The following is a 570,236-nucleotide window of genomic DNA, read 5'->3' on the forward strand; positions in this document are numbered from 1 at the left end:
TGTGGAAAAGATCTAGATACCAAAAAAATTACAAATAAAGTTATGAAAAGGAAGACACGTTTACATGAAAAAACTATAAAGTTCAACTAAAAGATACAAAATAGGCATATAAAGCAGATATATACCACACTTATGGGTGAGAAGATGAAAAATAATGAAAATATCATTTCCTTCCTAAACTAATATATACTCATTGAAGTTCCAACAAAAATCCCTATAGGGTTCTTCAAAGGATATAACAGTCTTATTTTAAACTAATATCCCTCTCTGCCAATCTGGTCTCCATACAGGAAGCCCGATGTGGGACTCCATCCCAGGTCTCCAGAATCATGCCCTGGGCCGAAGGCGGTGCTAAACCTCTAAGCCCAGGAAATACAATGTTAAGCCAAACCCATAGCTTACTTTACTGTAGGCCTTCTGGAACCTTCAGTATCCTAATGTGCATTGTGAATCTCCAAAAGGAAAATATAGCTTGTAGTTTTTCCCCAATTAATTGATCATGGAACTTTTTCCAAAGAATACCTAATAACACCTCATATAACCCAGCTCATTAATCTTCAAAAATGTCCAGCTCTTGTAAACTTTTCCTTAGTGGAAGACATGCTATATGCTCTTTCACTACTAAGTTGTAAATTCTTTGAGGACAGTTTTTTTTTTTTTTGAGGTATTTCCTGATCTCACTGTATATTAAAACTCTGGCTTTCATGCTCTCTTATAGTTTCCACGATGGGCACAATGGATACCACTCAAGAGATCATGTATGGACAATTTTGCTAAATAATCCAATTCAGTTTTCAAGATCTTTTTACTACATCTCATTTCAACTACTTTTGATGCTTTTTAGAGGCTCTGAGATAGGCACTGCTGGTGCTAAAAGGATGAATAAGATCTAGTTACACCACACTGGAGAACATGTAGAGGAAATAAGTACATGACATAAAACTGAAATTAAATGCTAAACAAGAGGTACAAACTACCTTTGAACCTCGGGATTCAATGAAGAAACAATTGAGTAGTTAGGGAAGGGAAACATGTGGTAAGAATCAGAAAAGATTTCTTGGAGGATGTATCATTTGGGATGGGCCTATTTTTTTTTTTTTAAATAGAGACAGGGTATAGAAGAGTGGCATTACAGGTGTGTGTGTGGGGGGTATAGCATATGCAAACAGGAAGGTAGGGAAGAGGGGCAAGTTCAAGTGGTTCTGTCTGGCAGGATGTGTACAGGATAAACTGTAGATGGAATATGACCAGAGAATGGATAATAAAAGTAGAAATACTTTGGTGATGATGAGTGAGTGATGTTAATGCTGCTGTGCACAGGGAGCCTTTGAAGGATCTTTGAGTGGGAGCAAGTGATGTGAGGACCACTTGCTCTTCTATCCTTTGTGGTGTCTCCAAAGCTCTAGAGCCTTTGCCTCTGTCCAGCTCAGTGACATCCAGTCTCCTGACTTGCACGTAGAGTACCTCCTCTTGTAGAGCTGTCCAGAGTACAACAGAATTCACGGCTTCAGACTCTAGTAAATGCATACCCACTCCACTCTATGTAGGTACTGTCAGAAACCGGAGTGTTGAGGAGAGAGTGTTCAGATGAAGGATACAGATAAGAGGTCATTGGTGGATTTAATAATACTTTGAAGAGTTATGATTTCAGCATATTAAAGAGGGAACTGATAAGAAAAAAATGATGGGTGCAGATAGGACATTTTAAGTCGTGAGCCACGAGAATGGATGGATGCACATAGTGAGCCTGGGGAACTGACTGACTAGTCACTCATTCCAGGCCGCTCAGGACCAGAACTGGCACGGCTGTGCAGGGAAGCGTGAAACCCAAACAACTGGAGGGTTAGTAGGAGGTCACCCACCTGGCGTAATGTTGAAAGGCCTAGCCCTCCTGCTGTGATGCTGAAAGGCCTGGCCCCTGTAGGCTGTGGAGATGGGCCTGGAGAAGCTGTGTGTTTAATGAATGGCCTTAATGTTTTTCTGTGACGTGGACTTTGAGGTCATCAGGGCAGTCGGGTGGGGGGAGAGAAGTACCCTTCACAGGAGAGCTTGGGGGGCTGAGAGAGCCGGCGCCTGCCTGCAGGGGATCCACGTGGGAGGCGGTCGCGGCCGGGCTCCCTCCAGGAACGGGGAGGGGGGAGAGGGGGAGGGGGAGGGGGTAAGGGGGAGGGGGTAAGGGGGAGGGCTAGGGCATGCCGCACCGCCCGCCCGCGCCCGCGCCCAGGATGCCCGCGGACCCGGCCGCCCCGGCCCCCCGCGCCCGCGGGCGTTAGAGCCCCCGCCCCCCGCCCCGCTCCGCTCCTCGCCCCCCGCCCCGCCCCGCCCCGCCGGGCCTGGCCCGCGCCGGCCGGCAGCCGCGGGAGCCCGTCTCGCTCTTCCGCTTGCAGGTGCGCCCGGGGAGGGGCGGCGCGCGCAGGAGGGGGCGCCCGCCATGCCCGGCGCGCAGCCCCCCGCCGCGGCCTCCAGCCCGCCGCCCCCGCGGAACGGCCGGCCGCAGCCCCGGTGAGGAGGAGGCGGCGGCGGCGGCGGCGGCGGCGGCGGCGGACGAGGCGCCGCCCCCTCGGCGAGCTTCGCGACCTGGCGGCCTCCGCGGGACCCATGGCGGCCTCCTCGCCCGCGCCGTCCCCGCGGGAGGGCGGCCCCCGAGCGCCGCGGGCCCCCGGCCCCTCGCCGCCGCCGCGCCCGCGCTCGGGCTCCGAGGCCGAGGACGCCGAGCTGTCGCTGAGCCTGGCCCGCACCAAGACCCGCTCGTACGGCAGCACGGCCAGCGTGCGGGCGCCGCTGGGCGCCGGCGTCATCGAGCGCCATGTGGAGCACCGGGTCCGCGCCGGCGACACGCTGCAGGGCATCGCGCTCAAGTACGGAGTCACGGTGAGCGGGGCGCGCGGCGGCGGGGACGGGGGCGGGGGCGGGGGGCGAGGGGCGGGGGGCGGCCGGCGCGGACGGGGGCGGGCGGGGCGAGGAGCGGGGGGGGGCGGGGCCGGCGGGGCGGGGGGCGCTCGCCCCGCGCGCTCAGGGCCGCGGCCGGGGTCGCCCGAGGCGGTTCCGCAGCGGGAGGGCCCGGCCGCCGAGAGTCCCCGCGCCCGGCCCAGGGCGCGGCACCGAGCTCCCGGGGACCTGCCCGGCCTCGGCCCGGATGTGTGAGCGAGGCCCGCGAGGACCCGGAGCGGCGATCACCCGCTCTCCAGGCCGGATCACACCGCCGTAGTGCGTGTTTACTCAAAGCCGAGCTGAGAGGTGTGGACTCGGGCTCCAGAGAATTTTGTTTTCTCTGTAAACAGGCGCTGTGCTGAGTCAGGGATGGTAGTTGTTTCCGCAGGATGGTTCTGGTTCTATCGATTATGCTACTTTATGTACAAGTGAAATTACACCCCTGGGTTCACTGGCAACTGCGAATGTGACACCTGTCGCTTAGCAGCAGCCCAGAGCTGAGGTCTAGGTGAGCTGGAGAGCTGTGTTTATTATACATTTATAAGCGTGTGTGTCCCAGGTATATCGCATTACACCTCTGGGAAGAACGTGGAAATCTGAGGGAACATACTGTCTCATTAAAATTACTTATAGTTAACTCTGAGCCATGTGGCGGCCTCTTTACATTGAGTTCTGTATCAGTTTTCAGTGTTCTTTCCTGAAACACTTTAGACAGCAGTGGGAAGAAAGGCGATCTTATCTGTATCTTTCTCCTAAAGTGAAACTTTCTGGCCCTTCACAGAATGACAGAGACTAATTTATTTTGCACCTTTGACTTGGTGCTGTATGTTGATCTAGTGGGTCTTACGATTTAAACATTATTTTAAGACCAGGGATCTCACTGTGCAGGCATATACGGCTATTATCATGCCAGGAATAGCCCCTTTCCCTCTTCCTGGGAGTTTCTAAATGTGGACATAGAACTACAATTCTTAGGTACATCAGTAAGGCCTGGTTTGGATGAGGGTCAAAGGGAAGCAGAGTTGGGGAATATCAATAGCCACTTTCTGCTGAATGCCTGCTGCGTACCCGGCATTACATATGTCCTGTTCCATCTTGTTTTTCTTCAATTTGATTATCCTAGTAAGTCTTGGAGGTGGGAGTAATTAACCTTTTTACAGTAGGAAAGACAGTTGAGAGGTAAGGGTATTATCTGAGAATGTTTATCCATTGAGAGCAGCTTGAATTAGCACAGTGATAAAGCATTTGCTTTTATCAAGATATTACTTCTGATTTCCACCGCAATTTCTATCCCAGTCTTATCAAAAGCTCTCTTAGCATCTTGGTTACTGAAGAAGGAACATCTCTTCTGTATGGTTTCTATGTGTCACACCTACTGGGCCAGGGAGACTGTGCCAGGAATCCACAATATCTAGAAAAGTGTTATTTCCCTGGTCCCTACCTCACAGCCGTCTCCCTGCAGCCCGAAGCCCTCTGCACCTGCACCAGAGTGGTTTAGAGCTCCTTAACATCCGCTCACGACAGTTCTCTACCTTTGATCAAATGCTTTCTCATCGGTGTTTTCGCTTGATACAGATCCTGTTACTCATAACCTTATCACCCCTTTTGGTTAAAGCATAAACCAGATTTGTACTACTTTCATAAAGACTTGATTTAAAGATATTAAGCTCCAGTATAATGAATTGGAAACTGTAACATATAGCCACAAATAGCCTCTAACTGATCTTATGGACCTTGTAATTCTTTGCTGTGGGGATTGTGCTGTGCATTGTAGGAAGTTTAATAGCATCTCTGACCTCTGCCTGTTAGATGCCTGTAAGACGCCCAACTCCCATCCAGATATTGCCAAATGTGCCCTAGGAAGAAACTCACTCTTCACTGAGAACCACTGGTTTATTACATGTATTTCATTTACTTTGGGCCTGAACTATAGTTGATGACATTTTTAGAGACTCTCCCACTGATTATGTAGAGCTAGTGAGAGTGATAATTCTTACTTTCACAGTGAAGTGATAGTATTGCTTTAATTAACATATGCAGATATCAGCTGAATTTACTCATTACTGAGATTTGAGGTGGAAGCTAAAAAGACAGAAAAGTTTTTTTTCTGTTCCTGACTGAACAGAAAGAAGTTGAGGTCGTTAAGTTTCTAATATTGACTGCCAAGGTCATAAGCATATTTAAATTATTGTTTAAAGGAGTAGGTGATGATATGTTGCAGATTTAGAGACCCAAGAAAGTACACCTGGAAATTAAGAATCAGTCCAGGCGAACTTTGGCTTTAACATCACGTGTCTGGCAAAAGCCAATGGCTCTGCTGTCTTACTTTGAGGAGTAGGAGCTCTCAGAGAAGCCTGTCTGCTGATGACAGCTGTCCAGCCCCCCAGCAGGGAATCCAGGCACAACTTCAGTCCATCAGCACAGAGAGACTGCTAAGAGCCAGGTACAAGAATGTTCCCAGAACAAATACTCTGACAAGGGGTGAAGGTGGAGATCTGGTTGTCAACCCTGGGTTTCCAGGGGAACAAATTGGACACTGGTTATCTGAAGTGGTGCTCAATGGCCGGCAACAGCAGGGTACATCCCAAGATGTGGGAATAGATGTGTTCCTCAAACTTGCCTGAATAGGAGAATGCCCTGGGGCAAATGAAAAATAAAGAATCCTAACTGACCTTGAGCCTACTGAATCAGGATACCCAGAAAAGGAATCCAGGAATCTTCATGTTTTACAAGCATGGCCTCTTTCTTGTTCCCAAAGCACTGTCCTTCCTGGTTTGTTGTTGTTGTTGTTGTTGTTTGTTTGTTTAAGATTATTTATTTATTCATGAGAGACACACACAGAGAGAGAGAGAGGCAAAGACACAGGCCGAGGGAGAAGTAGGCTCCATGCAGGGAGCGCGATGTGAGACCCAATCCCAGGACTCCAGGATCATGCCCTGGGCTGAAGGCAGGCTCTAAACCGCTAAGCCACCCAGGCGTCCCCTTCCTGGGGTTTTTGCACTTGCTGTTCCATCTGTATGGAACACTCTTTCCCTGATAGCTGCAGGGAAGGTTCACTTTATGGGTGTATGACCTGTGCAGTCACATAGGGCCCCGTGCTTAGAAGAGCCCTGTACTTGCTGTAATGCTCTACTATTGCCATCTTGAAAAAAGTTTTTTTTTTAAATATTTATTTGAGAGAGGGAGAGAGAGAGAGCCTGAGTAGAGGGAAGAGGCAGAGGGAGAAGGAGAAGCAGATCCCCTGCTAAGCAAGGGAGCCTGGTGTGTGGCTTGATCCCAGGACCTGGAGATGATGACCTTAGCTGAAGGAAGGTGGTTAACCAACTGAGCCACCCAGGTACCCCACCATCTTGAAATTTTTAATACTTTGTGAATAAGGGCCCTGCATTTGCACTTTTCACTAGGCCCTGCAAATTACGTAGCTGATTTTGGCTGTAACTAGCTCCCTTACTGCCTTCAAGTTCTTGCTTACCTGTCTCCTCCATGAGGCCTTCCTGACAACTCTCTGTTAATATACAGCCCTCCTCTACACACCCTCTCCCCTTCCCTGTCTTGTTTTCCCAACAGTATTTACTATCATCTCATTTTCCTTTTTTTCCAGATTCTTTTTGGTAATACATTAGTGAATAAGTACAAATCCATGCCCTCATGGAGCTTATATCTTAGTCAGTGGAGACTGTAAGTAAGCAAAGGAAATACGTTACATGTCAGGTATTGATAAGAAATGAAAATTAACCAGGGAAGGGAGAGAAGGAGGGCTCCTGGAGCCGGCTGTAATTTAAAATGGTGTGGCTGTGAAGACCTCACTAAGAAGGATGCAAGGAGGTGAGGGTGTGCAGACATCTCAGAACATTCTCAGAACATCTCAGAACATCCAGGCAGCAGGAACAGCGAGTGGTGCAAAGGCCCTGAGGTGGGAGCATATTGGCGGGTTCCAGGAATAGCATACCTGGTGCTTAGAGTGCAATAGGGTGTGTTTGGACCAGAACACTTTGGGCCTTGAAGGACTTGCATAACTTTGGCTCTTTCTCTGAGTGAGATGGAAAGCGTTGGAGGAATTTGAACAGAATTACATGATCTGATTTATGCATTAAGAGGATCAGTCTGGCTGCTTTGAGAACAGGCTGTAGCAGAGCAAGTGCCAAGGCAGGGAGGCCAGATAAGATGAAAGCTTTGTAATAATGCAGGTGAGAAAATGGCAGCTTGGACCAAAGCAGCAGAGAAGGCAGTGGTGGGAAGAGGTTGGATTCTAGATGATTTGCCAATATGCTGTGTATTTTCTGCTTATTTATTTGCTGTTTCATTTGAGTATCTCTGCCCTAGAAATGGGACCAGGGATCCAGGAAGCTTTTCTGTAGGAAAGAAGAATGCAGATGTTAGAGAACCTGGCCAGCTCTGACACCTGATGGACTCCAGTTCTTCTGTCAGTGCCTTAGAAAACATCTGAAGGACCTCTCCCACATCCTTTTTAAGTCATTATGAATTATTAATAACTGGCATTTTAAAAATGATTTTTTACCTATTTTTATTGAGCCTGGTTTGTTTGAGTCCTTGTGTTACACGTTAGGGCTACAGGATGATACATGCTGTCCTCTTGTTATTCATGGTGAGTTTATCTACTAACTGCTTTCCACTAGCCTGTAGCTATTAGAGAAGCAGGTTGCTTGTCTGACTCATCACTGTACATCCTGTGCCTAGCCTGAGTCTGGCACATGGGGGGCCCTCCCCACATGTATAGATCTAATCCAAGGCCTGACTGGCATGAAATCATGAAGTCCTGGAGTTGAACAGACCCTGAAAGACCGAGCCCAGGTTAGTGATTGAGTGACTGGAATTGCAAAGTGTGATTTGAGGCTGGCTCTCCAGTCTACAGAAACAATGGTGCTGGTTTTCTTACCTTCTACCAGCAGAACGTCTTAACATTGAATTATTATTTTTAAAAATATTTTATGTAAATCAGTTTGCCAACATGTAGTATAATACCCAATGTTCATCTCATCGTGTCCCCTCCTTAGTGCCCGATACCCAGTTACTCCATCCCCCCAACATTGAATTAAACATAGGTTTATATTTGAGCATCTCTACTGAAGAGACATTTGAGGAAGTGGTCTGGGAAACTGAAACTCTTTGGGCTGAGTTGAGAAACTATTAAATACAGTTGAGCTCTCAGACTTGAATTTGCTTGGGCTGGAATTTCCCTGGCTTTGCCTATCACTACTGAGACACCAAGGCCCTTTCCCTAACCCCGTGCTCTAGATTTACCTACGGCGCGGTGGTATCTGTGGTGATCCTTGCTCCTCTCAGTCGGATGCAAGCTTCTGGAGGAAACTCACTGGCTCTAGACAGCCACTGTGGACTTTTTATTTGGAAACCCTGAAAAAATATCCAGAGAACAGTATTCAAATGAAAAATGAACAGGAGGCAGTGAGGGGACCTATTATTTGCATAAACTTTTTCTTTGTTTCTTTGCTTCCTCTTGGAAGCTTACTTGTCCTCTCTCCTCTCCAGAGGCCAGTGCCCTCAATCACTTCGTGTCTGGTTTTATTCCCAGGATCTTCTTGCTTTCTTCCAGGAAGCTGCTAGCCCTAGTCACTTCCTAACACTTCCCTGAAAAGAAGTTACCTTGCTGAGAAAAGGTGAAATGATTGTCATTTTAGGGACAAGTGTTGCGAATTAGAAATGTAAATGTATGTAAATCTTTCCTGTTCATGATGTTAGCCCCTGCTGCTGGTAGATATTGCCGATCCTTATTGATCAAAGGCAAGAAAACCATAAATAAGTGGTGCAAATTGTAGTGAGAGGTATGATAAAATTGCCTTTAGTAGCTTGGAGTTTAATAGATCCTCATATATCCTTTTTATTATATTATTTTATTTCATTTTTTTAGAGGGAGTGGGGCAGAGGAAGAAGGAGAATCCCAAGCAGGCTCCACAACCATCACAGAGCCCCACTGGGGCTCAGTCTCACAACCTGGAGATCATGACCTGAGCCTGAAATCAAGAGTCAGATGCTTAACTGACTGAGCTACCCAGGCATCCCCTCATGTATTCTTTTTAAAGAGCAGTTTCATTGAGGGGTGCCTGGATGGCTCAGTTGGTTAAGTGTTTGCCTTCGGCTCAGGTCATGATCCTGGGATCCTGGGATTGAGCCCTGCATTGGGCTCCCTCTTAGCAGGGAGCCTGCTTCTCTCTCTGGCACCACCCACCCCCGGCTGCTCATGCTGCCTTTCTTTCTCTCTCCCTCTCTCTCAAATAAATAAAATCTTAAAAAAAAAAAAAAAGTTTCTTTGAAGTATAATTTATATACCTCCAAATTCGCCCATTCTAGGTGTACAATTCAAAGACTTTTAGGGGATTTACAGAGTTGTGCAACCATCATCACAATCGAATTTTAGAACAGTGCCATCATTCTGAAAAGAACCCTGTGCCATTGACCTTACTTCTGTCTCCTTCTCTAGCCCCAGACAACTCCAAATATACTTTCTAATCTATAGATTTTCCTTTTCTGGGCATTTCATATAAATGGAAATCTCATATGTTCTTCTGAGATAGTATGGAAAAGAAATAAATCCTTTTCCCTATTAGCTATTCAGTCCTGGTTGGGAGAGACTGGAAATGAAAGCAATATGATTGCTATACTTACCCCCTATTCATCTGCCTATGAGAAATAGAGAATAGTTCTGTGTCACTCTAAAAAGGTCACACTTTCTATTCTCAACATTAATTGGGTATTAGAAATTAGGAACAGAGGGGTGGGAGAAGTAGGTGAATTTTTTTTTTTTAGTTTGAATAAATCGAATAATAATTTTTTAAAAAAGTCCATGGAGTTGGGCTCTGTTTTGAAAGCAGCATGGTTTCCCCAATCCACCATCCACCCAAGGCCTGGTGTAATCCAATCTTGTTTTAGAAGGATAACTAGCAACAGAGTAGAGGAAAGATTATATATTGAGGAGAATGGAGAAAAGGGATCATAATGTCTTCTAAGAGTTCTAATTTACTGCTCTTTGCTTTATGTGTTCCTGACACAACCCAGGTCTGCATTGTGACATTGCCAGAAAACTGCAATTTTCAAAGCCTGTAACAAATCAAATCCTTGTGATATCCAAAACTTGAGGCAACTATAGTTATTCTCTACATGTTTTTAACAACAAAACTTGATGGCCTTCTATTACAGTTGCAGAATTTGAACTCACTGGGACATTTACCATTAATGTAATCATTTAGTCTTGGTAATGGTGGACTTCCAGGGTTAGAGTAGTTCTAGAGCTTTAGTGTTTAAATTTTTTTTCTGTAGCATTCCTGACAAGTGTGTGTGCACTGGATGAGATTTAATGAAGGCTCCTCTTTATTTCTCTAGGAAGCCCATTTGTACACAGAAGAACTCTGTTAGAGGCCTCCTCAATGTATTGATTTTTTTTTCAATTTTTTGAGAGAGAGACAGAGAAAGAGGTAGGGGGGAGCAGGGACAGAGAGAGAGAGAGAATCTCCACGCCCAGCACAGAGCCCTACATGGGGCTTGATCTCACAACCCTGAGATCATGATCTGAACTGAAATCAAGAGTAGGATGCTTAACTGACTGAGCCACCTAGTTGATCTGAAAAATTTTAACTTTTAACAGGATCTTTCAACCCCAGGTTTCTATTTCTAAACCTAGGAGACAAAAGTTCAGAGGAATTTCAAACTTTCATAGGATAGCATCTGAGCTACTTCTGTCCTTGGCTAAATAAATAAATAAATAAGAAAATAAAATTTGGGTATTAGGAAATGTTGAACAGAGGGCAGGTGGGGAAGTCATAGAATTTTCCAGCGCTTCCTTGGGTTGGATCATGACTCAGCTTAATGTGAGGTGACCTTCCCAGAACATTAGATCCATCTATGTTCAGATAAAAGTATATAACCTTCCTAAAACATCATTTCATTGTTTGAGATTATCTCTAGTCTCTTGTCTGTGCTGGTGAGGTTTTCCCCCTGACTAGGCTTCCTGTTTCCACTAATGCCTTTTTCTTTCCAATTCATTTTCCACAAAGCTGCCGGAATGATCTTTAGCTGTAATCAGATTGTGTCACTCCTTTTCTTCACCCTCCAGTGGCTTCTCATCACAGTTAAAATAAAATTCAAGTTTTGGGACGTGTGGGTGGCTTGGTCGGTTAGTCTAACTCTTGATTTCAACTCAAGTCATAGTCTTGAGGCCCTGGGATTGAGCCCTGTATCAGGCTCTAAATTCAGTGGGGAGTTTGCTTGGGATTCTCTTTTCTCTGCCCCCATCCCCTGCCTGCCCCCTCTCTCTGTCTCGTTCTCATAAATAAATAAATAAATAAATAAATAAATAAATAAATAATAAATAAATTCTTTAAAAATAAATAAAATAAAATCCAATTTTTTACCTTGGCATTCAAGGCCGTATGTGGCCTGGAGTTTTGCTCATTACTCCCTACACTTCAGCCACACTGTTTTTTGTTTGTTTGTTTTTTTTTTTTTTTTCCTGGCTGGGGTCTTGCAGCTGCTCTTTCTGTCTCACTGGAATGCTTTTTTTTTTTTTTTTTTTCCTGGCTTTTTGCATGGCTGGTTTATTCCTTAACTTTTCTACAAATCCTGAGTTTGCAGCCTGTTCAGTTGGTTTAAGTCACTACTTGTAAAGGAGAACAAGTTAAGATCAAATTTATCACCTTTGGGGGAAAAAAAAAAACATAAAGCTTACACACCTCGGGGCAACAACATATAATGTTAATTATCTAGGCTTGGTCTTATGAAAAATATTTTTATGTATTCTTACTTTGTAGGAGAAATATTTTTTATTGTGAGAAATTCCTACCTCTCTCCTCATTTGCTGAATACATATTAGGACCTGCCCTTACTTGTTACTTTCTCACTTTTAACCCAATTTAATAATAATATAGTAGCTATTATCATTTTTGAGGACTTCCGGGGCTATGTATTGTTCTGAATACTTTACACGAGTTAATTTGCATAATCTTCATAATGATCCTATTGTGTGTATCCTTACTTTACAGAAAACAGAAGAGGGAATGATTAGAAAGTGGCAGAGCCGGGATTTGAACCCAGAAAGTATGGCTCTGAAGCCCATGTTTCTAACTACTACCTTGTACTAAGCTCATTTACCTGTTTTCATCTTCAGGCTCAAACCTGCCAGTCCTTAGATTGGTCCCCACCTTGATGCTAACTATATCTGGATATCCCTTATGTCCTTGATTCTGGCATCCTGTCTAGACCATAGGGTGAATGTACATCTTACATACTTGCTGCTGACACTGACAGGGAGATGGCACAGTATCTGGCTTGAGGAAACTCGTAGGCTAAAGATGCACATTAATGAGTGAATTCATGGGATGATGCACAGGAACCAAGGGAGCCCTGCCCTTCATTCCCTGTGCTCCTTGACTACACCCAGCTGTTGACTCAGTCACCTTGTCTTATGCTCCCTTATGTCTCATTGGCCCTTTTCCTGGCTGTGATGGTCTGTCTTGTTTTAATGATAGATGTACGGGTCAGGGTTCTGGCTGGAAACAGTGTGCTCAGGGGGTGGGGGGAGTGGGGGTGTGTGGCCAAAGAGAATTTAGCTAAGGAACATTTATAGAAGTGTGAGCAGGGTTGATGGAAACAAGGGATGGTGAAGGATATGAGACTAGCAGTAGCTGGGAGACATTACCCCTAGGCTTGAAGGGCAAGGGGAAGAAGTGGTGTCCCTGCCAAGAGGAGGGCTGGAGCCTTGGATGAGTGAGCATATACCTGGCAGGAACTCTGCCATAAGGGAATGCAGCCGCTGGACTCCTGCATGGTGCTGTATCTTTCTGCTGATAACTTCTTTTTGAACACCCACCAGAATTCCAAGGACAAGGGGGCTTAGGTAATGCAGTTCTTAAGAGGTCAGCCTCCTGGGATTCAGAAACAGGCTCAAGAAGACTTGGGGATGGGTGGGGTGGTGGGGGTGTGTTGAGAGGGAGAGTAACACAACAGATGACTTATTGTCCCTTTCTGGTTACTTCCGTGGGTTCATCTTTTATGCCTATTTCTCTGACCTGTTTTAATTAATTCATCCATCCATCTATCCATCCTTCTATCCTAAGCACTTAGGGTGTCCAAGATCTTTTTAGCCCCAGGGAAGCTACAGAAATAAAAGTGCTGCCCTGAAGGCACTCACAGTATATGCATGGTGTTCTCAGCCCTGCCTCAACAATCAGATCTGGTGTTCCTGTCAGTTTCTGTCCTCCATCATTATTCTGGGAAAGAATAGGCCCCTGCCAATAAGCACTTCAGAGAGTGCTGTATCACGAAGGCTCTCTGATTCACAAGCGGCAGAAAACCTAACTCACATTGGCTTAAGCAAAAAACAAACAAAAATGCTGTTTATTGGCTCATGGAACTGAAAAACCCTAGGGTATTCTGGCTTCAGGCTTTGATTCAGAGGACTGATTGCTCTCCTCCAAGATGGGCTTGTTGTCAGGTTCCATGAGGTGGAGGGATGGATGCTCTTTCCAGTGGAAAAAATAAGGACCTTTCCCCTCCCAGACCCAGAAAAAGTCTCCTTGCATCTTTGAATTGTTCCATGATGGGACTGTGACCTATCATGAAAGCCAGGACACTGTGGCACTCCAAAGGGTAAGAATGAGTCATAAGCTCACCCTGGAGTGTGTGTGGAGGGGGTTGCCGGTGCCTTTGGAAGCCCACAGACTAAGATGGAGGATGTGGATGCTAGCTGGCAAAAAACAAGGGGTATTAAAGACATAGTAGAATATACCTGAACCTGCTATGGATAAGGTATCCAAGTTATTTAAATCTCTCAAATCGAAGACCAGAGATACCTAGGATTTACAGACTTTAATTTTGTCTTCTAAATGCACCTGCCTATCCATGCCTCTTTTCTCACCCTTTTCTCCTTTAGCCAGATACTAGAATACAAAAGATCACCCCACCCTACCCAAGAGATAGGTTAATATAATATCTTTAAAAGAAAAAAAAAAAAAGCTTTAAGTGTGCCATTTGTGTAGATTCAGCTTATAATAAGAAATCAGGAGATACAGGGTTCATTTAGTAATCAACTATTGTTTTTTTTCTGGTGCTTAAAAAAATCTAATTTTTTCACTCACAATCAACTTGGCATTAAAGGATCCCATAACTTGGTCCCATTAGTCATGCACTTTTATCCTGGTGTTGTATGGACTTCAGGGTTGGACAGAAATCCTACCTCACACATTTATTGTTTTAAAGATTTTTTTAATTCATTTGATCAAGCAAGCATGTGGTAGCAGCGGGGTGGGGGGCACAAGGAGAGAGAGAAGCAGACCTCCTGCTGAGCAGGGAGCCCAAAGTGGGGCTGGATCCCAGGACCCCTGGGATCATGACCTGAACCCAAAGCAGATGCTTAACTGACTGAGTGATCCGGGCGTCCCTCCAGCTCACACATTTAAAGAGCCATAGGCCCTTGGTCCAATCAGTCATCTGTTGTGTGCCTTTATTTCTTCATTGGAAAACAGCGTAATATCATCTGCCAGGTGCTCTGCTAAATATTTCCTTTCTCTCACCTGTATCCTGTCTGTCCACGTGTCTGTCAGTCTCCTCTATGCAAGTATTTGTATGATCTCTCATTTAATCTCTCCGACAACCTTGTGACAGGTAGGTGACACCTGTTTTACACACAAGGACATAGGCTGAGGGAAAGAAGCAGCAAGCTCATGTGGAGATGGTTGGTGTTGGCGGAGCTGGGATTTGAAATCCAGATTCCCAAGCCTGTGGGAAGGTTAAATGAGACCACGTGTGTGGATTCCATCCTTCCTTTCCAGCCCCACCTCCCATCCCCATCTCTGGCTCTGTGGAAGGCAGCCACTGGCTAGGAAAGAGTTTGAGGATATAGAAATTATATTAAATTCTCACTTCTTAGTCTTATGATGGTTCGATGGTCCATAGTCTGTCTGAGTTTTGTTTCTTTTATTTGTAAAATGGAATTTTAAAAAAGATTTTATTTACTTATTCATGAGAGACACAGAGAGAGAGGCAGACACATAGGCAGAAGAGGAAGCAGGCTCCCTGAGGGTAACCCAATGTGGGCCTTGATTCTAGGACCTTGGGATCACTACCTGAGCCAAAGGCAGATGCTCAACCCCTGAGCCACCCAGGCATCCCTGTAAAGTGGATCTTCAAATGCCTACTCCATGGGTGGGTGGGTGCAGACACAACAATATGAGATATACTGTATGTAATGTACTCCCCACTTCTTTTCCTTACCTGTACTGCTTGGACCCACTCTTCAGAGCCCATCTAAAGTCAAAAGAATCAAAATTGGAACCCCACCTTCTCGGTGAGGCCTTTCTTAATGCCTGGAGCCCCAGTCTACACCATTCTTGCATGTGCAATGTGCAATGTTGTGTTTATCTCTGTACCAGCTCCTGTATCCATTTTATTTACCAAACATAATTCCAGAGACAGAGGAAGTACTCTGTAAGTAAAATAACAGTACTGTTTTTTTTTAATCAAATGATAGAAATGTTTAAACAAGAATGGAATTTTTTAGATAAGTGCTAAAAATTCTACATTTTTCAACTTCAGGAATCTAAGGCTGCTTGGTAAAAGCTGTCGTAAGGGAAGTATTTTAGTGGGGGAAATTAGACTTTTCAGTGACTAACCCCAAATTAGAAATCTGGAATCCAGAGAACGCGTTGCACATATTCTGAGCCTGGATATTTTTAGTTCTATTTGTGTAATAAACTCTACTAATGGATTTATTTACATATAACTGTGTTTTTTTCTATTTTAGATGGAGCAGATTAAAAGGGCAAATAAACTGTTTACCAGTGATTGTATATTTCTGAAAAAAACTTTGAACATCCCAGTTATATCAGAGAAGCCTTTGTCGTTTAATGGGCTTAACTCAATAGATTCTCCAGAAAGTGAAACTGTTGGTAGCAGTTTTTCTCACGAAGAAGAGCCAACAGCAGCTGGGGAAGACCTCTCTCCTCCTAGTCCTCAAGAATCCGATGGTCAGCCAGTACAGCCTGAAGAAGTATCAGCTAGAGATTTCCTGCAGAGACTAGACTTGCAGATTAAGTTGTCAACACAGGCAGCCAAGAAACTAAAAGAAGAGAGCAGGTAAAAATACGCTGGTAAAATGTCAGAGGCTGAATGAATTACAATGTCCTTGCTTAGCTACGTTTTGTTTTGTTTTCTCTTTGCTCTTCTCTTTCTTTTTCTTTAAAAACTGTATTTTAACTCTGGAAAGTCATTTTCAACATATGAAGTCTAAAAAGAGCTACTACATTCTGCTTAGGGCTTTATCTGTTGCAATGTACTTGTTTTTGTCTCTGTTACTTATTATAAAAAGTTTGCTTCTTTGCTTTAGTAGCATAACTGTCCAGCCAGCAATTCTGGATAGCAGCCAAGCGAAACATCTAGTTTACCCCTTCAAAGGAAGCAGTGCCTGAGGGAATATGATCCTAATGCAATTTGTCAAAGACATTGTCCATTATTTGTTACTGGGTGTTTTTCATGTGAACTTTTTTCTTTGTTCTTTAATTTGATACTAGGGCAACTCTTTGTCCTACATAATTGGTTTTCTTTTTCCTTTATGATTCCAAGAATGGCACAAGCTGTTTTTATTTCCTTTTTTGCCATGGCTGTCAGGAAGCTTACAACTAAAACTGACATTGAGTTCAACTACTACAGTATTTCTTATGGTTAATAAATGTGTATTCTTCTCCTTCCCTTAATTCTGATTTTTTAATTTCTATCTAATTCATCTTATTATATGTATGCCCTTGGTTGTTAGCACATCAAGTCCTTTTGAGAAAAAGGTGGAATGTAAACAAATATAAACAAACATGAATATAATAATTTTATAATTTAATGTTTTTAAAAAATGTAATAGAAAAATATAAATATATAACAAGTGCCATTCTTTTTTTTTTTACAAGTACCCTTCCTTATTCCAATAACTGAGATGCCAATGAAATGTAGATAATATGGTATACCCAAATGAGTATTTGCATTTCATACAACTTTCCAGACCTGCAAAATATTATAAATAATAAACTCTTACCCTTCTTTGGCAAGTGGATATTAAGTTATATATATGTATTAGTTTTCTGAATATCATTTTTAAACACTGATTTATGCTGAATTTCTTTTTTTCAGAGATGAAGAAAGTCCCTATGCAACTTCCCTCTATCACAGTTAGATGATCAAGGGTGATAATCTAACCTGGATTGAGAGCTGTTTGGATCGTAACGAAAACAACTGAAGATTCAAAAGCATTCATCCTTTAAATCACAGTTTAGTAGTTCCACCTACTGCAATTGCACTGAAATGATTATTTCCCTCTGGCTTTCTATAATTTTAAGTCTTTATTATGGCATGAGAGCAAAATTATATCCTAAAGCTCATCACTTTTGTAGGTGATGGTAGTTTTTAGACTAGTTTTTGTAAATACTAGTTAACATAAAGCATCAAAGACTATATATACATATTCAAGCTGAAAACAATGTTGGTCGTCTGAGAAATCTTAAATATGTGAAATACATGGTTGCTGTTTAAGTGATGCTGATTTTGCTATGTATTTATAACTTAAGTGCTATATATATATATTTCGATATGTATTACATATTCTGTATTAATATAAAGAACCAAATTTTGTCTGCTATTTTGTAAAATAAACTACAAAAGGCTGAATGAGAAAATAAATTATGTTTTCATATTTGAGTCGTCAGTTTTTTTTAACAAATGGAAAAGTAAAATCAATTAAAAAAATTTTTGTAAAGATTTTATTTATTTATTCATGAGACATACAAGGAGAGAGGCAGAGACACAGGTAGAGGGAGAAGCAGGCTCCATGCAGGGAGCCTGATGCGGGACTCGATCCCAGGACTCCAGGATCACACCTGGAGCCAAAGGCAGACACTTAACTGCTGAGCCACCCAGGCGTCCCAATTTTTAAATTATTTTTGAAATAGTAACAGCTTCTCCTCCATTTGAATTGCTTTATTATTATATTTGGAATTTTAAAAACATTTCAATAATCTAAAAGCAAATCGATTATAGGTATTAGTAACCTTTGCATTTTCGTAATATTTGACCTGATTTGTTTGAGATATGGTATAAACATAGAATATGATCAGAAGGAGAAATTAAAAATGCCATGCTCTGATGCATTGGTGAATTCTAGTTTAGATTTTACTAAGTCACTTTGTAGGGTGTTTTGTAGTCATGGTGCTCATTTGGATTGAGGGTTAAGTTTTTATTCACATAATTTATCTTTTATCACATGTACAGGTTATAGCTGTAAATCTTAAGCAAAATATTATTTACAATTAATTTTTTTTTGGGGGGGGAGTCTTAGTTTTTATTCAAGTACCAGATTAGATAAATCTTTAAACTTCCACAATATCCCTTATATCCCCAAAGGAATGTACTTTCTGTGGGGGCAAACAGGATTCTCCCTTCATTTTCTTTTCCCCGTCTTGCTCCTCCAGGTCTTCCCTTAAGCAAGAAACCGGTGCCCACAGATGTCAATGCAGCAGAGGTTGTAGGACCAGAATTATACATACCCAGCCCTTGAGGTGCATGCATGGGAAACAGTAGTTGAATGCCCTTGTCTTGAATTTCTCGTTTGTTCATAATAGACATAATCCCTGACGTTTTGACTTCTCTTGCTGTTATCATTTTTGATATAGGGTGATCTTTTGATCGTGCTTTGCTACTACCTGACGAGAGGGAGTTAGTTGGCAGAGGAGAAAACAAAAAGAAAAACAAAGGAAGGGAAAACGTTGTGTATGCAAGGCAAGGTCTAGGCCTCTCTGGAGGAACAAGAATTTAAAAAAATGTAAAGTTATCATGTTGTTTAACATGAGTTGGTCTTAAACTTGGGAGTAACCCAAAAGATAAAAATCCAAAAATGCTACCTAAAAGATGTACTATAAGCAGAAATTTAAAATTAAGACTACCATCTTAAAAAATATTCTTCTTAGTATTTCGTTGTTGCCTCAGGTCTACTCTAAGAAGTGTCTGGCCAACACATCTCTCTCCTTCAAGTTATTTAAAACTCAGGATTCGTTGTGGCCACAGTTGAACTGTGTTGGGTCAGAGGACTTTAGTACTGCCTTGGAGGAGTGGACTGAGTCACAAGAAAGCAGGTTTGAGGCCCAGTTTTAACCACTTACTGGCCACCCGAGTTTAAGCACACCCTGTGCCCTTCTTTTTATGAACCACTTTCCTCATTTCTAAAACAGGGCCGATGATCTCCCTTTTGTCTTGGCTACTGCTGGGAGCTAATGAATGTGTGTCAGAAAACTACAATAAACCCCTAAACAAATGTCTTATTTAAAAATAGACTGCATAGATATCTAGATTAATTGTAGAAAAGTAAATAGATCAAATGCTTTAATTGTAGCCAGATTTTTTTTTTCCCTGATGTATGAGCAGCCTATTTGGACTATAGAACAGGGGTGAAGTAGTTGGTCATGTTATCAAAGATGACATTAAAACAATCTGACTCACTGTGTTTGGCAAAGATAGTTTGGGCAGAGGTGTGTTTAGTTCCTCTTGATGCTCACCAGGGAGTACTGGCTTCTCTAGAACATACTGAGTTTAGTTTTTGTGGGTGTCAGGCTTTGGTTTTTGTTTATTTTTACAACTCTAGAGAGAATGGGGAGGAAGAGCAGTGGTTTCCTACTTGTGAGAGCCTCTTACATTACAAGTTCCCCAGCCCTCACCAAAAAGTAGATACCAAGTAGAGACAAGTATCAGAAGGTCATTTGAAGTCATGAAAGCTAATACTCAAAGCATTATATAATTTTTAAGATTCCCAACTGAAATATTGAAAAATATGTTATTACTTTATACTGAATAATGCATTTTCAAAGCATTCTTTGGTTTGGAACCATTGCCCATTAACATTTTGGGAGGACCTTGGGCCACTGTATGTTGTTTCCAGGGCTGTGTTTGTGATGGCAGCTGAAGAGGAGTTGCAGGGACCTGTAAGTTCATTAACATTTTCCTCCCGGAAAGCTCATTTCCCAACTTGGTCCACAAAGAAGGGAATGACTGTTTTCTCTACTTCGGTTCTACTACTGGGCCCTCTTGCTCTCTGTTGAGAAACCTTGGCCTGGATTAAATTCAGTTTAGATAACTCAGATCTGCATACATTCATAGTTTTACTTTGCTTTTGTAGTGTTAATGACCTCATTTTTCTTCTTGGAGAGCACATAGTCTTCTCCACTAATAATCTCCATGTCTGAAAATTCAAGAGTGGGGAGATATTGTTAGTGAATCTGGCCAATCCTATGCTTATCTTTCAGGTTCCTTTTTGCACCACTGGGCCTGATAACCAGTAGGAACAGCCAAAAAAAAACCAGAGTTATCCTTTAAGCTAGAGAGGCTTTGAGGAAATGTTAATTTATTTTAACTCCCAAAAGGGAACTGGTAGTGGAAACATCTTGTAACAGACATATTCTATGAGGTGCTTTGGTACCCAGCATGCCTTGAAAACAGAACCTCCTAATTCCTCACGAGGTGCCTATGGGTGTGACACAGTGGGAAGAAGTGACAGTTTCAAGTTCTGTCCATTACAGGTTTTCCAAAGCAATATATCTCTGGTTATAAAATGTAAATCTATAAGGAAATAAGGATTCTATATACAAAATCTTAGCTTACATACGACTTTACTTTTCAGATAGTTTTTTATGGCAAGAAAGCTGTGTTTAACCACTTCTAAAAGGTTAACTACTGCAATTTCATCACTTTCTAATAATCCTTGGGTAAAATAACTTCAATCACAAAATTAGAAGAAGTGTTATAAGCTATGTTTTCTGAAACAGTCTAAAGACTCCTGGATCTTTTGCCATTTTTACAGGCTGCTGTAAATACGCTTGATGGCATTGGCTTCTTCTTTATCAAGGATGCCTTTCTCCACATAAGCATCAGCTTGTTGGTTGATGAAGTCCCTCATCTTTGAGAGGTCATAATCTGGAAAACATCATTAGAGTATCATGAGCAGAGATCAGGAAAGAGACATCCCATTATAATGATGACCATTAACTAAGAAGCTTTTTATGCAACAACGCCAACTACCATTCCATCCCCATCTTTCACATTGGATAACATATTAAGTCTTGGCATTTGTTCAGTCTTTACAGTTTAAAATCCTGTTTATATGTATTATATTATCTCATTTGCTGTCCATCATCACACCTGCAAGGTGTTCAGGTGGGGAAGGATTCCTCATTTGACCATAGAGGAAATAGGCTCACAGACCAGGGCTGTGCAAACTTAATATTAATACCAATCATCTGGGGGCTCTTGCAGATTGGTATTCAGTAGGTCTGAGGTGGAATTCCAGATTTTGCATGTTAAATAAGCTCCCAGGAGATGCTGATGCTACTGGACCAGGAATCACATTGGGATAATAAGATCCTAAAGCTTAAGTGTTGAGGATCACATGGTTAGTAAGAGTTACAAACAGAACCAGGTGTTTCAATTTTCTGCAAATGTTATACAGGTTAAGTGACTATTGATATAACCCACGTTTTTTTTCAAATTAAGAATTACCATGATTTTTCACACTATGATTTATGTGCATGGAGAAAAAAAATATATGTATGTATAGAGTTTTTTTTTTTTTAAAGAGAAGCCTCTTTACAGCTCTTCTGTCCTTCTTAAACAAAAAAACCTGTGTAAACCATCAAACCACCCATCAAAAACAAAGTGATCCCCCAGTAAGGAGGATGCCCGTGGCATGTTTCTGAAGGCTTAAAGAAAACCCACATCCTCTCTTGATGCTTATTGTCTTAAAAAATGGAAAATACAGAAACACGGAAATAAAACTTAAATCATCTGAATTGTATTAATCATATAAATAGCCACAGTTGGTTTTTTCTACTTTTTTCACTTTTCAAATATATCTCAACCCAGAATTGAGATCACAGTAAATATACAATCTTATTAACGAGCTCCTTTCACTTCACCCAGTGAGCATCAATATTCTTCAGCAACACCACTTTTAATGGCTACATACAATGCATCCTCTGGATGTACCAGAATTTATGAAGCATGTCTCTTGGGGTTAGACATGTGGGTCTTCCACACCATGGCGTACTTGGGGAGACCTCCCTGCCCAGATTTTGAGTTGCCTGGAGCTGAGTTTCCTTGAGAACAACACTGTTCACCTTGGCTATAGCAGCCCCTGGGACAGAGCCCTGCCTTCTATCAGGTTGTGAAGAAGAAAAAAAAGGGGAGAGAGAGGGGAGCAAAAGCCCAGAGCACCCCAGGAAAGGAAAACTCTAAAGAACATCTCCGTAAGTGCCAGGTGTTTATCATATCAAGTGAGTGGAGGCTTAGAGAAAGCCTGTTTCCTCCCCACCAAGAAAGGCATCTGCTGCCTTTTGAGGGCTTGGGCGTTAAGATTCAAGAGATAACTGTCAGCCCTGGGCACTTTACCACCATCATCTGACTCGCTCTTCATGAAATTCCATGAGGTAAGTGAGCATTAGTAACCCCATTTCAGACATGAAGAAACGGGCCAGACGAGGTAAGTCACTTGCTTGGGTCATGGCCGAGTCAGGCTCTGATCCCACGTCTATTTGTGGGACAGTCACTGCTTTGGCCATTCTACGGCCTTGAAGCAGTGAACATGAAGCAACTATCAGGTGTAGAAGAAATGCGCAGTAAAATGCTCGCGGTTTTTGTTGTTGCTGTTCTTTTTCAGTTCCCTTACTGTCAGGACAAAACAATATATTTGTGTGCTCCTCACAAGCTTCCTGACCGGCTCAAGGGGTACAAAGAGGTGTGTCTTGATTATCACTGGTTCCAATTACTACTGGCCCTCCCGAGTTGGTTGCAGGGTCAACATCTTTAGTGGGACGCGGGGCAGCCCAGGGGCAGATGTGAAGAGGTCTGGGTGATATGAAAGACAAACAGGAAAATACTTAGCTTTCTTCTGAAATGGAAAAACTGCATCATTAAGACATGGCTGTCACTATGTCTTTTTTTTTTTTTTTTTTTTAAAGCACAGATCTTATTTTTAAGGGTGCATAAAGTTTTATTCTCCTCCTCTGCCTATCACATGGCCTTCCTTTTCCTGGATCTGGGAAGGAGACGCGGTCACTCAGACCCCTGCCTGGCAAAGGGCATCGCAGAGGTTAAGGAAGGTCAGAACTAATAGAGCTAATGGGCTCCCCCTCACACAGCTGCAGCCACTGCCGCCCCAGGAACTAGATCCCCACCCACTTCACGAGATGACCGAGGTCAAGCAGAGCACATATGAAGGCAATGGAGGAAAAGCTCTCTGCTTCTGCCTTTCTGCCTTCAGGAGGGTACCCTGGATGTCACCCTCACTTCCTAGAGGCAGAGGGGAGCATCGAACGCAACACCATCTTTCAGAAATTTGCTCACAGCGCCTACAAGATGCAAGCGCTAGTGTATCCGTGCTTCCCCAGGTTGGTCATTTCTGGAAGTGGAAGAAGATTAGATCGCAGGGTGTTGTGGGTTATGACCAGGAGTCTGGTTCATGTGAATCAGCAAAAGAAAGAAGTACTCCAAATTGTTGGGCCATAAAATTAACACTGGCTTCAGAATGTATTTTGGTACCTACTGTATTAGATTGATCCTAAGATCAACATCTTTTTGATTTGAGACTCTTCACAGTCCCTGATGGCACATTATAATTTTTCTTCCTTAGTGGTATATGAAACAATGGTGTATTTTTCAGTCAACGACAGGCTTGATAAAATATGGTTTCTGTGAGTTTTAGTGGAACTGACAGCCTGGAAATTCACACCATTTTGAACCACATTAAATAAAATGTGTGGAGAGCTGATAATTCTTTCCATCTCACTCCATTTAACAAGATCTCAGGCTGAAGAGGGGCTAAACAGATCTCGTTCTCCCACTGTGCTCTGTCTCAGTGGTTCTCGAATTTGGCTACACAATGGAATCGTGGGGAAGGGGAGTTAAAAATACTGATGCCTGCATCCTTCCTCTTTCTGCTATAGTGGTCCTGAGATGCCACCTGGGGACCAGGAGCTCCACAGGTGATCTGAATGCACATTCAAGTTTGAAAACACTGCTCATCTCATTTTAAAAGCATCACTTGGCAACTGCTCAGCCAAACACCGGGGAGTCTTACTGACTCCTCTCTCCCCACGTTCCTCTCCTCTCAAGTTTCTCCATTCTTTATTCCTCTGCCTTGGTTTAAGCCCCATCATTTCTGCTCCAGATCCTTGCCTCCAATCTCTGTCCAATCCTCTGGGGTCCTATTTCTTCATTCTGTAACCACATTGCTGCAAGATAGATTTCTTAGTTCTTAACCTAATTAAGCCCTAATTTGGGCTCTTCTGACTAAAACTTACCTCCTTCGCAGGGTGCACAAGCTCCTTCCAGATCTGGCTGCTACCCACCTCCCCAGCTCTGGCTGTAGGTCCTCCCCACAAACACCCAGTGTTCCTGGGAAACCGAGTGGCTCCGGTTCCCAGAACGCGTGACTCCCTTTTGTTCCGTTATGTCTTGGCACCCAGTGTTCCCTATGCCTTCATCTCTTGTCACTCAGCTTTACAGCAAAGGCTTTTCTGCAGACCTTTCTCCAAGTGCTGGCCATCCCTGCAAAGAGATGGGCCCTCACATTTGTACTACTACACCTGTCTGTGATGGCAGTGAGCAGGGCCACCGGTAGCTCCAGTGATGCTGGGAGCTCCTTGGTGGGCCATAGAGGGCAGGCGGAGACTGCATCTGACATTTCTACATCTCTGGTACTCAGAGCAGAACCGAGTCTCATTCTGTGTTTTCGGGAAGTGACAGCTTTTATGATTGCAGAGTGCATCTCGTGTGGTCAGAAAATGCCTTTGTTTAAAATACTCTAAGGGCACCTGACATTCAGTTAAGCATCTGGCTCTTGATCTCAGCTCAGGTCATGATTTCAGGGTTGTGAGATTGAGCCCCATGTTGGGCTCCATGCTGGGCATGCAATCTGCTTAAGATTCTCTCTCTCCCTGCCCCTCTTCTCACCTTGCGCGTGTGCACACACACTAAATAAATATTTTAAAAATAAAATACTCCAAGGAAAGTCCAAAGTGTTAATTATTGAACGTGGTTGATGAACACATGGGGATTCGTTATGCCATTCTCTCTACTTTTGCTTGACATTTTTTACAATAAAATGTTAAAGAAAAGGTCTTTGCTTGAGAGCCTGCTTTGAAAAATAAGGAAATGGAAATTTTATTCCTGCATCTGCATTCCTGAATCTTTTGGGGCCCTGACCGGAGACTTTAGCCCAATTTCATTGTGAGAAACTTTATTTAACAAGAATCCCTGACAAATGGGGTGAAATTGGTAATTTACAACCATATTAAATCCTTACCTTCTTTATTTCCTTTTTTGTTATGTTTCTTCAACCATTCAATATTTTTTCTGATGGCTTCCAAATAGGCTTCGGTTTTCCCTGGAAAAGGGAAGAGAACCCATATCAAACACTCATAAACTATCACTGCATTTCTTTCGAAAGACCACACTCTTGTTCGGAACCATAAACACTGACCTTGTGGAGCATTTGTGAAGTGGTGTCCCTAATGAAGTGGGGTGCATATTTGTGTGCGTGGTGGGGAGGAATGTCGAGAATGGGTAGGGATAGGATTCCAGGAGATAGGATCAGGCTCGTGCTAAGGAGCCATTACACACACTCACATACACACGCGCGGTCTGAGGTCCTAGCAGAGAAGAGTTTTGATTCCGTTCACTGGATAAGTGGATGTCTTCAATTCTCAGACTGCATCATTTCTGGTTCAGAATGGTTCTTCAAAACTGAGGAGTATTCTCAGGTCAAGAATTAAATCGGAGTGGCAGATACTGCAAAGCTTCCATCAGCAAATAAATGATGTTAAGTATGTCTCAGTTTGTGGCTTTGTATAGGCCCTTATATAAGTCTTCTGCCCAATCTGGTAGGGAGCATGGAAAAACTCAGGTGAAGAGGTGACCTGGGCCTCCTTTCAAGGTTTGGATGTGAACCTTAGAACACACTCTAATGGACGCCTGGGTGGCTCAGAGGTTGAGTGTCTGTCTTCGGCTCAGGGCGTGATCCCTGGGTCCTGGGATCAAGTCCTGCATCAGGCTCCCCACAAGGAGCCTGCTTCTCCCTCTGCCTAGGTCTCTGCCTCTCTGTGTCTCTCATGAGTAAATAAATAAAATCTTTTTAAAAAAGAAAGAACTCACTCTAGTAAATTTCCCCTGAATATAAACACTGTCCCATGGGCCTCAGGTGCAGCGAGAGAAAACTAGTCGGCACTGAAGTGCCTGCTTCACGATGCCCTTTATATACACTGGGGTCTGCAAGTGGGTATTATCAACCACTTAGAGATGAGGAAATTAGCACTCAGGCCAAGTGACTTGGCTGAGGCCACACAGGAAATAACCAAAGTAGAATTTAGACTCTGGTCTTACCAGGTTTCTGCTACCTACACTATCTGAAAGAAAAGCTCTGTCTTCAGATATGGATACTGACGTGGCCTAGTCTTTTTCAAAGAAAGCAACCACACCTGAAACCAGGTGAGGTCTCTAGTACTCAGAAGGTCTGTACCAATGGACCAGGTGGTCTGGAGGATTCCAGATGGCCCGAGAAAAGCCTTCAAAGTCCAAGAGCTCCGCAAGAAGCAATGGCTACCAAAGTTCAGTGGTGACTATGGATTCTGTGCCCCCTTTGAGCCCTGTTACCTCTGGTGTACTGCCCAGACTTACTGAGTTACCTGTACTGTGTGCTTAGGATGTGCTAAGGGGTGTGCTTTGCGCTCCAAAATGCGGTTATCTCTTTTACTCTTCACAACAACTTCTTAGGGCAATCTCGTTTCATCCCCACTTTACAGATGAAGAAACCAAGGTGAAGAGAGACAAAGTAACATGCTGAAGATCATATGGCTAGCAATTTGGGGAGCTAGGCTTGAGCCCGGGTGCATCTGACTACAGACCATGAACAGTAACACTGCCTTTGGTGTTCCAGTTACTGGAACTGGTGTTCTGGTTTCCACTACAGCATTTACCTAAGTGATCTCCTGAGTGAGCATCTTTCTTCCTCATCTTATAAGCCCATACTTGTACCTCACCACTGGGACTCCATGTTATCTGGACCCCAAAAAAGCACAGAGAAGCTCTTGTGCAAAAGCAGTGAATGGAGAAGGGAAGAGATCCACGATTTTCAGCTCCTATTCACTGCAACCACCTGTATAGAAAAAGTCTTTATTTCAGTGCTTTGTTTTTAAGAATGTTGGAGCATGTGAAAGACCAAGTCCTCCTGGCTGATGTTATAACATTACAGTGAATATACTGAAATTCATTGTCTGTTGCCTGTTTGTTGAGAAGGTCAGTTGGATTTGTTAACATAAAAACAGTGTTCTCTATTTCAAATTAACTCAGATAGAAACGGCATTTTGAACAAAGAAAGAAATCTTAGTGTAGACTATTTCTAAAGAATGCAGCTTCATTGTTTTTTCAGAGTTTAAATCAAATTAGTAGCTCTTATAGGACTAACAAATAGATAATTTGTCATTAGCACACTAATTAGGGCTTCTGAAACTTTTGAGAATGTTTGAAAATAGTCTGTTATTTAAATGTTAAGCATTTGCCCCACAATCTTATTTATGATATATTATCATGTGGAAAGCTTAGTCAAGGAAAACCTGGGTCACCTGGGTAGTTCAGTCAGTTAAGCATCTGCCCTCAGCTCAGGTCATGATCTCAGGGTCCTAGGATTCAACCCCACATTGGGCTCCCTGCTCAGCAAGGAGTCTACTTCTCCTATTTCCTCTACCCCTTTACTGTGCTCATGCTCTCTCTCTCAAATAAATAAACATTTTTTAAAAAGTATTCAACATACGGAGAAATAAAAATTAAAAAAAAAAAAAAAAGGAAAACCTGAACTTAACCTCTGTATAAATACTGTGTTAAAAGTCTGAATTATAAGAGCACCTGGGTGGCTCAGTCGGTTAAGTGTCTGACTCTTGGTTTTGGCTCATGTCAAGATCTCAAGGTTGTGAGATTGAGCCTTGCATTGGGCTCTCTGCTTGGCAGGGAGTCTGCTTAAGATTCATTCTCCCTCTCTGTTCCTCACCTAATGATGGACAGAATTGGTAGATAAATACCCAGTTTCCTTTTGCTTCAGGAACATTCCATACAGCCTCCCAGAGATCCCCAGTGGGACTGAGCCCCAACTGTCCACAACTGAAGCCCACTTGTGAGTCCACCTTACATGAGCTTCTTTCCTCTCCCTGTCTCATATACCTCTTCCCCCCAGTGGTGTTTCCTGGGGTCATCTCCAGTCAAACTTGACTTCAAATCCTTCTCTCGGCATCTGCTTCAGAAGGAACCCAACCTAAGGCAATTTTAAATGGGGGACTTGGCATCATCTTGTTGGGTTGCTTTTTGCTCAGGAACCAATTTCCTGAATGTTAAATTTTAGGGGCACCTGGGTGGCTCGGTTGGTTAACCATTTGCTCTTGGCTTAGGGTATGATCACAGGGTCCTGAAATTGAGTCTTGCATCAGGCTCCCTGCTGAGCGAGGAGCCTGCCTTTCCCTTTACCTCTCCCTCTGTGCCTCCTCCAGCTCATGTGCTCTCTCTCTCTCAAATAAATAAATAAAATCTTTTTTAAAATGTTAAATTTGGGATCCTTGGGTGGCGCAGCGGTTTAGCGCCTGCCTTTGGCCCAGGGCGCGATCCTGGAGACCCGGGATCGAATCCCACGTCGGGCTCCCGGTGCATGGAGCCTGCTTCTCCCTCTGCCTGTGTCTCTGCCTCTCTCTCTCTCTCACTGTGTGCCTATCATAAATAAATTTAAAAAAAAAAGATTTAAAAATGTTAAATTTTAAAAAGTATGAAATGCATGAAAGTAATTTCATTCACCATATTGATATTACCAACCCATAACAGAATGAGTTTACTGCAGCTTATAGGAATCTATACCGTAATCCATAAAAAAAAATACTGTCTTATAGATCATAACAACATATGATTAGGATAGTTTCTCTAGGTTTTTTTTTTTTTTTGTGATAGTCACAGAGAGAGAGAGAGAGAGAGAGAGAGAGAGAGAGAGGCAGAGACAAAGGCTGAGGGAGAAGCTGGCTCCATGCACCGGGAGCCCGACGTGGGACTCGATCCCGGGTCTCCAGGATCACGCCCTGGGCCAAAGGCAGGTGCTAAACCACTGTGCCACCCAGGGATCCCTAGTTTCTCTAGTTTATTTATTGTTTAGGATTTATTCATTTATTTATTTATTTATTTATTTGAGAGTGAATGAGTGTTGGGGGAGAGGAATAGGTGAGAGATAATCCTCAAGCAGACTCTGCAATGAACTCAGAGCAGCACTCCATCCCACAACCCTGAGATCATGACCTGAACCCAAACCAAGAGTCAGATGCTCAACCGACTGTGCCACCCAGATGCCCAGTTTTTCTAATTTAAAATACCCCCATCCTCCTCATCCCCCTCTTTTGCTTTTTTATCCATTGCACTTATCACTTTCTACCAAATCATATAATTTATGTGAGCTTATTGTCTTCCTCCCTTAGAAATATTTGTTAGCTGATAAAGCCTGACATGTAGTCTACCGATAAGTATTTGTCAAATAAGTGAATGGGTAAAGGCTTCTTAGATAGAAGCCAAATTGTAATCAGAAGGATACAATTTTTTAAAAGTATAAATGGTATAGATTTCTTTTTTTATCCAAAAAAATGAATTATTTGAAAAACTTGAAGTTTAATGAATTCTGAATGGATAGTTATAGCAGACACAATTTAAAATACCTACAAATAGGCTAGACATACTATATCCATATACCATTTAATCTTCACAGACCTCTATGAAATTAGCATTATTATTCTCATTTTACTCATGAGAGAACTGACACTTGGAGAGGTTAAGTGACACATCCAAGGGGACACAGCTGAGTAAAAATCAGAGCCTGGTCTTGAACCAGAATGAATCCAGAGCCTCTACTGCGTGTAGCTGGGTAAAATCCACCTTTTAGACTAAAAACGATTTAGTGCCTGTTGTTGTTAACAAGCTGGCCAACAAGGCAGTGGTTATCAATCTTGGCTGCACACTAGAATCACTTAGAGAAGATTTTTAAAAATCCTATGCCAAGGTTACTGTTCATACCAATTAAATTAGACTATCGAGAGTTGAGGCCAAGCATCATTAAAAAAAATGGTCTTGAGGGGATTCACATGTGGGGGAATTTTGGGAATCACTGCCACCAGCATTGAGACCTCCATACATTTACCAGAGTACTGGTGACAAGGTGAATAAAGTCAGGTGTCCCTCTGCTATTGGAGAGAAGCAGCTGGTTCCTGTTTACATTTTCTCTTCTCAGGAGCTATAAAGCAAATCTTTTATTTACACAGTGTGCAGTAAAAGCCTATGAGAGTCCACTTTGGAAAGCTGGACTATTTTTTTCAAATTTATTTCAGTTTCCTTTGGAAAAAAATAGCTCATGGTTGAGGTAATATGGCACAAGCTTTAAAACATATGCTGAAGCAGATGGGAAGAGAGCCAGAATCAAGACACAGCCCTGCTTTTCTGGCTGTTCTGGTTTTCAGCAGTGAAAAAGAAATACCCTTTCTTATACATCAATGGCCCTGTGATATATACTAACCTGATCTGTCCCCCCAGCCCCGTATAAAAACAACAACAAACTTGTAGAAATCAATAGAATTAACCTATTGAATACTGAACATACTAAAGATATTAGATCTTAAGAGTGTTTATAAAAATTAAGTTTGCTACCCTTAAAATTCTGTAAAGATTAAATGATTACAGTTTTGAACTGCATAAAACAAAGTAAGTGATAATGGTATCACAGATGCCAACATGGGCCTCACAGACATTCAATTCAAGAATTCCTGTACAATGATGACATTTTACCAGCCCCAAAGAAAAACTCAGATGAGTACTGGATAGGAGTCAAGGGAAAAGGGTTCAAGGCCTGGCTCTGCCACTCTTTGCCTAGATCTTGGGTGAGTCACTTCATCTTCTGAGCCTTGGTTTATTTATTTATAATTTAGGAGTAAATTCAAAAAAGAAGATTTATGGTTTCTACATATGGAAAGAAATTCTCCTTTGCTATCCTTGAAAAACCTATGTTGATGGTAGGTCTCCTGTGTCTGCCCTTAGCTCCTGGCACACTTGCTGACTCACAGGGGAGAGACTGGACTTACTATTTTTGGACATTCTTAGCAGAATGCCTTGGGCTTGAATAAAGGCACAGATTTTCTCCTCTTACGTTGCTTTAAAAATAACAGCATCCACAAGAGTTAGCCAATTTTTAATTAAAGAGGCTACCTTCTCTTTTCTGGTTTCTGTAAGGAAGATAGGGGAATGGTAGGCTATTTCGGTGAAAGATGTCTTAAAGATCAGTTTTTTCACCTGTTTCCATTATCTGGCCACAAACTTGACAAAGGACACCTTTGGAATGATTTTATGGATATGATAATGCTTATCTTATCCCTTGGATGGTTTAAAAAAAAAGTTTTTTTTTTCAGTGACTCATAGAGCAGGAGTGAATGAGTAAACATCAAATTGGCAAATAGAGCCGCACTGAGATAATGGAATAAAGTTTTAAAGTACATTTCTTTAGTCTCCAGAGAGCAATTTACTTGAAAACTTGGCAATTTTATAAATACTGTTGAAATTAGAATAAATTTGACTTCATTGGCATATCCCTGAATATAGGAATAATTACTGAATCATTCAAATGATTGTACCAATGAGAAATCAGGATTTTAAAAGATTATTCATAATGTGAATACCTGTAGAATCAAAGAGTTTAAATAGTCTAACTCAATTATATTCAAAAGTGGATATACCATTTTTCATCATTGGTAATTATATTTTTTTACATTAAACCTAAAGAGAGCCATGGAAACATGCTCTGTAAGTTGAAGGGTGATATAAATTTAAGGTATTATTGTTATTCCTATTCCCATTATTATTCCTATTCTTCACAGGATCCAGCATATGCTTGGCATGGTTAATAAATATTTGCTGAGGTTTGATGGGGCCATCACCCCACATCACCAGACCAAAACAAACTTTTTATAGATACTCATGACAGTGTGCTCTGCTTATAATTATTTTTTTAAGTGGTTTTAGCTGGACTATTACCTCATTCCTTGCTCTGCCCTGTAATGTCTTCCAACTTTCTCTCTGTTCTATATACTCCTAACTCATCAATCAGGAAGATATGTGCACATGTATGTAGCTTGTGTTATACTTGCCTACATATGGGTTAAGAACCATTCTCAAATTATTTCAAAGCTTGCTTGGGTCCTCAGAGGTAAGAATTAATTCTTATGTTACTTGTATAGGTCTGCTTCCTGAGCACAGTGCCAGGCATGCTATCAGGATAGATGTTTATTTATAATTGAATACATGTCTCAGGAAACCCAGTAAACCCTGTTTTTACCCACATGGATTCTTTTATTTTTCTGTCCAGAGACAATATGTGTTGTCTCAGTGGGTTTTATACAAACAAAACAGCCTCTGAAAAAGTACAGCAAAGCAATTGTCAATATAAAAGTATATGTCATAATATGCCCTTTTGGGGATTACATACTTTTCAAGAAATGTTGGCCCTTGGCTTAAGCTGAGGCTGATATTCTCTAAATTGTACTAAAATCAGTTTTCCTTATATCAGAGTAATAGGAGTCAGGGGTATGATGAATAAATTAAATCTCCAAATAATGGAAAGGAACTAATTTTAGCTCCAAATCCCTATCCTCTAATGTTTCATGAGAGCCATTGCAAACAAAAACGCTAAATGGATAGAGTTTTACTCTCTTTTCTCCCTATTAGTATCTGATGGAATTCCTAATGGGAAAAGAAATCTGACCTCATTAGTCTCTAAACACTCACATCCTAAATAGGAATAGTAGACTACCAAGAACCAACTCCTTTATGTTTCTTTTTTTATACAGTGTTTTCCTAAAATAGGCAGACACCTGTCAGCATCCATTCCCATGGATATTGGCATAGTGGTCATAGAAGGTGTTGTCTTAAGCCCTTATCATACTGCTTCTGCAAGTCAAGGGTCTCAGATATGGCTTACTGTCTTTGGGAAATACAGTCATTACACATGGGTTGCTCCCAGAGGAGATGACCCAGGTATGCTGGTTTCCTGTGGGGGTGAAGAGCAGTGCTCTGTCGGGCCCAATTCCTGGCTTTCTATCTCAGGTCACAGGACTCTTTTCCTGGTTAGCTATCTTTTAAAAGTTTACCACTCATTTTCTACCTCACATCCATCAATGTTTTTGAGGATGTGGAGAAATTGGAACCCTTGCACACTCTCGGGAGGAATGTAAAAAAGTGGAGCTACCTATGGAAAACAGGACGGTGGCTCCTCAGAAAATTAAAAGAATTAATATATGATCTAGCAATTCCACTTTTAGGGATATTCCCCCCAAATCGAGTGTAGGGTCCCGAGGGGATATTTGTACACTTGTATTGACAGCAGCATCATTTACAATAGCCAAAAGGTGGAAGCAACCTAAGCATCCAGAGACAAACGGACAGATAAACAAAATGTATATACATGCAATGGAATATTATGCAGCCCTAAAAAGGAAATTCTGACACATGCTACAACATCGATGAACCTTGAGGACAATAAGTGAAGTAAGCCGGTCACATACGATATGATTCCACTTATGTGAGGCTCCTGGAATAGGCAAATTCACAGAGACAGAATATAGAATGGTGGTTGCCAGGGGCTGAAGAGGAAGAAGAATGGAGAGTTTCGTTTAATGAATATAGGGTTTCAGTTTTGCAGGATGAGAAGAGTTCTGGAAATGGACAGTAGCAGTGGTAACACAATAATATGAATGTACTTAATGCCACGGAGCTGTACACTTAAAATGGTTAATATGATCATTTTTATGTTATATGTATTTTATTATAATTTTTTTCCTATAATTTTTTTTAAAAAGACATTCAAAAAAGTTTACCACTCATCCAGAGTAGACCGAGGGAAGTATCAAGGCAGTGTGACTCACTGGTCTACAGAGTCAGCAAACATGACATTTATATTACCAATTCCTCCCTTCTTATGGCCCTTGATAAACATTACTAATTAATCATCCCAAGTTCCTTCCTCCCAAGCCCAGATGCAATATCATAACCTTTCTCATAGTAGCACAGGCTACTATGCCAAATTATTAGAGCTGATCCATCAGCTGCATCGATGTAGGAGAAAATTGTGATGGTCTATGAAATCCGTGCTAGAGAAAAAAAATACAATGATCTAAAGTTTCATAAAATAGGAAAAATCAACATGAACTTGATATATTAAGAAAAAAATGATATTTCCTATCTCAAAAAAGTCCCAATAACTGAACTAGAGGCAGTACTTCTGGCCCACATTACTACTCATTTGAACCCATATAACCCAGTTTCAGGTTTCTATATTTTCTACAAAAAGGAACTAGTCTGTGAAGCAGGACCTATTATCAAGTATGAATATGAATATGTACTTGTTTCTATCTGTATGAGCAGGTGAGACTAGGAACCTGTAAGTAGGCCAAGTAGCCCCTTCAAAATGAAGAGAATACCATGAACATGAGCAGCTTTTGTGCTTCTTAGGTCATCCAGAAAGGAATAAACGGAGCCCCTCAGTTCATTAACACTAATGATTACACATAATAAATAATGAAAAGAGAGCCCAATGGCACATCTTCAGATGATAGATAAGCTGGATGTCACACTTCCCCTGGCCTTGAGAGAGCCAAAACTGGGGACCCACTCCTCCAGTTTCTATGGAATAAAATCTCTAGATGACCCTACTAATGAGACACTGATAAGATGTAAGTAATGTTCCAATCATACCATAGAAGTCAGTATATCATAACGTCAGAAAAATTAGTTAAGTTTAAGCCATCTGTTCACAACTTCTGGTAAAGACATTGAGTTTCAGCAGAAGAGTATCTATCTGAGGGGTAGATACACCTTCCAGGATGTAACGAGCAGACTTCATAATAAAAGGGTTTTGAACCACTGGACTGTGCAACCAGATTCCACATCCTGACCTGAAATCGAAGGGTTAGTGACTTAGAACTTGCATCCTCAGAGGGTCTTCTTTCTTTCTCCCCGCATCCCCTAACACCTCCCCCAATAGGGTCTTTTTCTTTAAGGCTGTAATAAAATCTCTAAAATCCTAGGAAGAAGTAAATTTTATACCACATAGACTTCTAAGGCAGAGTAGAAATTGGACCACAGGCATGTGTAAAAGGATAAAAACATAAGTTTTGTAATTATTGGGCTAGTTTACTGTGTGCTTTTGTGCTTTTTAAGATATTCAGGTTATTTAAGGAAATGTAATTTATTGGATTTGTGATTCTTAATCAGGTCCTTAAGAGTGCTTGTCTCATTTCAATCACTATAAATGATCGAGGAAATTTGCTCTGTTAAATCCATAAATTTTGGTGACTTTGTTCAATAAGTAGTATATGGCTATTTGGGGAATGTTAATTATGTTTAAAGAAATACTGCTTAATAAATTATAAATTAGACATTAAACAATGTACGAATGGTCATAAGTATTCTTCTCCAAGCATAAAAATCCACTGGACAGTAAAGACCATCAGAAGATGAAACCAATTTGCCATTCCAGGAGACTCAAGACTGTTAAAGAAGATTGTTATTCAAATAAAGATATCATGTGCTGAATCTTTTCTATACAGATGGTGCCAATTTCTCAGATTTGGTGGGGCTTGCATTTTTGATCAACTTATGTGTGGTGCCAATTTCATTGCCACCTTAGAGCTGTTGATTCCATACCTTTTGGCTCATCTGTCTTTCCTCTTGGGTTATCATCTTTTGTGGAATCTTTCAAGGTTCCATATTCCTTTTCCATCTTAGCTGCTTCTTCCTTGGTACTATCTGTTTCTTCATGACTCTTTTCTGACGGTGCTGTAATCAGATTGTGCACCCTGTGGTTATAACCCTATTTTCTATTAATTAATTCATAATGTAGAAATAAGCTTTATTGAAAAGGTACAGTTTAAGGTCGGATAATTTTTCAGGCTGAAAGGGATCTTAGTGATTATCTAGGCAACTTCCTCCAATTTTGCAGAGGAAGAAACTGAGGCCACAATGGGGAGAGATGTGAACTGAGTCGGCAAAAGAGCTGGGCCATAGCCTTAACTTGCCAGATTGTGGTTTAGTGTTCTTTCCCTTCTGCTACCATGTCGTTGGAGCACAGACTATTTTCTTTACTATAATCAGTGTAGGCAGTCAAGTAGGATATCTCAGGTCCCAAAGTAAGGTTGAATCTCCATTACAAAGTAAGATAACTCTGTAGTTGTTCAATTTCTCCATGATGTTGTCTTTTTGAAGAACACTCTATAATTCGGAGTAGCATCTAAGAATTTGGGGCTATGGCAAGACTTCTTCTGCCTCTTTCTTCATACTCCCTTATCCATGGTCACCCTACTACAAAGAAGAGAACTGGACCCTTGCTGTCAAGATGGGATTATCTTTGTTTACTTGTGTACTTAAATATAACTAATTTCCATATCAATTATACTTCAAAAAAATGAGAAAACAAGAATTGAAAAAAAAACTGCATTTCTCCTAACAATCTTATGTTGAATTAAAAACATCATAAACCTTAAAGTAGCTAACTGCTTGAAAGCAACTATAATGTATCCCTGTTGTAAGTAAAATAGGAAACGTCAAGCAGCCTAACAAATAGCTTTGCTTTTTCAATAAAAGGGTTATTACTATAAAAAAAGAGGAAAGAAGAAAGAAGTCAGTTGTTTCCTCATTATGCAAACATCCATTCCTAGTGCTGTGGTCTATTTTTTGATGTGCAATTTTTTTCATAGTTGCAGTACAATTTTGTTCCTTGCTTTTGCCATTAACATCATTACAGAAAGATGTTTCCAGGTTATTAAAAACTACTTGGAAACATCATTTTAAGGTGCTGCATAATGTTCCATAAAATATATGTACATAACCTTTGTGATAGGAACACAAGATTAAGCATATGAACGTGTAATTTTTGTCTTTTTGTTCCTCCCTCCCCCCTCAAAGCAAGCTCCTTTGCACAGCTTGGTTCCGTAGTGTGATGGGCAGAGATGCACAAGTGAAGAAACCAAGAGAAGGGGGTAAATCACATTACCCAGGGGCACAGACTGTCTCAGAGGAGAGAGAAGACTTGGAAGGGGAGAGCTAGGAGAGGGGCAGCACAGAGTGGATGCATGATCAGGGATAGTGCACTGGAGAAATGGTGATCTCAGAAGAGGAAAAAAAAAAAATGCCTAAAGAAGATTTGCAGGAAGAATGACTCAGTTTTGTGATACAGTCTCCTCCCTTCCCTATCGCTTAGATCCCTAAGAATCTTCGGGAAGACCTGCATTTCTCTTCAATGCTCCTTGGGATCAGATTTCTATGCTGAGTCTAACTGCAAAATAGCCAAGGTTATAGCTACTTGGTCCTCTGGTTGGATTTCAGATTTTAAAACTTTTGAAATCTAGAATTGTTGATTAATGTTTGTTGAACTTATTTACCACACAAAGAGCAATTATGCTCAAAGGTAGAAAAAAATAGTTAAATAAATCATACCTGGGAAAAGTTTGCTTTTATTGTCAGTAACGTTTTTTTCTAGCTTGTTCTTAGTCTGAAGAGCAATAGTTTCATCCAAGTTTTCTGGAGGGAGGAGGGGAAGAAATATGAAATATAATTTTATTTCCTGAAAGATGATACCAAACTTCTACTAAAACTGTTTAAATCTCATCAGAAATATCACAAAGCATTAACACTGCAATTAAGATGCATGGATCTTATTTCTAGGAATGCACTATTTGGGATCCTTAATTCAGCCTCCTACTCAGTTAATTGCAGAAGTCCCTTCTACATCTCCGTGGCCTCTGCTAGAACACATCGGGGTTGAACTTTTACTGGGAACCTGTGGTTTGAACTTCCTCAACACCTTCTGGTAACTACACCTCAATTTTCCTTTGGAGAACCCAGATCATTTCCATTGTCAGCACATTTGACTCAGGAGGGGCCTAATAACCCAAGCCTGGCTCCTCAGGGGCTCCACCACGCTGGGCTGAGTGGTTGGTTCAAAGGGGGAGCTCCTGACACAAGCCAAGACAATGAGATTCAATGCTGGGACCACTGGGAGAAAGAGGATCTTTTCTTGCCAGGATTGCTGTACTGTGAGGATGGAGATTGCCAGCCATCTTTTTCCTATAACAGAACAGCTTGTCTAGAATGAATCAACACATGGAAAATCAGTGCCGGGAGATGGGAGAGGGACAGATTCTTCACACTACTGGTGGACTTTACAAACCCAATGTCAGACTACTCCCCCCCACACACACCTCTCCACCCCTAGACTCCTGAGTTACACGAGGCAATGAATGCCTTTTCCACTACCATGCTGCATAGCACAGTTATAAACAGTAGTGGAAATACCTACCTCACACCTAAGCCCTGGTGGCATTTCTAATCTATTTCCATTGGATGAATTGCTTCAGTGTAGAATTTTGGAGTCATAGGGTATTGGTATGAAACAATGACTGATCTGAAACAATTGCTTTGATCTACTGTTGAGCAAAGCCGGGCACAAAACATTACATATGATGTGAGCTCATTTTTTGTTAAACAAGATAAAACAAGGAAAGAAACAACAAAGGTATACACATATGTGTATGTGTGCATGCACAAACACACAAATATCTAGAAGGATGTACACCAGAACATTACCTGGGTACCAGTATTATGAGTGATTTTTTTTTTTTTACTTTTTTTAAACATCATTTTGCATTGAATGATCTTTTACAAATAAGTATGCTCTTTTGTAATCAGAAACAAAACAGGTAAACGATTCTCATGTGGAAAAAAAAATGGAGTTCATAGAGAGTCTTCTGGATTATTCTGTCCTATGAGATTTTCTCTTCTAATTCTCCCTCCTCTATCAGAGATCAGAGTAAGGGGCTGTGAGGTCATCTTGCCCAAAGGACATCAGGGAGAAATGGTGTTTGTTGATTAAACCAAGCAGGAAAACCAAAGGCTTTTTTTTTTTTTTTAAACAACCTGTATGCACAGAGAATGTCCAAGCTTATCTACAAAGTCCAAGCAATCAAAGGTCAGCAAACTTTTTTGGTAAAAGGCCAGATAGTAAATATTTTTTGGCTTTGTGAGTCGTATGGTCTCAGTTGCAACTACTCAACTCCACATTGTAGCACAGAAGCAGTCATAGACAACATTGAACAAATGAGTGTGGCTATATGCCAATAAAATTTTAGTTACAGACCATGAAATGTGAATTTTATATAGCTTTCTTGTGTCACAGAATACTATTCTTCTTTGTTTTTTTTTTTCAAACATTTAAAAATGTAAAAGCAATTCTTAGCTTGGTTATACAAAAATAGGTAATGGGCCAGATTTGGTCCATGGGCAGTAAGTAGTTAACCAGCCCCATCATAGATCACAAAGTCCTTTATCTTACAGATGCAGAAATTGAGGTCAAGCAAGGTGAGTGCCCTCCCCCATGGGACAGAGCTGGTCTCTGGCAGAGCTGGACCGGGAGGCATCACTTCTGCTGCTCAGTCCACTGCTCTTTCCTTCCCACCACACACAGACCTCACTAGTTAAAATCAACTATTTTAGTCTTCGCCATCCAAACACAATTGAGAAAAAGAATCAAACTTTAATAAAACTATTTCCATGAAGATATCTAGAAAATGTTAATAAGGCAAAGTGTAATAAATATGGCATGTTTGTACTCAAGCTATATCTATAAAGAGTTGAAAACTTCTGGTTAATTTTATCTGTATGCATTATCAAGCTGGTCAATTCCGGTTACTCAGATGATTCGGGCTATTTTGGCATAAATGATCACATTTGTGAGGGAATTATTGCAAAATCTCTAATTCACTTTGGACAATGAAAATTCTTACAGTAAAACAAAACAGGTAGGACTCTCACCAAGGTAGGAAACGCCTTCTTCTGGAGATATTGTACCATATTTTACCATCATCTTCACAAAGTCAATCAATGTTTTCATGATAGTAATCAGTGTTTCTTTCTCTTTTGCTTCTTTTTCTATATAAAAGGACAAAATACTTAAAAAAATATTTATTCATGAGAGGCAGAGAGAGAGAGAGGCAGAGACATAGGCAGGGGGAGCAGCAGGCTCCTTGTGGGGATCCTGATGCGGGACTTGATCCCAGGACCCTGAGATCACGACCTGAGCCAAAGGCAGATGCTCAACCACTGAGCCACTCAGCTGCTTCCCTGCTTTTTTAAAGATTAAGATAAAATAATTAAAAACAAAAAAACGAAAAACTAGTGGAGTATAGCTTCCTCTTTCAGTGTCAGTTTATGAAGTATGGCATTTATTGTAATATTTCTCCTTACATTTATAGCTGAAACCACATATATTTAATTTATAAAAAGTCTAAGATTTGATTGGGAATACAGGATAATGTACAGGTGTACTGAACTTTTCCAGAAATGGGCAATTATAACTTCTCCAAAAAGATTTACTTTAATCTAAAATACTTTATTAATAGGGTAGAAAACCTGAGGTAATATGAACTCAGAAAGAAGATTCATGACCCAACAGGTTTTTCTTTACTCAGGCTATATGTTTTTGAGGGCAAGAATGACCCCATTAATCAAACTTAATATTTGAAAATAAAAACATACATGTATCTTTATTTTTTAAAACTTAAGGTTGATTTTTAAACAATAGATATTGCTTTCTAAACTTTATTTTACTTGAAAGAATATATGCATATAGCAAAAATATTCCAACAGTAAAGAAGTAAATAATAGTGGAAATAACATCCCCCCCACACACACACACCTAGTCCCTGTAGGTAACCACTATTAACAGTTTCTTAGAAACTCTTAGGATTTGACATACTGTTCTGTATCTTGATGGAAGAGGATGGCTGATTATTCCATAGTCATTCCATATATATATATATATATATATATATATATATATATATATATATCATCCAAACACACATATATATAGAACACACATATATATATAGAATATATATAGATGTTCTAAAATGTTTAAAAAATCTATTTCCATTTTTGAAGAAAGGTACTACACAGCAGCCCATTTCCCCTATTCTTTTAGCTGCCATGAAGGATTTCTCTTAAAAACTTCTAGCCTTGGGATCCCTGGGTGGCGCAGTGGTTTGGCGCCTGCCTTTGGCCCAGGGCGCGATCCTGGAGACCTGGGATCGGATCCCACGTCGGGCTCCCGGTGCATGGAGCCTGCTTCTCCCTCTGCCTGTGTCTCTGCCTCTCTCGCTCTCTCTCTGTGTGTGACTGTCATAAATAAATAAAAATTAAAAAAAAAAAAAAAAAACAACTTCTAGCCTCCACATCCCCCCACTGCCCCCTCTCACCACCGATATCTTTTCATCCTTCCCACAGATGAGGTTAGTAGACAATGACAATTAGTCTACATCTCTTGACTTATAGGGATTTGGAATATTTCTTCTTTTTGCTCCCCAGGAACAGTGAAAGGCAGTGTCCTGAGATAAATGCCTGCTCTGTAGAATCAAACTATCCTTGGTATTGGCTGTTTCAAAAACTAGACTGAAGACTGGGAGTGAACAAGCCCATTGTTGGATCTCACGCTAAGCTGCATCTTACAATCCTTATAACCCAGACTTCATTAGTATCAGAAATATTTTGGTTTTCTACCTGTTTTATGTTGGTTCAGACCTTGGGTGAGAAAGATGGGTTTTGTTAAAGACTTTAGTGTAAGTATTTAAATTAAAATTCTATAAAAATAAAGGAACTAAAGAACGGGTCAAGGAAACTGTAAGATAAAAACAAATAAAAAGCATTCCATACAGTGGAATCTTTAAAATATCATGAAAGTCCCAAAGTTGGGAGAGAAGAAAGGTGAGAGAGGAGATGGGGAAGAGATCTTAGAAAAGTGCTGGAAAATAACTTCTGCCATCACAGTATTTGTTCAAGGTCACATCTGTATAGTATCTGGTGTCATGCCGATGCTCTTCACTGACAAGAAGTGACTCACCAAGATGACAAAGGTTCTGAGCTGGACATTTGCCATCCAATGGGGCAAGATGGCTGAGAATGGACCCTCAAGATGTATAAGCCCTGCAGACACCAGCAGAGGGGCTGGTGCCATCTGGCCAATATCTGGAATTAAAGGACAATGGACGTTCTCCAGAAATGAAAGCTCACTTTACGGTCACTTCTTGGGGACATATTTATCACAAATGTTCAATCTGGGGCTGAGTCTTTGAACAGGGAGAAGAAAAGCCATAAAGAAGAGTATCTGTCTGGACAATAGTAACAACAGAAAATTTGCCCATTATTATCTTCCTTGAAGATTTATTAAAATTAAACATGAATTGACATTTTCAGCTAACTTATTTTGGTGTATATTTAAGAGAAAAAGCACATTAAGGACTTTATTTTTTAAAAACAAACCATTTCCCAAGTGTGTCTGAGCTCCTGACCTGCTGTGGTCTAATGTTTATTTTAACTCATCTCAAGACTGAAGCTGAAAATGTCTAAAAAGTAAAAATCTGAATTATTTTTAAAAAGGATAAATTATGTTATACACACTGCTCCCACTAAGAGAGGAAAATGAACACAGCCTTAAAAAAAAAAAAAAAGATTTACAATAAGATTTGAGGCTGAGCAGGTCAGGCAGGGACACTGATTTCTCTCCTTATCTGCACAGCACTCACTTCAATGTCACAAACGCCACGCATATCTGGTAACTATTTGTTGAACAAATAAATGAAGCCTCTGGTAGCAAGAAAATTAAATTATCCAAAAATTCCACCTTTTCTGATTATCCTATGCTAAATACTTTCATGACTAGTATACTTCTTTGAAAAAATTGACATGAACTCTTTTCCCCGAGGCCACTGACAATATATGTCATCCAAAATTGTATTTAGAAACTGAAAACAGGAAGAAAAAGAACCCACCCACACATTTCCTGGAATTGATGTTTCTATTCCACATGGTCACAGTGTTTACCTGAATCAATACTTTTCAGTAGTGCATAGAAGTTTGGGAAATATTGGAGTTCCTCAAAGTTATCTTCATTGTAGATTTTAGTTCTCCTTTCCAAGCCATTTGTCAAGGTTAAGGTATTAGAGACTGTTTCATCATTTTGTCCATTAGTAAAACCATCTTGAATTGCTGCCACTGGAGTCTCCATTGGGGGGAAAAATCAACAAAAAATAAAATTTTGTTAGAACGAATCACACTCCAGCTCAGTTCTTTCCTCTGTGGTGCCCTTGAATGTGAAGTACAAGAACATGTCCTCCTTTGCAAGCTCCTGGAGGATCAAACCCATTTCCAGGCATGTGGGCATCTAGCCACATGGAAAGGTCATTGGGGCTAAGAGACATATGTTTCACCTGAGGACCCTGGCTCCTACTCCTGGAGAATAGACAGGGAATTTCTAGGTTCCTACTTGGCCAAGTTCCCCTCTGTCAGTTCTCATGAGTGTCTCCTCATAAAGGTGCCTTTTACCAAGGCAAGCTTTGAAGTCACAGACTCTATGACAGGATACAGGAAAGCCTGTCAGAATATCTAACACCAGCAGAGCAGTCATACCTTGGGGACTTTGCAGTAAAATTTTAAGGGCTATCTGGAAGGGTACACAGGACTCTTTCTTCCAGACCTGCTCCATTTCTAGTGTTAGGTAATGATCCATTGTCCCTTCAGTGGACTAGACAGAAATTTAAGAGCCTTTCTTATCTCTTCCTCTTCATTTCCTTCATCTAATCCATCAGTAGCCTTGTTGGTCCTACTTTCAAAATTTATCCCAAATTTATAATTTCTCTCTTTCTCCATTACCTGGCTCTAGTCCAGGTACCTTCATCTCTTGCCTTCTAACTGGCACATCAACTACTTCTAATTGATTCCCAACACTGCATTTTCTGTGTTATAGCCAGAGTTACCTTTTTTTTTTTTAAATGTGATCACATAACTCCTTTGCTTAAAATCCTCCAGTATTTTCCTATTAGTCCTACAATGAAGATCAGAATCCAAGGCCTTGCCTGGTCTGCCCTGGGTCCACCTCCTCAAGCTCATCTCTCATTGCTCTTTCTGTGTGCCAGCCAACCTGCCCTTGTTGCAGCTACTTGGATACCCCACACATTTTTCTTTACATACTGCCTCTCACACTCAAAGTGAACTCCTATTTAGCCTTCAGTTTGGGTTCAAGTCACTTCTTCAGGGAAGCCTTCCCTGAGCTTAAGTCCAGAAAAGGTTCCTTTTTTACAAGGTCTCATAGAATCATGTTTCTTTCCTCAGAAAACTTAAGGCAGTTGTAGTTAAAATAGGTGACAATTTGAAGACCATCTGCTTCTTCCATTAGACCGTAAGATACATGAGAGCAGGGATTCTGTCTCTTTAAATGAGCATTGTATCCCCAGTGCTTGGTTCATAACTGGTACCTCAATAAATATGTATTGAATGAATATTTCCTTTGCTTTAATGCATTTAGATGACATGAGTGAACAGGTCAAGCATATGAATGTTTTAGAGATGGGTGAATAAGGAGTACAAAATGGGAGTGAAAGATCAGGACAATACAATAGCTATGTCACTTTCAGTTCAGATGGTAAGCTTGAGTTCTTTGATAGATCAAGAATGTTTTGGGTGGATTTTTAAAAGCTGTTTAAAAAACGAAAGCTGGTGATTAGAAATAGGGAGACCAAAGGAGAACTTTATGTTACTTAGTAAAAGAAAAATTCAGACCCAATTTCTGTTTTCTAGCTTCCTCTAAAACATAATCATAGGCCTATACATTCTTTTTCCTTGTATTTGGGATACGATGTTGGAGGGGATGAAGAGCCATGGAATCTGGGTCCTCTGGTGGAGAAAATAGGAGAGATGAAGAGTTTAATATTTTCTTATATCCTTCTGTGGTCAGCTCCAACTAGAGTTTTACAGGGATTCAAAGATGGGAGAAAGATTTTAGTAGCTTGGCAGATGCCAGAGAAAAGATGAAGAGGCACAGAGTCCAGGAACAGGAAGGAAGGATGAATGCTTAGTCAAAGTAAAGGATGGTTCCAGACCTCCAAACCAATGAGAAGAGGATACAGCAAGTGGAAGAGCTCAGAATATAACATGCAGTATCAGGCAACTAGCTCTGGGGATATACAGGATGGTGTGGCAGAGGATCAAATCAACCCAAGTTTCTTTTTTTGGGTTCTGGAGGCAGATGATGACACTCTGTGAACAGAAGTTGTATACTGAAAGAGCTGTGAAATATTTGGTTCCAATTCTCTGACATTATACAAACAGCTGTTATGTGGAATGGTTATAACATTTCCACATAACATTATGGGTTAATTTACTGAGCAGTATAAGATGTAGCCTTTACTGTGTAATATAATATAACGTGTATCTTCATTTTCAACATAGAGTTGATTTATATCTTTTAACAGTATTTTGTGAGTATATATTTTAATTGGGTCAAACGAATCAAATACCAAATCTTCTTTGGTATCAAGGAAGATATTAATTATATACAGATTGTATTAATTATACACAAATACAAGCAGACACATACACACATCTATAACATGCAGATGATTTCATATATACATACCACTTTCTCTGGTATTTTTCCAGCCTGACTCTCAGTCACACTTGTTGGTTTATTGGGTTCCTCCTCGTAAGTGTTGGCTTCCTTTGAGATCAATTTCTGTAAAACTTCTGCTACTTCATCTTCTAGTATGTGTGCCTGGCTTTCTGTGATCTGTTACAAAGAGTGAAAATATAATATATAACTGTTATTTTCATACTTGTGATTAAAAAGTCTAGATTAAACTCTGTAGTTGAATAGATTTTTAGAAGATGAGAGAATCTTTTGGTCCTTCTTTCTAGATAACCCTTGTTTACACCTGTATTAGTTGCTGGCCATTCTAGTGACTACCCCAGCACTCCTGGGAAAAAGTGCCTTTGGTCAGGCAAGTGATCAGGCCTGTCTTTTGGAATCCATGGAACATTTATTTTGAGAAACATCTTGAGGGTTATTTCTCAACCCTCAGATGCAGGTCATGACTAGGTAACCACTGAAACAGGCAAATTTAGTACCCTACTAAAGCCTGATAGGGCTGTATAAAGGCTGGGAGCCAGGCTGAGGGATTTAAATTGCTTACAGTTTCCCAAAAGTTGCAGGTCTTTGCTCCTGTTATTCTTTTCTCACAATTCACGTATCTGTTATCATCATGTATCACAAAACATGTACTGCTATTCATTAAATCTTAACCATCCTTTTAAGCTGACTTCAAACACCTGCTTCTCTGAAGCTCTTACTTATTCCCCAACTGGATATAGTCCATCCTCTGGCATGCTGAACTACTTTTATGGTTCTGATGCATCTTGCATTGTGGGCATGTGTGCATTTGTGTAGTTCCTCTGGTAGATTATAAGTTCCTAGAAGAATGTTGTCTTACTTGTTCTCAAAACCTATGTTTAATATAAAGTAGATGTATTATAAATGTTTGGCTATTTGGATCACATGGCTTGGCTTCTTAGCCCATTCCAAACTGTACTAAGAAATGGGTTTATTCTCATGCATGACTTACTAGACCAAGATTCAGCAGTTTAGAAACAATCTTGTCAAATACTCCTCTGTCATTTTCCTCATAAATCCTGGTAGCAATTTTCTGGACAATGTCTTCAGCAGTTAAAGGAGTTCCATCTAGTTGATGAAGGCCATCTGGATCATCTAGACAAAGTAATCACAGCCTCACATTGTAGTTATCACGGGCCTATTTCATGGATATTATATTTTTAATTTGTACACTTAGATTTATTTGGAATGTATTTATGGTGTCGCCTGGTCCACAAAAACCCTGGTTTGAAGTAAAATTTTACTTAAAGGGAAGAAGCTAGGATAATAATGGAAATTCTGAAAGCTTCTTATGTGATTTTTAAGAAAAAGGAAGATCTTAAGACAACACAAAAGGCCTCTCCATTTTTTATTTTCATTAATAATAAAAGCAAGATTGTATATTAAGATTTTACAGTGTGCCATATTTATGCAGTACGCTGTATTGGCCAAAACACCCTTCCATATAATTTGATATTCCATTTCCATACAAGGAGTGGACTAGTAATATCTACGCATGTATTTCTTCTGCTGACAAATTCCTGGGCTGGGGCCAGGGGAATCTGCCTCACGCTCAGAATCAGAGAGGATGTATCGAAGATTTTATGACTTATCTGGAATAAATATTTACTTCTAACCGAATGTGTGTCAGAACTCCTTTATGGAAGACAGCTTAATTTGATAAGCCCCTTTCTCTAGAGAATAGGGAACTTAGTGTATGTGTCTGAAATTTAAATTTTCAAAATGAGACAATAGGGACGCCTGGGTGGCTCAGTGGTTGAGCGTCTGCCTTTGGCTCAGGGCATGATGCCCAGTCCCAGGATAGAGTTCGGCATCATGCTTCCTGCGGGGAGCCTGCTTCTCCCTCTGCCTGTGTCTCTGTCTCTCTCCATCTCTCATGAATAAATAAATAAAATCTTAAAAAAAAAATAAAATGAGACAACAGATTTGTACAAAGCAATATGTAAATATATGTAAATCTCTGCAGAGATGCTTGCAAATATGTATCCTTGGCTTTCCTGGGAATACACTTGGCAGCACTAATTCAAAGTAAAGCACGAGCTCATCCTGAGAGAAAGGGAGGACACAGAAGAGTTGGTGGCAAGGAAGCATTGCACCAGGTCCAAGACAACTCTCAGGAATTAACTGGTCTTTTCTAACATATACCACACCAAGCAATATATTAATATGTGCAAGTTTAGAAAGCATTTAACTCTTCCTGTCACCTCTAGACAGATGGGAAAGATCAGAATTTTAGCCTACGATACCACTTGTTATCTAGATATCCTTGGACCACTGTAAAGGGAAATAATAACATTATTTGTTTCATGTGATTATTATGAGCATCAGATGGAATAAAATCTAAATGCACCTTTTAAATTGCAAGGTACTATATGAAAGCTAATGTGTAGTATTATATGAAAGCTAAAAATTATCATATATAGTGGATTTGTACCAACTGCAGTTATCTTCTAGAGAAAATGGAAATTGAATCTCTGGTCAAATTCTGCCTGAATAATTCTGATCATATTTCCTCAAAGAAAGAGGAGTCTAGTATTTCTATTCTGATTCTGTCCTTTTCTTCCATGTCTTTTGGGATTCAAATGAGAAATTTCCCTAACAACCTTTCTTCCAGAACCTATATAGCTGAAGATATATGCTGCCTTAGGCAGAACATTTTCTTGTTGTTTGAAAAAAAGCTTAGGAAACTGAAAAGGGTGATTATACATGGAAGACTGGAAACTTCCTGGCAGTATATTATTGCTGAACTGTCGACAAACCCATTAGCTATGAGCCCTTTGAGGCTTATGTACCAGGGTGACTAATAAACAGAAAAGATCCTAAGAAAAAAACCCATAAAATCAGTTCACCTCCTGACTGACTGAAAATTGGGTTCTTCATCCTTTTTTTTCAGGAGCAGAGACTCATTGTTATTTAGGTCTGATTTTTCCATTTGCTGACTGCAAGACAGACTCTGGGGAATATGTGGAGCAGAAACTACCAAGATCTATGCAGAGGTGGAAAAATTTATTTCCCTTCCCACTTAATCCCTCAGGATCTGAAAAAAAAGAAGAGTACTGGTTGCCTGCCGGAGCTGGAAAATAACTGAGATGACTGTTTTTTTCAGTTCATTTACTTCATAACAGGGAGAACATAACCAACACTCAGAAAAAAACAGCCTCTTTGCTCTGCTGCACCGCTGTGTTCTCTTGAGCCAGGAGCTTAGGACTCCCTTAGCAGACCTTTGCTGGATGAAGTTAATAGTTGACTACTCGGGCATTGCTCTTTACCTTCCACTAATTTTCCTTGGCTTTTCTAAAATGGACAGAATTATTCAGAGTGACTTTTCTACTGCTCACGAAGGTATATTTTACCCTCTTATATATACCCTCAGAGGGAAACCAAACATGAGTTCAACATCCATATCTTTTTTAAAGCAGCTACAACATTCTAAGTGGGTGTAGAAGGACCATTTTCCAAGTCATTGAATACTTGGCATCTATTTACGGCACCTGACATTCATTTGTCCAATCAATTTTTTTTTATTTTTAAAGATTTATTTATTTATGAGAGAGAGAGAGAGAGAGAGAGAGGGAAAGGGGGGCAGAGACACAGGCAGAGGGAGAAGCAGGCTCCATGCCGGAGCCCGACATGGGACTCGATCCCGGGACTCCAGGATCGCACCCTGGGCCAAAGGCAGGCACTAAACCACTGAGCCACCCAGGGATCCCCTGTCCAATCAATTTTTACTGAAGTCTTAATATGGGCCAGAACTGGAAATAGACTTATAGTTTAGGCATGATGCCTAACTACACACAGCTTATTGTCTAGTTCATAGCTTGAAACATAGTAAACATAGCTCAATGAATATTTATGTGGTAAATGTACATAGGCGCCCCAAAGCACTACTTCATAAAAGAAACTTGGAAAAATCCTGAATCACATATACTGTAGAAAACACAGCAAAAGCCTATCTGGAGGTTTCCTAAAGGTGTAAAAGTACCCTGCAGAAGTTTGGCACCCTCATACTGTCTTCTGGGATATAAGTCTGCATGCCTTTGACGTTCCAATTAACTTGGTGACCCCAAACCCACCTGGTTCCAGGACTTCCAAGGTATAAGAAGAGGCCAGTAATCCATTCATAGACTATTCTCCCCAAGAGTCTTCTCTGTAGTCTCAAGAGGACTTGAAATGACTTCTAAAGTAAACCTAGAACTATCAGGTCTAGTAATTGATAGTTCTGAACCCATTTGGGATGGTAATAAAATGTTGAACAATTAAAAAAAAATAAGTTACTCAAGTTAGTGGCCAGATCACAAACAGAGTTATGCCTCTGCCTGGACATACAACCAGTTTGAGCAAAAAAAAAAAATGTAAAACAAGCATTAGACTATTTTTTTAAATTTTATTATATCAAACAATTGGTTCAATCAAAGTGGTTGAAACTGTTTTGTATGTAGCTATACCCAGTGTCTATTTATTTCTAGGCCAAATATTTTAGGGTTCTTTTTTTAAAGATTTTATTTATTTATTCATGAGAGACACACAGAAAGAGGCAGAGACATAGGCAGAAGGAGAAGCAAGCTTCCTGCAGGGAGCTCGACGCGGGACTCGATCCCAGGACCCTGGGATCACACCTGTGCCTGTGAGCTGAAGGCAGACACTCAACCACTGAGCCACCCAGGTGCCCCCCCCCCAAAATTTCGGTTTAAAAAGTAGAATTCAAGAGAAACAAATTTCCAGTAATGTTTCAAAATATAAGCCATCTCCTCTATCCCATTCACTTACAACAGACTTCTGAATTTTTCTCAGGCCATGATATCCAATGAAAATCATATTTATTTAGTAGTTGTTCCCTGGCAGAGAAAACTAGCATAATTCTCTTGTGACCATACAACAGAATAAGAACATTAAAGAAAATCTGTAGTCACTCTTAAGCAGTGGTCTTCAGCACTGAAAATACACTCTCTTCCTCTCTTTCTCAATGCTCAGATATAGTGGTTCATTTATTCCCCGTGTATGAATTTATTTGCTCATTTATTCATCTATTCATACACTGATTTCATAAGCATTGAGACATTGGGTATACAACTGCTAGTGAAGTTTTCAGTTTAATTAAGGAGAAAGACATAAATCATAAGTAGTCACACTTAGGATTGTAAAATTATAAATTATAGTAAGTGTCAGGAATGAAAAGAACAGGTTTCTATCAGATCATGTGTACTGGATGAATATAGAAATCTGTCCTTCCAGGACTATAGAAGCCACATTAAGGATTTTTGGGTTTTATCCCAAGAGAAATAAGAATCTACTAATGGATTTTATCCAAGAGTGACAAGTTCATACTTGTGTGTTGAAAAGATCACTCTGACAGCTCGGAGATGGTGAAAGGCCAAGTGGATGCTGGAAGATCCATTAGAAGATTTTGCTGTAGTTCAAGTGAAACATGATTAGAGTTTGGACAAGGATGATAGTGATCAAGGATGGAGAAAAAAAACCATTTTATAGATAGGTTATATATATAAACATATATATAAATCTTGGAGAAGAAGTCTGGGCTAGTGTTACAAGACATTAGGCCATAGATCATAATTAAGACCATGGAAAGGTTAGAATGACCTAGAGAGAAAGATAGGACTACGAAAAGAACAGTGAAAAGAAAGTAATGGATATTTTAGTTTTTGCGAGGAGTATTTTATTGATCTAGTTATTTGAGAATTATGATATTTTCTTTGTACTAATAATTAAAATAAATTGGAATGTTAAAATGAATTCAATAACATAAAATATAGATAGCAGATTTAAACTGATTTCAAAGCATAAGTAAAGGAATCTTTTTTTTTTTTTTTTTTTTTTTAATTTACGATAGTCATACAGAGAGAGAGAGAGAGGCAGAGACACAGGCAGAGTGAGAAGCAGGCTCCATGCACCGGGAGCCCGACGTGGGATTCGATCCCGGGTCTCCAGGATCGCGCCCTGGGTCAAAGGCAGGCGCCAAACCGCTGCGCCACCCAGGGATCCCAAGTAAAGGAATCTTAAAAAGAGTAAATAAAATTCAGACTTTTGTAGAGCTAAGGCCTCACCAAAATTTGGGCTTTGTCTAATTTTGGTTCTAATAAGGGACTACGAATATACAAAGTCTATTTTTAAAACATAGGACTTTCTCTTAAACCACAATGGGGAGACTCCAAGAGAAAAAATAGGAAGCAAAAGTTCTTTTTCCTCATTTACCTTGAAATTTATGATTCAGCCCACTCTTAGTAGAATCATAATCATCAATCAGTCTTCGATTCTTGGTTGAATCAACATCTTCCACATTCAATTTATTATCATATGGGGAGCTTCTAATGGATTGTCTGTCTTTCTCAATTTTTTCCTTTTCTGTTATTGCCTTTAGCAGGTTCAAGTTATCAACAAAGGAATAATTGCTTTCACCTGGCTTATTTTCTGTAAGAAAAGCCCCGGAGCCAAACACATCCATTTTAGTTAAGATTTTTCATAACCTACATTATTAAATTACATCAACATAATTTCTTTTTACCTGGAGGGTATGTTTTTTTAATCTTGTCTGCTTCTGCTTCAGCAATCTGGGAAGTAAATCGGAGGTAGACCTGGTTTTAAATCATTGCTCCACCACTTAACAAATATGACAGCTAAATGATTTAATCTCTGTAGGATTTAGTTTTCTTATTTGTAAAATGTAGATAATACTTTCTATTTCAAAGCATTGCCATAAGGATTAAATGAGATGAAATAAAGGGCAGATGGTCTATAAATATTAATTCCCTTCTCCTGTAATATTGGTAAAAGATAAGTCTGACAAGCAGTCTTAGAGTGGAGGTGATGTTGAGCTTACTGGGTTATTATACAGTCAGTTCTATGTATTATACATTATTCTATGTAAATAACTGTTAAGACATACAATTTCCCAAACCATATTTTCCATTCTAATTGCTGTCAATTTATTACTAAGCTCCTGAAGTTTGTGAATTCAAAATGGCTAAAAGCCACAGAATAATTACATTAAATATAATAACTGAATGAAACTGCATGAAATAGCATTTATAGTCTGACTTTTGACCTACCTGTTCATTCAAAGGTCTTTCTGCACTTAATTCTCTATTATGTAGGGGTTTGTCTAGAATAATCAAACACAAATATAAATTTAATTGTGCAGTGGAAAGGCACAATACGTCTCTTACTACATAAAATCTCCAAAAAAGAGAAATTATTAGGAGAAATGTCTTTTGGATGACTGAGAAACAAAAACATGTATTAACAAAGATAATCAAGATTATACATAATGATGATCATCAATGTTGCCTTGCCTCTTATCCTGGTGTACTTCCTAAGTTAATAGAATTACACTTTTATCTTTCTGCCCAGAAATGTAATCAATCTAACACATAGTTCTAACACTTGGCTTAACAGCTGTTTCCAACTAGAGCATAATCTGGAGTGGAGTGGCATTACTGGCACATTAAAGGCTCTTTTGTCATATGCTGCACATATTATGAATACATATCTGAGGAAGGTTGTAAGACAACTAAAAAAAAAAAGTCACTTTTTTTTTAAGGCAGAGAAACCACCACCCCCCGGCCAGTTTCAAAATAAGATATTTCAAAACAACTCATTATTACTCCATCATTCAAAAAGTGTGAGGGGAAGAAAAAAAATCTGTCTTTCTGTCTCTAAATTCCAACTGATTTCTCTGTCAAAATGCACAGATACGACCTGATCAGGAAACGAGGCAAGGCAGTTCACGGTTCACGCTTTACCTTTTCTTGGCGAAATAAAAGGAGGTGGAGAGACAAGTGCCCACGTACCTTGACCGCCTCCCGGCTTGGGGAAGGCTTGAGCTGGGCTGCTTTGGAGCACCAACACCAGAATCCAAGTGCCGGTCCAAAGGAACCCCATGCTTCCACGCTTGGCTTCCGAAACCGCCTGGCGCCGGGCTCCCGGGCTCCCGGAGCTGTGGCTTTTGTTATGAATGAAAAGGAGGAGTAAAAACAGGAAGAGCTAAGAGGGCGGGTGCGGGGAGGGGGGCTGCAGGCGCCCGGCGGCCGCGGGAGCTCTCGGCTCGGCTGGGCTCGGCTGGGCTCGGCTGGGCTCGGCTGGGCTCGGCTGGGCTCGGCTCGGCTGGGCTGGGCTGGGCTCGGCTCGGCTGGGCTCGGCTAGGCTCGGCTCGGCTCGGCTCGGCTCGGCTGCCGGGTAAAGGGATTCGAAAGGCCGGGCTCGGGGCGGGCGCTCCCGAGGCAGGTCCTCAGGTGGAGGAGAGCGCTGTCCGCCCTGTGGGTGCTGAAGTTCCTGTGCCGCGGAGCCGGCCGCGGGTCGCCTAGGGCGTAGCCTTACTCTCCCCTTCCCTGAGAGGAAGTGAGGGAGGAGGCGCATGCTCCCTGGGAGCCAGAGGCGGGCAGGGATGGCGTCAGCGACGCCAGCTACTCCGATCCCCCGGGAAGGCGAGGGGGGAGGGGCGACTGGCAGGCCGGCGTAGTCTGTGCCGCAGTCCTGCCGGGGCTCCGGCGCTCAGGGTCCCCTGGATTGCCGTGAACTTGGACGTCGTTGTCGTAACTTCCCAACTAAACGTTACTTCAAGGACCAAAGGCCTCCCTGCCCCTGTGCCTGTCAAGGAGAGCTAGATAACCTTGTATGAGGGTTTCTGCCTTCGGATAGTCCTGGGGTATCTGCTCCTGAGTCCCGTATTTGCACTCTACCTCCTGTACCCAAAAGGGAGACACGATTCTTACATCCTTAGAAAAGCCCTGCCTTTGTGATGAGCTGGCATACAAAAAGTCCCTTGGTGCTCTTATTTCTGTCTTAGCTCTACGCAGTCTTTTGAATTGGGAAATTCAAGGGACGTTCTTTCAAGGAGATTGCTGCTATGCATTCTCACTCTCCTAGATGCTGAAGCAGAACTAAAAAAATTATTACCTGTTCCCCTAAGCATGGATGTCCTCATCAGTCGCGGGTAGGTAAACATCAAGGGCCAGTTTCATTGTAAAATTTCCCCTTCCCCACTAAGGGGAAAGCTCCCTCTTCATCAGTACCAGCACCACAAAACCAACCAACCAACCAACCAACCAACCAACCAACCTGCATCTCAGTAAAATTCTTCCCCAGGGTTCAATTATGCCTAAGGGCCTGGCTGTTCCAAAGGTCTTTGAAGAGAGGGGAGAGTCACAAAAAGGATTTACATCGTAACTAGGTCAGGAGGTGCTTCCTACCTTCTGAGAATATTCCCCCAAAGCCTAACATTATAGCATAAAAGAAGTTATCAAAAGACTTTTAAATGATGAATACAAGAAACAGTAATGTGAGCAGGATGCTGAGTAAGCTCTTTAGTTTCTGATTTTTAAAAGAAGCTTGGAACCTTTCCTTTGGACTGTGGCATTCTGGGAACCAATCTGAATAATGACCAAATAGAAGGATTCAGCACAATCAGGCCTTTGATTTCTGCACCCTTGCTTTTCAAGGAGCAAGTTAGTAATTCAAGTACCTAAAAACAAACAAACAAACAAGCTAATAAACAAATCTCCCTTTTTTCTGAAGGTTTTTGAGTTTGGAAGTCACTCAAATACTTTCCTTGACAATCTGAAGAGTACTTTCAATCTAACAGCTATTTCAAAACAAATAGTTGTTTCTTGGCAGTGATAACACAGCATTATTATCCCAGGATACTGCATTAAAAAATTTGTAACAATTTAAGATCCCAGCTGATTGAAGAGTAAATTTCCTCAGGTTCCGCTTCTTTAAAACAGAGATGACAGGCTCTGTTTCTCATATGTTGTGGGATCAAATGGTACATGTTTTGATCAAGTCATTTTGATGCCAAGAATATTTTGACACAGCCTGAAAAATAGGTTATGAAATGTTTTCAGCACTTAAGAACATTGACGAATATTATGTGAAATAGCCATTCACTAATCCTGACACTCACTCTTGCTTACCTCATTCCTCAGTCTCACACTATTTTTTAAACCATTTTCTCCCATTTTTTAATTGAAATATAGTTGACACACAATGTAACACTAGTTTCAGGTGTACAACATAGTAATTCAACAATTTTATATATTATGCTGTGCTCACCACAAATGTAGTTACCATCTGTCAACATATGACACTATCACAATACAATTGATTATATTCCCTATAATGTGCCTTTCATCCTGGTGACTTATTCATTTCATAACTGGAAGCCTTTACCTCCCACTCCCTTTACCCATTTAGCCTCATTCTTTTATTTGTCTTGTTTCTGACTTATCTCTCCCCTCAATATATATTTGCAATTGAGAGAGAGGCTCAGGTGGAGTGAAGGTAAGGGATAGCTACTAAGCACGTTGCATTGCTTACCAAAAATTTTTTTAAAAGGGTTTGACCTCTCGCTGCCATTTCTCAAAGTGACTGTGTTAAATGTACACTGAATCTAGGTACATGTTATGTTTCTTATCAAATGAGCTGTGGAACACTGAATAAACTCTAAGGCATGAATTTACATTTCTAAGTCTTATGGATGTTTCTGCTGGACACAGTGTAGGTCTGAATGGAGTGATCCTAAGTTTCATTATTCATTTAGCAGATATTTATTGAGCACTTGAAATGTAGCAGGTATTGAAATAATTGCTGGGTGTACCAAGACAAATAAGATGGTCACTGCTAGTCCTTACAAAGGACTGTAATTATAACAACAACAACAACAAACATAACTATTTACTGTGTAGTTTTCATGTTCTACACATTGATCTCATTTAAATATAAGAGAACAAATATGCACAGACGTGTGTTATGGGTCCTCTCTTTTATGTGCAGATTTCAGGTGGTGTGCAAATAATGGAATTAATGGTCAGGCAAAATTTCAAAGAGAAGATATCTCTTTTCTTAATAATAAAAAGATTAAAATATTTGATTAGTGTGTATACCTACACTGTAAACATTGAATAGTGTAATGTTGTTTTTGTTTTTTTTTTTTTTATTTATTTATTTATGATAGGCACACAGTGAGAGAGAGAGAGGCAGAGACATAGGCAGAGGGAGAAGCAGGCTCCATACACCGGGAGCCCGACGTGGGATTCGATCCCGGGTCTCCAGGATCGTGCCCTGGGCCAAAGGGAGGCGCTAAACCGCTGCGCCACCCAGGGATCCCGAATAGTGTAATGTTGAAACTACAAGTGTCATTGACACAGATCAGAGTATCATAAAATAGGCATCATGTAATGTACAGGTAGTTTGTCAGTGCTTTCTGTGTATAGGTGAACACACACGTGGATTGTTTGTCATGCTCTCATTCACTGGTGGAGAAGATGCCTTTTTTAAAAAAAGATTTTATTTATTTATTCATGACAGAGAGAGAGACAGGCAGAGGGAGAAGCAGGCTCCATGCAGGGAAACCAACGCAGGACCTGATCCTGGGTCCCCAGGATCACAACCCTGGGCTGAAGGTGGAGTTAAACTGCTGGGCCACCAGGGCTGCCATTTTTTAAAAAGATTTTATTTAAGGATGCTTGAGTGGCTTAGCGGTTGAGCACCTGCCTTTGGCCCAGGGCATGATCCTGGAGTCCTGGAATCAAGTCCCACTTTGGGCTTCCTTCATGAAGCCTGCTTCTTTTCCCTCTGCCAGTGTCTCTGCCTCTCTCTTTCTGTGTCTCTCATGAATAAATAAATAAAATCTTAAAAAAATATTTTATGTATTTATTTGACAGAGAGAGAGAGAATAAGCAGGGGCAGCAGCAGAGGGAGAGAGAGAAGCAGGCTCCTCATTAAGCAGGGAGCCACAGGTAGGACTCTGATTCTAGGACCCTGAGATTATGACCTGAGCTGAAGGCAGACACTTAACCAACTGAACCACCCAGGTGCCCTGTGAAGATGGCTTTTGAGCTGAGTCTTGAAAATAGAAATATTGAACAAATATTTGATGTTTTTATTCATTATTGAAAAATAATTATATTAGTTATTGGATGTTTTATTATAGGAAACTTCAAACAAACACAAAAGTAGAGAAAATCCTGAAATTAACACCCATGTATTCATTATCCAACTTTAATGGTCATTAACTCATGACTACTCTTTTTATTTTATATTCCCAACCACTTTGCACCCTCAATGGATTATTTACCTGTAAAAATCCCAGACTTCATATCATTTCATCCATAACTATGTCAGTATATTTACCTAAGAGATAAAGTTTCTTTTATCCTAACATTACTGTAATACCTTTAGCATACATCATAATAATAATATTACCTTAGTATCATCAAATATCCAGTCAGAATTCAAACTTCCCCACTTGCCTTATAAATATTTTGACTGTTGGTTTGCTTGGACCAGGACCTAAACAAAGCTATGCGTTACATTTGGTTAGCATGTGAGAGACACATATGAAACCTCATGTTTCAAGGTTTTCTTTGAGTTCCCCAGACAAGTTAGTTTCTTTCTTAGAATACTGTGCACACTTCCAATGTGGCATGTAGCCCATTGCGCTGCTTTTTGAATATGCTTCTTTTTCCTATTTCAAAAATAATAAATGTACATCAAAGGAAAATTCTGAAAATACAGATAAGCAACGAAGGGGAAAATCTGGTGGAGATAACTACCAACTTTTGGTGTATGTTCTTTTGGTGCCTGTTTTTTTTTTCTAAGAAAATATTTTTTATATATCTTTATTAAACTGTATTTCATACTATATAATTACTTGCTTACATAATTTATCCCACTAGCTATTTATCCCACTAAACTATGAAATCCTCAAAGGAAAGGATCTTGTCTTACCTTTCATTTCTCAGCCATCCTTACAGCATCTGGAATCCATTTGCTTAAATAAATGAATAAAATGACAAGAATTACCAGTTCACCTTTGGTCTTCAAATGCTGAGATTATGAGGGGTGTCCCACATTGGAAGTCTTACAGTGCCAGGAGCTGCCGGTTGCCAAAATTGCTGTTAGCCCTTCCATCAGTTTGAATTTCCACTCAGCAATTTTTTTTTACACGAAAGAGTAATCTTGCAGAAGAGGTGTTCTTGAAAGGCCTAAGAATAGAGAGGAAGAGCTGGCAAAGGCCCTTACAGCTACAAAGTTATAGGAATGAATCTGTTGCAGTGAAAGAAACTGACACAGGATACCAGCACTAGATATAGTTGCTGGTATAACTCAACAGAGAAGTAGATGTGAATCTGGAAATTCACCATCAGAGGAAAGTTGAAATAGCCAAGGGTAATGGAAAAAAAGCAGATAAAAAGACTAAGACAATCAAGGAAAATGAAGGCATGGAAATGAAAAAAAAAAAAAGGTATACAAAGAAAGTGGGCCCAAATGACAAGATCTTATAGGTTACCTACAGAGTGGGAAGTGCCAGAATTGAATCTGAGAGTGGGAAGGAGAAGGTAGCTGAATGGTAAACTACTCTTGTTCACTTACCTTGGTTGTACCATGGTTGAACCAGATCGAGTCAGTCACCTGCTCAAGGCACCATGGAGAGAGGTGTGAGATACTATAATGGAAGGCTCCCTCCAGAACTACAAGAGCAGAACACTTTCAGAAGGAGTCAGGGTGAAGATATAAGACAAACATTGCATTGTGGAATACAGTATTTAATATGGATTAAACACTATTGAGTGAAAAATATCAGGTTTCCTATTAGCACTATGACTCCTATTTATAAAAATTGTACATGAGTGTGTTATGTTGTGTGCACAGAGTTATCTAAAAAAAATTATTTCCCACAATATTTACAGTGGTTTCCAGTTAAGAGTTTTTTCTTTGTTAATTAGGCAATTTTGAATTCCTTGAATTTTAACATAAGTATATATTGGTTTTGTAATTAGAAAAAAAGCAATGCAATCTATGTAAGTAATAGATTACATACTATATACTATACTGTATACTTCATGATGCTTCAGAGAATTGAAATGAATGATTTTCTTCTGGGATATAGGAATAAATTGTGATAAGATCAGCTGAGAGAAAATTAAAATCTGGTGGGATATTTTTTTTAAGATTTTATTTATTTATTTATTTATTTATTTATTTATTTATTTATTTATTTATGAGACACACAGAGAGAGAGGCAGAGACACAGGCAGAGGGAGCAGCAGGCTCCACGCAGGGAGCCCGATGTGGGACCCGATTCCGGGTCTCCGGGATGACGCCCCAGGCTGCAGGCGGCGCTAAACCGCTGCGCCACCACCGGGCAATGATAATTTCATGGATAATGAATACATGGGTGTTAATTTCAGGATTTTCTCTACTTTTGTGTTTGTTTGAAGTTTCCTATAATAAAACATCCAATAACTAATATAATTATTTTTCAATAATGAATAAAAACATCAAATATTTGTTCAATATTTCTATTTTCAAGACTCAGCTCAAATGCCCATGGTGGGATATTTTTTTTTTGTTTTGTTTTTTGGGTTTTTTTTTTTTTTTTGGTCTTCTCTGACCTTCTGCCACCACTTGAATGCCATTCTAAACAATTTCCACAGTGCATTGTCATTACTTATATGTCTTTTTATTGTGACCCCCACTTGGGAGAAGAAGTTGGTCAGGATTCATCTTTTAAAAACTCAGTGCCTGTAAAGAAGTCAATAAATGTTTGTTGAATAGAATTTTATCATCTTGTGAATCTACCTATAGCAGCTCTCTTACATGAGACTTGGCACCCTTTTCTAAGCCACAGGTTTACCTCAAGTAGCCAAATTGCACCATTTCTCCCCACCAACCCTGCCCATCTCCTCCCTTTCCAGGGGCCAAACTGCTAGGTGGTCAGGGGCATGCTTGGAGGGCTAAGGCTTCCCAAGTACTCCTCAGGTTAGTACATACTCCCTCTATCCTACTGGGCCCTGCAGCTGGCCTTTTGGGCACCGGGAATTAAAAATATTCTAGTTCCTGTTCAGTGGTAGAGGTATGGGGGTTGAGGGCAAAAGAGATAAAGGGTACAAACTGGGATTCCTTTATATAGGGTCCAGCCTTGGGGGATTTGCTAAAATACCGATGACATGGACTCCCTTGTGGATCTTCACAAGGTATTAGCCATTCAAGGTGTGTTCAGCTTGCATGAGTCAAGCCAATTTTTGATTTTCTTGCTAATTTGGTAGTCAGGTTGATCTTGAGTAGCTACTCCAAATCCTTAGGAATGTTGGATAGGGTCATCTAGGTTTCCCAGGAGGAGAGAGTATACATCAGAAACTTGCTCTCTAACTGCTGGAAGACATTCATCTTAAATTTGTGTAGAATAGTAGGTACATCAGAGTCATCCTGCTGGCCCCTGAGGTCAGGTAGAGGACAAGGTTGAGATGAGTACCCATTACTCCTTATGCATATCCACGAGGTCGTGCAGGGTATGCATTAATAGCACAGGAGTATGGCACTAAACGGGTCAATGGCTCTGTCCTAGGTAATTGGGCTCCATAAAATTGTCACTATCTGGGTGTCTTCTGACTGTTCAATGTGACAGAAATTGGGATCCCTCTCTCATTAGGTGTGGTGGGCTTAAACATGAGTTGTTTCTAACCCATAGTTGCATGAGTGGAGATAATGGACAAATACTAAGAATCACATCTTAAAGGAGGGCATGATTAGAGCTGTGATGATAAATAGTATAAGTCAAGTCACCACACTGGGGGATTCAGACACAGGAACCAGAGCTCAGAGCTGAAAGGGCAGGGAAACTCAGAGAACTGATGAATCAGAGTACCAAGAAGGGGGCCAGTCTGGAAGATTTTCTGACATGGCTGATGGGCACCATAACTTTTTATGCAGTTCTTTTTCTGGTTTGCCTGGTTGTGCAAGGTGAATTAAAGGAATAAAATGGACTGGCTAGGGATATATGGAAATGGGCACGAGTCTTAACTGTCACTGTAGAACTCATCACAGACCTTAGCACTCCATTTCTTCTTTATGAACAAGATGAGAGGGATCCACAGTGCAGAAGAATTACCATTTTAAGTTCTCAACTGTGTATTCTCAGAAGGTCTCAATCTTCTAAATGTCAGACTCTATGATGAAGTGTATCCATTGGGTCCTTATCTGGGCCCTGGATGTGAAGATTCCAAGAGATCTCTCTATAGGTCAGCCTAACCATGGACAGTAGAAGCAGTTTCTCCCAAGTTGTATCAGCCTTTGTTTGACTGTAACCTATCCAAGGGACCGAGGAATCAATGTCCATATACAGGTAGTCCACTCTCCAATGAATTAAAGGAACAGGCAGTTCTATATGTTCTTTACCACAATTCATGTTAAGTTGCCCTGGAGGGGGGGTCCTAAGACTTTCTCTAAGAAAAATGGTGGCCTGGAGACTGGTAGGACCTGGGGCCAGTGGAACTAGAGCATCACTTACAGCTGGGTTCTCATATGCCTCATAATGATGGATTAGGACCTCCCCACCCCAGGTATGGCTGGAGGCTTCCTTGATGCCTGTGGTTTAATTCATTTATCTGACTCATGCATCTGGAAGGAGATGAGGACAACTGGAAATCTTGCCTAGAGAGCTGAGTCTTTTCAGGCAGCCTGAGAGGGAAAGGGTATGAGAGAGAGCCTTTAGGAAATTCTCAAGCTCTCTGCTTTACTCTGAGAAAGATTCACATATATATATATGTGAATGTATATATTTATTACATATATATGTATATATATGTGAGTATGTATATATATACACACTATTTGAATTTCCATCACATCTTTGATTTCATCTTTTATTCTTTTATTTCATCTTTTATTATTCTCCCCTTACTCTTTCCAATTTAGCCTCATGAGATTCCTTGCTGTTCCTTAAATACAGCAGGCCCACTTCTGTCTCAGTGCCTTTACACCTGCTCTTTATTCCTGGAATTCTTTCTCCAGATATTCCCAGGGCTCTATTGCTTACGTATATCATATATTTGCTAAGAGTCCTGTTCTTAGAAAGGTCTACCATCTCAAGTTGGGTTCCCTGAGATGCAGACTCTGAAATGAAGATTAGCAGTAGGAGTCTAAGAGGTGGAAAGGTGGAAAACCAAGGTACCTTACAAAGTTTTAAACAGATTCGAGGCAGATGCTGTAAAGTTTAGGAAATAGCAGGTACAGAAGAAACAGATTGCTGCGTTCCAGTTATATAGAAGAGCTAAATAAGTGGTGCATCATCATGATGGTTTAGATTTGAATTAAGAAAGCGATCATACCAACAAAAAGAAAACGTGACATTATAAAGCCTTTGGAATTAAATAAAACAGCAAATAAATTGGAAAAAAAACTTAAAAGCTTAAGCTTAAAAGGCATAAAGCAAAGCTTTTCATAAGCTTAAAAAGCATAAAGCAAAGAAGCAGTTGCCATTAATTTATATGTAAAAAAAACTTTTGAGCATTCCCATTCCCAGACCTCAAAAATAACCTCTTTGGGGTTTTTCTGATACTCTTGGACACATCTTGCTAATGGATACACAAGATAAATTAAGATAAAGCACAGATGCTCACAGACACAGTTGAAAGCTATGGCAGCTTGATGTGGACATGTTGAGTGTATTTCCTGGGGAAGGGGCTCAATGCTGCCCTGTTTACATAGTGCTGCCTCTATAATTGATCTGGAAAACAAATGCTGAATGCCGCTTCTTTTTTCACCTTTGTGAAAGCAAAAATCCTCTTTGGATTTTTTTCAGTTAGCAAAAACAGGTACAGATGTAGGTCTTTTATAAAAATGAACTGGCATAATGTGAACTTTTGAAAAACAGAGGATACCTGTATGCTTTTGAATCAACATCCATAGAAGGGAAAGAATGGGGAGGATACCAGGTTTGCCAGTGGGAGAAGTTGAGCTAGAAGGTCTCAGGAGAAGCTTTAGTTGATTCTACAAAGGAGTTCTGTTGTTGTTGTTTTATTTTTTTAAGGATTTATTTATTTATTTATTTTCTTCTAAAGATTTATTTATTCATGATAGACACAGATAGAGAGAGGCAGAGACACAGGCAGAGGGAGAAGCAAGCTCCATGCCGGGAGCCCGATGCAGGACCGATCCTGGGACTCCAGGACCATGCCCCGGGCTTTGCAAAGGCAGGCGCTGAACCACTGAGCCACCCAGGGATCCCTGTATTTATTTATTTATTTATTTATTTATTTATTTATTTATTTATTTATTTATTTATTTATTTATTTATTCATTCATTCACTCCATTCATTCATTCATTCATTCATGAGAGATACAGAGAGAGCGAGAGAGATGCAGAGACACAGGCAGAGAAAGAAGCAGGCTCCATGCAGGGAGCTTGATGTGGGACTCAATCCCGGGGCTCCAAGATCACACCCTGGGCCCACCTCAGGCGCTCAACCACTGAGCCACCCAGGCATCCCATGGAATTCTAAAGATCTAAAGGAAATGATCCTTCAGAGCTATCCTGAATTGGGGAGAGAAGTGGAGGCCTTCATAATCCTGCATTGGGTATAGGCTTCCCCAGAAGGAGTCATGCATGACCCTGGATGAGACAGCCTTTTCCAGCATCTGTGAGAAAAAGTACTTTGGTCCTGAATGGGATCTGAGTAGTATGTCCCAGTGTTCACCACAGGTATCCTGACCTCTTATTTAAAGTTATACCCCTTGCTTCCTGTACCCTCTCTCCCTCTCCCCTGCCTTATTGCCTAACATACTGTACATTTCACTTATTTATTTTATTTTAAAGATTTTATTTATTTATTCATGAGAGACACACACACACACACAGAGAGAGAGAGAGAGAGAGAGAGAGAGAGAGGCACAGACATGGGCAGAGGGAGAAGCAGGCTCCATGCAGGGAGCCTGATGCGAGACTCCATCCTAAGACCCCAGGATCACAACCAGAGCCAAAGGCAGATGCTCAACCCATGAGCCACCCAGGAGCCCTCACATATTGATTTAGTTATTATCTCTCTTCCCTACCTAAACCATGAGAGATTTTGCAAACAGGGATTTTTTTTGTCTACATACTTTTTTTCCATTGCTATATTCAGAGCATCTAGAGTAGTCTCTTATATATAGTAAATACTCAACATATATCAATGTATGGAATATGCTATGAAACACCCCAGGAAAAAAAATATTGCTAGACAAATAGAAAAAATAAGATTGGCCATTCATGAATAATTATCAAATCTGGGTATTGACTATACGGAGATTCCATATATTATCCTCTAATTTTGTATATGCTTGAAATTTTTCATAATAAAAAGCTTTAAGATAAAAGGGTTATTTGAATTTTACTGTGCACTGGTAGAGAGAGGAGTAAGAGAAACTGTTTTCCTTTCTTATTTCTCCCAAAGGTATTCTGAAAACACAATTAAACATCTTCCTCTGTGGAACAGAAAATCAATCGCTTTTCTCTGGTGCTCCAAAGCCCATCCTCCAGTCATCCCTGTAGGCATGCGGCTGCCATGGAGATCCCGATTGATTTAGCTACAAATGCCCTGCCTGGTTAGTGGTGCAATTTCAGGTCTCTTCTCTCAGGATGCCAACATTTTATAGGTATTAGAGAATTAGGCCAGCATTTCTTGCTAGACACCACACAGAAACAGAGAGGGCTAATGCATTCTGAGAAACTAAGAGTGATTACTGGATTTCCCTTCCTATCAGTCTCGGACCGTGGGTAGAAACAGAGGCTATCGGAGAATGCTCAAGAGTACACCTCTCCCCAAAGTGGAGAGCTGCTTGACCTGCACAGGGAAGCAGTTCCCTCTTTTCTACTGCCTCTACTCCAAACAAATCCCCCCAAAGGCGTCACATGACATGTCTCCTATGGCCTCTCTGACTTCCTTTTTTTCCCACTCACTGCCAGGCTCCTGAGCTCCAGTTACACTGGCCTCTGATGTTCTTGATACGGCGAGACATGCCCTTGTATTGGTGCTTTTATAGTGACCTCCTCCTCTGATGGGAATAGTTTTCACCTCCTCCAAACCTTAGCTCAAATGTCACCTTCTCAGTGATGGCTCATTTAAAATTGCACCCACTGCTGCCACTCCTGTTTTCTCAACCCTATTACATTGCTCTACTTTTTCATTATTCCTCGCCACTTACCTCTTTTAAACATACTATGAAATTTGTTTGTTTCTCTATCTCAAATGCCTATAATGGTGCCTGGCACATAAACAGTTACTGAAAATTTTGAACAAATGAATGGAACTCAAGAGTCCTGTGTTTCTCCAGACAGTGTCCATACATTCAAGAATTTTCAATTCAGTCCTAATTTTAACTCTGTTGCTGTCAAAATCTCTCTGCTCCCTTTCTCTTGCCCTTTATCTCCATCCCTCCAGTTTATACTTTAAAGCAACCAGACCTTTTAAAAATGTAAGTCTGATCAAGGTAAGGGTGGAGCTTGGGCAAAGCAACATGAAAGTTGTAGCAGCCTGTGCCTAGTCACAGGTGGGAGCCATTACCACCCAGCCTGAGCCTGGTGTGAGCTCTACCAGAGGGCCCACTGACAGGGGGTATAGCCTTCAGTAGAGGATGCAACCAACAGGAGACAACCTAATAGGGAGGGAGCCAGGGAAAAAAATCTCACGACTCCACACTTTCCTTTATTCCTCTCATCTCCTGCCAGTGGCTCCTTGTGGCTAAACTCAGCCAGAAACCAGACAACAAGGGAGCCATTCATACAGTCCTCTGAGGTCAGCCTTCTTGGGCATAGGGTTGAGTGGACAGTGGATCTGGCAGGAAGGAGAAAATGGAAGATACCCACTTTTCTCTTGTTTCATGCAGCTCCACTCTCAGGTCCCTTCCTATCATTCTCAGAATATGACCAGCTTTCTTCCCACTCAGGGCTTTTGCACTTGCTTTTCCTTCTGTCTGGAGTGTTCCTTCTGTTAGCTCTGTCTCATCCCGGGCAATTTCCCCTCCTCAGACAGGCCTTCTCAGATCTGTGTCCTCACTCAATTATTTTCTGTTATATCATCCTCTTTCTTTCCTAGCATTTATCACAGCCTTTAATAAATTTGTTTTATTGTCCATCTCCTCCTCCAGACTATGCAAGCATTTCAAGAGCAGGAACTTGGTCTTTTTTTTTTTTTTTCGAATTCTAACACCTGAGACAGAGTCTGGCATCTAGTGGGCATTCAATAAATATTTTTTTTGAATAAATGAACAAATACATGAATAACAAAAAAACTCTAAAAGTAAAAGTAGAGGAATTTCCTACTAGATATTATAAAGATATAATAACTAAAACATTTTGCCCCTGCATAAGAATAGAATACCACAGTTTAGAAGTAGAACCACTGCAATAGCTTCCTAATTGGTTTCTTTCCAAATGGTGATTTAGTACATGATAAAAGTGGCAATTAAAATCGATGAGGATTGGAGAGGCACCTGGGCGGCTCAGCTAGTTAAGTGTCCAACTCTTGATTTTGGCTCAGGTCATGGTCTCAAGGTCATGAGATTGAGCCCTGCATTGGGCTCTGTGCTAAGTATGGAGCTTAAGATTCTCTCCATGTCCTCTGTCACCCCCCTAGCTCTCTCTCCTCTTTCTCTCTCAAAAACAACAACAAAAACCAGTGAGGATTAAATAATTAATACCTAAATGATGTTGGGATATTGTCTAGCAATTTTGTTTAATGATGGATATATTCCTTATGCCTTCATTGAAATAAACATTTAAATATAAAACCATGATAAATTGTGTGAATACTTTTATGATCTTGAGAAAAGAAATGCTACTCCAAACATTATAGACAAAGCAGAAGACATAAAGGAAAAGAACAATATATTACCACCTAAAATTATTTATTTATTTATTTTAAAATTTTAATTTATTTTAATTATTATTATTATTTTTTTATTTATTTACGATAGTCATACAGAGAGAGAGAGAGAGGCAGAGACACAGGCAGAGGGAGAAGCAGGCTCCATGCACCGGGAGCCCGATGTGGGACTCGATCCTGGGTCTCCAGGATCGCGCCCTGGGCCAAAGGCAGGCGCCAAACCGCTGCGCCACCCAGGGATCCCCTATTTTAATTATTTTTAAAAATAAATAAATAATTTAAAAAAAGATTTTATTTATTTATTCAGAGCAATACACAGAGAGAGGCTGAGACACAGGCAGAGGGAGAAGCAGACTCCTTGCTGCAAGCCCAATATGGGACTCCAGCCTGAGACCAGGATCACACCCTGAGCTGAAGGCAGATGTTCCCCTAGAATTTATATTTAAGAAAATGGTAAAATGTTATAGCAAATTTGAAAAGCTGGGGAAAATGCTTACAGAAATTAATTTGTGTAATATATAAAAGGCTCTTATAAATCAATAATAGAATAGTCTAAAACAAAATAGGCAAAGGACACAAACAGAAACTCAAAAAGGGGAAGAAAGGGGCGGCCTGGGTGGCTCAGCAGTTGAACATCTGCCTTTGGTTCAGGGTGTGATCCCGGGATCCAGGATCAAGTCCCACATCGGGCTCCCTGCATGGAGCCTGCTTCTCCCTCTGTCTCCCTCTGCTTCTCCCTCTGCCTCTCTCTCTCTCTCTGTATCTCTCATGAATAAATAAATAAAATCTTAAAAAAAAAAAGACGAAGAAAATCCAGTGCCTGGCTGGCTCAGTTGGTAGGGCATGTGACTCTTAGGGTGGTAAGTTCAAGTCCCAGGTTGGATGTGGAGCCAACTCAAAAGAAAAAAGTTAAACTTGGCCCCTGTCATTAAAGAGTTCATCATTTTGTTTATTATTTTTTGCAAAATATGTGCCTGGCTCATGGTGGAGACTCCAGCTTACTGAATGGATTAATATAAATGTCTAAAAAACTATGGAAGAGATGTAAACCTGCAAAATTTCAGCACGCAGTGAAGCCTATTAAAGCTCACTTATTAGTAACAGATCTCATAATAAAACTGAGGACTTTTATATAAATTTAATTATGTGTATGAAGAAAGTTTAACAAATATGTGAAAAAATGTTCACAACCACCAATAATCAAGAATGCAAGTAATATGACTATAAAATATCATTTTTGATCTTTCAAATTAGCAAATATTAAAATGATTGACAAACGTGAATGTTTACCAGTATATTAGTTTCTATTGTAAGCTATTACCACAAATGTAATGGCTTAAACCTTCACAAAATTTATTACCTTACAGTTCTTTAGGTCAGAATCATGCCATGAATTTCACTGGGCTAAATCAAGATATCAGCAGGGCTGCATTCTTTTTGGAATTCTTGGAACTAAAAAATCCTTTTCTTGCCGTTTCCTGCTTTTAGAGGCTACTACATTCCTCAGCTCATAGCCCACTATTTCCATCTTCAAGGCCAGCAAGATTGCTTCTTCCTCTGATCCTTTTTTAATAGTCAGGTTGCAAATTTAAAATGCCAGAATCAGGATGTCGCCACATATTGTGAGCTTCTATGGATGTACATCCAATGTTTAGAATAAGCAAATCTGTAGAGACAGAAAGTAAATTAGTGTTTGCCTGGGTATGGTGGGGGTAGTGGTTAGGAATTGGGGGTGCTGGTAATAGGTATGAAGTTTCTCTTTGGGATGATGAAAATTTTTCTAAAAATTATTATGGCGATATGGTTATAAGACTGAATATACTAAAATCTACTCAATTGCACACTTTAAATAAGTAAATGGTATGATATATAAATTATATTTCAATAAAACTATTATAAAACAAAAGAATCAGGCTGACGCTATCCAAATCTAGGGATAAATCTTAATATCACAAATAGAACAACCAAACATATGGATGTTCTGTTATGATGCAATTTAAAGTACCTCTGAGGGATCCCTGGGTGGCGCAGTGGTTTGGCGCCTGCCTTTGGCCCAGGGCGCGATCCTGGAGACCCAGGATCGAGTCCCACATCGGGCTCCCGGTGCATGGAGCCTGCTTCTCCCTCTGCCTATGTCTCTGCGCCTCTCTCTCTCTCTCTCTCTCTCTCTCTCTCTGTGACTATCATAAATAAATAAAAATTAAAAAAAATAAAGTACCTCTGAAGTATTCTTGACAAAAAATAAAAAGTTATTTGAGACTGATCAAGGCTTTAGACCTAAGTTCCAGAGTACTTTTAATTCCAAGGATACATTCTATTTCCACGATGAAGTAATGAGACAAATCCAGAAGGTGGCAAATCCTACCAGGCAACTCTTCTAGCCTTCTCAAGAAATCACTGTCATGGAAGGAAAAGTGTGGATGGAAACAGTTCCAGATTTCATAAGATTTAAGAGATGTAACAAATGCAAAGTGTGGGCCTTGAGTAGATGTTACTTTCAGTAAATCAACCAGAAAGGACATTTTTTATAAAATTGGAAAATTTAGATATAAAATCAGTATTTTATGACAAAAGAAATATTGTTAATTTTGTTAGGGATTGTGGTTATTTATCTGTAATTATTAGAGATCTCCACTGAGTGAAATGACATAATGTCTGTAATCTACTTTTAAAAAATCAAGGGGTACCTCACTGGCTCAATCGATGGAGTGCGTGACTCTTGATCTTGTGGTTGTGAGTTCAAACCCCACACTGAATGTAAAGATTACTCTTAAAAAAAAAATCTTAAGAAAATAAAACAAAAAATAAAAAATCAGAAAAATATAAATGAAGCATATATGGTAAAATGTTGACTATTGTCAAAATCCAGGTGTGTATATGGGGATCTGTTTTACTAGTTCCTGTTTTCTCAATATGAAAATTTTCATTATATAAACTTTTAGAGCCAGGAAATTATAACATCTGTAATGATAACCAAAAAGAATTATCCAAAGAGTTTTCCAAGAGATGTTTGTGTTGTTGTGGTTGTTGTTTTTAAAAGATTTTATTTACTTACTCATAGAGGCACACAGGGAAAGAGAGAGAGGCAGAGACACAGGCAGAGGGAGAAGCGGGCTCCATGCAGGAAGCCCGACATGGGACTCGATTCCAGGTCTCCAGGATCACACCCCAGGCTGCAGGCGGCGCTAACCCGTTGCATCAATGGGGCTACCCTCCAAGAGATGTTTGAATAAATTAAGGAATATAAAGAATACTTAGCAATTCTGAGTTCTATATTAAACTATCAACTTCTAAGGCAGACACATATATTACAAAATGGCAGCCCAAATATTATTGAATTTTGTACTGCATTTGATAGAACATATTCCTTTTTTAATAAAGGGAATTGAAAATATATATAACTAAATATTTAATATCTATACCCATATAAAACTTTGCATGCACATAAATTTAAAAAACAGGAAAAGTTCTTTATCACATTATGATCCCTATGTTGTGATCACAAAATATGGAAATTTTAACCACATATAAGAGTTATAAGCATATTCTTGAAATTTCAGCAGATGTCAACGACAACAGTAGGAAAAAAGGAACTAGTTCTGAATTCCTGACATATTGATCTAGTATTCCACAGTCCAGTTGCCTCTCTTGTCCTATCCACTCAAAGATCTCTACCTCATTTCTGGAATTTCTTATCATTTAGATGGTCTAGGAAATGGAGTATGTAGTCAGGTTCTCTCAGCAAGGTCAGAGGCAAATCATAAACAAATGGCTATTTTTTCCTACTTCTGGTCCAGCCATTGTTTGCTACATTCAAATACAGATTTACTGCGAAGCTAATGAAATCTACTTGTCCAAGTCCCTTCTAAATCCTAGTTATTATTCACATAGCCATATGCTTTTGTAAAATTTAAAGAAGTTTTAAAACACAACTGATAAAGACTTTGTCTTTGTCCTCCAACCTTCCACCAAACTACTTTTCATCATATTAAATGTTGGATAAATAGCTATTGACATTTCTGGAAGTTGAATTGGGGATACATTGAATTTAGTTCATAAAATAATTTAAGTGGTTCATAATCATGTCTGGGTAAAGTTATTGCTAGTCCGCTGGATATAGGAATGGATTCACCCACACACCCACTACCAGCTGTGCCAACTCATGTCCTGGAAGGAAAGTGCAGAGCTAGAGGCCTTACCTGTAGTATGAAGATGTCCTAAGCTTGTGGCACCAAAATATGTTGGTAGTGAATGAAAATCAAAGTCAAGAGTGTGATGGAGTCACTGAGGAATGATCAATGCTGCTGCAGTGAGAACAACCCGTTGAGCATGCAAACGGACTACATACTCCAGTAGAAAAACAAAGATTATTAGACTGGGTAAAAGAAACAATCCAACTACTCACTGCTTACAAGTACATACTTTAGGTAAAGACACAGAAAGTTTGGAAGCAAAAAAAGATAGAACCAAACCAAGCCAGAGTTAGTATGTGGAAAATTGTTCTAGTCATCAGAAGTGTAAAACTCTAAATGCAAGATTCCCCTTAAGGTGGGAAGGAGTTTATTGAGCTTAAGAAAAAGAAAGGAAGCCAGTGTGCCTGGTGCAGAGTGAACAATAGGGAAAGTGCCAAGAGATGAGACTGAAGATGTTGGCAGGGATCCGATTACTTGAGGCCTTCTGGGCCATGGCAAGGAATTTATAATTTATTCTAAAAAGTATTAGAAGATATACAGTGTTTTTAATTTAAAAGAGAGACAAAACCCATTGACTACCTTGAGCTACTAGGTAGCACCAGCTTTGTACCAAGGTGTCCAACAGAATTCACAGGATGTATTCATTTTAAAGAAAATATAGCAATACATCTGTCAGATATCATACTAAATGGTAGCTCCAGATGGTTAACAATTTCAACATTAAGTTGAGCTATATTAATTTGGTGATGTCATATCCTTGAGAATGTGAGTTTTCAGCACAGCTGTGATAAAAACCAAGTATTGCATGAAAAACATTGTGCAACAGGAAACAACCATGGCAGCATGCAGTCCAATTGCAAGGTTTGGGAAATTGTGCAGTGCCCAACAGGTGCACACATCTCATTAGTGATTAATTGCAAATACTTAAAAATGAAGTAAAAATATTTTTCTTGTACATATGTTTACTGTGTTTTCAAAGAACTATTAAGTTGTTAGAATTAAAACTTATGAAGTTATTTGAACCTAACTACTTAATAAATGGAACTATTCCCTTTTTCCAGAGGCATTGTGAAAAAAGTCACTGAGACACTAGGGCACCATAACCCAAGTAAGTTTGGGATACATCTTTTTTATTTCTTTCTTTCAAGCTTTTATTTAAATTCTAGTTAGTTAACATATGTATATAGTGTAGTATTGGTTTCACAAGTAGAATTTAGTGATTCATCACTTGCATATAACATCCAATGCTCATCCCAACAAGTGCCCTCCTTAATGTCCATCACTCAATTATCCCATCCCCTCACTCCTCTCCCCTCCAAGAACCCTCAGTTTTTTCCCTATAGTAAAGAGTCTCTTATAGCTTGCCATAAGACTCTTAACTGTTATAGTTTGCCTTCCTCTCTGTTTTTATCTTATTTTATTTTTCCCTCCCTTCCCTTATGTTCATCTGTTTTGTTTCTTAAATTCTACATATGAGTGAAATCATATGGTATTTGTCTTTCTCTGATTGACTTAGCATAATACACTCTAGTTCCATCCATGTGTCATTGCCAATGGCAAGATTTCATTCTTTTTGATGGCTGAGTAATATTCAATTTTATATATATTCTTCTTTATCTATTCATCAGTTGATGGACATTTGGGCTCTTTCTATATTTTGGCTATCATGGACATTGGTGCCATAAACACTGGGGTGCCTATGCCTCTTCAAATCACTATTTTTGTATCCTTTGGATGTGGATGTGGAGAAAGGAGAACCTTCTTATACTGTTGGTGGGCATGCAAGCTGGTACAGCGACTCTGGAAAACAGTATGGAGGTTCCTCAAAAAGTTAAAAATAGAACTGTACGACCTAGGAACTGCATTACTAGGTATTTATCAAAGGGAACCTTTGTCTTAAGCACAATTTTAGATTGATGAAGGAGGCCAAGGAAACCTAAGAGTGGGGCTAGGAGAATCATTTGCAGAAAGGAGTTAGCTGTGGAAAGGAAGAAGTATGTTATTTTCTTCTAAGGCAGGAATAAGTTAGATAAGTAAAAAAGAAGTGAAGGTAAAGGTACAAAGATAAAGACAAAAATGTGATAGAAAAAAGAAAGAAGCTAAAGGATTTTCCTCTGTAGGGCCATGATTTTCTTGGGATGATCTGCAAAGAACAAAGGAGTTCCTGTGGGCTTTAGAGCATGAGAAAGATTGGGTAGAGAAGACAGGGAAATCTCCACATTTGAGGTACGATGTAGTTTGATTTAATTTTTCTCTGATTATTTATTAAATATAGAAATTGTACTGGGCAATGCTATTTTTTCTTTCTTTTGCTATTATTTTTTCCTAGAAAGAAGATATGCCCATTTTCAAAAAGCATTTATGAAAATGTTCATAATACAGAAATTTGAGAATAGTAATAATGAATCCTGATACACACATCATCTAGATTTAACTGTTAACATTTTGCCAAATTTGCTTTTTTTTTTTTTTTGCTAGAGTATATTAGAGCAACTTATAGTCATCATTGTATTTTATATCTAGGCACTTTAGTAAGCATCTCTGAAATATGAAAACATTTTCTTTTGTGCTGTCAGAGGACGAGACCATTACTCAACATTTGAAACCCAAAGCTTTATCTATCACTTAAGTAAACAAGTGGTATTCTGGGCAAGGACAATTTATCTGGGTAGAACAGATTGCTGACCCTATGGAGGGTTTAGAGGGGGGTGGAGTTCAGAGATTAATGGATGTTTGGGGGAATGGAGGGATTGGATTTTCAGAGATGTGGTAGTTACTCCAGTGAGGCTATTGCTGATTAGGTGGCATTTGGAGCCCTGTTCTTTGGAGTAACTCAACTGACTGATTTTCCAGAGCAAGAGACTGTCGCAAATGAATTAGATTACAAATTGAATTGAGGCAAATGGTCATTGTCAGACTAAATGGATGTAAAACTAGTTCTGGTGGTTGTTACCACAATTATAGAATGATCATTTACTGTGGTGCCTGGGGGGGCTCAGTCGGTTAAGCATCTGCCTCTCGATTTTGGCTCAGGTCATGATCTCACGAGATCGTGAATCTAGCCTAGCATCAGGCTCTGCACTCGGTGCAGAATCTGCTTGTCCCTCTACCTCTGCTCCTCCCCTTGTGCCCTCTCTTTCTCTCTAAAATAAATAAAATCTTAAAAAAAAAAAAAAAAACCCTGCCATTTACTGACCACGCAGGTTTAGAACCATTTGTGGTGGCTGCTTATTACAATAGTTAGGGTACAGTCTTTTCTCAGGAACATGGGAATTTTTTCTATTCTCAGTATCATTATTACATCTAATATAATTAACAATAATTCCTCAATATCATCTAATTTCTAATACAGTGCTATATAAAAATGTGACCCATAATGTAAGTGGTGTGAGTCCATAAACTATTACCTGACTGTGAAGAAATGAGTAAAGAAATTAAAAGTAAGCATTTGTAAGGATAACAATTATCATGGGAGTTTTTCCGTCTGATGACTCTAATAATAATCATAGACTTTGTTGTACACCTTTCTTTTACAGTTGATCCTTGAACAACATAGGTGTTGGGGCACAAAGCTGTGCAGTCAATAATCCACATATAACTTTCGACTCCTCAAAAACTTAATTTACTTAAGTAAATTTATTTAAGTAAATTTACTTAATTCTACTGTTGACTAGAAGCTTCACATGTCAATGAACACATATCTTGTATGTTATATGTATTATTATCATATTCTTACAATAGAGTTAAACAAAAAATGTTTTTATAAAGTATTTTATTTATTTCACAGAGAGAAAGAGAGCAGGAGCAGGGGGAAGGGCAGAGGGAGAGGGAAAAGCAGACACTGCCCTGAGCAAGGAGCCCTATGCCTGACTGGATCCCAGAACCCTCGGATCATGTGACCTGAGTGAAAGGCAGACACTTAACCAGGTGATCCACACAGACACCAAGAAAATGTTTTTAAGAAAGTCATTAAAAATCACTTACAGAACTGTATTTACTAAAAAAAAAAAAAAAAAAAAAAAAATCTACATAGTAAAGACCCACATAGTTCAAAGCTGTATTGTTCTAGGATCAATTGTACTTCACTTTTCTAGCAATTAAATTTTATTTTATTTTTAAAATGTAGTGGTCTGCAGTAAATTGGGTAAAAAATTTCTTCACTACACTTGAAGCAATAGTGATCTCACACCCAGCCCATATTTAAATTTTCCCAATTGTTCCCAGTGTGTCTTTTAAGGTGGGTTTGTTTAGCCCATTTCCTTATTATGTTGCTTAAGACTCATAATCTGGAGGTGCCTGGTGGGCTCAGTCAGAACAGCATGCAACTCTTGATCTCAGGGTTGTAAATTTGAGCCCCTTGTTGCATGTAAAGATTCCTTAAATGAATAAACAAACTTAAAACAATAAGACACTTATAATCTAGTGCATCCTTCTAGCACCACTTCCTTTTTCATGCCTTTGACTTGTAAAGAATCCAGGCCAACTGTCTTAAAAGATTACCCAACCCACTTTGTGGTTTGATTGCTTCCTCAACGTATTTTTTTTCCAGCCAATAGCTTGCTTTTTCATTTTCTTAATATCTCTTGAAAGGCAAGATTCCCTTCACCATTTAACCCAACCCCCACTCCCTGATTGGCAATCACCAATCTGTTCTCTGTGTCTGTGAGCTTCCTTGACAGAAGTTGTTTATTGTTAATGTTTGTTTTTTTCTTTTTTTAGATTCCACATATATGTAAGATTATACAGTATATATCTTTCTCTGGCTTATTTCACTTAGCGTGATACCCTCAGGGATGTTGCAAGTAGTAAGATTTCATTCTTTTTTATGGTTAATATTCCATTCTCTATTTTTTTTAATGCATTCATCCATTGATGGACACTCAGTTCAATATCGTGGCTAACATGGGGGTGCAGATATCTTTCTGAATTAGTATTTTCATTTTGTCAAATAAATACCCAGAAGTAGAATTGCTGGATCATATGATAGTGCTATTTTTAATTTTTTGAGGAACCTCCATACTGTTTTCCATAGTGGCTATACTAATTTACGTCCCCACCAACAGCACAGGAGGGTTTCCTTTCTCTGTGTTCTCACCAACACTTCTTATTTCTTTTCTTTTTGATACTATCCACTCTGACTGGTGTGAGGAGATATCTCTTTGTGGTTTTGTGGTATTTCTCTGATGATTAGTCATGAGCCTCTTTTCATGTACCTGTTGACCATTTGTATGTCTTCTTTGGAGAAATGTTAATTCAGATCCTATGCCCATTTTTAAATCAGGTTGTATTGTTTTGCTGTTGAGTTTTATGCGTCCTTTATATATTTTGGGTATTAACTCCTTATCTGATATATGGATTGCAAGTATTTTCTCCTATTCAGTGGGTTGCCTTTTCATTTTGTTGGTAGTTTCTACTGCTGTGCAGAAGCTTATTAGTTTGATATAGTCCCACTTGTTTATTTTTGCATTAGTTTCTTTTGTTTTTGGTGTCAAATGAAAGAAATCATCATCAAGACTGATATCAAGAAGCTTACTGCCTATGTTTTATTCTAGGAGTTTTATGGTTTCAACCCTTACATTCAATTGTTTCACCTATTTTGAGTTAATTTGTGTGTATGGTATAAGATAATGGTCCAGTTTTCCCAACATCACTTACAAAAGAGGTTGTCCTTTCCCTATTCTATATTTTTGCCTCCTTTGTCATAAATTAATTGACTATGTATGTGTGAGTTTATTTCTTGATTGTGTTCTGTTCCATCAATGTATCTGTTTTTATGCCAATACCATACTATTTTGAATACTATAGCACTGTAATATAGCTTGACATTATGAAGCATGATGTCTTCACCTTTGTTCTTAAAATGAAAACAAATTAATACAATTTATAAGAGCATCAAAAAACAGCAAATATCTAGAAATATATCGAATGAAATGCACAAGATCCTTCTGCTGAAACTGCAGTACATTACAGAAAGAAATTTTAGAAGACTTAAGTAAGTGGAGAGGAAGAGCACATTTGTGAATTAGAAGATCAATACCGTTGAGGTATTGGTTCTCCCAAATTAACCTATAGATTACATGCAGTCCTAAAAAAAAACCCCGGCAGCCTCTTCTGAAGAAATTGATAAGCTTAGTTGAAAATTTGTTTGGAAGTGCAAGGGAATCAAATAACCAAAATCATCTTGGAGAAAAACAAAGTTGGAGTTCTTACACTTCCTGAGTTTGAAACTTACCAAAAGTTGTATAGTCAAGATAGTGTGATATTGACTTAAGGATAGATAAATATCAACAGAATAGAGAATCCAGCAAAATACCCAAGGTGCCAAGACAATAGAAAAATGAAATTCTTTTTAACAAATGGCCCTGAAACAACTAGATATGAGTGTCATAAAAAGTAAATTTTAACCTTATCTCACTCTATACACGAAAAATTAATTCAAAATGAATTAGAGAGGGTACAGCTCAGTGATAGAGTATTTGACTGCAAGTCAAAATGTATAATAAACCATATGAGAAAAACTGGAACTATGAGGCCTGCACTATTCAATACAGTGGCCACTAGCCACATGTGACTTGAGCACTTTGAATATGGTTAGCTCAATTTAAGATGCGCTGTAAATGTAGAATATACACCAGATCTCAAAGCTTCTGTATGAAAAATTATAGTGTAAAAATCTCATTAATCAATTTTTGATAATGCGTTGGATACATGAATTGAATAAGATATATTATTAAAATCAATTTGACTTATTTTGTTTTACTTTTTTTAAAAAAGAAACTACCAGGACATTTAAAATGGCATATATAGGATATAGAAGCAATGATACTCTGGTAGTGATGGGCATGTCTAATGCTCAGATCCTGTTTTTTTTTTTCTTTTTTAAGATTTTATTTATTTATTTGACAGAGAGAAGGGGGGAGAGAGAGAGAGAGAGAGAGAGCACAAGCAGGGAGAGCTGCAAGGAGAGGGAGAGGGAGAAGCAGGCTCTCCACAGAGCAGGACTCAATCCCAGGATCCTGGCAGATGCTTAATTGACTGAGCTACCAAGGCACCCTCAGAACTGGTTTTCTAATGCCATTCTTCAATAGAAGAAAACTTCTGCTCCTTGTAGAAGTGAGGGATTCTAAAACTGAGGCAGGAAATTTTCAAGATAAGCCTGGAATTTTATAGCACTTAGAAAGTAAGAAAATGCTCAAATCAAAGAAATTTTTTTTAATTTTTTTAATTTTTATTTATTTATGATAGGCACACAGTGAGAGAGAGAGAGGCAGAGACACAGGCAGAGGGAGAAGCAGGCTCCATGCACCGGGAGCCTGACGTGGGATTCGATTCCGGGTCTCCAGGATCGCGCCCTGGGCCAAAGGCAGGCGCTAAACCGCTGCGCCACCCAGGGATCCCAAATCAAAGAAATTTTTAAAAAATCTAACCTACCTTGATGGAACATACCGAAGGGGCATAGGAGCCAACTCAAAGAGCTCCACTGGCCAAAGCTGGAACAATTTGAGCAACAAAATAAGGTAGTATTGGATTATAATCGGAAGTAGAAAATAAATATCTGGGAGTCCCTACTGATATAAACAATTAATTGAATGAATGAATGAATAAATACATGGGAGAGATGAGACAAGTTTCTCTTGCAGAAGAAGTCAATATAATTCATGCAGATACCTACCCTCAAGGAGAGGGAGCATGCATGACTCCCTGCTCCTTAGATATGGGCTGCACATAGTTATTTATGAAGAGTGTATTCACATAAAAGTGAATGAAGTACTGATGGGAAAACATGGATGTGCCTTGAAAATACTATGCTAAGTAAAAAAGAATGAAAAGGCCATATATTGTATGATTCCATGGATATGAAATGTCCAGAATAGACAAATCCATAGAGACGGAAAGTAGATTAGTGCTTGCCAGGGACTGGGAAAAGGGGGATATTGGGAATGATTGCTAATGGGCACAGAGTTTCTTTATGGGTGATAATAATGTTCTGGAATTAGTGTTGATAGTTGCAACAGTAAGTACACATCCTAAAAACATCAAATCGTACAATTTAAAAGAATGAATCTTATAGTATGTGAATTACTTCTCAATTTATTAAAAAGTTTTAGAGAATGGCCAGGACTCATCTTACCCAACTAAAAATACACTTTGGGGGTGGGCCCCAGGCATTTGTATTTTTAAAAAGACTCCTTCAGGGCAGCCCTGGTGGCTCAGTGTTTTAGTCCCGTCTTCGGTCCAGGGTGTGATCCTGGAGACCCGGGATCAAGTCCCACGTTGGGCTCCCAGTGTGGAGCCTGCTTCTCCCTCTGCCTGTGTCTCTTCCTCTCTCTCTCTCTCTCTCTCTCTCTCTCTCTCTCTCTCTCTCTCTATGAATAACTAAATAAAATCTTTAAAAAATAAAAAAATAAAAAGACTCCTTCAAGTAGCTCTAGTGGGTGGCTAAAGATGAGAACTACCAGTTTAGACCAAAAATATTCACCACCAGAGCACTGGAGGTTAAAAAAAAGGGAGTTAGCCAGCAAAAAAGTTGAGGGAGGAATGGCTGCCATAAGGCAACCAACAGTGTCAGCCACACTGTGTAATAACTTGGATTATGTTTCAGGTAGAATTTCTCTCTCCACAGGGGCTGAATATTTATTAAACACTTATTTGCTGGGATCCCTGGGTGGCGCAGCGGTTTGGCGCCTGCCTTTGGCCCAGGGCGCGATCCTGGAGACCCGGGATCGAATCCCACATCGGGCTCCCAGTGCATGGAGCCTGCTTCTCCCTCTGCCTATGTCTCTGCCTCTCTCTCTCTCTCTCTCTCTCACTGTGTGACTATCATAAATAAATTTAAAAAAAAAGAAAAAAAAAAGAAAAGTCTACCTAATTCTTTAAAAAAACAAACACCTATTTGCTAATGCTGAGCGCATGGTGGTGAACAAAACATGGTCCCTGCTTAGTCCCATGGAGCTTAATCATGGGGATTAGCTGTTCTAGTATACAGAAGTGTTGCTAAGGTAAAGAGGCAGCAAAAATTCAGGAAGTGAGAGGGTTGAGGGTGGGTATGTCCAAGGTAGTGAACAAGGGACGGTCTGGGGCTCATTCTTAAGGCTTAGGACCTTCACATACCAGGCCACCTTCTCTCAGTATGCATGTGCAAGGAAGTCCTGAGATGGTACTATAACTCAGATTACAAAATGAAGATCTAACCTTCTATAGTACTCATGGACATTCTCTTTAAATTAATTCCATAGGGAAATATTAAGTTAAAGGAGTTTTGCAGCCTTTTGTTGGTATGTAGAATTCTATGTGTTATCTGTTTTTATGATACTGCTTGGAATTTGCCTGTCTCTGAGGTTGTCCTTTATACTTCAAATATTTATTATGACCATTTATGTAATCATTAAAGAAGACAAAGTAGCAAAGATAGGCTTATATTTGGTAGATTCTTAGAAAGCTTATGACAACTACCTACATAGGATTAGTCATCCGAAGCAAGCTCCCAGATGAAACTCATTTCTTTTTTTTAAAAAAAAGATTTTATTTATCTGAGAGACACACAGAGAGAGGCAGAGACACAGCCAGAGGGAGAAGCAGGCTCCCTGTGGGCAGCCTGATGCAGGACTTGATCCCAGAACCCCGGCATTACAACCTGATCCAAAGGCAGATGCTCAACCACTGAACTATCCAGGTGCCCCTCAGAAAAAACTCATTCATTCACCAAATATTTATCAAGATTCTATAATGGAAATGTGGGCAAATATGTAACATATTGGTTATTGACATTATCTTACATGATAGAATTTTATCTATATTTCTAGACTTTAAGGTTATCTTCTGTATCTCCTTCCCTGACCACTTCCCTGACCTCATTTCCAGATGCACCTGAATGACCCACAAACATCTCAGGTCCCAAATGAAACTACTTGAGCTCCTTCTACCCTCATTCCTCCTGTATCTCAGAGGATGTTAGCCAAGTGTCCACTGAGGCACTGAGGGTCATATGTGACTCCATCCTCACACTCCATGGCCTACCAATCATTTTCATTCTCTTTGTCCAATCCATCTCCCTCCCCTCTATCCCCCCCCTCAATTCATACTTTTGCTAATTTAGTATTTTTTGACCATATACCATGTGGGTTTTGGAACAAAGTCTCAGTGAACAAAAAGTCAGGGAACAAATCCAACAAAGCTCTTGCCTTCATGGAGCTTACATTCAACTGGAGAGAGAAAATAAAATAGATAAGCAAAATATACACCATTAGAAAGTAACTGGTACTTAGGAGAAAAAAGAAAGCAGGAAGAGGGGTATGATGTGTAGGGGTGAGACTGAAGGGCTTCAATGGAAAGGTAACCTTTGAGTGAAGACTTGAGAAAGAGGGATCCCTGGGTGGCGCAGCGGTTTGGCGCCTGCCTTTGGCCCAGGGCATGATCCTGGAGACCTGGGATCGAATCCCACGTCAGGCTCCCGGTGCATGGAGCCTGCTTCTCCCTCTGCCTGTGTCTCTGCCTCTCTCTCTCTCTCTCTCTCTCTCTCTGTATGACTATCGTAAATAAATAAAAAAAAAAATAAAAAAAAAGACTTGAGAAAGAAATGAGGGAGTTAGTCCTGTGGCTATCTGGAGGACATCTCCAGAGGAAAAAGTACATGAAAAGGTCCTGGGGTAGGATTGCACCTCGTCTGTTTCAGCGTGACAAAGAGGCCAGTGTGGCTGCAGGAGGGTGAGCAAGGGAGAGAGGAGTAGAAGGGATGGAAAGAAGTGAGTGACTTAATAAAGACAAGATCCTATAGGGCACAGCAAGGAGTTGAGGTTTTGTTCCAAATGGGCAACCATCAGAAAGTTTTGGGTAGAGGAGCGACAGAATCTAACTTTACTATTTTAAAATAAAGGATCACTTCAGTTGCTACCTTGAAAACAGACTGAAGGGCAGCCCGGGTGGCTCAGCGGTTTAGCGCCACCTTCAGCCCAGGGCCTGATCCTGGAGACCTAGGATCAAGTCCCCCGTCGGGCTCCCTGCATGGAGCCTGCTTCTCCCTCTGCCTGTGTCTCTGCCTCTCATGAATAAATAAATAAATAAAATCTTAAAAAGATAAAAACTTAAGGAAAAAAATAAAAGAAAACAGATTAAAGTGGGGAAAGAATAAAAAGAAGAGAAGCGAAGCTATTTGAGTAATCTAATCGGGAGCTGATGGTGACCCCACACCAGTGTAGGAGCAGTGGAAGTTATGAGAAGTGATCAAATTCTAGAGCCAACAAAATGTGATGATTAACCAGATGTGGGGTGTGAGAGAGAGGTCAAAATGACTTTAACACCTGGAAGGATGGAATTGTCATTAGTGGAGTGAGGGAAAATCGCAAGGGAAACGTGTATTAGTGGTGGTGAGAAACTTTCAGGATCTCAGTTTTAGACATATTAAACTTGAAATGCCTAGTAATTATCCAAATGGAGGGGTCCAGAAAGCTGCTAGATAAAGAGTTTGGAGTCCCGGGGAGAGGTCTGGGTAGGAGATACACATTTGGAAGTCAAATTAAATATGAATGGCATTTAAAGCCTTGAAACTAAATGAAATCATCATCTCAGGGAGGGTGGGTTGAAAAGAGAAGAGACCCAGCTCAGCCTGGGGGCCTTCAAACAGAAGTGAAATAAGGGAGAACCAGAAAAGGAGATTTAGAAGAAGCAGTCAAAAGGATAGGAAGAAAGCCAAGCAAGTGGTGTGCTGGGAACAAAGTGAAGAAAATATTCCAAGGAAGAAAGAGAGTGATCATCTAAAACAAATGTTGAATGAGGTCAGAGAAACTAATTTAGGATTTAGTAGCGTGGAGGGCTTTGGTGACTTTGAGAACAGTCTCAGTTTGAGTGCTGGTATCCAGCCTGATTAGACAGGTTCAACAGGGAACAGGAGGAGAGAAATTGGAAACAATGAGTAGAGGCATATCTTCCACTGAGTTTTCTTGTAAAGGGGCAAAGGAAAAGGAGTAAGAGCTGGAGAGGGAGTTGAAGTCAAGAGAGATCCTTTTAAGATGGAACAAATAGTGCATATTTATTTGTACATTGATGGGAACAATCCAATGGAAAGCAAAAAAAAAAAAAATTGATGTAGGACAGAAAGGAAAGACTTGCTGGTACCTATGTTCTTGAACAAGTGAGAGGGTTAAGATCTAGCCAGGGCGGGATCCCTGGGTGGCGCAGCGGTTTGGCGCCTGCCTTTGGCCCAGGGTGGATCCTGGAGACCCGGGATCGAATCCCACATCGGGCTCCCGGTGCATGGAGCCTGCTTCTCCCTCTGCCTGTGTCTCTGCCTCTCTCTCTCTGTGACTATCATAAATAAAAAAAATTAAAAAAAATATTTAAAAAAAAAAAAAAAAGATCTAGCCAGGGCACAGTCCGTAGGCTGGCCATGCATGATCACTCCATGCACTGTGACAGGGGCAAGGCCTGGCACAGGAGTGCAGTTGCCAGTGAATGGGAGGTGGTAGATGCTTGTGGAAGCTCTCTCCTGATTGTTCAAAAATTTTCAGTGAGTAGGAACGAAAGTCATCATCTGAGAGTTGAAATAATATTGCTATAAACCATTTAGTTCCTACCTTTTTTTTTTTTTAAGATTTTATTTATTTATTCATGAGAGACCAAGAGAGAGGCAGAGACACAGGCCGAGGGAGAAGCAGGCTCCATGCAGGGAGCCTGACGCAGGACTCAATCCCAGGTCTCGGCATCACACCCTGGGCGGAAGGTGAAGCTAAACCGCCGGGCCACCGGGGCTGCCCTAGTTCCTGCCGTTTGAAACACATTTATATATCTTTCTGTTGGGAATAAATCTAGAGATAGAAATGTTGGGTTGGATAGAATGCAAATGGAACCATATAGGATTTTAAGGATTAATTTTTTTTCTGATTTTATTAAAATTTTTTTTTCTGATTTTAAAAGTAGAAAACACAAAATTGTTTAAAGAAGCCGATACAGGGCAGCCCAGCTGGCTCAGCGGTTTAGCGCCGCCTTCCGCCCAGGGCATGACCCCGGGGTCTCCAGATGGAGTCCCACATCGGGCTCCCTGCATGGAGCCTGCTTCTCCCTCTGTCTGTGTCTCTGCCTCTTTCTCTGTGTGTGTGTCTCTCATGAATAAATAAATAAAATCTTAAAAAAAAAAGCAGATACAAGTAAAATCCATAACCACCACTCCTGGAAACAAATGTCATTAACATTTTAACATATTTTATTTCAATATATTAATTTTTCAATGTGATTAGTATTAGGAGGAAAGTAGAAGTCAATTTTATATAAAGTTTGATTGCAATGATAAAAATATGCTTAGAGGAAAAAGGGCCAGAAATATAACATGCTAACAGTTTCTATTAGTAAAAATAAATGCAACTTCTCTTCTTTATCTCAAATTTCTGCAACCTGATATTTTTTAATGAGAAAAATTAACATAAAAATTGTAATAGAAGCAATTTTTTGAAGCAATCCTCAAAGAAAACTTCTAGAATTACCATACAGTTGTACTGACCTAGTTAGTATTTTCTGTAACAATCCTACCTCTTTCCGTTCATGTGACACTGGACATCACTTTAAAGGATTTTGTTTACCTGGAAAGTACTTTTGAAATAACAGAAGGCACTTTTGGTCTCCTCGATATTCTACCCAATATTTAGGAAATACCGCCACCACGTGGATGCTAGGAATTTAGTTTCAGTTCCTGTTTTCATTCCCTATGGAAAAGTCGGAATATACCAGACAAAAGGTGTGTGGGGGGGAGGATTTGAGGAAACTTTGGGCGGTTGGGTTGAATTAGGAGCATTAACTTAGACAATTGCACGTGAATATGGAGCCAAATAAGAAAGATGAAATCCCAAATAGGAGGGAAGCTGAAATGGAAATCTTCAAGAGACTGACTTGTACATCTAGTAGGCTGAGTAGTGTGTCCTGATTCTAATTTTAGAATCTATCCTAAGGAAATAATCATAGCTGTATAAAAATATAACAATGTTGCAAATATTTGATGCTGGTGTTTATCATGTTTGTTTTGTAATAAAAAAAACAAAAAATGTAAATTTCCAGTGACTGAGGATTAATTGAATAAGTGATACATCTTTACAAGTAAAATTCCATGTTGTTCACCACAAGCATCTTTGTTGTAGCCATCTTTGCTGCAAGCATTTTTTTAAATAAATTTATTTTTTTATTGGTGTTCAATTTACCAACATAGAGAATAACACCCGTCAAGTGCCCCTCTCAGTGCCCGCCACCCAGTCACCCCCACCCCCCGCCCTCCTCCCCTTCCACCATCCCTAGTTCGTTTCCCAGAGTTAGGAGTCTTTATGTTCTGTGTCCCTTTCTGATATTTCCCACACATTTCTTCTCCCTTCCCTTCTATTCCCTTTCACTATTATTTATATTCCCCAAATGAATGAGAACATATGCTGTTTGTCCTTCTCCGATTGACTTACTTCACTCAGCATAATACCCTCCAGTTCCATCCACGTTGAAGCAAATGGTGGGTATTTGTCGTTTCTAATGGCTGAGTAACATTCCATTGTACACATAAACCACATCTTCTTTATCCATTCATCTTTCGATGGACACCGAGGCTCCTTCCACAGTTTGGCTATTGTGGCCATTGCTGCTAGAAACATCGGGGTGCAGGTGTCCCGGCATTTCATTGCATCTGAATTTTTGGGGTAAATCCCTAACAGTGCAATTGCTGGGTCGTAGGGCAGGTCTATTTTTAACTCTTTGAGGAACCTCCACACAGTTTTCCAGAGTGGCTGCACCAGTTCACATTCCCACCAACAGTGTAAGAGGGTTCCCTTTTCTCCGCATCCTCTCCAACATTTGTGGTTTCCTGCCTCGTTAATTTTCCCCATTCTCACTGGTGTGAGGTGGTATCTCATTGTGGTTTTGATTTGTATTTCCCTGAGGCAAGTGATGCAGAGCATTTTCTCATGTGCATGTTGGCCATGTCTATGTCTTCCTCTGTGAGATTTCTGTTCATGTCTTTTGCCCATTTCATGATTGAATTGTTTGTTTCTTTGGTGTTGAGTTTAATAAGTTCTTTATAGATCTTGGAAACTAGCCCTTTATCTGATATGTCATTTGCAAACATCTTCTCCCATCCTGTAGGTTGTCTTTTAGTTTTGTTGACTGTATCCTTTGCTGTGCAAAAGCTTCTTATCTTGATGAAGTCCCAATAGTTCATTTTTGCTTTTGTTTCTTTTGCCTTCGTGGATGTATCTTGCAAGAAGTTACTGTGGCCGAGTTCAAAAAGGGTGTTGCCTGTGTTCTCCTCTAGGATTTTGATGGAATCTTGTCTCACATTTAGATCTTTCATCCACTTTGAGTTTATCTTTGTGTATGGTGCAAGAGAGTGGTCTAGTTTCATTCTTCTGCATGTGGATGTTCAATTTTCCCAGCACCATTTATTGAAGAGACTGTCTTTCTTCCAGTGGATCGTCTTTCCTCCTTTATCGAATATTAGTTGACCATAAAGTTCAGGGTCCACTTCTGGGTTCTCTCTTCTGTTCCATTGATCTATGTGTCTGTTTTTGTGCCAGTACCACACTGTCTTGATGACCACAGCTTTGTAGTACAACCTGAAATCTGGCATTGTGATACCCCCAGCTACGGTTTTCTTTTTTAAAATTCCCCTGGCTATTCGGGGTCTTTTCTGATTCCACACAAATCTTAAAATAATTTGTTCTAACTCTCTGAAGAAAGTCCATGGTATTTTGATAGGGATTGCATTAAATATGTAAATTGCCCAGGGTAACATTGACATTTTCACAATATTAATTCTTCCAATCCATGAGCATGGAATATTTTTCCATCTCTTGTGTCTTCCTCAATTTCTTTCAGAAGTGTTCTATAGTTTTTAGGGTATAGATCCTTTACCTCTTTGGTTAGGTTTATTCCTAGGTATCTTATGCTTTTGGGTGCAATTGTAAATGGGATTGACTCCTTAATTTCTCTTTCTTCAGTCTCATTGTTAGTGTATAGGAATGCCATTGATTTCTGGGCATTGATTTTGTATCCTGCCACGCTACCAAATTGCTGTGAGTTCTAGCAATCTTGGGGTGGAGACTTTTGGGTTTTCTATGTAGAGTATCATGTCATCGGCGAAGAGGGAGAGTTAGACTTCTTCTTTGCCAATTTGAATGCCTTTAATGTCTTTTTGTTGTCTGATTTGCTGAGGCTAGGACTTCTAGTACTATGTTGAATAGCAGTGGTGAGAGTGGACATCCCTGTCTTGTTCCTGATCTTAGGGGAAAGGCTCCCAGTGCTTCCCCATTGAGAATGATATTTGCTTTTCGTAGATGGCTTTTAAGATGTCGAGGAATGTTCCATCTATCCATACACTCTGAAGAGTTTTGATCAGGAATGGATGCTGTATTTTGTCAGATGCTTTCTCTGCATCTAATGAGAGGATCATATGGTTCTTGGTTTTTTCTCTTGCTGATATGATGAATCACATTGATTTTTTTACGAGTGTTGGACCAGCCAGCCTTGTGTCCCGGGGATAAATCCTACTTGGTCATAGTGAATAATTTTCTTAATGTACTGTTGGAACCTATTGGCTAGTATCTTGTTGAGAATTTTTGCATCCATGTTCATCAGGGATATTGGTCTGTAATTCTCCTTTTTGGTGGGGTCTTTGTGTGGTTTGGAATTAAGGTGATGCTGGCCTCATAGAACGAGTTTGGAAGTACTCCATCTCTTTCTATCTTTCCAAAGAGCTTTAGGAGAATAGGTATGGTTTCTTCTTTAAATGTTTGATAGAATTCCCCTGGGAGGCCATCTGGCCCTGGACTTTTGTGTCTTGGGAGGTTTGGGATAGAGTTTGAGTATAAAGCTAACAGCCCATGAAACCTCCATAAAACCCAAAAGGACAGAGTTCACAGAGCTGGTTTGGTGAAATGTGGAGACTGGGGAGAGTGGTGGCACTGGAGAGGGCATGGAAGCTCTGTACACTTTCCCCATACCTTGCCGCATGCATCTCTTCCCTCTGGTTGTCCCTGAGTTATAATCCTTTTATGATAAACTGATAATCTAGTGAGTAAACTGCATTCCTGAATCCTGTGAATGGCTATAGCAAATTAATAGAACCCAAGGAAGGTTTTGTGGGACCTCTGGTTTATAGCTAGTCAGAAGCACAGGTGACAACCTGGAGTTGCAATTAGCATCTGAAGTGGGGTGGGGTAGAAGGCACAATTTTGTAACACCAAGCCCTTAACCTCTTGGATCTGCCACTATCTAGGTAGATAGTGTCAGAATTGAGTTGAATTGTAGGACACATAGCCAGAGAATTGCTTGGTGGTGTGGGAAAAAGTCCCCATACACCTTAGAATTGGATGCAGAACACTTAACTAGTCATTTCCTTATGAATTTACTTAGTAGAATTAGAATTTCTCTTAAGTTATGGTAGCTAGAATTGAAAAGTGTTCCCTGGATACAGCCTGAATCAATGGACAATAAAATAAAATTATGCTCCTACTAATACTGCAGTTTTTACAAAACTTTATATTCAAATGGAAATTTTGACAGATCAGATTTCTCCAAAACTATACTTGTGGTTAATTTTTTTTTCAACCTATGTCTAATTCTCTATATTTATATTGTTGGTTTGGCTCTGTGTTTTAATCTGCTTAAATTATTTTGCATTTGATTTTGTTATTTCCCACATCAGTTATTCCTGCCATCTGTGTATTTGGCAACATTCAGTATCTTCCTCCAAACCTTTCTGATTAAGGCAGAAAGAGGGACTGACTCCCTATGACTCAGGTGGCAGGAGCACCACTGACCCACACTTATTGGATGCATCCTGTAGGTGATCCTTTTGGCCAAGGAAACAGGAAAGTCCCCCACACAAGAACTGGAAGTGGCAGGAAAGGGGGACTTCAGATAATTCAACTGAAAATCAACAACTGAGATACTCAAAGCATATTCTTCAAGAGGTAGATGCCTGAGATTTTTTTTCTTTCTTTTTTTTTTTAAATTTTTTTTTATTTATTTATGATAGTCACACACAGAGAGAGAGAGGCAGAGACATAGGCAGAGGGAGAAGCAGGCTCCATGCACCGGGAGCCTGACGTGGGATTCCATCCCGGGTCTCCAGGATCGCGCCCTGGGCCAAAGGCAGGCGCCAAACCGCTGCGCCACCCAGGGATCCCGATTTTTTTTCTTAAAGATTTTATTTATTCATGAGAGACACACAGAGAGAGGCAGAGACATAGGCAGAGGGAGAAGCAGGCTCCATGCAGGGAGCCTAATGTGGGACTCAATCCCAGGACCCTGGGATCACGCCCTGAGCTAAAGGCAGACACTCAACCACTTTGCCACCCAGGCGTCCCAATACCTGAGATTGAATTGTTTTAAGAGAGGATGTGTCAGTATTAAGGGTATGGAATTAGCTGTGCAGAAACAAAGGAAGATCCCTGAGGTAAAATATTGGTCCTATTCATCCAGCCTTATGTCAAGCCTCTTAATAGAATAGCTCTGTGAGAGGTGGATATTTGAATCATCTGACAAACTCCTTTTGTTCTATTTGATTCCAGACTCAAGCAAAGACTTTCTGAAGATTCAGCTTCCCATATAATTGACCCACAGGGAGAAAATAGATTGGTCAGATTGACCCCACTGTCTGGGCCACCAGCCTATTATATTTTTCACTGGAAGTTAATAAAGCAGCATGTGTTTCAACAAAATATATAGCCACTGATGTTCCAACAAAGGATATATTCATCAATAAATTATATAAAGTGCTATATTAATACAGTGAAGCTCTGCTTAGTAGTAAAAAAATGATGAATTGTTGGTATATGCAATAGTATGAATGAATATCAAAATATAATGTCAAGGGGATCCCTGGGTGGCTCAGTGGTTTAGTGCCTGCCTTTGGCCCAGGGCATGATCCTGGAGTCCTGGGATCGAGTCCCACATCGGGCTCCCTGCATAGAGCCTGCTTCTCCCTCTGCCTATGTCTCTACCCCTCTCTGTGTGTCTCTCATGAATAAATAAATAAAATCTTAATATATATATATAATGTCAATAAGAAGCTAGATACAAAAGAATCCATACTGCATAATACCACTTATGTAGAGTTTAAGAACAGATAAAACTAACCTGTGATGGTAGAGATCAGAATAGGGGGTTGTCTCAGGAAGGTGGAGATATTGACTAGAAAAGGAGAATGAAGGACACCTGGGTGACTCACCAGTTGAGCGTCTGCCTTAGGCTGAGGTCGTGATCCTGGGGTCCAGGATTGAGTCCTACATCAGGCTTCCTGCGGGTAGCCTGCTTCTCCCTCTGCCTGTGTCTCTGCCTCTCTCTCTCTCTCTCTCTGTGTCTCTCATGAATAAAAAAGTAAATCTTTTTTAAAAAAAAGAGGGGAGGAATGAGAAAATTTTCTGAAATTATGGAGATAATCTATATCTGAATCTGATTGTTGGTTATATAAGTGTATACATTTTTAAAAATTCACCATGCTATACAGTGAAGATGTGTGCTTTTTTCTTTACATAAATGTATTTTAATATATATAATATTGTTAACATTTTAACAAGCACCTGTGTTTTTTTTTTAAGATTATATTTGTTTATTCATGAGAGACACAGAGAGGCAGAGATGCAGGCAAGAGAAGCAAGTTCCCTTCAGGGAGCCTGATGCGGGACTTGTTTCCAGGATCCTGGGATCATGACCTGAGCCAAAGGCAGTTGCTCAACCACTGAGCTACCCAGGTGCTCCTAAGTATTTAGTTTTAATTATTAGTTTCTTATGGATTTTGAAGGCATGAAGAGATTGAGTTTCTGAGCTGGCCGGGCGAAGGTCAGAGTTTCAATGATGGATTTACCAAGGGATCTTGTCATTTTGTAGAGGCCCCTGGGACCTGATTTCAGTGTGATAATCCAATAAGGATTTTGTCAAATTTCTCACTGAAAGAAGATAAAAGTTGTCTGTGGCATTAATTATATTATTCAAAGTAGATGTTACATAAATCTGACATCTTCTGTTCTCATTGAGCACTTACTGGCTCCTGATAAATATATTCTTTTAAAAAATTGCCACAGGATATGTATGTCTCATTATCCATGGAGGAAATTCCCAGATTTATTGGTGTGTAGTGTTTGGTATCCCACTATTCTTTCTAGAAAATTTAGATAGCATTTGCCTGCATTAAACCCAATGGCACTTCTCACTAAGAAGCAAGTTTGAGTCAGAAAATGTATTTGCTTTTTTTAGAGAGAAATGTCCTAGAGAAGATCATTAACAATCCGAAGAAGAACTTTTTTTGAGGGAAGCAAACAAGAATAGTAATCCGGTTTTTTTTTTTTTGCTTCCAAGTTAGACCTGGTTTGACTCCTACCTCACAGATAGGTCACCTTAGGTAAGTTCCTTAGCTTTTCTAAACCCCATTTTCCTAATCTGTGCAAGGGAATTGCTATAGTGATGATGAAATTTTTATAAAGCACTTAACAGCACCTGACACATAGCTATCATCATCATCACTGTTAGTGGGAATACTAGTCACACATGAATTGGTTTTCCAGGGCAATCAATATTGTGAATTTCCGTAGAGTGCTTCATAGGTCCAAAACTTGATCTTTCTGCCAATTTGGTGACTGGGTTCAGAAAGATCAACTTACATACACACCAATTCACAGGAAACACGCTATTTATGTAATCACAAAAAATAGCTGCAAGAGTACATTCTTTCTATATGTAATTGGGAAGCCAAACTATCTGTGAGGGTGACAGATGTATAGACCTCAGTGCTTAGTGTAAATGATCTCCATAGATAGTTGATCTTATTACCTGTTCATCTTTATAATGTCATTTTCAGGGGAAACCTTATCTCTAGGCTTTGGGGTACATTGCTGTCTTTAATTGTTCAGACTTTAATTTTTTTTTTTTAATCTCTGAAGATCTAAATTTTGAAATGGTTCTTACAGGACTAAAATCAAAGACTGTTTTTTTCTGGAGGCTCCAGGGGAGAATTTGTTCTTTGACTTTTTCACCTTCTAGAGATTGCCCATATTCCTTGGTTCATAGCCACATCATCCTGACCCTGCTACCATTTTAACATCTCTCTCTGTCTTGGACCTTTCTGCCTTTCTCTGTCTTATTTTATATGCCTGAAAACCTTGAATCATGAAAAAGATGAGCAAAGAAACCAACAGCCAAACAAAAAAACTAGGTCACTGTGACTTGACATGCTTGTAAGCAATGACATTTTGTTCCTACTGACCTATATATAAACCTCCAATCCTAAATAGCATCATTTCTCTACAAAAGGCAACTGAACTACCTCCACATTTCTTAAGCACTATAACATAGCTAAAGGGCATCATGATTGTGTCTGTCATATAATCTCCTAAATCTACATTTGTGAAATAATATTTATTTTTTTATTTTTAAAAATGTTATTTGTTTGGGGCACCTGGGTAGCTCAGTTGGTTAAGTATCCAAATCTTGGTTTCAGCTCTGGTCATGATCTCTTGGTTGTGAGACTGATCCTCACCTGGAGCTCCATGCTCAGCATAGAGTCCACTTGGTTTTCTTTTCCCTCTCCATCTCCCTCTCCCTCCTCTTCCCTTACTTATCCCCCACTCTCTAAAATAAATAAAACCTTTAAAAATGTTACTTGTTCTTTTAAATTCTATTATAATGAACATACAAATATTAAATTAGCTTCAGGTATATAATAGTGGTTCAACAGTTCTATACATTCATTACTCAGTGCTCATCATGATAAGGATACTCTTTAACCCTCATCAGCTGTTTCACCCATCCCCCTACCTCTCCCTGGCAACCATCAGTTCTCTATATTTAAGAGTCTATTACTTTGTCTCTTTTCTTCTTTGTTTTGTCCTTAAATTCCACATGAGTGAAATCATATTGTATTTGTCTTTCTCTGACTTATTTCACATAGCATTATACCCTCTAGATCCATCCAGGTTGTTGCAAATGGCATGATCTCATTCTTTTTAATGATTATATTCCATTGTGTATATATGCCACAACTTCTTTATCCATTCATCTATTGATGAACACTGGGTTGCTTCCATATTTTGGCTATTATAAATAATGCTGCAATTAGCATGGGGGCTCTGGCCCCCACAACCCCCTAAGTGAGAATTCCCTGGGATCCCCAAATTGCCTAAGGTACATAGGCAGAGGGAGAAGCAGGCTCCATGCACCGGGAGCCCGACGTGGGATTCGATCCCGGGTCTCCGGGATCGCGCCCTGGGCCAAAGGCAGGCGCCAAACCGCTGCACCACCCAGGGATCCCCTGTCTTTTCTCTTATTGATGTGATTTATCACTTTGATTGATTTGTAAATATTAAACCACCCTTGTTTTTTTAAATAAATTTATTTTTTATTGGTGTTCAATTTGTCAACATACAGAATAACACCCAGTGCTCATCCCGTCAAGTGCCCCCCCTCAGTGCCCGTCACCCATTCATCCCCACCCCCTGCCCTCCTCCCCTTCCACCACCCCTAGTTCATTTCCCAGAGTTAGGAGTCTTTCATGTTCTGTCTCCCTTTCTGATATTTCCCACATATTTCTTCTCCTTTCCCCTTTATTCCCTTTCACTATTTTTTATATTCCCCAAATGAATGAGACCATATAATTTAAACCACCCTTGTATCCCAGGAATAAATCCTGCTTGACCATGATGAATGATTGTTTTTAAATGTATTTTTGGATTCTGTTTGCTGACATTTTGTTGAACATTTTTTTTTGCGTCTATGTTCATCAGAGATATTGTCCTATAGCGCTCTCTCTCTCTCTCTCTTTTTGGTAGTATCTTCACTTGGTTTTTGGTATCAAGGTAATGCTAGCTGTGTAGAATGGATTCGGAAGCTTTCCTTCATCTATTTTTTGGAATAGTTTGAGAAGGACAGTTTTGACTGAAGAATAGGTGATACCTATTCTATTGAGAAGAATAGGCATTAAATGTTTAGTAGAATTCACCTGTGAGGCCATCTGGTCCTTGACTTTTGTTTGTTGAGTTTTCTAATGACTGATTCAATTTCATTGCTGGTAATCAGTCTGTTCAAATTTCCTATTTCTCTCTGACTCAGTTTTGGTAGGCTATACGTTTCTAGGAATTTATGTACTTCTTCTAGGTTGTCTGATGTGTTGACATACAATTTTTCATAGTATTTTCTCATAATCTTTTGCATTTCTAGGTGTCAGCTGTTATTTCCACTGTTTAATTTCTAATTTTGTTTGAGTCATCTCTCTCTATTTTTTGATGAGTCTGGATAAATGTTTATCAATTTTATTGATCCTGGGGATCCCTGGGTGGCGCAGCGGTTTGGCGCCTGCCTTTGGCCCAGGGCGTGATCCTGGAGACCCGGGATCAAATCCCATGTCGGGCTCCCGGTGCATGGAGCCTGCTTCTCCCTCTGCCTGTGTCTCTGCCTCTCTCTCTCTCTCTCTGTGTGTGTGTGACTATCATAAATAATAAATTAAAAAAAATTTTGTTGATCCTTTCAAAGAACCGGCTTCTTATTTCATTGTTCTGTTCTTTTTTTTTTTTTAGTTTTTTTTTTTAAAGATTTTATTTATTCATGAGTAACACAGAGAGAGAGAGGCAGAGAGAGAAGCAGAGAGAGAAGCAAGCTCCATGCAGGAAGCCTGACGCGGGACTCAATCCCGGGTCTCTAGGATCACACCCTGGGCAGCAGGCGGCACTAAACCGCTGTGCCACCAGGGCTGCCCCTTTTTTTTAGTTTCTATTTTGTTTATTTCTGCTCTAGTTTTACTTATTTCCTTCCTTCTACTGGCTTGGGGTTTTGTTTATTCTTTTTTTCTAGCTCCTTTACATGTAAGGTTTATCTGAGATTTTTCTTGCTTCTCGAGGTAGGCCTCTATTGCTATAAACTCTCTTAGAACAGATTTTGCTGTGTCCCAAAGATTTTGGATCATTGTTTTCATTTTGATTTGTCTCCTTGTATCTTTTTATTTCCTCTTTGATTTATTGGCTGACACATTCATTGTTTAGTGGCATGTTATTTAATCTCTGTGTATTTGATTTCTTTCTAGATTTTTTCTTGTGGTTGACTCCTAGTTTCACAGTGTTATGCTCAGAAAAGATGCATGGTATGACTTCAGTCTTTTAGAATTTGTTAAGAATAGTTTTGTGGCCTGCCATCTGATCTTCTGGAGAGTGTTCCATGTGCACTTGAAAAGAATACATGTTCTGCTGTTTTAGGATGGAATGTTCTGAATATGTCTGTTAGATCCACCTGGTCTAATATGTCATTCAAAGCCACTGTTCCTTGTTGATTTTCTGTTTAAATGATCTCTCCATTGATGTAAGCAGGGTGCTAATGTTCCCTACTATTATTGTATTGCTATTGATTACTTCCTTTATGTTTCTTAAAAGGGTGCTTTATGTATTTGGGTGCTCTCATGTTGGGTGCATAAATATATACAATCACCGTATCTTTTTTTTTTAATTTTTATTTATTTATGATAGTCACACACACACACACACACACACACACACACACACAGAGACATAGGCAGAGGGAGAAGCAGGCTCCATGCACCGGGAGCCCGACGTGGGATTCGAGCCCGGGTCTCCAGGATCACGCCCTGGGCCAAAGGCAGGCGCTAAACCGCTGCGCCACCCAGGGATCCCCATATCTTCTTTTTGGATTGTTCCCTTTATGATTATGTAGTGTCCTTCCTTGTCTCTTGTTAAAGTCTTAGTTTTAAAGTCAGTTTTGTCTGATGTAAGAATTGCTACCCCATCTTTCTTTTCACTTACATTTTCATGAAAAATGTTTTTCCATCCCTTTGCGTTCAATCTGTATGTGTCTTTAGATCTGAAATAAGTGTCTTGTAGGCAGCATATAGATGAGTCTTGCTTTTTTATCCATTTCATTACCTTATGTCTTTTGATTGGAGCATTTTGTTCATTGACATTCAAAATAATTATTGATAAGGTATGTACTTATTGCCATTTTGTTACTAGTTTTATGGTTGTGCTTGTAATTCTTCTCTATTCCTTTCTTCTTTCCTGGTTTGTTGCTTTCTCTATTCATATACTTGGATACCTTTTCTTTATTTCTTGTGTGTCTTTACCAATTTTTTTTGATTTGTGGTTACTATTAGGTTTATGCATAATATCTTGAGTATATAATAGTATATATATACTATACTATATATAATATATATACATATATATTATTTATTTGACACACAGAGAGAGAGAGCACAGCAGGGGGAGTGGCAGGCAGAAGAAGAGGGAGAAGCAGGCTTCAGAGCTTGACATGGGGCTCAATCCCAGGACCCTGGAATCATGACCTGAGCTGAGGGCAGACACTTAACCAACTGAGCCACTCAGCCACCCCTATTAAATAGTATACATTAAGTTGATGGTCATTTAAGTTTGAACCGATTCTAAAAGCACTAGATTTTTACTCTTCTCCTCCTCAAGTTTTAGGCAAATAGTGTCATCCTTTATACTGTTTTATTTTGTTAATTCCTTGACTGAACTTTATAGATATGTTTAATTTTATTGCTTGCGTGCTTCCTAATTTCTTACTCCTGCTTATGGTCTTTCCTTTTCACTCAAATAGTCCCCTTTAATATTTCTTGTAAGGCTGATTGAGTGGGAAACTTTTGTTTGTCTGGAAAACTCTTTATCTCTCTCACTATTCTGAATGATAGCCTTGCTGGATACAGTATTCTTCATTGCAGGATATTTTTCATTCAGCACTTTGGACATATCATGTCACTCCTTTCTGGCCTGCAAAGATTCTGCTGAAAAATCAAGTCATAACCTTGTGGGATGTCTCTCTTATGTAACTATTTTCTGTTCTCTTGCTGGTTTAAAAATTCTCTGTCACTACTCTTTGCTAGTTTAATTATGACGTGTGCTAGTGTGGACCTTTTTGGTGACTTGGGAGCTTTCTGTGCCTCCTGGTCTGCATTTTTGTTTCTTTCCCAGATTGGATATCTTTTTAGCTATTTTTTCTCCAAATACATTTTTCTGCCCCCTTTCCTGTTTCTTCTTGTTCTGGTGTTCCTGTAATGAGAATGTTGTTATTCTTGATGGTATTGCTGAGTTCCCTTAATCTATTCTCTTTCTTTAATAATCTTTTTCTCTTTCCTGTTCAGTTTGATTGTTTCCCATTTTTCTGTCCTCCAGATTGCTGAACCATTTTTCTGCTTCTTTGAGTCTACTGTTTATTCCCTCTAGCATATCTTTAATTTCAGTTATTGAATTCTTCATCTCTGATTGGTTCTTTTTTATATTTTCTCTCTCTTTATTGAGGGTCTCACTGAGATCCTTTACTCTTTTCTCAAGTTCAGTGAGTAGTTTTACTTAAAGTTCTCTATCAGACATATTATTCATCTCTATTTCATTTTGCTTTCTTGTTGTAATTTTGTCCTTTTGTTTCATTTAAGACAGTCCTCTGTCTCCTCATCTTGGCTAACTCTCTATGTCTGTTTATATGTGCTGGGAAAGTCAGCTATGTCTCCTGCTCCTCCTGCAAGTGGTGCCCTGAGGTGCAATGTCCCCTGTTCTCCAGAACCTGGTCTTTCAGAGGTGTCCCCTTTGTGTGTTGCATGTGCCCTTCTGTGGTACATTTGCCTTCAGTCCAGTAATCTACACTAACCTATTACTAATCTCCAGTAATGGCTTTCTTTGCCTGGGTAGGGTTTGGTCCTTGTGTTGTTAAGGGGCCATTATGGGGGCCACCTTGGTCTTGAGTTGTGCTAGAGCTGTGGCATTTGCCAGAGCTGCAGTCATAACTGAACTGCAGGGCACTCTCCTTGTATTATTCTCTGGGAAGCTTTTGTTGGTGAGTGGGGCCTTCAGTTAGACAGATGTCTGCCACTAGTCAACCGCTGGGCCCACAGTCAAACTGCTGTGTGTGGTTATCTTCCCCTCTCCCCAAGGCAGGAGTCATTTTGGACTCCTTTGCCCTAGCTTCTGTTGGAGCTGGTTGCACAATGCCAAGATTATGGTGCTGTTTTGGATGTACTCTTGCTGAGGCCTGGTTGGAGAAGGTAGGTGTGTAGAATGGGGTGGAGGAGCAGGGTGGGTGGTGTTAGCAAGGTTTGTGTGGGTCTGCTGTGGGAAGAAGCTTGGCACCAATTTGGAGAGCTGCCAATGACAGGCTGAAGGAGGCAAGTCTATGCAGAAGAGTGCAGGGGAAGGTCACACTGTTGGCAAGCGAAGTGGAGAGTGTTGACACTATGCTGTTTCCTGCAGGTGTCTGTGTATCTAGGCTGGGGGTGGGGGAGGGAAAGTGCCAGCCAGCTCTTTTGTTCTTGCAGAACTCTCCCAAAGATCCTTGTCCCTCAGTACATGCTCAGATTAGTAAATAAGTCACTTTCCTGTATACCCCAGGTGTTTTTCAAACTGCTGCTTCTATGCTGTATCCTAGAAGGGCTGTTTATTGTGCTGTCTCTATAAGGGTAGGGATTCAATTTCCTGTTGCCTTCTGGCTCTCCCAGATCTTAGCCCACTGATTTTTTAAAGTTCCAAGTGTTAAAACCCCACTTATTTAAAACCAAAGGGGCTTGCAAAATGAAGCCCTTTTGGTTTCCAAAGCCAAATATTATGGAGATTCATCTTCCCAATGTGGGTCCCCAAGGCCTAGGGTGCCAGTGTGGGATGCTTGTGGTGGTTCTCCTTCCCACAAACAGTCTCATGGGTCAGCTTGGTTCCCAACTATGTCTGTACTTTTCCTATTGTTTTCAATGTGGCCTCTCCTCTACGTTTAGCTGTGGAGAGTTTGTTCTGCCAGCCTTTGGTCACTTTTTAGGCTATTTACATTGATGTAGGTGTTATCTAGTTGTATCCATGGGATGAGGTCAGTTTGGGATCATCCTTTGCCATCGTCCCCAGAAGTCTTTGGAAAATAAGGAAAATAATACTAAAAACAAAATACCTACATTTCATTCCAAAAATTAACTAGGAGATTTTGTGCCTAACAATAAAGTGGTATGATTTCTGTGGAAAGAAATGCTTAGGTTTTTTAAAAATAAGGTAAAACCTCATACCAGTCGGAATGACTAAAATTAACAAGTCAGGAAATGAGAGATGTTGGCGAGGATGCAGAGAAAGGGGAACCCTTGTACACTTCTGGTGGGAAGGCAAGCTGGTGCAGCCAATCTGGAAAACAGTATGGATGTTCCTCAAAAAGCTGAAAATAGAGCTACCTTACGACCCAGCAATTGCACTACTAGGTATTTACCCCAAAGATACAAATGGAGTGATTCGAAGGGGCACCTGCACCCCAATGTTTATAGCAGCAATGCCCACAATAGTCAAAATATGGAGAGTCCAGATGTCCATAGACAGATGAATGGATAAAGAATACGTATTACTCAGCCATCAAATAAAAAAATGAAATCTTGCCATTTGTAGTGATGTGGCTAGAACTAGAGATATTATGCTAAGGGAAATAAGTCAATCAGAAAAAACAATTTTTTAAAAAGATTTATTTATTCATGAGAGAGAGAGAGAGAGAGAGAGAGAGAGAGAGAGAGATAGGCAGAGACACAGGAGGAGGGAGAATCAGGCTCCATGCCGGGAGCCCGACGTGGGACTCGATCCTGGGACTCCAGGATCGCGCCCTGGGCCAAAGGCAGGTGCTAATTCGCTGAGCCATCCAGGGCTCCCCCCACTTTTTTTTTTTTAAAGAGTTCAATCAGAAAAGACAATTTATGATCTTACTCATATGTGGAATTTAGGAAACAAAACAGGATCATAAGTGAAGAGAGGAAAAAATAAGACAAAATCAGAGAGAGAGAGAGACAAACCATAAGAGACTTTTTTTTATTTTTAATTTTTTATTTATTTATGATAGTCACAGAGAGAGAGAGAGAGGCAGAGACACAGGCAGAGGGAGAAGCAGGCTCCATGCACTGGGAGCCCGACGTGGGATTCGATCCCGGGTCTCCAGGATCGCGCCCTGGGCCAAAGGCAGGCGCCAAACCGCTGCGCCACCCAGGGATCCCCCATAAGAGACTCTTAATCATAGGAAACAAACTGAGGGTAATTGGAGGGGTGAGGGGTGGGAGGATGAAGTAATTGGGTGATGGACATTAAGAAGGGCACTTGATGTAATGAGCATTGGGTATTATATAGGACTGATGAATCACTGACCTCTACCTCTAAATCCAATAATACATTATATGTTAATTAATTGAACTGAAATAGAAAATAAAATAAAATAATAAAAAATAAGGTAAATATGTAAGGCTAAAATAGGTCTTTACCTACAATGTAATTTATAAGGCATAGTGTCTCAAAATAGATACATATGTGAAGAATCCATGTTGAATATGTCCTGCATTTTTTTTAAGATTTTATTTATTTATTCATGAGAGACAGAGAGAGAGAGAGAGGCAGAGATATAGGCAGAGGGAGAAGCAGGCTCCCCACAGGGATGTAGGACTTGATCCTGGATCCAGAGATCACCCCCTGAGCTGAAGGCAGATGCTCAACCGCTGAGTCACCCAGGCATTCCTTGTCCTGCATTTTGGTCTGACATAACCAGTGGTGATATATTTGCTTTCATTTTTATAGTTCTCCAACATCCTTTTCTGAGTCAATCCAGAGAGAAATGTCTTTCTTCTGGTTCTCTGTTATTTGCAGTCTAGCAACCAGTAATCTGTTCTCTGTATCTATGACTTTGAGGGTTTTGTTTTGTGTTTAGATTTCACATATAAGAAAGATGACACCATATTTGTGTTTCTTGGACTTACTTCACTTAGCATCATGCCATTGAGGTCATTCTGTGTTGTCGCAAATAGCAAGGTTTCATTCTTTTTACAGCTGAATACTATTTCAGTGTGTGTGTATGTGTATGCGTATCAAATTTAACTATTTATCCATCAATGGACCCTTAGGCTGTTTCCATATCTTGACTATTGTAAATAATGCTTCAGTGAACATGGAGGTGCGTAAATCTTTTGAAGTTAGTGTTTTCATTTTCTTCAGATAAATACCCAGAAGTAAGTTGCTAGACTATGGTCATTCTATTTTTTGTTCATATTTTGTTTTTGACCAACTTTAATAACTTCTTACTTAAAGACTGGCTTTGAAATACCATGCAATGTACTGGATAAGAAGGTGGTGAGGAGTGAGAGGTGGGGCTAGAAATACATAACTACTGTTTTTCTGTTAAAAATGTCTTTGTGTGTTTATATTATGAAAAAAAGACTTCAAAACATCCCAATTATGTTGTAGCAGTAGTGCTAGTAAATAGGTAAAATGGTTACTTTTATTGAGCAACTATTATGTGCTAGATCTTAAACATGGGATATGTATTATTATATTTAATCCTTACAATCACATTTTCAAAAGTATAGTTTTATTATCATTATTCATATGAAAACATTGAAGATCAGAAAAGTAACTCACCTAAGGCTATATAGTGAGTAACTGACAGAGGCACTATCTGAACATAACTCCTGATTTTATTTTTTTTTAAGATTTTATTTATTTATTCATTCGAAACACACAGAGAGGCAGAGACACAGACAGAGAGAGAAGCAGGCTCCCTATAGGGAGCCCAATGTGGGACTCGATTCCAGGACTCCAGGATCACACCCTGGGCTGAAGGTGGCGCTAAACTGCTGAGCCACCCGGGCTGCCCCTGATTTTAAATCCTGTGTTCTAACCTCCAAATTATATCAATGAAACCTGTCCAGTCCTATTTTTTTTTAAAGATCATTGGTCCTCTAATGTCTACATGTTGAATCACAGAAGAGTAGAGTTGAGGAAATTTCCATTTCTGGTATTTATTACAAATTTGCAGTGTGAAGTATAAAGATATCGTTAGTCATTTGTTTAGGGTGGTAATTGATCTTTGAGTTCTCTAAGTCCCACTTATTAGTATTTGGATGTTAGCCTGAGCCAGGGTTGACTTAAGCACTAGCAGGAACTTCTCAATTTATACATCTTGAAAGAAAAAAAAACAACATTTTACTGCTTCAGCCAAATATTATTATTATTATTGAAAATATTTTATTTATCTGAGAGTATAGTATACACGCGAGTAAGTGGAGAAATGGAGGAGGAGAAGAGGGACGAGCAGACTCGGAGCTGAGTGTGGAGCCCACCATGGGGCTCAATCTCACGACTCATGAGAGAATGTTGGTTAACTGACTGAACCACCCAGCCACCCCAGCCAAAAATTATTAAGTGCTTATTTTAGTGTTGGGCATAGACACTACTAATCTAGTTTATGGGGCCCGTAGACTCCTGGCTTAGTGAATGTAGAGACTTTGTATAGCCCCAGCTGCTAACTGAGGTCCTAGGGCAAGTGAGGAGTTTAAAAAAAGTTAGTTGAATGAATGGAGAATAAACAAAAGACACTTGTAAAATTACAACAAAGACAGAATGAATGGAAGCTTGTTTACCCAACTATGGCAAACTAGAATCAAGGGGATACTCCTTGATTTATTTAAGAGAAATAAAGGAAATGCCACAGATAAAATAAAGCAACATAGAAATGAGCAAAAACAAACCAATCCCAACCCAAAGCCCAAAACAAATTCCTTGCCTTTAGTAGCATTGGATTCAGGAGTGAGAATTGACCCTTATTTAAGAGAACTGGAATTGTGGATTCTGATCACATACTATATTAAGTGAAGTTTTACCACTATAAAAGATATATAGTATTTGCCTGAGAGGGCTCAGTAACATGGACACCTTTTCTGCTGATTTAATTAGGATGCAGGAATCAGATGATAGTTTTATTATAAACTTCTGTTGAATTTTCCAAACACACAATGCAAGAGGTGCCATTTTTTGAGCACCTAGTTCATAGTAAATGTTCAAAAAGTGGTCTTCTGATAATTTTCACCAGTAGTTTCACTAGGCTTGATAGTGTCTCCTTAGTGATATAAGTGTATCAGTTTATCAGTTTCACGTTAGGTGAAATTTAATAATTATTATTACCATTAAATTTGATCTGAAATACTTACATAGCACTTATTCTGTCTCTGCAGTGTCCTAGGTATTTTATATGTGTTTATTTAATTCTTACAACAAGAAGAGATAGGTGCTCCTGTCACCCCCATTTTACAGATTAGAACACTAGAGTATGGCATGGTTAATGTGCTGAAATCACATAATTAGCATGTGGTAGATCTAGGATTTGAACCTTGCGTGTTTCACTAGTCTATGTGTTACATTGCTTCACACCTGGGATTTTGTTCAGGAGAAACATCAAGAGAACCCTGTATCAGCCTCCTTAATAATCAGAATCTCTAGGAGTAGTACTTACATGTTAGATTTTAAAAGGCTTTCCAGCTGCTTCTACAATTAGGACAGCATCAATCAATGGGCAGACATTAAGGAACTAGCCCTAGGTTCCTCTTGCCATCATTGCTTGGGCAACTATCATGACAGAGTTGTCATCACCTATGCATGTATGTCAATTCTTTAGAATGGATGTCAGAAGCTTGGAGAAAATTCCCGAGACAGTAATGAAACATTCTTTTGGAATTCTGTAGCATTAATACTTGTGATCATTCAGAGAATGATACGGTGGAGAAAGACCTGACATTGATAAATCCGAGTTAAAAAGTGATTCAGTAGAGTTGAAGTCTGAATAAGATCGAGTTTTAGGAAATTTTGACCCATTTACTTTATTTATACTTCTCTTTTTTTCTTTCTTTCCTCTCTCTCTCTCTCATTCTCTCTCTTTCTCCTTTTTCTCTTGGACTTGGTACTCATGCTTTCAACTAACATCAGTTCTAAAGTCATTCAGCCAGCTTGGAATAAGGAGTATAGGTGTGCAGAAGCACACTCACACTGTAGTGGGTAAAGAAACCTCTAGGTGAGAGGCAGACAGACAGGGAGAAGGCTTGAGATGAAGGAGACAATGCAAGTGAACAAATGCTACTTGTGCAGAACGTCAGTCTGGAAACTTATGGACATAACAATATAACCTGACCATCAGTCTCTAGGAGATAACTGGCCTTCTGGGAGTATAACATGTACCTTGTTGCTTCTGTTTTTGTATACACCCTTCACATTTCTTTGTCTGGTGGATACTCCAAGAATCTGACAAGTTACAACTGATTTAGTAAAACACAAGGGCAAGGAGAAGGTTTCTAAAAGATACAGCAGATGGGGTACCAGGGTGGCTCAGTCAGTTGAGCTTCCAACCCTTGGTTTCAGCTTGGGTCAGAGTCTTGAGGTTGTGGGACTGTTGGGCTCTGCACTCAGCGGGGAGTCTGCTTGAGGATTCTCTCTCTCTCTCTCAAATAAATAAATAAAATCTTAAAAAAAAAAAAAGATACAGAAGCATCTCACAGACATCTAGAAAAGAAAGGCAATTGGGTCATACAGATTTCTGCCTGGAAATGCCAGAACCTGCTACCTCCAGTACTCATGGCCTCTGATCTCTGCTACTGTTTGTGCTCTACTTTGTTTCCTGCTTCTCTCTGCTGCCCAGCCTTTTCTGCTTATGTAGGGTTCCTCTGCTCCATAGTTTGGCCTTTCTTGCATTCACATCAGTCCAATCTACAAGGCATTTCAAGTCCTACACTCACCCTGAATCATCTCACAGTCTCTGTGTCCTAATGTCATATTCCCAGCTCAAAAAAGGATTGGTTCAGCTGGCCTACATGTTGGTTCTTATTTGAATAGTTGTATAGCCCTGATCTAATCAGATTATGCAAACCTTTGTGGGGGTCAGATGGGACAAAAATGCTTAGGGTTCCCTTTTTAGATTGGAAGGCAAGTGGAGGCAATTTCAAAGAAAGGGGCATGATTTTGATTGGCATCACAAAATGTCTTTTATTTGTGGTAGAATCAATCATTACTCTGTAGTTCTCAACACCATTATTGCATTGTATATGACTAAGGTTTTTGTGTGTTTTACTACTTCATTAGACTCTCAGCTCCTAGAGGGCAATATTTAGCATTGTATGACCTCAATATCCTTCTGTTTCCTCATTTATAAGAAGGGATCTATGAAAGTATCTAGGTAACCAGGTGTTTGGTAATGTGCTCAGTAAATATCTATCAATGTTATTTTCTCTTCTTTGTAGCATAATTTAGTCTTCCTGTTCCTGACATACCAACAGTAAGTGGCATTCAAAATTTTGTGAATGTGTGTGTGGTTGAACTGCATTCTTAGAAAGTCATGAATGGGTTTAGCCATAAGGGTACGTGTGGGATCACTTCTTTCCTAATAATTATCTTAATTGTTCTCTCTCTCCCGGTTCATTCACTGTTCCATTGTGTAAGTGCCACAGGTTAATCTCCCTAAGTCACAGCTCTTATATAGCATATGTAAATTATTTGTTTATATACCTTTAATCTATACTAAATATGTCCTTGCGATCAGAAAACCTATTTTTCTACCTTTGTATGTTTGTATCCTCTACCTTTGTATATATGTGTACCTGGTATGAAGGAGCTCAGTTTTTGTCTTTTTTTTTTTTTTTTTTTAGGATTTTGTTTTTATGTAATTTCTATACCCAACATGGGACTCAAATTCACAACCCTGAGATCAAGAGTTGCATAATCTACCAACTGAGCCAACAGGCACCGCTGAAGGACCTCAGTGTTAAACCAGTTTCTGAATATGTGGCTTTGAGCTCATATTCGAGCAGAAATAGATAGCTAAGCTATAATGCATCAGAAAATATTATCCAACATTTGGAAATGAGCAAAAGAAATGATTGGATGTCTCTTCGGTGAAGTGTTAGGCTTTGCCTGAGGGAATTTTAGGGATTATTGGATTCTATTTGATTGATTTGCTATTGATGAGGCTTTTTTTTTTTTAAGATTTTATTTTTAAGTAATCTCTCCACCTAATGTGGGGCTCAAACTTACAACCTGGAGATTAAGAGTCACATCTCAACTGAGCCAGTCAGGCACCCTGAGACTATTTTAAAACTGTGAGAGTAGAAGTTAAATTTTACAGTATTGATAGCTTACAAATAATTCATGGTCATAGCAATGCAAATAAACATTAAGAATATAAATTCTGTAAGTCAAATTCCCATTTGAACTAATTTTTAACATCTTACCACTTTCCTCATTAATGAGTTGAATGAGATATTTGGCACAATTTCATTTTATATTTGCATGGAAGTAGAGTTTTTTAACTTTTCAAATAGTGTAGTTTAATAGAAATAATGTGATAAATCCTGTAATGGAGACCCTAAGATTTGTGGGATCATAAGGTGGGATCAATTTATTTGATATCACTGGGGAGAGAAGATTTTACCCAGGAGGTGATTTTTGAGCTGGGGTTTGAAGACAAAGTTGAATTGATATCTGGTTGTGGTGAGGAGAGGGAAGTGAGCAAAGAAAAATTGACAGGCCAAAGCAACTGTAGATATGGTGGGTCTGTCTCTGGCCCCCACTGCTTAAGAAGTATGAGCCTTAGAACTACCACTGTCTCCTCCATCACTTTTCAGAGATGGTGACATTTCAGAGTTAGGCCTCCTGTTGCTATTGTAAGGCTATGGAAGTCATCAGAGGCTCCAAAATCAAAGGCCCAGTAGGGATTTGACCCCTTTAGGTATCCCAACACATATTCTGTGTAGACTTATTCAGGGTATAGTATTCACTGAAATTTTAAAACAAATTTAGACATGGCATTTGTATTCATATTTGAAATTCTGTATATAAGTGTGTGCAAATGATTACATTTTAAAAAGAGTAAAATATATTCCTTCAATCTCTTATATTCTCATTTAAAATCTAATTCTGCAATAGGAAAACTGACATAGATTACATACTAATCATGGTTTCCTAGTTTCTTAATTTAACCTCTTCATAGACTTGAAAGGCCACCCTTTGTTTGAAAACTTAAAATCAGGGGCATCTGGGTGGCTCAGTCAGTTAAGCGTCTGCCTTCAGTTCAGGTCATGGTCTCGGGATTGAGTCCCTCACTGGGCTTCCTCCTCAGAGGGTAGTCAGCTTCTCTCTCCCCCTCTGATCCTACTCATGCTCTTTCTCACTATCTCTATCTCTCAAATACAATCTTACAAAAGGAAAAGTTTTAAATCATTATATGTTTTCTCAATTTAAAAGCAATGTATATATGTCCATTGTGGAAAAATTGGAAACAAATGTACAAGAAAATTAAAATTAAACTTGTTCATAATTCTACCAACCGGACACAGGACCTGTTAAAATACTTTCCAGATTTTTTTCTTTGTACTAGTTTATTTTTAATTTAAAAAATATGGCTGTTTATTTTTTTTTAAATTGAAGCGAAATTCATATAACATGTGAACAATTAAAAATGAACAAGTCAAGGGCATATAGTTCAAAAAACATTTTCATCACCACATAAGGAGACCTAGTACCCATTAAACATTTACTACCCATTTCTTCCATTCCCATGCTCCTGGCCATCACTCATCTGTTTTGTCTCTATGAATTTACATATTCTGGATATTTTGTATAAATGGAATCATACAATATGCAACCTTTGTGTCCGGCTTCTCTCATTGAGCATACTTTGAGGTTCACTCATGCTATATAGCATGTATCAATACTTCATTTCTCATTATGGCTGAGTAATTTTTTTAATATATATACCACTGTTTATCCATTCATCCATCAATAGACAGTGATTTCTTTTGACAATCTGTTTTTTAAAAATATAAAACCTTAATATGTCCTGAATATTTTTTTATAATCTTGCTTCTGTAGTCACAGGAATATGCCTATACAAATGTGCTTGCAACATTTAGAATGAGATTGAAAGGAGAATCAAGTTAGAACTTCAGTTATTTTGTTAACAACTAATGCATGTCAGCACACCCACACACGTACATACATGCCATCACTACCAACACCTCTGGAGTCAGCCCCTCCTGAGTTTTCTCATTTCTGCCTCCAGATATGAATTTTTTCTTACAGAGGGGACACTATGAGGAAATGTTGATTCCTGTCCTCTCTCACCTCTCTTTAGGGGTGTGGAGTTAGGGGGGTCCAGTCTTTTGGTCATCTTAGCCATGCCTAAGAGTGTTGTACTGTACTTGGTGATCTCAATACCATAGTGCCTGGTCTCTAACCAGTAAGAATACTAAGTTCATGTTATTCTGTAAGTCTAGGATGAGATTAATTTATTACTCCCTATTTAAAGTTTTATTTTTCTCAAACACCATGCCAGCAAGACTAATTCATTTCTCCAGAGCCATTGAGTGGTCTGTTTATTACTTGGTAGGCCATACCTAGCTTCGATAACTAATTCCAAGTATTGTTTAGTTCTTACCCCTTATCTTAATGCCACTAGCCTTCTTTCCCAATAACCACCATCTGCCACTCCCCAGAAGATGAAGTATTTTGTTTTCTGAGGCCTTGGGAAGCTATGTGAGTTTTAAAATATTTGTGATTTTTACTAACTCAATTTACATAATGTACCCCTAGTACAGTTAATAACTACTTGGCTTAATAAACATTTCTTGAGTTCCTACCATGTTCCAGGCACTTTGCCAGGCTTTAGAATTAAAAAGAAAGAAAGCTAAAAATGAATTAGGATTAGGAATAATTCTAACAGAGACACAAAAAAGTAGTGCCTTAAACAAGACAGAAGTTTATTTATCTTTCATGTAAAAATCTAGATGTAGAAAAAAAAATCTAGATGTAGAAGCTCATGGCTGATAAGGGGACTCCATGAATGTCTGGGACTCAGTGGAAAGCTTACTTCCAACTTTTTACTATGCCATCCCTAGGAATGAGCCTCATTCTCATGTTCCAAGATGTCGCTCCTGCCATCATATCTATATTTTAGAGAAACATGATAAAGGAAGGATGAGACATAAAGAGTATGATAGCTATCTTTTAAAAAAAATTTCCAGATACTGCTATATATTTCATCTTCAGCTAATATCTTATTTGTCAGAAGTTAGCAACATGGGACACCTGGGTTGCTCAGTGGTTGAGTGTCTGCCTTTGGCTCAGGTCGTGATCCCAGGTCCTGGGCTTGAGTCCCACATCGGGCTTCCCCCAGGAAGCCTGCTTCTCCTTCTGCCTATATCTCTGCCTCTCTCTCTGTGTCTCTCATGAATAAATAAATAAAATTAAATTTAAAAAAAGAGCGAGAGAGAGAACTTAGTAACATGAACGAATAGCAACACATAGGCTGGGAAATGTAGTCTTTATCCCAGGCATCGGTTTCCCAGCTAAAAACTGGAGATTCTAATGAGGAAAGAGCAGGTAAGGAAGAAGAAAATCAACAACTGTCATCAAGACACAGTCCCTGCCCTCTGGACAGATAAGGGAAGGAAATACCTGTAAGAATGCATAACAGGGGATCTAATTCACACTGGGCAAAGCTCTCTAGAGATAGGGGCTTCTGAACTGAATTTTTAAGGAAGAGTAGAAATTAGTCAGGCAAAGGGCATGGTGGTGGTCGGTGGTGCTGATGGTGGTAAGGGAAATCCTACATAGAGGAAGTAGCAACTTTCCAGAAGCTGAAAGATTATAGGAGTGAGTAGCACTTCATTGTGGTTGCAGTGTATGTTTAAAGATCAGGAATACTAAAAGATGAAGTTGGAAAGATAAGCAGGTAGGTTAGCTCATGTCATATCTAGTCTACATTGCATAATAATTATTTAGAGTGACAAAATATTTTGAAAAAAAGTTCCCTCTTAAGCTCTCATTTAAATGTTTATGAAACCACTAAACATTGATATTTAAGAAAATCAGTAATATTTGTAGAGCATCTTACTTTTCACAGTACAATCATAAATAGTGCAAAGATAGAAGCCATTTGCTACAATTCCTCTAAGATGATCAGTCTTCTCCGATCCTAGCAACAAAAGAATCCAACTAGATCAAAATTTTCCTTATTTACCTGCTTATAAGTTTCATAAGGATTAATCTCTGCTTCCTCACAAAAAGTGTCTAAAAATTGCTCTGTGTTCAGTGTATCCATATTAGAGACAAAAAGCTAAAAAGCCTAAGGTGTGAGTTAAATAGCTAAGATTCTGAGTGGTAGTCACCAGGAAGACAGTAATTTGATGCTGCCTCCAGCAGAGGACATTCTTTTAGAGGTCCTGGACTCAATTCCAATGCCCCACCCTGCCAAAATCAAGCAATTCTCAGACACCAGCAGGGTGTCCAAGAATTCAACTCAATTCTGACACTATCTACCCAGAGATAGTATCAGATGATTCTACAGGTTAAGGGTTATCCTGAAAGACTGTCCTTCACTCCCCACTTCAGATGCCAGTTGCAAGCCCCGGGCTGTTACCTGTGCTTCTGAACCAACTGGCTACTGATGAAAGGTTCCAGTGACCTTCTCCTTAGGTCAGATTAATTTGTTAGAGGGACTCAACAGAATTCAGGGAAACATTTAAATTTACCAGTTTATTAAAGGATATGACAAAAGATACAAATCAACAGATGAGATACATAGGGCAAGGTCACAAACAAGAAAGAATCTGTGTTCTGGGAGCCTGGGGCTCAGCTTGTTGGTACGCAGAAATGTTCTGCTTCCCCAGGCATGGGAGTTCTCAAAAAAAGGACCTATAAGCTATCTTCTTGAGTTTTTCACAGAAGCTTCATTAATAGTCATGATTGACTAAGTCATTGGCCATAGGCTCATTCAATCTCAAGCCCCTCCCCCCTCCTTGGAGGTGTGGTATGGGGAGAGGTAGGGCTGAAAGTTCTAACCCTCTAATCACAGGCTTGGCTTCTCAGGCTATCAGCCACCAGCCTTAGGTGGGGTCCAAAAGTCACCTCCTCAACATGACAAAAGACACTTAGAACCCTCTCAATACATAGGAAATTCCAAGGGTTGGGGAGGCAGAGGGCTGTGACCAGGAACTGCCGATGAAGACCAAATATATATTTCTGAGTCACCAAATACATATTTCTTCTAAATCACAACACTGCAAGCATCATAATAAATATGTAAATATTTTCATCCTATAAGTGCGTTCTTTTTTTTTTTTTTAAGATTTTATTTATTTATTCATGAAAGACACAGAAAGAGGGGTAGAGACACAGGTAGGAAAAGCAGGTTCCCTGTGGGGAACCCGATGCAGGGACTCAGGCACTGATCCTCTGGGACTCTGGGATCACGCCCTAAGCCAAAGGCAGATGCTCAACCACTGAGCCACCCAGGTGTCCCCTATAAGTACATTCTTAACTCAAACAAAGCAAAAAAGTAAGTCGGTGGCCATGGAGATGACCAGAGGTAGAGTTTCGGTCTGTGATAAAGAGGGTTTGCACAGATGGGTACAGTAATTCTTGCTATATCCTTCTGCAATATGACTTTTCTGCTCCTCCCATCGAAAGATGGAATTTATTTCCCTATCTCTTGAATCGTGATGCCCCTGTGACTTGTTTTGACCAAGAAACACAGTGGAAATAATTCTGCGTATTACCTTTGACACTGGGCCTGAGACTGGTATGGAAGTCTGTCTAGCCTAGGAATGATGAGAGGCCACATGGAGGGAAAGTAAGGCAACCCAGCTAACAACTAGCATCAATTGCCAGCCATTATGCCATCTTGTACCTTCTACCCCAGTGACCCCTCCAGCTGAATGCAACCATATGAGTGAGCCCAAGTGAAACCAGCAGAACTCTTTATCCAATGCACAGAGCATAAGAAATAATAAATTGTTTTAAGCCACTAAGTCTTAGGGTAGTTTGTTACATAGCAATAGGTAACTGAAATAGGATCATTCCCTTGATATTTTAATTTAAAATACATTACCACTATAGCATATGACTCAAAAGCAATGAAGGCAAGGGTGCTTGAGTGGCTCAGTCAGTTAAGCTTCCAACTCTTGGTTTCAGCTCAGGTCACGGTCTTATGGGTTGTGAGATGGAGCCCCATTTAGGGCTCTGCACTCAGCAGGGAGTCTGCTTGAGATTCTCTCTCTCCCTGTCTCTCTACCCCTCCTCTCTGCACACTCTCTCATAAATAAATAAATAAATAAATAAATAAATAAATAAATAAATAAATAAATAAATAAATAACAATGAAGGCTTGCTATCACATCCATTTCAAGTTTAGTGTAACAGACTACAAAATGAACTGGTAATAAGGAGTCAGAGTGTTCATTACTAACACCTGAAGAAAACAGCAGCTTAAAGTGTTAGATATCTGTAAGACACCTGTAGGGGTCTCCAGAACTAGAGGGAACATTCAGACATGGATATTAGAAATAGAAAGCAGAATCAGACTTATACCACATGATCTTACCCATATGTGGAACCTAAAAAATAAAACATGAGTAAATAAAAACATGGGTATTAGATTCCTGAAACAAACATACTCACTTGGAAAATTCAATATTTAAAACACACAGTTTACCATTAAAAAACTGATAACAGATATATCAAAGAGCATTACGGCACTCCAGATTTATGAGTAGAGATTCCAGTTACCTTTGTAGGTAAGAATGAGAATGACAAAAATGATGCCCCTTGACGCATGAAGATAAAATCCTTGAGTTCTGTGGTATGGCAGTTACCCTCCAAGAAGGCCCCTAGTGATTCTCATTTCCTGGTACTCATTCTCTTGGGAAATATGCTCCCTAAATTATGGCTAACCTGTGTATCCAGTAAAATATGGTGGAAGTAGTGGTGTATGAATTCTGAGGTTGGGTTATAAAGATATTGCAGTGTCCAGCTTGATCTCTCCCTTGATCACTTACTCTTGGGGAAGCTGGTATGTCTTGAGTACACTCATGCAGCCCTATGGAGAGGACCACATAGTGATGAACTGGGGGTTCCAACTAGCCACTAGGATCACCTTACCAGCCATGACAGTGTGTCATCTTGGAAAAAGGTCTTCTAGTCTCAGTCAAGCCTCCAGGTGACTGTAGCTCTGGCTGACACTCCTTTAAAAGAGGTTTATTAAAATTACCATTTATTTACCATAAAATTCAGTGATTTTAAGTGTACAATTCAATGATTTCTAGTAAATTTACAGACTTGTGCGGTTATGACCATGATCTAAATTTAGAATATTTTCATCATGCCAAAAGAAATGCCATGCCCATTAGCAGTTACTTCCCTTTCCACTACCAGCCCCAGGCATTCACTATGTATTTTCTGTGTCTACATCTTTGCCTTTTCAGAAAACTTAATCTAAATGGAATCATGTAATATATCATCTTTTGTGTCTAGCTTCTTTTTAGTGCCTAGCTGACATTTTGAGAGACTCTGAATTAGAACCTCCCAATGAAGTCACTACTGAATTCTTGATGCACAGAAATGGTGTGTCTATTGTTGAAGTTAGCCACTAAGTTTGGAAGTAATTTGTTATACAGTAATAGACAAATAGTACACATGAGTGTGTAATTACTGCTGGGAAACTAAGTCCCTCTGACATCCATGTTCCATTAAACCCAACCCCAAAGGTTCAACATTTGTTACATTAAAACTTGTGGACATGAGAAATTATACTTTACAGTTGTATTGGCATGTTCTGTTAGTGACACAAAACTGTTACCTTTCTATTTTTTAAAAGAAGGTCACTTCCAAATCAGAAGAAAAAGTCTCCACTTTATTTTTAGGTCTACACAGAAGACAGGGTAAGTGAGGAAGAAATGAATTGTGGATAATTAAAATGGGGTGGGTGGGCTACTAAGGAAACTTACTATATTAGCCTGGAAGGAGATTTGGTTGGTCACTTTGGATAACAAAAGACTAGGCTGTAATTGCAGGAGACTTAACTAGCCAGTTGCACACTTAGATTTTGCTATCAAGAAGTCTTTTAGGGGCACCTGGGTGGCTCAGTCGAGTTAAAGCATCTGACTCTGGATTTCAGCTCAGGTCATGATCTTAGAATCCTGGGATTGAGCCCTGCATTGGGTTCCATGTTCAGTGCAGAGTTGGCTTGAGATTCTCTCTCTCCCTCTGACCTCCTCCCTGCTTGTGCACACCTGCTCTTTCTCTCAAATAAATAAATCTTAAACAACAACAACAACAACAACCAAAACAAATGGGGCTCCTGGGTGGCTCAGTCAAGTGTCTGCTTTTGGCTCAAGTCATGATCTTGGGGACCTGTGATCAAGGCCCATGTTAGGTTCCCTGCTTGGAGGGGAGTTTGCTTCTCTCCCTCTGCCTCTCCACTCTACTAGTGTTCTGTCTCTCTCTCTCTCTCTCAACTAGATAAATAAAAATTTTTAAAAGTCATATAAATAATTCAGGAGGGAAGAGAGGAACAAGTAGATGCAGGCTCCAGATTTTGAGTTGAGACCAAATGGAAGAAGGAAGAGGTTTGCAATTTTACAACTGTGGAATGAGTCAAAACTTCCTGGAATGCTGTAAAACAAGAGCCAATTGTGAAATGCTTTAAATAATAGTGAGTTAATAATGCCTTGATAATAGGAGTATAATTTATTGTTTGATGATGGTCTTTACTCAGTTTCTAATGTCGTGAAGGTTGAAGATTAAGAGATTCATCTAGAATCCAGAAGTAGCAATGGTTTTAAAGCTTGGAAAATATTTATCTTTTTTTTTTAAGATTTTATTTATTTATTCATGAGAGACAGAGAGAGAGGCAGAGACATAGAGAGAGAAGCAGGCTCCATGCAGGGAGCCTGACGTGGGATTAGATCCCGGGTCTCCAGGATCACACCCTGGGCCAACAAGTTCATTTCTTGTTATGCAGCTATTATTCACTAAAATACTAGCTTCTATAACACATATACCATTTTTTTCTGTTATTCAGTATGTATTATTGTTTAGCAAGATATTTGCCTTTAAGTATGAGCATGATGTTGAAATTTTTTCAAATTTATTATTTTGCTGCATGTTTCCAGTTTTTACTGAAATGTTTGTCTACACGTATTGTTTGTCCACATGTACTAAATATCTTATAAAAGAAATTTATTTAAATTTGTTGTATTTAACCTTGATTGCTTTATACCAATTTTTACTGATATGTGCTGTATATATATAAGAATTCTCAAAAATGTATTTGATATGTGGCATGCTTTTCTGTTGCTAGTACCAAGATGTAGCACCGATATTTGTCTTCACGATACTTCACATAAAGGTGGGGCTCCATCTACTGAATATTTTTTTTGTGTGTTTTGTTGTCTGTTATGTTTTCACTATTTTTTTTAGCTATATGACTTAGTACCTTTGTGATTATAATATATAAATATACAAAACCTGTGATTTCCTAGAACTTAATTACTGTACATTGTATACTATATTAACATGAGCATGTAATACTTCCCTCCACAAAACCACTGTAAAATCTTTTAAGTACTTTCACAAATATATACATGTATAATGAAAGGTATTTATTTCCGCCATAAATTTTTCTTGCAAGATTGGATGCTTTTATTTACATTCAAACCTTGTATTTCAGTGAATAAAGTACAGTTGACCCTTAATCAGCATGGGTTTGAAGTGTACAGGTCCACTTATACATGGACTTTTTTTTGATAAATACAGTTCAGTACTGTAAATGTGTTTTCTCTTGCTTATGAGTTTCTTAACCTCCTTTTCTCTAGCTTACTTTATTGTAATACATATAACATACAAAATATATGTTAATTGACTTTTTTATTATCTGTAAGGCTTCCTGTCAGCAGTACGCTATTAGTAGTTAAGTTTTGGGAGAGTCAAAAGTAATACAGGGATTTTTTTACTGCACTGGCCCTCACAGGAACAGGATTTAGAAGTCCGGATGGCCAAGGGGACAGGAAAGGAGGAGAGCATTTGAAAAACTTGCTCTGGCAAGGCAAGCCTGATCTCAGAGGGCTTGTTATCATCAAACATTCCAATGTTCCCCTTTCACAGCTGGTAGCAGCAATGCACAGTGAAGGAGAGAGAACCACCCTGTCAGGCATCACCTGCTCGGCCCTTACGCCCTGAGGCCTGCTGTCCAGACCTGCACAGGAGTCCGCTCTATTCAGTCCCCGCTTCTGTTTCCTGTGGGTTTCTTTCTTTCTTTCTTTCTTTCTTTCTTTCTTTCTTTCTTTCTTTCTTTCTTTTTTTTTTTTTTTTGATTTTAAAAATGTATTTATTCATGAGAGACAGAGACAGAGAGAGAGAGGCAGAGACACAGGCAGAGGGAGAAGCAGGCTCCATGCAGGGAGCCTGACGTGGGACTCGATCCCGAGACTGCAGGATCACACCCCCGGCTGAAGGCTACGCTAAACTGCTAAGCCACTCGGGCTGCTGAACCCTTGCATTGTTCACGGGCCAACTGTGCTATGATTCAGGTGCTGCAAAACAGAGAAAATAAGACTCTGATCCTGACATAAAATATCTAAGACTCTAGAGGAAGAAACAGACCCAAAACAGTAACTGATATGTGTGTTTCAAGAGGAAGAAGCCTTGGGGGTGGATAAGGAAGGCTTTATTGAATAGGTGATTTTTAAACTAAATTGTGGTTTACCAGGTCAATAAGAGGAGGAAGGGCATTCCAGAGAGAGCAGAGAGCATGAACCAAGACAAGGAAGCATAAAACAATATAGTACGCTCTGGAAATGGCGAATAGCTCAGTGAGGCTGGAGAATAGGGGGTGTGGGGGGAACATTCTGAGATAAAACAGAGGACTCCACAGAAGTCAGAATGCATGGGTCTGTCTGCCAAACTAAGGAGTTTAGACTTCAACCTCTAAGGAGAGGGGATTATAAGTGGAGGAATTTTTTCCTTAAAAAAAGATTTTTCCAACTGCAGTGTGCCGGAGAGCAGAGATGGAAGGCAAACTAGTTAGGAAGCCATTACGGCAATTAAATGAGAATGGTGAGGTCTGGAATGAAAGTAAATAGCATGGGGGAATGCTCAGGGTCATGAATGAGGGACCTTGATAAATGACTCTTAGATTTGGGCAGGAGAGGAAGGAGCCAAAAGCAGCTCTGTGGTTTCTAGCCTGGGTGACTTGAGGGAGGTTACAGCACTAAACAAAAATGAAAATGTCCTAGGTCTTTGGAAATTAATCTTGGACTCCTTCTCTATTCCAGGAACATACTACCAATCTCTGGCAGGCCTGTGCCTCCTATCTTCCCCATTCTTCTAATTATCCTTCACAGTGCTACAAAGTCATCTTCCTGAAGCAGCTCTGATTGTAGACGTTTCTGCTCAGAAACATTTGATGGGAGTCCCCACTGCATGCAGGATGAAATCTAAACTTCTTCAGGTACAGTCAAGACTCTCCTTGTTCAGGCAGGCCACAGGCTACCTCTTGGATACCTTTATCTTGCTAAGTATCTTTTCCTTTCACCACTCTCTGTAGCATTTGCTCCAAACATTAATCTTTGTTCCCTAACGCATTCTGTCATTTTATACCTTGAAGCCTTAGCTCCTGCTATTTTCCCCATTTGAATGCAGTTTCTTGCCCATCTGAAGTCTCAATCACACTTTTGGCGTCCTGCCTGGTTTTTCAGACAGTTGGGTCTTGGAATCCCTTCTATTCCCTTACCCTAGTGATTTCTACGCAGTAGAGGTTCAAAAATTGGTGATGGATTTACCTGGAGCAGGGATCTGAGTCCTGCATCCCAACCCACCGAAAGTTTAGCGTATAGTCTGGAAAAATGAGACGATTCTGCGAATCCATGACATCACTCATGAAAAAGAGTCTAGAGGAGTCACCTGTCTCTAGGGCTTCCTTTCGCTATCTAGAACATCCGTGACAAAAGGTGGAAGCAAAATAATTTGCGGTCAGGGGAGTACGGCTTCTCCAAATAGTTGGAAGATGCCTTTATTGTTTATGCAAAATAAAATACCTGGCGTACTGAGGCCCTACGGGATCTCAGATCTTCCGAGACGGAATCTCCCGGTGACTGGCGTCCTCCTGAGGTCAACTGCCCTGACCGTCGCGCGGTGTCCCCGGGAGTGGGTCAAACCCTCGGCAAGCGGGAACCGAGGCGTACCCCCAGGGCACTGCCGGGCCCCGCCCCGCCCCGCCCCGCCCCCGCCGGCCGCAGCCCCGAGGCTCCGAGGAACTCCCGCACGTCTGCGCGCGCAATCCCGGGACAGGGTCCACGCGGCGCGCGCAATTGCCCTGGAAACCACTGCGCGCGCACGCGCAAACGCGGGGCGGGGAGCAGGACTGAGCTAAGAGCTTAGCGGCTGGAGGAGGGGTTTGCCCTCCCAGTCTCCCGTAGCTTCCCTCGAGGGTGGGCGCGCGCGCCGCCCTTCTCCCTCGGGCGGAGCGTCCTTTCCAGCACGCTCCCGGCTCACGCGCTCCCCGGTCCCCCCCCCCCCCCCCGCCTCACACGCACCCTTGCGCTCCTCCCGCAGTTGTGCGCCGGTGCAGCAGGCAGTGGGAGCATCCGGGCATTTCCGCTAGCGAGCGGCGATCCCGGCGGCGGCAGCGGTCGCGGAGCTTCCCATGGCAGGGACGGGGAAGGGGGACGGCGAGAGGGGGGCGAGGCGTTAAGCCGGAGCCGCCGCGGGGTGGGTCCCGAGGGAGGCGGAGGGGGAGGCGCTCTCGCGGTCCGGCGCGGGGCTCGTCGCTCCTCTCGCGCGGTCCCCCGCCGGTCCGGGCTCCGGAGATGCATCTGCATCAGGTCCTCACCGGGGCTGTCAACCCTGGAGACAACTGCTACTCCGTGGGCAGCGTCGGGGATGTCCCCTTCACGGTGAGCGGCGTCCGGGAGCTCGGGGGGGGGGGGGCACCGGGGCCCGAGATCCGCTGTCCCGGCCCACGCCTCTCCGGGGAGGCTGTGCGGTGTTGGTGGGCCCCACCTGCGCCCCCTTTGCAGCCCTGTTTCGGGGGAGGGGGAAGCGGGCGTGGGACTGTGAGTCCTGCGGCTGCGGTAGGAAATTACCCTCCAGGGAGAAGGATTAGGAGTGCACCGCACTGTCCGTCCTCAGCAAACGGGCCCCGGGGGTGACTGGACTAGAAGGTTCCTCTCCTAGGGCGGCCCCCGGGTCTGCGGTGCAGGAAGATGGTTGCAGTCGCCGAAACCCCGGAGCGTCCGTTTCGCACCTGCTCTGGGCGTGGAGGCGAGGACTTGGTCTCGTCTCGGAGCAGGGAGGCGATGCTGCACCTGGCTCCCTCTGCCCGCCGTGTAGGGCAGCGAGCAGCGTCCGAGCCTGTGGCTTTCAACCCCAGGCGACCCGACCTTCTTCATTTCCTGACATGCACAGTCTTAATTCCAGCAAGGAAATAGAACATTTCATTCTTTGCCCCCGAAAAGTCTAAATGGAAGGCTTCGAGTGACAGTGGCCTGGAAAGCTAATTATCACGAGATCACAGTTTGGTAACCTTCCTAGGTAATGTTTAATCCGTTTGCGAGGTAGGCTGGTTTGTTTTTAAACTAAGGCAATGCAAAAATTTTATAACTGTTTTTGTTCTTGCTGTTTGTACGTGTAAAGTGTGTGTAAACAGTAACGTGTTAGAACCTCTTTCAGATCTCCATGAAAAAGACATGTTTTCTCAATGAGCTTGGACGGATCAGTGCTTTTGGAGAATGGATGTCGTTAGTATAGCTAATTCAAACTAAGCCCTAGAGATTCTTTTTATCCATAGATAGACTCCCATGGAGCAACGTGAGTTCCTTTTCCGTATGAAATTTATACAGGGTCCCCCTTAGAAGGCACTGTAGGCACTAAGATCTTGATTAAATACACATTGTTATTGATGACTTGTGCTTGATAGAATTCGAAATAGCATAATGATACGCTTTTTAGACAAATAAAACACTTTGGTCTGATGTCTTCTTTCCAACAGCGTGTTTTGAAAGCTGCAGAAATAAGAAAAGGTCCAGCAAAACTGCAGAATCATTATGTAGCACAGTGCATTCTGGAACAGAATTTGTCTATCATTATGATACATTAAAAATAACCCCACTAGATTGCTTTTGGCCATTTTAATTTTTAAATGTAATCAACTTGGCTTTGTTTCAGTTTAGAATGAACCTTTAAGGATCTAATTTGCCTGACTTATATTGTTACACATGACCCTATCAATGGTGTCATCTGTGTTTTGTGTCCATGTGACCTAAAAATCCATATAGAATTGAGCTTCGACTTCAGGTGTATAGAGGCAATTTGGGGCATAGAAGAAATTCCCCTGATGCCCAGTTGTATAGGTGAAGAGGAAGTTCCCGAGCTTAGAGGACTAGGCTTCCTCCATCAAGAAGTCTGGAACCTTGGGTTATGGGATATTTCCGCACTATTCTGGTGGTAGTAGTTTTGTGTTTCCATCTAAACTTGAGCAGTGTCTCATTGTAGGAAGGGTGAATAGAACCAAACGAGTTCAGATGCGGTCTGGAAGAGCCAGTGCAGGTATTATTAGCATTGTGCAGGTGTGGTTATGCTGTAGGCCACCCATGACCAGTGGTCCTTGAAATCATTTTCAAGTCTTACCACCTCCTTAATTCAACCTATCACTAAGGGTGACTGACTCTCTGCAGTGTCTATCGAATTTATCCCTCTTCACCTTAGTTACCGCCTGACTGTAGAACCTAAATTGTGTTAATATAAACACTTCTAAACTGGTTTTCCTCATACTCCTCTCTGATCAGTTAATCTTCCACACAGCTACTGGAATAATTTTTCTCAGACACCATTTCACCGTATCATTTTTGGCTTAAGAATATTAAGTTCCTAATAGATGTGTTGTGAAATTTAAGCTTGTCAGACATTCTTCTTCCATCTTTGACTTTATTTTTGATTATAAGTTCTCCTCATCTTGCCCTTCTGCTAATCATCTTACTCTATTCTACATTTTAAAGGATAGACCTACTAATTATCTTACTCTACCATACATTTAAAAAAATATTTATTTAAAAGAGAGAGAGAAAGAAGGAGTGTGGGGATGGCCAGAGAGAGAGCGAGAAAAGCAAACTCCCCACTGAGTGTGGAGTCAAATGTGTTTGGGCTTCATGTCACAACCCTGAGATCATGACCTGAACTGAAATCAAGAATCAGATGCTTGAACAACTGAGCCACCCAGGCGCTCCATATCCTACATTTTTATGTTGCAACACAAGAATCCTTGCTTTTTATTTTCCCAAATATGACTCAAAATTTACCTGGTTTAGGATACTTGCCTATGATTCTGATTATTTTGGCCTTTTGGCATTTACAGAGTCATGCTGCTCACCATCTCATTTTAATATTTTAGTTTTGAGTGCACTGATCCAGTTATAGTTTCACTGTGAACTAGAAATGACCTTCTGAACCCTAAGAAGAACAGATTTGCTTAAAAAAAAATTGAGAACAAGCTGTTTTCAAGTACTCTATTATCAACTAACAATTATCTGAATGCCTACATTAGTATATTAAAAATAAAAAAAAAACCCACAAAAGTAGAGCTCCTTTACATAGAGTGTACCATTTGATTTTATAGCAATCAGATGAGAAACTTTAGTTCTGGGTCAGATGACTAAAAAGGGGACCAGCCAGGACTGGAATGGAGGTCCTGTGACTTCTCCTCTGGGAGGCTTTTCTTTGTAGTATGTTTCTTTTCTAGCAGAGTGCTTGCTTTGGAGGGTGTGTGTATGTTCAGAAGGCGCAGTCATGGCCAGTGTAGAAAGAAAGACTGTCTTGCAGCTAGACAGTGGTTTTTAGCTAATGTTATCTTTTATGATAACTTGAGGACCTTTTCAAAATAGTGTAGATCATTTATTTCAGTCTGTAAACTACAAAGTTTTTGAAAGGAATTATTGTTAAAGGATTATGAAGCGTTCATGACATTGTAATTGAAAAACAGTGTGTTATATATATATCGCACTGTGCATGGTGGGTAGTGGGTGGTGTGATTATCTGGGTTGTGAATGACTACTTATGTCACCATGGCCCAATCTGTGCTATGTTGTCATGATGGTGCAGTTTATAATGGACAGTCCAAGTGATGTATGTATCTGTAGTGCTAACACACGCTATGATGGTTTTCACTTGTGTTTGGGCAGTTAGTGATTTTTAAAAACAATTGTGATGTTATAAATGTAGTTGTATATATCACCTTTTGATCATTTTGTTCATTTCAGTGTAAGAGCTAAGTTATGGAAATACTGTTATTCTGTGATAAATCAGGACCCAGATAATCCAAGGAGATGATCTTTTACTATGTATGAACTTTGTTGTAATTTATTTTTCTGAGACATTCCCAGTACCTTCTTCTATATGAATGTTTTAAGGTTTAATACAACAACAGATAGTGTAAATTTTCCTTATTTATGTTTTTTATTGCTTTCCTGGAAAATAGTATTTAGTTTTTCAAATTTTTCCTGTAAGCATTAAAATATTAATTAAAATTATGATTATTAATATAATTATTTTTTTTTCACATGTTGACCTTAAGGGATACAGCATATTTTCATGTGTATAAGGGTGGTTCATGTTATTCCAGTCTGATATGAATTCAACACATTTATTAAAGTTTGCAAAAATTAGTCATTTCCACGCAGTTTATCATATGCTGGTAGAGACTAAAAATGATGTACATAATTATAATGTAAGGCAGGTGAAAGAGATCACATATAGTTGGGAAGATAAAAGATTTCATGTAAGATTGACAGTTGTAAAGACAGGTATTAGGCCTTTCTGGATGGCAGGAACAACACAAGCTGAGGAATAGTGTGATATAAAGGATAAATTATTGGGTGAATATTCCTTCACAAAGAAATTTAAAAAACACAAAAGACTACCTAATTAAATAAGAAAACACCCTCAGAATGTTGAAAAATATAATTTGCAAACATTACTCAAAACTTTTTAGGAAAATGTGTTCTGATGCTTCCTAACTTTTTGTTGTTTTGCCTTTTTCTTAAAGTATCACCAGAAGGTTAGTAATGAATGAAAAAACATTTCATTTAAAAGTTAGAAGTTACTGTTAAGTGACCTCTTTCTCTGGCTTTTAGATATATTTTAATTCTGCAGTATAATAATATTCCAGTCCTAGAATTATGGCAACACTAAACTTTGAAAATGACCAGCCTATTTATACATTTAGCAAATATTTGTGAAACACATAGGTGTGTGAGGCTCTGTGGAGGTCATCAACAATGGCAACAACAGAGGAATAAAAACACAGTACTGATTTCTGGGAGTTTATTCAAGAAGTATAGGAATCTGGTAATCTACTTGGAGAGTTAAGACATGTACTTAACCACAGCCAGCTGGCTGTGTAGCGTTGTGAGGCACTTCCATTCTTGTGGGAATTCAGGAATAAGGGATTGCATTTGGCCAGGAGAATGGGGAGGTTGAATGAATAGAAAAATGCTTCTGTGCTGGTCAGTTATCAATGCCTATAACAACTCACAGCTATCGACAGCCTGTGCTGATAAGTAAAGGGAAAGACAGCAGTCAAGAATTCAGAATGGAGTTGTTTTCTAAGAGAGGTTGGCTTGTTTGTTCCTGGAGAGTAGCTTCTTAATTGTTTAAATTGATCTCTTTCAGAGTTTGTGGGCTTGTGTTTGGTGTGAGCCTATAGGTAAGTAGGGGGTTACGTAAGTTCTTCTGTCCCTGTGGAGATTGTTAGTTAGCTTTCCTTCTTATAGTGGGGAGACTCTTAGAGGCTACCCAGAAATTCTGGTACAAGTCCCAAATAATACCTCCTTAGAAATGAGAGGTTAGAGACCAATAACTTATATGGCCCTGGCTAAATCACTTAAACTTAAGTTTTTCATCTGTAGAATGAGGTTCTTAAATATTTTCTTTTTCTTTTCTTTAAAAATTTTATTTATTTATTTGACAGAGCGGTCATGGGAGTGTGCACAAATAGGCAGAGTGGCAGACAGAGGGAGAGGGAGAAGCAGATCCTCTTCTGAGCAGAGAGCACAATATGGGGCCTGATCCCAGGACCCAGGAATTGTGACCTGAGCCACCCAGGCACCCGTTTAATAAGGTCCTTAAATTAGGTTTTAAAAAGTATTCAGACCTTAAATGAACATTATATGGACTTCTCTAGAGATTTGCAGGAGGCAAAAGGGAAGGTGGACCAGAAACATAAGATGATTGTGGTAAAATTATAGGTTTGGAGTCAGCTGTATATTGCCCCCTCCACTTATATGTGTAGGATTGTTCGTCTGACTTTACAGTTAGGGAGTTTGATCTCCTTTCAGGCTCAGAGAATAAGCCATGTACAGTGTTGAAGTAGTGCATGTTCTTTGAGTCCACAGTTGAGAAAGTGGCTCTTGTTCATGATTATATCCTCAGCATATGGTATGTGGTAGTTGCCTGGGACTGTCATAGTGCAGTATGAAGTGGAAGATGGGGAAGGGTGATTGTATTGAGGTTTTTTACCCTCTAGATATACTTACTCCTCTACTTTATGTTTTTAGGATTTGGGGTATTTAAAAGATGACTTTAGGAATTACAATCAGTATCTTACCTTGGTTCTTGGGGAATTTTTAGAGCAAATCAGAGTCTTAGGTGTTTAATTATCAAAAAGAGCACAGGGTGTTAGGTTACAACCGCAGTGGCACAGTGGAAAAACAGGTCATGCCTGACCAATTTAATTTCCTTCTATGATAGAAAGCAAAGCAGTATTTAAAAGGATAATGATAGGAAATATCTGTTATTCACATTTAATAAGGCTCTTCAAGCTTATGGGTTATTTTTTAAAACAACTTTGGAAGTCAAATATTTTAATAGAATTTTTAGGGTTTTCAGTCTTCTTAAATTTGTAGAATCCTTTTATACTATATTTTTGCTCTGAAACTATAATTCATTAAGTAACAGGATATAGAACCTGCTATTGAGGAAGCAGGTGCAACTTACACTGGTGGTATTAATGTATTTTCTTGCTCTTGTTATCATAGCTTATGTTATCATGGAGCTTATATATGTATGTGAACCCAGTTGCCTGGGCTTTTTATTCTTAAACCTTCTTATTTCGTGATTGCTAGGGGCTTGTTTAATGCTTCCCTCTCCTCCCATTCTAAGTGCCTGCAAATATGATGGTTATTTCGTATCCTTCTGATAGTCAGTAGGCATAAAAGGCTCAGTGAATAGAATGAGAGTCCTTTAGCACTGTATATGGTAATTTGGTGGGATGATTTGAGAACCATAAATAATATCCTCTTAGATATTATTGTCATTGAACATGTTCCATTAGGGATGCTCCCTCTAAAAAATGAGGAAAACTTCTCAGAATAGTAGCATTTATTTAATTAATTTTTAATTTTAATTAGGCTCCATGCCTACCATGGCAGACCCTGAGATCAAGAGTTCCATGTTCTACTGGCTGAGCCAGCTAGGTACTCCTAGTAACATTTAATTTAATTTGTATTAAGTTGTGATGATTTCATCCTGTGATTTTACCTAGGAAACTTGAGACTATGTGGTCATTATGCAAGGGGGGGCGCATAGATGGACCCCAAAAAACACATTAAAGTTTTGGCTTAGACTCAGTTCAAAGATACACATAAAACTTATATGGTAGTTACAGCTAAAAAACAAAATACTGACATATTCCTAGGAGTAATAACTTTGGTTTTATGATATGCTAATAATTCCGTATGTTTTCTCTGGCCTTGACTATTTATATACTTAGGAGGATTTAATCAGAGTGAATATTCAGATTATACTGTACTCTACCCATAGCATCTTCTGTCATGCCTTTAATATACATGAATTGTCAGTATTTCCAGCAAAGGCCGTTTCCTCTCTTTGTGCTTGTGGTTTTAAAGTGGGAGTGATTTTGCTCCCTAGGGGACATTTGACAAATCTGGAGACATTTTTGATTGTTGTGACAGGGTTATTGGAGGAGGACGGGCATCTACTGGAGAAAGGCTAAGGAACCTGATACATGTCATACAATGCAAAGGACAGCCCCCCACCTCCCGACCACCACCACCATGTTAATACTATAGAAGTTTTGAGAAATCCCAATTGCTATCCTAGTTCCTATCCTCTCTAATCTGCTCGAGGGCACTGTGCTAGCAGTTTCTCCTTTTCTTTCCTGGAAAATTATTTTTCTTCTTTATTAAAATACTTTTCTTCAGTAGCTCTCTTGGTTTTCCTCTACTTCCTTACTTGCTCCTTCTCAGCCTGATTCCAGACTTCTATATACAGCCATTTCTTTGTTATCTCCCTCTTGAATGTATAATAGCTATCTCAGAATCCCTATCCTCATAACATTCTCTTTCTCCAGCCTTCTCTAAATCAGTAAATGGCTACTTTTTTTTTTCTTTTTCTTTTTTTTTTTTTTTTTTGCAGTTCTTTTGGAATCTTTCACTCTTTTCTTTCATTACACCTCATATCTAATACTGGCAAATTCTGTTGGCTGTACGTTCAAGATGTATCCAGAGTCTGACCACTTCTTATTTCATGTGTACTGCTACCACCATGATCTAAGACACCATCATCTCTATATTATGGCAGTAGCTTCTTAACAGGCCTTGTTTGCCTTTAGTCTCATCCTCCTTTAGTTAATTCTAAATAGTAGGCAGAATGATCCCATTAAAATAGAAATCATGAGTGAAAATATCAGTGAGGATGACAAAACATGAGAGACACCTAACTCTGGGAAACGAACAAGGAGTGGTGGCAAGGGAGGTGGGTGGGGGGTTGGGGTGACTGGATGATGGGCACTGAGGGGAACACTTGGCGGGATGAGCACTGGGTTAGTTATGCTATATGTTGGCAAATTGAACTCAATTAAAAAAAATAGAAATCAAATCTTATTAATTCTGTGTTTAAAACTTTTAATTGACTTTTCCACTCAGAGAAAAAACCTGAAATGTCCTTTAGTTTTATTTCTTTAGCACCTAGAATAAAAATTTATTGGGTACAAAAAGTACCCAATACAATAGTGAATGGAAAGGGCACTTAGTATAATACAGAATATGCTTAAGTAAACATAGTGACCACTTTTATAATACTGTTTTTTATAATATCTTTTGATATAGGTCAATGGCATTTGGCCGTGTTTACATAAATGAATTTTATAAGATGGGGGCAGGGAGAGCTGATAATTACAATCCAGGTATAAAACTTTACTGGTCTGGTTTAATCTAAGGATTATATTGTGTACTGAGAGGAATTGACAGCGTGCCCATCAACAGTTCTCCCATTTTCCTTAATTATACTTTTAAAAGACTTTAATATGTAAAAAATTAGAGATAACCTAATACTTGGAGTGTATTGATTTTGTGTTTTAAAGAGTTACATGTTTTAACAATTGGCTGAGCTGGGCCTGGAGTTGAAAACTCTGGAGCCTGCAGAGACATGAAAGAGGTGGGTGCTCCGCTTGGTGGTAAAGAGAACTCAGTCAAAGGAATATGGGTAGAAGCAAGATTATCTTTAGAACATAATTTTGATAATGTTCTAATATCTAAACAAATGGAGTATTCAAATAGGGCTATCATAATTTTATGCTGGAAAAATTTTATAAAATTTATATAAAAATCAAAAGCCCAATTTGGCCATTAAAAACAAAAAACCCCACAAATAACATACATTTTTTTATTTTAAAAAATCATTAATGTAATATTTGCCTTATAAAAAACTCATAATTCAGATGGTGTTGAAAATACAGAAAATAAAAAGGAAAATAAGGAAAATTTCCATTCCTTGATAGAATTTTAAAGCATAACTTTGTGGTTATTTTTTACTCAAAAGATATTTGAGCAGGTAGGCGTTTTGCTCTAGGTTAACCAGCTGTTTAAATGTGCATTATTAAACAAGAGAACTTAGTATATGTTGTTTTAAGCTATTAAGTAACATTTACAAAAGTAATGATTTGGTTATAGAGGTAATGAACTGTCTGAAAATGCCTGTCTTTTTGGCAGGATTTAATAGTGCCAGTTGTATGTAGTTGGTATATAAAAAAAAAACATTTTTTTTCTTTTTGAAATGGTAGTATTAATGTCAATCTTGTACGTTAAGTTGGTACATGAAATGAAATGTTTCAGTTTGATATACTACAGGAATTTTAGATCCAAGAATTAAGGGATTTAATCAAAGACACAGCTAGACCTGTGGCATAATTAACACTGGAACCCAAGCTCATTCATACGGCCTTGTAGATAATTTGAAAATGCAGAAGAAAGATAAAATCATTTGTGATGGTATAATCCAGAGATAACCCCTCTTAACCTTTTGGGAAATTAGACATAGGCCTTGTGAAGGTGGCTTATATTATTGATATGAGAATGTTTATGTACTTTTTTTCCTAAATAAGTATTAGATATTTTTCTAAGATTTATTCTTTTGTGTAGATTTTCAAATTTATTTGAATAAAATTATTTGCAGCCACCTCTTACTATCTTTTTAAAGTTTGTAGCATCTGTTGTATTGCTGCTTTTCTCCTTACTGCCATTTATTATTTGTGCTTTCTCTTTTTCTTCAATAGATGTTTATCAACTTTATTACTTTTTTAAAATAACCTGCTTATACATTTATTAGTTTTATTGCACACTTTTCTATTTCACTAATTCTTATTTTTAATTATTTCCTTCTCTCTATAATATTTGGATTAATTTTGCTATTTTCTCCTGCCCTTGTTGAGATAAAGACTTAAACTCATTTCAGTCTTTTTTTTTTTTTGAGAACATAAGAAGGTAAGTTCTTTTCAAGAACATGAGTTTTATATTCTTAAGACCTGTTGTATCTCATACAAAGCTGTTTTTTAATTACTAACTTGTAAACAAGTAGCTTGGAAGTATGTGTCTAAATTTCCAAGTATACAGAACTTTTCTAGTTGTAATTCTGCTTACCTCTTTCTAGCATAGCTGTATTGTTTAAACAACATACAACATATACTTCAATTTTTTAAGTCTGTTGAAATGTATTGGTTAGTCTTTATGAATGTTTTTTGTATGTTTAAATGTGTGCTCTATAATTGATAGGTATAGTGTTCTATATACATCCTTTAGGTCATTTGTTAATCATGTTGTGTAGATCTAAGACTTTACTGGTTTTCTGTCTGCTTATTCATTCTCTTTCTGAGAGATGTGTTAAAATCTGAGTATGGATTAATATCCCTATTTCCTTGTAGATTTGCCAATTTTTGCTTTATTTGTGCAAACAAAGTTAAAATTATTATATTCCTGGTGAATGACTTGTTTATCATTATGAAATAGTCTCCTCTTTTTTAAATCTATAGTAATACTTTTTGTTGTCTACTTTATCTGGTATTAAAATAGCTTTCTTAGCTTTCTTTTGGTTAACATTTTCAAAACCTTTTTCCATCCTTTTACTTTGAATTTCTCTATGTAGTTATATTTCAGAATTTTGTTTCCTAAATATCCTATAGCTGGATTTTTAAGATTTTTGTGTTAACTAGAATTTTTAATTCACTCGCATTTAATGTAATCACCGGCATATCCGTGTTTAAATTTGTCATCTTACTATTTGTTCCCTTTGCTCTTTGCTTCCCTTTTGCTCCTTTTTACCTCTTTTGAAGTGAATATTTTTTTCATTCCATTTTTTTTCCCGGTAGTAGTCCTAAAGTTATATACTCTGCTTCTACTCTAGAAATTATAGTATGCATTTTTAAGTTGCCATTTAACTTGCCAAAGTAAAGTCTGGTGAGGCTTTATAGCCCTCCAGGCAATACAGAATCCGTTGGTATTGTTTTTTACTCTCTTCCTGATTGTAGTCTATCCTTCTGTGGTAAGTCAATTCATGTTTATTAATCCTGTCAGACGTCATTATTTCACATAATCAGTGCTTATTTACTTTTACTTACATATTTATTATGTTACTCTTCATTCCTTCCTGCATCTTTCACCTTCCATTTGGGATCATTGTCTTTCTTCCTGGAGAACCTTCTTTATAATTTCCTTTGGTGTGCATCTTTTGGTGTTTTAATGTCATCTTTTGTTTGTACAAAACTATATTTTGTTTCATTCTAGAGAGATAATTTTGCTAGGTAGGGGATGACACTATTTTCTTTTCTGCACCTTAAAGATGGCTGTCCTCTGTCTTCTGGCCTCTCCTGTTTCTGTTGAGAAGTCAGCTACCAGCCTACTGCTGCTTTAAAAGTTGTGTTTTTCTCTAACTGCTTGTGGGATTTTTTTCTTTGTCTTTCTGAAGTTTTACTATGTTGTATCTAGTTGTGTGTTTATTTTTTTTAACCCCGTTTGGGGCTTTAGAGATTTTTTGAATCTGTGAATTGATGTAGTTTTTTTTTTTTAAGAAAGTTTTTTTAAAAAAATATTTTAATTATTTATTCATGAGAGACACACAGAGAGAGGCAGAGCCACAGGCCGAGGGAGAAGCAGGCTCCATGCAGGGAGCCCGATGTGGGACTCAGAGGATCATGCCCTGAGCCAAAGGCAGACGCTCAACTGCTGAGCCACTGAGACGTCCCAAATTGGTGTATTTTATCAAATCTAGAAAAATTTCAGCTACTCTCTTCAGAAATTGCCTCTACCCCATTGACCTTATGAGATTTAATATATTGGGCCTTATCACTTTATTTTTATGTCTAATGTCCTTTCCTTTTTATCCTTCTCTGCAGCATTCTGAATGGTTTCTTCTAATTCGGTCATGTCTAATTTGCTTTATTGTATTAAATGCACTGACTACTGACTAGTATTAGGTTTTGTTTGTTTTTGTAGATGTTCTTTATAAGGTTGAACAAGTTTCCTTCTATTCCTTTTTTGCAGAAAGTTTTTTTTTATCATTAAAGAGTCTTAAATATTGTCAAATGTTTTTTCTTCACTGATTAATATGGTCGTGTGGTTTTTCTTCTTTAGGATTTTTTTTTTAAGATTTTATTTATTTATTCATGAGAGAGAGAGAAAGAGAGAGAGAGAGAGAGAGGCAGAGACACAGGCAGAGGGAGAAGCAGGCTCCACAGGGAGCCCAATGCGGAACCTGATACCAGGACCCTGGGATCACATCCTGAGTCAAAGGCAGACACTCAATCACTGAGCCACCCAGGCCTCCCCTTTTGTTGGTTGTTAATGTGGTGGATTACATTGACTTTTGTAAATTGAATTAGGTTTGTATTACTGGTATATTATCTGTTTTATGTCTGATTAAATTCAATTTGCTAATATTTTATTGAGGTCTTTTGCATCTGTGTTCATTAAGGATGTTGATCTATAGTTTTCTTTTTTAAAATATGTTTATTTGAGAGAGAGAGAGAGAGAAAGAGAGAGTGTGCAGGAGGCAGAGAGAGGGAGAAACAGATTCCTTGCTAAGCAGGGAGCCTGATGTGAGGCTTGATCCCAAGAACCTGGGATTATGATCTGAGCTGAAGGCAAATGCTCAACCGACTGAGTCATGCAGGGGCCCCTGTAGGTTTTCTGTTTTTTTTTTTTTTCTTCCTTGTATTGTTTTTGTTTGCTTTTGGTATCATTGTAATGCTGGTTTCATAAAGTGAGTTTAGAGATACTCCTTTTCTGTTTTCTGTTGGGTTATATAGAGTTCATGTCATTTATTCTTTAAATGTTAGTAGAATTTGCCAGTGAAACCATCTGGGCTTGAAGTTTTCTTTTTCAGAAGGTTTTAAACCACATATTTGATTTCCTTAATAGTTAAAGGACACTTCAGATAATGTATTTCATCTTGGGTATGTTTTTGTAGTTTCTGGTTTTGGAGGAATTAGTCTTTTTCATCCATTTCTTTGTCATACTTATATGTGTAGAATTGCATATAGTATTTTAGTATTATCTCTTTAATGTCTGCAAAATTAGCACTTGTAGTCTCTCTTTTATTCCTCATTGTGATAATGTTTCTTCCCTTTTCTCTTTGTCTTCTAGAGGTTTATACATTTTACTGTTCTTTTTCAAAGAACCAGATTTTGATTTTGTTCGCATTTTCTATTATTTTCCTGTTGTCAGTTTCATTGATTTCTTTATTATTTCCTGCCTTCTGCATGCTTTGAATTTGTTTTGCTTTCCTCCACTAGTTGATTAGGATGGAAGCTTAGATTACTGGTTTGAGAGTGTTCACCTGTATTTCTTTGAACATTTTTATCTTCGCCACTTTAATGTTTTGTCTGATAATCTCAACATATGGGTCTGTTGATTGATTTTTCCCTTGTGAGTTGAGTTGGGTTTTTTGGGTTTTTTTTTTTGTTTGTTTTTTTGAGAGAGAGTGAACAAGTGCCTGAGCGTGGGGCAAGGAGGGGTAGAGGGAGATGGAGACTGAAGCAGGCAACACATCCAATGTGTGGAGCCTGATATGGGGCTCAATTTCATGATCCTGAGATCATGACCTGAGCTGAAATGAAGAGTTGGATGCCTAACCAACTGAGGCTCCTGGGTGCCCGAGATTTTCTTAGTTCTTTGTATCACTGAATAATTTTGAATTGTAACCTGGACTTTTAAAAACATTATGTTATGAAACTCTGTAAATCCTTACAGAGGATAACTCCCTTACTCTCTGTAAAGAGCACATTGATATTTAGCAGGCAGTATAACTTCATTCAGGCTGAAAGTTCTGACCAGCCTTCTATGGGATGTCATTTCAATGTCAGTTCCATTTTTAAAGCCTTTGCAGTGCTAGTTAGATCTATCCTGTGTATGTTCCACCTAGTGGCCAGTAAAGCATCTGGTCAGTGGCCTCTCCTGGAGTTCAGTTCTTCAGGGTTTTGCTCTTTTGTTTAAGGTATGATCCATACATGTGCTGCCTGGGAATGAGCCCAGGAGTCTATAAACAAAGTTTATAGGATTGTTTTCCTGAGTTTTTCTCTTTTCTGTGATTTCTCTGGTACTTTCTGGTTTCCGGGGCTCCCCTTTGTGGTTCTCTGGCTGCAAAGTTGAGACTTCAGTTACTCTGCAGTATTCTTCATGGGAATGTATCTGTATTCAGTACCAAGTAGCAGTAGGATAGCACAAGATGAAAAGCGATGGGAGTTTACCCCATTCTCTTGGAGAGAGAGTCCCACATGGAGCTGTGGGACTGCTTGATGGCTGGGATATGAGAAAATGGAGAAAGAAAAAAAAGGATAAATAGGAAATTCTCCATCCCTCTCTGAAAACTAAGTCTTTCTTCCCACTTCTTCAGCCAAGAGTAAATGGCTTCTTTTGGAGCTCTCTTTTTGCTTCTTGTTTACATTCTAACTTTAGTTAAACTGTGCTGGCACAGTGGACTTCAAATTCTGATTTTTTTTCCTAGTTTACCTGCTATCATTTACTTTTCAGAGTCCTCAAATGGCAGTTTCTTACATTCTGTTCATGTTTTATGGATGCATTCAGTGGGAGAGACATAATTTATTGCAGTTCTTACTTTGAACTGGGACTATGGTACCATTTTTCATACTAATAAAAAATATCAAGGACCTAGCAATAAGTCTAATGATGTATGTAGAAGACTTCTGTGGGCAAGATTAATAAAACCTTAGGGAGATAAATTCTATATTTATGGACTAGAAGATTCATTACTGTAAATATGTCAATTCTTCCCAAGTATATTTTTAGCTTTGATGTATTGCCAGTCAAAATATTAAGAGGATTCTGTGAAATTTGAAAGAATGATGCTAAATTTTATGGAAATAGTTGGAGCCAGGAATAGATAAGGCAATCTTAGGGAACAGTAAAATAAGAGGACCACTTTGAGCTGCTCAAGACTTAAAAGTCATGACCATTAAGATAGTGTGGTGGTAGCCTAAGAACAAATACATGAAAGTAATAAAATAGAGCACAAGATACAGACTTGCACATTTTTTGATGTTTGATTTATGTCAAGTATGACAAGGTAGAGTAGTACAGAATAGTTGATCTTTTGGATTAGTGGTGCTGGGACATATATATAGCAAAGAAGCATAAATCGGTCCCTATGTCACCCCATATACAAAAAGGAACTCCAGGCAGATTATAGGTGCTGAAGTGAAATACAGAAAAATAAAGATTTTAGAAGGCAATATAGAAAATTTATTGGTGTTGTGTCGTATTATACGACTATATTTTGGATATTAACACCTTGTTAGATATATCGTTTGCAAATATTTTCTCCCATTTAGCAGGTTGTCTTTTTGCTTTGTTGATGGTTTCCTTTGCTGTGCAAAAGCTTTTTATTTTGATGTGGTCACAATAGTTTATTTTTGCTTTTGTTTCTCTTGCCTCAGGACACACACCTAAAAAATGTTACTAAGGCCATTTTCAAAGAAATTACTGCTTATGTTCTTTTCTAGGCATTTAATGGTTTCAGGTCTCATTTTGGTCTTTAATCTATTTTTTTTAAAGATTTAATTATTTATTAGAGAGCAAGAGAGAGCATGAGTTGGGGGGGGGAAGGGCAGAAGATGAGGGAGAAGTAGACTCCCCACTGAGAAGAGAGGCTGATGTCAGGTTCGGTCCCCTGGGATCATGACCTCTGAGTTGAAGGCAGATGCTAAAGTGACTGAGGCACCCAGGTCTTTAATCTGTTTTGAGTTGTTTGTGTGGTACAAGAAACTGGTCCAGTTTCATTCTTTATTTTTTCTTTTTCTTTTTTTAAATATTTATTTTTTTCATGAGAGACACAGAGACAGAAACACAGGCAGAGAAATAAGCAGGCTCCATGTAGGGAGCCCGACGTGGGACTCGATCCCGGGATCCCAGGATCATGCCCTGGGCTGAAGGCAGACAGACGCTCAATTGCTGAGCCACCCAGGCGTCCCTATTTTTTTTCTTTTTAATAAAGATTTATTTATTTGACAGAGTTCTGGGGTGGGGAGGAGCAAAGGAATAGGGAGAGTCTTTTAGGCAGACTCCATGTTGAGCACAGAGCCTGATGCAGGGCTGGATCCCACCACCCTGAGATCACGACCTGAGACGAAACCAAGAGTCAGATGGTTCACTGACTGTGCCACCTAGGCGCTCCCAATTCATTCTTTGCACATAGCTGTCCTGTTTTCTCAACACCATTTGTTGAAGACACTGTTTTCCCCATTGTATATTCTTGCCTCCTTTGTCATAGATTACTTGGCCATATAAGCATAGGCTTATTTCTGGGCTCCCTATTCTGTTTCATTGATCTATGTGTCTGTTTTTGTGTCAGTACCATATTGTTTTGATTACTACAGATTTGTAATATATCTTGAAATCTGGGATTCTGATACCTCCAGCTTTCTTCTTTTTCAGGATTGCTTTGACTTTTCTGGGTCTTTTGTGTTCCATACAGGTTTTAGGATTATTTGTTCTAGTTCTGTGAAAAATGTTGTTGGTATTTTGATAGGGAGTACATTGAATCTGTAGATTGCTTTGGGTGGTAGGGGCATTTTAACAATATTAATTATTCCAATCCATTAGCATGGAGAATCTTTCTACTTTTTTGTCCAATTTCTTTCAACAGTGTTTATAGTTTTCAGAGTACAGGTCTTTCACCTTATGTAAGTTTATTCCTAGATATTTTATTGTTTTTGGTACAATTATAAATGGGATGGGATTGTTTTCTTAATTTCTCTTTCTGCTACTTTCTTATTAGTGTAGAGAAACAGAATTGACTTTGGGTTATTAATTTTATATTACTTTACTGACTTTATTTACTATTTCTAGTAGTTTCTTGGGGGAGTCTTTAGGGTTTGTTATATAAGGACTCCTGTCATCTGCAGATAGTGACAGTTTAACTTCTTCCTCACCAATATGGATACCTTTATTTATTTTTCTTGTCTTATTGCTGTGGCTATAGCTTCCATACTGGTTGGATAAAAGTGGCAAGAGTAGTCACCCTAGTCTTGTTCCTGATCTTATAGGAAAGGCTCTCAGTTTTTTTTTTTATCATTGAGTATAATGTTATCTGTAGGTTTTTCATAAATATACTCAACGCTGAAGAAAATCTGATTAACAAATGGGCAGAGGACCTGAATGGATATTTTTGCAGAGAAAACATACAGATGGCCAACAAACACATGAAAAATGATCAGCATCACAAATCCAGACTACAGTGAGGTATCATCTTATACCTGTCAGAATATCTAAAATAAAAAAGACAGAAATAACAAGTGTTGGCAAGGATGTAGAGAAAAAGGAACCCTCATGCATTGTTGGTAGGAATGTAAATTGGTACTGCCATTATGGAAAACAGTATGGAGGTTCCTCAAAAAGTTAAAAACAAAATTACCATATGGTCTAGTAATTCTGCCACTGGGTATTTACCCAAAGAAAATGAAAACACTAATTTGGGAAGATACATGGACTTACATGTTTATTGAAGCATTATTTAGAATTGCCAAGATATGGAAGCAACCCAAGTGTCCATTAATAGATGAATGGATAAAGAAGATGTGAGGTATCCACAGTGGAGTATTACTCAGCCATAAAAAAGTATGAGATCTTGCCATTTGTGACAACATGTATGGACTTATAGGGTGTTATGCTAAGTGAAATAAGTCAGAGAAAGTCAAATACTATATGATTTATATGTGGAATCTAAAAAACAAATGAATAAACAAAAAGCAGAATCAGATGAATAAATACAGAGAACAAACTGATGGTTGTCAGTGGGGTGGACGGAGATGGGCAAAATGTGTGAAGGGGAGTGGGAGATACAGACTTCCAGTTACAGAATGAGTAAGTCGTAGGAATAAAAGGTATGTCATAGGGGAATGCAGTTACTTGTATTGTGATTGCATTGTATGGTGACAGATTGTAGTTATCTTGTGATGAGCATAGCGTAACAGAGTTGTTGAATCATATGTTATATACCTGAAACTAATGTTGTGTGTCAATTATAGTGAAATTAAAAATAAATAAAAAAGGTTTATTCATGACTTTAAGGTTGCAAAAGATTTCTTAAAATGCTAAATATAGGGCAGTCTGGGTAGCTCAGCAGTTTAGCGCCGCCTTCAGTCCAGGGTGTGATCCTGGAGACCTGGGATCGAGTCCCATGTCGGGCTCCCTGCATGGAGCCTGCTTCTCCCTCTGCCTGTGTCTCTGCCTCTCTCTCTCTCTCTCTCTCTCTCTCTCTCTCTTTGTGTCTCTCATGAATAAATTTTTTAAAAAGCTAAATATACCACAGTTGCAGATAAATAAATGTATCTTGGGTGATGGGAGCCAGGTTTCCCATTATTGAAGAGGGAATTACAAATTTGGAAAGTAGGAAGACTAGAAGGAATCCTGTGTTAGAAATAATCAGGTTAGGGCATTACTGTGTGTGTGTGTGTGTATACACGTATGTATATGTTATGTGTTTGTAGTATAATATGCATATGTGTGTATATTATATATATTTAGAGAGCAAGAGAGCAGTGATGTATCAGTATAGAGATACATAGATAATAGTAGGGATGTATGTGTGTCCTGGGGTGTAATTGCTCTTAAGCCTTTCAGTGGAGAGTTAAAAGTGTATGTGAGTGTCTACATACAGACATGCACATATGTGCCCATCTATTTCCTAGTCTCTTGGCTGAGAGGCCCTAGAAGCAGTGATACCCCAGTAGCAGTAGACACAATTGGCATCAAGATGTTGGTTTCTAACTACCATTTTCCACTAAAAGGAAACAACATTCCTGGAGGAATAGCAGACTCTAGGCTGAGGCAGGGAAATCACAAAATGAGCCCAGAATGTTTTATGCCAGAAAGTAAGGAATTGTTAAGAGGAGATGCGACCATGTGAAAAGAACGTGGAGTTATTAGCCATGAAGTTATTAACATGAAGAGTTATTAGCCAAATCTGGGACAATTCGAGCATATAAATAAGTGATAGTAATGGATTATAACCCTTTGAATGAGATAGGAATCTATGACTCTTACTAATATAAATAAGTACAGAAATAAATAAAACTCTTCCTTACAGAGGAAAGCCAACTGATAAATAATTAAATGTGAGAATTAGATAATTGCCATTTGGCAGCCATCATAGTAGTAACTAATCAGGTAAGAATTGTCCAGTAAATAATAAAACTAGTGGGTAAAAGTTTGATAAGTAACAAGATATTTATATAGTCTCAAAATATCTTTCCACAAGATACTTATTAATTATGAAGGAAAAAATTATGAAGGAAAAAATAATTTTACAGAGGAGAAACCCTGCAGATACCACCTTTATCAACTAAAGTTAATATCACCAGAAATGTGGTAAATTGACAGTTGTGCCTCTTGATGAAATGCAGTAAGAACATGCCACATTTCTGTGATATTCCTGCTCAAAATGTATAACCTGAATATAATCATGAGGAAACAAAAGACAAACCCAACTTTTGAGACATTCTTCTACAAAATCTTTTCTAGAAAACTTTGAATTTATTTGGCCCAGATCCATCAAAGGAATCACTACCTGTGGCAGCTGTAGCCTTATGAAATGTATTTATAGGACTTGAAAATAAAATAATAATAGGACTAAATAAAATAATAGGACTTGAAAGTCAAAATTATTCTTTGATCCATGGACTGCAGAATGGATGTTGAGTGAGCAGGCATGAAAATAACACTAATCTCATTGTACGTCTGTATCAGAGCTTTTGGATGACCAGGTGCTTTGACAATGAGCAATAATATTTTGAAAGGAATTTTGTTTCTGAGCAGTAAGATTGAACAGTGGGCTTAAAATACTGAGTGAACCATGTTGTAAACAGATGTGCTATCATCTACACTGTGTTGTTCCACTGACAGAGCACAGGCAGAGTAGACTGAGCATCATTTTTAAGGGCCCTAGGATTTTCAGAATGGTAAGTGAGAAATGGTTTCAACTTAAGTCACCAGCTCCATTAGCCCCTAATGAGAGTCAGTCTGTCCTTTGAAGCCTTGAAGCCAGACATTGACTTCTCTCTAGCTATAAAAGTCCTAAACAGCATCTTCCAACATAAGGCTGTTTCGTCTACTTTGAAAATCTCTTGTTTAATGTAGTCATCTCCATTAATTGTTATAGTTAGATCTTCTGGATAATATGCTGCTGTTTCTACAAGAGCATGAGCTGCTTCACCTTGCACTCTTTCGTGGAGATGACTTCTTTCCTTAAACTTCATGATTCAACTTTGCTAGCCCCACACTTACCTTCTGCAGCTTCCTCACCTCCTTTAGCCTTCAGAGAATTAGACTTAGGGCTTTACCTTGGTTTAGGTTTTGGCTCAAGGGAATGTTTTGGCTTCTTTGATCTTCTATCCAGATTGCTAAAACTTTCTCCATATCATCAATAAGACTGTTTGACTTCATTATCATTCATGTGTTCGTTAGAGTAGCACTTACAATTTCCTTCAAGAACTTTTCCTTTGCATTTACAACTTGACTAGCTCTTTGACCCAAGAGGCCTGCCTTTTGGCCTGTCTTAGCTCTACACATGTCTTCCTTACTAAGCTTAATTGTTTCCAGCTTTTAATCTAAAGTGAGTGATGTGTAACTCTTTCTCTCATTTGAACCCTTAGAGGTCATCAAAGAGTTATTCATTGGCCTAATTTTAATATTGTGTCTCGGGGAATAGGAAGGCCCAAGGAGAGGGGGAGATTTAGGAGAATGGCTGCTCAATGTCTGCAATCAGAACCCGTACAACTGTTATTAAATTTGCTGTCTTATATGGGCATGGTTTATGGTACCCCAAAAAATCACAATGATATTAAAGATTGTTGATCACAGATTGCCATACCAAATATAATAATAAAAGGTTTGAAATATTGTGAGAATTGCCAAATGTGACACAGAAATAAAGTGGTACATGTTCTTGGAAATATGGTACCAGTAGACTTACTTGATGCAGGGCTGCCACAAACCTTCAATTTGAAAAAAACATAGTTTCTCTGAAGTACAACAAAGCAAAGCACAATAAAAGGAGATATGTCTGACCTATGGTAGATCCCAAGGAATCATAGATGACTGCTTTGGTAACGGTATCTTTTATACATCCTGTTTGGTTAGCTTTCCAACCTAGGGTCCTCATTATGTTCTCTACTTTAATTCCCTAATCTAATCATAGCTGATTCCACTTTTTTTTTTTAAGCCCTGCTCTGCCTATTCCCAATTTTTTTTTCTTCTTTTTTTTTTTTTATTTATTTATGATAGTCACACAGAGAGAGAGGCAGAGACACAGGCAGAGGGAGAAGCAGGCTCCATGCACTGGGAGCCTGACGTGGGATTCGATTCCGGGTCTCCAGGATCACGCCCTGGGCCAAAGGCAGGCGCCAAACCGCTGCGCCACCCAGGGATCCCTATTCCCAATCTTTGTATCAGTTTTAGTTCTAGTCAAGCCAGGGGACAGATGAACTGAAGTAAAAGCAAGATTTATTTCAATGAACCATCAAGGAGGGGCAGTTGGGTTTCAGGGTGATTGGGTAGAATCAAGACTGCCTTCTCTTAGGGATTTTATGTACTTGTATTTTCATGAATTCTTTGTTTTTGGATATCTGATCCATTCATTTCTTAAACTGATGGTTTCAGTTTCAGATTGCTGATTTATCCCTGAACATTTATGACTTTTCAGCTTAACTTTTCCTGCTAACCCTGGGTCTTTGATTTAGATTCTTCAGAGTAGACTTTGCTTGGCATAGAACTTCTCTGTCAGCTGGCTAATAGCCACTGGTCATTACTCTGGACCATCCTCACATCCTGTCAGTAGTTAAGGGAAGGAGTTACAGCATATAGACCATTTAGCTGTGTCTCTGTGCAGAATAATGCACACTAGATTATTTGATCTTTTTAGCAGGACTTTTTTTTTAAGATTTATTTATTTATTCATGAGAGACACAGAGTGAGAGAGGCAGAGACACAGGCAGAGGAAGAAGCAGGCTCCATGCAGGGAGCCTGACGTGGGACTCCATCCTGGATCCAGGGTCACGCCTGAGCCAAAGGCAGACGCTCAGCCGCTGGCCACCAGGTATCCCGTATCTCAGGACTTTTTGAAGCAAATTTGTGCACACAACTGAAAAATTAAAGGGATCTCAGAAGCGATCTAGTTACAGTCTTTCATTTTACTGATGAAGGAAATATCTATAGATTGTTATAGTCAGTATTAGCATCTCTAGATTCTCAGGGATATATTCTTTCCATCAAATTGACAGAATTGAGAGTAACAATGTAATAGTTTAATCATTTGGGAAATATTTTTTGGAACACTGTCAGGACCATCTCCCTCAAAATATCAATATTTAGGTTAAATGAGTATCTTGAAATTTCCATTAGTTACAAAATAAGTGGAAATTGTCAAATATTACATATTAATTTTGGTATATATTAATGTACTATTAACTTTAAAATTCTTTAATAAAATGTGTTAACAAATTAACAAAATACTGAGTCACTTATTTTCTGTGTTTCTCATAATTTAATGTCAAGAAATTATTCTATTTCTTTAAACGTAGCCATTTAAAAAAGTCGTCTTTTACTTCATTATTCTTTATGAAGTAAATTGTGTATCCCAAGCTTTAGAGAACAAATCTGAAGCTGAAAGGTGGTTCTAGGTTTCTATACATGGTGGCCAGCCCATGGGACTTATTTTTATCAATACTGCTGTGATTTCCTTTAGAAATTTTTGGTAAGTAATACTTTGAATGGTTTATTCTTAGCACTGACAGATTTAGAATAGATGATTTTTGATTTCTGCTTCCAGACCTACTTTTTGTGAAAATGCATGTAAGCTGGAGATAGAGCTGATTTTGTAATAGCTTATTAAAGCAAACTAATTAATTATTGCATATTTCTCTTTATAAGGTCTCATTTGCTTTTCAGATATTACCTACTAGCATAAGTAAATTAAAAAAAACATATATTTGTTCTTTGTTCAGGGTGATAGAAATAGGCTTAGGTTGTGCTGCAGGTGTCTTTCTCTCTAGTGTAGTATTTAGAAGTTTGTTATAGCTCCATCTATTTTGTCAGTAAATCATCAAAATTGGCTACTTTCTAACTAATATTTAAGATTTATTTTTATTTTTATTTATTTATGATAGTCACAGAGAGAGAGAGAGAGAGAGGCAGAGACATAGGCAGAGGGAGAAGCAGGCTTCATGCACTGGGAGCCCGATGTGGGATTCGATCCTGGGTCTCCAGGATCGCGCCCTGGGCCAAAGGCAGGCGCCAAACCGCTGCGCCACCCAGGGATCCCCTAAGATTTTTTAAAATACAAAGTTTTAATTAAAGTTTTACTTTCGGATCTGTCATTTCTTTGGGGTTGTTAGGAAGAAATTAAAACAAGAATTATTTTGTTTCTTACCATTTAATCACAAGTACTTGTAATATTTCTTTTTCCCCCACTCATTTCTTAAATTTTCTTCTATTTTTTTCAGCCATACATTTTTGTTTTTATATATTATTAAGTTTTGTATTTCATTCAGCTTGCAGCTTGGGTTTTTTTCTACTATAAGTAGTCTGTTAATTTTGCATTTCCTGATGTGAGTTGTTTCTAAAGAAACAATCCCCTTTGGTTACCACGCATGTAATTAACTTCACCTGTCTCTTGACCTAGGGTGATTTTTTTGCTCTAAGCTTTTCGCATACTGTTTAGTTTCTCATTTATTTATTCTGTTCATTCAGCATTTTTTTTCCCCTCATTCAGCATTCTTGAGTGGACTTTAGGCTGTTAGGATGATTGAATCATATTAGTAAAGTCTATTCTAAGTCATGTGGAAAGAAGAACCGTTTGTTTAAATACTATCTTCTCCTCCTTTTCTAACTGTAGTATGGGCTTCTGCCTCACTGGCGGAAGGCTTATCTCTTTCCCGGGGGATGGTGTGGGGGGGCAGTCGTTGATAACGGTTAAGGCTTTGATTTTAGGTATAGATGCTTGGAAGGACAAAGGAGGCTGAATATATTACTGATAAATACTGTTATTTTGTGGACTTAAAATTCATTTTGAGAAATCTCAATAAGTTTGTATTTTTTTTGTATGTAAACATATAAAGTAATCCATTAATTGGGCTTTTAAAATAGTCCATGGCCTATTGTGATCTATTTATAAAACTTTTCAAATTGGAATTGTGTACTATATAAATATATGATTTCAATGAAAAATAATGATTTGTCCTTTGCTTAATATATATATATATATATATTTTAATTTATTTATGATAGTCACACACACACACACACACACAGAGAGAGAGAGAGAGAGAGAGAGAGAGAGGCAGAGACATAGGCAGAGGAAGAAGCAGGCTTCATGCACCGGGAGCCCGATGTGGGATTTGATCCTGGGTCTCCAGGATCGTGCCCTGGGCCAAAGGCAGGCACTAAACCGCTGCGCCACCCAGGGATCCCTTAATATATTTTTAATTCAGGCATTTGGTCTTTTTTTTTTTTTTAACTTATTAGCTACATATGACAAAGGGTGAGTTTCCTTAATCTATAAACTGCTATTATAAATAATTCAGAACAACAGTACCAAAGACTCAGTTAAAAAAATGGACCAGTAGCCTCAGGAAGTTAAAAATAGAGCTATCCTATGACCCAGCAATTGCACTACTAGGTATTTACCCCAAAGATACAAGTGTAGTGATCTGAAGGGGCACCTGCACCCCAGTGTGTATAGCAGCAATGTCTACAATGGCCAAACTGTGAAAAGATCCCAGGTGGCCATTACGGATGAATGGATAAAGGAGATGGTGTGTGTGTGTGTGTGTGTGTACACAGTGTAGTATTAGCCATCAAAAAAGGATTAAATCTTCCCATTTACCTCAACGTGGGTGGAACTAGAGGCTGTTATTTGCTAAGCATAATAAGTCAACCAGAGAAAGACAATTTTATTGTTTTACTCATATGAAACATAAGAAACAGTGCAGAGGATCATAGGGGAAGGGAGGGAAAACTGAATGGGAAGAAATCAGAGAGGGAGACAAACCATGAGAGACTCTTAATTATGGGAAATAAACAGGGTTCCTGGGGTGGGGTACCTGGGTGATGAGCATTAAGGAGGGCATGTGATATAATGAGCGCTGGGTGTTATATACAACTGATAAGTTAGTGAACTCTATATCTGAAACTAATGATGTACTATGTGTTGGCTAATTGAATTTAAATTAAAAAACCAGACAATAACAAGAATAGTTTTCAGAGAACGGAATTTAAGTGGTCAATAAATGAATAAAATAAATAAATGGAAACGTGCTCAATTTTCCTCCCAATAAGAATACAAATTAAAACAACAGGATGACACCAGGTTTTGTTAGAATGGAAAGATAAAAACGTTTGATAATTATCTGTTAGGAAGTGGAGAAAAAGGTACTTTTTACATATGGGGAATAAAATCTTTGGAGGGCAATTTCCAGTAGTTACTGATATTAATCACTCACCCAGCAAACTATGTCTTAGAATTTATCCTTTGGGTATACTTGCACACATAAGTGTAATATCATAAATACATAGGTGTTCACTGAAGAACTTTTTATGATAGTGAAAGAGTGCAAACTAATTATGACAAAGCCACAAAATTGAAGATTTTGCAGCTATTAAGAAGAATGAGACAATTCTTTCTATGCTATTAAGGAAAGTTCTCCAAGATAAATTGTTAATTAAGTGGAAAACTGGTTGCAGAATTGTGTATTGCATAATCCCTTTGTGTAATAAAATGTTTACACATAGATACACTTATATATACCCTAAACATTTCATAGGTAACTGAAATGATTGCTTCTTGGGAATGAGGACGAGTGGCCAAGGGTAAGGTGAACTAATTTCCCTATTTAGTTTTTAAATTAGTGTTGTTGCTTTTTCTATGAAAAAAATCTTAGTGAAAATATTAAAATTAAACATTTAAGATGGTTATTTAACTTGTAGGTGGATTTTGTGGATAAGTGATACATGAAAATTCTAGCTTAAGAAGGGACCCATTCAAAAATCTATTTGTTTTAGAAGTTAATTTTTTTTAAAGATTTGATTTATTCATGAGAGACACAAAGAGAGGCAGAGACATAGGCAGAGGGAGAAGCAGGTTCCCCAAAGGGAGTGCAATGCAGGACTCGATTCCAGGATGCCGGGATCACAACCTGAGCCAAAGGCAGTCACTCAAGCACTGAACCACCCAGGCATCCCAAAGTTAATTTTTTCAGAGTAATCTTTAAACCCAGTAGGGGGCTCGAACTCATGACCCCAAGATCAAGAGTCAAATGTTCCAGTGACTGAGCCAGTCAGGCACCCCTACAAGTTAATTTTTAGTTCTGAGGAGTATAGCAGTTAGGTATTTAATTACATAACTAAAATGAAAAGGGAAAGGATGTTTTCTTGGGAAATTTTTGTTAATCTGTGCTTCATTTTCTTGATTGTAAGATTTTTCATAGGTCAAGACTGGCCTCTTAAGATGTTTTCTGTAGATAACTCGGTATAACCAAGTGACTCTCAAAGCCAGACAACACTGTCTTTTCTTTAGCTTTTTGTTATAGAGCAAAGATCACAGCAGCATTGAAGAATTTAAATGAATTTGTGTACTTACCCAACCAATGAGAAGAACAAAAATTTGAGCAATAGAAAACAAAGTGAAAGAAGGTGGTCATAGGGCTCAGTAAATGAGTCTTAAAAAAATATGTATATATATATATATATATATATATATATAGTCTTAAAAAAAAAAGATGGTCATTAGTGAAGTGGATAAAACAGTATAAAGAGACCTGAATTTGCCTCCCAGGCTCGTATTTACCTTGCTACTTAAGAATTTGATTAAATCCTGTGAACTTCCCTTTCTGCATATTAAAGTGGAAATGATAGCTAACTTCTGGGATTATTGCAGTCTTGAAAAAGAGACTAGGAATGTAGAATGCATAGTATAGTATCTGTTACCCAGTAGGCTTTCAGTAAATGGTACCTCTTAAAATGCTTGTAATTATTTTTTTAGCTCTTAGTAACACATGCCCTCATTTGTAGAAGGGTTAATGTATTTACATGAGTCAAAATTCACTATCAGGGAGAAGTAGGAATTTAACAGTGACACTTGGTATTCTTGGTAAGACCACAATACCTTGTTTAAATTAGATAAACCTCTCAGCATGCTTAATACCTCTTAATTCACCAGTGCTTTTCTTCTTTTAAATTTAGGTACATGTCAGCAGTTGTCAATGACCTCTAACTTTGACCCTGTAACCACCAGAATATTAAAGCATCCAAGTATTCCATAGAAAATGCCAGTGTAATTTATCTATTTGTATTTTATATTCACATAGGAAAATTTATGTTTGTGTAGGATTTTTTTTAAAAGTGTTTCTTTACACTTTAAGACTTAAAGGAAATCTAAAAAATTAGAACAGTTTGTGGGATATGAGTATTAGTTTACTTAAAATAATGTTCAGGCAATCATATATAAAACCTAAGTTAGGACAATGATTGTGTTATGTCTATTCAGATACACTTAATCACAATGACATTAAACCCTCTAGGGAAGGCAGCATTACTTTATTATGATAATGATAGTATGTTAACTCAGAGTACTGTATGACTTTAGAAGATATTTAATTTAAAAAAAAAGATACTTAATTTTTTTCTTTAAGTGAAATTTTGGTAAGGAAAAAAAGAGCATGACTTTGTTTTTCACCCTCAACTAATTGACAGGGCTCGTCTAATGAAATTTTGGGTGTCACAGCTAAAAACAGAAAAGAATCTTGGTAATAAGAAATACTCAAATTTTTGGCTTCTGTAGAATTACTGTGAGATAATAGGACATACCATGTACTGTGTCTAAAGGAGAGGTTCTTCTAGACAAACTAATGAGATCTATGGATTCAGGAAAACAAGCATGTACTTATGACTTTCAGTGTAATTTCCAGGAATTTGGAGACTTTCTGAGACCATCTATGACTTACATCCATTAGACTTTGGGTTGAAAACTCGGTTTCATTTCTCAAGGCACATACTACTTTTCTCTTTCCTAAAAGGATGGTTTAGTGTCCGAAACTACAGTTTTTTTTTTAAAGTGAAGATTAATTTATTTAAAGCATGTCTTTGACATTAGGGCTTGTACTACAGAATGATCTCTTATTATGACTCACGGTTGTCAGCTTGTTATTCTTTATCATCATAAAAACAGTTCAGTTCTTCCATAAAAGAAATCCTCCCACATGAATGGAAGGAAAGTGTGTTTTTCTAAAATACGTTCTCTTTTCTTAGGCCTTATCTATCTGTTGGGGCCAAACCGTATCCTTGACTTTGAGATAAAAAAATTTATAGGTCAGTAGTGTTCTTAGTGCAGGACACTGGTATGTGGTATTGTGGCACAGGAGTGGTTCTGCCAAGAACCCAAGGGAAGAAGAACCTGGCTAAGGGATTCCATTTGCTGCAGGCTTGCTGCCCCTTTTCCTGCTTTACGGTAATGATCCCGTGGCTTATCTCCCACACGTGGAGTAGTTTATACTCCGTTAAATCAGTGATACATCATTTACCTAGTACAAAGGAACCCACTCCCCTATTCCCTGGGTTCATTTTAGTATTTGTGTGTAGTCTCAGTGAGTACCCTCTTTTCCTCCTGCACTACAGTTTCTTTCTCTAGTAAGACTGAATTCTGAAAAAGAAGAATGGAAACAGAATTGCTTTTGACCTAAAATTGAGAGAATGGGAATCTCTTGCGTAATTGTAGCTTTTGTATAAACCTTCTTAGCAGTTGGTTTTTTACTGAGTACTTACCTCTATGCTAGGTGCTGTGGTAAATACTTGAGATTACAAAGATGAATGTGGGCCTTCTAGCACTAAGAAGACAGAGTAAAGATGGAGTGATGTAGTGGGAAAGAACAGAAGCTTTATTATAAGCAAATGAATCCTTACCCTACGACCTTGAACAAACTACTTACCCTTTCTGGGCTTCAGTTTCTACATCTTTATAAGGTGGCCTGTGAATATACAGTGTTCATAAAGACCTAGCAGATGGCCTTACTATAGTAAGTTTTCAGTAAATAGTGAATTATTAAGGAGGGCTTTGATAGATTCCCTTCTGGTAGATCTTCTAAATCCATGATACTGTTAGGCTGGAAATCAGCCCAAATCTTTCTTTCCTTGTGTAGCTACTATTGTAAATTTGGCCAGATTATTATTAGCAATGACGTATGTCATCTGTCTGAACTCCATGTTCTTTGACCTTGTTTCTAGGTATTGAGACTTCTGGAACCAGAAATTAGGAAGAGGGATCCCTGGGTGGCGCAGCGGTTTGGCGCCTGCCTTTGGCCCGGGGCGTGATCCTGGAGACCCGGGATCGAATCCCACGTCGGGCTCCCGGTGCATGGAGCCTGCTTCTCCCTCTGCCTGTGTCTCTGCCTCTCTGTCTCTCTCTGTGTGACTATCATGAATAAATAAATAAAATCTTTAAAAAAAAAATTAGGAAGATTTGGATCATTTGTTTGTTATACATATATTTATCGAAGGCTGCTTATGCTAGGTGCTAGGAGTACAGAGATAAATAAGACATGGTTGCTTGCTCTGATAGACATTCCAGTATAGTGGGAACCTGACAGATATTAAACACATTTATATAAATAATTAAAATCTCACGAGCCTTCAGTTATAGAATGCATGTGATTCAATCTTGACTGATTATGAGGTTCCCATTTTTCCCTACTTTAGACTCTTTAAAGAGTAATAATAGTCTTCCCCTGTACTTTTGCAGGTTGTTTGCTTGCAGTGGTTTAGGGGCTTCTGTTCTAGCTATGACCATGGATATTGTATAAAATTGTAGGCATTGCCTTATTGTGGATCTAGGAATCCAGTACCACACACATTTGTTCTATTTTTATGGGAATTACTAGTTTGATAAGGAATTCGAGACCATTTTATTTTTATTATTATTTTTATTTTTTAAAAAGATTTTATTTATTTATTCATGAGAGACACACAGGCAGGCTCCACACAGGGAGCCGATGTGGGACTTGATCCTGGGACTCCAGGGTCACGCCCTGGGTTGAAGGTAGGTGCTCAACAGCTGAGCCACCCAGGAGTCCCATTGAGACCATTATAGACTAGTGGTCTCTAAACTTTTAGTAGCTACATAGTGATTCAGTGTATGGATATTCAGTAATTTATTTAACCTCCCCTACTGATGGACAGTATGATTATCTTCAGTTTTTGCTGTTATAAATAATAAGCCAGTTACTATCCTTCTACGTATGTTTTGGCAGAGTTTCGTAAGTGTGCTTATAGGGTAAAATAAAGATTTGTTTGAGTGAAGGGTATATTGTATTTAAAATTTTGGTAGATATTGTCAAATTCTTTTATCCATGAAGATTGTGATTTAGGAAGTTGGTGGGACTAAGCAAATTGTGTTAAATAGGTTCCTTAGGTGATTTTGATGGAGCCAGATTTGAGAACTATTGCAGGATCAGAAAAATGGCAGGATTCCCTACAGTTAAGGAGTATGGTACATGTCCCTTGGAAAAGATCCAGCAATTATGAATATCTAAGGAAGAGTAAATATCCTTTTTGGTGATTGAGCAGTAAAAGCCTGTCTCTAGTACCAGTTACTAGGAATGGCCCATCTTTAGAGAAGCAGGTATACTAATATCTGGAATATTTTAGGTGTCTTTGACATATAATATAGGGGAAAATAGCCCAAGAATTGTAAGAACCAGTATTTGAACATCTTCTGCTTACTATGTAATCTCAGGCAAAGTAATGAACTTTGTATAAAGAAATGATACCTTCCTTTCAGATTTATTGCAAAGATTAAAGGGGGAGTGATATATTTATTGATTACCTTCTGTCTTCTGGTAGTTTGTGGATATCTCTGTCATGGCAGTTTGTCATTTAATTGTGCCTGGTGATTCATTTAGTCATCTTCCCACTAGACTCACTGGAACCACATCCTGTGGTTGTGTAGTCCCCGTCTCTGGCACAGGCTTGGAACATCATGCACTGTTTTTTTTTTTTTTTTGTTTTGTTTTTCTTAACGAATGATGTGTGCTAAGCACTATGCAAATGGATTTTCTATTTTAATTTTCATAATTATCCTAAGAGGTTAATATTATTTCTTCCATTTTACCACAAGGAAATTCTCAGACAGTTCGAGTAACTTAAGATCATTTAGTATGACAGAACCCAAATTGAAAAGCCTGCACATGTGATTTCAAAGTAAAGTTTATGCTCTTTTCATCACTTTGCTTTGTTGGGCTAATACTATAAAGCACTTTGGAAATTTTGAAATATTGTTCAAAGGTAGGATTATTTTTGTCATTTTTTTTAAAGATTTTATTTATTTGTTCATGAGGTGCAGAGAGAGAGAGAGATGGGGGTGGTGGTGGTGGTGCAGAGACACAGGCAGAGGGAGAAGCAGGCCATGCAGGGAGCCCTATGTGGGACCCGATCCCTGGACTCCAGGATCACATCCTGGGCCAAAGGCAGACGCTCAACCGCTGAGCCAGCCAGGCGTCCCTATTTTTGTCATTTTAATGTAATTTTTTCTATTGAGGTTTAATTGACATATACCATTATGTTACTTTCAGAGGTACAACTCTGAAATAGTGCCTCAATATTTGTATACATTGCAAAATGATCACCACAGTAAGTTCAGTTAATATCTGTCACCATACATAGTTACAGAATTTTTTCCCTTTTTTTGTGGTGAGGACTAATAATATAATTTTAAAAATCAACAGAGTGATGCAAACATTTCTTTTGCCTGCACTCAATATTCCCTTTCAGGTTAGTTTTTTTGAATGCATGGTATACCAAATCCACCTTGTCTGTAAGAGTATAAGTAGTTACTTCTTCCCGTAAGTGATTTTTTTCTATATTTCCCTTGCCTAAAATTCTTTGTTTTTCTTTTGGTGAACTTTCTGGTATTTATAAATACATGAGTTTAAGATGGTTTATATTCGTTACAGCGGGATTTTGGCAACGTTGGAAATTTTAGGCATCAGTAGAAGTAGTGTTTGTCTTCCTGCCTGGTCTTTGGCTTCATTTCCCTCTTTCATTAGCAGCTGTATGTGGACATTTCCTATCCACATGACACATCATGTCATCACATGTCAACCCTGGCTGTTGGATGTCTATATTTTGTAGGACAGAACTGTATTGCTTAAAGGTGTAGAGATAGTGGGATATATTATTGTTAAATTATTTTTTTAGTGTATATACACATGTACATGTATGTAGCTTTTAACAGGGCTTTTTCATTTGAGAATTAGATTGTTAGGTTGTTTAGAATCCTTACTCATAAGTTGAGTTCCAAAGAAAAAGGAAAAGTATCCTCTAATCTCTGCCCTTTATGTCTTCATAAAATTCACAAAGTTGCAAAACAGGAATAGCACACATCAAGAAGTGTGGCAATAGGAAGAAACATTTGGTTTTACTTATTATAGTTATGTTGAACAAGGGACTTTTCCAGGAACTTAATTTTGTGTTTCATTTTGCAGATTGTATAGTTACACTTATCAACATTTTATATAAACTAGTTTACTTTTAAATTAAGTTAAATTTATTTTAATTAAATTTTTTTTTTTGTTTGTGAAACCACTTTGGGTTCATTTCCTCTCTTCCTCATGCCTCATGATGTTGAGGGGAGGGGGCAGGCAGGCTGCCTCATGGATTCACTGATAGGCAGTTGGTGAGTTTGCCTTAGTGCATGTAATTCTGCCTTGAAGGTTCATGCCTACTTCACTAGCTTTTTAAGCCACGTGGATTTGTGTTGGAAAATGCATCTGATTTCTTTCTTGATCTTTCTCAAGCCTGGTTTGAACCCTGGAACATAACTGCAGCCTTCACTGCCTTATTATACCCTCAGATGGAGGTTATATTCTTTGGGGGTTTACTAAGATGAGCTTAGTAAAAAAGATTAAACAGGAAGATTTATGATCTGCAGGGATAGAAGCTTTAGTGTTTAAGAATTAGAGGAATTCTTTCTTTGTTAGTACTATTTGTTGAAAGATAATTCATGGGTTGTCATCATCCTGTTTTTCTTTAATATGACTTATTTATTTATTTTTGATGTGACTTTTATTGTCTTATTTGTAAATTGATATCTTCATTTTTTTACATTAACTATTTTTGTAAAATGTGTCAAAGTATTGTGGCAGTAAGATCTAAAGTATAATTCACAAGTTTCATATCTTATATACTGTAAAACTTTTCTCTTTTAGGCGTATGGATCAGGCTGTGATATTGTTATTTTGGCAAGTGACTTTGAATGTGTGCAGATCATTCCTGGTGCTAAGCATGGAAACATTCAAGTCAGCTGTGTGGAGTGTTCTAACCAACATGGAAGAGTAAGGGATTTAATTACCTTATTAAATGTCATCTTTTAATGTATTCCTATCCTTTTATACAAGGCTTACCTACAGTTTCTTATTAATATGCTTGCTTAGATGGTTATTGGTGGATAAAGTGATAGGATGTCTACAAATTGAAAGGGGCCATTAAGCTGATAATGTGATAATTATTCTACCCATTATACAGTCTTAAAAGATCCTTAGGCCTCACAATTCTGTGCATACTGATATGCTAGTTGATAGTTCTAGCAACTGTTAAGCCAATAGTAAGGAAGTAAACTTTCATCTTCTCTGCATAGCATCATCCCTTATCTCACCCAAATTATAATAACATCAAAATTTTTTATCAAGTTTAGCTAATTGTTAATGTCTAATATATTCATCATATAGCATCTGCTTTGTAAAGCTTCTGTTAATTTAATGAAAGTTTGTTGAATGAAGAATTTTAAAGTTTATTCATTTAGACTTTCAAACAGAGGCCTTATTTTTTAGATAGTTTCAAATTGAATTTAAATTTAAAAATGGAGTAATTTACATTTCATCAAATGTACCTCTTCCCCAAAATATACATCAAATGTAATATACATTAAATTTTGGTTATATGTAAAGTAAGTATAGCATATTTGCTGTGTACTCTAGCAGTTCAGTAAGGCCAGTATTGTATAGAAGGGTTAAATGTCTATACAATATAAAAACGAGACTTTTCATGTAATTAGGGTAATTTAAATAGTCTTAATGTTCGAAAACTTTTTCTTTACTGAGAAGTAACAAATTTTATCAAAGATATGTAAAATCAGAATTTTAATGGAGATAAATAGTAATGATACAAATGGATGCCAAATAATACATTTTTATTATACTATTTTTTAGTGTCCCACTCTGTTGCTTGTATCAAGCTTTAGTATTTGTATGAATGTGGCATGATATGACAGTCTAATGACATAATTGACCTAGTATTGAAACACTGAATTTCCTGGTGTTTTTGATAATTGCTTCTTGCTTTTCTGACTTTTTTCCCTCAGTTTTTTTCCCCTAAATGTTGCTTACCCTTTAGAAAGCACTGACAGTACCAGATTTCTTTCATTAATTTTTCAGTGCTCATCTCCCTAAGCCAAATAGAGTATCTTTAAACCTGTCTAGAATTGTATGATAGTTGTCAGAGATGGGTTTTAATAAATTATTTATGTGCTCGTGACAATCACAATAAAATTATCTGGGAGCAAAGTTTTTTTTCATATGTAAGGCTTCGGTGTTCATAACCATGTTCCAACTTTTCCTTACCTGATTGAAAATAAAAAAGCAAAAATGGTACTTTTGATTTATTGTTTTTATTTCCATCTTCTTTTATTTCCTTTATTCCCAGTCCTTGTGGTGATAACTTTGCATTTATGACCTTATTATGTTAGGTAATTGTAATCATTTATTCATTCACTGACATGTTGAATGTGATCATTCATAACACTTTTTGCCTGAGTGTTTACCTCAGCTGGGCATTGTAAGTAGCTTCCTCCCCACCATTGTGGATTAAAAGCTTTTTCTTGGAAAGAGTGTTAGATATTAAGTAACAGTGAAAATCACGCTTACATGTGAGAGTGCTCTGAAATGACAGACCTTTTTGTCTGGCCTTAAAAGAACATATATGTGATTTCGTTTTATAGGTTAACCTTTGGGGATGTCAGCAGAGGTGGTTTTTGGTCTATTCCTTGTAGTTGATTCCCCTTTGAGAAGAGGACGAGCTGGGAATTAGCTTTCAAGGAATTACTGTAAAACAGGTTCTGGTATCTTCTAGGAACAGAGGGATTTATGTCCCTTTTTATCAGATGTGTGTCCTGAAGCAAAATCCTGCTGGCCCCCAAATCTCTAACTTCAGTTCACTTAGATGTCTATGTCAGCTCTTTCTCTTCCAGTTGGAGTGGAGTCTGATTTCTCCTTCATCCATTTTCTCTATTCCTTCTAGATGGCTTTCCCCATTGGTGTTTTTTGTTTTGTGGTATAATTAATGTCATTTTATTTGATATATTTTGCATACCTGTTTTTTTGATGTCTTTTTTTTTATGTCTTTTACTACTTTTCATGGTTTTTATATTATTTTCTCTGGATTATGAAATCTCTGACAGATGTGCCATTGAAATGCATCTTTGTTAATAAAGTTGCTCCTATGTTTAAAAAATTCTTATAGAAAAGGATGATTTCTTTGAACAGATCAACCTGGTATTTGATATGTAAAATAAAGCCTGCTGAATTTTGGCAACGAAGAAGAGATTCTTAAGTCCAGTACTTTTTCACTTATATTTATGGAATGGAATAAATCATAAATACTATATTGGGATTGTATTATATGTAATTGTATTATATATATGTATATATATTATATTGTATTATATATATTATATATTTATTAATGTGAAAAGGATGTTTTCTTTTCCTAAATGTTAATGCTTTGTGCATTTCTTTTTAGATTGCAGCTTCATACGGTAATGCTGTTTGTATTTTTGAGCCCTTGGGCATAAATTCTCACAAGAGAAATTGTGTAAGTATTAAATGGTAGTAGACGTTTTTTAGAGGTAAGTGTAGAATCCAGTGGGTAGCAGTAAGGAGCTCCTTAGAAGCTAGGGCTGAAGGTGAATATCCATGTGAAGTTGGTCTGGTGCCATATGGTGTAAGATCTTTTACATTCACTAGGGATATAGATATTTTAGAAGTCCAGTTTTCTACAGTACTGCTAATTGAGATTTCCTGTGTTAAATATAAAAATTAGTGAAAGGGCATAAAGGGAAAGGAGAGAAAATGAGTGAAAATATCAATGAGGGTGACAAAACATGAGAGACACCTAACTCTGAGAAATGACCAAGGGGTAGTGGAAAGGGAGGTGGGCGGGGGGTTGGAGTGACTGGGTGATGGGCACTGAGAGGGGCACTTGGCGGATGAGCACTGGGTGTTATCCTAAATGTTGGCAAATTGAACTCCAATAAAAAAAAATTTAAAAAAAGATTTCCCGTGTTAATTTGGATCTACCTTAGTTGAACTACTGTTATTTCTTGTCTAGATTACTAGCATAGTCTCTATGTTTTATGTTCCTCTCTCCCCTTCTCTATTCTCAGCAGCAGGTCATGACACACTTCTCTGCTGAAAACTCCGTGTTTCTCTCAGCCTCAAAGCCAAAAAGCCTTAGAATAGATCGTAGCCTTTCTTTACTTCAGTAACCACTTACGACCTCTCAGAGCTCAACTCCTACTATTTTTGTCCTCTCTGATGTCACTCCAACCACACTGGCATTCTCACTGTTGTTTGAACAGTTACTTTTCCCCTCTTAGGGTCTTTACGTTGTTTTTTCTCTTCTCTGGAAAGTTTGTTTCTCTAGCTAGCTTCAGGGCCCGCTCTTGCAGATCCTGTAAATCTCTGCTCAGTAATACCTTCTAGTGGGGGTCCACCCATTTTAAAAACTGCCATTTGCTTCTACCACCTTTATTTTATCCCCCCATCCTCCTATTTTTAACTTTTTTTCCATAGCACTTATCTTGTTTATTTGTTATTTACTGTTTAAAGTGTAAACTCCATGAGGGTATGTATGGAACTCTGTTTCGTTTGTTCACCGATGCTTCTGAAATACTTAGAACAGGATCTGGAACATAGTAGATGCTTCTCAGTATTTGTTTAGGACTCCTGGGTGGCTCAGTGGTTGAGCATCTGCCTTAGGCTCGGGTCATGGTCCCAGGGTCCTGGGATCAAGTCCCACTTTGGGATTCCTGCAGGGAACCTCCTTTCCCTCTGCCCGTGTCTTTGCCTCTCTCTCTCTGTGTGTCTCTCATTAATAAATAAATAACATCTTTAAAAATAAAAAAGTAGATAAATACTTGTTTAATGAAGGAGTTAGGAACTAGGTAAACTAATCAGCTAAGTGGTCTAGCATATTACATTGAGAACCATTCAGATTCATTCTGGTGCTATGTTTAATTCCACTTAAAATTGAGAAAACCTTATATGTTTGGAATTGTTAACCTTTAAAAAATTACTATGGACATTAAAACGCCATTATCACTCATGAATAGTCAAAAGTACCAGCGTGAAATCTGAATGCCAAGAGTATATATATATATAGTTAGTAGTAAATTAAAAAAATATTCATAAATACATTCAAAAAGTAGATTTGATATTTTTCATTAAATATATGTATTTGATTATTTCTTTTCATATTTCAAAAAACGGTTTTTAAGTTAAATTTATAGATGCAATTTAAAATATGATAGTATTAGGAAGTGGATGTCACATCTTAGAGTGCTTGAGTCACCTAGGGTACATATTAAAATTCAGATTTCAGGTCTCATCTTCAAAATTTCTGCTGTGGAGTTGGCCCACATATTGCACTGTGAGAAATGCTAAAGAAAAGACTATTAGGGATTTCTCTAGTTTTAGGAATGATTTGATTATTACTCTAAAAATAGATGTTAATCAGTGTTTGAAATACTGTTTTGACTTTTGTTTGATCAGCAGTGGGGTTAAAAAAAAGCATTTTCTTTAAAAAATATAAAATTATTTTTAGATAATGAAATTCAGGTTTTGCAATTATTTTAAATAGTTTTGGATAATGAAATTCAGGTTTTGCAGTTATTCTCAATAGTCATGATATCTTGAATGAAGTATTAAGTATATAAAAAATATGAGTAGAGAGGGAATTGTTGTTTATTAAACTATTATTACTTGCCAAGCAATTAATGTAGAACTTGCCTAGGGTGACATGGCTTTACATTACACTATACTTTCATAAAAGGACATTTTATATTTATTTACACAAACAAATGTCTGAACTTTGTTTACTTACTGTATTTCATGGGAAAGGCCTTTGCTTTTTACATTTTAAATCTTTTTAAAACTTTTAGAATGTAAATGGTAAGGAAAAAAATGTGGGAATATTCAAATAAATATGACATGTGTAATATAGGTTTGTGGATTGTATATATTGTATAGTTCAAATTTACTGACTTTGGGAACTATATCTAGTTTTATTTTAGACATTGAGTCCATCAGATTATGATAATTTACATTTCTTTCTAATGTGCTTTTATTTTGTTTTCACAAACATTTACTGAGCATCTGCATACGTTCCAGCATTACAGCACCCAGGACACAAGCTTATTTATTCTCCAGTGTGACCACTGTTATAATGGTAGAATATAGAGTGCTGAGTGCTGCCAGGGTGTCCAGAAGAGGCCACCCTGCAAAAGGGATGATGTAGCTGGATCTTGATGTAAGCATAGCGTTTTGCAGGTAGAGGAGAGAGAAGCAGCATATCCTAAGTATGAGAATGTGTTTATAGACATGGAAGGAAGCCTGAGATAATATGCTTTGTTTGGGTATGGCACGCGCTTGTTATGGTAGAATAAATGATAAGTGGAACTATTGGATATTATTTTAGAAACAATATTTCTAATATAATAGTGAAGTATTTACATCTTTTATTTTTTAAATATATTTTTTAGTTTATTTATTCATGAGAGACCCACACACAGAGAGAGGCAGAGACACAGGCAGAGAGAGAAGCAGGCTCCATGCAGGGAGCCCGATGTGGGACTCAATCCTGGGTCTCCAGGATCACACCCTGGACTGAAGGTGGCACTAAACCGCTGAGCCACCCTGGCTGCCCTACATCTTTGTTTTAGATCATAAGGTCTTAAGTCAAAGAAAATTATACAGTGGTAGTGTTTGTGGAAATTACTTTAAAAAACCTATGTTTTTCTTTTTTCTTTCTATGTTTCAGCAACTCAAGTGTCAGTGGCTTAAAACTGGGCAGTTTTTTTTGAGCTCTGTGACGTACAATTTAGCATGGGACCCTCAAGGTATTTAATGATTATATTTAGAGATTATGAAGAGTAAATGTGGATTTTAAATGTATGATTACAATGTGATATAGTCTCATAATAAGGAAGTGATCAGTATATTTATTTTTTGCTAGTGGATAAGTGTTGGTATGCACTGCTTTGTACAGTGCTTAATTTACTATTCTGTGCTTTTTCCTATGCCTTTGAATGTCTTAATCCAAGAAACAGTGATGATTTGTTTTCTTAGTTAACGTGTGCTGTACTTTACTGTTACTGAAATAAAATCAGAAATAGGGCCCATAAAACCCCTATCTCATTTTATTATTTGTGTTTTAGGAAATTAATTGTCTTTAAATTTGAAAGATTAGAAGCCTCTAATGATAATGGCTGTTGCCTCTTTTTACAGTCATGATTAATGAGGGTAATTTTTATGGTCTGCGTAGAAAAACAAATTTCATTAATCTTTAGTTAAGTTGTATATCCTGAGAACATTCTGTGTTTATATATCAGAACTTTTTGGGTTTGTTATTATACTTTTTTTTTTTTTTTTTTTTTTAAGATTTACGTGATATACAATAGCCCTTTGCCAGTACTATCTTTTCTTTTTTTGTTCTCATGTCTCTCCCGAGAACTACTCTTTCTTGGGTAGTGGATTCTTAGAACTTTAAAATGGATATGCCCCAACTATTTTTCATAGACGGTATCGCTTTTTTTTTTTTTTTTTTTTTTGGTATCGCTTATTCTTTGCAGAATAGTTTATAGACCTAGAGACAAGCCCACATATTCATTTCTTTCTCCATATAATTATTGTTTATTCATCAGAACTTTCTTTAAATTTCAGATAACAGATTGTTGACAGCAACTGATTCTATTCAGCTGTGGGCTCCTCCAGGAGGTGACATTCTGGAAGAGGAGGAAGAAATTGATAATAAAATTCCTCCAGTTTTAAATGATTGGAAGTGCATCTGGCAGTGCAAGTTAGTATCTGAATTGTTTTGTTCATTAATTTTAAAAAAAGCTTCCTAAAATATATTCCCTTTCCACAGTGATAGTACTATTACATTTAGAAGCCTAGGAAGTGGACCTTTTCTAACCAAAACCCATTATAATATTACCCTTCAGTCTATGTTGCAGTTGATTGTTTACAAACAAACATATTTGCATAGTTATAACCTCAGGACTTGAGTAGATAAGGTTGACATGTGAAATTACTCATTAATGGATGAGATATGGGTGGGGAAGGGGAAGATGTGATGAAAGTTGCCAGCCGTTCTTTAGTGGAAGAATGGCTGTACCATTGACAATATGGATTATGTGAAGGGGAGCGATTAGCCAGGGAGGATGGTGAGCTCAATTTTTAACATGTGATATTTAAGATGTTGGTAGGACATATAGGTGAAGATATCTTTTTTGCATGTTGATTGTATTCTTTGGACCCCCAAAGTAAACTTCAGATTAGTTTTATTAATTAATTTATATTTTGGGGGAGATGAAATTTTTTATTTTTAGAAAACACTCTAGTTATGAAAATCTTATTTTGACCATTTATATATAGATTTTGACCATTTACATATACAGTGTTCTAGATTTTTAAAATGCTGACTGTTTAACTTTGGTTTTTTTAGGACCTCAGTATCTGTGCATTTGATGGAATGGTCCCCTGATGGTGAATATTTTGCTACTGCTGGAAAGGTAAAGGACCAAATAAAACATAAAAGAAACAAAACATTTAAAAGTGTTCCTTTTTTATTTTCATTTTCAGTTTTCTTGTCTGTGAAATTGGGATAATCCTACTTTGCAAAACTGACCTGAGGGAATAGTAATAGTATTTGTGAAAGAATCTGGCATGTTTCCCATAGGTAGTATGTGCTTGGGAAAATAAATGGCTATTATTATTATTATTATTATTGTTATTATTTAACCTTTCTTTAACATTTACATTTTTTGAAATTAATTTTTATGTTTAAAGAACAGTATATGTAAGTAACTTAAAAAGCGAGATAGTACTACTAGATTCACAATGAAAAGAAGCACTTTTTTGACCCTGTTGTTAATTTCTGTGTCCTGGAGGCAGTTATACATCAAATTGCGTATTTTGGTATTTCTTTTCATGTTCCTAAACAACTTGCTTATGCTCCTGTCTCTTGACTTTTTTTTCCTTTGTTTTATGTATCTCCTCTTGCCTTCCTACTATGGAAGCTGAGATCTGAGCCCTTTAGCTGCTTGCCCCATCCCCATCTCCACTTCTACCACATACACATGTTCACTTCCTTTCCTCCTATCTTCCTGCTGTAGATAGCTCATGATATTTGGGTAAATGTTCACATTATTAAGATTGGGTAAAGTACTCTTCACAGAACAATTACTTTGGAGTTACCAGTTACTTTGTTTTACTATTTGCTTCATTTTCTACATACTTAATTCATCTGCAAACCTCTGACAGTCTTTGGATCTCCTCTCGGTGTAACCCCACCTAGGGGGGGTCCTGAAAATGTGTGTTCTCTCTGCCCTACTCTGGCTTAGTTACTCTCCAAGCTTAAAATAGCAGAATTTTCTTTTACCAACCTTAGGAGATTCTCTTTGCCCTGTTTCTTAGCATCATTTATTTTCTTTCCTTGCTCTGATGGAGATACCCTCTAAGTAAGTTTCTGAGAAGGGTGAATGGGCAAAATTTTTTAAGGTGTTATAAGCCTACACAATTATTCTTTTTTTATGCTTGATTTGACTGGTCATAGAATTAGTTTGAAAATTTTCTCTCATAACATTTTACGTCCTGGTTCCGTTGCCTTCTAGCCACCAGAGTTGCTATTTGAGAAGTGCAGTGCCATTAGGATGGCACCCCCCTCCCACTCTGCCCCCCTGCCCCCCCGCCCATCTGCAGTTTGTAGGTTTTAAAAACCTTCCCCTTATTCCTAATGTTCTGAGATTTCCAGATGATGTCGTGGATGAGTCAGTCATATATAAATACTTTAAGAGTATACCTCTAAGGGAAAAAGAGTTTTGTGCTCAGGTAATTTGGTAGGCTTGTTTAATCTGAAAACTCTTCAGTTCAGGAGATTACTTTGTATTATTTCTTTTTTTTTTTTTCCTTCTCTTCATGTTCTCTTGGTTTCACTTTCTGAATTTCTCCTTAACTCAGAGGTGGATCGTTTTTTACTGATCTTCTAATTTACCTTTTCTCTTCTCTTCCAGTTTTTTCATTTCTTCATTTTTTTAATTTAAATTCTGGAGCATTTTTCCACTTTAACTTTGAAGTAATTTTTTTCTGCTGTCACATGTTAATTTTCAAGAAGTTTTTCTTCTATGAATGTTCATTTTAGTTACAAAATATTTCATAAGTATAAAGGAATATATATGAAATATGTATATGTAGTATAATACACATTTACCTACCATCTAATTTGGGGCAAAGAACAATAAAACTGATAGGTTCCTTATCTTCTTGCTTGCATCATCTGCTTCCTACCCCACCAGACAACCAGAATCTTGAATTTTACAGTTATTTCATTGTTTTTTAAAATAATTTCACATGTATACATTCCCAAATAGCATAATGTTTAGTTTTGCATGGTTTTGAACTTACAAAAATTATACTGTAAAGTTATTGAAATACAGCATCAAGATATAAAAAAATAAATTTTTGATAATCATTTGTGTACTTCTTAGTTAATGCTTCAGTAACAAAAAATGACGTTTAAAAATCACAAGGTAAAGTTTAATTGTACATAGTTGTTGTATATGAAATTAAAACTTTTATATTACACTACAAGGCAAGAATAGGTTTTCCAAGAGTTCATCCTTTTTGAGTTGATCTCTAGTTGTAGAACACTTAACTGTTTTCTGGCTGAGTAATTAGTTGGCCCAGAGGTAGTTGCTCAACAGGTGACATAATAGACAGGAAGAATGCACAATATTATAGGCAGAAAGACTGCAGTCACATGCATTTCAGTAGTTACTAATAACTCACAATTTCAAAGTAGCAAGGGATGTAAAAAACATTTTGAGATATTTACAGCAGCTGTCATGTAATATTAAAATATCTGTAATTTCTGTTGGAGACAAGGTCGTGGGTGCCACTAACACTGCTTTGGTTTGTTGCTTATATGCATAACTGGAATTTAGCATTTCCAGTTAGCAGTTATGAAAATAGAGAAGTAATTGTTTTTCACCACTCAAGTTCATGGTAACTTTGGGTCTCAGATGTCTCAGTTTCTCAAGAAGCAGATCCCGAGACAAGAATTCGAGTATAAATAATTAATATGGGGAATGATCACCAAGAAATATATTGGTTTTGAGGCAGGGAAGTGAAGGTGCTTCATAAAGGGAGTGTTATCAACCAAGGAATTAACAGACTTGGATCTCTAGGTAACTGGTTCCTCACAACATTGTCTTTGTTCCTCACCCATATTCCTCATATATATCAGTTGTTGGTTGGAGCTAGTTAGGGGCAGGGCATTAATTCTCAGCACTCAAAACAACTCCTAGAAAACCTCAGTCAAAAATATAGACACAGTCACTTAGGTTTGGCACACTAAAATGCTAAGACATGAGAGGATATAGGATCTATCAGAAATACCTTTTATATCTTGAATTCTATCCACAGGCCCCATGGGTTAGGGGATCTCAGACAAGAACCTATGGCCTAAATCTGAACATTTGTTTGTTGTTTTTTTTTTTTGTCTTCCACATTTATGACTAAAATTCATGTGGAATAATTTTTAGATCTGGTTTGAGGAAGAAGTCAAGTTGGATTTTTTCCTATGTGGATATCCAGTTGTCCAGCACAATTTATTGAAAAGCCTCATCTTTCTCCATTGCTCTGTGTTACCACTTTTGTCACAGAATCCAGTGTCCATGTTTGTGTGTCTGTTTCTGGGTTATTTTCTCTCATTTTCTTTCGTTGTCTTTTCTTATGCCAGTGCCACCTATCCTAATTGTTCTATCTTCATATCTGATACAGCAAATCTTCCCAACTTTAAGATGATCTTTTCTATTCTTAGCCCTTTGTATTTTCAAAATAGCGTTTGGATAAGTACCCAGTAGTGGAATTTTTACCAGACAAGATGGTATTTCTGTTTTTAATTTTTTGAAGAACATCCACCCTCTTTCCCACTGTGGCTGTATTAGTTTACATTTCCACCACTAATGCAGGAGGGTTCCCTTTTTTTTTTCAATCCTCACCAAGGCCTTTTGCATTTTCATGTAAATTTTAGGATGAGCCTGATAATTTAAAAAAAAACTAACAAAGATCTCTTGTGATTTTGATTAGTTTTTCTTTCTTTTTTTTTTTAAGATTTATTTTTATTTATTTATTATAGACATAGAGAGAGAGAGGTAGAGACACAGGCAGAGGGAGAAGCAAGCTCCATGCCGGGAGCCCGGGAGCCCGACATGGGACTCGATCCTGGGACTCGATCCTGGGACTCGATCCTGGGACTCGATCCTGGGACTCCAGGATCACGCCCTGGGCCAAAGGCAGGCGCGAAACCGCTGGGCCACCCAGGGATCCCCTGATTAGTTTTTCATTGACTCAGTAGGTCAGTTGGGGAGAATTGACATCTTTACAGTTGAATTCCCATCATGAATGTAACATAGCCCCTTCATTTATTTTAGAGCTTTTTATTTTTTATTTATTTTTTAGAGCTTTTTATTTTTATCAGTATTGTGTTAAAATATTTTTTTGTAGAGGCCCTAAACATTTATTAGACTCATTCCTAGATATTTCATATTTCCAGTGTTGTTATAAATTGCATCATTACATAAATTTCATTTTATAATTGTTAGTGGTAGATAGAAATGCAGTCGATTTTTATATATTTGGTTTAAACCTAGAAGTCTTATTAAAGTCCCTGATTCTAATAAACCCTCTGTAGATTCCTTTGGTTTTGTATGTGCACAATCATATTATCTGTGAATAATGAGAGTTTTATTTCACCTTTTCTCTCAAATGTTGTATATCTTTTCCTTTTTTTATTACAGTGTCTAGGACCTCTAGTATAATGTTGAATAAAAATAGTAAGAGTAGGTATCTTTTTCTTGTCCCCAATTTCAAAAGGATACCTTTTACTCTTTGCCTTTAATTACGTTTACTGTAGTTCTTTCTCAGATAAAGTACATTACCTTATTTATAGTTCCTAGAGGGGTTTTTAAAATTTTATTTTTTTAAAGATTTTGTTTATTTATTCATGAAAGAGAGAGAGAAAGAGAGAGGCAGAGACACAGGCAGAGGGAGAAGCAAGCTCCATGTAGGATGCCCGACACGGGGCTCGATCCTGGGACTCTGGGATTACGCCCTGGGCCAAAGGCAGATGCCCAACCGCTGAGCCACCCAGGCATTGTGGGTTTTGTTTTGTTTTTTTTTTTTTTTAAAGACAAATGTTGAATCTTAGGAAATATTTTTCGTGAATCTAATGAGGTTATCATTTTTACTCTTTGAATAAGGAAATAGATGGACTTATTTTCAAATATTAAATAAACCTTGTGTTTCTGGAATAACCCCAACTTCATTATAATGCATTATCCTTGCTGGATTTGGTTTGCTAATGTTTTATTTAGGATTTGTGAGAGCTATGTGTTGGAATGAGATTTGGCAAATAATTTTTCCTTTTTTTTGAAATGTCCTTGACAGATTTGATATCAGTGTCATGCTGGCCTTGTAAAATGGATTGGAAAATTTTCTATTACCTACTGTATGAAAGAGTTTATGCAAGATCAGTGTAGTCTTCTTTTTTTTTAATTTTAGGATATTTAAATTTTTAGTAAACTTCTTATGTTAGAATAGTTTTAGATGTACAGAAAGATTGTGAGGGTAGTACAGAGAGTTTCCATATATCCCGCACCCAATTCCCTCTATTCTTAACATATGTTAGTTTACATTTGTTATAATTAATGAACCACTATTGAAGATTGATGTAGTTTTATTCTCAAATATTTGCTGGTAAAGCCATCTGGACCATGAGTTTTCTTTGTAGATTTTGGTTTTTATTTTTTATTTTATTTTATTTTTTTAAGATTTTTAAAAAAAATTATTCATAGAGACAGAGAGAGAGAGAGGTACAGACACAGGCAGAAGGAGAATCAGGCTCCATGCAGGGAGCTTGACATGGGACTCCCGGGTCTCTGGGATTATGCCCTGGACTGAAGGCGGCGCTAAACTGCTGAGCCACCCCGGCTGCCCAGATTCTGGTTTTTAAATAGTCATAGGGCTATTCATATTTTATATTTCTTTTTAAAAAAATACTTTATTTAAATTCAATTTGCCAACATCTAATATAACACCCAGTGCTCATCCCATCAAGTGCTCTCCTTAGTGCCCATTACCCAGTCACTCCATCCCTTTACTCTCCTTCCTTTCTTTAACCCTTTGTTTGTTTCCCAGAGTTAAGAATCTCTCATGGTTTGTCTTCCTCTCTAATTTTTCCCTGCTCAGTTTCCCTCCTTTTCCTTACAGTCCCTTTCACTATTTCTTATATTCCACATGTGAGTGAAACCATATGATGATTGTTTTTCTCCAGTTGGCTTATTTCACACAGCATAATACTCTCCAGTTCTATTCATGTTGAAGCAAATGGTAGGTATTCATCCTTTCTCATGGCTGAGTAATATTCCATTGCATATATATACCACATATTCTTTATCCATTCATCTGTCAAAGGACATTGTGGCTCCTTCCACAGTTTGGCTGGGGTGGACATTGCTGCTATGGACATTGGGGTGCAGTGTCTTGTTGTTTCATAATGTATCTTTGGGGTAAATACCTAGTAGTGCAATTGCTGGGTCATAGGGTAGCTCTATTTTAACTTTTTGAGGAACATCCATACTGTTTTCCAGAGTGGCTGCACCAGCACTGTAAGAAGATTCCCATTTCTCCACACCCTTGCCAACATTTGTTGTTTCCTGTTTTGTTAATTTTAGCTATTCTCACTGGTGTGAGGTGGTATCGTATCATTGCGCTTTTGATTTGTATTTTCCTGATGGCAAGTGATGTGGAACATGTTTTCATGTGTTTGTTGGCCATGTATAGATCTTCTTTGGAGAAATGTCTGTTCATATCTATTGCCCATTTCATGATTGGATTGATTGTTTCTTGGATGTTGAGTTTGATAAATTCTTTATAGATCTTGTATACTAGCCCTTTATCTGATATGTCATTTGCAAATGTCTTCTCCCATTCTGTAGGTTGTCTTTTAGTTTTGTTGACTGTTTCCTTTGCTGTGGAGAGGCTTTTTATCTTAATGAAGTCCCAACAGTTCATTTTTGCTTTTGCCTTTGGTGATGTATCTAGCAAGAAGTTGCTGCAGCCAAGGTCAAAAAGGTTGTTGCTTTTGTTCTCCTCTAGGATTTTGATGGATTCCTATCTCACATTTAGATCTTTCGACCATTTTGAGTTTGTCTTTGTGTATGGTGTAAGAGATTGGTCTAGTTTCATTCTTCTGCACGTGGTTGTCCAATTTTCCCAATGCCACTTATTGAAGAGACTGTCTTTTTTCCAGTGGATATCCTTTCCTGCTTTGTTGAAGATGAGTTGACCATAGAGTTGAGGGTCCATTTCTCGGTTCTCTAATCTGTTCCATTATCAATGTGTGTCTGTTTATGTGCCAGTACTGTACTGTCTGGATGATTACAGTTTTGTAATACAGCTTGAAGTCAGGCATTGTGATGCCTCCAGCTTTGGTTTTCTTTTTCAACATTCCTCTGGCTATTTGGGGTCTTTTCTGGTTCCATACATATATTTCTTTTATGTCAGTTTTGGTAAGTTACCTAGAATTTGCCAATTTTCTCTAAATTTTCAAATTTATGGGGATAAAATTTTGCAGAACATCTTATCTTTCTAATATCTGTAAAACTGTGATGATTTCATTTTCATTTTTGATATTTGTTATTTGTGCCTTCTCTTTTTCTTGATTCATCTCACTAACAGTTTATCAATTTTTTAAGTCTTTTTGAAGAACTAACTTGGTTTTGTAGACCTGTGTATTATATATCTGTTTTTCTGTTTTATTAATTTCTGTTCAGTTGCTCTTCTATTTTTTTTCAAACTTTTTTAGATGGATGTTTAGACTTTTTTAGAAATTTGTGGTATATGTGTTTAATACTGTAACTTTCCCTCTAAGCTTCAGTTTATCTTACAAATTTCTTTAATTCCTTAAGTATTTATATGTATTATTTTCATAATTATTCTAAGCATACATTTTTCCAGTTTTTATTGTGACTAATTCTTTGATTTGTGAGTTTTCCATAGAATGGGTTAGAGTTGAGTTATGTTGGGGGTGAGGATAGATGGTGCAGGAGTACTTTAATGGTAGTGACAATTTTAATTTTTTGTTATTAAATAAAACTTGCAAGTAGTTTATAATTAGAATAATTACTACTACTATTATGACAGCAACTACTAATGATTGAGTGTTATGTACCTGTGCCTCCACAAAGCCTGTGGGGCAGGTACTACTCTCCTTGAGCAATAGAAGAGGAAATTGCAGCTTGAGAACTTTCTGGAGAAGTTAGAACTAATCAGGAGGCAGACCTAGGGTTTTAGTCCAGGTGTGTTGGGTAGCAAGGCACCATTTTTCATTGAGAAAATGTTTATTGCAAGTGTGTTTGTGGGATTCTCTGAGGCCTTGGTTGAGAGTGCATTCTTTTAGCTTCTACCAGGTACGTGGGGGACAAATCCAACTCAATCTAAATTCTCAGTTTGGAAGTTGCTGTGCCATGTAGGTAGTGTGAGTTTCGGTCTTGTGAGGCCTGCCTTTTGGTTATAAATGCCCAGTGGAGCCTCCCTCCTCCACTCAGAGTCTAGGTGTAGATAGACCTTTCCTTGCCATATCCCTTTTCAGAGGTTTTTTTTCCTCCCTCAATTTCATCCTTTCACTTAGGTGTAGTCCTTAGTGGTTTTCTTGGGGTTATGCAAATGCCTCTGATGTGACTTCTCACCTTGCATGGACTCTAGGCATTGTCTATGTGTAGCTGTTTAAAACCAAAACTCTGTGTTATTGAGTATTGGCAGATTCCCTTGTAGCAGTCCATTTGCATCAGCATTTGTTTACTGTGGGCTCTTGCCTGAGAAAATAAATGCAGTCAGAAGAGAATTTTGGGAAGCTCCTACCATCTACCTGTATCTGTTTACTTCCTAATATCTTTGCCTATGTGTACTGCCTGCCTTTGTGTTGCCATGGGTGAACTGTCTGTGCTTTTTTTTTTTTTTAAGAGTGCATTTGAGTGGGGGGGGGGTGTAGAGGCAGAGGGAGAGAGAGAATCTTAAGCAGGCTCCATGCCCAGCCTGGAGCCTTGATGTGGGGCTCAGTCTCACAACCCTGAGATCAAGAGCTGAGCCCAAATCAAGAGTTGAACGCTTAATCAACTGAGCTATGCAGGTGCCCCACTGTCTGCTTTTATAGAAGGCCTTTCTTTCACTTGTTTGCTAGATCCCATGTGCTCTTGCTTACTCAGGGACATCACTATTTCAGTTGTCTCCTCTCTTCTCCATGAGTTTTCCCTTCTCCACTAGGCCATCACATTGGCATATGTTATGGGCTGAACATGGCCCTCCAACCCATTCATATTTTGAAGCCCTAACCCCCATTGTGATGGTATTTGGATATGAAGCTTTTGAAAGGTACTTACGGTTAGATGAGGTGGCATGAGCATGGCCCTCATGATAGGAATAGTAAGTACTTTTATAAGAAGAGACACCAGAGAGCTTGTTCTCTTTCTGCAACATGAAGACACAGCAAGCTACAAGCTAGAAAGAGAGCTCTCATTAATTTACCCATGCTTGCAACCTCATCTCAGCCTCCAGGCCTCAGAACTATGAGAAAACATTTGTTTAAGCCACCCAGTCTATGGTATTTGTTATGGTAGCCCGGATTCACTAATACAGCATAGCATACCAAACATGCTATAACCTTGTCCATTCCCATTCTGAAACAAACAACCACAATACCAAAAACCCTCTCTTGACCTTCTCTCAGGTCACATTTCCTTGTCCTTATGGCACCTTCAAAGAGTTGCTTATAGTTGCTGTCTCCCAGTTTTTCTCCTCATTTTCTGTTTTGTATACTCACTACTACTCTTCTGAAAGTGTCATTAGTGAGTTCCTGTTACTGAATCCTGTGGTTAGTTCTTTCTTAACCTAATTGCATTATTTAACACAGTTGGTTACTTCCTCCCTCTTGAACACTTTCTTCAATTTACTTCCAGGACACACAGGACACTCTTTATTTGCTTTTCAACTCTGGCTGCTCCTCATTAGTTGGCTGGTAGGACTTTTTCTCCCCTACTTTTAAATGTTGGCATTCCCCAGGGCTGATTTCTTAGACCTCTCCTCTGACCGTACTCACTCCTTTGGTGATCTCATCTTATCTCATGGCTTCAAGTGCATTCAGATTTGTATCTTTTGCCTGTCCCTCTCCTCTGAGCTCCAGGCTGATTGTTTTATACATTCATACATATATATGTATATACACACTCGCATGCATACATACATACAGACATAAAATTAATACATGTCTTCACGTAAATGTATCTAAAATGGAATTCCTGATCTCTGCCCCTGCCCCGTACTCCCTTGACGTTGTTTCTACCTTCAAAATATATCCACAGTCTGCTCACTTCTGTACCACCACCATTGTTATTATCTATTTGAAGCCTCCATCACTTATTACGTGTATTATTGTATTAAATTCTTAATTGGTTCTCCCAACTTTTGCTGTGTTCCTGTACAGTGTGTTTTCAAACCAGTGGCTAGAGTGATCTTTTCAAAATGTTTGTCAGATAATGTCACTCCTCTTGTCAAAACTGTCAAAACCTTTCCCATTACATTCAGTAAAAACCCAAATCTTTATGATGGCTTTCCAGGCCGCCCTATGCTTACCACATTCCTATCACTTCTTTGACTTTATCTCCTGTTATTCTCCTCCTTGGAAACCTTACTTCAGGAACACACCCATTGTGATTTTTTTTTAAAGATTTTATTTATTTATGAGAGAGAGAAAGAGAGAGAGAGAGAGAGAGAGAGAGAGAGAGAGAGAGAGAGAGAGAGAGAGGCAGAGAAACAGGCAGAGGGAGAAGCAGGCTCCATGCCAGGCGCCCGACGTGGGATTCGATCCTCGGTCTCCAGGATCATGTCCTGGGCAGAAGGCAGGCGCTAAACCGCTGAGCCACCCAGGGATCCCCCCATTGTGATTTTTTTTTAAACACAGCTTTTGTACTTGTTTTTCCCTCCATCCAAAAACGTGTCCTTCTGGAGACCTAGATGGCTTTTCCCTTGAATGTCTTCAATGTCACCGTCTCAGTGAAGCTTTTCCTAAAGCACCTTTTTAAAAATTATATCCCACCTCCCACTATACTTTCTATTCGCTTTTCCTGTTTTAATTTTATTCCTAGTACTTATCACTAGGCATCTGTTTTAGTTTGCTCTTATTGCATAACAAATGACTATAGACAGCAGCTTAAAACCACACATATACTATCTCAGCTTCTGTGGGTTACATGTCTAGGTGTGGCTTGGATAGATGCTCTGGTCTGGGACTTTAAAGGCTGCAGTAAAGGCACCAGCTGGACTGAGTTCTCACTCAGAGACATGACGAGGACAGAATCTTTTCCACGCTCACTCAGGTTGTTGGAGAGTTTATTTCTTTGTAGCCATATAATTGAGGGGTTGGTCTTTTCCTGGCTCTTGGTTGGAGGGCTCTTTCAGGCCCTAGAGGCTGCCAGTAGTTCCTTGACATTTTGGCTTTCTCTTTTGTCTCCCTTTTCCCTACTTTCTCCTTCTCCTTTCTGCCTCTCGTTTCTCCACTTCTTCCTCCTCACAGATAACAGAGCTACCTATACAGTTTGGCAGAGTAGATAGTAAGGAACCAAAGGACAACAGGAGAAAATAAATAACAAGTAAATTAGAGGAAAAAAATTAGATTTTAAAAACAAACACTGAAAAACTTGATAAGCCAGTTAAATCACCTACAAATTAAAAAAGGCCCTAATATTTAATATTTCTGGGTAGAATATGGAGATACAAGAATTTTCCATGTCAGAGAAAAGCATGGTTAATAAAAGGAAAACATCCAAATAATAGGAAAAATAGTCTGAAAAAGAATATAATTCTTGTCTTTGATCTCTAAAACTAGGCACTTTTAAAGCCTCGATCTTTAAAAACTAGTGTCCCATTACTTCTAAAACTTGATTTACCCACAGATTTGTTCTTTTTGTTACTCATATGGGTTACTATATACACACAGATGATTAGTAAACTTAGTCTCCTTTGATTTAATGAATCTGTCATAGGTGAGGTCGTGATGATTTAATACAGGACCAACTCATTGTGATCAGAGAGGTACTCTAGTAGCTGGAATGCAGCTGTATAATATTCCTAGTTAGTCATTCCCTGACATCAGCTTGGGCATTGTTGCACATGCTATGCTACATTTGAAGCATATCTTCCTTCTACCCTTTTTCAAAAAAAAATTAACGGCACTATAGTATAAAGTCAGGTTTTCCTTAAAACATGTATTTTGACGTATATATTGTCTGATGTACCTTTTATCTTAGAAAATTTATCTAAGAAAATGCACTTCAGGATTTCAGTAATTGATACTTGCAAAGTATACAAGAATCTTATCACAGTTGTATTCACATGATAGACTGTCATATTTATGTAAAATTTTACATATGTGCATGCATATATATGTATATATATATATAATTTGTCCTCTATTTCATAGTGCATTTTTGAAGAAAATTTTACTTGAAATTAACAACTTTCATGTGTTTAGCAAATGTTTTTTGAACACCACGTGCCCTTAGCTGTTCTGTGTTGTCAGTCTCATGATGAAGAGGATAGACAAGGTTGCTGTGTGCATGCAACTTAACTTGTTGTGAGGAAAGACAAAAAAATCATGTATTAATAAATGCTATCCAGAAAATTAAGACAGGATGACATAGTAGTGTGACTTGGTGTCTGTTAGAGTGTATGATGTTTAGAGAATGCTGTTCTGGGGAAGTAACTTTAAACTGAGAACTGAATAATTGGAAGGGGGCAGCTGTATGAAGTTTAGAAGAAAGGGTATTTTTGGCCAAGAGGACACCAAGTGTAAATACTCTGGGATAAGAATTAGGGCTTGTTAAAATACAGCAGAATGCTGGAGTGTAGAGGCTAGATTAGAGTATGCATTTTGGTTAAGATATGAAATAGAATAAGATAGGAGTTCCCCCCCCCCCAAAAAAAATAAATAAATAAAAATTAAAATAAAAAAAAGATAGGATTTCCCTGGAGAGGTCAGAGTTATGGATTCCGAGTTTGAATTCATTAGGCAAAAGATGGTGTTTATAAAGTTATGGGGCTGGGAGAAATTAACTAGAAAATGTATGCTGGAGAAGGGAATGTGGTTTAGGATGAAACCCCAGAATCCTCGAATACTAAGAAGTGGAGGAAAACGGGGAGAAGCCACTGAGAAGGAGTGGCCACTAAGATAGATGGAAAACAGGAGAATGTGACACTAGAGAAATCAGAAAGAGAAAAAACTCTAGAAAGAAGCAGTAGTTAATTATGTCAAATGACCTATAACATGGAGAAGACAGTGTAGATGTGTATCGAAAGCATGGGCCTACCTGTGTGTGCATAAGTTAAAATATAAACTTAAACACTTCTAGAATTATAGGATTCCAGACATCTTTGAGATCATAGGAAGCTGAGGTCTTTAGGGGTACAGCCCACTTCTCTGCCCCTTCACTGCCTCTAAGCCAAGTTAGCATCTTCTTGCCTCTGGAACTTTACAGGCATTTGAAACCATCCTGTAATCCTGTGTTTTCCCAGAGGCCAGGGTCCCCCAAACGTCTTACTCTCATAAGATTTTCATGACTCCTGTTGCTCCTGGGATAAAGACCATAGTCCTTATCCATGCATGGTAAGGCTCTGCTGTAGGATATAGCAGTGTGTACTCCAGCTTGTTCCCACCTTAACACCTGTCATACTCCTGGCTTTTCAGAGCCTTGAATGTGCCAAACTCTCGATTGCTTTCAGGCCTTTCTGTGCTCTCTGGGGAAGCATCCTTCTCTATTCTTTGCTTGGCCATCTGTGGTATCTTTCAGCTCTCCGTTGAAATATCGCTTTTTTTTTTAAAGATTTTATTTATTTATTCATGAGAGACAGAGAGAGAGAGAGAGAGAGATTGAGAGAGAGAGAGAGAGAGAGAAAGAGAGAGAGAGAGAGAGAGGCAGAGACACAGGCAGAGGGAGAAGGAGACTCCATGCAGGGAGCCTGACGCGGGACTTGATCCTGGCACCCCAGGATCAGGCCCTGGGCTGAAGTGGTGCTAAACCGCTGAGCCACCCGGGCTGCCCTAAAATACCACTTCTTTAAGGAAACCTCCCAAAGTCAAACTTCCCAAGGAAATACAGTATGCTTTTTCATTTGTGGCACTTACCATAATTGTATTAAAACAGTAATTTGTATCTTTATTTACTGTTGTCTTCACTTCTAGAGTATAATCTTTGTGCAACTAGGAAAGATATTTTGTTGTCTCTATCTCTTCCTTCCCTTGTTCCAACTATATCTGCAACAGTTCATATAGTGCCTGCCTGCATTCACTAAACGTTTGTGTGAGTGAGTCATGTGAGCATTCTGTAGTATGTATGCAGTTACTAGCACATCATTATTCATTTATATGTTACAGACTAATTTTGATTTTAAGTCTGAGACAGACTTAAAGATACTGAATTTGCTCAGCGTACAGTTTAGCTCTTTAACAGGTCTGTATCTGGTCATGATCAAATGAAATATAATTCTTCTAAAAAATATGTTAAAATCCATGTAATTGGATTGAATTCAGAATAGTACATTAATACAAATTATAAGATGCCCACCCTTCTCCTCTAAATGAGACAAATGAACTGTTAAAATTACTTATAAAAAGTATTGTTTTGTAGCTTCTTCTTTTGTAGTTGATTTCCCTCATATATTCATTTTTTAAAAGATTTTATTTATTTATTCATGAGGGACGCAGAGAGAGAGAGAGAGAGAGAGAGAGAGAGAGAGAGAGAGGCAGAGACACAGGCAGAGGGAGAAGCAGGTTCCCCACGGGGAGTCCGATGTGGGACTCAATCCTGTGGGACCACAGGATCACACCCTGAGCTGGAGGCAGAAGCTGAACCGCTGAGCCACCCAGGCATCCCTATATTCTTTTTTTTTTTTAATTGAAGTATTATTAGCACACGGTTATGTTGATTTCAGGTATACAATACAGTGATTCAACAATTCTATGCATTACTCAGTGCTCATCCTAATAAGCAGACTTGTAATTTCTTTTACCTGTTATACTCATTTCCCCACCCACCTCCCCTCTGGCAACCACTAGTTTTCTGTATTAAGTCTGTTTGTTTTTCTTTTTTTTTTCTTTGTTTTGTTTCTTTAATTCCACATGTGAGGGAAATCATGTGGTATTTGTCTTTCTCTAACTTATTTCCTTTAGCATTTTACTCTCTTGGTCCATCTCTGTTCTTGCAAATGTCAATATTTCACTCTTTTTTATGGTGAGTAATATTCCTCTGGGTGTGTACATGTTCACCATATCTTCTTTATCCACTCATCTATTGACGGACTTTTAGGTTCCTTCTGTATCTTGACAATTCTAAATAATCTTGTGGTAAATATAGGGGGTGCATTTATCTTTTCAAATTAGTGTTTTTTCTTGGGTAAATGCCCATCAGTGGGATTACTGGATTATGTGGTGATTCTATATTTAAGTTTTTTCAGGAATCTGCATACTGTTATCCACAGTGGCTGTACCTATTTGCATTCCCACCAACAGTGCATGAGAGTTCCTTTTTCTCCACATCCTCACCAACACTTGTTATTTTTTGTGTTTTTGATTTTAGCCATTCTGACAAGTGTAAAGTGATATCTCATTGTGGTTTTGATTTACATTTCCTGATGATTAGTGATGAACTTTTTTTTTCATATGTCTGTTGGCCATCTGTATGTCTTCCTTTGAAAAATGTGCATTCCTCTGCCCATTTTTAAATTGGATTTTTTTTTTATGTTTGGAGTTTTATAAGTCCTTTATATGTTTTGGATATTAACCCCTTATCAGATCTGTCATTTGCGTGTATCGTTCAGTAGGTTGCCTTTTTTGTTTGTTGATGGTTTCATTCACTGTGCAAAAGTTTTTTATTTTGGCATAGTCCCAATAGTTTAATTTTTGCTTTTGTTTCCCTTGCCTCAGGAGACAGGTCTAGAAAAGGTTTCTATGACTGATGTCAAAGAAATTGCTGCCTGTTTTCTTCCAAAAGTTTTATGTTTTCAGGTCTCACATTTAACTCTTTAATCCATTTTGAGTTTATTTTTGTGTATGATGCAAGAGAGCAGTTTGGTTTTCTAGCAGTGTTTATTGAAAAGATGATCTTTTTTTCCATTGTATATTCTTGCCTCCTTTGTCATAGGTTAATTTGACCATATAAGTATGGGTTTACTTCTAAGCCCCCCCATTCTTTTCCTTTTTTCTATATATCTGTTTTTGTCTCAATACCATACTGGTTTGATTAATTTACCTTTGTAGTATATCCCGAGGTTGTGATTCCTCCAGCTTTCTTCTTTTTCAAGATTGCTTTGGCTATTTAGGGTCTCTTATGGTTCCATGCAAATGTTAGGATTATTTGTTCTAGTTCTGTGAAAAATGTTGTTGGTATTTTGATAGGTATAACATTAAATCTGTAGATTGCTTTGGATATTATCGACATTTTACCAACATTAATTCTTCCAATCATGAGCATGAAATATCCTTCCATTAGTTTGTGTCACCTTCAGATTTTTTTTTATCAGTGTTTTATAATTTTTAGAGTATAGACATTTCACCTCCGTGGTTAAGTTTATATGTATTTTATTCTTTTTGGTGCAATTGTAAATGGGATTATTTTCTCAATTTCCCTTTCTGCTACCTCATTAGTAGTATATGGAAACCAACAGATTTCTGCATATTAATTTTGTATACTGTGATTTAACTGAATCCATTTATCAGTTCTAGTAGTTTTTTTTTGTAGACTCTTATTTCGTAGATAGTATCATGTCATCTGCAAATAGTGAAAATTTTACTTCTTTCTTACCAATTTGGATACCTTTTATTTCTTTTTCTTCTCTGATTGCTGTGGCTAGGACTTACAGTATTATGTTGAGTAAAAGTGAGAGTGGACATCCTTGTCTTGCTCCCGATCTTAGAGGAAGATCTCTGTTTTTCACCAGAGTATGATGTTAATTGTGGTTTTTCAAATACAGTCTTTATTTTGTTGAGGTATGTTCCCTCTAGACCTACTTTGAAGGGTTTTTATCATGAATGGGTGTTGTACATTGTCAAATGCCTTTTTGTTCATCTAGTAAGAGTATCATATGGTTTTTATCCTTACTCTTGGTAATGTGATGTATCACATTAATTTGTGAATATTGAACCACCCTTGCATCCCTGGGATAAATCCCACTTGATTGGGGTGATTTTTAAAAATGTATTCTTTGATTAGTTTGCTAATATTTTGTTGAAGATTTTTGTATCTGTTTTCATCAGAGATGTTGGCCTGTAGTTTTCTTTTTTTGTACTGTCTTTATCTGGTTTTGTGTTGGATAATGCTGCTGCCTTCATAGAATGAATTTTCCTTCATCTTTTATTTTTTGGAATAGTTCTTCATATGATCTTAATGTATCTGATTCTCTCTCTTTGCTTACTCAGTGTGTCATATTTGCCTCAGCTGTGTGTCACGACTGGTTGAACTTCAAGACTATTTTAGGATGTATGGTCTTTTGACAGGGTCATGTGATACATTAAAAACTATTAATGACCCATGTAAGATGATTAGTATTTGTTATTTGAACATCTACTGAATTTGAACTCTCATCTCTGATGAATTCAAAAGATGCCTTTGTACTTTAAAAACAACTTTGTAATAAGACTAAAAGCACATCCTCTTAAATGGGACATCTAGATTTTAAGCTCCTTGAAGGCGATTCTGTTTGCATGTTCCATAATGCTCAGTATCTTTTCTTTGAATTTTTACTACAATAGCCTTAGCAATTGACTAATGAGTATTTTTTCCCCAAGTATTAGTCATGCTTTCCTTGCATTAAATTCTCCAGTTCTTCTAAGAGCTAAGTGTCCTGTAATTCAAATGGAAAGATAAGAGTGCCTTACTGGTAAGGATACTTTGGAAATTAATAAAATGCTTCACAGGTTTAAAAAGCTTATTTCCTCATATTTTTGAGAAGATACCATGTCTAATTAAGGTCTTCTTGAGAAAAGAACAGAAACTAACTTTGTAATGTTGGCATTTCCCCCCCTCCACAATCTGTTCTGCTTCTGTTAATAAAGCCAAGTTTGCCTGACTTGATGAAACAGATGGTGACTGTGTGATCTACCACTAGAAGGCATTTTCCTCCGCCTCTGCTACATATGACAGGATTTCGGTTCAGGTGTTGTGGGACTCAGATTCAGTTACCTTCAGGATTTTTAATATTTCAGTTCATTGAGCACTTTTGCTGGTAAGATCTATTTTTTTAAGTGTGGTAAATTAAATTTTCTTGCACTTAATAGTATGTGAACTTTTTATCTGAGCTTTAAAGTCTTGTTAAAGAACTTTTTCCCCCCCACAAGGTGTACCTGATTACATTTTCTTTTTTTTAAATATTTTGTTTTTTTGTATTTATTTATTTATTTATTTATTTATTTATTTATTTATTTATTTATTTATTTATTTATTTATTTATGATACTCACAGAGAGAGAGAGAGAGAGACAGAGACAGAGACATAGGCAGAGGGAGAAGCAGGCTCCATGCACCGGGAGCCCGATGTAGGATTCGATCCCAGGTCTCCAGGATCGCGCCCTGGGCCAAAGGCAGGCGCCAAACTGCTGCGCCACCCAGGGATCCCCTGATTACATTTTCAACTCAAGAATTGTTTTCTTCAAAAAAAAAAAAAAAGAATTGTTTTCTTCAGTTTGCTTGCTGTATTTATTTAAATTATTCATTTATAAACTTTGTATCTCATCACTTTGTATAACGTTTATTTTGTAAAATTTGAAAATGAATTAAGATATTATTTTCTTGGGGTCCCTGGATGGCTCAGTCAGTTAAGCATCTTTCTGACTCTTGATTTTAGCTCATGTCATGATATCAGTTGTTCTGAGATCGAGCCCTGCATCGGGCTCTGTTCTATATGGAGTCTGCTAGAGATTCCTTGAGATTCTTTCCTCCTTTCTTTCCTTCCCCTTGTTCACATTCTCTCCCTTTCTCTCTCTCTCAAATAAAATCTTTCAAAAAATAAAATACTATTTTCCTCAGAAACCTTTTTTTTTAATAGAAGATAATGCTTTTCAGTAAAAAACCGTTTTTTTTTTTTTTTAAGGGCTCAGATAAGAATTTTTGAGGAGGGTGATTTTGGCAGGAAGGAGCGGAGAAGCCTACAAAATGATTCCAGAAGCTTTTCTTCCTCTTGAAAGCACGTCTCTGTTCCTAGATTCAATATTTTGATTATTTAAGGGTTGCCTTCTTAACCTTTTTCCTTCCTTAAAATGGAAATACCTTTATTTTTTAAACATGATATGTATTCATTATAAAAAGAATGCAGAGAAAATGAAAATCTCCTGCAAAATAGTCCTACTTACAATAAAAAGGTCACTGTTTTCTGTTCAATATATATTCTTTCAGACTTTTTGATGTCTTTGTAAACCACACGCATATACATACATATGCAAATTAGGTCATATTCTTTAAATTGGTTATTTTTTCACTTAGTATATCATAGATTGCTGTGTAATACACATGTATGTGTATTCCTTTTATTTTTTTATTTTAAAGATTTTATTTACTGATGAGAGACACAGAGAGACAGGTAGAGACATAGGCAGAGGGAGAAGCAGGTTCCCTGCGAGGAGTGTGATGTGGGACTCAATCCCAGAACCCTGGGATCACGACCTGAGCCAAAGGCAGACACTCAGTTGCTGAGCCACCCAGGTGCCCCTGTGTATTTTTAAAGGTGACATAATTTTCTATTATATGAATGAATGTTATTATATTTTGACTTAACCAGATGACTATTAATGAACATTAAGTACTTCTCATTTTTCTTTTGCTATTAAAAATAAACATCCTTGTATATAAATCTTGTCCTGTTATTTCCTTTTTTAGAATTAACTTTATTGAAATACACTAGAGATAAAATGTGTATTTTAAGTGTACTGTTCAGTGAGTCTTGACAGATTTATAGACTTTCTCAAGATTACTTTGGCTATTCACAGTCTTGTGGTTCCATGTAAATTTTAGGATCTTTGGTTCTAGTTCAGTGAAAAGTACTATTGATATATATATTTTTTTTTACTATTGATATTTTGATAAGGGTTACACTGAATCCGTATTTTGATAAGGTTTGCTTTGGGTACTGTAGACACAATAGTCTTCCAATATATGAACATGATGTATTTTTCCATTTATTTGTATCTTCTTTGATTCCTTTCATCGGGGTCTTACAGTTTTCATTGTGTAGGTCTTTCAACTTTTTGGTTAATTTATTCCTAGGTATTTTATTCTTTTTGATGAAGTTGTAAATGGGATTATTTTCTTGGTTTCTCTTTCTGCTATTTTGTTATTAGTATATAGAAATGCAACAAATATCTGTATATTGATTTTGTGTTCTCCAATTTTACTGAATTCATTTATTCTAATAGTTTTTGGTGGAGTCTTTAGCATTTTTCAAATGTTTTCTTTGCATCTATTGGGATGATCTTAGAAATCTTATCCTTCATTTTGTTAGTGTAATGTATCATGTTGATTGATTTGCATAAATAGAATCATTCTTATATCCCTGGAATAACTCCTACTTGATTTTGGTGAATGATCTTTTAATTTGTTTTTGAATTGGTTTGCTAAGATTTGGTTGAGGATTTTTGCATCTATGTTCATCAGGGTTATTGTTCTGTAATACAGAGTTGTATATAGCTTTATTTTATGTTTGGTAGAATTCACCTGTGAAGCCACCTAGCACTAAGCTTTTGTTTATTAGGATTTTTTGATTATCGGTTCTGCGCTGTTACTAGTAATTGGTCTGTTCAGATTTTTCATTTCTTCATGAGTCTTAGGAGGTTGATGTTTCTAGGAATCTATCCATTTTTTTTCTAGGTTGTTTAATTTGTTGGCATATAGTTTTCTTTGTAGTAAACTGTAATTTTTTTTATATTACTGTGACGTTGATTGTGATTTCTCCTTTCATTTCTGATTTTATGTCCTCTCTCTTTTTTTATTGATTAGCCTGGCTAAAGGCTGAATAAGTTTATCTTTTCAAAGAACCAGCTCTTAGTCTCCACTTGATCTTAGCCAAAAGGCCGAGAAGCAGTGAACCAGCTCTTAGTCTCAATTGATCTTTTCTATTCTTTTTTAGTCTCTATTTTATTTGTTTAAGCTCTGATCTCTATTATTTCCTTTCTTCTACTCTAATCATTTTGGGCTTTGTTCTTCTTCTAGTTTCTTTAGTTGTTAAGATTAGATTGTTTATTTGAGATTTTGTTTATTGTTTGAGGTACACTTGTATCTCTCTAAACTTCCCTCTTAGAACTACTTTTGCTACATCCTGCAGATTTTGGACCATTGTATTTCATTTTCATTATCACCATGTATTTTTTTAAAGATTGTTTAAAAAAATTATTCATGAGAGACACATAGAGATAAAGAGAGAGTGTGAGGCAGAGACACAGACAGAGAGAGAAGCAGGCTCCATGCAGGGAGCCCGACGCAGGACTCGATCAGGCCCCGGGCTGAAGGCAGGCACTAAACCGCTGAGCCACCCAGGGATCCCTCACCATGTATTTTTTAAATTAACTCTGTTTTTTTTCATTGACCCATAGGATGTTGTTTTACCTTTCTGTCTTTATTTCTTCAGGTGGTTTTTTTTTCTTTTAATAATTGTTCATAATGTTGTGATCAGAAAAAGATGCTTGATATGGTTTCAGTCTTCTCGAATTTATTTAAAAACTTGTTTTGTGGTCTATTGTCTATCTTGAAGTATGTCCCATGTGTACTTGAAAGGGATGTGTATTTTTGCTGTTTTTGGGTGGAATGTTCTGTATATATATGTTAAATCCATCTGAATGTGCTATTCAAAGCCACTGTTTTCTTAGAGATTTTCATTCTGGATGACCTATCCATTAATGCAAGTGGGGTATTTAAGTTCTCTATTATTACTGTATTACTGTCAATTCCTCTATTTATGTTTGTTACTATTTGCCTTATATATTTAGATGCTCTTGCATTGAGTGCCTAGATATTTATAATTGCTGTATCTTCTTGTTGGACTGGAACCTTTATTGTTATGTAAAGCCCTTTTTTTGTCAAGGTTTTTGGGTTTTTGTTTTTGTTTTGTTTTGACAGAGCACATGTGAGAGAGTGCAGGGGTGGTGAGGGAGAGAGAGAGACAGACAGAGAATCCCAATCAGGTTCCATACCCAGCATGGAGCCCAACTTGGGTCTCAGTCTCACAACCCTGAGATCATGACCTGAGCCAAAACCAAGAGTCAGATGCTGAATGGACTGAGCCACCCAGGTGCCCCATTAATTTTCTTACTTCTAATTATGGCCTTTTCTGTCCACTTAAGGAGTTCTCCTCAGTACTTCTTGTGAGGCTGATTCAGTGGTGATGAACTCTTTTTTTAACTTTTATTTCTCTGGGAAAGTTTTTTTTTTTATCTCTCCTTAATTCTGAATAACCTTGCCTGGTAGAATATTCTTGGTTGTAGGTTTTTTCTTTTCGGCACTCTGAATATATCATGCCGCTTTCTTCCGGTCTGCAAAGTTTATGCTAGGTCAGCAGCTGATAACCTTTGGGGTTTCTCTTGTATGCAACTGTTTCCTTTTGCTGCTTTTATGATTCTCTCTTTAATTTTTGCCATTTTAATTGTTATGTGTTTCCATGTGGACCTTCTTGAGTTCATCTTGTTCACAACTTTCTTTGCTTCCTGGGCCTGGATATCTGTTTTCCTTCCCCAGGTCAGGGAGGTTTTCAGCTATTATTTCTTCAAAGTCATTTCTTCCTTCTTGCAGCCAAGTCTCTGTCCTTCCTGTACTTTTCATTGTGACCTTCTCTATGATTAGCTGTGAAAGATCTGTTCTGCTAGTCTTCAAGTTGTTTTTAGAGTTGCAGTATATGTAGTTGTTGCCTCGGTATGTCTATTAGAGGAGGTAAGCCCTGGGCACCATCTTTCCTACTTTCCATCGCTTTATAGTAAGTTTTGAAATTGGGTAGTGTGATGAGTCCTCTTTGTTTTTTCTTTAAAAATATTTTTGGTGGGGGTGCCTGCTCAGTCACTTGAGCATCCAACCCTTGATTTTGGCTCAGGTCATGATCTCAGAGTCATGGGATCAAGCTCCGTGTCAGACTCCCTGCTCGGCATAGAGTCTGCTTGTGCCCCTCTCTCTGCTTCTCCTCCTGCTCACTCATGCTCTCTCTTTCAGTAAAATCTTTAAAATCTATTTTTTTGGTGGTATTGTTTCTTTGATGTCCTACAGATTTTAGAATAAGGTAGTTTCTGCCAAAAAGCTTGCTGTGATTTTGGCTGTGTTCACATTAAATCTTTTTATAGATCAGTTTGGGAAAAACTGGGTCAGTAACATTTGTTTTTCAAATCCCTGAAGATGGTATGTTTCTGTTTTTATTTAGATTTTCTTTCTCTTAGCAGTGTTTTGTAGTTTTTAGCATATATATCCTATGCCTAATTTGATATCTTCCTAATGTAAAATAAAAGGTATTTAAACATATTACATTTCCAATTATTGCTAACATGTAGAAAGAGAATTGCTGTTTGAATTTTGGTCTTTAGTCTTATGTTAGTAGGTCTAAGTCTTTTTTTTTTTTTTTTAGATTCCTTAGGATTTTATGAATAAAGACTATTTTTTCCCCCCAATTTGGAAATTTTCTGGTTCTCTTTCTGTTAATGATTTCTAATTCACTTTTGTGTGGTTTTAGTTTTAGGCAGTAACAGATGAAAGTAAAACTGTTCTGTTTGAGTGAGGGATTGCTAGTGGGATGGGAGAAAGGAGCTAGCATGCCATCTGCTCATGGAAGCACTCAGCTTTTTCTTTACGAATGCTGAGGGGGCTCTGAGGTGCCTCTGTGGTTTTTATGGTATGTGGCCTGAAACCACTGCTGTAGGTTGTGCAGTAAATTTGGTTAGATGAAAATGATGCTAGGTTGAAGAAGTTCTTGGAGGAAAGCAAGTAGTACACTGTTAAGTGGTTTTCTCAGACTAAGCACTTTAAAAAATTTGCTATATAATTAAAATACCCAAATAAATGAGACCTTAGTGGAAACATACATTATGCAGTATAAATTGAAAATGAGTACCGAGATGATGATAAACAGAAATATTTGTCTAATCCAGAAGACAGTATTTGGACCTATACATACTTTACAGGAGTAAATAATTTGTTTCATAGAGTAAGATTTTTGCATGAATGGTTATTTTATTATTTCCCTTAAGACCCTATTCACTATTGAGGACAAAGCACTAGAAAGAGAATGATTTCTATTAAATAAGATAAAATTATTTTGACCTTTAACAAAATTCATAGAACTAAGTTAAGTGATAACTTAGTGCCTATTGTTATTTTTGTATCTTATTTAAGTGGGCATAGAGGTGATCCCTGACAACTACCGGAGTGCCTTCACTTCATTTAAAGTGGGGATCAGAAAACTATGATTTTTATGTTTTTAAAGGGTTGTAAGAAAAAAAGGAGAATTTGTGTTAGAGTCTATGCGGTCCACAAAGCCTAATAACTTCCTTACTGTCTGGCCCTTCACAAACTCCCTGTGAATACTGATTCCTGACATAGAGTCTAAGAAGCATTTCTATTTAAAAAGAACTGGTTTAACCTTTACAGGTGTCTTCAAAAAAGGAAAGAATGTTAACAGTGACTAATAACATGGCTTCCTTCTTATCCAAGGGCATCTGGTTTCAGAATCTTCCCTACAGTGACCCTTACATGTTTAAATGAGAGAATTTGGCTTCAGTCTCTCTCTGTAAACCACCATTATGCAGAGGAGATTGATAATGAGAAAACTGTCCATTTATTTTTCAAGAGTAGTGTTCTTTGAGGTCATAAACATTTTACACATAAGTTTGTGCTATATAAAACTCATACTTTAGTTTTTACAGATAGCTTAATTTTTAAGGTTTCTCCAAATCACATTTTGAATTGTGTAATGTTCAGATTAATTTTATTGACATATATTTTTGCAGGATGATTGTCTTTTGAAAGTATGGTATCCCATGACTGGCTGGAAATCCTCAATTATACCTCAGGATCATCATGAAGTGAAAAGGAGACAGGGGTCTACTCAGTTTTCCTTTGTTTATCTGGCACATCCCCGAGCTGTGGCAGGTTTCTCTTGGAGGAAAACTAGCAAGTATATGCCCAGGTTAGACAAATATGTACTATAATTTTGGTTTGTTTACTTATATATTTATAAAAATAATGAAAGCAAAGATACTTTTAGTGCATTGACTTGGTGGAAATGAAAAGCATAAGCTCTGGATGTAAACTGCCCGAATTCAAATCCTGCTGTTGTTACTAGCTTGGTGAGCTCTTGCGTAAATTTCTTAAGTTCTCTATACCTCAGTTTTCTTCTCTGTAGGTAGTGGTACCTACCTCAGAGAGTTGTAGTGAGACTCACTGTGCTAGTGCATGTGAATATTTACAGCAGGCCTTTGCACATAGTATGGGCTTAGGCTGTGTTAGCCAATACTGTTAGTAATAGCAACAGTAGTAAAAGATTCCAGGAAGGAAATGTTTGCAAGTAACAGGAAGCACAGATGGAAGGAAAATGAAACATAGTAATAAACTATCAAAAATACATGTGGTGGGAAAGCATATCATAATAAAATGGCCAGGTTTTTCTTAACATACGAGCATCAAAGAATTTGTTATAATTTTTTTCCTCATTGTTCAGCACTCTTAAAAGTATTTAGAAGGTTAAATAAAACTGCAGAACAGCTCCTACAAATGATTCCTTTATCATATATAGTTACTAAAAAACTTGCTTAGAAATCTGTCTTCATTTTTGAGAGAAGGTTATTTCATCTGTGAACTATTTACACTGGATAGGAAATATAGCACATATTATAGAGATAGGTGCTCAGGAAATGGGAAATTCATTCATTTTTGGAATCTGAATAAAAAGCTTATTCGGCTTAAGTTATTTGTGTCTATTGAAAACATTTGCAAAATACTTTTGACTGAGTCAGAGTCCATGTAGACATTTTTTTTTAAAGGGAAAATGGTTTTTTTTGTTCTATAATGAGTAGTTAAGTCACTTCAGCTGCTTGATGCTATAACATTTTGCTTATTTTAACTTCATGGAAATTGATTTATAGTTTGAAATTATATTCTCCTTGCACTTTTATTTTGAAGATGCTCATTTGTTTATCTGTTTATAATATTTTAGATTATAAGGATGACACAAGATGACACAAGTACTGCCATAAGCCATGCAGTTTAATTACATTTAATGAACTTTTTATTATGGTCATTCTATAACCTGCCACGATTAGGTTTTCTTTTGCTGTATAGTTTGTTTAGAAGATAATAATATTCCCCCAGAGGCTAGTTTTCAAGCAGCATATGTGTGATCAATCATACATTTCTGTTTCCTTTGTCAAGCAAGGAAGTTTTTATGGTGTTCACCTTCACAGTGATTCTGTGTATGATTTTAAGCTCTTTGATTGACCTCTTTCTCCATACACTGTAATTTCTAAGCAATTGGAAGCATACTAAACTGTCATTTAATGGAGCTGTTCAAGGCATAGTTTTAATGAATCAAAGTATCAGTGACTGCTAGGTTGTTTCTGTTTTATGGTAACTGATTGCAGCCCTTTATTCAATCTGCCACCTTGCAAGTATGAACAGGTAGTAAATGGGGTTTGGTGAGAATGTGAAATAGCCTGTGTAAAATCTGTTACCATGACTGAAAAAGTAACTACTCTCGGTCATACTGTTAGTTGTGTACTGTTATTTTTATACCTGAGAACCAGATATTAATAGCCTTTAATTAATTAATGGCACTACTATTCATAGTAACTTTTGTTTACTTCTCTTTGTCATTAGAGGTTCTGTCTGTAATGTGTTATTAACTTCATGCCATGATGGTGTGTGCCGACTCTGGGCAGAAACCGTCTTACCAGAAGATTGTCTTTTGGGTGAACAGATTTGTGAGACTACTACTTCTAGTGTTGCCAGTAACCTTACTCATGCTGGAAGACACAAAGACAGAATACAACATGCTCTTGAGGTATGATATTATTTCAAATGTGATAAGATAATGGGAGTTTGGTGGGAATTTATAAGCTGAGATGCAGATAATACACATGGTACATGTAATGATGAAATTAATAACAAATAATTCTCACTAATTTGTTTTATGCTTGTAAGACCATTAATTTTATGCCACTTAGAAGCCAGATACAGTAGAAATAATTTCAGACATGTAGCCTAGGGAGTATAAGTTTAATTTTTTCACTTTGCATGTCAAATACAGTAATCTATAGGAATAGGCAGCTTTGGTTACTACAACATATAAAGACTCAGAAACTAGTTGTAATTAAAAATGTTTTGCTTTTGTTTCATGGGATTAAATTTTACATGTGTGTTCTAATTAAAAATGACTATTTTGATTCTTAAGATAAAGATGTTAAGATATACACAAGTCAACTTTTTTTTAAAAGTCAACTTTTATATAATTACTTTATAATTTCCATAGTTTAGTATTTTGAAGGTAAACTACTTTTTAAAAAATTTTTTTTAAAGTTTTTTTTTTTAAATTTATTCATGAGAGACACACACAGAGAGAAAGAGGCAGAGACACAGGCAGAGGAAGAAGCAGGTTCCACGCAAAGAGCCTGATGTGGGACTCGATCCCAGGACTCCGGGATCATAACCTGAGCCAAAGGCAGGCGCTAAACTGCTGAGCCACCCAGGGAAATCCTTTTTCTAATTTTTAAATGCAATATGTATGAAATAAAAGTGTGTCCTAAGAAATTATATTATAATATAAACTGTTGTGTCCATTATGAGTAGGGATAAAATGAGGTAAACACATTTTTGAAAATTACCAGAAGTTTATCCAAGTAAACCTAGATTACTAATTTTCTGAATTTTTCACGTGACTTATTACTACACAAAGAATATATGCTTATTCTAAAACTAGATTAGAAAAATAATGGAATTTATAATCCAACTATTCTGGTTATGTATGTGTATTTTTTCTTTATGTATAAGATTGAGATATTATGCAGTAATGTTTTATAACTTGCTTTTTATGCTTATTATGTTATAAACATCTATGTTACTAATTATGTTTTTATATTATACTTTTACATTAGCAGTTTTATGGTTGCATAGATAAAATGTTTTGCTGTTTCAGCTAGCAGAAATATTTTTTAGGTTTGGTAGTCTGAAGATATGCTCCTTAAAAAATTTTTTTTTTATATATAGTAGGCTGGCTCTGATATCTAATACTATCTGTGATTGGGCTTTGTTTATATATTTCCCCCTCCCAACTTAAATTAAAAGCAGAGATAAGAACAGTTAAAGTTATATTTTGTTTTAATATTTATTGAAATTTAGTGAGACAAAGTACTCAATTTTTACTACATGTTTACAGTCATTTTTATATTCTTATATGACATTTTATCTTTAAATTATAAATGAGTTTTTGGAAACTAAGTGCTTTGAGACATCTTTGTGTCCTCCATAGTACCTAATATGTTGCCTTTCAGGTGTTAAATTGAATTACTAATTGCTGCATAAAATAAAAGCAAAAATTATAAGTAAACATATATAGTCAGTGATTTGGCAAATTTTTGCTACCTTTTAGTATTGTTATTAATTAATTAAAAATGTTAAGATTGTTTCTAATAGAAAAAGCTTAATTGTCTAATGTATAAGCTACCTTGCTTTTTGATATCCTTTTGTCTTAAACTCCTAACTGTAAGGTCTATAATTCTGTATATACTTATAAATTTTGTTCCTCGGAGAAAATAATCAGCCAATATTACACCAGTCTTGCCAATATAATTTTTAAAATAATGATAAATGTCAAAGATCTAATGAAAATAATTTTATAGGTGTTGTGGTACAGGAGGTCTCTAATATATCCATCTTAAACCTATTATCAAAGAAGTAAGCAGCTCTATAGCAGGGTGACCAGAGGTGAAGGACATGCGATAGATCTGATACTGTTTTCCAAATGAAAAGGGGTAAAAGCTTTGGAAATTGAAAGAAAGGACCAGATATTACTTTAAAGTAGGAAGAACTGAGAGAATGCCACATTTTATTTAACTGACTATGAGGAACAAAAGAAAAAAAATGGGAAATTATTGTAAAGCATGGCATTGAGGGCAGGTTAAGTGACAGAGTAAGGAAATACTGTGAGTTGGGGTTATTGGTATGGAGATCTTTTCTTTTTAAAATAGTTGAGATAATTGGGTATGCTAGTGGAGAATTTTTGTCCTACAGACATACCTCAATTTAAACAAATCTCATATGTCAGCATTTTCATGAGAGCTTTCCTGGCTCCTCTTACCTAAATAGATTCCCCTTATTCTATATTTTTATACTCTATTTTTCTTCTTTATAATAGTTGTAATTTACAGGTAAACAGCTGTAATTGTTTACTTGTAAGTGAGAATATTGGGGAGACAGGCTCTTCTTCCTGCTAGGAAGATTCAGGAATTTTTTTTCTTTTTACTGTTGTGTCGAGTAAATTTCATCTCATAGTGGAATATCCTGAAAAACTTAGACTTTGGACTTCTCATCTTAATCAAAGTTTCTATAAATAATGAGTATTTCGAGCAACTACTTCTGCCTTAAATTATAAAATTTGCAAAAACTGGAGTATATAGTCAGGATTGTTCAGCTGTAGTTAAGGAAATTTCCTTTAAAATGTTCAGATTTTTCAGAGAGGAAAATTATAAAATCCTTAATAATAAAAGATACTTGGATCAGCATTTATTAGGCTTTCCAGAGTTGAATTTAACCATTATTTTTCTATTTTAGACAATACACCATTTGAAAAATTTAAGAAAAGGACAGAGGAGGGCTTCTGTTCTTGTAACTCACACCGAATTAATGTCTGACCAGATGGCAACGCATGAAGTTCAGAGACACATTTCCCACCATGCAAATGCACTGTGTCATTTCCACATTGCAGCAAGCATCAATCCTGCCACAGGTAAAGGATAGTAAAGTTTTAGTTCCTATAAATATGCTAAAATAAGATAAGTAAATAGAAAAGTAGGACTACTTTTAGAACTTTTTAATTTTATGTTAATATTCCACGTTTCCTTTCAAAATAGCTCTTAATTCAAACAGGAATATTATATAAAGTATCATTTCTTCAATTGAGACTATGTGATTCTCAGGAAACAATTGCATGTAAGTATTTTTGAGCACCTCTGTGTAGTATATATAGCAAGGTTCTAAGTCAGTTAGAGCGTTAGTTGAACTTGGGAACACACGTGGTGGTAGCCTGGTTCAATTGATTTCCCTCATTTTTATATTTTCACTACTAAACCTTCTTTTCAACTTTTCTTTATAACTATCTAAATATATATTTACATACTTTTCCTTGTATTTTAGCATATCTTGTTTTCTACTTCCACGGACTTACTTTTTTTTAATACAAGATTTACTTATTTATTTATTTGAGAGAGAGAGAGAGAGGATGAGCACGTAGTGGGGAGGAGCAGAGGGGGAGAATCTCAAGCAGACCCCTCATTGAGCAGGGAGTCCAACATGGGACTTGGTCTCATGACTCATGAGATCATGACCTGAGCTGAAACCAAGAGTTGGAGTCTTAACTAACTGGCCACTCAGATGCCTCCTCATGTGGACTTTCTTATCCTACACTTAGGGAAAGATATTATTTCTTCTAACCTTGATATTTTCTTTTTTCTCTTTTCCTCCTGTGAGGTTACGCAGTATTTTGAGGCAAGTTGTGTTGGCAAAAGCATATTTGAAAGCTTCTATTTAGGGGGATTGTTTTCTTTATGCATGAAAAACATGAAAAGGCTCATAGATAATTTCATATTACATTGCCAGTAGAACTATATTTGTGTAAAGTTACAGTCATATTTATTGAAATGAAAGTCAATATATTGCTTCAGGATGCAGAGGAGTTTATTTTTAAATGTTTGTTAATATAGAGGTGATACTCAGTAAATACAGTTCTAGAAAGGTGATCTTTAGGACACTCCCCCCCCCCTTTGTAATAGTGGCTCTAGATATGTGCTGTCTAGTATGGTAGCTCCTTGAGCACTTGAATTGTGGCTAGCCTGTATTGAATTATGCTGTAGAATACATACTGAATTTTTAAGACTTAGAATAATAGGAGGATGTAAGATCTAACAATTTTATTTAATATTGATTACATGTTGAAATGATGGTATTTTACATATATTGGGTGAAATAAAATATTAAAAATAAGTTCACTTGTTTCTTTTCTTACCTTTTATAATATAGGTATTAAAATAAAAAAGTATGCCTTTTGTGATTTGTATTATTTCTATTGAAAATTTTTGCTAGCTGGTTAAATGTCATTTTGATTACTGATCTCACATCTTAACTGTATTCTGAGATTGTCTTTATAATATGGACTTGTTTTCAAAATGTTAGTGGTTTCAGATTTTTATACATTTTTAACTTTTTTAAAAGAACATTATCCTGAGTTATTGATGATGATGAAGATCTAACTTCAGATAGAATGTAATTAGTGATTTCAGTAAATTCAACACATATTAGAAGGGTTGCTTTTTAAAATGTATACACTGTGCTAAACAAATGGAATAAGATCACAGGATTGTCCCTTGTGGATAGATATTCTATCACATATTTGAGTCTAAGTACTGGATATGTTCTTTTAGCCATTCAGCCTTGTCTTGCAGCATCTTTATTTTTTTTAATTTTTATTTTATTTATGAGAGAGAGAGAGAGAGAGAGAGAGAGAGAGAGAGAGAGAGAGAGGCGCAGAGACATAGGTAGAGGGAGAAGCAGGCTCCATGCACCGGGAGCATCGATGTGGGATTCCAGGATCGCGCCCTGGGCCAAAGGCAGGCGCCAAACCGCTGCGCCACCCAGGGATCCCTGCAGCATCTTTATTAAATAACCTTCACCTTTTAACTAGTTTAATCCATTTTTACTTTAACTTACTACATACTATTTTAAAAATCATTTTGTAAAAATATTTAACATCATGTATTTATAGGTGTTGTATGTAAATATAGCATATAGTTTGACCAAATGATTGCTAAATACAAATAATTTTGTACTGTAGGACTCTTCCTCTAACTTTTTTTGGGAAACTTTTTTGAATCTACATTAAAGCTGAGAGCATAGTTCAGTGACTACCCATATAACCTTTACCTAAATTCACCTGTGGTTAATATCTTTTCCTGCAAGCTTTTTTTCTCCGCTTCTGCTCATGTATGTATGTTGTTGCTTCCTCTCCCCCTATATTTGGCTGAGCCATTTGAAAGTAAAATTGTCACCAAAGTGATCCTTTATCTCCTAAATATTTTATGATGTTACCTAAGTATTTCAAGTGTGCTTTCTAATAAGAGAGTTTTCCTCCATTATCACATTATTGTTATTGCATGTAAGGAACATGGATAAGATTATATTTATTATACAGTTCATATTAAAATATAGATTCTTCTATGCATTTGTCATTTTTTTGAAACTCCTAATCTACAGTAGTTCTTCTCGGTTGTCAAAAAAAGTCTCTCACTCTCAACTTCTCTCTTAGTTTATCTTTTAAAGCATCCTGTGGTCTGAATATTTGTTCATGATAAGGTTTGGGTGAAACCTTGTTAGCAAGGATAGGGGGCATATTGTTTTATAGTATTCTTAATCTAAAAATCCTATTTTATGTGATTTGTTTCATTTTTATTAGAAAAAAATGACTGTCACACAGGAATTAGAAAAAAAGAACAACTTGGAACTTTATTTAACACTGATATTTACTAACAAAACACTATTAGAATATCCTGTGTATTTTATCTTTAGACTTGGCATGTCTTTTTGTAGAGGACAGTGGTTTTTTGTTTTGTTTTCATTTTTGCTTTCTGTTGAATGCATTATTGATAATATGAATTGGGATTAAGGAGATTAATTTTTTTAGTTTTACTATTTTACCTGAACTAATCTATATTGTGAATTTCAGATACCCCAAATGGAGGAACCCTGTTTGTCTTCCTTTGTTCTTCTTTGGCATTATTTTCTCCCAGCTTTTTAGTTTCAAACATTTAGAAAATTTGGAACAATAGTAAAGTGAACACTCCTGTCTTCTGCTTTGAACAACAACTGCTAACATTTTGCCACAGTTGCTTTATTCTCGGTATATACTTGTGTGTGTTGGGTGGGAGGGGTGCGGACATGTGTGAGTGAAATTCTTTCTTCATCTTTTTGGAGTAAGTTACATATGTCATGGCACATCATGCTTATATACTTCAGAAACTAACTCCTAGAATAAGGAAATTCTTTCACATGATCATAATATCACTATTATACCTAAGAAAATTATAGGTAATTCCATAATCTCTAATATCCGGTTCATATTTTAACTTAAATTTCTCCAGTTATCTCAGATGTAGCTGCTTTTATAGCTGCTTTTATATTTTATTTTTCTGTTCCTCCATACCCAAATTGGGATTTAGTAAAGGTTCATGCATTTGATGTATTTGGTTTTTAAATGAGTAATTTAATTCCATTTATTAATTTAAGTTTGTGTCATTAATTCCTAATAATTTACTTTTACCATTAAATTCAATTAAAGTTTTTATAAATTCTGCTAGAGTTATGTTGACCTCTTATGTGTAAGTATATAGTTTTTGTAAGCACTTGGTAATCCTTTTAAAGACATGAAAAATTCATACTGAAATACTATCTTTTTTCCCACAGATATTCCAAATGTCTTGGTTGGCACTGTATTTAACATTGATGATGGAAATGGGGGCTTTGTGGTTCATTGGTTGAACAACAAGGAGTTTCATTTTACATCATCTACTGAAATATTTATGCAGCAATTACGAAAACTTTCTGAGAAGCAGATAGATCATGAAAGTGATGAAGGTGATCGAGAAGATGAGGAACGTTCACAGGAGGAAAAAGAGAGGGGTTTGCATATGAAACTAGACCATGGTTAGTATTCCATGTTCAGATTTTTTTTTTTTTGATGAATCAGCAGCTTTATTGTGATACCATTGTTAGTTTGTAATCCATCCTTCCTGGGGTGCCTGGGTGGCTCAGTCAGTTAAGCGTCTGTTTTTGGCTTGGGTCATGATCCCGGGGTCCTGGGATTGAGTTCCCCATTGCAGGGAGTCCCAGAGCAGGGAGCCTTCTTCTCCCTCTGCCTCTGCCTACCCCCCAACCTTGGTCTCCCATGAATAAATAAATAAAATCTTAAAAATCCTTCCTTCCTGCTCTTCTTTTTCACTTTTCCAATCATTTACTGACCATCTACTATGGACCATCTGCCATATAGCTCTATATGCTTTGTTACACATTTTGCTTTGAGTAATATATAACTTTGGAAGCCATGTCCTTTTTGGGAGGATAAGTTTTGCTAATGATAATATGAATGAAATTTTGATTTCTTTAAAAATAAATAGTAATTTTCAGTTTATACCAGAAAATGGTTTTCTTCTTTTTTTTTCCTTCCTCCCCTCCCCCTGGCCATAAATTGGAAAAGGAATTTATAGTTTCTTAAGATAGTATGCTATTGGTAATCCAATATGTAAATGAATTTTTGTAGTATTATTGGTGTGTACTGATAAATGTATTTTCTGATTCAGAATTATCCTTGGATAGAGAATCTGAGGCAGGTACAGGATCATCAGAACATGAAGATGGAGAAAGAGAGGGAAGTCCCAGAACTTTTTCACGACCTAGTGTACCAATGCCACTGCCCACCGTCCTGCTTGATCGGAAGATTGAAATGCTGCTAACTGAATGGAATAAGAATCCTGACATGCTTTTTACTATACACCCTGTAGATGGTACCTTTCTAGTGTGGCACGTGAAGTATTTGGATGAATATAATCCTGGAATATTTAGACAAGTCCAGGTATATTTTGCTGATGAAGATATTATTACATTTCTTTTAAAAAAAGATGCTATTCAGATTTACCATATTTTCAGAAATACTTGAAAGATTTTGTTTTTGAGAAGCAACTGAGAAGAAAATACTTATTCTTGTTACCAGAGCACAGGGATCAACGACCACAGATTTTATAAACCTGGTTAATTGAAAGTAAAATGAATTTGGCTTTTAAATGTGGTACTATTTGAATATATGTGCGTTGGCTTTTTCCCTGGGAATTCACAATATTTTGAATAAACTTAAGAAATCATCCTAAAAATGTGACTCAGGATCCATGCCCCCCCCCCCGTTTTTTATCAACTAAATCCAGCTACCTTTATCTGTTATCTTTCTGAACTTCATTTCTATTTAGATTTGTGGTTGGGGTCATTTAGCTGTATAAGTAAGACATTTGAAACTTGTTTTTTTTTTCAGGATTCTTTTGGGCCACAAATAGAGATATGGTATTACATAAATAGAGGAAGGAATTAGACCTTAAAGGGGTTGAAAATGATAGTTTTTCTAGGAAACTAAGATTTGACATTTTGAAAATGGAAGTGTTTTTGGAAGACTTTTTTTTGAGAGGAGGAAAACTACTTATATTGAATTCATACTGTGTTTTCCAGGTTTCTTTTTCTTCTCGGATTCCTGTTGCATTTCCATCTGGTGATGCGAGCTCTCTTAGCAAAAATATCATGATGTATGCCTGCATAAATGCTACAAAAGATGCTCCCCACACCCCGTTACACCAGGAGATGATGGCAATAGGCAGTCCTCATGGATCACAGCTGTACTCCAGATCACACACTACAAATATGAATATTTTAACTCCTACAGTAATGATGGTCTCCAAACACATAGATGGTTCTTTAAATCAGTGGGCAGTCACTTTTGCAGATAAGTCTGCCTTTACCACTGTTCTGACCGTATCTCACAAATTTAGATACTGTGGTCATCGATTTCACCTCAATGACCTGGCATGTCATTCAGTTTTACCATTGTTACTGACATCCTCTCATCATAATGCTCTGTTGACTCCTGAATTAGATTGTCAGTGGGACTCAGACAACAAACTAAGTAGATTGATGGATCCTGTAAGACCTATAAAAGGTTCCTCGAAACAGCCTCTTAGAAATGCAGCGACACGTACGTTTCATGACCCGAATGCAATTTATAGTGAACTAATTCTGTGGCGTGTAGATCCAATAGGACCTTTGTCCTATACCGGAGGAGTATCAGAATTGGCTCGAATTAACTCTTTACATACATCAGCCTTCTCTAATGTTGCTTGGCTTCCAACTCTTATTCCCAGCTATTGTCTTGGTAAGTGTTCATTTTAATTCTGAAATTAATAAAAGCTTTTAAACTTTTTTCATACACACATGGTTTATATTTGTCATTATTAGGATTTTTAATAAGTATTGAGAATGTAGGCATCAGACTTATGTTTAGAATTTCCAGAAGTTTGTTTTTAATTTTTTCCCCTTCGTAACATATTTCTATTGAATTTTTCTGTTAATAATTCCATATCCATTAATTTTATCTATTTAATTATGATTCTGGACCATGGTTGTACCTAAAAAGAAAACCTCAGCCCAAAATAAAAATAAACTACGTATTATAATGCAAAGCTTTTACTCTTTCAGGCACATACTGCAATTCTGCAAGTGCTTGTTTTGTTGCTTCCGATGGCAAAAATTTGAGACTCTATCAAGCTGTGGTGGATGCAAGGAAATTATTGGATGAATTATCAGATCCTGAATCTTCGGTGAGAATTTCCTAATCTATATTAAAATATCTGGCCTGATAAAGAGTTCTCTTTTTTACTTTGGGACTTTTAGCTGGTATTTAGGGAGTGATCACATGTTCTAGCGTCTGTATGAAAAATTTACTATTTTTCTTAATTTCTGTTTCAAGGTACATGAATCAGTATCACACATCAGTACATTTTACATTTAAATAAATAAACCTGACTTTTCCCCTAAAATATCATGATTTCTGCTTGACATTTTTTGCTCTCTGGTTCTGTTAATCTTTCTTTGCTTTAAGACAGTTTTACCAAGCTCTTTGTTTAAGTTGGAAAAATTGAGCTTTTCTGAGCTTCATTGACCATTCTATGGCTAGAATATGTTATCAGTGGTTGGCAGTTCTGTATCTGAAGTGGAAGTCGTGTATATTAGTTACCATTCAGATTTGAATGCTGAATTTTACATTTACCTATGAAAACGTGCCTTTTTATAAAACACTTGTTCTAACAAAAGTTTCCAATATTGAAAACAAAAGACATTTTTGAGTATCTACTATGTGTCCTTCAAAGTGTAGGGAATACAGAGTATAAGTCTCAGTGTGTGGCTTTAAGGATCTTTTAATTTAGCTGAGGAGAGAAGTTATTAATAAAAGGTTAAATAATAGTTTAAGACAGAAGCAGTGTCTGAGGGTGGTATGTAATTAATTGTCAAGCAGATGGCACTAGAAGTATTCCATAATCCAAAGGAGAAAAAGATCAGATTAGGGTAGGCATAGAAGTCTTTATTAAGTACAGTATTTAGGTTTGTTTTTGATGGGTAGATAAGGTTTAGAAAGACAAATCCTTTCTCTTTGCCTGAATAAGAGAATGACCTGAAAGTGCGGATACAGGAAAGTGTGCTTATAAGTAAAGCTTGTTCCAGGAATGGTGGGAAAACCACTTGGACCGGAGTCAGAGGTTTGGCATAGAGGAAGTAGCATCTTAAAATCATAGAATTGGAAGATATTTTATAGGTCACCTAGTTTAAATCAGCCATCTGATGCTTTATTCCCCTCTACCGTATTCCTGCCAATTTGTCATCTGGCCCTGGAGGGGGGATCTTCGACCCTAAATGCTGCCTTTGAATTACCCTCACTATTAGACTGAACTTAAATTTATATTTCTTAGATTCTGCTTGTTAGCCTTGGTTCCATTTAGAATAAGTTTGGTATTTCTTGTATGTGAAATAACTTAGATAATTAAAGATGATGGTCTTTATTAAACCTATAAAACATTTTTCCTCAGGCCAAGCCTGGCCCCCTCCACCAATAAACTTATTGTGTTTTATATGTGACCCTGATTACTCTCTTTAGCAGTTTTCAGTTTGTCTATGTTCTGGGCATTGTAGGACCACTAGAATACAACAGTATTGCCTCTCTCATTAGATTCTATTGTGTTTTTGGTAGTCATGCCAGATTTTTTGTATGTAATTGATTCATACTGAGCTGACTCTTATTTAAATATTCCAAAGTCGGGATCCCTGGGTGGTGCAGTGGTTTAGCGCCTGCCTTTGGCCCAGGGCGTGATCCTGGAGACCCGGGATCGAATCCCACGTCGGGCTCCCAGTGCATGGAGCCTGCTTCTCCCTCTGCCTGTGTCTCTGCCTCTCTCTCTCTCTCTCTCTCTCTCTCTCTCTCTGACTATCATAAAGAAATAAAAAAATCTTAAAAAAAAGAAACTTTTCTTATTTTCTAACATATGCATTGACTGCTGTAAATTCCCCCTCTCAGCACTGCTTTGGCATTTTGGTAAGTAGTATTTTAATTTTCATTCACTTCACTATATTTTTAAATTTTCCTTGAGAATTCTTATTTGACCCATTGGTTATTTAAACTGTGTTGTTTAACTTCCTAGTAAATACTGGGGAGAGATTTTTCTGTTATTCTGTTACTGATTTCTAATTTGATTCCATGGTGGTAGGAGAGCACACTCTGTGATTTAAATCCTTGCAAATTTACTGAGGTTTGTTTTATGACCCAGAACATTGTTTTATTTTAGTATACATTCCATGGCACTTGAATATATTTCTGCTGTTGTTGGATGGAGTGTTCTAAAAATGTCAATTAGATTTTGTTTTCATAAAAATGGTGGCATTGAGTTCCTCTAGATCTTTGCTAATTTTCTGTCAGTTCTATCAATTCCTGTGAGAAGGGTGTTGAAATTCTCAATTGTAATTGCGAATTTATCCGTTTCTTCTTTCAGTTCTTTAAGTTTTGTGTTTCACATATTTTCCAGCTCTATTTTTTGCATACACATGTAGTCTGAAATCAAGGTGTTGGCAGGGTCATGCATGCTCTTTCTTAAGGCTCTAAGAGAAGATCCTTTCTTGCCTCTTCCTAACTTCTGGTTCCTTCTACCAATCATTGGTGTTCCTAGACTTGGAGCTGCAACACTGTGGTCTCTGCCTCTGTCTTCACATGGACTTCTTTTCTCTGAGTGTCTCTATGTGTCCTCTCCTTTTTAGAAGGACACCCAACCTAACCTAGTATGACCTTATCTTAAACAGATTAGATCTGCAAACATCCTTCCTCTAAATAAGATGGCATTCTGACATTCTGGGTAGACCAACTCGTTACACTAACAGGCCTTCTTTCTCATCAGTTGTGTTTGCAGTTGCATAGTCAGGAATGTCCAAGTCACTCTGGCCTCCAGATTCTCTTAAGCCATTTTAACTTTCAGAGCCATATGTTACAAGGAATTCTGAGATTTTTGTCTTTCTAAATGTTAAGACTATAGGGCCTCACCCTTACTGTTAATCTTAAACTCTTAACATAACATGATTGCATCCTGTCAAGTTCCCATTATTTCTGCTGATCTTTTTCATTTTTTTTTTTGTAACTCAGAGCTGCAGTTCTTCTAGTTACTTCCTCTACTAATTGTGAGTTGAAATATGGCAAGAAGTTGTCACATGCTGTCCTTCCTCAAAGGAGATTTTTCATAGATGCTGGGTAGAAGCTAGCTTTTCCTTTCTTTTCTTTTTTTGCTATAAGAAACTTCTGAAAAGATTTGAATTTTATTCTGGAAGTGAGAGATGGATTTAGAGGACAATAAACTTCTTTGGACAGGGAAGTAAAGGGGTTAGTTTATAGGATAGAGTGTAGTTGGTAGGCACTGGAAGCATTGGAGATGGCAGGAAATCTGTTGAGGTCATCAAAGCATGTGGTAAAATAAACCTGAGCTAAAGTGAGATTTGGCTTGGTAGTAGCTGAATATGGATACTAAAATAAATGATTCTAAGGTTTCAAGTTTGGTAGTGGATCCACTAGTAGTGGTTAGGTATTTGTAAGGTATTGATGATGACTTAAGTTTGAGATACATTGAGTGTGAAGTGATTGAGGTTTTAGGTAGCAAAATGTAGTTTAGATAACTTTTGCAGACGTTTGGAAATTCCTAATGTTCCTTGTCAGATACCAGTGTACATTTGGTACTTATTATTAAGGGCATGCTTGAGATCTTTTAGACCTCTAAAGACATGAGTAACAGTTAATGTTCATAGATGTGACTCTGAGTCATCAAACAGGGATTTATGTTGAGCAGACTGTTTATGAAGGCAGTAATTTAAAGACTTTATTTTTAAGTAATCTTTACACCCAGTATGGGGCTCAAACTCACAACCCTGAGATCAAGAGTCTTACACTCCACTGACTGGGCTAGCCAGGCACCCAGAAGGCAGTGAATGAAAATTTAAGAAAAAATCTCCATCCAAAATACTGAAGATACCATTGTTTTGGTGCTTGGTGTAATGTCCTTTAAGTTTCTCTTGTAGCAAGTGACACGATCTTTTTAAAGGCTGCAAGATATTCCATTGTATGCACATACCACAGTTTCTTTATCCATTCACCTGTCAGTGGGCATTTGGGTTGCTTCTATCTTTTGACTATTGTGAATAATGCTGTGGTGAACATAGTTGTGCAGATATCTCTTCTCAGTCCTGCTTTTAATTTTTTTGGGTGTATCCCCAGAAGTGAGATTGCTGGATCATATGGTCACACTATTTTTGCAAATCTCCATACTGTTTTTCCATAATGGTAATACCATTTTACATTCCTGCCAGCAGGGCACAAGGATCCAACTTCTCTGTTTCCACTCTAACACTTATTTTCTGTTCTTTGATAGAGGCCCTTCTGATGGGTATGAGGTGATATCTCGTGGTGCTTTTGATTTGTATTTCCCTAGTGATTAGTGATATTGAGCACATTTTCATGTACATATTGGCCATTTATATATCTTCTTTGGAGAAATGTTCTGTTGAGGTCCTATTTTGTTGTTGTTGTGGTTGTCGTTGTTGAATTGTAGTAGTCCCTTCTGTATTCCAGATGTTAACACCTAACACATAGATGATTTGCAGTTACTTCCTCCATTCTGTAGGTTGCCTTTTACTCTGTTGGTTGTTTTCCTTGATGTTCAGAAGTTTTTAAGTGTGATGTAATTCATTTATCTATTTTTTATTTTGTTGTCTGTGCTTTTGATGTCATATCCAAGAAATCATTGATGAAAGCAGTGTCCTGAATCTTTCCCCCATGTAATCATATGAATTTTAGGATGGTTTTTTCAATTTGTGCACAATATGCCCCTGGGATTTTGATAGGAATTATATTGAATCTGTTGATTGCTTTGGTAGTATGGACATTTTAACAATATTAAATCTTCTAATCCACAGCATGAGATATCTTTCCATGTATTCATATTTTCTTTTCTTAGTAATGTTTTGTAGTTTTCAGCATATAAGTCTTTCATCTTCTTCGTTCATTTTCTTAAGTCTTTTGTTTTTGACAATCTACTAAATGAGATTGTGACTTCCTTTTTGGACTTGTCATTTTTAGTATATAGAAACACACCTGATTTTTGAATGATGATTTTGTATCCTGCAGCTTGCTAAATTCATTTATTAGTTCTAACAGGTTTTTGTGTGTGTGTTTTGGGCGGGGTGTGTGTGTGTGTGGATTTTTTTAAATTTATTTTTATTGGTGTTCAATTTACCAACATACAGAATAACCCCCAGTGCCCGTCACCCATTCACCCCCACGCCCTGCCCTCCTCCCCTTCCACCACCCCTAGTTCGTTTCCCAGAGTTAGGAGTCTTTATGTTCTGTCTCCCTTTCTGATATTTCCCACACATTTCTTCTCCCTTCCCTTCTATTCCCTTTCACTATTATTTATATTCCCCAAATGAATGAGAACATATAATGTTTGTCCTTCTCCAATTGACTTACTTCACTCAGCATAATACCCTCTAGTTCCATCCACGTTGAAGCAAATGGTGGGTATTTGTCATTTCTAATGGCTGAGGAATATTCCATTGTATACATAAACATCTTCTTTATCCATTCATTTTTCAATGGACACCGAGGCTCCTTCCACAGTTTAGCTATTGTGGACATTGCTGCTAGAAACATCGGGGTGCAGGTGTCCCGGCGATTCATTGCATCTGTATCATTGAGGTAAATCCCCAACAGTGCAATTGCTGGGTTGTAGGGCAGGTCTATTTTTAACTCTTTGAGGAACCTCTACACAGTTTTCCAGAGTGGCTGCACCAGTTCACATTCCCACCAACAGTGTAAGAGGGTTCCCTTTTCTCCGCATCCTCTCCAACATTTGTGGTTTCCTGCCTTGTTAATTTTCCCCATTCTCACTGGTGTGAGGTGGTATCTCATTGTGGTTTTGATTTGTATTTCCCTGATGGCAAGTGATGCGGAGCATTTTCTCATGTGCATGTTGGCCATGTCTATGTCTTCCTCTGTGAGATTTCTGTTCATGTCTTTTGCCCATTTCATGATTGGGTTGTTTGTTTCTTTGGTGTTGAGTTTACTAAGTTCTTTATAGATCTTGGAAACTAGCCCTTTATCTGATATGTCATTTGCAAATATCTTCTCCCGTTCTGTAGGTTGTCTTTTAGTTTTGTTGACTGTATCCTTTGCTGTGCAAAAGCTTCTTATCTTGATGAAGTCCCAATAGTTCATTTTTGCTTTTGTTTCTTTTGCCTTCGTGGATGTATCTTGCAAGAAGTTACTGTGGCCGAGTTCAAAAAGGGTGTTGCCTGTGTTCTCCTCTAGGATTTTGATGGATTCTTGTCTCACATTTAGATCTTTCATCCATTTTGAGTTTATCTTTGTGTATAGTGCAAGAGAGTGGTCTAGTTTCATTCTTCTGCATGTGGATATCCAATTTTCCCAGCACCATTTATTGAAGAGACTGTCTTTCTTCCAATGGATCGTCTTTCCTCTTTTATCGAATATTAGTTGACCATAAAGTTCAGGGTCCACTTCTGGGTTCTCTCTTCTGTTCCATTGATCTATGTGTCTGTTTTTGTGCCAGTACCACACTGTCTTGATGACCACAGCTTTGTAGTACAACCTGAAATCTGGCATTGTGATACCCCCAGCTACGGTTTTCTTTTTTAAAATTCCCCTGGCTATTCGGGGTCTTTTCTGATTCCACACAAATCTTAAAATAATTTGTTCTAACTCTCTGAAGAAAGTCCATGGTATTTTGATAGGGATTGCATTAAATGTGTAAATTGCCCTGGGTAACATTGACATTTTTACAATATTAATTCTTCCAATCCATGAGCATGGAATATTTTTCCATCTCTTTGTGTCTTCCTCAGTTTCTTTTAGAAGTGTTCTATAGTTTTTAGGGTATAGATCCTTTACCTCTTTGGTTAGGTTTATTCCTAGGTATCTTATGCTTTTGGGTGCAATTGTAAATGGGATTGACTCCTTAATTTCTCTTTCTTCAGTCTCATTGTTAGTGTATAGAAATGCCACTGATTTCTGGGCATTGATTTTGTATCCTGCCACGCTACCAAATTGCTGTGAGTTCTAGCAATCTTGGGGTGGAGACTTTTGGGTTTTCTATGTAGAGTATCATGTCATCGGTGAAGACAATTTGAATGCCTTTAATGTCTTTTTGTTGTCTGATTGCTGAGGCTAGGACTTCCAGTACTATGTTGAATAGCAGTGGTGAGAGTGGACATCCCTGTCTTGTTCCTGATCTTAGGGGAAAGGCTCCCAGTGCTTCCCCATTGAGAATGATATTTGCTGTGGGCTTTTCGTAGATGGCTTTTAAGATGTTGAGGAATGTTCCCTCTATCCCTACAGTCTGAAGAGTTTTGATCAGGAATGGATGCTGTATTTTGTCAAATGCTTTCTCTGCGTCTAATGAGAGGATCATATGGTTCTTGGTTTTTCTCGCTGATATGATGAATCACATTGATTGTTTTACGAGTGTTGAACCAGCCTTGTGTCCCGGGGATAAATCCTACTTGGCCATGGTGAATAATTTTCTTAATGTACTGTTGGATCCTATTGGCTAGTATCTTGTTGAGAATTTTTGCATCCATGTTCATCAGGGATATTGGTCTGTAATTCTCCTTTTTGGTGGGGTCTTTGTCTGGTTTTGGAATTAAGGTGATGCTGACCTCATAGAACGAATTTGGAAGTACTCCATCTCTTTCTATCTTTCCAAAGAGCTTTAGGAGAATAGGTATGGTTTCTTCTTTAAATGTTTGATAGAATTCCCCTGGGAAGGCATCTGGCCCTGGACTTTTGTGTCTTGGGAGGTTTTTGATGACTGCTTCAATTTCCTCCCTGGTTATTGGCCTGTTCAGGATTTCTATTTCTTCTTGTTCCAGTTTTGGTAGTTTGTGGCTTTCCAGGAATGCGTCCATTTCTTCTAGATTGCCTAATTTATTGGCGTATAGCTGTTCATAATGTTTTTAAAATCGTTTGTATTTCCTTGGTGTTGGTAGTGATCTGTCCTTTCTCATTCATGATTTTATTAATTTGAGTCTTCTCTCTCTTCTTTTTAATAAGGCTGGCTAATGGTTTATCTATCTTATTAATTCTTTCAAAGAACCAACTCCTGGTTCTGTTGATCTGTTCCACAGTTCTTCTGGTCTCGATTTCGTTGAGTTCTGCTCGAATCTTTATTAACTCTCTTCTTCTCCTGGGTGTAGGATCTATTTGCTGTTTTTTTCTCTAGCTCCTTTGTGTGTACGGTTAGCTTTTGTATTTGAGTTCTTTCCAGTTTTTGAATGGATGCTTGTATTGCGATGTATTTCCCCCTCAGGACTGCTTTTGCTGCATCCCAAAGATTTTGAATGGTTGTATCTTCATTCTCATTAGTTTCCATGAATCTTTTTAATTCTTCCTTAATTTCCCGGTTGACCCTTTTATCTTTTAGCAGGATGGTCCTTAACCTCCACGTGTTTGAGGTCTTTCCAAACTTCTTGTTGTGATTTAGTTCTAATTTCAAGGCATTATGGTCTGAGAATATGCAGGGGACGATCCCAATCTTTTGGTATCGGTTCAGACCCGATTTGTGACCCAGTATGTGGTCTATTCTGGAGAAAGTTCCATGTGCACATGAGAAGAATGTGTATTCAGTTGAGTTTGGATGTAAAGTTCTGTAGATATCTGTGAAATCTATCTGGTCCAGTGTATCATTTAAAGCTCTCGTTTCTTTGGAGATGTTGTGCTTAGAAGACCTATCTAGTATAGAAAGAGCTAGATTGAAGTCACCAAGTATAAGTGTATTATTATCTAAGTATTTCCTCACTTTGGTTATTAATTGATTGATATATTTGGCAGCTCCCACATTCGGGGCATATATATTGAGGATTGTTAAGTCTTCTTGTTGGAGTTTAAGTACGATATCGTGTCCCTCTTCATCTCTCACTACAGTCTTTGGGGTAAATTTTAGTTTATCTGATATAAGGATGGCTACCCCTGCTTTCTTTTGAGGACCATTTGAATGGTGAATGGTTCTCGAACCTTTTATTTTCAGGCTGTAGGTGTCCTTCTGTCTAAAATGAGTCTCTTGTAGACAGCAAATAGATGGGTCCTGCTTTTTTATCCAGTCTGAAACCCTGCACCTTTTGATGGGGTCATTAAGCCCGTTCACGTTCAGAGTTACTATTGACAGATATGAGTTTAGTGTCATCATGATATCTATTCAGTCCTTGTTTTTGTGGATTGTTCCACTGAACTTCTTCTTAAAGGGGAATTTTAAGAGTCCCCCTTAAAATTTCTTGCAGAGCTGGTTTGGAGGTCACATATTCTTTCAGTTCCTGCCTGTCTTGGAAGCTCTTTATCTCTCCTTCCATTTTGAATGAGAGCCTTGCTGGATAAAGTATTCTTGGTTGCATGTTCTTCTCATTTAGGACCCTGAATATATCCTGCCAGCCCTTTCTGGCCTGCCACGTCTCTGTGGAGAGGTCTGCTGTTACCCTAATATTCCTCCCCATGAAAGTCAGGGACTTCTTGTCTCTTGCTGCTTTAAGGATCTGCTCTTTATCTTTGGAATTTGCAAGCTTCACTATTAAATGTCGAGGTGTTGAACGGTTTTTATTGATTTTAGGGGGGATTCTCTATTTCCTGGATCTGAATGCCTGTTTCCCTTCCCAGATTAGGAAAGTTTTCAGCTATGATTTGTTCAAATACATATTCTGGCCCTCTGTCCCTTTCGGCGCCCTCGGGAACCCCAATTAAACGTAGGTTTTTCTTCCTCAGGCTGTCGTTTATTTCCCTTAATCTGTCTTCATGGTCTTTTAATTGTCTGTCTCTTTTTTCCTCAGTTTCCCTGTTTGCCATCAACTTGTCTTCTATGTCACTCACTCGTTCTTCCACCTCGTTAACCCTCGTTAGGACTTCTAGTTTGGATTGCATCTCATTCAATTGATTTTTAATTTCTGCCTGATTGGATCTAAATTCTGCAGTCATGAAGTCTCTTGAGTCCTTTATGCTTTTTTTCTAGAGCCACCAGTTGCTGTATAATAGTGCTTCTGAATTGGCTTTCTGACATTGAATTGTAATCCAGATTTTGTAACTCTGGGAGAGAGGACTATTTCTGATTCTTTCTTTTGAGGTGAGGTTTTCCTTCTAGTCATTTTGCTCAGTGCACAGTGGCCAAAAGCAAGTTGTATTGGGAAAAGGAGAAAAAGAGAGGAGAGAAAGAAGGAAAGAAAAAAGAAAAAGAAAAAAGGAAGAAAAAAAAAGAAAAAGAAAAAGAAAGGAAAAAAGGGTGGGGGAAGGAAACAAATCAAAAAGCAACAAAACAAAAAAACAACAACAACACAAAAAAACCACGGGGGAGTATCTTCTGATTCTGTATACTTTAAGTCCCTTGACTTCCCTTGGAACTTGTCCCTCCAGCTCGTCTTCTGGGGGAGGGGCCTGCTGTGCTGATTTTCAGGTGTTAGCACTTGGGGGAGCTGCTCTGCCCCTGCCTGGTGCAGGGCTCAGCGGGGGTTGTTTACCCCGTGAGGCCCCAGGAGGAACAACCGCAGTGGCGGGGCCAGCTCTGGAGCCCTGGAGTCAGCTCCCACAGTAACTCCAGAGCTCTCTGTCTGCAGGGCCTGGAGGCTCCGGGGCGGGGCCGCTGATCTGCTCTGCTCAGCTCGGGGCAGGAGCGTCCTCGCTGTCCTGGGCCCTCCCGGCCTCTGCCTGTCCCGGGGGAGGCGGATCCTGGGCTGTGTCCCGCGCCCTGTGCTCCGGGGCCTGCGCTGTTGGATTCGCGCTCCCGCCCCGCAGCCCCCTCCGCGGAGCCGCTCCCGAGCCCCTCCGAGCTGCTCCGGCCCCGCCGTGCGCGCTGCAGCCCTTAGGGAGCTCGTTGCACTCTCCCGGGGCGCAGGTCCCTGTTAGTGTCCCAGGGAGCCCGAGGGCATCCCCGCCCTCCTGGGTCCTGCTCCAACTCCCTGCGAGCCCCTTTCCGCCCGCCCGGGAAGGTTGGTGCAGCTCCTGCTTCTCCGGGACGGGACGGGGCTCTCCTGTCCTGGGGACACTCGCCCCGGCCTCAGTCTGGCTCCTCGCGGGGCCCCTCCCCCTCAGAGGCCTTTTGTTCCTTTATTTCTTTTTCCCCGTCTTCCTACCTTGATCGAAGCGCGAACTCTTCTCACTGTAGCATTCCAGCTGGTCTCTCTTTAAATCTCAGGTCGAATTAATAGATTTTCAGGATGATTTGAAGGTTTTCTAGGTAATTTGGTGGGGACAGGTGATTTGGGGACCCTGCTCTTCCGCCATCTTGCCCCGCCTCTGTGTGTGAATTTTTGAGGTTTTCTGCGTATAAGATCGAGTCATCTGCAAACAGGTAATTCTATGTCTTTTTTTTTAATGCTTATTTTTTGTCTAATTGTTCTGGCTAGAGCTTGCAGTCTGTGTTGAATAGAGTGGTGAGAGTGGGCATCCTTTGCCTTATTCCTGATCTTAGAGGAAAAACTCTGTCTTTTCCCATTGAGTATGGTATTAGCTTTGAGCGTTTCATCTCTGTCTTTTATTATATGGAAGTAGTTTCTTTCTCTTCATAGTTTATTGGGTGGTTTTTTTTTTCATGAAAGCATGTTTAATTTTATCACTGTTAAATCCGTGTGTCTGTGGGGGAAGGTGGTCTTGGACTTCCTATTCTCAACATAGACGTCAGAATGCTATTTTTAAAGTGTAATTTGTTTGGGTCATGTCACTCTTAAGCCATTGCCTACGGTGAACTGCAATACTGTACAGGCTTTACCTCTCACCCCCATCCTGCCTTCCTTCACTTGTCTGATACTATATTTTTCTACTTTTTGCCCCCCTCATTTTGGCTCCAGCCATACCTGTCTCTTTAGTGGTCCTGGAGCATGGCCAACAGTCTCTTATCTTAGTGTCTTTTACTTACTGTTCTCCCGACCTGGAATGTTCTTCCCTCAGATAACATATGGTTTGTATTCTTGCCTCCTTTAGGTCTTCAGTCGAGGGAGGGCTTCCTGACCACCCATGCACAATACTTCTGCTCACGTCCCCACTTTATTTTCCCCTTCACACTTAGTACCATTTCACAGTTTGTTTTACTTATTTGTGTGCTATTTGTCTTCAGTTAAATGTGAGATGAAGGCAGTGCTGTATTCCCAGTGCCTGATATCTGATAAACACTATAAATATTTGTTGAGTTAATGAATAAGTTAATGAATATGCTTAAGAGTTTTATTACCTTGTGAAGGCAATGAGAAGCTAGCTGTTCTACCAATTTGTACTTCATCAGCAAAATATGTGAGTACAGGTTTTCTCTGCCCTCTTTTTCTTTCTTTTTCTAAGATTTTATTTATTCATGAGAGACACAGGGAGAGAGAGAGAGAGAGAGAGAGAAAGAGAGATTGAGAGAGAGAGAGAGAGAGAGGCAGAGACACAGGCAGAGAGAGAAGCAGGCTCCATGCAGGGAGCCCGATGTGGGACTCGATCCTGGGACTCTGGGATCATGACCAGGGCCAAAGGCAGATGCTCAACTGCTGAGCCACCCAGGTGTCCCCCTCTTTTTCTTCTTTCTGTCAAAATCACTGTTTTGAACTGATACATACTACTTTGATTTATGCATTTTTTATTATTGCAGGAATGGAATGATTTTTCATATTTTTTTGGCTGTTTGTATTTTCTCTTGAATTGGTTCAAGTTTTGTGGGATTATAGTATTTAAATTGAGAGGGGTGAGTATACTAAGTAGAAGAAGCTACACAAAGGTCTTTGCATATTGTGGGGAGAACACATTGGTAAAGGTTGCACTTTTTCAGGGAGAGACAATCAGTGAGTGCCACCTTGATTTAGTCTCTGTCAGTCAGGGCCTGTGTGGGAAACAGATGACACACTTTTAAAAGTTTAAGTGTGAAGAGTTTAATGAAAGAACTCCTGAACGATTTGAGCTCATGATTCACCCACTAGTGATAATAAGGCACTCAGAGTCTGGCAGAGGGATGAAGCTATTATTACCATTATTAAAATAATGGCCTCAAAGATGTTCATGCTAATCCCCAGAACCTGCAGATATGTTACCTCACAGAGCAGAGGAGACTTTGCAACTTTGCATATGTGAATGAATTAAGGACCCTGAAATGTCAAAATTTCCTCAATTATTTGGGTAGGCCCAGCCTAATCACATGAGTCCTTGAAAGCAGAGAACTTTTCCTGTCTGTAGTCACAAAGAGACGTGATAAAAGAGGAATGGTCAGAGATGAATTTACTAACTTTGGGGAAGGAGAGAGGGGGGCATGAGCCAAAGAATATGGATAACCTCTAGAAGCTAGAAAAGGCAAGGAAATTGGGCTTTTCTCTCAAGTCTCCAGAAAGAAATGGAGCCCTGCTGACAAATTGATGTTAGTTCAGTGAGACTCATGTCAGACTTCTGACCTACAGAACTATAAGGTAATAGATTTGTGTTGTTTTAAATCGCTAAGTTTTGATAATTTTTTGCAGTGACAGTAGAAAAATAGATCCCTGTGCCTGAGGGACAAGAGAGCAGTAACAGTATACCAAAGTCTGGTGAGAGAAAAGCCATGGAAAAGGAGCTGCCTGTTGGGAGAGGTGGACACACAGGAGAATAGCCACTGCTAGAATTGTGGGGAGCAGGGGGCATAAATGCCCCAACTACTCTCTCTCTTTTCTCTCCAATCTCTGACCAGTCCCTCCCATGGAGTGAATTCAGCCTGAAGCTGAAGTGGGCTTGGGAACTAGGTGATACCGTCCAGAAGAAAACCTTTTGGGGGCACAGAATAAGCAGACAGTGCATCAAGTTTAGATGCAGAGAAAGATTAGCCAGCAAAGTCCACTCTTTTTGCCCCCTAGCATCTATTCCTGATTTTTATTGAGATGGAGAAACTTTTATCTCCAGCACAGGGGAAATACAGATTCCTGTTTGGCATTGTGTCGTTGTGTAATGATGCCAGCTTAGTCATGGTCCTACTTGGAACCTGAATTGAAGCTGTTGCACTCTCAGTATTTGTCACAGTTGGGAAATCAGGGGAAAGAAACAATGTCAAGGAAAGCTGTTATAGCCCCTGCTTCTACAGTTAGTCACAGAGCCTGAATTCATTAATCATAGTTTCCTCCTCTCACCACCAAATTCTACATTCTCTTACGCTCTTGTCAGCACCTTGGGTATTTGTCTTTTTTTTTTTTTCTTTTTAAACCTGGTGGGGGGGCCTAAACATTAGTGTTCACATTTTCTTTGAGTAAATGTCCAGTAGTAGTGGAATTACTGGGTTGGGCAGTTTTAGTGCTGTATTTCAAACAATCAAAATAAATGCAGAGAAGTCCTTGATGAACAAAATGACAAAATTTTAAATACAGATCCAGCAGTGCCACGATGAGCCACATTGAAGCCTGTGGCAAAAGGAAGCCTCTATAAACATATGTTTCTGTAATTTCTTAATGGTTAATTTTTTTCCAGAACATTAAAGTAGTTGAAAAGTATTGAAAATTAGAAGTAAGTATATTAAAATTCATGATATTCTTTTAAGTTTAAATGTTACTTATGCCCTAAACAGAATTTATTATAATTTTATTTTCTTGGCTTTCATGAAGGCAAACACTTCAATAATGTGATCAAAATTTACTTCTTTGCTAATCCAGTTTTCAATTGAGATTTGTTGGATATAGTGAGAGAGTGAGAGAGTAACTTTGAAATTACGTTTGGTGAGTGTAAATTATTAGCAAGAGGTATGCGTATAGTCCCTGAACCTGAAAATGAATTAAAAGCAAAAGGGAAACTGGAAATACATGAATTATAAGATGTGATATTCTTATTGGAAAAAAATGCCTATCAAGTAAAGATTACAGAGATTGTGGGAATCTGTATTAGTTTCCTACTGCTGATATAACAAATTGTCACCATCAAATTGGTGACTTTAAAACAATACATTTACTATCTTATGGTTTTGGAGGTCAGACATTCTAAAACCAAAGTGTTGGCAAGGCCATATTCCCTCTGGAGGCTGTAGGGGAGAATCCATGTTCTTGCCCTTTCCGACTTCTCCCCCTGTGTCGCTTGGCTGGCTCATGGCTCCTTCCACCTTTTTAAAGCGAGCATCAGAGCATTTTCAAATCTCTTTCTCTGGCCTTTGTTTCTCTCTCTGAGTCCTTCCATACTTCCTCCTTCTTGTAAGGACCATCATGATTATGGTGGACCCTTCTATCTAATCAAAGATAATTGCCCATCTCCAGATGTTTAATTTAATCACACACAAAATCTCTTTTGTCATGTAAAGTAACATATTTACAGGTTCTAGGAATTAGGATGAGAACATTTTAGGGGCCGTTATTCTGACTACCAAGCATACTAATTTCACATTCAAAATTGAGGTATGAAAAATTAACTGAATTGTTTTAGATTTTGAATTTTTAGCTGGAGAAAAGTTAATCTTGTTTTTTTTTTTTAAGATTTTATTTATTCATGAGAGACACACAGAGAGAGGCAGAGACACAGGCAGAGGAAGAAGCAGGCTCCATGCAGGGAGCCTGATGTGGGACTTCATCCCGGGACCAGGATCACACCCTGAGCAGAGGGCAGCTACTCAACCGCTGAGCCACCCAGGCGTCCCTAGATAATCTTGTTTATAAAATGCAGCTACTGACTTGCAGTCTTGTGGAAAATTCATCTGGAAAAGTTTTAAGTGTCATGCAGTGTCCATAATTTGTAATATAAAATCAACATTGTGTTTGGGTCTTCTAAAACTGATTCACAAATTTTGCTTAATACAGTTTTATTCAAATTTGGAAGCAGACTTCAGAACTTAAAAAAAAAAAAAACAATACTAGTTACAATGTTGTCCTGCAGAAGAAGTTTCAGTAAGCTGAAGTTAATTAAAAATAATTTAAGGAGGCACCTGGGTTGGCTCCTTCAGTTAAGCATCTGACTCTTGATTTTGGCTCAGGTTATGATCTCAGGATTGTGAGATTGAGCCCTACATTGAGCTCCACACTGGGTGTGGAGCCTGCTTAAGTTTCTCTCTCTCCTTCTCCCTCTGTCCTTCCTTCTCCTCCCTCTCGGGGGAAAAAAATTAATTAATTTAAAAAAATTATTTAAAATTGTCATTCAGTTAAGAGACTGCCAAATAGGGAAGTTCTCTATAGCTAAAACAAGATAAGCAAAATGTAGATTTAAAAAATATTGCTAAATTTGCTCCCACTAAATCCAGGAAAGTAAAATAGTCATTAATCTTATTTTGGTATAAATAAATTTAAGCTTAAAATAATATTGTGAGTTTTAATACACCTTCTTTTCAAATTTTCAGTAGTTTTCAACCATTTTAATGTTCTGGAAAAAAGCCATTAAAAATACATAAAAATGTGTCTCAGCTCTAATATGGCTCACTGAGACATTTTTTCTTTTTAGTTTTTATTTAAATAATCTCTACGTCCAATGTGGGACTCAGACTCATGACCCCAAGATCAAGAGTCACATGCTCTTCTGACTGAGCCAGTCAGGTGCCCCATAACATTGTTGAATCCTATATTTAAAATTTTGGTATTTTGTTTATTATAAATTTTTTTTTGCATTACTTTTGATTTTAAGAAATACTGCATTGGGAAGCCTGGGTGGCTAAGTCAATTAAATGTCTGACTTGTGATTTCAGCCTAGGTCAGAGTCTCATGAGTTGTGAGATTGAGCCCCATGTGGGGCTCTGCACTCAGCAGGGAGTCTGCTTGAGGTTCTCTCTCCCTCTCCCTCTCCCTCTGTCTCTCCCCCAACTTGCACAGGCACACCCACCCCTAATAAATAAATCTTTTAAAAATACTGCATTAAGGTATTATTTATCTTGATCATTGATTTTTTGGCACCTCCTTCCCCACCCCCTTAAATTTCGCACCTAAGGTGAGTACTTCATTCACTTTATCCTAATTCTGGCCCTATCTTCTGCTGTTAAAAGGGTTCTTTTGTTGGAGGTAAAGTTGAGTAAGATCCTGTAGTGTTGAATAAGGCATTTGGTAAGGCCTTAGTCACAGTGCTAGCAGCAGAGTTGTGGGCAGGAAAGGCAAATCCTTACCTAAAATGGGTATCCCTGCAAGGAGATTGCAACTTTGATTTCATATTAGAAGCACTGAGGAGTTTGTAAAATGCCTGTGATCAGATTGTACTCTAGACCAATAAAGCAGTCTCTGTGAGTGAGAGCTGAGCAGCAATGATTGTTAAAGCTCCTCAGGTGATTGAGTGTGCAGCCAAAGCTGAGAACCATTGATCTATGTCAGTACATATTAAACTTCAGTATGTACAGGAATCATCTAGAGATTGTGTTAAAATGCAGATGTTTTAGCTTCCGGGCCTGAGAATTGTATTTACAGAAAGCTTCCAGACGCTGCTGTTGTTGTTGGTCCATTGACCACTCTTGAGTAGCAAGGATTCATGGTGTGTTAGAGGTATTCCAGTATTTTAACCTCACCACCTGTAGGCCAGAGTTGCATCCAGATTTCAGTTAACAAACCCAGCAGACAGATGTCTGAGATAACACTTCAAATCCTGAATCTTGGGTGAATGTACCCAACAATAAATTCAGCCATACCCAGCCATGTATTTTGCCTCCTTGGTCTAATAACCATAGAATCTGTTCCCATACATGTCTCTGGAATTCTGCTGATACAAATTGGAAAGATCCTTCAACCCCAGAGTATATGTTGTTTTTCCAGAGCCAATCTTGTATTTATATCCCTAGGCTAAGCTGGGATCTCACCCCTCTTACCAGCCCAGAGTTCATAAGTAATAGAGGTGATATGGAAGAGAATGGGCATCTCCTTGTTAAGTAACTGCTTCAAGTGAAGTTACTGAAAGGTTTTTATGCAAGGAAATCCTGATTGGAAGGATGGAGAAAGGACTGCTTTTTTCAGCAGAAAGGTTTGGGAGTTTGGGGACTCATAGTTAGGCTTCCCATATTCAAACATCTTCATCTCAAGTTGCAGAGTCCCACTTCTTCTCAACCATTGCCCATACCTTCTAACTGGCAGCGTTGTACTTTTACATGGCATTGCACATCTGCAGACCGTACACATGGGTGTTGGGCCAAATACCTAGCCGTGTCTGTCTTGGAGCTTTAAGATTGCAAAATGAAGGCATGTTAAAAGAACCAGATGCCTTAACATAATATGCTATTTAGCTAAACGCTGTAGAATTTTCTACCTGGTTAATTTTAAAAATGAGAATAAGAGTATAGAAATTTGAAAAATTTTTTTGAATGTATGAATTGCCATTGCCAATCAGTATTTAGAGGGGCCTTGAATGTCTGAGATGCTGTATCATACTCACAATAGATTCATAAATTGTTGATCATTCGCATTTTCTGTTTTTTATTTACAGAAACTTATTGGAGAAGTGTTTAATATTGTGAGCCAACAGTCTACTGCGCGGCCTGGCTGCATTATTGAACTCGACGCAATAACCAACCAAGTAAAAACATGCTTGTGAATGGAGATATTAATGTATTCTATTCCAGAGTACTTTATGTTATATATTTCGTTGTCAGCATAATTCTCTTGTTTGATACTAAATATAGCCAGCTTCTCTTGATTTCCACAGTAAAAATCTAATGATTTAGGAATTATTCTCCAGATGAATTATATCTGTAGCCTTGTTTCCTGTTTAAAGGTCATTTAATTCAGGCAGGGAAACCATAAAGGAAAATACAGTACAGCTGCATAGAGACTTGGTTTGTGGTTTCTCTTTTTATGTTATTCCTCATTTCAACTCAGCTGATAGTTCAATTCAGCTTTAGTGTTTGCCTTGCTAGGCTGAATATTAGATATTTTTATGATATCCAGTAAAATTCAGCTGAAAGTGGGATCCAGATATACATTTACTTTCTAATCACAGGTCTTTTTTGTAGTTACTGTTCTTCCCCAGAAAATACCTAGGATAGGGAGAACCCTTCTCTCTACAGTAAATTCATAAATCCCTTTCTAGTTCTCAGGATATTTGTTTCTTCAGGATCATGTTGGTGACCTAAAGGATAGACCTATGTATTTATTCCAAATAAAAAAAAAAACACAAGATTGTTGTGAGGAAGTTATACCAGTATTTTTAAACAAGGAAATGAAGAAAGAGCTGACCATTTTTAAAAACAAATATAATTGTGTTATTTTTTTTCCCCGTGGTGCCTGGTACATTCTGTGGGTGAAAATGTAATAATTTTCACCAATGTAGAGAAATTACCATGTCAGCTCTTGGCAACAGAAATGTGGCTGCCAGACTCAAACTACAAATGCCTCCAAGGAAATACTTAACCTGTTATTTCCTTTTTCCACTCCATAGGGATATGGGAGAAGAGTGGATTGTCTTCATTCCCATAAAGGTCTTGATTTTTAATGGGCTGGGTGTTAAATTCATCTCCCACTTTAGCTTCATCTCTTCACCAAGGGTTATTAACTGAGGCCACTCTTCACTTAGCATTATGCCTTTAACTTCATACTTGTTCAAGAATTTTCACCCTCTAGTTGTGGCTGTCTTTAACACAAGGATTGGTAAACTGCAAGCACTGATAAATGGCTTAGGCTCATAAATTACAAAGTTTAAAATACATTCTAGGTTTGTGTCTAGTGTGCTGTATGATTTCTGTCTCCGTAAAGACCTTACCTTTCCCTTTTCATTTATTTTTTTCCTTTGGGGAGGTGACCCAAAGGAAAAGATTTTTGGTTTCTATATAGAGAGACATAAAAATACCATATAACTTTCATAAAACTTCAGTGGGTTAACCTAATACTACAGTCCTTTCATTTCTGTGTAGTTTGTAAGGAGGTTGATTTCCTTTATTCTGTAAGATTTAGCCCACTCATCCAGTGCTTCCCTTTCCTAAAATCTGTGGGGTAGCCATCTAATTGTCCTCACACACTTCCATAATAAGATTTAGTTTTTCCTTGAATTTCAGCTCACTTTTGTAATTGTAAGTGGCCATTTGTATTATTTTTACTCTTTTTCTCTGTGTTGTTAAAAAACGTGCTCACATAGCGTAGCAGTAGCAGCTGAGTGTTGTCTCATCCATCCTTCTAGAAATTCTAGTTACTTACATGTAAATACATTAATCCAGAGGTGTGTCACCCAACCCCAACTGGCTGTCATAGGGTCCCTCATAATTTCCACTAGACAGTCTGGGAATACTTTGAGGACTTTTCTGGTTTTCCTTTTCTTTTTTTGGTTCTCAAGTGGAATTAGAAAACTAAGGGAATCCTGTACTAATTGCCTCGTAACATAGCATAGCGCTCTCCAGCCATTCATCATGAGACCTAGTATTTTTTAGCTCAGAGTGGTGTAGATCGTGTGTGTGTGTGTGTGTGTGTGTGTGTGTTTAAAAGCAGATCTGTTGATTTTTTTTAATTAAAGCTCTTCAATTCTGCCACTGGCTATTGTATCTTTGAAAGCGATTTTCTCTGCCCAGGTGATTCTAATGATTTTTTCGTTGTTGCTTTTTCCTTTCTAATTTGTCAGTTGATAAAGAATAGAAATTATTAGTTTATTTCTTCTACAATAGTGTTCTTGGGGAGGTGGTGGGTGGAGGCAGGGAATTGAAAGATTAATTTTTTTTTCATATTTGTAGTGTGGCTCAAATACACAGTTGCTTCATGTGTTTCAAGAAGATTTCATTATAGGATACAAACCACATAAGGAAGATATGGAGAAAAAGGAAACAGAAATATTTTTTCAGCCATCACAAGGTACTTTTAAGGAGTAGACTTGAATTTGATACTTTAATCCTAAAAAAATATCCTCCAAATTCTTATTGAGTATGGATCTATATTATTAAAAGTCATCACTCTTGTAATTTTTAGCAAATAATATCAGTTCTTTAAAAATTGCTTGTTTGTATGTGAAGAAAGCATTTGGATGAAAATTACATTTTGAAAGAGAGTTTTACCAATGACATAGACTTTTGCCAAGAAAATATTATTTTTGAATCCTAGTTTGTTTTATTTTTATTTTTTTAAAGATTTTATTTATTTATTCATGAGAGACATAGAGAGAGAGAGTCAGAGACACAGGCAGAGAGAGAAACAGGTTCCCCACGGGGAACCCGATGTGGGACTCGATCCCAGGACCCCAAGATCACACCCTGAACCAAAGGCAAAAGGCCAACCACTGAGCTACCCAGGTGTCCCAGTTTAATTGTTTTAAAAAGTAATTTTAAGTGTTCAATCTTACAATTAAATTATCTCTTATTGGTATTAAGTTCCCTGTAGTACCTTAAGCAAACTAATTTTAGTGTAAGTTTTTAAAAGTCCCCGATAAATTGATAAAGACCATTGACGAATATATGTAAGACATTGTTTTTTATGGTATATCAGGGACCTTAGGTACACTGTGAATTAAAGGTACCATCTCATGATGTTGCCCTCTGACATGTATTTGTTTTTTTGTGTGTGAAAGAAAGCAATTCTCCATAAGAGCTTTCAGGAGTAGACCCCATATGATGTTTAGTTTAAACTTTATTATTTAGCTTAGAATGTTCCCTTTAAAAGTTCTAACTTTGTAATTATGAAACAGTCATGTGCTATTTGAATATAGAACATATGTGAACATAGAACAAATAGAATATTTTCTGTTTGAAAGAAGGAAAGATATGTTCTGCTTTAAGAATTCATTTTACAGGGGATCCCTGGGTGGCTCAGTGGTTTAGCACCTGCCTTTGGCCCAGGGCCTGATCCTGGAGTCCCGGGATCAAGTCCCACGTCGGGCTCCCGGCATGGAGCCTGCTTCTCCCTCCACCTGTGTCTCTGCCTCTCTCTCTCTCTCTACGTCTATCATGAATAAATAAATAAATAAATCTTTAAAAAAAAGAATTCATTTTACAGGGAATCCCTGGGTGTCTCAGCAGTTTAGTGCCTGCTTTCGGCCTAGGGCGTGATCCTGGAGTCCCAGGATCGAGTCCCTTGTCGAGTCCCATGTCGGGTCCCTGCATGGAGCCTGCTTCTCCCTCTCCCTGTGTCTCTGCCTCTCTCTCTCTGTCTCTCATGAAAAAATAAATAAAATCTTAAAAAAAAGAAAAAAGACAAAAAACAAAAGGTTTCCAGATCCTTTATCTAATTTGATTATAGATCATAAGTATCTAAATAGACAAATAGACATAATAAATTTTCTTGATATAGCTTGTATCACAGAATTATATATAGACATTTATGAACAGTATTTCTACCAAATTTATATAGTTAGTGTCTTTTATTTAGTGAAAAATAAGAGTGAATTCTTCTCTGACATGTCTTTACCACTAGTAAGTTTTTCCTTTCATGCATCTTCTTATATTAATAGTTTTCTTCTTAATAAGTTATTCAGTTGTCACATTGTTTTATTTCACTATCAATAGGGCATAATAGGACTGCTTTATAGATTTAAAACGTGCTTTTCTATAATATTTCACCTTTATCTGGTTTGAACTTTTTAAAATGCTTTCCCAAAACCTAGGTACACTTTATCATCTTATTTCTAACAAGAAATTCATGCTAACCTACTAGATATAATGCTTATATAAAGTAATTATTTTATCATAATATTTTTAATTGAAAGACATTTAAAAACATTTTTTATTTACCTCCTTTTATATTTCTTTATGTCATTGTAAAATTAGGTCAAAAGATTTCCTAATGCCCTTCTTGGTTTTCCTTTAGATTTTTATATTCTTCTTGATTTTATAGCTATTTTATTTCTTTAAAGGACTTGATAGGCATATGTTCTCTCTTCCTTGCCCCTGCCTTATTTTTTACTTCTTAAGTTTTAGTTAAAAATTAATTTCTCTTTAATATTTAAAAAATTAAAAAAAATTTTATTTTATGTAGGCTTCATGTCCAACATGGGCCTTGAACTCATGACCCTGAGGTCAAGAGTTGCGTGCTCTACCAGGCACCCCTCTAACTTCTCTTTTAATTAAGAAGAATGCCTATTAGAGTACAAAGTTTAAAGATTTTGTTTCACTTGCTTTATCCTATTTCCTTTTCCTTTTTTCTGGAAAAAAAATTGTTTATTTATTTTAGAGAGAGTGTGAACAAGGGTGGGGGTGGGGCAGAAGGAGAGAAAGAATCCTGAAGCAGACTCCCCACTTAGCGCAGAACCTGATGCAGGGCTCCATCCTACCACCCAGGATCATGATCTGAGCCAAAATCAAGAGTCGGCTGCTTAACCGACTGAGCCATCCAGGTGCCCCTTTCTGAAATATTTTAAAACAAACCCAACCATCATGTTGTTTCACTCCTGTGTACTTCCACATGCATTTCTAAAAATGACTTTCTTTTTTTTTCTAAAAATGATTTAAATGAGTGCTGTTATCACATTGATAAATAACAAAATTCCTCAGAATTGTGTAATAACTAGTCCATGTTTACTTTATTCAGGTGTCTCAAAAATGTCAGAAGTTACTTGGTTTTAATTTGTTTGGCTCTATATCCAAACAAACTCTCTACATTGTTGTATTTCATTGTTTAAGGGTATTTTAATCTAAAGTGATGCCCTCTTTATACTCTCATCATGCCACTTATTTGTTTTAGAGAAAGTTATCTTATAGTAATTTCCCTAATTACCTACAGTGTTATTCAAACTTTCTCCTATTAGCATATTACCTATGTAGATTTTATTAGATCCAGGTTCAAATTTCTAGGTGATGCTGTGCCCTTCATAGAAGGACATAAGAAAGAACATCTCTTAGGATGTCTCATTTTTAATGATACTAGATGCAGAAGACGCAGGTGGTGTTTCAGTGTAATGTTTGCCACCAATCTGCTATATCATGGTTTCTCCTATTAATGTTGTTGTCTTTAGATCCATTATTTCATTAAAGATTGCAAAATTACATTTTCCTAACTTTATCAATTCTCATTTATTTATTAGCTGGAAAGTATTTGTAAAGAAAGGCTTTCTCTTATCAACTAGAGCTATTTGGCTACTTTGAAATACAGAATTATTTTTAGGAAAGGCAGGTAAGTATTTAGTTCTTTCCCTTTAATTGGGAATTTTAGAAGAGGGAGTTTGTACTCAAGTTATTACGAGGGATTACTGGTGAATATATTATTGTTGTTTGGCTTTCTTTTTCTTTTGAGTATCATTATGAATCCATTTTTTAAAAACACTTTATTGAAGAATAATTACATAGAAGTACTTATCACTCATGGATTTTTATGTACTCAGCATATATCAGCCAGTTTTCAGTCATTATTTTTATTGCTTACATTGTCTTATATTAGGCTAGTGAGGGCCCTTTCAAGTTGGTCCTGAGTCCTTTTGTCACAACTTTACTATTTTTACTAGTTTACCTTCTTTCAAGTACCATAAATTATCCTAAGCTTGTGTTGTAGATATCCTTTGCAAGAGTGGAGTCGTCACTCCACATTGTTCTTTTTAATGAGATGTGGTATTTAGAGACAATTAGAGCTCTAGCAGTGCTCATTGCCAAGAGATTGTTGTTACGGATTTTCATTTTTAAGGAAAGATTTGTTTAATATCATTCATCAGGGAAATGCAAATCAAAACCATAATAAGATATCACCTCACACCTGTCAAAATGGCTAAAATAGAAAACATGAGAAATAGTGTTGGCGAGGATGTGGAGAAAAAGAAACCCCCTTATACCCATATACTATACTATTGGTGGGAATGTCAACAAGCACAGCCATTGTAGTAAATAGTATGAAGGTTCCTCAAAAAATTAAAAACAACCCTATGGTGCAGTAATCATACTACTGGGTATTTACCCAAAGAATACAAAAACACTGATTTGAAAAGATATATGCACCCCTGTGTTCATTGCAGCATTGTTCACAATAGCCAAAATATGGAAGCAACCCACGTGTCCATTGACTGATGAACGGATAAAGAGAATGTGGGGTGTGTGTGTGTGTATACGCATATACACACAGTAGACTGTTATTTAGCCATAAAAAGAATGAAATCTTGTCATTTGCAATAATATGATTGAAGCTAGAGAGTATAATGTTAAGTGAAATTAGCTAGTGAGAGAGAGACAAATACCATGTGGTTTCACTTGTATGTGGATTTAAGAAACAAACAGTTGAACAAAGGAAAAAAAAAAGACAAACCAAAAAACACTCTTAACTATAGAAAATAGATGGTTGCTAGAGGGAAGGTTGGTGGGAGGATGGGTGAAATAGGTGAAGGGGATTAAGAGTACACTTATCATGATGAGTACCGAGTTATGTATAGAATTGTTGAATCACTAATTGTACATCTGAAACTAATATAACACTGTATGTTAACTATACTAGAATTAAAAGGAAAAAATACAGAAAGTTTCTGTTTTGTGTAGATTTCATTTTCACATATGAAAAATAGAATTGTCAACAGGGAAAATTATATCCACAGTGTCTTTTAATTTTAAAAAAAATGCATAAGATTTCTAAAAAGTCTCTTCTGTACTGCCACTGCTGCCCTTCCTCCAATGCATTTAAATTTTTTTAAAATTGTGTTTTCATATAGGAAAAGGAGGATACATGTTTCTTCAATTTTCCAAATAAGGAACTAGTGTCTCAGTTACTATGAGAGGCATCCAGTGAAGCTGACTATGCTCTTGCACATTCTCTTCCTCTTTTGCTCTGTCTCCTTCTTCCTCTGTCTCTGTCTCTCTGTCCTTCTCTTTGTTTCTCTTCCTTTTATTCCTTCTGTTTTTTCTTATTCTTCCTTTTCCTTTTTTTCTTATGTGCCCTTTTTTTTTGTCTTTTAATATTTAGGTACTCGTTTTTTTTTTAAGTGTAAGTATGTTTTAATAAATTGTATTCATTTTTATTCTTTGATACTCAGATTGTCTCATCTTTGACCAATAGGTATACCTTCGTGTTGGCTTTGGTGTACTTTTGACGGAGTCCCATTAGTCCTTGATAGCTACCTAATTTTTGGCACAAAAATGACATAAAACTCCTACATATCTATTTTTTCCTCTTCCTTCTGACTTGTATACATATCAAGAGATGTTTTTAAAAACTGTCTTTATTTTATTTAGTCCAATGGAAATATGACTTAAATGTACTTTTCTTTTGAATAATAGGATATCGTCCACCACCGTTTTCAGAAAAGTTCTTTCTAGTAGTAATTGAAAAGGACAGTAATAATTACTCTATTCTCCACATGTGGCACCTTCACCTTAAATCTGTACAGGCATGCTTAGGTAAGTAATTATAATTTTATGCACAGGTGAATGTGAAATCATTTTACTGAATATGTTTTAGTTTGGCTAATTCTTTAAAATGAAGATCCAGTAAACTATAAATTGAGTTGCTGGATTGAAGTATGGATATGTCAGACTTTTAATTACAAGATCGTAAATAATTGATGAAACAGATTAATTTAAAACCAAACCAGTCTGTGGGCACATTAGACATATTTTTTAAAAGTTTGATCACTTTATTTTTTTCAATTAATATTTATTGAATGCTTACAGTGACCATGTCCTAGATACTGTGTCTCTATAAATTTGTTTTGCCCATAGAATTAAAATTGTGCTTTTCTGTGAATTAATGCATGCTTTAATCTGACACAGCGTACTTAGCTGCAGAATACTAAGAGAAGCAGATTTGCCATTATTAAAATACAGTTGAGCATCTGAAGCTCATAAGTAGAACTGTTTTTGTAGAATATTAAGAAATCCAACAGTGATAAGTTACATTAACCATGCTTTTGCTATACACATTCATACTGATTTCTTAGCAAATTAGAAAATCTGTAGTATGAAGCAAAGAAGTTGATCATGGATCCATCTTTTTAGAACAAACTTTTACTTTCTGAGTAAAATGAAAATAATTGTAAAAATGAACTGCACAGATAGCTATATGAAGCTGAATCTGCGTTAAGCTGGTTAACTCAAAATATTTTGTTTTTAAAAGATTTTATTTTTTCTAAGTAGTTGTATAATATAACTGATTTTGTATGCATTAAACATTTAATACAGTCAACTAATATTTTTTTGTTCCCTTTGTAATTCATATTATCACATAACTCTGTAAACAGCAGTTCTGACTGGGCCATGAACTAGGGTTAGAAAAGCCAAATTATTTGATTAATCTTTACCTGTGCCCATTTGAGCCTAATCTTGAGGTAGCAGGAATCCAGAAGTTCTTTCAAAGCCTTTGAAGTTCACTCTTGGTGTTACATGTTGTTTCACAAAATTGGAAGAGTAGAGTGAACTAAACCAGCTTGTCATGAAGAGAATTTTTAACCCACCAGAGAATACAGTATTTTCTAGAGTTGGACACAGAGCTGGGAATGGTTCTGAAGAAATTAATAGAGGTAGCGACAGATCCTTGTGGTAGGACAGGAAGAATGTGATACCTTCCATCCTCACTGCTCATGAAGGATGTTTCCCACTGCTGCTCCTCTCAAGCCAGGCCTAGTGTAGAGTTGCTTGCTTACTCTGTTTCTGATAGCAGTAAAAGGTCACAAACAAGATTACAGTAGAAACAAACAAATATGTTCTCTTCGGCTATGACTGAAAGTGTCTGTCTTTTGGTTCTAACATTCACAACAGGTTTAACGTAGTGTATATTGTTTTTTTTTATATAAATTAATTTTTATTGATGTTCAATTTACTAACATACAGAATAACACCCAGTGCTCATCCCGTCAAGTGTCCCCCTCCGTGCCCGTCACCCATTCACCCCCACCCCCCGCCCTCCTCCCCTTCCACCACCCCTAGTTCATTTCCCAGAGTTAGAAGTCTTTATGTTCTGTCTCCCTTTCTGATATCTCCCACACATTTCTTCTCCCTTCCCTTATATTCCCCTTCACTATTATTCATATTCCCCAAATGAATGAGAACATACACTGTTTGTCCTCCTCCGATTGATTTACTTCACTCAGCATAATACCCTCCAGTTCCATCCACGTTGAAGCAAATGGTGGGTATTTGTCGTTTCTAATGGCTGAGTAATATTCCATTGTTGTATATTGTTATTCACAGCAAATACTTGAATTTATCAGTATGTTGAAAATCCTGGCAGAGAATGAAATTAGAGGTTTAAACTTAGATGGAGAAGGAACATGTTAACTACCTTTAAGGTGCCAGGCACTGAGATAAGTGTTTTATACACATGAGACAGACATTATCCCCAGTTTACTAATGGAATAATATTAAGTAACTTGACCAAGTTCCACATCTGATTTGTCATAGGACCAAGTTTCAAAATCAGGTTTTGTGTCTCTAAGGCCTTTGCTTTTTCCCTCTGCTCTTACTTCCTTTCTTAGCATGAGATATATATTAGAAAATGTGGCTATGAGAAAATAGCCAGAGATTGTGAAGTGAAGCTTGAGGAGGCATACCCTAGTTAGTGGTAGGGCCAGGAGCAGTACTTTTTTTCTGCTGAGAGGCTGATGCAAGCTTGTGGTATCATTCCATTTTATGGAATATTTCTCATCTAGTGGTCTGCCATTCTAAGATAGATTGATATATTTAACATCCATCAGAAGCAAAAGGGGGATTACTCCATATCTCTTAGTATTCTGATGCTTCTTGGGCTATACAAAGCAAGCATCATCCTTGCCTTTGATAAATTCATAGTCTCATGGAGGGGGAAACAGGCCTACAAATAAATAAATGTAATTCTGAGTATCGCTTACATGTAGCAGAAGCACAGATAATTGAATATGCTTAGAGATTTACATTCCACTCTAATGTAAGAGCTGGACTCTTGGGAAGAAGATCAGTCAGTGACCTCCCCCACCTATTTTTTTACAAAAAGGTGATTGTTTAATAGCATGGGAAAAGGACCGATGGGCAGAAAGAGCTGTCCTAGGATTGTGAGGAGTGACTGATTATATACTTTTAAATTTGTGAAGGTGGGGGTGATAAAGATAAAGTAAGTTCCTAAGGAATTAAGGAAATTTGAAACAAGGCTTTTAGGACCTTAGGTTAGCTGCTGTTAAGATAGGGTTACTTTTAGTCTTTAATAAAACATAAACATTAAGACATTAAGGTAGCCATGAGTTCCTTGAGGAATGTCATGCTCTGCATGTTTCTGGATACTATCAGTGGGCTGCAAGCCAGTCAACTAATACTGTCTTAAATTTGTTTAGAACTTTTATTTTTTGTATCTGTTTTTGAAATCATCTTGTTGTAGTGCTTGCTAGTTAAGACCTGGAATTTTAGTGTCTTCTTTGCCACTAGCTAGTTATATGACCATAGGAAAGTTCCTAAGCTCTCCGAACTTAAGTTCTTTCATCTACTATGTGAGACAATACCTTGCTATTTCTCAAAGTTTGACTCATGATGCTCTGTTTCAGAAACACCTGGGCTGCTTATTAATGTGGATTTCTGGGGTCTACGCCAAAACAACTAAATCAGTCTCTGTGGTGAGGCCCAAGAATCTGCTTGTTAATAAGTTCCTCCTCAAGCTTTGGATATATGTGTGTGAGCATGAGAGTAGGAGGAAGAGGCAGAGGGAGAGAATCCCCAAGCAGACTCCCCACTGAGCATGGAGCCTGACCACGGGCTCGATCCCATGACACATGAGATCATGACTTGAACCTAAACCAACAGTTGGACACTTGACTGAGTCAACAGGCACCCAAGCTTTTGATACTTTTTAAAGGTTGAAAACACTGGATGAAATAATTTGAGTTTTTTTCCTAGTTTTTACGTGTTGGGATTAAGTCTCTGTGATGGAGTTGGTGATGCTAAGAATAAAATAGAAAAAAAATTTTGTCAAAGTAACTGAGTGAAAGTCTGAAAATTGACCTTGTCTCCTAAGTATTTTTAAAAAGCCATGATTCTTAAATGGTAACAAAATATTATTCTAGCTAATGTATATAGTAGTGATAGTAATATATGTCATAACTTATCTTCAAAGCTAAAGCTTCAGAAGGCATTTCATCAGAGAGTCTACTTTCAGTCCCTGGACAGAAGAATATAGACTCTTCTCCAGAAACTTCTCCTAGTGTAAGCCCCATGTCACACTCTGCATCAATTGCCAATCTTCAAACTGCTAGTAAACTTATTCTGAGTTCTAGACTGGTATATAGCCAACCTCTTGATCTCCCAGAAGGAGTTGAAGTAATAAGAGCAACGCCTTCAGCAGGTAAGGTAACTTGAAGAGTGGTAACTTGAGCAGTTGTAGCTCAGAGTGGTCTTCAATGGGTAAAATGGATGAACCTTTCTGAAATATGTATGTTAACAACTCTAGTTTTCTAGTAACGATGTATCTCTTTAGAAACATATACTTATTAGAAAGTTTCCTGTGATAAATAAATCAGTCTGACAGAAAATTATATAAATATTTTAATGCAAAGTTTCTTGCCTGCACTCTGATTTTCTATAAATAGGAATAATATGATAGTACAGTTGCGAAGAACAAGTGTGTTCATTTGCAGATCATAGAAACTTTTTTTTTAATTGAAGCTTTTCATTCACGTTGTGCTAATCATGTATCACTTATTAAATATGTTTGAGCAGGAGTTGGCAGATAAATGGGGGGAAAATGTAGGATACAAGATTGTAGTCTGGCTGCCCTAGAATGATACTGAATTTAACAAGGTAGGTAAGATAGTTTGGAGGGCAGGTAAATTTAAAATGAACTGTCACTTGTAAACTGTAATTAAAGAGTTCCTAGAATAGTATTTTTGGGGAACTGAAATTGAAGGTTCAAAACCATTTCAGTTACTGGTGAATTATTTTGAGTATGAGGGTTCTTTATTCATCCATAAGATAGGTTTGAATTCAGAGTTGGAAAGATCACATTAACGGTTTATATCTGGGCTTTTGTGTCAGGTACAGATCTGGGCCAGTTTTTGGGTCTGAATTTCAGAGTATTTGGAAAGTTTGGGGTATACTCAAAATAAGTTTATTGGAATTAATAATAATAAATTATATTTTGCAAAGGCTTTATAACATTCTTGTAAATGTGTTACTTAACAGTAACACTCCAAAGGAAAGTAGTAACATGACCCCTAATATTTAGATGGAACAGGCTTAGATGTTGAAGTGGCTTTCCCACCATTGCAATGGGCTGGAACTTGAATCCAGGTCTTCTGACCCCAGTCCTAATGTCTATCACTCTTCATGTTGTAGTTGACAGTGGATGGGTGGTATTGGTCTTCAGCTGTCAGGGTTCTGGTTCAGTGTTAAGAGAGTTCGAATTAATCATGGTAAAAATGGTGAGATCTAGCAATCTAACTATCTGAAAACATTTTGATGGTAGGGGCAGATATAGAGTCTGTATTATTCAGGGACAAGTTAGGGGCATTTGAATGGGAAACTGTAGTGATGACTTAAGCATCTCTGATGAAAGCAATAAGTGGAGACTGAAAATCCAGTAAGGCATGTGGTGAAGCCATATATAAATTATAACAGGTAACAGACTTCGTGAATAAGCGTTGACTTGTTTTATTACATTTGAGTTTTATTTTAGTGGAATACTTAACCTCACTTAAACTTAAACATCTAAAAACTGATCGATTATTATTGCATATTTTGATTTCACCAGTGGGCTGTTCAAGACTTGTAGTTACCTTGGCCAATGGACACTTAGTATTAAGCACTACTTAAGGGGAGTTTGCAGAATTACAATGAAGAAGCTTACTCTGACTTTGGATTTATCACATTGTAGAACTTGATTATTAGCATTTTATATTGTAGTTCTATTGTCATGACTATCTGCTTTTTCTTTTTTAAGGCCATCTGAGTTCTTCTTCAATTTATCCAGTGTGCCTTGCACCTTATTTAGTGGTAACAACTTGTTCTGACAATAAAGTTCGCTTCTGGAAGTGTAATATGGAAACCAACCCAGAATGTAAAAGTGTTGAGAAGGAAACTTACCAGTGGAGGAGATGGCCCTTGATGAATGATGAAGGAGAAGATAATACCAGTACAGTGAGCATCGTGGGAAGACCAGTTGCTGTTAGCTGTTCATACACAGGTCGCCTTGCCGTGGCTTACAAACAACCTGTCCACCACAATGGTTTTGTTTCTAAAGAATTTTCCATGCATGTTTGCATCTTTGAATGTGAATCTACAGGAGGATCAGAATGGGTTTTAGAACAAACAATTCATCTTGATGATTTGGTCAAGGTTGGAAGTGTACTTGATTCAAGGGTCAGTGTTGACAGTAATCTGTTTGTGTACAGCAAATCAGATGCACTTTTGAGCAAGGATAGATATCTTATTCCAAATATCAAACATTTAGTACATTTGGACTGGGTATCAAAAGAAGATGGCTCCCACATTCTCACAGTGGGGGTCGGTGCTAATATCTTCATGTATGGACGGCTTTCAGGAATTGTGACTGAGCAAATCAACAGCAAGGATGGAGTAGCTGTCATTACTTTACCACTAGGTGGTAGTATCAAGCAAGGAGTTCGGTCAAGATGGGTTCTTCTTAGATCTATAGACTTGGTATCTTCTGTTGATGGTACACCTTCTCTGCCTGTTTCTCTCTCCTGGGTGAGAGATGGGATATTGGTGGTAGGAATGGATTGTGAAATGCATGTATATGCACAGTGGAAGCATGCTGTCAAATTTGGAGACATTGAAGTTGATAGTCCTGATGCAGAAGAGACAGCATTACAAGATCATTCTGCCTTTAAATCTAATATGTTGTCAAGAAAAAGTATTGTTGAAGGAACAGCTATTGCTGATGATGTTTTTTGTTCACCAACTGTAGTTCAAGATGGCGGCTTATTTGAGGCTGCACATGTACTTTCCCCTACTCTCCCTCAATATCATCCAACTCAGCTGCTAGAATTGATGGATTTAGGGAAAGTGCGAAGGGCTAAAGCTATTCTCTCTCATTTAGTAAAATGTATTGCAGGTGAAGTTGCAATAGTTAGAGATGCTGATGCTGGAGAAGGGACTAAGCGACATCTTTCCCGAACCATTAGCGTAAGTGGCAGTACGGCAAAGGATACAGTCACCATAGGAAAAGATGGTACTCGAGATTATACTGAAATAGATTCTATTCCTCCACTACCATTATATGCACTGCTTGCTGCAGATCAAGATACAACCTACAGAATTTCAGAAGAAAGTACAAAAATACCACAGAGCTATGAAGAGCATACCAAAAGTGAACCAGAAGATCAATATTCAGAGCTGTTCCAAATCCAGGATATAACAACAGATGATATAGATTTAGAGCCAGAAAAGAGAGAAAACAAATCAAAAGTAATAAATCTTTCTCAATATGGACCTGCTTACTTTGGCCAAGAACATGCTAGGGTACTTTCAAGTCATCTTATGCACTCAAGTCTACCAGGCCTTACTCGTTTGGAGCAGATGTTCCTTGTAGCTTTGGCTGATACAGTGGCTACCACCAGTACTGAGCTTGATGAGAGCAGAGATAAGAGTTATTCAGGTAAATATTCCCACTAAAATTTACCAAGTTACCATGAATAGAACCATTTGTATAATTTATATAATGATTCACATTAAATTGCAGTCTTTCTTTAAACTTTGTAGTGAGAAAAAAAATAAAAAAAATAAAAAAAACAACTTTCTAGTGAGAAGACCTCTCTAGTAGACAGTTATTGTTACCTAATATGATTAATTATGAAAGAAAAGACAGTTGGGGATAGGTTATGACTTGCAAATATGACTTCATGGGTTTGTGGTATCTGCATTCTCACATGAATTTTTACAACAAAAGCTTTGTGTAATTTTAGATATATGTAGTCTTGTTTTTTCAAACATATTTACTTCTATAGCTTATTTTAATTTTTATTTTACTTTTAGTAATAATAATGGCCCATTTGATAATTTTGCTATTGAACTAAAAGGCTTATACAGACCTCATGAACTCAACTTGTTCATCTTCCCATTTCTAGGTATATGTATTTTTTATAATTACCTAATTTTCTCTGAAAATCTTGAAAAAGAGAAAAAGAGGTTTTAATACATTTTACTATAATGTGTGTCTTGACTAATTTGCTCTATAACCAGAATATTTTTGGCTGTCTCCTGAAACTAGATTCCATTCTCTTTTATACAGATAGTTGAAGGTAATGGTGTTGATTGTAAATGATGGCATTAGCCAAGGAAACCGAAAATTATTGATCATTCATTCATTCAGTAAATATTGTGGAGGAGTGAACAATTGCTATGTGCCAGGCACTTTATGTACTTTATCATACTTAATTATCACAACAATCTTCTGGTAGGTAGCTATTATTATACTAAATTTTATAGATGAAGACACTGATCCATAGGGAGGCAAATAGGGTCACACAGGTAATAAGTGGCAGAACTGGGGTTCATATGTGGATACATGATTGCCTCCCAGCCTGTACATTATTTCACAAGATTTCCAAATTTGAAGAAAAAAGACTGTTCCTCAAAGCTACCTGGAATATATCTCTTCATACAGGTTTATATCCTTATAATATATCCCCTAAGTTTTCTCTGTAGATTAAAATAACTAGAGACCTTAGAAAGTTTTGCCTATGACCTATTTTCTAAACATGTTAATTAAACAAATCCTAATGCTTATGAGGTGTTATGTGCAATATAGCAGAATTCTCTCCAGGAGAGTCTTAAGAATTTTTGAAAACTTTAGAGTTTTTACTCTGGGATATTAAGAAAATAGGTATTTATAATCCATGAAAAATAGTTTATAAACTTTCTGACTCAGAACTATATGATTGGCTGGGCAGTATAAAAATGGCTCATGCTGGTCCCAGTGTACTTTCATGAGGTAGATAAGGGAGGAATTAATGTCTCCATTTCACAGGTGGAAAGCTGAAGCTCAGAGTTTAAGTATGTTGCACATCTCAGCAAATAATTTCTAAGTAAATTAATTCTTCCAAATGGAATTAAAGGTGTTCCTGACTCTGCTTTTTTTTTACCCACCATATCCAGTTTTCTGACAACTGCTACCAATTCTCATATATCTAGGATCCAGTCATTTCTCACTACTTTTCTTATTACCACTCTAGTCCAAGTCACTGTTACCTCCTGCCTGGTTATTGACAAAGTCTCCCAAAACTGCTTCATTCTTGTTACCTCAGTCTGTTGTCTACATAGAAGCCAGTGATTAAAAACATTTAATCTCTTCTCTGCTCAGCATATACCAGTGGCTTGCTATCTCACTTTAGAATAAAAGCCACATCCTTATGGAGGTCCACAAGGCCCTGTGTGATCTGTGTTCATTTTCATTCTACTACATTGGCCTCCTTGCTGTCCCAGGAAGACACTAAACACATTCCTGTCTCAAGGCCTTTGCATATTTTGTGTTCTCAGTGTGGAAAGCTTTTTCCAAGTTTATGCCTGGCTCATTCCCTCACCTCCTCAAGTTTCTGCTGAGACATCATCGTCTTGGAAAGTTCTTCCCTGGGTATACTATATAAAATAGAATCCCCTTGTTCCAGTACTCCCTTTCTGTCAAGCCTACTTTTTATTTCTCTCCATAGCATTACTTTCCACCAGACACATTGTTTTTTGTTTTTGTCTCCTAAAATGAAAGCACCATGAGAGGAGAGATTTTGTCTTATTCACTGTCAAATCCCCAGCACCTACACTGTGCCTTCCCTGTAGTAGGTACTTGATTTGTTGAATAAATAAATGAATGGGTGGATAACAAAGATAGCTAATGGGAAGTAGAGCTGGAACTTAAACTTTGAGATTTTAAAACATTTTATATTCTTCTAGAAAATATTATTTGATTCAACATTCTTAGTACTTCCCAAGTGGCAGTTACTGGACTGGGTGCTGGTCATAACTTTTGTGTTGCTTCTCCAACAGTGTCTATAATTTTAATGAAACTCCTCACACTTCATACCTTTGTGCAACTTTTAAATAGGAGTTAAGTTTGTGAAATCAGGTTAAGGTTCAACCTTAGCTTTGTAAAACTAGCCTAGGGAATCGAATTTTAAATCTTTCATAGTACTATATTTCAATTGAGCTAACCAGACTAGAAAATATTAGCTTTTTAATTAACAGTGATAATAAGTAATGATTTCATTTTCGATATGTAATTCCTATCTTTTCAATCTCATCCAACTTCATGTGGGAAATGCTTCTTAAAATTGTACCTAGCTTACTATAGTTAATATATTTTTATTGGATTTCAAGATTTCATTTATTATGAATAGCTGTAAGTATTGTTATTACCTATACTAATAGGGAATTATATTTCCCCCAGTCATTTTTCATTTGGGAGTTTTTGTATTTACAAATACCTTTTGTAAAGATGTATTTCTTATAAAGATATTTGACTGTTAGCAAAGGGATACACTCAAACATATATCTTGTGTAAATTGTTATTATTGAATTTAATGCTTATTTCCTAATTATTTACTGGTTTGTGACAGTTTTCCTGAAACATATTTTCTATTTGCTTTATAGGAAGGGACACATTAGACGAGTGTGGTTTGAGATACTTGCTAGCTATGCGTTTGCACACGTGCCTTTTGACATCGTTGCCTCCTTTATACCGAGTACAGCTACTTCATCAAGGTATTTAACTCCTTGTTTGGACCTTTCCACAACTTTTATTTCATATTGTAGTGGAATACTTGTATTTATATTTGTGTATAAGAATTAGCCAAGTCATTATATGCATACATCCTTAAGATCTTCTAGTCACATAGTACCCACTTACCCTTTTTCTGTGCCTCTTTCAGCTCTGTTCTGCAACTTTTGCTCTTCTATCTCAGTTTCTCAGACTTACTCACTAATGCCTAGTAGCTTAGTAGTAAACCTGGTATGCCTAAGGCCATAAGGGACTCCTGGGTGGCTCAGTGGTTGAGCACCTGCCTTCAGCCCAAGACGTGATCCTGGAGTCCTGGGATCGAGTCCCACATAGGACTCCCTGCATGGAGCCTGCTTCTTCCTTTGCCTGTGTCTCTCTCTCTTTCTTTCTCTCTCTCTCTGTGTCTCTCATAAATAAATAAATAAAATATTTTTTAAAAAAGTGGCCCTGAATTTCTTTGACAACTGATATATTTTCTTTAAAAATTGTGTGATTTTTGCCCTATGTATTATTATTTATGTTTATTTTAATATAAGCATTTTGTTATAAGTCATATACTCACAAGGAAAGCTGATGTTTCAGGAATATCTGCCCGATAGTAATGCAGTAGATTTGCATACTTGTAGTACACTGTCACATACCCTGATTTGAGATGTAAGGATTTATGTCAGCCCCCTAATTGACAGATTAAAAAAACTATAAAGTGACCTGCCAAGATATAGGGCTACTTATAGAGCTCGGAGCTAGAATCCGAGTGCAGTTTTTATTAGACTATATTCCTTTTGAAACCAGCATCCTGGATGCAGTCCTATAAATAATGCTTTAGTATTATAGGAACTAGAATACCAGGCTCTATAATTTCTTGGTCTTACCCATAACACTTACCCTTTACCCTCATGTAATTCTAAATAGCTGTCTGATATTCCATTGTGTTTCTAAACTGTACTTCATCTATCCAGTCCTTTAATTTTGAAACAGATTTTGCTGGTTTTCTTTTCTATATGAATGATCACTGTGATGAATGACCATGTTACTTTGCATATAGATATTTATGTATATATCTGATTATTTCCTCGTGTTACTTTCCAACAGTGGAATCCGAGGGCTTGAAAATTCTTAACTCTTTTTTTTTAAGGTGATTGTTTTTATTTTTAATGTTTCAGTCAACAGTTTACAGTATTGCCAGGCCGATATTCTAAATTCTGAATGTAACTGTACCTTAGTGGTTTTTTTTATTCAAGTATAATTAATATACAGTGTTAGTTTCAGGTATACAATATGATGATTCATCAATTCCATATACTTTTCAGTGTTCATCAAGATAAGCATACTCTTAAATCCTGTTCTGTTTCATCCATCTGCCTGCCCACCTCCCCTCTGGCAACCACCAGTTCTCTGTATTTAAGAGTGAAATTTCTTAACTCTTGATAAGTATTGCCCCAGACAGAAACACTGTCTTCCATTATATTCCCAGAAGCAGTGTTTGATGATTCCAAAATTTAACCCATTGTTGACACTTGATACTATCATTGTATTGTTTTTTATTTTATTTTTTTGATATTATCATTTTAAACAATCTGTGCCATTCGATTAGGTTTAAAAAGTGGTATCTCAACGGTTCTTTTATATTTTAGTTTTAAATGATAGTGCTGAATCACTTAATGACCATTGAGGAATTGAAAATTCCATTTTTCCTTTTGATACAGGTAAAACACTGGACATAAGACATGATTGGTATTATAGGAACAGTTTTCAGGGAAAGTTAAGTAGCCAGTATATAGGTAGAAAGGCTAAGAATAGAGAAAAACTGCAAAGAATAGTTGTTATTGGTAGAGAAAAAATAAATTGATAAATAACTAACTACGTGTTGGTGCCCCTGTTCTTTTTCTTCTTAATATCTTTTCTTGGTATTAGGATATCAGGCAGGTCACCTTAAACTCTGAAGTTCTGATTTTTTAACCTGTAAAATAGGGGGCTGATATAAATCCTTGTATCTCAAATCAGGGTGTGTGGCAGTGTGCTACAAGTATGCAAATCTACTGGATTACTATATGACAGATATTCCTCAAACAACAGCTTTACTTGTGAGTATATGACTTATGATACAATGCTTGTATTAAAATAAATAGTTAGGCTTCCACATATATTCACTGCGCTTTTAATCTTACCTTCTGAACCTAATTCCCCTGACATACCTGTGTGTTTATTGTTCCCACTTAATCATACTAAAAGTTTAATCAATCCCATTTCACTTAAGGGTATGAAGTGTAATATATTTTACATTATTCTTTATATGATAAATTTGCAGTTAGCAAAGTTATTCTGCGTGTATTGCTATATAATAGCAACTTATAAAGCAAAGTGTCGGTAGTTTGATATAGTGATTATTTCTTAAATTGGGCAAAGATTTAAAAAGTGAGAAAATTAATCTGCCTTTTAGGTTCCGAAAAACTACAAATTGGTGTTATTAAATCTTGACCATTTCCCCCTAAATTTTTGGTGGCAGTCAAGGCTTTTTGCACTAATTTTTTTGTGCTGTGATTTCAAGCACAGTTGTATATAAATGTTAGCATAGGAAATTTAAAAGATTTAAGATTATTACTCAAAATAGTCATAATAAGTTCCTTTTATACTTTCTAAAGGAACTGTTGTAAAGCAGTGATGGTTAGAAAAGCTTGAAACTGTATTGGAAGTCTATATAGTAGTTGTTAATGAAAAAAATCATATGTAGTAATATTGATGGTCTTAGAGCATTGAGACTCAAGCCTGTACTGTAATGTACAGTACATCATTGACTTCAGACATGAGGTCCAAAATAGGTCCATATGGATGTCTATGTTGACCAGTTTGGCCTCTTTCCTAGGCTCCTCTGGTTCTTCCTGGCATTCCCGCTATGTGTCACCAATCAGTGTGTCATTTTCCTTGTTTCCTCTTCACCTGCTCTAAGTGGAACGAAGTGTTATCAGAAGTTCAGCTGCTGATAAACTCCCTTGTACTCCCACGTCTGATAGTGTTGCCTCTAAAAGCGGCCTAGAGCCCCGTCAGTCTTCTACCAGGGCATAAAGAGTTTGCCATATATCACCAGTGTTAGGCAGCTTTAAACTAAGTTTAACCAAGATGCCGGAGGCAGAGAAATGTATTCCCTGCAACTCTACTGCAGGTTAGACTTCACTGTGAAATATGTAGTTCATTGGCTGTTTGGTTAAGTGGAGCAGTTTCCAGTAGTCGGTGCTAAGGAATATGGTCTGCAAGCAAGGGGCTTGCTGTGAAGAAACTGAAAAAACTCCCAAGGACACAGGCTGAGATATTTTGTCTTGACCGGAGCTTTCACTGTTGATAAGTGTGGTGTGTGTACGTGTGTGTGTATGTATAAATGACCCGATGTCCAAATATCTTTCCAGTGGTTAAGTTTTAGTGCCTATGTTTTTGCAGAGAAAAAAGCAAATATTTTGGAAAAAAGAGGTTTTTGGTTTTGTATATTCTGCTATTGCTCCATGTGTTTAGAAGCGTGTAGTGTAAAACTGAGTGAGGAAAGACTTCCTTTTACCTTTTTTTTTTTTTTTCCTGCTTGGAAATTCTTCCCGGAGTGAATAAATACATGACTGTGTGAAAAGTTGTTTTTTGTTCTTTTTTGATATAGTTCTGAAGGTTATTATTTTGTATTTCTAATTTAGGTGTGTCTACCTGCCACTTTGCCTGGGCTTTTCATTCTGAGGCTGAGGAGGAACTGATTAATATGATTCCGGCCATTCAGAGAGGGGACCCTCAGTGGTCTGAGTTAAGAGCTATGGGAATAGGTTGGTGGGTCAGGAATATTAACACTCTTCGAAGATGCATTGAAAAGGTAACTTTACTTCATTGGATGCTTAAGTTAAAAAAAAAAATCTTTTTTTTTTAAAATCTTGATGGGACACTTGGGTGGCTCAGCGGTTGAGCATCTGCCTTCAGCTCAGGGCATGATCCTAAAGTCCCGGGATCGGGTCCCACATCGGGCTCCCTGCATAGAGCCTGCTTCTCCCTCTGCCTGTGTCTCTGCCTCTCTCTCTGTGACTCTTATGAATAAATAAATAAAATCTTTTTAAAAAATCTTAAAGGATAAAAGATACTGTCTTCCAGAAAATCTGTTGTAGGGAATTAGTTTGTACATCTTGAGATCTTGAGAATTTCTTAAATAAAAAGTTTTGGAGATTCCAAAAACTTGACCCTTATGAAATGTTTCTGTAGTATATCAGTTGCCTTTTACCATACATACTGAGTTTATAATATTTATAGAATTGCATGTTTTCTGCTATCAGTTGAGGTATGTCCTAGCTTGAGAAAATTCAGAGTTCTTTTTTTTTAAATAACTGGCAGTATGTCATGGATATGAAAAGTACAACATGGGGAATGTAGTCAGTAAAGTTGTAATAACATTGTACTGTGACAGATGGCAACTGCACTTACTGTGGTGAGTGCTGCATAATGTATAGTATTGTCGAATCGCTGTTATACATCCAAAACTATATTTTAACATTGAATGCTGGGTGGGAAAATGGGATAACTGGGTGATGGGCACTAAGGAGGGCCCTTGATGGGATGAGCACCAGGTGTTACACTGTGTGTTGACAAATTAAATTTAAATAAAAATTAAATTAAAAAATTAAGAAAAAAACATTGGATGTCAACTATACTTCAATAATAATATTTACAAAAGAAACATAGAAATCTAAATTTAGAAAACAAACTTCAGTTCTTTTCAGATAAGTACACTATAGATACAAAAATTCTTTTTATATAAAGGATTTTCTGTGTGGCTACATTAATAAATAGCAAACTTCCTTTGCATACTTAAAATACCATTCAATAAAAGGTTTTGATTTGTGTGCACTTGAGGAATATATCTGTGGCAGCAAATTAAACATGCTATAAAATTTTTTAAGACAGGCTTTTGGAATCCATTTTCTGGTAGATTCCCTTTAGAAAAAAATTTGTCCAATAATTTGTTAGTGGAAGCTGAAAGTTCTTTCAGTGTTGCAGTAACAGACTGTTAGTGAGCACCTACTGTGTGCCAGGTTGGTGCTGGTTGCTTTTCATAGATTATTTCATATAATCTGGCCCTGTGTTAGCATCTCCATTTCCACATGTTGGACTAGATCTAGAGAGGTTAAGTAACCCACACGCTCCTGGCATTTTTAAGTATTAGACTGAGTTTGTGCCCTTTCTACTCTATGGGGGTTAGAAAGGTGAAATTCTCATTTATTGTTTACTTGTAGGAGTTCATTGAAATTCCCCTGGGTACAATTAATGATACTACATTTGCGAAGTATAGATTTATTTCTCCCAAGAGGAATTCATTCCTCTACAGTAGTCGTTATCAAATTTTAGTGTGTCCAAAGAATCACCTGGCAAACTTTATTTAAAGTGCATATTCCCTCAGGCCCATTTTCATTTGGTAAATTGAGGGTGATTAGAGATGTGCTGTCTTTATCTCAGTTAGCATCCTGAGATTCTGGTGTTCATCATGGCCCTCAGATCAGTTTGAAATGTAAGCACAGAAGTGCCATTTTCTTGTTACGTGTAAAATTGACAATAAGATACCAGTATTTCTCTCTTGAAAATAGGCACAAATGTAAGAAGGAATTTATTATCACACCAACCAAGTAATGTAGTTTCTGGTGTGTAGGGCAAGTTAATTGTTACAGCATGTACATAACACAATACATTAAATTTTTTATATTCTAAAGCAATGAGAAAGAGGACATCTTTGAAATGTTTCAGATGTCTACAAAGATCTTTTTAATTCCATCAACAATTGGTTGTGTCACATAATTATTTCTGATATGTTACATACGATTTGTTTCCACAAGAGATTATCTCTTAAAATCGCATCAGAGTTACGATAATTCTTTGCCTTGAGATATATATAATAAATCCTTAGCTAAAAATGAACAAAAATTTCTCTAAAATTATTAAACATCAGAATTAAAATTATTAAACATCCGAATACTAAGTTAAATGACTGAAGGCAGAAAAAAATACCAAAAAAGTAGAAGAGAAATAAGATAAACAAGTATTGAGAATACAGCATTTTCGTGACTCAATTTCCCCCTCTCCCATGCCTTGGTAGTTTCTTTACTATGAGTCACTGTGAGCTAATTGTTGTTTCTTATTATTATATCTCTCAACTTAGTGATTTCCAGAAGTTATCTAAGTGTCTTTGAAAAACTTAGATATGGTATGTATGGTAATTGTGTTCAAAACAATATAATTATATACAGTAATGTTACTGGCTTAATTCTTAAACTTAACACTGAGTTGATTGGTTCTGCATGAATTCGGCAGTTTTGGTTATAAGCTCCCAAGGAGAGTATCAGTCATGTGCTCACTTAGACTCTTTCTCATGGAATTTCTAAGAACTGAAATATGTAAGCTCTTAAAAATAATGGAGCTTCAGGGGATCCCTGGGTGGCGCAGCGGTTTGGTGCCTGCCTTTGGCCCAGGGCGCGATCCTGGAGACCCGGGATCGAGTCCCACGTCGGGCTCCCGGTGCATGGAGCCTGCTTCTCCCTCTGCCTGTGTCTCTGCCTCTCTCTCTCTCACTGTGTGCCTATCATAAATAAAATAAAAAAAAATAATGGAGCTTCAGCCTTCTGTATTTTAATTACATGCCAGAAAGAAGGTGTCAGTCTTTTAGAATCATTAAAATTTGATTGGAAAAATACCAGCAAAGAATGTTTTTAAAAAACAGTGGGAAAAAAAAAGGAAAAAAAATAAAAATAAAAAACAGTGGAACACTTATTTTTGTCTGTAATTTTTTAAGTGTGTGTGTTATAGCTGATATTCACAGATGTCTGTATCAATATGAGTTGAGGGAGCTTAAATTGTGAAATTGCATAGCCTGTAGAAGTTATTAGCATTTTGGCTTTTATAAAACATTAAGAAATGTAACATTTAATTTTCATGAAGAAGATCATATCTATTGAATATTCTGCCTTTTTGTTGTTGTTGTTGTTTCCTAGGGTAGATAGTTTTATTGCCACTGGGATTCTAATCCCTTTTCCACACTTTACTGTGTAGCCTTAGGCAATTCATTTAACCTCTCTGTGTCTCCATTGCGGCCTATGTAAAAATAAGGATAATTCTCATGAATTGTGGTCGTTTAAGTAAGATAAATAAAAGGCAGTTAGATTGGTGCTTGGTACATGGTAAGTAATCAGTAAATGCTAGTTGCTATTATTATTTTTATTAAAATTACATACAAGTGGTTGTCTCTCAGAGTATATATCATAAGCTACTGGAGATTGTGGAATAGAGCAAACTTTTTTCAATCTCCATGGTTCCAATCAGTCATGTAAGAGCAGGGAACCAGTAATTGTTGGTTAATTGGTTGTAATTCTTTTATAAAATAGTCAACTTCATAGAATATTTTATTTACCATTTAGGTTGCCAAGGCTTCTTTTCAAAGGAACAATGATGCCTTGGATGCTGCATTATTCTACCTTTCCATGAAGAAGAAAGCAGTGGTATGGGGTCTGTTTAGGTAAATTGCCTCAACATTGTACATGATTTAATGAAATGAAGATTGTACTGCAAATCTCTGATGCTAATACTTTTGAAAGTACTTAGATATATGAGCTTGACCAGCTCAGCTTACTTTTTTGTATCTTGGTTCCTTTATCTGCAAAAAATGGGCATAATATTGGTTCAGCTTAACATAAAGGGTGACGTATTGTTTAAAAAAGTTGATAAAAGCATTTTGAAAAGTACACAATGCTCCTGTGTGCTGTTTATGTGTATATAAGGATTTTGAGCTTTCCTTATTAGAAGTGAAGCTTGGTAACAGACGCCTATTACTGAAGTTACTGTTTTTGATGGATGTTTGGGGTTATTTTCACATATTGTGCAAAGGATTCAAAATATTTTAGATTTCCTTTAACCGCTGATACTTGTGTTCTCGTTCCCAGGTCCCAGCATGATGAAAAGATGACAACATTTTTCAGCCACAACTTTAATGAAGATAGATGGCGTAAAGCCGCTTTGAAAAATGCTTTCTCTTTACTTGGAAAACAGCGCTTTGAACAATCTGCTGCCTTTTTCTTGTTAGCCGGCTCATTGAAAGATGCCATAGAGGTATAAATAAAGAAAACATGTTGTGAGATATTTGTAGGATATTGAAACCCTGAAAAGTTTGTAGAGTAGACTGTAATTTTCTGTCTGGTAACTACAGAGGTCACCAAACTTAAACAGTGGTGTAGTAACAAGCAAAATTATAAATCAATTCAAGTGTGAAACATAAACCAAAAATTTTATATAGGGAATATGGTACGCTTCGAGTGTATATGCATGAAAAAATGGCAAAAAAATGGTTTATGAATACTTTCTTCCTAGCTATTTTATGATTCTAAACTATTTCAAGTCTGCATAGGTCACAACCTCCTCCTTTGGGGTAGATAGGCAGCTACTTTTAAGTTCTTTTTTTTTCCTAAATGAAATTCATAGATAAGGAACTGGAATTGCTATTTGTACTGTTTGTAATATAGTTGTCTTAGGTATTTGAAAATGAATGAAAGAAGTAAGACTTTGCATTTTTTTGATATATACTCCTGGCAGCTGATTAAGAGAGAAATTATGAATGTTACTGTTATGAGACCTTCCTCCTAGGATAGTTATTGTCATTATGAACAATCCAAACAGGTGAAGGGAAAATAAGAAATAATTGGAAATAATATATTATAGAAGAAATAGGAAGTATTCAATGAAGAGAAGTTCTCTATATTTAGGAGTAGTCATATATTCAAAATTATCTCTGGTGTATGATTTTTTAAATTAACAAATATTTATAATTTTGACATGGGAATTTTAACCTAAAGATAATCAGGAGAAGAGAAATAGTGATTGAGAGATGTTTATGTTGCCTGAATGATCTCAAATACTCTATATAAGTAATTAAATTAGAATATAAACTCACAGAGAGTAAAGAATATGTTGCTTTATTTCATGTTATTTGTTTTGTAATTAGAATGTCCTTTTAAAATGGTAGCAATTGTATTTATGTGGAAATGTATTTGGAAATTAAGAGGAACTGATGTATATATAAATTCAAATGTTGTAAGTATATTTAATTTAAATTGACAAATCTGAAATGATGTTGATATTTGTCTTATGCTTATTTTAAAAATGATCTTTCTAGGCTAGAAGCTGCTAAGTTCTAGTTTCTTTTCTTCTTGCTATTCCTTAATCTATCAAGCAGTCATTTAACTGCCTTTTACTGTCTCAACCTCTCGACCCCTCCCACCACTAGGAGAATATAAATGGTAGATTTCAGGGTATTAGTGGAATATTTCATATATCTAAGCAGTTATTAAATTATTAATAGTAGTTATTAATATTATTAATAGTAGTTATTAAATTATTATTAAATAAGTATTAATATTTGAATTTATAGGTATGTCTTGAAAAAATGGAAGATATTCAGCTAGCCATGGTTATTGCGCGTTTATATGAATCTGAATTTGAGACTTCATCCACTTATATATCCATCCTAAATGAGAAGATTTTGGGTTGTCAAAAGGATGGCTTAGGTTTCGATTGCAAAAGATTACATCCTGATCCTTTCCTGCGTAGTCTTGCCTATTGGGTAATGAAAGACTATACCCGAGCTTTGGACACGTTATTGGAACAAACACCAAAGGATGATGATGAACATCAAGGTAGGACATTATGGCTTTCTCTTTTTAATTATTATTTTTTTATTTTTAAAGATTTTTATTTATTTGAGAGAGAGAGAATGAACAGTGGGGTGAGACAGAGGGAGAGAGAGAGGGAAAGGGAGAAGCAGACTCCCTGCTGAGCAGGAAGCCGAATGTGGGGCTCAGTCCTAAAACCCTGATATCATGAGCTAAGCTGAAGGCAACTGCATAACTGAATGAGCCACCCAGGTACCCCCTTCCCCCCCACCTTTTTTTAAGATTTTATTTTTAAGTAATCTCTACACCCAATGTGGGCCTCAAATGTAACCCTAAGGTCAAAAGAGTCAAATGGTCCATCAGCTGAGCCAGCGAGGTGCCCCTCTTTTTCTTTTTTAAAAGAAGCCTGTTTCTTTTCTTTCTTTCTTTCTTTTTTCTTTTTTAAAGATTATTTACTTATTTATTCGTGAGAGACACAGAGAATGAGGCAGAAATACAGGCAGAGGGAGGAGAAGCAAGCTCCGTGCAAGGAGCCTGCCATGGGACTCGATCCCAGGAATCCAGGATCATGCCCTGAGCCAAAGGCAAACGCTCAACCTCTGGGCCACCCAGGCATCCCAAAAGAAGACTGTTTCTAAACTTATGTTTATTTAGAAAAAAAAATACAAAACAAAAAACAATTATATTAAGTTGAGGCATAAATAATTTTTACACATTGTATAGCTCTTTCCATATAATTATACAGCCAGTTTTCATTTTTTTTAAAGTAGGAATTTTGCTGTTCACATATTGGTTTTGTGCATGAACTTTTTTATTCTTGTGTGATAAGCTTTCTTTACTTCTAGTTATCCCAAATAATTTAGATTTTTTAAAAGCAGCTGGAGGACATTTATTAGTACTCTGCAATACTTTTTTAAAAATGGAACATTTTAAGTGTCAGTAGAATAGTTAAATGAATTATCGTATATCCATACCACAGAAATAGTGTGCCATTAGAAAATGAGGTAAATCAATGTATTAATATATGCTATATTATTAAGTGAAGCAAGTAAGATGCAGAACAGTGTGAAAGAGCACATTCCTGTTGCTTTTTATTTACATGTGCATGTTGCAAATGTGTTTGCATGTACATACTGCATCTAGTTTCCCTCTTCCTCTCCCTCTGCTGTTTGCTGGAACAAATCAAAAGAAACTGAGTACTGGGGCACCTGGGTGGCCCAGTCAGTTAAGCCTCCAACTCTTGATTTTGGCTCAGGTTGTGCTCTCAAGGTGGTGAGATTGAGCCTGGTGCCAGACTCGGTGCTGGGTATGGAAACTGCTTAAAATTCTCTCCCTCTTTTTCCCCAACCCCACTTTTGCTTTTTATTGCTTTTAAATAAATAAATAAATAAAATAAATAAATAAATAAATAAATAAAATAAATAAATAAATATTAATTTTTAAAAAACCTGAATACTGATTACTGGTTACTTTTGGGGAATAGGTGTGGGGAGATCCATGCTTTTACTTTGTATTTTGTGCTTTCTGTAGTTGTAATTGGATGATGAGTATTAATAGTTGGAGGGCACTTGTGATAAACACTGGGTGTTATATGTAAGGGCTAAATCACTGAATGCTACTCCTGAAACTAATATTACCCTATATGTTAACTAACTTAAAATTAAATGAAAACTTGAAAAAAAATTTTTTGTCATGTATTATTTTTAAATGCTAAAAAAACTTAACTTACGGGGTACCTGGGTGGCTCAGTCACTTAAGGGTCTGCCTTTGGCTCAGGTCATGATCCTGGAGTCCTAGGATTGAGCCCCTCAGAGGGAGTCTGCTTCTCCTCTGACCCTCCTCTCTCATATGCTCTCTCTCAAATAAAAATATAATCTTTAAAAAAAATTTTAAGAATAAAAAGGCTTGCTTACATGGATAAAGAGATTAGGGACCCATTTTAATATTCTTCTTTATAAAGAATAAATATTTTAATAAACAATATAATTTTTAAAGGAAAGGAAATAAAACCATTAGAAGAAAAATAAGTATCTGAGTTTCCCAGGTAATTTTAATAAAATGTGCACAGTCTCCTACCATTCTCATCATAGATTTATTTTGAAGCAAATTCCAGCATATTATTTCTTTTGTAAACATTTCAAAATGAATCTCCAGAAAGTAAGGACTATTAAACGTAACACATACCACTGTAACAAAATTTGATTAATAATCATGAAATGGGCAATGTTCAGATTTTCCTGTTGTCTCATAAAATCTTATACAATTGATTTGTTTGAATCAAGATTCAAATGAGGCATATATGTTATGATTAGTTAAGGTGCCTTTTTTGCCTACTTTAATTCATAGTTTTTCCTTCTTTTTCTTGTCCTTTGAAATAAAGTCAGATTGTTTATTTTGTGATTTCTCACTTAATAGAATTTGTTGGTTGTGTCCCTTTTCTGTCACTTCATGTGTTTTTTTCCCCATGTTCTCTATATTTCCTATAAATTGGTAATTAATATCCTAGATGCTTTTTTTGGATTTTTGGCAGAAATATTTTATGGTGATACGGAGTACTCCTATCAGGGAACTCATAATGTTTGTTTGTTTTGCTTATTGTATAAACAGCCATCAGTGATCACTGCATAGATTTTTTTATTTCATTAATGTCTGTAAAATTACAATATTCTAATTGTGTCATTTTATTTTTCCTTTATGAGTTGGAATTCTTCTCTAGGAGTACAGTCTCCCTTAGCTGTTTGATTACTCTGAAATTCAGTAGTATATGTAGTGAAGGGAGCATAAATGTTTGATTCTTTCTCTTTACCAGTTTTCAAAATAATAGTTTGGTTCACTAACATACTACAAAGGTGACTAATTAGCTTTTATATTCATTTGAGTTATTTGAACTCACAGATTTAGATAGATTTGTGTTTGAATCCATTGTAGTTTATTATTATGGAGGCTCAGACTATCTCATTTCTAACCAGGGGAGCCTCTACAAGTTATTGAATCCTATTGATATTATTCCTTGATAGTTTCTTTGCTTTCTGCTATGGCACGATGTTTCAGGCTCATCTTGTACATTTAATGCCCCAGAGCTGGAAATGGCCATCCTTCCAAAGGATCCTGGTTCCTTTTAAGTGGGGGAATAATAGAGACTACAGCCTGGGCATAGGGATCCTCATTTGCTATTGATTTTGATTATTGTGTCTAAGCTGTTTTAATGAATGGAGCTAGTATATATATGTATTTTTTAACCTGAGAATTCATGAGCTCACACTGAAAATTTTAATTCAATATAGATTATAGATTTCTTTTTAGATTTTACACTTCTGTCTTATAATGAAAAGCTTGAATTCTCATACCATTAACATACTTGTTATTTTATACATATATGATCGCTTGAGAATAATGATGCAAAAATTTTTCATAGCAACATGATTACTGAGAGCAGTTTAAGCTTTTTTTTTTTGCAGTTATTTTTATAACTTTTTTTATGGTATATCCCAGTAAGGCTGTATAGCCAAATTACTTATTTTAAAGTCACTTTATAGTTCCTCTTTGTGTAGTTACACTACCAGCTTGATATACAGAATCACTTTTTAAAATTTTGCTGTTGTTTTTTTTTTCAAATTTAATTTTTCTTTCTATATAAAATGTTGACATGGTTTTGAAATGAAATATATAAAACCAAGATATTTTCAGAGAGATCTAGCTTCTTTCCTGATCTCTCCATTCCTGTTCTTCCCTCTCTTTTTAGGGAACCAATTAAACATTTTTTAGATGTTTTCTTTCCATTTAAAAAATAAAAGCAATGTTTATATATATGTTTATATATGTGTGTGTGTATTATTATATATATAATATTTGGGTATTATTTCAAGGAAATGTTGAGATATTTTATTCTTTTGTAATATAAGTGCAAATTAACATAATATCTTGTGACTGTATGTTTTATTTCTATAGTTATCATCAAATCTTGTAACCCAGTGGTGTTTAGTTTCTACAACTACCTTCGAACTCATCCTTTGCTTATTCGAAGAAACCTTGCCTCCCCTGAAGGAACTTTGGCAACCTTAGGTCTCAAAACTGAAAAAAACTTTGTTGATAAAATTAATCTTATAGAAAGAAAATTATTCTTTACCACTGCAAATGCTCATTTTAAAGTTGGATGCCCTGTTCTAGCATTGGAGGTACTCTCCAAAATTCCAAAAGTTACCAAAATATCAGCCTTACCTTCAAAACAAGGTCAGCCTGACTCAATTCCTAAAAAAATGGATGATGTACCTTCAGAATCAAAGATTCTGAGTGATGGCAATAAAAGTTCTGGCATTGATTGGTCAAATGTAACTTCATCACAGTTTGACTGGAGCCAGCCAATAGTGAAAGTTGATGAGGAACCTCTTAACCTTGATTGGGGTGAAGAGCATGATAGTGCCTTAGAAGAAGAGGAAGAAGATGCTGTTGGTTTAATAATGAAAAGTACAAATGCCAGGGAGACAGATAGACAAGATGAGAAAGCCTCGGACCCTAATGTATTACTGACTCCTCAGGAAGAGGACTGTCTGGAAGGTGATACTGAAGTTGATGTGATTGCTGAACAACTAAAATTCAGAGCTTGTTTAAAGATCCTTATGACAGAACTAAGAACATTGGCTACAGGTTATGAAGTAGATGGTGGAAAACTCAGATTTCAACTCTATAACTGGCTTGAAAAGGAAATTGCTGCCCTGCATGAGATATGTAACCATGAATCAGTTATTAAAGAGTATACCAGTAAAACATACTCCAAGGTAGAAAGTGATCTTCTGGACCAGGAAGAAATGACGGACAAACCAGACATAGGTTCCTATGAGCGGCACCAAATAGAAAGACGGAGATTGCAGGCAAAACGAGAACATGCAGAAAGACGAAAGTTGTGGTTACAGAAAAACCAAGATCTTCTGAGAGTGTTTCTTAGTTACTGTAGCCTTCATGGGGCCCAGGGTGGTGGACTGGCCTCAGTAAGGATGGAACTCAAATTTTTGCTACAAGAATCCCAGCAGGTATGAACTTCACTTTTGTTTTCAGGCTTGGTTATTTTAATAATTTTAATAGCTCTTTTTATTAGCTAACCTAAATATGTCCAGCTTCTCTGCTTGTAGGAGGCAAATATTTATGCTCTGCATGGGTCTTTGTTGATCAAAATTTTAGTGATTATGAGTAGGCTTAACAGCTTGAGAGCACAGCTGTGTCACATTAAATTCATCTTTATATCTTCTGTGTCTCACATAGCAACTGGTACAGATTGGGTGCTCAATAAATTTTTGTAGAATGAGTGAATAAGTACATACTGCTTTTATTCAGTTGTTCATCACCAGTATTTTTATCATGTAACTATTAGTTTTTTCATTTTAACTACTTTGCAAAAAATAATCTACTGTAACCCACAGGAGACCACAGTGAAGCAGCTCCAGTCTCCACTTCCATTGCCTACCACCCTACCTCTGCTTTCAGCAAGTATTGCTTCAACAAAAACAGTCATAGCTAATCCTGTATTATACCTAAATAATCACATCCATGATATACTTTACACTATTGTTCAAATGAAAACACCACCTCACCCCAGTGTTGGAGATGTGAAGGTATGTAAAGTTTATGATCAGTTGATATTGTACACATTGAGAAGGTAAATATGTTATACTTGTCTTCTGGTTTGAACTTAAAGGAATATTTTAAAGTGCTCTTAACGTGCTACTTTCCTAGTCCTGATCAGTGGAAGACTCTTTATGGAAAAGTAATTTAAGATAGGCAAATAATTTTTGATTATGGAATTTCCTAGACAGTATTCTTGCCTCTTAATATTTCTTTAAATTCTTCACTCTCCTTAAATGAACCAGTAATTGAGAAATGTTTATGACTATATGCCAAGATATATAAAAATATAAGCTCAGGGAATATCTTTGAGAGAACCAGGGCTGATCAGAAGTATCCCAAAGTACTCTCACTACTATTTCCATGGTGATTGTGTTTATTGGAGGCTCTGCAGTATTAGGGGCAATCAAGATTTTGACAGACTTATTACCCGCAAATAAACCCATACCCTGTATTGAAAACTTAAGAACAGATAGATTCCAAGAAGCACTAGAAAGGAAGCTTGGTAGGATTTGAAATTGATCAGACTAGCTCTGTGCTAGCCTGTGTGTTGTGCTATGCTTTTCCAGTTCCAGTGGCTGATGTCATTTCAGGTCCCTAGCGTTTTTGTTTTTTGCTTTTTTTTCTTTTGTTTGAAAGGCATGTTTGACCTCTGGTAGTATATTCTTCTGAACAATTTACTGGTTACATCAACCTATTAGAGACTTCTAATCCATAGCATGAATTAATCTGTATCGGTATTTTAGCAGAGATTACTTAAATTATTTGTTCGGTGAATATGGACACTTAGAAAAGGCATTAAATGCATATAAATTCTAAGGAAACATTTCCAGTTTCTTGAAATTTGGATAAGGCTTTCAAAGAGTATTAAAGGTCCCTGATTTCTAAGGTCCCTTCAAATTTTAAGATTTTATGAATCTGAAAATGTTGATTCAATATGGCATTTTTAGGATGTAGTTTTTATATTGATAATTTTTAAACTTTCTAAGTTTAAAATTTTAAGAGTATACACTACTCTTAAGTACTAAGTAAACTACTTGCTTTCTGAAAAACCAGAATCATTTCACACAGTGATTGATATATCTAAACATTTAATTCATTCTTCTTGGTAAGATCAACTATTTCATCAAGGGAAATTTTATAAGGCAGTTTAAATAAAAGCTCTGAAAATTGTATACTTATTTTGGTTCTGCTTTTTTTTGGAATATTAATCTTGAAGCTAATCATTAGGTATAACAGTTCATTGGCACTTTACTCAGAGCCTGGTAAATGGCAGGGTCACAGTAAATAAATATTTGATAAAGATGTGTTTGAATCAATTAGCTTTGTTTTGGGCATGCCTATTAAGTTAGGTGTTATTTTAGAAGTTTTAAAGTAGAATTCGTTAGTCTTAGGATCTAGTCTTATGATATTGCTAGTTTGCTGGGTATTTTCTAATATTTAAAATATTACTGTTGTATAGAAATGTTAGTATAAAATGTAACTGTGGCTGTTTTGGTTTTAGGTGCATACACTTCATTCACTAGCAGCATCACTTTCTGCATCAATTTACCAGGCATTATGTGACAGTCATAGCTACAGGTAAAAAAAAAAATCATGTTAAATTATTAATATAGCAAAAATATTAAACTGTCCAGAGTTTATATCAAGTTCTATTTCCTAGTGACAGAAAAATCCTCAAAAATGACTGCCTTGTAGGGTAGCCCAGGTGGCTCAGCAGTTTAGCGCCGCCTTCAGCCCAGGGCCTGATCCTGGAGACCCAGGATTGAGTCCCATGTCGGGCTCCCTCCATGGAGCCTGCTTCTCCCTCTGCCTGTGTCTCTGCCCCTCTCTCTCTCTGTCATGAATAAATGAATAAAATCTTTTTAAAAAATGACTGCCTTGTATACTTTGATAGATGAGAAAGAATGAGAAATAGAATAACTTTGTTTAATTTAGCTGTCACCTAGTAACAGCAGAGGCATATAGAAAATGATAAATAGTAAATAGAAATGATCATCATCACTGTCTTTTTTATTTTAAAAGAATTTTTCACTATTCAAAATAATTTATAATACGAAGTTTTCTAATTTTTTTTTTCCTTAAGAACGGTTTCTTTTAGCATTGGATTAGCTCCTATTTGTTGAACTGGTTTTCAGTTGAAAGAGAAAATGCATTTAAAAAACTCAAAAAGTACATTTCTTACACAGAATTATTAAAATCATAGAATGTACATAGAATATAAAAGTCTTTGGAAGTGATATCAATAAGAAATAATGCTTTAAATTTTCCTAAGGAACAGATTACCTTTATCAGTGTATACTGTGCATTTTAATGATGAGGGGAATTTAAGTAGTAGGAAATCCAATCACTTGGAAAGATGACCCAGATTTATTTATTTTTATTTTTTTTAATTTATTTTTTATTGGTGTTCAATTTGCCAACATACAGAATAACACCCAGTGTTCATCACGTCAAGTGCCCCCCTCAGTGTCCGCCACCCAGTCACCCCCACCCCCGCCCTCCTCCCCTTCCACCACCCCTAGTTCATTTCCCAGAGTTAGGAGTCTTCCATGTTCTGTCTCCCTTTCTGATATTTCCCACTTATTTTTTCTTCTTTCCCCTTTATTCCCTTTCACTATTTTTTTATATTCCCCAAATGAATGAGACCATATAATGTTTGTCCTTCTCCAATTGACTTATTTCACTCAGCATAATACCCTCCAGTTCCATCCACGTCGAAGCAAATGGTGGGTATTTGTCGTTTCTAATGGCTGAGTAATATTCCATTGTATACATAAACCACATCTTCTTTATCCATTCATCTTTCGATGGACACTGAGGCTCCTTCCACAGTTTAGCTATTGTGGACATTGCTGCTAGAAACATCAGGGTGCAGGTGTCCCAGCGTTTCATTGCATCTGAATATTTGGGGTAAATCCCCAGCAGTGCAATTGCTGGGTCGTAGGGCAGGTCTATTTTTAACTCTTTGAGGAACCTCCACACAGTTTTCCAGAGTGGCTGCACCAGTTCACATTCCCACCAACAGTGTAAGAGGGTTCCCTTTTCTCCGCATCCTCTCCAACATTTGTGGTTTCCTGCCTCGTTAATTTTCCCCATTCTCACTGGTGTGAGGTGGTATCTCATTGTGTTTTTTTTTTTTTTTTTCTCATTGTGGTTTTGATTTGTATTTCCCTGATGGCAAGTGATGCGGAGCATTTTCTCATGTGCATGTTGGCCATGTCTATGTCTTCTTCTGTGAGATTTCTGTTCATGTCTTTTGCCCATTTCATGATTGGATTGTTTCTTTGCTGTTGAGTTTAATAAGTTCTTTATAGATCTTGGAAACTAGCCCTTTATCTGATATATCATTTGCAAATATCTTCTCCCATCCTGTAGGTTGTCTTTTAGTTTTGTTGACTGTATCCTTTGCTGTGCAAAAGCTTCTTATCTTGATGAAGTCCCAATAGTTCATTTTTGCTTTTGTTTCTTTTGCCTTCGTGGATGTATCTTGCAAGAAGTTACTGTGGCTGAGTTCAAAAAGGGTGTTGCCTGTGTTCTCCTCTAGGATTTTGATGGAATCTTGTCTCACATTTAGATCTTTCATCCATTTTGAGTTTATCTTTGTGTATGGTGCAAGAGAGTGGTCTAGTTTCATTCTTTTGCATGTGGATGGATGACCCAGATTTAAATGAGTTATATAAATAAGTGAAGAGTTTGTAATATAAATAGAATCACATTAAATGTATATTAAACATATGTCTAGATTTTTTTTTCTTATAAATTCAGCAGTTTTTTTGTGAGAAGACTTGATATTGCAAAAGGAATTAGCCCTTCAAAAGGCCTGTACTCTGCTTTAGTCCAGTGAGGCCATGTCTAAGTAGTTACAAAGATTTGGAAATGTAAATGAGGAACAAAGTTTATTTAATTTTTTTTTAAATTTTTTTATTGGAGTTCAATTTGCCAACATATAGCATAACACCCAGTGCTCATCCCACCAAGTGCCCCCCTCAATGCCCATCACCCAGTCACCTGCCCACCTCCCTTTCCACCACCCCTTGTTCATTTCCCAGAGTTAGGTGTCTCTCATGTTTTGTCACCCTCGCTGATATTTTCACTCATTTTCTCTCCTTTCCTTTTATTCCCTTTCACTAATTTTTATATTCCCCAAATGAATGAGACCATATAATGTTTGTCCTTTTCCAATTGACTTATTTCACTTATCATAATACCCTCCAGGTGTCTCCATGTTGAAGCAAATAGTGGGTATTTGTCATTTCTAATGGCTGAGTAATATTCCATTGTATACATAGACCACGTCTTCTTTATCCATTCATCTTTCGATGGACACCGGAGGCTCCTTCTACAGTTTGTCTATTGTGGACATTGATTGTCTGAATGATCAAAGACAACTTGTTTGATATAAGTCACTGGTTAAAATGGCACCAGATGAGAGTTCAAATAAATATTTTTTAAATGTATATTTTCTTATTCTTAGGCTATGATTGACTCAAGGGAGTTAGCTTTACTTTCTGCTTTTGTATTTTCCCTAGCTCCACAAAGATGAGGGAAGTAAATATGGAGGTACATTTGGCTTTAGGATCAAATATTTCTAATATGATTCTCCATATTTTAGTTCATACTTTAATTCAAGGTTAAACTCGTACAATTTTACAGAGCTAAGAAAATAGTACCCAGAAACTTGAGTCTAGTACCAAAAAGTAGTCTCCTTACTCTCAGATTCTGTTTTCTTTTCTTTTTTTCTTTTTTTTTTTTTTTAGTAAAAATGGGTGAATTTAGAAAAGATTTTCAAGTATTATGTAGCGTCTGGAAAAAAATTTTAAAAAGACTAAATGTCATACTCCTGAAACCAATATTACACTATATGGCAACTAACTAGATTTTTTTCTTCTTCTTTTTTTTAAAGTAACCTCTGTGCCCAATGTGTGGGGGCTTAAACTCATGACCCCAAGATCAAGAGTCACATGCTCTACCAACTGAGCCAGCCAGGCACCCCTTCACTAAGTGAATATAAATAAAAACTAGGAACATGATTTTTAAAAAAAGCCTAAATGTCATCATGATAAACATCTAAAAGATATATATATAGTACAGTCTATCTCTGTTAGAATGCTAAATAACTGAACCTTATTTGTATTAGCAGTCAAACAGAAGGAAACCAGTTTACAGGAATGGCTTATCAAGGACTTCTTTTAAGTGATCGCCGAAGACTAAGGACAGAAAGTATTGAAGAACATGCAACACCGAATTCTTCTCCTGCTCAATGGCCTGGTGAGAATTTAAGTGTTTTTTGTTTGTTTGTTTTTGTTTTTGTTTTAAATCTTCTATTTGGTAATTCCATTTTAAAAACTTAATAACTGGTTTCCTGATTGTTGTTCTTTGTGGATTTGGTGAATGGTTTTTTATTTGTTTGTTTTTTGATGATGTTTTCTGCCATGGATTAGGAATTCTTAAGTACTGTAATGTTGTCTGAAGACTCAGAAAGTTAAGGCTTCAAAACCCAGCTGTGTTGACCCGCATAAAAAAGCAAGGTTTAACATCTTTCATAAGGGTGAGCACATCCTCTTCCTTATCCATAGAAATCCTAAGTTAGAGAGCAGTATCACAGAGATATTTTCACAGTTATATCAGAGAGACTGCAATTATTCTCGAGTGTAAATTTGTATGTTGGGATAAGAGTGACTATTATGTGACACTTCTGGCCTGTCAGTCCTTCTCTGTCTCTGGTTAGCTTTCTCTCTCATTCTCCATATCAGTTATTTCAGACCTTCTCCACTTTCTTCATACCTTTTTCTGGTCTGCTATGTCATTTAGTGTGTTTGCTGTGTTTGCTCTATAACTGTGAGTTTACATGTTAATGATGGTAGTGAAAAATGGCAGTAGAAAAAAAGTGACAAACTCACAGTGTTTATTTAAAATTCATTTATACAAAAAAATAAAATTCATTTATACATGTTTCTAGAAACATTGTCTTCATTTTAATTTTTTTATTGAAATAAGTGAGACTTCCAAAAAGTTGTAAAAACAGTACAAAGAGTTTTCGTTTAGCCTTCACCCAGATTCTCCAAATGTTAGCATTTTGCCATATCTGCCTTACCATTCATCCCTCTCTCTCATTCTCACCCTCACTGTGTGTATGTGTGTGTACATAGGTATTTTTTCTGAAGTGTTTGAGAGTAAGTTACAGATTATGATATCCTTTTACATCTAAGTATACCAATGTGTCTTTCCTAAAAACAGACACTCTTATATAACCATAGCACAGTGTTTCAAATTCAGCATCTTAATATTGATACAGAATTGTTCTTCTAACCTATAGATCTTTCAGAAATTTCACCAGTTGTCCCACTCAATGTTTTCCATGTAACATTTAGTTGTACTATCTCATGAGTCTCCTCTGATATGGACTATTCATTCTTGTTTTTGGTCTTTCATGATTGACACTTTGAAGAGTACTAGCCAGTTATTTTTTAGAATGTCCCTCAATTTGGGTTTTGCTATCTTTTTCTTTTTCTTTTCTTTCTTTCTTTTTTTTTTTTTTAAGATTTTATTCATTCATGACAGAGAGAGAGAGAGAGGCAGAGACACAGGGAGAGGGAGAGAAGCAGGCTCCATGTAGGGAGCCCGACATGGGACTCGATCCTGGGTCTCCAGGCTCACACCCCAGGCCGAAGGCAGCGCCAAACCACTGGGCCACCGGGGCTACCTCTTTCTTTCTTTCTTTCTTTCTTTCTTTCTTTCTTTCTTTCTTTCTTTCTTTCTTTCTTTCTTTCTTTCTTTCTTTCTTCCTTCCTTCCTTCCTTCCTTCCTTCCCTTCCTTCCCTTCCTTTCCTTCCTTTCCTTCTTTTCTTTCTTTCTTTTCTTCTTTCTTTTTGTCTTTTTCTTAATATTAGATTCGGGTTATGTATTTTTGGCAAGGTTATCACAAAAGAGATACTGTGCTATTAGAGCAGAGTATTAAGAGGCACATGATGTCAGTTGGTTCCATTACTGGTGCTATTCACTTGTTAAGGTACTTTCTGCCAGATTTCTCATTTATTAAGCTACTATTTCTTCTTTGCAATTAATAAGTTTCTTTTGAAGAGATAGTTTGAGACTGTGTAAAATACTATACTTTTACCCACTAATTTTAGCATCCAGTGATGATTCTTGCCTGAATCAGATTATTACCGTGAGGATTCCTGGATGGTGATTTTTTTTTTTATAATTTTATCATTCCTTCTACTTTTAGTTGAAATTGTACTATGAGGAAGAGCTTTCCTTTCTCTCCTTATTTATTTGTTCACTCATTAATAGCATAAACTAATAGATTCTTATTTCATTCCATAAATTATAATCCATTTCTATCATATATTTTGTTGCTCAAATTATGGATACAATATATATTATCTAATATAGATACATAATTTTGGTTAAGTTACAGATTTGGATTTTTTTTTCTTCTAGAGTTTTCTTCTGATATACTTACTATGATATTATATACCCTTACAGGTGTGAGCTCACTCATTAATCTCTTGAGTTCGGCTCAAGATGAAGACCAGCCAAAATTGAACATTTTGTTGTGTGAAGCTGTTGTTGCTGTTTACTTAAGTTTATTGATACATGCTCTTGCTACAAATTCCTCCAATGAATTGTTCCGACTTGCAGCCCATCCATTAAATAATCGAATGTGGGCTGCTGTTTTTGGAGGGGGTGTGAAACTTGTTGTGAAACCTCAAAGACAATCAGAAAATATTTCTGGTAAGATAAATTTGATACAATAATGTATATAAATGTAAATGATTTCCAGGATTAAAGCTAAAGTAAAAAGTTTTAAGAATTTTTATTGAAGATCAGTGATATTCAAAATATATCACTTTGGTTAGGATAGTAAATAACTAAATTCATGTTTGAATAAAAATATTTTTTCAGTTCAATATTTTTTAATATACCAGGACAAATTTGAGGAAGATAAAAAAGGAAATAGAAGATAGGTAAAGATAATTAAGAAGAATGTTAAGGAATGGAAAGAGAAAAGGATAGTTTTTAGAGAAAGATTTAAATAAAACCTCATAAACAATATAGAACATATCAGCAGTTGGCTTCAGATTAGGTTCATGATAATGTGCAAGAGAGCCTTTCCAGTCATGCCTGTGGTTTTTGAAATTCCATTTCCTGTCTTTTATTCTCTTCCCTTATGTACAAGAATGTATTTTTTAATCCCACTTTTTTAAGATGGTAGGATATGGTAAGATGTAGACTGATGCTGTGGGAAAGGTTTCTATCTTGGTGCCGAAACATCTTAATTTATCCTTAGAAATTATCCCGTTAGAGTGAGGAACCAGTGGTACAAAGAGTTTAAATGGAACTGGTTCTAATCTCTGTCCTTGCTGCTGAAGGTTAAATTCTTTTTTAAAAAAGATATTTATTGCGAGAAAGAGCATGTGCATGCAGGTGGGGGCGGGGGGCAAAGTGGGAAGGGTAGGTAGAAGGAGAAAGGATCTCAAGCAGACTTCATGCTGAGTGTTGAGCCTAATACAGGGCTCGGTTTTACAACCTTGAGATCATGATCTGAGCCAAAATCAAGGCTGACACAAAAGAGACTAGAGTTGTTTGTTTTTTTTTTTTTAAGATTTTATTTATTTATTCATGAGAGACAAAGAGAGACAGAGAGGCAGAGACACAGGCAGAGGGAGAAGCAGGCTCCATGCAGGGAGCCTGATGTGGGACTCGATCCTGGGACTCCAGGATTACGCCCTGGGCCGAAGGCAGCACTAAACCGCTGAGCCACCCAGGGATCCCAAGACTAGAGTTTTTAAAGAGGAAAGAGGGAATTCACCTAAATTATTTGAAGGAGATATGATTGGTGCTGGTATAGCTACAGTTCCCCTGATCTGTATGTGATTGCTTGCTAAGACTAATGCTACCATTTATGTCCTTTCCAAATGCGGCAGGTGCCTTGGCTTTTAGTGGAGTTCAGCAACAGCTACGAAAATTGGAGACAGGACATAAACCCCACTTCTTCAGGATCCTCCTGGCTCCATTTTAAATAACCTTCTTAGCAATGCTGACTCCATTTTATTCTATCATCCTCATTCATTGAGGTTTTAGTCACTGGTTTCTGTCGTCCCTTCCTCTTTTCACATTGAACTGCTGCCTTCTTTTTAAAAGGCATGCTTTACACATCCTGTATCTTCAGTGAATCCTTGAACAGCATAACCAGAAATAGTCATTTAAGCATTAATGAATATGCCATTTATTTAATTCATTATACATAGAATTACTTTGTTACTCTGTATAGCCTGCAGGCTCCTTCATGGCAAGATACTCTTTTATGTTCTATCCTCATCTGCATCTCTGCCATGATTGCTGGAAAACAGATGCAGTAACTTGGAAAGTTTAGAAGCACAGATAGAAGTAATTTAGTCTAAACTAAAACATGGCAAGAATAGGTTGAAAAGAAAAGTTAATGTTAACTCTTTGAATTAGTAATGGAAAATAAATGCTGTCTTTTTTTTTTTTCTCTTCTGTCTTTATTCAGCACCTCCAGTTCCTTCTGAGGACATAGATAAACACCGTAGGAGATTTAACATGCGAATGTTAGTCCCTGGAAGACCTGTAAAAGATGCTACCCCACCACCAGTGCCTGCAGAGAGACCATCTTACAAAGAAAAATTTATTCCTCCTGAACTTAGTATGTGGGATTATTTTGTTGCAAAGGTAAGAGGTATGAGAAGCACAAGTTTTATATGTGTTTATTTTATTAATTCTTTTGTATGCGTTACATAGGAATGATAAGGCAGCTTCTCAGTTGAATAACTACAGTTTATTTTTATTTCTATTATTTTTTAAAGATTTTGTTTATTTGAGAGGAAGAGAGCTGAGTGAATAAGAGAGCACGAGCAGAGGGGAGGGGCAGAAGGAGCCGGTGGAGGGGGGAGCAAACTCCCCACTGAGTGCAGAGCCCAACATGGGGCTGCATCCCAGGACCCCAGGATCATGACCTGAGCTGGAGGCAGATGCTTAACCCACTGAGCCACCAAGGCACCCCAAATAACTATAGTTTAGATATTTAATTTCTCAAGTCCAGAAACTGAATAGCCATTCAGGGATGATCAGATACATGGTGATTATCAGATACTTGATATGAGTGAAACTGATGAAAATCTGTATGGGATTTAGGTCTAAAACAGAGGTCAGATTTATTAACATATAATCAGCATCATCATTTTCTAGTGATTGAAATACTTGTATCTGCCATCTACTTTCTCTTCATCTAATTATTAGTAGTTTCCTTGGTCAGCATGAAATTAGAGCAAGAGGAGATGGATGGATATTTGGGGGGTTTCATGAGGCCATAGTTTAGCCCCATGACATACCTGTTTCTTCAAAGCAGTCACAACTCTGGAGATCAGAATACTCCTGGTGACTAGACCCATTTGTAGTTCCATTTCATACCACATTGGGTACATGCTGCTAGTACTTGCTTTCTGCACTTTGCTTTTTCAAGCTGATCACCTTCCTTCTATTAATATTTCCCTCTTTTCACCATGCCTCCTCCCATTTAAAAATTTTATTAGACCTCAGAGTTCTTGAGATTTTGATCCCACTCTGCTTTTGGTAGGCTAAGCTCATCTTTAGAAAGTCTTTCAAGGTGAGTTTTTTTTTTTTCAAGGTGAGTTTTAAAGATTTGTTTTTGTTATCCTGTCTTTCCTTTCCTCCCACTTCTGTTATCTTTGTCATAGATTAAATATACTTTTTTTGGACTATATATTTCCATTGATAAGTTATTTCTTTTAATTACTTAATTATCCACTAAAAAATGGTATTTTTCACCTTAAGATTTCTCCGCTAATCTTGTCTATTTTTCTTCCCTATGAAACGTTAGAATCATTATGAAGCTTCAAAAAAGGAAAAGAAATCCTCAGGGGGATTTTTATTACAATTAACTTAAAACCTATAAATTAATTTGTAAAGAATTATAGTTTTACATGTCTCAGTCTCCTTATATAGCTTTTAGAAGGATTTATGATTTCCTTCACTATAGCTCTCTGACAATTTTCATAGTTTTTCCTTTGGTATTTATGTTTTTCAGTGTGTCTTTTTCTCTTTAGACTTTTCTAACTAGTTATGTAGATATATAAGAAAAAGTCCTGGGATCCCTGGGTGGCGCAGCGGTTTGGCGCCTGCCTTTGGCCCAGGGCGCGATCCTGGAGACCCGGGATCAAATCCCACATCGGGCTCCCGGTGCATGGAGCCTGCTTCTCCCTCTGCCTGTGTCTCTGCCTCTCTCTCTATCTGTGTGTGACTATCATAAATAAAAAAAAAAATTTTAAAAAAAGAAAAAGTCCTGATTGTTAATATTTCTGTCACATATATTTTATTATTTAATTTCTTATTGAATTTTAGGTGACATACGGTGTTAAATTAGTTTCAGGTATATAACACAGTGACCCAGTAATTGTATATACATTATATTGTGCTCACCACAATAACTGTAGTCATTAGCTGTCACCATACAATATTATTACAGTATTATTAATTATATTCCCTTATGCTATACTTTTCATCCCCATGAATTATTTATTTTATAACTGGAAGTTTGTACCTCCTAATCCCCTTCGCTTATTTTGCCCATCTCCCACCCCCTGGCAACCACCAGTTTATTCTCTGTATGATTCTGTTTCCATCTTTTGTTTGTTTTTTATTTTTATTATTTTTTTAAAAGATTTTCATTTATTTGTGAGAGAACACACATGATTGGGGGAGAGGCAGGGGGAGATAGAGGGGGAAGCTGATTCCCTGCTGAGTGCGACTCAATCCCAGGACCCCGAGATCATGGTCTGAGCCAGAGTCAGCTGCTTAACCAACTGAGCCATCCACGTCCCCCAGTTTGTTTATTATAAGTGAATCATATGGTAGGTACTTGTCTTCTGTGTCTGACATATTTCACTTAGCATAATACCCTCCAGGTCATCCATGTTGTTGCAAATGGCAAGATCTCATTCTTTTTAATGTCTGAGTAATATTTCTCTGTGTGTGTGCCATGTCTTCTTTATATGTTCATCTATCAATCAGTGGACACTTAGGTTGCTTCCATTACTTGGCTATTGTAATTAATGCTGCAGAAATGTTTACATTGTATCTAGCTATTCACTTATTTTATGGAATTTGAGAATTTTGCATAGTCTTTTTGACTTTTCTAGGTCTAGTATTGTGAAAGGAAATTTTTACTTAGAAAACACTTAAAATGTTCAATATTAAGATAAAAACCAATTATGTATTTAAAAAATAACTGTTTTTTATTGCAGCCATTTCTCCCTTTGTCTGATAGTGGTGTTATATATGATTCTGATGAAAGCATTCATAGTGATGAAGAAGAAGATGATGCTTTTTTTTCAGATACACAAATACAGGAGCACCAAGATCCAAATTCTTATAGGTAAATAAGGATTCTCTCTCTCTCTCTCTCCCTCTCTCTGTCTCTCTCTCTCTCTCTCTCTCTCCTGGTTAAAAAAAAATCCTGATGTTAGTAATTTTAAGTAATAGTATGAATTTATACAAGAACTGACTTCTATTTTCAGGTTAGTAATTCTGTACCTTTGAGGTAAATTTCTAGACAGTAGAATCTTTCATATCTGGTTTCAAAGAATAGCTTACCTGTAGAGGAGAAACACATTTTTAGTGAGAGAAAATACATAACTTATTTGATGTGCTTTTAGAACTTATATATATTCATTGATATGCTATTAGATTCCATGTGACTGTGTGGTAAATCTTTTTCTATTAGATAATTTTCAGATCTTCTAAGTATGATATATTGTTATGTATTTTCTATTTACAGAGCCTACAAAGGTTTAAATTTTAGGGAAAAAACAGCTTTTTTCTGGGTTGGATATTGGGTTAAACAATTGACAGGAATCATTATTATGCTTCTCTCCTGATGTTATTTTTAGTGAAGGAGAATTTGTTTGTTTATTTTCTTTGAACAGCTGGGCTCTTCTGCATTTGACAATGGTTAAGCTAGTACTTCACAATGTCAAGAATTTCTTTCCCATTGCTGGATTGGAATTCTCTGGTAAGTAAATAATGTACTTAAATACAGTAAGTAAGCATCAAGTTTCTCTTCATAAAAATCTATACAAAAGAGCATCTGGTACTAAAAATGGGAGATTTTTAGAAAGATTTTATTTATTTGAGAGAGAGAGCATGAGCAGTGGGGAGAAGCAGAAGGAGAGGAAGAAGCTGAGCAGGGAGGCTCAATCCAGTGTGATGATGACCTGAGACAAAGGCATATTCCTAACCGACTGAACCACCCAGGCACCCCCAAAATTATAGATACTATATGTATTGTGTGTATTTTGTATACATATTGTGTATGCTTGTATATTTTGGGCTCTGGTCTATGGTTTTAATTCATGCATGCCAAGAATCATTGTTTACCCACAGGGTTCAAAAAGCAGGAAATCAGACTAGAGAAGCAACACATTTTTCTCAGAGAGCTGGCTTTCTGTTTGTTAAAAGCACTAAGAATCCAATATGTATATAAGATTAACATTTTCAGATTTATTTGTATTTTCAGAGGTTTGAGCTCTAAAAATTCAGATTTTTAAAATATGTGGTGATCAGCATTTTTTTTTTAATCAAAGCAAGATGACATTTTCTATTGCCTTTTAGAGTTGCCTGTGACATCACCATTAGGTATTGCTGTGATTAAAAACTTGGAGAACTGGGAACAGATTTTGCAAGAGAAAATGGATCAGTTTGAAGGTCCACCCCCTAACTATATCAATACCTACCCAACTGACCTTTCAGTAGGAGCTGGACCAGCTATTCTTCGAAATAAAGCAATGCTAGAACCTGAAAATACTCCATTCAAGTAAGGATGCTTATAATACTCATGAGAGTGTAACGTGGTTTAACTTTTCTGGAGGATAGTTTGGCAAAATATGCCCATATCATGCTTATATAAAAACACTCACAACTTTGAACCTGCAATTCTGTTTCTAGCAGTATATGTTAAGGAAAACAAATCTGGATAGAAAACATTTTTCCCAGTATTACCTATAGTTTGGTAGATGTTACTTTTATAATCAGAAAAAACAAATATTGTATTTTTGCCATTATTTTAAGAACCCATACAGAAATATTTTGGAATAATAATCTACATATGCAAACAAGGTGCTGCTGATGTTTTGGCAGTAGTTTATCAGTAAACACAGTGTTTTTTTTCACATTAAGGTTTTTTTTTATTAATGTTTTGATTTTCTACCTGCCCCCTACCTGTCCTTTGGATTAGCAGCATGCTTTTTGTGAGGCACCTGTCCCATAACGAAAAGTATTGCTGATAAACTTGGAAGGGCAAGGCTTTTTAGCTTTGTCAGGCTATTAAAAAATGAAATCTGTGACTTTATATTCATTGGTGATATTATGTAACTAACAGAACCAATTCTACAGTATGATTTAAAAGGAGAATAATATTTTTTTTTTACTTTCAACCTGTTCATTCAGAGAACCTGTAATTAGAGAATTAATTGCTAGATGAAGGAATGATTTTTAAAATAACTAAAAATTAAAAGAAAGATAAATTATAAAATTTTGTTGAGCTTGATGATGCAACTTATTTGCAATAGATAATGGATTTTTTTAAAGTTTTGCAAGCATATTTTCTACAGAGTAAAATAGGATATGTTAATTTTTTCTAATAGATCCCGGGATTCTTCCGCACTTCCAGTCAAACGGCTGTGGCATTTCCTTGTTAAACAAGAAGTCCTTCAAGAGACATTTATTAGATATATTTTCACAAAGAAAAGAAAACAGAGTGAGGTATTTGAAAAAAAATTTCTGTTGTAGTTTTTGTTTACTTTTAACATTTTTAATGAAGTCAGTGCTTGATTTACTTTTTGCTTGGAGTAAAAGCAAGCATACATTGCTTGCTTTTCATACATTGTGGGTAAATAGTTTGCCAGACTACAATGAATTTCTTTTCTAAGACTAAATCTCATAATTTTCATTTTACAACAATGAAGCAACATAGGTCTCTTGGTAAATCATGTATAACCAAGTGAAAATTGGTACTTCCTTTGCAGTACTTGGCCATTGGGCTTTTACAATTAATAAATCCTGTGATGGATGATTTGGGTAATTTAATATATAAATGAGCATACTCTACATTATGATTCTATGAATATCATTTAATTAGAAATCTAACATAGCCCATTAAAAGCCTCTTATTTATTTAACAATTAAAAATGAACAGGATAAACTTTAGAAGCAGGAAATTCAGGATAATTTTGTGAAAGAATAAACTACAGAAATACCAGTATGATATGAAGTTTGCTCTTACAAAGTGAGGCAGAGTTCTGCATTGCACAGTGATTTTTAAGCTAAATATAAATTAGGAATGTAATGCCATACAGGGTTCAACAAGAATCAGGAATTTGGGCGACTGGTACTTTAGAACTTAAAGTTATCTCTTCCTTATAAAATGAGTGGTGCACAGTTCTGTTATATGAGCATATCAGTCCATTTGACTGCTTAATGAGGTAATGGGCATTTTGGAGAGTGTTCAGAACAGAGTATCAGATGTCATTAAAGATTTGGCAAACAAAATCTATGAGAGAAGAGCAATGAATTATATTTCACTTAGAAAAGTGAAAACTGAGAGGGACACTTTACATGGCTCAGTTTTCCAAGGTAAAATATAGAACTGCGTCTCCATTTTCTCCATACCTGGGGTAGCAGGACCTACCCAACTCATTCTCTTCATTAGTCACCCACACCTAGATGGTAATTGTGGTCAGCATTTTGAATAGTCATTTATTTTCTGTATGGATTTAAGGTTATGTACCTAAATGAAGTAGGGGAAATGAGCTGTGGGGATTCTTTTGAGTCTTAGAGAAACCTTTTGAATAACAAGATCCAGATGGTATTGAAATCATTGGTGTGTAGGGTTTGTCAGGGAAATCACAGAGCCAAATTCTTCGCCTCTTTTATTCAGTCCACTGTTACAGTATTTCCTATATGATGCCGGGTACAAATTCTGTAAAATAAGATCTAGAAATCTAAGAAATAGATTTAACATAAAAGATACGTTATTATTTCCAGAAAGCCAATATACTGAAGGATCTATTTTTTTGAGTGTTTAGTTCTTCAAATTATTAAATATAATGACTCATTGAAAATATACTTTAATTATTCATAAGGTTTATAGCAGTGATTTGGTTGGATTGTCAGAGCTTTGGAATACAGTGGGAAGCCAGGGGTCTAGATTGCTGGGACCCTCAGTCTTGTTCTTCAGGATCAGACCTGTCCTTTCAGGTTTCTGTCTTCTTTAAGCTTCTCCCTCTTTCTGCCTCTTAGTCTCTGTGTTCTTGGCATCAGCAGTCCACGCTGTGTGTTCTCTTCAAATTTTCTACCAGCAGAGGGTCTCTATGAAGAGGGAGATGGGATACAGATAAATTGAACATTTCTTAAAATGCTGTGTAAGCATTGGTTGGCTCCACAGATGGGAGGTAGATGGTGAGAGTTTGGACGGGAGGAAGAATTTTTATCATAGACCCTTTTGTACCTTTTCAATTTCAAATTATTGAAAGGAATTACTGTCTTGTCCATTGTTATCCAATTGAAGTTTCTGTGATAATGGAAATTTATATCTGTTCTATACAATATAGTAGTTAGCAGCCATATATAGTGAGCACTTGAAATGTGGCTAGTGTGACTTGACTTTAATTTAAATGTAAATAGTCATATATGGTCAGTGGCTATTGTACTGAACAGCACAGTTCTGCTAAAAATTTGTTTTCATTAAGGAAAAAAATTGAAAAAATGTTAAAGCTGTTAAGACAAAATAAAAACTGGTCACTAAGCTCAGAAATATGGAACATTTATCAAAACTATCTAGTAAGAGTGGTTTATTTTTTTAAATTGTTAAATAGGATTTTGGTACTCATTAATTTGATAAATTCAGTGAATTGACAAACTAATCCTAAAAGTTCTAAAATGTTGCCTTATTTTAAAAAATTACTTAGAAAATTAACCTGCAAAAAAAGAAAGAAAATTAATCTGCAAAATGCTGATATTTTAGATATATTCATCAGAAGATACTTTTACTCATAGAATATATTAAAGAAGAATATTCTGTAAGACAATTTTTTGTGAAATCAATAAATATTGCAAACTCAACTACTTGATTAAAGGCAAACAGGTTCTTCAGCAGTTTGGCTTTTGCTGATTGGGTCTTGCACACATTTGCTTTTTTGTCATTGTCCATTGCAGCAGCCCTTAGATTGCTGAAGGCATGCACAGAGAATCTGGCCCTTTTGACTAAAAGTGAAGCAGCCACTTCTATAAAGGTATTAGGAGGAGTGTGTTGCTCTGATCAAACCTTCACAGGTTTCCACAGCAGAGCAGAACTGTTATTTCTGATTGTAGCCATCCTTAATGACCCTGTCATCAACCAAGAGCAAGCTCTTTATGTGATTTCTTTCCTGTGCCCCATTTAATTAAACATTTCTTTACTTAAAAGGAGAAAAATTCGATTATAGTAAATAACTGATGGGAATTCTAATCCCTGACTCCTCCTTCGTGGATATATTTCTTATGAGTATGAGTGAATGATTATGATTACTTTGAATCTGTGTTCAGAAATAGTTTTAATTTGTACTTGAAATAACCTGTAGGATAGGGATTTATATTTATGTAGTATAGAATGCAACTTCTCATTCAGGTAGGTTTTATTTTAGAGATTGTAGCTTAAGATAGTATTTTACGTTACATAACTGGTATTCAAATAACTCATTTTTATTTTGAAACACAGCCTTTTATATATGTAGTAGTCACATTAATTTTAATTTTGCTTGTTTTGCTTTGTGTTGTGTTCATCTGATGACATCGTGTTTTACTCAGTTTTTCTTTCTTGATTTTGTGCTTTAAAAAGGAAAGTTTACAAATTCATTTTTACCATCTTTAAGTTATGGATTGACCATTTTAGTTTGAAATATTTCATTCTCTTTGTAATTTCATTTCACGCATGTGTTTTGTATTTGTGACGGTGTGGTGTTATTTAGTCTGTAGAAGAACATGTGGAACAGGTCAAACAAAACTACGTAGCAGAAGATTACCACAGCAAGGTAGTGTTCCATGCTCTTGTATTTAGCTCATTCTCAATGTTCAAGGAGCTAACCTTCATCTCTAGTACTAACCATGTTGGCTAATCAGAATACTCATTGCTCCCATACACGTCAGTGGCATAGGTTAGGAAATACACCACTGTTTCCGACTTGTTCTTCCTAAGCATTGGTGCTTCTCTTTCCTTCTTCCTGTTCCATCTTCACATGTTCACCTTGCCAGTCTGTTCTCAAACATGGTTGTTTTATCTCTCCTCCTTGATTCTGCATCTTCTTTCCTTCCTGTCACCTTTGACCCTAAGCCAGTGCACCTTCTCATCAGTCTCTTTTATTCTTTTCTAACTGTTCTTTACAGCTTTTACTTATTCCTATCTTATTATCCTATTTTAAAAATGTTTAATTTCTCATATGACTCCTTTGACTTACCCTCTTTCTCCTCCACTCTTTGCCTCTTGATGCATTCACATTCTTACTGCAGTATCTGCATGCTTTTGGAAGAGATGCGAACGGTATATTGCTGTTACAAATACTAATGAAAAGTATGCTAGCTATCTCTCATCACGATGGAAATCTTTATAATCGGGGTAATAACGGCATCAGAGAATTTAAGCTAATTCCAAAGCTAATTCTCAACACACTAAAATTCCTTTCTTCTTCCTGCTGCTATTACATTTTCTTCGTACCCTTCTTTTAATTTTTGTGGAATATGTGTATGTGTCACATGTTGCTGTATGACAACTGAAACTGCCAATAAACATTTTGTAGGTTGAAGCTGATCTGGGCTATCCAGGTGGAAAAGCGAAAATCATTCATAAGGAATCAGATATGATCATGGCATTTTCCATTAATAAGGTAAAATTAAAATCATTATAAAGATTGTACTCTTTTTTTTTTTTAAAGTGAAATTGCTTTAATTATTGACTCTGCTTTACAGGCGAACTGTAATGAAATTGTCTTGGCTTCAACACATGATGTACAAGAACTCGATGTTACTTCTCTTTTGGCCTGTCAGTCATACATATGGATTGGAGAAGAGTATGACAGGGAATCCAAAAGGTTAGTCTGTCTTGTGTAGTCCATTTAAAATGAGGCTTTCTTGGGATCCCTGGGTGGCGCAGTGGTTTAGCGCCTGCCTTTGGCCCAGGGCGCGATCCTGGAGACCCGGGATCGAATCCCACGTCGGGCTCCCGGTGCATGGAGCCTGCTTCTCCCTCTGCCTATGTCTCTGCCTCTCTCTCTCTCTGTGACTATCATAAATAAATTAAAAAAAAAATTTTTAAATGAGGCTTTCTTAAAAAAGAACCCCTTAAATCATTATGCATATGATTTGAATTATCTTGAAAAGTATATATGTCTCTTCCTTTATTTAGGTAGGAGACAAACATATAATTTGTTTAGCTGCCAATAAAAGGCTCTTCTTACATCAATTAACAAATTACCCATACTTCTTTCATCAGACATGGAAGTATTCATAGTTTTGGAGTCAGAATAATCACGAAAACATGGAAGTATTCATAGTTTTGGAGTCAGAATAATCACGAACACCAAAGCCTAATGCCAGTAACTACAACATTGACATTTAAGACCAAAGAAATGTCAGGAATTACATACTATTCAGTAAATTTGGCTGATTTGGCTGATTTAGTTATCCCAATCAGATAACTAAAGTAAATAGCAGAATCCAACAACATATTAATTAGACTGATAAGTCACATTTACTGAGTGATTATCACTTTTTTCTTGATTATTACCTGATAAACATACCTTTTTTACAGATAAAAATGTAGACAACTCTGCTTCTCATTTTTTTTAAATTTTTATTTATTTATGATAGTCATCACAGAGAGAGAGAGAGAGAGAGAGAGAGAGAGAGAGAGGGGCAGAGACATAGGCAGAGGGAGAAGCAGGCTCCATGCAGGGAGCCCGACGTGGGATTCGATCCCGGGTCTCCAGGATCACACCCTGGGCCAAAGGCAGGCGCCAAACCGCTGCACCACCCAGGGATCCCCAGCTCTGCTTTTCAGTAAAGCTGTGGGTACTGCACCAACAGTATCTCACAATACTTTCCTATTTTGGGGTTCCTCTTCCATATCTGTCTTCCCTCTTGCTTTTATGCAGATTCTTGGACATTTTATGTGCTTGAGAATGGTGCATCGTAGCCTCTCACCTTGTTTTGTTGGGTTTTCTGTTTTGTTAGCATATAATATTACTAGGTTTCAGTATCCTGCTTCAGAATTGATGTAACCATGTAATATGATACAATCCATCATAAAATTTGCTTTAACATTTTTTTTAATATTTATTCATAGAGATGCAGAGAGAGAGGCAGAGACACAGGCAGAGGGAGAAGTAGGCTCCATGCAGAGAGCCTGATGTGGGACTCGATCCAGGGTCTCCAGATCACGCCCTGGGCTGCAGGCGGCGCTAAACCACTGCACCACCGGGGCTGCCCTGCTTTAATATTTTTATGTGATGATTACTAATACTTGAAATCTTAAAACTCAGATTTCTTTAAAATGGATGAATTTGATGCATGGGATACCTGTATTTGAAGAGACCTTATAATCTTTTCCCATACATGATAAAAAGAATGCTTGTGTTAAATCCTTGAAAACAAACATTTGTTCCAGCCTGTACAGCAGTAAAATTGCCCCTGAAGAACATTAGATCTATACATTTTGTCTTAAGAAAGTGAACCAGTACTAAAATTTAAAATTTCCTTTGAATAGAAACTACACCTAAGTTTTTCTTATGGATATTTTTTCATTCTCTATAAGTAAAGACTGTTCTATTGGGTACATAAGCAGTCCTGTAATTGGAATTTGTGTTTAAGAGAAAATGGAACTTTCACAGTAACACACGAATATTTTTCACAGTTCGGATGATATTGATTATCGTGGTTCCACTACAACTCTTTATCAACCCAGTGCAACATCCTATTCAGCAAGTCAGGTGCATCCACCTTCATCTCTGCCATGGCTGGGCAGTGGACAGACTAGCACTGGAGCTAGTGTGGTATGTTTTTTTTTACTATTAGGTATGGTTTCTGGATATGGACTCACTCAAAAATAAGTTGAAATCACTTTGACTTAGGAATGATCCTAAAGATAAGGGGCAGTGACTCGTTATAACCCCATCATAATAATAGCTAAGATAGCGTGACTGTGTCAGGTGCATGCTTTCCCTCACAACAACCCTAGGTGGTAGGTGCTTTTATTATCTCCCATTATCATTTTATAGATGAGCAAACTGAGAGGCACCAAGTGGTAAAGTAGAGACAAAGAGGAGTTGTGTTTACTACAGGTGTTTGAAAAATATATCTATAATGTTGTTGTTAGTCACTGTAGCTGAAGGGGTCCCACTGTCATGTTCTGAAGACTCTAGAGATACTCCTGATTGTCCTCAGGGAGGGCACTTGGAGGAGAGTTCCCTTTGTCACTCGGTGAAGCCGCTTGGTATCTGCCCAGTCCATAGGGGCCAGGGCTATGCCAGTAAGTGACTGGTTCTGCAGCCTGTTTGGACAGGTGTCAAATGTGAAGTGGTTCCAAAAACCTACAAGGCATGTGTGAGTAATAATCGAAATGTAAGAGCATAAAGATTATGAGAATTGGAGTTGGCCTGAAGTATATTATTATCTATTCTATGATGCACAAAATGAATTTTTTATCTTCTTTTATAGCTTATGAAAAGGAATCTACATAACGTTAAGAGAATGACGTCCCACCCGGTCCATCAGTACTGTAGGTGTTTTATTTGTGATCCAAGGCATTGTATAGGCCTCTGTCGTTTTGAAGTTCATTTATAGAATGGGAAATATTGGAACTCTGTAGCTTTTTCATATATTGTGCTTTTCCTTTTGTGTTTCAGATCTTACAGGTGCTCAGGATGGTAGTGTACGAATGTTTGAATGGACACGACCTCAGCAACTTGTCTGTTTCCGCCAAGCCGGCAACGCAAGAGTTACCAGGTTATATTTTAATTCACAAGGCAACAAGGTTGGTTTTTGAGACTTACTGCTTAATTCATGTGAAAAATATATTTATGAGTATATGGTTAGTAACACTACATCTAAAAACCAATTCAGTGACCTGGATTTATGCTGGGCAGGCAGTTTATTGGTGTCTGCTTAAATACACCCTTGGCTCCCAATAAAGCACAGCTCTTTAAAATTCTGTATGGCTCAATCATCCACTTAAAGATATTAAATACTATGAAGGTAAAGAACTCTTTCTGTTGAGTGTGTTGGTGGTACCTATAAGCACAGTCAAGCGCCTGAGAGAAACCTTCCAGTTTCTTACTAAATTATCTTAGAGGTGTTTGGAGGAAAATGAAATAGGTACAGAAAAACACTTAAAAGGTTGCAGGATATTTATAGGGCCTGACTTTCTTGGGAACTACAGTAATAGAAATAGGTGTTGGCAGGACATTATGTGATGTTTGAGTGACTCTTCATCAATGATTTTGCCTTCAATATGCTTACTAAGAAGCTGTGTTTAATATTTATGCCATTCTTATAGTGTGGTGTTGCAGATGGAGAGGGTTTTCTGAGTATCTGGCAAGTAAACCAAACTGCATCAAATCCTAAACCTTACATGGTAAGTATCACTCAGCACTCCCAGAGAACATAGAGGCTTTTTTGAAAACTCTAACTTCTTGATAGATTTCTAATATAGTACCTAAAATGAATCACTATAAAATTCTAACAGTTCTGTGTATTCTAATTTGCTCCCAAATTTTTCTTACTGGTTATAAATTAACCAGTCCCAAGAGGGCATTTCATTCATTAATCCAAACCATACTGAAATATTTGGTGATGCAGACAAATATATCTTTGCTTGGTGGGGGCTCCGGTATGATAGGAAGGCTGGGAGGTAGTGCTATCTTGTGCAGAACTTCTGGCTTCATATATATTTTAATTTTCTTTTCTAGACTATATATATGTTTTTAATTATGTAGATGAGACAAGATATTTCTCTTAAATTAGTACCCTGTACACTCTCATAAAGGCTTTACAGAATTGGAAGTAATCTTGAATCTATCCTTTTGCCTTCACTCAGATTAATACCATGATAATTCCAAACCGAATACTGTCTCTTTTAAATACCTGGACACCCCCCTGAGTCTTTGCCTCCAAATTTGTATTCATTCACCTGATCTAACAAGAAAAGTCATGACTGGCTCAGTAAATTATTTTCCCTGGTGCTTGGAATATCCTTAGGAGTGGTTGTGGGCAGCCATAAGCCTGCAGATTATTTGCAGGACCTCTTTTGACCTTGTTTTTATTATTGCTAAAAATCCTCACGTGGAAGGGAAGGCGAAAGCAGGAATGTGGAGGTGGTAATAAAGGGTGGATATTTGCATTTAGGTTACAAAATTAATATGACTTGAGTTCTTCACAGTGTAGTCTCAGACTACTAGAGGGGCAGACTACTAGGAGTTTCCCTCCTTGGGTTATTATTGTTTATTATGATACAGGTTATTATGGAAAGTTTATTAAATGTATTTTAGATTATTAACACTGAGTTTGACTGGGCCCTTAATATAATGAAATGGCTTGGTTAAGTTCATCCTGTTCCTTTGCTAGATAATCTAAAGAAAAGCCCTTTAATTCTATATTTTTACCAACTCTTCCAGTTTTAAAATATTATTGGATATTAGCTAAATATGCAAATAATAGGTAATTTATTTTGTCATTTATTCTTTATTCTAGGTTTTTAACAACTGTTCTTAGTTCATGCATATACTACTAGCAGAACTGTGTGTTTGTGCAATACTGGAATATCTTGGACTTTTAGGTAACATCATTTGTACTTTGTTTCTTGTAGAGTTGGCAGTGCCACAGTAAAGCCACAAGTGACTTTGCATTTATTACCTCTTCAAGTCTAGTTGCCACATCTGGACAGTCCAATGACAATAGGTAAGTTGACAGAAGCATAATAAGAAATAAGCACATTTTAAGCAGAAAGGTATTCTTGCTACAAAGTATGGATTTTTTTTTTTAACCTAGAAGAGTTTTTCCATCTCAGGAATATAAAAACTTTGTTGCATAATTCTTAGTTTTCCTTACCAAAAAAGAGAAGAGCAAATACTCCTAAGGTAGGCTTTCAATAAGCATATGTGATTATGTTAAAAGCTTTTTTTTTTTTCCCTTCCTGTCAGGTTCTTGAGACTCTATAGCCATCATTGATGCTCAGTATGTTTCTTTGACCTGACACTGCTTTCATTTCATTGGCAACACATGCCATGAATAATACCTCTAATTTCCTGGCAGTGGTAACCCCTGGGGCTCAGAAGCATCCCTTCTTCCCAGGAAATTGTGTCTCTTTCCCTCGAGTGGTAATGGAAAAGTTGAGGGGTTGGGGATGAGATGGCAGAGACATGTGGGACAATGTGAGACAGGACTGTGTGGTTCAGAAAAGATAAACTCTTAGACATATCCCCAGCTTCTTCCCCTGTCCTAGTTGCTTAATAAATAAGTATAAACAAAAGAGGTAGTAAGATGCAATGAGTAAAAACCAGTAACAAAAAGCACATCATGAATCGTTGTGTTCTCTCTTTAAGAAACGTTTGCCTCTGGGACACACTGATATCACCTGGAAACAGCCTCGTTCATGGTAAGTGAGTTAAGGTCTGTGATCGTTTTTTTAATACAATATGAAGGAATGCTTTCCTGGTTTTACTCTAACCAGTGTTTTGTTTTTCGTGTGTCGTAAATGAGTATCTGGCTATCGCTGAGGTAAATACCCAGCTAGCATAGAATAGTCTTTGTTTTGTATTCCATTTAGAAAATATGGTATGGAGATTGGTGCTACTACAAGGCTTTTTAGGAATTAGTTGCAAAGTATTTGAGCTCCATAGAAAGGAAATATTTTAACCTTATAAGAACAAGAAATATGAAGAATGCCATTTAAGTATTATTAAGTATTATTCCTTTTATTCCTTTTAAGACAGTTTTCCCAATTGGTGCCTTAAGGATCCCTTTCTCATATGATACTGTTGAGAGAAGGTCCCATGTTCCAGTATATTTGGGCTAAACATGGCTAGGTGGATTCTTTTAAAGAAACATTTTTCAGTCTTTTTTTATATGGATAGACATTTTGAAAGTATAGTTGTTTCTGTTTTATCTGTTTGCAGTTTTTAAACGTTTTATTTGAGAGAGTGAGAGCGCAAACAGAGGGAGAGGGAGAAGCACACTCCCTACTGAACAGAGAGCCCAACGTGGGGCTCCATCCTAGGGCCCCGGGATCATAACCTGAGCAAAGGCAGGTGCTTAACTGAGCCACTCAGGTGCCCCATGATTGCAGATTTTTTTTTCTGTGAATAATTAATAGCTCTTAAAGATTTACCACATACTGGTTTAAGGCTTTAATTATATTAAAATGCAGAGATCCTGGGAAAGCTAACTCATCTTGTAGCTGGTCATTTTCACACAACTGTAGTTGAGTTTGTTACTTACCTGACAACAACTTGCAATGAGTCTGTATGGGCAGGAACTAGGATACAGTAGATTCTTGTCATGGTGGGGATTAATGTGGTGGCTGAGTGGATCACAGAGAAGCTTGGTCTCCTCTACAGGTTTTGCTTCTACAGGCTTCTTACAAGGCAGTGTAACTTAGTTTGGGCTTAACATTTAAACTCCCTGCACGTGTTTTCATATTGAGGTTACAGATAAGAACATTTTTTCTGTCCCTGCTTGGGATCTTTTTTAAATTCTTGGATCATGATTATAGAAATTGAAATTAAAAATTTGTCAGTAGTTTCTGTATTATCTAAATGTGCATTTAAACATTACCAGAATTGTCAGGATAGAAATTATTTGGGAAAGACTTCTTATGTTTCCTCCTTCAGGCTTCACATGCCACGATCATGGTGCCACGGTACTCCAGTATGCACCAAAACAGCAACTCCTCATCTCTGGAGGCAGGAAAGGCTACGTCTGCATTTTTGACATCAGGCAAAGACAACTGATTCACACCTTCCAGGCACATGACTCAGCTATTAAGGCTCTGGCTCTGGATCCCTGTGAGGAATATTTTACTACAGGTTCGGCAGAAGGTAACATAAAGGTGAGTCAGTACAGGAGGTGGCATGTGCTAAGTGTTATTTGTACATGCTGCTGTCAAGATTGGGGAGCAGCAGCCCCCCTGCAGTCCTTGAAATGAGAGTGTAAAGTGATGCTTTGCAGAGATATTGAAGGTCTCTTGACACCTTTACTCGCTTAGTACTGTGGAGTTCTTTCTAAACCGGTAAGGGTCTGGACAACCAGACAGTCAAGCTTATTAGGTCACTGAAAAGCTTTGAAGAAGTCTATTTTAAGTAAAGAATAAGTTAATGCATGGGATTTTTTGCAACACTCTTTTGGCTCTTCAGACCCTCCTCTCTTTCCCACATTCTGCCCTTAGTATCTTCTTTGTTTTGTACAGTTGAGGTGAGGTTTCTGGGGAAGTGAGACCGTGGTATGTTTCTTCCTCTATTGCCCCAGGGCTTCCCTTGACATTAGCCATGCATTTAGTTAACTTAAATATCTAACTGAATTAAGAGGGGAGTATCTGTAGTTAATATGAAACTACAAGAGAATGTGAAGAGACAGTGAAAAGTAAGAACAGTAAATGGATCACTATCCCCCGGGCCAGGGGCTGTTAGGAAAGAGGCAGTGGACTAGAAAGTTAGGCCAGTTCCAGGGCAATAGAAGTGAAGGCCATGTTTTTGCTTTTGTTCTTTCTCTTTTTAATGACATACACTTGGTACTTTTACTCTTTTAAACTAGGTTTGGAGATTGACAGGCCATGGCCTGATTCATTCATTCAAAAATGAACATGCTAAGCAGTCCATCTTCAGAAACCTCGGAGCCGGAGTCATGCAGATTGACATCATCCCAGGCAACCGGATCTTCTCCTGTGGGGCAGATGGCACGCTCAAAACGAGGGTTTTGCCCAATGCTTTTAACATCCCCAACAGAATCCTTGACATTCTGTAGACTTAACGATTGGGGCTTTATTTTTATAAACATTTCAGTTTAAATACACTGTAGTAACTGATAGGCATTTCTGCTTTCCAAGCAGCTGTTCACACACTGGAAACAATACAGAGAATCTCTGTGTAGAATTTGAAACTGATCCAAGCTGAGCATTGCCCATACAGGCTGGTAGAGTGACCGTGCATGTACCTTGTTATCATGCTGACATACTTAAAAACAAAAAACCCTAGTGTTGTATGAAGGGTAGCTATTCTTTACAGCATTTAGCAAGCCTGATTCAGAGAACATTTGAGGTTAGAAATTAGCATGTTAGTAAGTTATAAGGGGAAGAACCTTTATACCAAATTAAGGAAGAAAATGTTGCTGATTCAGGTTTTTCTTCCTAGTCTTACCACTGATGGAAGCATGCCTGCAGGCTCCTGTGTTCGAAGGATAGTCACAAAGTGTGAGACACTCTAGGTCACCAGAAACACTTTCTAAGCTGTGGTGCAGCGTGAGTGACTAGTTCTCTGCTGGGAGAGGTCATTTCCATTCTTTCCTGCTGATTATTTTTCCTGTTAGTGTTTATACTGAGCTAGTACTGTACCTTGCAATTGAGTGCAAATTTAAATGCAATGTTTTCCTTACAATTTGCACACTCACATTTTTTGGACTGCTAGTTTTTCTATTTAAATATCTGCCTTCATGTTAGGAATGTAATACGTGAACATGACGTATTTGTAGTTGACCAGCATACCAGTTGAGTACTTTTTCTTTCAGGGTTAAACACCCACACATTTAAGGCTATGTTGAAACTACACCAATAGACCATTTCATATCATAATTTAAATGAATGTTAGGCTTTTTGTGGCCAGTTAATAGTTGATGAGATTGGTGATATTTATTACCACAGCCTATTGTATAAACTATGCAGAGTTAAAATATTATTTGCTTATAAATTATTAGCCAATGTTGTCATATTTTGATGTACCTCCTTGGTTATGACCAAAAAAATGTTCTTGATATTGAAACCAATGTCTGTGTGTTTAAATGTTTACCAGCAAATTGTCTCATCATGTTAATGAGAATGTTTAATGCCTGTGTGGTAAATAGTAAAATATAATGGCATAAAAGCACCTTTCTCTGAAGGCGATGTGATGTTTGGGCTGTGAAATACTTATGTAAAAGAAAAATAAATGTTATTTGTTAGAGTTTTACCTTAGTTTGGTCTGGTGTTCTTTGATAGTATTTTTAACTACTTATTTTAAATTTGAATAACTATTTAACTGTTAAGAGAATTAAGCTGCTAGGCCGTTCATTTATTCACAGATCATGAGTACTTCCTGTAGCAGAAACCACTCTAGGCAACAGGATGCAGTGGTGAGCCAGACAGCAGGCACTCAGCATTGAGACTTAGTTGGGGAAGAATTAATGTGATGGTACCTTTTCTCATTTATTGAATTAAATGCTGATTTTAGTGCTGACACTGGTGAAGGCGCTGAGCTGGAAATAGTGTTTAGGTGGAGTCATGGCGAGGAAAGGAGGTCTGAATGCATGGAAACACAAATTTGACAAAAATTGCAAATATAGACATAGACTTACCACAGTTTAGTACATAGTAACCAGTGCGTGTTGCATCTCCTCCATCTTTGTACTGTTACACTGTAGTACCAGTCTGCATGAGAATAGAATTTTGAAATGAAATTCAGATTTTTACAGTAGCTGCCACCTTCTTTGAGCATTGCTTTACAGTTCTCTGCCATGTGTCACAATAATTTGTCTTAAAGTTCTAAATACATTTTAAAAAGTTTTAGGTTTACAGAAACAAGTGAGCCAATACTAGAATTTCTATTTTTCCCTTCCCCCTCAGTTGCACTTACTAACATTTTGCATTTGTGTGATACAATTTGTTACTGCTAGGGAACCAGTACTGATGCATTAGCTAAAATCTGTGGATTATATTATGCTTCACCCTTTGTGCTGACACTTCAGTGGGTTTTAGCAAATATATGTATCATGTATCCATTACAGAATCATACAGAATAGTCTCTTGGCCCTGCAAGTCCCATGTTCACCTATTCATTCCTCCCCAGGTCCCCCCAACCCCTAGCAACCACTGATCTCTCTACTGCCTTTCCCAGAATCGCCTATGGTTGGAATCCTAGATGATGCAGCCATTTCAGATGGTCTTTCACTGAGCAATATGCAGTAAAGTTCCTGGAGGTTTGTGTGTAGACATAAGTTTTCAACTCTGTTGGGTAAATACCTTAGGTGACATTTTTTGATCTTAGATTGAAACTTTTTACCTCTGTGAAAAACTGCCAAACTGTTTTCCAAAGTGACTGCACCAGTTTGTATTCCTACCAGCAGTGAGTGAGTTCTGTTGAGAGTTGCTAAATTCTGAGCGGTCCTGTTGTTGGACATCCTCATCAGCATTTGGTGGTGTCAGTGTTTGGGAATTTTAGCCCATTATCAAAGACGTACAATGGTATCTATTGTTTGAATTTGCAATTCCCTAATGATACAGGATGTTAAACATCCTTTCTTAAACATCTTTTCATCTGTGTATTTTCTTTGGTGAGCAGTCTTTTTAACTCTTTTGCCCATTTTTTAATTGGGTGGTTCTCATACTGTTGAGCTTTGTTTTTTTGTTGTTTTAAGATTTTATTTATTCATGAGAGAGACAGAGAAAGAGACAGACAGGCAGAGGGAGAAGCAGACTCCCCACGGGGAGCCTGATTCAGGACTCGATCCCAAGACCCAGGGATCACGCCCTGGTGTCATCACCCAGGTGTCCCTTATCCTGTTGAGTTTTAAGAGTTCTTCATGTATCTAGAATCCAAATTATTTTATCAGATGTTATTTAGCCAATATTTTCTTCCAGCCTGGGGCTTAGCTTTTAATTCCCTGAATGGTGTCTTCCAGAACATAACCTTTTAATTTTAATAAATTCTAACTCATGCTTTGCTTTCATGGATTGTGCTTTTGCAATTATGTGTAAAAACCCATTTAAAAAAAAAACCTAAACAATGTCACCTAGATTTTCTGCTTTGTCGTCATCTAGAATTTTACATTTTATATTTAGGTCTATGATCCATTTTGGAATTAACTGTCGCTAAAGACCTGTGTCTAGATTCATTTTTCTGCTCCTGAATGTCCAATTGTCCTCACACTATTCTTTGGAAAGACTAACTTTTCTCCACTGAATTGTCTTTGCTCCTTTGTCAAAGATTATTTGACTATATTTGTATAGATACTCTGCTGATCTATTTGTCCTTTTGCCAGAACCACACTGTCTTGATTACTGTAGCTCTGTAGTAAATCTTTCTTGAAGCATTTTCTGCACCTATTGATTAATCTGATTTTTCTTCTTTAGTCTATTGATATGACAGATTACATTAATTGGTTTTTAAACCTTGAACCAGACTTACAAAACTAGAATAAATCTCAATCATGGTTTATAATTCTTTGTATGCATTTCTGGATTCAGTTTGCAAATATTTTATTGAAGGTTTTTGCCTCTATGCAAAATAGAGAAGTTGGTCTGTAGTTTTCCTGTCTTGTAATGCCTTTAGCTGGTTTTGGTATTTAGGTTAAGACAGGACAAGTTAGGAAGTAGCTCTGCCTCCATTTTCTCAAAGATTTTAAATAGGTCTTGTTTCTTCAAATACTTGGCAAGATTTACCAATGAAACTTCTCTGAGCCTGAGGCTTTCCTTTTGGAAGGTTATTTATTTAATAGATATAAGCCTGTTAAGATACTTTTTTTTTTCTTTTAGATTTTATTTATTTATTCATGAGAGACACACAGAGAGAGAGGCAGAGACACAGGCAGAGGGAGAAGCAGGCTCCATGCTGGGAGCCTGACGTGGGACTCAATCCCAGGTCTCCAGGATCACGCCCTGGGCTGCAGGTGGCGCTAAACCGCTGAGGCATCCGGGCTGCCAAGATACTTTTCTTGTAAGGCCCTGATCTCAGGGTCCTTGGGATGAAGTCCCGCATGGGGCTCCCTGCTCGGCGGGGAGTCTTCCTATAACCTCCCTATCTGCCTCTCCCCGACCTTATTCTGTCTCTTTCAAATAAACAAATAAAATCTTAAAAAAAAAAGATACTTCTAATTTTGTGAATTCTGGTACATCATCTTTCAAAGAATTAGTCCATTTAATTTATCAAATATGGGCATAGGTTATTAATGATATATATTTTCCTTTTAACATACATGGGATCAATAATGACCCCTGTCTCATTTCTAATATTAGTACTTTCGTGTCTTTTATTTTCTTGGTTCACCTAGCTACAGGTTTATCTTTTTTTTTTTTTTTTTAAGATTTTTTTTTAAGTAATCTACACTCAGCTGGAGGCTTGATCACACAAACCCAAGATCAAGAGTTGCACACTTGTGGACTGGGTGGCTCAGCGGTTTAGGGCCACCTTCAGCCTGGGGCATGATCCTGGAGACCTGGGAATAAATAAATAAAATCTTTCAAAAAAAAAAAACAAAAAACAAAAAACCTAAGCTACTTTCAAGTAACCTCATACCATATCATAGGTAGTACAGGTACCTATGACACAGTAGTCCCAATTGCTCCTTCCCATTACTATAACATTGCTGTCATTTCTTTTTCTTGTCTATAATCCCAATATATTGCCACTGTTATACTTTGAACAGTTATCTATTAGATCAATTATGAATATGGAAAATAAAAGTTTCATTTTACCTTCACATTTCTTTATGCTCTTTCATTCTTGATATAGATCTGTTTCTGACTCATATAATTTTCGATCTCTCTGAAGAACTTTTAACATTTCTTGGAAGGCAGGCCTACTGGCAAAAGAGTGCCAGTTTTTACTGATTTGAGAAAGTCTTTTCTTCACTTTGGAAGGGATAACTACTGGATATAGAATTCTAAGTTGGTATTTCCACACCCCCCCCCCATACTTTAAATATTTCACTCCACTCTTCTTCCTCCCATGGTTTCTGAAAAGAAGTAGGACAAAATTCTTATTCTTGTTCCTCTACTTACCTTAATATGTTGGTGGGCTTTTGGTGGTAAAACCCACAAGTGTGGGGTCCCTTAAGACTTTGCTCCAGGAGTCTTTAACCCTTAAGTTGGTCCACAGCCTCCAGGAATTACTTTTTAAGTCTTCCTACCAGTAACTGGCTCTGGCAGCTTCTACTTGAAGTAGGTGGTCATTCACTGTATTTGCAGGTCTCTTCAGTTTTTAGAGTGGCAGTTTCCCCTGTGCTTTCACATCCTCTAATGGATCTAAGAAAATATGTTGATTTTTATATTCTGTGCTTTTCTTCTTGAGATATGGACAGGAATGATGACTTCCAAGCTCTATTTATTCAGGCTGAAACTGGAAGTTCTACTTAAGTGTTTTTATAAGCATTATCATCTGTGTCTATAACTAAAATTTTATTGTGCCAGGATATAGTTTATAAAAAGGTACATTTGTATGAGTCAATGTTATATACCTAGAATACTTATATATTTGGGTTCCACTGGAAGTTTTAGAGGAGATTGAGATGGAATTATGATGGTATTTTCTCCAGGGAAATGATTATTTATGGATTACTGACTGTACACACTAGCCCTGGGCTAAGCAACTTGCATAGATTATCTCACTTCCAAAACAAACCTATGAGAGGTTGTATCTATTGTTAGAGATAATGCATTTTTAAGATCCCTATTTTCAAATGAAAAATTGTTGAGACTTAGAGAATATAACTCAGTTGTACACGGATTCTAAATTAGTTTGACTCCAGAGTTCACACTCCCTTAATCCTACATTATATTATAAACATTCCCCACAGATGTGTAAGTCTTCTCCACAGATTCCTGAAGCCCCTGACAGAAATCTATGCTAGATATCTAATGCTAGGCTACTAGATCTTTGAACTCCATGGGAGATTATTTAACATTAGCTATATATACACAAAAGCTTAGGACCCAAAGCAGACAAAAACAAAACAAAAACCTTTGACTTGCTTCCTACTCAAATCTGAGTCTTGGTTCCTATGTTGCTCCAAAGTAAAGGAGAATATACACAATTATGAGAAGAGCTGGAGAGAAAAAGCTTGTGAGATTTTTATTACCCCAATCCCTAAGAAAAACTGACCCCTGCTCCCCCCCCCCCCAGGGTAGGAGATTTCAAGCCTAAATGCTCTGAGAGAGAGATTTAAAAGGAGGTAGAGAACTTCCTACTGTCAAAGCAGTAAGAAGCTCTAGATTTACCTGTTTACTTGAAACAAAAAAAATATATAAAACAAGACATGGGACATCAGGCAGTGAAGGACAGGGATCCCACAGAGGTAAGCATTATTACTGTCCCAACTTACTACCTGAAGAAAATTTCTAAGCCACAAGCAAGGAAGGAAAGCCAGCAAAGCTTGATGGTCTCTCCAAGTTACCAAATAGAACTGGGCATCTGGGGAAGCACAAGATAGAGTGGACTGAGAAGAGGGCTATGAGAGAGGTCTGCAGAAGTGCCTCTTCATGTGTTCAGCTGAACATGAATCAGTGCATCTGTAGGAGGAAACTACTGGTGGTCAGGAAAAGGAAACCTCATAATTCATAGGGTGTTAGGTACTAATAAGAGTTTTGCTGCATTAATGGGACAAAAATCAGCGAAAGACTAAACACTGCAGTAGTGTCACCTAAGAAGCCTAAAAAGGAAAGAATTAAGCTATTTCCAAGTTAATTGCAGCTCAAAATATAGTTCCAGAATCTTTACAGAAATACAAAAAGAACCAGTAAGGTAAAATTCATAATGTTTGACATTTAATAAAAATTACCAAGCGTGAAAAGAAGTAGGCTATGAGCCTACTGAGGAGAAAATTCAATCCATCAAAAAATAGTCCAGAAATAACACAGGTAATAGTAAAGGATATTAAAATAGTTATTATAAGTGTATACTATATGTTCAGAAGCTTTAGACATGTTAACTGGAGAGAATAAAGCATTAAAAAATCAAAACTTCTAGAAATGAACTACAGACTACAATATCTGAGATGAAAAATACACTGGATGGGATTCACAGATTACACACTGCAGGAGAAAACATTACTAAATGTGAAAATAGAACAATAGAAACTCCCAAAAGAAACAAACATTAGAAGAAAGTAAACAGCCTCAGTGAGTTGAAGAAAAACCTTTAAAAGCCCAATATATGCATCCTGGGGTTCCTACATAGGAGTAAAAAATATATAATTAAAGAAATAAAGGCTTACAACCTAAGGGAAGATGGTGGAGAAGGAGGACCCAAAGCTCACTTCATCCCATGGATACAGCTATGTAATATTCACATCAGTGTAAATAATCCAGAACATGACCTGAAGACTGGCAAAACAAACTCCACAACTAAAAGTAGAGAGGAGACCACATCAAAGAAGGTAGGAAGGGCAAAGATGCTGTTTGGAAGTGAAACAGACCATGGCCATTCGTGGTCTGGAGAGAACTGGTGGAGCAGAGAAGGCCGATAAACAGCCTATCACACTAGAAGACAGATCCCCATTACACTTACCTCTGAAGGCAACAGGGGCCAAATCTTATAAGTTCTTAATAACCATGGGACTTAAAGCCTGGAATTTTAAAAATCAGGCTTGGCTTTGGGCTCTGGGTGAGCCTCAAGGGCATTAGGAAGTGGAGTCCCCGCATTTAAAGGGACAACACAATAAACAGCCAGTGGAAATCCAACATGGGCACAGCAGATTGAAAAATGAGTAGAGCAGAAGGGAGGGAGAGTGATTTACTCATCTCAGAGTGTGGTTCCAAGAGGCAGGGAGCACAAGGAGACTCCTCCGGGAACAAAGGAGCTGGCATGCACCATTTCCCTGCCCTACCCCCTCAGCATAGACACATGGTCACCAGCAGAAACCACGACACTCACTGCCTAACTTGCTTACACCAAGCCCCACCTCCCTGCCCCACACTTTGGTCTCATTTTCCAATATGGCACACACCTTATTAATATACAGCCCACCCAGCCAGGGGCCAAACATAGCCTACAACAGGCAAAGAGCCTCTGCTGAGCCACCCAGAGATCCCCAGGAGCTGGTTTTTTTTTTAAAGGATCAACAAAATAGCTAAATGTTTAACCAGACTCATTAAAAAAAAAAAGAAGAAGAAGAAGAAGGAAGAGAAGGAAAGAAAGAAAACTTGAACAAAACCAGAAATGATGGTTAAAAAAAAAAAAACCCACAGAAATAAAAAGAACTATAAGAGAATGTTATGAGCATTTATATGCCAGCAAATTAGACAACCTAGAAGAAATGAATAAATACCTAGTAACATATAACCTACCAGAACTGAAGCAGGATGAAACAGAAAATTTGAACAGACTGATTACCAACAATGAAGTTGAATTGGTAACCAAAAAACTCCCAAACAAAAGTTGAGGACCAGATGTCCTCATAGGTGAATTCTACCAAACATTTAAAAGACAGTTAAAACCTATTTTTCTCAAACTATTCCAAAAAATACAAGAGGAAGGAAAGCTTTCAAATTCATTCTGTGAGGCCAGCATCATGCTGATGCCAAAATCCAATAAGGACACTACAAATAAAGAGAACTACAGGCCAATATCACTGAAGAATGCAGATCCAAAAATCTTTGAGAAAATATTAGCAAATGGAGTCTAACAACATATTATTAAAACAATGATTCACCATGATAAAATGGGATTTATTCCTAGGATGCAAGGGGGGTTCAATATTCACAAATCAATCAATGTGATATATGACGTCAAAAAGAGAATGGACAGAAACCTTGTGACCACTTCAGTAGATGCAGAAAAAGCATTTGATAATGTGTAACATCCACTCATGAAAACCCTAACAAAGTAGGTTTAGAGGAAACATAGTAAAGCCCACATATGAAAAACTCATAGGTAACAACAATGGTAAAAAACTGAGATTTCCCCCTAAGATTGGGAACAAAACAAGGATGTCCACTCTCACCTCTTTTATTCAACATAATATAGAAAGTCCTAGCCATGGTAATCAGACAACAAAAAGAAATGAAAAGTGTCTAAATCAGCAAGGAGGAAGTAAAACTTTTACTCTTTGTAGATGACATGATACTATAGATAGAGAACTCTAAAGACTCTACCAAAAAAAAAAATCAGTAGAACTGATATATGAATTTAATAAGGTCATAGAATACAAAATCAGTATACAGTAATCTGTTGCAGTCCTATAACTAATATTGAAGTAGCAAAAAGAGAAATCAAGAAAATAATCCCATTTACAACTGCATCAAAAATAATAGAATACTTAGGAATAAACTTAACCAAGGAGCTTAGAGACCTGTACTCTTAGCACAATAAAAAACATAAAAGAAACCGAAGGTGATGAGCACTGGGTGTTATTCTGTATGTTGGCAAATTGAACACCAATAAAAAATAAATTTATTATTAAAAAAAAAAAAGAAACTGAAGGTGAGACAAACGGAAAACTAGTCCACACTCATGGATTGGGAGCACAGTATTATTAAAATGTCTACTCTACCCAAAGCAATCTACACATTCAATGCAATCTCATTTAAAATAATGCCCCCGTTTTTCACAGAACTAGAACAAACAATCCTAAAATTTGTATGGAACCAGAAAAGACCCCAAATAGCCAAAGTAATCTTGAAAAAGAACAAAACAGGAGGCATCACAATCCCAGACTTCAAGCTGTATTACAAAACTGTAATCATTGAGGCAGAGTAATACCAACACAAAGGTAGATTGATGGAATAGGAACAGAATAAGGATCTCAGAAATAAACCCACAATAATATGGTCAATTAATCTTCAACAAAGCAGGAAACAATATCCATTGGAAAAGAGACAGTCTCTTCAACAAATGGTGCTGGAAAAACTGGACAGGGACATGCAGAAGAATGAAACTAGACCATTTCCTTATAATACACAAAATGAAACTCAAAATGGATGAAAGACCTAAATGTAACATAAGAATCCATAAAAATGGGATCCCTGGGTGGCGCAGCGGTTTGGCGCCTGCCTTTGGCCCAGGGCGCGATCCTGGAGACCCGGGATCGAATCCCACATCAGGCTCCCGGTGCATGGAGCCTGCTTCTCCCTCTGCCTGTGTCTCTGCCTCTCTCTCTCTGTGACTATCATAAATAAATAATAAAAAAAATTAAAAAAAAAAAACCTTTAAAAAAAAAAAAAAGAATCCATAAAAATCCTAAGGGAGAACAGGGCAGCAACCTCTCTGACCTCAACCACAACTTTTACTAGATATTTCTTAAAGGCAAGGGAAACAAAAGCAAAAATGAACTACTGGGACTTCATTGAGATTAAAAAAAAAAAAAAAAAAGCTTCTTCACAGCAAAGGAAACAATCAACAAAATTAAAAGGCAACCTATGGAACGAGAAAAGATATTTGCAAAGGACATATTGGATAAAGGGCTAGTATACAGAATCTATAAAGAATTCATGAAAATCAACACCCCAACAATAATCCAGTTAAGAAATGGGTAGAACATATGAACAGACATTTCTCCAAAGAAGACATACACATGGCCAACAGAGACATGAAAAAATGTTCAACATCACCCATCATCAGGCAAATGCAAATCAAAACCACAATGAGATAATCACACTGGTCAGAATGGTTAAAATTGACAACTTAGGAAACAACACATGTTGGTGAGGCACTGTAAAGGGGAACCCTCTTACACTGTTGGTTGGAATGCACACTGATGCAGCCACTCTGGAAACCAGGATGGAGGTTCCTCAAAAAGTTGGAAAAAAAAAAAAAGTTAAAAATAGAGCTACCCTACAACCCAGCAATTTCATTACCAGGTATTTATCCAAAAGATACAAAAACGCTGACTTGAAGGGGCACAAGCACCTCAATGTTTATAGCAGCACTGTCAATAATAGCCAAATTATGAAAAAAGCCCAAATGTCCATCAATTGATGAATGGATAAATAAGATGTGATATAGGGATGCCTGGGTGGCCTAGTGGTTGAGTGTCTGCCTTTGGCTCAGGGCATCATCCCAGGGTCCTGGGATTGAGTCCCACATCAGTCCCACATTGGGCTCCCTGCATGGAGCCTGCTTCTCCCTCTGCCTATGTCTCTGCCTCTCTCTGTGTGTCTCTCATGAATAAATAAATAAATAAAATCTTAAAAAAATATGTGATATATACATATAATGAAATATCCCACCCATCGAATAGAATGAAATCTGGCCATTTGCAGCAATGTGGATGGAACTAAAGGTTATTATGCTAAGTGAAATAAGTCAGAGAAAGACAAATATCACATAATTTCACCCATATGTGGGATGTAAGAAACAAAACAGATGAACATTGGAGAAGGGAAGGATAATTAAAATGAGATAAACAGAGAGGGAGGCAAATTGTAAGAGACTCTTAACTCTAGGAAACAAACTGAGGGTTGCTGGAGGGGAGGTGGGTAGGAAGATGGGGAAACTGGGTGATGGGCATTAAGGAGGGCTTGTGATGTAATGAGCACGAGGTATTGTATCTAAGTGATGAATCACTAAATTCTACCCCTGAAACCAATACTACACTCTATGGTAACTAACTTAAATTTGAATGATAAAGGAGCGATACTACTATTTTTTATGGGCTTTTTTTTTTTTTTTTTTTTGCTTTTTGCTTTGTAATTTTTTGTTTACAAAAGTCATCATCAGTTCATGCGTGGGCTACCCAACAGCACAGACCCTTTAGAGGAGGTTAGAAAGAAGCTCTACCGGTCAGGGCAACAGGTTCTCAAACAGTATTTTTCATTATTTGGCCCAGTTTTATTGTAAATTTGTTGTAGAACTAAGAACTCTTTTTGCTTAGTGCTGGTATGAAGTGTTAACTAACTAGTCGAACAGGCCAATGGACAGAAACCATGTGGCATGGCCCTGATCCATTTCTGTGGCCTCTGAATCAGGCTGTGAGAACAATGGGATCACTCTGATTCTCCCTAGGGATGAACTATAAATGTAATAATAATTCCTCAAGAATTGTATAATTTTCATAGCACTTTTCATTTCTCATAGAAAAATTCAAGGAAGTAAGAATGCTATTATACATTATACAGATGAAACAGGCACTGAGGGATGAAGATACCTGCCCAAATTCACACAAAGTCAGGTTTTATAGTTTTTTCTTTTTAAACCTGTCCTTTTTAATTTTTAGGCCAAAATGTTATGTTCTTTTCAAGTTGCTTTGCCTATGCCAATAAATTAGCAGATCTTCATTGCATTTATCTGCTTCTGGTTCTAGTTACTAACTTTATATAGTTTTCATGTTTTCCTATAGAGAACACTTAGTCCACATCAATGACTTTTGGGTTTTCCGGAGTTAGCAAATTGCAAGAGTTTCAACAGAGGAGCAACCAATATAATTCTTCCATAGTACTGTTTTGGGTTGTTATTTTTTCTTTTAAATGTTACATGTAAATTAACAAGAAATAAGAATACACTTGTTTCAACATGTGATTATATTTAGCAGTGATTATTTTACTGGCTAATGTGAAGTAATGACAACCAGAAAAGAGCCATTCCTCAGGATTCATTCATTGTTCAGAATGGTTCAGACCTGTGGTTACAGACTGGAAATTATCCCTTTTAATAGCTTGCTATACTAGGTCACATCAGTGGGGTGAAAACTGAAAAGCCCTTTTCTTCAGATACACGCTTCTTCAGATGGTTTGACATCAAATAGTCACAGCCCACCTGTGTAGTAACGAACTTGGAAGGACTTGTGGCTCCTTCAAGGATCATAATATCTCATTTGAACCTTCACTTTGCAACCTTGAAGGTAATTAGACTGTGAAGGGGCCTAAAACCAGAACATTTCATTTTAAAACTTCCACCCCAGGGCTATTTCTCTGTCATAACATCTGTGCTTAGTGATACGCTGAGCCCATCACCGCCTGCATGGCTTCAATAGGACACATTATCAGTTTGAGAGAAAACGCTTTGAAACAGGGTCCAGCCTACATTTGAGGTTGGGAGGATGGTGTTATTTACTTTCCAGAGGAGAGCTATCTACATTAGATTAAAGAAGCATTAGAGTATTATCTGCTTTGATTCTGACATCAGAAGTGCAGATATTTGGAAAGTGCTTTAAAGCAACTTTGATTGTAAGTGACAGTGTAAACTTCTAAAATGATATCTTGGCTTTAAAACATTAGGCTGTATGTTCTATTTTAGCAGTGAGCCCAAACTTTTTTTTAAAGTAGGGTTTGCGGGCAAGAATGAGTAAAATCTTAATTTTTTGTACACGTAAAGACAAACTTTCAACCATATTATAGCGTTACCCATTATACCTTGGTCAGACTCCATTGTCCCTCTGCCATGGGAAAAAAAAAATCCCAGTATGAGTTTTTCTAGAAGTATATGATTCCATACCCACAGTCAAAGGAGCCAGGATAGCTCAGATATCAAGACTGAGGCTTCTAAAAAATTTTTTTCTAAAAGGAATGTGTGTTAATTCAATAACCTGTTTTGGTTTCTACCATATATACAATTAGTATTGTATACTATTATTATTACTAATATCACTGTTACTATGAAACTGTATTCATACCCAGGTCCCCTGTGTGCAGAAACAGCAACACATATATTTAAATACTTTAAAAGAAGACTAGTATTCATCAGATGCATTGATCTTAAACATGAAACTATTTTACTTTGTTACAAAACATGAATTCGAAGAGTTTTTTAAAAAGCTATGCTGACATGACACAACCAATGTGATAAAGTGGAGAACAAATTTCAAATATCTGCTATTTTGAGAATACAAGAAGTCCCCAGTAGCTGCCTAAGTGTTTTCAGGAGTTAGGAGGATTTAAATATTCAAATCTGTAAAGCCTCTAAGTTTTAAAATGCTTCTTTTAATAAGGTATAAAGCCACCAACTCAGGACCGAGTATGAATTGAAACTTATGGGGGGTGGGGGGAACCCGGAGCATGTAGCTCTCCTCCTCCACACACATGAATTCAGTAAAGGCAAATTGATGAAAAATCTTTGCGTAAGATTTTCCCTAGGCCCCCTTCCTCGCTGTAGGACCCAGTAACTCTCCAGATTCCTCTCTCTTCTTAGCAGCCCTGCCTGGACCCCAGGCTGCAGAATGTTTGAAGAACTGATTTGGCAGAAACATAGGGTATTCAGGTGCAAGTTAAGCTAGATTTGTCTCCTGGCGTCCAAGGAGACCAGATCATATTCTTTAAAACTTTATCAGTGGGATCCCTGGGTGGCTCAGCGGTTTAGCGCCTGCCTTTGGCCCAGGGTGTGATCCTGGAGACCCGGGATCAAGACCCCACGTCGTCGGGCTCCCTGCATGGAGCCTGCTTCTCCCTCTGCCTGTGTCTCTCTCTCCCTGTGTCTCTCATGAATAAATAAATAAAACCTAGGAAAAAAAAAAACCTATTAGGGAAAGAGCAGATTACAAACTGCTTTTGGGGAGGTCCCCTTAATTTTATACTGTTCTCACCCTTCCCCTCGACCAAACACTCAAACCATATAAATTATTCCTTCTTAGGGTGGAATAAAACAAAACATAACAAAGAGCCCGCGGTGAATAAGCCTTCCAACAGTCAGGCTCACTTTACATCCTAGACCAGGGGTCGGCAAACGTTTGCTGTAAAGGGCCAGCGGGTAAACGTTTCAGGCTTTGCAGGCCCCTGCTCAAATTCTTTGCAGTGACTCAGTTCTGCCATTGCTGAGCAAAAGGAGTTACAAGCTGGGCTACGCAAGCAAATGCTTGTAACTATTCCAACGCAACTGACAAAATCTGGCAGTGGGCAAGTTTGGCCGAAGGGCCATAGTTTGCCCGTCCCTGTTCTAGATAATAACCACATATGGTACCTCTCCCGAAAACCACAAAGTGCTTCCCATGGTCCTAGCCAGACGAATGCCTCCTTACACAATATTTTGTGCTCTGAGAGCAGAGGCGTAGCAGTGCAAGAAGCAGCTAGGGGGGCCTGAGGAGTCAACATTTACCCCCAGCTGCAAATCAGCACTACCCGAGATGGACAGGAGCCTGAAGGGCCTGTTCCCGTTTCATTAGCAAACCTGAGCACGTAGCTGTGTCTGGCTTTTGCTTATCTTGAGCCGCAATCGGGAGCCGAGGGTAATTTTCATTCTGGAGCTGTGGTGGCAGGTGCAGAGGCAGAGAAAGGTAATAAGTAACGGTAATAAGGTCCCTCCGTAGCCTGAAAGGGTCCGTGCGGCCGCCCAAGACACTGAGTACAAGTCAGTACTAAGGCTTTCACTGCTCAAGCAATCGGGCTTATCAGCTCCAAGGTAAATTTGCTCAGCATGTGGCTAAATACCCCCAAACAAAATCAAATATGTAACAGTTGTGAGAGCAGCAACAGAGTTTCCTACAGGTAGAGGAAATCTTGCTAATCATTCTCACCAGCCCTTTCATATTATCAGTCAGGAAAAATAAGGCCCTAAAGAGGAAGGGGTGTAACTCACCCAGCCAGTCTGTGGAGAAATCGCCAAATCTCAGCTATTTTGACTGCAAGTCTTTGCTATGTACCCCTAAGGAATCTGAACTGCAGGGGGATCCCTGACCATATCAACACTCACCTCATGAGACTACAGCTAAATACCTGGTTACCCTAAAGACAAGATTTATGTTGGGGTATAAATGGTGCCAGAGAACATCTGAAAGTTACTGAGGGCGAACAGAGTGAATCTTATCACTGGTTTAATGCCGATGACAAAAACTGCACAGGATAAAGCATTAAATGGCCATCTTCCCACGAATATAAATACTGGTCTCTCATATTGTATGATAACATGGCAAGAACAGACTGGGAAGTTCTTAAATCAAAGTTAGCATTGATCTGTTTCCCTCCTAACAAATCAAAAGCAAATGTTATCCTCATATCCTTGGTGTCTGTGACATAAAGGATCCCTCGGGCAATGAAGGCATTGCCGGCCTTGGTTTTGGGGTACGTGGTATTGATATGTTGCATCACAGAGAATGTCCTCTCATCCAGCTGGGCGACCAGAATGCTCGAGCCATCCACACTTGAAGCATAGATAATCCAAAGGCCCTTCTCATCCACAGCTAAATTGAAGTAAGTCTTGGAATTGGCAAAGAGGTATTTTCGATCAAAATACAGGGCGTTTTCAAGCTTCAGAGTTTGGGATGTTTCTTTGCCAAATTCAAATCTGAAATGTGTAAAAAGGTAGATATGAGTCAGCATTTTCGTGGACAATGGTAGTTTGGTTTGTTTGTGGCTACCTAGTAAACTGAGTGGGGCCTAGGATTATGCAGGTTTTTTTTTTTTTTTTAAGATTATTTGACAGAGAGACAGCATAAGCAGGGGGAGCAGCAGGCAGAGGGAGAAGGAAAAGCTCTCTGCTTTGCCGGGAGCCCAATATGGGGCTCGATTCAAGGACTCTGGGATCATGACCTGAGCCAAAGGCAGATGCTTAACTAACTGAGCCACTAAGCACCCTGGGACTCTGCATTTCTACATTCTAGGCCACGCTCTTTCCACTGGTCTACCCTATGCTCTGTACATCAAGGATGTAAAGGATGGTGACTACCTCTCAGTGTGCACCTGCGAGCCATGTAGCCCCAGGAAAATTCCTTACCCTCATGACTCCTCAGGTGTTTGCTAACCTCCTGAAATGCCCTAAGATTCTTAGACCTGCAAGGGGCCTTAAAAATGATCTAGTCCAGCCTTTTCATTTCACAAATGAGAAAGGAGAAGTGACTGGCCTGAGAATATAAGTGAGTAGCCAGAGTTTGAATTTAAGTTTTCTAACTGCAAGTTTGGGAGTTCTCCTATCCTAGGAGGTTTTTGTTTTGTTTTGTTTTTTAAGATTTTATGTATTTATTCATGAGAGGCAGAGACAGAAAGAGGCAGAGACCTAGCAGAGGGAGAAACAGGCTTCCTGTAGGGTGCCTGATGTGGGACTCGATCCCAGGACCCCGGGATCACACCCTGAGCCAAAGGCAGACGCCTAACCACTGAGCCACCCAGAGAGCCCCATGCTGGAGTTTTTAAGACAAAAATGTCACAGCAGTCTCAATGAAGAAGAAAAGCGCCCACTGAGAACAGATGTGGCAAAGTCATGGCCATGAAGTCCACTTTATTGTCAGGAGAGTGACAGGATGTATTGAGCTACAGCGTGGACTCCCATGGCCCTCCGCTCCTGCAGGTGGCCTGATTTGCAGACTCTAAATCCAGACTCTGTCAAAAAGTTGATTATGATTCAAAAGTTACCTAACTCCAGGAATGAAAATTTAGAAACATCAGGCTAAAATAAAAGAAAGGCACAAGAGGGAGCCATTGAGCAGCTGAAGAGCCGAGGAAAGCAGAACTGTGGCTAACCAACTGGAAGCCAATTAGGAAACCTCCCAAGTAAGTGTGAAAAGAAGCCAGAAGAAAGTGAGGGCTTGTAAGCGCTGCCTGCCCAGCTCAGCTCAGAGGCTTCTCAGTCCTCTGACGTCAGGACTGCCATCTGGTCCATCCTACCATTGCTCTGGTCCTGGTGCCTAGCGGCTGCATTCCAAAGGGCTTGTCCCTTGCAGGAGAAACAGGGTCTGATTCCAACCTGTCCCCCACCCCCATGACCCTCCATCCCCGACCCCCTGCCTGAGGCCTGGTAGAGGGCAGGGCTGCAGGACAGGCCTAAGCAGTGCATCACATGCTAAGCTTCATTAAAAGACTATGTCTCTCATGAATAAATAAATAAAATCTTAAAAAAAACAACAAAACACTTTTTCTTGGAGTGGCCAATCCTCTTTCCAGGGCTCATTCACCCCAGAACTCCCTTATGGCCCTCATCCCTATGTAAAACCATCCCAGGGCCAGTAGGGAACTGCAGGATTTAATGAGGAGGAGTCACAGGGAGGAGCATGCCGGGAAGTGCTGACTTCTGAGCAGGAGGTAGGCTGGTTGCTGTTTTCTGTAGTACAAGACTCATCCAAATGATGTAGCCAGGGAGATGTTGAAACGATGGGGGCTCTGGTAGAGGGGATGAGAGGCCAAGGCGGGGATGCTTCCAGCCTCAGCTGATGTGTGTCCTGTCCCCAGCCTGACCCACACTCTAACGCCAGCAAAGTCATTCCAGCTGGGCCTCTTCCAGGGGAGGAAGGTGGTGAGGGAGAGAGATGACGGACCCAGTTTTCCCTTGGGTCCTTATCTCTTGTTTTGAATGACTGGGACTGTGGCTTTCATAACACTGGCGTCATTTCAGATAGGGGTACTGCTGCAAGGCTGCAGAGGCTCTGGGCCCTCCTCTCAGTCTTATGAGGACCTGCAGCCCGCAGGAGGTGGGGTCTCCTCCAAAGCCACACAGTGAGTAGGGGAAGCTGGACCCTGACTGAGTTCCCTGCTTTCTTGACTTGCCCAAGATGACCTGCTTCTGCCTCTAAAGCCTAGAGCTTGATTTCCTCTTGAGCCACAAAGACAAAATTTTAGCACTTCTTTTGGGGAGCCAGGAAGACACTGCTCAGTCTACCCAGGGGACCACCTCCCTTGGGAGAGCAAAGAGGAGGAGAGGTAGCCTGGTGAGGGTCCCGTCAGGACGACAGATCAGTCAGAACACAAAGACCCCTGACTTCACACCATCTTCAGTCTTTGGTCTTCAATGATCAGAGCCGTGATGGGACATTCTTCACACCCAAGGGTTTTCAGGATAAAACTGACTTCGGGGTGTGACACCTTCCTGACAAGGGAGCCCTTGGTTCTTCCTGCCTCTTTTCTCAAAGGATAAGAAGGCTTATCCTGGTGTCTCCAGGTCTACTCTCTGGCTCTGTCCTCACTCTTGGTATCCCCACCAGCAGTACAGCAGACCCCAGGCCAGGGCTGGGTCCTGGGGCTCACTCACTGTGTCCTGTGGTTCACTTAGTCAGCAAACCCTGACTGACCCTGTGTACCAGGTTCTGGGGACAGAAAGTTGAGGGAACCACTGTCCCACCCCCTAAGTAGCTCTCAGATAACTAAAGCACCACACAGGTGCTGTCTGCGATGTGTGGGGAGGGCGGCTGTGGCCCGGATGACTCACCTCACTATGGTGTTGGAGCCTCCTTTGTGGTAGTAGAGCGAGTTGTTATGAACGGCATGCCCGCAGCCATGGAAGTAATAGGGGAGGTGCACGAGTGTGTAACTGCCATTCAGGAGTGAGGGTTGGTCTTTGAATTCCTTCACCCTGATGCCTGCAGGGGAAAAGCCAGGGAAAGGCATGGGAGTGAGTCAGGGGAGGGAGTTACAGGAACGGAAGTCAAGAGTGAGGTGTCTTGCAAGGGTCCGTGTCCAGGTTGGAGTCTCAGACCCCCAGACCCAAAGTCCAGTTCTCTTCTCTGGATTCCTGAACTGTCCTTCAAAGATAGAAGCCACAGAGTTGGCTTTGCTCCTCCCAGGCCAACTGTATCACTCCTTCCCAGAACTCTCTAGATTGTTTATGAAATCTTCTATCAGACTGACATAGGCTGTACTGGGAACAGCAAATAGTTGGCACTTGGGCAGTCACCTCCACCTTCTCCTGCCACTGCTAATTCAGTGTTCCTCTTTCTTTCTGAGGCACGAGTCCCTCTCTGTTGGAATCCGGGCAGTCACTACCAGCTGATCACTGAGCCCTGAGGAAATGAAGCAGTTTCTCGGCAACTGCTCTGACCAGTGAGTGTAGCCAGACCCCTTTAGGAATGAGGCTACTGCTACCACCACTGGCAATCTCTGACCATGCCTCCAGGATAGCATAACCAGGGCCATGCTTAGATGCAGCATGCTGCACGATGGCACTTCACCTTGTCCCCTGGACTCTCTGTCCAACAGGTATCTAGGAAAGATGGCCAAAAGTACTCTCCTTACAGAAAGATGGAGGGTGCACGAAAATTTGTTTCTGATGTTTCTTCCACATTGTGGTTTTGGGCTTTATAAGGCTGTAGTCATAATGCTATTTGTTCCCTTTTAGATACTTCGCCTAAAACTGGATAAGCTACACTGGGAGCACCCTGGTCATGCCCCGGTGATTTGAGCTGTGAGGCTTGTCATCAGCGTGCTCAACTGAGAAAAGTGGTCTGCCCATTCCTTCCTTTGTGCTTTCGAAAATAACGAGCAGTTCTGTGACACCAGTCGGTAGGGATTTCAGACACACAGAAATAGAATAAGCCTGAAGGCAGGCAACAGATGAAGAGAAAACTACAACACAGACACGAGTCATTGACAAGTGAAGGTACCTGAGAAATGTTCAGTCACCCAGATCCGTTCATCACTGTTGTTTGCAGACTCTCTTATCCAAGTCCCAAATGTCTCTGTAACTTTCAATACTTGTGTCGGACTTCCGATGGAAGCGATCATGGATTCTACCAAAAGAAGAGAAAGGAAAATTACTCATCTACCAGTTATGACTTTAAGGCATCCAATATCTGAATTTCAAAACAAGATGCTTTGCTTCTGAACCTGCTAGTGGAGAATGGTGTTCCCCGACTTTCTCATCAGCTTTTCCAACCAAGGTGTCATCATTTGGTATCACACATGTCTCACCTAAAACAACGATGACAAGAATCAGAGCAAGTGCAGGTGGCATAGTGAGATTTGTGTAATGTTATAACTGGTGCTTCCCCTCACTTCATTTCAGACTCTAGTCCTATAAGCAGCCCCTACAATAGGCCCACCAAGTTCTTTGGTGGCTTGCTTTTTTAAGCAACAAGTCATACACTTCTAATTCCCCCACCTGGCCCCCACCCTCCACTTGGTGAGTTCCCCACAAGCTTTCCATAATCACAGCTGCTAAGATAATACAATCCCAAGAGGATGTCAGTGAAAGGGTAAAAGTGGCCTGTTCAAGCCCTCAGCATTCTGGGGTTGGAGGGAGAGGAGAGCCTTTCTGACACTTTCCTGGCCCATCTGGCTAGGTGGTATTACCATCACGGATTCCATTTTCCTGGAAGGATTCTCACTTTCAGGGAAGCTGATGGGGCCTCAGGATAGGGTAGTCACCTATATCTTGTCTTCCTGGACTGCCAAAGGGAGGAACCACAGAGGAAGAAGGAGCCCTGAGCTCTCCTCCACCATCTCCCACCTGTGTCTGCTTGAAGGTCTATGGGACAGAGGTCCTCAACAGGCGCCTGATTCATAGTTGGCTGGAAGCTATACCCAAGCTAGAAGTCATCCTACCTGGGTTATAATTGATCCCTTTAACAGATGTGCTTCATCCACACCTTTAGTGAAGAGGTGTCTAAGGTTAGCCGAAGCAGGACAGAAGGGAGGAACATGGCCAGTGTGAAGACAGAGGGAGTGAACTGGCCGAGGAGAAGGACCTGGTCTGGGGCTGCAGGGGAGCAGACGCAAATCAAGGTTTTTGGAGAAGTTCAGCCCACTCACCTAGACCAATTCTGAGAGGTTCAAATCACCTGTAGTTGCTAGATAGAAAGGGGCACCTCTGCTGTCCCAAGCTCTCAGAATAATCTAGAAAGGTTTCTTTATTAGTGAAATAAAGGGCAGGACCCCATGTACTCTAAGCTTCTTTCTAGCGGGATGAGCCTGTGTCTCCCTCAAGTCCTCCTGTCCCCTGATGAGGGCAGTCTTGGGGTTCTGTTATGACTCCCCCACATGCAATCCTGCTGCCTCTGAGTTTCATCTGGAGTTTCTGTTAAGGGACGTGGTTGCACAGGAAGGGTACAGAGAGACTCCCCTATTCTTAGTCTGAAGAAAAGGCTCTCATTAATTCATCTTGTACCAACCTGCTTCTAGAGCTGTGGGGGAGGGAAGGGGCCTAAAGAAATGGGACTGGAGGAGGAGAGAAGGCAAGTTCAGGTGCAAGATGCATGCCGAGGACTCATTTCTAGGAGGCAGAGCGGAAGATTACAGCTCTCATTCAATGCAGTTTTCACAATACGGAGGTCCAGCCCCTGCTGACCAGCTTCTTACGCAGGTGAGGCAGGGACGGGTACTTCTCCTCCAAGCACCTGTGTCCTGGCTGCCACAGCCTATGGCAAACCAGGACTCTGTAAAGGCCCAGGTCAGATTCCCCCCTTCTCCCAGGCGAAGGTTGCAGCTCAGCTCATTCTCTGAGGGCAGCTGAACAAAGAGCTGGTGCTAATGGAGTGGGTGGCAGAGGGTCATGGAACTAACTGCTGGGCAGAGTTACAGTCAGTTTCCACTGACTGGGGGGGGGGGTGAGGGGGGTGACATCTTTGAAAGCACAGATTCACCCACTCTGACAGCTGAGCATGTGCGCCCAAAATGTCTTCCTGCAAACAAAACTAAAGACAGCTTAGGGAGGTGGCAGTGAGATTCACAATGAGTGTGCAAGAAACTCCAGGCAGGATCCTCCTTTCTCTGTTTGCCACTGAAGTGATGGCATCAAGTTGTGCCCTCTCATGGCCTTAGCAGGTGAGTAGGTCCCAGGTCACCACTCTGGGGAGAAGTTCTAGCATCACATTAGAAGTGTTTTTCATTCATATGGCCCTTCATCGTAATTAGCTTTCAATCCTATGGCCACCTCTGTCACAGACTGGCCAACAAATAAGTCCCCTTGGCCTTCCAGAAATCAGTGTCCCTAGCCTTTGGTTGGCTTAATCTCAAAGTCAGAATTTCCATCTCTGAAAGGAAAGCTCTCTAAGAGCAGAGCTTCAGAGCCAGGCAGACGTGAATCCCAGCTCTGTCACTTACTAATGGAGTGACCTTGGGCAAGCTACACAGCTCCTTGGGGTTTCAGTGTTGGATCTGTATGTTGGCGGCAATACCAATTCCTGTGTCATGACACTGCTGTGAGAATCCAATGAACTAAGCACTTAGCACTGTGCCCCACGCGTGGTTAGCATGCAAAGCTTAGCGGTGGTGAGGGCTGAACTGTAGTACTGTGGGAAGTTAACCAAGCTGAACCTCCCCCTCGTCTCCCCAGCATCATCAGCCAAGCCCTTCACACTCCCAGAGTGAATGGCTTAGCCTTTGAGACTGTTTCAGGGGAAGGGATGATGGATTTGGCAAGGAAGAGAAATAGGCTGGTGATAAAAGACGGGAGGGTGAGGAGGCCCAATTCTAAACCTGCTACAAGTTCTCACCCTCAGGGCAGACTGCCCAAGCAGCCTGTCTCAAGGGGGATCTCTCACTTCAGTCAAAAATCTCCTCCCTCTGTTTAAAAAATTCTGATTGCAAAGCCTGAGTGAAGCCTGAGAGTTTGGGATCATTAACCAAAGAGGTGGGTTCCCTGGGGCAGGGGCTGGTGACCTGTACACTGGCCATTGAACATGTTTGGCTGCCGAGGGCCTTTAGCTCGTCTGCTTCCAGGGGGTCCTGGGGGACCTGGAGGGCCTGGGGGTCCTGGGGGGCCAGGAGGGCCTTGGTCACCCTTGGCACCTGCAGAGAAAGAAGGGGGCAGGGAGAGAGATTGATTCAAGCACCATAAACAGAGATGGGTTGCTCCTAGGAGAAAGGACAATGGGTAGCTCCAGGGAGGATTGCTGAGCCCCCCTTCCCTGACATAACTGTGTCCTAGCACTTGTCCATGCAAAGTTGAGGAAGCACCCATAGTGGATGTTGAGTTCCAACTATGTGCCAGGAACTGTGCGAAGAATTTTACAAATCTCCTCCTCATCGTTCTTCCCAACCATTCTGTGAGACAGTATTAGTAGCTCCTCAGTGACCCAAGTCTTGGGGAAGTTTGGTACTTGGACCAAGGTCACAACTGGGAATAGGGTGGGAACTCAACCTCAGGTATGTCTCGAGACAAAGCTCATGCTCATGTCACTGGCCATGTTGAAGGATCTCAACCCTGACTGCTTATTAGAATCATCTAAGGAGCTCTGATACAATTCTAATGCTGAGACCCCACGCAAAATAGTTAGGTCAAAATGGTGGGGAGACTGGTCATCCATAATTTTTAAAGCCTCCTCATATGCTGCCAGGTATGTGAAGCACTGCTCTGTGTGTTAGAAGAAATCAGGGGAGCCTGCCTACCCTTGACCTTGGGCAGGCAGCTTAACCATTTGACCCTCTTTCTTCAAATGAAGAATCTCATGAATCTGACTGAATCTCATCCTGTCTTGCCTATGAGAATCATAGGTCACTGGTGTGAGTGCTCTACCTTTTAAAATTTATTTTTAAAATATTTTATTTAAATTCAATTTGCCAACACATAGTATAACACCCAGTGCTCATCCCATCAAGAACCCTCCTTAGTGCTCATCACCTAGTGGTCAAGCTTCTGCTCAGAAGCTTCTAGCATCCTAGTGTCCTAGCTTCTTCAGGACAGATGTCCTGTCTCGCTCACTTTCATATTCATATTCCCAGCTACTAGCAAAGTCTCTGACTCATAAATGGTGTTCTTTGACATTCAAAAATATTTATTGAATACATAAGGATAGTTAGGTTTTTGTGATATAAATGGTCTCTGAAGTACTGTGCTTTTAAAACTCTTCGGCCTCTTCCTCCTCCATGATCATCTGCTGTCATCTACTCTTTCCACCACGTGACTGTCTGTCTTTCTGTGGTTTGTTATGTCTCTACAACCCTGCCACCCTCCCAGGTGCCAACTTTCTGCTGGAAACCAGAAAAAGGAGATTGGCAACCATGTCTACTCTAATTCTATGCCAAAAGGCTTAGGACAAAGATCTGAAGATGACCCTCCCTGGCCTGGGAAGAGAATGCCTGAGCTTTCTGTTAGTTGTCCCCTGAAGTATCTTAAATTGCTGGCTTCTTTGTCTTGTTCTACATTGTGCTAGACTTAATAGCTATTTGGAATAAAGGAAGCTCCCTCCATCCTAATTCAATCTAATCATGGTGTTTAGACTGGAATTATCTAAACTACTTATGCTTAGATCTCAGATTTGGTCTCGCCAACGTTGGCATAACATTCAAGGTTTCCCCCTTTTTGAAGACACAGAACTCCAAACCAGGCTGCATAGCAGGTGGGCACTACAGCAGATAAGGAAGACTGGAGCGGCCTTCGTACTAAAAACCAGGCTGGTCGCTGGGCCCGTTCACCTGGGGACAGCCCACGTGCCAGCCCCTTACCTGTGAGGAGCACGTCGTTGGACACGTCCCCTTTGTCTCCTTTGTCTCCTTTTGGCCCTGCTGGGCCCTCATGTCCAGTCAAGCCCAGCTCACCACGGTCTCCCTTCTCCCCCGGAGCTCCTGTGACTCCAGGCAGCCCTGAAGGGGAGAAATTATTTTTTAGCCTGTAGTTCAAGTTATTCTGGTGTGTGCAGCTTTGTACTATTATTGCACATTGTACTTTTAAGGTGAAAGAACTTCAACAACCAAATACCCAAGACTCTGTGACCATTTTAGGATAGCAGCATGATATCAACTCAGTAAAGACTTGTATTTCCAGGTGGCTCTTCTGAATATTTTAGGGACCTTTGGCTAGGCCAACAGGTTGGAGAGAGGAGTGGCCCAGAAAGGGGGCAATCCCAGCAAAAGCAGAAGGAAGGTAAGGCCTGAGCAAAAGTTTGCCACACGGGAAGGTTGGAGCGCTCAGATGACTAAGTTTGGTGCCTAGAAGGGTGAGTGTTATTTCCCACGTTATTGGTTTATCCCTCACCACATGTTGGAGTGGCAGGTGGGTAAATCATCCTTACTCTAATTTTTGAGAAGCTGGGACTCAGGCTTACAGTGGTCATAACTGATGCCACTATGTGAGCAGCAGAGATCTTCCAATTCCACCACGGGTGCCCTCTTCTGTAACATTCCAATGCAAAATGTTTTTACTCCAAAGTGCAAAACAGGTGAAGTTGCTCTAGCACAAGCGTTAAGAGGGATGGTGGTAGTGTGAACAAAATGCAGTGGGTGGACTGTCTGCCTCTGTTCATGGGGAGCCATAACTTCAGGAATTGCGGACCTGCCCCTCATGGCTAGAAATGGGTAAAAGTCTATGCAATGGCCCATCTCAGCATGGATTATGGACAGCACAGCATTCTGATCCCCAGGAGAAAGGAAGCAAACTAGTTGCATGATATGATTGCCCTGGTCACTGCTGGCAAGTAGTTTCCAGACAGGAACACAGGGAGTGGTACCCAAAGAGAGCCTAGCAATTTCACTGAGGTGAGGAGACAAAAGCCAGAGCCTGGGGAGATAGAGGTGGCTGGGATCCAGAAGACAGAAGGAGGTATTTGTGCAGATGGAGCTCTGGAGAACTTCAGAGGGGTCTCCTTGAGTCTTTGGCTGAGTAATGAATGATCGGCAGGTGGAATTCTACAAGGCAGGGAAAAAACAAACAGGAAGTTTGCTATACAACTCTCAGTTCTTGCACAGGGGAAGGGCTCCATTCCTACCAGTCAAAGCAGAGAGATCTCAGAAAAAGATGTGATATCAGGTAAAGTCCTTGGAAAAGTCCTTGTCTCAGCTGTGAGCCTAAATTAGCCCAAGAGTCAAGGCTGCTGTGGATCCATCATAACTAAGCTTAAAAACCAGCTTCAGAAATGTTAACGAGAGGTGAAAGCAGTTTCACTGCCAAAATAGAGTCCATGATTTGAATCATTTAGTGAATGTAATGCAGCACATTAACAATTTAAGCAAGAAAAGGATCATCTCAGTGGATGCAGAAAAGGCATTTGGTAAAATTTAACACCCATTCTTAAAAAAATTCTTATCAAACAAGATAATACCTATGAAATACCTATAGCAAACCTCATTCTTAGTGATGAAACACTAAATGTTTTCTCCCTAAGGTCAGGAATGGAACAAGGGCATCAACACTCATCGCTTTTATTTCACACAACACCAGAAGTCCCAGCTAGTGCAATAAAGCAAGGAAAAAGAAAGAAAAGGCAAAAAGATCAGAAAGGATGCATTCGAATTGCCTTTATTTGCAGGTAGCTGATTGTTTTTGTAGAAAATCTCATGGAACCTCCAAAAAAAGCTACTAGAACTCCTGAGCATGGGGACACTGGGGGCCTGAGAAGGAAAGGGATTGCCTAACACTGTGCTGAAGTCCTGCCACAGAGGACTCTATTAACACAGTCCTCTAGATGCAGGACCCACATGCTCATTTTCACAACGGCTTCCTGGAGATATTGCTCCCTAGAGATATTGCTCAAAGTGGCAGAGATCTCAGGCCACAAGGAAGAGCCAGAGCATGTTTTAGTGCAAACAAATCTTCAGTTCCGCTCAACCTCTATAACAAAGAGGGCTTAGGATCCATTAATTTTATTTTCTAATTACCCTGCTAGTGTCCAAGCCCCCCCCCCCTTTTTTAAGGCTTTTATTTATTTGAGAATGAGAGAGAGAAGGGACGGGGGGACAGAGGGAGAGGAAAAGAATCTCAAGCAGACTCTGGGCTGAGCATGGAGCCCAATGTGGGGTTCCATCTCATGACCCTGAGTCATGACCTGAGCTGAAACCAAGAGTTAGGTGCTTAACTGACTGAGCCACCCAAGTCCTCCCCCACCATGCTCCTTCTTATAGGCTCTGGCTAAGTGATTGTCCATTCACCGCCCCTCTCTTATGCTCATCAACTTACCCAGTCTCCACTTCCCAGCTGTCATCCTTCTGGCATTGCAATTGTCCTCCCTCCAGATTAACACTCCAGGTTTTAAAATCTGGACCCACTCCATCCCCACTTCCTACCATCCCCACTGTTCCTAGAGAATCAGAGAATTCAGGATTGGAAGGCACCTTGGAGATCATGCAGATTAACCTTGAGTTCCACCCTAAAAGCCCCTCTATGCTACCTGCTTGGTTCTTCTCGAGTCCTTGTCATCAGTCAGAAGGTTATTATGTCATATCACAGCATGTACTGGAATATTCTGCACTGCCATCAGAGGCAATATTCCCTAAAACCTACATCTGGAGCTCTTATCACCCTTTCCTTTATGTTGGGTGTGATAAATACTCAACGTGGTCTTTTCTCTTCCAAATTCAAGGGACCCTACATGGACCACCCCAAGGAAGACAGCAGTGTACTCAAAACCTTCAAGTATTGATCACTGTTAGACAATGCAGTGAACAAAGAAGTGTTTGCTAGATTTCAGCCAACCATAAAAACCACATCTTCAGAAAAACCATGAAATTCAGATGTTGCATGGGCTTGGAGGCCCGAGTTTCCTCCCTCTGCTAGTGGTGATGCTGGGGCATCATACACAGGTGGAGGTGTCGGGACACAGTGGGAGAGGATATGAGGAGGAGCTGGGGCAGCCCCCCTGTGATGGCACTTGCCCAGCGTGGATTCAGTCCCATAGACGGCAAACCAGGCCTGTTGGGAGGGGCAGGGCTGCTAATGCGTCTCTCACAACAGCACTGAAGACCCGTGGCCCCGGGTCACCCCACCCCTGCCCATAGTCATTAGGATGGCAGCTTGCTGCAAAGTGGTTCACTCACTTAAGAAGAGTCCTTAATCAGGGGCCTCTGCATAGGAAGACACGTCCTTTTGTTGGGATTTTAAATAGGCAATTTGGCACATTATCTGAAGGACACAAAAGACTAGAACGTTGCCATAGAGTCCAGCCAGCACAATGCACCCAGTATAACTGATACCTTCTAAAGGTTTCACATGACCCAGATTGGGCAGTGCTCTGGGAAATGGTGTCTTCTGGTTACTTCAGGCTTCTCTTTTCCGGGCATTTATTCTAGTCACAAAGAGCCTCTCTGCATCAGCATCCGATTTCCCCTTTATTCCTCCCTCTTGTGCCTTTTCTTTCTCAAAGAGGCCGACGATGTGTGAGACAGGAAAAGCTTCATACCAGAGTGCAGCTGTTATAAAGCCGCCCCCTCCCCACCCCGCCCAGGGTGAGTCTCTAAAGCTAAAGATATTAAAGACCTTTGCTTCAGACATATATTGCGACGGAGCTGCGTGCGCACGATCGTTTTGCAGCTTTCGGGAAGAACGGGCGGGGGCTGTTCTGTCTCCATAGAGTCTGTCTTTCTCTTAGGACCAGTGCCTCCACCGTGCCCTGGCCCTGGGCCTGGCCCCTCGGAGGCCCCGGCACCACCGACCCCTGGGGGCACCCCGGCGGGGACGCTGCACCCGGGCGCCCGGGGGGCTTGGGCTCAGCACATTCTGTGGACCAGAAAGGCCAGATTCCGCTGGCCCGCCGCGGGGGCTGGACGCCCATCCCGGCTGTTTTCCATCCCGGTGACGCCCACTCAACACGAACTGTCTCACCAGCTTTAGAGTTGGGGGTTGCGATGTTGTCAGGGGTCAACTCCAACTCCAGCATCTTCCCAGCAGGGGGTGAGGGAGGGCGGCTTATTTTTGGCAGGACCGGCTGTCACTGACTGAGGCAGGGCCGCCAGAGGGGGCCAGAGGGGGTCCCCCCAAACCCAGTCCTGAGATCGGAGTGAATAAAAAGGAGGGCATTCCTCTCTGTTTCCCGAGGATTTTTAGGGAAGATGATGCAGAATTAACCCTTAGTGAGAAAGTGAGAGACAGATGGGAAAAAATAAAAATAAAAAAAAAAAAAAAGCAAATGCTTGGTTTTGAAGCAAGAGAATGCCAAACTTCACAGAAGATGCAAGATGGACAACATTTACGTCTCTTTAGTTCTTCTCTCCAAATCTAAGTTGGGGTTTTCAAATGAACACAGGTATTTCAACTAAGATTTCCTTCTGGGTTGAAACCAAGTTTTTGGAAACAATAGCTAACATGAATATGGCACTTACTATGTGTCAGGTCCTATTCTCAGCCCTATATATATTTCTCATTTAATCTTCTAAATGGCATTATGAGGTTATTACCATTGTTCCTATTTTACAGATGAGGCAGCTGGCACAGAGTGATTAAGTAGCTTGCCCAAGGGCACACAGGAAATAAGTGGAAGAGCCCGGACCCAAACCATGCCCTCAGGCTCCGGCTCCAGGCTATTCCACTGTTGTTCTTGGCATTGCCGGATCAGAAAGTGAAGGTTATCTCCAATACTTCAATTTCCCAAACACAATGGCTAGGCTAGAGCTCTATACTCTAGTTTCTGCTCGTTCTTCATCTTCTCAAGAGCCCACAGTGGCTTCCTGCCACCTCCCGCAGACAGGCATCTGGCTAGCCTGGGTCTCTTCTAGCGTCCCGGGCAGTGTCACTAACAGTCTCCCCAGGCCAGGCCTTCTTCTCCTGCCCCTGCCAAACCTTCCACAGCTCCCCACTAGTTATTTCTAAGATGTTGATCACACTTCTCTCTCTCCCCTTACACTTAGCCCTACTATACAACCCGTCTTCTACACAGGGTCCTATTTGTCCATTATGCGCACAGGGAAATTGAGCTTTCTCTTCTGGGAGTGTTACATGCTGTGCACTATTACAGCCTCCTTCTGGTCAGAATAACCAGCTACTACTCAACAGCTGTGTGTAGGATACATCTTCTCTTTCACCTGGAGGGGCAGCCCTCATGGATGGAAAGTATGCTCTCCTCTTCTCACGCATGCACGCATGCATGCATTCTTCATTTGCCAATTATTCACAGAGCCTCACCTGAGCCTGGCAGAGAGCTGTACCAAATAATAGAATATAGAAGACATGGTCTTTTCTTCATGGACAAGCACTGGAGGAGACTATTTAGAAAATGGAAACCATGTCAGAGTTGTGGGAACTCGACCTCCTCAGTCTACAGATGAGACCAAGCCTCGATGGTGAAGTGACCTGTCCAAGGCCTCAGAGCTAGTTGGGACCCAAGGCAGGTGATTCTGGGACTCCTTCCATTGCCTTCCTCTGCCTGGAGGGCAGGAAATAAGAGGTGCAAAATCAACTCTGCATGCCTGCCGGGCTATTATTCACTAAACTGTGCATATGAACTATGTGCATATCCTTGCACATGTCCTGGAGGCTTTTCTGAAGGGCTGGCAGCCTCTGGCTCTCCCTGTAAGACTTAATGGCACCAGCTCCCAAGACCAGGCCTTCTGCCTGTCTGCTCTTGCTCTGTGGCACCTCCAGCGATGCTGCTCCCACAGCTTGGGGCCAGCCCCTCCAGCCTAGAAGCTCGGTGTAGTTGTGTTTAAGAGCAGGGGTCTGGGAGTCAGAGAGACCTGGTTCGAGTCCTCCACTTCTTACCTTTGTGACATTGGACGAGTTATGTCCATTCATGTCAACAAAGACTTTATTGCCCATCCCCCCTTCACTGGGTATTCCATGCCCCGCAGGTTAGGACTAAGCAAAATTTACATGGCTCGGCTGTCATGGACTTCAAATTCTGCCTAGGGGGTCAGACCATCAGTGTATCAACAAGCAAATGCAAGGAGAGAATTTCCGGGAAGGGATATGTGTTTTGGAAGAAGAGAGAATGTGACCATGTTCGTGAGGCAGGAGCTAGGCACAAAGGTCGGGGACAAACTTGAGGACAAACTTGAGGAGAGATGATAGTAGAGTTGAGACCTGCACCAGGACCAGCTGCAAGAAGAACAGGGAAAGAGTATTCTAGGGAGTGGGCACAGCAGTGCAAAGGTCCTGGGGCAAAGACCTTGGCCTGTTTGAGAAACAGAAAGATAGGCCTTCTTCATCTGGAAAAAATAAGGCCAACAAAAATATGCATCTCCTTAGGGTTGTTTTGAAGAGTAAATGAGAATAATATAGAGAGTACTCGGTAGCATGCCTGACAATAAATATTAGCTATTTGCATACTATTGTTCAGAGGATCACTGCTAGAGGGCACAGTCCAGCCTGAGTCTTGTCTCTGTGGAACACAGGCTCTTTTTCCTGTTTTTAGAAATAGCACTTGTTGTTCCTTCTTTCTGGAATGCACGCCCACTCTTCCTCTCTCCCACCCCAGCCAGGCAAACCAGGATCCTGGAATGCTCATTTGGAACCACAACACTTCCTTCTCCATAGACATGATCCTGGCCCACCAGGTCACATCCTGTATGAGACCCTGCAGTGCCTTCCTGGGAGCTAACCAGGAGACCCAGATGACTTATCAGAAGGCTCCGGACGGGCCTGGTCCCTGCCTCCAGCCCCACCTCCCTTCCCACAGCCACACCTGTGGGGCCTCCGCAGGTGCTGTGTGCTCCACCTGGGCCACCCCCTGCCTGCTCTCATCCTTCCAGTCTGACCTCCAGTCTGACTTTCCCTCCCTGACCCTCCCTCTCTGGACCGAGTCTCTTAACCTCCAGTTCTTTCCTTTAAATGGGTGTCTCACATCGTGATTGCAGACATACTTGATTATCGACTTTTAATTTCTGCCTTCCCACCAAAGATGGAAAGTTCCAGAAGATGGGATGCATCTGTTTTGTTTCCCCACTATTGCTGGGAACCTGCTCAATATTTGCTGACAGATGTTCCCACTCTCTCCTGGTATTCTTCTTGTTACTCAGTCCTGTTCTTGGCCTCCTTTGCTGGCTCATCCCCCTCCTTCTTGGTCATTCGATGTTGTTGCTCCTCAGGGCTCAACCCAGGCCCTCCTCTCCTGTTAGCTCCCTCCAAAAGTGACGGTGTCCATGCTCACATGGCCCCTACCTCAGGTGGTCCCCTCACATATACCTCTAGCTCCAGGGTCTCCTCTGACTGTAGTCCTGCCTGCATCTCCAAGGCCCCCGACATCCCCTCCAGGACTTTTCAAGGCATCAGACTCAGCACATCTCATGCTGAGCCATGCTTGTTTTCCTGGGCCTGAGTTGGTATGAGGCTCCCCTCCTCAGGAATGGGCAGTCATCAAGGACAGAGCTCTCAAAGTCAGTCTTGGGGCCCTCCTCCCCCTTCCTCCTTATATCTACCCACCCCCAGATACGGCTGATTCCCCCCAGAATATCACTCAGCTCCACTGCTGTCTCCATACCCTGGCCTGCCATCCCTTCTACCTACACACCAAGTAGCTTGTGAACCAGCTCCCTGCTTCTGTCCTTGCTCCTCTGCTGTCTTTCCACGCAGCAGCCACAGTGTCATTTTAGCGAAGCAGACCTGACTTCGTCACTCTCTCCTACTTGCAACCCCTCGGCGGCTTCTCCATGCTCTCAGAACAGAGAGCCCAGGCCCCTGACTAGCTCTGCTCTCTTCTCCCTGCTGGAACCCTGGGTGCGGGTAGGATGTGAACCAACCCTAGGACTAAGGAAGGATGCAGAGGAGGGAAAGCACAGCGTCAGGGCTCTGGCCGGGTGACTGGACCCTCGCGTGGGTGTTCGTGGTCCGGGTCGGAGCTTGAGCTGGCCCATGGCCAGCCAAGCAGAGCTTCCAACAACCTCTCCCTAGCACCAGGCTCTCAGATAATGCAGATTTAGCATTTGCACAAGTTCTCTGCTCAACCTTAGTGGGAAGCTTCTCCTAGTGGGGCTGACTCCCAAAGGCCCCCCTCACTGGGAGACAGCTGCAGAGGGCATCCCATGGGACCTCTAGGAGACCAAGGATTTGGTCTGAAGAACAGATCAGGCCCCCTCTCCCTGCTCCGCCACTGCCTCCCCCTGCCCTGTCGCAGCCTCCCTCGGCCTGGGTGCTGGGTGATCCTTTCCTGGTGAGGCAGGGCAGCTCTCTGCACTGCTGCCAATCCTCCCAGCTTGCCCTGAGTACAAACCACAGCTCTTAAGGTGCCCGGGGCCAACCTCATTCCAGGGCTATCTCTCTGGTTTCAACTCCAACTCATTCGTTTTGGCTCCCCTCTGTCGGCCGCCCTGGCTGTCTTGCTGTTCCTCAGACCCTGTGGGGACACTGGACACCTACACACTCTGCTGGAAGCCCCTTCCCCAAATAGCCCACAGCTCCCTCTCTCCCTCCCTCCAGGTGTTTGTTCAAAGGTCCCTTCTGGGTGGGGGGACTTCCCTGGCGTTCATCCCTACCCCCACCCCACACTTGTCATTCCCTCTCCTGCCACCATATTCTCTGTAGCACTTAGCACCACGTAACATGATTCTTTTCCACTGATTTAGCTTGTTCATTGGCAATCTAGCCTGGGTTGGAATATAAGTTTCACAAAGGTAAGGATTTTGTCAGCATTCTCAATTCTGGATCTCCAGCATCTAGAATAGCACGTGGCGCAGACAAAGGTGTTACAGAGATGAATGAACTTTTTCTTTCCTGGCTTCATTGGGTCGTGGGCTGCATATCAAACACACCTCTTCAAAGCCAGGGCTCTGTAAACTTTTTGAAAATCACCCCCGTTCCCACCTGCTCCATACCCAGTGCTAGCATGGTGGTTTTCTCCCCCTCAGAGCTGGCCCTCACAATACTCATTGCTGAATCCTCAGGACTAGATTACATTTCTGGGGCCTTTCTGGGATAAACCAAATGTCTGCACACTGAGGGCCATCATTATTCAACGCTGACGCTCATTCATAATTATGATTATTATCCAACATGTAAGGATCCATTACTGCTCCGTAATTAAAGCTGTAATGGCTGGCCTTTGGAGGACTGAGCTGACTTGGACCATGTGGGCCCACTTCAACAGAGGCTGCCCCCTGGGAACATGAGCAAGTGGCAGAGCCAATTAACAATTTCCCCCCTTTCCGCCAGTTCTTATTTAAAGTGCTTATGGTATCACTTCTCGGCCTTTTGGCTAAGATCAAGTGTAGAGTGCTTATGGTAATAAGAGCAGAGGTGCTTGAAGAGGTTACTGTGCCATCTGGAAGAATGTTCTAGTAGTTATTCTAGTCCAGGGCCTATCTAGGTGAGTTGGTGTAGCAACCTAAGAAGTTGAAAATAAACAGGAGGGTTTGGTACAGTCTGTACCCTCTGTGGGTACAGGCCTTCCCAGAGGCCAGGCCTTCCCAGAGACCTCTGGGGGAGTCTCTCTACTCCCTGCACTGGAGCCTCTACCGGGCCATGTGCCAGCTTACTTCAGGTGCATCTCCCAGGCCTTCTCCAGGGATTCCCCAGGATCGGTGCTCAAAGCCCTTCAGAACTTACCTACCCTGTCCTGCAGCCTCCCGCCAGGTCTTGCATGAGCCCCGGCTTCTCATTGCTCCCTGGACACATCTGACACTGGTGTTTCCAGGGCTTTGATTGGGTGATGGCAATGGTGCCACTCACGGCAGAGCAACAGAACTCCTTCAGAGATGCCAGCTGCAACTGTGTCATCATCCTGTGCTGCCTGGACACATGATCTGAGTGCCAACCAGCCTAAGGGAGGCTGGATGCTACCTTGCTACTCAGATGGTTCTAGCTATTCCTCTAGCCCAGAAAACCCAGGGACTGACATCAATCAGTTGATTTCCAGTCAAACACAAGGATTTGCTGGGCAGGAGGTAGTGAGAGCGCAGGGCAAGACCTGAGCTTCAAAAGAACTAGGGACCCCAGCACACAGGGCCACCACACAGCTCCTGGAGGGTCCCTCCCCAGGGCTCCCTGCTCCCGCCTTTTCCACCTGTCAGCCTGCCTCAGAGCAAGCAGAAAGATGGGAATCAGTTCCCAAGGAGGCCACTCTCTGGTTAGATATAAACCAGTGTTGCACTCAAAAGAATGCCCTCGGTGCCTCAGCACACAGCAGCTTCCAGGAGAGAATTAAACCAGTCCTGCATGTAAAGACGCAACATGTTCTCTCCTCTATGTCCAGCTTTGGCCCAGCCAAAAAGCAATATTTGAGATAAGCAGTAAGTTATCTAGAAAAGTTGCCAAAATACCCATTTTTCCTCTTTTTCCAGTTGCTCCTTTTTCTCCTTTTGGGCCCTGGGGGCCAGGCTGTCCATCTGAGCCATTGTGTCCTGGTAACCCGCCAACTCCCGCAGGTCCTGCATCAAAACATGGAATGTAAGCATGTCTTAAAACATCTCCACTGAAGTTAACATGATTTTCTTGAGCCAGTGAAATTGGACAGGCATCAATGCCTTTTCCAGATCTTCTCCTGCCTTTTCCACCTTTGCTGTCCCCACCTAATGCAGTGACAGACAGGGAAGGCTGATGGCAAGTTCTCAAGTGGGAGGAGACAGGAGAGCTGGTGATTTGGGTAGAGACAAGGAGGGAGACACACTCATAGTCAAGGCTGCCTCCAGATTCTTCCCCATTTCCCACCTCAGTCCCTTCTGAGGGGTCCTAGGGAACTAGCCTCCCCACAAAGTAGGACAATCCATGGGTTCTTACCTGGTGGGCCAGGTGGTCCTGCAATAGAAAAAGAAATTTAGATGAAAAAGCATGGCTGGAAGGAAGCAAAGTCAGCACCATAACCCCTCAATCAAAGAGCACCTTCCCCCCTTATAAGTATTGATTATCTACTGGTTCTAAGCGTAGGCTCCATGCCTTTTATTTGGAACCCAGAATATTCACTTAAAAGATCCTTAAAAGCAACTAGCCAGTCCAAACCACTTTTGCTCAGGTTTCCATGGACTAAGAATAATTTCTGAGTGGGCTTCACCATAGATTCGTAAATCAGTCATCAATCAAGCAATTAGCTTCATTAATGAGGTTGGTAACAAGGCAGGAGGGCTCTGGTGTGGCCCTGGCACAGGTAAGCATCATGGGCATGCTGTCACTGCAGGGCTGAGACCTGGCTGTCGTGAGAAAGCAGTCCCAAGGGCTCTCACCCAGCCAGCTCATCCCCTCCAGGCCACCAAGGGGATTGAAAGCAGAGCTGGTTCTCAGGTTTCTATTCTGTTGCATGAAATAGCCTGAGAACAATTGAGGGGCCAGATCAGGTAACAAACACCTTGCTTAGTGTATAATTACCTGAGGATCTAAGGGGTTCAGATGAACCATTTACACATAATCTAACAAAACAATTTTGTTTCCACACATAGGAGACGCTTTTTGTCAATTATTTTATTTAAGCACTCAGACAAGCCAATGGGTTTGTGACATGAGAAGCTGAGGTCCTTTTGTTTCTCTAGAACATATATAATGACACCCATGTTGGAGTAGAAAGGTCTTTCTACAAATCCAAGTATGTGACTTTTAAAACCACCATTTACTAAGCACTTACTACACGCACTAAAATCTGCCAAACAGCAGAAGTCTTGATCCGTGTGTCTGTTGTGTTTACAATCTAGCTGGAGAAGGTAGACACTCTGAAACCACAATGAAATATGAGGGAGGGAGTTACAGAGAAGCAGTGCCTCAAAGGTGCCCCGGGGCAGTCTGGCACACGGCAGGCTGAGAAGGCGTCCAGAGAGGGTGAGCCTAGAGCTGTGGCCCTGAAGAAATAATGGGCCTGGCAGCCCAGGTAGGACACCAGCAGGAACAAAGCCACAGGGTGCGAACTTACATGATTCAGGGTGAGAGAAAGGAGGAAGACTGGCCAACCTGGCATATGCAGAGATGAGGCTGAGTAAGTCCTTGGTGGGGAGGATGCAGGGCAGCAGCATTTGAATGCCAAGAAGAGAGGCATAGGTGGTATCTGCAAGGCAGTAGGGAGCTACACTAGGTCTTAAATGGGGGATAACACTGTGAAATCAGTGTGTTTTTGAGATCCTCCCTGTAGATGGAAGTTAAATAAATTAGGGAAAAAGATGAGAGAGAGGAAGAGAAAACACCCTGAGTATCTTTGTAGTTAAAATTAGGGGCAAGGCTGTGGATAAATTGTCTGGGAACTGTAGAGTTGTAGAATAAACTAGAAGTTTAAGAGGTATTTCAGCAGAAGAATGAGCAGGGCTCCATGTCTGGGTAAAATCAAGGGGCAATGAGGAGGAATCTCAGATGATGGGGAACCAAGGATACTGATGGAAAGAGACATGAGGATTCTTGGAAGAAGAGTTTGAACATATGCTTTCAATACATGCAGTCCCACTTTGGGCAAAAATGATTTGCTGAGAATGGCACCACATTGTCTAGGGTCAGGGTAGCCTGTGGCTGCTACATGACTTTACCACCAGATGGCACGTGTATGTATGTGTGTGTACACATGCTTCAACATACACAGGCAAGGCGGGCAGCCCCCGGGGCCCAGTGGTTTAGCGCTGCCTTCGGCCTGGGGCATGATCCTGGAGACCCGGGATGGAGTCCCACGTTGGGCTCCCTGCATGGAGCCTGCTTCTCCCTCTGCCTGTGTCTCTGCCTCTCTGTCTCTCTGTGTCTCCCATGAATAAATAAATAAAATCTTTAACAACAATAAAAAACATACACAGGCAAGGAGGTGATGTGACCTATTGATAGACTACAGAAGAAATCAATCATCATTCCTGACTACAGATGGAGCCAAATTCAGATGTGCAGAAAAAAGGTAGAAAAAAGGTAAACAGGCAGGAATTGGCCATCTATATACGTTTCAAGAGATCTGAGGACCATTTCCATGCAGCAGGAGTACTGGAGAGAGGTCCTGGCCAGAGCTGTATATTTAGGACACTTTTGCCATGGCCAAGAGTGTCACTATGGTGAAATGTCTAGATTAGGGTTTCCTGACATTGACCTGAGGTTCCTTGACACCTATGGCTACAGTTCTTAGTCATTTGAGTCCACAGGATCACCTAGAATAATTGTTAAAATGCAGATACCCAGGCCCCAGCTGGAGATTCTAATTTTACTTGGATTTAGAGTGAGCCCCAGGGACACGCATTTTCACCAGGCACCACAGGTGACTGGAAGCAGATGGTCCTGGGTACCTGTGACCAGACTTGGAACTTGTCTGGAAAAAGAACTGGTCACTACCAATGGACCCCTAAAGGGGCCCCTGACCCTAGAAAGCCTGAGAGTTATTAATCTGGAGGCAAGAGTAAAATGTCGAGCCAAATTTGGGGATGGAGAGAAGGGGGACACACATCATATCTGGAAGGAGGCCAGTGATAGGAGAGGCACCAGGAAAGAGAGAGTGAACTGCAGATATAGGAGGGAATCCAGGGGGTCCTGAGCCCTGAAACTAATGGAGAAGAGAATTACAGAAGAGAAAGGAGACAAAACTTTCAAAGAGCTCAAAAGCAGGATGCTATAGTGATGGCGAGCCTTGAACCCAATGCCTGTTCGGGATACCGACAGAGCTGCCCAGGAGCCCTGGCGCCTGAAAGAAACCCTAAATATGTGTTGTTATACTAATGTCAAAGGTCAAATAATATGTGCCAACTGGGCCGATAGAAAACTGTTTTCTCAGGTTGTTTTCTCAGCTCTTGACTCTTTTCTTCTTGCATAACAGAACCGCTCGGGATACACTGGACAACCAACCTCACGTTGGCACTGGAAGGAGGGCTGGCCCCTTGGGATCATGGAGCATGTCTTGGGGACTTGGAGCCTTGGCTCATATGTGGCCCAGCCTCCTACTGCCTCCCGGCCTCCCCAGGACAAGTTTTCTGCTGCCTCTCTTGCTTCTGAGTCATCTGCCCCACTCCCCGCCCAGTCTGTGACTGCTGTCACCTTCCACATTCGTGGAGGCCTGGCTGCGAGTGCAGGGCAGCCCGGGGTGGACACGTGCGTTGCATGCCTTCGTCACAGAGTGGGGTCTCCTGTGCTCGTGAGAGCCTGTGCTCGTTTGGTGAGCATCCCACGCCTTGAGCCGTGTGACACTACATAGCAAATAAAAAGCCCCGCCATAGCAGGTGGAGAGTAAAGCCCTCTAAGAAAGGAGGAAGTCCTTTTCCTGCTTCTTGAACAAGGGGCCCCGGCATTTTCATCTTGCACGGGGCCTGCAAAGGCCTGGGGCTCTGACGGCCCCTCCCGCCTTCCCAACCAGAATCCGTTACAAGTGGGCAGGTGCTATAGGAGCTGAGCCACTTGGAGTCTTTTTCTCTCCTTGAAATCTAAGACCGGCCCACAACGCCCCTAGTTATGTAAGTTAGAGGGCTGCGGACAGACGGACAGACGGAGGAGGGCCGGCCCACAGGTAAAACGGTGCCCTCTGCAGAGAATGACGAGCAGAGGCGGTGACTGGCGTTGACACGATGGGACCACGAGATGGCAGCACTGGGACCGCGCGGTCCCCAGAACCAACGCGGACTGTCCCGGACTTTGCTGCGTTAGGCCCCTGGGATGGTAAGGTTTCATTGCCCCCCGGGCCCCTATCTTGACCAATACACCCCTCTATCCTTACAGTCATGGGTAACCCCTTCACCTTTCTTTCCTCTCAGATAAGTTCTAGCGGGCGTCTGCTACTAGCAGAGAGAAGCATTTCACAGCAGATACGAGGAAGGAGTAATAAAGAAGTGTGAGCCTCATTTCCAGTCTCTGAGTCGGGGCCCTGGCCCCCCCGGGCTCCCCCCGACTCGGTCATTCCAGATCACAGGAGACGGTTTCACTCCCCTTTCACCCCAGGGCAGGGTCCCACTGGCCTTGTCAGACCCAAGACACCTGTTGAGCGCAGCAGTGACCACAGGGGCCATGGGGACACATTTCCCAAAGTCTCTGTTAGAGGAAAACAAAGAAGCCCCCAAATAAAAAAAATGCAAACAGCATCCTGTCAGAGAGTGAGGTCTGGTTCTGCTGCTTTAGAAAGAGCTAGTAAAAAAAAAAAAAAAGAAAGAAAAGAAAAGAAAGAGCTAGTAAAAGACACAGCTTCATCAGCCTGATCAGGCCAGGCCTGGCGCCCGCCCCCGGCCCACCCATGAGGTGTGAGGTCCATAGACCTGATTCGATTCCTCTCCTATTCCGGGAAGGGACTCCCCGGGGCTTGGGATTCAGGCCAGACGGGAGCTCCAGCCAAAGGGAGTGTGGCTCCCCTTTCCCTTGGGAGTCAGGAATCCTTGGCTGTCCTTCAGGGATGGCCTGAGAGGGCCTTAGCTCTCACACGTGGGGCTGGAATCTCCCAACTCTAACACAACAGACAAGTTGCTCAGTGAGGCCGGCTGAGTGAGAACACGACCAGCTCCACCAGCTGTTTCTGAGACCAGCCTGTCAGTTTACCACATGTTGTACTGGCCACAGCCCTGAGGCCCCATCCCCACCCTACGAGTGCCGGTGCACCTTCTGCGGCTGCCCCCGCCACCAACTAGTGGGCCAGTCCCAGGGCACCTAACTTGGCAAGGCACCTTTCCTCATACGTCCCTGCTAAACTGCATCTTTGGTCCCATCCCATGTATTTGGTGCATTTCAACTTTGGACCATGACTTGGCAGCTTTAAAGAATTACAGTCAGGATGGCAGGTAGGTTTTATTTCGAGTGCCAATTCTAATCAATGAGTACCGCCTTCTGGAATGCCAGGAAAGAATTACAGGAGGCTCTGCTCAGTGGCGGGTGTGATTCATTCTTAATGTCTACCTGGGTACAGGATAAGGAGGGGTGACTAGTGCCAGAGTCACGTGGCCGTAAAGAGGACAGGCACTGTGGATCTGAAGCGCCTCTACCCCGAGAAGCAGTTCACTAACATGACAGTTTAGAGATTTTCCAAAAAGCCCACATGCAGTATCCACTGGCAGGAAAGAATTACCCAAGAACCTGCCTTCTTCAAGACACCTGCTATTCCAAAATATTTGTTTCTGAGATCCCAAGGAAATCTGGACTTAAGGAGAGCATACATCCAGAAAAGCATGCTGTTTTCTGAGGTGCACACAAAAACTCTTAACTACCCTAGCTACCGACTTGCCCTCACTATTTGCCTGAGGAGTTACAGGCTGCACACATCTGTCCTTGTCCCCATAGCAACCACAGCTGCACAGAGTAAAAGGAACAGGGATGGGGTTTCCTGGTCACATCTAAACTAGCCTCCAGTCAGAGCACCTGCTTTTTCAAAGAAGAGTCTAGGGTAGAGCTAGATTTTGTTCTCAGGCTCCAGGCCCCACGCCCGGGGTCTGCTCTGGCCGCCCTCCCTGCCAGCATCTTCCTGGGGCTCTGGACCAGGGCTCTGTGCCCGTCCTCCTGTAGTGGCCAGTCCAGTCCTGGGTCCTGTCGCCCTCCTGCCCCCAGACCAGGCAGTTCAGTCTACCCCGGTGGACCTGCCTCGCTTTGCAACTTGTACTTCTCACACCGAAGCTGGAATTGAAGAGCCTGCTGTGGTAAAAGGGGGCCCGATTTCAAGCTGGCAGGAAAGGAGAAGGTGCTGGCTTTTGACAAGATTTCGAGGTGCCAAAGAATAGCCTCCTCAACCCATTTCCAGCACAGATGCGATGCCTGCCGCCCCTCAGTCTTCCCTAAGTGGTATTGACAGCTCCATCTGCATTCACTGAGCAGCCTGGCTCTCCTCCTACCACTTCTATAATAAATATCAAAAAGGAAGAGGCTTTTCCTGTGCCTCTCGACAGGGCTTTTGTGCCTCTAATTCCATCTATCTGAGCACATCTCTGGCACTCATTACTGTCACAGGGGAGGACTCTGAAAAGGCCTTCCAAAGATGGAAGGAAGGTGCTTAAGACACAAGAGTTTCAGAATGAAGGGCTGGGCTGTCCTGAAAATATTTAATTTTCTGTGAGGGCCTAAATGTGACTGGAGTAATTCAATTAGCATTTCCCAAGAAGCCACAGGATTACAGCTTTTCTCTCTAAAATCAGACTAACCCCACAAGCGGCAGACTTGGACTCAGGGTTCCCCAGGGAAGTGTCTGCCTTACCAGCCCACCACCCCCGATTTAATCAGCTACATAAACCATAGGTGTAGTGGTTCAGCAAACTCACACAGAGCTCCTAACACGCGGCAGGGAACGAGGGGTCATGGGGACAAGGTTGCTTATGGCCGGATGCACACTGCAGGGTTTCGGAGCCTCCGCCACTGGCGCCCTGTGAACCGGGCCCTCCCTGGGCCCTGAGGCCAGAGACTGAGAACGTTCAACAGAAGCTTCATCTGGCTTCAAAGTCTTGCGGTTATGTTTTCGAGCTCACGAGAACTGTGCATTTACTCCATATTAGACTTTGCAAAAATCATTTCCCCATTTTCTCAGAATGGGGGAGAGGCAGGAAATGCTGTGGTCTGAAATCAGGCTCCACGGGCCCATCCTGGGGCCCGGCCAGGGCCTTTCTTGATCTGGGGTACGACAAACTGGGTGACCATTCTGGGATCTATGTTCTTCCTTGCCCTAGGCTTCTGAAACCAGGAGGCAGGCACCTCTCCCCTCAGGCAAGAGGCAGGACACCTTGAGGCTCAGGTGTACATGATCAAACCAACAGCATTATCCTCCTCCCCCGTCCAACCCATTAGCCATTCTGTGGCCCTTCGCTTGAAACACCTCCTGGTTGATTCCCTTCCTCCCTCATGTTCGTTTGATTTCCTGAGTGGAGGGGAGCCGTGACATAACCTCCCTCTCATCTAGCACACAGTAGACACCACACATAGAGCACTCTTCATAAAGGGTGTTTTCTTGGCTAATTAGCAGTTCTCTTCTAGAACTTTCCATGCATGCCCTCTGTAAGATGGAAGGAAATAATTGCTTCTGGTAAGAGAATATCCCTTTCTATCTTTTCTTTTTTAAAAACTAACGTGAATAAGGAAAACACCAATGGCCCTGGTTCAAGGTACCACACGTTTCTAATTATCCAAGACCTAGTTATTTTCCAGGGCTATATTTCTCTGGCAATAACAAAAATATTATTTTTCATAATTACATTATGATGGGTTTTCAGCTTATGAAAAACATCTGGTAAAAGTAAACCAACATGTGTTTTTATAACCCACAGCGTTTCTAGGTGTTCATTCGGTGTTGGCCCTTGGGCTCACACATGTGTTTGCCGTGCAAGCACCGCTTGCTCAGTGCCAAGCTGCCTACCTGTCAGGCAGATGCCCTTGGTGCTGTTGCAGAGGTCCACCATCACTCGGATCTGCAGGGAGAGAGGGCAGTTAATAGCAGAACAGAAGACAGAGGGCCCTGAACTCGCCCTTTAGCCAGACAAGAGAGTAGTTATAAAGATTCACAGAGTAACCTCAGAGGAACATGCAAAAATCTGAGGAAAAGTTAACCTACACTGAAAGAGAAACTATTAAAAGACCTAACGATATATGATAACAGAAACTCATCTATCAACATTGTCCACTAAATCTCCTTGATTTCTATCCAACTCCGAGAAGACAGAGGATGGTGAAGGAATTGTTAAATTCAATTTTCAAGGCTGTCAAGCCAGCCCTCCAGCAACTGAAGGCCTCAATCTGCATGGGGTTTGAAAAAGGAGGGTGGGCTTGGTGGCTGCGAGGAAGCACCTTCTAGCTGGGCGAGCACAGGCAAGGGACTCAACCTCTGGACACTCGGGTTTCCTCTGAAAAGTGTAAATACTATAAACACCTCGAGTTCTGTCCCGGGCACACAGATGCTGCCCCAGATGCTAGTACTTCTTGGGCCATTTGGCTACTGTCGACTCATCACTGGATGGCCACCTGTGGTAGGTGGTCACTGCAGCATGATATTAGACTGGTATCTGATATCCCCACTCCCATTTTGCAGCCCCTCCCTGCACACACTCCCCATGCAGCTCCCAGTGAACCCAATCTGGAGGAAAAAAAAAAAAAAAAGAAAGAAAACCCAGTCTGATTGGGTGAGCCCTGATTCACACACTATTATGATTCCTTGCTGCTCTAACAGTAGAACAAAAGTCTTGCTTCTCTGGACTCATCTCACACCACTCCCCTATTCCTGTCTTCCAGCTATTCTTTGCTTCAGTTTGCTCAACTATAAAATGGAGATAGTAATAGTGCTTAATTCTTAGGATTGCTGTGAAGAGTAAGCAAAATCATTTTAAGTGAAATTCTTAGTACAATGTTGGAAGCACACACAAAAAGTGATTTCCATTTTGTGGAGGCCACAGAGAGTGCAGACAGAAGCATGGATTCTGAAGTCAACCTGCCTATGTTCAAATCATGGCTTTGCCACTCACAAAGAGTGTGAGGTTAGGAGAGTTACTTAACCTCTCTCTGCTTCCATGTTTTTATCTGTAAATGGAGCTAATAGCACCTACTTTATACCACAGTTATATGGATTGAATGAGCGAGTACACATGGTAAGCATACTCTGTTTATGCTATTGTTTTAGATAGCTCTTTACCCATGCCAAGAATGACTTAGCAAATTTATCAGTTTACCATCCAATTGTTTTCAACTTATAGATTCAGTAGTTTTTAGATCCCCCAAATATGACATTTGAAAACCATGGAGAGAAAACTTATTAGTTAAGAAATGGATTTGAGGGATGCCTGGGTGGCTCAGCAGTTGAGCGTCTGCTTTTGGCTCAGGGCATGATCCTGGTCCAGGGATGGAGTCCCACATTGGGCTCCCTGCAAAGAACCTGCTTCTTCCTCTATGTCTCTGCCTCTCTCTGTGTCTCTCATGAATAAATATTTTTAAAAAGGAAAGAAATGGATTTGAGACAGTTGGATAGACATCTGGGAGAAAGACAAAAAGTTGAATCCTTACTTCACTCCCTACACTAAATAAGTTCCTTAAGTAATATTGATAAAACAGTTAAAAGTGAAAAACAAACTTGGAAAAGCACTGGAAGAAAACTTGGAAAAAATTTATAATAGCATTAAGAAAGAATTTTCGAAGAAATAAACTACCCCCATATTATATAGGAAGAATGTATACATTCAACTAATAATTTAAAATTTCTGCAATAGGCAAAATACTACAAGCAATAACAAATGAGAACCACAGACCTTGAAAAATAACTACAAAGGGCTAGTATATAGAGAGATGTAACAAAGCAATAAGGAACAAGAAATCAGAAGAAAAATGGGCGATGGACCCAAACAGGAAATTCAGAGGAAAAGAGGAGTGCCTCATTTTCACTTGTAAAGAAATACATTCAAATGATAAAGCACTATTTCCCATCTCTTAGATTTGTTAATAAAACAGCTAACAGAGCGCATATCATGGGAGTGGCAGGAAAGCAGCCCTGTCTTGTCCTGTTGACCAAGTGTGAAGGCATATTATCCCTTTGGAGGGCAGTTTGGCAATACCTACTAGAATTTTCATGGGTCTACCTTCTAACCCATCATTTGCTCTTTGGGACTTATTCTTTAGATAGATTCATATATGTGTGAGGAGATAGAAGTACAAAGAGGATTATTGCAGAAATGTGGGCAAGAGCAAAAATAATCTAAGTATTTATCGGAGGGGTCTGGTAAAATGAAGTATAGCTTATCCATAGAATGAAATACTGTGAAAAATAATGCATTTAAATCTGTAAGAATGATATTGAAATACCTCCAAAATAAATGAAAAAGCAAAGTATCAAGCATCATGCATAATGTACTCTCATTTATGTAAAAAAAATGGTATGCACACAAATGTTTCTATATGCTTCTCTTTTACTGCTTTCAAGATTATCTGTTTTTGGCTTTCCAGAATATTTTTGGAAAGAAACCTAAGAAGAAAAAAAAAAGGAAACCTAAGAAGCCTCAAGTGAGAAGGGGGGAAATGGAGAACCAGGGTGGGAGGAAGCCGAACTAAGTATGATACGCTCTTTTGTTTCATTGGGCATTTTCACTGATTACTCTTTCAATTAAACTCCTTTTAAAAAGAACATGTTTTGATTTAAGGGGAAAAATTGTTTTGTCTTCTACATAGGCTTAATCTGTTTGCTAGGAGATCCAGAGGAAAATTTGTACTGTGTTTCCTTTGCCAAGTATATCAACAGGTATTTATTGACAGCTTTGGAAATTTATTGAGAAACATACATATCACAGATATATGAAATGCGTACAACTTAAAGATGAATAATAAAACAAACGTATATTTTGTCCTCCCAAGTAAAGAACTGGAGGTGCTTCTTCCCATAACACACCGGCCCCATCAACTCTGAGACAAAGTATATTGTTAAGTGTTCCTCTCCCTTTTGAACCAGTAAGAACACAGAGGCTTAGAGGGGTGACATCATTTATTCAAGGTCACATCACTTGCTCATAGCAGAGCTGGACTTAGCTTCAGCTCTCCTGATGCCAGGTCCGCCGTGCTTTCTTTTATGGCTCTGAAGATTCTCTCAACACAACCAGACAGAAGAAATTTCGAGTCCCTATTTTTAGTCATTTTCATAAATGAATGTAATCAGCTGCACTATGGACAAGATTTATTATCTTAAAAAATGTATAATTGCCCATTGAGAGAACCATGAAACACTTCACAATGCTTCATTTGTTGCCTGGGGGATCACAGCAGAAGGAATAGTTTGAAACAACAGAAGCATCAATAGGGAAAATTAGCCTTTCTCTCTCCTCCTCATCATGGGCCCAGGGTAGGCACAGCATCTATAAAAGATGATGAAGAAAGGAGTTTCATTTCCTGACCTTTTGGCTCCATTTATATGCTAAATGTCAATTGAGAATTGTCAGTGAATTGTGTTAATCTTCATGCAGAAATATTCCTCTAACAAACTTGAGCTATAGAATTGTGGGAGGAGGGGTGGCGGGGTGTGTAACATATGAAAAGGTGTGGCCATAAGAAAGTCAGAAACTGTTTTTTTCTGATAATGATTAAGAACTTCGATCAAAATAAGAGGAGTCAAATTGATTGTCACACAACCTAGGTTGCCAAATTAATCACATTTGGCATTGAAGAACTTTCTAAATCTTAGTTTAGGACTTGAGAATGGTGAAGCTGGGAGAGGCCGTACTGCTCATTGTCCTGGGGGTGTCAAGCATGAACTGTCCATGATGTGGCCCTGCCCCCTCTCAGAGTCCAGCTTCCACCACTTAGCCCTTGGTCACACCGACCGACCATTGTCTCTGGCCTTGGCTCTGCCTGTAGGCTGTGCTCACATCTTTCTGAGACCTCAGCTCGAATGTCACCTCATCAGGAACATTTTCCCAACTACCCAGCTGAAAATAGCCCCAGCAGCCACTCTCCATCACCTCACCTGGCTTTTTGCCTCTGTCACGCTCATCGTTATCCAATGGTATTTTACTTATGTCTGCATTTCTTTATCATCTACCCCTGCCTCCCAAAGAATGGAAGCATTTTGAATTTGCTCTGTTTTGTCTCTATCCCCTATGGATAAAACAGAGCCTGCTCCCAGACCTAGAACTTCTCCACCGGGGAGCTATAGTTCAAGTAGGAAAGTATGTCAGTGGTCTTGAAAGGGAGAGCTTATCTTGAAAGTGACAATAAATTGCTAGCCTGGGTTTCTGATGTGAGAATCTGATGGTGCTGGAAAGAGGGCAGGTGAGGTGTGCAGATAAAGCTCCATAGCAGTGGTGGGAAGGCCCTCCCAACCCACCAACACTATTTCAAGGACACATTTTATGGGAACAAATGGCTGTCACCCTGAGTGCCATATAAAGAATGGTACCCCTGAGAACTCAGGCTTAGTGTACCCTTTGGTCGACATGTCACTGAGGTGGAATCATCTCTCCAGAAGAAATACCATGGCCTGTCATGGTCATCTCCCCAGTAAGGTCAATATAGTAAAGGACAGGGATGTATCACGTTGTATGGGGACTTGCTCTTAGCAGGGACAACATGTGGTAGTGATGGGAGGAAAGACAGTCCAAATGGGAAGGAGGGCCTCGGGTTCCTCCCCATGAAGTTCTTGGCTTTGCTTGAGAAAGAATTCAAGAGCAAGTCATTTAGAAGATGTGACAAAGATTTATCAAGTATAGAAGTCAGAAACAACAGAAGCATCTTCACACAAAGATTTATCAAGTATAGAAGTCAGAAACAACAGAAGCATCTTCACAACGTAGCAGTCTCTCCTCCTAGAGGGGGAAAAGGATCCTCCTATGCCTCTAACAAAAGGCTTTCTACATTTTTTAAGTTAGCTAACCAACTAGTTGGAGGGGCTTACTCTTTAACTTTGGGTTTATCATTGACATCGGGCGGTTAATTTTTCCATTGTCCTTGGGTTGTGCAATTACCTACAGGGAGTAATTTTAAAAATGTCCAGCCTTTGTGGTTTTTACCGCTAGAGGGAGTGGGGTCTGGTGGTCTTCCATGAGTTAGATCCTATGACTCTTTTTTTATGACCTTCTGACTTTTAAGTTAAGGGTCAGCCAAAATGGCTTTACTTTGGTTAACTTGTCTCTTGCATCTTCCTTCCCCTCCTGCCTCAAAGTGCCTTGCTCAGTAATCTTACATAACTGAGTTTCAGCTTTTCCAGAAGCGTTCATCCATTACAGTGGGTGGTGGTGGCCACAGCACAGACACCTCCCTGCTCCACTCAAAGGGAGTCAAAGGTTATTTTTTCATCAAGAACAACTTTGGCCAGAGAACCTAAGGATCTTTGCTGGCTAGAGAATCTAAGAATCCAAGGATCTTAGCACCAGATTCTGCAATAATTTCAAGAATTATGAAGTTAGTCTCTATATTTATCCCTAACCAGGGAAGTAGGGCAATTAGAGAATCTTCTGGCCAAAATAAAATGTTGTTCTAAATTCCAGAGGTTACTCACCCTGATAATCGTCTGAGAGAGAAAAATGAGGGTGTTATTTTTCCAGGCCAAAGCCAGGGTAAAGGGAAGGAAAATAAAGAGAAAGGATCTAATGCTTAAAGTATGAAGTTTTGGTCTGTCCTCTTGGGTGGAAGCAGCCCACCTTGATTTCAGCTGCTTTATTTCCTTGTCAATCTGATTTAGAGGTCTCCAGATTCTGTACAGGTGGAATCTTCTTTAGCCGTGTGATGTGTACCCACAAATTTAAACAGCCGTTGACTATCAAGGTGGACATTGGAATAATAATAATGGGAGTTACTTTCCAATACCTTCTAGTTTTGCAGCAGTGTCAGTGGTCAGGAGCACTTGGTAAGATCCCCTTTCCAATGGGGCTTGAGGACTGTCTTTTTCAGAACACCCAATCAGGCTCTAACTTGTGGCCAATTTAGATTCTCTGAAGTGGGACCTGGGAAGGCTTCTGTAACCTATTGATGATACGCCTGAGTATAAGACATTAGAGACCTCAGGCTTGAGTTTAAGACATTAGAGACCTCAGTATAACATGACAAGGGACAAGCAGAAGGTTGTATCCTGATCAAATTTTAAGAAGTTTATAAGGTTTTAATTAAGGTTTATATGATTCGTCCAGTGAAGTGGGTCCTTAATCACTGGAGATCATAGAAGGTATACTCCAAGTGGAAAATGTACTTTTTGACAGTTTCTTTGCTCTTGTGAGGAAGGGCGTTAACCTTGCAGCTGGGGGAAGCTTTAGCTCATCTGGAAAACACACATATTGTACAAAGAACATATCGATAACCCAAACGAAAAAGCAGTTGAATGAAGTTCAGCAGCAAGTGTCGAAAGGGTCCAGATGGAGGTCTGAGGTCTCTGGGAATAAAAAGTTTTTTTTTTTTTTCAGGATTATGGATGGATCTGACAAGTCAGAAGGTAGCTGGTAGACTGCTTTTGCAATTTGATAGAAGTCTCCCTATCAATGTCTATTCATAATCTGAGTCTTCTTAAATGCATTACTGTGGGTGAAGGAATGCAAAAACAAAAAGTGGGGTTTTCCAGGGAGCTAGGAAGGACCAAGTGATCTGGGCTTTCCCATAGCCTCGACTTTTCATTTAGAAAAAGTCTACTTTTCATGTAGAGCCACTGTTCACTCATCTTAATTTCCCTGATTTAGGAGCAGACTGTTGCCATGTGTTATAAGGACATCAGGATGGCAAAAGCCTTATTAATATCTGTGGAGAAGATTTTTAAGGCTTGTGTTTGTTCCTGGAATTAAAGAGGCTGTGCTAGAGTTTAGGTATAAGAGCCCTTTTAACTGTTTATATGTTAAAGGCTTTGCTCCCTAAGCCGGGGGTGTGTGACAACAAAAAACATCTCCAGATATTGCCTAACATCCTCAGGGGCAAGAGGAATGGGTACAAAAGTCACCTTTGGTTGAGAACTGAGGTTCTAAATGTTAGTCACTCCAACCAGTAACACTGTGCCAGGTTTCTCCTTGGTATCCTCTTATTTTATCCTCAGGCAATGCAAGAGGTAGGTTTTATTGTTCCCAAGTTACAGAGGATTATCTTCCCCAGAACGCTGACTGACTTGCCCAAGACCCCACAGCTAATTATTATTATTACTTTTTTAAAGATTTTATTTATTTATTCATAAGAGACACAGAGAAAGGCAGAGACATAGAGGGAGAAGTAGGCTCCCTGCGGGGTGCCCGATGTGGGACTGGATCCCAGGACCCCAAGATCATGCCCTGAGCTGAAGGTAGATGCTCAACCACTGAGCCATCCAGGTGCCCAACCTCACAGCTCATTAAACTGAAGCATGGAATTCAATGACATTGAGCTGAAGCAACCTTCCCGATTGGTGTGAAATATGACCAAAGTTGACCACTATGGATTTCAGGGAAATGTGTTAGCTGTGAATTCTTCTGTATGGGATGTGGTTTTCCTCAGTAGGTTTCTAAACATGCCATACTGTTGCTTAAAAAACATCACTGGAGTTTTGCTATCCACAGGATAAAGTCAAACCTTTGGTTAAGGACCTGATGTCAACCTACTAGCCTGGTCAGGGTGAAAGCCCTCTTCTCTGAGTGCCATGTGGCACCACTACATTATTCTCAATTGACTTCTTTCTTTCTCACTGGCACATTAAGTCCCCCCAGTCCTTTCCTCTGCAGTCCTTCAGGTGGACTCTTGACCTATAGCTAGAAGGAAAGTGGGGCTGCATTCTTTTTGTAGCTGTCCTTCTTGGAATAAAATGGATATCTGCAGTGGCATGCCTGGGTGGCCTCAGTCAGTTAAGCATCTGACTCTTCATTTCAGCTCAAGTCATGATCTCAGGGTCATGAGATCAGGCCTCATGGGGAGTTCAGCGCTGGGCATGGAGACTGCTTGAGAGTCTCTCTCCCCCTCTGCCCCTCCCCACTTCTCCCTTTCTAAAAAAAAAAAAAAAAAAAAAAAAAAAAAAAAAAAGTATATTAGCAAAATATCAGAGTGGTTCCTGCCTTTGGAAGCTAAGTTGAGGACCTCCTAAATTTTTTTTTCTCTTAAAAGCTTTTGTCTTGAAAATTTCAGAGCATTGGATTTTAAATCCATTTTCTGGGATGAGATTAATTAAGCATGTGTAACCCAGAGAGACAGCAGATTAATAGATTGCCACCCTACGAGACGTGGGGTGGGTGGGGAAGGGGCAGTTCATACTCAAGGGGACAGGGTTTCCTTTTGGGGGGCTGAAAAAGTTCTGGAACTAGACACTGATGATAGTTGTACAGCACTGCAAGTGTAAGTAGCACCACAAAATTACCCTTTAAAAGGGTGAATTTTGGGACGCGTGGGTGGCTCAGTGGTTGAATGTCTGCCTTTGGCTTAGGGCCTGATCTCAGGGTCCTGGGATCGAGTTCCATGTCAGGCTCTCTGCATGGAGCCTACTTTTCCCTCTGCCTCTCTCTGTGTGTCTCTCATGAATAAATAAATCTTAAAAATAAATAAATAAATAAATAAACAAACAAATAAATAAATAAAACAATAGGGTGAATTTTATGTTATGTGTGTCTAACCAAAATAACAAAGTATCTGTTTAGAAGCTTAACTCTTTTAGGATACTTTTGTGTCCTTCCTTTCCTGGAACAACTTGATATCCTGGGATCAATAAGGAAATGTATTGAGGGATAATCTTAGGTTAACATTTCCAATGTTACTATGGTACACGAAATCCTTGGGTTGTAAATATTTTTCAATATTCTGCAGAGTTATGACTAACACAGTTTTGCTTTGTATCTTGTTCTGATGGAAAGATATAAAAACTGACATTGTTAAATTGATTTTAGGAGCTTCACGTGTAGTTATATTTAATTTATAGTAAAAGAACAAATTTGTCCCAATTTACAGGTGAGAACTGAGCACACTTCTGTACATTTTAGAGCTAAAATCTAGGGGGCCGGTCAGACATTTAAACTGCCATTCACTATAAAGGTGGACATTGGAATAATAATAGTGGGAGTTACTTTCTACAATATTAAATATGGGACCAGTTGGGGATGGTGTCTAGAATTGGGGTGAGGGGTTTAGAGGGGAGGTAGAGTAAGAAACTAATCTGGTTCAGAAGAAAAAACAAACAATAAAAGGCCTCATTCCCTTTCATTTTTTTCCTTCAGTCTCAGGTGATTGTGGGCTGTGTCTATATTTCAAAGACATGATTTAATGTATACATCAAGGGACGGAGAAAGAATGGAAGTTCTCCTAAGAAGGGCTTGGGTTTTCTAAAGCTAATAATTTACAAGTCTTTTGAGATAAACAAGGGATTGGCAAAGGAATAGGTGAATTTTAAATTCCCTCTTGAGCTAACTTCTGTTTTGTGAAAAATTTGTAATAGTAGGATAATTGCTTTCAATTCCTCCAAGAATTGGGTTATAACTTAAATGACATCAAAGACTGAGCCACCCATGCCACTACATTATTCTCAATTGGTTTCTTTCCTTTTGGATACATACTTCTAATTTTAAATTCTTCTGGCAGTATTGCATAACTCCTCTTGGGTATAAGACAGGTCCCCAAAGAGCATACAAAGGGTATTATTTTCCCCCAAATCCAGAACCACTCCCAAACACAGCCCAAAAGAAAGAACCAGCAATCTGCTTGTCCCAGTCAGGCAGAAAGCCAAACCCATTTATGCAAAATAAGACAGGCTAGAAGGCAGTAAGTATCCTCGGGGAAAGAAAGGATCAATCAACAATGGTTTGGGATTTGGAAAGGAAGACACAACGTGATATTTTATTTTCCTCTCTTGACTGGGTACTACAGACAGAGATTCAGAAGCACTGTTTCTGGTAAGAATTTTCACCTCTTACTGGCTTCTGCCAGTGTTCCTCAGATCCCCTCTGCAGGCTCTGGTATCTACCAGAGTGTCCCCTTGACTGTTTAAATGAATAATTAATTAGCAGCTTGTAATAAGGAAACCCCAGTTTTGTCAACCTTGGTAGGGAGACACCCCCATTTATGGGCCTTCTTTTGAAGGAAGAGATGGGGGTGTCTCTAAGGCCATTAATTTGGCAGCCTTTTGTTTACAGTTGTATAGTCTTTTTAGAGTGAAAAAAACAATTCAGACAGGATTAGTAGAATGAGTACTCAGAGGAAAGCGGGGAACAGTAGGCGTTACGTCAGTCTTATGTTGTTGTTTTTTTTAAACCACCTCTTACATCTTTAATTTTCCTTTAGCCTTTTGCAATGACTCTTTTGATGAACTATTTTGGAATTCTGAAACCTTTTAGAGATGTCTGCTTGCAGTTAAAACAGGTATCCCGTTCTGTTTAATTTGGCAACCCTTGCTTTCAAGATCAATGTCAATGATCTTATCTAATTGGAACATTCCCCATCATGGCCATTGTATTTCTAGGTTGTAATTCCTCTGAAAGCTGGCAGCAGTTTGGGAGGACCCTAGCTGCAAATAGAGTTAACTTACATTTCTGTCCAGCCATATCTAGCCATGCCTGGGGGGCAGCTCACATTTCTATTTGGCCTCCAACATTGTAGGCTATCAGCTAATGCTTTATTTACACAACTCAAGACAAAACAAACATGAGCACCTAAACACACCAGCAGTAACCAAAAGAAGGTACCATGGACTGGCCAAGAGAAGGCATGTACACCGACAGCATTCCCAGCATGGACTAACCCAGCAAACAGGGACTGTAGACTGGAAGTGGGAAGGGATCCCAACATGAAACTGTGGACTGAACCGAGGGCTAAGGACTGGTGCTCTGGTAGCGCCTCCCATCAATTTAGACTGACCTGTTAACTCTGGACTAGAAAGCCAATTAGATTGGTAGCTCAAATGCAAAAAAAAAAAAAAAAAAAAAAAAAAAAACCTAAACAAACAAAAAAATGAGAGAGACCCACCAAAGGCCCTCAGAAACAGCGAGAAAGACAGTGAACCCAAAAGCTCGCAGAGCACCAGGACTGCATTTCTCATTGTCCCCGAATGCCATCAGAAATCAGCTTCAGATCCCACCACTGCTGTCAAATCTATTAAAAAACAAAATTCAATTGAGTAAATTTGAAGATTTAATTGGCTTTGTTAAATGATTCATGAATGGGGAGCATCCCATCTAGCAAGTAGAGGGGTGCTCTGCTGAGCTAAACAGAAGAAAGGGTTTTAAAGGTAGAGAGAAGGCATTAAAAAAGAAGAAGAAAGGAATTTATTAGCAAAGAATGCATTGGTTAGGCAAGGTTGCTCTCTTAAGGGGAGCTAAAGGGGTCTATAAGTAAATCTAATATTGACCAGGAAATTCCACGTTGGCTAGCTGAAGATTACATTCCTTGGTTGTGGTGGGGGTGGAGGTGTTGAAACTGCTGTTAGGTTAGGTAGTAAGTCTTGGTTTGCTGACTTGGCCTAAGTGATGCCATTTGGGGCCTGCAGTTTTCCTTTTAACATAAGGCTATCCTGGACGAGAATGCTCATGGCCACGTTGTGATGGCAAATGCAAACAACCTAAATGCTCATCAATAAGGCAGTTGTTAAGCAGATGAAAAAGAATGCTATGAATGATATGTCCTCATCTGGAAAGATGTCCTTAGCATACTCTTAAGCAAGGTGCAGTCAGAGCCACAACACACAATACAACTTTCTGGTTAAAAAAGGATATCTAGAAAAGTCTGGATAAGCACAAAGAAAAGTTGAGCGCGTAATGAACCAAACCATTAATTGAGAATCTTTTTTTCTCCAGGCAGCTGAGATCAGGAGAATAAAAGGGGATTTTCACTTCTCAGTGTATACAGTTTTTAAAAATATGTTGGAATAGTGAGTGATTTTTTTTTTTACTTTGTTAGGTTTTTAGTAATTCAGAGGGAGAGAAGAGAGCATGCTAACATTATAGAACTCAAAAGATAGGTCTAATGGCCCAACTCTCCCTGGGAACCCAAACATCATACCTTCACAATTACTCTCACACTTAGAATAATACAGACCCCTGTTGCTTCTACACAAATGAACATAGAATGAACTAGAACAGTTGTCTAGTCCAGTGGTTTTCAAACTGTTCATTAGTCATAAGATTTTTCTTTTTCCCACATAAATTGCCAAACCCCAAAATATAAAACAAATAAAAATTGAGTTACTCTGGGTGAACTGGGGTGAGGCTGGCCTTTTTTATCTGTAAAATGAGAGGTTTGGACTAGACATGATTTCAAATTCTGCTCCAAATGGAAGAAAAGGGAGAGGGGGTGGGGAGGGACACCCAGAGACCTAGAGTCATGGGAGGACGGAAGAGAAAGCTGAGGACCAGAGAGAGTAAGTGGAGTAGCTGCTCTAGGTTCACTCAGCAGGCTTCCTGAACTAAATACTACTTTCTTTCACATGTACCTTTTTGTATTGCTAAGCCTCTGCAAAAGAAACTGTCTGAATTCCACTAGAAATGCAAATTTTTGCTTTAGTTTAATTTGAATTTGAATAGGATATTTGATTTTTACTATTTGGAAATGCATCAATCTTAAGAAATCTTTTCCGTGCAAAAGTGAAAGGTTTAATCAAAAGTGTTTCTCCTCAGAATGAGTATTGCTAACTGCAGCGAGTCGCCACAGTTCACTGAACACAAAACTGTGCGGTGGTTGGCTGGCTACCCTCTTGAACTACCTTCCCCTCACCTTTTGCTCTCAGGACTGATTAATGGAAAAGTAAGAGAGCAAACCTACACATGATACCAGCTTGCTCTGGTTTGAGCACTGCTTAAACAATGTATGTTGCTGTGGCTTCTTCCTAAGCTCCCCAAGTACAGTCTCTGGTTTGCCAGCTAGAACACTGTTCAGATTCCAAGTTACCTTTCAGACCTGACCTATTCTATAAGTTAAATTCCATTTTTCTTAGACAATTGAAAACTCTTTATGACTCTCTGTAATTATGCAAATTGCTGTTATTATGCACATAGAAATGGTCCTTTAGAAATAGCTCCAGGGAGCTGATAATCAGCCTGCCATTGACTGCAGGGATGGGGCTCTGAATGTGGCAGCCCAGCTGCTGGAGGTTTAGACCACAGGTGTTAGAGGAATCCCTTGTGGGGTCTGAAGCTGAGGTCAGGCACCCTGGATTCATCACCGTGAAAGATAAGAATTCATACTAGGGCCAAGACATGGTGATGACAGCCTACAAATATCAATGGGAGTTTGCCTCATACGGGGCTGAAATTCTTGAGTATGACCTTATTCCTGCAGGCCCACAGGAAGATCAGCCAAAGGTCCAGGCATTTGTAAGCTCAAATAAGCAAGCCTTGGCCATCTCATACCGATGGCCTTGGGGCTGAGTTCTCCATCAGTTCATCCTGACTGGAATCCTGAGAGTCCAACTAAACCCTGCCCAGTCTTCCACAAAGACCTTTGTTCCCACTGATCACCCCCTTTTGAGCCCAGCAGCATCACAATATGGCTGGTTGTTGGTACACTTTTCATGTGTTGCTCTGGCTTCTCAACCAGATGGGCTCATTGGTAGGAACTGTTTCATCCTTTTTCTGTATGCCTTACTCACTCATTAGTTCTCTTCCTCAGCATTTGAATGGCACTGGGCACAAAGTAGATGCTCAATAAATATTTCATAATTGGTTACTCACTCAACTGGGAGGAGAATGTACTCCTCAACCAAGGATATTATTCCTTTCTGACCAGCAGTAACTTTGTTTATGGGAAGTGAACATCTAGCATGTGGTTACCTATCTATCTCTCTTTGTGCCTGCTTGTTTAAGATAACTTTATTTTGGCACACATGCCACTAATGCCTAGAAAACAGGAGCTTGGAGCTGCTAGGATTATCCTATTAGGGTTCCTGACACATGGCTGTCCTCTGCCCATATTAACATCACTGCAAAACCAGAAACAACTGATGTTCCCCTGGTATTCCAGGTAATAAGCTAAACCTTTCATGCTCTCTTGAGTAGAGGCACCAGCATGAGCTCTGTACCCAGCTGGTTAGGGCTGCGTTAGCTAGGCAGAGACTGGGGTGCTGACATTGAAGGAGTCACAAACATCAATGAAAATCCAATGCCATGGGGAAAACATGCTATTTACTAGCTACTCTTGCTTTACTAAATGGATTATTTTTTAAAAGATTTTATTTATTTATTCATGAGAGACAGAGAGAGAAAGAGAGAGAGAGAGAGAGAGAGAGGCAGAGACACAGGCAGAGGGAGAAGCAGGCTCCATGCAGGAGCCTGATGTGGGACTCGATTCCAGGACTCCAGGATCATGCCCTGGGCCAAAGGCAGGCACTAAACTGCTGAGCCAGCCAGGGATCCCCTACTAAGTGGATTAGAATGGGGGTAGAGGCTAGTCTGCCCTCCAAGCAGGGGTTGGACTACTTTTTCTCCCTAAGGCATTTATTTTCCAGAGCAGGGTCTAAACTGAATTCCTGGAGACAGTACAGCCTCCTGCCACCCTCCTTCTCACTCTGCCTCAGTCACTGCCCAGACTCTAAAAAAAATGCTGAACAAATAATTAAGGAGTGTTGGTTTAGAGTCCACCCAAAAGCCTTGGCCAGCCCTTTTGCATGCAAAGTCACAGAAGCTGAAGCAGCTTGGGTTGGGCTCAGGACTCATCAACAATCCCAGTTGGAAGAGGTGGTTCCAGCAAACATCCTCACCCAATGTCTCTGGTAAAATTGCTTTCAGCTGGGATCAGGGCCTGGGGACATTAATTAATACTGGGAACATCTGAAAATGTGCAGTGCAAGTTCCTGAAGGAGCACTTCCTTCCCTGGGTATGCTTTGAGGCCTTCATCGGGCTCTGAACTCAGGTCAAACAATGGTGGCAGGTATTTGTTGTTTCTTGGTGACTACACAGGGCCTTGTACAAGTGCCCCAGACCCTTGACAAAATAGGACCCATAACAATACTTACCCCATGGAGCCTCTGGGAGGAGTAATGAAGTCCTCATAAAAACAACTTTATATGTTTGTATTGGTATTAAAGATATCGTTTCATGATTTAAACATAAATGAGGTGGTCCTACTTTTCGAAAAATCATTAATTCATACTATTTTAATAAAAATATTTGACTAAAGTCTAGTTGCTAGCTCTAAAATGTTCCTAGCTTTAAAACGGAGTAAGATTTATGAAAACAGCCAGACAAATCAATAAGCTCCCTAACCCACTAAACAGAAGTTGCCCTTGGCCATTATGAGGGAATGGTCTTAAGCCTTTCCCTTCTCTTACCAGGTACCTCTCAGGCACCAATAAGCCCCAGGTTCTCAGTCTTATCCTGTCTGGAGTTCAAGTAGCTGCCCCTCAGGAACGGCCAGACCTTTTGCTATTTCTTCTGTTGACAGGCTGGGTGAGAGTCACTGGCAGCAAGGAACACTGCTCACACCAACAGGCTAACTCAGCTCCAGAACCAGAAACCTGGCCACTCTCAGAGAAGGCTCAGAACACGTTCTCCTGTGCTCACATCATTCTACCACCAGATGGGAGACAGATGCAAACAAGAGACAATGTGACATTTTTATTTATCCTGAGACAGCTCTCCCCACAGCCCCCATCATAAAAAAAGTAGCAGCTTAAATCAAGCTACTAACCTCAAATCCTTATCCATACTTTAAAAGTTTGTTTTGTAGTGAATGGCCTATTTTCAAATCCAGCAATCTATTGACTAATTCTGGCTGAGTATTTCTTAAAGGGGAAAGAACGTTTCTTCTTACTTCTGTACAGTTTAAATACATGCAAATGTAATGGAATAGCTCCCAAATGAAACTATATGTAATTATGAGAAAATAGAGGTGATGATTTGATCTTAAGATCTTCAGATAGGGAAGAACACTCTAAGTGTAAAAGCAAAAGAAGAACCCATAAATGAAAGACTTTATAGATTTGACTACATGAAATGAAAAAATTTCAATCCCCTTTGAAAGGGAAAAAACCCTATAAATAAAATGAAAAGATAGGAAAGGTGTGGCATAAAGAACACAGACTTTGGAGTCAGATCCAGTTCCACCTGTTCTGAATTCTATTTCTTTTACTCACTGGCTCTGTGATCTTGAGCAGGGCGCTTAACCTCTCTAAGCCTCACTGACCTGTCAACTTGGGAAGTTACCCAAGGCCATGTGTTTTCTTCCCCCTGGTATAATTAAAGGGTGCCTAATTGGGGCACTTGGGTGACTCAGTCAGCTGAATGTCTGACTCTTGATCTTGGTTCAGGTTTTAATTTAAAAAAAAAAAAAAAAAAAAAAGCCTAGTTAAGCTATAAGCACCCAAAACAAGGTAAAACTCACAATGTGTAGCATCCAATAGCAAACTACTACCAGACCTGCAAAGAAGTAGGAAAACAAAGGAAAGTTCCTCCATAATGAGGAGAAAAAAATCAATTTAAACTCACCCAGAAATGACATAAATGAAGGAATTAGTAAACAAAGACAATAAAACAATTATTTTAATTGTATTCCAAATGTTCAAGGAGCTAAAGGCAAGAGAGTCTGTGTTAAATAGAAACAAAAAATATTAAAAAACACCTGGTTCAAACTTCTGGCAATGAAAATTACAATGTCTGGATGAAAAGTGCCCTGAATGGGACTAAAATCAGATTAGATATTGCAGAAGAAAGATTAGTGAATATGAAGACACAGCAATATCAGCTAGCCAAAATGAAGGCACACAGAAAAAAGACTTAAAAAGTGAACAGATCATCAATGAGCTGTGGGGACAGCTCCAAGTCACCCAACACATGTGTAGAGTCTCTGGCTGGCAGAGTGATGAAGAGGGTAGAAAAATATTTGAGAAGGTAGAAAAATATTTGAAGAAATAACAGTAGAAAACTTTCCAAGATTTCAAGAAAACTATAAATCTGTATCTTCAACGAGTTCAACAAAACCCAAGCACAGGAACCCTGAAGGAAATGACACTAAGGCATAGCATAATAAAACTGCCTAAACATATATTAAAAGGAAAATCTTAGGGGTAGCAGAGGGGAAAAAAAAAGACACAATCCATATATAGGAACAAAGATGAGAATGCCAACAGTCTTCTCGCTGGAAACAAAGCAAGTTAGATAGTGGGATAACATCTATAAAGTACTGAAAGGAAAATCAAAATAATTTTCAACAATGAAGGCAAAGACGTCATTTTTATGTCAACCTACATCATGTTGGAACTGAAACAAACCACCTGCTGTTCAAGTGCCTTCTTGCTTCCAGCCAGCACTTACCTTGTGAAGTCCTGCCCATCATTCCAGGCTTGGCTCAAATGCTGCCTCCTTCTTGAAACCTTTCCTGACTGCCCACTGGATTTTAGTCTTACTTCTCTGAGGATTCTATTATCATTTGCTTTGCATCATAAGTGTTTGAGGATTTGCCTTGTCCTTCCCACTAGCCAATAAATGTTAGGGGCTCCTTTCTTGTTCTTCCTCATCACCCACAGTGTGCACCCACACTGCCCAGAACAGGCACTTAGCAAGTTGTTATATTAACTTGCACATAACTTAGTTGCTTAAAGGCTTCTTTCAAACTTCTAAAATACTTCTGACCGATTTAAAGTACCTATTTATTCATCAGCAAACACCTGATAAGCCGGGTCCTGTGCTTATAAAAGTAAGAGAAAAATCTCTGGGCTCGCAATACAGTTAGTTGGTTTAATTTGGTTGTTTATAAATATTTTTTTAAAAACCACCCTGAGTTTAATATGGAGTGGACAGATTCTTGGTCAGAGCTTCCCAGTGTCCAGGTAATGAGAATTCTCATATTCAGCTTTTCCACTATATCCTAGGACACTTCCAACTGGGACTGCTTCTCAGACTCTGGAATGTAAGACCTCTTCATTCGAACATCTAAAAGAATCTCAGTGTTAACATGCCCCATGCCAAACTCCTGATACTCCAGTCAAACATCTATAGTTCTGTCGTCTTAGTTAAGGGCCATTCTATCTTGTATTGCTCGGCCACTAACCTTGAAGCCATTTAACCTCTGTTTTCCCCCCTCACACCTATAATCAGGATGTCAGCAAATTCTATCAGTTTGACCATCAGACATATCTAGACCCTGTCCATTTATCATACCAAGACCCTGGTCTAAGCCACTGTCTTCTTTCACCTGAATTGTTGCAATAGCTATATAGAAAGCCTCCCTGCTTCCACTGCTCACCCTGACCCCTACAGACACTAGTCTAATCACAGTGATTTCTTTGAAAAGGCAGGTCACATCATGCCACTCTTCTGCCTAAAATCTTCCAAAGGCTCCTCCTAAAGATCAGTGTCCTTACAACTGCCTGCAAAGGAACATGGAAACTGTTCTCTGATCTGCTTCTCCCTCCCATTCATTCTGCTCCCATCTCCTTCCTCAGGCCCTTTGCACTTGCTGTTCCCTCTGTCTGAATGGCCCTTCCCCAGATATCCACATGGCTTACTTCCTCTTTCTTCAAGTTTCTGCTCAAAAGTCACCTTCTCAATGGGGCCTTCCCCACCCACATTACTTGTAATTCCACCTTCATCTTCCTGTCTCTAATCCCTACCCCTGATTATTGTTTTTTTTTAAAGATTTTTTATTTATTTATTAGACACACACACATACACACACACACACACACAGAGAGAGAGAGAGAGAGAGAGAGAGAGAGAGAAACAGGCAGAGGGAGAAGTAGGCTCCATGCAGGGAGCCCAACGTGGGACTCGATCCCCGGTCTCCAGGATCACACCCTGAGCAGAAGGCGGCGCTAAACTGCTAAGCCACCGGGGCTGCCCTGATTATCATTTTCCATAGCACTTATCACCTTTTAATACTGTAGGTAATTATGTGCTTTGGTTTTTGCCTGTCCTTTCCTTCCAGAACATAAAGTCCAAGAGAAAGGGGATTTGTATGCTTTATTCCAGCTGTTTCTCATGCACTCACAATAGTGCCTGGGACATAGTAGGTGCTCAGTAACCACATACTGAATGAATGAATCTCTGACAGGCAGAGTAGGCCTCTGAGTCGTACCAGTTCCTGATACCATCTCTTATTTGGTGGGTAGCATGAATTCTGAGGAAGGAATTTTAAAAATGTTCCAGGACCCACCTTCAAAACTCTTAGCAAGGCAAGAAACCAAATTCAGAAACTGACAGATACCTTACTTTAGATTTGCACTGTTGAGTTGTGGATGAATTCATCAGTAATGAAGTATTCATCAACTACCTCACTCAAGGCATAGCAAAGAACGGTGAGATGTATTTAAAGGGACAAGGTGACTAGAGGTGACAAATTGTAGACCAAAACTGTACATAGTTTTAGTTTGTGTGATATAGACAAATAAGTGCAGAAGGAGTTAGGGAAGGAAAAGATGAGTGTTTTGAAGTGAGCTGAGAATCACTTGTCTCCTGCTGGCTTCTAATAGGGTTTTCTGAAGCTTGAGTGTTGTTGGAATAATCTTTCACCAACTGTTAATAACAATATTTTGTGCTCACATTGTTCCTTTCAACAAGCATCTTCAGATAATTTCTGATTTTTATCTAAGCATTCTTATCCTTACCTTATAGTTGGAAAAGTATACATACCATAGCAAGTAATTTGTCTGTGTTGGTGGAATTAAACCCTTAACCCAAAAACTCTGCCCTGCAGCATTCTTTGTACGAAGCAAAAGCATTTGTGAAGATGTTTTGTCAACCTACTCCTTGCTCAGCCCCCTCCTTCCTCCTCCTTGTATCAGGGAATAACTATAAGTGGTTACTCCAGAAAACATTTGGAGGATGTCCTTAGGGGTGAGATGTTTACCCACAAAATAATTATCGATGCTGTTAGCCTCAGAACACTGGCTGGATGGGACCATTGGTCTGACAAACATGCTGCTCCTATGGGGTCCAAAACATTTTGGTCATTGAAAGAATGAATGCATGAGTTCACATTGGACATGAATTAAGATATTTGCAAATTATGCTCATAATCAAATTCCCTAAATATCTAAAATCTATATTTTTTCTTTTTTGGACCCAATAAACAGAAAAATAACTATCTAGGAAACAGCATTCTTTCTAGAGATCTGTGTGTTTCCCCAATCACCTGAGATTCCAAACTTTAGAGTCATCTGGGATCTGCACTTTCTCTGGCAAATTCTGTTGATTCAATCTGCATTGTTTTTATTATAAGGTTTCAAAATTCCCTGAAGCACAAAGGAAGCATTTGAGAAATACTAAAATATCAATAATAATAAGCTAACATTCTGAGTTGTAGGCATCATACTGAGGACTTTACATGGATTCCTGAATTGAATCTTTATGGTAACACCTAAGGTAGACACTGCTATTCTTGCCGCCTATTTCTTTTTTTAAGATTTTATTTATTGGGATGCCTGGATAGCTCAGTGGTTGAGCGTCTGCCTTTGGCTCAGGGAGTGATCCTGGGTCCAGGGATGGAGTCCCACATCGGGCTCCCTGTGGGGAACCTGCTTCTCCCTCTGCCTGTGCCTCTGCCTCTCTCTCTGTGTGTCTCTCATGAATAAATAAGTAAAGTTTCTTTAAAAGATTTTATTTACTTATGTGACAGAGAGAGAAAGAGGAGAGTGAGAGAGAGTGAGCGGGAGCACACAAGCAAGGGGAGTGGCAGGCAGAAGGAGAGGGAAAAACAGACTCCCTGCTGAGCAGGGAGCCAGATGCCAGCTCAGTCCCAGCAGCCTGGGATCATAATGTGAGCCAAAGGCAGACATTAACTGACTGAGTCAACCAGGCACCTTGCCTTCTTAAGGATGAGAGAACTGAGGCACAGAGAAGTTGACCTGTCCAAGGCCACATACCTTAAAGGGAGCCAGGAGTAAACACATAGTATGATTCTAGCACTCACTATAAAGGTTTTGGGTCTGCCTTTTACTTTTTAGACTCGTAAAGACCTCTCTCTCTCACAGGAAAGACAGAGTTTTGGGAAGGAGGATATTTTCCTTTCCCTAAATGCTCTTTCTTTCTTCAGTTTCCCTTCCTTCTTTTTTCCCCCTCTCTTTTCAGTCTCAAATTCTGCATCCTCATTTAAAAATTAAAAAAAAAAATTTAGAGGGTGGGGAGGGGCAGAGGGAGAGGGAGAGGAAGAGAGAAGAATATCAAGCAGGCTCTACACCCACTGTGGAGCCCGATGCAGGGCTCAGTCTCATAACTCTGAGATCATGACCTCAAGATCATGATCAAGAGTCAGACGTTTAACTGAATGAGCCACCCAGGTGCCCCGTTAGCCTATTCACTTCTAAATTAACCTCTTTGGGTGTTTACTCAATTTTGCCTGTGATGCCTTCACCCTCCTCAGTGTTGGATGGATCTGGACCAGATGGTTCCTTTCTCTTTCTTATACCCAATTAGTTAGCCGTTCAATTCATTCTTCTGTCTTGGTATTTGTAGGATATACATCTTCTTCATTTCTGATGCCATCACCTAAACCAGACATGAATTCTTTCTTGCCTGGACTAAGGCAATAACTTCCTAACTCTCTTCTTGCCTCTGGTCTCTCCCCTGCCTGTCCTGCACCACACTATCAGAGTAGTCCTACGAAACCATTTTCTCCATGACTCCTTCCTGATGAAAGATCTACAATGCTCCTCATTACCTATCAGATTCTTCTCAACTTCTCAAAAGTGTAAATTTAAGGAACTCCCTTCTCCCTAGCCCAAACTTCCCAGTGCAGGAAGATCTTGATTCCTTGCTCTTCCAGCCTGGTACCATTGTTATCCTAGTCCCTCGAGCGTGGTTTAAGTTGTTACCTGCCCTTGAGATGACTCACTCTCCTTGCCTCCCCAAATCTTACCAACTCTACACTGCCCACTTCATGTTCTGTCTCCTCCATGAAACCTTCCTTCATCACTTTAGTGAGAATCGATTTTCTCTCTTCTTGACTGCCCTGATGCTCATCACCTAGCTCACTGCAAAGGATTTTTCTCTAAAGGTCCCCCTGTTCAGAGGGATTGATTCCAACATCCTCAAGTGTGGCCTAGAGGGGAGGGCATTTTCCACCTCTGAGTGAAAATAAATCTAGACTCTACTACTCACCCATTAAGTTACTGAAAAACTGGGGAATTATTTTGCACTTGCACTTCATCATTTTGGCTTGGGTATAGTTATCTACAATTTTTTCTCAAATACTTCACAGTTTTTGCATACAGCCCAGGCAAGGTCTGGAAAGTTCCCAGCACTTTGGTTGAGCACAGGAAACTTTCTGAATGGCAGATGAAAGGTTACTCTACCTATTGCATTCAGAACAAACTCCACAAATTGCATTTTGAACAATCTTTAGTTGGCCTTGTTATTTTAACTCTACCTTTCAGTAAAGAAAATTGTGGCTTGAACCTTAGTTAAACTAGAAGTAAATTATATCTACTTAAAATATAGAGCTGTTAGAACCCAAAGAGCTATATAAAAGCAATTGATGGGCTGAAAAATGCTGTCTTTGTAGCAGAATCACAACCTAAAAGCTTCAGCTTATTTCACACAATATGACCTTTAGTCTGCAGATAAAATGCATGTAAATTAAACTTGAATGTCAACTAGATTTGGCCAAGGATTTCTTTTATGGGAGCAGGGAGGGGTGAGTTTGAGGAATGTAGAGAAAAAAATACATTTTTTTTTTCCAGATAAGTGTGTTTTGTCAGATCTGAGGCCCGTTCTGATAGTTCCCCGCAGGTAATCATATCCTGGAGAACCTGCCACCCCTAAGAAGTAAATTGTTCTTCTTTCTCAGAAGTTGTTTTTGCTCTGTCTTCCAGTCACATTTTGTCAATTTTCCAAATGAAAGCATCCAAAACATTTTTTAGGACTGCCACCAACAGTAACCAGTTAAGTCAGTGAGAAAGGAGATCAAGCTGACTCCCTTTCAGTGGGCATCAAACCTTGTCATCAGTGGCTGTGTAGAAGGGGTGGGGCCCAGGAAATCCTGACCAGCTCAGGAAGCCCTATTACCACATCAAGGCTAACTCTATTTTGCTTTCATGACAAGATGATTTAAGCTGGTGTGATGTCAATCTGGTGTCAAGAGACCAAACACTATCCCCAAGCAGCAGCTGTTAGAAGCACATAGGAACAGACAACCTGGCATTCTGAAGGAACTGGCAATAAAGAATGAAGCCAGAAACAAGATGCTGAGATAATGGGGCAAGAAGGGCTAATGATAAAGTAATAGTGAAAAATCTTCATAACAGTAATAATGAATAGTTACTGGGAACCTGATTCTATCAGGTGCTATACTTCACCAACATTTCCCTTAAGCCTGCTAGGGACACTATGAAGTGAACGCTATTATCTCAATCTTGCAGATGAGGAAACTGAAGTTTGGAGAAGTTAAAAGACTTGTCCAAGGTCGCCCAGCTACAAATCTGTGAGCCCAGGATGTGAATTCATCAAACTCCCTTGGTCCACACTGCTCACCAGCACAACATACTCAGGGAAGCATCAGGGAGAGAGAATTTGGCTGGGAACCTAAGAGTGAGAAAGGAATCCCAGGTGCCTCAAATTAGGGCAGGCACACAATGACTGAAGGTGGCAGGAGTACCACATGGAGGTGAGCCTGGGCCAGTCATAGAGAGGATCCTAGGAAAAGGGCATTTGGGGGAGGAGGGATAAACAATCTCTTGGCATTGGAAGACTCATGATTTGAGAAGTTGTTCTGGAACTCACCCAGAAAGGGCCCTCTGCCCAAGGATCTCTCAGTCTGTAGTCTAGTGGGCAATGCCTGTAAATGACAGGCTGGTCTGGGGGTTCTGCTGTCTCCCCAGAGTAGAGTGGCACTGTTCCAGGGGGCATGTGGCTTTGAGTTCCAAAGGGAAAAAAATTCTTTTTTATCGCTGGCATAGAGGCAGTACAGGTTGAAGGAAAGGCAGGACATAGAGAGAGGGGACAATTGACTAGGTGCCAGAAGGTCCATCCTGTTTGGGTTGTAGAAGCTTAGCAGGCTTGTTCCTGCTTCTCTTACCTCTAATGCTTTGGCTAGAAAGAGACTAAGGGCTTTTTAATAGCTCTAGGATCTGGGAGTAGGTCCGAATGGCTTAATGCCACTCATGTCAACACAACTGCCCTGTTTCCATGGGTCCAGATGCTCAGTCTCGGCACACTTGTCTTTCACATACATCCTTAGAGAATCATGGCCACTGTATATCTACATTGAATGTTTTATTTGCATGTATGTAAAATGTATTTTGATAAAGTGTCTCAAGGATGTAACTAAGGAGCTAGCTCTCACCTGTCTTCCTCAACATGCCATCATGAGTTAAGTTTATGGATGTGTTCACAGTACCAACACCAGACACAATCTTAGCAGGCATGTAGCTTCAAGTTCTCTCTCACCCTTAATTGGCACTCAGAAAGGTCTTCTGACAGGCAAACCAACCACAGTGTCAGATGTGACATCCCAAGTGCCCACGTGCACATGCAGCTATGCAAAAGGCCACGGAAACATGTCTCTCAGGCATGACATGTGGGTTTGTGTCTTTTCTTGTTCTTCTCATCAGGCCTCTAATCTCTCTTCAGGGTCCATAGGACCTAATGGGGTATAAAACTCCCCCTTCCAATTGAAGAGAATGATACGGTTTGAAACAAGGCTTAGACATGGGATTAACAGTGGTTAAGAGCCTAGCATAACTGCTCTTGACTTGGGGAGCTGGCCTAGAAGGAGCAAAAGGCCTGAGGACCAGCTTGGCCCTGCAACCCCCATCCAGGGTGAGACTGCACTTTGGGTCAGCTCCATCCTAGATTCTGTCTCCTTGGAAGATGTCTTAAAACCCTGTCAGAATGGCTAAAATTAACAACTCAGGAAACATCAGACATTGTCAAGGATGTGGAGAAACCCTCTTATACTATTGGTGGGAATGCAACCTGGGGCAGCCACTCTGGAAAACAGTATGGAAGCTCCTCAAAAAGTTAAAAATAGAACTACCCTACAACCCAGCAATTTCACTACCAGGTGTTTATCCAAAGGATACAAAAATGCTGATTAGAAGGGGTGCATGCACTCCAATGTTTATAGTAGCAATGTCCACAATAGCCAAAATACAGAAAGAGTCCAGATGTCCATCAAAAGATGAATGAATAAAAAGGATGTGGTACACACACACACACACACACACAGGAATATTACTCAGCCATCAAAAAGAATGAAATCATGCCATTTGCAATGACATGGATAGAACTAAAGAGTATTATGTTGCGGGAAATGAATCAGTCAAAGAAAGGCAAATACCATATGATTTCACTCATGTGTGGAATTTAAGAAACAAAACTGATGAACACAGGAGAAGTGAAGGAAAAAAAAGATAATAACAGGGAGGGAGGCAAACGATAAGGCATTCTTAACTCTAGGAAACAAACTGAGAGTTGCTGGAGGGGAAGCAGGTTGGGGGATGTGTAAATAGGTGATGGGAATTAAGGAGTACGTGATGAGCACTGGGTGTTACAGTATAATATGCAACTATAAACCACTAAATTTTACCCTCAAGCTTTTTTTAAAAAAAAAAAAAAAACCTCTAACAAAACAAACAAACAAACAAACAAAAAAAGGGTTAGCCCAATCCTAGAACAACCCTGATTTAGTTGCTTAGGTTCTCCAAAGGAACAACTCCTAGTATCTCCTCTGCTCCAGTGGACCACTGTCTAATGAGGAGTTGGCAAGCTTATTCTGTAAAGGGCCAAAAGGAAAATATTTTAGGCTTTGTGGGCCATATGGTTTATGTTTCAACTACTCAGTTCTGCTGTTGTCATGTGAAAGTAGTCACAGGCAATATGTGAACGGGCATAGTTGTATTCCAACAAAACCTTATTAGGATTGCTAAAATTTGAATTACACATAATGTTTGTGTGTCACGAAATATTATCCTTCTTTTGATTTCCCTCCCCCCAGCCCTTTACAAATGTAAATCATTTTTACTTTGTGGGCTGAACAAAATCAAGTGGCGGACTTGATTTGGCTAGAGGGCGTAGTTTGTTGACTCCTGGTCTGAATCCTCAACTTTTAAATCTTCTGGAAGTTGACTCACTCCAAGAGGTAGGAAAAGGAGGTGAACCCTGACACAGCCAATCTAGGGCTTTCAAGGAAGTATAGCATCCATGGAAACAGGAGCTGTGACTATAGGTAATGTCATCTTCCCCCTATAAAGAAGATAACGTATAGATCCGTATAAGTGTACCTCACTGCAGTCATCACAAAAAGCTCCACTTGTTACAAGAATTCGTTATACAGCTCGACACAGCTGGCCTCTCCTCCTTGAGAACTATCCTCAGAACTAGAGCATATGCCTTTGAAAAGCAGCAGGGCCGGGAAATCTCCATCCACTGAAGGTGGAGTTGAGTTTTAGAAACAGCCAGAAACCAAAACCAAACCCAAACCAAACCAAGCACACAAAGAAACCCATCTCACTCAACCAACAATAACAATGGCACAGTTACTAGTATCCTTGCAGAACCAGGGTGGGAAAGACATGGGGGGAGGGGGGCGTGGTGGAGCTAAATAAAGCCATTTTTGTTCAAAACCACTCATGATTATAAGATGAGACTGCTGGAAACTAAGCTTGGTAGTCCTAACATGGTCCCTAACAATGCGAGTGTTGTTTGGCCAACACAGTTAGCCAGTTAAACACATTTTTGCGGGAATTTTTGTCAATATTTCAAAGCCAAGAGATTTTGCATAAAAAGTCAGATTTTTTAACTTCTCTTGAAAAAAAAAAAAATCAAAAGACCAGGCACACTGAGCTCTTGCTCTTGTACAGCAACAAGCGGTGACAGCCTCCCCTTAGACACAGCGCATGAATTTCAGGCTAGGCCAGCCTCTGCTATGCCCTACGGCCCCCAGGCCGGGGGCAGCAGCCATGTAACCTTGTGGTCATGGCCTTTTTACTCACAGATAGACTAACACAATCACATGGTTCAAAAGTCAAAATAATATACACACAGCTATATAGTGAGAGGCTCGTTCCCAACTTATCCCCACCCTCCTTTATTAATAAAGCACTTTTGTTAACATCGTCACTTATTTTTCCACTTCTTCCTTACACGAGGTAATACAATATATATTTTTTTCTGTCTTGCTTTCTTTACTTAAAATATATCCTAAGGATTACTCCAATAATAGCACATAAAGAACTTCCTCATCCTCATTTTACAGCTACCTATTCCAGTGTGTGCATAGGTTGATGTATTAAACTACTTCTGTATTAATGAGCACAGGTTGTGAGTAGTCTTTTGCTCTTACAAATATTCTACAACAGATATATGCATATGTCATTTCATAGGTGATAAAGTATATCGTGCAGGATAAATTCCCACAAGTGAGATGGCTGGGTTACAGGGTAAATGTATTTGTAATATTTTTAGGTACTGCCAAATAGCCCTCCATGTGGGCTGTGCCATTTTGCAGTCCAAAACAGCAATGCAAAAGCATGTTTATTTTCCTTCAGCTTCCCCAGGAGACTATATGGTCACATTTTTTAGTTTTGTCATTCTAACAGGTAAAAACTATATTTCAGGGCAGGTGTAATTTGCATTTTTAACCAAGACATCTTTTCTCACATGTTTACCTAGAGACATTTGTATTTCTTTTTCTGAGAACTATGTTCCATTTTCCTATTGGATTCCTATTTCTGTTGATTTTCCTATTAAATTCTTGGGTTTTTTTTCTTATAAAATTATAGGAGTAATATATAGATTAGCCCTGTATCTATGATATGAACTGCAAATGTTTTTTTTTCAGTTTGTGCTTTATCTTTTGCCTTTGTTTATGAGATGTGTGTTTGTTTGTTCTTTGTGCTTTTTAAATGTAGGTAAGTTTATTTACTCTTTGCTTCTGGCATTTACATTGTTAGACAGATTTCCCCATTCCAACATTAAAAATGAATTTACCCATGTTTTCCTCTAGTAGTTTTAGAGTTTCATTTTTTAAAAAATGTGAATCGTCAACCCATCAACCCAGAGCTTAAGACACACATCATTAGAAGTAACATCTTTTTCCTACTGGGAGCTTGGGCCTAGATTTTGGACAGGATGACGAGGCTACCAGAAGATCAGTAAGTGTAATAAGACCTGAAGAATGGGACAAAGAAGCAGTTGATGGGAAGAGAAGTGAGACGGCACTGGGGTGAGGTGGGGTGGGGAGTAAACCGAGGCACCCTCTCCTGCAGGAGTTCCTGGCAGATGGCTTCCTATTGTTGGTCTAGCTCAGGGGTACCCAGGGCCCTTACTACTTTTTTCCAAAGTATCCACTTACTTTCAAGGATTTAATGTTTTTGCTTGTACCGAACTAACTGTTCTTAGGTAATGACTACTTACTCTGCCCTTTTAACAACCAGTTTCTGGGCAGAATGTGCTAACCAGAATTACCACGCTGAGCTGATATGCTTTCAGCCCAAAGCACAGAACTTTGAAGTGTCAGTAAGCTTGAGGAGGCTCATCTTGGATAAATGAGCCTTTGGGAAGACTTTCTGAAATGCTGACATTAGTCTGCCTACAACATATTTCTTTGTTCCTAGATTTCTAAGACATGGACTGTCAGTGGGGGGACCTCTGATCTCATCCCCATTCAAACCTACTGGTGCTGTAGAAAAGGGTAGGGGAAGGTGTGACTTCAACCATAAGAGGTGTGCACACCGACCTCCATGATGTATACTAAATAGTTCTCTTAGCAACTTTTCTACTAGAGGTGCCCTTGAAGGTGCTTTAAAAAAATATATTATTTATTTATTTATTTATTTATTTATTTATTTATTTATTTAAGGGGGGGGCATTAGTGGGGGGGAGGGGTAGAGAGAGAAGCAGGCTCCCTGATGAGCAGGGAGCCAGAGGTGGGGCTCTATCACAGGACCCAGAGATCTCCACTCCAGCCAAGGCAGACATTTAACCAACAGAGCCACCCAGGCACCCAAAAAGCGTTTTTTAAAACACTGTTTCCTCGTGTGAATTATTCTCTATTCTGAGAAAAATGGAGAAAATTTTGCAAAGATGAGTGAGAATATTGCTAGAATAAAGTAAAAACGTTTCAGCAATAAAATGGGCTCCTCTGCTTTAAGCAGAGGCCTCAAAAGAGACCTGGTGGGAGTAAGATGCTTCATGCTGCTCACTGTCAGCAAGAAGGCATGCCAACGTCCAGGCATGCCAGACCGCACCTCTAACAGTGAATTCAGTCTCTGGTGGTGGGATATACATACAGTCCTGTTAGAGCCCCCATGTGATTTCAATGTGCAACTACTGCTCTTGAACCATGCTATTCAGATTGTGGTCCTCAAACCAGCAGCACCGGTATGTGGGATCTCCAGCCTGAAATTAGACCTTCTGAGTCAGAATCTGCATTTGAACAAGACCATCAAGATATTCGTATACATATTAGAGAAGCAGTGATCTACAGCAATTTCTCAAAGTGGCACCTGGATCGCTTGTATCAAGCTCACCAAGGGGGTGGGAAGGTGGGGGAATGGGGATCAGGCGACTTCTTAAGGAAGACAATTCTGGAGATGATCACTTTGTAAGTGTGACAGTGGGACCACGGAATCTGCATTTCAATGTGCTTCCAGGTGACCCCCTAGCCTACTGCTTGAGAACTACTCCCAATGGGGAAGCCGGCAATATGACAGCTACTTTATCCTCATCTGCATGGAAATTCCCTCAATGATGCTATAAGGTGAAAGCATATCCATTAGAAATGGGGGGTGAGTTGGTGATAATCTATGAACCCTTCTCGGCCTGACAAATGTGATGTTTCTGCTCTCTGATCTATAACAGAGCAGGTGGTGATAGTTAAATCCAGCTTTCAGACTGACACAGAAATGGGTCTCTCTGTTCTCTTGGGTTAGTGACTGAACAGACTGCAATACACAGGCTTCTACCTTAAAAGCAGGATTAAAAATATAAGATGTTGATGCTCAGATGCATCCTTCCTGAAGGGTTTCAAAAAACCCTCAAAATGCATGGTAGAGAGCCAAGCGAAAGAATAAATTCCCTGAAAGGAGATTTCTTCATTTTACAAAAGTCTTTTTTTTTCTTTTAAGATTTTATTTATTTATTTGACACAGAGTGAGAGAGTGCAAGCAGGGGGAGACTGAGACGGGAGAAGCAGGCTCAACTGGGGCTCAATCCCAGAACTCTGGGTTCATGACCTGAGCCTAAGGCAGACGTTTAAACTAACTGAGCCACTCAGGTGCCCCTACAGAGGTCTTTTGAAAATTCTTTGCTTGGTCCCTGATTTTTAAATGATGACACAAGTAAAAAAAAAAAAAAAAAAATGAAGCCAGGAATAGACAATTTGATCTCTCTGAAAAGATGTATTTGCAGTATGCCGCATTTCCATGATGTAGTTGTAAAAGCATTTCAGCTCATATAAGATATTTAAAAGCTTCTATGATACAGAAGCTTTAAGTGAGTTTATCTTCAGAATACCTAGGATTCCGAAGTACAGCTCACAGTTGACTTGGGGGTGACAGAATTGAAATCTTTGTCATGATAAAATGAAATAAGACCATTGTGGTTGAAATGGGTAATGAATGGAATGGGGACCTGCAAGGTGATCTAAATGCAATTGTTAGATAATTATGGAGTTAAAAATCTGCAAAAGCAAACTTTGAACTGTAAAAAAAAAAAAGATTTTTGAGGCTTTACTCTAAAGACTTGGAGCAGAGTTTCTTAAACCTGTTTTGGGGGAGTGCAATTCTAAAGAAAATCTAATGAAAAGCTAGGGATTCTCCCTCGCTCCACGCCCCCTGAGTGCACACCTGGGGTAATCTCTGGGGTTCCATAGACCCGCTGGAGCCCGTAGGAGAACGTGGGCTTCCTCAGTGGATTTCAAGAAAATTTCTCTATTTTGATCTCTTCCATCTGGAAACCGCTTTAAGACCCAAGAGCAACTTTACCAGCAGCACCAAGATTCCAGGTGACTGGTAAGATTTGGGCTGTTTTCGCTTCACCCAACCTCACGAGGATGGTCGGAGGCCAGGTGCGAGGCCAGACCCCTGGACAAGCCAGGGGAAGACTCCTTCTGTTGCAGAGCTCTGGGCTCTCCGAAATGCGCTCTCTCCGCGGGGCCCGGAGCCGCGAGGCTCCTTCACGCCAGGCTGTGAGCGCTCTCATCCGAAGTGAGGGGGGCAAGTAGACTGCCAAGGACGCCGCCGACGCGGGCTCACCTGCATTCACCTGCAGACCCAAAGATGCCCGAGGGGGAAGACAGCCCTTCACCCCTCCCCCGTCGCACGGACCTCTGCGGGCTCAGGTGCCTGCCCGGGTGCCAGCCCGGGTGCCAGCCCGGGTGCCAGCCGCCGCCGGGCCTCCCTCCCGGCAGCTCGCCGTCCGGCCGGGCGAGCGCGGGCCGTCGGGGCCTCTCTCCCCGCCCTGCCCGCCGCCCACCCCGGCGGAGGCGCCACGGGGAGCCGAGCCCCCGCCTACCGGCACCATGGAGTAGGTCATCATCATCAGCATGTCGTGGCTCTCCGCGCGGAGGTGCGGCGCGGGCTCCCCGCCGTGGCTGCGCTTGTTGCGCGCGGCGCCGGCGGGGTCCGGGGGCGGCGGGGGCGGCGGGGGCGGCGGGGGCGGCGCGCGGCTCAGCTCGGCCAGGAAGGAGCGCAGGGCGCTGTCCTCGCGCTGCTCGCGGCCCCGCTGGGCCTCCAGCGCCCGCACCGCCGCGCTCAGCCCGCGCCACTGGCACAGCGCGAACACCGTGCCCGCGGCATTGAGCGCCGCCAGCAGCGCCACGGCCGCCAGCGCGCCCCGCAGCCCGCAGCCGGCGCCCCCGCGGCCTCGCTCCGCGCCCCCGGCCATGCTCTGCGCGCCTCGGCCCGGGCACGGCTCGCCGCCCGCCGCCCGGCGGCCTTTATACTCGCGGGCAGGCCGTGGGCTGGTGGCAGCGCCGTGAGTCACGCTGCCCTCTGCCCCGGCTGGCGGGACGCGTTGGGGACAGCGGTGGCGGCGCCCGAGCAGCCCGGAGGGACAGGCGGTGGGGGTGGCGGGGTGGCGGGAAGGGGAGCGAGAGCGGAGGGCGGGGGCCAGAGGGGTGGGCCGTGCTTGGCTCCTGGTGCCGGGCCAAGACACCCGCAAACCCAGGTCCCCTCCTTTTCTCCCTGCCCTGCGCGTGGGCACTGCTGTGGCCCAGGCGGGCAGAGGGAGCGGCCGACTGAGGCGGAGAGCGGGAATTCTCAAGGCTGAGAAGTCCCTGGATTCCACGCCGTTCTCCCCCACACTGACCTCTCCGGAGGAAAGGATCAGCAGGCCCAGATGCCAAGACATATGCCCGCTGCCCCAAGGTTTGCTGCTGGGTGGGGGCCCAGGCTGCCCATCCCGTGGCCACTGAAAACCCCATGAGATATTTCCGGGGAGGGGGATGGATAGAGACAGGGAGGCGGTTGGCATTGGAGGGTTAAAAAGGCCACCCATAGAACCAGAATAGCTTTGTCCTGCAGGAGTCCTTTTTGAAGGGAGATTTCCTAAAACGTGACAGGCCAAGAACTCTCCCATGAGACCCATACCTAGGAGGCATCGGGGTGAGGCGGGGGAGAAAACTCAAGGGTAGAAATCAAGAGCCCTGATTCTAACCCCGTTCTGCTACCAGTTGAAGGGCTTTGAGCATGTCCCAAGACCACTCTGAACTGACTCTGAGGTGCTTTCTGGCTGAAGAGTTAGGACTCTGGCCAGGCCCTTTCTGGATCTTACCTAGCCTTCCTTGCTTGAGGGGGCAGTTGACTCATGCCTCCTACTTACTCCTTCACAACACCCTCTCTTTTCTGTCAGCTCAGGTGCCTGTACCTCAAGGATCACTATCCCCCAAAGGCGGAGTCAATTTTCAGCCTCCTCACAGGACCTCTCCACTCAGTTCTTCATCTCTCCCCAGAATGGCTCTGCCTCCCTGGGGCCCCAAGGCCCCTAGGAGACCCTCATGGTGTTGGAAGACCCTAATCAGGAGCCAAGATCACGGTTTCCACCGCCCATTATTTCAGAGGAGGAGGTGGCCCCCTGCCATCAAGCCAGCTGGAGCTGTCATGGTTCTGGGTCAAGGTCTGGACTCCTGAGTTTTAATTGGGACATTGACCAACTTGCATATTCTTAGGAGAGCATTCAGAATGAGGAGGAATTAGGAAAGCATGCAGTTTCAAGTGGTTCCTGAAGAACCTCAACTATGGGGACAGGATGTCTAGGAGGAAATGGAAGCGATACGGACAGATTTGTCAAGTTTCTCCCAATTCTAACGTATTGTGATCTATTTGAAGAATGCCATGTTTCCTTATGTCATCCAGGCTTAGGATGCCAGGCTTAAACTAATGGAGAGAAGTCACAGAGAGACAGAGCTAGGAGTCAGGCTCAGTAAGATCTTCATTTAATTCACTGAAAATTTACTGAGCACCTGCTGTGTGTCAGGCATAGTGATGGACATGTGAGGTACAGAAATGAACAAGGCAAGCAGCTTGCAGTGTGAGCAATTGGAGTCCCACGGAGCTTCCTAAGCTTCTCTTTATCCTGGCATTCATTATAATTACTATTTCCTGATCATGTCATCAGTGCCCACCAGCAATAACAGAGTATTAAGCTCCTGAGGTTAGGAGCTATATACAAGCATATTGTTTGACCTAATCTCCCTCAATACCTAGCACAAGTCCCTGACTTGAAATGACCATTCAGTAATTTACCTCTTGAACGAGTGAACAAACAAATGAATGAATAAAAGACTGTACAGTAAATATATGTCTATGTAACATGATGTGTACCTAGCGGTAGTAAGGCTTAAGCATGAAACTCTGCTTGTGCTACCAAACTGGAACTACCTTCCTTGGAAGGCTGCCTGTCCAGGGGTTGGGAGAGTAACTAACTGTAGCCTGACACACTTGCCCCCACCCCTCTGGTTCAGACTCCACAGTCAGTAGAAGGAGTGGAGTTCCAGTTCCATTTGGAGTCAGCCAAGCTTTATCTGACAACCTCAGGCAAAGATGCTACCCTTCCTGGGATGTAGGACTTAAAAGGTTTGTAGCATTGACTTTGGGCTGGATAGGTGGAATGCCTGGGATGCTGCACTCAGAGCAGAGAGGCAGAAAGAGATCAAAGGAAAGGCAAGATTCCTCTTCCACTCAACACTTCTTCTAGTTCCCTCTCCAAGTCTTTCTGTGTAGGAATATAATATTTTATTGAAAAGGAGAAGGGGGGGCAAGTTGTTACGGCATACAAGGCCGGTGTCCTCACTCCTCTCCCCAACATGGCCGTATCCAAGCAACCGGCCTTGCTCTGTTCTCTTTCCCCTTTCTTCGATGTCTTCTCCCTACAGCCTTGCTCCACCACAGCTCCATGCATTGACTCTCCTCCTTCTCTGTCCTATCTCAGAGTTGTGCCTGTTTCTGGCCTATCTCAGAACCCTGTCCTTCATCAAGCCTTGCCTTCCATACCACACTCAATTCTCCCTCTCCCTGAAGTCTGCAAGCCCTGGCAGACTCAGAGGCTATAGGCATGAGCTTTGGAAGCAGATAGAACTAAGCTTGAAACTGCTTTCTAAACTTGCAGCCTTAGGTGTGTTACTCAGCTTTTTCTAAGGAGAGTGTAATCATGTCTATCTCATAGATGTGAGGATTTAATGAGAAACTACATGTAGAGTACTACCTGGTATATAGTAAATGCTCAGTGGTCATTAGTGCTATTGGCTATGGGCTGTCTGAACTTGCCAATACCCATGTTGTGCCTTATGCGGCTGACCAACAACTTAGCTCTTCCAGATGTTACTTCTTGTGTTGGGGTATAGTATGCTTAGGAAAGGGACCACTCTCCATTGTGACACAGCAGGGGCTTATACCAAGTAGGAATATTAGATTAATAAATTGATTAGCTAATTACACTTTTTTAAATGCTTTTTGAGGAAAAAAGTGTTCAATGGATGGTAAACTTGGCCTCTTTTCTGTATACAGTGGCTTTGAGATTGGTTATTTGGGGCCCTTCCATCTCTGGCTTCCTAATCCTCCCATGACTCCTTGAGGGGCAGATACATCTGTGTAGACTGCTCTACCTGGTGTTTCTCAGGATGGGCTGGTACTTTTAGTAATAAGTAATTCTAAAAAAAAGTTAGCTATTAATCTGGACTATTTTGTTGACATAGGGGTTCAAGATATAGTGAGGACACAGGGAGATATCTGACTTTCCTTTTCTGGATAACAAGGAAGCCAAGAACATTGCGTGCTATCTTTACAATGAGAAGTAGCTTTTCCATTAAAAGACAGATGCTTCATTTTCAAAGGTTAAATGGAATGGTTCCGAAAAAATGATTCCAGCTAGTAAACTTTAGGGTCCTGGAGAAAAACATCCAATTCAAGAATATACTCCAACTTTAATTTCACAGCATTTCCTCCTGACTGTGAAGTGAATAATTTTCATTTACTCTCAGGCCTGATCTTGGGTATTGTCATTTTCTGTAATGAGGTTGGCAGGTATGCTTGTTCTGATGGTGCTGTCCTCCCTCCCCATCCCCATCCTTTCTCCTTGCCAGGGGTTAGGGAGAAAATCTCTGTAATAGTTGCCACCAAATATATCTTCCACCCAACCACGCTGGGTTTTTAACTCAACATTTCTACGTTTTAACCTCATGAAACTTCAAGCTCCCCAAACAAAAAAAAGTCAGAGATTTCTTTTCTTTGTTCATACACTCATTCATTTATCTATTTATTCAACAAATTGGGTGTTTACTATCTGTCAGGAACTGCGCTAGGAGAAAGGAATAGGATGGAGAGCAAAACCAGACACCATTCCTGCCTTCCTGAAGCCCATGGTCTAAGTGGAGAGATGGAATTAGCCCAGTAATTGTGTGAGAGTATAATTCTAAATGAGACAGTGAGATAGATGATCTGAAGGAAAGGAGTGCTATTCTGTGAGATCATATCACTGAGGAATCTATCCTAGATGTGGGGTATGGGGTCAGGGAAGGTCTCCCTGAAGAAGAGTGGTGTTTGAGCTGGAATCTGAAGACCAGCAGTAGTTAACTAAGTGGAGGGGTGGGTGGGAGAGTTGTAGTCAGAGAGGACAGCACGTGTGGGATCTTATGGCAGGAGGCACCATGGATTATTTGAGGAACCATAAGAAGGCCAATGTGGTTATAGCATAAAGACCATAGGGAGCAAGGAGAAAAAGGGAATGAAATGAACCTGCAGACTGAGTTAGGGGCCAGACTCTGTGGGTGGGACTTTGTAGGACTCAGGTCTTTATTGTAAGAGCAATGGGAAGTTAGTTAAGGGTTTTAAGTGTGTGTGTTGAGGTGGGAGATTGGGTTGATGAATGACAGATTTTCATTTTCAAAGATCACCTTTTATTGCTAGGATTTGCAGTGGCTTCTGTCACTACAGAAACTATCTCTGATCTCTACTTGGCTAAATCTCAGCTTTCAAATCCATCTTTCTAAATGAAATAAGAATACACTGAGTTCTAGAAAATGGTATTTTCTCTTTCATTGCACATTTAAAGGTAGTTGAAAAATAGAACCATGACTAACATTTAGATGATTTGGCTAATCTTGATACTAGCTGGAGTTTTTGTCTGACAACCAGCACATATTTGCATTTTTTGATACTTCAAGGTGAGATCATCAAATCAAGTCATCTCTAGCATTGGGAATAAGATAGATGTTGCTTCCCTTCTGAGATTTTGGTCTAAGTAAGTTAGGCAAGTAACAACAGCTTTCCACCTATCATAAGTGTAGATCTGAGAGTCACTCAATCATTGTTAGACATGGAGTTGTCCAAAGTTGTAGAGTAGGGCTATTTCAAATTCTCCCTCTACCTTTTCTGTACTTTATTTGCTTTGCTTGCGATAAAGATGCCCCTCCCCACCCCATCCATCCTGCCTTCCCCAGTGCATCTTAGCCAATTATCACAGATTGAGTTCTCTGGAACAGATGCTGAGATGGAATTTGGGGTGCAAGATGTTTTTTAGGGATCAGCATCTGTGAAGGAAATAGAGGAAGCAGAATTGGGTAGAGGAAGAAGTCCAACTCAATGTAGTCTTGCAAAGTCTCAGCCAACCCTATGGGGAACTCTGAATCGAGTATTAGCTATTGGAGTGTCCCTTGTCAAGCCAGAATAGACTTGGCATTCGCCCCCCTCTCACCTAGTCACAGGGCAGATGTGGGCTACCTGAGGAAGAGTGTGGCCTTGGGCCAGGTGGCTCTCAAAGCTGAGGTATACCCTTACCTCATTCCCTGCAGCTGGGCAGCAAGTCCTTCCTTGAAAGGGAAAGTGGGGCACATCTCCACATCTATCATATCAACCACCTGATCAATGTTAAAGACAGGTCTGCAATTCCAGTATTAGCAAACCTTAAATTGTAATCATATCACAGTGGATAGAAGCCTTCTTTTTCACTTACAGTTATGGCCTTTCAGGACATAAAAAAGTGATTGTTTTTAGAAACTGAATGAAAATATGAAGAAAAGCTCTACTAGTAGCTTTGACATGGTTAGATCCATGGAAGTAACTTAATACTTCAAAGCTCCACTTAAGAAACTTGAACCACTGTTTTTGAAAGGACAAAACAAAGTTTTACATGTGTAGGGCACTTCAGTTTTCAAAGTACTTTCTCATGTCATCTGAGCCCCATAATCAGCTTGTGAAGTGAGCAGGGCAGGTCTTATAATCATTTCACAGACGAGAAAGCAAGGCTCACAAAGGTTAAGCAACTCACTCAAGATCATACTGTTGAAACCTCACCAGCATTCATCGAAAGTGGGAACCTTCTCGACTCAAATCTTGGGCCAGTCAGGAATGCTCAAGATGATGGACAGGAAGTGGAAAAATAGGGCAGGGAAAGGATTCAAACTGATGAAATGGAAAAGGGCTTAGAGCGGCCCCTGGCTCCAAGATTCTAAAACAAAGGCGGAGCAAGCCCTGATTGTTAGAATATGTAAACTATGCAAGAGAGAGAAAGCCAGTCCCCAGTCTAGCAATTTATGGAGGGTTCAGGGAGAGCAATGATGTCAGACGATTTCCTGGAGACCAAATAGGGGAACTGTCATCCCTGAATCTCAGAGATGAATATGGAACCTGAACAAAAGGTAAATTTGGGGCCTGAGAAACCAAGACTTTTCCTCCTTGGGGTTCAGAAGCCAGAGTGAAAAGCAAGATTAGATATGCCTCACCTCTCCAAAGTCCAAGTGAAAGGGAACAAAAGGGATTCCTGCCAATACCAAGTCTGGGGAGATGGCACTCCATCTGCAGAACCAGGGGCCTGGAGGATTGTCCCCAGCCAGGGGGAACACAGGTCAGACTATAGACCCTGAACCAAGATGACTTCTTTTTCTTCTTTTTTTTTTTTTTTAAGAGATGTGCATAACTGTGATATTAGGCTATATCTTACCTATCCTTTCCTTCCTTCCTTTTTCCCTTTTCCTTCCCTCCCTCCCTTCCTTCCCTCTCTCTTCTTTTGTTTTACAGTCTCACAAAGTTATTAGGAATGAATTATTCTTGTATGTCATTTTACTTTGTCTCTTCAAAAAATTTATTTTATTGTGGTAAGAACACTTACATGAGATCTACCTTCTTGGCAAACTTTTTAGTTATATGATATAGTACTGTTGACTGTAGGTACAATATTGTACTATAGATCTCTAAAACTTACTCATCTTTCTTAATTAAAACATTAGGTCTTTTGATTAGCAACTCCACCTTTTCCCCTTACCCCGGTTCCTGACAACCACTAATTCCAGTCTTTCATTCTACAAATTTGACTATTTTAGATACCTCATTTACTGAAATCATGTGGTATTTATCTTTCTCTGACCGTCTTACTTCATTTAGCATAATGCCCTCAAAGCTCATCCATGTTGTTTCATATTGCAGAATTTCTTTTTTAAGGTTGAATAATATTCTATGTATGTATATGCCATAGTTTCTTTCTCCACCCATCAAAGAATATTTAAGTTGTTTCCACATTTTGGTTAATGTGAATAGTGATGTAATGAATACTGGAATGCAGATATCTCTTCAATATTCTGATTTCAAGTCTTTTAGATAAATACCCAGAGTGGGATTACTGGATCGTATGATAGCTCTATTTTTAATTTTTTGAGGAAGCTTCATACTTTTCCATAGCAGCTGCACCATTTTACAGTTCCACCAATAGTGTCCAATTTCTCTACATCCTCAACAACACTTGTCTTTTTTTTTTTCTTGACAATAGCCATCTTGACAGATGTGAGGATGAGAACTCATTGTGGTTTTGATTTGCATTTCCCTGATGATTAGTGATGTTGAGAATTTTTTCATATACCTATTAGCTATTTATATGTCTTCTTTGGGAAAATATCTACTCAAGTACTTAGCCGATTTTTAAATTGGGTCATTAGGGTATTTGGGTTTTTTGGTACCAGTTGTAGAGGTTCCTTATATATTTTGGAGATTAACCCCTTATCAGATATATGGTTTGAAAATATTTTTCCCTTTTCACATGTTGCCTTTTCACTGTTGATTGTTTCTTTTGCTGTGCAGAAGTGTTTTAGTTTGATGTAGTCCCACTTGTCTACTTTTTCCCCCACTTCTCTATTTTTGCTTTTGCTGCCTGTGCTTTTGTGTCAGATCCATGATTATTACAAAGACCACTGCCATGAAGCTTTTTCACTGTTTCTTCTAGGAATTTTACAGTTTCAGGTCTTACATTTAAGTCTTTAATCATTTGGAGTTTATTTTTGTGTATAGCTTAAGATAGGAATCCAGTTTAATCACTCTGCACATTTACACCCAGTTTTTCTCAACACTGTTGAAGAGATTATCCTTTTCTCATTGGTACATTCTTGGTACATTTGTCAAAAGATCAGTAAATCATATATGCATAGATTTATTTCTGGATTCTCTATTTTGTTCCATTTGCCTATATGTCTTTATGCCAGTACCATGATGGTTTGATTATTGTAGCTTTGCAATATATGTTGAAATCAGAAAAGTGACTACAGCTTGGTTCTTCTTTCTCAAGGTTGACCTTGCTATTCTTTTTGTTGTTCTATATGAATTTTAGAATTGTTTTTTCTATTTCTGTAAACACCATCATAAAGATTTTAATAGAGATTGCTTTCAATCTGTAGATGACTTTGGATAGTATGGACATTTTCAACAATATTAAGTCTTCAAATCCATAACCTTGAGATGTCTCTTTCTGCTTGTATTTTCTTCTATTTCTTTCAACAGTGTTTTGTAGTTTTCAGTATAGAAATCTTTTACTTCCTTAATTCAGTTTATTCCCAAGCACTTTATTCTCTTTGGCACATTGTAAATGAAATTGTTTTACTTTTTCTTTTTCAGAAAGTCTGTTGTTAGTGTATAGAAATGCAACTGATTTTCATATGTTGATTTTGTATCTTGCAACTTTACTGAGTCATTTTATCATTCTAACAGTTCTTCATGGAGTCTTCTGTATTTTATATATATAAGATCATATTGTCTGCAAACAACTCCAACTTCCTTTTTTTCTGATTTAGATACCTTATATTTATTTTTCTTACCTATTTGCTCTAGCTAGTACTTCCAATGCCATGTTGAATGGAAGTGGTGAAAGTGAGCGTCCTTGCCTTGCTCAAGGTGAAAAGTGAGCATCCTTGCCTTGCTCACTTTAACCATTCAGTATGATATTAGCTGTGGGCTTTCCACATACAGCCTTTATTACATTGAGTCAATATTCTTTTTTAAAAAAATATATATATATATTTTTATTGAAGTTCAATTTCCCAACATATAGTATAGCACCCAGTGCTCATCTCATCAAGTGCCTAGGTGAGGGGCACTGAGAGTCCATTTCCTTTTATTCCTAGTTTGGTGAGAGTCTTTATCATGAAATGGTGTTGAATTTTATTAAAAACATTTTTGTGGGATGCCTGGGTGGCTCAGAGATTGAGTATCTGCCTTCAACTCAGGGTGTGATCCCAGGATCTGGGATTGAGTCCTACATCGGGCTCCTTGCAAGGAGCCTGCTTCTCCCTCTGCCTGTGTTTCTGCCTCTCTCTCTCTCTCTCTCTCTCTCTCTCTCTGTGTATTTCATGAATAAATAAAATCTTAAAATTTTTTTTTTTGCATCTAGAGACAATCATGTGATTTTTAGCCTTTATCCTGTTAATATGATGTATCCCATCAATCGATTTTTATATGTTGAACTATCCTTGCATCCCAGGGATAAATTCCACTTGGTTTTGGTATATGATCCTTTTAACGTGCTGTTGGATTCAATTTGCTAGTATTTCACTGAGAATTTTTGCATCTACATTCACCAGGGATACTGGACTGCAGTTTCCTTTTTTTTTTTTTTTTTTTGGTATGTGGTGTCTTTGTCTGCTTTTGGTGTCAGGGTTCTGCTGGCCTCATAAAATGAGTGTGAAAGTGTTCCTTTCTTTCCAATCTCTTGTAAAAATTTGAGGATTGGCATTCAATTCTTTAAATTTTTTGGTAGAATTCACCAGTGAAGCCATCTGGTGTTGGGCTTTGGTTTATTAGGAGGTTTTTGATTACTGATTCAACCTGCATGCTACAGGTCTATTTAGATTATCTGTATCTTTGTGAATCTGTCTTCCCAGGTTGTATGTTTCTAGAAGTGTATTGATTTCTTCTAGGCTATCCAATCTGTTGTTGTATGATTGTTCATAGTAGGTTGTTAATCCTTTTTATTTCAATGGCATCAGTGGTAATGACTCTTCTTCCATTATTGATTTTATTTATTTGAGTCTTCTCTCTTTTCTCTTTAGTCTATCTAGGGGTTAATCAATTTTGTTTATCTTTTGAAAGAACCAACTCTTAGTTTTATTCTTTTATTATTAATTTCCTATTCTCTATTTCATTGATTTCTGCTCCAATCTTTGTTGTTTCTTTCCTTTTGCTAATTTTTGGCTTAGTTTGTTCTTTTTCTAGCTCCTTGAGATATAAAGTTAAATTGTTTATTAAAAATCTTTATTCTTTTTTATTCCTTCTTTTTAATCTCAATAAATTTCCCTCTTAGTATTGCTTTTGTTACATCCCATAAATCTTGGTGTGTTATGGGTCTTGTTATTTGTTTGACCTGAGGTATTTTCCAATTTCCTTTTGATTTCTTCTTTGAACTAATTTTTGTTCAAGACTGTGTTGTTTAATTTCCACATATCTTTGAATTTCTCAGTATTCCTTCTGGTATTGATTTCTAGATTCATTTCAGAAAAGATATGTGGTATGATTTCAATCTTCTTAAATTTATAATGACTTGTTTTGTGATTTAACATGTGATATATCCTAGAAAAAAATCCCATGTGTATTTGAGAAGAATGTATGTTCTTCTGCTGTTGGTTAGAATGTTTTGTTGGTCTACAGTGTTTGTCAAATTCTTTTTTTAAAATTTTTATTTATTTATGATAGTCACGCAGAGAGAGAGAGAGAGAGAGGCAGAGAGAGAAGCAGGCTCCATGCACCGGGAGCCCGACGTGGGATTCGATCCCGGGTCTCCAGTATCGCGCCCTGGGCCAAAGGCAGGCGCTAAACCACTGCGCCACCCAGGGATCCCTGTTTGTCAAATTCTATGTTTCATTATTACAAGTGAAGTACTGAAGTCTCCTACCATTACTGCATTGCTATATATTTCTTCCTTTGGTTCTGTCAATGTTTGCTTTATATGTTGAGGTGCTCTGATACTGGATGCATGTATACTTATAATTGTTATATCTTCCTAGTAAATTGACCCTTTTATCCTTTATATAATGTCCTTCTTTTATCTTGTGATAGTTTTTGACTTGAAGTTTATTTTGTGTAGTATATCTATAGCCACCTCTGCTCTCTCTTGGTTACCATATGTATGGACTATCTTTTTCTATCTCTTCACTTTTAGCCTATCTGTGTCTTTACATCTAAATTGCATTTCTCATAAATAGTATATTGTTGGCTCTATTTTCTTATCTATCTTGCCACTCTATATCTTTTGATTGGGGAGTTTAATCCATTTATATTTAATTATTTGTAGACATGGATTTACTGTTGCCATTTTGTTGTTTTTGTTGATCTTATAATTTTTTTATCTGTCTTTTCCTATCTTTACTGTCTTGAGTTTTGTTGATTTTTTGGTACTGATAATTTTATTTTATTTTATTTATTTTTTAAAGATTTTATTTATTTATTTATTCATGAGAAACACACAAAGAGAGAGGCAGAGACAAAGGCAGAGGGAGAAGCAGGGTCCATGCAGGAGCCCGACGTGGGACTTGATCCCCGGTCTTCAGGATCACACCCTGGGCTGATGGCAGTGCTAAACCACTGAGCCACTGGGGCTGCCCGGTACTGATAATTTTAAAATTCTTTTTTCTTTCTTTTTTTTTTTTTTTTTTTGTATGTAACTTCTATAGGTATTTTTGGTGTTGGTGGTTTCTTTGGGGCTCATAGTTAAAAGTCTTTCTTAAGCTCATAAAAAGAGTCTATTTTAAGCTGTTCAATCACATATAAAAACTCTACAGTATAATTTCTCTCCTCACATATTTTGTTGTTGTCACAACATATTGTTTCTCTTTTAAGATATTTTTAGTTATTTTTAATACTTTTATCTTTTTGTTTAATTCTAGAATTAAAAGTAATTTACCCAGTACCATTACAGTAACACAGTATTCTGTATGTGTGTTTATATTAACCTTTACCAACACATTTTATACTATGCTATCATGTAGCTGTTTGGTGCACTTTCATTTTAACTTGAAGAACTTCCTTTAGTATTTCTTTTAAGGAACTCTAATGGTGATGAACTCCCTTTACCTTTTGAAAGTCTTTATCTCTCCATCATTTTGGAAGGGCAGTTTTGCCAGTATAGTATGCTTGGTTGGCAGCTTTTTCCTTTGAGCACTTAGAATTTATCCTACCATTCCCATCTGGCCTGCAAGGTTTCTGCTGAGAAATTGCTGATAGTCTTATGATGGTTCCCTTGTATATGACAATTTACTTTACTCTTGCTGCTTTCAAAATTCTTTTTGCCTTTGAATTCTGACAATTTGATTACAATGTGTCTCAGTGTGAATTTTTCTGCTTCATCTTTTTTTTCATATATATATTTTTTTTTTGCCTCTTGGATTTGGCTGTCCATTTCCTTGCCCAGAGTCAGGGAGAAATGTTCAGCCATTATTTCTTGAATAAGCTTTTTGGTGCTTTCTCTCTTTTATCCTTCTGGAATTCCTACAGTGTGTATGTTGGCCTGCTTGGTGATGTCTCATAAGTCCTTTAAGGTTTCTACACTGTTTCATTCTTTTTTTTTTTTCCTTTTTGCTCTTTTGACCGAATTATTTTCAATGACTTATCTTTAAATTCACTGATCCTTTATTCTGCTTGATCTAGCCTGTTATTGAACCACCTCTAGTGAATTTTTAAGGTTAGCTATTGTATTCTTCAGTTCCATGATTTCTATTACCCCCTTTTTATATTTCTTTTTTGAAATTATCACTTCATTCATGTTTTCTTGGCCTCAGTGTGCATCTTTATGACAGTTATTTTGAATTTTCTGTCAAGTATATCATATAACTCTATTTCATTAGGGTTGTTTTGTGAAGATTTTTGTGTTATCTTTGCATGGTTCTTCATTTTCCTGGACTCTGTGTTGGTGTCTGTACATTAGACAAAACAGCCATCTCTCATAGTCTTCACAGACTGGCTGTATACAGGAGAAGACCTCCATCAATCAGCCTGGACAGAGATTCTAGGGGCTCCTCAATCTTTTGTATTACACCAACCCACTTTCTATATTCTTTGCCGATCCCAGATGTCTAGAGTATGCTGGGACAAGTGAAATTGAAGTGACAAATTTAAGCCAGTGAAATTGAAGCCAGTTCCTTAGATGGTACTCAGAAAAGTTGTATCATTGGACACTCTAACTTTTCCTTCCCTAGGGAGAATCTGGGAACAGTTACTTATCTCTCTCTCTCTCTCTGTATGTATCTATCTATCATCTCTCTCTCTCTCTCTCTGCTTGCTCTGTGTTGAATCAGGAAGGGGTACTATGGTGACTGCCAATCTAAATCTCTGTTTCTGTTCTCATTAGCCCCCAGGCAGCTACAATATTTCAGGTCATATCAGCCTTCCAAGACAGGCAAGTCTTTTGAGAAGCTCCCAGAAAAGTTGTGATGTTGGAAGCCTGGACCAACTCCTTCCCTCACCAGGGAGAAGAAGGCAGCTGTGGTGTTTCCCATTTTCTCTGTGTTGAGCAGAGTCATGGCATTTACCAATCCAAGTCACTGTCTCTGTTCTCCCCTGGGTGGCTAGACTGTTGGACCCATAAGAGTGCCAAGGCAGGCAAGACAGAAGCCAGTTCTCTGGGAGGAGCCCTTTTGAAAAAATTGGGCCACTAGATGCATAAACTAACTCTTTCTCTCCCCTTTGAAAACCTGTACCTGGAGAATCTCTTCCTGATCATCCAGTGCTGTGCTAGGAGTAGGAATTCTGGCAAAAGGGTGTTCTGAATTTTCCTCCTGGCTTCAATGAGCCCAGTTTCATGTTTGCCTGGGGTGCAAAAACCTTTAAATTAGTTTCTGAATTTCTCACAAAAGGAACTTTCTATGAATTGTTGAATCAATATATTTATAGAGGAAGAAGGTCTTTCTACTCTGCCATCTTGCTTGCAACAGTGCCATCACTCTGAGATAACTTCTTGAATGAGACCTGTATTGTTTTCTTAAATCTGTACATGTAAGCACCTAGATTCCAGACTGCCCCTTCTAAGATCAGAAGGCGGCCCCAGTATCTGGGTACCAGTAGGTATCCTAGCAAAGAGACCCAGCTGGATGAGAGGGAGGGGAATTGTACAGGTGACTGTGTTCTATCTCTATTCCTAAGACTTGACAACATGATAAAGTGGGGAATGAAAGTATTCCTTCTGGCATCTTGCCTAGGTGAATACTGCCCACCGCTTGTGGATCTGCTCCCTCTTAAAGCACCTCAGTGATTGATACTGACCCCAAAAGCAGTCAAAAGAAACTACTATTAATACCTAAGGAGGGGATTCCTGAGTGGCTCAGCAGTTTAGCGCCTGCCTTTGGCCCGGGGCACGATCCTGGAGTCCTGGGATTGAGTCCCCGCGTCGGGCTCCTGGCATGGAGCCTGCTTCTCCCTCTGCCTCTGCCTCTCTCTCTGTGTGTGTGTCTCTCATGAATGAATAAATAAAATCTAAAAAAAAAAACAAACCAAAAACCTAAGGAGCCCAGCAACACTCTTAGGAAAGAGACTTGCATAAAAACAAGCCACTAAAGAACAATAATAACTTTAAAATAATAAGAACATTAGGATGTAAAGATTCCAGTAGAACACAAAAAAACCTATCTGGAGCCAAAAGACAAGATCTGCACACAAATTAAGTAGATGGAAAAGAGAGAGATAATATTTCAGTAGTAGAAAATACATTTCCCAAGCTAAAAAAAGGCCCTAGACTGCTGATTGGAAAGTTTTGGCAAGTTCTGGGCAAGACAAATGAGTCAGAGTTTAGCAAATTCTTGGAGTCTAAGGATTAAAAAAAATTTACAATCATCCAGAAAGAAAGTACAAGTTACAGACAGAGGAAGAAGGATCATGGGGCAATCAACTGTCTCTTCTATAACACTTGAAGCAGAGAGGAGTGTGGTGAATCATGTGAAGATCACTGGAGAAAAAAATAGTGCATACCAAGAACCCTATAGCAAGACTTTGTTCCCCTGTCAGAGTGAAAGAAGTATATTTGAGGATATGCAGAGATTCCAAGGACAGGTCACCTACATCTTCCATCAGAGAAAAAAATATTAATAAAGGATCTAATCAAACAATAAATGAATCTGTATAAGGGCTTTAGGATGGATGGAGGATAAAAAGGAAAAAAAATAGTGATGAGCAAGAATCCTTACAATATATAACTAGTTACATTTGTATGAATAATAATAGGCTGTTTAGGGATGTGTAATTGAAGTACTCAAAATAGAAGAGACATATTTCAAAGGAAATGTTAGAATTGCCTGGAACTGAAAGTACTAAAGGAGAAAGAGAGGAAGGAAAACTTTCCCACATGTCTCATGTTGGTATGAGAATGGGAAGTGAAAGCATCCTTTAGGGGAGGAAGAACAGCAGGAGAATAGAGCTTGGGGAAAATAGTTGGGAGTCTTATCTTCATGCAATGGAAGAACAGTATGAGTCTGACTATCAGTGACAAAAAGGAAAAGTCAGTATTATGAAAAAAATAGAGACCCCAGATTAAAAAGAAAAATAATTGAATAACAACTCTAACAGTACAACTAATTAGTACAAGGAAATGGAATGGGAAGATGAAATAAAAAACAAACAAATGACTTGTTTGCTGAATACAATGCATACTTCTCAATCTTACTTGACTTCTCTCTGCAACCTTCAGTGGTCTTCAACATTCCTCCCTTCTTGGCATTCCTTCCTATCCTGGCTTCCATGACAATATTTTCTTCCAGGTTTCCTCCTACTTTTCGGACCATTCCTTCTTAGCCTCCTTAAACTGTTCTTTAACCTCTGTTCACCTTGATTGCTAGTATTCTCCAGGGTTTTGCCTTACTTCCTCTCTATACAGACTCTCCTTTGGTGATTTAGTTCACTTCCATGGTAGGTGACCACCACCTACCAAGGATGACTCCCAAACTCTATCTGTAGTCCAGACCTCTCTCCTGAACTCTAGACCCACAGGGCCAACTACCAATGGAGTGGCTCCATTTGGAGTCCCAGAGGGACCTCAAATGCAACACATCCTGTATTCCCTAAAAACAAACATCCTGTATTCCCTAATAACAAATTCCCTTATGAAGTCAATGGAAGAAAGTTCTATCATTTTACTTTTTGCTTTATTAGTTATAGCAAGATTTTTTCATGTTTTATTGATCAGCAATGTGTGTGTATGTGTATATGCAAATCCTTTCTCTACTTGATATTCTGCATTCGCCTTCCTTCCTCCCTGACTTGTGCCTTAAGTGGGGTCCCCATCACAACTCAAATTTCTACAACACTTTCCTGAGTGCTCTTCCTGCCCCTGGTCTGCCAGTTTACACAACCAGACTTGATTCTTCAGTCTGAGTGATATGTTTATTATATAAATCTGATCATGCCCCTCTTCTGCTTAAAATATTTCATTGGCTTCCTATTGCCTTCAGAGTGAAAACCAGGCAGGCGAGCATGATCCACACAGGGTGCCCCATGATCCAACCCTTGTCTGTTATCTTTAGCTTAGTTCTCACCACTCCATACCTGTACCTTATATCCCTTTCTCTAGCTTCTAGGAGGTGCCTGCTCCCTTCCTGCTTTGTGCCATTGCAGCACGCATCTCTCGGCCTCTTTTCCTTTTTCCCCTTCTCTATTTGGTTAGCTTTAATTCATTCTTCAAAACCCACCTCTGGTGTTCCCTCTGGTGAACTTTCCACATTCCTGACTCCACCTCCTTGGAGGGTTAGCTGCTCCCACTGCAATTGTATTTACCCATCCTGCTGTACATTCTGTTATTTTATAATTGCCTTTTACCTGTCTATCTCCTTGCCAGTCTGTGAGCTACTTGTGGATAGGTCTATATATTCCTCATCATTATATTCTCAAAACTTAATGTGAAAAAAAAAAACTTAATGTGAGCCTGGCATATAGTAGACATCGAATGAGTAAATATGTGATAAAATAAAATACTCTTGCTATATTTTCTGAGACTCCTTTCTTGATTACAGAATTAATTTATTTACTTAGAAGGGCGAATAATCAAAGTAAATCAAAATAATTGAAATGCCACCAGTCTTTTCCCAAAGGCCTTCCCTCCCTGTTTCACAAGAGGACCCAAGTCTGAGTGTCCAAGAAGACACCGAAAAGGGGCCAAAGTCTCAGGGCCAGTCAACTCTAAAGGGTGCCTTGTTGTGTTCCTTCCCCTTTCTGTTGGCCATTGCTTGATTCATGCTATGTTTGGGATGGGATCCTATTTGCTGCAGCTGGAGCCTCCTGATACAGTGCTTCAGTGTCTTATGGTGGACCAAAGGCTGTGATAGTCAAGAGCTCAGCACTCAGAAGTGGGGAATCTGAGGGCAGAAGGCAGTACAAGGCAAGGACATTGCTCAGACTTGAATGGTAATATATTAGAACTCTTCAGAGAAACAGAAGTATCCCATCCTATTGGTTGTATATAGTTATGTATAAAGGATGTATATGTAGCTAAATGTAGATTATATATATGTTAACCCCATCCAAAACACACAGAAATACTTGGAATAATGTTTGACCAAATATCTGGGCACCCCCTGGCTCACAGGTTGACACATATTTTTTTTTTAAGATTTTATTTATTTGAGAGAGAGAAAGAGAGAGACAGAGAGAGCATGAGTGGAGGGAGGGGCAGAGGAAGAGGAAGAGAGACAAGCAGATGCCCCACTGAGCCGGGAGCCTGATTCAGGGCTCTATCCCAGGACCCGAGCTGAAGTCAGACACCCAACCGACTGAGCAACTTGGGTTCCTCAACACATGAAATTAACCATCTCAGGAGGCAGTAGGGTGAGCAGGTGATCCCTACCTCCGCTATTAGAAGACATATATAACCTACACAGACACACACACCTGCCCTCTGATCTAGGCTTCCCAGAAACAGTAGTTTCACTTCCTAAGAGGAATTTTTGGAAATTCATGGAGGCATTTGTCACAATCACGCTTTGTTACAATGATGAGGGGGTGCCCCTGGATGGGGGTGTCATGTTCTGCCATGGTTAGGACAGTCTGTACCACAAGGTACTGTCAACATGACTTTCAAATGTCCCACCAGTTGTTTATGTCCAGGAAAACCTTGTTCATAATTATCTCGGTCTAGCATCCAACTCCATTTTACATATAAACATGAGGATTTTTTCACTTTTAATAGGGACCAAATTTTTCTAAGAATGCAAAATTGAATGAAGGTGGCACATTTTGTTCAGGACTTTACTAAGAGTTGTTCCCCAGGATCCCTATGATTCTGGAAAATCATATAATAAATAGCAATGCCAATCAGTATGCGAGTGGCCCTTAAAATACATGTGGATCTGTGCATTTATAACTATTGCTTTCATGGTGATTTGGCACCTGTCTACTAATCTAACTACTAATTATGTCTTCCAGGGTCGCTGTGTATACATTTTTTTTCAGGTACTAAAATACTTACTATTTTACTATAAAATTGCTTTTCTTTGTTCTTTGATTATAACATAGTGAGTGCATTATTTATAATTTTTTTAAATTATAGATTTTGGAGGGGAAATTCTGTGTGTAGGCAGATTGTATTATTTATGGTTTTCATTTGAGCATAACAGAGAGGTACACATTTTTTGTTATAAAAAGAGGCATTGGGTCCAATGTGGATGAGAGCCATTATTCTAAATTAATCAGTACCTCTGAAGAAATGCTCATTTATCTGTCAGACCCTGGCCCAAGGGGCCTGCATATAGTGAGGAGCCTAGGTCTCCAATAATCTTATCTTCCATTTTGGGGGGATTTCAGAAATTAATGAGTCCCAGGGCACCTGGCTGGTTCAATCAGTGGAATGTGTGACTCTTGATCTCAGGGTTGTGGGTTCAAGCCCCACATTGGGTGTAGAGATGATACTTAAAATCTTAAAAAAAAAAAAATCCCCAAGCAACTGGCTAATGTCACTGAGTGTCATGGAGATATTTCTTTGTTCAATTAAGGGCTGGGAAGATCAAGAGGGCTTTCGGCCTACCTTCCAGGGGCTTATAGGCCCTGATTCCTCCATAAAGGCTTCTTCCACCTTGAGGAAGCACAGTCTCTCCTCCTCTGCTCTGCCTACACATGCTCCACCTTAAATGTTTTTCATGAGTTCATTTCTTATCTCCTCAAATTGGACTGTAAATTCCTTGAGGAAAGAGATTGATGTGTCCCTTGTCCTGAGGTGCTCATTAAGAATGCTGAATGAACAAATGAATGAAAAAATTAGTGAATGAATGGATGAATGAATAAATGAATGCATGATTTGAAGGAATCTAACAGATGGCTCTACCAATATCTTTGGAAATCAAATGGGGGGACTGTTTTGTCCTTTATATTCAGCCAGCTTGCCAGCTGAATTCCCAGTGATGCCTTGGGCTTTAATCAGGAATTTAATTAGCCCTGGCACCTAATTCTGGAAGAAATAGTGAACAATGATGAGCATAAGGAGAAGAGAGCTAGGCTGTTAACCAGCCTGACATATGGTGCCATGTATCACCCACTGGCTTTCATTTAGGGCTGGACTAAGTCCTAAGTTACTTTACTTCTAAATGTTAGACTTGTTTGTTCTCTTTCCTGATGCTAGATAATTAAGACCTTTTACTGACTGCCTGAAGCCAAAAGCATGTGGTACTTTTAGATGTTTAGGTGTATATACAAAGTAGTTGCAGATGTTGCAGGTATAAGTAACAGTTCTGCATAGGAGTTCAAAACACAGGGCTTGATCCCTGACATTTTCCACCAACTATCTGCATGGCAATGAACAAGCCAGTTGATATTTCCACATTCAAGAGTCTATGAATCAATGAAATTCAATATATGACTATTTAAATGAATTACATGGTGATTCATTGGCAGAGGTAGGTATACCATGAAACTGAAGATGCTCACACTTTAAAGCCCCTCATTGCACACTGGCCTCTTTCCAATGCCCTGTGCTTCACTTTGTCAGATGGTATTATTACCTTAAACCCGAGTCTCCAGTTAAGGTTTCTTCCAGGTTCAAAATTCTATGGTTCTGGCCAGTGGGCTCGAGGAAGGGCATTTTCTTCTCCAGTTTTATGCTACTTTTGAGTGTCAAGGACAATGCTATGCCATAGGTACATTGTTGCTTTCTTTAGGTACTTGGAACGATTTTGGATAATTCTGTAAAGAAAATAAAGACACTGAGTGAAAGTCTAGATCTGTGGTATTTACTAGTAAAATACTTAACTCAAGCCACAGTTTATATTTTGTTGTAGCTGAGACTTCTACCAGCAAAATTCTTTGACTGTAAGGTCCATGTCGTGTTCCTCATTTCTTGTTGTGGAGTCTCAACATTTGACTTAAATATTGCAGAGATACTTCCCTTCCTTCATTTTCCTAGAAGAGCTTTGACTCTGGCCTCTTGAAAGCAATGGCTGGGAGGTGCAGGTAAATCATGAATTGAGCTAACAGTGTTCAGTAAAACAGGTCTTCTCTATGTAGCTACCTGATTCAGACACCTACACTAATAGAACTGGGAAAATTTGGGGGCATTCTGAAAGTCTCTTCACTATTTGCCTGATGAATATGAGGCAAAAGCCCCAAGGCTAAGTGTCACACTGCTAACCCAAGAGGACAGAGCAGAGAAGGCAGCTTGTGGAGGAGGTATCTTCAGGCTGGAAGTCCTTACAATGGAAGCTTTCTTCTCTTGCCTCTGTCCTCACAACCTCTTGCCCTGCCAGCAACAAGACCCACAGGACCTCTGTCCTCAGTAGCTTTCCAGAACCACCATAAGGGCCTTGCCCTGAAGCAACCTGGTTTGGACACTCACCCCAATAAACGGAGTTGATGTGGGCTCAGGAATTTTCTGAATTACACTGTTTTTCTTATTACTGGCATTTTATTCCTTTTTGTGGAGAGATGAGCAAGAACTCTTCTTTCATTTATTTTTCTTGGTGATTTCCACCAAAAATGAGATTACAGCTCCACTTCTGCCTTCAATTTATGTCAAACACAAGCCCCGGCATTCTGTTATTTTTGTCTTTAACCTTGTTTTCCCAATATATAATCACTTCTTCCTTGGAATTACGACCCAGTAGGATCCCCAGAGCTGACAGTAAAAAGTCCAGATCAATGGACAGCTTAAGTGGTTCCAGTTAACATTTACTCTGTCTGAAATTTGCATTTCCACTTATGCTTTTCTTCATTTAAATTTAATTTCCATCTACTTGTTTGTTAGTTGGATTTAGATTGTTTAGTTTTGAACCAGCTTTGAATTTCCCTTGTTATATTTTTGGCTTATAATTATCTTTTAGTTTGTATTATTTTATTGCTGTTACGTTCTCAGCCATCCATGAAGTGGATTAGAAGAACTGTGTTTTAACCCAGCTCTGATTAGTGTGTAGTGTAACCTCGTTTCCCAGCATGCATTACTTAATTTCATCATACAGGAGCTTAACAAACATGATGGTTCCTCTCTTTGCAATGTTCTAGTGTCCTATGAATTGGCTTAGTTTTTATTCACTTATTTCTACGTTAGTATTTTTAGACCAATTCCCAAACTTGTGTGGGAATACATTGTTAACATATAAGCCTAATGGTAATTAAGAATAGCTAGAATAATTCTCATCAAGTTATGACTTTGTAAATATTAATCTTTGGAAATGATGAGAAATGTCTACATTTAAATAGAGTGTCCATTCTGTTGGGAGCCGGAGAGGCATATGTGGGAATAGCCGCATTCCATGTGCTGCCTGATTATAAAATAGCACCAAGTTGTCATCATGCTGCCCTGTCTTCAAGGGAACCGAGAGATGTTGGGCATAGTGTCAGAAGGGACACGTTTTTGTGTAGGTTTTTTTTTAAAAAAGAAAGCATGACCCTCAGGTCTCCTGATTTTGTTCACCAGGCAAATCCTTCTCTTTCCCAGCCTGCACACCAGTCTTCCATTGTCCTGTTGCAGAGCATGCTTCAGAGATTTGGAGTGCTTCCTTTGAGGGGTAGGGGAACAAAGGGAAATCCACATACAAAAACAACATTCAAAATCCCTGTGATGATTAGGAGGTGGGGAGGGGATGAAGCATGGGGAAGGCTGGAAGGGAACATGCCAGCATCTTTTTCTCCCTTGTTCTTCTCTCAGAGTAGTAAGAGTGAGTAGAGGAGCTAAGAAGGAGAAAATGGGACAGAGGGTGGGGGGGGGAGCATAAGCAGGGGGGTTTATGCTGAATTGTACAGTTTTCAAGCACTTTCATGTTTCATGTGTGTGGTAAAACGGTTAACGTTTGAATATTGAAGGGATTTCCCAACTGTGATCTCATTTGGGGGTTGGTCAGTGGCTCCAGAAGTCATTTTATTGTCCTAGAAATCGGATTTCAGAGTGGTTAAACAAATTTCCCAAGAGCATACACTTGTAAAAGAAAGGGTAGAGCCACACCCAAATCCAAGCTCCCATGCCATAAAACATGCCTCCCATGCCTCTCTTGGTTCATCTTTAATGCCTCAAGTTCTCTTTAAAATTAATTTCTTTGGGAACTTAATGCATTTTTTTCTCCTATAGGACATCTGCATTTTAATTCTTTAGGAAGCATTATGTCTCAGTGTGAATTAGTCAGTTGGCTCCTTCCCACCTGAGAGCAACTTCCTACAGAAGGAGCTTCTCAGCAGGCAAGGAAGGAGAGGGCTGGAGAGGGCCAGGCACAGTGGGCACGTATAGGCCACCCAAGAGCCCAGACTCTTGCAGTGGTGATGGCATGGTGGTAGGGGTGTGGAGAGAGGTCCAAAGAAGGTGGTCCAGGGAACCACTGGAAGGGAACACAGGAAGAGAGCAGAAGATCAATTTCCTTTTTACTGGGCCAGCTAACTAAAGCCTGTACAGGACCCTTGTCGTTCCAGCAGTCATTTGGTAGAAAACACTGAATTCCTTCAAGCCATTATTGAGGCTTTAAAGTTTGGAGCCTCTGTGTTAGCAGCAGTCTGGGAACAGTTCAGCCAGAAATGGGATATGTTCCCTGTAGACTCATAATTCTAGGAGCTGCATTGTTTCCTAATGGGATCACTGGTTCTGGACTTGGTGCTGAAAGGGGACACTTTCAGAGAGAGAGAGAGACTTAGAGGTTCAATAATCACCAACTGAGACCCACAGGGATAGGGACTTGCCTAAGGCCACACAGTGGGTTAGCTTGGCCCAAAGTTGTTGCAATCAAGTACACTTGAAAAATCCTAATGGGAGAGGTTGGGGAAGGAAGGTGGAAAACATTTTGTTAAGCATTAGATTATGACAAGTTCTTCTCAGAAGGTTCCCTATACTTCCAGACGTTTGAAAATGTGATGACTGAAGGGGACCTAGTGGATATTTTTAAGCATTTTGGTGGTATTACTGACATCTGAGAATTTCCATTTGGCTTTTACTGTTTGGATGGTTAACAGCAGAAGCAGCAGTAACAAACTCTTATGTAAAACTTATCTCTAAATGCCAAAGCAGTTTCTCTAAATATAATATCCAAAAAAGAGAGAAGTGTTTGCATAAAGTACTATTAATTTCCCTTTGTGCTTCCGGATCAGGTAAGGGGCCGCATGGTTCAGAGAAAGCCCCTGCTTATTCTCCACTCAGTAGGAGATCAGGGAAGAACACTGGACCCGGAAGTTAGGCTTCCTTTCTCTGAAGAGATCAGGGTCCTCAAAACTCAGGAGTCCCCCACAGTGAGGCAGGAAGGTGGTCACAGGGCTCCCCTCAGTCTACTTCAAGTGCAGGAAATGGCACCTTCACCTATGTAGCCCAGCTCCAGCTCATGGTGACCAGAACGGAGTTGCTGTGCAATCTTCCCGCCTCTCACACAAGGGATAATTTGCTCCCTGACAGTTGCTTCTCTTAGGAATTTCACTTATCAGGTTTTTTCCTAAATGGCATTTCTCTCCATTTAGTTCATAGAATGTTAATTTTTTTTTCCTTTGGCTCCTCCATGAGGTCTTAGGCCTCCTCCTTCCCAGGACAGAGTCCAGCCTGCCTGCACACTCTCCTTCATAGGCCCCTGAGACCAGAGGATGAGTCCCTAGTGTTGTCCATGTGCTCTCTTTACATCTGCTCAATTCAGCAGATGTTCACTCAGGATTGATCCAGAGTAAGTCTGGAGCACATGGCAATGGAAACATTTATTTACTGACCTTGTGGAGCCTATAGGCCAGTGAAGGAGACAGCTTTGGGGACAAGGGACCTCAGCAGTGGCATTGAGGAAAGAGGGGGGGATGATGCAGATTCCATGTCTCCTCAAACTGAGGTATTTCTTGGGTTTGTTGGCCACAGAAAGCTTCAGCAACTTCCAGTGTTCCCAAATGGAGCATCTGGGAATGTCCCTCTGTCCTGCCTACTCATCTGGCACCTGAACATGTACTGTTTTGTGTTTAGCTGTTTCTGTGTCTGAGTTCTTGCCCCAGCCACATGACACACCTTTTCAGGGCAGTGCTACTGAATCCCATCTGCTTTCTGCAGGGGGTGAAGTGGAAGCAGGTACTCCACAAGTACATGGCTAACACATTTGTGTTGGGAAAAGTCAGGAAGCTGGGCTGGAAATAGGATTCATGGACAGGATGAAGGGGCTTAACTGCCTTCCCTTGATCCCTTTCTCCCCCTGTGTGGCTCTTAAGGACTGATTTGCTGCCAAACTTAAGGCCAATAGCTCAATAATGTGCTGTTTGTAGTGTGCAGAGGACACAGCCATGAGCAGGGATGGTGCCATGGAGTGTGCCTCCCTCAGAGAAGAGCATTGGACAGGGAGACCTCAGTTTGGACTCCAGGCCCTCCAGGGCTAATTCACTTGAGTCTCCACATCAGTAAAAGGGGAAAATGACCTGTGTCCTATTGTTGTCAAGATTAAAAGTTAATGTGTGTGGTAAAACGGTTAACGTTTGAATATTGAAGGGATTTCCCAACTGTGATCTCATTTGAACCTCGTGGTAGGGCAAGCATTCTCATTTCCATTTCATAGATGAAAAACCTGAGGGTCAGAGAGTGTAAATGACCTAGTAGAGATCACACCATGAGTAAGAGGCAGAGTGGGCCTTGCACCCAGCTGGACTTTGGCCACCATCTGTTACCGTGTAAAAGGATAGCTGACACACGTAGTGTTATACAGGGTTTCAAAGTCCATTCATGTCCACCAACTGCTTATGCTTCCAGGGGGAGACATATATGTGTAAATTGTTGTCATATATGAAACATCTAGGGCATAATTTTAATGAGAATGCTGCAGTCAAGGAAGCAGTGAGCCTTTGGTAATCGTGTGGATCCAACTACTTAACTGGCCATCACTTTTGGGTGACAATGACAGATTATAAGGATTGTATAAGAACTATTGATAAGAATGTCTACAAGGTATAATGACAAGATACAGTGAGATAGTTTAACTACATCACATTGCAATGCATGAAAGTGTAAGAATTGTGCTTCTGCATCTGACAATCTGCTTATATCTTCAGAAAACTGTTATGAACAAATTTAAATTACTGTTTCATGTCTGATTTCAGATGCTTTAAGTGGTACATGTGAGAATAGGAATGTTGATTATGATGTTTACAAGAAAAGGATGAGTATTCTATCAGTAAATTAAAGTAAAAAAAATATTAAAATCTGCTGTACTTAGGCTAAGCCTAATATATCTAATTAAAATAAGGAAAATACATTCCATCTTTAGCCTGATTAGGAAAAGAGTGTGGGGTGAGAGTCTTAGGCTGAGCTTGGAAAGGAAGAGTATTTTGCCAACAGGGAGGGAGGTTGCACAGAATGGGGCGGCCTGGTGATGACCCAGGGCAAAACCTGGCAAAGAAGTTGGTCTCCTGTAGTTGGGTAGAGAATGCAGAGGGGATGGGTGTCCATCTGTTGCCTTCAGCTCTGCAAGCCACATCTCATGGTGTTTCCTATGGGAAGTTCCAGAAGAAAACCAGTGTGGTCAGCTTAAGGGAATATGTGGTTTGTGTTGGAACTCTGGACATACCACATTACTGGAAAGATGCACACTGGATAACTGGCAAAATAAAACGCAACTTTCCAAACGTTGGCAATGATAAGAGATTCAGTTCCAATGACCAGTTGTTTATTGAATGAATGCCAGTGCAAATCATAACAAATGCATTCTAACCATGACAGCCACAGGAAGGACACAAAGAATGCAGTGTCCCTAATTCCATGAAACAGCTCACTGGAATCTGTGAATTCTAGAACCTAGAATGGGAGGACTCTGACATCCTTGCCACATGACTAACCAAGACAAAGAACCCTGGGAAGCTTGAGGCCACAAAGGTCTGGAAATCTGTGGGTCTACCTCCCTAAGAGATCCCTCACCCCTGTGAGGGTTACATATAGGGCATGGGTGATAGGATTATTGGATAGGACGCTGACTCCTGACTGCAGGTGGAATGCTCACAGTGGGAATCTGGTACTGGTCAACCTATCAAACTAGGTAAGTCCTTGGTATCTGAATAGTAATAGAAGACTATTCCATGCTTTGGCAGGGATTGAGAAGATATTAGAATGTGGGGCTAAGAACACAGCTTTGTGATGAACTGATGTAGCTTTGAACTTCAACCTTGCCATCAACTGAGTGACTTTGGGTAGGTGGTTTCATTTCTTAGAACTTCAATTTCTTCATCTTTGTTGTAAAATAGAAGTGGTATAACTTTCTTGTTAGACTATTTAAGGCAGCAAATTAGATAATGTGTCCAGCACTGTTCCTGACACATGGGCACTTACTATATAGCAAAGCAGCACCCTGGGCATTATAACCTCATGGAGGTGGCTAAGCAGGAGGCTGAGGAAGGGTTCTCTGACTTCAAGGTAGGTCTGGATCCTAAACTTCTAGCAACCACCCAAAGCTTCCTCTTAAAGGTGTGAGGGTATGAGGAGGGGTACAGTTTAGTTCCCTGGCTGTGTGAGAGTACAAAACCTCCATTCCTACTCTTTTTGCTCCAGATTCTTTCAAAGACACCAGAACTATGAGATGGCACTGGGTTAAGTGTCAGTAGAACTGAGATTGGCTCTGCAGTTTACTGGCTGGGTGACCCTGAACAAGTCCTATAATTTGCCAAGGCCTGGGTTTCTTCATTTGCAAACTGGAGACAAGCTTACCTGCTCTGTTTGCCCATCACTGGGTCGAATTTAATGTCATTAGCCTGGCATTCCAGCTCCTTGCATCATATTCCCAGTTCTCATCTCATAAAATCCTTTTCATTTCCACACAGCCCTGTCAGGCCAAACCTTTCTTAGCACTTCCTTCATACCAGACAGAGCCTTCCTGCCCAACAATTGGTGTATCTAAATCCTATATACCTTTACATCCCCTGCAGCATCTAGCACAGGGTCTTGAATAAAGTAGATGATGATTTTATCAATTAGTGTTACATGTGACAGGAAAACTAAAATAACAGTGGTTTAAAGAAAATAAAAATTATTTCTCTCTTATGCTAAAGAGATCCAACAGAAAATAACCCAGGGATAGGATGGAGGCTCAGGTGTCAGGGGCGCAACTCCTTCTGTCTTGCTGCTCCACCATTCTTAGCATATCACCTCATACTCTACTATGGCCACCAAGTTCCAGACATCTTATTCTTATTCAGCCAGCAGAGAGGAGAGGAGAAAGAGGGCAAAGAGTGATTCTCCCCCTTTAGAGAAGCTTTACAGGGATGCTATACAGTCATTCCTGCTCATATCTTATCTGTTAGAACTTAGTCATATGATCATCCTAGCTACAAGGGAGGCTAGGGCATACATATTGCCATTTCTAATAAGTTGATAGGCAATAGGGGAATAATAGATATTGTTATACCCATATAGCTTCCCCTACCACAGTCATTTAAAAATTTTAAAATATGAAAACTCACTACCAAGTTTAAAACATCATATAAGATGTAAGATGACAATTACAAAAAACACTTACCTCATTTGTAAGGATATGGGTATCCTGATCTTTAGGTTGGAAACAGCCCAATTCTTCCTCACCTCTGGTGGGAATGTGGTGACATGTTTATTAATGAATGATAACTCAGAGCTGAAAGTGAAGATAAACTACCGGTCCTTTTCCTTACCACATTTTACCAATAAGGAAACCAAACTCTGGTGGCTAAGTGAGTTGCCTGTGGTCATGGAGGTAATGAATGAAGGTGCCGGGATGAGAACTTGAATTTCTGGACTCCATCAAGGCTATTTCCAGCTCCTCCTTGATGAATAGCCCATTTGGCTTCTGAAGGCCTTTTGTGGGTCTTCCTGCTCATCTAGAACCCCTGGGAGCAGATCTCTAGGTCATTAGGTTGTCAACTGCATTCCTGTTAGCACATAGTTCAAAAAGCCTTCAGTCTGGAAAAGGAAAACACCAAGAAATAGAGGAGCATTCTATTCAAATAATGAGAGCATTACCTCCTTCCCTTTGTACCTAGAATACACAGGGCCCTCAATCAGGCACTGATGGGATAAACAGAGAAGCATATAAAATGTTTATTGTTCTTGAAGATTTGGATATATAGTTTCTTTTCATTCATTTATTTAAAAAAATATTTCTTGAGTATTTATGAAAGGTAGACACTGGGCCCAGCACTGGGTATGCAACAGTAAAACCATGCAGATATGGTTTCTGCTCTGATCTTGCTTAGAGTCTACTGGGGCACAAAGACCAGTAAAAGACACCTATTAAGTAGAATTAAAAGTATGGTGATGTGGAGGGGACAAAGTAGATCACCTAGACTGGGGTATGTGTTTGGGGGCAGGCAGGCTTAGTGGATGAGATAACATCAAACTGGAGACCTGAAGACTGAATATGTGTAGGTGAAGCAAGGGCCGTGTGAGAGGCATGGTGTGTGGCAAGGAAAAGGATTCCAGATAGAATATCCGAGAGAGAGAGAGAGTGTGTGTGTGTGTGTGTGTGTGTGTGTGTAGCTAAGAAGGATGTATCATGACCAGAATGTGGCAGACCTCAGTGATAATGATGGAAGGGACTGGGGAGGAGGGGAATGTTAAGAAATGTGACCACAAAGGTGGGCAGGGACCAGTAAACGAAGGTCTTTGAAAAGTCTGTTGGAAAGTTTATATTTTGTCTTGAGGCCAGTGGGAAAAAGACTTGAGGCAGATTTGTACCTTAGAAACAATCCCCTGACCTCAGGGTGGAGAATGAATTAAAAGGGTTGGCCAGATGTAGGAGACGTCTTAGGAGGATGTTGCAGTAATGGCAGCCTGAGCCAGAGAATGACCCTGAGAGGTCATGAGAAGTTGATGGATTTAAAATAATTTTGAGAGGTACAACCAATAGGCTTTGATGACCTAGCTAGAAGAAAGGAATGAGAAAGATGGAGGAAACCAATATTTATGAAGAAAAAAAAATTTAAAAATACCAAAGACAGATGCTGACAAACAAAACTATAGAATAAAAGCTATCCAGAAAGAAAATGGTGGCATGACCATGTGTTTTGAAGAAGGGATAATTGCTGTGGGCTAGAAAGATTTTGGAGGACTTCCCAGAAGAGTTAGGATTGGTACTGGGCTTTTTATATGAGTAGGATTTGGGTGAGTGGAGAGGACATTCCAGGCTGTGCAATGATGCAAGTAAGATTGTTGAGACAGAACAGTGTGTGATTTATTCAGCAGATGGTTTGGTCATGGTTTTTTTGGGGAGAGATACTGAGACTTGGCTCTCCAGGGGGTACAACTAAAACTTGCTAAAGGGAGGGAATGGGGAGATGAATCCCATTGTTTTCCCAGGTTGGTTCAGAGTTTTTTGTGTACCCCAAGGCCACTTTTGTTGGAACCTTAAGAGGTCTGTGGATCACTACACAGCTCAGCATGACCAAAACCCCATAGATCCCAGTTTCCACCAGGAAAACAAACAAACAAAAAAAAAAAAAACAAAAAGTATTTCTTCCCTCCCCAAAAGGAATGTTTTTATATTTGTGAATCTTCTGTAGTGACCTGGGTACTCATGTTGAGAGCTACTGCCATAGGGTGCTACCCTATTTCTAGGCCTCTGCAGAGCCCTGCCTGGCAGCTTGTATTGTGAGGCCTATGAGCCCATCAGGGAGACTGCTTGAACCCAAGGCTGTATGAGTGGGTATGTGGGGCAGCCCCTCTAGTCCTGGTGTGTGAACTCTTGCCAGATATACAATGGGCACTCTGTACCACACCTCTAGGTACTGGCCCTAACTTGTGTGCTGATGGTAGCTTGGTCTCACCTTCTCTGGTTCAAAACCCACTGATGTCTCCTGCTTTGACCCAGCACTGGCCCTAGGTAAGGTAAATACTCATAACCTCTACTTGACCAGTAGCACCACTTAAGGTCCTAGTATTGTGCTGGACTCTTTAATCATTTCTAATATTCGCAAACCTCTTGCAAAGCACCTGTTGTTATCCCAATTTTACCAAAGAAGAATCTGAGGGATGTAAAAGACTGTCCAAGCCCACTCAGCCTACCTGTCCTCTGTCCTAGATATCCTGTATTTGAGTCATGGAAGTCCCTGAGATAATTGTGGCAGATGTTACATTTTATCCTCACAGTGACCTTATCAAGATAAGTACTATACTTTTTTTTTTATAAATGAGAAAACTAAATGAGACACAGAGAACTTAAATACTTATCCCAAGGGCATATAGCCAGGAAGTGGCAGAGGCAGGATCCAAGCCTGTCTGCCAGCAAAGCCTCCTCTCTCCACCTCTTCGGGTAACTAAGCCATGTGAGGGTTGAACCCCCTTTCCTGAATCAAGTTTCCTGGACAGGAAAGCACAGGGATTCAGAAAAATAGTTACAGGGAGGTCATGTACCCCAGTCCCAAACCACTCTTCTGTGATCCTTTTGAGGTTTTTATAGATGTGAAAACAGAGGTCCAGAGATGAACAAGGGCTTCATATGGTACCATGCTATCATTCTATTTTCTCAGTCCCTTCTGCCCACTCCATGCCACATAGACATGGCCCCAGCTTGTGCAGTACCTACACCCTGCTTCTCCCCCTAACCCCCCAGCCTCCTGTTCAAAGGCCAAGACTACTCAGCTCTGATTCAGGTTGAATGAGTCATTAAGGGTGAAACAAAGAAGAGAAGGCCTTCTCTCTTGCTAGATGAAATGAACCCGCCCACCTTTTGACATCTTTTTGTTCTGAAATGATGATGGTATGCAATGACTCAGAATTATCATACTCAAAGAGACTACTTTGTATTTTTCTTGAAAATAAAGGGACAATGTGTGAGTAAATGAGCTGAAATTGGCTCTTGAAGGGAGGGAAGGATGACCTCTGGGCACATCAATGCAGAGTGGAGGCTGAATGAATGTGCAAGAATGGGAGGGAACAGCAATTCCTCACTGGAGAGGTTAGCACGGAGGAAGCCCACGTGGGGTCCAAGCAGCAAAGCTCTTCAAGGCCAGTCAATGGCAAAACCTGAAGAAACAACCACTAGATGGCCTGGGGTAAAACTCTCAACCTCTCTCAGACTGTTTCCTCTAAGGAAACAGAAGGTGATTGCTACAACCTACTGCAGAGGTTGGTGGTTGGATGAAATGAGAGTTTACATGAAAGAGAACTGCTCTGTTAACTGTAAATGCTATACAAGTGGTAGTTACTGTGTTTACAGATATAGGAGGTTTAACCTACTCTGACAGACTTGACATCAAACTAGGAATCTGAGGCCATGGGGGACATTCCATTCCATTCCTTAGCCTCTGTCAAACTGATGAGAATGGAAATGTATTTATTGGGAGTACAAGGTTTTCTGAAGAGCTTCCTTTCCTTTGCAATGAATTCCAGGTTTCCCATGGTGTTCAAAGAGCTCTGTAGGAAGCTGCTGGGGAAAGCTAACCTCCATTCTAGTTGCTACGAAACTTCATTTTTGGTTCTGTTCTGTGAGCATCTCCATTTCAGTCATTTGCACCATTACAAAGGGTCTAAAGACTTGGCAGGAAAGTGGTATCTTGATTCACAGCACTAGGTTTTGGTAAACAATGTTATTTTGAACAGAAAAAGTCCACAGAGGAGCTGATAATGAGTGATATTTTAGAGCTAGAAGGAAATTAGAAAATCTTGTAGTTCAACCCTGAGATTTTCTAGATGAGGACCTGAGGCCCAGGCAGGGGAATTGGTTTTCCCTGAGTCTCACACTTCAGTCAGTCCCTAGGAGTCTGACCCCCATTCAGTGTTCCTTCCCTGACTCCAGGGTCAAAAATGCAGATGTCTTCAGGGTATAATCAGGAGGGCATTAGTGGGTAGGATGATAGAGAAAATGGTGAGACGTTTAGTTCACGTTTTCTTTAAGTTTATTCTGTTTAGGGTTTCCTGAGCTACTTGAATCTGTAAACTTACATCTCCCACCAGATTTGGGAAATCTTCAGCCTTTTTTTTTTTCAACTACCTCCTTCTATGCCATTCCTTCTCCACTCCCTTAAGAATTACAGTGGCATGGACTTTAAGACCATACGAAACTGTTCCTGAAGCTCTATTCATTATTTTTCAAACATATTTCTCTGTGTTCTGCTGATTGGATAATTACTATCGATCTATCTTCCAGTCTACTGACTCTTCCCTCTATTGTTTGCATTCTGCTACTAAGCTCATCTAGTGAATATTTTATTCAGATGTTGTATTTCTTAGTTCAAAAATTTCCATTTCAAAAAAAGGTTCCTATTTCAAACCTACTGAGAACTTCTATTTATTTTTAAGAGTATTTACCTTAACATCATGAAGAATGATAACAACAATTGCCTTAAACTATTTTTTTCTTGTAATTTCAACATTGTCTTATCTTTTCCCTTGAGAATCGGCCAGATTTTCCTGGTTCTTATCACATCAGGTAATTTTGGATTATATCTTAGATATTTTATATATGTGTTATATAACTCTGGGTCCTGTTAAAATCAGAGCATGTTGACTTTTTGTTTTGTTTTGTTTTAGCATTCATGTAAACCAGTTAAGTGCAGACTGCAAGTTCTGTCTCACCTTCTGCAGACGTTCCACTGTCAGTTCAGGTTTCAAAGCCTTTGCTATGTGTTTAGGTATATTCCACACATGCACAGCTTGGAGGTATAGCCCAGGACTTATGTTGGTTCATACATGGAATCCCTTTGTCCTATTCTTTCCTCTTCACAATTTTCCTCACATTCTTCAGCTTCAAGGATCATCGTTCACTGGTCTCCTGGCTAGAAAGATAGGGCTCTTAGAGTTGTAGCCACTAATGACATCACAGCATTTCATTCTACTATGCCTGCCATCTGAATAAAGTGGCAAGAGAAAAAAAGAATGAGATACAGTTCTGAGGAACCTGGGGCTTGGCTTCCCAGTAGGCTAATTTTACCAAAGAAGAAACTGAGGGATGTAAAAGACTGTCCAAGCCCACTCAGCCTACCTGTCCTCTACCTGTCCTAGATAGCCTGTGAGTCGGGAAAGTCCCTGAGGTAATTGTGGGAGCAGTGTAGTTCAGAAGCTACATCTGGCCTTCAGACTGAACTGAGAGAGAAAAACATATAAGGACAAGAACAAGAATTTCCCCCACCCACTCTGGCTTGCAAGGGCCCCCTTTGCAGGTCATTTGTCCAGAGATGGGCTATTTCATACAGTTGTTGCTGTCTATGACTTCTGTGCAGTTTCATGAGTCAGCTAGCTCACCTTCAAGTCAAAGCCAGGAGAAAAATTCTAAGAAACTCACTGCCACCATATTGGTCATGTATTGAGTTTTTCTTTCCCCAATCCAGCTGCTTTTGCTTACTTTTCAGAGTCCTCAATTGATTGCTTTGTGTATTTGTATTTTGTTCAGAGTGTTTAGTTGTACTTAGTGTGAGAAAGAGTACAGTGTCCTTCCTCCATTTGGTTGGACTTGCAAGTCTAACCACATACTTGGAATCCATCTCTTTTGGTTGGTGCTCCCCTGGGACTTACTGGCAGAGGCCCACTGATAGAACCTGTTATATTTAGGAATCCTATATCCCCTGGTCTGGTGGTGCCAGGTCCCAGGAGTCTATGGTTCCAAGTTTTCTGCTTTATTTGGGTTGATACTTGACATAGATGTTCACTCAACAAAGGTGCATTGAATGCCCCTATGTGCTGTATCTTGGAGCTACAAAAATGGCTTAAACATCATCCCTGTCCTAAATGAGCTCACAATTCAGTGAAATAACAGAAATTTGGACTAGAAATTTAGGATCCAAGGTTGAAATCTTTCTCAAGTTCTCTTGTGTGCTTCAGAACTGCAACACATTGTTAGCATTTCCCAGATTGATTCTGGGGACTTTCCCTTTCTAGAAAACATCTTTGATAGTCTCCCTCTTCTGAGGAGAACCAATAGCAAATCACTTTTACAAAATAGTATATAAAGTACTATTTTTATAGTTTTGTGAACCCTACAAAATGTCGACTACTCCGTGTAATAGTCTTTTGCCTAATAAACATAGTCTTAGAGAATACAGTCAGGTTTGGGGCCCCAGAAGTCAAAAGGGAAATGAAGACATTGGACAGTGTCCAGAGTAGCAATTGAAGTGTAAAAAAGATGAAATCTGATATTAAAAAAAAAAAAGAGTGGGAGAAGCTGAGGCCATTTGCCAAGGACATAATTTTTCATAAGGAAGATTAACTACTCCCCCAGCCCATCTCTGCTACCTTTTCTCTTTGAAAGCACTTACCTTCTCTTTCTGCATCAAATTAGTGCCAGTGTGTTAAATCTGGGAAAGGAGACAAAAAGTGTAAGAATAAGTGTTAGTCATTTAGCTAGCACAAGTAGATGCCTTGCATCAGCAAGAGTGTTCTGTGTATTAGTTATCTTATCATCCTCATGACAATCCAGCACACCTTTGTGATAAGCTTTGTGATTCCTACATGGTTGACAGGGAGACAGACTCAAAGGTGATGTGATTTTCTCAGGGTCCTGACAAGGAAAATGTAGGCTAGAGCCTAGGTATCCTGAGTACAGGTTCTGTTTTCTCCACTGCACCAGCCCGTAAGACTTTGGGGTCTGAAGGTTTTCCCTTCTCACACCACTACAGCCAAAGCAGTTTTCTATGTAACACATGGGTCATTCTGAGGAGTGTGAGGAAGAGATACTACTGTCAATAGTGGGATCTGGAGTCTCACAAGAGAGAAATTAGTCCACTGGGAAGCCAGCCCCAGGTCCCTCAGACCTGTATCTCCTTGGGAGTATAATTCAAGAAAGTGCTTATCTTCCTCTCTCAAAAATGAAAAATTCAGAAATTGACCATGAGACAAAGGAAGAAAAGGTGAAGAAAGGGTGGAATCATTTTCCAGGACTACTTCTTCTGATGAGGAAGGTGATTTGGGGATGGAGGAGGGACTGCTTGGTCGGGATTAGTAAAAGCAGGGGGTAGAATCATCCCTAGTTCCCACTGGGCCTCAGTGCTGGCCTTGGCTCAGGACGGCTGGGAGTGTTAATCTGAAAGTCCTCTCTCCCTCCTATGTGATCAATGAGAGCAGCTTTTCTTCTATTTCTGGGAGGGTTGGTGGAATCTGCTTGTTGCTTTCCGGAGCACACATACTGAGCTTCTCCTTGTCAGTCTTCCTTATGGCTCCTGCCTATCACCATCTCATGTCCTCTTTCTAATCTAATAGCCAGGAGAAAAGAAATGAACATTGATTGAGCCAAACTGTATTTAGCACTATGCTAAACTTTACATTGATTAGTTTCTAGCAGAGGACTTGGTACTCTCTAGGTGCTCAATAGATGTTGGCTCTTACCCTTAGTGTCCCCATCTCCTCCATTTCACTAGTCTCCCAAGGAGGTAGTGGGTGCCTACTCAACTTCACGACTGCTGAAGAGTGGAGGTGAAAACAGTGTCAAAATGGGTGTGTGTGTGTGTGTGTGTGTGTGAAAATAAGACTAGCATTTGGGTTAATCACTCTGGCTTCTCAGGCTTCTCCTCTTGTATGAGGCAACATAGAAACCAGCAGCCTAGCAGGGTACTAAATAAAAAGATATGTGGAAGCCTAGGAAATTTCAGGCTTGAGCAGCACCTCTAGGCACCAATTTGTCCCCGAAGAGCATCTTTAAAAGTTGTCCCAGAGCAAGCAGACTTTTACACCATGATAATGCTTTGTTCCAGATGTGACTAATTTTTAATCTCTGAAGTTCTCAATTCATCATGAGCTAATTCTCTAAAAATGTCACTGTAAGCCCACATACAATTATATTTCTCTGCAAAGAAAAAGGAAGGTTGCCTGAGATCACTGGTCCCCCACTAAACAAGCTGAGTCTTGGCCAAAATCTTTGAAGGTTTGTGACATCAATAAATTCCCTAGAGAGGTATCATGTCTTTCAGATTTTTCTGTATATTATACATATATATTTTTTGTATATTATATTTTGAATGCCATCTTCCAACCTCCTTTCCCCCTGCCCCGGCTGGTCCTTATCACTTTTGCCATAAACTCTCAACAGGCTCCCTGCTGCCAATCCAAACAAACACAACTGACCACGGATCTTCATGAAACACTTGCTTTTGTTGGATCCAGAAGACTTCAGTGGCTTTCCACTGCATACGGGAAAAGCCTAGACTCACTAATATTTTCCAAATATCTCCCTACTTCCTTTGAGATGAATCCCACCTTCAACCCAGCTGATTTTATTGCTACACAAATATGCCTAAACTCTTCCAACTCTTTGTGCCATATGTGATCATCCTGTATTGTTAATTATCTTTATATATCTTTAATTTACTTTCCACCCATGGATGTGAGACAACACTATGCCATACTTTCCTCACAGATAGGCAATTGATATTCTATTACACAATTTACTAGAGCTTTAAAATTTCATATGAAGATAACTTTGTCATTAAAAACATTTTATTATTTTCAGTGAAGATTTATGGCCCTTGAGATGGTAGAAGAAAAAGAGATGTAGGGATTTCTTTTTTAAAGCTATTTGTCCATCCTATGTATATTATATAACCCCTGATTATTTCCAGTGTTAAAGAAATTGTCCTCTGGACCTTCTAAAATGATTCAAACATTGAAATGATTCACCAGTGTGACCCAATTTTTTAAAAGAATAAAAAGAAGAAATAAAACCCAAACATTGGTTCCTTTGAGGGGAAAAATAAACTGGCTACACTTTTATTTTTTCAATATTTTCTAAGATTGAAAATGTACCACAAAATGCAAGAGTTTGCTTTTGCATTTTTGGTAACAAGTAAAACATGAAAAAAAAAGCTCTAGGACACAACTAAATTTCAGGGAAGAAACTTGCCAAGTTTCACGGCACAAAAATGAAGTATTTGCCTTTTAATGAAATACAATTTTGATGTCTCCCCAGGATATAAACATCATCTCTGGGTTCTTTCCTTTCCACCAGTCTCTTGTTGGGCAGGAGAAGTCACAGAGCCTCAGCCTTCACCACTCATCTGAGCATTCCTTTTGAGAAGGAAAGACTCATAGGTTTAGTTCCTATCACAGCAATCCTTAGGAAGTAGGCAGGGTTTTTTTTTTTTGCCCGACTTTATACTTCAGCATAAATATATGCTGACTCATGGACTGACTAGCTAAACAGAATGCTTCTTGCTTTCTAGCTTCTCATGGGGCTCTAGAGCTTACCTCCTCCTGTCTTCAACATTTACTCCATCTTTACCCACTGAACTAATTTTCTGTTGCTACATAACAATTTACCACAAACTTAGAGGCTTAAGACAGCATAAGTTTATTATCCCACATAATAATTTTCCCATACCAGAACAGGCACAGGTACGGGATAGCTGCTCAGGATCTCACCGGGCTAGAATTAAGGTGTTGGCCAAGGTTGTAATCTCACTTGAGGCTTAGGGTTTTCTTCCAAGCTCACTGCTTATCCAATTCATTTCCAGCTCCTAGAGGCCACATGCTGTTCCTACCCATATAATTCTCTCCACAACATGGCATTGCTTCCTCAAGGCCAAAAAGGAGACCCTCTCAGAATTCTACTTGGAATCACTCTGACTTCTAGGAAGTCCTGAAACCTTTTTAAAAAGGTCATGTGGTTAATTCAAGCCCAGGATAATCTCTCTTTTAATATATTTAAAGTCAACTGATTAGGGACCTTGATTACACCTAAGCCCCCTTTTACCATATAAAGTAATAAAATCACAGGTGTGAAATTAGATCTTCACAAATCCTGCTCACTCTCATGGGGAGAGGATTCTATAGGGGACTGGAATCTTGGAGGTCGTCTTAGAATTCCACCTACTATATCTACCCCCTCATCCTTAGTCCATGGAGCTCAGTCTTCCATTTAACAGTTTGGCAGAATAGGTCCCAGATAAGTTCCTTTGTGATTCCTGAGCCTTTCTCTTGATGCGGTCTTTCGGATTTCCTCTCTGGGTCCCTCTACCCCTAGATCCTTTCCCATTGCCCCTCCCTAGTATACCTAGTAAATAAATGCAAGTGTCCCTTCCTTTGTGATCCTCTTCCCTCTATTCTCCACCCTCTTTCACCAAGCAAAATTAGGAGCTCTTTGTGCTCCCTAACATCCTGTATGAGCCTCTGTGCCAGAAGTCATCTGCTTTACTGTCACCTTGACATAGCTGCCTCTCCTCTTGGCTCATAAATCTCTTTAGAAAAGGGATCTATCATGTCCATTTCTATTATCTCAGAGCAAAGGTGCAGTAAAAGGCACACCAGGTACTCAGTAAAGGTTGAATGAATGGAAAGCCCAATAGTAGTCCAGCAGAAAGTATGTGGAGACACAAGGGGCATTGTCAGCTGGCTCACAGCATGGAGGTGTGAAGACCACAGTGGAGGGCAGTGCACTTGGTGCTTCCTGTCAAGTTCATAGTATCTGACTTTGGTTTTGAGACAATCCTAAGCACACGACTATGTTCTCCATTCATTCCTGCTAGCTGAATTTTTCCTAGAGATATGACATAAGCCGTGACCTTACAGTGTTCTCAGGAATCATCCAAATTTTTCCTGCAATGCATTGAAGAGTTGATACTCTTGGGTGATGTTCTACATTGGAAGGAAGAGAAGCAGTCACTTGGGAATAGTAAACTATTTTGAATTACAATCCTAAAGCTTACCTTACTAAAAAATACATTTTAGGGGTGCCTGGGTAGCTTAGTTGGTTAAGCATCCAACTCTTGCTTTTGGCTCAAGTCATAATCTCATGGGTTGTGAGATGGAGCCCCACCTTGGGCTCCTTGCTCAGCAGAGAGTCTGCTTGATAATTCTCTCCCTCTGCCCCTCCCCCCAGGTGCGTGCTCTCTCTCTAAAATAAATAAATCTTTAAAAATGAATAAATTTTAAAAACCTAAATATTATGCTGAGAATTTTCCCTTAAGAGAGATACAGAGGCAATGCCATGTCACTGAGAATTTCACAGCTTATGAGGATTATCTTACAAGAATTTCTAAGAGTAATAACTCCATCTCCAATCTACTTTTCTTCCTTTAAAAAATATTAACTAGGGATCCCTGGGTGGCGCAGAGGTTTGGCGCCTGCCTTTGGCCCAGGGCGCGATCCTGGAGACCCGGGATCGAATCCCACATCGGGCTCCCGGTGCATGGAGCCTGCTTCTCCCTCTGCCTATGTCTCTGCCTCTCTCTCTTTCTCTCTCTGTGACTATCATAAATAAATAAAAATCAAAAAAATTTTTTTTAAAAAAATAAAAAATATTAACTATGGAAGTAATATTTGGAAAATGCAGAAAATGTAAAGAAAATAAACATTCCCCATAAAACTCACCACTCCCCTGAAAACCACTGTTAACAAGATTTGGTTTGGAAAAAAATAGGGAGTTTTATTCCTGAAAAGGACTGTTGTCTCCATTTAAAACTTTGCAGTGAATGTTAGCCTTAGTGATGCTGGGTGGAGGAGAAGCACAAATCATGTAAAGGTGATTTATTTGGCAAGATTTAGTTCCTGGCTAGCCCCTAAAGGGAGATGAACAGGGAGAAAGTCCGTGGTTTCCATTATACCCCCAAGACAAGGAAGGAATGCACTATGCAAATCCAGCACCAGGGAGAGCGCCAAGTGGGACCTTCAACTCAATTTTTTTTTTCAAGATTTTATTTATTTATTCATGAGAGACACGGGGTGGGGGGGGCAGAGACACAGGCAGAGGGAGAAGCAGGCTCCACACAGGGAGCCCGACGTGGGACTCGATCCCAGGTCTCCAGGATCATGCCCTGGGCTGAAGGCAGCGCTAAACCCCTGAGCCACCCGGGCTGCCCAACTCAATATTTATAGAGCCTTCCATATGTCTTCCAAACCAGAAAAACAGCAAAAATGTTAATTCTTTAAATCATTAAGTAAATACAATGTCAAAATTTAAACAAAGTTGCCGTTAAATGAATACACTTGAGGTTTCTAATGATTTCCTTCTCCTCCATCTTGTATTTTTTCTCCCTGGCCTTATATTTCTCCCTGTACTTTTCTGCTGCAGAGCTCAAAAGCACTGAAAGCATTGCCACCACTATCATGATCACCTCTCCTACCCCACCTTTTTCATTTGAACACCCCCTGCATCCTGCCCTTTTCTTTGCACTTGCAGCTTTGCAGGATCCACGTACTCCCTGTGATCCTGGGCCCTACATATCTACTCACATGCTGGGATCTTCAGGCTCCTAGGGGACATTTCTTCTTACTGACCTACCAACAACTCAAAAGTTGAATTTCTCATGTCTCTCTTCAACTTGGCTCCCCTCTCCCCTCTCACTCCTTCCTGCCATGTAACCAACTCCATTTGTTAGTCTCTTAGGAAGGCCCTTAGTCACTGGCCATTCCCTCTGCACACACAACCTGCTGGTTTTCTTTTCTTTTCTTTTTTTTAAAATTTTTATTTATTTATGATAGTCACACACAGAGAGAGAGAGAGAGAGAGAGAGAGAGAGGCAGAGACACAGGCAGAGGGAGAAGCAGGCTCCATGCACCGGGAGCCTGATGTGGGATTCGATCCCGGGTCTCCAGGATCGCGCCCTGGGCCAAAGGCAGGCGCCAAACTGCTGCACCACCCCGGGATACCTCAACCTGCTAGTTTTCACCTCATCTTTATTCAGATGGTTTCCACCACCAGGAAACAGAGGTTTCAAAACCTGGACTGGCACTTTGGAAACTAAATCCATCTACATCTACTTGGCACCTCCAAGCACTTATGTGTTTAGGGTGGGCTATGTGTCTATGTTGTTTATGCTATTGATTTATTAGTAATGACATTAATGATTATAACTTAAAGGCTACTCTGTGCCAACACATATATCTTTTTTAAAAAGACACAGGCAGAGAACAAAAGTAGCTCAGGATACTAAAGGGCTATGATTGGAGGGGTATCAATAAAGAAGTCTCCCAATCCCCCAAATTCCTTTCCTGCCCAGCCTGTCATGCCTAAATCCTCTAATAAGAATACATTTCCTTGGGGACTGAAAGTTCGCACCCTCACCTCCTTCAGCACTCCCCCAACTCCACCCCTATCCGACCCCTACTGTTGAGTGCAAAGACTTCTGGGAGCAGCAACATTCTAAGCTGTTAACAGCTAAAACCTTCACAGAGGATTCTGTCCCACAGCAGCAGTTGGCTGAAGACAGTGAAAGAGAGAGGTCTTTCAGGAATGGGTTGGGAGTGAGAATGGAAGGGGAAAGGTAATAACCACCTTTATGAAGAGGGAGACCCCAGGCCCAGGCTCCTTTCAGCCTACTGACAGAGTGTGCTGTGCCACGTTTAGCGCCTCACTCCTTCCACAGCCATTCCTGCATGCCTCCAAGAAGGTCTATTGGGCTCAGCCCAGCAAGGGACCCAGAGATGAATCAGACATGGATCCTGCTCTCGAGGAGCTGTCTAGTGGTAGAAAGTGCCAAATACCATAGCAAAGACAATTCCAAGGGCCATGGGACTTCAGAAGAGAGAAAGGTACAGGCTGATCATCAAGGCAGGCCTGCCAGAGGAGGTCGCATTTGAGCTGGACTTAGGAAGGTGACAGGGATCCACAGGCAGAGCTTGGAGGTGGTGTTAGTTATGGTGATGGACACCTTTAGTCCAAGACTGTGATCTGTAGGGGGTGGGCAGCTGGAGAAAGGTGAGAAAAAGCCCAAGGAGACTCTGGGTGTGTTCTCTAGTAAGAGGACACCAGGAATGACACTTTGCCTGCTTTAACATTTTGCCGAATGTTGCCCAGATGAAAATAGGCCATTATTTATTTATAAGGAGTAATGGTTAAAAGTTGAGAAATGAGGGCTAGAATGACAAGTGCTCTCTGAGGGTGGTTAGGCTGACCCTCAGCGCCATTCTATGAGTATTTGAAGGGAGAGCCAATGATATACCTCTAGGCCTAGGCAAAGTCAGTGAATGCCCTCAAGCAAGCAATGATGTTTCACAGAACGGGAGATGGGACCCCAAAGAGTGAATATGCAAGACTGTTTACTTGAATTTGCAAGAGTATCAGGTTGATGTTTAGTTCATGTCTGCCAGCAGGAACAATATGAGCACATGTTTTGAGTCTGTAGGCAGAAATGAGAAAGAAGAGGACTGGAGCTGACATGGCGGGGAGGAGTTGGTAATAATTTGATGAGAACAACAACAAAAAATTGGTTAAGAAGGGGCAACTGAATGATAATATAAAGACAAAAGGGAAAACTTATTTAAGAAGTCCACACTCTAAATATTTAATCTAGTTATTCTTTTTCCCTTTGTTGTTGTTTTAGAATCCTAGCTCTACCATTTTGTAGAGACTACAGAGAGACCTATGAAAATTTTTTTGGCAGGGAAATTACACAAATATTATTCCTTTAAAAATGTTTATGCAACTTACAAGAATTGTTAATCTTTGGTAGCATCATTCCCTTTGGACTTTGATCTTTAAGCCCAGACATAACCAACATTTCCCCATGATTAATGTCATTCCCAGTGAGCTGAATTTAGTCAGCAGTAACCCTAGCCTTGGAAAGATAAAGCAACCCACTGATACTTGATGGAAGAAAAGCTGGCAGATAAATCAGGTCTAGTCAACCAAAGGATGAAGAGCACAAGACTCAGGCCTGAGAGAGTAGTAGAATGCCTTGGATGGAGGCATTAAAAAAAGGAAGGCAGGCAGGAAGCATAGTGGGTCAGCCAGAGTAGGGTCAGCATGCAGACCTGTGGCTCCTGATCTTAAGAATCCTCTGGACAGAGGAGGAGACATTCTCTGCTTGACCTTTTATATACCTGGTTGGACCAGGAAGGGGTGGATCCTTGACCTTAGAGGTGTGGCCACCCATTCCCCACTCTGCCCCTCGCCCCCTCACCACCCCCCCCCTTCCAGAATGAGGTGAATCCTACTTCTGGTCAACCCAGGATCTAAAAGGCTAAATTGACCTACCTAATTTGGAATGGAACTTTTATGCCCTCTAAGTTTTATGCTTAATGTCTGCCATTGTTGGGCAAAAACGACCATAAAATAGTGCAAATAATGTCAGTATTATCAGACAGGGAGGCAAATGACAAGGGACAACATGGCCAGGTCAACTACTTGGGCTCAGGATTGGCAATTTTCCCAGTGTGAGAAATTGCCTTTGAGGATTTTTCCACATCAATTTTTTCTGCCTCCAAACTCAGCCTTTCTAGCATCTGCCTCCTGTAAGTTGCCTTAAAATTCCAGCTTTTCTATACCCACTCCCAGCTCAAGCAAAATGCCTCTTTAACTCTTAACTGTGGCAGGTCCCTTTGGATCTGATTTCTCTTCTGACAGCTTCTCTACCCTCTGGTCTGATTGTATTATCTCACCTGGGGAGGTAGTTTCCGTTCTTAGCTTTCTGTTCACTTCTCTTCGCCTCTTTCTCCTTCCTGCTGTTTCTTTGATCACACTTTGCTGGCCTTCAGTCCTATTGGTGTCCAGTTCAACTTGTCCCCTACTATTATTTTCTGTTTCTGGGAGTGATGATTTTCTTAAGGGGAATGTTCTCATTGCTATACTTTTAAACAACAACAATAAAAAACCAATAGCTGCACTAACAGGGATCTTCAATCATTTGATACACTAAAAAGGCACTGAAGATGGATGTAATCTGGGAAAAATGCTCTTCCAGCAGGAGCTGGTTCCCAATGTAGGGCTAGAGGAGGAGCTGGTGGTGATACTACTCAGACTCTGCAAGTGGCACAGGAGGCACTTCCAGCCTGGCAGCTATGGTGGAACAGGCTCTTTAGGGTTTTATTCTTGAAAGTCTCTACCCTGACTATTGGCAGAGTGAAATGGACTCCTTCTAGTGCACCTGATCATTTGCTCCAGAGATGATTTCCTATGAAAAGAGCTGAAAAGCACCACAGTGATTTCTAGAGAGTCTAGGCTGTCAAAGACTAGCTAATAGGCTGTTTGTGGCTCTTCTGGTTAGTTGTGGTTTGGCATACAAACACAGAACATTCAGTAACTTATGTAGAAAAATGTTGGAAGACTCCAAAGAAGCCTAGACAGGGAGGGAGTCAGCTGAGTTCAGATCATGGAGTTTCCTTTTAAGGATTCCTTAGGGATTACTTCCCTCTCAAAACCCTCTATGAATTTCTATGAAGAAATGGGTCTAAAGAGTTTTACTCAAACTGGTCTCAGGACTCTTGGTGGCTCAGGACCCTTAGGTGGGCTGACTGACAAACTGGAAGAGCGGCTTTGTGATGGCATAGTCCGTTTTGCCTCATTGGCTGCTCTTCCACCTGCCCTGCTGCTCAGATTGGGTCTGCATTCTATTACCTTCACACAGAGGCAGGTACATAAATGAAGGCTCTCCCATCTCCACTTTTGTCCAATGAAATTCTACCTCTCCTCTGGCCCAGCTCAAATGTCACCTCCTCTGTAGAACCTTCCATGAATTGTCCTGTTGGGAGTCAACATTTCCTTCCCTGGGCTCAACTATTTGGTTGGGCACTCCTCTAGATGCTTAAAAACTGGACAGAGTGGTAGCAAAGGTTTTTTCTCCCCCCTCCCCCCTCTCGCCCCAGTCTGTAAACTACTAATGAAAAGAAGATTTTGAGCCCCAACATCACCATAAAGCTAGAAAGGTGGCACTTATTTTTTCAGCCATTAAATTCCTACAAAGGGGCTTCTCCTTGCTCGCTCTCTGAGGAAGTGCCTAAAAGGGGTCCTCATGGCCTTGTCTTTGTAAAGACACAGTCAGGTCTGCAGAAGGATTTGAGCAGCTGTGGCAAGGCAACCCTGACCACAGGGCCTTTTCATGCTCCAGCAGACCTGATCAAAGGCCACTTTGGGAACAGCTCTGCTACTAAAGCTGTGAGGGCAGGAGCGGGGGAGGAAAGGCAAATGTCAAAATCCTTGTATGATCCTGTGTAGCAACTAGCCAACTAGGGGATGAGAATGGGTGACAGAGCCTTTCACCTTTAGGGTCAGCAGCATGCTGGGTTGCAGGGCCAGAAGGCCAGAACATCTGTCAGCTGGGCAGCAGCTACTATGAATGAATCGCCTTTGTCTTGTTGGGGGCGAGGATGAGTGTGTGTTTATTTGCTCAACAGAAAGCCATGTAAACCAGGGATCAAAAGGAAGCCCCAGTGATGATAAGAGAAGCCCAGTTGCCATCAGACAACAAATGCCACCAGTAATGGAAAGGAGTACATGGGAGGCTCTGGAGGAAGGGTCCTCTGTTTTGGCAGAGGACCCTTGCCTCTCTATGAAACCTTCTGAGACAAAGGACTGAGGGATCAGAAGTGCCCTTGCTGGCTCCAAGAAACCTAAAGGGATGGAGCTGGACAGTGGGACCCGGCCCAGCCACCTTCTTTCCCAGCTTCCCACTAGTCATGTGAGCAAGATCACATTTGCAGTCAGCTCAGGACTTATTTTCTAATTTAAGAAAAATAGTACTCCATTATCCTGGCAATGATTCTTTGCCTCCAACCCAGTTCCTTTTTCTCACTTTCTCAGCAACAGCTAAAATGGGACAATGATTAGCAGTTGAGCAATTTCTGAGTCAGTATACTAGCAATGGTAAGAGTTACTGAGAAAGCAAGAGTTCAGAGTTTTAGAAGCAAATGATGCACAAGATAGGCAAGGAAGGAAATGTTCTGGACCACTGTTCAATAAAGGAATCCCTTGAATTTTATCATAGAAACGACAAGAGCCAGAAGAGTCCTTAGAAACCATCTATTCCATTTTTCCCCTCCCTAGGCAACTGCTTCCTTTCTACAGATGAGAAAGTGGGTGGTAGTCAGGAATGAGACACTTAGTGCCAGGAGCTGAGCCAGGGTGAAAAGCCAAGTCTTCCCAATTCTCACCTGATCTTTCCACAATGTTTCTGGATTCCTTTACGTTAATTTCAATGATACATATCAGCTTTTAAAAACACAGGCTCATGATATACCTCCACCTAAACACTTTGTCATACCATGCACCATGAAGTAGTTAATATCATTACATTTAATGATCACCCAAGGCCATAAATGGTAGTGAGATATCAATATATTTTGTCAATATAACAGAACAGTAATTTCCTAAACTTAATTTTTCATGGTATTGAGTCCATAAAAGTTTGAATTATTCTACAAGCTCTAAAAATAAATGTCAAAAATACAAAGTAACTTAAATATCATTAGAGCATTAACTCTCAGCTTATAGTGAGTGGACAGATAACCTTATACCATCAGCTGCGGCATAACCCCCATCAGTAAGGAAGGACCATTTGATTCTATGCTACCCCAAACAGTAGCTACATCTCAACCAGTGGATCCTCCCTGGCTCTTACTGTGCTTCTCTCCAGTTCCTGCTTTGCTCTCTGAGGTCAGTTCTATGACTGGAGGCAAAGAGCTAGGTTTAGAAGATCCTTTCTCTGCCTCTAAATCATTCTTCAAGGCCCAGCTCAAATGTCTTCTCTGTGGAGCTTTCCTGGGTCCTCCCCCCAACTCTTCCCCCATTCCTCAGAGTGACCTAAATCCTCTTCTCTTCTAATGCTCCCACGGCACCCTGTCCACAATGTCCCTTATAGTCACAGCATTAGGTGACTCTACTGGGTCTCCACCAGCCCTACACGTGTTCTTGTTTGTAATTCCTGATATTTTGGCCTCAAAGACTATTATGAAAATATTAGCACTAATTGGTAATACTGGGATTTCCACAAGGTCTGGATCACTAGAAACAAGATGCCACTCCTGCAGTTGGCACACAACAGTTCAGTGAGAGGAAACCGATAGAGGAGGTATATGCAGGAAAGCCTTGTTGAAATCATGGAGGTTGAGGTGGGCTATGAGAGCCTGGTCCTTAGAACTGACCTCTGGGTTGTTGGAAGAGAAAGAAGCCCCTCTGGAGGGAACTAAGGGTCTGTAGCAATAGTTCTAAGTGATACATTCAGGAAGACATTAAACATTTGAGGCAATAGCCATTATTATAAAGGAGAAAATGGCACTGTACTCTGCGTACCACCCTGTAGGCCAACCACGCTGGACCAAGGCTGCTGCTGTTTGGCTTGAGGCTTGCCTATGGGGAAAGAGGAGATTGCCATGATCCTGAGCCAGGAGCAAGTAAAGATGGGACAGGGCGGCTTGGGGATTTGGAGACGGGGCCTTTCCTGTAGACTCTGCTGCTAGTAGGTTATGTGGCTTTGGGCACATATGCTCCCTTTCATATAGGGCCTAAGATAGACTAATCTAGAAGAGAGGACAAAACAAATCCTAAAGTTCCTTCCAGAGGCCTAAAGGTCTGGGATCCTAGGGCTGCATGAGCTAGATTTCCACCACAAACCTGTTCATTGGTGTCTCTGGAGGGAGATGTACACAAAAATCACCATGTCCTTTTAAAAATCTTTGAGTCAAAAATACTTGGTTTCCCACTTTAAGGTAGCCCTCAAAGGAAATTATTCTCAATTTAACTGATACACTGGCATGAGGTTGTAAGCCCTAACCAGGAAGACCAAACCAGAAATGTCTTGTCTTGGGTGGCTCAAAAATACTTCATTTAAAATAATTTTTTAAATTATTCATGAGAGACAGAGAGAGGTGCAGACATGGGCAGAGGGAGAAGCAGGCTCCATGCAGGGAGCCTGATGTTGGACTCAGTCCCTGAACTGGGATCACACCCTGAGCTGAAGGCAGATGCTCAACCCCTGAGCTGCCCAGGCATCCCTAAAATAATTGTTTTCTAAAACTATATTTTAGAGGTATATAAACATTAGTGTCAGAACAATTGTTCTCCATAATTTAATTCACAAACAGGAGCATGAAAAATAAGTGGTAACATAGGGAGAACACAGGGAGTAAAAGGAAAAGCATTGTTTTCTCTTGCTAAGTAAAGTCATGGAGGGAAAAACCAAACTTTGATCTATTATCATTGTTTCATGTTCAGCAAAGAACATATTAATACCAAAAAAGCAAAGAGGATATAATCTCAGCATAAAGGACAATCCTTTACATTGAATTGAGTTCTATATAAAAAGAACCTCATTTCAGTGATTAGTTTACCATGGAAGTTCACTGGTCCATGGATTGGCCCCAAGGATCACCATTTTAGAGGTGATAGCGTCATTTGGTGAAGGCCAATAGATCCACACTACTGCTTGGTCTTTTTTAGTGACCAGCCCACACTACTAAGAAGTGACTGTGAAGGTCTTCATCCCTGTCACATCCTGTGTGCCATCTTGACTTGGAAGAGGGGTACTTGTGAAAGCATGTCAAATCTACATCCATTCTTTTCTATTTCATCCTCCAATCTCAGAGGAAAAATGTACTTCATTTCTGCTCTTCAGAGTCTTTCTCTCAAGGTCCTTTCTACCATAACCCCTACCCAGAGGTTTGCTGTAAAACGAACTCCAGCATCGGCCCCCTCCCCTAGCCCCAGTCTGACATAGACCACCCCCCTCCCCATCTTAGCTCTTATCCACTACTGCTCTGGAAATGTGTGGTCTTTGCCCTGATGCCTCTCATCCTCCCAAGCCCCTCTTTCACCTGCCATCTGGCTTCTAGCCTCACCTCTTTGGAAACAATGGAACAATCTTGAAGCAACTTCCTGAAATCCAGGGGCTTTTCCTCGAGTTTGGCCTCAAACTCAACCTGTCTGTGATCTTTAAAATGCTCTCACACACCTTGAAACATCCTTATGTCTGCCTTGCTTGGCCTGGCCATGTTTTACTGAGCCACTTCTCTCTTTTCTCACTCTTCTCTCCACTCCCCAAATTCTCCTGCTGCCAGAGCTTTGTGATCTGTGACAGGGCCAGTTTTCTTTCCCAAAACAGTCCTGACTCGCTGGCAACTCATTTAGAATCTTCCCAGAAAATGCAAAGAAGTTGACTGACTACTTCAGTCAAGTCCAGGGGGATGGAGGAAGCATCAGTCTGTCTGAAATTGGACTTTTTCCCATTTTTATTCCAGTCTCTCACTTAACTCTACGTCTCTATACTCAATATCAATGCCTTCCTGAGCGTCTCCCAGATGTAAAGTACTCTGTTGTGTGCTTTTGAGGACCAGGATACTAATCGCACATGGTCTTTGCCTTTATAGGGCTCCCCAGCTTATGGGGGGCTATGGGGGAGTAGGTGAGCAGAATTGATATTTTGGTTTCCTGGTGGCAAGGCAGTTCCGTGGGAACTCCGTGAGAGATGGCCAGTAGGTTAGGGGAGTATAAATGTAAAGGAAGATCCTTGGCAGGAACTGAGAGAAAAGTGGCCAGAGTAAAGTTGGTCTGGACTCCTGCTTAATGCTTTGGCTAACGTTTCACTTGTCCTTCTGAATCACCCTGGCATTATCAACAAAGAATAATGCATGATCCTTCTGGGAATAAAAAGCATTTAGTAACGCTTCACAAAAAATTCTTTTGTAAATATTGTGTCCTATCTCAAAATTATTATTTTTTTTTTAAAGAAGAGAACATTAATTCACTGCAAGCCCACTCAAACGCTGAAGAATTTAGAGTATTTGGCTAGAGAGCTTTGTAATGAACAAGTGGTTCAATTATTCTAGTTTCATTATACAACGTATCAGACATTCTTTGGCATCAAGGAATTAAAGCACATTTTCTCTGGCAAATGGCAATAATATTTGAAGACATATCCTACACAAGTGGTTCTTGACTAAATGTAGTTCCATTTAAAAATAAGGGTTTTCACATGATTTAACCTCTTAGAGTCTGGTCTCATCAGCCTCATTCAAGGAGGCAGGTAGCTCGGACTTGTTAATTTTCTGTTTAAAATAATTTAGGCAAATCTGCAGTTGACACTATTTGGCACAAGCTTATTCCCACAACTCAGCAGGTCATCTGGGCCCCCTTCCCTATGTTAGCCAGTATTCCTCCTAGAGGCAGTCCTTTCTACTCAAGACCACCATGGCCTGTGGAGCATTGACACCCAGATCTCCCAGCAAGCCCGTCAACACTGTCTCTGTGGACTGGGCCTGTGGCTATGAAAAGGGTCCCCCATTAGACAAAATAGCTTCCCTTGGGGAGAGAGCTGCTCTCCACCATGTAGAAGGACCTCAGTCTTCCTCCTAGCATAAATGTTTAGACAGGCCCCCACTAGCCCACACTCCTTTGTGCAATTTAGAAAAAGGTGTCCCATCCAGAGGGATACAAAGTTTGGCAAGGAAACAGGGGCTGGATTTTACTTCCATTTGGCTCCGGTATGTGTGGTCCCAAGTAAAGGGAGCTTGTCCCTTGGCTTTTAACGTCATTCTCCCTGGACAGCCTCCTCTCCAATTCGAAGGCAGAGGCCAAGGAACAGGCTAAATCTGTGAAAGTTATATATGATTTGCTAGGTTATGAAAATGCTCAAAGCTTTCTATGGGATTTTTGGATCTACAAGACCCCTTGCCAGTGTGAGCCATTCCCACTGCTCCATGGAGGGTGAGGCAGGACCATCTCCCAGATCCCAGCATTGCATTGGAGAGCTACTACCTTTAGAGGCCAGTGATGGTGGCCGAATTACAACCAGTGAGGAGTTGGGGTTAAAAGGTGGTGTCACAAAATTGCTGAATGAAGATGTGGTCTGTCCAGGGGTAATACATAATCCAGTTGGGGGTGGTTTCTCTTTTTGAGCATGGCACAGATTAAGAAGTGAGCGATCAAGTCTGTGCAGTTCAGTTGTTAGACTGGTCTACAGAGATCCTTTAGCCCTGCCCACCTTTTCCAGTCCACTCTTCTCTTACTGCCAAATTTCTTGAAAGAAGAGTCCACACTTGCTGTCTCAGCGGCTCCTCTGCCCACCGTCTGACTGGATCTGATTGATGGAGAGCACCAGTGTGTTCCTTGCTGAAACTGCTGGCCTTTTATTGTTTGTTTTTTAACTTGTCAGTGTCAAGTGTTCTAAGCTGATGGTTTCTCTTTCCTGTTTTTATACTGTCCTCCTTGGACTCCAGTTAAATGGCCCTCTCCTGGTTTTTCCTCTACTCTGGTAGCTTCTTTTCTGTTTTCTTTATTAGTTCCTAAGATGAGGGTATCCCTCAGGGCTCCAGCCCAAGCTTTCTTCCCTGATCTTTACCTTCTGTATTGGAGATTTGATGTGTCCTGGAGTCCTGATCTATTTCCAGATCTCTCTGCTCACATTTCAAACTGCAGGCTGCACTCTATCTTGCCGGTCCCTCGACATGTTCAAAGCCATTTTCTACCCTCTATTTTGCTTCTCATTTTGGATCCTCTAGAGAAAAACTCTGCAGCGCAAAGGGCCAAAGAATTTGGGGTCACATCCCTAGGTTAGAATCCTGGTTCTACACTTTTCTGTAGCCTTTGAAGTAAGGTCCTTTTTTTTTTTTTTTAACTGTTCCATGAATGCTACCAATGCTCGTTCTGTAATAAGTACTTGTTAAATGTTGATCCTTTTGCCTATTGCTTATTAGCATGAACATTTCCCTCTAAAATGGGCTTGTCTCATTCTCAGGTGATTCCTGGGAAACTGAGCAGGAACCTCAAGTTAGATAGAAACCCCGAAGAGAGGCGAGTGTGGGCTTGCAGGGACTGGGACCAGCTAGGGAAGACAGCATTCAAAAGATGGTTTTGCAATTGTCCAATTAATGTAATAATTATTTTCCTTCCCCTACACTTCTCCAAATCCAGATCAGTTCTTCTGAACCATCTCTCACATTGGTCCCCTCCTTTCCACCTTGAGGGGAAGTTACCTGGATCTGGAGCTAGTCTCTCTTTTAGGCTCTGCCCATTTCAATCCACTTTTCCCATCATCACTGCCTAAAGCACAGCTCTGATCATATGAATTCCCTGCTTAAAAACCTTCAGTGTCCCCACCCCTAATTCCATACCTTCACTTTCAAGGTTTTTTCAATCTGTCTCCAACCTAGTTTTCTACCAAATTTAGGCTGGCTCAATCAAGGCATGCTAGGACTAAAATGATACATAATCTGGGGGCCAGAAGAGAAAAGGAGAAAGATAATGTCCTACCCAATGGCATTCAATTTAGAGCTTGGAGACAATGCTGTGGGGTCCTGGGGATGTTCAAACTGGAGTGGATGCTTCACCTGCACCTAGGTGCTGGGATCTAGCCCTCAGGGCAATAAACATGGCACATCTTAGGCAAAGGATCTGAGCCTCTGCTGCAGCTAAGCAGTTTAGAAGTCAAGGCACTGCTTGAGGACCAGTTGGAAGTCCAGAGTCTAGGAGATGGAGGCAAAATTCCAACCTCTCTGGGCAAAGCAACATGATAGGGGAGGGGGGAGAGAAAACAGCAATGCTGTCATCCCAGGTTTAAGGCAGCAATATTAATTCTGGACTCTGAAGGCAGAACCTCAGCTGTTTCTTTTTCTGTTTCCCAGCTTTAGGTGAGAATCTTGCAGATATTGCTTGCTTAATTGGGTTAACACACCTCACTAGCCTCACCTCCTTCTGTAGAAGGTGCCAGGTCCTTTGAAAGTTCTCGCATCACCTGGCCAATTGGAATTCTCATAGCCAAGACAGAAGGCAGATGGCTTGTGTTTTGGTCATAAATCTCCATCTTAGGCATTGAGTAGAATGTTTACTATTGCATGAAAAACTTTTTTTTCAGATTCTCCTGGAGATTTAGGAATAAGGAGTCTTAATGTCATTTGGCCAATGGACATTCTTTTTCCATTTTAAAGAAGTGAAACTCCCTCCAGGAACATGAAATGAATAGTCTACCATGTGGTGAGAAAGTAGAAGCCTACCACTGTCTCAGTTCCTTGACTACTCCTAGCAGCTTCTATGCAAGCATCTCAAGGATCCCATTCTGAACTGACTCTTTTTATTATTAATAGCTAACATTTACTGAGTGCTTACTATGTGCCAGGCACTGTGCAAATGGAAACACATTGCCTCACTCCCAGGTGGCTCCTGGGAAACTTAGTAGGAATGTGAAGCAAATAGAAACTCTGAGGAGTTAGGGGAGCACAGGCCCACATAGCCTGGGGCCAGCCAGAGAAGAGGGCCTTTAAAAGATGACCTCAGTGTCACACACCTGCTGTCTGCCCTCCACTCACCCACTAGTGGGCCTGAAGTTCAGTGGCGGGGAAGGGACATGGTGGAGGGATGTGAAGGCTGTCCATGTTTGGCCCTCACCAGCTTCTGCTTGGTCTGGCTGCATGAGTGTGTGTAGGATATTGGAGCACTGGAAGAGAGCGCTCTCCCCCCCCCCCCGCCCCCCTGCCAGCAACTCCAGCCCCCTGAGGGTCAATGCTAAAATGCCTTCAATTGGGGATAAACTTTCATTCTTTAATTCACTGGAAAAAGGCTTAAACTACAAATTGCTCTTGAGAAGGTAAAAGGGTTGCCTTCCATTTATAAGAAGAGGTGAATGACTCAGGAAAATTTTCTGACAGAGGCTAGGGAGGATGCCCAGGAATCCTATCCTGGCTGTCTTAGGAGAATGGGGAGAAAATGGGGGGCACACAGTGGGCAGCTAAGAGTTTTGCAGGCAAACCTGCCCTCAAAGCGTTGCATAAGGTCCCAAAGTACCCACCCAGCTAGAGAAAGGATGGTGGTTTGCAGCCTTATGTGGGAAGAAGCCAAGAAAGATGACAAGCAGAAGCAAGTTCACACCCCTGTTGATGAGAGCACAACTCTTGGAACATGGAGCCTGGAACAGGGATCCAGAACAGGGGCACCCTGGGAAAGTGGCTCCATGCCCAGAACTGTCCCATCCAGAGAACTGCACAAGCAGTGACCTGGTCACCTACTGATCCAGGAGCCTTAATTTCCTAAACTCATGATTTGAGAAAGAAATTCTTTGAAAATGTTTTTAGAAATGTGTATGAAGTCTAACAAGGCATTTGAAAAATAGACATGTGTATTTAGTAAAAGCATAAAATAAATGCCCTTCATTGAAAAAAAAAAAAGACACTAGGAAAGTGGGACTGTCCTAGATAATTTCAGCATGTCTGGTTGTCAGAGATCTATCTGTACCCCCCTGATCCCCCTGCTTCCACTAAAAATGTAGAAATGTAGGTAACCAAAAACTCTTATTCTATATATAGCAGTAAACTCATTTCAGAATAACTCCTCTGGCTTAGTTCACCTTCCATTTCTCTTGGTAGTGCAAGAAGGAAGCTGGAATGTGTGTGTGTGTGTGTGTGTGTGTGTGTGTGTGTGTGTATGCTGGGGAATGCGGCTATTAACCACCATATTACAGATCTCTTTGCCATGCTCAAGGTTGGCAGGGAAGGCTGGGAGATTGCAGGACCCTCTCATCAACAGTGGGCAGATGGTACGCTAACTGGAGGGCCAGCTGGGAGGGCAAACGGCTCAGCAATCTTCTATCTTAACTTAAACAAACGATCAATACCAGGGATTCACAAAACACAGTTGAGAGCCCCATTGGAGGGGCAAAGCAAAGACCAGTCCTAGGGCAGAGAGGTAGCTGTCACCACTGAAAGTAGTGAGTTTAACAGGAAGTGAGCTGTTGGGCCAGGGGTTCACATCAAGGCCTCTGTTTCCAGGCAGTGGGATATAAAGTGAAGGCAGAGTGTGGGGAATAAAAGCAGAGGAACAGGCTGAGGGGAGAAGGGAACTTCCACTGTCTAGTGGGCTGCAAGAGCATACGACAGAACAAGGAGGCAGAGCTGGAGCACTCACTAGACAGCTGGCCCAGAACCAGGAAAAGAGGTCCAGTGTAGTATAGGGCCCCTCGGTACCCAGTGGTAAAGAATCTAAGTTTCAGCAGGAGAATCCCAGGGGTATGGGATGGTGGAGAATCTGTTACTTGAGTAGCAGCTATGGAACACTACAAATCAGCTCTGGGGCAATGAGAACCAAATTAGACTGCTGGGGATGGGCAGAGTGAGTTGGTACCACACTGGACGGTGGGCAGAGATGTGGCTGCTTGAATGAGAATTCTTCTGAAGACATGATTGGTCTGGGAATGGGGCAGGATTGACTAGTCAGATACCTCAGTTGTCAGGATCTAAAGAAAACCACGGAAGGTAAGGGCTGGGGGCATAAGGCGAAGGGTAAACCATTTCATTCTTTCAAAAATCACTGCCCAACCACTGAGTGGTATAGGTATCAGCAGCCCGGGGGTAGGAAGATGAATAAGACATGGTCCTTACTCTTGAGAGGTTCATGAGTTTTTAGGGGAGATAGGCTGGGGAAAATAGACTCCAGTGCCTTAAGATTATTTGTCAAATACACGGTGCTTTTAATTATTAGATGAAAGCAGCTATTATTTACATTTTGCTCCAATAATATTCATTAGCTTACATGTATCACATCTAGTCAACCACCGACTGTTTCCCTGAGGCACTAACTTTTTAACATTCCATCTTAAATTCACACCCCACCTCCCAAGATGCACATAGGTTGGAATTTCCTGTTACCAATAAAATCAATTGGTTTCCTGGACCTGCTTTGGGTTGGACAACAAGAAGGTGGTGCTTCTGTTTCTTTTAATATAGCTTTAGCCCTGAATCACTGAAGAAAATCAGGAGCCTGTTTAATATTACTTTGGTAGTTTTAACTGAATGACTAGGGGGAAAGAGGGTGCCATTTGAGAGTAGGGTGGAGACCTGGCCAGGGTAGACTCAGGGTAAAGGTATTTGGGGTTCTGCGTAGGAACAGATCCCTTCTGCAGAGCTGTGATACCAATGTCTGAACTACAGCTGCCTGAGAACCTGAGAGGAGGCTCACAGCATCCTCAAGGAACCAGCACTAGAAGAAGCCCCAAGTCCAAGTGGGCTCAGTTTTTCCTGGTTGACTCAAAACAGACCTGCCCTAATTTGCCAAAGAACATGCCACATTAGGGTTCACCCTGCTTTACCGTGCCTCTTGGAAACAATCAGTTGCAGGCTGCCTTTCTTCTTGGCCAAAAAGTGTTGTTTTTCCTTCATCTTTAAAGAAAATATTTTCCATTACTTTGATTGGGATTAGTCTAGGGGACTGGGAAGGACAGGAAGGGTAAGGAAAGAAAGACTGATAAATTTTCTTGCTCATCCCAAAGGTCTATGTTTTGTTTGGAGTGGGTGTCACTTGGATGAGTTATGGGTGGGGGGAACACAAGAGTAGCAAGCCCCACTCTTGTCCATCCTTCCTGCTATCAATGGCACCCAATGGATGGAAATGATAGGTAGGATGAATTGAAAGCGTTCCCTGCTGGAATCCTCCTCAGCAAGACTGGAACAGGACCTCCTGTCCCCTCTAGAGGCCTCCTAGAGGGATATTCTGAATCTGCCACAGCTTACCTCTCTCAAGATGTCAGGGGCATGAGGTGTCAACTTCTTGCTTGTGCGTCAGCCAATGTTATCTCCTGTGCATATATCCTTTTTATTTTCTTCTGGGTGATTTTCATCAATCTTCCACTGATTGCCTGCTCTCTGTTTATAAATCAACAAATTCCCTGAAGAATGAAAACAGTTGGGAAACCCTGAATGGGGTAGGGAGGAGACAATGATGTTTGGAGCATACACAGCATGAAACCATTTGCTCTGCTTGGGAGGATTCCATTAAGCTATCAAAGGACTGGGAAATACAGATAGAAAACCTGTTCTTCCTCCTTGAGGAAGATTCCCTCAAGCTATCGAGGCCTGGGGCCCCTTATACAGTGGGCTTTGGACATACTCGCTGTAATCAGGGCACACTTGGCCTCAAAATGTGATGTGCTGAATGAAATAAGAAGCACTTTGTATTGTATCCTGCTGGTTGAAGGTTGTGGTTCATACAGGAATCAACCATTGAAGGAAAAAAAAAAATCCCAACAAAACAAGTGCCTGAAGACAGAACAGTTAGTTTAGTGTTTCTTGGCCTTTATCTTAGCCCGCCTCATTGAAAGATGTATATCTGTCCTAGGCTTGAACAATGGTGTACAGAGGGGTGGGAGGCAGGGTGCTTACCCGCAGATGAGAGGCAGCTGGTGGGATGTACAGGTAGAGAGAAGAAGGAGACAGAGATAGATTCAGAGGTGGGTCAGAGAAGAGACAAGAGGACAGACACTAGTTCTGTGAGAATTTTGCTCAATTTAACTGTACTTTGGTGAAACAATATTGCTGGTATTTCATTTTTTTTTTTTAAAAGGTTTTCTTTTTTTTTTTTATTATTATTTATGATAGTCACACAGAATGAGAGAGAGAGGCAGAGACACAGGCAGAGGGAGAAGCAGGCTCCATGCACCAGGAGCCCGACGTGGGATTCGATCCCGGGTCTCCAGGATCGCGCCCCGGGCCAAAGGCAGGCGCCAAACCGCTGCGCCACCCAGGGATCCCTATTGCTGGTATTTCAATTAGTAATTCTCCCCAATTTTTTCTCTGGAGGATTAGAATTTCAGAGTCAGTAGGTTACTATGGAATTTGTTCAGTGTGGATATTAATGTATGCACCTTGTGGGGGGCACATCACTTTAAGTACAAGAGGACCCTTGGCTTCTGTTTGCTTCCATGTTTCCCCCACCACATCATATTCTTCTCATTTCCCATCCCTCTCCCCAGCCTTTTCTCATTCAGTAAACTACCTAATAGATGGTTATAATTAATACCTATAAGCTGTCAAAGGCAGTGACTATATGGGTAAATTATTAATTTAGGATCAAACTGAGCCAGACAATGTATGAGAAGAACATTGTGGTTCTTTGTTCAAGTGAAGCAGTAAGACTGGAATGTGCGGTGCTGCTCATTAGGCTGTACTCTTTTTTTATGTTATCCCACAAACTGCAGTCCAAGAGCCCCCTGCCTTGAATGAATGTTGGACACATGTGCTTGCTCTGGAGTAAGCAGTTGGTTGATGGGTTCTTTGTTGTGGTCTTCAACGTATCAGAGCAAAGTATCTCAAAGGCCTTCCTGGTAGTAGAAGGTTCCTGTACCTCCCAGGAATGGCAAGCTAGCTACCAGAGTATTGGTATGACCACAACATTGGGAATTTAGTGTGGGTGGAAGTCATATTTTCTATGGCAGGGGTGGAGAAGAAGAGAGCAGGGAGAGAAAGGGGTGTTCCAGCATGAGGGAAGGGACAGAGTTGTTACAGGTAAATTTTCCTGGATAGCTGGATCATGTCTATTGCTGGTGACAGGTGCAAGAGCAAATCTTTCCCGAGCACCCAAGTGATACACTGCGTCTGGCCTTGCTCTTTAGGTAATCATTAGAGAACTGGTGGGTGTTCATGTGAACAGTTGTCTACCCCACAAAGCTGGGATGCAATCTGGAAGGGGGAGCAAGATGTTTAGAGGAATTTTTGCTGAGTAGGGCTATGATGATGTGCCAAAAGGGGAGGATGAAATGTGATGTCTTAAGGTCTCCATCACTGCAAGGAGGAGGCAAGACCATAAATGGGGGGAGAGGGGGGAGATGTGCAGGGGGCGCAATCAGGAAAGGGAACTATAACCACGTGTCTTGAGGTCTGTGCGCCATTGACCCAGGCCTCTGTGTCTCAAGGTCTTAGCATGCCAGAAGTCCCTAAGGGCTATAATGAAGACTTTTGAGTACAGAGAGGCAATCATGATTGCACAGGGCAAGCTTGGTGGCCATACCTCTGGCCAGGCTGAGCAGCTGTCTCCTGAGACAGCAGACCTTCTGCCGCTTCACCTCATCCTCCCAAAGGTACCCCAGAGTTCAGATTGAGGCGGTTGTGCTTTGCTGCCCTCGCTGCCTAAACACTACTCTTTAATAGTAATGGCTGGGCTGGGTGACTGGAGGTGCCTTTTCCAGGGCAGGCCTCCCTCTGCTGCCCCCTGGTGTCCTTGCTTATAAGAGTAGCTTTCTGCCTAATAACTTCGAGCATCTGACAAGGTAAAGTTGCTTGGAAGAAGCAACCTTGTTTAGCGCTGGTCAAGCTTCTACTAGTTGCATGCAGAGGTCTGCCTTGAGAGACACTGAGCACTTGAAGCAGCCTCCATGCCTATGTAGCAGGTCATGCTTCTCTTTAGGCCTCTTCTGGAATTTCCTGAAGAAATATGAACAGAGTTGCAGGCCTTCCCAGGATTGAGGTGGATCCCACCTACCTCCTAGCTAAAGGGGGACCTGTGTAAGCCTTTTCTAGAAATGGTATCTTGGCTTTTCCTCCAGGACTTGCCTGTCCTGGAGGAGCTACTAGCCAGTGGGCAGTAGGCAGTGGATGGCATCAGAATTTTTGAGCGCTCAGGAATAGGATTGGGACACTGGTTTCTGCAACAAAAGGCACCAGTGGTGGCAGCCACTTCTGCAGAGAATGCCTTGGGGCTTGATGTCTCTCAGTGTATCTCCTGATCTGGAGGCAGGAGCCCACTGTTCTGAGCCCCCAGCTGCTCCCCCCCCCCAATTCCTGAAATTGGGAGATGGAGCTTGCATGGGCTGGGCAGCTTCCCAGCAGAGGTGGGATCATGGTGTAGGGACTCTGTGGTTCCACGTACCTGAGATAACTAGTCTGCCATACTGCAGGACCAGACCACACTCCTTGGTACAAACAGTTATATGCATGCAAAAAAACTCCTTTCAAAGCTTCAAGTTGGGACATTTGTAGGCAAAACCCTTATGTATCCAAGCCTATTTCATTCAGCCACACAGTGTTGACAACTGCGTGGATCCTTCATAGACAACTACATTTCCCCACCTCCACCCAGGTAGGTGAATGCCTGGAGCCTGCAAGGACTGGGTATCCAGAATGGTGCTTCCTCATTGGCAAAGAAGGTGGGGAGCTTCATGTCTCAGAGGGAAGCTAAGAATCCAAAGCCAATGGCCACAAGGCTGGGGAGAACCAAAGAGTTGAAAGACTACAATGGATGGATAAGAAGGATGGGCTTTTATTTTTGGATTGAAGTGTAAAATACAAATGTCTACAGAATATGCTCCTTTGGAGAGAACCAGGCACATGGAATACAGGGCCAAGTAATAGTTCAACCCCCTCAGGTCCATCCCTTTTCCCATTTTTATCCTTTGACTTGAATTTACAAGAACATTTGATTGTGTTCTAAATGCAAAAGCCCTCTACAAGGTACTTGGAACCAGGAAAAGGAAAAGTATAAGGTGGCTTCTGCCTCAGGGAACATACAGTCGAGTTCATGACCTCTTTCCCCCTTAGCCTCCTCCTCATTCTTATTCTTTTAAACTAGCATTTCCTAAATACTGATTATATATTTGGACATTTTTATTTCTCTTGCTTCTTTCCACCCATAATTCCTCTAATCTCAGATCCCCTTCCTCTCTGCATCCATTTCTCTCTCAAAAAAAAAAAAATAGGCAATAAAGAGAAATTTGGGGGATTAGAAGAAGAAAAAAGACTTAAAGGGAAAATATATGCTTATTGGTACACCTAAGTTTATTCTATGACACTCAAATGCTCTGTATCCATGTCACTTGCAGCTTGGGCTGCGGAAAATGAGCACTTCATTTCCTCCTGTAATGAACTTCTGCTGAGCATTAGCCTCTTTCCATTTGCACAGGCTGTTAATATTTTTTTTAACTGCTATATATTCCTAAATAAATTCAGGCTGGTTGTGGGTCTTACATCTACCCTGTAAATGAGTGATGGTATGATCTCATCTGACAGTTACCAGAGCTAAAGAGTGAGAGAGCCAGACCTGTCTGCTCGCCTACCCGGTGTGTCCACCCCAGCCCACAGCTCTCACTCCACCTTCTCCCATACAGTGTTTGTATCACAGTCAAGCCAAAGGGATGAAGTCTTCTATGAGGACAAGCATTTTGGAGGCTAGTAAAGGGGAAAAATCTCTAGGATCCTAGGTATTCTTTTACCTCTTATCTTGTTTTTTAATTTGCTTGCTTGCTTCTCACCTAAGATGAGACCACAGAGACCCATGAACGATGGAAGGGAGGGGAGAGAGAGGATGTGGACGAGGGGCTGTGTTATGGAGTCATACAGTAAAGGGTTGTGTCCAGCTTTAACTGACTCCTAAACATATCCCATCCTACCTATTAAGAAGTTTGGAAGGCCACCATTTCTTTAGAATGGAATTTAAAAGAATTTAAAGGTCTTTCATTTAAAAAAAAAAATAGTCCTAAAAAGCCAATGTCCTTGGGAGGGGTAACACTTAGGTGACAGTTTGTGGGGACAGAGGCTTTGTGGGACAGCCACCACTAAGGGGAAGAGGAAGAACCCCAAAGCCAAACCTGACAGACTTAACCAGTGGTATGTACTCCTATCTCCGGATTAGTGCTGTGTCTGAGTACAGAGGAGATGATAAAAAGCAGATTTGTGTCTGAGCCCCCTCCTCATGGCCGATGCACACCTGGACCTGAAACACTGACAAGTTGTTCAAACATGAAAACATCTGGCTGGGGGCTAAGATCACTTCAGATTTTCACCCTATATTTTCCTAATTTCCCTTTTGGAATAGACTAAAGTGGTTCTACAATTCCCACATGTTTTCATACTCTAAACTGTGCTCAAGTTTGCCTGGGACAGGCATGTGTGTATATGTGAATCTATATTCCCTGAATGTGTCCAGGACCCCCACAGGGAGTCAAAGTTTCCGAGAGCCTCATGACGATACACCTCCTTCACAGGGAATCTGTGGCATTACTCTCTGCCCATGAGAGCGTACGCACAGATCTTTTCTCCTCCTCATGGTTGGTTTTCTATTTGTGATTAGTAATTGGCTTCTCTTGGTACGTTACGATCTATTACAAAAGCCAAACATTCAGAGGGCCAGCTGAAATGACAAAATTTGGTTATAATTTATGTTGGCCCCTGACATATATATTTTTTTTAATGATTTGGTCTCTAAGCAACTGATCTCTTAGCAACAAGAAGCACCTTTATAAAAGATGGCACACAAAGAGTGATTGCCAGAAAAGCCACCCGGTTCTTAAACAGCAGCGCATCATTAGCAAAACTCACCATCTTCAAGAGTCCAAAAACTAGAAGTGACCAGCAGACCCAGGTAACCTTGATATTTGCACATTTTCCTGAAAAAGAAAAAAAAAACTCATGAAACTATTGAAGAGAACAAAATTCTTTGAAATATGTGCATTTTTTGAGATCTTATTAGTTGGTTTTGGCTAACTTTTAATAGAATGTGTTCTATTAAATAACTGCTTCTTGATTTTGTTATACAACTTGGACATAAATTTTGTGATCAGAAAACAGTTCACTCAGAATATTTCATTGACATGAGGATGGAAGGGGGGAGCAATCTATTCTTTTCAGAGTTTATTTCTGTAGGTTTTCATTTGAAGGGAAAAAAAATCCACGCTGTGGCAAAATAGGAGCGTGCCGAATGTCACCCTGAGTGGTGTGCACTGCTAGGGGGTTGTGTGTATTTCCCCTCCCTGGCTATTTTTAAACTGCTAAAATATTTAAAGAATAGCAAAATTATGTTACCTCCAAACTTCAGCATTTTAATGCAGTTGTCAATTCCAGTAGCAAGTGATGGTCTTTTGTTGCAAATCTTCAAGGACTGGTTTTTCTTTTCTCTCACAGCACAAAAGCAAGCATTTTTCTATTTGTTTTCCTTGCTGTTAGGAAAAGTTTCATTCTAAAACTAAAAATAGGAGAAATTCCAGCCATCTGTACCTTGTTTGTTTTTTCAGGTACCCAGGAATTAAAGATTTAACTAAATGTCTTTCTAGAAAATTGGAGCTGGAGATGAGGAACAATTGTTTTTCATCTGTATCCCTTTGATTAAGACGCATAGTTATGAACCTACTGGGGGTACTCATGGGGTAGAAAATGGGGACGTTTTGTGAGAGTGAAATAAAAATCTCCCCGATTGAGCTTGGCAACATTACACAGAGACCTCACAGATCCAAGCAAACAGACTTCAGAAAATTTCAGTTTCGACAAACGCAAGTTAGGATGGTGATACTTTGTTTTTTATGAGAATTGCATGTGCCACTTTAAATTGGGAGGCTAGCTGAAATAAATCTTTAGAACCAGAGGGGACAGGGTATGCTGTCATCTTCTGAGAATCAGAAAATGGGATACTTTGTCTCAAAAACAGAGCTTGGCAATGGGTCCAGAATCAGGACAACCCCAGAAAATTGGGACTTGTTAATCTTCTGCTGAGAAAAGTCTCCTTATGATTACACTTGATTTAAAAGGCTGCTCGTGACTTGTATTTCTGTTATTGCTAACAACTTCAGACAGAAAGAATTCCTTCTTGGTGGTTGTTTTGCTTGGAAGTTAGCAACTTGAGTATGTTAAGCTGAATTGCAGAAACTCTTTTTAAAGCAACGTAATACAAAAAAAAAAAAAAAAAAAAACCAGAGAAAAACGTATAGCTTTGTCACTCAGAACTAACAATTGTATGTACCTGTAGTGTGATCATTATTGTAGAAACATGTTTGTGGCTTTAAGCGAAGGAACTTGGGTAAATAACCAGAAGATAGGGCTTTTGTTGGCTGTGTCTGAATACATTTCCAGTTTTAGGTATACCTTGGTCTCCTAAATATGAAGGGGAATTAAAATAAGCAAAGGTATGGTAACTGCAAGTGGCAGCTAAGTCATTGCAGTGTTCTTGAAGATTTTTCAAATCCAGACCCTTTATCTTTTGAGGTTTGTGTCATCTATGTTTTGTCTATGCATAAGGAAACAAAGAGCGCCGGCGGCACTGTAGAGCTTGTCATTTTGGCTGTCTTAACGAGCCATCTGATGAAGACGGACAAACGATGGCAGGATTTGAAATCTGCAATGAAATCCTCTGACTAGACTGGCCATTACGAACGAAGCCAACTCCTCCTGCTGTGTCGGGATTAGTTACTTCTGAGATAAACATACACACACACACACACAAATGATCTCAGTATAAATCATAAATCGGGAAATCAAAAGTCTCTCCATTAGTGAAGGCTTCTTAGGAAGAAAAGGCAGTTTTAACTTCATGAATGAGAATTTCCATCATAATCCTTATTTGGTGTCTAAAAATCCTAGACAAAACTTGATGGCTCTTTTCCTTCACACCTTGCCTGGGATGGGGTTGGCAGGGGTGAGGGTTTATTGGGGGGAGGGAGGGTGACAGTAGGCAAACCCATTCCCAAACACTCGTGCTGCATGGGAGATCCAGGCTGCAAACAAATCTGTTTACTCTGGACACCTGAATACCTGAATTGAAATGATTAGGCAGGAACTTGGTCAATTACTACGTTTAGAAGAAAAATTTTAGCCTTCCTAAATGAATCATACTGGGGATAATTTGGTCTTTCTCTAGTGAGAAGAAAGCAAGGAAAAACAAAACAAAACAAAACTCTGGAGCAGTCACTGTGAGCTAGGCACTTTGTAACGTGCAATTCTGTTTAATCCTTAAAGCAGTGGTGCAAAGACACCAGCATCTCCATTTTACAAATGCGTAAACCAGGTTCATCAGCTTGCCGATATGCTACCTAAACAGTGAATGGGCACCCTGGGCTTTAAAGCCAGGCCTGGTCTGACCACTCCCCCCCCCCCCCCCCCGCCAAACCTCTGCACTTTCCTTGTGCCACAATGGCACCAGCAATTATTTTAAGCTGATATTTAAATAGTCTGTAGTCTTAGTGAAGCAAAAACTCTGAGTAGTTGGGCTGGCAGTGGAGATTCAGGTAACTTTTCACAGAAGAGACTCCTTGACACCTGGTTCTGTTGACTGAGGTGACTCAGATACTGCATTTTCAATGTCTGCCACAGGCTATGAACTGGAGGTGAGCACTCACCTGGGCTGTGGCAGTGGAGTGGTGGCCACTGGGCATGTCGCCATTCCTTGCCATGATGCACATCCCAAATGAAGTGGGATGTAGGACTCCTTGAGGTACATTTTCTGTGAGGACAGAGCCTGAGATGGGGCTCTCGGTGGGGCATCCCCACACCACAACAGTTAGGGACTGCACAGGTAGAGAGGAAGCCAAACCAAGATCCTGAATGGGTCAAGCAACGTGCCACCAAGTTAAGGTGGCAGAGAAGAGGATCCAGGTGTGGCTGGAGCCAGGCGGAGGGGTATGGGGGTGTGTGAAATCATGCTCTAGAAAGCAGAGCTTTGCCCCAAGGACCTTGCTTCAAAGTTACAAGGTGACAGCGCCCTGTCCCCTCTGGTTCTAAAGCCTCTGGCTTATGCTGTAGCCCCTTCTTCAAGTTTCCCTAACAAAGGGATCAGTCTTAGAGATATAAATCTTCTCTGAATCAGATTTTGGGTAGAAGATTTGTAAAAGAATTCAGCCATGACTAGCCCCGAAACACAGCACCCTACACATACCCATTTCTGTTGATCCTTGTATCAATCAGCTCAGAGACCAACACTATCTTGCCCAAAGGCAGAGAGTTTGTACCGATGGGACTCGAACTCGGGTCTTTTGATTAGAAACCCTGTGGCTCTTTCCTACAACTGGAAAATATGATGGTATATATAGGCAGGCGCATAACAGATTCTAAGGTGTTATATGGATCCAGAAAGGTTTGGAGCTGAAGGTGACATGACCTGAATGCATCCCTGGAGAAGGGACTAAACACATCAATAGGTATAAGAGGCAACCTTCCACTTCTTTTTCCAATCCCTCTCTGCTGGAGTATGCCTAAAGGGAATCCCTCCAACCATAAGCCAGAAGACTGGTGCACAGCTTAGGAAGTCTGAAAAGAATGCATAGTGATAGGTTCTATTTTTGTACAAAAAATAATAGTTTTTGTGCAAAAGTATCCCAAGTAATGCACATGCCTCTATTTCCCTGGGTTCTTACGCGCAATAAGACATGCATACACTCTTTGAGCTCCTGCCTTATGTGTGCTGCTACAACATACATGGTTGGCACATAAATGCCACATACCTACTATGGCCAGCACAGGTCAATCCCCCCCCCCCCCCCCGTATAGTGCACAGAAAGTCTCATCTGGTATTCTTGGGTAGAAGAAGGGGGCCACTTGACCCATTTCCTTTCTTAAAAAACACATTTTTAATTTGGGAGCTGACTTAAAAATTGTTTACTTTACACATTATTGTGGAGGTGAGGGGACCGAGTTGAATGATATGCCCAAGGTCTATGCAGCTAGTCATAATGAAGGACAGAGCTCAGTTCTCTTGACTCCCAGTCCAGTGCTCTTTCCTCTGTATCATGAAAAATGCTAATCTTAAAGGTGTGAGGGTACAAATTATTACCCCTAGTTTACAGATCGAAAAACAGAGGGCATAGCTCAGTTTAGGGACAATTGCCACTCTAAAAGTATAAAGATCATTAAATCCATGAAATTGATTTAACAGAGCTTCAGGATTAATCATTTTCATTCTTCCTGCAAGATACAAATATGCATAGTTCAGTGTTACAGTGAACACAGTGGAGTGTTCAAAGGCTATTTAGCCTGTTGATAATATTTCTCCCCCATTTGAAAAGTAAAGAAGGGGAAAGGAAAATAGTCTCCACTGTTAATGAAGCCTGGCATCCAAACAGAGTATGCATTTATGGAAGCCCTTAAAAGATAGATAAACCAGAATGTAGCTGCGTATCAGAATTGTCACAGCCAAGCCCTACCCCCAAAATTAACAGTAGTCCTGTTGGGTCAAGATTTTATCTTCTTACAGATTACTACAACTCCCATAGTTGCATTTGATATTGCCTCAAAAGAGGGTCTAGCAAAAATACACTGACATCCACAAGCAAGTGTGAGAACTCTACAACTCTGACAACATTTCTAAAAACTTTTTGGGAATATGTGAACTCACATGGATGGAGCTCTCTGTGCCAAGTTCTGTGCTAGGACCTTTACACCGGTTTTCTTTCGTTTCATGACTTCTGATGTCAGTATTCTAAACACAATTTTCCAGATGAGAAAGCTGAAACTCTTTTGTATTTAAGGAACTTGCTGAAAGGGCCAGCATCATAAAGTGGCGTTTATTTATTCAACATATGTTTACTGTATTTAAATGATGTGCCTTGCAATGGACTAGATGCTGGTGATATAAAGTTAAATAAGACATGGTCCTTGTCTTGAAGAAGCTTACATCCTCATGATATTCATTTCATTGGGAACTTCTTCTCATCAGAGCTAGTTTAATAGCAACTAAGATATTTACAAGTGTATTCTAGAAGATTTACTCTAGAATACACATTCTAAAAGGTTAGAAAAGAAATCCTAGGATAGGAAAATAGAGGCCTAGGGTTTATAATGAGGGGGAAATTGAAGATTGGAAGAATGCTAGCATTCATGGCATGTAGAATAAAACAGGCCAAAGCATGCACAAGAGAATGATCAGGTCATATAAGAGGACCAGCAAAGCTTGAGTTTCAGCTCTTGGCTGAAAGAATTCCATGTTGAGCAATGGTATGAACAATGAAAGTGGTGACACAGGACACTGATAGATGACCTGAAGCATCTGACAAAGGAGTTCAGGTTTAGTGAATAGAAAATGGGGAGCCAATACAAAATCTGCTGGCGCAGGCTCCTGGCTTTTGACTATCACTAGATTGTAGATACCTGTGACAGAAAGTGCCAGAGGAAAATATTCTTGTCCATGTATTATTGACCTTGGCCAAGGGATGCTACTGACTAGATCAGCCTTTTGATATCCTTGACTCAATCAAAAGTGAACTGATGTGGCCTTGGCCTGGGCAATAGCTGCAAAAGATAGAAGTCAACCCAAAACACGTTTGAAGCAAATGATGGGCTACGCTCGCTTGGTGGTTTAATGGGAGGCATGAAGGAGAAAAGGAAACAAAAAGATGGTCCCTAGAAGTAGGAGAGATTAGGAATTAGCTACCCATTCAGGTAGAATTATGATCTTGTTTTCAATGAGGTTTAGATACTTTAAATGTGCCCATCCAAGTAGGGATATTTCCTTAGAAATGTTAACTATGCCCCCCAAAGTACAAATCAGAAGGCAGATAGAAGGTGACCAGAGACTTTAGAAGAGAACCAGGAGCAAACAGGATCACTCTGTTCAAGATTTTCTGTGCTAAGGCAGCAGAAAAGTAAAAAATGCTTAGACTTGCAAACAGTCCATTAGACGGGTGAGAGAGAGGTCACGGACATTCTCAAAAAGCAACGTGGGTGGAAGAGGAAGCTGGGAAACCAGACTGGGTGTTAGGAACCCTGGGGGTGGAATACCAGAGCCCTGTCAGGCCTCCTAACCTGCAAGCCCATGTGCTAAATGAATGCCAACATGAGTCAGTCTAAAGACCTGGCTCTCACAGAAATCCAGTTTGAAATCTAACTGTCTGCCTCAGTCAGCCTTAGGGATAGCCAGGTTGAGTCAGGCGGAAAGAGCATGAACTTTGGAGTCAGATAGATATTTTTTTTTTTTTTTGCACCACAACACTTTATTTTTTATTTTTTTTAATAAATTAATTTTTATTGGTGTTCAGTTTACCAACATACAGAATAACACCCAGTGCTCATCCCGTCAAGTGTAGATAGATATATTTTAATCCTCTTGCAGACGGAAACCAACTATGAGACCATTTCAAGGAGATTTAATCACTTATTTCTTCACCTTTAAAAGGGAACCACTTCTACTTACCTCACAAGGTGTTTTTGTTTTCTTTTTAAAGATTAAAATGGGATAAAAGACATATATAATATAGGGGGAGATGCTCAGTAAATACCAACTTCTCCGGAACAGTAGATTGTTCAGCTATGTTACTCAGAGTCTTGCAGCTCTTCAGGAGTTCCTTAAATCAGTTTTGAAGGTGGGGGGCGGGTTCTGGGAAGGGAGATAGAAGCTAGTAGGAGGAGGAGCTCCAGCTACCCACACCCACTCTTATTACAGTTCTGGAGTCCCAAGAAAATTTTGTTTCAAAAGGTAAGAGGAGCAGAGACAAAACTACTGGCACTAGTATTGTAGCAAGGTTTCAGGATGCACAAGGTTGATATGCAAAATTCAATTGTACTCTTCTATACTAATAGCAATCAACTGGAAAATAATTTTTTTTAATTCTAATATAGTAGTCCCAAAAATCATAAAAATACTTAAAGGTAAATCCAGTAAAAGATATATAAGACCTCTATACTGAAAAGTACAAAACATTCCTGGGAAAAATTTAAGAATACCTAATAAATGGTAGTATATATATATGATGTAAGGCTCAATACTATTAAGGTAACAACCCTTCCCAGATTGTTTGTAGGGTCACTGAACTGCCAACTAAAATTTTGGCAGGCTTTTTTCTTTTTTCCTTTTTTTAATTTTGATAGAATTTTATAAGATGATTTCTAAAATTTATACAGAAATGCAAAGACCTAGAATAAACAAAGTATGTCATTTAAGGACCTTTAAGAAACAGGCAACATGACTGGGTTAGATATGCAAGAGATTTATAGGGGAAAAGACTGGGAAGGATAAAAAAAAAGAGGTAGCAAGAACAGGTATGGAACCAACGCCAGTCTGACACCTGAGAGAGGGAAGGAAGAATTGTATGGAAAGGGTTTCAGGTCACACTAGTCCTGAAAAGGAGCTTTGGCCAGAGATGGGAATCCTCAACCAAAGATTTTCTATTGGAAGAGTCCTTCACTGCATGGGATGGGCTAGCACTGCATCCCCACTATACCTAGTCACTGGTTAGAAGCTACCCAGAGAAGTGGGCCTTTTTGTGAAATTAGTTGGGAATCCATGGGGGCAGGGCCATCAACTACACTCCCAACAGCATGTTTTTTTGAAGGAAATCTAAGCAATGCACTTCCATTGGCTACCATGCAAAGTAATGTTTAAAAAGAACAGAGCTGGAGAATCTATTTTCCAACTTGCTAACCTCACCTTTTATTTTTTTTTATTTTTTTATTTTTTTAAAATTTATTTATTTATGATAGTCACAGAGAGAGAAGAGAGAGAGAGAGAGAGAGAGAGGCAGAGACACAGGCAGAGGGAGAAGCAGGCTCCATGCACCGGGAGCCCAACGTGGGATTCGATCCCGGGTCTCCAGGATCGTGCCCTGGGCCAAAGGCAGGCGCCAAACCGCTGCGCCACCCAGGGATCCCTAACCTCACCTTTTATATCTTAAGACTTACTGTAAAGCTACAGTAGCCAAAACAATTTGGTATTGAGAAAAAATAAGCATAGATCAATGGAACAGAATAGAGAGTCCAGAAAGAGTCCCACACATATATTGACAATTTCTAACAAAGATACTGAGGCATTTTCAACTGGGAAAGGAAAGACTTTTCAACAAATGGCACTAGATCAACTAGATATCCACAAAGTGGGAATTTATCTCACACCATACAGAAAAAAAGAAAAAATAACTCAGCATGGATCAGTGACCAAAAAATAAGATCTAAAACTATTAAACTTCTACAAGGAAACAAGAGAAAAAATCTTTGTGACTGTGGAGTGGCAAAGTTTTCTTAGAGCACACACAAAAAAGCAGGAACCATAGTAAAAGAAAAACTTTTGATAATTGGGCCTCATCAAAAATGAAAAACTTTCTATCTTGAATAGACATCAGGAAAATAAAACAGATCACAAACTAGGAGAAAATATTTGAAACACATATCAAAGAACTTGAAATCCAGAATACAGTTTTTAATTTTTATTTATTTATTTATTTTACGATAGTCATACAGAGAGAGAGAGAGAGAGGCAGAGACACAGGCAGAGGGAGAAGCAGGCTCCATGCACCGGAACCCCGACGTGGGATTCGATCCCGGGTCTCCAGGATCGCGCCCTGGGCCAAAGGCAGGCGCCAAACCGCTGCGCCACCCAGAGATCCCCAGAATACAGTTTTTAAAAATCTCTTGAAATTCAGTAAAACAAACTAATTTTTATTTGTTTGGTTTTTAGAGAGGGAGATGAAGAGAAGCAGAGGAAGGGGAAGAGAGAGAACCCTAAGCAGATACAACTCAGATCTTGATCCCACAAGCCTGAGATCATGACCTGAGCTGAAATCAAAGAGTCAGATACTCAACCAACTGAGCTATACCCAGGTGCCCCAAGACAAGTCAATTTTTAAAAACAGGGAAAGTATTTGATCAGACACTTCACAAAAGAAGATATATGAATGGCCAGTAAACTACTAAAAATTGTTCAAAATAATTAGTAATCAGGCAAATGCAAATTAAGACCCCAATCAGATATTTCTAGAACGGCTACAATTAAAAGATGGACACATACCAAGTGTTGGTGAGAATGTGAAGCAAATGGAACTCTCATATACTACCGGTGGGAATTGTAGGGATACTTGGGAGGTCATTTGGTAGTTTCTTAAAAAGTCAAACACCTATCTACCACACAACACTCTTGTATACTAGTGTTCATAGCCGCCCAGACAGGGAAAGAAACCAAATGTTCATTAACAAGTGAATGGATAAATAGTGGTTTAACTATGCAATAGGGTCCTACTCAGCAACATGAATGACTCTCAAAATCAGTATACTGTGTGAAAGAAGCCAAACAGAAAAGAGCACAGACTGTACAGTTACACTGCTATAAAAATCTAGAAAATGCAAGCTAACCAATAGTGACCGGAAGCAGATCGGTAGTTGTTTGGGGATGGGGTGGAGGAAGGAGGGATGGATTACAAAAGGGTGATGGAAATGTTATCCTGACTCTGGCGGTGATTTTGTATGTGTGTACACATATGTTAAAACTCATAAGACTATATAATTTAAGTATTTGAGGTTTATTGTATGTCAATTATGCCTCAGTAAAGTGGTTTTAAAGGGATGGAGGGAGATGGGATCTGATGTAACCAATGCACCCCTCCCCCCCATACACTAAAACAGTTTGAACGGTGTCCTAGAAGAAACCATAGGGAGCAGTGAGTCTGCTACTTTGCTCTTTCCCCTTTGTCTATTTAGTATGGACGCCTCCCTCAGGCTGGGGGAGGGAATGGGAAGGAGGCGCAGTGCCTAGTGCCGCCAACCAGCTGTGGCGTTAAAACTCCCTTGAGACAAATACCCACCATTTGCTTCAACGTGGATGGAACTGGAGGGTATTATGCTGAGTGAAGTAAGTCAATCGGAGAAGGACAAACAGTGTATGTTCTCAATCATTTGGGGAATATAAAAAATAGTGAAAGGGAATAAAGGGGAAAGGAGAAAAAATGAGTGGGAAATATCAGAGAGGAAGACAGAACATGAGAGACTCCTAACTCTGGGAAACGAACAAGGGGTAGTGGAAGGAGAGGTGGGCAGGGGGTGGGGGTGACTGGGTGACGGGCACTGAGGGGGGCACGTGATGGAATGAGCACTGGGTGATATACTAGATGTTGGCAAATCAAACTCCAATAAAAAAATAAACACAAAAAAGAAGTAAAACTACTTGAGTAAAAAAATACAAAAACAAAAACAAAAACAGAAATCCTCCCTTGAGCAGGAGGGGGAGCAGACAGGCCAGCTGCCTGGGCAGTTAGTCGGTCAGTCAGTCTGCAGTCACAGAGGGCTCAGCATCCAAGAGGGGCACCCGCTGGCAGGTTTAGTGCTCTGCAGTCACCGTATGGAAATTCTTAACAATTTTATCTTTGAACGTGTAAGTGAAGTCCAGTGGGAACCTGGCTGGATCTTAGCTCATGCAGGGCCACCTCTTCTGTGGCTTCCCTGGGAACAGGGACAAATTCTTTGCTGCCTGATCCTACTCCTCTCTGCCCGGCCCAGCGGACACTGCTGCCCTCTGCCTGGCAGTGGCCTGGAGCTGAGGGGATCGGGGCTGGGTGCACAGCCAGGGGACTGAGTCACAGAGTGGGGGCCCCTGGGCAGCTGTGAGAGTCCACATTTGCCCATCGAGGATCCCTGTGCCTGAGGTAGCACAATATTAAATGGTAAATAAAAGACACCAGGACAGAAAGAAAGACTTCAAAAGGAAGGAAAAGTCCTTTTGCCTGCTTTCTGAACAAGGAAGGGGCTCGGCATTTCCATTTTGCACTGCGCTCTGCAAATTCTGTGGTTCAGTCCTGGCTGCAGAGCGGCCTGCTCCAGATCACTGCACTTCCGGGGCACTTCCCTGCCCGGCCAGGGGCTCCAGCTACTGATTACCACAAGGAGAGAAGTTGGGCTGATTCTGCTCCAGGAAGCTTTCCCTGGTGCCCGTCAGGGGAAAGATTTGGCTCAACTCACCCTGCCCAGGAGTGACAAGAGACCAAAGTGACACCCTGCCCAGGAGTGACAGAGACCTTGTGATGGAGAGTCTGGAATGGAGGGCAGACTTGCCCTCCAGAGTAGTCAGGGTAGAAGAAGCAAGGCAAGTCCTGCTCTCTCATTTGATCTTCTGGTTAGAGTCCTCCCTGTTCTTTGATTTCCTCTCCAGTGTAGAATAAGGGTGAAAGTCCCAATTTGTTGTTTTGAAAAAAGTAACCATGACAACAGCTGAGTCCACAGAGAGTAGTAAAATGCATCAGGCTCACTTTCAATGCTGTGCCTTTCCTTCCAGAATGAATGCACCTAGTCAGACAATGATCCAGCTACAACAAATGATCAGATCTTAGAGAAATTTCATGCGTCCTGGCCCATCGCGGATTAGTGGCCCTACCTCTTTCATTTGCCAGTTCTTTGCCTGCAGCCTTCTCCACGTAGTCCAGGGCAGGTTTAGAAAGCTTATTCTAAAAGGGCCAGAGCAGATATGAGCTCTTTTTAGGAAACATGCCCTTACAAGTCTGTTAAACTCATGGATTTAGAAGGAAAAATACACTTGGGAAGTTCTATTAAATGAGTCAAGGCATGACAGAAATTTTGGACTAATCCTTGACTCCACAGGTTAGAGAATGAACTAGAAGTCTTATCTACCTCCATCTCTGTGAGGAGGGAAGGGCTTTTCCTTCCCCCTGGTGGGGAGGGCCTCCCACCCAGCCCTTCTCGGAGGCAGGATGCAGCAGGATGATCTGTGAGGGCATTGGCTGGAAGAGAGCAGGTCTGCAACTTTAACTCTGTCACTGATTAGCTGTGACAACTTGGGCACATACAGTTTAACCTCTTAAGATATGCCCACATTTGCCACTCTATCAGCACATGAACAAGTGCCTTTTAGTGAGAGGAAAACATCGTGAGCATAATGTGACATAACGTGACATGTGAGAGCATTATCACACATTCCTCTTTGCTCTTTTCTGCCGAGCCAGGCAGGATAGGGTTGGACCTGGCAGGTTTTTGCCCAGTTAAAAAGCTAAGTCTTCCTCACCTGAGTCTGGGCTGTGCACGTCGGGTCAGATTTACCAGAGGCAACAGAGGCTTAGTGCACCTTTGCACAAAGGAAACCCACGATTTTTCTTGGTGTTAGGGGAAACTAGATTTGCATTGTCTCTGAGGCCATAACTAGGTTTATCAAGCCTGGTCAGAGTCACTAACCCGTAGCCTGGCACTTGGCCTCTTGGGCATCAGGATACCTGAAGCTCAGAGAGCTACAAAAGGTCAGGCAGGTAATGATCAGAAGTAAGGGAGGGTGCCTGCCCCTTCGAAAGGAACAACAGACTATTGCCACAAGGGAATGTGAGTCCAGTGTGGTCAGATCTTCTGAATTTTTCTCAAGACAGGCCTGAAATCTGGACTTTCAACATTTGAGATATTCAAAATTTTTACATAACGGCAGCAAAAGCACATTTAAAGCCCAGCACAAGCCAAAATGAGACTGGTCAGCAGGGTGAATAAGTTAAAGATGGAAGCTTCAGGGAAGGCAGGGACATAGGGCAAGAGGCTGTCCGGTGCCTGCTTCCTATAGACAGCCACCTCCTCCAGGCTGCCCATCTCCTGCCTCAGCTTCTCCTTTACCCTCCTCCCTCTTGCCTGAGGAGATTTCATCCCTCTGGGGGAGGTGGAGATGAGAAGCCTTGCTCATATAAGCTGTGCCTTTCCCCAAAGCTACTCGTGTGGCCAGTCCTTGCCTACCCCTACAGGGCCTAGATTTTGAAACTCAAAAACCAGGAAGATATTTTTCCCCCTCTATATTCTGCTTCTCTGAGGCAATGAAAAATCCTCAGCTGACTCACTAAGGAGAGGGCCTGAAGAGTAATGAGCTAACACTGGCTAGCCTGCCCCCACCCCAGGGGCTACACTGATGGAGGAACATCACACACACAATCTCAAGAGAAGGTTCCCCAAAAGGGGATGGTGTGCTTGGGAAGTTAGGACTAGTTTGGTATAGCTGGTTGCAGTGTAGGGCACATGGCAGGGGAGGAGGAGACTGGAAAGGCTGATGAAATAGGACTTAATATAAAAAATTTTTCTTTCACTGGTTCAGATGTCTGATTACTTCTGTTATTTTTGTGAAGTTCCTTTGTAAAGTTGGTGACTAATCCTTCCTCCTGTTTGGTGTAATTTATCATCTATGCACTTTGAAGTGACACAAAGAGCTTCCAAAACCATGACTTGGAAACCATGCACATCATAATTTGGGTGGTCTTGACCTCTACGACGTATCCAGAACTGCTACAGGTGTGCACTCCTCTGAGGGTATTAGGTGCTGCCAGATATCATGGAGTGGTATGCCACAGCTGTCACTAAACTTTGCTGTTCCTGGAACTGCTACTATTTTCTGCCTGCCCTCTACCCCCTCCAGCTTCCTTTCCCTATTTCCCTCGGCTCCAGCAACTCCTCTTCTTCCCTAGTGACCTTTCTAGCTCTGTCTCTGCACCACAGTTGGGCTGATGTCTGAAGACCCTGTTTTCCTGTGTGCCTGCCCAAGTAAAGGATGTGTTTCCAATCATCAATCTCCCAGTGTCAGCATGGGGAACTGGGGTTGGTGTCTTCTAGAGTGTTGCCTCTGGACCTTTTTGTTTTTTTTCTTTCTTTTTTTTTAAGATTTATTTATTCATGATAGAGAGAGAGACAGACAGAGAGACAGAGAGAGAGAGAGAGAGAGATGCAGAGACACAGGCAGAAGGAGAAGCAGGCTCCATGCCAGGAGCCAACATGGGACTCGATCCCGGGACTTTAGGATCATGCCCTGGGCCAAAGGCAGGCGCTAAACCGCTGCACCACCCAGGGATCCCCTGGAACCTTTTTGTTTCTAAAGAGCTGAAACCAGCTTGAGGTTCACAGCATCTATACACTCACCCTGTCTCCCCTAGTCACGGAAGCCTTTAGTCTCTTTCTCCATTTCTTCCTCTCTACCTCATCATTTGAAGCAGCTAAATGTCCCTGTGGCTAATAAAGGCAACCAACACCCTGGCTGCAGCGCTGCATGATACTTGCACCTTCAGTGACCGTCTCCCTCCACCTCAGCACAGTCCCAGGGGCATCGCAGGGATCTTGGCGTCATCCCAATCTGCACCTCCTCTGAAATCAATTCTCTTGCCACATCTTCCAGCTCCTTTGCTCAAGTGCCCTCACTGTGAGATCTCCACGCCAGTGGTCCCTCCACTTTCTCTCTCCATGAACCTCCTCCTGTCTTTACTTCCTTCGCATCCACCTGAGAGGCAGTAGTTCTTCCCAGGTGCCCTAAATGGATTACTTCTACTTCACCCCTTGGTGGAAAGTGCTCTTGCTGGGGTCCTAATAGCTTCCTTATTTTATCAGTATAAAAACTATCTTCATCTGACTTGACCTCCAAGCAGTATTCCATACAGTTAACCATATCCTTCTTCTTGAAACACTCTCTCCTCTTGTCTTTGGTGATAAAATGCCATTTCTTCATTATACCCTCTATTTTTTCCTTAGGATTCTTTGCCTGTTCTTCCTCCTCCCAAACACTGAATTCTTGAGTTTTAGGGGAGCTTCTCTCATACCACAGTTGCCAATCCTTAGGCAATGTCAGCTTCTCCCAACACCATAAATGCCACCTCTAACCTGGTTTATTATATTTTCTGAATCCTCACCTTTTCTACCACAGAACTGTAATTAAGTACTTACTTGAGTAATTACCTGAATACTATTTGTTTCTCTTACTAGAACTGTAAGCTTCCTGAGGGTGGACAATAATGTCTTCTTTGTTCACCTCTATAACCCACTGGGCCAGCTCAGTGACTGAGCTTCGCTGCTGACTGCTACTCAATGGGACCCCACTCTGCCTGCCAAAAGGGAAAGCAAACATCTGCTTTCCTTGGATTGTCTAATAGTTAGAATGTGTCACCGCAGTCTGTTCTCCAGATTAAGTATGCAACCATTCTTTTCTTTCTTGCAGAACAGGAAGTCTAGAAGTTTTCTTTTGCCAAACATAGGGGAATCTTGTATAAATAAAAGTAAAACTAGCACTGAGGAGTGGGGGAGGTCTTAAAAGTTTTTAAGCAGGGATAGCCTGGGTGGCTCAGCAGTTTAGCGCCGCCTTCAGCCCAGGGCGTGATCCTGGAGACCCAGGATCGGGTCCCACATCAGGCTCCCTGCATGGAGCCTGCTTCTCCCTCTGCCTATGTCTCTGTCTCTCTCATGAATAAATAAATAAAATCTTAATAAGTTTTTAAGCAGAGCTGAGCTTAAGAGATGGTGAGCTCTACAGTTTGAAAAGCTATCAGCAGAAAGGAGGAAGAGTTGGTTGAATTCTGGAGAGAAGAGGGGTAGGGACATTTGTGTGACTCTGTCCCAGGGGAGAATTGGGGAAAGCCTTAGCTCACAGGTGGCATTGAGAATAGAGAAGAAGGGGAGAGGTGAGACTTGCAGAGATAAAATAGCAATTGCATACAGGGATGGGATGGTGGGCAGTGAGAGATTCCCCAGAACCAGAGGATTCTAGTATTTTGCCCATCACCCACTTCAGTGGCCCCTCACACCCATGCTGTCGTCTCTCCTTGGAAGGACTTGCCCCACACTTCCCTCCTTGGAATCCTATTCCTCCATCATGATCTCTATGAAGCACTCCTTGGTTACCCCAGGAAGAATGACTCCCTCTCATTACCACAGCACTTTGTTCAAATGGTAAATGTTATTGCTGGTTGTATATAACACAGGTGCTTTTGTAGTTGACTGTATCAAGGCATTGTGCCATCTGTGATGAACTAGCTAGTTCAAACTGAAACACATGCCAATAAAAAAATTAAGAGAAGCATATTTACTATCTTTATTTCCTTGACTTATAATTAACCAAAAATACCTCTTATATCAAAGTTCTGGTGGGGTGTGTTACTGCTAATTACTCATTTCTTTGACAAGATTTCTATTTGACAAGATTTCTATAAAGGTTTTGGCCTATCCTAGCCTGCTCCTTACTTTGATTTCAGAGTCAATAACCTCTTAACTCCAGAATAGCCTGAGATACCAACTCCGAGCTTCTAAATGATGCTTATATTCTGAAAACCCATGGTAATTGCTCTCCAGCTCAGCTGGTTCAAATTAACCTCTTCTCAAACTATCTGTGCACGTGCGTGCTTTAGCAATTTAGCCTTTTTAAAGGGGCCAGACACTTTTAGTCACACTGGACGCATATTATAACATGGTTTAACTCATATATACTTCCGGATTGATTTACACAGACTTCCCCATATTTAATGCTTCTCCTAAAATTTCCCAACCCTTTAGGACCAATGCCTTCCAAGAAAATGCTCAAAATACATCGGAATTCGTATCATACACCATTGCCAAGAGCACTCTGCCATCTAGTTCCAGCAGAATCCTAATGATTTCACAAGACCAGGAAGACTGCCTCCTTGTGAGACAGTTCCCCATTCCCATCTCTTTCCTTTGATCAGAGTCAATCCCTTTGCTGTTCCACTGTCATAGTTTGCATACTCCTCTCCTGTGGAGTTTATCACATAAAGTTTTCTTGCTATTTTTATTCGTATTCATGTCTTTTTCTCTAGCTGTATCAAAAGCTCTTTAATGGCACAGACAATATTCTTTTAGTGTCCTTCCTACCTGTCCCCCCATACTGGAAGCTTAATACCATGCTTTGCACCTAATTGGAGTTCAGCATTCTAGAAAAGTCAACAAATGAGTCATAAATATAATTTGGGTCATTTTTGCCACAAAATGCATCACCTGTCTTTGCCCACATAGAAAGTCCTCAGCCACGTCTCTGCCTACTTCTACTGGCTTCCTATAGTTTCTCCCCATCTGTCTGGCATTTCCCTCTACCTCTAGAGAGCTTTCCAATCTGCTCCCTCTTTTAGCTTTTTAATAGGGCTAGTTCCAGGGTTTAGCATTTTTCCATTTGGAGAATTGTCCTACCACTCCTGGTTTCTCCAATTATTCCTAAACCTAAGAATTTGCTAGAATCTGATCCTTATGCAATGGATTCACCATTATTTTTCACTTTTTTTTTTTTTTTTGGTTTGGTGATTATTTGACTATTTAACAGATGTTCTGGGGGATAGTAACGCTAAGTCTTAACTCTCCCTATCATGATTCTCTGGGTACTTTTAATACTGAGTCCCTAGCTCCTCTAGTGATTACATCATCCTCTAGATGGTGAGAAGGCACGGATCATTAGCCCCATTTTACAGATGTACAATCTGGGGCTAGGAGAGAGATTTTGTGATTGCTACAGCTTATAAATCATGGTAGGGTTTGTGGGTGGGGGGTTCCTTAAACTCACAGTTTCCTAAGTCTTTTCTCACTTTCTCAAGCTTTTGTCAAATTTGTCGTGAGCAGCATTTGCTGTGGCTAACTTTGGTTCCTTGGACATTTAGTCATCTACTTAAGCTGGATGACCTCCCTACTTTTTTGGATTTGAACTCTTCTAACTGAATAAATCAGATTTACATTTTAAAGAGAAAACCACTCTTATAGTCCTCTTAGCTTTTGTAAATTTTTGTAACAATTTCAACAGGTCCTACCTTAGAATTCCAGGGAGCAAACACATAGATAGGTATTGAGCACCTCCTTATTAGCCCTCCTCTATGCTGTGGGGTGGGAAACGGGGTGAGGAAGGAGTGTGGGGGCAGGAGGAACCGGAATCTAGTTCAAGACCCACCGAAAGGGAGCCTTTTTCCAAAGCCTATCATCCTGGATGTGGACTTTTCTAAATCACACAAGTGTGCTATACAGGCTGATAGGGGTCCTGCTGGGAAGTGACTGGTGAGAGAGGCACAATAATTTACAATTTAGTCTGAGAATCAAATCACATGCTTAAAATAAGCCTCTAGGTTACAATGTGATGAAGGTATGTTAGAAATGTCACCGAAGCAGTACACTCAAGTGCTGACCGTGGTTGTGGGCAATAAAGAACACAGGTGGGAGAGGTGACTGGGGAGATAATGGAAAGCTTTCTGGAGAAGAGGCAGTAATTTGGAAAGCATGCAATCCTGCTAAAAGGAGGAGAGCATAGTTCCATCCCGACAGTCCCATCTAGAGTCCTACCTAGTGCCTGCTCAAGGAGCCTCTGGTCCTTTGGAAGTAGGTAGGATATGTAATGTTAGCTACCAGTACAAAGCAGAGGAGAGAGAAGAAAACAAGGGGAAGTAGAGAGGATAAAAGTATGCTTCTCAGCCACACTGCCTGGATCTGAGTCCTGTTCTACCACTCAGTAGCTCAGTGAACTTGGGAAAGCTGCTGCTAGTTTCTGGACTTCAATACTAGTGCCTATCTCCTAGAGTTGGTATAAGGATTAAGTGAGAAGTCCACCTACAAAGTGCTTTGAACAGTGCTAGGCACACAGTAAGTGCTCAATAAGTGTTAGCTATTATTATTTACATTTACTGATATATACACATATGCATGCACAAAATGCCTGTTGTGATCTACAAGTAGGATTAGGATGCACAGATTGAGAGTATAGTCTAAAAGATACCACAAAAGGGAAAAAGGGCTTGACTTTCGTATTGCTGCTGTTTTTATATGGTTTAGCACTTTGGTAGTATTTGGAATAAAATACTGTAGTGAAAATGGTGCTATTTGAGACTGACCTCAGTGCCCTGGGATTAGGCACTAGAGCACAGTGTCTAAGAAGCCAAGGCCTATTTGGATTTCCTCATGCTCTGGCATGGAGGCAAAGCTCCTGTTGGCCACCAACCCAAGAGTCAACATTCTTTTTGAGCTCTGCGCCCTTCCCAGAGCTGTTTGTGGTTCAGACCCTGGAGGTCAGGGAAGACGAACTCCATTGACAAGGGAAATTTCCAGAGTGGCTCTCCTCACCCTCACAGAATCACCCACATGCTCTGCCCTTCCCTGGATTGAAGGCCACACAGAAGCCTGTTATTACATTTATACCTAAGTTCTACACTTGGCAACATCTGGACTCTTGGGCAGGTTACTTCATCTCTCTAAGCCACATATGTAAAATGGATGTAAGAGTAAAATCTTTATGGGACTGGTTGTGAGGCTTAGATGTAGTAAGGTAAAGCTTGGTGTTCAAAGGTAGCCATTAGGGGATCCCCAGGTGGCTCAGCAGTTTAGTGTCTGACTTTGGCCCAGGGCGCAATCCTGGGGTTGCGGGATCGAGTCCTGCGTCAGGCTCCCGGCATGGAGCCTGCTTCTCCCTCCTCCTGTGTCTCTGCCTCTCTCTCTCTCTCTCTCTTTATAAATAAAAAATAAATAAATCTTTTTTTTAAAAAAAAGGTAGCCATTATAATAATAGGTCCAGTCACTGTAGTGTGATGCTGCAGGCAGAGAGGTGGCTGCTTCTGCAAGTACATTGGAGAATCACATTAAGGGGATTATAAAATTTATTGCCTAAACTGGAGCACTTTGAGAGTAAAGGGAGTGCTATTAATAATGATGCAGGGACAATAGGCATAATTGGGACTGTTGGGGGCAGAACAGTCCATGAGTGTCTAGCCACTGTCCACCCCTCATCTCCAACGCCAAGCTACCTGACTATACATCTTTCTTAGATGTATACATAGTTCTTAGTTGAGTATTTTTCTTCTTCTTGACATCTTTGTCTTTTGACAGGTATTTATTTTACCATTAAGGTTTACTATTACTTATTAGGGAATGAATATGTGTTAGCCCTTGTATTAGGTGCTTTAAGTAAATGAGATATAAAATCCTCACCAACCATGACAGAAGGGAGGTGCTACCTCCATCACAAAGCTATGGAATCCGAGGCTCAGGGAGGTTAAGTAACTTGCCCAACCAAGGTTACACGTCTATTAAATGGTATATGGGGATTTATCACACAGGCCAAAGCCAGGCCTTTACTGGATCAGAATTTTTAGAGGTGAGCCCAGAATGATTTCTATGCAGGGCCCCCATGCCCACCCTCACCTGCTGGACTTATGGGGTGGATGCCAAGGTGAATGAATATCTTCTTCTCCTATAAATGAAAATTTCCAAACCCTCAGGTCAGAGAACTGGGCTAAATAACCAATGACTATTATCTTGATTTTCACAGAAATGGGAGTTTCATAAATATAGGTTATTGAACCTGCCCCTGGATTCTTTGTGAATGGAATCGTGTGTAGTTTTCATAAGACCTAAAGATTACACAGCTAAGCTGGCAGCAGATTTTATCTTTATTTTCTCTATTTTAAAATTCCTAGGGTGGTGGCAGGGATAGAGAGCAGTTTCTCTAGGCCCGGTGCCTTTATCGATAAGCTATACAAGAACACTCCTTTCAGGAAAGCCCACTTTGGATTCTGCTGTGGTGATACAGATACACTGCCTCACCCAATAAGTATCCGTTGGTGGAAAATATTAACTCTGAATGTCTAGTTCCATGTGAGCAAAGTTAGGGCTCCCATAAAACAGAAGAATAACTCTCAAAATTCAGCTGAACCATTCGGGCCACTTTATCATTTCTGGGGCCATAATTTCCAGGAGGATGGTTTCCATGGTGTGAGGAAATGATAATTTCCTATAGCGCTGGTCTGAGTGTGAAAAGAGCTCTTTGGAAAACACCTTACTCATCCATCTTTACAGAGCCTGTCACCTCCAGGGTGCTTTTCCAGAAGTAATCTCTACCTACACAATGTCCTAGCTAGTGGAGTGTTCCTCTGCACCCCTTAGCTGGTTTCTTAGGACCCACATTAGCAGCTTCCATGTAGAACTTGGGATTGATAGCAGGCAAGTCACAACGTTTGTCTCAGCTCAACTTGGGCCTTGGGGATTGTTTCTATCCATGGGGTTAAAGGAGTGGAAACACCAGAAACCCTCCCATCCACTCGTAAGCATAACAAACTGAAAATGAAATTTCTTTTCAAAATACTCCATTGAGTAAAGATTCGTTTGAGTTACTGGGTTTTTATGGGAGACAGGGATCCCTCATTGTGTCCCTGGTCATGAGTGACTTCAATGAGAAATGGTGGAAGTTGATTCAGGTGAGCCCACCCGCACATGGGGCCAGTCCCCCACTTCACTCCCCCAATGAGTCAGGAAACCATGTAAGAATGTACAGCCCAGCTGTTCCAGTGACCCTCAGCACAAATAATGTCTGCCCTCAATTACTGGAATAGTGCCTGCATAATTTGGAGAGAAGTTCTCCTACTTTTGGTAGAGCATTGTCTTCTTAACCATGAGAGCATTTATTTGTACACACTGTTCCCTCTTCCCTAGAATAAGTCACCCCTTTGCCATTCTTTCTCCTGGAAAATACTATCTTTAAGATTGAGCTTAAGGGGCACCTGACCTCATCTGGGGAATATGGAAGAGGTTTTCTGTTACATACTCCTATAGGACCCCACATGCTCCCTCCGATAAATCTCATCTCAATTTTATGCTTACTAGTTCAAGGCCTGCCTTCACTACTAGGTCATGAGCTCTAGGGACCAGGCCTGTCAACCATGTTCCTCTGGTGCCCATCACCCGGCGTGATACCTAGAACAGAGACCCCGGGTGAAGGAGTGGACTCCTTGGGAGAATGTGTCTCTTTCACTGGCTGTGGCAGTTCAGAGCCTTGCAGGGATCCCTGGAATGCTTACCTGAGGCTTTTTCTCTCTTTCAAGGGACGCTAGATTGTTCATTTCTGCTTGGCTCCTAAACTCCAAGAGAGTTAGAAGGAGCCTCAGGCAAAATCCTGCCTGCCACTTGTACTCTATCACAGTTTATGTAAATATTTCACCTAAGTTATCCCAAGGCAAAGAAGGCTGTATTATCTCCATTTTACTGGGTAGGAAACTGAAGGCTCAGACTGGTGTAGTAACTTGCCTCAAGTCACACAGTATGGAGCAGAACTGTAAAGTACATTATTCTCCACTATGACAAACTACATTAACAATATAATATCATAAAAACTATAACAATGATGATTATGTTTTACTTCCAAGTTCCAACTGGTCACAGATCATTCAGGGCCTTTTGCAACCTGCTTCTACCATTTATGAAGGATTCACCCATTGCCTTGTTCCAAGTTTACCCTGCCTCACAGAAATGTTGATTATTTTATTATATTTCTCACACCTGGCCAAAATCTCTCACGTTTCTCTATTCCATCCACTCTTGGAGAAGCCATTTTTATGTGTTTGCATTTCTGCTTCTTTTCCTTCCAGCTAGGTCACTGACCTCCGTGTCTAGCTCATACTTGTTATTCTGGGTCTCTAAAGTATAGCTCTCTTCATTCTTTGTCCCCTGCTGCCTCCTCTGTTTACCATATCCAACTGTGGGCCCTACTTGGGTGAAGTCCAGAGCACCTCTGACATCAATGATACTGCCTTATTGTCACATGGCTCTGACCTCAGAGCCATGAGACTGATGGTAACTATTATATCCAACACTACAAGACCAAACAGATGATACTCCTATGCAGCCTACTCATTTCAATGATATAAGGCAAAACATTTCCAGAGCCCCTTCTTTGGAATTGCTTTCAGAAGTCTGAGGCACTGGACTTTTAATATATATATATATATATATAGAGAGAGAGAGAGGCAGGCAGAGACACAGGCAGAGGGAGAAGCAGGCTCCATGCCAGGAGCCCAACGCGGGACTCGATCCCGGGACTCCAGGACTGCGCTCCGGGCCAAAGGTGGCACTAAACCACTGAGCCACCTGGGTTGCCCAGATATTTTTAAAATCTATAGATGAACTACAAAACAAGAAGGGAGCTCCCCTTGGGCCAGAAATTCTGAAAGTACAAAAACTGATGGGATCAACACTATAGAGGAAAAAATTCAAATACACACAGAAAAGTATTCCTACAAAAGCAAGACAAAACCAAATGGGGCTCCGTACATGGAGAAGGGTAGATTATGAGAACAGGAAGAAACTAGGGGCAACAAGCAGATTGAGGAACTGGCTTCAGGAGTACCTGTATATCTCCTTCCCCCTTATCAAGCAGCAGTGAGGTAGGGGCTCTTTCCAAAGAAGATATTGGCACAAGGAGTGGGAGCTGGAGATGCAGAGTACATCCAAGCCCAGAAGCCTAACTCCAAGATATTCTGATTAGTGGCATGTTTCACCCCTTTCTCACTCTTCCTGTAAACAGCCTATAATACAAACTGCACCAAAACATCCTGTTTCTTCTCTTCCTCTCCCCAAATGTGGACAAATAGAGGCAGCTGGATGAGTAACTTGAAATTTCAGCCACAAAAATGAGCGCATAATTAAGACTCACCAAAATCTGATGAATGCTAACACCATGGGAGGAAGTCACAAACTAAACAGAAGAGTTTGCACCAGAGGAAACAGACTTAGTGATCAATGAAAACAAGGCCCTATAATACATTGATTAATAACAGCCTCAGAGACATCAGCAGATATTGCCATTCATAAAGAAATTAACATATAATGGACATTAATATTTTGATTTTTGAAATGAAAATCTGAATAGATGGACTGAAAAGCCAAATAACAGTTGAAGAGCTGGGAGACTCAATCAAGAAATCACCTCAGAATGTAGCACAAAGAGATAAAGAGATGGGAAATATGAAAAGAACAGGTAAGAAACATGAAGAATGGATCCATAAAATTCAAAACTTGTCTAATTAGTATTCTAGGAAGCAAAAACAGTGAGAATGGAGGAGAGACAACATCCAAAGAAATATTATCCAAGAATTCCATAGAAATTAAGGGGACTGCCTGAATTCTCAGCAGTGTAAGAGTCACATACAGATATCTCAGTGGGCCAATTCTTCACTCACCAGTGATAGACTTGATTTGGGAAGCAGTAAAAGATCATTTGAAGCCAAGTGTGGTGGAACGAATGATCAAACCCAGTGCTTGTTGACAATGAGCTGTAAGTTAGATATGAATTCAAAATATTTTTTCTTTTTTTTAATAATAAATTTATTTTTTATTGGTGTTCAATTTGCCAACATACAGAATAACACCCAGTGCTCATCCCGTCAAGTGCCCCCCTCAGTGCCCGTCACCCTTTCACTCCCACCCCCCGCCCACCTCCCCTTCCACCAACCCTAGTTCGTTTCCCAGAGTTAGGAGTCTTCATGTTCTGTCTCCCTTTCTGATATTGCCTAAATATTTTTTCAAGGCTCACAAATTAGTTCTGAACATGCCTGCCTCTAGTATTAGCACTCACAGATACAGTTTAGCTAGTAGAATTTTCTATCTCTTCAATCCTTCCTCTAGTTTCCTAGTATAGGAGTATATGAACAAACTAGAAGCCAGGGGGTCAACTAAGAGAATCATGCCTCTCCTGTATTATCCTCCATCATCCCTACCCCTACTTAGAGCTCCACCAGTTGATATTGATGCTTCCCAACAGGGATCCAGCTTCTTCCGTCTCATTATCCCAGGTCTCAACCACCTTATTCATTCTTGCCTCAAAACACTTACAAAACCTGTCCTCTTTTTACTATTGAAACTCCAACCATATTTCAAGGCCCAGAACAAGTCTCACCATCAATGCAAAGCCTTCCTTGGCCACATCTCTATGCTAATATCTCTTTGTACTTGTCAACAATGTCATGTTTATTAGTTTTTTGCTCCAACTAGACTGAAGGCTCCCATAGAGCTGAGAGAGTGCCAAACATTTCTTTTGTGCTCTCCAAAAAACTGCTCCAGGTACCTGTTAAAATGAAAATATCCCTAGGAGGGAGAACAAATTGAAAGATTAGCCCCTGGAGACCAATTATTTTGGTAAGATGATTTCTTATGACTGAGGAGAAGAAAGTGGGTGGATAGAAAATGTGGGCAAATGACACAGAAAAGGAAGTCCGAGTGAGGAGGAGCATTGGAGGCAAAAATCAATTATTCTGCAACTCTGCAATTCTATTCAGACCACCTCAGCCTCTCTCACATAATCCCCAATTATTCCATGAGGAAAGGGCCATAGAGTCACTGACCTTCAGACACCTACCAACGAGCATAGAGTGCCCAAGGAAGCTGTGGTGACCTGCTCCAAAGCAGAGATTTCTTCAGTGACCCCCAGGAGACTACTCCAGTCCAAAGACTGCTCCTTCCAGCTATTCCCAGGACTGTCCCTTATGACCTATGCTCTTGCTGGAGACTGAAGACTAATAATATTGAAATCTTACTATGTGGTAGATCCACTGATAAGGCCCCAACATGCTTTATCTCTTTCGTTCCTCATAGTTACCATATCAAGAAACACTATTTCTCCCTTTTTTCTGATGAATAAACTGAGGCAGAGCTTAGCAGTGAACATACACAGTGATGGGAGTCCATCTGAACCCGGTAAAACTAATGTCATGGGAAGGGATGCGGGAGCGGCTTTCAGTTTCCCCTGTCAATTCTTTTCTCATTCTCTTAACCTGCAATGCCTTTCCTTCAACTTGATACCTTTAAAATAATGCTGCTCCTCCAAGGCCTGCTCATTAAACCATAGCCAACCTTCCCAAGATAATCAGTTTCCCTTGTCCTCCCATAGCTACTTATATCCCTGGTTAAACTCTTGTAATTTGACTTATATGAATAGTAATACAGGTGGCTCTGTCTTGTCCAAATTCACTCCTTGAGGGAAAGGACCTCATTTTGTTCATTGCTATATTCCTAGAGCCTAGAACAGTGCCTAGGACATGGTAGATACTAAATTTTTGAGTGAACACAGTAGTTTGCATGCGTGTGTGTTCTCCCATGAGATGGCACCTTCCGCGCATAAGTGTAGAGATCCTATGAGCTTTGATGCCTACCAAGGGTTAAAGTATAGCCATAAGTAGTGTCAGTGTGAGGCCATAAATGGGATTTCAGAGTATCACACATTCTCCAATTAAATTTTTCTCACAATTCCATTGGCTGCATAATCTATCATTTTGTCATCAAGGCTTCACCTGTGGATTTAGAGTCCAGGTATAATGAAAAATTCCCAAAGGAAATCTCATTCATTTACAATCTGAAAATCACACTCTACTGATCAGTGAAGGTAGTTTTGATGTGGAAAGTGCCTCTGGGATATTGGGAAACTGAGGTGGAAGGTGGAGAAAGGTATTAGCCGCAGGAGTCGTTAATTTCAGGGGGTGGTTCCAGAACCCAGAACTGCATTCAAAAGCATTGCATGTTGATTCCTGAGTGTTTCTCCAGAGTGCAGTTCCACAAGCTCTTTCACTAGGTTCTCAGAATGGGCCTGGGGCTTTAAGAGAATGAGAAGAGCTAGAGGAGATGGCCAAAGCTGGCCATTTGCACTCCAGCTTCCCTGACCTCCCAGTTTTGCTCTGGACACCTGGGCCTACAGGCACCACTGGCTGGCCTACAGCAATGGTGCACAAGGAAAAAGAACCAAGGAAGGTGAAGAGAGAGCCAAGGGCAGGGCAGGGGGTGTCGGGGGGTGGGGGACACTATAATAAAAGGTAAGAATGTTGGGCATCAGACATGGAATTAGAGAAGGTCATATGGCCCAATCCCTGTGTTTTAGAGATAAGGAAAGAAGGTCCAGAGGGGTTAAGTAACATGAGCACTTGGGGTTATCCGGTGGCTCCCTTGCCAGAGGCTGGCCCTGCTCTAGGCCATCTCTGTGGCCTCACAGTTTGCTCATTCAACAACAGATAAGCTTACAAGGAAAGGCCAGCTGTTGTTATCTGACTGTTTGGGTGGTGGCCGTGGGCCACTGCATTGCTGAAATTTGGCATGTGCAATCACAGATAAGGAAAACATTCCCTTGGGGATGTGTGAATACATCATGCTTTGATGACCCCAAGCCCCAAAAGTTTAACCTGCTAACCATTCACTGACATTTACTGAGCACTTACTAGGTACAAGGCACTCATGTAGCCTCCATGGGAGCCACAGAGAGGAGAAAGATGTGACTCCTAGCCCTGGAGGAACTTATGCTGTGGTAATGACAAAAGACATCTCACTGCAAAGGCAGCTGGGTGTTCCATAGAGGAGGCAGTTATATTATTGCGCTTATAAGAATTTATCACATCCAGGTAGGTGAGCTAAAGCAAGGCCATTTGGGACCTCAGTGTGGTAAATCTTGGACACCAAGACTCAGGTAGGGCTCTGGATCTTGCGACAAGAAAGAGGTTCTCTTTCTGGGCCTCTCCAGCTGGTGGCATCGTGGCTACCCTCGGCAGTCCCACTTGAGGACCTTGCATAGTGCTCCCAGAGTCATGGAATCCCACAACTCCATGTGCCACAGAGAGTTTAAGCATGAAGAACACAAGCCAACACCACTGGTGCGGACTCTGGAGCTTTCACTTTAACCCTTGTCTCCATGTCCTAAAGTAGAACTGGCTTCCTCAGCCAGGGCTCAGGGAGGCCTGGGAGGAAAATGAGCTAGCTCATAGAGCTGGTTAGCCACTGAGACTTGAACTCAGGACCCAACCGCAAGTCCTGCTCCTGTGACACTACTGTCACTTCTGCTTTTTTTCCTCTTCAGGTTAAAAGCCAAGATTAGGCTGAAAAAGTCCACTGCCTGTTCCTCAGAGGCCAGACAATATGTTAGGTCTTATAAAACTGAATTGAAAAGTGAAGTGGGAGAGAACTTCTTAGAGAAATGGCTGCTGCTGTGGGAATGATACCCAGGATGGCCCTTTCTGCCTCCATGAGACAGGTCCTAGTGCGAAAAATGTATAGTTTGATGTGAGGCAGCCCCTGCACGAGAGCATCTTAGGGCCCCATGGTGGGCCTCTGGTCCCATTATACCCACACCTTGTCTAGTGGCCTGAAGATCTAGAAGGCTTTGCAGGCAGTCTCTGCTGACTATACTTTAAAACAAATTCTCTTGAGAGAGGATATTAGATATAGTCCACTGGGAAGACAACAGATTAGGTATCTGAGGGACAAAAGGACACCCTCAGAGGGGCAAAGATGAAAGCTAAGGCAAAAGAACTGCCAGGCCTGCTGGTAGTTGACTAGTAAGCTATTTCAAAGAAAGGGGCATTTCCAGAAACATGCATCAACGTCATGGGACCTCATAAATGAGTAAGAAAGCCCTAGTCCTACCTGTTGCCTTTTGGATCTGCATGCTCATGTGAAATGTTGGTTTTGGCAGCAATACATTTACTAGAGAGGGAAACTTGCCTCTCATGCACTATCAATAGTCTTCCCTTTATGGTTGGAAATGCTAGTGGTTGAAGTCTTGCCAGTGGTCCCTAAAAGGTTGCCCAGGCCAACCACACAATGTTTATCCTTCCAGGTTTCCCTTGTTGGTTCCTATTATCTCTCCTGCTCCAGAACAAAAAAATTCGCAGGGACTTACTTGGAAGCTTGCTGGGAAGAATGACTAGAAACTGCAATGTCATGAACCCAGCAGGAGGGCATCATGGAAATCAGATTGCAAAATGTGTACATGGGTAAACCTTCCCCACTTGTAAGGGACCACTGACCAGTAGCTCTACTTCCCTGGACCTCATGAGGTTGGTTCATTTTTCAAGGAAGAGAACTGTACTCTTGGAGGATCTCAGAGTTTCTTTCCAGCTGTGTTCCCTTGATGTAGAAGTTCATGGGCACCTCTGCCTATCATCCTAGAGACCTATGGTCCTCATACCATGCCCTGGCTTAACAGCACCTTCCTTGGAACTTATGCTTCTCATGACCAAATGTAACACCTTGCTCAGACAAGATCCTTAATAAATGTTTGTTTAATGAAACCAATTATGACTCGAGTTATAGAGTGACTTGGCAGTCAAAAGCAAGAGTGTCCCAGAACGTATGTCAAAGAAAGGAGGAGGGGTGTTTATATCAAGTAAGAGATGGCTCAGAGATGCGAGAGGAGGAAGCAAACCTTTCCTCGGAGGCCTGCGGGGCAGAACCAACCAAGCTGGGGAGACGTGAGGGAGGCATGAGGGAGAGTTCTCAGGTATGATGGCTATAGGTCAAAGAGGAGTCAGAATGTTGGTGCAGAGAGCCAAGAAATAAGTCTGAATGAGGATGAATTTGGAAACATTGCAATCAACTAGAAGCAAGGAAAAGTTTAGTAAGGAACTGATGTCATGAAAAATGAAATGAAAAACAGTCTGGCAACAGTGTGTAGGACATACTGAAAGGGAGGATCTGAGAAAAAGTGTCCTGGGGAGGTTGCAATGGGGAGTAAAATCTGAATGAATGTGGAAACTGTAAACCCAGGCAACAGGCTTGTAGTGAGCGTATACAAAGTAAAGTCCAGGATACTATTCTGGGAGTGGGATATAGTTGTGAAGGAGACAGGCACAGATTTTTGGCCTTGGAGAACTCACCTTCTAGAAGGAGAAGTAACAAAAGGAGAGAAGTTTTAAGAATGAGTGCCTCACTTAATTCTGTAAGGGACTTAACAGGGAGAACCAAGGTAGCCGGGTCACGGGTCACGTTTCTCTGCAAGTAGGGATGTGAAAGAGGGTCAGACCGGGTGTACTGAAGAGAGTGAGAGGAAGTGCAGGCTTGGTACCTGGCCCTCAAACCCAGAATGGCTGGGTCCTCTGGACAGGTTGCTCCCATGCTGCAAGGTAGGATTGGGTAGGCTCTGGCCAGACTGAGCAGCACTCCTGCAAGGCTAAGGCCTGCTTCCCCACCCTGCAGAGGGTCAAGTAAGTGAAGGTGTTAGGATAGCTGTGGTTTCACACAGCACAGGAACAGAATGCCAAAGCCCCTGTTCGGTACCAGGCCCAGTGTGGGATGCCCAGTGAGTGAAGAGTAGAGACTGCTCAGCAAACGAATGCCTAGAGACCCAAGTACTTGGGATGACATTTGAAGGAACGTGGCACTTGAGGGCTATGTGTATGTGCATGTATGTTTGGGGGTGTGGGGTGGGTATTCTTGGCACAGAGGATATATAAGCAACCCCTATGAAGTTCTAGGCCCTTCCTATATTCCTATACCACCACTCAACCTGTTCAACCAACCTGTTGGTTCTGAATGTTCTACTGAACGGAAAAACAATGTGCAAGGAAGAAAGAATTTGAAAAGACCTTTCCAGCTGTGGTATTTATTCAGAGGTCTGAAAAGCTTGCTCCTTTAAAGGAAGACTTTCTGAGTAGCTTAGAAACAAACATAATTAGTTTAGGATTGAAAAGTCCCTGAATGTAGAGACCAAATAAATCCCAAAATAGGCATCAAAACAGCACGATTAAGAGCATGGGCTCTGCAGTGGGGGTTGTACGTGAGTGATGAATCACTAGATCCTACACCTACAACTAATATTACATTGTATGTTAACTGGAATTTACTTTTTTAAAAAGATTTTATTTATTCATGAGAGACACAGAGGCAGAGACACAGGCAGAGGGAGAAGCAGGCTCCAGGCACGGGCCCGATGCAGGACTCAATGCTGGACCTGGGATCACACCCTGAGCCAAAGGCAGATGCTCAACTGCTGAGCCACCCAGGCATCCCTGGAATTTAAATAAAAACTTGAAAACCGAAAGAGCATGGGCTCCAGAGACAGACTACATGGACTCTAATCCCAGCTCTGCACCGAACAAGCCGGGTGCCCTATATATCACCCTTCCATTTCCTCAACTGTAAAATGAGGACCATCTTACTTCACTTGGGGTTGTTGTGAGGATGAATGGCTTAGTATTTATAAAGCACTTGGAACAACATCTGACACATAGTAAATGCTTTGTAAGTGTTAAAAAAAAATTCTCATACTCTCTGGAGCATCTTTAGGACATACTTCTGAGAAAGACGAGTAACTAGGCTTCTAAACCCTATTAAACGTTTAGACATACAGGCAGACTTTGCTTTACACAGTAGTACAAGACGTAACAATGACCATGCAAAGTAAAACTAAAAATTGAGAGAAAAGGGCACCTGGGTGGCTCAGTTAAACATCTGCCGTAGGCTCAGGTCATGATCCCAGATCCTGGGATAGACCCCCACATCCAGCTCCCTGCTCAGCAAGGAGTCTCCTCCTTCTCCTTTTGCCCCTCCTCCTGCTTGTGCTCTCTCACTCTCACTCAAATAAATAAGATCTATAGAAAAATAGAAAAAATACAAGTGTTCCACAACCTTTAAACTTTTTGTTGAGGCATTACAAACTCTCTAACTACAGGTTTTGAGTGTATACGGAAATGAAAAAAATATTAAGACCAGTCATAATAAATTGTAATTTAAACATTAGAAATACTGCAATTCTTAAAAAGTGCTTTGTTAAAAATAGAGTAAACATTTCTCGTTGCCATCTCCTCTTTGTATGACTTATGGAGGGAGCATCATTTCTATGCCTCGGTGAATTGTTATACTCCTTTATAAATTGCATCAGCTCCCAAGATTTTAATCCTTTGTGATTTTAGTGCTGTGAAATATCAGAGGTTTGGTTTTTTTTCTTTCTTTTTTTTTTTTTTTTTCTGAGAGCTTCTCTAACGTGAAGTTTTCTGCTAGGATCACTTCCTCTGGGACATCTTCCTCCTTTTTGTTTCCATCACCTTCTTCACTTATGCTTTTAACATTGGCTTCAGGTTTTGTCAATATCAGAAGAGACCTTGAGGATGCTGGCTGTTAAAAAGTCACAGGGAGTTTATTTAAAATGATGTAAAATTCCACATTGGAAAGTTAATATCTAAAATTCAATCTGTTCAAAGCAGCTTCTTATCAATAAAGGAACCAGATGATAACAGACACATCGCTGACTCTTCAGACTTATCTTATACATATTTCTGAAAAACAAACTGCCTGCCATGTATGCAGTCATTTTCAATGCCTTGCACTGAACTGTTAATGATTATTTAAATGGTGCAATAGGATGAATCAATAATGTGAACCAAGCAACTGAATAAATTCAACTGTATTACAACATTTCTCTAATTGCCAGAAATGGGTTTTTAACTGGATATTTAAGATCTCATGTAGATCACAGAGAAATGTAATTCCATACTCTTTAAGACTCTAATGAGAGTTCTTTCCCTCTAGAAGTGCAGGTGCGCAGATACAACTTTATGCAGCATTTCAGGGAGTTCACAGAGCACCCCAAAACTAATTAGAGGCCCTGGTTAAGCATCTAGAACTATTTCTAGATAAAATCCTGCCAAACATCTGTTTCAGAACAATTACAAGTCCTACAAATGAAAGGTCACCTTTCCAAGGGAGGCTAATCCTCAGAACAGTCACCTGGCACCAGAACTGCACTGAATGGTCGCTCTTCCCTTGCTATGCAAGTATATTCAGTCTAGGTCTCTTCAACAAACCACCATCCCTGAAACTCTCCTCTGTGAGTATTGGTCTTACACTACGTTATTCAGCAACACAGCGGAACCAGCAAATCAAACTGAAAACTCTTGCACAGGAGATTGGCTGCTGGGGAGCAAAGCATGAGTGGCACCTGAGCATATTGCTGGTGGAATTCTACTCTTCCTGTCCTTTCTTTCCTTCCTCCTCTTTCTCCTCTCCCTTTATTCTCTCTCTCTCATTCTTCTCTCCTACTGCCTCTGACATTGGCCTCCATGGGCACTGCTTAATCCAACCTGCAGTGCAAGAGATTTTAAGCCTTATTAAAAGCCAATAGAGAAAGATCGTTCTGAGTGAGCCACGCTGGATTCAGCAACCTAATGGGAGGCTCTGAGGATACCTCGACAATGCCCAGGCAACTATTCTCGCTGGAGAAGCTTACTCTTTGGGGGGGGGGCAGTAATTTTGAGCAAGGAAGGGGGTTGGGGATTACTTTTTTAAAAAAATTGATTTGGCTTCAAGAGAAAAAGCACTATCTGTTGATGAAGTCACAGAATGGCTCCAACTCTGGAATGAGCTTCATTTTCTTATATTTTGGTAAGAAATATGACTCTCAATTGGGAATTCAGTCACTCAAGGGCAAGACGATAAGGTTCTATCAGACCAAGCGTCGAAACGAACCTGAGATTCTACCAAGGTCAGAAATGCTGCACTTGAAGCCAAAAGATCTCCCTTTAGCTTGCTTGTTTTGACTTGTGACCACAACTTTGTCTTGTCTAGGTGTCCAATCACATAAAACACATGCTAATTTCTGTACTACAGCATCCTCTAAAGCAACGGGAGTCCTAATTGTTCCCTTAGAGGGATTCTCTAATTTCTTTGCTCCTCTGATTTCTACAGGACTTTAAGTTGTTTCTCCTAAGATCAAAGAACAAAACAATGGTGTTGGAAATGCTGAACCCAATGCATTACAACATCACCAGCATGATGCCTGAAGTCATGCCTGTGGCCACCATGCCAATCCTGCTGCTCACAGGTTTTCTTCTTTTGGTTTGGAATTATGAAGACACATCCTCAATACCAGGTAAGTCAGTCATTTAGCTATGTAATTAAGGAGATTGTTTACTTGGGTTTTTGGTCCATGAGCGTAAAGACCATTTTGCAAAAGGACAAGGAGCAAACATGAGGAGATGACCGAAGCCCATGGCAATGTGAGCAAATAAAAACTCAGGTGAAAAATTTTATACCAATTATCTGCACATTTCAAATGAAAGTATTTCAAAAAAGATCTTAGATAATTCCTTCCAGTCTGTGCTTTGCTTTGGTAAAGTGGACTTGGCACAAGTATCTTTAAAGTGAGTTTGAGATGGGGTGAAGCAAGGTAAACCAGGCTTTTTTTTTTTTTTTTTTTGATTCAAATTCATTCCAATGTTGCTCTGAGGGTAAAAATGTCTCTGGGATGCCTTCTTTTAAAAAAAATAGTTTTATTTTTAAGTAATGTCTACATCCAATGTGGAGGTTGAGCTCAGAACCCCAAGATCAAGAATGACACATTCCATCAACTGAGCCAGTCAGGCACCCCTGCATTCTATACTCCTCTCCTTCTCCCTTCTGCTTTGCCTCATCCATGTGCTCTGCCCTCTCCCTTTCTTGACCTTATTTCCTCTCATTATCCCACTCTTCATTTTCTCTTATTCTTGGGGGTAGGTGTGATGGTGGTGCCACTGTAAGGGCTGGCTGGGACCTGGGAATTGGAGGAAAAATGGAGACCACTGTGGTTCCCTTGGAACATCATACCCTGATAGAATCTTCAACAAGGTCTGTGGATTAACCAAAAAGAGAGTATAATTATCTAGATAATTCCAATGGAAACCCCCACCCCTCCACACAGATTAATTCAGAATTATCAGAAATATTCAACTATTTCTTTAGTTTTCAGTGAAAATTCTTCATGGTAGTATATATCCCCAGGCCCATTAGAAATCCAATAAGGCTTTGCTTCAAGAGCATAGTCATACACTTCCAAGTGCAGTGGGTCTCATCATAGAGTGATTTAGGGTAGGAGTTTGAAGCTGGTGCAAAGTCCCCTGTGTCTGGATTCTTCCAAATTTTCCAGAGAACTGTCTGCCTATCTATCTGATTCGGCCTGGTATTTTGGGTTGCTTTAATGTCCAATTAAATAGAGCATTTGGTTAATGTTGTTATCTCCTCCCTGAGGGGTCTGAGGGAAGACTATTTCATGGCCTTTAACTTTAACTCCTTTCCCACTACTGCCCCTTCCTCACCAGATTTCTTCTCCCACAGTGGGCTCCCAGGTCAGGATCCATGAATGGAGGGTGAGGTGGAGAGTATTTTTTTTTTTTTTTAACAAGTCTCCTCAGATGTTTATGTTGCAAGTGTTAGAATAAGGCCTTCAGACCTTTGAAGAAGGAGGTCAGCCTATAGGGGGCAAGCATGAGAACCTGCATCCCTGAAGCTCTGGATCAGGAGCCCAGGTCAGATCACTCTGTCCACCATTCCTGGGCTGGGGACATTGTGCTGTCACACACTAATAGTACTATGGTTATCAGTCATGTCTGGAGCGGGGTCTGCATGTTTATATTTTTAAAAAATCTGGGGTGCCTGGGTGGCTCAGTCAGTTGAACATCTGATGCTTGATTTTGGCTCAGTTCATGATCTTGGAGTTGTGAGATCAAGTCTGCACTGGGCTCTGTGCTGGGCATAGAGCCTGCTGAGGATTCTCTTTCTCCCTCTCCCTTCTGCCCTACCCCCACTAAAAATCAATCAATCTTCCCAGGTGATTTTTCATGAGCAGTCAGGCCTGAGAGCCATAGATAATGAGCCTCAACCCTTCATTTGACAGAAGGGGAAATTGAGCCCCAGAGAGGTGAACTGCCTTATCGAAGCAAACCATTATAACAAATATAGGAAACCATGCAGTTCAAACTTTTCATTTTACAAGTGAGGGGTGAAAGCCCAGAGAAAGGAAATGGCTTGTCAGCACCTCAGCCTGAAAGGAAGTGGGAATGGAGGCAAGGGGCCAACCAGGAATTCCTAAATCCCAGAGTGGTGGTCATTTTGCTAGCCAGGGAGCTTCTTCCATGCTTTCCTGTTGAAAATGTGAGCTCTGGTCAGAATCCTCTCATGGCACAGACTAAGGTCCCATGGTGCCTGTGGGGAAGGAAAGGTGAGGAAACTGGGTTTGTTGGGTTGGTTCTTCCTGACCAATACTTCTGTACTCCTTTTGTTGGTTTCCTCAAATCACTGGTTGTCCGGGTTCTTGGTTTGGAAGAAACTCAGGGTCAGGGAAAAAAGCCAAAGGGAATTAAGAAGGTATAATGATTTAAAAGTTCTTAAGTTAGTTACAATTTATAAAGCAGTTTCACGTTCATTTTTCTCTTGTGACCTTTCCAGGACTCTGGTGAGGTAGGTGTTGTTTATGCCTATTTTGCAGATGAAGAAACTGAGATGAAAGAGGGGAGATGGTGCACAGCTAGTAAGTGATAAAATTGGGACTCAGAGCTAAGTTTCTTGTCCTATATTCCCTGAAGGGCCCTGCTATATACAGGGCTGAGGAGTATGCGCAGGTGACACCCATAGGCAGATGACTTAGTGCCAGGGAGAGATATAGGAGTCTAGGGGAGGACAGAGTCATTCCTACCTTGGAGTTTTGTAAGTGTCAGTTGTGGGAAATTGCCCCATGTTCACTGATGTCTATCCAGGACCCACAGTTACCAACTACTTAGCCCCTGGCAGCTCTCCTTTCCTCAAGGACACATAGCCATCCCCAACCTTGCACATGGGTTCACTCCCCCAGAGCCTCTCTCTGCCCTGGGCACCATGTCCCCAGAGGGGATCACTGGGAAAAGGACATGGCAACACATTCCCCCTTCTCCTACTGAAAAATAACTTCACAGAAAAGTACACAGTTAAATGTCATCACAGTCCAGGACAAGAAACAGGATGGTAAACAGCATCCGGAAACTTCCCTTGTGCCTTTTTAGTCATACCCCTCTCTCACCTCCAGAGGTAGACATTCTTCTATTTTGTGATAATCATTCCCTTGCTTTTTATAGCTTTGCATATAATTTCATATCCCCAAACAATACAGATTAATTTTGCCTGGTTTTAAATGTTTTAGCTATCAGAGTCCTTAATTACTTCTTCTATAGGGCTTCTCTTGCTCAATATTATGTCGGTAAGATTCATCCATGTTATGACATGCCTCTATAGTTCATATGGTATGCAGTAGCTCAAACATCTCGTGGTTTAATTACTGATGCTGTTGGTGGACATTTGGTCGTCTCCAGTTTAGGACTATTGTGAACAGTGCTGCTAAGACCCTTTATGTGCACAGGTTTCTCTAGGGTGTACACCTAGCAAGGAATGCAGCAGCTTCTTGATTAGGGCAGTGGGTGAGAGATCCCAGATGTTTGCTTCCCAGAGGCTGCTTCTGCACAAAAATGCAGTGTAGTATTTATTGCTCCTCTTAGGGTGTGAAAGAGGCTCCCGCAATTAGTACATGCCCAGGTCATCATTCCCAAATCTGAGAAGCAGGGAGCAGCTTAATGTGGATGCAACCAGAATATTTCCCTAATATCCTACCAAAATTTCTCCCCTCCTAGAGTATTCTTTTCTCAGCTTCTCATCTGTACGATATAAGATACATATGTAAATCAAAGGATCACATTGTGTTGTAATTATTCGATACTGTGCTTTCTCTGCACATACTCTCCTCTCCTGACAGGACTCTGATGGGAACCTAGTTATGCTTATCATACCATCTCCAGTCTCTGATGTGTAGCTAGTGTCTATCTATACCTAGTAGGGTCTCGGTAAGTGTTTGCTGAATGAAGTAAGCTGTCACACGATTCATCACTAGAAACACTAGACTTGAATTCCCTTCTGGTTAGAACATTCAGGTTTTCAACCTGAGAAAAGTACATCATCATCTCCCTTTCTCAGTGGATAGAGTTATGCACTGTCATGTTTCAAAACTGAATGGTGATTCCCTAAAATTAAGACTCTCTACATGGCACCAAACTGTTAGATAAAAAAACAAAGAGTGTAGCCTTTCATTTGTATGTCTTTGATCCTCATGGGCCTAGGATATTAAGGAAGTAAACCTTTGTTGAATGAGTCTATTCCCAAATAGCTGGGTGTCTGATCTCCTATGGACTAAACGTACATGAAACAATGTTTTTCCATTTTATCAAAATGTAAATACAACCCAAAATACTCTAAATGAGGATGATATTTAAGACTTCATCCTTTATTATGCACACATATCTAGTTAATTTAAAAAATTCACCAGGAAGCCTTTATTAAGCATCCACAACGTTTTATGCTGTAAAGACTCAGCAAAGTAGTTTGTTACTATGCGTATGTTAGAGATCTGTATATCTGATGACCTTTTAAGGAAAAACGTATTCAAATTTGCTTGTTTTAATCTTTTGAAGAACTTAATGAAATTATTTAACATAAAGTCAGTCATCTATTTACCATACAGTGTTACTGCAACAATCAGAAGATTAAGGAAGAACCCTCTCAAAATGTTTTGGTTCTACAGATCTTACCAAAGACCTTCACTTTAAGGGGAAAAACAAAACAAAACAAAGAAACAGTCTTATTCCCATTAATCCAGCTATTGCAAAGTTAAAGACTAAATCTTATTTGCCGAATTTGGGACTTAACATCCAATTTAGATGATTTAAGAAAAATCTTAGATTATCTAGATTTATTTACACAAATGCTGGAGTGAGAATACTGTCTCATACAGTTGTGCATGTTGGCTTCCTATTTTACTGCTGGAATGGAATTAGAGGAGAAAGATTTAATTTAGAAATTTAGTTTTCACAGGAAAACTCCTAAAACCATTCCAAGAAGTTTTTGTCTAACTTTTTACCACCATCAGTAAAATCAAGCTACTAAGTTTGTTCTCTGGCCTAAGTAATTGCAAATTCCTCTTTTTTTTTTTTTTTTTTTTTTTTACGTAAGCAAGAGTGGTAACTGCTCTTGAGTAAAACCACATCACTGGACCCAAATTCTAGTTTAGACACTGATCAGACTCATTGCCTAATTCCTCAATGCTTAGCTGTATTTTTTTGACTAATGAGATTTAGTTTAGGATTCTTTTCTTAAACGGAGTCAGTCCTTTTTGAAGGAAAAAAAAGAAATGGATATTCTTTATTTGGACATTATCTTTGCAGACCATGTCCCTCAGTTAAAAAGATTACACCAAAACTACAACCTAATTTTAACCCACCAATTCCATCAGCTGAGGCATTCAAACCAAAAGTTTTCAGACATAACTAGGCAGCCGAACAGATCAGCTTGTCACATGTCCTGGTTTCCATGCTTGTAACTAGAGGGACTGATCGACTTGTGTTTAAAACTCACTGACACTGTTTAATATGGCAAGAAAATAGTTGACACATACCCTGGTTCAAACAGACTGAAATGATCAAGACCAAATGGAAGTAGTGTGGTATGGACACTGAACTACTGTTTTTTCATGTTAAGCTTGTTTGTTTTCTAGTGATTCACAAATACACATCAGAAGATGTAAAAGAACTTTTAGATATATAAAAACACAAACAGCAATAACATAAAGCACTTGTTCTTCTTTGGTGTTTGCTAAAATGCTGACTGTGATCTGATATCTCTCCTAGGTCCTGGCTATTGTATGGGAATTGGGCCCCTAATTTCCCAATGCAGGTTCCTATGGATGGGGATTGGCAGTGCTTGCAACTACTACAACAAGATGTACGGAGAATTCATGAGAGTCTGGATATGTGGAGAGGAAACACTCATTATTAGCAAGTGAGTCTGTTAATAATCAGAGACATATTTTTTAAAACCAAGGCTGTGTTTTTTCCTATTAAGTAACAAACTTATTCTGGTATCTTGATGCTTTTGTTGCTAAAGCTGTGTTTTTACTACTTAAATGAAGATGAACAATTCCCAGGTAGAAATCTAACCCTATAAGACAAGTGCAATAATTGGGCTTTGCCTAAACCCAGAGGTACATGGATAAGGAACTCTGGAAATCTATTTGAAATTTCTGTGAGCAGTGAGTGTGGAAACTTAGAATCCAAAGGATTTGGGTTTGACAAAATATACTTTAGAGAGAGGTATTATCTTTTCTACTCTCCTAAGATCTGATCTTATCTCTGTACGTAAGCAGTTCAAACAAAACAAAACACCTGAGAGAAAGGAAACTGTACCAGTTTGATAATGTGCTTCTAATGGCAGACTCCTGAGCACCACTAGAGGGGTAAACGGGAGAAAAAAATGCCAGTCATATGCTCCTAGTCTATTTATGACTGTGGGCCTACGTCTCAGCTGAGTTATCTTAAATAAATTAGGAATATTGCCTATTTAAAAAAGTGATTTATCTTTTTTGGATAAGTTTAGCAGATTGAATTCATCCAGGGGTAACCAAATAGGCATCAACTGTAGAGAACTAGTTTTGTGAAATACTAGTTTTCTTATTTATTGAGCATAGAAAATGGAGAATTTCAGAGAACACATTTCCCTAGACTTTCAGTTATCTTTACCGAGTATCTTACAAGGTTATATGCCAACACTGTCTCATTCATGAGTTTTTATATTCCCTGACAGGGCTTTACCCACAAACTGAAACCAACTAGGGTTTTACTTATTTGTTAGAATTTTTTGTCCAGATTCATAGACTATTGCCCAGAAGCAACTGAAGCATTTCTGGAAACTACATTGATTTCTTTTAAGCCAAGATTACATACATCATTTCATAAAATACCATAGTAATCTCAAAGCCCAATTCTTTGACCCAAACAACTGACAGAATGGAGTAGAGGACAATAATTACCCCTGGATTTTACTTTGATTACTCTGGTCAGTCAAATTTAGGTGATTTTGGTAAGTTCTCATTTTAAAAATCGATACTTTACTTACTTTGGCAACTGGCTACAGTCTCAAAATGTCCTGGGACTGATGACATGAGGGCTTGGGGGCTTGGGACATTTGCCCCTGTTCTTTCATCCAGCAGCCCAGCAAGTTGCCTTCCAGGCTGCCTCAGCAGACAGGTAACATGATCCACAGGATATTTATCCAAAACAATATCTGTCTACAGCTCAGGATCTTAAGCCATGGTTCTCACCCTGGCTGCACATTGAAATCACCCAGTGAGCTTTTAAAAACCCCAATGTTTGGGGGTTTGGGATCCTAGCCACAGGCCCAGCTTTCAGAATCTCTAGCGGTGGAACTCATGCGTCAGGTGTGTGTAGAGCTCCCCACGTAATGCCAGTGTACTGCAGAGCCTGAGACAAGAGAGCAGGTAAGTGGCTTCTACCACAAGGGGGCCTTTCCTTGGGGTTGGGGGAGCAGCTAAGCGGGTTGGAGTGCTTTGTCTTGTCATCTTACTCTTCAGTCTAGCTCAGGTGGTGGTAGTGTAAGATGAGAACTAGAGTGAAGAAGGTAACAAAAGACCAGAGGACCAGAACAGAAATCACTCTTAGATGATACATACTTGGATCACCAAAGAGGATCCTGAAGCCCAAAGGCACTCCTGAAGTAGGATTTTTGTTACAGTGCAGGATGGCCTCTGACCACTCTGCTGCCTTCATTAAGAAAGTGGCCTTAGACACTTGACAGGATGAGCACTGGGTGTTATTCTATACGTTGGCAAATTGAACACCAATAAAAATAAATTTATAAAAATAAATAAATTCTAACATCGAAAGAAAGAAAGAAAGAAAGAAAGAAAGAAAGAAAGAAAGAAAGAAAGAAAGAAAGAAAGAAAGAAAGAAAGAGGCCTTAGAGACTCAGGCCTGACCAACTCAGGTGCTGATTCACGCTGGAGATGTGCACACAAACCATCTCGCCCTTCCCCCAGCTCTCCCAGTTCTCTCCTCCTCCTGTCCTCACAGGCTTTTCACTGGAGTCTTTGTGTTCTCCTTAATTGCCTCCCAGCCGCTCAATTTTGTTGTTAAGGGCTGAGCTCCCTGAGGGAATAGGACATGTTTGTCCCCATCCCCTTCCCTTGCCTACTCTTCAGGTCCCTTCCAGAACTACCCGTGCCTCTTGAAAATACCCCATTGGACCTCAGAAAGCTTTTTATTCTTAGTAGAATAGTTTGCTAGGGTTTTTTTTCCCCCTTTTGAAAAATTTGAGATCTGCAGTCATTGCAACTGAGCAGAAATTATGGCCCAACTTTTCCTATCAGCATAGTCCCGAAGAGGGGCTACAGAACTTCCTGGGAGGAGTCAGGCCCAGAGTGCTGCCAGGATGTTGCCTGAGCAATTAGGAGTTTGGGGGGAAATTTTATCTCGTCATGGGTAGATAAAGTATGCACAGTTCCCCAGGCAGGTAAACTCTAAATTAATGAGGGTCTAATAGATGCTGTGCATGACACTGTATGCTGTGTGGATATATTAGTTTTTGTAATGAATACAATAAAATATGAGCAGCACCCATAAAGGAGAGTTAGCAAATTAACATGCTAATTAGGGTTATATTTGCAAACCTCTTAGTAATTAACATACTAATTAAAATTACATTTGGGGACACCTGTGTAGCTCAGCGGTTAAGCATCTTGTCTTGCCTTTGGCTCAGGGCCTGATCCCGGGGTCCCGGGATCGAGTCCTGCATCGGGCTCCCTGCATGGAACCTTCTTCTCTCTGCCTATGTCTCTGCCTCTCTCTCTGTCTCTCTCATGAATAAATAAATAAAAATCTTTTTAAAAATTACATTTGTATATCATGCCTACATTTATAGGGAATGCATTCATGTATTCTTTCAACATATATTTATTGGCAATTTACTATATACTAAGCACTGGGTGATCCTAACATATAATCTTTATTGGTTCCCATTCATTCATTAAATAAGCATTTGTTGAGGACTAAACTATGTACACTGGGTATCATGAACAAATCTGCCAAATATCCCTATTCTCATGGAGAAATACTTTGTTGTATTGTTAGTATACCAACAATAGATGAGTAAAACATAGTATATGAGTAGGGTGACCAATTATCTTGGTATGCCTGGGACTAGGGGGTGTTTCTCAGGATGTAGGACTTTTAACGCTAAAACTGGGTCAGTCCCAAGCAAACCAAGATGGTTGCTCACACTATCATCAGGTAAATACATGCTATATAGGAAACTAAAGTAGGGAGAGCCAGTTGCAGGGATGGAAGTGCAATTATGGTTAAGAAAGGCCTCATTGAGAAGTTAGCATTTGGATAAAGACCTAATGGAAGTGAGGGAGTGAGTCATGCAGAGAAGCAGAGGAAAAGCATTCTGGATGGAAGGAAGAGCAAGTGCAAAGGCACTGAAGTGGAAGGCTGACTGAAATGTTCAAGGAACACCAAGGATACCAGTGTGGCTAGGGAAAGAATTAGTGGAGATGACATTAGAAAGGTGTTAGGCTACCCAGTCATGGTGGGCCTTGTTGGTCATTGTAACAACTCTGAATTATACCCTGCATGGGATGGGAAGCCTTTGAAGAGTTTGAGCAGAAGAGTGACATATCTGACTCATTCATGTTTCAGCACATTCCTGGCTTCTCTACCCACATTCTACCCCCATTCTACCCACATTCTTTAAGAATAGGTGCTAAAGGGAACAAGGATGAATGCACAGAGAGCGGTTAGGCAGGAGATGATGGTGGCTGGTAGACGTGAGAGCAGTAGAGGTAATAAGAGCACTGGGTGTTATTCTGTATGTTGACAAATTGAACACCAATAAAAAAATTATTAAAAAGTGAAATCATAGACATATCTTGAATGCAAAGCCAATAAAGTGCTAAGAGACTGGATGTTGGGTGTAAGAATCAAGGCAATAGCATAGTTTTTCCCTTGAATACCTAGAAAAATGAGGGTATCATTACCTCAGATAGGCGGAGCAAATTTGGGATGGGAAGAAATAGGGATTCCATTTGGAATATTTTGACTAGACATGCCTAGTGGACAGCTGAGTGGAATGTTGTGAAAGAAGGTCTGAGTCTTTAGGCACCCTCCCCAGCCATAGTCAGAAACTAGAAAAGTAGGCTGAGAAGGATAGCCATAGAAGGGAAAACCAGAAGAGTGTGGTAGTCTGAAAGTCAGGTGATGAGTGCATATCAAGGAGGAGGGAATTACCAGATAGTGCCTGGTGAAAGGAAAATTTGAGTGTTGCATTTAACAATAAATAGGTCATGGGTGACCTTGAAAAGGATAGTTTCAATAGAGTGGTGGGGGCAAAAGTTTGACTACAGTATAGAATGAAAGGAAAGAATTAGAAGCAGCATGTGTAGACAACTGTTCCAAGGAGTTTGTCATAAGGGCAGCAGAGAAGTGGAACAAAGAAATAGAAAGGGATGTATGGTCCAATGACTTTTTGTTAAGGTAGGAGAAATTACAACGTGTATTGCGATGGCAATGTTGGATTACAGAAAAAAATTGCTGATGGAAGAGAAAGGAATGTGTTAGGTGAGATGTAAAAGGCATCCAAGTGACAAGTGGAGTTGGTCTTCACTAGAGACATGGAAGTTTATCCACAGTAAGTTTGGGAAGTTTGAATATATAAGCATGGATCCTAAAAGTTGGAGCTTGCAGAGTTTCTAGTTGTTTCTTTTTCCTCAGTAAAATAGGAAATAAAGTCTTCAACTAAGACTGAGGAAGTAAAATACTTGAGGATAGAGGAGGCAGAACAAAATAGTCATCTAGAACAGTGACTGTGAATGGACTTAGGGAAATGTAGTAGATTTGCCAGCTGCACTAAGGGCTCACTTGAATTTAACTGGGACCTGTCCGTGTGTGTGTGCGCGCACATGTACATGAACATGTGCATGTATGTTTTTTTACCCAGCCACATTCAGCTGCCAGGGACAAGCACAGAGTCAGCTGAGAGTTGGATTTAGCCAGGGTGAGCTTTTATGAGGCAACTATGACAAAGTAAGGAGAGGGTCAAGGGAGTTGAGAATGCATGGAAGAGAGTAATTTTAATGATTGATGATAAAATGGGTTCCCCCCCCAACTTTCTATTAAGAAAATACTCAAATGAACAGGAAAACTGTGAGAGGAATCCTTCCTCCCCTCCTCTGACATTGACCTTTTGAAGAGACTGGGTCAATTGTTTTATGTGATGTTCCACATTTCCGAATTTCATTATATTATGGTGTCACTTAACATAGTCCTTGATTCCCTGTATTTCTTATAAACTGAATATTATGTCTTAAGGCTCAGTTGCATTAAGGTTAACACTTTTGTAATTGTAGTAGTAGGCACTTCATGTTGTATCACATCAGGAGACAAGGAATGGTTGTCCCACTATTAGGGATGTTAAATGTGATCATTGGGTAGGGTAGTTACAGCCAGATCTCTCTGTTATAAAGATTGTTTTTCTCTTACAGTGACTCCAGTATTTCAGCTGGGTAAGTGCAGATAGTAGAGGGGCAAATGACAGGGGAAAGGCAATGGGATCGAAAGACTCAGGCACAAGACAGGTCTACACAGGCAAGTGCTTTTAAATGTTTAGCACCAATTATTCCATTAATTTCTCCTCCATATTCCTAGTAGTCATCATTCTTGAACTTGGCCACAGATATGAGTCCTTTTGATTTTGAAGATTTTATTTTTTTGAAGATTTTATTTTTTAGGAATCTCTATGCCCAACATGGGTCGAACTCACAACCCCGAGGTCAAGAGTCATAACAGTTCCACCAACTGAGCCAGCCAGGTGCCCCTGTGTGAGTCCTTTAAATTCAGAACTGAAGGTGGCTTCCTCCTCACTACCCAAGAACTTACTCTGGCTACTTTTCATTTTGAATAGATAATAGGTTTGCCTATTTTGGCAATATCTTTTGACTTCAGTTATGTTTAAAGAAGAATAATGAAGGGGAATGGGGATACAGGCTTCCAGTATGGAATGAATAAGTCACAAGGATGAAAGGTACTGTATAGGGAATACAGTCAAAGGTATTGTAATAGCATTGCATGATGACCAAGGCATAATGTATCAACTTGTTGAATGGCCATGTTGTACACCTGAAACTAATGTAACACTGTGTCAACTATAGAAGGAAGGAAGGGAGGGAGGAAGGAAGGAAAGAAGGCAGGCAGGCCCCAGTTACCATACAACTTACACTACCCACTATCCCTTCTGAGCTTGGGGACTCCCTTGGTCTCTCTTCCCAGTCAGTATAACATCTCCCTTAACTGGAGTTATGGGGCAGGCCCACAAGGCTGGAGCAAGGTCTCTACTATTTTGCTGAATGCCCTGAGAGCTCTGGGCTGGAGTCCCTAGTTCTTTACCAATTTTCTTTTCTTCACTTTCTTGATGTACTCTGGCTAGACAAAGCCAGCCTATTTTGATATAAGACTTTTTTTGAAATCACTCACCTGCAGCCGGTCAGTCTTCTCCTGCCAGGTGTATCACATCTGTCTTGTCAGCTTTGTCCCTTGCCAAGGCTGAGCCTCTGACTCCAAATCAATGAGATGTTGGCGCCCCCTAAAGAACACATTTACTAATACACGTTTAGTCAGGTTTAGGGTTGGGGGCTCTTGTTGTCTTTTTAAATTTGATTAGTATTTTATCTTTGTGTATCGTGTAACCATTTGCTTCGACTTGGATGGAATTGGAGGGTATGATGCTGAGTGAAGTAAGTCAATCGGAGAAGGACAAACATTATATGGTCTCATTCATTTGGGGAATATAAAAAATAGTGAAAGGGAATAAAGGGGAAAGGAGAAAAAATGAGTGGGAAATATCAGAGAGGGAGACAGAACATGAGAGACTCTTAACTCTGGGAAATGAACAAGGGGTAGTGGAAAGGGAGGTGGGCGGGGGTTGGGGTGACTGGGTGATGGGCACTGGGGGGGGGGCACTTGACGGGATGAGCACTGGGTGTTATGCTATATGTTGGCAAATCAAACTCCAATAAAAAAATACAAAAAAATACATTAGTAATTCTTCAAAGTAAATGGACAGGTTGATATGATTAATTTAATGCAGTATATAGAAGCTCCAGGTGTCAAAGCAGAAAAAATAGTGTACTGCTTTACCTCTGAGCACTTGAAATTTTTAGATATGAATTTGTGAATGAAGAATGTACAAATTACTTATTTTCTGCTGTAATTATAGAATAAGTTGGGGAAGGTAAGAGAAGGCTAAAGTCCTGAAATATATTAATAAGCTTTTAAGTCCTCTTATAGAACAATTTTTCTGTACAGGACAAAATTTTAGCTGTTTGTCAGTCAAATTAATTCCTTGGAATACAAACAGAAGCATCTGGATTTTTGTTTTTATTTTTGTTGCTAGGAAGAGAAAAACTTGTCTGAAACTCAGGGATCATTTGATGAATGTTATCTGGAATCAAATCAAGAGAATATTTGACCTAACAGAGAGTATATTGATTTGAAAATAAGATTTTTTTCCTGAAAGAAATTATCTAGTATACAATTTATTCATATAATAATTCTATTCTCATTTCTTGACATTGCTATTATTTCAGGGTCTTCCTCTTAAAATTTAAATAGAACTATGGAACCATCATAAATGTGAGGGTTTAGCTAATACTTAGCCTTTAGCCTAATCTATTTAGCCAGAGCACAGCTCCTTTGGCCCAATGTCTTCTTTGGGAATGTGTTTTCACAGGCATTAACTGAACAACCTCACTAAGGCAAAGTCATCCTTTTAGGACCCAAGTATCAACTTTAAGAGGGAAGAGCAAGTGGTAGGAATGGCCACTCCAGCCCAGCGAAAGAACCAGGTGCCTATACTACAAAGGCTACTCCCCATCTCTGAGAGTTATGTGTACAAAAGCCCCATAGTAGGAGAATTTGCAGCTGAGAAACAAAATTTCAGTGGAGAAGTAGAGAGGAAGAACCAAAGTTGCAATGAACATGTAAAAACTTGTATAAATACTAAGTTCACCAAAACTAAAAAATAACAGCATCTAAAATATAACATTGATGATATTTTATGTATGTTGAATTTGCACATTTAAGGCACCATGTTGTTTGTTTCTTTCTCTCTCTATTCTTTCCACACCAGAAAATACCCTCCTTTGCAGTATCAGAGAGAAGTTTATAAATATATTTTGCTTTCTTGCAATAAGGTGCATATGTCCTTCCTCTTCCTCTGCTCAAATGTTTAGTCCCTTTCTAACTTTATGATCTCTGCCTCTGAACTCCGCTCTGGTCTCAGAGACAGGGGGTAATTTGTAATCCTCGGGTGAAAAATGCTTTGGGGGATCTATTTTATCTAGCAGACCTGAGCAGGTTAGTTCTCAAGCCCCGAGATCAAAGGTTGTGTTACTTGAGCTCTACCTACAATCCCCACCAGAGCATACACAGGTAGGCAACATTTATACATGGCCTGGCTCTAGCACTGTTAACATGGCCAAAAGTCAGACTCCTGACAGTCTACCCTGCCTCAGCTTTCTTCACGCCTCCCATGGTCACACTGCCAAAAAACCTCTACTCCTGTCTCTGCTAACCACTCTGCCCCTTGTTTTAATTCCCAGACTCTGCTCCCTTTTTCTCCCCATCTCCAAGAAAAACGGCAATCGATTTAAATATACTTGAGTGGAAATATTTTGAAGTTACTGAAAATATATATGGAGGAAAGTAAATCTGCTTACGCTTAGAGTCTACTAAGGGGAGTTTGCATTTGTCCATGTTGTCCACATACAAATACTGTGACATCACTCTTGTGATCTGAAGAGCCTGTTGTCGTGTGCCTCAGAGGAGTCTGGGTAATACACGTACTGGATAATATGTACATGCTCTGGTAGTACAGGGAGGCCGAAGATGATAAACAAGACTTTGTAAGTGAGCACAGACTCTGTGGTCCTCTGGGTATTCTGCGTTCCTACCATCTACTCAGCAGGAAAGGGATGTTTGAGGGCCCAGAGCCTCTGAGGCAGCATGCTCCAGCCTTCTGTATGGAAGGGCAGGGCCTTAGAAGGAAGTGGCTGACATGTGACCTTCCTTCCCTCACTCACTCAACCATGAGCACGCGCCCCTGTGGGTGAGGATGCACCCTCTTCTGCAGTGTTTTGTCTGCCTCTTATCCTCGCTCTTCTGACTTTCTTCCATATCCTCTAGATAACCTTATTTGATTTTTCCAAGTGGTGTCTGTGTCTGGTCTACACCTACAATATGATATTGGCATTTATGGAGATAACAGACATAGAGGCACCATAGGTCCTGTTTGTTATCTTCTCCATCCTCCAATAAACACTTGTCCTGTCTGTCTGCATGGAATGTCCATCTTGCTCAGCTTATGAAGGCTTAGCCACATAGTTTATTAGCCCATCCCATCTTGGAGTTCCGGTTTCCTGACCCACACCATCCACAGCCTCAGCCGTCACTCAGCCCATGTCCAGCTAGCCTGCTTCCCCATGAGCCCTGCATGAACCGATTTTCCAAAGTCCCATGCAGTCACCTACAGCATTTCTTGACAGGTGGAAAAACCAATTTGTTCCATAATTCTCAACTCCATAAATTCCTGGCAGACTTCCCTTCCTGAGCACTGAGCTAGGAGTCCAGTCTCTCCAAATCTTCACTCTACAGCATTCATCTCAGCTCTCTTCCCCCTCACTCCCCATGCTGCTTGCACCTGCCCTCCAATAAACCCACCTACCATTTATCCTGAAGAGAGTAATTTTTATTTTGTCCTTTATCCTTTTGATTAAATTATTTGAATTACCCATTTATCCTTCTAATGCCATAAGCTTACTTCCAAGAAGTCTTAACATCTCAACAAAGTAAGTCACTCTCTCTCTACAGAAGAAGAGAATACTGGCCTCACATGTGCAGGCTCCTATGCCTTCTTCAGCTAGAATTTTATAACATTTCATAACTCTCAGTGCCTTATCATGCCTAAATTGCCCCCCTCCTGGGATGTGGGGTGCAGGAAGCAGCTTTTAGAGGAGGAAATGGGTACAGAGGGGCGAGACAGAAGGAGCTGCTTCTTCCTTCCTAGTTCCTCCACGGCCTTAAAAGTTGGGCATGGTGGGGGATGGAGGCAAAACAGTGAGGAGGAGCTGAGAAGGTCAAGGAAGCCTGTTGTCAAGGTCCCCATGTTGCTACCTCAAGTGCTATCTAATGGCTCACCATGTCCTATATCCTGAGAGAACTCTGTGACCCTGGAGACCTTGATGAGTCAGGATGGAATGCAGAATCCCAAGATAACTGCTGTCACCAGCCCAGACAGCCTTCCAGCTCAGCCCAGCCAGCTAAGCCCAGAATCAGGAGTGCCCAGAAGATGTCCTTCATGCCCAGAATGATACCCACTGGAGGGGCCAGTCCTGATTAGAGATTCTGAGGATAGGTGGTTCAAGGCAGAACCACCAATTCCAAACTGAAGAAGACTTCAGCATTTCCAGGAACTCTAGATTCTGAGACTCACTCCTGCAGGGAGTGGCAGTGTCTGGAGTGGGGCAGGAGGCTTTCTGGACTCTCTGGTGCTGTGGAGGTCTCAGTCTCTCTCAAGGCCTTGCAGCTCTGACCCCAGTAGTGGGTAGTATTTTGGTGAGTTGGAGTTTTTTTTTTTTTTTTTTTTAAAGGGAAATAAGGAATAGTGTGTGTGTTCTATCTTTGGTGATGCTTAAGCAGGCACTCAGCAGGTAGAAATATTTCAACTGGAGAGGGATGTTCTTATGCTAACAAATACTTATTCAATATGACTACTAGAATGCCTTGTATTTATATTTTTTAGATTTATTATTAGAAGGTGCAAGTGGGGGAAGGGCAGAAGGAGAGGGAAAGAATCTCCAGCAGACTCCCCACAGAGCACAAAGCCGGGAGGACATGGAGCTCAATCTCAGGACCTCGATGTCATGACCTGAGCCAAAACCAAGAGATGGACGCTTAACTGACTGAGCCACTCAGACACCCCTAGAATGCCTTACATTCAGATCAACAGGCATTTGCTAAGAGAACCCCCTGGTAGTCAAAATCATCACTATGAATTCTCCTAACCCTTAAAAATTAACACTAAGGTTTGCTGTCTCTGCAGGTCCTCAAGCATGTTCCACATAATGAAGCACAGTCACTACAGCTCCCGATTTGGCAGCAAACTTGGATTGCAGTGCATAGGCATGCATGAAAACGGCATCATATTTAACAACAATCCAACACTCTGGAAAGCTATTCGACCCTTCTTTACAAAAGGTAATCAGGTGCCAGTGACATTCTATTTTATCTATAAAAATGCCCCCTTTTCTGGAATTTAAGTTTTGCTGCTTCACTTATTTTGAAGTAATAAGATATGGTAGGCACTATTCTAAGTACTTGATATTTTAATCCCTCAGCAACCCCATGTGGTAAATACTCTTGTCATCTACATTTTACACATAAGAAAACTGAAGCTTAAATAAATAGGCTAACTTACCCCACATCCCCAAATGAGTAAATGGTGGCCCAGAAGACAATGTCAGTGCCTACATTTTTAACCACCACAAGCTCCATTCTTCCTATTGATGCACAAAGCAGTTCCAAGGACATGAAGAAGAGATGGAGCTCTGTACTTAGGATCATTTCAATTAAGAATTTAATGTTGTCAGTCACATGTTTGATTTAAACATAGCCACACAATGTGTTTGCTGAATCACTGACTGACATCCCAGATGTTTTAACAGAAAGCTATTTATGAATAAAATTAGAGAATTTTAGAACTAGGAAGGAATGTATATGTCATCTCATCCAGTCTCTGAATTTCATAGTTGGGGAAATATAGTCCTAGAGAGGTTGTGATTTTTGCTCAGACAACATAGCAAGTAATAGATGAGCACAGACCTGATCCCAAACTCCTTGTCAGTGTTTTCCCCCTTTACTGTATTTTGCTAGAAATGAAGCATTTGGGGAATATACATGTCCAGTCTTTGACATCAACATCAAGTAAGATAATCATGTCCTGGAAACACTGTCAGTGATAGAATCTGGGGATAGATGGATTTTAGGTCTGACCCCATGCACCATTAATATTTTTCCCTCTAGTCAGCCCTGTAGTGAATGAACTTGGATACCTCCCATGTGGCTACTGAGACAGGGAAAAACTATGCCTGTTCTGCGGAGCACTGATTACCTCTACAGAGTTGCCCGTAACCAAGACTCAGTACAACTCTATTGTAGACTCCACTCTATTTGTCTTATATTGCTGCTGTAACAAATTGCCACAAACTTAGTGACTTAAAACAATGTATCAATTAATTTCTAGTTCTATAGGTCAAAAGTTTGGCATGGGTCTCAACAGGCTAACATCAAGGTATTGGCTGAGCTGTATTGCTTTCTGGAGGCTCCAGAGGAGAACCTGTTTCTTTGTATTTTCCAGCTTCAGAAGCCACCTGCATCCCATGGCCTATGGCCCCTACCTCTGTCTTCAAAGCTAGCAACAGTGGGTCAGGTTCTTTCTATATCATATATCTCAAGACCATCCATCTATCATCACATCACTTTTTGACTCTGATGACAGCTGGAAAAGGTTCTTTGTTTTTGAGGACTCATGTAATTATGTTGGGCCTACTCAGATAATTCACAATACTCTCCCCATCTCAAGCTCCTTAACTTGAATTATATGTGCCAAGTCCTTTTTTTTTTTCCATGTAAAGTAACATATTAAGAGTTTCCAGAGACTAGGACCTAGACAGCTTTAGGGGGCTATTATTCTGTCTACTACTCCTGTTGGGGCAGATCTATCCTCTCATACCTTAGAAAACTGCAGACTGAGATAATGGAAAGACTGTAGGACTCAGGATTATAGGTTGTGGGTTCAGGTCCTAGTTCTGCCACTTTACTAGCTATACGACCTTGGACAAGTCACTCAACCTCTCTGAGCTTCAGTTTCCTTCTCCACAAAAGGTGATAAATACAACAGAACATTAATTCTAGGGCTATCATGAAGAATAAATGAAATAACACTGTAAGGTTCTATAGAAACATGTTTTTTGTTTGTTTTTGTTGAAGTATAATTGACATACAGTATATTAGTTTTAGGTGTACAAGTTAGTGATTCAACAATTATACATGTTATGAAATGCTCTCCACGATAAGTGTAGTCACCATCTGTCAGAATACAAAGACTTGACAATATTACTGCCTATATTTCCTATGCTGTGCATTATAGCTCCATGATTTATTTTATAACTGAATGTTTGACCTCTTAATCTCCTTTACCTATTTCACCCATCCCCCACCATCTCCCTTCTAGCAACCACCAGTTTGTTCTTTGTATTTGAGTCTATTTCTTTCCATTTGTTTGTTCATTTGTTTTGTTCTTGGATTCTACATATAAGTGAAATCATGTGGTATTTGTCTTTTTCTGTCTGACTTACTTCACTTAACACAATACCCTCTAGGTTGATCCATGTCATTCCAAATGACAAGATTTGTAAGTTTTATTTTACTTTGCTGTTTGGTCCAGGCACATTAGGAACATGTGAACTAGTTTTTAGGAACAATTAATTCTCACATACCAACATCCTCCACCTTGCCATGCAAAAATTAATAGAATTTAAAAATATTTTAGATTAATAGAATTTTCTAAACTCATCTGGTACAAGGGCCTACTTACAGTGCCCTGGGCATACAGTGCTGATCTACCCTTCTCTGTCTTGGAGTATCCTGTTCTTTCCTTCTGTGGAATGCATCCTTGTCAAATTTTCTTAATGTAGGTAGTTTTTACCTTCTTTCAAAACTTATCATAAGCATCCACTTCTCAAAAAGCCTCCCAGACCCTTCAGGATCCTTTAGCAGGCCCATTTTTCTGTACCTTGTAGCACTCTGCACACACCTCTAGCATAACACATCACCTAGGATGATATTTGGTGAGGTGCTGATCTGCCACTTTGCCCCTCACCCCATTATAAATTCCTGCCCAGCCGGGCAGCCCTGGTGGTCCAGCGGTTTAGTGCCGCCTTCAGCCCGGGGTGTGATCCTGGAGAGCCGGGATCGAGTCCCACGTCAGGCTCCCTGCACGGAGCCTGCTTCTCTCTCTGCCTCTCTCTCTCTCCCTCTCGCTCTCGCTCTCTCTCTGTCATGAATGAACAAATAAATAAATCTTTAAAAAAAAATTCCTTGAGGGTAGGAACTATGTCTTGACTATCATTGTATTTTGGGTACCCAGTTCAGTGATGAGAACCAAGGGGTACCTAGGAAGCTCAGTCAGTTAAGCATCTGCCTTTAGGTCAGGTCATGATCTCAGGGTCCCGGGATCAAGCCCTTTACTGGGTTCCCTGCTCAGCGGGGAGCCTGCTTTTCCCTCTCCCTCTGCTCCTCCCCCTCATGTTCTCTTTCTGTCTCTCTCTCTCTTTTCCTCCCTCCCTCCCTCCCTCTCTCAAATAAATAAAAAAAAAAAATGCTTAGCTATCATGACCTTGGTTGAGTAAAACAAATCTAGAAGTAGTTCAAAGGGAAACTAAAATTAAGAGCAGAACACTTATGGTAATTTTAAGACTAGCATTTTGAACCTCATAAACCACAAGTAAACAGGAAGCACTTTAGATCAAATAGCTGAAGTCCAATTTGAGTAGTTCTATAGCAATACCCTGCCACCTGCTGAAGCATGAAATAAATATCACCCTTGCCAAATCCAAACCTTTAGAGAAATATATATACAACAAATATGGAAAACCACTGATTTGTGATTTATGACCACAAGTACTAAACATTTTACTTGCAGTCTCACAAATGATTTGCCATAATGTGAAAAGTTTAATTTTGAATATTTTGTTTAAAATATTTATTTATTTATTCATTCATTCATACACTTTCACCCATAGAGGTAATGTATATTTGTAGAAAATTAGGAGAATGCAGAAAGGTATAAAAAAGAACACAAACACTTCTGCCAAATTACTGAATAAAAAATCGTGTACAGTAAACTCCAAACATAAAAGGCCAAAATAACCTGATTGTGTGTGCCCCTGAGTTCATAGTGACTCATTCTCTGATGTGTTCCCCTCAGCTTTGTCTGGCCCCGGCCTCGTGCGCATGGTAACAGTTTGTGTTGGATCCATCATAACGCATCTGGACAGGTTGGAGGAAGTCAGCAACGAACTGGGTTATGTCGACGTGTTGACTCTCATGCGGCGCATCATGCTGGACACCTCTAACATTCTCTTCCTGGGGATCCCCTTGGACGGTACTTGAGAATTAACATTCTGCCCTTTATTGAACAAGGGGATGAAAGGGTAACAGACCCAAGGAAAGATATACTGTTTTGTACAGCACTCTTGTTAGAACATCTCTAAGTATCCTTATGGGTTTTTTTTTTCCCCTGGTGTGTCTGCCTTGTTCATTTATAAGATATAAGTTTCTCTAAATAGGGTCCATCTCCTCTTTTGTATATCTCCTCATTGCTCTGGGAAATACGATTCTACCCACAGTCAAAACTTAACAAATGTAATCAGTTCATTTGGCCATTAACATAATCTACCACCAATCAAAATGATATATTTAACCAATTCCAACCATTCTTTTTGGATGCATACACACACAGATATACAAACACAGATATATACATAAATATACATACACACACCTCCCTCAAAGCTACTAAGCATGAAAACTGTCTATACAATGATAATGGTGCTGGTGCTGCTGCTGGAAATAATGAAAATAGCTACCATTCATTTAGTATCTACTATTAAAAAAATTTGCTTTACATACAGTTTGTCATTTAGCATTATAACAATTCTGGCAAGAATGTCTCACTCAAAAAGCCACTCCCTTCACTATTACAGAAACTAATATTAAAACACATACATGCAAATCTATCATCATAAAAAAAAACCATTAATCAGTTATGTTAATTCCATTCTGTTGTTGTCCAGCTAAATGTAATTTTCCCTGAATTCTAGCATGTTCACTGACTCATTCGTTCATTCAAAAAATATTTGCTAATTGCCTATTTTCTGCTAGGCATCGTTCTGGGTTCTAGCGATAGAACAGTGAACAAGATAGATCAAGTCCTTGCCTTCAAGGAGGTTGCATCCCAGTGGCAATATAAACAGCAAACAAGTAAATATCTAATAATACATTAAGCAATACTAACTGCCCTAAAGAACAAATGAAGCAGGGCAAGGGGATAGAAAGTGAAGGAGAGGTGCCACAGGGAGAGTGGGTAAGGCTATCACAGAGAGGGTTGTCAGGAAAGGCCTGCGCAGGGAGGACACCTAGACATAAGCTTAAATGCAGTAAGCAGTAAGCTTAAATGTGAGCCACATCCAGGTCTGAGGGAGGAACATTTCAGGCATGAGAACAGGGTCTTGTTTTAACACTGGCCCAAAGCAGCTGAGCTGACACACTTGCTGCCTAATTGGCCACTTTTGGACGAACAGACCAGCTATAAGCACTTCTTTTCTCTTCTCTAGCTCTGCTTTCTTCCTCTACCCTGCTCTTTACTTACTCCCTACAAGAGTCATAGAAACCTCATCTGACTGTCATTTGGATGGGAGCCTCATTCACTCTTGAGTATTTTTAGTCACACTCCTTGTCTGATCCTTTTCAGACAGGAACTCTAATCCCAGCTGGCCTGTCCTACATGCAGCTCTCCTAAGGTTAGGCAAGTCCATTATTTTATAAGTCCCTGTGTCATGGTTCCCTGTAAACCTCCGTTCTTAGGAAAGATGAAGTAAAGGGAATTGTAAATCTCTGTTAATTTAGGGATCAGACTATGAGGCTAAGAACCTACACAACCCATGCAGAGTTATGTTTCTTCCCCTTCTCCATATCCCATCCTTGTTAATTTTTTATTTTATTTTTATTTTATGATAGTCACACACAGAGAGAGAGAGAGAGGCAGAGACATAGGCAGAGGGAGAAGCAGGCTCCATGCACCGGGAGCCCGATGTGGGATTCGATCCCGGGTCTCCAGGATCGCGGCCTGGGCCAAAGGCAGGCGCCAGACCGCTGTGCCGCCCAGGGATCCCCTACAATCCATCCTTGTTAAACTCTCAATTTACCTGAGGGAGCCAGTGCAACAAAGAGTGAAGAACATTGCTCTGAGGTCAGGTAAGGCTGGGGTCCAGCCTAAGGGCCTGCCTGCCACACTGGCTGTATGGTGTAAGGCAAGCTTCCCAGTTTCTATGAACTGCAGTTTCTTCATCTGAAAAAGTGATGACACTACCACTCCCCTAGCAAGATTATAAGGATTAAATGAGGTCTCTTTTGTAAAGCACTTTACATGGTGAGTGGTATTTGGCAGTTGAAAATAAATGTCTATTTCCTTCCTTTTTGTACAATTTGAAAAAAAGAAGGGGTTTTCTTTCCCCAAACATGCAATTTAATTAAAGGACATCCATTAATAGCTGCCTATGCATGAGCCTTGGGACAAGATATTAGAGATACTCAGACGAATTCTATAGTCTGGACCAGAATGTAAACAGGAAAGTGGCATGGCTTTTTTCCCTCCCAGGTGCCAGAATTGAGGAGAATAACAGCCATGATTACTGGTGTCCCTCTTATTTCCCATCATCCAAAAAAACAGGGAGGAGTTGGACACTCAGTCAAGGAGGGGCATTTGAGATTCTAGGCTGTGTCTCTAACACAAACTTGAAAAGTGGCAAATCTCTGGTTAACTTGGTTGATTTAAATGCCAAGAAGAATCAATCAATGTTGATTTGTCTAGTGGCATTCATATGGCTCAAACACCCACTGAAAGTGGGACCTTGCCTAGCTTAGAAGCCCAGGCTGTAAGAAACTCTACACAGGGGATCTTCTCTTCTCAGAGTACTCTTCTTGGGCTCACATTTTTGCTCAACTACTCTGCTCTTTTGTTTGTTTTGTTTTTCCAGAAAGTGCCATTGTGGTTAAAATCCAGGGTTATTTTGATGCGTGGCAAGCTCTCCTTCTCAAACCAGACATCTTCTTTAAGATTTCTTGGCTATACAAAAAGTATGAAAAGTCTGTGTAAGTAACACAAGTTTGGAAAACTTATCAGTGAGATTGGATTGACTTTGGGTTGTGTCTTTGCTATTGTTGGCCTCTTCAGCTAGCTTTCTACTCTTCAGAGCCCACAGGGAAGCTGTGAAACACTTTATAGCAATTTGGCTGCATGTGGCCAGACCGAAAGAGTAAGGGAGGCCTTGGGCCCAGGCAGCTTTTCAACAATGGGGCCAAGTGGGTGGCCTGCGAGCCCCATGTCTGGAATTAGGACACTGCAGTGTAGTTTGAGTTGAAGAGAAGGGTTGGCTGAAGCCTATCATTATTATCTGTCAAAACTTTCTTTTCGTATCTGGAAATTGGAAACACAAAATCATTTTATAGTCCTGTTGCTTCTGAATGAATTTAACATAATTCAACTTGTAGGAATTGACAGTAGTCTCAAAAGAATTTTTGAATATAATGGACTTCAATAAAATGTGGGATTTCCTTTTCTTAGTCATGTATATTATGTCTTTGGGGGATCCTGAAGCTGTTGTTAAATGGCTTTCTTTGGTTATAGACGATTCTGACAAAAACTGGAAAAATGCCCAATAGCCCATAGTCTAAAAAAAAAAAAAAAAAAAAAGGTTTTCAGAGTGTAAGTAGCCAGCCACTGAACACTACCCACTCAGACACCATTAAAAAGTCCATGGGGTTTAGAGGCAGACAGACCTGGTTTATATCCTGTCTCTACCACTTAGTAACTAAATAGCCTTGGGCAGTTATTCAAAGTAAAATGTAACCTACCATTTAAAAGAGAGATACAGGTTAATGAAATCCTTTATGTAGGGTGGCGTAACACAGAGGATGGCACATAGAAGGCACTAAATATGTTAGTTTTCTTCTTCCTTCTGTTCATATCTTCCCCCAGATGTCCCTGATAATCTTAAATCCTCCATCTCAGAAAGTTCCCCAACTTGTTTGAAGACCCAACTTTTTGTGTACTTTGTTTATATATTTTGAAATTTAACAGTGTTAGCTTCCAGGAAGGAAGACAACTTGTTGCTTTATATATTCTCATGTGGTTGGTGAGTATTAGGTGGGTGATTTGGGCACTTGGGTCTTTACATATTTCATTTAGTTTCCACCAAAGTTTATAGTGACTTGAATCAATGAGATAAAGGATCCATCTCTTCACTATGTTCAAATTTGGCAGGGGTCTAAAGAGTCTCATTTTATAGTACTTAGTCATCAGTTTAGCTTTGGTTTTGGCCAGCAAGCTCATAAAAACTTACTGCATGAAACTGTATAATGGTTTCTCTTAGGTTTCTATAGAAATTAGCTCAGCAACATTCCTTCTACATAGAATATTTGCCACTGGTTAGTATATGAATCTATATCGCCTATGTCCTAGAGCAGTAAAGACCTAGAGAAATCTTTAAATCTCCTTTCCCAACCATGTCCATTGCAATAATGCCAATATTTTTTTTAAATTTGAGGTATAATTGACATATAACATTATATTACTTTCAGGTGTACAAGCAACATCATGACTCAGTATTTGTATATATTGTGAAATGATCACCATTATATCTAGTCACAAAATTTTTTCTTATGATGAAAACTTTTAAGATCTATTCTCTTGGTAACTTTCAAATCTGTAATACAGTATTGTTAACTATAGTCACCATATTGTATATCATGTCTTCATAACTTATTTTATAACTACAAGTTTGTACTTTTTCATTCCCTTCAGCCATTTTGCCCATCCTTACCCCCCACCTCTGGCAGCCACCAATCTCTTCTCCGTATCTATGAGCTGGAGTTTTTTGTTTTGCTTTAATACTCCACATGTAAATGAGATCATGTAATAGTTGTCTTTCTCTGTCATATCAATACTTTTTAGAAATACACTGATGGAAAGGATTCTGGGACATCTACTCCCATCCCTAATTATTCAATTTTATATTTCTGCCTGTCTTAATTCCCAATATTACAGCAGTACATTTTCAACTTCTTATTCTGGCAAGTTTAAGGCTTTTAACCACAGAACACCTTAAATAGGTGTTTGTAGCCTGGATTGATAACCTAGCCACCCTTGTTTTAGTATAAAATATGCTTAGAGTTCCAAACCACAGACTCACAGATATATTCTTGTATTACATGTTTATAAGTCAGAAATTTCCTATTCCCTGAAAACTGTCACTGAACTCAATTCTCCCAGTTTTTACAGGCATATAAATTCAGATGCACAAATTTATGTAGGGCCAGCTTCTAAACCAAATAAGAAGGATCCCAATTAGCATTCATGGGCCCCCTGATTCTGGCCCAGATGTTCAGAAGTGACTGCAGTTCCACCAAGGAATTCTCCATGAATTCATAGTCTAAGGGCATTTCAACAACTCCCAGACCATTCAGGGGCCACTGCTCAGGTAGGAATGCTATGAGCATTCACAGCCCACCAACTGAGTAAGTTATCTGTTCCTTGTAAGAGCATCAACAAATATTTTCTGAATAAATGGACTGATAGATGAATGAATGAATGAATGAATGAATGAACGTGACCATAACCTTGGTGTATATCTGGAGGTAGGTGTATTTCTGCAGGCACACTTACAGAGATACACAAAGGATGGCATCCTTATTTAGAGTAACACAATTACTATACTAGCCTGAAGAATAGGTCTTCAAATGTTGAAACACATTCCTTCCTTGAGATGCCCAGAAGAAACTTTAAAAAGTGGGAAGAATCTTCCCTTACTTTTCCTGTTAAGCTGGAGTAAACATAGAGGCTATCTGTGTCAACATCATCAACATGGTTGTACAAGTGACCATGTCAACAAAAATTTGAAAGAAAGATTTATTGTACATTTACTATAATGCAGAATGCCATCCTCCCCTGAGACTGGGCAACAATATACTTACATATGGATGTATACACTTCAAGACAAATGCAAGAATAGCAGGGTTTAGATCTTACAGTAGACTTACTGTTCATTGAGTCTGAGACCTTCACTTTAAAAGAGATGTAAGAGACTTAAAGTAGGTTACATAGAAAGAAAACAATCCAGACTAGAAACTGACTCTCTCTTCCCAATGTGCTCTTCCCTCTACCACCCTGTCAAAATGCATATACTCTACATACTCATGTGGCTAGTCAGTCAGTCAATAAATATTTACTTCACGTTTACTATGTGGCAGAAACTTCAAGGTAAGAGAATATCAAGAATAATACTCAATCCTTTGTGTTTACTTTCTAGAATAGAAAATCTCAAACTCAGTTGTTTCCAGAGCTGGGCCAATAGAAGTAGGCTGTGTGGATATGAAGTAGTGAAAGGGACCATAAGGAAAGGAGGGGAAATTGAGTGGGGAAAAATTAGAAGGGAAGACAAACCAGGAGAGACTCGACTCTAGAAAACAAACAGAGGGTTACTGATGGGGAAGCTGGTGGGGGGATAGGGTAACTGTTTACTGGCATTAAAGAGGGCATGTGATGGGATGAACACTGGGTGTTATACTATATGTTGGCAAATTAAATTAAAAAAAAAAACAGGAAGTAAAGGCGCCTGGGGCAAACTGTGGAGAGTATGGTTTGCCTTTGCTGGTTTTTGGTTTTGTTTTTCAATTTAGACACTGTACTGGCCACATGAAAAGTCAGAAAACATGATTGGATTTACCATTTTGGTACCAGCTTTTAACCTTTCACTAGAGGTTATGGCCTTCGTTTTGCTATCAATACCTAGAAATCCTAGCTAAATTTGGTTCCTTAACATGAAGTATAATGAATACGTAATTTCAGGATATTTGTGAAGAATTAAGTTTAAATTCAGTTATTCATGAGCACTAATAGCTTCAATTAAAGCAGATAATTTTATTAAACAAATGGTAAATGAATACACTTTCTACATGTCTTAACTAACTAAAGATAGATTATATCCCCCCCCCACCTTTTTTTTTAGCAAGGATTTAAAAGATGCCATGGAAATTCTGATAGAAGAAAAAAGACACAGAATTTCCACAGCAGAGAAACTGGAAGACCATATGGATTTTGCCACTGAGTTGATTTTTGCTGAGGTACTAACCTAGATTAATCATAATTTCCACACAACATATGTATTTGACTGTTTGTGTGTAGGTTGTATAAAGACCCCCTCTTGTAATTGTTGTATACTTCTGCATATAAGTATTTATTTGCTCTTGTACTTCTATAATGACAACCCCAAGAGCCCACTCATTAGACATTCTGGTAAGACTGACCTTTAAGATCGAAACTTCTGTATCTGCACAATACAAAATATGAAAATGGAGGAGCCTAAAGACAGTAAATACATAGACAATTGGTTAAATTTGTCCTCTTTCAGCTGAAGACTATTATAAAAAATGTCAATTACAGAGGTGTAATATTTATGACTCCATTTTGTTGATACTTTTGATCATGACTGTCCCTTCCCCCTCCTTTCTGGAAGCATAAATTTACTTTTCCAATTTTTCTTCCCTCTTTTGTTCAGAAACGTGGTGACTTAACAAGAGAGAATGTGAACCAGTGCATACTGGAAATGCTGATCGCAGCACCAGACACCATGTCTGTCTCTGTGTTCTTTATGCTATTTCTCATTGCAAAGCACCCTAAGGTTGAAGAATCAATAATGAAGGAGATCCAGGCTGTTGTTGGTAAGAACTGATCAACTAGTAATAGAGCTTAGTAACCATCTTCTAAGGTCAGCTTCTTAAGTCCTAAGAATATGATTTCAAACAAAATCTTTATTACAATCCACCCACAGAACAATAATGGTAGTCATTTTGCCCCACCTGGTTATGCCACATGGATTGAAAAGTTAGTTCCATTCTGTGTTTTTGTTTTCATTATAAAAACAATGCACGCTCATTGAAAAAATTTTAAATAGAGATACACATAAAGCAAAAGGTGACACTCCCTGACCCCTTCCACTCTCCTCACCAGCCTCATTTGCATTCCCCAGGGGGAACCACTCTTCATTCTTTGCTATGTATTCGTCAATGTTTTTCTTAATGTGCACATAAATGCTCTGCCTACCTTAGGCAGGCCAAATGCTTTTGTGGGTCTATCCAGGGAACTGGCTACAGTAATTACTTACTATGGAACGCCTTTGGTTACCTTCTCTGTCATCTTCCCTTCTACCTCCCCATCTCAAATAAATGTACCCCATTACACCCTAAAGTATACAAAGAGCAGCATACAAGGGGCAGGGCTGTCAGAGTTCTCTGACCAAATGAGACCCTTTCTGAATGATACGGCTGTACAGGAGACAGAGCTGCCTTGGGACTCTAGGCTTCTAGGCTGATTTTGATTCTGCAAATGTGGTAACTCATTTGACGATGCTCTGAAGCTTTGCCAATTCTGGGAATAATCCAAGCCTCTCTGACCAGTGTCAGACCAGTCTGAAACAGTGCAAGTATCTGTCAATCCCCAGCACACTGAGAGTTTAGCTGAAGCACCTATTTTGCTATGGCAGGGAGAGGAGGTTCTTGCCCCTCTAGTACAATAGGTTGGTTGTTTTTGATGAGATGGAAGGAGGGACTATCAGTGATGCATTCTGGGCAGATGACTGCACAGGTAACCAGAGGAGAAAATTTCATTGAAAGGGATTCAATTCACCATCTCACTTTGACTAGAGGAGGAGTAAACGTCCCCTAGAATTTACAGTAGGAGACAAAATTCGAAGACCTCAGAGACCAGGAAAATACATGTTTGAAGCAGATTGTGTAGGTCTACATAAAACTGCAGGTGGATGCCCCTTCTAAAGGGCTCATTGGCCTTCAAGTTCAGCCCATCATTGCCATGTAGTGTTGTGGGCCCAGTATTATCAGGTTTTCTTATTTTTCCAGAAATCCAGACTTTTCTATGAAATCTCCTGGGTTTTATAGTAATTGGCTTCAAATCTGAATTTTTACAAAGCACTCTTTGAACCAAATGACATATTTGGCCCAGATTGCTGGTTTGCATTAAAACTATAGGAAAAAAACAAACAAACAAAAAAAACGTTCAGCCAGGAGCAGACTCTTCTGTGGAAACTATGGGAGTTTTATTGCCCATCACATATTGAAACTATCATTATCTCCTTGTCCTATTTATCTGCTCCCACAGGTGAAAGAGATATAAGGATTGATGATATGCAAAAATTAAAAGTGGTGGAAAACTTTATCTACGAGAGCATGCGGTACCAGCCTGTTGTGAACTTGGTCATGCGCAAAGCCTTACAAGATGATATCATTGATGGCTACCTAGTAAAAAAGGGGACTAACATTATCCTGAATATTGGAAGAATGCATAGACTGGAGTTTTTCCCCAAGCCCAATGAATTTACTCTTGAAAACTTTGCAAAGAATGTAAGAGCCCTTCCTTAAAACCAAGTGTGCCACTCTCAAAAATGTCAACTGTTAAATCCTCTCTTGTTCTGTGTTTGCACCATGTACATTTCATTCTATTTACTTATTCCCCTCTATTGCCTCACCAGAAGCACATGCTTCCTCTAGCTTAGAACATGACTACCATATTCATCCTCAAGCCAAGGATGCTAGGTCTCCAGCTCTGAGAAGTATCCCACATGGTGGCCACACAATGGGTCAAAATGTGAAAAATCCAGGCCCTTAATTTGGCTACAATGAGGCAAATGTTATTTAACCCAACCAACCTACTGTTCCATTTCAACTTGTCACTTTGTAATCATGTAGATTCAACTTTAGCACCACCTAAGCAAAGGAAAGTCCAGTTGTGTTTCAGATGGATATCAAATAAGACCAAAAGATTTAGTTTTTGCAGTCTGCCTTTGGTTCACCAAATGGCCCCGTAAACACTAGTTCCCATTCTAAATAGAACTCAGTAACCAGAAGAGCTTCAGCTTTTTCCATCCTTGAAATATACTGTAGATGCAACTTCTATTATGTCAAATTTTAGGCACTGATGTTTATTAATCAAAATTTTCCAGATATTTCCCTCACTGTTCTCTCTTGCATTTGCATATGATATAGAAATATGATCTTAATTACTCCAGTTCTCTAATTCATTCTGCTCCTACGTGAGCAACCCATGCTATCTATGTTGACAACTGGTCATCAAAAACTTCCTGAGCCTCTACTTTGAGCCAGGTACTATGTAAGCACAGATGGTAACAAGACAGACAGATGTGGTCCCCATTAATTTTTCACATAACTAAAAATATTTGGATGCTTGGCACTAAGAGGCCAGGAGTCAACATATTTGCACAAAAACAATCTTTGCCTCAGTGACACGCAGAAGAGTAGTAGAGCTGTGGTCATCCCATAGACCTAGTTGAGTATGCTAACACTGGCTGTAATATGATGATGTGTATTGCTTTATCTCAGCAAATTTGTGTGAAAGGTAAAGGTAGGGACTGTCCAAGGTTGGGCATATATCAGAGGGGGTGAATCATATTGGATGGATAAAAGAACTTATTTGAGTTACAGTCATTTCGTTGAGGGAAGAGCATGGTTTAAGCCCTGTGACAGCATTCTGATTGATCAGTGTTTTCAGAGTGAATCAAACAGAGATTGCATGACTCTGGCTAACTGTCTGATTATTTTCATAGGTTCCTTACAGGTATTTTCAGCCATTTGGCTTTGGACCTCGTAGCTGTGCAGGAAAGCACATTGCCATGGTGATGATGAAAGTTGTCCTGGTTACACTTCTGAGACGTTTCCACGTGCAGACATTGCAAGGAGAGTGTATTGAAAATATGCAGAAAAAATATGGCTTGTCCTTACACCCAGATGAGACTAACAACTTGCTGGAAATGGTTTTTGTCCCAAGAAATTCAGAAAAGTGCCTCAAACACTAAAGAAGGTTGATCAGTATCTACTCTGAGCATTTCATCAGTAGTTCACATGGAAACTGCCTGTCTTTACCAAGTAGTGTCATCCTCACAGTGAACATTTGGTGGCCTATGCCATTTTATAGCCATACCTCATATGGACTGTCAGCAAGTCAGGAGACATTGGTCATCTGTTTTTGTCCAAACCAGAGAACTAGTCTTTCAGAGAAAATAGAGGCCAAGAGATTGCAGGGAAAATGCTCAATTCCACAAAACATGCTTTGGAAAAGTTAGGCCATCAGCAAACTTTCTGTCCTCCTTCCCACAAAATTTCCACTGCCCTGCCCCAAGAGCATTTTGATGTCTCGGGCAGAAGCACTCAAGTCCATTAGAAAAGCAGGCTGATGTCTGGGTACTTAGGGCCAAACATACCTGCTAATGTGAATAAAAGTATTTTGATTTAGTTTTCAGTGGTAGGCTCTACAACATTCATATTCTTTGGAGAAATGCTTATAAATTCAGCATTTGACTTTTCCTACAAGTTATTCAACTAATTCTTGATTGATTATTCATGGTGACTTAACTGTGGCAAAAATTGAACAGGGGGACTATCTTTTCCCAGTCTCTCAATTGATGCCTCAGCCACTCACCTCTGCTACAATAGATATAGATTCAGGTAATATAAAGTAATTTAGTAATAGCCTGAGTAAAATACGATTAGGACCACACATCTGCTGTAGGGGAAAAAAAAATCACACAATGCATTTCAGATTCACATAAAATTTTCTTCATGTTTGCATCATTGCTTAGCTCCACTAGTGCTAACCAAGAGTAACTTTAAATAATGACATCTATTAACTCTTAAAATGGCCCCAATGATTTGAGGAAGGAGAACTCTACATCTATATATAATTCCACAAACCAGTGGATTCAAACCCATTCCATCATCTTTCTCCCTCAACAGTTCCCCCCCTCTTTCTTTCCATAACCTTGAAGTCAATAGCAACAGATCAGTGGAGAACATGGTCAGGGTGGAGGCCCTGCAATCATCTTTTATCCTACCTCGGATTTAATAGTTATCTTAGACATTTAACAACTATGGAGTTCATTGAATCACTATACATAGCCATGAATAAAATACACACCTTGTAAATTAGTTCTTTAAAGAGAATCAAGTATGGGATGCCTGGGTGGCTCAGTCGGTTAGGCATCCGACTCCCAGTTTCAGCTCAGGTCATGATCTCAGGGTCATGAGATGGAGCCCTGTGTCAGGCTCCGTGCTGGATGTGGAGCCTGCTTCAGATTCTCTCCCTGCAACCCCCACCCCATCACTCACTCACACACTTTCCCTCTAATAAAATTTTTTTAAAAATAAAGAGAATCAAGTAGGAGTTAATTTTCCACGTGCCACTACTTGTTTTAGATAGCCAATATGATTATATCTACAGAATGCCACTTAAAAATTGAAAAATTACAAGTAAATAAATGTTTGCCATTGAATCAACTGCCATCAAAACATTTGAATACTCTTTTCACCCTACCTTTTGGTAATAGAGCAGCAGCTGAGTATTAAATTGTAAGCACTATGAGAGCATGAGCTCTTTATTTGGCATCCTCCCAATCCCCCATTCTGACTCCCTATATTTACTGTGGAGGAAGGATAGCACTGAACAGAGACACTCTTGCTCATAGATAATCTAACTGACCCCAGAATCCAAGTAAAGGGGAAGCAGGTATTCTAAGACCTCAAGGATAGCTATTAGTAAAGAAAGAAATACTTAAACTTTGGATAATCTATATGGCCTAAACATATACAGAAATACGCCTGTGTACCTGGATATATTCATAGTAAGGTCGGGACAATCATCCAAATAATTCAGACCCCTGAAAGAAAGGCCAGGATTTTAGATTTAATATATTCAAATCAACTCACTTGATGACTATTAACACACACTTTGCTTTGCCTCTGGCAAGAGATAGCAGAGGAAAAAAGACTTCAGATCAGTGTACAGTTCACCCATCCAGTTCCCTTGGAATATCTACTGTATTTTGTATGTATATATGTAGCCAAGGTCTATGTCTACACAGTCAAAGTCAAATGGAAGGTTTATATAGTTATATAGAGACATTGTAGATATAAAAATATGCTGGGGAAAAAATTGAAAAAATAAAAATATGCTGGGGAAAAGTTAGGGATGGGGGTGGGGGGCAGGGGAAGGACAAGAAGAGGGAAATGCTGGTTTGATCCAAGCAAATTCTCAGAATCAAATTATCTGGGTAATCATTCAACTTTTTACTCTGCTTGGTCTATACTGACAAACCCCAGATGTCTGTACAGGTTTTGCCTAGGGAATTTGGAATACCATCAACTTTTCACTAAGCTGATCAACATATACTTGAAAATCTTGTTTTCTCTTCAGAATTTTGCCTCATTGTTATGTACTTATCACTCTTGAACATGCTGTGGATTCTGTTTTCACCAGTTTTCAAAGAAATTGTCAGTGAAATGCATGCATTATAAGGGCTCTGTTATTGTGAAATTAGGAAGGTAATTGTGCCCTCCTATACTCAGGTGTACTAGACACCCCCATATGCCTTCATTAACATCACACTTTTTCCTCTTCCAAGTAGAAAATAATCCCATACAGAAAGCCCCCACATACTGAGAAACGTGATTTAGAAGTTGTCACTTTTATTTATAAACAGCACCTTTGGAAACTCATGGTGCTAATATTCCCCTAAGTGTGTGGCATTGGCCCATTAGAAAGAATGCTAGCTGGATCCTCCTTAATCTCATATATCAGCTGGGCTCTGTGATTGAATCTTTCACCCATACTTGCAGAACAATTTGCTAAATTAAATTCTGTCAAAGTAATGAGTGGAATGGAATTTGTGATACTTTCAGTTGGACTTAGCTCGGAAAAATCAAACTCTCCAAGGCTAAATGAACAGGGCTTACCTAAATGAACTATTCTTACTACCATTACAGTTGTTCTATTTTATTACTAGCTATTGTTGTTAATTTCTTACTGTGCTTAATTTATAAATTAAACTTTATTATAGGGATTCTGTACAGGAAGAAAACTATGTACAGGGTTTGTTACAATCTGTGGTTTCAGGCATCCCTGTTGGGTTTTGGAATGTACTCCCCATGAATGAGGTGGACTACTGCATTAGTAAAATATTTCTTGCGATGAAGATCTTAAATTACAAGACCTGGAGGTTTAGCCTATGGTCCAAGTGGATTTTTTTTTAAGTTCCTTTCAGTTCCATGACTCCATAAATAAGGAGACAGTGAAGACTTGAATCCGGATTCAGCCTTTTCTTAAATAAATAGTTGGGCAAGCTATTCAATCTCTCCATACCTCAGTTTTCTCATCAATCCAAATGGGATAATAATTACTTGAGAAGGTTGCTGTGAGGATTACAAGGGATGATTCATGTGAAGCTCTTAGGACACTGTCTGGTACAGGGAAACCTCTCAATAAGCAAAGGCATAAAAATGATGATGCTCAGTAGTTAGGCTGACCCATGATACCCTCAAACCTTCTCGCATGCAGTGGAGAGAGCAAAAGAGATGTGCCAGATGCTTCTACATCCATTTTCTCATTTTAAGCTTCATGACAACTTTCACATTAAAAATTGCCCCAAGAAGCTCCATGTTGTATCCATGAGAACAGAGACCCAGGGAGTTTAGGAGACCTGCCCTCAAGTCCATCTCTCCTTCCAAAGTCCTTGGACCCTTCATCAAGCTGCCTCTTTGCAACAGGACTCACTGCTGGAAGGCTGAGGAGGCCAGGCTCAGTTTCCCAACTCTCCCACTTTGTGATGCTAGGTAAAACCCTTTCAAGATTTGTTCATTCCTTGCCTCCTTACCCAAAGAAATTTGACAGCAGGAAATATCTCAGTTCCTTCATCGATAAAATCTGAATGATTCTGCCTAAGCTACTCCCCCCCACACACATACACAGGTATGTTTGGAGGATCTTTCTCAAAAAAGATAGTTCATGGGAGAGCACTATAAAAATTATCTTAAAAAATAAAAAAAATAAAAATAAAAATTATCTTAGTGTAAGGTGGGGGATCTAACATGTGGATGACAATATCGCCCTCAATAGGAAATTATCAGATTCCATTAGGCTATTCCATAACCAGTAGGAGCATTTCTAGTTTTGCACAATTGCAATTCATTTCCAATGCAGTACTGTGTAACTAAGTAAATAGTAATTTACTATAACCACATGTGAACAAATCAGAGCTGATGATGGCCATAAAATCACCTCTATTTTGGCCACATTGGAAGATGCTTCTAAGAAGCCCACTATGATGGACAGCTATTTCTTCATTTGACAAGGATTCCAGATAACAGTGAACTATTCAGTCCCTCATCTCATTATTTCCAAATAGCCAGGTGTTTGGCATGGAGGAGACACAATCAGACACAATGTACATGGGCTTCCTCTGCTAGCCTAGCTAAGCTTGATTGGATAAGTAGCTGAGCACATCACCCTTCTGCCTCCCTCCTACTCCAGGCTATTGTGAAAGTACGTTTCTTCCTTCAGACCAAGAAAACAAAAATGACTGCATTTACTTTCTTATTCTATTAATCCCTTTACATTACCATTTAATTCTCCCAACTATACTATGAAGCAGGTACTATCCTCATTCCAGAAAAATTCCCCCATCCACCCAATTTACATTCATTTGCTACTTGCTTGCTAGACTTTCTCTCTCATACCCACACATAACTCCAATACACATGGTCAGTGTCTCAGATTCTTTTATCAAAACCTGCTCTAAAATTTTTTAAGTCTGCTTTTATCTAATCTGTTTTTAAAGATTTTATTTTTAAGTAATCACTACACCAAATGTAGGACTCAAACCCACAAACTCTAAGATCAAAAGTCACATACTCCACCACCTGAGCCAACCAGGCATCCCTCTAATCTGCTTTTCAGATCTACCTAAGTTATAAATGATAAAGCAAAGCTAAGGATTGAAATGTCATCCTCCCTTCCAACATAGGCTTTTGTGTGTCCAGAGGATTTCCCAAAAGAATTATAGGTATCAGCAAGCCGGGCTCATGGAAAGAGAAGAGGGAAAAGGAGGTAGTACCTTTGAGAACTCCTTAAAATAGCACCTACTTCACCCATACATGAAGCTGGTTCTACCTATACAGTAGTGTCTAGGTTGTTAGGAATCTCGAATCAGAATGTCTAGAGGTGCCAGGCAGGTAACATAAATCAGATGATCAGGCCAGCTCTTAGAGCTTCTATGAACAAAAGGAGCATTCTCACCTAAAGGCATTTGAGTTCAGTGTTCTTAATACACAGTGCCAGCCAGACCAGTCATCCTTGGGCTGATTGGACCCCAAGGCTTAAGGTCTCCAGCATCAATCACTCTCACATTCATCATTTTTGGGGAGTGCCCCCTTCCCATCCAACCACCTGGTGAGGAAAGCCAAGAAGTCTCCACTTCACAGATGAGGAAACCTGAAGCACAGGGAGGTCAAGTGATTTGTTCAATGTCAATAAAGGCCACATCTGGGAAATCCCCCCAGGGATTCCAGGTCCAAGTCTAGGAGTTGTTTGACTTCAGCGAGCCCAACTTCCCTTCATAACTGTCCATCTCCTAAAGGGTCCTGCGGTGTCTTCTCACCAATCTGAATGTTAGAGGACCATCTATAAATGCAGATTACACTAGAGGACTTCCAAGCCATTTCCAATGCTTTCATTCTAACTTGTTATTTTGCTTCATAAACATAACACCATTTCCCCCTTTATGCATAAGCTCTAATAAACTGAGTGTATAAGGCAATGTTACTTCCAGGTCAAACATGCAATTTGGCTGCTGAAGGAATGACCTGGGCATTCACTGCACATCGATTGCAGAATACAAACCCCAAAACACTAATATGTCTGTATGTAACCCTAACTTACTTCTACAGGAGCATAAGGATGTTCATGGAACACATTTCACTCACAAATAATCACTTTATGCCCTATTGAACTTGCAGGCAAACCAATACATTTACTGAAGCAAATTTTTTTCTGAGGGGCTTTGGTTTCCCACTTAAACTAATGGATCACTAAGGTCAACAGTACCTCCCTTCTTTCCTGAAATTAATGCTATCTCTGGCATGCCTATCACTCTTCCCAAATGCAGCTTGCTGCTTTTACTGCTTGTATAATTCTAGAAACAATAAAATATATGCAAAGAGAAATGAACTCTCTGCCTGTGATAATGCAGGAGTGCCTGACACATCTTTGTGTGTGGTTCTTGAAACAAGTGTGAAGAGGAAAGAAATGTTATAAATCATTAAGATGTCACAACTAATAGCTCTCCATCCAACTTTTCTCATTCAAACCTTGAAACAATCATGCAGGAGATTATTCCCAATTTTGCAGATGATAAAACTGATTCTCAAAGAGTAACTTGCCCACAGTGTCTTACCTAGAAATTTGAACCCTTATCCTAAAATTTATGATTTTTTTCCTGTATGTTATACCAACTAAAAGTGGGATTTGGTCCTTTGTAACATCAAATACAAATATAAATAACAATGCCCATAAATTTTCATTGGTATAGATATTAAAATTGGGGGATGAGGTAGCAGAAAATCAGGTCCTGAGAATACTATGAATCTTTGCCTCTATCTGTGCTTTGGCCAGCCTTATCTCCATGGAAGTAAGTCCAAAAACAGTGAAGTGGGACTTTGTCCTGTCTCTCCAACCACCAGCCAATGATGGGTCAAACCAGTTATATTAATTTGGCTATATTAAGGAGTCAAAGTAAGTTGATCATTATGTTTTCTCTAGCCATCCATGTTTTTATTCATCTTGGTGTCTGGTACACAGAATGAACTCAATGCATTTTTGGAGGATAGAAAATTGGTAGAACATTTGAGCCACTAAGAGAATCACGTTCTACTAGATTCATGAAAATAACTGGTATCATATGTACACCTTCTAAAATGGGCCACTGAACCAGTCTGAAACACTGAATGAACTGGCTACACATTTAAAACAAGAAAAACATAGCCAAACAGGTGGAGCTGTATACTTCTTGGTCAGAGCTATTGGGGAGGGGGTTCCTGCCCACTAGGGAGTTGGACTAGATGAATCTTGGTGCCCCTCTTACAACTTGAGATTCCACAAGTTTATGGGTTAATAAAGAGTTGAACATTTTCTAATGGAAACCAAAAAGCTTGTCCTGTGGAACACATAGCCTTAAAGAGGTCATCTTTCAGAAGAACCTCTCTTAGCTTCATAATCAGTCCAAATTCATAAGGATCATAAATATATGGTATTTTTGTTATCAGGAGAGGTAACACTGTGCATATTTAAAGTCTAACTCAGTTCCAAATAAATCCAAAAAATCACATTTCATCATATTTCAACGTGATTATTTCCCATTCTCTTTCTTAGGTCTCATTCCGGTCTCTAATTCAGTAGCCTGCATCCCTGCTTCTCATAGATCTTTTGCAGGGCCTTCCACAGGCATCGTCTTGGTAGCCCCTACACTGCCTCCCTGCCTATCTCAGGTCCAGTGCTGAGGAGTGTGCTCAAGGGACTCAGCTCCTGTCTCCCTGCCTGGAACTGCTGTTTTTGCCCAGAGAATCTGGTGTACATGCGCTTTTCATCCATCTCTTTCTTCCTCCTCTGCAGATCCTCCTTCCACACACCATTGTGCTTTCTCTGTTATCTCTTTCTTTTCTCTTACAATCCCCAGTCACCTTCTCTAATTGCTCTGGGCACAGGTCACAGGTACAGCAGCTTCATGGAGGGTTTTATTCAGCACTGGTGGAGCTGAGTTGTCCACTCCCCATCTACACCACAGGCTCTTGCCTCGATGAGGGGTAATCCTTCCTCACTGGGTCAGTTTCCTAGGAAAGCCAAAAACTACCAAAAGCAGGGAGATTCCCTCATGGTTCTGAAGGCCAGAAGCTGAAATGAAGGTGTCAGCCAGGCCATGCTCCTTCGGATACTCTAGGAGGGACTCCTTCCATGCCTCTCCAGCTTCTTCTAGGCCTCCTTGGCTTGTGGCCTCATCACTCTAATCTCTGTCTCTGTGGTCACACTGCCTGGTCCTCTTCAGCCTGCCTCAAGTCTCCCTCTACCTCTCTCATAAGGACACATCACGTGATTAGAGGGCACCAGGTAACCCAAGATGATCTCATCTCAAGATTCTTACCTACGTCTGCAAAGACTCTTTTTCTCCAAGTAAGGTCACATTCACAGGTTCCAGGGATTTGGACATGGACATCTGTTTTGGGGGTCATCATTCAATTCATATAGTCCCTCAGGACATGACTGGTAGTTCATACTTTCTAGAGCGATGTTTCTTAAAACTTGAATTTACATCTTAGTTACCTGGGGATTTTGTTACTGTGGATCCTGATTCAGTAAGCCTGGGCAGGGCCTGAGACTCTGCATTTCTCCCAGGTCACTCTGATGCCTAGATAGGTGGTCCAAGATGAGCAAAGCGTTTAGGCGTGTGGTCTACTGAGCAGCAGCAACAACACCCGGGAGCCAATTAGGATGGAGACCCTCAGCCCTGCTCAGGCTGACTGACTCTGAATCTGCATTGTAGCTAGATCCACAAGCTGTAAAGCTGGGGATTTGGTTGCACATTGAAGGCTGAGAAGCATCAATCACACTAGGAAATGTTTTTCGTCCTGCATTACACCCAAGACCACTCCTGTCACTCTGTATCTGTTCCTGTGGAGTCTTCAGCCCTGGCAGGGCAGGTCTTTGGGTGTTCCCTGCATGAATGTAACTCCCCTGGGCTACTGAGGGGAAACCCCTGGAAGGAAATTAACCCCACTCTCTCTTGCATTCAATTCTATTGCCCAAACCTTAAGCCCCAAGCCAGGCAGTTGTTTGTCCTGAGACTAAGAATGCATGCTATATGATTCCACCAAGCCACAGCAGTTGTGAGGCACCAAACAGACTCCTGCCCAGAGAAATCACTACAAAACCCTTCCAGGAATCTGTATTCTTGATATAAGGATCAGTTAAATGTACTTCCTCTGCTCTTTTGATGCTCTTGTCAAACTCTTTACTTCCAAGGAGTCAAACTATGCAAATACGTCCCTTCATGAACCTTCGTGAAATAAGAAAGGAGGTTCTCACAACAAAAATCTTCTGTCCGGTATCTGCCATCATCATTTGTGTGGTTTCTTTGCTCAGGGAGTTTTCCTTGAAAAAGATGCACCCTTCAGTTTGATGCCTCCACACAGGGTATGCAGTCAGGCAAAGGCTGAACTCAGTCAAACTAGAATTAAGTCCTGGCTCTGCAATGTATGAGCTGTGTGTCCTGGGATCAGCTGCCTAACCTCTCAGAGCCTAGTTTTACCTGTTTATAAAAGTGAGTATAACACATACCTCAGAGGATCCTTCAATTAGATAGACCTTGTGTAGTAGTAGAAGGATCAGCAAAGGCACTCACAGAGGATCAGTTCCTTTCTTCATTCTTCCTGTGATTTTTTTTTTCTCTTTCTGCAGCCCTTGGGGCAATGAACAGGTCAACTGCATCTTTCCTTTTTCTTCCTCCTTCTCCCTCTTGATGGCTCAGTGATCTTTCAAATACTCCATTTTATATTTTTGAAAGACATTTTTGGAGAGAGAGAGAGTGCAGGGGGCAGGGGAGGGGCAGAGAGAGAGAGAGAGAGAGAGAGAGAGAGAATCTCAAGCAGACTCCCCACTCAGCACAGAGCCCAAGTGGGGGCTCCATCTCACAACCCTGAGATCAGGACCTGAGCAGAAACTAAGAGTCAGAAGCATAACTGATTGAGCCACCCAGGCACCCCTCAAATAGTTAATTTTAAATAAAAGACTGACACGATCTTGTCTTAAAAGGTTTATCTACATTTTTCTCCACATCAAAATAAAATTATGCCAATTAAAAAAAAAAACTCTGAAACCAATGTTATAAATCTCCATAGGTAAGTTTTTCCCTAATGCTTATCACCTCTATCTTGCAACAAAAACAATTTATTCTTTCCTTATTCTTAATTTACTTCTTCAACAAACATGCTATGTACTGGGCCCTGTTCTAAGTGCCTGATCCCTTGCAGTTCATATGTTGAAAGAGAAAATAAATAAGTTGACAGATAATAAACAAGATTGTTTCAGATGGTGGTAAGGACAGTGAAGGAAATAAGCTGAGTGATGAGATATGATGGGGGAAGGGGCTCTATTTTAGGGTTAGATGGTCAGATGAGGCCTCTCTGAGATACTGAAGTTAAGACCAGATTGACAAAGAGTAACTGGCCAAGATAGGGAAAAGCAAGTTCTAGATAGAAGGAATGGCTCATGAGAAGGCCTTGGGTGGGATAAAGATTGGAGTATTTGAGGGCTCATAGGCAGTGTAGCTGCAGTGCATAATCAGAGGGAACATGCAACAGAGTTGATGAGGTAGGCAGATGCTATGCAACCCCCACCCCCAAATTCATATGCTGAAGCCCTAACCCTAATGTAACTGTATTTGGAGACAGAACCTTTCTGGAAGTAATTAAGTTAAATGAAGCCATCAGGTTGGGCTCTAACACTGTAGGATTAGTGAGCGCCTTGCAAACACATGAGGACATAGTGAGAAGGCATCCATCTATAAGCCAGGAAGAAAGTCTTCACCAGGAATTGACTTGGCCTGACCTTGATCTAGGACTGCCAGTCTCCAGAACTGAGAAAATTGATTCTGTTGCTTAAGTCACCTAGTCTATAGTATTTGTTCTGGCAGATTCAGCAGAGACAGCAGACCAAGCTGTACCACAGGAGTCACAGTAAGAAGCTGGGTTTGAGCAGGGGTATACTGGGTCTAGCTCATTTCAGCTCATGAAGGTCAATTGTTGAGTTTTCAGGAATTTTGTGAGCCAGTAAATACCAAGTTGGTAGCTTGAGATTGGCTTTAGTGGGAGTATTTACAATACGGAAATTGGCAAATTCTACAAATCAAGCAAGGCTTCTCCTTCATCTCAGAACACCCTTCTCAAGGCGGCCAATTGTTTTTTTTTTTTTAGATTTTATTTATTTATTCATAGAGATGCAGAGAGAGAGAGAGAGAGAGAGAGAGAGAGGCAGAGACACAGGCAGAGGGAGAAGCAGGCTCCACGCAGAGAGCCTGACATGGGACTCGATCCTGGGACTCAAGGATCATGCCCTGGGCTGCAGGCGGCGCTAAATCACTGCGCCACTGGGGCTGCTCAGAAGGCCAATTGTTAAACACTAACCAGTACACGATGAGATATGTGCAACATTAGTGCAATCAGAAATCACTGGAAGATTTAAACAGGAGGATGACACAAACTAATTAATGGTTTGAAATAATCACTCTGGCTGCCACATGCAGAATGGCTGTTGGGTGGCAAGAGTGGAGGCCAGGGACCCAGTAAAGACACTTACACCCAGATCTTCTGACCCCAATTGCAGTATTCACTTTACTTTCACACTGAGGCCTGCACTCAGTATTCTCTTCCTGAAGCTATAGAAATTCTGCCCTTTTAACCTTTTGCTCCTGGGCCTGATTTCCTGACATCAGCAAACCAGCTCTCTTCATTCAAAATAATCCTAAGTGTCAGGCTTCATAGTCAAGACCCCCCAAACAAATCAGAGCCTAAAGATTCTCAGAGCTAAAGGGCCTATAAAGCCATCTAGCTGAGCTCTTGACCCACTCTCACTCTGCTCAATGTGGAACCTGAGGCCCAGAGCTTAGCAGCTTGTTCATGAATGTACTGACAAATGGTAGGGGAAGAGCACAGATGGCAGTGGCTCCTTGTCCAGTATTGTTTCTACTACATGGAAAGGCTGAACCAATAGTGAACACAGAAGACCATCATGCCACTCTTACTTTGGTAAAGGCCAAAGCCAAATAATAATTGCAGGAAATTTTTACAAACTGCAAATCACTAAGCAATCATAACTTATGCAGTACCTGAGTGGCTCAGCTAGTAAGTGTCTGTCTTCAACTCAGGTCCTAATCCCAGAGTCCTGGGATTGAGCTCCACATCAGGCTCCCTGTTCAGCAGAGAGAGCCTTCTCCCTCTGCAGCTCCTCCTTCTTATACACACACTCTCTCTCTCAACCTCTATGTCAAACAAATAAACAAAATCTTTTAAAAAATAATAATTTAGGATTATTATTACTTATGTCTACTATAGAATCTACTTAGGTTGAACTTTGGCTGCCCTGCTCCTCTTGGTGTGGTTTGCCTCCATGGCTGGTCCTCTGTGACTTGGTCTACATGAGCAGAGAAAGGACATTTTTTTTTTCCAAGAGAATTGGTGGATCCACTTATCTACAAATAGGCTCTTCTTAATTTTTTTTTTGGAGTCCAATGCTATTTCAGCTCATAAATTCCATTCTTCACAATCTATTAGTATATTTTTAATTTTCTAGGTTGCTATCCATGTTTCCAGATGACACACATCCTGCTCAGCACCCTCTGCAGCCTTTACAAGCATGTTCCCTGTAAGGCCACTTGGGTTAGGAGCATTTAACAAGAGCAGATCAAGAAACAGCTCTCATGAGGCACTTAGGTGACTCAGTCAGTTAAGCATCTGCCTTCAGCTCAGGTCACTGGACTTGAGGCCCACATTGGGCTCCCCGCTCAGCCGGGAGTCTGCTTCTCCTTCTCTCTTAGTACCTCTCCCCCATGTGTGCTCTCTAATAAATAAAATCTAGAAAGAAAAGAAAAGAAAAGAAAAGAAAAGAAAAGAAAAGAAAAGAAAAGAAAAGAAAGAAGAAAAGAAACAGCTCTCACAGAACAATCTGCTTTTTACTCAACTTTAGGAAAATATACACTCAATGCTGATACTTTCTCAAAGCTTCCTGTTATTTATGACATGAATTCAGATAATTTAAAGGGGGCCATATGAGCAACCAAAGAAGCTTCCCTCTTTTAATCACACACAAAAAAGAAAGTATGTTAATCTAACCCCTTTTTCTTTTCTTTTTAAAGATTTTACTTATTTATTAGAGAGTGCAGGAGGGGAACGGAAAGGAGGGGAGAAGCAGAGGGAGAGAGAAAAGCAGATTCTCTGCTGAGCAGGGAGTCTGACACAGGACTCAATCCCAGGACCCTGGGACCTTGACCTGAGCTGAAGGCAGACACTTAACCAACTAAGCCACGCAGGCACCCCAATCTACTACCTCTTTCAAAAGATCTTACAATTATATATTAGAGAAATAAAAGTGACTTAAGTTCATTAGGATGAAACACTTGCACCTTATCTTAGGAATTAATCATATCTCAGGGTTTCAGGAGAAATTCATTATATGATTTTTACCATTTTCATAGATTTATGGAATGTCATTGTCAGGGCAGACACAACCCACCATCTATAAACCCTGGACGCCAAGAGATTAGGAACTCTGCCTAAGGCCTCACAGCTTCTGGGCAGCAAGATGAAGAAGTTCAGTCTCCTGATGTTCAGTCCAGTGCATGCTAATGAAACTCTCGTTTTCCCTTCAAGATGGGTATCCTCTGCCTAGCATGGAGGACTGCTCATTGCCTCTGCAGTGGTACTGCCACCCCAGGATGCGGTCTAATTTCATTCAGCCTTCAAGGCCACCTCCCAGTAGAGGGGCCTGTCCTCTGCTCCCAGCCTGGCCCTGGCCCTGCCTCCCACAACCATAAAGCAAGATTGTGCTTCAGCCGGGCTGTGCACAGCAACAATAAAGAAATGGCAAAAGACATTTTTTCCCCATTGATGAATGCAGCGGAGTGCTTCTACACTTCCTTCTACCAAGGTCTGGATGTGGGCCAGCCTTGGTCTACTTGGCCCAAATTCAAATCACTTTTCTTTTCTTCACCATGAACTATGGCTCTATTCATTACGGAGGAAATTAGAGGAAATGAATTGGCACATGAAGTTTTCAAGTCATCCTGTGTTTCTAAGGGACTGGCATCAAGCTTGTAGTAAAAACACAGTCATGAGATGCACAGATGGGGGAGACACGAACTGAAAATTTTTTTTTCTCTTTTTCCTTTTTTAAAAAATTGCTATCATCATAAAATCACATAACATAAAATTTACCATTTTAATCATCTTTAAGTGCACAGCTCAGTGGTATTAAGTATATTCGTGTTGTTATGTAACCATCACCACCATCCATCTTCAGAGCTCTTCCCATTCCCTCTGTCCTATAGCCTCTGGCAACCATTGTTCTACTTTCTATCTCTATGAATTGGACTATTCTAGGTACCTCTTATAAATGGAATCCTACAGTATTTGTGTTTTTGTGACTGGCTTCTCTCACCTAGCATAAGGTCCTACCTAGGTTCATCCATGTTGTAGCATGGGTCTGAACTTCCTTTCTTTTTAAGGCTGAATAATATTCTATTGCATGGATATACCACATCTTGTTTATCCATTCATCTGTTGATGAACATTGTTATCTGGTCTATGGAGTCCAAGTAAAACAAATGTAAACATCAGTTTTTTTCAATAGCAAAAGGTTTACCTATCTGATTTGAACATTTGCCTCAGGGTGGCAGGTGTGGCATGACCATGGTTGGGAAATTAGCTCAGTGAAGCTAGAGGGTATGGGATGAAGAACCTAGAAGACACTCTGCATACAGGGAAGCAGACGGGAGGATCAAAGTAGGTTGTGTGATGGGGCAGAGGAGGGATTTTTAAAAGTGCTAACATAGATTAACCCTGGGACCCTCGAAAGCAATGAGTGCCTCAGACTTGGCAGGTGAGCTCAGACTTCTGGATCTCTGGTTTGTTTACAAGCATGTGGAAGCTATACCTTAAACTACTGTGCTGCCCAGACATAAAACAATAAAGATGACATTATTTGAAAACTCAGTTATCTGCAGAAGTCTTGAAGAGATTTTGAAAAATTATATATTTTTCTGATTATTTGTTCCACACAATTTTCCAGGGGTTCTCTTATCTATACCTGAATGGACATAACCTGAGGGTAACCCTAAAATTCTATTGGTAGCTTATGTTCCTAGAAGATCCCATTTGAATTATTTCCCTAAATCTCAAATTATTAGACATTATAATGAAAAAGTTTATTAATGTATGTCAATACCAAGGGTATGGCCCTCTGAACACAATTCTAAAAAACATTGCAAAAATGTTCTGAGCAGTGACAGCATCATTAGAATAACAGTATGATCCCCAAGCTGAATATAGAAGTTCCGAATCTCCATTGAGAAATAGTCTCATTCCTGTAAATTATATCTCCCTCAGGGACTTAGTACTATTTTTTTTTAGTATATTAGGATATTTCCCAACAAGAGGATTATTTTGAAACCAGATTACTAGTGTACCTAATTTTTATTTTTCAATCGAATAATGTATCATTAGCTTTGTAACTGAAATCAAAATAAAAACAGATTAAATTCAGTTACTAAGATCCAAAGCTGAAAATAACCAGAAAACCAGGAAGGATAGGCACAGAGTTGGCCACTGTCCAGTCCTGTCCCAGAGCCAGTTCCTGCCTGTTCTCATTTCTAGACATGTTTTTTTCAATATCACAATAAGGATTCGGAGTTTTATGCTAAGTCTGGTAGAGTTTTATTAAAATGTGGTAGTGTGGTACTGTCCCTCTACTTCTTAGTATCTGGTATCGTAAATATGTTATATGTTCAAGTTTAAAGTAGAAAAGTAATACTTCTGGTGATGCTGAGAAACAATATTAGAAATCAGAGCGCATGGCCATTGGACACATAAATGTCTCTTTAATGTAACTTTCTTTTGGTAAATGTGATGCTTCCAAATTAAATGCTATGAATTTTCCTTTTGCTCCTTGTGAAAATTGTCCATTTGTTAAAAAGTACTATCTCTACTGTAATTATGAAGATTGTTTACCTCTCCAGAGAATCCAAAACTCAGAATTTACAAACTGGGACTCATGGTAAGATAAATACAGGTATGGTGAGTCAACATTTAGAAATTTTATAGGAATATGACGCAGCCACATAATGCAAGTATGTGATCAGAGGACTCATATCACTAAAGAGAGTAGGCCACTGGTATAGGCATTTTTTCATTTCATTTTCTAGTATTTTTTTTAGGTATTAGTCCATGATGGGCTGAAAATTAAGAAAAATAATTTGTCCTTCATCACAAAACTCTGCTTTAGACCCTGTCTAGGGTTGAATAAATGTGTATCCTATATGTGCTCCAAAGTAAATAAGAAAAATCCTTTGGAAACTCTTATTTCCCCCAGATACTACCAGGGTTGAACATCAGGTCACATTCATAGCAATAGCCACATCCGCTGGTTCTAATTTCCAGCCCTGCCCCACAGGAACTCCAGCCCCCACATTTCTCTCAGGGATCTCTGGGCTTCAAAGGTAGCCACCACTGAACCACAACAACTTTATATGTCTCTCTAGATTTCCTTGGCCTCAGACTTTCCCAGAACCTCAAACATTTGCTCCAATGGAAAGTGCCAGCAGTCATCATCCCCTCATTTCTTGATATCCTTGGCTGTCCTAGCTTTGTCTGGATTGAGGGCCTGGTGCCACTCCCCACCATGCTTGCCAGAGCTGGAGCCTCAGCAGCCATGGACCCAAGTCCAATCCAACCTGACCCATGGGACTCTGGTCTCTTTCAGTGCTTCTGGATCCTTGAAAGAACTCTGCATAGGGCATAGGGTCTGGCTTCCCCAGAAGCTGCTGGAGAGGATCAGTGACCCAACCTGGAAATACAGGGGTAAAACAAGAGACAGAGGGAGCTGGCAGGTACATTCCTCTACTTTCCTCCCACAAGTTCTAATGCCTAATGGTTCTGCACATTGTACAAAGCTTTTCCCACACAACCTGTTTTTATTCTTCACTATACCTGTGTGGTGGGTCTCATCACCCCCACCTTACAGTCAAGTGAACTGGGGTTCAGGGAAGATAATAGTTGTCCAAATACACCACACACAGGTACAGGCTGGTCAGTGCAGGACAAGCCACTGTCAGCTTAGACTAGGATCTGTACCAGGAGGCCTGAGTAAGGGACATCTAGCCATATGTAAGAAATCCAAGTGCAGAACTGTTCCAGAAGGAGAAGAGATGCTCCCATTAGAAAGAAGGGGTGAGAGGGCTTGTCTTGCCTGACATTGCCTTCTTCTGAAATTAATGACCAATGTCAACTCTCAGGCCTTGCACATTTCTGATTGGGTAAGTCCTGAGCCTGGTGTGGACCTAACCCTGGGTCCCAGCCCAGCCACATACTAGCTAAGTGACTGTGGACCTTGCAGATCTCTGGGCTCAATTCCTGCCTACATATGTGGGTGATAGAAATGCCTTCTTCACAGAGTTGTTCTATGACTCACAGAATGCTTTGTAAGTTGTCACATTGTGCAAAGGTGTGTTATTACATCAGACTCCATCTTTAGTGCCTGACGAAATCCCATATAAGCTGTTGGTTTCAGCTCCTTCTCTCTTTCTACATCTTGAGTTTGGTCTTGCCAGTGGGTGGGAGGCAAACTGGACCAAATGCTAAGTTCACCCTAGTTTACTTTCTAAACCAGAAGATTCTCATTTTCAGTTAGTGTGAGCTTGGAGACCTCATAGAAAGTGCCAAGGCCTAACTTAGGGTGGGGAGGAATATGGGGCACTTAGTGCGAAGTTAGCTGGCCACAGAGGGATGCAGGTCAGCAGGCTCAAGAAGGGGAATAGCATTTGGAGAGGAGGTTTAGGGTGAGGCGGTGAGGTCCAAGGATACCCAGCTGAGGGAGATCTTTAAAGGATTTTACTTAAAGGTCAAGGTTTGGGGGCACCTGGGTGGCTCAGTGGTTGAGCGTCTGCCTTTGGCTCAGGTTGTGATCTCGGAGTCCTGGGGTCGAGTCCCACATTGTGCTCCCCACAGGGAGCCTGCTTCTCCCCCTGCCTATGTCTCTGCCTCTCTCTCTGTGCCTCTCATGAATAAATATATAAGATCTTTAAAAAATTTTTTTAAAATAAAGGTTGAGGTTTAGGGCAAAAGGCCCATTTGAGTCATAAAATAATGCCTCATTTTGCAAATGAGGGAACAACTCTAGAGAGGACACTGCTACTCTGGTAGGTGGTGCTCCTGGGACTAGAACCCAGATCTCCTGACTCTTGCTCCAACGCTTTCAAAACTGACCTTTAGTTCTTCCACGCCACCTCAACCCTATGCCAAGAGACCAGGCCGACTAGACTTGCCAGGACAGCAACCAACTTCAAACAGCCTATCCTAAGACATTTCACATTGTCAGAGCACAGGTTGCAGTTTGAGGTTTGGGTAATACACCCACTTCCTCGCAAACCACCTGAAGGACCACACAGAGGGCCTCACTCTGAACACCTCCTCCCACAGGCTAGGAGAATATCTTATTATCCTGACGTCTGCCAGCAGGGGGCAGACATGGAAAAGGTTTAGCAGCTTTGAGATTTGGCCAATTCTGCCAAGGGGAGGGCTGCCTAACTTCATTTCCTGCAGGGCCTCTCACCAAATTGGGCTCCCAGCCAGGGACCAGCAGTAAAAAGCCAATATGATTGGTTTTACCGTCTAGTAACATAAAAATATTCATAAATGTTTATTTATTCTATCATTTCAGATTCCTTAGTGCTCTAGCTGGCTGGTTCCAGACCGGGCACTTGATTTTAAATCTTTACCAGAGAAGAGCTGTGCCCTTGGGGAATTACTCTTGACACTTGGCTTACCCATTTGAAAATGAAGGGGGAGATAAAAAAGAAAGAAGTGGGGAAGGAAATAAAGGGAACCACAGTACCCACCTATTGGGGTTATTGCCTGGCACAGATTAGGATCTGCCTGCCACATAGTAAGGGCTCAGGTGTATTAGCCAGCACTTAATAGTGATTTTACTTTATTAGCTTATGTCTGAAATACTTACTGAGCATCTACTATACATGAAGCCCTAAGCCATGTGTATAGGAGATAGAATAATGAATAAGATAATTCTTCAAGAATATCACAATTATCTTTTATCTATTTTAATTTTTTTCCTTATCATAACAGTATCTATAATCTCTTTGATTTCTTTTATTGTTCTGCTTAGGAGGAAGCTCAGTACCAGATCTGAAGGCCAATTTGCTGTTTTGTCCACAGTGGCCAGCAGATTTGTGTTTTTCTTTTTGGTTGTTTCTCATATTCTATTTATATTCATTTTTTACTAAGTCACCATGTAAATCTTGGACCTGACCTGTTCCATCCAGGGGTGTGGGCTTGCTGCTTTGCTGACAGGAAGCCCTGATGAAAGACTAGAGTGCTTTGGGAAGAGAAGGGTGCCAACCCCGAGGAAAGAAAACAAAACAAAACAAAAAACCTTATTTACAGGTAAGGAAATGGCTAATGAGGCCTGAGGGAAAGGCAGAGGAAGCAGAAACAGCAACAGTCAAAACACCTCTGAGAAAGACAGGCAGGGTCTGGGCTCCTCTATAGGAAGAAATAAAAGTGAGTGAAATACACACCTCCCACGGCCACCCTCCAAGGTGACAGCGAACAGAGAGAAGAGAAGGCCACGGGAGGTGTATGTGAGCGAAAAAGCACAGGTTAGAAGTTCCTTTACAGGCATTACAGGGGTGTGGGGAAGGGAAGATGAGCCACAGTAGGTTTCTCCTCAAGAAACCGAGTGTTAAGAAAGAAAGAAAGAAAGAAAGAAAGAAAGAAAGAAAGAAAGAAAGAAAGAAAGAAAGAAAGAAAGAAAGAAAAGAACAGAACATAGATAACTGTCCCCACAGAAAGAGCCAGGCACCTGAAGGGAGATGCTCCTGGGGTCAGCTCATCCCATAGCTGAGTCTCCAGGTTCCCCTGTGATTGTGAGCAGGCCTCAGATCACTGCTGTTCCAGGCACCCCCACTCTGCCCACCTCCCATGAACCGGGATGTGTATAAGGAGCTAGTCACCACATATGTTAAAAATACAGCAGGGCTGCCATTGGCCTTGTGAGGCACATGTTGAAGAAGCCTGCAGATGGGCTGGCACATATGACCTGGAGCAAGAAAAGGAACAAAAGCCAAATTGCTGACTGTGGCAAAGGAGAAGCAGACTGACCCATCTGTTAAGAAAAGGTCAGGGCCCACCAACTCACCAGTTACTCTTATAAACTAAGCAGACATCACAAAAAACATGTATCTCTGTGGGCCAAAAGGTATGTGCGGAAACCATCAAAATGTCTACCAATTACGGAATGGATAAAATGAGTTGTATTTTAATACAGCAACAAGAATGAATAAACCACAACTACTTACCACAAAAATGGGTGAACTTCATATGGAGAATGTTGAATCCAAGAAGCCCGACACAAAAGAATACAGACTTTGTGGCTGCCTTTACATAAAGATCAAAGATGCAAAACTGTGGTGACAGACGTCAGAGCAGTGGCCACCCTTGAGGCAAGTGACTAGAAGGGGACATGAGCTGGTTTCTGGGGTGCAGGGCCATATTTTTACATGCTTACATGCATAGGTATTCACTCTGAAAATTCACTGAGCTGTGCATTTTTCTATAAGTATATTAGATTTCAATAAAATATCAAAATAACAACACAGTAGATCCTGGGGTCTTGACACAGCGGGTCCCAAGGAGAGCAGTGGGCACTATGGCACCTCACCTATGTGCCAAACAGGAGTAGAAGGTGACCAGGGAATGTGGAGTGGCCACCAATCCAGTAGCTGGCTTCTTAGCATAATCAGCCAACGTCCCCAGAGATCACGACTTGGTTGCACTAAAGAAGCTAAGTAGTGCCACAGCACCTGCTGTTTCCTGAGTGCTGCTTGAGTGTGGCAGCAGAGCCAAGCTGCCCAGGTTTGAATTCCAGCTCCACTGCATGACCCAGTAGCATGACCTTAGGGTCAGTGCCTTAAATACCCTGTTGCCTCAGTTTCTATATCTATACAATAGAGGCAATGACAGGCCAAATACATCAAATTTGGAACCATGCCAAGTGCTTTAACCCTCACACCCACCATATGAGGGAGATTCCAGAATTAAGTGATTTCAATGGAGCCATGTGCCTAGTAAATGCAAAATGGAGATTTGAATTCAAGGTTGCCTGGTTCCAAAGCCCACAGTATAAGGAAGAAAGAGAAGGAAAATTCTCTTCCAAGAAACCACAAAGAAGGAAGATGACCCAAGGAAAATCATTCAAACATAGGGGAAAATGTCAGACTTTGGAAGATTACAGACAAAGGAGATTACTGGAGAGCCTTTGCAAATTATCTGACGCTACAGGGTTCGTGCCTTTCATTGTGTTCGAGTTATTTTCCAACTGAAAATTGCATATGGGGATAGAGGTGCAAAGAACTCTAGTCTAAAGACATGGAAATAAACTCTGCAACTTCCCCATGAAACAAAATAAAGCAAGTTTCAAGTCCACATAAAGTTACTTCAACATTCCTTAACCCCTTACAAGCCTGCGGTTCTTTTGACTTCTCCTTTGAACATGTTACAACATCTAACCAGTTCCCTCATTCAATTAGTAACTTAAATAAAATATTTGACATGTGTTCACTTCATGTTTGCATGAGAATCATAATTTTAATTTTTTTTTAATTCTCTAACATGCGGGAAACAGGTACAGATTTGTGGTCCTAGGATTTCCTAAGGAAGACCTACTCTTTGCTCTACTGAAATCTGCTAGCAGGAGGCCAGGTGACCCTCACAGGGCAGGTGTGAGGCCGGGGCCATAGGTTTGGCCCTGTGCTCTTCTTCCTGGCCAGGGTTGACAAGGAGAGCGGAAGGCTGGCTATACCTTGGAATGAACTCTGGTCAAACTGAAAGCAATGAACAGTGAGAGGGAACAGATTCTGGCAAAGCCAGGGCACCCTCTCAAGCTGCCTAGTGACTCAGAGGCCTGCAAAAAAGAAAAAAAGGGGGTCTGAGTGATAGGCATAAGCACTGAACCCTGTACAATTAGGGGTTTAAGTCTTTCTCTGCCTATTTTCTAGATCTTTTTTTTTTAAGATTTTACTTATTTATTCATGAGAGACCGAGAGAGAGAGAAAGAGTGAGAGAGAGAGAGAGAGAGAGAGAGAGAGAGAGAGAGGCAGAGACACAGGCAGAGGGAGAAGCAGGCTCCATGCAGGGAGCCCAGTGTGGGACTTGATCCCGGGAATCCAGGATCACGTCCTGGGCCAAAGGCAGGCGCTAAGCTGCTGAGCCACCCAGGGATCCCCCTATTTCCTAGATCTGTGACCTTGACAAATTATTCAAATTCCCTAAGTTTCATTTCTTCCTGCTTAAAACGTGGATAATACCACAGTATCTACCTTCCTTGTGGAATGAAGGATGTGCAAATGAAGCAAAGTGATATATATTGAGCCCTTAGCACCATCTCTGTCCTTACCATGTGATAAATGGCAACTATTTTCAATGTTAACATCCAGTAGGAGACTTTGCAGCTCCTGGTAGAGAATGCAATGAGGAAATGCTTGCAGTTTTAGGGTTTTTTAATCAATGGAACATTATTTATTACTATTCTTTTCCTTTGACATAAAAGAGGCACTGTAACTCACACCAGGTGAAAAATAACCCAATCTAAAAACAAGTTCTTGTTAACTTACCAAAGCAAGAAGTAAATACAGTTCTTGGCCCCATGAACAAAGGTGAATATAGGATTTCCAAGAGAGAAAGTAGCTAGGGGTGGGAATACTACTGGCTGGCATTTATTGAATATTTGCTCTCTGCCAGGCATACCTAGGGCTTAGTACTTTCACCCTTTATGACAACCTCAAGAAGTGGGAAGTGTTATCTCAACCTCTCTTGCTGGGAAGTGAAGTGGAACTGAGATTTAAACCTAAGACAATCAGCTCTACTGTATATAGAGGACCCTGAAAGACCTGATCCTAGATCTTAGGATATGAGGATGTGTATCTAAATGAAGCTGGAAAGACTTCCAGGTGGCACTGTCCAGAGCCAGAAGATAGATGCTAAGGAGAAGTCAGATATTTCATCCATTCAACAAATATCTATTGAGGACTGTTACATGTTAGGCTCTGTTCTAGGCTGAACACAATAGGTAAAAAGGCTGCTCTCATTGAGCTGAAATTCCAGAGGGAGCAGTTAGATGCTAAACATACACAAAATATATAGCATGTTAGATAGAAATAAGTTCTATAGAAAAAACTAAAAAAGAGAAAAAATTTCTGGAGAGCCAGGGGTGGGGTGGTAGGTACAGCTTTCCTCAGTGTGCTCAGGGAAGGCTTCAGCTGGGGCACATCTGTTTAAGACCTGAAGCTAGATGAGGTAGTAAGTCATCGCAGCTAACTTGGGGAAGAGCATTCAGAATGGAGGGTGAGAGGGTACTTGGTATGTCTGGAGAACAGAAGGAGGCCATTTTTGACTGGACCAGAGTGGATGAGGACAAGTATGTCAGCGATGAAGCTGGAGAGTAGCAAGAGGTACAGATCAAGCGGGGCATTCTGCGCTGAGGGAGATGGTAAGGCTCTGAGCAGACCAACATGAATGGACTTCTATTTTACAAGAACTACTCTAGCTGCTTCATGGACAATGACATGTAGTGGAGCAGGGGAGAAGCAGGGAGGTCACCTAAGAGCCAAGTGCAGAAATTCAGACAAGACACGATGGTAGGTTGGAACAGGGTGCTAAATGGATGTGGTAAAATATAGTCAGGTTCTGGATACATTTTGAGGATGAAGCCAAAGGGATTTGGGACTTTCAGAAACTTGCTGTCACTATCTTTTAAGGAACATCCCAATGTGGGCCCCAATCCCAATAAACTTCTTGGAAAGCCCTCTCTTGGTGCCTCCAGGGTAATAGAACACATTACCCATGGAAAGAAGCTTCCCTGGCCTTTGCCAGGTGTCAGGGCATTGTGCCAGCCTTCTTCTGCCCCCTGTGGGTTCTGGGCCCCTCTCTGAAATGTGGAAAAGAGCAGGTAATGAGCATGTAAAACCCCTCTACTTCCCTCAGATTTCTCTCAGGATGAAGGCAAATGCTAGTAAGAGCGCTGTTTCTGCTCTTGTTGCTGTATAAAAAACCACCCCACAACTTAATGATATAAAACAATATTATGCTCTTGGATTCTGTAGATCAGTAATTCAGGACAACACGACAATGGCTGATTTCTGTCCCATCACATCTGAGGCTTCAACTGGGAAACCTCACTAGCTGGGGGAGCTGGAATCATCTGCAAGTGTCCTCACTCTTGTTGGGACCTCAGCTGGCTCTTGGCTAGAACATCTACACATGGCCTTTCCCTGCGGTGTGTCTGTGTGGCATGGTTTGAGCTTCCACATCATGGCAGTGGGTTATAGAGTCGTGCATGCATGAGATCTAAACCTACAGCGGCCACTTTGTAAGAAAGGGAGATACCCTAAAACGAGGTCAGCACGCTGAAGATGGCAGAGATGGAAAGAACCTGAACCACTGAATTTAATACTCTACCTCAAACTTCCTTTTCAGTGAAATAAAATTGATTTTCTGTGTTAAGCCAGTCTGAACTGAGATTTTCTGTTGTTGCTGCTAAAGGCAGACTTACTGATACAGGTCTCTTAATCTGCCACTCCTCTGGTGGGCTGCACACTTCCTGGGAAGGGAGCAGGGGCTGTAGTCCTTGCCAGTGACAACTGCATCCAGCAAGTAGCACTGCCTCCCAGACCCCTGGGGCCTGGTGCCCCGTGCCCATTTATACCACCAATCTCTGGGCCACATGCTTGGCACCTTCATCCATAAAGGCAAGGGATCAATTCTTTGCAATTATCAAGAACTTACACCTGGGGGCAAGGAAGGGGGGGATAAGAGTGGTTCTGATGTGGATAACTTGATGGATTCAAACAAAAAATACCTTAAAATCCCTTCAGAGGTGGCTCTGTTACTGACTTCATGTCAGTTGCTTGCCTTAAGCTGTATGTGTGATGAGAGCAGGTGTTATAAGTTCCCCAGACACATCCCTTGAACCTTCCAGTGCATTCCAGCCAACCTCAACTTGTATACCTGTGCCCAGGTATACTGTGGAAAGCCCCTCAGCTCACATGCAAGGAAGTTCCATTAGTGCCCAGAACTAACACCCCTAGGAGCAGTCCTCAACTATGCTCTAGAAGTTGGAATACAAATGCCCCAGCTCCCTCACTCTGGGCGCAAGCATTCTGAAGTGTGTTTGGATGCTGCTTTCCACAGTACTGAGCCCTGTCACAGCTGGTGTGGGGATGCACCCCTTGTTGACTCCCTTCCTTCCCTGAATCACTTCCCTACTGGAGTTCTCAGTCCCTCCCAAACAATTACCTGTACCTAAACCTTTGTCTCAGCATCTGGTTCTGGGGGAGCCCAAACTAAGGAAGTGATCACCAGGGAGTGGTCAGGGAATGTGGGGAAGGCGGTGGACAGGAAGTTCTTGAGGGATGAAGTAACAATCTAGCCACAATCTCCTCTCTATTGGGAAGTTCGAGAGGCATAAAACCAAGGCTTTTGAGAATTGCCAACTGGAAGATGAGCCTTCTAGGTTTGCAAGGCCCACTGGTTGATTATGACTGCCCAGTTGGTAAGGCCTCTTATATCTATTGGTATCAGGACACTGTTAAAGTGGTTCTGATGAGCTTCCAATCCTGGCAGCACCCTTGGGTGGCATTTTACACTGACAATCCACTCATCCACTCGGCACCCATCTCCCTGCAGCTGAGGGAACCTCTGAGCAGTGATCAGCATCAAGAATGGATCCTCTTTTGTTCTTATACATTCAATGTGTTTATTTTCAAGATTGCGTTTGTGGAAAGCATTTAAACAGCCCCATTTAGAAGAAAACAAAAGTCACCAGATGGAAAAATAGAATAAAAAACATTCACACACAAAAAATCCCCCAAGCAATATAGGCAGGGCAGCGGGAGTTATTGTCCTGCTGTTGTGGATAATGCAGCTGTGTGGGAAAAGCTATCTGCTTTTGACAACCTAGAATTTTCAAGAGAGAATGGAACACAGGTCAGTAGAATTCCATGCTGCGATTCACTTCTTGAGAAAGTTTGACAAACCTTCCTTCTCCCTCCCTCTAGGAAAGACAGAAGAACAGTTACTAGGACTACCATATATATTGAATTATAAAATACAGGAACTCTCTCTTGAAATATGCCTTGCAGTCAGCTCATATCTTATTTGGACAAGCCAATAAGATCAAGAGTCTGGGCAATACCTTTAGCCACGGGCTGGCTGCAAAGCCAGACTAATGGGAAAAGCAAGAGAGATCATGGCTGCTTCTGAGGCTAAGGCGCACATTACCTGTCTCTTCAAGAAATCCCCCTCTCACACCACCACCAAACACAACACAATTCTGCCTATAATAGGGGTTGAAAACTGAACCAAATATGTCAAGGGTGGCAGAAAGGTCAACCTTCATTCACAAGTAGGCTCTAGTCATTGTTCCTTCCTTGTGTTCTGTTGTGCCAGTGCCAACACAGGGAGAGGAAAGGTGGCGGTGAGAAAAGATGCTCAAGTCAGGACTGTTTTTCTGGGTCCTGTGAGGAGTCCTGACATTAATTTTTCCTGATCTTAACTAGACTGTCATCCTCTCATGCACAGCTATGCCGAATGCAATGCTTCTGTGGCATTCCTCCATCTGCCCAGGAAAAGGAATCTGGTCGCAGACAGCAGCAGTGGGATATTATGTAGGATGGTGGCTCTGGCAGTGGGAGGGGAATATATTGGGTTTGTAGTTAGACAGTCCCACCTCACCATTTATCAACTGTGTGACACTCCGTAATTTATTTAACTTCTCTGACCTTTGATTTCTCTATCTGTAAATAGTGGCTCCTACCTGAGAGTTAACTTGAAGATTGGAAGCATAAAAAACACTAGGGACTGATGCATCACGAGCTCTCTATAAACGGCAGCTTCTATTACTACTGGGGGATTTTGGCTGTGGTTTCTAATACTGTGAGCAAGAACGGACTAATAACAGCTGTTTCCACAATTGTCATTTTTAGGGGCAGTTAATGTGATTGCAACTGTCGGTCTTCAAGCAGTGATGATTATTGGAGAACTCAACTGGGATTTCACATTAAGAAACCAATCACATTATGGAAAGAATGGCATGGTGATCCCTAGGTAGATGGTTAGGACAGCTGGAGAGTATGTGGAAAGTTACCAGAAGGTCCAGCTGCCATCAAGAGGGCTTCCCAAGGGAACAGCTCATTCGGCCTGACAAGGACACAGGAGCAGAGAAAAAGACAGGCTTGGACAGATAGAACTCTGTGAGCCTTGGAGCAGAACAGGCACACGCAAGTCTCATTAAGCACGAAGTCATGAGAAAGATTTTATAGAGGCCCAAGCTCTCTGAGGAGAAAATAAGTTGAAGACCACAGGCAAAGCCGTCTGCTTCATATATGTGTGCTGCCAAGCCAGGTCCCTGGGCTCAGCCATGTGGCGTGCCCCCTGAAAAATGATCCTGAGCCCTCCTCCATCACAACTTATGTTTCTAAAGCATGAATCTGAATCTAACTTGAGAATACCAAGCACTTTCTTTTCCATCCTTTCCAGACACATGTCTGTGTATGGCTGGGAAATACCAACAATGCCCTAGTGAGAAGATTCTAGAAATGGGGTAGATTCTTTGAGGACAAGAGGTAAAATAGAGATTTTAGAGGGGCTGTACATGATGTGTGAAGAGATGAATACCAGAATACCCTAGTGTGATATTGTGATTTATAATAAAACATATATATTTATCATCCTATTTCTGGCACAGAGCTCCAAAACCCCTTGGTATTTCCTACGTGAGAAGAGGAATAAGGGGGTCTCAATATTCTTTTATTTAAAAACAAAACAAAACAAACCCTTTTAACCACACCTGAATTTATACCAGTGAAGTGACTTTTGGAAAGCTAAGTTTGGGGCTGGTTTTCAGGAGAATCAACCATGTGATTAGAGGGTTGGAACTCTCAGTTCTACCCCCAACCTCAGGGATGGGACAAAGGACTGAAATTGAGTTCAATTGCCAACGGCCAATGATTTAGTCAATCGTGCCTATGTAATGAAGCCTCCATAAAAAACCAAAAGGACAAGGTTCAGAGAGCTGCCGCGTTGGTGAACACATGGAGATTTGGGGAAAATGGCACTCTTGAAGAGGGCATAGAAGTTCTGTGCCCTTTCTCTATACCTTACCCTATGCATCTCTTTCATCTGGCTGTTCCTAAATTCTATCCTTTTATAATAAACCAGTAATCCAGTAAATAAAATGTTTCTTGATAGCCAATTGGTCAGAAGCACAGGTGACAACCTCGACTTGCTGGGGCCCAGAGCACCTTGTAGGAATGAACCCTTCACCTGTGGCTCTGATGTTATCTCTAGGTGGATAGTGTCAGAACATAATTAAATTATAGGACACCCAGCTGGTATAAGAGAATTGTTATGTGTCAATCTTGCTTGGGGAACTTTTCATAACACCGAGAGGGGTGGTGATCTCTGAAGAGTATCAGATTGGGGAAAGTGGGGAAAAAGGTTTTGAAAAATCTCCCCCACCCCTCCAAGCCAGGAGCCGAGAAGGTATATTTTATTTACACCCCTCCAGGCCAGGAGCTGAGAAGCCCCCAGAGGAGAACCTAGGCTACCAGAAAGAACTACAGGAAGTGGGAAAGATGCTGCCATGAATGCCTGAAGGCCAGGAACCATTCCCAATCCACATATAGTTCATTTACCTTAAATAATTTTTAAAAATTAACCTTGCTTTCATTTCTCTCAGAGATATAATAATTTCATTTCTCTCCCACCCCAACACGTTTTCCTCCATCCCGCATGTACACAACATACACACAGCAAATCCTACATCTTGTTATATAATCCAATGCTAGCTCCTGCCCAGAAGCCACTGTCAGACAAGAGCAAGGCTGCATCCCACGTCTGTTAACCACACTGATCATGACCACGTCATCATGGAGAGTTTTTAGTACATTTCACAAGCCTCTGCCTTCGTTCTGTGAATCTGTGGCACAATCAGGTCTGACTAGCAGATTTCCCTTTAGAAAAGCAAAAGAGAAAAATCTTTATAAATCTATTCTATCCCGGGAGAATAAGCTATCATAAGTCTACTTAACACATTTGTTTCACTCCAGCCAAGCGAACCACACCCTCTACAAACTGCTTATGATTACCTCCTTGTTATTGCCATGCACCCGACCTGAAACAAACTTCCCAGTCTGTAGATGTGCCATTGTGGCAAGAACACTTGTTCTGAAGCAGGAAAGGAGCACGTTCAAGCCTTGGCTCATGCTTACCCAGCTCTGGGTCCCTTTCCTTATTTGGAGAATGAGGATAATGGTACCTACCTACTGCATAGGGATGTCATGAGGCTTAAGTGACATAACTTCTGACCCCCGGATTCTATGATTTAGGAGCCAAGTCATATAAAGTTCTGAAAGGTGATCTCCTTGCCAAGTCACAACCAAACCACAGTCAACTAACTGAACTTAGTGAATTGAATCAGTATACTGACCTCCAAGGGTGGGGAGAACAGCAGGAGGGGACCCATGATGTCATAGCTTTCGACACAATGTGTGTACGTGGCAGGGGAGCAGTCCAAGGCAATGTGACCTGGTGAATAAAGGACAATAAAGGGAGATTATAACAGGGATGCTGGTGCCAATGTGTAAGCAAAAAAAGGGGGGGTGGGGACAAAAGTCCTGGGGTTTTCAGATAGTGACCTGATGAAAAGACTAACAAATGATATTGGGCAAGTACCCAAAATGTGCCTTGATAAAGTATTAACTGAGGAGTGTGTTGAGAGTTTAGGATGTGTGCCCAGATCCTCCCCCCTTAGATTCTGTTAGGAGAACCATCTACATAAGAGAAAATTCTAAGTGTGAAATAGAATGAAGCTGTCTACTCCTTCCCCCACACCCTTTCCCCAAACCTAAAAGGCAAGGACGGCAGCACTCACTCAGAGCAACCTTACATGGGCTCACAGGGGCCAGGAGCCAGCGGGGAGCTCAGACACCCTACCTCCTGAAGGAAGAAGCCTTGCCTGCATGCACTTTCCATACAGAAGTGGGAAATGCAAGAACTCTGGAAAACAAAAACCTTGTGACAAAACTTGACCTGAATGGAGTGGCTTAAACAACATACGTTTTCTCACAGTTCTAGAGAGACTGAGAAGCCCCAGAACAAGGTGCCAGCAGATTCGGTTCTTGGTGAAGGCCTTCTTCCTGCTTGCAGATGACTGCCTTTTCACTGTGTCCTCACATGGTGGAGAGAAGAAGCTCTGAGTCTCTTCCTCCTCCTGTAAGGGCACCAGTCCCATCATGGAGCTCCACCTTCATCACCTCATAGAAATCTATTTACCTCCTGAAGGCCCCTGCTCCAATACAATATGGGCTCAACACAAATTTTTGCAGGACATAGAAATTCAGTCCATAAGACCATCTGACCCTAAAAGGTTTTAAATTAAGAGTTGTGGCCATGTATCACACTCAGAGAATCCCAATGTTAACATTTTTTTAAAGATTTTATTTTTATTTATGATAGAGAGAGAGAGACACAGGCAGAGGGAGAAGCAGGCTCCATGCCAGAGGCCCGACACGGGACTCGATCCCGGGACTCCAGGATCGCGCCCTGGGCCAAAGGCAGGCGTGAAACCGCTGAGCCACCCAGGGATCCCCCCAATGTTAACATTTTGGTATCTAATCTAATTTTTTAAATTTCCCTGTTATTGGATATTTAGGAAAATGTTTTCAATTTTCCCTATTAAAAAACAAATTTGGGGCACCTGGGTGGCTGAGTGAGTTGAACTTCTGACTCTTGATGATCTCGGGGTTGTGAGATTGAGCCTCATATCAGGCTGTGCACTCAGCAGGGAATCTCTGTCCCTCTCCCCACTCTCTCTCTAAAAAAATAAATAAAATCTTAAAAAAAAAAAAACAAGTTCTGGAGGTGGCTGTGTGGCACAGTCAATTAAGGGTCTGACTCTTGGTTTCAGCTCAAGTTGTGATCTCAGGGTCATGAGATCAAGTCCCATGTTGGGTTCTGTGCTCAGCACAGAGTCAGCTCCCTCTGCCCCTCATGATCTCTCTCTCTCAAATAAATCTTAAAAAATTCTGTAATGATTATTTCTTTATGATGAATTCCTAAAAGTAGACTAAAGTAAAGGGGAATGCATGTTTTAAGGCTCTCGAAACATATTGCCAAATTACTTTCCAGAATTGTTTTGGCCGGTATTTAAGAAAAGCTATCAGCACACTGAATCTTACTGTTACAGTATTACTTTTTTATTTACAGAAAACCAGGACATGTAGTGTTGTACACCAATTATAATTCAATAAAAAAAGAAAACCAGCACGTGTGTGTGATAAAGTACTCACCGAGTACAGTAATGTATACAGCCTTGTTTGCCAACTTTCAATTCCCTTCCCTAAAGGGAGGGAAGGAGGAAGAGAGATGGGGGGAGCTTAACCATGTTCCTAATGTTTTCTTTAAACCTCCCTTAGCCTTTGCCAGCTGCCTCCACTAACACTTTCTTATCCTGTGCCTTCAGAGGCCAGGTGAGGATAATGACTCTCACTATATTCCAAACCTGACCTTCTGTCAGCTGTTTAATTGCTGGACTTTGCTAATAATCTTCACTATTCTAAGGCAGCTAAAACTTCCCTTTCTGCCACTTATTTTCTTATTTTAGCAGAATTTGACCTCCCCTCTATATCAATCTTGGCTGAAAAACTAGAAAAAAAATCAAAATTCGTAAACTCCATTAGATCTCTACCAATGTGATCTACTGGATCTTACCAAACATAATACTTGAAATATATTGGCAGACATAGGGCCATATTTGAAAAGATGCCTGTTGCAAGGCTAGGCTGTCTCCTCTGGCTTAAGCAAAGACTATCTGCACTCTAAGCCAGATCTCTTAGACTGGAGTACAGGGGAGAGACAGGCCCTATGGTGGTGCTCCATGAGTACTACATGATTGGAGTGACAGCCATGGTTGGAAGTAGGGGTGTTCTGAATAGACCAGGATAAGTGTCCATCATAAGAGCCATTAGTTCTGCCCACCAGGGTCCTCACCCTCTGATCAATCTACCCTCCTGTACCCTCAGCGGATTATCCAAGAGAGAAGAGGGAAACAAACAACCCCAAGTGGATTCATTATAATCCTGCTAGGTAGGTCAGATCCATTCATTTTGGATGATACATTCCCAGTACCTACTCTCTGAGGTCATAGATATGAATCAAACCCAGACACTGCCCTGGAGAGGACAAACCCTGTGATAGGTTTTCTTTTAAAGTTCTTCTTTAAATCATAGTTGCCATTGTACAAAGCCATGTTCTGTAACAAGAAATAGGCTCCATGTAATGGAGCAGTTTCTGTACATTGTAGCTCTTGCAAGGAGAAACCATCAGGCCCCCTGAGATGCTTAAACAACTGGCCCCAGAGGAGTAAACAAGGAAGGTAAAGGAAGGGGCCTTGGGCACCCTTTCCACTTCCTATATCATCTCCTGACTCCTAGCACCCTTCTCTGGCCCCTGAGTCCCTGAGTCTCCATGCTGTGCTGTGGCGCTGCCCCTGGCCTATATGCCCCAGAATGCCGCCATCCACTTACCTGTATTCATTCCCTCTCCCCAGGAAAACCCCAGGCCTGAGATTGCCACATCCCATCCCCTTAGACTTCTCAGGTTCCCAGACCTCATTCCCTGGCCCTTATTTCTATCTGGTCTCTAAGACCATTACCCCCCACTTCCTGAGACTCCCTTTCTCATTTACCAAAGACGTTAGTAAGACTGTTGGCTCCATTACACTCTTCAGACTTATAACACATAGAAGAAAGTCATCAAATCATATTTACATTTTCTCCATAGAATTCATGTCTGTCAATATATTTTCAAGTATTATGTTTTTCAGGAATATATCTGTCATACAATTGGGATTTGACCTTGCAAAGTAAGATGCCATTGCTAACATACTAATTTTTTTAAGTGTTTTCAATTTATCCTCAGTTTGTAGCCAAATTCTCATTTGACAACAATTTCTTAGGTATCTTAACATAAATACTCTTAGGTCTCCTGCCTACAAGTCCGGAATAATTTGCATCATCAAATGATACAGTATTTTAATGGACACCCAAGTAGCCTATCTTTTTTTTTTTTTAAATTTTTATTTATTTATGATAGTCACACACAGAGAGAGAGAGAGGCAGAGACACAGGCAGAGGGAGAAGCAGGCTCCATGCACTGGGAGCCCGATGTGGGATTCGATCCCGGGTCTCCAGGATCGCGCCCTGGGCCAAAGGCAGGCGCCAAACCGCTGCGCCACCCAGGGATCCCCCAAGTAGCCTATCTTTATATTTAACTATAAATGTTTCTATTTTATGAAAATCTATAATACAAAAAATGGCATAAGACTCAGCATACAGGGGCATCTCTCTGAAATGCTTTCTAGATTTTTTTCCTTACAAATTATTTTGTATCCTTGTTCTATAACTCCAGTCAGAGTTGTTCCATAGTCTGAGAAACATCTGCACCAGACAGGTATATTATTAAACACATCAATATTTAGGTTGATACTTTTCTTTGGGAAAACATCTTGCAGATTGCTCCTGAGGATATTGCTTGAGCTGTGATGCCCTAACCCTTAATTAAGAACAAGGAATTAAAAAGTGGGATGAGGATGTTGGCACTGGAATGTGGGCCCAGGCAAAGGGCCCAGAAATAGGATGGAAGCACCCTTGATATAAACTGAAATTCTCTGACCACAGAACCAGGAAGGAGAAGGTCAAGATGTTATTGATGCTGTATCCAAGAGCAGAGGATGGGCTCAGGCGCTTGGACATTCCAACCCAGACGCTGGCCATCCTTACAGATTCCCAGGACATGGGAGTACAAAAGGACCTCCTTCAGGCCCCCATCCTGCAACTCTTTCTTCAAGGAAGGCTAGAGACACCCTGTTTCCCACCACGGCTCAGCTAAAGACATGTCCTTCTCTATGGGAAGCCAGAGAAGACATATAATCCTTCCTGAAAGTTCTGGAGTCCACTACACTTTCCCTCAAACTGAATACAGATTTTGCCTGTCCCTGGCTGGATCTGGCTCCCTGAACTGTTCCATGGTGACGTCTGAAGCAAAAGAATAAGTTGCTTTAGGGCCAAGGAACACATGGGGCTCACTGGGAGGCCCAGCCTCTCCTAATGAAATCAGCATGAGCCACAACACAGACTCCTTCACTTTAACTCCTGATCTGTTACCAACTGTGGGGAACTTAGGCAAGTTACTTAACCTCTCTGAGGCCCCCATTTCTTTACCTGTAAAATGCAGATAATACCAGATGGGGATGTGGTAGGCATACTAAATGCATGCACAAAGAAAAGTATTATGAAAACACCCAGTGCAATTATCAGTCTGGCAATATGTTGATGCTAGCCTTGAACAGTTTGTATTACTTTCTAAAAATAAAAAAAGGCTGCTAAGAAAATTTTATGAGAATTCATCTTTCCACTTGTGTAATTTTCATAAAAACTCTGGAAGTGTTAGCATGTAAACAATGCCAGATACTCATTTTCTTTATAAATATCTATAATTGAAATCAGCTTTACAAAACAGAACAAACCCAAGTAAATTATATGCACGTGATTAATTACAAAATTTTTGTCTCATTAACAAAAGCTTATGTAAATCTGAATTAAGAATGTAAAGAGCATCCTTGAACTTTTTGATCCATTTCTTCAAGCTTGATTGCAAAAATCTTAAGAACTATACAACTACTCTTACTCCCTGAACTAAATCCAACTCAAGAGAGAGGAATGAAGAACGAGCCCAAACCCAAGCCTTGGGAATATCCATGCTTTAAAAGTGGGCGAAGGGTGCTCAAAGTCATTGGTAATCAAAGAAATAAGAATTTAAAATCCTAGGGTGGCTAAAGTTAAAAAGACCAAAAATACCAAATGTTGATGAGGATGTGAAGCAACTAGAACTCTCATACATTGCTGGTGGCGGTATATCACGGTGCAACTTTGGAGAGGTTAGTTTCTTATACATTTGAACACACACCTACTGCATTTTTACACTGAGAAGTTTACCCAAGAGAAAGGAAAATGTATATCCACTAGAAGACTCGGACAAGAATATTCATAGCAGCTTTATTCATAAGGGTCAAAAATGAAACACAACCCAAATTTCCACTCCCAGGAAAATGGATAAATGAACTGTGGTATATTTATAAGATGGAATGCTACACAGCAATAAAGAGCAATAAACTACTGATGATGTGCTGGATGAATGTCATAGGCATCATGCTAAGCAAAAGGAGCAGTCATGAAAGAATAGATATTGTATGGATTTATTTGTGTGAAGTTCTACAAGAGACAAACCTATTTATAGTGAAAAAATCAGAAAAAATGGTTGGCTCTGGGAGGATTAACTAAAAAGGGACATGAAGAACTTTCTAGGGTGATAGAAATGTTCTATGCTATCATAGGAGTGTGTGCTGTGTATGTGGGTGTTCATTTATCAAAATATATCAAATTGTACACTTATTATTTGTGCATTTCACTCTGTATAAATTTTACCTTAAAAATAATTGAAAACAAATGCTGAACTCTAATTAGTAGGCTTGCTTTTTTCAGTAGCATGAGTTAGCAATTTTGAAACTGCTTTCTGTGTATCCAAGGCTTGAGCAAATGAGTAAATATATTTAGGGGAATCAGAGCCAGGTTTCTACTGTCACAGAAGAGTCACAAATATGGAAAAGGGAAAGATTAGATGTTCTCCAATTCTATAAATTAGAAGTGGAGATAATGGTTTGACCTCATGCTTATCAGTAGATAGATAAATGTATTTCCCTTTCTTAAGATTTTATTTATCATGAGAGACAGAGAGAGGCAGAGACATAGGCAGAGGGAGAAGCAGGCTTCCTGTGGGGAGCCTGATGCAGGACTCGATCCCAGAACCCTGGGATCACGAACTGAGCCACCCATGCGCCCAATAAATGTATTTCCTAGCTCTGTCCACTGAGAGCACCTAGAAGTAATGACACCCCTATAGCAGTGAGCACATTTAGCACTTACATCTGAGGTCCTAAATAATTCTCTGATCCTCCACTAAAATGAACGAGGTCTTCCTGGAGAAAAGTCTTATATGTCAGGACTGGAGCATGAAAAGCACAAAGTGGACCCGGGATATCTTATTATACCAGAAACAAAGGAGATACTCAGTCACTAGTTAGAAAATCCAGAAGTACTCAGGATCAGCTTGAAAGAACTTCCACTGGCCAAATCCGGGAAAATTTGCGCATCACATATTATATTCCACTAAATAAAATAAAAATCCGTGAGACCACACTGTTATACATACATACATACATACATACATACATACATACATACATACACAAGTAGGAGAAAAGATAAAGCTCTTCCTTACAGTAAAGCACTACCCAATAAACATAGACGGAATGATGGAATTAGAAAATCATCAATGAATGCTAAAATGAGTTGACAAGGGTAAAACTTTGATAGAATATTTACATATCCTTAAAGAGTATTTCCCTGAACAAAGGGGAAGTGGTAAGTTTATTACTTATCAAGGGAAAATAGTATCTCTATGGTGGATAAATTTGGCAGACACACTTTTCCAATTACTATGGCTACATAACAAATCACCCCCAAACTGAGCACCATTAAACCATCATGAAATTATGCTCATGCATTCTGGGGGTTAGGAATTTGGACATGGAACATTACGGACAGCTTGTCTTCTCTCCATGCTTTTGGAGGCCTCAGCTGGGAAACTTGGAGGCTGAAAGCCAGAATTATCCAAAGCTTCCTTTACTCACACACCTGCTGCTCATGTTCTGTCACCAGGAGCCTCAAATCCTCTGTGTGGCTAGTTTGGGCTTCCTCACAGGATGGTGACTGCCCCCAACTCACCATTTTGAAATTACTTCTTCTCACTTTGCAATGAATGAATAACTTACGGGGACATAGTTTGAGGCTTTATAAATATCCTATTTCTCAATCATGCTTTCTTTTGTCCACAACTTTTAGCATCCACTGATGATTTTTGTTTGTTTTTTTTGGCCTACAACAATTACTTTTGTGGTATTGCTGCAAACTCTTTTTTAAAATGCCAGTTGACTTCACAGACATCCCCATTTCTTCAAAAGGTCCAAAGCCCAAACAGAATAATTCTTGGAAGTATAGAATCCATTCATTCAGCTCACAAACTTTCACCTTTGAAAGTGCCATCTTGATCATCTTTGCTAATCTGATAGGTTAGAAGAAAAAGGTACCTCATCATACCTTTAACTGCATTTTTATTATTATAGATGCAAGTTGAGCATCTTTTCATGTTTGAATCATGTGTATTTCCTTTTTTGATAAATGTTTTTATTATTTGTCCATTTCATATTTACTTGTACTTTTTAATATACTGTATAATTTATACAGTATATTTTATATACTGTATACTTTTATATACTGAAATAATCATGAGGGAAAAAATATTGGGTGCCTGAGTGGCTCAGAGGCTGAGCATCTGCCTTTGGCTCAGATTGGAATCCTGGGGTCCTGGGATCAAGTCCCTCATCAGGCTCCCTGCAGAGAGCCTGCTTCTCCCTCTGCTGATGTCTCTGTCTCTTTCTGTCTCTCATGAATGAATAAATAAAATCTTTTTTAAAAATTTATTTATTTATGATAGGCACACACACAGAGAGAGAGAGGCAGAGACACAGGCAGAGGGAGAAGCAGGCTCCATGCACCGGGAGCCTGACGTGGGATTCGATCCAGGGTCTCCAGGATCGCGCCCTGGGCCAAAGGCAGGCGCCAAACCGCTGCGCCACCCAGGGATCCCTAAATAAAATCATTAAATAAAAAAAATATTATAGGAGACAATAATATTGTCAGTCCTTTATAGTTACATAAAGTTGCAGGCATTATTGCCAGTTCCATTTTAATTTTTTTGAGTATTCTTTTTTTGTACATAGCTTTTTATTGTTTCTATGTAGTAGAATTTACAAATTTTGGGTGTGTGTGTGTGTGTGTTTCTTAGACGACACTTCCCTATTATGGTATTATTAGTTAAATATCTCATATTTTTACATACTACTTTATGATTTAATTTTTTATGTTTGTATATTTGATCAATCTGGAATTTAATATGGTGTAAGAAGTGAGTTAGAAATCCAACTTTCTTTCTCATAGAATGATCTAGTTGTCTCAACACCATTAAACGAATAATTTTCTTTTCCTTACCAAAGCCCCTTTTAACATATGCTAAATTCCCTTATTTATTTCATTTGACTTTCTAGTTCATGTTATCAATCTAGTTATGTGGGGGTTTTTTCACCAAATTTTAATTCTAGTCGATTTATAATGTTTTAACATCTGGTATGACTAGTATCTCTTCATTACTGTTCCTCCCCCCACCCAATTTTTCTCTCCAAGAATCTGTTTTTCATGTGAACATTAGATTCAGCTTATATGCATTTCCTTATTTTTATCAAGAAAGTAATATATTGACACCTGAGTGGCTCAGTGGTTTAGCATCTGCCTTTGACTCAGGGTGTGATCCTGGGGTGCCCGGATCAAGTTCCACATGGGGCTCCCCATGGGGAGCCTGCTTCTCCCTCTGCCTATGTCTCTGCCCCTCTCTGTGTCTCTCATGGATAATAAATAAAATCTTTAAATATATATATATATATTTCTGGATTAGGGAAACCTGACATTATGGTCCTGAATCTTCACAAGTATGGAAGCTCAAACATAACAGAACCTGTGTAAGCCTTCTTTGTGTTCCCCTTTTTTTGAGTGTCTTAAAATGGCATTTTAAAAGTGTTTTTCATATAAATCTATGTGTATGGTTAAATTTATTTAGGGGGTATTTTATCTATTCTGTCATTATTGCAAATGGAATCTTTTCTCCCATAATGTCTTCTGATTGCTGCTTACACATAGTTAAATGTTTACAAATAGTTAAATAGTTCATATGTTCTCTAAGCTTATATAACTTAATGGGAGGAGAGGATTTTATTCTTTCTATATCAACCACCACAACAGTAGCAAATGAAACTAGGGCTGTATCCCACAGCAACTTCAGGTGGTTCTCTCTTTTTGTCTTGATAAATGAAATAGAACATTCAGCACTCTGGCTTTTGGATTACCTATTTATCACTGGCATTTATGTATATTTGTAAATTATATACATTGAATGTGTGTGTGGACAGATAGATACTCATTCAATAGATAAATCATTAAAAAAAAAAAGACTGCTTCAGCTTACCTTAACTATATCAGCCCCAGTTAATATAAGTGAAGAGATAGTGAGAAAGGAGACTGAGGAATGAAATACAGAAGATTTTGCAGTGTTTCCCAAAAGTCATAACCACACATCCACTTAGGATGTGGGCTTTGCAGTCACCACACTGCCTTTACAAAAAAAAAGGAAAAAAATTAACATGAATATCCATCATTCCCAGAACATTTCATCATCTAATTCAGATGTCACAAATCATAAGCCAAAAAAAGGCCAGGCAGGTGACATAAATGAGTGGGGCAGACTTGAGGATAATGCAATAGGGAAGGGTGGGGGCTGGGACAAACTGCCTACCTCCTGCCCCACCAAAGGGGCACCTGCCCCTCAACACCAAGCCATGGCTTCCGTGTGGGAATTAAGATTCATGTTACTGTAACTTCCAATTTTTGAGAGAAGCCAGAAGTCTACATTTAACATATGAAAGTTCCCAGTTGTTAAATGCTATCTCAAATTTTTGAAAACAAAAAACAAAATGCAGGCCAGATGTAACTCAGGCACTCAGGTCAACCAGCATGAGTTCCTTCCTGCTCTGACCCTTATTCTTACACTTCCATGATGAGTGGCAGACACAGCCGTGAAAAGGAATCCACCTCCCAGGCCAGTTCTGGACTCTAGACTGAGTGTTACCACCCCAGGTTGATGAGACGATGATTAATAGCCTGTTTTGCACTAGAGACAGAAGCGGAAACTTACTTCTGAATTTTAACGTTCTTTAATTATAGTGATGACCAACTCCAGGAAACCACTGGTTTCCTAATGGTCTCCTCCCAGTTAAGCTGCCAATGGCCACATCTTTTGGGCAGACTGCATGTGGGGCACAGCACTGGCTTCTAAGAGAATAGCAGCTAAGCCCAGTCTCTAAACTCCAGAGAAATAGTAGAGTGTATCCTCCACACTCCAGTTCCACAGGTGTCAACTTTATTGAAAGAATCCTCCAGGAAGGACAAACATTACATGGTCTCATTCATTTGGGGAATATAAAAAATAGTGTAAGGGAATAAAGGGGAAAGGAGAAAAAATGAGTGGGAAATATCAGAGAGGGAGACAGAACATGAAAGACTCCTAACTCTGGGAAAAGAACAAGGGGTGGTAGAAAGGGAGGTGGGCAGGGGGTGGGGGTGACTGGGTGACAAGCACTGAGGGGGGCACTTGATGGGATGAGCACTGGGTGTTATGCTAGATGTTGGCAAGTTGAACACAAATAAAAAATAAATATAAAAAAAAAGAAAGAATCCTCGAGGAGCACCTGGGTGGCTCAGTCGGTTGGGCATCTGCTTTCAGCTCAGGTCACGATCTCAGGATCCTGGGATCGAGCCCCGTGTCAGGCTCACTGCTCAGTAGGAAGTCTGTTTCTTCCTTTCTATCTACCCCTCCCCTGCTCTAGCTTTCTTTTGTGCTCTCTCTCAAATAAATAAATAAAATTTAAAAAAAAAGCTAGCATGCTTTTTAAAATTAACTAAATGGTTCCTCTTCAGGCACCCAGGTGGCTCAACTGTTTAGTGCTGCCTTCAGCCTAGGGTGTGATCCTGGAGACCTGGGATCGAGTCCCGCATCAGCTCTCTGCATGGAGCCTGCTTCTCCCTCTGCCTGTGTCTCTGCCTCTCTCTGTGTGTCTCTTCATAAATAAATAAATAAAATCTTTAAAAAATAAAAACAAATTTTAAAAAATGGTTCCTCTTCAAAAGCAGTGGATTTTAAAAAGAGATCTATTGATCTCCAACATAGGTACAGAGATTTGCAATTTTCAGAGTGTCTCATGTCCTCTTCTTAGTTAATCTCAAAACAGCCCCAAGAAGATTTTATGATAACCCTCATTTTAGGTGAGAAATCTGAGATCAGAGAGTTTTGATGGCTTGCTCAAGCCCTACAGAGTAAGTGCTTCTGTTCACGTAGCTTAAAAAGCCTTCTGTCTTTAAATGGTTAATCAAGTAACTGGTAGAGCAAGGCTTTGCCTCTGCTTTCTGTAAAAATTTATGTAGGAGGAAAGAGACAAATAGTGCAGTTTCTTTCAACCCTCAGGAAAAAGCAGAAATAACTCCACAATATCATAGGAGGGAAGCTGAGACCAAAAGGACTCTGAGAAGTACCTACTAGAACCCCTTGAGTTATGAATTCTTAAAGGAAGTCAGGCTGGATACTGCCTAGTTAAAGAAAAAAGATCATTAGATTTCTTCATATATTTTTTTCTCAATGGTTTTTAGATATATATTTAGATATATCTTTGGCAAAATTTCCACTGTTTCATAAATGAAGTTTTGCTTTGTTTTTTTATAGAGTAATGTGCTTCATAGAGCTGGAATGTGAGGCTAATTTTGCATCTCAAAAAGCAGGGCCTCGAGGGAGGCAAGTGAGTCTCTGTCGCCACCGGGTGGACATTTCTAAATGTGACACAACATTTAGAGTTGGTGCATGAAGCCCCTAACCATACATTGCACGGGTGACTTCATGTGACAGCCACTGAGAGGCTACAGCAGTCTTGGCAGACTGACCCACAATGGTCATTTCTGATTAGAAACACATCGTATTTAAAAGATCCTGAGAAACTGCTTGTAGCATTTGGAGTGAAACATCACAAATGGAACACATGCCCTCACCTAAACTGTGTGTCATGCTCCTCTTCTGCTTTCTAGTATCATTTTCACATTTCTCTTAACCACAGTGCTGCTCTGTTGACTTAAATATTTGTATCCAGCATGTGAGCCATTTGAGCTGACTACACTGTACATCCAAACGTGAATTACTTGATTTTTCTGGCCTTCTAACCTTGTTTTCACCTAAATATTGTGCTACTTCTCCAGCTATCACAGCTTATCATTCAGGTCTATTATTCCTGTTTTCAAAATATTTTTTAATTAATCCCTTCCTTCCTACTTCCATACCCCAATCATGGTCTTTATTCCTGAATTCTGGATTCCTCCCTGAATTCTGGATTCCTTTATTTATTGAGTGTATTTGACTGGGCACAGACTGTCAGTATATGCAGCTATGGGTCTGAGCATGAGATACAGAGATGTGGCATTTCCACCTGTGGACCTGGTACAAGACCTATTTACAGAAGGTTTCAGGTAAAAACTGGGTAGTTCAGGTTGAGAAGGATGAGTAGCTTCCTTGCTGGGCTTCCCGACATCAACTCTTTCCAGTTCCATGCACCATGCCTCCTCTTCAGCCTGACTTCTCTCCTGCATTCCTGACTCAAAGTATTCCCAGGTCCCTTCTTCACCCATCAGCTTATCCATAGACTGTCTTGCTCTGCACTCAGAGACACAGGTAAATAAGTCCCAGTCCTGGCCTTCAGGATCTCAGCAGGAGGCAGACAGACTAGCAGACAAATGTGGAGAGAGCTGCCCTGGGCTGGGATAATAGGCACTCTGGGTCCAGAGAGGGTGTGAGAAATTCTGCTGGTTAGTTGGGAGAGCTGGCAGGGGAGGTTTCCAAGGGAAGGTTACATTCACGCTGGTCCCTGAAAACTCCAGTCTATCAGGTAGACGTGGGGGTAAGTGAGGCAGACAGCATCCTGGGCAGAGGGAGCTGTAGGTGGGAAGGCACAGATGAATGGAAAAGTATAAGGGTCAAGGAAGGCAGTCCTTCTGCATGATCAGAGAGGAAGTACTTGGCTAGTATGACAATGACCCAGATTCTAGATGTATCACTGGATGTGATGGCCATATGTCCATCCCCACCATGTGGATTTATCATCCCTGAGGTTTCCCAAGGCAATAAAACTAATAACAAGATTTCAAATGAATGAAATCCCATGCAGCCACTTCTGACTCTCATTTCACATGCCACTGCACTGATATGGCTGGGGCTGCGTGGAAAATAGCAGTCATTGTTAATCAGGCTCTGGGAGCAAGGCTCATACAAGTCACAGTGAGAGTGAGAACCAAACTGGTGTAAGTTGTAGGAATGAGGTATCGATTGTTCATTGATGGCTGCAGGAGTGCTGGCAGCTGATGGCTCAGAGGAGTTTTTCTCCATGACTCTCTCTCAGCTGAAGAGAGCTGCCTCGTGCAAAGTCATGACCTCGTCCCAGTAAAGGAAGCAGGGAACAAAGCTGGGGCCCCCCAGCTTGATACAGAACAACTTGGAAGGATCATCCCAGCTCCAGAGCCCCCAGTGGAATTGGCTGAGACTTTCGTCACATCTACATCACTACCCAATTTCCTCTTTCAAATACTTCACTCCACAATATGGTCCATCCCCAGAGTACTCCCCAGCACACAAATCTCTGTCTCAGAATCTAATTTCCAGAGAACCTGATCTGCAACAGATAGCTCAGAGAAACTGAGCTATTCCCCTTCAAACAAGATCTGAAGGCATCACCATAGTTTAAGAAAGACCTTGTCACTCAGAAGGAAGTTGATCAGCCATGGAAGCCCTGTAGAGGTCATCACTGGCAGAGCTCTCCCACTATGCTGGGAAAAGAAACCTCTCAGTGCCTCCCAAGCTCTGTTCCACCTGATAGGACTCTTCCCTCCTGGGGAGATGGGTGTGTAGGACTGTTAGAATCTGGTGCTATTAAATGAAACCCACATTCTATAACTCCTCTTTCTCCCTACTCCTACTCATCCAGAGACATTTTGGTTCTCATTTGCTTTTCTGTGTGCCTCAGCCTCATTACAGAGAGAAAATGCCTGAATGTGTGTCCATCTGGCCATTACAATTTCTTATTTCCAATCAGCACATTGACATTCAGGCTTGGAGTCAGTCTCCTGCAAACCCTGCTAGCCCGAGTGGACTGATCAGTGCCGAGACAGCGAGGAAGACATATGTCCAAGCCTGCAAGGCAGGGATCAAAACTTGGATGATGGTCAATTCACCATGGCAACGCCTTTCCAGGGGTCTCAGGGTAGACAACCAGTCCACTGCTTCTTATGATATCTCTGCCTCGACTTTCAAATGTCTACAGCCTTAACCCAGAGGGAACTCAGAAACAGCTCTGCTTCCCCTAGCGTAGCCACTTCTCAGTCCAAACTCTGTAGGAAACAGATCTTTTTTCTCCCAGAGGTCAAGGGAATGACTGGAAGTTTGGAAGAACTTTTTCACAAGTAAAGGAAGCCAAAGGAATTGATAGCTAGCTCCTCCCCAGGGGTAAGCCATGGCTCAGGTCCTATCATAAGGAGATAGTATCAATATACTTAAAAGCAACAATTTCCATAAATAATCCCTTCAGAATAAAGGAGATGGTTTTGCTAGTAACTGCTTTCTGACTTCACTTTAAAACCTCAACAGTTAAGTGATTGATATTATAAGTAAACAGCTGACCAAAACTGTGTCTGCCCAGCCTGCATGGTGCCACTGAGGAACATCCACTCAGCTTCCAGCCCCTGAAAGTAGAGGCCAGGAGGCCAGGCCAATCCCATCTTTGCAAAATGGAATTTTAAATACACATTTCCTGTCTCTCACAAGCTAGGTGTTTCTTTGGGGGAAGTGTGGGTATTCTCCAAGTCTCTGCTTTTGCAAATTGACTTTAAAATAGAATTTAGGGACTTGCTCTCATCTCTATACCACATTTATCTCCTCCTTAAGCCCTACTCCCCCTCTAAAGTGTGGGTCCCCCAGAGGTCTACCACAGGAGAACACGTGTGGCCTCTGGTTACTTGGTCAGATGAGGGGACAAATTCTTCCAGGACAGGTCTAGGTGCCACCTGGGCCTGATGACATTATTTTACAGGTGCCAGCTAGACCTGTCTCAGGGTGGCAGAGCTAGCAGACAGCTCCAGTTATCTCCCCATGCCCATCTCCTACTCCTCAGAATAAGGAGGCCCAGGGAACAAAGTGAGCAGAGCCCAGATCTAATTCCTAGACCAGTGTCCCTCCTGCTGGGACATTCTGCTAAGTTGCTTTCACTCAGGCACTAGTCAGTTACACATTTAGTCAACCACTTAACTCAACAGATGTTCACAAAGGCCCAACCATTGGCAAGCCAAGAGCTGGGTTCACTGAAAGGATTTGGAGCAAGTGTTGGTGCTAGGGGGGTAAAGCATAGGCATATGCAGGATGTGATGGCAAGCCCCCAAAGATGCCCCAGAATCTGCAGGAAACCATAGTTCTAACACAACAGAAAAGGACTCAGAAAGGCTGGATGAAGGGGTCAAGGGCAAGTGTTCCCACCTCACAGCTTGGCCAAAGGCTGGCATTCACTCATCCTCTAGTCCCTAAGAGGACTGGTGCAGCAAGCCAAGACTGGCTACATCATCTGCAGGGCCTGATGCAAAATTAGAATGTGAGGCCCTTTGCTCAAAAATATTATGATTTTCAAGACAGTGACAGAAGAAAGCAAAATAAGTCAATCAGAGAAAGACAAATATCATATGATCTCACTCATCTGTGGAATTTAAGAAATAAGACCGAGGATCATAACGGAAGAGAGGGAAAAATAAAACAAAACAAAATCAGAGAGGGAGACAAACCATAAGAGACTCTTAATCATGGGAAACAAACTGAGGGTTTCTAGAGGGGAGGAGGATGGGGGTAGGGGTACCTTGGTGATGGGCATTAAGGAGGGCATGTGGCATAATGAGTACTGAGTGTTATATAAGACTGATGAATCACTGAACTCTACTTCTGAAACCAACAATACATTAAATGTTAATTAAGTTGATTTAAATTAAATTTTTTTTAAAAGACAGTGACAGCAGAGTATTAACCCAAGCATAGGTCACAGTTCACATGCCCATGAAGTTGGCCCTACTGTTAACTCAATTTTATCATTCTATTCATAAAGCCAAGGATTGCCAGACTTCCCACTACTTAATCCAGGCCCCTTCCAAACAAACAAGGAAGCTGAGGCCCAGAGAGATGAAATAACTTATCCATAGTCTCACAGCTGGTCAGGGGCAGCCAAGTCTTCTTAGAAAAGAGCCGATCTTCTTTTGCCAATCAGAATTATATCATATATATTTGTCTTTGCTATTTTCTTATTTCTTTCCCACTGTAAAGCTGGATATGTATAAAATGGAGAGAAGAAAACATGTTCCTTTAAACATAAAATAAGACCAAACTCTCCAGCCACCACTGCCAGCTGCTCTTTCTAGGGAAGCAGCCCAGGTCCACCTGGGAAACCCCTCCAGTGTCCAGCTGCTCATGCATGGCACATGGCACTGCCATGTGTGAATGGCATATTTTTAGGGTCTCCTAACCATCCTTGATAAGGGCAAGGGACTGCAGAGCTACAAATCATGTCTCACAGTCCTAAAGAGGAACAAGTCCAGCAAGCTTCTTTGTCTTTGCACCCTCTGTGGAGTCGGATGTCACGTCACCACTGGAAGAACCTCAGAGTTGAGCATAACAACTCCCCCACTTTACAAAGGAGAGACCAAAGGCTCAGAGAAGGGATATGTAGAGTGGTGACAACTAAGGTCTCCTGGTAGAGAGCTCCCCAAATGTCTGTTTTGGCTCAGAAACTGTATGTGACCATATTTCTGGCAAGTTCTTTCTTCTCTACAACATACAGAGGAGGGGTGGAAAAGAAGGGTATGATGGAAGGAGCTTCTAGGCCAGATAGACCTGGCCAGTTCTGCAAACTCTGCTATATCATAGAAACCTCTAAGCCTCAGAGGTAATATTTACCTCAAGGGTGCAATGAAATGAGATGAGATGCCTAAGATGCCTAGGAGAGTCCTACCATTATAGCAGATGCTCAACAAATGTTGTATCCTGCCCGCCCTCCTTGCTTTCCTTCCTCTGAATCAGGGGTTCCAGCTGGGACAACACTCAAATTTGGACCTCTCGTGTGGTGTTAGATGAAGTGTCTGAGCATTTAGTTTATCCCCCACTGTATATGGCACTGAAGAGCTTTATGAGAAAATACTTAGACTGTGTACACAGTTGGGGTTCCAGCTCATAGGACAAACTGGGCATCAGTGGGAAGGGAAGGAACACAGCAGAAGGATGCTCTTTTTAGAGTAGTAGAGGCCTGGAGTCACATCAGATAACCCCAAAATGCTCAGAAATCCTTGAGGGAAGAGGGAACTATGACAGAGTTGCTATGACCCCTGGTCATAGGCTGATTAGGTGGGGAAGGCTGATTAGATGGTAAAATCCAGGCATTCCTGTTCATGGACCCTTGAAGATTTCTCAGGTTGCTGAGGCCTGCGATGGCACTGCACCACACTGCCACTAGAGAGCCTGTAGAGGCCCCTATGAGTCGGAGACAGAGAGGAGAGTCCACCAGCACTATCACTAAAGCCGCTCCCTCCTGGCCCTGACACCAGACAGGCTCCCCCAGGGGTGCTGATGGCTCCCCACCCCTGCCCCTCACCTGCTCATGGTACCTTTCAGTGACAAGGCACATCTGCGGGTGGTTCCCATGCATGAGCTCTCCCCTTCTGAGTCAGGAAGGAACCCTCAGTTGAGCAGTTTTCCCAAACATCCACCCTCCTGCACCGCACCCAGCCATTCCCAGCCCTGCCTCAGCCTCCACCTTGTCCTGGACACACGGACAGCATTCTCCTGTAATGGTGACTAAGGGGCCTTATCATTTGAGGGAACATATACTCCAGAGAGATCTGGAGTATATGTTGGGCTTATGACCTTGGTGGCATTTATGACCTTGTAGACCCTACAGGAGACTGGGGAATGTTCCCCTTCAGTGGTGTCTGGGCTCTCAGGAGGTCTGATTAGAGTGACAGAGAAGTTTAGGGCAGGATGTGAGGTCAGAACAGCCCTGACAGGATTCTGGTTCTGCCACTTGCCATGTGGCAACTCAGGCAGGTTACCACACCTCTCCAAGCCCGTTCCCTCATCTACCGCATGACTAGAAGAGCAACCAGTTCTGCGGAGAAGCGAATGAGAGGGTATAAGCACAGAACTCAGCACCATGCTTGGTGCACAGGGAGCCCTCGGTAAACATGCCATGTGGCAGCTGCTGCTCTGGACAACCGCCTGTGGTCTTATCTGGTTGCTCATGCAGTTGACCTTCACTTGACTCTATCCAGTCTTGATTTTTTTCTTGAACTCCACTGAATAACATCACTTCAGAAATCCTGTCTCCCTTTGCCCACAGGGAACATCCACAGGTCTTAGCATGCTCTTCAAGCTGTGTGTGTGCAATGTGGCCTCACTGCCCATCCCGCTCACCTCTCTGTGTGCCCTCCTCCCCATGCACTTTACCCCTCTTGCCCCCACTCCTGCTGACTACCAGAGCCCTCTCTCCACTCTCAGTGCCTCTGCTTTGTGAAGCTCTTCCCTGCTCCATCTACAGAAACCCATGACACCTCTGTGGTCCTTCAGCACTAGCCTGGGTCCCTTTCCCCATAGCAGGCCTCTCACTGAGGCTGTGACACAGGCCTGTGAACCCCTCAGAGTGAGGAACATGGCCCAGGTAATCTCTGCACACCCCCCGGGGCCTGATACAGAGTTGGGTGGGTGTTGTTGGATCGAGGAAATGGAATAATTCATAATTGTCTAATTATTACAAACACATGCAAGTCTCTGCCCTTGACATTTCAGACCCAGCTTTTTAAAAAACAGAAAAGGAAGGAGAGAGGCCAGATGCACACATTCCTATGCTCAAACCAGCATTTTGGGAGTAACCAGAAGCTAGTGGTGTCCCTTCCCACCCTGCCATACCACCCACACCAGCCAGCACATGTGTACCGCAGGGCCCACTGTGTTCCATGAGAAATTAATTACACACAGCAATTCACTGCCTTTGCAGTTATTCTGATGATAGCTATGGGCTCACAAGGAGTGGTCAACCACACAGCTCACAGCACTTCCCTTGCAGACTCACCACCTGCAGCTCTTCTGCAGCTCTCACCTGGCCCAGCACCAGCCCTCAGGCCCCTTCACTTCCTCCTCATTTCCCACAGCTTCCTTGTCATGAGCAACCTCCCCTTCCCAGAACCTCATGCCTCTGTCCCTGTGAATGCAAGCCATCACTCTACAGTGCCAAGGACTCTGATTACAGGCATACCCATCAGAGTCCTAGCAGAGGATGCAGGGAATGTTTGAAACCATGCACAAAAAGGACAAGCACTGAGTTCTGTAGATTGGACACTCCTGGGAGAGAGGAAGGGGGTGGTAGGGCTTTGACTTGGCCATACTGTTTTCTTTCTCTAAAGGGAGAGGCAGGGAGTTCTAAATCCAGTGTGACAAACAGGAAGGGTCTCTAAGGTTGGCTTAACATTATGTGTGTATGTGTGTATTTCATAATATTAAAATTTTTTTAAAGAACAAAAGCTCAAGGAGATATAAGTACTATACACTTCAGGAGCGTAAGCCAACAACAGTACTCCACTGAGCCCCCTGCTCACTCTTAGGGGTGGAAATCATTCCAGCCTCAGCCTGCTCCCCAGATCAGCTCTCCAAAGGGCCTCCCCACCTGCTCTTCCCCTGCCCACCCTGAAATCCCTATTTTTGCTTCCCTCCAGGCTGCAGCTCACGTACTCCTTGCCGTCTGAAACCCAAACATCTCTGCTTCCGAGACCACACCTGGCCCAGCCAGCTCCCAACTCTTCCCCCATCAGCACAGCCTTGCCTTCCTCACAGTAGCCCCTGGGCTGCTATCGCTGCCAGGCCACAAGAGCCTGTGGTGAAAAGAACAATGGGAATGCCTACAGAAGCTGCAAACATTTCTTCAAATCTCATAGGAAGAACCACCCCGAGGCTCCCTGGAACACAATGTGGGCCAGTTGAGCCCTTCACTTGTGCTTCTGGCTTGGGGATGCTTCCTTGCTAACCTTCTAATCCCTGGGCTGATACACCTGGACCTCAGCCCCATTTGGGAAAGGGGGTACTGCAAGGATGAGGAAGATGGTGTGGAGGAGCCATGGTGGGCACGGGCTCCACAAAGACCAATCAGGATCACTTCTCATGGGGACTTCCTGGATCTTGTTGCCTGCCTCATCATCCTGAACGAACCCCTCCCAAAAGCAGGTCTCAAACCAGCAGTACGCTTCAGCTTTCTCCTCTGGGCCCTGCTCCTCCAGATCCCCTTCTTTCTCCTGGTTCAGCTTCCTCTCCCTCCTTCTGCGGCTTTTTTTTTTAAAGACTTATTTATTTATTCATGAGAGACACAGACTGAGGGAGACAGAGACATAGGCAGAGGGAGAAGCAGGCTCCTCACAGGGAGCCCGATGCAGAACTCGATCCCGGATCCCAGGATCACAATCTGAGATGAAGGCAGACGCTCAACCACTGAGCCACCCAGGCATCCCTCTTTCTGTGACCTAAGATAAAAATCCTTCCTCATTCTGCTGGCACCAAAAGGAGCTTTGACCACATGATACACATAATAGTGGGAAGGGCTTTTTTTAAAGAATAATTTTAAAACTTTTTTTTTAAGATTTTAAAAATTCATTTATTCATGAGAGACACAGAGAGATTGAGAGAGAAAGAGGGGCAGAGACACAGGCAGAGGGAGAAGCAGGCTCCATGCAAGGAGACTGACATAGGACTCAATCCCAGGACTCCAGGATCACACCCTGGGCGGAAGGCAGGCGCTAAACCGGTGAGCTACCCAGGGATCCCCGTATGTCTGGCTTCTTTGCTCATCATTATGTGTATGAGTTTTACCCACACTATTTCTTGCAGTTGCAGTTCTTTATTCTCATTGTTGTATAGTATTCCATTGTGAAACTAGGGTACATTTTATTTATCCACCCTCCTTCTGACAGGCATTTAGGTAGTTTCAGTTTGGGCTCTTATGAATCATGCTACTTGGCAAGGATGGATTTTTATATTGTTATTATTAAGATTTAGAAAACACACATAATATAAATCCACCCCTTAAAATTTTTTAAAAGATATTACTTATCTTTTTGAGAGGCAGAGAGTAAGCAAGCAAGAGATAAAGAGAGAAAGAGAGAGCACGAGCAGGGGGGCTACAGAGAGAGAAGGAGAAGTGGGCTCCCCACTGAGCAGGGAGCTCAACTCAGGGCTCAATCCCAGGACCCTGGGATCATGACCTGAGCCGAAGGCAAACATTCAACCAACTGAGCCACCCAGGCAACCCCTCCCTTAACAATTTCTAAGTGTACAGTATTGTTAATTATACGCATATTGTTGTACAACAGATCCCTAGAACTGTTTCATCTGCGTGACTGAAGCTCTATATCTAGTCAACAATCTTCACTTCCTCTTCTCCCCAGTCCCTGGCAACCACCATTCTACACTTTCTGTTTTTAAGAGTTTGACTACTTTAGACACCTCTTATATGTGGAATCAGGCAGTATTTGTCGTTTTTGTTATTGGCTGATTCTCACTTAGAGTAATGTCTTCCAGGTTCATCTACTTTATAGCATATGATAGGATTTCCTTCTTCAAGCTGAATAATACTCCACTGTGTGTGTGTGCGTGTGTGTGCTCATACCACTGCTGGACATTTAGGTTGCTTCCACATCTTCACTCTTGCAAATAATGCTGCAATGAACATAGGTGTGCTAGCATCTCTTTGAGTTTCTGTTTTCAATTCTTTTTTTTTCTTAAGATTTTATTTAGATAAGAGAGAGATCTCTCCTGAGAGCAAGCAGGAGGAGTCACAGAGGAGGAAACTCCACACTGAGTACGGAGCCCGAGGTGGGGCTCAATCTCAGGACCCTGAGATCATGACCTGCGCTGAGACCAAGAGTTGAATGCTTAACTGACTGAGCCACCCAGGCAGGCATCCCTCAATTCTTTTGGATATATGCATAGAAATGAGATTGCTGGATCACATGATAGTTCTATATTTAGTTTTTTGAGAAATCTTTATAAAGTTTTTCATAGCACCATTTTGCATTCCCACCAACAGCGCACAGAGCTTCCGGTTTCTCCACACCCTCACCAACACTTGTTCTTTTGATAGTGGCCATCCTAATGGTGTGAGCTGATATCACACTGTGGTTTTGAATTACATTTCCCTGATCTTAGTGATGTGAGTTTCTTTTCATGTTTGTTGGCCATTCATGTATCTTTTTTAAAGAGATGTCTATTCAAGTCCTTTGCCCATTTTTTGTTTGTTATTGCTGTTAAGTTGGAAGAGTTCCTTATATATTTTGGGTATTAACGCCTTATCAGGTATGTGGTTTGCAAATATTTTCTCCCATTCTATAGGTTGACTTTCACTTCGTTCATTGCTTCCTTTGCCACATGGAAGCTTTTAAATTTGATGTCATCCCATTTGTCTATTTTTGCTTTGGTTACCTGTGCTTTTGGTTTTATATCCAAGAAATCACTGCCAATTCCAATTTCATGAAGCTTCCCTGTGTCTTCTTCTAAAAGTTTTAGTCTCAGGTATTACATTTAGATCTTTAACCCACTTTGAGTTAATTTCTGTATATGATATAAAATAAGAGTCCATTTTCATCCTTTTGCATGTGATTATCCAGTTTTCCCATCACCATTTGTTGAAAAGACTATCCTTTCCCCAGTATGTAGTCTTGGCACACTTGGAGATCATTTGGCCATATCTGCAACAGTTTATTTCTGGGCTCTCTATTCTTTTCCATTGGTTTCAGTGTTAATCTTTCTGCCAATACCATACTGTTTTGGTTAATACAGTTTTATAATATATTTTGAAATTGGGAAGTGTGAGGCCTTCAGTTTTCTTCTCTCTGAAAACTGATTCTTTTGGTTATTCAAGGTCATATGAAATGCCATATGAAATGTAGTTGTGGGATTGAGCCCCACATTGGCTCTGTGCTCAGTGCAGAGTCTGCCTCAGATTCTCTCTCCCTCTCCTTCTCAAATAAATAAATAAAATACTTTTTAATGACGTGATTAAATTGGACACATAACATCCATTAACACACCAATGTAAATTCCTTTAGGAAAAGGAGCTCCAAGATCTGGTCAGTATTGACATGATTGCAGGAGCAGAGAGGGAGCTAGAACTGGGGCTAATAGGGACTAAGGCCTCTGGGGAGCAAAAAGAACAGTGGTAGAGGTCTCTAGGCAATGGGTAAAATAAAAGGGAATAGAGTTGATGGGGGCGATGTAGACTCTGATTGAGGTGGGTACCTGTTTCCCAAACTCCCACTCTTAGGGTAACATTAGCATGATTTTTATTATATTCTAGTACCATCCTCACTGTTGTTGATTCTGTTTTTCTAAAAATAAATACACTTTAAAAGGAAACTTTTTACATCTACTTTAAATCCCTATCACAATCATTTCCCACAAATATAATGTAGCTGTAGAAAATAAATACAATGAAAACAATAGCACTTGTTAAATCCTAAGTAGTTGTCTACTAAAGGATGCCAGCCTGGGGTCTATTTGGGGAGGGTGATTGTTAAAGAGAGATTAATATAGAAGTTAGGCAGGTGTGGAAAACATTACCACCACGTCAAATTACCCCTTGAAAGATTAGCAAGCAATTAAAAAGGGAACAACAGTCTCAACCTTGATTCAAAGTTATTTTATGTTGGGTTGACATGTCACCTAAAATTACCTCCCACACCTCCAGTGGAACATGTCCTGAAGTAAGGAAATTCTTAGGTAGAGCATCAGGTTTGGTTTAATTTGGTTTTGCAGAAAGAGCCCAAAGCTCCACCCCAGAAAGCCATGAGAAATGGGAGTTGTGGCTGAGAAGGGAATCAGGAGTATTTCTAGGAAGGGAACAGCATGGAAAGCCACTAGGGGCTGCAGGGAGTAGAGCTTGAGAAACACAAATATCTCCCATTCCCTTGACTAGCTTACTTAGGAAGATCTGCGGGGAAAGCAAAAGCCATTTAAAGATTAGAGACAAGGGGCAGCCCGGGTGGCTCAGTGGTTTGGTGCCGCCTTCTGCCCAGAGTGTGATCCTGGAGACCCGGGATCGAGTCCCATGTCGGGCTCCCTGCGTGGAGCCTGCTTCTCCCTCTGCCTCTGCCTTGTCTGTGCCTCTCTCTCTGTGTCTTTCATGAATAAATAAATAAAGTCTTTTAAAAAAAGATTAGAGACAAGAATAAAAGCTAGCAGATTCTGCAGTTTCTTCAGTTTTCTCTTCTCCCTTTTTTTCCCATCTTTCTCTCTCTTGCTTCACTGATTATAACCTACCTACTAACAGACATGAAGTAGATAGGAAGCACCTGAGCAGTTCAAAGAGATGGTTAATCTCAGGAAAACTAGAACCTCAAAGCCAGAAATAAATAGACTGAAATCTTGTCTCCCTAAAATGAAAACATTTCTTTCTGTATAGCAAAAAGCAGGATTAGAATCATAACAACATTTGACCAAAAAAAAAAAAAAAAAAAAAACATCGGAAGATATGTGTAAGGTAGGTAACAATCTAGAGGCTAAAATCCCTATTATATAAAAAGAGCTCTCACAAATCAATATGAAAATAAATGTATATAGCTCAACAAAAAAAATTAACCAAAGAAATGGATAAGACATTTTCATAAGAAATGAAAATAGCTAATACATGTAATGAAAAAACAATCGGCTTCCCCAGTTATCAGAGAAATTTAAATAAAAATAAGCAGCTATGTTGGGAACATGTAAAGACCTCAATATCAAGTGGAAGAAGGGTTTAAAGAAAAGAACTCTTTCATACACTGTATATTCTGTTTTAACATCTTTAGAAGATAATTTGATAAAATCTATCAACATTTCAAATATATATATACTCTTTGACTCAGAGACTAAGAATCTATCCTATGGAAATACACTTCAAGGATATTTACAAAGATATTTGCTACAGTGTCATTAATAATAGTACATAGTTATAAGCATCCTTAATATCTACCAATAGAAAAATGGTTATATATAATACAGAATATTTGTGCTTTGAAATGCAATGCAACCCAAAAAATAAGATAGAACTGTATGTAGTAAATTGTATATAAATTCATATATAAACCCAAAATGAGATCAAAGTACTTCTTAAAAGAATAGGGAACTATGGGTATTTTATCTAATAATCAGTGCTTACATGGTTAATATTCTTCAACTTATTTACTTTTGCATATTCATACTGCTCCAGCAGTTGTAGTGCCTGTTGAAATTAATTGAACATTCCTTTTAAATTTGCCTTCAAATGGCCTGTTATGTTAAATCTGATGACTTCGATGGTGTCAAATCCTCTCCTTTCATGTTTATTTCAACCTGGAAAATAACTAGCAGTCCCACAATGACAAGAGGGTCATAAACACTATTTGTAATACTTTTGTCTCCCAAAATTGCCAAGTGGTAAGTGATATCTAAGCTGTGTGTAGCTCAAAAGGTAAATTTCTCAAAGAATAGTAAGTGCCTAGACAAATGAAGCTCACAGTGCCCTGAAGTGTCATAACCATTGAAGACTCTGGATGAGCAAGAGGGAGGGTTCTCATAATAAGGCTGGCCTACAGACTCTCTCCATCCCACACATCTGCCTGAGCTGGTCCCATTCTCCAATCTATTATACCTCACCTCAAATACATAGGGAAAGATGGAGGGAAACCTTCTAATATGCCATTAGACCTTATATTTGAAGATTGAGAAAGGAAGGAGAGTGGGTTGATAGGGACTTTAGTTCATATATAAACCTTTATACCATTTAAATATTTTCTTTTTAAAAAATATTTTATTTATTTATTCATGAGAGACACAGAGAGAAAGGCAGAGACATAGGCAGAGGGAGAAGGACTCGATCCCAGGACCCTGGATCATGCCCTGAGCCAAAGGCAGATGATCAAGCACTGAGCCATCCAGGCATCCTATCATTTAAATATTTTCAATAAATATCTATACCAACTCAATTTTTAAACATTTTCATTGATAGAACTACAGCATCCGAAAAGAATGACCTAAGAGTTAAGGAGGCATAGGAGGAAAACTGCAACATGACAAATAAAGAAAAGAAAGCTACTGGAGATGAATAGATATCAAGCAGCAAGAAGCAGTTAGCAAAAAAAGCATATTTAAGGATGTCATCTCTTTTAAATACCAATAATGGATGATGCACTTAAAAACAACAGTGAGTAAGTAAAAGCAAATCATTTTCTAAAAGCTTTTGACAGTTTTCACTATCATTCTCCACATTCACTCCTTCCTGCTTTTACATGGTATTTATCACAGCTTTAAATTATTTTAATTATTTGTCCATTTGCTTTTTGTTTGTCTCTCTTACACAGACTATAAGCTCCTAAGAATAGTACCTATATCTGTTGATCACAGTCTCTGGTAAATAACAGGTCCTCAATTTGTGGGATGAATGGATGGATGAATGAAAATAATAACAAAGCTCTTTATATAAGGAAATAACAATCTGAGAATAATACATTGTGAGACAAAAATAGAGTAGAAAACTCTTTAGAGATCAAAAAGCCTACAGGACATAAGAAGAGAAATTTGGCAGATGGTAGAGAAGGTTTTCCACCAGTTCCTTAGTGAAGAGAAATTATGAATTATTGCCTTCATCAATACCTCAAACCTAATAAATTGTATATATATACATACATTCAAGTTAAATGTAGTATAAACTATATAGATTTTTCATTTCATAATGTAAATTTGGTGTGTAAAAAGAGCATGGGTTTGGGGCCAGACCAGTCTGGGGTGTGAATTCCAGTCCCAACACTATGAAGGAGCATGTGTGGTCTTGATTCAAACAAACTGCAAGGAAAGATTTATGAGATTAGAATAGTGATAGAAAGTGGATGATGTTAGGGAGATGCTCACTTGGACAGCTGGTGTTCACTTGGACAGCTGAAAGTGGATGAAATGGTGTGATGTCTGGGATTCACTTTAGAATAATTGAGGTGGAGCTGACTAAGGGAATGGATAAAACCAAACAGATAGATGAATGGCTATTGAAGCTGGGTGTTGGCTGCACAGGACTCCACCACTCTATTCCCTCTACTTTTCTATAAATCTGAAAATTTTTCATAATCAGAGGTTAAAAAACAAACTGGCATGAGTACAAGATAGAATAATACACTAGTCAGACACATAGATCAAAGTAATAGGATAGAGAACCCAGAAATAAACCCACATTTATATGTGCAATTAATTATAACAAAGGAGGCAAGAATATACAATGGGAAAAAAAGACCATCTCTTCAACAAACAGTGGTAGAAAAGCTGGCCAGCTAAGTTGCAAAAGAATGAAACTGGACCACTTTGTTGCACCATACCCAAAAATAAACTCAAAATGGGTGAAAGACCTAAACGTGAGACCTGAAACCATAAAGAGATCACATAGAAGAGATCACAAGTGGTAATTTCTCTGACATCAGCCATAGCAACGTTTTTCTAGATCTGTCTCCTAAGGCAAGAGAAACAAAAGCAAAAACAAACTATTGGGACTACATCAAAGTAAAAAGGTTTTGCACAGCAAAGGAAACCATCAACAAAACAAAAAGACAACCTAGGGAGTAGGAGAAGATATTTGCAAATAATATATCTGAAAATGGGTTAATATCCAAAATATATAAAGTACTTATACAACTCAACACCAAAAAAAAAAAAACCCCAAACAATCTGATTAAAAAATAGGCAGAGGACCTGAATAGATATTTTTCCCAAGAAGACATACAGATGGCCAACAGACACAAGATGATAACTAATTATCAGGGAAATACAAGTCAAAACCACAATGAGAAAAAAAAACACAATGAGGTATCACCTCATCCCTATTAGATTAGCTGAAATCAAGAAGACATACCAATGTTGGTAAGGATGTGGAGGAAAATGAATCCTCATGTGTTATTGGTGGGAATGTCAATTGGTACAGCCACTGTGGAAAACAGTATGGAGGTTCCTCAAAAAAATAAAAGTAGAAATGCCATATGACCCAATAATTCCATTATTGAGTATTTACTCATGGAAAATGAAAACACTAACTGGAAAAGATATTTGCACCCCAATATTTATTACAGCATTATTTACAATAGCCGAGACATGGAAGCAACCTAAATGTTCACCAGTAGGCAACTGGATGAGGAAAATGTGTGCATACGTGCATGCACACACACACATGCACAAACATGGACAGTGGAATATTACACAGCCATAAAAAGATAAGATCGTGCCATTTGAGACAACATGGATGGACCCAGAGGGTATAATGATAAGTGAAATAAGATTGAGAAAGACAAATACCATGCAGTTACACTCATAAATGGAATCTAAAAATGAATAAACAAAAAAGCAGAATAAGAACTATAAATACAAAGAGCAAACTAATGGTTACCAGTGGGAAAGGGCATGGAAGGTTGGGCAAAATGGGTGAAGAGGAGTGGTGGATATAGGCATCCAGTTAAAGAATGAGTAAATCATGGGAATAAAAAGCAGAAAATAAGGCATACAGCAAATGATACTGTAATAGTGATGTAATAAGACAGATAGTAAGGATACTTGTGATCAACACAGCATAATGTAAAACTTGTCAAATCACGAAGTTGTACACCTAAAACCAATGTAACGTGTGTCAACTACATTCAAAAACAAAGAATAACACACTCTAGGTATATTTCAAACCTCTGCACCTCAGTTTCCTTACCTATAATATTAGGATAATAATAACTAAGTTAGAGATTGCTATGAGGTTTAAACAATGTAATACAGATATCAAACATAATAGTGACTAGTACATAGGGTTCATTAATATTAGCAATTGTTGATATTAATATTATTTAGGAGGGAGAGAGCATAGATAAATCTGGGCACATATGTACCAAGTGTTAACAAGCTAGATAGAGGGATCATGGGTGATTTTAATGTTCTTTCTTTTGTTTAATTATATTTTCTGATATTTTTAAAGATTTTATTTATTTATTTGACAGAGTGAGCACAAGTAGGCAGAGCGGCAGACAGAGGGAGAGGGAGAAGAAGAGAGAGAGGGAGAAGCAGGCTCCCTACTGAGCAGAGAGCTAGATGCAGGGCTCAATCCCAGAACCCTGGGATCATTACCTGAGCCAAAGGCAGACACTTAACTGACTGAGCCACCCAGGCGCCCCTATTTTCTGATATTTTTACCAGTGAGTATGGATTACTTATATAATAACAATTAAGCTGAATGCTGCCTCAAATCCTTTTATGGATGAAATGTAATTATCTAATAAAAGTTTAATGAACAGGAAATTGAATTAGTCATTAATTGAAAGCTAGTGAGGACTAAGGAAAGAACAAGTCTCAGGAAGGGAGGTTGGCCAGGTCCAGGGGAGTGGAGAAACCTAGAAGAGTCAGAGGGGAAAGAGGCCTCCAAAAACTCTCAAGGACAGCCTGCCCTGCACAGCAGCCCTTTCTGCTTCCTCATTCTCTCCCTCAACTATAGAAATTCATTTCTGGCCCAGACTTTTTATTCTCAATGTGTTTTCTCCCAAGAAGCAAGTAGCCCCTGGAAAAGCCTCGGTTGTCACCCTCCCAAGGACAGCTCCCACACCCACAACTCCAGTCCCCACTGCTCCTCAAGCTTGTCCCCCAGCTGTCTGTGGAACAACTTCAACTTAGCATGCTTGTTTCACCTTCAATGTCAATACATCTATAGCAGCCTGAATTCTTTCCCATCCCCACCATGATACTTACGAGTCTTACTTCCACTAGGGCCTCCAGTCGCCAGAGCGAAAGCCTCCCTCTCCTTCTGCTCCCACAATTGATTCTATTTGACCACAACCATACAGTAGGCTATCGTGTACCAGGCCCTGGGGTTAGAAAGATGAAAGAAGATACGTGGGCTTTGCTCTCAGGGGTTAAGTGCTTCTGCCAGTATCCCTGCCTGCAGTGTCATTTGATCATTTTTTCCCTCAGTGAACTCTTATTCACCCTACAATGCCCAGTCAGATGTTACTTCTTTTGTGATACATTTTCCAACTTCTTCCTCTGAGGCCTTAGCTTGGCACCTGTTGCCTTGTATTATAAATCACTGTGGAAGAGGCTACCAATTGTCCTCCAACATTTAGGATCTCCTTTTCTCTAATAGCAATAGACCTCCTAAATATTAGCATAAGAACTGACCTCCCAGAATAAAAATTACATTTCCCTGCCTCCTTGGCAGTTATTTATGGCCAACTGACTGAATTCCACTCAGTGAGATGTAAAAGAAAGTGAGGTAGACAACCTCAAGGGAGAAACTCTGAAGATAGGTGTTATATAGTCTTCTTACCCATTTTTTCCAGCCATCTAGTTGGAGCAAAGATGTAGTAAAAGCCATATTGGTTCATGCAGATCAAGTCGACAGAACCACCACACCAAACTGGGATGCCTACTCCAACCTGTTAAATAAAAGAGAAATAAAGCATTTATTTAAGCCACTATTATTCTGTGTCTCTACAACAGGCAGCTAAATATACTTCTTATATAATATACTTGCCTGATCCTTCTCACTCCTCACCAAGGTTGTATAATTCTTAAAGATATTACATACATGTAATACATCTCCAAACAAGAAGGAGAAAAGCATGAAGCAGATGACATATCTGAAGACATAATGATTGAGAATTTTCTAAAGCTGCTGAAAAATCTCAAGTTATATATTTAAGAAGGTATATGATCTCTGAGCAGAGTAAATACAAAGAAAACCACGACCACACACATCATAATTAAGTTTCTGAAAACCAACCAAGACAAAGAGAATATCTTGAAAACAGAAAAAAAAAGACACACTTACTTGCCCAATGTTTGGCACAGAGCTGGTCCCTCAAAAATATTTAATGAGTGACTGTTGGCTTGGGTGAGTGTTTAATAGACTAAGATCACCTTGTTGTCCAATATGCTGTGGTAGAAACAACACTGGGATGGGTATCAGGAGACCTGAGTTCTAATTCCAGCTCTCCCTTATTTTTTTTAAGTTATTTATTTATTTATTTACTCATTCATGAGAGACACAGAGAGAAAGGCAGAGACATAGGCAGAGGAAGAAGCAGGTCCCCACTGGGAGCCTGATGCAGGACTAAATCCCAGGCCACTGGAATCACGACCCAAGCCAAAGGTAGACGCTCAAAAACTCAGCCACCCAGGCGCCCCAGCTCTCCCTTAATCAGCAGTACAAAACTAGACAACCACTTCCCCTCCAGACCTCTGCTTCCTTGCTATAGTCAGGGAGCCAGATTTCTGTTCCTGATAAAGGCAGGGTAACTTGTTGCAGACCAACTCTCCCACTGAGAACATCTCAAAAAGTTAGACAAGATACAAAAAGAAAGAAAGGAAGGGAGGGAGGAAGGATGGGAGGAAGGAAGGAAGAAAGCAAGTTAGCTGGAGAGAGACCTTGGCAGGCACGCTTGAGGAAATAGGATCTCAGAGAGAAGGCAACCAACAGAAGTGGTTGAGTTGATCACTTTGCCCCACAACGTTCTTGCTAATTCATAGTTTGTTCGCAGCAAGCAGATAAGGAGCCAAGCAGAAAGAGGAACCTAGGAGTTTAGTGAGCTAACCTTATTAGCTCTCAGCAGCTACACATGGTTGAGGAGACAAAAATTGGAATGTGTCTAAAACAGATGGCTTGCCCTGAAAGCTATAAAAGTTCTAATTTAAAATGAAATGTAGTAAGTCATGGATGTGTGTTGTAATCTCAGAGGCAACCACGCAAAGAATAAATAATAACAAGATAATAGAGGATGAAGTGGAATGATAAAAATATTTGATTTATGTATAATCTATGGAGACGGAATGCACATTTGAGGTTCCCAGGGAGGAGGGGAGAGGTAAATGGGAAGTGACTGCTTAGTGGGTGAGGGATTTCCTCTGGAGGTGATGAAAATGTTTTAGAATCACAGAGAGATGGTGATTGCATGACACTGTGAATGTACTAAATTATTGTTTGCTTTAAAATGGCTAATTTTATGTTATATAAATTTCACTTTAATAAAAATTTTAAAATACAAAAATGTTTAAAATACTTGATTTGGGGCACCTAAGCAGCTCAGCCAGTTAAGCATCTGCCTTTGACTTGAGTCATGATCTCAGGGTCCTGGAATCGAGCCCCACATCCAGCTCCCTGCTCAGTGGGAAGTCTGCTTCTCCCTCTCCCTGCCACTCCCCCTTCTGTGTTCTCTCTCTCTCTCTCTCTCTCTCTCTCTCTCTCTCTCAAATAAATGAATAAACTCTTTTTTAAAGAATTAAATGAAAAAAATAAAATACTTGATTTGTACACAAGAAGACAAGAAAAAGGAGAAAAAGGAATACAGAACAGATGGGACAAAAGAAAATAAGAAACATACGACGGTAAAGTTAAACCCACTCTATCAATAATCATATGAAACGCAAGTGGTCCTAAAAGGTCTATCAAAAGACAGAAATTATAAAAGACGCACTTTAAATATCAGGATACAAGAAGATCAAGCAAAGGAAGGAAAAAGATATGCCATATCAACATAAATATAAGGAAACTGGTAGAGCTGAACTAATGTCAAAGTAGACTTTGAGGCAAGATTACGAGAGACTAATAATGGTAAAGATTCCGTCCACCAGGAGGCCACAGCAATTCCATATTTAATTGTACCTCGTAGTACAACTTCAAAAGGATGAAGCAAACCTTGGCAGAATTAAAAAATAAATATACACTCCAGAGTCATGATGGAAGATTTAATAATATGCCTCTCAGTAACTGACAGAACAAATAGGGGAAAAAATCGCAAAAATATCCAAGATTTGGATACTACAATATACAGACTTGACATAATTAACTCACAAAGAATGTTGCACCCCACAACTCTCAGACCCACATGTTTCTCAAAGTTTATCAAATTTTTACATTTATCAAAATCAATCATTTGTAGGGCCATAAAACAAGTCTTGACACAACCCAAAGAACTGAAATCCTACAGAGTATGTTCTCTGAGCTAAAATCAATAACAAAAAGATAACAAGAAAATCCCCAACTGTTTGAAAATTAAGTGACATGCTTCTAAAAAGAGGAGGCTAGCACAGATACTCACAGGAGTCCCCTTAAGGTCTGAGGGTCTCTGAGTCTGGGCACTTCATTTGCCAAGTTTCTGCTTCACATGGAGTGGGGCAGGCCCTAAGGCAATTTTCCTCCTGTCTTTAGGGGCTAATGGGATCATCAGCCTTGTCTCATTCTTTCGAAGAGACAGAGAGAGAAATTCCCTGGGTAGAGTGGGACAAGTTCCTACTTGCTCTCCCTCCTCCCTCTGCCTCCCAGCGTTCTGTGGACAACATTCAGGTAACCAGTTAAACCATTTTTCCCAACGTGGGCAGCGTGTCACATCACGAGGGAAACTACTACAGACCTTCCAGATTCCCATGAGGCTCTAACAGCCCAATGACAGCAGCCACTCCATTTTTGAGGCTGCTCACAGGAGGGGCAGCAGCAGCTTCCTGGACAGTGATGCCTGGACTATGTATAGGTTCCTCAGACAAGGACCCAAAAGGACCAAAAGACCAACAGCTTAGGGATTTCATTATTTTCTGAACTCTCTGAGCTAGTCATATAAAATTGGCATCCCCCTATCGGGGGAGTCAGTAGGACTGGTGTAGACCAGCTCCCAAACTGACAAGAGCTCTCTTCAGTCACCTGTCCAGCCTTGCCATATGCTTATATAGTGGGAAAGACTGAACACTCTTTTTTTTTTTAACTAGAGTAAGGATGTCTGATAAGATTTAGCAGGTATCTACACCTCATTCTTCAACATACATCTATTAAGGTCCTACTACATTCCAAGTACTCTGCCAGACACTAGAGCTACAAAAAAGAATCATAAGAATTTCTAAGAGAATTAAGCTTTGAAGTATTGAAGAAAGTCTTTTCAGGAGGTATTCACTGGGACTCTTGCAATGGATAGATCTGAAGTCTGGGTAAGGTCTTATAGCTCCATAGTAAAAATGAAGGAATGGTCTTCCCTCAACACTGCCCCCTAGTACTAGGGCCCTTGATCCTAAATTACAGGATGCAGACATTTCTAGAGACCTCTCAAAACAGGTGTATGGATATGGGCCATGTGCACTTAGTCACAATAGGCCAAGCCACTCTGACCCACAAACTCATATTACTGGCATTATAAGAGTCTTCTGGCACCAGGGGCTGCACTGAGGCCTGGTTAGGGCTCCCATGTCATTCTCAGGCAGCATGGCACTTGCAGTTTCAAAGATAGACAACATGAGCAGTGGGAGTAAGTGGGAGGAGATGGGTGCTTGGAGTGATGGCTATGAGGACTAATTCGGAAAGAAGGTACAATGGAATCCAAATGACTGGATAGGCAGAAAAGGACCTCGACCTTCCATGCAGGTCTACTGGGCCAGCCTGGGGCTTCCCTACAGTTAGTTGTGATGTCTGGTGTCCTTTACCCACCTGTCCCTCAGGAGCCTTCTACCCAAACCTCTGCCGTGGAGCTCCTGGTGGCTCTATACTCAGAGACTAGGGACTAGGGACTGCACAGATTTACCATCAAGCTGACCTCCTTAGCTCTGCAGCCAGGCCACCCTCTGGGCCACAAAGCTGACCTGCAGACTTGATGCCCAGATGAGGTGTCTGGCAGCCAGCTGAGAGCCAATCACATGGTTCATCACAGAATCAAAGTAGAAGAGGTCATTTGGCCAATCCTGCATGGCTGGGTGAGGAGGCAGGGGTAGAGATCTCTTGGCTCTTCACACCCAAAAGAAGTCTTTCCTCCACTCTCAGGAAGCTGTGAGAAATACACTCGGGGACACATATATGCAAACTTAAAACAGTTGGGCCCACACACATGTACATGCACAGGCACACGCAAATGCACACACCAAGTGCAGAGCTGAGCCCTGACCCCTGGCTAACAGTTCTGGGTGTTGCCCATGTGACAATGCTCACTTCCTGTTTGGCTCCCCTGAAGCCCCCCAATGGAGAGCACAAGGCACTGGGGTCCAGGGAGGGACCACCTGCTGCAGGGTTGGGCAGAGGCCCCCCAGAGGCCAGCAGCTAATCCAAGGGGAAATGACCAGCTCCTTCTCAGTGCCCTCCAGTCCCTGCAAAGTCCTTCAGCACTATTCTCCACCCTGACAAGAGTGGGCCAAACCTGGCTTCTTGGTGCCAAACCCCACTTCCAGCAGAAAGGGGGAGTGACAACATTCTGAAACAGAAAAAGATAGATGGTCTCCTCTATGAGAACAAATCCTTTGGGGCAGTCAAAGGGGAAGGAAATTCACATTTACTACACACTTGTCATGCATTTCAGATATAGTTTCACCAATAGTTTCCAGTTTTACAGAAAGGGAAACTGAGGCCTCAAATGCTAATTATTCAACCTGCCCAAAGTCATAGCACTACTGAAGGGTGGGGTTGGAAATCAAACTCAGGTCTCTCTAATGAACAGAACACGAACACCTGGAGGCCAAGGTGGTGATGTGAGAAAGAATGTGTGGAAAGGGTGGAGATTGATAGAAAAGCAAGGCACTAGGCATATAAGTTTTTTCGAAAAAGCCTGAATTTCTACACAACATTTCTGGTAGGCTTTTAAAAAATAGTCCATTTCTCCCGTCCTTCCCCAGTGAACCTATCCCCAGTCTAAGTCTAAATACTAGAGCCCGTGATGGAACTGGCACACAACATTAGACAAGCCACTTTATCTTTTGGAAAGAGGCAGACTGTAGACAGCCCAGAAAAGAGCCTGCAGAGGGAAGAAAGTGGAGGCTGTTGGCATGAACAAACAAATACTGGGAACATGAATGTGCGGATGAGGATGCAGACGGGCAGAGAGAAAGGAGCAGACATCTGGAAAGGACAGTGAGGGCCAATGGCCACGCCCTTCTCCCCGGGAGGCCTGGGATCAGGGGAGGGTGCTCATTAAAGTCTCCATGTTGCACTGGGTGTTATTCTGTATGTTGGCAAATTGAACACCAATAAAAAATAAATTTATTATTAAAAATTTTTTTTAAAAAATAAATAAAATAAAATCTCCATGTTGCTAAAACATCATGTGATCCCACCACTGCCCTGGCAGGGCCTGGTGCCCAGAAAGTATCCAGTGATGAATTAAGAAAGGAGCAAAGAAGAGATGGAATCTTATCCTCAACTGGAGAAGGTGGGGTAGGCTAGTGTCTCTGGCACAAAGTACGTGCTCAATATCTACAGATATTTATAGAATGAATTAATAAATGAGGATATCTAGTTTCTGACCCAACTCTGCTTCTCTATGAATCTAAACAAATCAATTTAGCCTCTCTGGGTTTCCACATTGAAGAGCTTGCACAAGACCACATCTAGCTCAAGTGCTCTACGGCCCCAGGGCTGAGGGCCCCATTGCCACGGTGTCCCCTCTCATGAAGGAGAGTGGGGTTGATGCAATAGGCTATGGAGTCTGGACACCAGTCCATAGACCAAGAACCCTCTCTGAAATTATCATAGGAGATAATGCAGAAAATTTATCTCATCTTTCTCATTGTTTCTCTCTCTCTCTCTCTCTCTCTCACACACACACACACACACAAACACACACACACACACACACATACACACCACTCACTCTCATCTCCCAGATCACCCTTACTATCTTGGCAAAGGTTTCAGCATGGAATGTCAGCTCAGGGAGGGCTGATTCTAAGCCCCCAGCAATGCCTCAAAGACTCCCGTATATGTGGCCCTGTGTTGCACTGAATATCATCAGATCCATTTCCCTGTTTCTCCTCCTGCATCCCATCTTTCATCTGTGCCCAACACTCATCAAGCCTCCCACAGCGCCAGAGGGGCATGGGCACAGGCTCCAGGCTCAAACTCCCTCCCTGACACTTATAAGCTGGTTGACTTTGGGCAGCCATTTAGCCATTCTGACTCAGTTCCTTATCTGTAAAATTAGGTAATAATGCCTGCCCTCAAGCTTTTTGCAAAAATTAAATGAGAGAGTGAACATAAAAAGCCTTGCACGCTCTGATGGGGGTATTGCAGTCAAGGAGAAAGATTGGGCTCAACTCCCAAAAGAGCAAGGACAAGTAAGGATTTACAGCCAGTGAGTGGAGCAGAGTGAGGAGTCAGAGCACGGAAAAATACAAAGAAGAGACATTATAGGGAGGAGATTCTTGCTAAACCAACTTAACAGGATTCTTGCTGAAGGCAGGTCAGGGTGATCAGATACCAAGGGTGTGGGGAATGAAGAATCTGATCATATATCAGGGTGATCATATATCACAGATGGGGGATTTCTTTAAACTAACTTAGTAGGATTTAGGATTCTAAAACTAGGTTTTGCAGGAACAGACAAAGAAGCCCAAGGTTGAGGCCTAACCAAATAGAGGGCTCAGAGGAGCCTGACCACAGTGTGGTCAATGACAGAGTCTTGGTCACCTGCTGTGATGGTCCAGCTACCAGTTATCAAGCCAGACACTGGGATTTAGTGTTCTGAATCTTCAAAATAATACTGGAAGGCAGGAACCCGAATCATCAGCCCTGTTTCACTGATCAGGAGATGAAGGCACCAACAGGTTAAGCATCTCACCCAAAGTCAGACTGCTAGTCAATGACAGAACAGAGGTTGGAACCCAGAAAGTCTGTCTCCAAAGCCCATAGCCAGTTGACACAACTTCTCATCTCCTTCATTCTTTGATGGACTTCATGCTTAATTACTCTCTCCACCACCAGTTTGGGACACAGAGACCTAAAGAGATAGGGATCTCATATCATCCTGCTTTATGATGGACCTCCTTTCACATTCTTAATATGTACTTTGGGGCCTAGAAAGATAAGCCATTGTAATGATTGCTCCATAATGTGATTTGACCAACAAAAACATTGGTACACAAAAGAAGAAACCAGAGCAGATTTCTGCATTAGTTTCTATTTTCGTTGTGTTCTGCTTTTGTTTGATAATAAGGGGAAGAGACTGAGCCTGAGCACTCATCTGCAGCAAGAATTTTTTATTACCAGGGCCTGGAAAACAAAATGAGTCTTAATTTCTTCCAATTTTATTTCAACTTTGCCAGTGGACATCTGTGCTCATGGGCTTGGAAGCCATAATACATGGCTAACACTTTCCAATAATTTTCTTTTGATAATTTCCTCTGACAGTGTTGAAAAAAAGGGGGGCCAAACATGGATTAAATATCACATGACAATACTTTCCCAATTCTATGTGGCAAACTGATACTTTTTTTTTCCTACCAAGATAAGATGGAGAAAAAAATGATTTAATAGGAAAAGCATCAGGCTAGGCATCAGGGACCCTGGGCTCTCATTACTACCTACTCTTTAGCTATGTGACCTGAGATGGGTGACTTCAGCTCTCTGGATGTCTGTTTCCAAAATGCAAAACGAGATTTTTAGACTATCTTACCCCAAACACTCTCCCAGCTCTGAAATTTCCTGAGTGATAAAATATTGTGCCAAGAGACCTTCACGGTATTAGCATTTTGGTTTGGGGCCTAGTTTGAGTTAACCTCGCTCCCCAGCTAACAGAGGGAGAAATCCATCATTAACTCTGCACTTTTATGAGCATAAAAAAGGCAACATTTATGACCACATGACACAACATAAGCGAGGGCATCTGGCTGAGCAAGGAGACAATAGGGAGTAGTGGGGACAGTGGTGAACACGGTGTCTCTGAAAGTGGCAGCTGGGAAAATGCAGGGCTGATGTGACCAGAGTTTGATTTTTCAAGAAAAGATAGAAGTCTAGATTTTTATGAGATTTCCCAATTTTTAAAACACTACTGGGACCTGGTTAGCCAATCCTAGGTCACATGTGCCAGATCTCTGTGCCCTTCTCTTGGCTCCCAGAGTGCTCTGTATTTCCTCTGTCAAGCAGACCATCCATCCTATTTATTCATCTGTCTCCTTGCTGGGCTCAGAACATTGTGAAAGTCACGGTTCTATGTCAGTCTTGAGTAGCACATTTGTTAATACTAAATGGAATAAAGGAATCTTATTATTTATAACTAAAGCCTCACAAAATACCACAGAGTGCATGGCTTAAACATTAGAATTTTCTTTTTCTCAATTCTGGAGACTGGAAAGTCCAAGTGAAGGGTCCAACAGGGTTTAGTTTTGGGGGAGGCCTCTTATCAGAGCTTGTAGACAGCCACCTGCTTGCTAGGTCCTCACATGGCCTTTCCTTGGTGCATAAGCTAAAAGAGAAAGTGAGCTCTCTGGGGTCCCTTCTGAAATGGACACTAATCTTACTGGATCGGGGCCCTACCCTTATGACCTCATTGAACTTTACTTCCTTAAAAGCCCCATCTCCAAATACAACTATACTGAGGGTTAGGGCTTCCACCTATGAATTTGGGCAGGACGGTGGGGAGGACACAAATATTCGGTCTGTAACACTCACCTAATTTTAATCCACAAGAATTTACTGAAGGGCTGGGGGAGGGACAGGACAAGAAGCTGAGTCCAGAGGGTGAAGGAGATAGGAGATGCAGAGTCCCTCTGCCAAGCTTGCTTCTGCCTTTGCCCTTTCCTAGTGGCCCATGCTTCCTTGAGCCAAGGCTGCTACAGAAGACAGCCCTCACTCCTCACCTTGCTGGTGCTCCTCGCTCTTCTGCTCTTCCATTACCCACTGAGCTCAGCGATGAGCTCTCCCCAGACTATGACCTTGGCATTCTCCAAGCCACCACCAGCATCCACGTGCATCGTCTCCTTTCTTTACCACAAACCTGCTAGGGAGACAGCATTGTCCTCATTTTTCTTTTTAATTTAATTTAATTTAATTTTACTTTATTTATTCGAGAGGGAGAGAGAGAGAGAGAGAGCAAGTGAGCACAAGCAGAGGGAAAGGGTGAGCAGACTCCCTGCCGAGCAGGAAGCCCGATGTGAGACCCAATCCCAGGACCCTGGGATCATGACCTGAGCTGAAGGCAGATGCTCAACTCATTGAACCACCTAGGTGCCCCTATCTTCACTTTTCTAATGAGAAAACTTGGGTCCAGGCAGGTGGAGTAATAGCTCCAAGGTCTCATGGCTTGTGAGTGGCAGGCCCAGATCCAAACTCTAGTCCTCTTGGTAACAATGCCCCTGCTCCATCCGTTGAGCATCACTGATTTCCTGCCACCCACCTATCCACCAGGTGTCCTTTATCTGACCTAAAACTTTCAGATGTTAGAAGCCTGCACCTAAACCCCAAGCTGACACTTACCAGGAGTCGATCCCTCACCTTCCCCAAACTCTGCCCTTTCCAAAGGAAGACACCTCATGTCCCAGCTGATCATTTCCCCACTCAGAGCCAGCCTTTCATGCTGCAGGTAGGAAGTGGTTCATGGGGAATAGTTTCTGGGGTCCCAGCAAGACCCCTTTCCACAGAAGTTGTTTTAACACCCTGCTTTCTGATGCTTGAAATTCCATTTTTTTAGCTCCCTAGGTCAATCCCTAATAACAAAGGTTGGCTAATCATCAGTATCATTCAGAAGGCGCTTTTTAAATATGATGACAAAGTTTCACTGATTTCCCTCACGTTTATAAAAGTAACAGACATTTTTTGTAAAATTTTGAATATACAAAGATATAAAGAAGAGAATAAAACTCACCTGAAATGCCACCCTACATAAACATCACTGATATATCTATGACCATAAATTCATGCATTTCTTTAGGAATATATATTATATATACAAATAACATTTACGTCGTCTTATCACCCATGCTGTTTTTTAATTGCTACCTCTTTAAATGTAGTATTAGGGGGATTACCTTATGTTCTACCTCTGTCCCCCTTTTATCCAGTCCTCAGGCCAGGTCACTAATGTTAACAACCTTTCTCTATGTTCATCAATCATATGTAAATATGCAGACCAGGACAGATTGATAATGACAATGATGACAGTACTGAGAAGTTTAAAAGGGAGATATGGATTATCCTTTGATTTATCCCTTAAAAAATCATATACATTTCTCTGACTCTTGATTTTCTCATTAATAATACTTCATAGGAATACCTCTTAGTCAACTTTTCTAAACCACAAAATCTCCCATATAGATAATTACAATCCATTAAACTATTCTCCTATTGATGGAAGCTTCATGTCCTATTCTTGTCACTATGAATGACATCACAGTAAACATCCTAGAACATATCTTTCTATACACCCTGCTTTTATTCTATGAAAGAGGGTCTCTGGAATGGAACTGTTAGGTGAAATAATGTGTGTGTTTTTCATTTTCATTGCTAATTCCAAAATGTTGTAGCAATCTATATCTCTCCCAACAGTGTGGAACTATATTCCTTTACTGCTTCCCACTGGCAGGAAGTATTGTCAGGCTAACAGTTCACCTAACCCCTTTCTTTATCCTCCTTGGAGTAGTCACACCAGGCTCCCTAGTGCTTAGACATATCCATCCACAGACTGACTTCTAGCTGGTGAAGAAAGAGCATGGGGAAAGCCTTGTGCTCAACTCCCAGGCTCAGTTCACAAAACTGCCCCCTAACTCCTTAGCTGCCTTTCTCCAACAGCTGTGGAAGTCATGTATTAAAGACAGAGGCACACAGAATGGAGGGAGCCTGGGCTCCTGGATCCCTACCTGCAAAAGAGCTACTAGCCAAACAGGACCACCCACCGTGGACCACTTTTGAGCACCCAAGCTCATTTTTGTTGTGTTAAGCCATAGAGAATGATGGGCTTATACATATAGCAGTTAGTGTGGCACCCTAATTCACACACCACCTGCCATGTGTGGCACAACTCTTTTCCTCAAATTATCATTTGTGTATCCACTTTGCTTATAGTAAAATGTAAATTTCAAAATGCCTATATTTTCTTGTACGACTGCATTTTATAGCTTCTATATTTTCTGTCTAAAATGGTCTCTTGGAAGTTTTTCAGAAATACTGATTCTAAGATCCATCCTAGAAAATTCTGCTATAAGCAAACTGGACTGGAGCCAGGAAATCTAGATATTTTTAAAGCTCCCTGGAGGATTCTTCTATTTTCCCAGGATTGAGTGTGTTGCTCAGGCCATTAAAGTGGCAGCCCCTACCACAGTGAAAGTAGCTCTGGGGGTTATATCCAGCCTTATCACCCATTGATGCCTCTGAGAATCAGCTTACCTGTCTTCTAAAAGTAAATTCCTAGGAGCATCTGGAGAGAGCCTAACCTGAACCTATGTGTTACCCATCATTATGAGGAGGTCCTGAGTTCAAATCCTGATGACTCCTTTACCTCGTACATGCCCTTGGGCAAGAAACTTAACTTCTCTGAACCTCCTTTCTCCTTCCCTACAAAATAGGGGTAATTATAATTCCTATTTTGTGATATGAATACTGACTTTAACTTTCAGGGTCAAGGCAAAGATAAAGATACATATAAAAATATCTAAGCCTGGGATCCCTGGGTGGCGCAGTGGTTTGGCGCCTGCCTTTGGCCCAGGGCACGATCCTGGAGACCCGGGATCGAATCCCACGTCGGGCTCCCGCTGCATGGAGCCTGCTTCTCCCTCTGCCTGTGTCTCTACGCCTCTCTCTCTCTCTGTGTGTGACTATCATAAATGAATAAAAAAAATTAAAAAAATTAAAAAAAAATTAAAAATATCTAAGCCTAAACTTGGTATATGGGAGCAGCCCAAGAAATTGTTACTATTAACTTTAGGTTAGAGAGATAGTAAATACCTTACATATATAAGGTACCTTATATATGTATATATATATATACCTTACATATATATATATTACACACACACACACAATTAAAGAACAGTTTAGCTTTACAAGCATAGAAATATTTCAGAAATTCTCTGAATTTCTCAAAGCCTGCTTAGTTCTATGTGTATTGTATTAGCATATTTATCCATGTGTGTAAATTTGTGAGGTGTGACGTGTTGGTATAATTGTGTGTGTGCATGTGTGTGTCTGTGTGCAAAAAAAAAAAAAGCATCAGGTTAAGTATAAGGACTGTAAGCTCCTAAAAAAAATTTGGATGCTGTGACAATGATTCATGAATAACTGTTCAGAGTGGTTTCTGACTAAATGGACAGAAAAATAGCTGGTGACATTGTATTTAGAGAACTCAAATCTATTGGGGGCCAACACTGTGCCAGACCATGTGCTAAGGGTGTTATTTACTCTCTCATTCACCCCTTAAATAAGCCCATGAGATTGTGTGTTACAATTTCAACTTATAAGATGAAGAAACCAGGGCTCAGAGAGGCTAAGTATGTTGCCCATAGTCACACTGCTGTGAAAGGATGGAGTCAGGGTGTGTTCCCCGAGTGCAAGGTTTCTTTTGGGGATGATGAAATTTTTCTAAAATTAGATCAAGGTGATCTTCCATAACTCTCTGAATATATGAAAAATTGTTGCTGTATATTTCAAAACAGTGAATTTTATGCTATATAAATTATATCTCAATAAAGCTGTTTAAATAAAAGTGCATTCAGGTCTGCCTGACTCCAAAATCAGACTTGTATAAAATGTTTTCTGGCTTAAAAACCTGCCTTTCATGTGCATCACTTTTTGATGTCCAAACTTCCCCCTTCTCCTAACACCATGAAGTAGCTGTCAAAATCCCGCATGCCAACAGGAGGAGAGGGATGGATAAACAAAGCTAAAACTGTCTTATGGCCTCTCAGGCCAGATGGCCAGCAAAACCACAGAGAGGCCAGGGGTGGGAATCAAAGTCAAGAATCAGAGTGAGGTATGTGGGAAAGCGGACAGTCAGGGCAGATGGTACCCTTCCATGCTCACCACAACTGCCACAAATCCTCTGTGGTCCATTTACAATGTGGGCTTGCTAGCCTTCATTTAAAACTCAAACCACATCTTGTGGATCCTACCAGAAACCCTCCATGGCTCTCCTTTGTCTTCATAGTTACACACAAAGTCTTCAGGATTAAACCCAAATCCCTGAAGACCCAACGCCACATGTTCCCCTGCACTCTAGCCACCCCAAGACTGACACAGGCAGTCCCCCAACTGTAAATGGGCACTCAAGTCTTCATGCTTCTGCCCTGACACTGCTCCTTGTCTAACTAAAGAATCTTCCTACTCAGCACTGGATTCCATTTTAACATTTTCTCTGTGGTCCTCCTCTGCCTTCTCTCTTCCAGGGCCCCCACTTCCTAGCTCTACAATTACATTTCCTTCATATCCCTGGGTTAGTACTTTTCACATGACATTGTCACCCTTTGTTTCTTGCCATCTTTCCCCCCTCTCTGCAGCACTACCACTACAGTTCCACACAGCCAACTGTCCCTTAGCCACTCCACTTGGAAGGGGGATAGGCACTGCATTGGGCTGAATTGTGTCCTCCAAAAAGACAATGTTAAAGTGCCAACCAACCCTAGGCTCCTGTAGTGTGATCTTACTTGGAATAGGGACTGTAGATGTAATTAGTTAAAGATGAGGTCGTATTGACTAGAGTGGCCCCTACCTCTAAATTTGACTGATGCCCTTATAAAAAGAGAAGGCACAGACATAGATACACAATAAGAAGGGCATGTGATGATAGAGGCAGAGATCAGAGTGATGCAGCTATAAGCCAGGGAAGGCCAGAGATTACCAGCAACCACCAGAAGCTGTTAGAGGCAAAGAGGGATCTTTCCCTAGAACCTTCACAAGAGCATGGCCCTGCCAGTATCTTGATTTCGAACTTCCAGCTTCCAGAACTGTGAAAGAATACATTTCTGTTGCTTTAAGCCACCCAGTGTGTGGCACTTTGTTATAGCAGCCCTAGTAAATTCATACAAACACTTTGTACCTACATCAAGGTGAAGGGTAGCAGAATAGACCACGTCAAATAATGCCTCTTTGACATAAGGATTATTTTAAGCTGAAAGCAATTGAGAAGAGGCAAAGACAAGCTTTTCCCTATTTGTCTAAATGCAGGACATAAACTTGTAAAGGTGTCCCCCTCTACCAGGATGGACAGAAGTTCATCACCAGAGACAACTCACAACCATCACCCACTCAGAGATGACACCAAGGAACCTATATAACAAACTATTAACTGGCCCTTATTTTCTACTAATTACTAATTATTTGCCTTCCTACAACTTGTTGCCCTAAAACTCAAGGTACTTTCCCTTTGTCTTGTCACTTATCTAAAAACTTCATTGGTTTTTTTGTTTGTTTGTTAAGATGGTGTACAACCTCAACTTCTAGCCACTCCTTTGAGTTAGTCACCTCTGGGTACTCCCATGTGTATGTGTAATGCACAAGTCAATACACTTGTTTGTTTTTCTCTGGCTAATCTGTCTTTTGCTAGTGTAATTTACAGGGCTGCATGCAGCCAATGAACCCAAGACGGGTAGAGAGGAAGATTCTTTCCTCCTTGACAAGTGCCAAATCTGATTTCATGATCTTATCTCCAAACTGGCCTCTTCCACTGCTTTTAGCACACCCAATCCTGTTACATTAGCCAGAAATCTACAGTGTAGCCAGCTTCCTCACCATCACCTTCCCATCCCCAATTTCAATTCATCACTGAGTCTTACTGATTTTATCTACTAAATATCTCTGGAACCTGCTCCCTTCTCTCTAGCTTCACTGCACCAACCTCCTTTATCATCTCTCACTGGACTTCTGCTCTCCCCACACACATCCTTGCCCCTCCAATCTTTCTCCACACTGCAGGCATAAGATTATTGAAAAAGAGCTCTGATCATGGGTCTCCGTGCCTGCTTAAAACACTTCCTGACTTCCCATTGCTCTTAGGAGGAAGACAAAACTTACTCCTCCAGCACAGTGGGTGTCACCTTCTGTCTCTCCCTGAGATCAGCTGCTTTTTTACCTTTTGGGGGTTCTTTTATTTATTTATTTTTAAAGATTTTATTTATTTATTCATGAGAGACACAGAGAGAGAGGCAGAGACATAGGCAAAGGGAGAAGCAGGCTCCCTATGGGAGCCTGATGCAGGACTATCCCAGGACCCAGGGATCACGCCCTGAGCCAAAGGCAGACGCTCAACCACTGAGTCCCCAGGCATCACGGGAGGGGGTCTTTTAATACACCACACCCCCCACACACAGACCTTTTACTTTCACCTCTCCAGTTCATGACTCCCAGTAACATTTCTTAAATCTCTTTTTTGTCCCCTCTCTTCCTCTGAACACATTACAGAGCTTCTTACTTGCCATATGCCCGTTTGCCCTCACATGTGTTTCTTTTCCTCCTCTCTCTGTCTCTCTCTCTCTCTGTCTCGGTTTCTCTCTCTCTCTCTGCACTTCACTAATCAACTTCAATTTTCCAGCTAAACTCTCCCCCTCCTCCTCCCCCTCCAGCCTCTTTGCTCCAGTCTTTCTACAGCATGAAAGTCCTGGAACCCTTCTGACAAATGGAAACTTCCTAATCATGGGGGTGGGAAGAGAAGGGCCAGGAAGGTACATAGGGATTAAAAGTTAATGCATAAAGGCAGCATTATCCTAATCAAGAGGAGAGGAGAGAATATTCAAGTCTAAGTATCTTTTAAGATGTGGCAAAGAGAAAAAAATAGTTTTAGGAAAATGTCTACAATTTTTATCTGAACCTGAAATGTTGAATATTCCAAAAGTTCTCAGCTGGGGATGCCTGGGTGGCTCAGCGGTTTAGCACCTGCCTTAGGACCAGGGTGTGATCCTGGAGTCCCAGGATCGAGTCCCACATCAGGCTCCCTGCATGGAGCCTGCTTCTCCCTCTGCCTGTGTCTCAGCCTCTCTCTCTCTCTCTCTCTCTCTCTCTCTCTCTCTCTCTCTCTCTCGAATAAATAAATAAATAAATAAAATCTTTAAAAAAAAAAAGGTCCCAGTTTGTATGCTCCACATGGAGAGAACATGACATAGATACACACAAAACCATGGTCAGGTAGATAGGATGCCACACAGCATTTTGATGTTCAGGAGCCAGTGGCTGAATGGACAAATTCAGTGAGAGGAAGGCAAGTATGGGAAAGAGTGGTGAGCTGATAGATTATGGGTTTACAGAGCCAGGCATGAAAGATGGTGAGTGATAAGCAACATCGACAAAGAAAGCTAAATTTTTGTGATTTTTCTGAAGGTTAATGAGTCATGAGTCAACCAGTTCTAAGTAAACATTTCAAGCTGCATTTATAGGTCTTTGGGCAGTAATAAAAATGAAGGCATTACATTTGTATTTTTATTCAATTTTACTTTATTTTAGATATAACTCCAGAATTGCAGAAAACTTGCAAGAATAACTATTTTGTACAATGTCCTCAATTTGGGTTTTTCTGATACTTTATCATCATTAAATTCAGACTATGTCCTTTAGATAGGAATGCTATGTAAGTGGTGCTAAGCCTTTCTCATATCCCCTATCAGGAGGTAGTATATTTTTATTTGAAAATAAAATATAACATAATATGGAGAGATTGTTCTGTGAATGACTGTGCAGAGGTTATATTTACAGTAAAAATGAGAACAAGCAACTCCTAGAGGGACCACAGTAGGAACAATGGAGTTGTTTTCCAAAGTCTGCGGTTGTTTTCTTTCTGTCTATAAAAATTTTTCCGTGTCTAGTCCTGAATCATGTAAGCCCATTTAGCCTTTAAAACTAAATTAGGGCAGCCCAGTGGCTCAGCGTGTAGCGCCACCTTCAGCCCAGGGCCTGATCCTAGAGACCCAGGGTCTAGTCCCACGGCAGGCTCCTTGCATGAAGCCCGCTTCTCCCTCTACCTGTGTCTCTGCCTCTGTGTGTGTGTGTGTGTGTGTGTGTGTGTGTGTGTCTTTCATGACTAAATAAATAAAATCTTTAAAAAAATTTTAATAAATAAAAAGTAAAACTTTAAATTATGTAATTTAAAAAACAAGTATTTATGATATATTCATAAAATAAAATGCTATGCAGTTATTAAAATGGTAGGAAGATAAGAACCATATGAATAGACATGCAAAGATGTCCAGAATAGGTTTTTCTTTTAAGTAGGCTCTACATCCAACATGGGGTTCAAATTCACACCCCTGAAATCAAGAGTTGCATGCTCCACCAATGGTGTCAGCCAGGTGTCTCCAGAATAGATTTTTAAAAGAATGGTACAAAGTAGCAGTGAAGGAAACCATCAGCAAAACTAAAAGACAGCCTACTCAATGGGAGAGGATATTTGCAACTGACATATCTGATAAAGGGTTTGTATCTAAAAGATAAAAAAAAAAACTTATACAACTCAATACTCAAAAACAAAAAAATCCAATTAAAAAATGGCCAGAAGACATGAATAGACATTTTTACAAAGAAGACATTCAGATAGCCAACAGACACATGAAAAGATGCTCAGCATCACTCATCATCAGGAAAATATAAACCAAAACTACAATGAGATATCACTTTACACCTGGCAGAATGACTAAAATCAACAATCCAAGAAACAGCAGGTGTTGGTGAGGATGTGAAGAAAGGAAAACACTCTTATACTGTTGGTGGGAATGTGAACTGGTACAGCCATTCAGGAAAACAGTATGGAGGTTCCTCAAAAAGTTAAAAACAGAACTACTCTATGATTGATCAATTGCACTACTGGGTATTTACCCAAAGAATACAAAATACAAATTCAAAGGGATACATGCATTTCAATGTTTATAGCAGCATTATCAACGATAGCCAAATTATAGAAACAGCCCAAGTGCCATTGACTAATGAATGGATAAAGAAGATGTGAGGTATACAGACCCCCATGGAATAATTCAGTCATAGAATGAAACCTTGCCATTTGCAATGACATGGATGGAGCTAGAGAGTATAATGCTAAGTGAAATAAGCAGTCAGAGAAAGACAAATAAATATGATTTCACTCATATGTGGAATTTAAGTAACAAATAAGCAAAGGGGGAAAGGGGAGAGAGAAACATTGGGTTACACAAAGTTCAAAAGGTTTCTTAGTACAGAACTCATGGGGATCCTTGGGTGGCGCAGCGGTTTGGCGCCTGCCTTTGGCCCCGGGCGCGATCCTGGAGACCCGGGATCGAATCCCACGTCGGGCTCCCGCTGCATGGAGCCTGCTTCTGCCTCTCTCTCTCTCTCTCTCTCTCTCTCTCTCTCATAAATAAATAAAAATTTTTTTAAAAAAAGTACATAACTCATGGAAGTTCTTCATATTCAAATGGATACTTTGAATCTTCAAGAAAGAAGTTAGAAGTACATTATTTTTCCAAATTATTTGATTTCAGAATTCCTTTTTTTTTTTAATTCATAGAACATTCATACTCAGGAAAGATCCTTGTGAAGGGGCCATAAGATGGAACATAGGTCCCCAAGTCACTGCTTGGGGCTGCCCAGGGCACCAACCCTACCAGAAATACCAGTGATGGGCAATTGAGTGAGTGGGAAAGACACTTTATGTTCAGCCACTTAACCATCAGGATTCTTTGTAACATCAGTTAGACTATGCTGCCCAATGCAAAAGCATGCAGGAATTTAAGTTATCTGCCAAAGAATAGATTATCTCTTTCAGTCTGAGAAGTTTTTGTCACAAACAATACTAAGCCACAAGGATTACAGCCTTATTAAGAATGGGGCACTGTAAGAAGCATTTTACAAACATTATCTGTTAATCCTCTTGACTCTTTAGTAAGGTAAATACTATCACTGCCTTATTTCACAGAAGAAGAAATCAAAGCTCACCGAGGGTAATAACTTGGAGGCAGGAAATCCAGAAAAATGAATTCAGGTCAACTGGCTTCTGGATCTTTGCTCTTTTTTTTTTTTAAGATTTTTATTTATTTATTAATGAGAGAGAGGGGCAGAGACACAGGCAGAGGGAGAAGCAGGCTCCATGCAGGGAGCCTGACATGGGACTCGATCCTGGGTGTCCAGGATCAGGCCCTGGGCTGAAGGCAGCACTAAACCGCTGAGCCACCTGAGCTGTCCTGGATCTTTGCTCTTAATCACATTGAGGTCCTGCCTTGTAAGCCCTAGATTTCAGGTGCCATGTGTTAATTATGTAAACCAACAGCACATACAAATGACTGACTTCCAGCCTTTTTATTTAGGTGGGTGATTCTCAACCAGAGGTGATTTTGATTATATCCACAGACATTTTGGATTGTCACAACCAGGGAGGTACTACTGGAATACTACCTCTGTGGCCAAGAATGCTGCTAAAACATTGTACAGTGCAAAAGACAGCCTCCCACAACAAAGAACTATCTGATCCAAAATGTCATAGTGCTAAGATTGAGAACGTTGACCTAAACATCTTATGTATTTTCCTGATAGAGCTCAAAATGTCCTACATTCTTGGTTGGAATAAGAAGCATGCTTAAAAAGTCTGCTCTCTGGCTCAATACCTTAAAAAAAAAAAAGGCGGCAAAAGCAGTAACCAACAAGTGGCTTTTGGTGCTCAGAGATGTTGAGCCTTGGCCATTGTGGAAGGGAGTCCAGCCCAAAGAAGACTGGCCATGGATAAGGAATGTGGTTTGGCAAAACCTCAAGAACAATATATGGTGACAGAATAGAAATTCTCTTGAAAGAATGCCAAACCGTTTTGGTTTCCTAGTAACATAATTTTCCTGAGATTTCTCTTATATTTGAATTTGCAGCATCCCTACACCTATTTTAATCAAGGCAACAAAAGAAATTTTTTTAAAGATGACATAACAGAATCAGAACTTCCCAAAGAAGGAAGGAAACCTAAAAGACATCTTGTCCACCCCCTGCCCACCCCTCTGGTATATGCTGCTGCTGTTTCAATATCATATGATTGCAGGGTGGGGATGTCACCATCACAAGGATCTCATTCCATTTCCAGAATATTCTGTAGAAAGTTCTCCTCCCCAAGGGCAGAAACTGAACTCTGCTGGTTGCCCCTAATTCAATCCAAGGGGGAAGGAAAATAGGTACAAAGAGAACAAGACAGCATAGAAACTGCCCTTTAGTGAAAGCTGACTGGTCCCAGGCAGTATACTTGGGACTTTGGCATATTATTTTTTATTCCTCCAAAAATCCTCCAGTCCTTCCAAGTCTCTGTCCTCAGCAACCTCAGGTTAATGATCATGCAGAGTCTCCTGCCAATGCCTGTTGTCTCTTTCATCGATGAAACATCACGAAATCTATTTTCACATAGAAACACCCCTTTGGCACGCTGTTTATTCATGCATTCTTTCATTCATTCATTCATTCATTCAATCATTCATTCATCACACATTTAGTGAGCACCTTTGGTGTGCCAGGCTTGTGCCAGACATTGAGGATACCACTGTGGGCAGGTTGGTCTCTTGGGGCAGCAGGACTACCGCATACTGTTGGCAAGAGAAGCCCTCAGTTCGGGCGGTCATTATTGTGATCTGTGCCAAAGAATTCCGAGGCCAACACCCTATTGACTAGCCTACAACATTAGGGACTCATCTGGGAGAAAGTGATGTCTAACTGGAAGGTAAAGCTCAGACAGAGGGCTTCACCAGGCAAAGGGAATGAAGAGTGTTCCAGGCAAAGTGAGTCCCGCATGGATATCATGAGTGTACTTGGGGCACTGAAAACAGGTCCATGTGGCTGGAATGAAGAGCAAGGATCTGGGAGAGGCAAGAACAATGGGGGTGGGCCCAGACTGGGGTGAGCCCTGCACATCCTGTAACAGAACTGGGTCTTTAGCCAAAGGACAGGGAGGACCATTGAAGCTGGGAACAACAGGATTGATTCAACTTTCAAAAAGTCAGTCTTGAAAGCTGTGTAGAGAATAGGTCAGAAGGAGCAGAGGGTCCAGGGAGTCTGGGTCGGAGGTTCTGCAGTTGTCCTGTGTTCTGCAGTTGGCGGGGTGGGGAGGAGCCATGGTGACAGTGAGGAGTGAGAGATCTAACTATGGCAGTGGAGGGGTTGGGGAACCTTAGCCACTGCCCGTGATCTCCATCAATTCACCTTCAAAGTCACCCCCAAGCAAACAGATGCTCAAATTTAAAGCAGGGCATTGATTATGCACCTACAGCTAATAAAAGACCCCTTCATTCTGCCCCTCTTCCACCAGAAGCCCCCATATAGTGAATTTTATCCAGCCTGGAGAAATGGGATTACTTGGGGTAGATAGGACTTGGTATTTGGACCTGCGACACTGAGAGGGAGAGGAAGTAAGAATGACCCCAATCCCTGGCTTAGGCAGCAAGAAGATGGTGGAGTCTTTCAGGAGCCAAGAGAAAAAGCATGTATAGTGGGGGAGGTGCCAGGTAGAGCAGGGGGGCATCTGTGGGTAGAGGAAGGATTGGGAACCCTAGGAAAATCAGGGTGGGAGAGAAGACTGAGGATAAAGGGGCGAGCCTGACAGTAGAGTGAACAGTCTTTTAACCTCCATGAAATCTTCAGGGATGTCTGTGAGATTCACAAAATGCTCGCCACGATGGCTATCCCATGGAAACATGTGTGGCTGGGCTCTGCATCAGGGTGGATGTGAGAGAAAACAGGATGCTGGAGCCAGAAGCTGAGGAGACCCCATGACTATCATAGCCAGGGCTTCATCAGGTTGTGGAAATACGCAGGATAGCAAGGACCAGGGATGTCTAGGGAATTTTACCTAAAAATGCAAGGAGAGGGAGACCCATACCCACATCTGAATTATGTTCATGTGGACCTTTGGTATAAGAATTCACTTGCAGAAAGAGCTCCATTGCATTACCATCATCCCTTCCAAAAGAAGTTTGAAAACAATGGCATCAAAAGGGAATATTACTTAGCCACAAAAATGAATTAAATCTTGCCATCTGCAACAATATGGCAAAATAAGTCAAAGAAAGACAAATACCATATGACTTCACTCAAATGTGGAACTTAAGAAACAAAACAAACCAATAAAGGGAAGAGAGAGAGACAAACCAAGAAATAGACTCATAACTGTAGAGAACAAATGAATGGTTCCCAGAAGGGAGGTGGTTGGGGGGATGGGTAAATAGATGATGGGGATTAAGCAGTGCACTTGTGATGAGCGCGGAGTGTTGTATGGAAGTGTTGGATCACTATATTGTACACCTGAAACTAGTATAACACTGCATGTTAATTAACAGTCCCCCAAATGAATGATCTTCCCTCGGTGCCCTCTGGTGATGGCCAGATCCTCTCCCTGTGGTCAGGAGTCTCATTAGCAACCTCTGAAGAATACCTGAGTGAAATAGCAATAGAAAACAACTTATATCGAGACATCTCTCATTCCAACCCAGGGAAATTGTGTACAATTCTGTGTTTTTGTCATTATTCCTGGAAATGAGGGCCCAACTTTCTGAGTTCTACATCTGGAGGCTGAATGAAAGCAAGCTTAAACAATTGCACAGAAGCTTCATAATCTCCTGGAAATCTCTTGGACAGCTATGAGGTAAATGTGGAACTTTTTTTAAGTTTGCTGAAAAATAATTTGCAGTTTGAATGTTATATGAAAACATTTTTATATCATATACATTTATTCTCATTTCAGGCTCTTCTTGTTGAAATAGCATTGTCTTTGTTCAATTGTTTTGTTTTGTTTTTAAGCACATCACTAAGCAAGAAGAGGCCCATGTTCTGCCTGCTAATAGAGTTTTTTGGGTACTTGTCTTGCCTGCACCTGCTTTCCCACCCCTCAATCAAATCAATCAACTCCGTAAGACTAAAAGGGTCCCGTTTCTCACTGTATTCTCAGCAGGCCGAAGACCATACCTCACTGGTAATAGGTGCTCAAGAAGAACCTGTAAATCTGGAGGAAACTGTGGGGGAAGACAGCAGTTGGCTTTTTCCTCAGAAAGAAAAGTGTCATGGAACAGCTATCTCAAAGGGCACCTGGTCTTCTGTTCTGAGGGCTCCATGACAATAGGGACCAGGCCCTAATTAGTTTTGTATCCCCAGTCCTTGATACCCAGAAAGTACTTAGCAAACATTTGATGTAAGATGCCAGGCATTAGGGTCAGGAAAAAGAACAATTATACATCAAAGGAAGTATTTCAAATCCAGGCCTTTTTTTCCCTTGCAATCAGGGAACTCCAGGCCAGAGGAGCAGCATCACTTTGGAGGCCAGCATAACAGAACCATCACTGGTGAGGAATGACAGAAGAGCTTCCAGGATCTGCATTCCTGGTGGGTAAACAATGTGGGCAAGGCACACAGATCAGCTGGAGTTATAGAGCACAGAGTTATAGAGCACAGAGCCTCATAATCCTCAATTCAGAACTTCTTTCTGAATACACTCAACTGTTAACATTTTTCTGGGAGGAATGCTGGGGAAAGACAGATTTGGGTTTCAGCCAAAACTTCACCAATTAGCAGCTGTGTGACCTTGGGAAAATGACTTAGCCTTTCAGAGCCTCCATTTGCCCCTCTAAAATAGAGATAAAATTTAATAGTGCCTAATTCATCAGGAACTCTCAACACATGTAAAGCACAGTGCTTAGTGCTCAGTGAATTTCCCAAGGGCAGAAAAGACTTACCCAGGGTGGGTCCCAGCCAAAACTGCAAGGTGGGACATGTTTTCCCAATAAGCCCTCTCATGGATCCTTTCCCCTGCAGTGATTCCATGCAAACAGGCCCAACCACAGGAATGGGGTGAGAGGACCAGCTGGGAACATACGGGTGGCACTGAAGCAGGACCTGAAAGGTCTGGGGCTAAGGGGAACCAACCTGCAAGGTGGCCTGCTCCCACCTTAGTGTCAGGGGTAGGGAAGGGTGGTGGCCAAGTAAAAGTTGTAAAGGCCATCTCAGGGAGGCCCCTACAGGAGTTTGCAGAGGGATGCAAAGGGGAGGAATGGGGATTATAGCCCCAGGAGAATTGGCAGGCAGTTTCCAGGGCCTAATCCAGGCAATCTGGAGCTTTGGATAGAGCTCTTGGACCCTCTGGGAGGAAGGCTCTCATCCACCATTGTTTACTTCAAGCTTCCCAGGCATTTGGACTAGAAATCAGGAGTAACAGCTTCTACCCATCCCCCTCTCTGACTTCCTCATGGCCCACCCTCCCCATGTCCCCCCCACCCCGAGCTCCCAGACCCCCTCACTAGAGCAGCACACCACTTGTTCTCCTGCTTAGGTCTTTGTCCCAGCTGTGTCCTCTGCCTGGGGTGCCTTCCCTACATTGCTCACTGGCTCACTCACTGCATTTGGCTTCTAGCAGGCTATTACCTCATCCAAGAGAACTTCCCTGTCTGCCCAGGTGAAATATCACACACTTTCCCCCATTCCTATCACTCTCTAGCCTCCTTATTTTCTTCACAGCACTTATCACAGCTGACTCATGATACATTTATTGGTGAATTTATTGCCCATTTCCTATGTAATAAGTGCTCCATGAGGGTAGGAACTGTGTTTACTCCAATATCCCCAGTCTAGCCAAATGCCTGGCACCTGAGTATATAGCTCAATAAATATTTGCTGAATGAATAATGAGTGAGTAAGTAGTGAGTGAGTGCCAAAGCCCACCAACTGGTAGGTGAAGGATACCGACATTCTAAATCAGCTCTAGAGGAGGCCAGGAGTGAGCCAGCACCTCATGAAGCTCACATGTACTAGTTGCCAGCTGGTGGCAGTGGGGAGGAGGAGCTGAGTGCAGAGAAGGCAGCAGCTCCCCTTGGGGCTTCCATATACCAGCATTGACTATTCATCTGAGAATGTTATAAGGGGGCTCTTCTACTCTGAAAACTTGCTTTTGATCCAGTGGTGTGAACCACTGCTGGGGGAACTTCAGGGGTGACGGCCAGCAAGAAAGAGGTGTTAAGCTGCAGGCCCTACCCAGATCATATCTCTTGTATCACCAAAAGGCCACTCATGCAGATGGGTAATTAGAAAATTTTGATAATCTAAGCCTTAGTTTCAGGGGCATTACCCAGATGAATGACAGTTTGTGGCTAGAGCTTGGATGGCATTCTCCCCACAGGTTAGAGCTCCTTCTCTCTGATGCTTAAAATCACTGTCTGGCAAAGGCTTGATCGAGCAATGGGATTTGATTCAGAGGAATCAATAAAATGTACCCTGCAAGCAGGGTATCATTACGCTGAACAATCAGGACCCAAAGTGCAAGAATGTCCAAGTCCCACTCGGAAGCCTATGATCACGATGCTTGACCAATCTGCTCATGGCTGAACCCTTTGAGAAGAATTATTTCAGTAGCAGGAACACATTTCTCTAGTTCCTGTCCATATTTGGGAAGAAATGGCAAACATTTCTCTGTGACAGCACCCACCAGGCTCTCACACCAGTGAGTGTGTTAGAAACCTCACCCGCAGCCATGACCGACATCTGAGAGGTTTTCCCAAGAGCCTTCATGAAGAAGCAGTGTTATTTTCCAGAGAAGGGTGTGTCACAGTGGTGATACCATGAAGGGAGACAAGAAAACAAAACACCCCACTCTGGAAGTGATGGTTATGTAAGAGGCTGTCCCTTGTAGGTGTGTCACTGTTCCCTCTCCTGCAGCTCAGCTTCTTTATCAGCTGCACCCCAGGGCACTGAATCCCTCCTTAGCCAAGGCCAGTTACAACACCCTATTCCCAGAAAAGTGATGCACCTGCACAGTGTTCACTTGGATGGGATCTGATCTATGCCTGGGGAAATATTCTAACTTATGTGGGCCCCAGTTGTCATCAGCACCTGCCATAACTGGAAAGTGAATGGAATTTGAATTTCAGGGCTCCCAGTTAGCTGAGTAACCCTAGACAAATGTATTAACCTCTCTGAACTTCAGCTTCTTCACTTGCAAAATAGGACAACTCTATGCCCATGCAGTTGTTTTATCAGGCTTAAAAATGATTAAGTAAAATTGTGTACATAAAGGATCTAGAAAATGCCTGGGAATGCTCAATAGGCATTATTTTCCCTGCCCAAGTCCCTAGTTGTTTGCTTACTAATATTGTATTCCTTTGCAGTAAATAATTACTCCTTTTAAATTCTGGTCTAGATTGCCCTCTTTTAGTTTCTTGTATTTTATTTTGGAGAATGTTGAATATGTTTGGTTTTTAGCTATAATAGAGCTATATGTTGGAACCAGCTCAGTCCAACTCTCTAGTACTAGAGTGATTTGAGGGATATTTGTTCTCCCATGAACTCATTTATACTCACCTTGCTCCAAAAGTATTTTGAGGAGGCTTAAAAAATAAATGTAGCAGGACACAAAGAGATAAGAATAGTTGTTCATAAAAAAAATTAAAAAATTAAAATAAAAAAAAAGAATAGTTGTTCAAAGTTGGACACAAAGTTGATCTGAGCTTCCTAGAAGTCAAAGCAAACAGGGAAACCTGAGCAATGATAAGACTCACAGTGTTTGTCAGATACCAGCTGCTTCTGGGAAATAATTATTCCTGCACTAAGCTCTAAATGAGCTCATCCCATGCTCAGCACCATCTTCACAGAAGAGCTACCTTTTGCTGGTACAAAGCAGGGCACACGCCTGAGGGCTGCTCAAGAGAAATCTAAGCATAGTAGTTCTCTGCTGGTCAGCTTGATCCAGCAATAGGATTTGATTGAGAGGAATCAATAAGATGTATATCTGTTCCAGTTACTATAGATGCATAACAAATTGTCCCAAAACTTAGAAGCTCACAACTACCATTGTATCTTGCTTATAATTTCATGGGCCAGGAATTTGGACAGGGTACAACAGGGATAGTTTATTTCTGCTCTATGATGGTGGGGGCTCACCCAGGGGCAACTCAAAAGCTCGAATATGGAGACATCTTCACTTATATGTCTGGTGGGTGATCTGGTGCTTAAACATGGCCTTTCCATGGAGCCAAGGCTGCCTCACTGCAGGAAGCCCTCAGGGTAGTCAGAATTCTTATATGGCGGCTCAGGGCTCCAAAGACAAGAATCCCGGGAACTAGACAGGAGCTGTATAGTCTTTTCTGGCCTACTTTCAGATGTTATGCAAAGTCCCTTGCACTGCATTGGTTGGTTACAAGCAAGTCACAGTCCATCCCGATTGTGGGGAGAGGACATAGACCCCACTTCTGGATAGAAGGCCTATCAAGGTTACATTGTAGAAAAGCATGTGGATGGGAGCTACTGTTGCTGCCATCTTTGGAAAATATAGTCTGCTACATCATCACCCATAAATATTATATCCTACAATCAAACTTTTGGTAGGATTGGAGCAGATGTAAAGGGATTAGAGGTATCTTTCTGGTGCCAAATACCAGGTGACGAGGTCTTGGCTTAGTCTAAAGGATATATAGCAAGTTTGAGAGTCACAGTCACCATATGCTACATGGATCAACACATCTGGGTCCCTACGTGCATCATTCTGCTCGGGCTACCATAACAGAGTACCACTGACCTGGTGCTTCTCGTAGTTCTAAAGGCTGGAAGTCTAAGGTCAAGGTACCAGCATGGTCAGATTCTGGTGAGACCTTCCCCTTGGGTTGCAGATGACTAACTTCTCACTGTGTGCTCACATGATCTTTTCTTTGTATGAGGATGAATGTGGGGGTTTGGTGGGTGGGGAGGATCTCTCTTTCTCTCTTCTTATAAGGGCGCTAATCCTAACGGAAGGGCCCCACCCTCATGACCTTGTATAACTGTCATTACCTCCCAAAGTTTCCATATCCAAATACCATCACACTGGTAGTTACGACTTCAACATATAAAGTAAACACATTCAGTCCATAACACCATGGTTATAGACATGCCACCATTTGGTAGAAAATGACAATTCCTGAGTATGTCCAAATATCTGGAGTCTTTAATCAAGTAGACAAATCACCCACACACAAGAATTTTTCACTTTCTTTCCAACTTAGTCTTATAGCTAAAATTCAAGCCAGAGACTATGACATAGATATAAATAGACCCAGAGAATCATTATATATAATTTGGAAAGGATTTCACTGGCGTACATCTGTAAGCAGTTCAGGCACACTTTCAAGCTGTGTTTACATGATATCAAACATCTGGATGAAAACTGAAAAAAATAATCAATTTGGATTGGAAACAAAACAGAAGTACAGATCTCAGTGCCTTGGCCCCTGGAATACTGAATGCAGGGCTGATCCCCACACCCGAAGAATGAGATAATGGTGCACAAGAAGAGCCATTGAAATGGCCAAGGGGCAAAAGGGGCTTCCATGGGAAGGCAGACTTTAAAAGAACTCCATTATGAAAACAGGGGATGGGATGGAAAGGGATGAAATCATGAAAATCACGAAGAATACAAATCTTAAAGAACCAAACTGCTGGAACCAGGAGCTTTGAAGCATGAAGGCAGTTATTTTAGTTCAACTGAAAACCCAATAACTCCTAGCTATCAGGGAAAGTAGTGTCCAAGAAACCTGAGCTCCTAGAATCATTCATTGGAGAATGATTCCCTTACACATCACAACCTATTTCCACTCTTTCATGCAGAAAACTTTCTAAAATGTACTTCTTCCCCAACCTCCTATAGAGAATACACCATCCCTAGATCACCACTAACGACCTCAATGTGTATAGTAATTATGTCATATAACCTCAAGTACAAATAGTCCCTGCTAATGACCCCCGGGCTGCAAAATACTTTATTTCTTGTCCCTGCTTTTTCAGAATTCTTCTACTTTTGCTTTCCATCATTTCTCTGCTTTTTGTTCTCAGGGCATGATTAAGACAGGTTCCCTTAAACAAGGATCCTGAGATAAGGACTGGAGGGCAAGTTTGTTTGGGAGGAGATCAAGGAAGCACCAGTAGGGGCTGGACATGAGACAGGAAAGGGGAAGCAGCCCACACAGGTGCATTACTTCCAGGTGTAAGTTCCTTGATGTCTGGGAGCAGCTGGGGCTCAAGGCACTGAGACTTCCACAAGACTCTGCAGAGCTGTCCCACATGAGGGGCAGGACCCTAGATCTTAACCCCAAATCCTGTCTGTTATTCTTTAAGAGCTGCTCCCCTTAGCTCCCTGGCACTTCCAGAAGCCAGCAGGTGTTTGCAGTAGGAAGCCAGCAGGATATAGGGGAAGGTGAGTGTGGAGGACAGAAGCTCCTCCACTGAGGCTCTGGAGCTGCCTGGAGTGATGGTCCACCCCTCCCTCTTATTATCACACCAGAATTTCAGGATTAAAAAGGAAGACCAGACCATGACTGAGAATCTATGGGCCCTTCCTTTGGGTAAAAGACATCTTCTGTGATAGCCCAGGGGCCTTTGCCGTCTACCTGCTTCTAGTTCTTGGTTATATTCTTAAAAGGTACTATAAAGCAACTAGTAGCTTTAAAAAAATTTTTTTTAGCCATTCAAAAATACCCAATCACACTAATTTCTGAAACTAAGTAAGAGTTTACAAACTGCAGGTTGTATTAAGCAAACTCTCTAGGGATGAAAACTGACTTATTTGTATTACCTCAAATAATAGGATATGGCCAGACCTCAGAAGGAGTCAGTGTCCAGGGTGGGGTTACAGTCTCAAGAAGGACACAGGAGTGCAAGTGGGGAAACTGAGGCAAAAACAAGCATTCTGCTTCAAGCATACACCTTCTGTGGGGCAGAGTCAAAGGAGAAACTGTGGGTCAGTGGATATGTGGGGTCCAGGGTATGCTGGATGCCAGGTTACAAACAAGACTCATCCTTTCCCTCATCTTGGCGAGGGAGGGGACTTGGTCAGGACAGGCATAGGCGTTAGCAGGGAAGAGAGGGGTATGTTCAAGACATGTGAGATGGCAAGTTGAAGGTCCTTGGAACTGGGACAAATATCCCTGACTTATTTAAAGTCACATATCAAAAAAAAAGTCACATATCAAGTTCATGAACAGCCAAGACAAAATCCAGGTGTCTTCACTCCACCACGGCAGAAATTACCCAACAGTTAGTGGTTCTGAATCAAAGCCAGGAAAAAGATGTGGGTTCCAAGAATACCAGGGCACACTGGCCTAAAGTTTCTGTGAGGATAATTTCAGGGAGAAGGGCCCCAGGCTAGGCCAGAGAGTCAAAACCTCCACCCATCATAGCAAAGCACCCTGGCTGACAGGAAGGAGCCAGGCTTTATGCTGGGGAGAAGAGGAGCAAGGAGCCCACACACCAGAGATGGGGCTATGGCAAACAGAGCCAGAGAATTCAAGTGTGGTCCAGGAAAGAAGCAGGGAGAGTCTGAAATGGGGTGCACACAGAACAAACGCATCACTCCTTAGACTGGCTAGTTTTCTGCTTTGATAGGTATTCAAGGCTTTTCTGTGTGTGGAGAGCAGAGCAAGATAGTAAAGACACAAGCTCTCAGATGAAAAAGATGGAGCTTAAGCTCTGGCTTGGATGCAGTAGGATTTGGGCAAGGCTGGACAAAGTGTTGTCACAGCAACCAAAGACATAGGTGAAGAGCTGAGAGGAGGAAGCTTGCAGATTTGGAACGGAAAAGGTAACATCAAGAGACCTGGAGATAAATAGCGTTAGAATTTAATAGGTGCCACAGTGAAAGAAAAACAAAAATTGGGGAACAAATTTGAAAACTATGAGCCTGGGGAACTGGGGGCTGTTGACACCTTGGGTGCTGATAGAAACTTTGGAAAGATGTGATTATTTGGAATGAAGAATCCATGGGGCCCTAATCCCACCCTGCATTCTGAATCTAGGAGAGAACATGATGGGGCTGGGATCCAGTGTCCAGGGCTGACCTCTCTCATGTATGCCACTCCCCACCCCTATTAATTCTTGCAGCAATGTCGCTGCACTAAGGAAGAAGACCCCTACACTTGTTTTCTGGGACAGAAACCCAATATTTGATCCTTAAACTCACTGACTTCACCAAAAGAAATTAAAGTATGAGTTATAGGAATGTGAAGGGTGAACTGAGTTCCTGGATTCTTGACAATGATGTGACTTGACAAAATCCACATTGGAAAAAAGTAACACAGAGTTTGGAAGGGTAGAAGAATATAATTAAGCCAACTGGAAACATGGTGTCAACGTGTCTGCTCACAGGGAGGATTAGTGCATTGGAACAAGGTCACTTTGACTCAAATATTGTACTGTAATGATTTTATCCTGAAAAGGCTTCAATAAATCTAACCTCTTATGAATGTCTAGATAACACAAATGTGGAAAGATCTAAAAACAGCTAAAACTGATACTGACAGCTAATGAAGAAAGTTGTTGAAAGTGAAAACTATCATGGGATGATATGTATTAATGGTCTGAACTAAAATAAACTTGATATTTTGGGCTAGGGAGGATTTCCCATCAATACCATACTGTCTGAGATGTTAAGATGCTCATATCCACAGTCAAGAGGCCAGGGAAGTAATAGAGATAGGTCCAAGGGGTTCTTCCAAGGACTGACATTAATTTATGGTTTTCCTCAGAGATTGAAGGTTTATGGCAACCAGGAATCAGAGCCAGTGGTTGAAAGATTTCTCCCTAGAAGTGTTGATGGCTTCGACCAGGCAGATTGGCGTTGGACAGAGAAGGGAGGACTCAATTAAAGAACAATGCTAAGGGAAGACTTGGTGGGAAAGAAGATGTTGGCTAATAAGGAAAGAGAAATGGAAAGTTTGAAAATCCACTAGAGAAGGCTGGGGGAGAGAAGAGAGAGGGAAAGGGAATGAAAAAAGGGAAGGGGAGAGAGGAGAGGGAGGGAGGGGAAAGGAGAGGAAGAAGGGGAGAAGAAAGGAGGGGAGGAAGTCTTTGATGAGATGAAGAAATTTAAAAAGGAGTTGGTCAAGTCCTGCTTTTGATAGTTCCATCTCCAGGTAGAGATGGAAAACACTGGTATACAGGAGCTGATAAAAGAGGAAAGATCAGTACTGAGGAGAGAGATCTGGGAGCAGAAGTCAGAGGCAAGTCTAAAACCAGATGTAGTAAAGAGTAGTAAACAGCCCATAAAGGAGCATGGTAGTATAATGAGTGTCCTCAATTAGGGCCAGAAACCTGGGTTCTAGTCCCACTTCTGCCTCTAACTTTGGGCAAGTCACTCCATCTTCCTGGGCTTGTCTCTTTCTTTGTAAAGTGATGGACTTAGACTAGGTGACCTTGAACATCCTCTCCCTCTTCTACAGCCCATAGATGTGGTGAAATCAGAGACTTGCATAAACAGAACTTTCTAGATTGGAACATGTATTTAGCTTTTCTAAGTAAAAAATGCTTTCAATGGAGGGAAGAAAAGGTTCCACTCAATACTTGGCGAGCAGTATTTGTTCTGTAAAATAATTAGCAAGTAAGCATTATTGAACTGAGTTGTACCATAATTACAAGAGAATTAAAACAGAAAAAAAGAATTTAGAAGACTCAATTTTCCCCCCTAGATCAGAAGAGTGATTAACATAAACCATGTGTGGATGGTTAATAAAGATATATGCAGGAGAGAGCTAAGATCAGATGAAAAGAGTGCTAGTCTAGGGGTCAGGAGCCTTGAGTTCCAGTCCCAACTTTGACATTTCCAGGATCTGGGCATATTATTTCCCCTCTGTGCCCCAACTTTCAAAGGAACCTAAAGATCATAGATGCCAGCCTCCTATGATGTGGTCATCCACCTGTACTCATTAAGATAGTCTTTCTGCTCTCTGTGTGTCTATATTAAGAGGGTCCAACTAGGAAGGCAGAAATTAGTTTATGTATTTTCGGGAGAAGTACAGGGAACTGGTCACAGAGTTGACTGAAGAGATGAGAAGCTGGAAAGAGGACAGTGAAGCAAGAAACATTAGCAGGGAGTCACTGCCACCCTGGGCTGGAGGGACAAATGGGAGGAGGTGCTGTTGCTGGAGCCCAGAGGCCATGGTCACCCAATAACAGCTGGAACCACAGTGGGTCCATCTGGTAGGAATTGGAGGAGCCACATAGGAGATACAGCCATTGTCTGAGGTGCCAATATCTAAAGGAGAGTTGGGAGAGAATATCCCTGGCAAATGCAGACTGCAGGGGTCCGCATTTCTTCCACATAGAGCAGGGAAATGGCAAGGAATGGATCTGAGGACAAGCAGGTCAGGACTGGCACAAAATCCAAAGTCTACTTTCTTTCAATGCCCACCTATTGACCCTGCGTCAGCCTAGAGTCCAAGTCTCCCACACATTTGAGGACATCCCTCCTGTCAGGCTTTATTTTCTTTCTTCCCTAGTATGATGTTCAAACCTCCTCACACAGAGTGGTTTCCGAACCCCTCTCATCGTCCTAGTTCCCCTCCTCTGGGAGCTCCCTGGTATGTCTCCTTAAAACGTGGCAACAGATGTTCACAAGACCAGGTGTCCAAAATACCAGCTCATACACAGGACTATTCCC

General features: G+C 40.3%; 6 protein-coding genes and 2 long non-coding RNA genes across 13 annotated transcripts; 3 read left to right on the forward strand and 5 right to left on the reverse strand.

Moving 5' to 3' along the window:
- The first annotated feature begins 2,519 nt into the window (after nucleotides 1-2,519).
- On the forward strand, nucleotides 2,520-17,615 carry LYSMD2 (LysM domain containing 2). Of its 2 annotated transcripts, none has more exons than XM_055320015.1 (3): nucleotides 2,520-2,858; nucleotides 15,701-16,032; nucleotides 17,074-17,615. In XM_055320015.1, exons 2-3 carry the CDS (start codon nucleotides 15,701-15,703, stop codon nucleotides 17,114-17,116), a joined length of 375 nt encoding a protein of 124 aa, XP_055175990.1. In that variant the 5' UTR covers nucleotides 2,520-2,858; the 3' UTR covers nucleotides 17,117-17,615. The 2 variants fall into 2 exon arrangements, with proteins under 2 accessions (XP_055175990.1, XP_055175988.1); XM_055320013.1 differs by having other exon boundaries at nucleotides 2,542-2,871.
- A 2,962-nt stretch (nucleotides 17,616-20,577) lies between these two features.
- SCG3 (secretogranin III) lies at nucleotides 20,578-53,599 on the reverse strand. 2 transcript variants are annotated; one of them, XM_055320195.1, is made up of 12 exons: nucleotides 53,386-53,599; nucleotides 52,645-52,697; nucleotides 52,101-52,146; nucleotides 51,791-52,006; nucleotides 46,533-46,675; nucleotides 45,551-45,700; nucleotides 42,961-43,138; nucleotides 39,895-40,011; nucleotides 37,522-37,605; nucleotides 35,734-35,865; nucleotides 25,283-25,363; nucleotides 20,578-20,898 (listed from the first exon to the last, which is right to left on the reverse strand). In XM_055320195.1, the coding sequence occupies exons 1-12, from the start codon at nucleotides 53,474-53,476 to the stop codon at nucleotides 20,780-20,782; spliced, it is 1,410 nt and encodes a 469-aa protein (XP_055176170.1). In that variant the 5' UTR covers nucleotides 53,477-53,599; the 3' UTR covers nucleotides 20,578-20,779. The 2 variants fall into 2 exon arrangements, with proteins under 2 accessions (XP_055176170.1, XP_055176171.1); XM_055320196.1 differs by lacking the exons at nucleotides 52,101-52,146; nucleotides 52,645-52,697.
- Nucleotides 53,600-67,984: 14,385 nt separating this feature from the next.
- LOC129506220 (uncharacterized) lies at nucleotides 67,985-118,860 on the reverse strand. The gene is made up of 3 exons (XM_055319688.1): nucleotides 118,576-118,860; nucleotides 113,144-113,226; nucleotides 67,985-68,902 (listed from the first exon to the last, which is right to left on the reverse strand). Coding segments are annotated over exons 1-3 (369 nt in total). The 3' UTR covers nucleotides 67,985-68,901.
- DMXL2 (Dmx like 2) lies at nucleotides 118,808-275,680 on the forward strand. Of its 4 annotated transcripts, none has more exons than XM_055319683.1 (44): nucleotides 118,808-118,935; nucleotides 152,085-152,210; nucleotides 154,672-154,743; nucleotides 157,969-158,047; nucleotides 158,871-159,006; nucleotides 159,655-159,721; nucleotides 184,281-184,459; nucleotides 186,145-186,328; nucleotides 189,094-189,268; nucleotides 192,994-193,233; nucleotides 193,887-194,158; nucleotides 194,800-195,496; nucleotides 195,820-195,941; nucleotides 214,046-214,135; nucleotides 216,276-216,393; nucleotides 221,718-221,837; nucleotides 225,511-225,738; nucleotides 227,332-229,008; nucleotides 231,993-232,103; nucleotides 235,794-235,963; nucleotides 239,541-239,638; nucleotides 240,063-240,228; nucleotides 241,544-241,808; nucleotides 245,733-246,811; nucleotides 247,199-247,390; nucleotides 248,905-248,981; nucleotides 252,541-252,671; nucleotides 254,892-255,140; nucleotides 256,921-257,099; nucleotides 259,691-259,821; nucleotides 260,372-260,457; nucleotides 261,057-261,258; nucleotides 262,088-262,205; nucleotides 265,448-265,510; nucleotides 266,273-266,359; nucleotides 266,442-266,563; nucleotides 268,384-268,522; nucleotides 269,187-269,247; nucleotides 269,375-269,502; nucleotides 270,025-270,102; nucleotides 271,333-271,424; nucleotides 272,069-272,121; nucleotides 273,356-273,573; nucleotides 274,275-275,680. In XM_055319683.1, the coding sequence occupies exons 1-44, from the start codon at nucleotides 118,849-118,851 to the stop codon at nucleotides 274,482-274,484; spliced, it is 9,174 nt and encodes a 3,057-aa protein (XP_055175658.1). In that variant the 5' UTR covers nucleotides 118,808-118,848; the 3' UTR covers nucleotides 274,485-275,680. The 4 variants fall into 4 exon arrangements, with proteins under 4 accessions (XP_055175658.1, XP_055175659.1, XP_055175660.1 ...); XM_055319684.1 differs by having other exon boundaries at nucleotides 252,544-252,671; XM_055319685.1 differs by lacking the exon at nucleotides 265,448-265,510.
- On the reverse strand, nucleotides 274,278-279,723 carry LOC129506223 (uncharacterized). The gene is made up of 3 exons (XR_008663726.1): nucleotides 279,487-279,723; nucleotides 276,066-276,138; nucleotides 274,278-274,402 (listed from the first exon to the last, which is right to left on the reverse strand). It is a non-coding gene; the product is annotated as an uncharacterized LOC129506223 (long non-coding RNA).
- An 8,382-nt stretch (nucleotides 279,724-288,105) lies between these two features.
- On the reverse strand, nucleotides 288,106-349,710 carry GLDN (gliomedin). Its single transcript, XM_055319687.1, has 10 exons — nucleotides 349,202-349,710; nucleotides 317,799-317,850; nucleotides 310,337-310,354; nucleotides 309,880-309,987; nucleotides 299,431-299,568; nucleotides 297,646-297,774; nucleotides 294,874-294,957; nucleotides 294,651-294,776; nucleotides 293,480-293,630; nucleotides 288,106-290,629 (listed from the first exon to the last, which is right to left on the reverse strand). Exons 1-10 carry the CDS (start codon nucleotides 349,571-349,573, stop codon nucleotides 290,152-290,154), a joined length of 1,656 nt encoding a protein of 551 aa, XP_055175662.1. The 5' UTR covers nucleotides 349,574-349,710; the 3' UTR covers nucleotides 288,106-290,151.
- On the forward strand, nucleotides 327,601-478,368 carry LOC129506221 (aromatase). The gene is made up of 10 exons (XM_055319689.1): nucleotides 327,601-327,720; nucleotides 444,584-444,767; nucleotides 450,355-450,505; nucleotides 461,672-461,826; nucleotides 465,617-465,793; nucleotides 468,447-468,561; nucleotides 472,476-472,590; nucleotides 473,025-473,187; nucleotides 474,641-474,882; nucleotides 476,103-478,368. The coding sequence occupies exons 2-10, from the start codon at nucleotides 444,623-444,625 to the stop codon at nucleotides 476,349-476,351; spliced, it is 1,512 nt and encodes a 503-aa protein (XP_055175664.1). The 5' UTR covers nucleotides 327,601-327,720; nucleotides 444,584-444,622; the 3' UTR covers nucleotides 476,352-478,368.
- LOC129506222 (uncharacterized) lies at nucleotides 382,358-405,975 on the reverse strand. The gene is made up of 3 exons (XR_008663725.1): nucleotides 405,899-405,975; nucleotides 384,028-384,066; nucleotides 382,358-382,551 (listed from the first exon to the last, which is right to left on the reverse strand). It is a non-coding gene; the product is annotated as an uncharacterized LOC129506222 (long non-coding RNA).
- Nucleotides 478,369-570,236: the final 91,868 nt, after the last annotated feature.

Source organism: Nyctereutes procyonoides, unplaced genomic scaffold (assembly GCF_905146905.1).
Source record: "Nyctereutes procyonoides isolate TBG_1078 unplaced genomic scaffold, NYPRO_anot_genome, whole genome shotgun sequence".
In the NCBI taxonomy this organism is placed as follows: domain Eukaryota; kingdom Metazoa; phylum Chordata; class Mammalia; order Carnivora; family Canidae; genus Nyctereutes; species Nyctereutes procyonoides.

Bases quoted from the DNA above. Each gene is read 5' to 3' on its own strand.
- LYSMD2 (XM_055320013.1), top strand. From the start codon at position 2,599: ATGGCGGCCTCCTCGCCCGCGCCGTCCCCGCGGGAGGGCGGCCCCCGA. The intron at 2,872-15,700 runs GTGAGCGGGGCG...TTTCTATTTTAG, and splicing joins CGCTCAAGTACGGAGTCACG to ATGGAGCAGATTAAAAGGGC. The intron at 16,033-17,073 runs GTAAAAATACGC...TCTTTTTTTCAG, and splicing joins AAACTAAAAGAAGAGAGCAG to AGATGAAGAAAGTCCCTATG.
- SCG3 (XM_055320195.1), bottom strand. From the start codon at position 53,476: ATGGGGTTCCTTTGGACCGGCACTTGGATTCTGGTGTTGGTGCTCCAA. The intron at 35,866-37,521 runs GTATGATTTATT...ATCTGATTACAG, and splicing joins TAAAAGCAAACTTTTCCCAG to CACCGTCAGAAAAGAGTCAT. The intron at 25,364-35,733 runs GTATGGAATCAA...TCCCTTTTCCAG, and splicing joins AAAGACAGATGAGCCAAAAG to GGAAAACCGAAGCCTATTTG.
- DMXL2 (XM_055319683.1), top strand. From the start codon at position 118,849: ATGCATCTGCATCAGGTCCTCACCGGGGCTGTCAACCCTGGAGACAAC. The intron at 252,672-254,891 runs GTGAGAATTTAA...ATACCCTTACAG, and splicing joins TTCTCCTGCTCAATGGCCTG to GTGTGAGCTCACTCATTAAT. The intron at 268,523-269,186 runs GTATGTTTTTTT...CTTCTTTTATAG, and splicing joins CTAGCACTGGAGCTAGTGTG to CTTATGAAAAGGAATCTACA.
- LOC129506220 (XM_055319688.1), bottom strand. From the start codon at position 118,860: ATGCAGATGCATCTCCGGAGCCCGGACCGGCGGGGGACCGCGCGAGAG. The intron at 113,227-118,575 runs GTGCGTGTGAGG...CCTCTTTTAAAG, and splicing joins ACTGCGGGAGGAGCGCAAGG to GAGTGTCAGCCAGAGCTACA.
- GLDN (XM_055319687.1), bottom strand. From the start codon at position 349,573: ATGGCCGGGGGCGCGGAGCGAGGCCGCGGGGGCGCCGGCTGCGGGCTG. The intron at 297,775-299,430 runs GTAAGGGGCTGG...CTTTCTCTGCAG, and splicing joins CAACGACGTGCTCCTCACAG to GTGCCAAGGGTGACCAAGGC. The intron at 290,630-293,479 runs GTGAGTCATCCG...TACACATTTCAG, and splicing joins GGCTCCAACACCATAGTGAG to ATTTGAATTTGGCAAAGAAA.
- LOC129506221 (XM_055319689.1), top strand. From the start codon at position 444,623: ATGGTGTTGGAAATGCTGAACCCAATGCATTACAACATCACCAGCATG. The intron at 444,768-450,354 runs GTAAGTCAGTCA...TATCTCTCCTAG, and splicing joins AGACACATCCTCAATACCAG to GTCCTGGCTATTGTATGGGA. The intron at 474,883-476,102 runs GTAAGAGCCCTT...TTATTTTCATAG, and splicing joins TTGAAAACTTTGCAAAGAAT to GTTCCTTACAGGTATTTTCA.